The following is a 576,716-nucleotide window of genomic DNA, read 5'->3' as shown; positions in this document are numbered from 1 at the left end:
CCGACGGTGCTCACCCCCCCCCCCCCCCATTCCCAGGCAGCCCAGCTCCTCGCCAACCCTCATTTTCCACTCCCAAGTAGGCGAGTGGAAAATTTGAGGGCTGACCTAAAGTAACATTTAACAAATGGATATATACCTACATTATTTAGTGGGCCAATTGAAGCACCTGCAGAAGTGAGTGGGTAGCTCAGGAGCAAGGAGAGGGAGTGGAGAGGTACTTTCTTAAGATCTTAGAGGTAGATGAACTGTTAGTGGGACTAGAGGCACAGGCAGCGAGTTTACTAAGGGTAAAAATCCCGATATTAACTCTGGCATGATCAGTATGGAGAGAAACAAAAAAAGTGGTGGGATATCATATACTGACACTCATTTGAAGACTCCAATCTGGAATAACCCAAACTTGGAGCAGCTAAAGATATTCATGGACTGCAAGTTCTGTAAATGGAAGGGAATAGTCACATTGACACAGTTATATAACTATAGAACATTACACTCATTTGAATATCTGTGTAAACAGCATGGTATCTAATATAATTTTTTTTATAAATACTTACAGCTTCGTCATGTGCTAAAGTCACAACTACTGTAGGTAACCAGAACCCTAAGATATCTAGATTTCCCCTTATAGGAGTACTTAGATCACAGGGCCCTAAGGGACTAATATCTATATTATATGAACATCTAATCTAAGCTAAAATAGGCAGTAGCCCATTGAGAGTTATGCCCCATGCACACAGTTGGACATTGGGCACGACAAAATCCATTGGATTTTTTCTGACGGATTTTGTCCCAAACTTGTCTTGCATACTCACGGTCGCACAAAGTTGTTGGAAAATCCGATCGTTCAGAACGCGGAGACGTACAACACGTATGACGGGACTATAAATGGCCCAGTAGCCAATAGCTTTCATCTCGTAATTTATTCTGAACATGTGTGGCACTTTGTCCGATCGGATTTTCCGATAACAAGATCCGATCGCACCTTTTCCGTCAGAAAGTTTGGCAGTGTGTACAGGGCATAAGAGATAAATGGCAGATGATTATTCCAAATATGACAGATGAGAAGTGGGAGGAGATAGGCTCTATACATCTGACAGTCTCACCAGCGGCTAATGATATATTCATTCAATTATATATGATGCATCAGATATATCTTAGCCCAAGTAGACCATTTGGAATGGGGCGTAGGGCTTCATCGAATTGCCTGCAATGTCATCAAGAGGGAGCAGATTTCCTACATTTAATGTGGAACTGCGACCACACTTTAAGATATATAGAGATGTTGACAAAGTGAAAGAAGTTTGTTTGAAATTTTTGGATTCATGTAGATGATGTAAAATATATCTTTTTGAAATAAAATAAAAAGTGTTAAAAAAAGAGTAAACACAGTTGATTGATAATAAATGGCTTCAGCCAAACACTAACCATGAGTGAAAGAAATGTTTTTGTGTTATCATTCATATTCTCTGAAAAATAGCCAAGAAATCATAAATTTTGCCAGGGTATGTAAACTTATGAGCACAACTGTACCTCATTAGTAGGGATGAGCCGAACACCCATGCCCCCCCCCCCCCGTTTCGGTTCGGTTGTTAAAGTATATGGGGCACGAACATTAAAAATCAAAAGTGCTCATTTTAAAGGCTTATATGCAAGTTATTGCCATAAAAAGTGCCTAGGGACTTGGGTCCTGCAACAGGGGATGTGTATCAATGCAAGAAAAGGTTGTGCAATGTTCCCCTTAATATCCATACCAGTCTGGTATGGATTTTGGGGGGACTTCTATGCCATTTATCCAAAAAAATAAATTAGCGCAGGGTTCCCCTTAATATGCATACCAAACCCGAAGGGCCTGGTATGGATTTTGGGGGGACCCCATGCATTTTTTTTATTTTTATTTTGGTGAGGGGTTCCCCTTAACCACTTCAATACAGGGCTTTTATACCACCTTCCGTCGCAGACCAATTTATAGCCTTCAGCGCTCTCAAAATTTGAATGACTATTACTCAGTCGTGCTACACTATACCCAAACCAAATTTTTATCATTTTTTACTCACAAACAGAGCTTTCCTTTGGCGGTATTTAATCACCACTGGATTTTTTATTTTTTGCAATATAAGCAAAAAAAGAGACATTTTTGAAAAAAAAAACACTTTTTTTTAGTTTATATTCTAAAATTTTGCAAATAAGTAATTTTTCTTCATAAATTTGGACCAAATTGTATACTGCTATATATCTTTAGTAAAAATAACCCAAATTAGCGTATATTATTTGGTCTCTGTGAAAGTTATAGAATCTTCAAGCTATGGTGCAAATCATTGAAAAATTATCACATCTGATCATACCTGATGTACTGAAGGCCTATCTCATTTCTTGAGACTAGGGATGAGCTTCGTGTTTGAGTCGAACACGTTCGACTCGAACATTGGCTGTTCGTCCGTTCGGCGAAGTCCGAACATTTTGGTCCGTTCACGCCAAATTCGTGTGGCGCTCACGGCCCACAATGCACTGCGGCGGCCTTGTGTAGTGTGTTGGCGTCTGAAGCAGTGGGTGTTCTGTGTACCTTCAACACAGTACACACCGATCGTTTTCGGCCGATTTTCGATCTTGCTGTTGTGTAGTGGTTATTGTCTGCGTGCCCTGACCGCAGTATATATTCACCTCACCTATATAGCTAGTGATCTATCTTTTATAATAGAGCTTGCAGTCAGTAGTGTTAGGAGATAGTGCGTGCTGTCTGCGTGCTCTGTACCCAGTACATACCGCTATATCCACCTACATAGCTCTTCTCTATTTGAGACCACTTGCCATCTGCAGGAGTTATTGGAAGTTGTGTGTGCCTCCAGCACAGCACAGTATACATCTGTATATACCCCTTTATCTCTGGTGTTCTATAATAAAGGCATCTGCAGGAGTTAGTGGGTGTTGTGTGCCTCTAGCACAATATACACTACCCAACTGCTTTTTTACCCAACTCCCTTCAGGCCATTACCATGTCTGGAAGGCCAGCAAGGAGAGGCAGACAGGCGCGAGCCGATAAAAGAGGGCAAGCAGGCTCTGTGTCTAGAGACAACAGTGCTGGTCGTGGAAGCGGTGCATTGTCATCAGCACGTGGCCATGGGACACGCTTGTCCTTCTTTTCGGCAGCTGGACATGTTGAACCGCAACATGCCAACGACTTGGTAGAGTGGATGACCAAGCCCTCTTCATCCTCCTCATCCTCTCTCACCCAGTCTCAGGGTACTAGCAAAGCAGCTGCCAACGCATCGTCTTCCCTCCTCTCAATGTCATCATCAGTGACTCCTTCCCTAGACCCACCACGTCCTCCTGAGGAGTCTCCTGAACTCTTTGAGCACAGTGTTGGGTACATGCTCCAGGAGGATGCCCAGTGTTTTGTGGGCTCTGATGATGACACTCAGCTAGAGGAAGGCAGTAGCGTGAGCGCAGAGAGAGGGGATGCTCAAGAAGGACAGCAATCTGGCAGTCATGTTCCACAAGCTGCAGCATACTACCAGGTTTGCTACAGCGATGAAGAGGGAGGGGATGATGAGGGCACTGACTCCACGTGGGTGCCTGGAAGGAGAGAGGAGGAGGAGGAGGAGGAGGCACATGTCCAACGAGGCAGGATGCCCTCCGGGGGCCAGCTTAGGGGCAGCACACCGACTGAATCACACCGCAGAGCTCCGCCTGTGCAGAGCGCTGCCTCTGCGCGTTATTCTAAAAGTTCTTTGGTGTGGGCCTTTTTTGAGAGGAGTGCATCAGATCGCACCGCTGCTATTTGCAACATATGTCTCAAGCGTATCTCACGTGGCCAAAACATCAGCCGCTTGGGCACCACATGCTTGACCAGACATATGTTGACCTGCCATGCAGCTCGTTGGCAAGCGTACCTCAAAGACCCACACCAAAGAACAAAGCGGACCTCTCCTTGCTCCTCATTAGTGATGGACGAACTTCCGACGGGACGTTTCGCGAACGCGAAATGCGAACGGACCCAAACGTTCGCGAAACAGAACGTTCGCCGCGGGCCCCATTGACTTCAATGGGAGGCGAACTTTGCAAACCTTCATGTCGAATTTGCGGCCACGTGGTAATTATTAGGGGGTAAAACGTAGTCCCACCATCTGGACAATGACATAATACATGTATGAGGTGAATTTGGGATCGATAACTACAAGCATTTTTATTTTATTTGGGAAATTGTTCTAACAATTCAGGACTATGGAGCTAATGAAGGCAATGGAGGAGAGGGAAGGTCAGGGACCAGGGTAGGCAAAGAAGAGGGTGCAGGAGATGATCACCAGCAGCGTGACATACCGGAATGACACATGCACCGTGATAGAGGCATCTGACAGCAGCACCGTAATACAGAGCACTGACAGCAGCACCGTGACATACAGCGCTGACAGCAGCACCGTGACATACAGCGCTGACAGCAGCACCGTGACATACAGCGCTGACAGCAGCACCGTGACATACAGCGCTGACAGCAGCACCGTGACATACAGCGCTGACAGCAGCACCGTGACATACAGCGCTGACAGCAGCACCGTGACATACAGCGCTGACAGCAGCACCGTGACATACAGCGCTGACAGCAGCACCGTGACATACAGCGCTGACAGCAGCACCGTGACATACAGCGCTGACAGCAGCACCGTGACATACAGCGCTGACAGCAGCACCGTGACATACAGCGCTGACAGCAGCACCGTGACATACAGCGCTGACAGCAGCACCGTGACATACAGCGCTGACAGCAGCACCGTGACATACAGCGCTGACAGCAGCACCGTGACATACAGCACTGACAGCAGCACCGTAAGCAGCCCCAGGAGGAAGTCAGCACAGCACAGGGATGGTGTGATCCCCTCATAATAAGAACCCCCAGGAGGAAGTCAGCACAGCACAGGGATATCATAAGCAGCCCCAGTAGAAATATGACACCGCTCAACCTCTTCAAAGAGGAGGGTAGGGGCATATAGTACGGTGTGCTTTTTTGGGTCAAGGAAGTGAGCCAAATGAATTAAGAAGGTCTGTGTGCTTGATTAAAAAAATAGTTTATAGACATATACATGGTCTACTGGTCACATGTGTTGAATTCCTCCGAGATCCATGCCTCATTCATTTTTAGAAATGTGAGGTAGTTAACACTGTGGTGAGCTAGGCGAGTACGCTTATCGGTCACAATCCCCCCTGCTGCGCTGAACGTCCTTTCGGACAGGACACTGGATGAGGGGCAAGCCAACAGTTCGATTGCAAATTGGGCAAGCTCTGGCCAGAGGTCAAGCCTGCCCACCCAGTAGTCTAGGGGTTCATCACTCCTCAGAGCGTCCACATCGGCCGTTAACCCAATGTAGTCGGACACCTGACGGTCTAGGCGTTCCCTGATGCTGGATCCGGATGACACCTGTCGATGGGTCGGCTGAAAGAATGACCTCATATCCGAAGTCACCAACACATCTTCAAACCGGCCTCTTCTTGCAGGCGCTGTTGGATTGGTACCCGCAAATCCTTCTCTGGGAGTGGGAATTGCTCCTCTGCCAGCGCACGCAAAAGCAGAATGCAGCATTTCTCGAAGCAAGGCCTGGAAGTGCTGCATTCTGACAGCCCTCTGCGACGGCGGTAACATTTCCGCCATTTTGTGTTTGTACCGGGGGTCTAAGTACGTTGCCACCCAGTACTGGTCCTTGACCCTCATGCTTTTTATACGGGGGTCCCTATTAAAACACTGGAGCATGAAGGCCCCCATTTGCACTAAAGTGGAAGCGGTGTGGTGGCCTGGCTCCTGCTCATCATCCAGGATAATGTCGTCCTCTTCATTCTCCTCTCCCCATCCACGCACAACAGGGATCCCAGAAAGGTTTAAAGCATGCTCTTCTTGCTCCTGCTCATCCGCCCCGGCACCATCCTCCTCTGACTCCTCATCAGACTCCTGTTGTTGACTTGTCTCAGATAGAGTAGCCCCCCCTGGGAATTCATCCAGCATTGCGACTTCCTCATCTTCCCGCTCCTGCTCCTCCACAGCCTGATCAATGACACGACGCAATGCACGCTCCAGAAAGAAGGCATAAGGTACCATGTCACTGATGGCGCCATGGCTGCGACTGACCAGTTTGGTGATCTCCTCAAATGGCCGCAGAAGTCTGCATGTGTCGCGCATGAGCAGCCACTGGCGCGGTGAAAAAAAACCCAGCTCCCCAGAACCGTTTCTTTCGCAGAGTTCATACAGGTAGACGTTAACTGCACGTTTCTGCTGGAGCAGCCTATCAAGCATATAGAAGGTTGAGTTCCATCGCGTCGGGCAATCGCAAATAAGACGTCTGACCGGCAGATGGTGTCGCCGCTGAATGTCAGCAAGGCGAGCCATGGCCGTGTAAGATCTTCTGAAATGGGCCGAGATTTTCCTTGCCTGCCGCAAGATGTCCTGGACCCCAGGGTATTTGACAAGGAATCGCTGCACGACCAAGTTTAAGACGTGTGCCATGCACGGCACGTGCGTGATTTTGCCCTGTTTCAATGCGCTAAGCAGATTGGCACCGTTGTCACACACCACTTTACCAACTGTCAAATTGAGCGGTGTTAGCCACTCATCTGCCTGTGAACGCAAAGCTGAAAGGAGTGCCGGGCCAGTGTGGCTCTTTGCTTCCAGGCACAACAGACGCAGCACGGCATGGCAACGTCTCACCTGGCATGTGGAATAGGTTCTGGGGAGCTTGGGCGGTGCAGTGGAAGAGACGCTAGCAGCGGAAAAGGAGGAGGCAGCTGAGGAGGAGAGGGAGGAGGATGGAGTAGGAGGAGGAGAAGAAGAGTCAGGCCTGCATGCAATCCGTGGCGGTAAAACCAAATCTACACGGGTGCCACGGGTTACATGCTTGACGGCCGTCAGAAGGTTCACCCAGTGGGCAGTAAAACTGATATACCTTCCCTGCCCGTGTTTGCTAGACCACGTGTCTGTGGTCAGATGTATCTTGGCACCGACACTGTGTGCCAGAGATACATTCACTTGCCGCTGAACATGGCCATATAGCTCTGGGATGCCCTTCTCTGAGAAATACTTCCTTCCTGGGACCTTCCATTGTGGTGTTCCAATGGCCACAAATTTGCGAAAGGCCTCCGAGTCCACCAGTTTATATGGCAGTAGTTGGCGGGCTATGAGTTCTGACAAGCCAGCCGCCAACCGTTGGGCAAGAGGGTTATCCGGCATCATCATTTTTTTACGCTCAAACATTAGGCCCACGGAAGCCTGCCTTTTTGCAGAAAAATGTGAGCTTGGCGTGATGGAAGGTGGAGTGGAGGACAATTGTGAGGAGAGAGGAGAAGGAGAAGTAGAAGACGAGGCTGGACGGTGAGAGCCTGCAGTGTGGCTTTGTGTGTTCCGTTGCTCCCACTGGGCTCGGTGATGGCTGCTCATGTGCCTTCTTAAGGCGGTCGTCCCTAGGTGAGTATTGGGCTTACCGCGACTAACGCGTTGACTGCAAAGATTGCAGATGGCAACGCTATTGTCAGCAGCGGACACGTTAAAAAAAGCCCACACTGCGGAGCCATGTGCCGGTGTCCTGGGAGCGCCAGATGTGACCGTACATGGTCGATGACTCGCTCCTGATACATTTGCAGTCTGCTTTGTCCCTGCTGTGCAATGTAAGTCATTGCTGCTTCTCCTCCCTATCTGCTGGTCCATATCTCCCTCTGAACTCCCCTCCTCTTCCTCTCTTGTGGGCACCCACGTGACATCACTAGACACGTCATCATCAACGTCACCTTCCCCACCGCTATAAGTAGAGATCTCGGAGTAGGCAGCAACACCGGGGACCAACCTCCTCCTTGGGCTGATCTGGGTACTGGCGTCAGACTGCTGAGTAGCGCTTGTTGCTACCTCCTCTTCCTGATCCAATACCAAGAGTGGCTGCGCATCAGAAATGTCCTCTTGATATGGATCGGAAAATAATTCCAGTGACTCAAGCGGAAGGTATGTGGTGGTGGTGGTCGTGTTGTTGGTGGTAGTGTCTTTGGGGGTGCACATAGCAGAGAGTGAAGAAGAGGGTGCAGATCGAGAGGATGAGGAGGGTGCAGAAGAGTAAGGCTGAGCGAGCCACTCAACCAAGTCTGGTGCATCCTTTAAAGTAATTGAACGCACCTTCTGCAACTTCCCACTTTGGCTCAAGCCTGTTGCTCCTGCCCTACCCCTACCACCCCTGCGGAAGGGCCTGCCTCTTCCTCTGCCTGTCATTTTTTAAATGACCCTGTGACAAAACTCTTAGTCCCTATACCGATGAAGGACTGCTGCAGTATAGGGCAGCGGTCAGCAGTGGTGCACGTCAACCCTATCTATTGTGGACCGATAGCGGTCCTTACAGAACAGCAGACTGTACCGCACTCAAGCCTATGTACCGTAGCACCCTATACCAAGTTACCAGTCCTTATAAGAACTTTTGTGGACCAAGCAGGTTGTGTATTAGTGTTTAGCAGACTGTACGTCAGTCCCTATACCGCTGAAGGACTGCTGCAGTATAGGGCAGCGGTCAGCAGTGGTGCACGTCAACCCTATCTATTGTGGACCGATAGCGGTCCTTACAGAACAGCAGACTGTACCGCACTCAAGCCTATGTACCGTAGCACCCTATACCAAGTTACCAGTCCTTATAAGAACTTTTGTGGACCAAGCAGGTTGTGTATTAGTGTTTAGCAGACTGTACGTCAGTCCCTATACCGCTGAAGGACTGCTGCAGTATAGGGCAGCGGTCAGCAGTGGTGCACGTCAACCCTATCTATTGTGGACCGATAGCGGTCCTTACAGAACAGCAGACTGTACCGCACTCAAGCCTATGTACCGTAGCACCCTATACCAAGTTACCAGTCCTTATAAGAACTTTTGTGGAACAAGCAGGTTGTGTGTTAGTGATTAGCAGACTGTACGTCAGTCCCTATACCGCTGAAGGACTGCTGCAGTATAGGTGAGCGGTCAGCAGTGGTGCACGTCAACCCTATCTATTGTGGACCTATAGCGGTCCTTACAGAACAGCAGACTGTACCGCACTCAAGCCTATGTACCGTAGCACCCTATACCAAGTTACCAGTCCTTATAAGAACTTTTGTGGACCAAGCAGGTTGTGTATTAGTGTTTAGCAGACTGTACGTCAGTCCCTATACCGCTGAAGGACTGCTGCAGTATAGGGCAGCGGTCAGCAGTGGTGCACGTCAACCCTATCTATTGTGGACCGATAGCGGTCCTTACAGAACAGCAGACTGTACCGCACTCAAGCCTATGTACCGTAGCACCCTATACCAAGTTACCAGTCCTTATAAGAACTTTTGTGGACCAAGCAGGTTGTGTATTAGTGTTTAGCAGACTGTACGTCAGTCCCTATACCGCTGAAGGACTGCTGCAGTATAGGGCAGCGGTCAGCAGTGGTGCACGTCAACCCTATCTATTGTGGACCGATAGCGGTCCTTACAGAACAGCAGACTGTACCGCACTCAAGCCTATGTACCGTAGCACCCTATACCAAGTTACCAGTCCTTATAAGAACTTTTGTGGACCAAGCAGGTTGTGTATTAGTGTTTAGCAGACTGTACGTCAGTCCCTATACCGCTGAAGGACTGCTGCAGTATAGGGCAGCGGTCAGCAGTGGTGCACGTCAACCCTATCTATTGTGGACCGATAGCGGTCCTTACAGAACAGCAGACTGTACCGCACTCAAGCCTATGTACCGTAGCACCCTATACCAAGTTACCAGTCCTTATAAGAACTTTTGTGGAACAAGCAGGTTGTGTGTTAGTGATTAGCAGACTGTACGTCAGTCCCTATACCGCTGAAGGACTGCTGCAGTATAGGTGAGCGGTCAGCAGTGGTGCACGTCAACCCTATCTATTGTGGACCTATAGCGGTCCTTACAGAACAGCAGACTGTACCGCACTCAAGCCTATGTACCGTAGCACCCTATACCAAGTTACCAGTCCTTATAAGAACTTTTGTGGACCAAGCAGGTTGTGTATTAGTGTTTAGCAGACTGTACGTCAGTCCCTATACCGCTGAAGGACTGCTGCAGTATAGGGCAGCGGTCAGCAGTGGTGCACGTCAACCCTATCTATTGTGGACCGATAGCGGTCCTTACAGAACAGCAGACTGTACCGCACTCAAGCCTATGTACCGTAGCACCCTATACCAAGTTACCAGTCCTTATAAGAACTTTTGTGGACCAAGCAGGTTGTGTATTAGTGTTTAGCAGACTGTACGTCAGTCCCTATACCGCTGAAGGACTGCTGCAGTATAGGGCAGCGGTCAGCAGTGGTGCACGTCAACCCTATCTATTGTGGACCGATAGCGGTCCTTACAGAACAGCAGACTGTACCGCACTCAAGCCTATGTACCGTAGCACCCTATACCAAGTTACCAGTCCTTATAAGAACTTTTGTGGAACAAGCAGGTTGTGTGTTAGTGATTAGCAGACTGTACGTCAGTCCCTATACCGCTGAAGGACTGCTGCAGTATAGGGCAGCGGTCAGCAGTGGTGCACGTCAACCCTATCTATTGTGGACCGATAGCGGTCCTTACAGAACAGCAGACTGTACCGCACTCAAGCCTATGTACCGTAGCACCCTATACCAAGTTACCAGTCCTTATAAGAACTTTTGTGGAACAAGTGAGTTGTGAATGTTTAGCAGACTGCAGCAGAAGGGCAGCAGTCAAGTATAATATCCTTTCTATATTTGGAAGAAAGAATATTATACATGTACAAGCCTATTACTGTACCACTGATACCAGTCCTGAAAAGAACCTTTGTGGAACTAATAATAACAGCAAGTCTTTAAAATTACCCTCACTGCCTGACAACACTGCTTCCTTCCTGTCCCTATACAAATTGGCAAAAAAAGAGAACGATTAGTGGTTACTGGAACAGCTCTTTTGTGGACCTTGATAGTAACAGCTAATGATGATGATGATGATGATGATGATGAAAGACTAATCTGGCTGTCCCTGTAGCATACACCGTCCTTTCCCTTTCTCTAAACTAACAAAAGACACTCAGGCTGCTGCAAGAATCAGCAGCACAGCAAACCTATCAACACCTAACACCTATACCAGTCCTGAAAAGAACTTTTGTGTACCAAATAGCTAGTGGTTTATCTCTCCCTACTCCACACAGGAACCTGTCCCTATCGTAACAGAAGAAAGAATGTAAAATGGCCACCGGATCGGGTGTATTTATAGGTTAGGGGGAATGTACAAGTGTCCATGTGCTGTCATGTCTCAATTGGCTGTCCTGTATCACATGATAAACGTGTCACCAAAGGTTAAAGTTCTTGTATACATTAAACACGTAAGTCCGCCGCGGCGAACGACGGAAAAAGGCGTTCGAACGTGCGGACCGCGAATGTCGGAAATTCGCCGCGAAACGACCGCCGGGCGAACCGTTCGGCCATCACTACTCCTCATCAGCTGGCATCTCCAACCCCACTAGACCTTCAGTCCTCTCTGAAACCTGCTCTGAGAGGAATGAAGGTGTAGAATTAGGTGTGTCACAGCCAAGTGCTTCCGGGAACTCTGCTAGCGGTACACTCACGTCCGATTATAGCAGGCAAATGTCCCTGCCCCAGCTGCTGGACCGGCGAAAGAAGTTCACTCCCAGCCATCCACATGCCCAGAGGTTGAATGCTAGCTTGGCTAAATTGCTAGCACTTCAACTGCTGCCTTTTCAGTTGGTAGACTCGGCCCCCTTCCGTGAGTTTGTACCATGTGCGGTTCCTCAGTGGCAGGTCCCCAAACGCCACTTTTTCTCACGGAAGGCGATTCCGGCTCTCTACCGGCATGTGGAAGGCAATGTCCTTTCCTCGCTGGACAGGGCGGTCAGCGGTAAGGTGCATATTACCGCTGACTCATGGTCCAGCAGGCATGGACAGGGACGTTACCTGTCTTTCACGGCCCATTGGGTCACTCTTCTGGCAGCTGGGAAGGATGCAGGACAAGGTGCAGTAGTGTTGGAGGTTGTTCCGCCACCACGCCTCCAAAATGCTACTATTGGTTGTGACACACCTCTCTCCTCCACCCCCTCCTCTTCTTCTTCCTCCATGGCCTCTTCCAGTGCTCTGTCCTCAGAACCAGCGGTGCTCCGTAGGCGTTCCAGGGGCTACGCAAGTACGCAGGCAAAACGATGCCATGCCGTGCTTGCGCTGGTTTGTTTGAGGGACAGGAGCCCCACTGGGGCGGATGTTTTGTCAGCTCTGCAGGGGCAGGCCGAGAGGTGGTTGACGCCATGCCAGCTTAGGCCAGGAATGGTGGTTTGCGACAATGGCACCAACCTCCTCTCCGCCCTCCGACAGGGAAAACTGACCCATGTGGCCTGTGTAGCTCACGTCCTTAACCTGGTGGTGCAGCGGTTCTTGGGCAGGTACCCCGGCTTACAGGATGTCCTGAAGCAGGCCAGGAAAGTCTGTGTGCATTTCTGCCGATCATTTAATGCCTGTGCTCGGCTGGCTGAGCTCCAAAAGGAGTTGAACCTGCCCAAGAACCGCCTTATATGTGACATGCCCACCAGATGGAACTCAACATTGGCCATGCTGCAGCGGCTGCACATGCAGCAGAGGGCCATCAATGAGTACCTGTGCGACTACGGCACCAGGACAGGGTCAGGGGAGCTCGGTTTTTTCTCACCACGCCAGTGGGGCATGATCAGGGATGCATGCACTGTCCTGTCACCATTTGAGGAGGCCACAAGGATGGTGAGCAGTGACAGTGCATGCATCAGTGACACTGTACCTCTTGTCCACCTCTTGGAGCATACGCTGCGTGGAATAATGGACAGGGCACTTGAGGCAGAACAGAGGCAGGAAGAGGAGGACTTCCTTGCCTCTCAAGGCCCCCTTTATCCAGACAGTGTTCCTGCTGTGCCACCCATCACACAGGAAGAGGATGAGGAGGAGGAAGAGGAGGAGGAGGATGATTGTGTCAGCATGGAGGTGGAGGCTGGCACTCAGCATCAGCATCAGCAGCAGCAGTCTTGTAGGGATGATTTACAGTCCCAAGAAACACGTGGACTTGTACGTGGCTGGGAGGAGGTAGCTGCGGATCATGTTGTCCTTAGTGACCCAGAGGACTCCGGACCGAATGCCTCAGCTAACCTACGCTGCATGGCCTCCCTGATCCTGCAAAGCCTGCGGAAGGATCCTCGTATTCTTCGGATCAAGGAGAGGGACCATTACTGGCTGGCCACTCTCCTTGATCCACGGTACAAGGGTAAGGTTGCCGACCTTATCTTGCCATCGCAGAGGGAGCAGAGGATGAGACATCTCCGGGAGGCCTTGCAGAAAGGTCTGTGCAACGCGTTTCCAGAGACTGGGAGGTTACAAACTCCTGGTCCTGGACAACGTGTTGCTGAGGCATCGGTCAGAAGGAGCGGTGGAGAAGGTGGCCGTCTGACTGATGCTTTCAGACGATTTTTTAGTCCGCAGCCCCAAGGTATGATCGGTTCCAGCACCCATCGCCAGCGTCTGATTTACATGGTGCAGGAATACCTAGGGGCAAGGTCAGACTTGGACACCTTTCCCACCGAAAATCCTCTGGCTTTCTGGGTCTTGAGGATGGATCACTGGCCAGAGCTTGCACAGTATGCAATTGAGCTACTGGCCTGTCCTGCATCCAGCGTTCTTTCAGAACGCACCTTCAGTGCTGCTGGTGGCTTTGTTACCGATCACAGGGTGCGCCTGTCCACCGAATCAGTTGATCGACTGACCTTCATCAAGATGAATCAGTCTTGGATCACCCACAGCTACCAAGCACCTGAAGCTGATGTAACAGAATAATTTGTTTTTAAATATCACATCCCTTCAAGACTGCCTATGCCTATGCCAGCAGAGTGACTGTCCTGTTATGTTGATTGTCTATCCTCTTCCTCCTCCGCTGATATGTTGGAAGAACATTTCTGGTTCTGGTTGATGCCATCAGCCCAATTTTTCTGCCCCTTTTTAACAGGGGCGTTTAAGTACAATTTTTGATGCAATGCTTTGCAGCAGGGCTAATTCCTGCAATAAAACTAGAGTATATGGCAGAGGTTGCAGTGTGGTGGCACTAGCACCAGTGCCTAAGGCCCAATTTTTCTGCCCCTGTTTAACAGGGGCGTTTAATTACAATTTTTGATGCAATGCTTTGCAGCAGGGCTAATTCCTGCAATAAAACTAGAGTATATGGCAGAGGTTGCAGTGTGGTGGCACCAGCACCAGTGCCTAAGGCCCAATTTTTCTGCCCCTGTTTAACAGGGGCGTTTAATTACAATTTTTGATGCAATGCTTTGCAGCAGGGCTAATTCCTGCAATAAAACTAGAGTATATGGCAGAGGTTGCAGTGTGGTGGCACCAGCACCAGTGCCTAAGGCCCAATTTTTCTGCCCCTGTTTAACAGGGGCGTTTAAGTACAATTTTTGATGCAATGCTTTGCAGCAGGGCTAATTCCTGCAATAAAACTAGAGTATATGGAAGAGGTTGCAGTGTGGTGGCACCAGCAGCAGTGCCTAAGGCCAAATTTTTCTGCTCCTGTTTAACAGGGACATGTAATTACAATTCTTGATATAATATTTCACAGGAGGGCCCCTTCCTGTGCCCACCCAGAGTAACGGTGAGGACTTATAGTGTTGTGGCACCAGCACCACAACCACCAAAGGTCAATTTTTCTACTACTGTTCAACAATGGCATGTAATTACAATTCTTGATATAATCGTTCACAGCAGGGCGCTCCAGCGCCCACCAAGAGTCACTTTCAGGGCTTACAATGTTGTGGCAAAACCAACACCTTGTTCCGCCATTTCTGCAGAGCATATAGGGCAGGCCCCTACTTTCAAACATCCAATTTACAAACATCTCCTACTTGCAAACGGAAGGAGACAACAGCAAGTGAGATGAAAAAAGATGGATGACAAAACAAATTATACAGGGGTGATAACCCTTCCCTATGTTTTCCAAAAAGCTTAAAAATAGTTTTTTTGACTGGAGCTACACTTTAAAAATGTACCAGTTGAAAATTACATACAGATTCAACTTAACACAACAAACCTACACAGTCCCTGTCTTGTTTGCACCGCCTGCATACTGCTGTTCTGAGTATATAGGGCCTGGGGGCCACACGCATTTCCTTTTTTTAATATGGGTACAGGGTTCCCCTTAATATGCGTACAAGACCCAAATAGGCTGGTAATGGGCAGGGAGGGCTACCCATGCCATTTTTCTCAATGATTTTCAACCATATTGCAGGAACCAGATATAACATTAAAACCGCAAGCAGTTTTAAATGGTGTTATTTCCGTTTAATGTCATTTTGTGCAGGGACTGTTCTAAACTTGGGAAACACGTGGCACTTCACAGGCATACTACAGACATCCCCCAGGCACCATATTTAAAGGAATACTTTTTTTTTTCACTTTAATCGTCATTAAAATCAGTGCTCCCGCCAAAACTGCCATTTTTTAAAACATTTTAGGCATTGACCCATGTCCCCTGGGGCAGGAGCCAGGTCCCCAAACCCTTTTTAGGACAGTATCTTGCATATTAGCCGTTAAAATTAGCACTTTTCATTTCGAACGTTCGAGTCTCATAGACTTCAATGGGGTTCTAAATTTCGTTCGAATTTGGGGTCCGTTCGAAAGTTCTGGTGCGAACCGAACCGGGGGGTGTTCGGCTCATCCCTACTTGAGACCCTAACAAGCCAGGAAAGTACAAATATCCCCTAAATTATCCCTTTTTGGAAAGCAGACATTCCAATGTATTTAGTAAGAGGCATGGTGAGTTTTTTGAAGTTGTCATTTTTTCCCACAATTCTTGGGAAAATTATTATTATATTTTTTTGCACAAAATTGTCATAATAACAAGATATTTCTCTCACACAGCACATGCATACTTGCAATAACACCCCAAGATACATTCTGCTACTCCTCCTGAGTATAGTGATACCACATGTGTGAGACTTTTACACTGGCCACATACAGAGGTCTAACATCAAAAGTAGCACCGTCAGGCTTTCTACGAGCATAAATTGAACATCTCATTTGATGACAACCTATCACATTTTTGGAGTCCCTGGAGCATCAGGTCAATGGAAGGCCCTGGAGCATCAGGTACATTTTTTTTCAGAAGTTTTTGGAAACTGTGGAAAAAATATGAAAACGCATTTTTTTTACACAAAGTTGTCCATTTATAAGATATTTCCAACACATAGCATGTACATAGAAAAAATGACACCCCAAAATACATTCTGCTACTCTTCCTGAGTATGGCAATACCAAATGTGTGAGACTTTTACACAGCCTGGCCACATACAGAGGCCCAACACTGAAATAGCACCGTCAGGCGTTCTACATGCATAAATTACACATCTCATTTCTCAACCACCTATTACAGTTTTGAAGACCCTGGAGCACCAAGACAATGGAAATGCCCACAAAATGACCCCATTTTGGAAACCTAACACCCCAACATATAATCTATGAGGCATAATGAGTCTTTTGAAAGGTTCATTTTTTCCAGAAGTTTTTGTAAACTGTGGAAAACTGTGTAGCAGGGTAAAAGATCAGTCCAAGGGGCAGGCAAAAACATGGTCAACAGGCCGAGGTCAGTGCAGGCAAAAGGCAGAAATAGACGGTAGGCAGTGTCACAGATCAGCTGCTGAGCTGATCTGTGTCTCACCTGTACTGCTGTAGATCGGCTGGCATCTGTTGTTCCACTAGCTGGTGTTCAGCTCTGTGCACTGTGAAGCTATGGGTGTCACCGCCCATAATCTGTTGCCTAATATATGATTCTTTCCTGCTACTTCCTGTCCAGCCCCTCTTGTGCTTCTCTATTTAAATCTCTTTCAAACCAGCTACTGGTTGCTTGAGCAACATTTGTTTCTGAGCTTCCTTTGTGTAACCTGTTTTACCTGACCTCTTGTGAACTGATCTCTTGTGTACCGACCCAGCTTGTTCTGATTAGGTTGTCTGCAGCCCGCCCTTACCTTGGCTCACTATCCGGCTCTCCTTTGCTTCATCCATCCATCCTTGTCTAAGAGTGTTTTCTGGTACTTCCCTAGCGAGCAGGGCAAACCCGGGGGTCGTGACCTGGGGTCAGCACGCAGCTAAGCCCAAACCCTTGTGAGGGGGTCCCTGGCGGAACACCGACTGGCTGTTAGATTCCACGCCCTCGGGGATCCCGTGTCACCTGCTCGCCTGTGGGCTTACTGTAAGTAGTATCGTGACAGGCAGAGGCATAGTCGATACAGTCCAGGGTCAGTTCACGTGACAGGCAGAAACATGATGGATAAACAATGCAGACGGTAGGCAGAGGCATAGTCGAGAAACAGGCCAAGGTCAGTTCACATGAAAGACAATGATATGGTTGGTTGAGGCAGGGAAATATTCATGACAGAAATTGAAAATGGGGAAATGGCAGTATTAGAAATATGGGCTAATAGTTTTCCAGAGTGTGATATCGCTTGAAGCATTCTCCGATGCAAAGGCCAGGTCAGGAGGGACAGTTGGGACAATGGAAGCTGGTGGCGTTGTCTTCCGGATCCTGATGGTGGAATGTGGTCTGGAAAATTACACTCATGTAGTCTGCTGACAGAATCCGAGCAAATCCATTCTGGGGGGAATCTTGTTGGTAGATCAGGGAAGTGACAATGGACAAGGGCCAAATGAAAAAAGTAAATTGAGACTTTTTTGTACCAGAAAAGATATTTTCTTGTTGAAAGATAGGGCTGCAACATTTGATCGTTTAAATCGACCCCCCCCCATAAATTTATTATACTCATTGATACAGGAAGGCTTGCGAATGGGACTACGTCTTCTGTGAAGTTCCACCGAGGTGTAATCGTGGATGGTGGACATCATGTGTACGTCTTTCCTATCCCTCCACTTCACGGCCAACACTTCCTCATTCCTCAAGCTTGCAGATTCCCCCCTTTGAATGGTTGTGGTGACAAGATGCTGTGGGAAGCCCTTTCGGTTTTTTCTTGTTGTACCACAGGCCAACGTTTTTTTTTTAGGTACAGGTGGCGGAGAAGGGGCAAACTTGTGTAATTGTTGTCCATGTAAATATGATACCCCTTTTGGAGGAGTGGGAATGCCAACTCCCAAACTATTTTTCTACTTATTCCCATGTATGATGGACACTCGGGGGGCTGGAGCTGGGAATCCTTGCCTTCGTGCACGCGGAATGAGTGCACATAACTGGTGCCGCTTTCACAGAGCTTGTTGAGCTTCATGCCATACCTCGCTTTCTTACTGGGGATATATTGCTTGATTCCCAGCCGGCCTGTGAAATGCACCAGGGATTCATCCACACATATGTTTTTATCAGGGACATAAAGTTCGGCAAACTTCTTGGAAAAAAAATTAATTAGTGGGTGAAATTTATATAGTTTATCAAAGTTTGGGTGATTTGGGGGGGGGGGGGTGAGTTGTCACTAAAATGCAGGAAGTGCATTATAATTTTGTATCAGGACCTGGACATGGCTGATGAAAAAATTGGCATATGATGGATGGGTTTGGTCGACCAATACTTATGCATTTAAATTTTTTTGTAAGCTCCATGTTAAGCGTTAGGCCTAAAAACAATTTAAGCTCCACCACTGTTAGGGGTCACCATTCAAAAGGTTGGGCATAGCTGGGCTGGGGTTGGTTGCAATAAATTGTTGGGCAAAAAGGTTGGTCCACGATGCCTTCAACTAATTTGTCGGGGAAAAATAAATAAAAAAAATCCATTTGAGAAAAACCTGCAGTGTTAACCTGCACACCTGGCTGTGCTGTAAAAGGAGGGATTGTGGCTGACCCTGTGGTGGAAGGCAGCCACAATGGGTTTGCCAAGGCTTCTGGAAGCTGGGTTTGGGCCCTAATTCTTTTGCGTGCACTGGGCCTTTCCTCCTGGTGTCTAGCAGCGCTTGTACTGAGCCTCTCCTCTTATGGTCTAGCGCCGTTGACACTGCTGGTAGCTGCCTGTTGTTCATACCTTCTTCTTTTTGGGTGGACTGCTTCCTCCTCCAATTTGGATCCTGATGGGCTGACTTCGGGGGGGTTCATATTCCGAAACAGAATTGGAATCAGAACTGACCGGTGAGAGCTCCCCGTTGCTCTCATCGGTCAGACTGAGTATTTGGTATGCCTCTTCTGGAGTGTACACCTTTCTGGACATAGTGGCTGTAGGTACTCTGGTGGCAGGTGGTGAGGTGGCGGGTACTCTAGTGGCAGGTACTCTGGTGGCAGGTGGTGAGGTGGGGGGTATTCTGGTGAGGTGGCAGGTACTTTGGTGGCAGGTGGTGAGGTGGCGGGTACTCTGGTGGCAGGTGGTGAGGTGGCGGGTATTCTGGTTAGGTGGCAGGTACTCTGGTGACAGGTGGTGAGGTTGCGGGTACTCTGGTGGTACTCTGTTGGCAGGTACTCTGGTGGCAGGTGGTGAGGTGGCGGGTACTCTGGTGGTACTCTGGTGGGAGGTGGTGAGGTGGCGGGTACTCTGGTGGCAGGTACTCTGGTGGCAGGTACTGTGGCAGGTACTCTGGTGGCAGGTACTGTGGCAGGTACTCTGGTGGCAGGTACTGTGGCAGTTACTCTGGTGGCAGGTGGTGAGGTGGCAGGTACTCTCGTGGTACTCTGATGGCAGGTACTCTGGTGGCAGGTGGTGAGGTGGCGGGTACTCTGGTGGTACTCTGGTGGTGAGGTGGTGTGTACTCTGGTGGTCGGTACTCTGTTGGCAGGTACTCTGATGGTACAGGATGACAGGTCCTCTTTATTTAGGGGGGCAATCTGGGCACAGTAAAACATATACTGGGGTACTGTAATGGTAACTCACTGTTAGCTGATCTCCTCCTCACACTGGATCAGTGTGTGAAGAGGAGATCGGGGCTGGACTGTATCTAAGGGAAAAGCCTCAGCCAGCCTCAGCCAGCGTCAGCCCCGATCATGGCACTGCTTGTCTCTGGGGGCATGCACGTGTGCCGTGCATGCCGCTACCCGCTGTTACAGAGGCAGCGCTGGCTAGTGACCGATCAAAGCTGGTCACGCTGCTCCGCCGCTCGCCGCCGCTGCTCCAATACCCCCATTGGGCAACGGCTGTGTCCCGAGGGACACACCGGATCCCCGATCGCCACTCTACGGGCTTTCGGGGGCCCGCAGTAGTAGCGGAAAGCCAAGGACTTCATACCCAGGATGGGAGATCCCATCTGTGGACGTCATTTGACTATGGCTGGGTATTGAAGTGGTTAATATTCATACCAGACCCAAAGGTCCTGGTAATGGACTGGGGGGTCCATCCCGTTTTTGTCAATGATTTATATCTATATTGCCAGGATCCGACAATACTTTACAGCTGCGAGTTTTAAATTACTTTTTTTCCTTTAGAAATTTCATTTTGCTGTGGTATTTTTCTAAACATGGGGAAAATGCGCTAATTTACAGGCATACTAAGGACACCCCCCAGGCTCGATATTTAAAGGAATATTTAATTTTTATTGTTTCACTTTAAGCATTATTAAAATCACTACTCCTGAAAAAACTTCAATTTTTAAAACTTTTTTGCATTGATACATGTCCCCTATTGCAGGATCCGGGTCCCCAAACACTTTTTATGACAACAACTTGCATATGAGCCTTTAAAATGAGAACTTTTGGTTTTTCATGTTAGTGTCCCATAGTTTTTAACGGTGTTCCATAGATTTCGAATTTACCGCGAACACCGCATAATGTTTGCTGTTTCGGCATATACCCAATGTTTGAGTCGAACTTACGTTCGACTCAAACATCGGGCTCATCCCTACTCATTAGCTCCATTTTTTTCACTGACCTGGTCACATGAATGCTCTCCTCTGATGTTACATTGATGGTCATGGGACTGCTCTCCTCCTCCTCCTCCTCCTATCTAAAGCTACACTCGGAGGAGGACAGCAATGAGAAAAAATTAGCTATTGAGATATATGGAAGCTTTGTTTTACAATGACACTGACACAGGAGGAGCAGTGTATGAGAAGGGGCTGGCAAGTGATTTTTTCTCAACTTTAGACTAGGCAGGCAGCCCTGTCACATGGCCAGGAGAAGCAGGGCGGGCGGACTGACACCCCCCCCATGGGTGGCTCCCAGGGAGGACCGCCCGGTCCCCACTCCCTGTTGGTAAAATATATTATCGGCGTATAACAGGCAGGCACTGTTTACCCTGTTTTCAGGGGAAAAAAAATGTGTGTTGTATGCAGATAAATACGATATTTACGCCCTTCTTAATGTGATTCCAGGATCTCTAACAAGGTTGAAAAAAGGTTGTTTACACTTTTCCTGATAGCTGCTAGAACTCGACACTGAAAGTCTACGATCCTTCCAACGTTTTCAGAATGCTTTAAAGAAATGCATGTATTGACGTGGATGGAAGAGTTGACAGCACAATAATATGATAGATATCTCCAATTTATAAACATGTGACTTCTGTGGATACTCTACAGAGGTATGGGGACTACACAATCTCTTTGAGCTAAAATAGTGTAGACCCTGAACTCCTCCCCAAAGTATGGAATTGAGGACCATTTTTCTATCCCAACAAGCATCTTTACCTTACCTTGTATACTTTCTCCCGACCTTCTCTTCTTCCCTTATCCTCTCCTCCCGACTCTTTTGAGCTTCTTACTCTTTAATTTCCTTTATGTACCAAAAGACCCATATTTACCTCAATAGTCCCAATTCATACTCTATTGCTAAAAATTTTTTCAAGGAAGTGAATGCACTGAAAAGGAGATTCGGCAGTGAGTGAAAGCCCCAAAACAAAGGATCTACATCATGGATGTAGAAGTTGAGTACAACCTGGATCAAATCAGGGTACTGTTGAAGTGGCAGGAAGAGATACCTGTGTGCTTCCAGGAAGAAGATATCTAACTGGCCGAAGGGGTTACTGCCAGGGTGATCCCACTGAAAGTGGGGGGGGGAGAGACTGTGGAGAGGCAGCCATCACCAAGGGCCCAGAAGAGGGGCTTAGGATTGGTTGGGACAGACTCCACTGGGGCCAGTGCGCTCCCTTTCATTCTACACTGATATGAACTGGCTAGTTGATAGCTTAATGAAGAATGGTTCATGGAATGAAAATCAGAATTACCGGAAGCTCAGGTTTTTCTCAGGGCAGTTGCCAACCCCTATCGGTGAAGATGAGTTTGAGACCTAGATGAGTCAGACCATTCAAGCTATGGAGGAGTGAAGTGTTCCCAAGGCTGCGAAACAACAGCAGCTCAGTGAGAGTCTTCGAGGCCTTGCTGCCAATGTAATCCATAACTTGAGAATGGGAAAAAGAACCTGTATTGGTATGGACTACATAGATTCTTTGTATGCTGTATTTGGAAGAGTGGAAATAACCGCAGATCTGATGTACAAATTCAATCATGCCCATCAACAGAAGGGAGAGAGCCTCTCTGGATACATCTCCTGAGTTGACAGACTTACACCAGATTATTCTTAAAAAGGGCATTAATCCCAAGGATGCTGACCAAGCTTGTTCAGATCGAGTCTTGCAATTGGCCCGACCGAACCATTCTGTTGTTGTAAAGTTACTCCTGAAGAGAACCAAGGTGGTACGAAGGTGGTCCTGAGTTGAGAAATGCAGGAAGAAGAAGCTCTGGAAGAAAAGACTCAAGGAACAAGAAAATTGAGCTCTATTGCTACTAAGAGGGAGTGTCAGAAACCAGGAAACAGACTGAGACAGAAGTACAATCAAATCACACTTGTTTATTAACAAAAATAAAAAGGTAAATAGAAAAAAGCGTAGCCATGCATAGCCAGAGTCCTGTAGCCAGATAGGGTAGTTAGCCAGTCCAAAGTTCATTAACCAGATCGGGTAATCAGCCAGGCCGGAAGTCTAAGGAGAGAAACCGCAAGCAGGATAAGAAGCCAGGTGGGATGTCAGCAAGCCAGTCTTGAAACAAACAGCAGGAGATGGTTCCCTGTGATGTGACCAACGCAAAGGCAAATGAAAAAGTGAGCAGGAAGGCTTTAAATAGGCAGGTCAGATGAGCATCATCGGGAACAGCTGGTAACTGTGGAAAGAGAAGAGAGCTGGCAATTAGCCGACAGCTGAGCGGCCAGCCCAGAGGGGGAAGGGCTAAGCCAGCCCTGACAGTACCCCCCCCAATGACCTCTCTCCCTCAGAGGGCCACCGGGCTTGAGGGGAAACCATCTATGGAACTCGCGGAGGAGAACAGGGGCATGTATTTCAGAGGATGAAACCCAGGAGCGTTCCTTCCAAAGCACCAGGTACTGTATGCACCCATGGAACCTACGGGAGTCAACAATGGATTGTACCTCATACTCCTCATGGTTCTCAACCAGAATAGGGTGAGGACGTGGCAACGAGGTGGTAAATCGGTTACAGACCAACGGTTTCAATAAGGAGACATGAAACACATTAGAGATGCGCATACTAGGGGGAAGGTCCAACGCGTAAGCAACTGGGTTAATCCTGCGAAGGATACGAAACGGCCCAATAAACCGAGGTGCAAACTTCAGTGAGGGAAAGCCGGAGGTTGCGAGATGACAACCAGACCCTGTCCCCAACCTGGTAGGAAGGCGCAGGCAGGCATCTGCAGTCAGCATGGAGTCTGTACCTATCATTAGCATGACGCAAAGCCTCCTGGACTTGTACCCAAGTGGAACAAAGACCACGGAGATGCTCCTCTAATGCAGGAATACTCTGAGGAACAAAAGAGTCAGGCAACATAGCATGTTGGAAACCATAATTCGCCATAAATGGAGACAATCAGGAGGCAGAATTCAAGGCACTGCTGTGAGCAAACTCTGCCCAAGGTAATAGGTCAAACCAGTTGTTATGATGGTCAGAAATATAGCAACATAGGAATTGCTCCAAGGACTGATTGGCTCGTTCTGCGGCCCCATTAGACTGCGGATGATACGCAGAAGAGAACGCAAGCTGGATTCCCAACTGTGCACAAAAGGCTTGCCAGAACCGGGATACAAACTGACTGCCCCTATCCGAGACAATCATCTTGGGTAGCCCATGTAAGCGAAAGATCTCCCGAGCAAAAATGGAAGCCAGTTCCTTAGAGGTGGGCAACTTCTTAAGTGGAATACAATGACACATCTTTGAGAACCGGTCAACCACCATAAGGATAACAGTGTTGCCTTGGGAGTTGGGCAATTCCACAATGAAATCCATAGACAGGTGAGTCCAGGGCCTCTCTCCATTGGGTATGGGTTGTAGGAGGCCCACTGGAAGGTGTCGTGGAGTCTTACTCTGAGCACACACGGGACAGGCAGCTACAAAGGCAGTAACATCAGCCCGTAGAGTAGGCCACCAGAATTGTTGGGAGATGGCCCAAATGAGTTGATTCTTCCCAGGATGGCCAGCTGCCTTGGGAGAATGGTAAGTCTGAAGCACTGCAGTACGTAGACTCTCTGGGACAAAGCAGCAGTCACAAGGTTTATCAGGAGGAGCATGGACCTGAGCAGCAAGAATTTTGTCTCCCAAAGGAGAAGTAAGACTGGTGCGAACCGTAGCCAAGATACGATCAGGAGGAATCATAGGAACCGGAACCGACTCCGACTTGGAAGTGGAGGAAAATTGTTGTGACAAGGCATCAGCCCTTACATTCTTAGTACCCGGTAAGAATGAGACAATGTAATTAAAGCTCGATAAGAAAAGAACCCATCGCGCCCTTCTGGGAGAGAGTCGCTTAGCCTCAGACAAGAATGTAAGATTCTTATGGTCAGTAAGAATAAGAACGGTCACAGTGGTACCTTCAAGGAGATGTCTCCATTCTTTCAGGGCTAAAATGATCACCAACAGCTCTCTGGCACCAATCTCATAATTGCACTCAGCAGGCGGCAATTTCTTGGAAAAGTAGCCACACGGATGCATAGCGCTCTCAGAGTTAGGACTAGGGATGGGCTTCGTGTTGAGCAACGGATGAGCATTGGCTGTTCGTCCGTTCGGCGAAATCCGAACATTTTGGTCCGTTCGCGTCAAATCCGTGTGGCGCTCACGGCCCACAATGCACTGCGATGGTGCAGTGCATTGCTGGCTCATGATTGGCCAAGCATGCACTGTGACCCCGCATGCTTGGCCAATCGCAGCGCAAGCAGCGAGGAGAGCCATGATTGGCCACAGGCAGGATGCCTGTGGCCAATCATAGCTCAGGCTGTGTAGTGCACGCCCCACACTATATAAGGCCGCCATCGCGGCGGCCTCGTGCAGTGTGTTGGCATCTGAAGCAGTGGGTGTTCTGTGTACCTTCAACACAGTACACACCGATCGTTTTCGGCCGATTTTCTATCTTGCTGTTGTGTAGTGGTTATTGTCTGCGTGCCCTGACCGCAGTATACACCGTTATATTCACCTCACCTATATAGCTAGTGATCTATCTTTTATAATAGAGCTTGCAGTCAGTAGTGTTAGGAGATAGTGCGTGCTGTCTGCGTGCTCTGTACCCAGTACATACCGCTATATCCACCTACATAGCTGTTCTCTATTTGAGCCCACTTGCCATCTGCAGGAGTTATTGGAAGTTGTGTGTGCCTCCAGCACAGCACAGTATACATCTGTATATACCCCTTTATCTCTGGTGTTCTCTGGTTATTGTCTGCGTGCCCTGACCGCAGTATACACCGCTATATTCACCTCACCTATATAGCTAGTAGTAGTGATCTATCTTTTATAATAGAGCTTGCAGTCAGTATTGTTAGGAGATAGTGCGTGCTGTCTGCGTGCTCTGTACCCAGTAGTGTTAGGAGATAGTGCGTGCTGTCTGCGTGCTCTGTACCCAGTACATACCGCTATATCCACCTACATAGCTGTTCTCTATTTGAGTCCACTTGCCATCTGCAGGAGTTATTGGAAGTTTTGTGTGCCTCCAGCACAGCACAGTATACATCTGTATATACCCCTTTATCTCTGGTGTTCTATAATAAATGCATCTGCAGGAGTTAGTGGGTGTTGTGTGCCTCCAGCACAATATACACTACCCAACTGCTGTTTTACCCAACTCCCTTCAGGCCATTACCATGTCTGGAAGGCCAGCAAGGAGAGGCAGACAGGCGCGAGCCGATAAAAGAGGGCAAGCAGGCTCTGTGTCTAGAGACAACAGTGCTGGTCGTGGACGCGGTGCATTGTCATCAGCACGTGGCCATGGGACATGCTTGTCCTTCTTTTCGGCAGCTGGACATGTTGAACCGCAACATGCCAACGACTTGGTAGAGTGGATGACCAAGCCCTCTTCATCCTCCTCATCCTCTCTCACCCAGTCTCAGGGTAGTAGCAAAGCAGCTGCCAACGCATCGTCTTCCCTCCTCTCAATGTCATCATCAGTGACTCCTTCCCTAGACCCACCACGTCCTCCTGAGGAGTCTCCTGAACTCTTTGAGCACAGTGTTGGGTACATGCTCCAGGAGGATGCCCAGTGTTTTGTGGGCTCTGATGATGACACTCAGCTAGAGGAAGGCAGTAGCGTGAGCGCAGAGAGAGGGGATGCTCAAGAAGGACAGCAATCTGGCAGTCATGTTCCACAAGCTGCAGCATACTGCCAGGTTTGCTACAGCGATGAAGAGGGAGGGGATGATGAGGGCACTGACTCCACGTGGGTGCCTGGAAGGAGGGAGGAGGAGGAGGAGGAGGCACATGTCCAACGAGGCAGGATGCCCTCCGGGGGCCAGCTTAGGGGCAGCACACCGACTGAATCACACCGCAGAGCTCCGCCTGTGCAGAGCGCTGCCTCTGCGCGTTATTCTAAAAGTTCTTTGGTGTGGGCCTTTTTTGAGAGGAGTGCATCAGATCGCACCGCTGCTATTTCCAACATATGTCTCAAGCGTATCTCACGTGGCCAAAACATCAGCCGCTTGGGCACCACATGCTTGACCAGACATATGTTGACCTGCCATGCAGCTCGTTGGCAAGCGTACCTCAAAGACCCACACCAAAGAACAACGCGGACCTCTCCTTGCTCCTCATCAGCTGGCATCTCCAACCCCACTAGACCTTCAGTCCTCTCTGAAACCTGCTCTGAGAGGAATGAAGGTGTAGAATTAGGTGTGTCACAGCCAAGTGCTTCCGGGAACTCTGCTAGCGGTACACCCACGTCCGATTATAGCAGGCAAATGTCCCTGCCCCAGCTGCTGGACCGACGGAAGAAGTTCACTCCCAGCCATCCACATGCCCAGCGGTTGAATGCTAGCTTGGCTAAATTGCTAGCACTTCAACTGCTGCCTTTTCAGTTGGTAGACTCACCCCCCTTCCGTGAGTTTGTACAATGTGCGGTTCCTCAGTGGCAGGTCCCCAAACGCCACTTTTTCTCACGGAAGGCGATTCCGGCTCTCTACCGGCATGTGGAAGGCAATGTCCTTTCCTCGCTGGACAGGGCGGTCAGCGGTAAGGTGCATATTACCGCTGACTCATGGTCCAGCAGGCATGGACAGGGACGTTACCTGTCTTTCACGGCCCATTGGGTCACTCTTCTGGCAGCTGGGAAGGATGCAGGACAAGGTGCAGTAGTGTTGGAGGTTGTTCCGCCACCACGCCTCCAAAATGCTACTATTGGTTGTGACACACCTCTCTCCTCCACCCCCTCCTCTTCTTCTTCCTCCATGGCCTCTTCCAGTGCTCTGTCCTCAGAACCAGCGGTGCTCCGTAGACGTTCCAGGGGCTACGCAAGTACGCAGGCAAAACGATGCCATGCCGTGCTTGCGCTGGTTTGTTTGGGGGACAGGAGCCACACTGGGGCGGATGTCTTGTCAGCTCTGCAGGGGCAGGCCGAGAGGTGGTTGACGCCACGCCAGCTTAAGCCAGGAATGGTGGTTTGCGACAATGGCACCAACCTCCTCCCTGCCCCCCGGGCACCAGGGACAACTGACCCATGTGCCCTGTGTAGCTCACGTCCTTAACCTGGTGGTGCAGCGGTTCTTGGGCAGGTACCCCGGCTTACAGGATGTCCTGAAGCAGGCCAGGAAAGTATGTGTGCATTTCCGCCGATCATTTAATGCCTGTGCTCGGCTGGCTGAGCTCCAAAAGGAGTTTAACCTGCCCAAGAACCGCCTTATATGTGACATGCCCACCAGATGGAACTCAACATTGGCCATGCTGCAGCGGCTGCACATGCAGCAGAGGGCCATCAATGAGTACCTGTGCGACTACGGCACCAGGACAGGGTCAGGGGAGCTCGGTTTTTTTCTCACCACGCCAGTGGGGCATGATCAGGGATGCATGCACTGTCCTGTCACCGTTTGAGGAGGCCACAAGGATGGTGAGCAGTGACAGTGCATGCATCAGTGACACTGTACCTCTTGTCCACCTCTTGGAGCATACGCTGCGTGGAATAATGGACAGGGCACTTGAGGCAGAACGGAGGCAGGAAGAGGAGGACTTCCTTGCCTCTCAAGGCCCCCTTTATCCAGACAGTGTTCCTGCTGTGCCACCCATCACACAGGAAGAGGATGAGGAGGAGGAAGAGGAGGAGGAGGATGATTGTGTCAGCATGGAGGTGGAGGCTGGCACTCAGCATCAGCATCAGCATCAGCAGCAGCAGTCTTGTAGGGATGATTTACAGTCCCAAGAAACACGTGGACTTGTACGTGGCTGGAAGGAGGTAGCTGCGGATCATGTTGTCCTTAGTGACCCAGAGGACTCCGGACCGAATGCCTCAGCTAACCTACGCTGCATGGCCTCACTGATCCTGCAAAGCCTGCGGAAGGATCATCGTATTCTTCGGATCAAGGAGAGGGACCATTACTGGCTGGCCACTCTCCTTGATCCACGGTACAAGGGTAAGGTTGTCGACCTTATCTTGCCATCGCAGAGGGAGCAGAGGATGAGACATCTCTGGGAGGCCTTGCAGAAAGGTCTGTGCAACGCGTTCCCAGAGACTGGGAGGTTACAAACTCCTGGTCCTGGACAACGTGTTGCTGAGGCATCGGTCAGAAGGAGCGGTGGAGAAGGTGGCCGTCTGACTGATGCTTTCAGACAATTTTTTAGTCCGCAGCCCCAAGGTATGATCGGTTCCAACACCCATCGCCAGCGTCTGATTTACATGGTGCAGGAATACCTAGGGGCAAGGTCAGACTTGGACACCTTTCCCACCGAAAATCCTCTGGCTTACTGGGTCTTGAGGATGGATCACTGGCCAGAGCTTGCACAGTATGCAATTGAGCTACTGGCCTGTCCTGCATCCAGCGTTCTTTCGGAACGCACCTTCAGTGCTGCTGGTGGCTTTGTTACTGATCACAGGGTGCGCCTGTCCACCGAATCAGTTGATCGACTGACCTTCATCAAGATGAATCAGTCTTGGATCACCCACAGCTACCAAGCACCTGAAACTGATGTAACCGAATAATTTTTTTGAAATACCACATCCCTTCAAGACTGCCTATGCTGATGCTGAGTGACTGTCCTGTTATGTTGATTGTCTATCCTCTTCCTCCTCCGCTGATATGTTGGAAGAACATTTCTGGTTCTGGTTGATGCCATCAGCCCAATTTTTCTGCCTCTGTTTAACAGGGGCGTTTAAGTACAATTTTTGATGCAATGCTTTGCAGCAGGGCTAATTCCTGCATTAAAACTAGAGTATATGGCAGAGGTTGCAGTGTGGTGGCACCAGCACCAGTGCCTAAGGCCCATTTTTTCTGACCCTGTTTAACAGGGGCGTTTAAGTACAATTTTTGATGCAATGCTTTGCAGCAGGGCTAATTCCTGCAATAAAACTAGAGTATATGGAAGAGGTTGCAGTGTGGTGGCACCAGCAGCAGTGCCTAAGGCCAAATTTTTCTGCCCCTGTTTAACAGGGACATGTAATTACAATTCTTGATATAATATTTCACAGGAGGGCCCCTTCCTGTGCCCACCCAGAGTAACGGTGAGGACTTATAGTGTTGTGGCACCAGCACCACAACCACCAAAGGTCAATTTTTCTACCACTGTTCAACAATGGCATGTAATTACAATTCTTGATATAATCGTTCACAGCAGGGCGCTCCAGCGCCCACCAAGAGTCACTTTAAGGGCTTACAATGTTGTGGCAAAACCAACACCTTGTTCCGCCATTTCTGCAGAGCATATAGGGCAGGCCCCTACTTTCAAACATCCAACTTACAAACATCTCCTACTTGCAAACGGAAGGAGACAACAGCAAGTGAGATGAAAAAAGATGGACGACAAAACAAATTATACAGGGGTGATAACCCTTCCCTATGTTTTCCAAAAAGCTTAAAAATAGTTTTTTTGACTGGAGCTACACTTTAAAAATGTACCAGTTGAAAATTACAAACAGATTCAACTTAACACAACAAACCTACACAGTCCCTGTCTTGTTTGCACCGCCTGTATACTGCTGTTCTGAGTATATAGGGCCTGGGGGCCACACGCATTTCCTTTTTTTAGTATGGGTACAGGGTTCCCCTTAATATGCGTACAAGACCCAAATAGGCTGGTAATGGGCAGGGAGGGCTACCCATGCCATTTTTCTCAATGATTTTCAACCATATTGCAGGAACCAGATATAACATTAAAACCGCAAGCAGTTTTAAATGGTGTTATTTCCGTTTAATGTCATTTTGTGCAGGGACTGTTCTAAACACGGGAAAGACGTGGCACTTCACAGGCATACTACAGACACCCCCCAGGCACCATATTTAAAGGAATATTTCACTTTTTTTTTCACTTTAATCGTCATTAAAATCAGTGCTCCCGCCAAAACGGCCATTTTTAAAAACATTTTAGGCATTGACCCATGTCCCCTGGGGCAGGAGCCAGGTCCCCAAACCCTTTTTAGGACAGTATCTTGCATATTAGCCGTTAAAATTAGCACTTTTCATTTCGAACGTTCGAGTCCCATAGACTTCAATGGGGTTCTAACGTTCGTTCGAATTTGGGGTCCGTTCGAAAGTTCTGGTGCGAACCGAACCGGGGGGTGTTCGGCTCATCCCTAGTTAGGACGTTGAAACAGAAGGGCGCCAACTCCCATCTCAGAAGCATCAACTTCTAGGATATAAGGCAACGTAGGAACAGGATGTGCCAACACAGGAGCAGAAACAAAGGCAGCCTTGAGAGTCTCAAAGGCCTTAATGAACTCCGGAGACCAACTCTGTGGGTTACCGTCCTTTCTGGTCATATCAGTCAGAGGCTTGACCAGAGACGAGAAGTTACGAATAAACTCCCGATAGTAGTTGGCAAAGCCCAGGAAACACTGCAGAGGACAAAAACCCACGGGTCGAGGCCACTGTAGGACTGCCAACAGTTTCTCTGGGTCCATCGAAAAACCAGCAGTGCAAATTACATAACCCAGGAATTTAACCTGTTCACGATGGAACTCGCACTTCTTCAGTTTACAATAGAGATGGTTCTCTCTTAGTTTCTGAAGTACACGACAGACATCTGTGTGGTGGCTCTCCAGGGACTTGGAAAATATGAGGATATCATCGAGATAAACCACCACACACAATTGCAACAAATCTCAGTGGACATCGTTAATAAATTCCTGGAAAACTGCCGGGGCGTTACAAAGGCCAAAAGGCATTGCCAGGTATTCATAATGGCCTGTTCTGGTATTAAAGGCAGTTTTCCACTCGTCGCCCTCCTTAACCACTTTCAGACCGGACCAATTTGCTGGTCAAAGACCAGAGCACTTTTTGCGATTCGGCACTGCGTCGCTTTAACTGACAATTGCGCGGTCGTGCGACGTGGCTCCCAAACAAAATTGACATCCTTTTTTTCCCACAAATAGAGCTTTCTTTTGGTGGTATTTGATCACCCCTGCAGTTTTTATTTTTTGCGCTATAAACAAAAATAGAGCGATAATTTTGAAAAAAACGCATTATTTTTTACTTTTTGTAATAATAAATATCCCCCAAAAATATATCAAAAAACATTTTTTTCCCTCAGTTTAGGCCGATACGTATTCTTCTACATATTTTTGGTAAAAAAAATCGCAATAAGCGATTATTGATTGGTTTGCGCAAAAGTTATAGCGTTTACAAAATAGGGATAGTTTTATAGCATTTTTATTAATAATTTTTTATTATTTTTTTTTACTAGTAATGGCGGCGATCTGCGATTTTTATTGTGACTGCGACATTGTCGGGGACCCATCGGACATTTTTGACACATTTTTGGGACCATTGTCATTTATACAGTAATCACTGCTATATAAATGCAGTGATTCCTGTGTAAATGACACTGGCAGTGAAAGGGTTAACCAGTGGGTGGCAGTGTAGGGGTTAAGTGTTCCTAGGGGTGTGTTACTAACTGTGGGGGGGTTGGGCTTTCATTTAGTGTACACTGATCTCTGCTCCAATCACATGGAGCAGAGATCAGCGTCACTAGTTGCTAGGCAGAATGGAAAAATGTTGTTTACACAGCATTCTTAATCGTGACACGATTGAGACCCCTATAATCTATACAAGGTCTCAGTTCACCGCTCTTCTTTTTCACAAACAAGAAACCAGCACCAGCAGGAGACGAGGACTTGCGGATGAAACCTCGAGAAAGTGTGTCAACAACATACTCCTCCATGGCCTTATCCTCCAAGACCGACAAAGGGTAAACCCGGCCACGAGGAGGTATGGCACCAGGTTGAAGGTCAATTGTGCAATCATAAGGCCGGTGTGGAGGCAAACTACCAGCTTGACCTTTATCAAAGACATCGCCAAAATCACGGTACTCCTCCGGCAAGGAGGGGAGTGAAGTGGTGCACAGGACCTTGCAAACCTTCAGGAAGCATGTCTCACTGCATTGTGGTGACCAGGAGAGAACCTCAGCATAGAGCCAATCAAAAGAGAGGTTGTGCCTCTGTAACCAAGGATAACCAATAACCAGCGGAAATCTGGTTGAGGAAATAACTCGGAATTGGATTATCTCATGGTGAAGAGCCCCTACGGCCATGGACAACAGAACCGTCTCATGAGTCACATGGGCAGGCTGTAAAGGTCTCCCATCAAGAGCCTCAATGGCAAGTGGAGTGTCACGCAGCTGCAGCGGAATCGAGTGCTGCGAAACAAATGCAGCATCAATGAACAGGCCTGCAGCCCCAGGGTCGATTAGAGCCTGTATCTCGAAGGACGACTCAGCCCAAGAAAGGGTGACCAAAACCAGGGGCTTATCCTTCTGGATAACTGGGGACGAAACAACGCCACCTAAGGTCTGTCCATGACAGGACCTCAAGGTTCGGGCGTTGCCTGGACGGGTAGGACAAGACTTCAAAAAGTGACCTGACTGGCCACATCCGCAGAGAGACGCGTGAAGCCCAGGTGCATGGGTTCATCTTCACTGAACAACTCGGTACCAGGAGGCATGGGAGGTGAGGGAGGCATGGGTGGGACTACAAAGCTCGGAGGCAAATGTACAGGAGGCTTCCACAAGCGCTCCTTAAGAGAAAGTCTTTCTCTGAGTCTGGAGTCAATGAGGATGGCAAACGAGATCAAGCTCTCCAGCTCAGTGGGTATATCTCGGGCTGCTATCTCATCCTTGATGGAATCCGAGAGACCATGAGAAAAAGCAGCCATGAGGGCCTCATTGTTCCAAGCAACCTCTGCTGCCCGAGTACGGAATTCAATGGCGTAGTTGACAACAGTTCTCGTACTCTGTTTGATGGACATGAGGCACTTGGCAGCAGAAGCGGAGCGTGTTTGAACGTCAAAAACCCTTTTAAAGGAGGCCACAAACTGAGGGTAACTCAAGACAACAGGTTTTTGCGTCTCCCATAGAGGGTTAGCCCAGGCCAAGGCTCTCTCAGAAAGCAAAGATATCACGAAACCTACTTTGCTTCTGTCCGTAGAAAACGCCTGGGGCAGCATTTCGAAGTATATCTCAACCTGATTGAGAAACCCTCTGCATTGAACTGGATCGCAGAACCAGACATACCTCTTATAGAGGTAATACTCGAGGCGGGTGTCTGCACAGAGACTGGCACAGCAGCAGGGACGGCCTGCCACTGAGGTTGTACCAGAGCAGCCACCATGGTGGATTCCAAATGAGCTCTGCGATTCAGGAGCGTTTGTAGTGTCAAGGCAAACTGATCCATGCGGTGATCTTGCTCATCCAATCTGGAAAAAATATTACCAACAAGTGGATTGACTGTATCTTCTGAATTCATGGCCTTCGCGCACTGTCAGAAACCATGAAACAGACTGAGACAGAAGTACAATCAAATCACACTTGTTTATTAATAAAAATAAAAAAGGCAAATAGAAAAAAGCGTCCTATAGCCAGATCGGGTAGTCAGCCTGTCCAAAGTTCATTAACCAGATCGGGTAATCAGCCAGGCCGGAAGTCAGGGATCCAAGGAGAGAAACCGCAAGCAGGATAAGAAGCCAGGTGGGATGTCAGCAAGCCAGTCTTGAAACAAACAGCAGGAGATGGTTCCCTGTGATGTGACCAACGCGAAGGCAAATGAAAAAGTGAGCAGGAAGGCTTTAAATAGGCAGGTCAGGTGGGCATCATCGGGAACAGCTGGTAACTGTGGAAAGAGAAGAGAGCTGGCAATTAGCCGACAGCTGAGCGGCCAGCCCAGAGGGGGAAGGGCTAAGCCAGCCCTGACAGGGAGTAAGCAGTTGCCCAAATTGTGCATTTTGAAGCAGGTTTCTCAGATGAGGACAGTGAAACCGAGTCAGGGCAGGCTAGACTGGCCATCCCTGATACTAACAAGCTGGTTGCTGAACTCAGTCCATCTGAATTGATGACCCAGGTAGCCCAAGCCCAAATGCAGATGTATCATGCTCTAATGTGAGTAATGGAAACCCAAGCAAAGGTCCAAGAACAAGGATTTCATCAAGGGGGATCAAAGCTTTCCCGAGTGCCAGAGAAGAAATGTTATAGTTGTGGGAGAGTGCCCAAAGGCTGAAATCAGTCCACATCTACTAACTGAAGTTCTAAAAGCCTTACAGAAACTGCTATTCCAAAAGCTGGCAGGAAACTCCAAGGGACCTCAGTGAAAGAGCTAGTTGAGAGTCAACAGGGGAAAACTGCCATCCAAAGCTAAGAAGAAAAAACAGAAGTTGTCTACTACTCTACTCCCCACCTGTTAAAAGGAAAACTGGACCCCCAGGTAGGGAAAGACAGACGCAATAACAAAATCAATGCACACCTTTCTGATTGAGTTACTAAACTGACTCCACTACACTCAAAGAAGAAGATTAGGGCCCAGACTATAGAGTCATCAGCTAGAAAGCTGCCAAAGAACCTGGTAGGGCCTTCTCCGTCTCAATACAAGTGGAAGGTATCTATACTTAAGCTCTGCTGGATACAGGAGCTCAAGTGACTTTGCTGTATCGGGATTTCTACAACAAGTACTTAAAGCACATCCGTTTGTGTAAACTCAAAGAGTTGGAGATTTGGGGGATAGGTACTCAAAAGTGCCCATATGACGGGTATATCCCTATCAAGATAACCTTTAAAACATCCTTGGTGGGAAAGCCAGAAACTTTTAACACATTGTTTTTCATCGACCTCCAGGAGCAGGCCACAATTCTCTAATTGGTACTAACACCAATTTGGTGAGGAGACTACTCACCCCATTGGCCTTGGAAGGCGCTCAAGTAGGGAAGATCAATGCTCAATTGCGGCAAGCTTTTCAGTGTGTGCTACAGGAAAAGAAGGCCCACGCGGAAGGAGTAGGAAGACTATGGCGGTTGGATACACAAGAAAAGGTATTGCAGCCTGGTGAAATAACCTGCATGAAGGCCACTGTTAAAGGGGTTGTAAAGGTAATTTTTTTATTTTCTACATAGTTTCCTTTAAGCTAGTGCATTGTTGGTTCACTTACCTTTTCCTTTGATTTCCCTTCTAAATGTTTTTTTGCTTTGTCTGAATATCTCACTTCCTGTTTCTCCTCAGTAAACTTCTCACCATCATCCGAGCTGGTGGTTAGTCAGCCAGAACAGCTTACTGAACAGCTTACTGAGGAGGAACAGGAAGTGAGAAATTCAGACAAAGAAAACAAAGAAAAAAAAACATTTAGAAGGGAAATTGAAGGAAAAGATAAGTGAACCAACAATGCACTAGCTTAAAGGAACCTATGTAGAAAATAAAAAATTTACCTTTACAACCCCTTTAAGCTATCATGGGATTAACTGGGTCCCTATGTGGTGGTAGAAGCTGACACACTGGAGAAAGGTAGTGGAATAGATATGGTCCCAGAGATCATACCCCCTAGGCCCTACTGATAAGCGGGGGAAGAATCCCTGTCAGTGTGAGGAATGTAAATATATGAAGGGTAATCAGTGCAAACAATAAGTAAAATAGAATAAATGCAAGCTGTACACTACAGGCTAATTACATCACCTCCAATGAATATATAAAATAAATTAGGGCAGCACAATATAAAACCAGGAAAGTCCATACATCAGTATAGAGGAAATACAAGTCTCAGAATGGAAGATGAAACACCTCGTCAGAAGATGCAAATCCAATCATCCACCGGTAATTCTGTGTGACAGGCCCTCCACCAGGAAGTGATTGCTCTTACCGGATATGGTGGGCCCCTGAACTAACAGAAGGTCATAAACGCTTGTATCCACAATAGGATGATGGTAATTCGCCAACATAGCAGTGGAACCGGATCACCCAGAGCAAGTATGAGAAAAAAGGGACACATTCTAAGTGCTCTCTGTTAAGTCATTTAATAGGAAAATCCAACAAGTAACATGAAGCAATGGCTCTGGATTGCGCTACATGTAAACAAGATAAGCCAGCAAAAAAGTAAAACAGTGTAAAATCCAAAGATTCAGAGATGGCAGCGGGAGACGTCCGCAAGATAGCTCCTCCCCCTTATGCGTTACATCCTACAGGACTTTGTCAGCGAGGGCGGGGCTATCATGCCACCCGGATGTTTAAATAGACAACTGGTCTCCATGGAAAGCACAGAGGACTGGAAATCAAAGTGATCCATAGCAATCTCAAATTCTTATGGGGACACAGACTGGCAACTTGAAACGTGTATAACCCTTTCATGACTAAGCCTATTTCTGACATTTGGTGTTTAAAAGTTAAAATCCGTATTTTTTGCAAGAAAATTACTTAGAACCCCCAAACATTATATATATTTTGTTTAGCAGAGAATCTAGAGAATAAAATGGCGATTGTTTTAAATGCAACTTTTTGTGAAAATCTCATGAATTAAAAAAAAAAACAGTAAAGTTAGCCCAATTTTTTTGTATAATGTGAAAGATGATGTTATGCCGAGTAAATATATACCAAACATGTCACGCTTTATAATTGCACTTACTCGTGGAATGGCGACAAACTAAGGTACCTAAAAATCTACATAGGCGATGCTTTAAAACATCGCCTTCCTCTGGATCAATTGTGGGCATAAAATTGGGTATCTGGATTGTACGATTATTTTTTATTTTATTTATTTGTTTTTAAGGTTGAACTGGATGGACTTGTGTCTTTTTTCAACCTGACTAACTATGTAACTATGTAACTATGTAACTATTTTACGGTTACCAGGTTAGAGTAAAAGAGGAGGTCTAGTGCTAGAATTATTGCTCTCGCTCTGACGATCGCGGCAATATCTCACATGTGTAATATGAACACCGTTTACATATGCGGGCGCGAGTTCCGTATGCGTTTTCTTTGCTGCGCGACCTTGCGGGGACGGGTTTTAAAATTTTTTTTTTTTACTTATTTATTTTATTTCATTTTATATAATTAAATTGTGCTTTCAAAAAAAAAAATTTGATCATTTTTATTGCTGTCACAAGGAATGTAAACATCCCTTGTGACAGTAATAGGTGGTGGTGACAGGTACTCTTTAGAGGGATCGGGTGTAAAAGACCTCCGATCCCTCCTTTGTACTTCAAAGTATGCAGATAGCCGAAAACGGCAATTCTGAACACTGTATTTTCTTTTAAAACCGGCACCATTGGCAGCAGAGTAAACTGGAAGTGTTGTCCTGACGTCGCTTTCGTGTTTACATTCAGGAGCCTGGAACAAAGCTGTTTCTGGCTTCGTTCCAGTCTGTCTCTAGGCGCCGGAAGTGGCGCCTCTCATATAGGAACTCCCAGTGGAACAGGAAGCTCGGTAAGAGCGGAGGTGGCGGGGGTGTCCCCTCCCGCTCCACCGGTATAACAGCCGCCAAGCGGCTTTTAGCCGCATTTGTTGTTACACCTGGAAAGCCAATTGCTGGCTCTAAAAAATTGGTAACCGGATGATGCCTGCAGCTGCTGGCATCATCCCGGTATAACCCCTGAAAGCCGAGTACGCACATCTGCGTACGCTCGGCGGGAAGGGGATAAAAAAATGTATACATATAATGGCTATAAGAATGCAATGATTACTAATTGTAAAACTCTACCTTAGTCTAAAACTATAAAATCAGACATATAAAACCCACGGCCATTTCTTTAAATTAAAAGACCATTTATTTAGCAAAATGCATGTAAAACACATTAAAATACACCTAAACTCATACAGAATCTACTTGTCTGATATGAAGCAATTCAAGTCAAATTCAACGTTTAACCTTCTCAGGACGAAACCTGTGTCTCATGGATCCAGAAGGATTCCCGCTGACTTAATGGCGTATAAATTTTCCTCCCCTCCAGTGTTTTTTTGCTTTCTCCAACCCCCAAAATCTGAGACTTTTAGAGTCCCTGTTATTAAAATTTCTGAAATGTTTAGAAACATTTACAAGGGTTATTTACGAAAGGCAAATCCACTTTGCACCACAAGTGCACTTGAAAGTGCACTTGGAAGTGCAATCGCTCTAAATCTAAGGGGTAAATCTGAAATGAGTGGAAGCTCTGATGATTTTATCATCCAATCATGTGCAAGCTAAAATGCTGTTTTTTATTTTCTTTTCATGTCCCCCTAGGATCTACAGCGACTTTACTTCCAAGTGCACTTTCAGTGCAATTTCAAGTGCACTTGCACAGCGACGCGGATTTGCCTTTATTAAATAACCTCCATTGTGTGTTCTAAAACCTTTTTTAATATCATTAACAGTTCAGCAATGCAAACAACCAGGGGCCTTGATGTCTTCCCCACATACTGGAGTCCACAGTCGCTGTCCAGCATGTTTTTATTTCTAAGGGTAGCAGAAGAAACAAAATACTTTTTTTTTTTTTTTTTTAATTATGCTTACATTGCCTGCATGCAGGACAATTTCTGCAAGCGTAAAATCCGGACAAGAAAGAGAATAATCTATTATCCTTAACCGCAGAGGGTCTACAACACTAGGGGCCAGAACATCTCTGAGAGTAGGAGCTTGCTTGTAAATAAATCTCGGACATGAGAGTAACAATGTGCCTAAAATTTAGATTATGTTTACATTATGTTTACATTGCCTGCACGCAGGACGTTTTCCGCAAGCGTAAAATCTGTACAAGAAAGAGAATAATTTATTATTCTATTATCCTTAACCACAGAGGATCTACAACACTAGGGGCCAGAACATCTCTGAGAGTAGGAGCTCGTCTGTAAATAAATCTTGGACGTGAGGGTAACGCTGTGGCTAAAACTCCTTTTTTTTTTTTTAACTGAAGGTATCCTTTTTTAAATTTCCCATATCTCATAATACTTTTTTCAAATTTTTGGTGTATATTATAATCCAAAATTATTTTTTATTCCAACTTGTGGTCTTTTATTTTTATTCCTATTGGAATCTGCCATTAACAGGGTTCGATCCAGGCTCCCAATACTCTGGATCTCACTAGCAATCTGTTCCCTCTTATATCCTTTTTGAAAAAATCGTTCAGCCAACACGTTGGACTACGCATAATCAGATTCAAGAGTACAGTTATGTTGTAGGCAGATAAACTGACCTCTTGGAATATTGCACAGCCATGATTGGTGGTGGTAACTATCCAAAGAGATGTAGCCGTTTCTGTCTGTCAGTTTAAAAAAAAAACATTGCGTCTTAAAGGAGCTTCCCTGTCTAAAAATCTCCAAATCAAGGAATGTCATGCAGGAAGCTTGGCATGCCTAGAGAGACTGATGTTTTTATTATTTCCATTAAGTTTAAACATAAACAGTTGTAAACTAACAAGATCTTCCACCCACACCATGATCAAATAATCAATGTATCTTTGGTAGCATATCAACTGTGCAGGTCGATCACAAAAAATGGTTTCATCCTCCCATAATGCTATATACAGGTTTGCAACACTTGGAGCAAACCGGTGCCCATGGCAACTCCAAGGATCTGAAGGAAAAATTTTCCATGGTACCAAAAATAGTTCCTGGCTAAGCAGAACTCTAGTGATTTTTTTAGGAAGGTTTTGTGCAGATCAGAAAGATCTAAATTTATCCAAGGCCACTTTACAGGCATGTGAGGAATGTAACCAGCCTTTCAATCAGCCTGAAGCCTCATATGGTGATTGGCAAAGTGAGTGCTGCTACCCCGGTAACCGGGGATGATCTAGTTCGGAAGTAAAATGGAAGAGAAACCACTGTTCAGTGCCCAAATCTGTCCCCCAGATGGAAAGAGAGGATTAAAGCTCAGTTAGCCGGGTGGGAGAAAATGTTTTCCAAGAACGACTTTGATGTGGGTTGCGCCACAGAGTGCCCAAGACCAAATTCAGCTGAGTGAAGATAAACCCTTCTGAGACAGAGCCAGACGGATCCCTCTGTGTGACTTGGAAGACCTTCGGGAACAGTTAGCTAAACTGAAGAAATCGGGTTTTCGTTAGAGAAGTGTCAATTCTATCAGACCTATCACGTATCTTGGACATGTAGTTTCATCTGGGGGAGTAGCCACTGAGCCTCAGAAGTTGGAGGCTGTTACCTCCTGGCCTCGCCCAAGCACCGTCACTAATTAAGGTTATTCTTGGGTTTCTGCTACTACTATAGATTTGGAAACAAGATTTGTAAAGAATTTTTTGCAGATTGCCAAGCCTCTGAATGAGTTGTTGCATCCTGAGGGTCCTGGGAAGGCCCAGGAGTCTATTCTAGATCAATGGTGTGAAAGGGCCTTTGAACGACTCAAGGGGAACCTTATTGAAGCGTCTGTGTTGGCCTATGCTGATCCCTCCAAACCTTATGAATTACATGTGGATGCTAGCAGAGATGGCCTAGGGGGAGTGTTATATCTGGAGGCGAAAGGGAAGCTTTGTTTGGTGGCTTAAGTGAGTCGCAGCCATACTCCCTCTGAGAAGAATTATCTCATATTATTAGGGTTTCTGGCCCTCATAGTGGGCTGTAGTAAACAAACTACGGGACTACCTGTATGGAGCCACGTTTGTGGTAGTGAAAACGGATAACAATCCTCTGACTTACTTGCAATCCACTGCCAAGTTGGATGCCACTGGACATTGATGGTGGGCTGCATTGAGTTCCGGTTCAGTTTGAAGTATCGGCCAAGGGTGGGAAACTGAGACGCTGATTCTCTTTCCTAAAGACATTACACCACAGATACTGGTCAGAAGAACTGGGTCCATTTGCCCCTCGAGGGAATACTAGCTGTATGCCAGGGAGTAAAGCACAGTCATAGTGTGGCCATGGGGGTCACCCCCTCTGTAATACCAAGATACTATTGTGATTTGACACAGGTGCGTAGTCAAGAACTATCTCAGTTAACTAGAGAAGACATGAGAAGACATGAGGAGAGATCAACATGAAGACCCATTGGGCAGCCTTCTAAAGAAATCTTTGTCAATTCTGGATCCCCAGATGCTCTTAAATCTCCATTGAGGGAACTAAGGTGGCTTATAAAGAATGGGAAATAATGAGGCTGGAAGATGGAGTCATATACTGGAGGGGCCCATCTGAGGAACTAGAGGGTGTTCATCAACTGTTCCTCCCTGAGAAACATCGGTTGGTAGTGTTAGCCACCCTTCACGATGACCATGCCCATTGAGGTCCAGATAGAACCTTCAAACTGGGCAGAGATCGATTCTATTGGTCGTCCATGAGGGCTGAAGTAGAGAGTTATTATCGTTCTTGCATCTGGTGTATACAGAGAAAGACCTTGCCAAGTAAGGCAGCCCCAATGGACCATCTAAAGAGTCAGGGAGCAATGGAGTTGGTGTGCATTAATTTCTTGTGTTTGGAACCTGACCTGAGTGGGCGGAATAATGTCTTAGTTGTGACAGATCATTTTACCCATTACGCTCAGGCCTTCCCCACTAGGGATCAGCAAGCCATTACTATAACCAAGACCTTGATGGAGAAGCGTCTACACTTGGACCAAGGTTGAGACTTTGAGAGTAAACTCATTTGAAGATTGTATGAGCTCTTGAAAATCCAAAAATCAAGAACTACTCCTTCCCATCCTCAGGGGGATCCACAGCCTGAACGCTTTAACTGTACTCTTTTGAACATGTTAGGTCTCTTCCTTTGGAGAAGAAGCAACAATGAAGAGACCGCATTGCTGAAGTGGTTGATGCCTACAATAGTACAGTGAATGATTCAACCGGATACTCCCCCTACCGGCTGATGTTTGAAAGGGAAGCTCACTTGCCAGTGGATCTGGCTTTTGGGACGTCATTAGATCACATATCTCAGGCTTCTTACCGAGTGTACTTGACAGACTTTGGAAGAACTTAAAGACTGCTTATAAGAAGGCTAAGGAAGCGTCCACCTCCAGGGAACAGAGGAACAAGAAAAACTTCCACCTTAAAGTAACCTGGAGATCGGGCTATTGCGCAACCTAGGAGTACCCAGAAAGCATAAGCTGGCTGATCATTGGTGCTCCCAGCCCTATATTGTCTGTAGATGCTTACCTGGACTTTCGGTATATCAAATACACGCTGAAGGAAAGACTGGCCCCTTGAAAACTTGGCACCAAAATAATTTGTTGCCTATATCCGAGTACTAACCCTTGATTGGTTATGGGTCCCCCCCCCCCCCCGAAGACCACCCTGCCACTGTCAGACTCCAGGAGGAAACAAGGGCGTTAAGAGTCCATTGACCATCTACAGGCACCTGAGGTGATAGAAATCCCAGCTCCCCATGAGGAAGAGGTAGAAAGTGAGAGGGTCTTTGAAATTCTGGAGGAACCTGAACCTGAGCCTGAACCAGAACCTGGTTGTAGTTTCTGGGGAACAGAGCAAGACCAGAGCCATTGGAGAACATCCATGTTGAGACAGAAGATGTGCTCTCACAAGAGATTTCTCCCAAGAGACTTACAACACCTTTGGGGAAAACACTGATGAAACAGCATTTCCTTTGTGTGACATGACATCTGAACTACACATCCCAGGGATCCTTGCTACAAACCAAAGAGACTCCTGGGAGAAACTATAAAAGGGTCCAGTGATCCGTGCTGTGGTCTCTTCTTCCTGGGCCTTGGTGTGTGCACATCTCTCTGTGCAGGCAGAGAGGCTGCAGCCTACCACGCGGTGATCGAGTGATTCCAACCCGGCCCCAGAGGGCCTAAGCCTGCCGTTCATCTGACATCCACGTGGCACTCACCCAGTAGATCTACACTACGGTCGTAAGCATCCATCAGCCGTGGGTCATCGCTGGTCATTTGGCTGAAGGACGTCTCTTCTCGGATCGCTGTCTGCAAGGTGTAAGCCGGTCTGGTTGTTTGTGAGAGGGCAATTGCAACCCTTCCTTGCTCCTTTATCTGAACACTGTGTACAGATACCTTTACCTTGGGAACACTTTATTGCATTACTGTTTGGAACGCTGTACATAGGCACCTTTTCTTAAAACCACTTCAAGGCGTATCACTAGCCCATTTAAGCCTTTTGGCTATTACCACACCATTAAGCCTTATTGGATACAAGCTAATGAGCTCCAACTGCCAGTGAAGACCATCAGTCCTGCATCTTGGACATTGTTGTTATTACCATTTAACCACTTAAGGACCGCCTCACGCCGATGTACGTCGGCAGAATGGCACGGCTGGGCACAAGCACGTACCTGTATGTTGCTCTTTAAGTGTCCAGCTGTGGGTTGGGAGTGCGCTGCCGGCGGGGCACTCCCGACCCGGTCCTGAGCTCCTTGACCGTGGCCGTGGGGCCAGCAGACCCGATCGGTGTAAACAAACCTCTCCCCGTGCTTGCTACTGTGGCTGTTCCCTGATATAGGGAAAGACGATCAGTGATGTCACATGCCAGGCCACACCCCCTACAATAAAAAAAAAAAACATAACATCATACATAACCCCTACACTGGCCCCTAGTGGTTAACTCCTTCACTGCCAGTGCCAGTTACACAGGAATCAGTGCATTTAAATAGCACTGATTGCTGTATAAATGACAATGATCCCAAAAATGTGTCAAAAATGTCCTATGTGTCCGCCATAATGTCGCAGTCACAATAAAAATCGCTGATTGCCACCATTACTAGTAAAAAAAAAATATTAATAAAAAATGCTATAAAACTATACCCTATTTTGTAAATGTTATAACTTTTGCGCAAACCAATCAATAATCGCTAATTGCGTTTTTTTTACCAAAAATATGTAGAAGAATACGTATCGGCCTAAACTAAGGAAAAAAAAAATTTTTTATAGATTTTTTTGGGGATATTTATTATAGATATTTTTGTTTATACCGCAAAAAATAAAAACTGCAGAGGTGATCAAATACCACCAAAAGAAAGCTCTATTTGTGGGCAAAAAAGGATGCCAATTTGGTTTGGGAGCCACATTGCACTACCACGCAATTGTCAGTTAAATCGACGCAGTGCCGAATCGCAAAAAGGGGCTTGGTCCTTTGGCTGCTAATTGGTCCGGGGCTTAAGTGGTTAAGTGGGCCCTATTCTATCCCCTATTTTGTCTGCTCTCTCATTAGGATATAAAGGTTGAATAGGCTGGCCTGGGGTTCCCCTTTAGTATGTGACCACCTATATAGCTACACTTTTACTGCCAGGTTATGCTCCAAGTCGTAAATCATTGTACATATATGTAAATTGTGCTTTTGAACTGTTTTAAGCTGTCTTTTAGAGAAATTATTCTTCCGAGTCTGGGCTGTTACCCAGTACTCGGCTGACCAATTCCCCTCTTCTGTGTATCAATACCACATTACTTACTCCAGTAAAAGCGCATGACGTGTCATTTAAAGGTGTTGTGGATGATGTCTGAACCCGGAGTGTCAGGTGGGTTGGAATGTTCACAGGGTCATGGCGATGCAGAACAGGTAAAATGTCCTCAAGGGGGCCGTGCTACATTTACACTACACAGCCCCCTCCCCCGGCACAGTACACAGTCCCTTTCATTATACAGCCCCCTGCACTCCCAGGAGACCCCCAGTCTCCTGGGACAGAACTGCCAGCATACTCTAAAGTAAAAAAAAAAAATCACTGCTTCTCATACACTGCTCCTCCTGTGTCACTGTCATTGTAAATAGAAGGTTCTAAATACCTCATTAACACCATTCTTTCATGCTACCCCGTCATGTTACTGCTCTCCTCTGATGTTTCACGGACAGTCATGTGACCGCTCTCCTCCTCCTATCTAAAGCTACACTCAGGGGAGTAGGAGAGCGGCTGGAAAGAACGGAGTTAATGAGGTATTTAGAAGCTTTGATTTACAATGACAGTGACACAGGAGGAGCAGTGTATGAGAAGGGGCTGGCAGTGATATTTTCCTAACTTTAAAGTATGCTAGCAGTGCTGTCCCAGGGTCAGGAGAGGAGAGGGAGTAGAAGAGCGGTTGGAAAGAATGGCGTTAATGAGGTATTTAGAAGCTTTGATTTAAAATGACAGTGACACAGGAGGAGCAGTGTATAAGAAGGGGCTGGCAGTGATATTTTCTTAACTTTAAAGTATGCTAGCAGTGCTGTCCCAGGTTCAGGAGAGGCAGGGAGGCTGCCCTGACACCCCCCCCCCCCCCCCCCATGGTAAAAACAAATATTGGCGTATAATACACACGAACTGTTTGTCCTCTATTTTCAGGGTGGAAAAAATGCGTGTTATACGCATATAATATGGTACGTTTCATTTAATTATATAAAAGATGATTTCATTGGAAACTATTTATATACACAACCAACTATAACTTTATGACCACTGGCAGGTTAAGTGAATAACATTGATTATCTTGTTAAAATGACATCTGAAAGTGGGCGGAGTATATTAGGCAGTAGGGATGGTCTGAACACCCCCCCGGTTCGGTTTGCACCAGAACATGCGAACAGGCAAAAAGTTCTAGCGAACATGTGAACCCTATTAAAGTCTATGGGACATGAACAGGAAAAATCAAAAGTGCTAATTTTAAAAGCTTATGTGTCAGGGCTGGGCTCAACCCTTTGTTGCAGTTATGTGTCTTGTTTTATCTTGATGATATCCTCATATTTTCCAAGTTCCTGGAGAGCCACCACACAGATGTCTGTCATGTGCTGCAGATACTAAGAGAGGACAATCTCTATTGTAAACTGGAGAAGTGCGAGTTCCATCATGAACAGATTAAATTCCTGGGTTATGTAGTTCCCACTGCTGGTTTTTCGATGGACCCAGAGAAACTTTCGGCAGTCCTACAGTGGCCCATGGGTTTACATCCTCTGCAGCTTTTCCTGGGCTTTGCCAACTATTATCGGAAGTTTATTCATAACTGCTCGTCTCTAAATCAAGCCCCTGCCTGATATGACCAGAAAGGATGGTAACCCACAGAGTTGGCCTCCAGAGTCCATTAAGGCCTTTGAGAGTCTCAAGGCTGCTTTTGTTTCTGCTCCTGTGTTGGAGCATCCTGATCCTACGTTACCTTTTACCCTTGAGGTTGATGCTTCTGAGACTGGTGTTGGCGCCCTTCTGTCTCAATGTCCTACCTCCAAGAGAGCTATGCATCCTTGTGGCTACTTTTCCAAGAAATTGCCACCTGTGCAGTGCAATTATGAGATTGATGACAGAGAGCTGTTGGCGATCATTTTAGCCCTGAAAGAATGGACACCTCTCCTCGTAGGTACCACTGTGCCTGTTCTCATCCTTGCTGACCATAAGTATCTCACATTCTTGTCTGAGGCTAAATGTCTCTCTCCCAGGAGAGCACGATGGGCTCTATTCTTGTCAAGTTTCAATTACATTACATCATTCTTACCCGGTACTAAGAATGTAAGGGCTGATGCTTTGTCACGACAATTTTCCTCCACTTCCAAAATGGAGTCAGTTCTGGTTCCTGTGATTCCTCTTGATCGTATTCTGGCTACAGTTCGCACCAGTCTCACTTCTCCTTTGGGTGACAAAATTCTTGAAGCTCAGGTCCATGCGCCTCCTGAGAAACCTTGTGACCACTGCTTTGTCCCAAAGGATCTCCATACTGCTGTGCTCCAGACTTACCATTCTCCCAAGGCTGCTGACCACCCTGGGAAGAATCAACTCTTTTGGGCAGTTTCCCAACAATTCTGGTGGCCTAGTCTATGTGCTGATGTAACCGCCTTCATAGCTGCCTCTTCTGTGTGTGTGTTCAGAGTAAGACTCCACGACATCTTCCAGTGGGCCTCCTATAACCCATACTCAATAGAGAGAGGTCCTGGACCCACATGTCTATGGATTTCATTGTGGAGTTACCCGTCTCCCAGGGCAACACAGTTATCTTTATGGTGGTTGACCAGTTCTCAAAAATGTCTCATTGTATTTCACTAAGGAACTGACTTCCATTTTTGCTCGGGAGATCTTTCGCTAACATGGGCTACCCAAGGTGATTGTCTCAGACAGGGGTAGTCAGTTTGTGTCCCGGTTCTGGTGAGCCTGTTGTGCACAGTTGGGAATTCAGCTTGCCTTTTCCTCTGCGTATCACCCGCAGTCTAATGGGGCTGGAGAATGAGCCAATCAGTCCTTGGAGCAATTCCTACATTGCTATATTTCTGACCATCATAACAACTAGTCAGACCTATTACTGTGGGCAGAGTTTGCTCACACTAGTGCCTTGAATTCTGCTTCCCGATTATCCCCGTTTATGGCGAACTATGGTTTCCAACCTTCCATGTTGCCTGACTCAGTTGTTCTGCAGAGTATTCCTGCATTAGAGGAGCATCTCAGTTGTCTTTGTTCTACTTGGGCACAAATCCAGGAGGCTTTGCAACATGCTAATAATAGGTACAGACTCCATGCCGATCGCAGACGCCTGCCTGCGCTTTCCTACCATGTTGGAGACAGAGTCTGGCTGTCATCTCGCAACCTCCGACTTCGTGTTCCCTCACTGAAGTTCACACCTCGGTTTTTTGGGCCTTTCCATATTCTTCGCAGGATTAACCCAGTGGCTTACGCATTAGACCTTCCATCTAATATGCATATTTCAAATTAATTTCATGTCTCCTTATTAAAACCTTTGGTCTGCAACCATGAGAAGTATGAAGTACAGTCCATTGTTGACTCCCATAGGTTCCATGGGTGCATACAGTACCTGGTGCATTTAAAGGTGTATAGTCCGGAGGAATGCTCTTGGGTCTCAGCCTAGGACGTACATACCCCTGTCCTCCTCCGTGATTTTCATAGACATTTTCCCCTCAATCCTGGTGGTCCTCCGAGGGGGAGGGGTTGTTGAGGAGGGGGTACTGTCATGGCTTGGCTCAGTCTTTCCTTCACAGAGCTGGCCGCTCAGCTGTCGGCTAATTTCCAGCTCCTATCTCTCCACAGTTACTCAGCTGTTGATGATATCCTGCTCATCAGTCCTGCCTACTTAAGCCGTTCAGCCCAGTGGATCTCTACCTTCGCTTTGGTCAACATCACAGAGACTATCTCCTGTGTTCCCATTTAAAGACTTGCTTTGCTGACATCCCTTCTGGCTCCAGATCCTGCTTGCTGTTCCACTACATTGATCCCTGACTTCTGGCTTGGCTGACTATCCATTCCGGTTACTGAACTTTGGCTATGTTTTGACTATGTTTGTTCTTTTTACTTTTATTATTAAACAAGTCTGATTTAATTGTAGTTCTGTCTCGGCCTGATTTCATGGTTTATGACAGTTTGCAAGTTATTGCCATAAAAAGTGTATGGGAACCCGGGTACTGCCCCAGCGGCATGTATCAATGCAAAAAAAAAGTTTTTAAAACAATAGTTTTTTCAGGAGCAGTGATTTTAATAATGCTTAAAGTGAAACAATGAGATATTCCTTTAAATATCATTCTTAGGGCGTCCCCTTAGTCGGCCTGTAAAGTGGCGCATCTGTGCAATGTATAGAAGGAAAAAAATTCATCCAAACTTGCTTGTGGCTGTAATGTTTGCCAGTTCCTGGCAATACAGATTAAATATTAAAGAAAAAACAGCATAATAGGCTCCCTCCAGTCCTTACCAGGCCCCTTAGGGTCTGGTATGCATTTGAAGGGGAAAAATTGGTGTGAGTGCCCCGCCAAAATCCATACCAGACCCTTATCCGGGCATGTAGCCCTCTCCTGAACTATAACAGGCTACATGCCCTGAACATGTGGAAGGTACTTTGGGGTACCCCCCAAAGCACATTGTCCCCATGTTGATGGGGACAAGAGCCTCTTTCCAACAACCCCAGCCATTGGTTGTCCGGGTCTGTGAAGTTAGCGGAATCTGGAAGCCCCCTTTAACTAGTTAAGGACCGAGCCTATTTTTCAGACTTGGTGTTTACAAGTTAAAATCTATTTTTTTTTTCTAGAAAATTACTTAGAATCCCAAAACATTCTATATATTTTTTTCAGACACTCTAGAGAATAAAATGGCGGTCGTTGCAATACTTTGTATGACACTGTATTTGCGCAGCGGTCTTACAAACCCATTTTCTTTATATTGTGGAAGATAATTTTACACTAGTAAATTGATACCCAAAGTGTTACACTTCAAAATTGTGCCCGCTCGTGGAATGGCATCAAACTTTGACCCTTAAAAATCCCCATAGGCAACATTTAAAATTTTCTACAAGTTACCAGTTTTGAGTTATAGAGGAGATGCTAGAATTATTTCTCTCGCTCTAATGATCGCAGCGATACATCACATGTGCGGTTTGAACACTGTTTTCATATGTGGGCATGACTTATGTATGTGTTCGCTTCTGCTTGCGAGCTCGGCGAGATGGGCCACTTTAAATAAATAATTTTATTATTTATTTTCATTTTTATTTTCTTATTTTTACACTGCCCTATTAAAAAAAATATTGGGTCACTATCCCTTGTAATAGAAAAAAAAGCATGACAGGACCTCTTAAATGTGAGATCTGGGGTCAAAAAGACCTCAGATCTCATATTTACACTTAAATGCAATAAAAAAATAAATAAATGTCTTTAAAAAAAAGAAAGTCCCACTGAAGACCATTGGGGCAGATGTGACGTTTGATGTCGCTTCCGTCATCCAATAGTATGGAGCAGGTGCCATCTTTCCCTCACAGGAGAAAGGACACAATCGTCTCCACTGCTACTGATGGCTCCAGTAAGCAGCAGAGATAACCAGAAAGCACCAGGAGGTACCTCTCCCACCCCCGATAAAAGTGATCTTGTGGTGAATCCACCATGCAGACCACTTTTATCTAAAAAAAACGTCCGCCACTGAAGAGGATACAGGGGTTATGGCAGCAGATAACTAGGTTTTATTCTACGTCAAAGTGGTTAACAAGGGGGCCCTCATATCCCGGCCTCCCCCTATGTGAATGGGTATCGGGTACATTGTACTCCTACCCATTCACCAAAAAAAGTGTCAAAAAGTAAAAACCACAGTTTTTGACAATTCCTTTATTAAAAAAAAAAAAGTGTCCCGCTATGTCCATCTATCTTCAATTACACTGCCCGAAGGACCCGAAAGCTAGAAAAAAAAACCTGAAAAACTCCGCCTCCATGTGAGGCCTCCCATCGACCCATCGACTGCTGTCTTTTCATGTTGATAGCTCTTATATAGGCAAGGGTGGGGCCACCCACTCACAGAAGAATGGGGTGTGGTCACCCAATTACGTCACTGGGTGGCCCCACCTTTCTTATATAACAGCTGTCAAAGCCAACAGACAGCAGTCGCCAGGAGGCCTCCCATCAAGGCAGAGCTTTTTTATTTTTTCAATTTTTTGGGTCCGGGTTTAAGTTGAATGGACATCGTGGGACACGTTTTTTTATTTTTTAACCACTTCAAGAATTACTCCCAGTGGCGGAATTATAGGGGTCACCAAGATCGCCATGGCGACCGGGCCCCTTGCTGCAGGGGGCCCTCAAGGGCCTCCTGTACTCTTCCATAGGAGGGGAGGCTGAGAGGAGCTCCCCGATCATCAGCCGAACTGAAATCGGCACTGTGCGGGAGCTCCTCACATTAGCCTTTAGTGAAAGCACAGGGTGTGCTCTTTGTCTCCCCCTACAGTGCAGTACCTGGCAGAGCCAAGGTAAATGTCTGCCGTTTTTTTTAAAATAAGACTAGCTACTGTATTTGTGTTTGTATGTGTGTGTATGTGTGTGTGTGTGTGTGTGTGTGTGTGTGTGTGTGTGTGTGTGTGTGTGTGTGAGCATGCTTGTATGTGTGTGTGTGAGCATGCTTGTATGTGTGTGTGTGTGAGCATGCTTGTATGTGTGTGTGTGAGCATGCTTGTATGTGTGTGTGTGAGCATGATTGTATGTGTGTGAGCATGCTTGTATGTGTGTGTGTGACCATGCTTGTATGTGTGTGTGTGTGAACGCTTGTATGTGTGTGTGTGAACGCTTGTATGTGTGTGTGTGTATGAACATGCTTGTATGTGTGCGTGTGTGTGTGTGAGCATGCTTGTATGTGTGTGTGTGAGAGCATGCATGTACGTGTGTGTGTGTTCATATATGTATGTGTATATATGTATGTGTGTGTGCGCATGTATGTGAGTGTGCATGTATGTATGTATGTATGTATGTGAATGTGCATGTGTTTATCAGTGGCGGTGCATCCAAAAGGGTGCACAGGTTCCACACCCTCTATGACCAATGGATAGATTCATGCATAGCATAGCAGGAATCTATCCATGGCCACCGCTGCCACCCCCATATTTAGGTGTCTGGTCCCTTTTGGGGTGCTGAATGCCTGAATTACAGCGGCGGGGGGTGTTTTTGCAGCACCTGATTAGAGCCATGGGCTCTAATATGCTTCAAAATAGGTGAACTGCGAGCGCCATGCTTGATGCTCACAGTCTACCCAGGTGTGTTAGAAAAGTGAATTAATATTCACTTTCCTAACACTGAACCGCCTCTCCACCAATCAGGTGTGCGGGTCTGTTACCCATAACCCGATTGGCTGAAATGATAGGCACAGCTATTGGATGCCCATCAGGAGGAGAGGACGGTAGATGAGGATGGCAGGAGATGCATGGAGGACCCCGCTCATGGCCTTTACCCGCTGCCCCACCAAGACAGGGTAAGTGGTGGCAGACAGCGAGCAGGCGGTGGGGATTCACAGTGGCAGCATTTGATGGGCACACCAACAGCATTTGATGTGCACAGTAGCGGCATTTGATGGGCACACTGGCAGCATTTGATGGGCACACTGGCAGCATTTAATGGGCACAGCGGTGGCATTTGATGGGCACAGCGGCAGAGCTTGATGGGCACAGCGGCAGAGTTTGATGGGCACAGTAGTGACATTTGATGGTACAGTGGTGGCGTTTGATGGTACAGTGGTGGCGTTTGATGGGCACAGTAGCTGTAATTTATGTTTTTTTAAATCGGTTCCTTTATATGCAGCCACCCACTTGGGACTGGGCCCTGGTGTTCTTCTATCGGGCTCGGAGAAAAGAGCCCTGTCCGAAGGTTGGGGGGGGGGGGGCCCGCCATGGTTTCCTGCATCGGGGCCCTGAAGGTTCTAGTTACGCCACTGATTACTCCCTTACTGATCAGAGCACTTTTTGCGATAAGGCACTGCGTCGCTTTAACTGACAATTGCGCGGTCGTGTGATGTTGCACCCAAACAAAATTGACATTCTATTTATTCCCACAAATAGAGAATTCTTTTGGTGGTATTTGATCACCTCTGCGGTTTTTATATTTTGCGCTATAAACAATAAAAAGAGTGACAATTAAAAAAAAAAAAAACAACATGTTTTACTTTTTGCTATAATATATATCCCCAAAAAATATATAAAAAAAACGATTTTTTTCCTCAGTTTATGTATTCTACATATTTTTGGGGAAAAAAAAACACAATAAGCGTACGTTGATTGGTTTGCGCAAAAGTTTTAGCGTCTACAAAATAGGGGATAGATTTATAGCATTTTTATTATTTATTTCCTTTATTAGTAATGGCAGCGATCTGCGATTTTATCATGACATCGACATTAGGGCAGACACATTGGACACTTTTGACACCATTTTGGGACCATTGTCATTTATACAGCAATCAGTGCTATAAAAAATGCACTGATTACTGTGTAAATGACAATGGCAGGGAAGGGGTTAAACACTAGGAGGTGATCAAGGGGTTAAGTGTGTCCTAGGGAGGTGTTCTAACTGTGGGGAGGGGACTTCCACTGACATGACAGCTTTCACTGCTGCCGTTGACAGGGAGCAGTGGATCCCTGTCATGTCACTAGGCATAATGGGGAAATGCCTTATTTACAAAGGCATCTCCCAATTCTTCCACTCCGTGACACGATCTCGAGTGCATGGGACCCGTGGGCATGGTCATGGAGCCCGCAATGTCGCCCGCAGACCCGACAACCAATGGCCAGGGTTGTCAGGAAGAGGTTCTTCTCCCCATCAACATGGGGACAAGGTGCTTTGGGGGCACCCCAAAGCACCCTCTTCATGTTGAAGGCAAGTGGCCTGGTATGGTTCAGGAGGGGGTGCGCTCCCTCTCCCTCCCCTTTCCTGGCCTGCCAGGCTGCTTGTTCGGATAAGGGTCTGGTATGGATTTTGGGGGGGGGCCCACGCCAATTTTTTTTAAATTTTGGCATGGAGTTCCCCTTAAAATGTATACCAGACCTAAAGGGCTTGGTATGGATTTTGAGGGGAACCCCATGCTGCTTTTTTTTTCTTAATTTTGTCATAGGGTTCCTCTTAACCACTTCAATACACTGTATTATATACTCTGCACTGCACAATGTACAGTATCCTACACTGTATTATATATACTACACTGACTGCATTATATATTCTCCACTGTATTATATATACTACACTGACTGCACTATATACTCTGCAATGTATTATATAGTGTTGTGGCCCACCTGTCACCCTGCCCAGCCCGGCATTCAATCCTCAGTCACTCCAAGGCAATGAACAGTTCATTAGCTTTGTTTTTATTTTTATTGAGGGGATTGAACTTGGCTAGGGTATAGGAAATATGGGATAACCGGTGAATTTTAGAACAATCAATTGGCGATTTTAGAACAATCAATTGGTGAATTTTAGAACAATCGGTTGGGACAACTTATATACTCTCAGGTATATACAGGCCTCTCTTCCTCCAGCACAACTCTTACTGCAGACTATTACTCCTCAGCTCCTCCAGCATTCTGCTTGAGCTTCCAGGCACAGCTAGCACCGCGTAGTTAGGCCTGACACTGGCTCAGCCCGGCTGTCACATTTGTCACATCTACCTCAATGCAGGTGGTCACATACTATAACCAACTACTGTGTGCTTCACCTATAGCAGCCCCCCTTACCCTTAAGATGAGCAGGCCTACTGGTACTTGGTTGCCCACACGACTTATACACAATGATATAGTGCCTGGCTACCACACTAGGGCAGACATGAGCAGAGCAAACAACAGATTACTTGCAGTTTAGCAGACAGATAGCGTGGTTCTAAGATGGTCCAGGTAATAAGGCAGGCTGAGTTTAGGGAATAATCCAATATCCAATTCAATGACTCTCTAGGTAATAAGGCAGGCTGAGTTCAGGGAATTGTCCGATATCCGATCTGGGAGATCAAACAGCAAGCAAGGCAAACAGGAGGCTTGATCAAGAACAATGCAGGTAACTGTGTCTCTATCACAAGTGATGTATTCTTATATCCTTATATATAGTTCGGTTTTCTTATATCATGTGACTGATCAGATCAATCACCTGCAGGTGAACACAGACAGGGGAAAAGCAATAGCCAACACCCGGGTGCTGGAATGAGAAACCGGGGCATTAAGTGATCATGACACAGGCCTTGGAAATTGCCCTTTACAGGTAGGCACCGCAAGCCCCTATTGTGTAGTTTCAAGAAACTATTAGATAAGCACCTGAACAACTGCAACATACAGGGATATACAATGTAATACTGACATATATTTCAATATTTCTTTATTGATTTCAATAAGGCAAACAAGATAAACACTTGAAACAGCATAGCAGATGTTCCGACTAGAGCAGACAGAGGCAAAGAATACAAAGTAGGGTTAAGTTACTCAATACCAGTCCACAACGCAGACTAACTACAGGTGGTTAAATGATGAACATTAGAATTGTAGCATATTAATGCAGTAACTCCAGTCAGAGGGAAAAGGGGTGTGGGAAGGGGAGCATCAGCTAGACACTATATTAGTTACACCAGAGGGGTTAGGAACACAGGAGAATAAATCAGGTGCATAGCAATAATGACAAAAAAGAAACTACACGCAGGAAAGAAACTCATGTGATTACAGAACATTTCGGATGAGTAATACTGACATATAATCACACACATGGGTTGGACTTGATGGACTTTTTTCAACCTCACCTACTATGTAACTATGTAACTATTGGTAGCAAGATAGAAAGTCTCTGGTGCTAGCTGTCCTACATATGGCTTCTGAGCTCGGTGAGCCTTCTTCAGGCCCTGCCAGCCCTCCTGGCTGAAGCTGCCCTTCTCTACTGCCCATTACACCACAGTCCACCACAGTCCATTCCTCTGGCTCTGCACCCATCCCAGCCTGCATCCTCCCAGTCCTCTCAGGCCTGCCTCCCCAGTTCTCTCAAGTCTATGCATGTCACTCACCAGCCCTCCTGGCTGCAATCAGTTGTTCCTCTCCCTGGAGAATTGCCTGGAGACTTGCCTGGCAGCGCTCTATCCTGCTGTCCTCTCTTGCTCCTCCTTTGCCTTCTGTCCAGGACACCCCTGTGGTTTGTACGAAGGTCCCATCCACACCTGAGCCCACTCTCAAGGTCACCAAGAACACTGTAACCCCTCAGGGTTACTGGGCGCAGGAACAGGCCCTGATGATAAAAATTTGAGAAAAAAAATGTACTGTATTTATTGGCGTATAACACTCACTTTTTCACCATGAAAATCAGGTGCAAATAGTGTGTGCGTGTTATACGCCAATACAAAAATTTAAGTTTTTCCTGAAACTTCCCTCTTAAAATTAATGTGCGTGTTATACACCTGTGTGTGTTATACGCCCATAAATACGGTAATTACATGCCCCTGTCAAACAGGTGCAGAGAAATTGGGCCTTGGGTGTTGGCAATGTCTGAACACTGTAACCCCTCACAGTTACTCTTGTTGGGCGCAAAAATGGGCCCTGCTGTTAAAAAATATTAAAAGAATTGAAATGACATGCGCCTGATAAACAGGTACAGAAAAATTGGGCCGTAGGTGTGGGTGGTTCCCTAAACCAAAAATATTGTTGGAAGCTAGCATAATCAATATTCAGGAATAGGATAGGCAGCATAGGCAGTCTTCAAGGGATCCCAGATCCGTAGCAAATTCAATCAGTTACATCAGCATCACGGGCTTGATAGCTGATGATCCAGGACTGATTCATTTTGATAAATGTAAGCCTATGACCGGAGTCTGTGGACAGGCGCACTCTTTGATCCATTACAAACCCTCCAGCAGCACCGAATGTCCATCCAGAAAGCATTCTGGATGAAGAACAGGGCAGTGGTAAAAAAAAAAAAAAAACAGGCCAGTAGCTCGATTGCAAATTGAGCAAGTTCTGATCAGTGGTCCATCCTCAAGACCCAGTACCCAGTGGATGCTCAGTTGGAAAGGTCTCCAAGTCTGCTCTTACCCCTATAAATTCCTGCACTAAATAATGCAGACTCTGGTGATGATTGCTTAAAACTAACAGCCCTGGGCACTGAGGATTAAAGAATTGTTTAAAGGCATCGGTCAGCCGGCCACCTTCTCCACCGCTCTTCCTCTGACCGAACGAAGCCTCAGAAACACTTTGTCCAGGACCAGGAAATGGTAACCTCCCAGGGTCTGGAAAGGCATTACATAAAGTTTTCTTCAAGACGTCCTGAAGATGGTTTATGCTCTGCTCCCTCTGTGAAGGCAGGATGAGCTCTGCAACTTTACCCTTGTAACATGGATCAAGAAGGGTTGCCAACCAGTAATGATCCCTCTCTTTGATAGCACAAATCCTTGGGTCCTTTCGCAGGCTTTGCAGAATCAGGGAGCACATGCAGCGCACAACCTCCTCCCAGCCACGTACAACACCTTGGGTTTCTGGGGACTGAAAACCATCCCTTGAAGACTGCTGCATGTTAGCCTCTACATCCATGCTGACACAATCCTCCTCTTCCTCCTGTGTGTTTGGCGGCCCCGCAGGAATGGAATCTGCATAAAGGGGGCCTTGAGAGAAAATAAAGTCCTCCTCTTCTTCCTGCTGTTATGCCTCAAGTGCCCTGTCCATGATTCCATGAAGCATGAGCTCCAGCAGGAGGACTAGAGGGACAGTGTCACTGATGCATGCATTGTCACTGCTCACCGTCCTTGTGGCCTCCTCAAATGGTGGCAGGACAGTGCATGCATCCTTAATCAGTAGCCACAGGTTTGGCGAAAAGAAACATGCTCCCCTGGACCTGTCCTGGTGCCATACTCACACAGGTACTAATTGATGGCCCTCTGCGGTGTGCAGCCGCTGCAGCATTGCCAATGTTGAGTTCCACCTGGTGGGCATGTCAAAAAAATGAGATGGGCAGGTTGAATTCCTGTTTAAGGTCAGCCAGCCAAGCACTGGCATTGTATGACCACAGACATTTCTGGCCTGCCCCAGAAGAACTTGTAAGCCTGGGTACCTGGTCAAGAGACCACCACCAAATTCAGAATGTGTGTCACGCATGGAACATGTGTCAAGTGTTCGTGTCAGAGGGCGGAGAGAAGGTTGGTCCCATCATCGCATACAACCATTCCTGGCTCAAGCTGCCATGGCGTCAACCACCTCTGAGCCTACCCCTGCAGAGCTAAAAAAATCTCTGCCCCAGTGTGGCTCCTGTCCCCTAGACATACCAACTGGAGCACTGCATGGCATCTTTTAGCCTGACTGCTTGTGTAGCCCCTTGAACGCTTTGGGAGCATTGCTGGTTCAGAGGACAATTCAGCAGAAGAGGTCATAGAGGAAGAAGAGGGGGAGCAGACAGATGTGGCAGAATCACCACCAGCTTTTTGGAGGCGTGGTGGCGAAATAAGCTCCAAAACTGAACCCTGTCCCGCATCCTTACCAGCTGCCAGCAGAGATACCCAGTGTGCTGTGAAGGAAAGGCAACATCCCTGACCATGCCTGCTGGACCATGAGTTAGCGGTAATGTGAACCTTGTTGCTGACCGCCCTGTCCAACAAGGCCAAAACCTTGCCTTCCACATGATAGCGACCTGGAATGGCGTTACATGAAAAGAAAATTATTTTTGGAACCTTCCACTGTGGTACAGCACATTCCACAAATTCACAAAAAGGGGCAGAGTCTACCAGAATAAACGGCAACAGTTGTATTGCTAACAATTTGGCTGTCAGGTCACTTTGTGGCAAGGTGACAGATGCACACCGTAGGGATCAGGAGTGCACCGCAAGGTTGTGGACCCTACGGCTGACTGCTGCGGACGGGAGACAGATCCCACCGGGGTTAGAGCATAAGATTCCCTGGGGCGTGGAGTCTAAGAGCCAGCAGGTGTTCACCAGAGCCTCTAGAGGTGAGGATGGACTGGGCTGCAACTGGCTCCAGGTCACGACCCCCAGGGTCCCCCAGCTCGCACCCACAGTAGGCAACAGGAGGATAGGGATGGTAAGAGACAAAGCCAAGGTCAGGGCCACAAGCAGACAGGAATAGTCAGGGACACGCCAAAAGGTCAGGATCACAGGCAAACAGGGATAGTCAAGGACACGCCAAAGTCAGTAACGGAACAACAGACGAGCACACGGCAGGTAACAGGAAGCTAACACACAAAGGTTGATCAGCAGGGTTGGCCTGCAGTGCACAGGTTAATATAGAGTTCTCTGATAGGAGCTAGGGTGGAGCTATGCCAGAGGATGGATTACAAAAGCAGTCAGGTGAGGGTAGGCTGGTCTCTAGAGATGAACACATGGAAACGGGTAAGCAGACAAAATCTATTGCAAAACCATGACAGTACCCTCCCTCTTACGAGGCCTCCCCCTCCCCCGCCTGGGTCCAGGCTTAAAAGGAAACTCCAGATGGAACCTCCTCAACAGGGAGAGGACGGGAGGACTTGAGGACTAAAGGCTTTTTAGGAATGGGTAAGGGCTTGAGAAGATCAGGAGCCTGAGCAGGGTCCCCCGGACCCTTAAAGATGAGCTGGGCATCCAGAACAGGACCACCAGACTGGGCAGAGGTCAGTGGATCTCTGAGGTCAGGTTGGTTAGAAGGTGACATGTCACAAGAGTCAAGTTGGATAGCTGAAACACAAACAGAATGCAGAGAACCCTGAGAAAAAGATTGAAAACCCCACCTGGCCGAATGAGGCAGTCTATCCAAAGGATGGATTGAGCCTCTTAAACGGGTTTGAACGGACATAGTAGCAGCAGGGTGAGGCCAGGTCACAGAAGGTCCTGAACAAGAAGCAGGAAACTCATTGGGCATGGGCTGGACTGGCATAACTGGTGCAGAGGCCGACTGAATAGTATTGTCAGGTGTAGCGACCATCTCAATCGCATCACAGGGCATAGCAACTGTGGAACTTGCAGACAAGTTAGCCTGGCTGTGCGTCCAAGGGAGATTAGGGACAGGCAAAGGTAAATGGTTATGCAAACTGGAGTGAATGATCGACTCAGGTTCATAGGTGGGCCCCTCATCCAGAGTACCACATGACCTAGAGAGTGCATCAGTCCGACTATTGCAGGACGCATCCCAGAGATCGCTATATGCAGCGGGAAGAGCAGAAGATACCAGGATGGTGGTAACAGGAAGTTTCTCTTTTGGGGTACCCTTGAGTAGGCAGGAAGAGGAACAGGAGGAACCCCAAGCCAGGATCTGTCCAGCAGACCAGTCAACGTGTGGAGAATGGAGCCGTAACCAAGGAAGACCTAATATGATAGGAGATGAAGCCTTAGGTAAGACAAGGAAGGATATCCACTCCTGGTGGAGTGTGCTTACTGACATCTTAACAGGAAGAGTCTGGAAGCGGATAGGGCCCCCTGGGAGAACAGTCCCATCAATCGCCAAGACCACCAATGGTGTTGTAAGGGGCAAAAGGGTAAGTCTTATAGAGGATGCAGTTTCCCAATCCATGAAATTGGCAGCGGCTCTGGAATCCAGATGTGCTGAGACCGAACGAGAGGAAGCACCGACATGAAGCAACACAGAAAGGAGAAGACGAGAAGGTGAAGGTGATATTTCAGGGTCTAATACTCCACCTTCCAGATGTATTAGCCCTGAGCATTTTTCCGGACGGAGAGAACAAGTGTCACGGAAATGACCATTGGCCCCACAATAGAGGCATAGGCCCAGAGTTCTGCGCCTAGCACGTTCTTCAGGAGATAACTTAGTCCAGCCCAACTGCATAGGTTCCTCAGTAGGCAGGGGGTGCTCCTTGGATCGAAGAGAAGGGACTGGGGGCTCAGGCTGCCTAAAAAACGGGGAGTGCTAGCGTCTTTTTTCCAGGGCCCTCTCCTGAAAGCGAATATCGATCTGGTTACACAAGGTGATGACACTGTCCAGATCAGCAGGAAGGGATCTTCCTGCTAATTCATCCTTCACTCTATCAGAGAGGCCATGTAAAAAGGTTGCAACTAGGGCCTCATTATTCCAACTCAATTCAGCTGTGAGGATACGGAACTGAAGAGCATACTGTCCCACAGATGCGGACTCTTGATGGAGACGTAAAAGAGCACTAGCCGCTAAGGAGACACGACTCGGTTCCTCGAAGATATTCCGAAAAAGTTTCAAGAAATCAGACAGGCTAGAAACCACTGGATCATTCAGTTCCCACAGAGGGGCAGCCCAAGCTAACGCCTCGCCGGACAGGAGGGATATGATATATGCTACTTTTGCCCGATCAGACAGGAAGTTTTGGGGCTGAAGTTCAAAATAAATTGTGCACTGGCTAAGGAACCCCCTGCAAGCCTTGGAGTCCCCAGAGAAACGGGATGGAGCTGGCAGTAATAATGCATGCGTGGATGCGACTGGTGCGATAGATGCAGCTGCTGACTGTACTTGAGGCTGCAGGTTCGGGGTTCCCAAGGAAGCCTGTAGCTGCTCGAAGCGGGAAGCCAGATCTCGAAGGAATCGCATCACCTGGGTCTGATGCAATTCTTGGGTCTCAAGTCTGCGAACTAAGCCCTGCAACGAATTGACTGCAGGAAGCGGCACGTCAGCCGGGTCCATGGCTGATCAAACTGTCAGGTCACCTTGAGGCGAGGTGACAGATGCACACCGTAGGGATCAGGAGTGCACCGCAAGGTTGTGGACCCTACGGCTGACTGCTGCGGACGGGAGACAGATCCCACCGGGGTTAGAGCATAAGATTCCCTGGGGCGTGGAGTCTAAGAGCCAGAAGGTGTTCACCAGAGCCTCTAGAGGTGAGGATGGACTGGGCTGCAACTGGCTCCAGGTCGTGACCCCCAGGGTCCCCCAGCTCGCACCCACAGTAGGCAACAGGAGGATAGGGATAGTGAGGGACAAAGCCAAGGTCGGGCCACAAGCAGACAGGAATAGTCAGGGACACGCCAAAAGGTCAGGATCACAGGCAAACAGGGATAGTCAAGGACACGTCAAAGTCAGTAACGGAACAACAGACGAGCACGCGGCAGGTAACAGGAAGCTAACACAGCTAACACAGCCTGCAGTGCACAGGTTAATATAGAGTTCTCTGATAGGAGCTAGGGTGGAGCCAAGCCAGAGGATGGATTACAAAAGCAGTCAGGTGAGGGTCGGCTGGTCTCTAGAGATGAACACATGGAAACAGGTAAGCAGACAAACTCTATTGCAAAACCATGACATTGGCCAAGCTAGCATTTTGACGCTGAGCATGTGAATGGCTGGGACAGTTTTTTTTTTTATGGTTCAGCAACTGGGGTAACAAAATTTGTCTGCTGAAATGAACAGTGGTGTACTACTAGCAGACTGGCGGCAAGTACATGTGCCACCTATTGCTATACCTTAATTTCTCTCAACTTCTTGAACTTTTGGAAGTCAGCAGGGAGCCAGCAATGCCCTGCACCTGTGGAGCTCTGTGGTGTGATGCAATAGGGTGGCTACCCTTAAGCTGGCCCCTAGAGCACATCCTGCCTCATTGGAGTTGTGCCTCCTCCTCCTTCTCACTTTCCTCCTCTCTTTTCTCAGGCACCCAAGTACAGTCAGTATCATCATCATCCCTTTCCTCATCACTGGAGCAAACTTAGCAGTATGCTATAGCTGGGGGAATAAGACTGCTAGTTTCTTGTCCCTCTGTGGCACCCCCTCTCTCTAGGCTCCCTTTCTTAACCTGGGAACCAACATCGGAGCATTTAAATTGCTGCGCATCCTCTAGCAGCATGTAACCGGCACTACGGTTGAATAATTCTGGTGACTCCTCCATGCATGATGGTGGGGCTACCGAAGGAGTAACTGTGGACAAGGAGCTGGTGGAACACAGCTGCCTGCACTGTATTATATACTGTATATTGCCTGCACTATAATATATACTGTACCCTGCCTGCACTGTATTATTTACTGCACTTGCCTGCACTCAGGTCCAGATTAACGTAGGGGCTATTGGAGCTGCAGCTCCAGGTCCCTACCTTTAAAACAGGCCCAGCCCCCCAAAAATAACAGGCCATGCATGGAAAGCAATGGGCATACGGGGAGGGATCTCCTGTGACTGACTCTGCATTTCGCACGCACCGTCCGGGGTCAGTAGGGAGCCCCATGAGAAACCACAGCTTTATTACTAGGAAAGAGGAGGCTCAATGTGAGAGGAGGCAGTGAACCATGCCATTCCTGCCAACGGCTGATGCAGCGCTGGGAGAGGGCTCAGAGGGATTTGTGCCGGCCAGAATGAGAGGGATGGTGGAGCCATGAGGATGCGGGCAACTGCTACGGTCACTTCTCCTCCTGTGAATGGACTGATGGCATCAGAAGTGATGTGTATTTTGTGACTTTCAGGGTCACAGCTATTATTCCGTGGCTACTGCAGGGGAGACATTGGGGTTCTAATAGAATCTGTCCCTTGCCCATGCTATCACTTATGGATAACTTGATAAAGTTTTAAAAAGTCCACTAACATCCCATGCACCAGGCCCATGATGCTCTTAATCCTGGCCTGCCTGCATTGTATTATATACTGTACCCTGCCTGTACTGTAATATGTGCTGTACCTTGCCTGCACTGTAAATAATATATATATATATATATATATATATATATATATATATATACACACAATACATTGACTATACGTGCTATCCACTAACTAACCTGCCTAATCTATCTCCAGTTCTCCACAACACACTGCATACAGCCACCATGTAAGCAGCCGCATATAGTGTGGAGCGTGGACTTAGCCCCTGAGCCATGATTGGCCAAAGGCACCCTGCCTTTGGCCACTCATAGCTCTCACAGCAGATTGCAGTGTGATTGGCCAAAGCATGCAGGTGCATTCTAAACATAAAAGAGATGCGCAAGTCTTTTATGTTTAGAATTATATGTTAAAATTAAGTATTTCATTTTTTAGAGATAGCAGCATTTTCTTATGCCTACAAGTGTTGGGTTATACATACATTTTTTCACCTTGTTATATGGGTATTTATATGAACGGTCAGGCTTTGGCCAATCAGCAGTAGTCAATGCACTGCAATCTCGCAGTGCATTATGGGGGGGTCCGCGGTGCTCTAATTTTCTGTGAACGTTATTGGGACCATCCTTATTAGGCAGCAAATAAACATCTTGTCCATGAAGTTGATGTGTTGATAGCAGAAACTCCGGTCTTCAGGACCCACTAACATGCCAGAATTTAAGTATTACCTTGGAGAGATGCAGACTAGAATACTGTTATCACATTAAGGAACGAGGCCGAGATGCTGAGAGGGCTCCCCTTGCGGCCGAGTGCAGAACAACCCTGAAGAGGACACAGGGATGCAATGCCCACAGTAGCACAGGTTGCCAGGTAGTAGCAGCAGAAGACCAGAGCCGAGTAAACAAGACTCCAGGGGCAGCCGTGCTAGGAAGTCCAAGCGTGGGGTAACAGAAGTCCAGTAGGAGAGTCAAGGCCAAGCCGAGGTTCAAGCACAGGAGATCAGTCCTACGATCAGAGTAACGGGTACTGAGCTGAAGACCGGAGAGCAGGAGTCAAAGCCGAGCCAGGATCGGGTGCAGGGAGCAGACAAGGAACGTCGGGTACGAGCCAGGGGTAAGAGCCAGGAGAACAACAGGAGCAGGTCGAGCAAGCCGGGTCGGTACACAGGAGGTCAGACAGCAAGAATCACGGGCACAGGTACACAGGAGAGCTGACGATAATCCAGCGATGCAGCACTGTCAGGCGAACGTTTAAATAGGCGAGGTGCCTAGGTCACGTCGGGAGCGTGTCGAGGCGTTCGTCCAGGTACGTCGGGTACGTTATGCGTTCGCATCATCACCGCCTACGCCCGCTTGATCAGACGTAGCGTCGGGCGTTCGTCTTGGAACTACCTTGCGCCTCCGTGAGCGCTGACGCGCGTTAACACGAACGTATCTCGCGAGGTTGCGCCTATTTCCCTGACAACTGTAATCACTGAGCAGCAAATGATATCACCTGTGATGTATTTCAGTTATCCTGCAAACCTGGCCTGGGTCCCGAGGACAAGAGTTGAGAACCACTGGTTTAATGAATCCCATTTTTTTTACAATCATGTAAATGGCGGGGTGCATGTGCATTGCTTACCTGGGGAAGAGATGGCACGTAGATGCAGTATGGGAAGAAGGCCATCCTGCAGAGTAGTGTGATACTTTGGGCAATGTTCTGTTGGGAAACCTTGGTCCTGCCATTCATGTGGATGTTACTTAACATGTACCACCTACCTAAACATTGTTGGTGACCAAGTACACCCCTTCATTGAAAAGGTATTCCTTGATGGCAGTGGCCTCTTACAGCAAGATAGTGAGCCCTGCCACACTGCAAAAATTGTTTAAGAATGATTTGAGGAACACAACAAGTTTGAGGTGTTGATTGGCTTACAAATGTTCCAGATCTCATTCCAATTGAGTATCTGTGGGATGTGCTGGAAAAATCTAGTTTCGGTCCATGGAGACCCCATTTCATAACTTACAGAACTTAAAGTGATATGAAATATTTTTAAAATAACAAACATGTTATACTTCTGCTCTGTGCAGTGGTTTTGCACAGAGCAGTCTCGATCCTCCTCTTCTGGGGTCCCCCGCCAGCACTCCTCCCTCCGAGTGCCTCTACAGCAAGCAATTTGCTATGGGGGCACCCAAGCAGGCTCACTCCTGAGCCGCTGCTCTGTATGTTCATTTACACACAGAGCTGTGGCTCAGCACTGCCCCCTCTATCCTCATTGGCTCACTGGCTGTAATTGACAGGAGAAAGAGTCCCAGGAGAGCTGGATCGCAATGGGCCTCAGGCAAGAATTAGGGGTGCTGGAGGGGGCTGCTGTACACAGAAGATTTTTTATCTTATTGCATAGAATGCATTAAGGTAAAAAAACTTCTGCCTTTGGAACCACTTTAAAGGATCTCCTACTACAATTTGGTGCTGGATACCACAACATACCTTCAGAGGTCTAATGTCATCCATGTCTCGACAAATCAGGACTGTTTTGATGGCAAAGGGGGGGACCTACTCAATATTAGGTTGGTGGTCATAAAGTTATGACTGATGCATATTTGTGAAATGTACTCAACACTGCATTTATTGTTGTTTTGTACTAATCACTTCACAATCCTAAATTTTGTAATTCGAATGCATGTGGATCTATTTACTTCTCTTATTTTCTTCTACTTTTTTTATGCATGTCTATGATGTATTGGATCTTTTCCACTCTCCATGTTTTTATGTAATCCAATAAACCTTATAATGTTAAAAAAAAATGAATTACTAGTGATTTTATACTGATTATGAGATAGCTTTTAAAACTTGTGTCGAATGCACATAACCTATTGAGTGTCAAACTTGTGACCACAAAGGTTGAATCATAGAAGTATAAATTAAGAATATTCAGATAGTTAAAATAGTAGATAGTTTAGAAAGATCTCTTAAAATTATCATCAATCATCACTGGCATCTGTCCATCATCACTAACATCTAATCATGTTCACCAGCATCTGACCATCATCACTGATTCTGTATCTGATTATTAACTAAAGACTACAAGATTTGCGCCTTTTTGTCTATAAATACTTACATCAGTCTCCCAATAAATTGGAGACAGCTCCAGCATACATTTGGTGTCTGTTCTGAACTCTCATGTGGCAGTATGTGTTTTTGAATTAGGCCTCACTGAATAACAGGGGACAGATGGTGTACTTCCAAAGTACTGTACTTCCAAAGAAATTCACAACAGTTCATAGTTACATTGGTCAAAGCTGGACAGTATAATATAGCCATGCCTGGAATTATTTTTTAATGAATTATTTTTTTAATTAAGCCTTACAGAACAGAACATAATCGGAAGATCACATGTCAAACTGTGTCAAACAATAATAATTAATATACCGTATTTTTCACTCCATAAGATGCACCTGACCATAAAAAGAACCTAGGTTTTAGAGGAGGAAAACAAGAAGAAAAATATTCTGAACCAAATGCATACCTTACAACTTTTTGAAATGAGAATGAGGGACACCTATTAGCAAAAATACGCAAAAATACGCAGGCATAGGGCACGCCCCTTGCTATGCCCTCTTAAAGGAGAATTGTTAAAAAAAACAAGATTAGTTAAACCCTCCAGTGCTTTTTTTACCGCTATTATTCCTTTATATTGGCTTTTGGAAATGACAAATGTAGCAATTTAGAATCAGATGAAATGTTTAGGAAACACTTTTTGATATATAAAACATGCATTTTATATACATCTATATAGATCAGACCAAAATAAGGGACAAATGAGAAGCAATGAGGGACAGAGGGACATTGCTCCAAATCAGGGACAGTCCCTCGAAATCAGGGATGTTTGGGACCTATGCAAATGGTGTACTAAAGTTTTCACCAGTGCCCATGAAATGCAGCCTGACCATTGCCATAAATGCAGCCTGACTATTGCCATTAATGCAGCCTGACTATTGCCATTAATGCAGCCTGACTATTGCCATTAATGCAGCCTGACTATTGCCATTAATGCAGCCTGGCTTTTGCCATGAATACAGCCTGACCTGTGCCATTAATGCAGCCTTACCATTGCCATCGCTCAAACTGCTCTGTCTTCTGTATTAGTAGGTGTCAGGCCCAGCCGGAAGATTGCCCGGTGCTCGCGGGGGCTTGGGATGTCTGTCCTCCACTCTCCTGCCTCTCTTCCGGTACTAGCATGGCGGCGGCGGAGGGTGGCAGTGCCGGCAGCGGCGGGGGGCGGTGCCTGGTGTATATTCGCTCCATAAGATGCAGATACATATTTTTTGGGGAAAAAAGTGCGTCTTATGGTCTGAGAAATACAGTAAACACTTGGGTCAATGTGAAACAACAAGAGTCATTTCACATAAAGCCTGTCAGTGGCGGCCCGTCCATAGGGGGCACCCGGGCGCCGCCCTCCCTCCTGTAGTCACAAAAAATATATATATATATATATATATATATATATATTATTTTTTTTAAACATCCCCTTTAAGAAAAAAAAAGAAAAAAAAAGTCCTTTAACTAAGTGCACTGTGTTCGGGCACCGGACACAGTGCACTATGGGAAGCGCCGCGTCAATGCAATCACAAGATTGCAGATGTGGCGCTTCATTTGCAGGCTCTTAACCCGCCTTGCGGTGCAATCCAAATCGCTGGTCGGCTTTGGCAGAGCTGCTTTGTTTAAGTGAGGATGAGGCAGGAGAGGATAGGAGTGGAGCGGGGCATGCTGGGATTGATGTGCATTGTGCACACCACGTGACTCACCCACATGATCAGCTTTGCTGTCTGCTGTATATAAAAAGGGATTGTGTGGGCGAAGGATAAAGCAGGGAGAAAATCAATGTAAATTAAGAGCTCTGGAGAAAGGGATTGATTATAGCTCAACCTGGTGTGGCATTGGGACCCTGTGCTACCTAGAATATTGCTGGCTTACACCAGATTTTGGAGAGAAAGGCACAGTGATTGCACAGCTGTTTGCTGGGCTATTTAGTTGTGACCTGGCTGTGGCTCAGGGCCCCACCCAACAGGAAGTCTGTGCATGGTAGTCAGGTGGACTCCCATTCCTCTGCAGGAGTCAGAGATAGCATGGGTGCAGCCAGGGCATGCATGTCTGCAGGAGGCAGATGTACTTTGTGACAGAAAACCAAGGCGTTGATCAGGAGTAAGCTAGGAGAGAGCTTAAAGGGGTTGTAAAGGTTTTTTTTTTTTTTTTGTTCTAAATAGGTTCCTTTAAGCTAGTGCATTGTTGGTTCACTTACCCTTTACTCCGATTTCCCTTCTAAATGTTTTTTTTTCTTTGTTTTCTTTGTCTGAATTTCTCACTTCCTGTTCCTCCTCAGTAAGCTGTTCAGTAAGCTGTTCTGGCTGACTAAACACCGCTTGGATGATGGTGTGAAGTTTACTGAGGAGAAACAGGAAGTGAGAAATTCAGACAAAGAAAAAAAACATTTAGAAGGGAAATTGAAGGAAAAGGTAAGTGAACCAACAATGCACTAGCTTAAAGGAACCTATTTAGAAAATAAAAAACAAAGCTTTACAACCCCTTTAACTCAAGGAAACCCTTTTGTTCTAAAGAACATACCTAAGGCCTAGGCTACAGGCCTGAAGCAGCCGTGTGGCAATAACCTAAGCCAGAAAGCTGTAAGAGAGTCTCACCAGAGGTACAGTGTGGGTACCAAACAGGGACACGATTACTGGGTCAAGAGGACCAGAGAGCCAGATGGCTTGGTATTTTCCATTTATTTCATTATTGCTTTGTGGAAGAAACCGCTGCATGGGAATCCTGGATGGACTGTTTTTCTTTTACTTCAATAAACATAGGCCAAAAAAGCCCTTAAACTGCATATCTGGCATAGACTCAGCTCTCTGGTAAGCTCTACACTGAAGCTAAATAACCCCCAAGTCCACAAGTGGTGGAGAATGCGGGCATGACGGAAGAGTTCCAAAAAGTGTTAAAAAGAGTTGTGGGCCTGACTGCAGAGATGGGTTGGTCAAAACGCAAAAAAGGAAGCAATGTCTGCTGAAATGAGAGACAGAAACCTGTGGCTGGAGGGGTTGTTACTGACAGAACAAGCCCCAGACTGGTGCAAGATGCACTTGGCCACACTGGAGCAAAGGAAAAAGGAAAGCAAGCCATCACTTGCAAAGTGTAAAGAATGAGCAGATGGGTGCAGTTGTCCATGGCAACAAAGCAGAAATCCGTACAGCTGACTTCATACGGCTTATGTTGCCTTCTGAACATGTTGAAGACTTTTTGGCTGAATTTGCGATGATTGCTTCCTCCCAAGGGCTGCCCAGAATCTGCTGGGTAGAATTGGTGCAACCTTTTCTGATGCAAGAGTTTCAGGGCTGGCTTAGCCCTTCCTTCTCTTGGCTGGCTGCTCAGCTGTTGGCTAATTGCCAGCTCTCATCTCTCTCCACAGTTACCAGCTGTTCCTGATCATGCTCGTCTGACATGCCTACTTAAAGCTGTCCAGCTCACTTCACCTCTGCCTTCGCCTTGGTCACATCACAAGGACCCATCTCCTGTGGTTCTGTTTAAAGACTGGCTTGCTGATATCCCTTTCTGGCTCCTTATCCTTCTTGCTGTTGCTCTACTTGGATCCCTGACTCTGGCCTTGCTGATTACCCGATCTGGTTATTGAACTCTGGCATGGCTGACTACTCTATCCGGTTACTGGACTCTGGATATGCTTTGACTATGCTTTCTCTATTTACCTTTTTATTTTTATTTAATAAACAAGTGCGATTTAATTGTACTTCTGTCTCGGTCTGATTCATGGTTTCTGACAAAGAGTACCAAGAGGTGTACCAAGGGATGTGTTATAACCGAGATGAATACAACAATTTCCTGGGAGCAATCTAATCTAGAGTGCACTGGAAAAATTCAGCAGGGCGAATGTGGTCTCCCATAGCAACCGGAGAAAGTCTGTTTGCAGAAAGGTGGAGCTACAACCGAGTCTCAAATTCTGAGTGAAAAGGTTTGTGCAAAAGTGTCTGCTGTCACCCCTGGCAACCGTGAAGGAAATTTTGTTCAGCCTGCAGGGGGTGATGGAGAGCACAAGAAACCAGTGGTTTCAAGTTATGGCTGCTTGTGTGAAGTTGTCAGCCCAGAGAAGAGGGCACAGTATCCAGCATCCTTCAGGGGTATGACCATGTGTGTGGGTCTGCTGTTTGCCCTGGCAACAGGAAACCTGTTTGGTCTGCGGGGGATGTTGGAAAATCCAAGAAGGATGCAATGTTGCCCGTGTCCATGTGGGGGCATTAGCTTGTGAGAGCACAGCAAAGAAGGGACATCGCCCTCAATTGAAGCTTTCCACACCTGTCAACTGAGATGGTAAGACTGTTACAAATGTGAGAGAGACTGGTCATGGGACTATTCCCTGTGAAGTGGGAGTAAGTCCAGTGAGAAAATCTGTTTTTAGAGACTTGATGCAAATAATTACGCTGTCTAGTAGCAATGCATAGTTTGAAGGTGAACCTGTAGCAAGCTTGAGGGCTGTTAAGGAATTGTCTCTGTGCAATACCCTTTGTAGCAGAGAGACAAGGGTTAAAGCTAAACCTAATGATGTGGTGTGTACTAAAAATTCGGAAAATGGTCATACATTTCCCTCTATGTTGGTGTTTAAAAGGGAAAATTGTTCTGTGCAAAGGACAGGACTGATTCAGCAGAGTACTGAAGTATATATGTCAGGGGTGACCACTGAGAGATATGTGCAATTGCCCCTAGCGACTATGACAGGTGCAACAGGGTTCTCTCTGGAGACCTCCCAGGAGCTCATGGGGTCTGAGCTTGAGGTCTCCAAGGATGACGGTGTAGCCACCCCGGCGGGTGAGAGAGTGTCTTATAAAGCAAAAAGTGATATAATTATCCCACAGGCTCAAGCTGGTAATGAGCTGGGACAGCTTATGAGAGTCAGGAATGATAATGAGAAATGTATTTCTGAAAATGTTGATGATGAAGGTTTTCCCATGGCAACCACAGGCAGTGCCACAGAGTTGTCCCTGGAAATCTCACGAGGACTCCCTGTGTTGGACCTGGCAGGGCTCCAGGACAGCTCTGATACTGTTCAGGTGGAACACAATGGGGAAATAGCTCAAATGATGGAACATGAATTATCAGAATCTGACGTGGTTGACAGTGACTGGTGCAGGATAAACCAGTTAATATACACTTATTGGGATTATAGTAGAATATATTTTGGAATAAATTTATGATGACATTTGAAATTTGAAATATTGTGTTTTTTTCAAAAAATGTTGGTCTTTTTTAGTTTATATCGCAAAAAATAAAAAAACCCAGTTGTGATTAAATACCACCAAATCTCTGTTTGAGTGAAAAAAAGGATATACATTTAGTTTGGGTACAGTGTTGCATGATCACCCAATTACTAGTTAAAGTAGTGCAGTGCCACATAGCAAAAAATGCCCTGGTCAGGAAAAAACATTCAGGAGGTCAAATGGTTAATAGTGAATTAAGCCTTCACATATTGATTGTCTTCATTTATAGTAGGAGATCCTGTCATATTTTAGGTTGTCAGTAAAAAAATGGGCTCTGTCAGTAACTTTTTCACGCTTTGTCAGTAAAAAAAAAGTCATCAGGGTTGGCAACACTGCTGCATTTATATTTACAGTTGTCAGGTTAATCTACCAATACATTCTGTTGTTGGCATCCTTCCCTGGGCATCAGAAGGAGCAAAGAGTTTGGTGCCCCTCAGTATTGGGGATTAGACTTGTGCAATCCGTTTCGTAATGAATCGAAATTCGGCCGAATTTTGCATCTTTCGGACATTCGGATGCATCCAAATGTCCGAATAAAAAAATAACGAATAACAACGAATACGAAAGAAATATAACGAATGAATTCGAATGAATTCGACATGATTCGGTAATTCTTTAAAGATCTAATGAAACAAAAGGTCAGCTCAAAGTAAATCTTATAGTCCAGTCAGCTAATTAATTTTGTGCCGGAGGATGGATTACTGGCAAAGTGCATTCCTGAGAACTGAGTGAGAAGGGTGTTGTATTGTATTTGAGCCGAAGAGAAGAGACGTTGTCGTTGTGTGTGTTAAAAGACAAACAAACGACTTTCCAAACTACGAATCATTATCACGAATGTCTATACATACATAAATAGCGAATTTCAACGAATACGAACGAATGAATTCGACACTCTACGAATAATAACGAATTATCCGAAAACGTATTAACGTAACATAACGAATATAACAGAACGAAATTATGTATTTTACGAATGACAACGAATCGAAACTAAACAAAATTTTCCGTTGTGCACAAGTCTATGGGGATCAGTGCTTTGGGAGTTTTAAAAAAAAAAAAAGTACTGAACCTGTGTTCAAAGTACAGGTTCAACACTCTCAGTAGGCAATCATTGCATATTAATTACACAATGCAATGATTCAGCATCCCAACCCCTCCAGATTTTATTTATTTATAAATGTGTTCAGTAATCGTCAGGTAAATGTGCAGAGAAGGTAACATTCACCCTTTAATAAATAGGATGAATGTCACAGTAAACACCCTTTCCCAGGCAGATGTTGCTGAATGTCAGGAACATGTGCTTTCTAACTGAGTATCTAAATGGTGGCATGTGAATGATGTGAATGTTGGGCAAATATATATTGAATGCACTGGTAAATTCTTAATAAATAGACCCTGTTTGAGACTTTGAGACTGAATCCCAGGCTGCAGTGGCGGCTGGCGCTCAAATTTTTTTTGAGGGAGCGCAAACAAACTAAAAAATTCTGAAAAAAAAAAAACATCAATTGCAGCCTCACTGTGCCATCAAACGCAGCCACTGTGCCCATCAAACGCAGCCACTGTGCCCATCAAATGCCACCACTGTACCATCAAACAGCCACTGTGCCAAACGCAGCCACTGTGCCCATCAATTGCTGCCACTGTACCAGCTAGAGGAAGTGTCAAAGGACTACGCTGATCAGGGGGAGAGGGTTGGGGTGCTTAGCATTAAGGTGTGCCGTATGTGCCTGAGCACACTTTAACCTCCCTAGCAGTGATCCCGAGTCTGGCTTGGGCTGGTATCCCCGAGCCAGACTCGGGATCGCATCGCTGGATACAGGGAGAGGTTACTTACCTTGTCCCCTGGATCCAGCGATGTCCTCCACGCTGTGTGAGCGAGCCGTCCTCTGCTCGATTCACACAGTGGCGAATGCCGCCGATCTCCGTTACCTGCGATATTACGACGCACGGGAGCGGAGATCGATGCCAAATTCAAAAAAGTAAAAACACACAAAAGTAAAAAAAGTAAAAACACACAAAACACATACAGTACTGTAATCTTACAGATTACAGTACTGTATACAAAAATACACACCCCCTTTGTCCCTAGTGGTCTGTCCAGTGCCCTGCATGCACTTTTATATTATAAATACTGTTTTTTTTCTGCCTGAAATTTGGAGATTGTCCATAGCAACCAAAAACTGTCCCTTTATGTTAAAAGTGATTTTAGACCAACTAGAAAACAGCGATAATAAATTACAATCACTTGCAGAATTGAGCGATAGCGATTTGTGGGGAAATTCGTCATCAAACACTAAATCTAATGACAGCGATGATTCTGCAAATGAGCAAATTTCTGTGTTTTTGGATTTGATTACATTATTGAATAATTTTTTATTATTATTTATTATCATTATATATTATATTTAATATACATTTTGTCATACCCGGGATGTCTACTAGACTCTTGTTTGAACAGATTTAAGAGAGTTATTCCTAAGAATTGCAGGCCTACAATATAAAACGCCAAATTTCCATGCAAAATAATTGTACCGCTTTCAGCACTTAAAATCAGAACTAATCCCGTGCAGTGCATGTTCCCCGGTTCCCCTTTATTTACTATGCTTCAGTTTGTGAATTAACCGAAAGCCACTCAGCACAAAACACTACCCATTCATTCACTGTGCAACTGAGGCCACAGAGAAGGACTGCGAAATCTCTGTCCTCAGTCCCTTTCTCTGTCTCAAACATGAGACATCAGGAGTCTGTTTCTATCCCCATTATATCACCAAAGCCCACCAATGTGGCTCCTAAAAAAATGTAATAAAAATAATATTGTAAAAAATAACAAAAAAATTTAAATAATAAAAATAATAAACTACTGACACAAATCTTTGTCCTATGTACACCATCCACTGCTCTACTGACACTGTCTTCTGCCCTATTGACAAAGACCACTGCCCTAGTGACACCGTCCATTGCTCTGATTTTTTCAACCATGGTGGCCTTGAGGTTTCTTCAGGGGTGCCTTTGCAAAATGGCTAAAAATGTATCAAAAATTGTATACAGGCCAACAGGTGGATCAAGCCTACCTTTTAGTTACACAAAGCCACAGGTTTTCATTGTGCACCATTATGACTTTATAGACACTGGCCAACAGCCAATGACATTAGTTGATAAGGATGTCATCTGTTGCCTCCTCAGAATCCTTGTTTGACCTTTCTGTGTCCCTCTCCCTCAGAACTGGGGTCACATTAGCTGACAGAATTGAGGAAGAAGAGAAACATAGGGATGCTAATTAGTGCCAGTGTGTAAAAGTGTATTTGCTTTGAAAGAATAAATAGCTTCTAACGCTGGGTGTCTACGTGTGGATGTTTCTGCATTATGTAAAACTATTAGAACTGTTTTTTACATTTTAGAATGGGGTGCCTCAAGACTGTCCATGACTTTAAAGGGTGTCTTGACTGAAAAAAGGTTGAGAAACACTGCTCTACTGACTGACTCCATCCACTGTCTTGCCAACCTCTGCCCTACTGACACATTCACTGATCTACTGACAGCGTTCATGTTTTAATCAGTGGCGGCCCGCCCATAGGGGGCGCCCAGGCGCCGCGCCCCCTCCCCCACCCCAAAGCACCTTGTCCCCATGTTGATGAGGACAAGGGCCTCTTCCCGACAACCCTGGCCGTTGGTTGTCGGGGTCTGCGGGCGGGGGGCTTATCGGAATCCGGGAGCCCCCTTTAATAAGGGGGCCCCGGATACCGGCCCCCCACCCTATGTGAATGAGTATGGGGTACAATGTACCCCTACCCATTCACCTGTGAAAAAAAGTACAAAAAAAACACAACACAGGGTTAAAATATTTTATTGCACAGCTCCGGGGGTCTTCCGTCTTCGGGGGTCTTCTCGCCGGACTCCTCCGCTATCTTCTTGTAGCTCTTTTGCTAGCGGAGGAGCCCGGCTTTCTTCCTCACCGCCGGCCTCTTCTTCCGACTTTGGGGGTCTTGTCCCCCTCTTCGGTTCTTCTGCCGGGCCACCGCGCCTTCTTATAGCTCTTTTACAGGCGGTGGCCCGGTCTTCTGTCGCTGCCGCCCGTTCTTCTTCTTCTTCTTCTTCAGGAGATGTTGACTCGACGATCTCTCCGGCCAGAATGCCAGGGACGCGCTGCGTTGCCACTTATATAGGGACAATGGGGCGGTGTCACATGGGTTGATGGCACATGGGTTGGTCACATGGGTTGATGTCACATGGTGACCCCGCCCCCTTACGATGTCACAGTCCCGGAGGATGCTGGGACTGTCACCATGTGACATCAACCCATGTGACCAACCCATGTGACATCAACCCATGTTACACCGCCCCATTGTCCCTATATAAGTGGCAGCGCAGCGCGTCCCTGGCATTCCGGCCGGAGAGAGCGTCGAGTCAACATCTCCTGGAGAAGAAGAAGAAGAAGAAGAAGAACGGGCGGCGGCGGCGGCGACGGCGACAGCGACAGAAGACCGGGCCACCGCCTGTAAAAGAGCTATAAGAAGGCGCGGTGGCCCGGCAGAAGAACCGAAGAGGGGGACAAGACCCCCGAAGTCGGAAGAAGAGGCCGGCAAGGAGGAAGAAAGCCGGGCTCCTCCGCTAGCAAAAGAGCTACAAGAAGATAGCGGAGGAGTCTGGCGAGAAGACCCCCGAAGACGGAAGACCCCCGGAGCTGTGCAATAAAATATTTTAACCCTGTGTTGTGTTTTTTTTGTACTTTTTTTCACAGGTGAATGGGTAGGGGTACATTGTACCCCATACTCATTCACATAGGGTGGGGGGGGCGGTATCCGGGGCCCCTTATTAAAGGGGGCTCCCGGATTCCGATAAGCCCCCCGCCCGCAGACCCCGACAACCAACGGCCAGGGTTGTCGGGAAGAGGCCCTTGTCCTCATCAACATGGGGACAAGGTGCTTTGGGGTGGGGGGGCCGCACGCCCCCCCTCCCCCAAGGCACCCCCCATGTTGAGGGCACGCGGCCTGGTACGGCTCAGGAGGGGGGGGGGCGCCCGCTCGTCCCCACCCCCTTTCCTGGCCGGCAGGGTAGCGTGCTCGGAAAAGGGTCTGGTGTGGATCTGGGGGGGACCCCCACGCCGTTTTTTCGGCGTAGGAGGTTCCCCTTTGGAATCCATACCAGACCACGCCATCCATACCCCCCCCCCCTCGGAGGGGGGAACCCACGCCAAATATTTTTTCAGATTACATAAGGGGTGTGGTTTATGAGAAGTGGGAGGGGCCAAAAATTATATATATTGTAGCATTAAATGCCCCAGAGAGAGCCAGAAAAAGTCCTGTTTGGAGTTTATACATCTCCTTTCATATACGTTCAGGGATCTCTAATCCATGAGAAGCGAAAAAAGGGGAAAAAACTGCGCTACGGAATACAAATGGTATTGAACGGAAGCTGCAATTCAAAATGTACACCAAGAATACACCAAACAGAAATAGAAAAAAGAAAGAACTGCGCTAACCACAAATACCCAAATGTGAGTAGGGTATATATATGTGCCAGACCCACGATATGGGTCTTAGTGTCTTAATATCTCCAAGACCACCTCCAAAGTATAATGAAAACCATATACAAATAAGTGCAATTTAAATGCAAAAACAAACCATAAATACGTGTCAAGAGTGTGAGTTACCCCAAACACAGTATGAGTAAATCAAACTCAGTGCATATACCTCTAAAAATAAAGAATTAAAAAATAGAATAGAATATGAAAAAAATATTTGCAATTTTTTTACATAAATGAAATATCAAGAAAAAAAAATTATATTTAGAGACACCCTATATAATGTCCATATAGTTATATGTCAAAAAAGATAATAAGTGCCCCTGGACGACGTAAATTATTACGAAACGCGTAGGGCGGTGCGAACGTGTCGACGTCACCCCAGTCGTGTTCGTGCTTTTTGGACCAGGAAGGACCGGTCGGTCTCTGCGTTGGCGTGCATCCGGCCGGTGCACGCTTCTGTTTTGAACCTGCTTTTAAAGTCTTTTATGTAAGTGTATACGTCCGTTTTTGCAAATTAAAGTCTTTTGGTTTTACACTATCTGGAGCCTATGTTTTTTCCCTATGTGATACCACGTTGAGTTGGGAGTGATATGTGGAATAACAGCCATAACCCTACCGCGTGAAAGATCCAGGATCGCTTGAGGAGGAATCGCTATCCGGATACTCTTTGACTATTGTCGCCTGTGGTGACCCTCTGTAACGGGGGGTCGCTTGGATCTGGTAAGAAGCCAATTCACTCATTCGGTGTTGGGAAAAGCACAATACATCTTTGGAGAAGATTTCATTTTGTGTACTTATAACTCAGCTGTTTGAAGTTTGTCCTTCACTGCTGCACTCCACTTGAAGCTTTACTTCACTGGTGCTTGTTTACTATATGGATATTTTATTATTATCTTTTTTGACATATAACTATATGGACATTATATAGGGTGTCTCTAAATATAATTTTTTTTTTCTTGATATTTCATTTATGTAAAAAAATTGCAAATATTTTTTTCATATTCTATTCTATTTTTTAATTCTTTATTTTTAGAGGTATATGCACTGAGTTTGATTTACTCATACTGTGTTTGGGGTAACTCACACTCTTGACACGTATTTATGGTTTGTTTTTGCATTTAAATTGCACTTATTTGTATATGGTTTTCATTATACTTTGGAGGTGGTCTTGGAGATATTAAGACACTAAGACCCATATCGTGGGTCTGGCACATATATATACCCTACTCACATTTGGGTATTTGTGGTTAGTGCAGTTCTTTCTTTTTTCTATCTCTAATCCATGGTCTGGTTCAGAACTTGGTCCTCTCCCCTGGGCCAATTTATACTCACCTGAGACAGACAGCCAGTGCTCTCAGCCTGGGAAATCAGACAACTCCCGCCTGTGAGAGCAAGAGGTTGGTATATATACAGTATAATAGGATCTATGAAGATGCCTTTTTAATAGGGTTCCCATATATCCCATTTTCAATACATTAGCGCTGCACATCTTTATATGTTTTTACACACAAATCTCTTTGTCCTTTGTGGTGCTTGCTGCTTTTCACCTCAAGAATGGTATTCTACACTTTATAGAGTATCTGGTACCACGAGGGGTAGATAAAAATCAGAAAAATAAAAAAATGCAAGAAATGCGGCGCTACCTAGAATAAAATACAATAATCAAACACATGTAGTGCAACAGTAAATTCACCTCACTAAAAGTGATAAATGTGCAATATTCAACCGTGAATATTATAGTATCCTGATAAAATAAAGTGTATAAATCTTCAAAACATCATGCATGAAATATTAACAAAATATTAAATGTGAAAATTGCTGAATAAATACTCTTATGAAAACAGTCCGAGAAATGACAGATAATAATGACAAATAAAAAGTAAAAAGTGCTTCTCTAATGAAGTCCATGCAATTAAATAGTGAGCATGTATCTCAGTTCATGCAAAATTAATAAAGTGTTCTCCAAATCCGTGACTGTCCACCGATCAACTTCAGTGCCCAATTTCAGTGCCACAACTCCGTGCACCCACTGTTTCCCCCAGCCTCTCACCTCAGAAATCAAATATATAAGCACTGCAACAAAACCGATATTCACTCGTCCTTAGCAGTCCAGCTCCAGCAGGATACCACTATATATATAGGAATAGTGTTTCTCTAATGTCTTCAAACAGGTGAAATTATCGTTCGTGGTACATAGGAAAGATAAGGGGAGGCTCTCATGGGTAGTAATCAATAGCAGCGTTTTAATAGATAAAATAAATCACTTACATAAAAGCAAATGACAGCAAACTTCGCAAGTACGAACGGAGCAGATGACAACAAACTACGCAAATACGAACGGAACTTCCGGTCTCGGCCGCGAACGGAAGTGATGAATGCAACACCAAAAAGCTCCCTCCCTGACGCGTTGCGTCACGACCTCGTGACTTTTTCAAAGGGTAAAGGGGGAATGGTGTTGACGGAGCTTATATACGATCAGCGCCGTCGTCATGGTAACCACGGCGGCGCCGTCGTATATGTAAACATAAAACAAAATCTTCAACAGCATATATTAAAATACTAGCTGCCATATTTACAATGCCAAACATATTGATATCTCAAAACATAAGTGCAATGTTAAAAAATATGTATAAAAATTAAACAAGAAACAAACATAAATCCTAGTATATATAAAAAACGGCGACATCTAGTGGTTAAACTTCAGATCTGTTCTTCTAATGATCCAAACATATTATACATATATAAAATATGTAAATATATATATATAAAATTCTATAAAGAATACCTTTTTAATCTATATCACATAAAATACAATCAAAATAAAAATACAAATACCAAAAAATATGTATATCTGTATAGAAATATATATGTAAAAAATAATAAAAAATAGTAAAAATGTAGTCTCCCCAAATTGTTATTACCATTAATTGTAAAATGAGTACCGTCCCAATCTATCAGTGGGTGTAGAGAATAATGAAGTGTAATATTATGCATCCTTAAATATAAACAATCCTAAAAGAATATACAAAATATTGTTTTATAAAAAATGTATATATATATAAGGTGCAAGCTATATCTCATCGAGTGTTAAAAGAAGGGCTTATTAAAAATTGGAGATAAAACAATTGAGGTCAAATTCTACATTGTGACCTAAAGGTGTCAAAGTGCGGAGTTCATGTATCCACCGAGATTCGGCCTGACTAATTTTGATCACCTTGTTGTCGCCCCTCCAATGTGGTTTGTACTTCTGAATACCACAAATGATTAACGATGACGGATCTTTTTTATGGAATTTTGCGTAATGTCTCGACAAACTATGTTTGTCGAAACCTTTTTTAATATTCTGAACATGTTCTCTGAGTCTTTTCCATAACTGTCTTTTTGTCCTACCCACATACTGAATATGACATGGGCATTCCAAAAGATAAACAACCCCTTCACTGTGGCAAGTAATGAGATCATCTATCATATATTCTTTCTGAGTTACTGTGGATATAAACAACTTCTTTTTAGTTTTTTCATTTACATGTCTGCACGCATAGCACCTTTTACACGGGAAAAAGCCTTTTCCTTCAAAAAAAGAAAAAGGCCTTTTGGGAGGATCCAAGACATTTTTGGCCAGATTATCTCTCAAAGTGGGAGCTCTCCTGTACACAAACTTTGGTATTTCTGGTAAAATGTTTCCAAGGTGTCGATCCATTTTGATGATTTCCCAATGTTTTTTTATGATTTTCTCTATCTGTTTGTGCTGAATATTATAATCCATAATAATGGATACCATCTCTTGTTTTTCTGTTTCAAATCCATTCTTTATTATTTTTATAATAAACATTGACCAAACATATCCATTTATAACAACATCATACAACATTATACCCAAAACACAAAACATTTTACTCAACATAGAAAAAAAAAAAAATAAAATAAAAAAATAAAAAAAAAAGACAGAAAGCAATAATCCTCCCCTTCTCCTTCCCCTCTCCCTTCCTCTCCCTCCCTCCCCTTTTCTTTTGGTTATAAATATTCTATCATTCCTTTTGAGGCCCGAAATTCTTCCCATTTCTTCCACACTATTGGTATCTGGTTTTTTACATAGCCTTCTTCTCTTATTTGTTTTTCCAAAAAACATATTTCGTTCATTTCGCATATCCATTCTACTATTGTTGGGCTAGTTGTTTCTTTCCATTTACGTGCTATTATTGTTCTGGCTGCTGTTGTCATATGTTGAATTATCCCATTTTTCATACTATCCAGTGTATCTATAGTGAGAGAAAACAATGCTACCTTTACGTCTGGGATTAGTTCTTTTCCCGTCACTTTTTGGTATATCTCAAAAATTTTTAACCAAAAATTTCTCACTTTTGTACATCTATACCAAATATGTTCCAGTGTTCCTTTTTCTATCCCACACCTCCAGCACTTATCTGTGTTTCCTTTATTTACTATTTTTAATGCAACTGGGCTCCAATACCATCTCAATGCCACTTTATAGTTTCTTTCCTGATGTTTTAATGCCGTTGAGGTTTTATGTATTATCCCTAAGATTTTTTTCCATTCTTTTTCTGAGTTTGTCTCTCCCAATTCTTCCTCCCATTTTCTAATTTCTATTAGGTCTTTAATGTCCCCCGTGGGTAGCAATAGTTCATATATTTTAGATAATTTGTTCTTATGGTTTTGGTCCTTTAATATTATTTGTTCAAATTTAGTTAATGGTCTGATTATTAAATTTTTATTTAACTCCATAAATTTTTCTAATTGAAAATATTGCAGCCAATCATTTTTAACTTCCAATCCGAGATCAATTAAACTTGGCATTTTTCCATCCTCCAGAATCTGTACTAGTCTTACATTCTCCATCTTATTCCAAATTAAATAACTTGCCCCTTCCAAAGCTGGCTTAAATTCTGGGTTGGACATTAATGGAGTCAATGGTCCAGTTCTGGAGGATAGCTTTCCTTTCTTAAGCATTGCATCCCAAATTTTTAGAGTAGCTCTCACGAAAATTGGCATTTCCTTTTTGTTTGTTCTTAATTCAGGTTTTATCCAAGGTAAAAATCTAAGTTGTATTCCCGTAATTGTCTCTTCCAACGTTACCCATTGTTTTTTTTCTTTATCGTGTTGCCAATTTATAATTCTAACCAATGATGCAGCTTGCATATATTTTACAAAATCGGGCAATGCGAGCCCTCCGTCTTCTTTTGTTCTGGTTAGTGTTTCTCTTTTTATTCTGCAGTTTTTTTTTGCCCATACAAAGCTATTTATAGCTTTCCTTAAATCTATCATTATTTTCCTTGGTGGAACGATAGGTAATGTTTGGAATATGTATAATATCTTTGGCAGTATCTCCATTTTTACTATATTTATTCTACCCAACCATGAATATGTTACTTTTTCATATTTTTGCATTTGTTTTATTGTTTTACGTATGATCATATTATGGTTTAGTTCTTGTATTTGTTTCAAATCCTTCGGAATCATAACTCCCAAGTACTTGATTGCCTCTTTTTGCCATTTAAACGGAAAATCCTCCTGCAGGAGTATCTGTAATTCTTCTTTTATTGTGATGTTCATCATTTCTGATTTCTCATAGTTTACCTTAAAATTACTTAGTTCCCCAAATCGGTCTAATTCTTTTATTATATTAGGAATTGTTATAATTGGATTTGTTATATATAATAACAGATCGTCCGCATATACGGCCAGTTTGTAATCTTTATCCTTAATTTTAATCCCTTGTATATCTTTATTTTTCCGAATTGCATTGATTAGATGTTCCATCACTATTATGTATAATAAAGGGGATAGGGGGCAACCTTGGCGGGTACCGTTCGATATCTTTATGTATTCTGATAGTATTCCGTTTATTCTTACCTTGGCTCTTGAATTGGCATATAATGCCATAATCCAGCCTAACATTTTTGGGCCTAATCCTAACTGTATTAGTGCCTCCTCTAAGAACCGCCATCCCACCCTATCGAAAGCTTTCTCAGCGTCTATGGTTAATAAGCAGGCCGGGATGGCGGCTCTCTGGGCATATTCCAACAGAGTACAGGTCTTCATTATATTATCCCTAGTTTCCCGCCCCTTTGTAAAACCCGTTTGATCTAGCTTTATATATTCTGGCAAAATAGGGGTTAGTCTATTAGAAATAATTTTTGAATATAATCTAATATCAATGTTTGTTAATGAGATCGGGCGGTAATTTTTACTTAATGTATGATCTTTTTCTGGTTTGGGGATTAATACAATGTGAGCTTCTGTACTCTGTGGTGCAAAGGTCTGTATTTTCGTTATAGAATTATATGTTTTTTTAAGTATGGGTATGATTAGTTCTTGAAACCGTTTATAAAACCTTGTTGTATAACCGTCTGGTCCTGGGCTCTTTCCCAGGGCCAGTTCGGCAATTGCCTGTTGGATCTCTTCTGTTGTAATTTCTTCTTCCAATTTCTCAGTTATTTCTTTAGGAAATCTTGGTAACGCTGTTTCGTTAATATATTTTCTAATTTTTTCTGCCCTTTCCTCTTTTTTATTTTCCTGCTGTATTTCTATATTATATAGTTTATCATAGTATTCTTGAAATGTTTTTACAAATCTCTTGTTTTTCTGGATTCGTGATCTTATCCTGTATTAATTTCTCTCTATCTATTAGTGCCACACTTCTTATTTGATCCTCAATAAAGTCCGTATGATACCCCTTTTGAATAAATCTATCACCAATCAATTTTGCTTGCTCAAGAAACTTAGATTCATTGGAACAGTTACGTCTTAATCTAATTAATTGCCCTCTAGGTATATTATCCAGCCATCTACGATGATGGCAACTGTCCAGGGAAAGGTAACTGTTTCTGTCTACTGTTTTAAAATGGGTAAAAGTATTCAGTGAGTTTTCTTTCTTCTCGATCACTAAATCTAAAAAGGTTATTTTATCTTCATTAATATCCCATACCAATTTAATATTTTTATCGTTCGTATTAAGATTGAAACAGAAGTCATTGAGACTTTCTTTGTCTCCTGACCAGATCAAAATAAGGTCATCAATATATCTTTTATACAATATAACTTGTTTGGGCATATTTTTATATAGTATTTCTTCCTCCCACTGTGCCATATACAAATTTGCTACGCTGGGGGCGTATTTGACTCCCATTGCAATACCGCATATTTGTTTATAATAGCAGTTATTGAACCAAAAATAATTCGAATCTAACCCAAAACGTAAGCAATCAATAATAAACCTTCGTTGTTTGCACTTGAGACTACTTAAATTTCTTAAACCCCATTTAGTAGCTTCTACTGCCTCTTCATGGTTGATGATAGTATATAAAGAGGTCACATCAGCGGTAACTAGGTAGGTCGGACCATTGTGTAGTCTAATATCATTTAATAATTGGATCAAGTGCTTAGTATCCCTTAAAAATGATTTAGTCTCCTTTACTATAGGCTGTAGGAAGAAGTCAATATATTCTCCTAGTCTTGAGCAAACAGAATTAATTCCATTCACTATAGGCCTACCAGGCGGTTTTGTCTCATTCTTGTGTATTTTGGGAATGGTGTAAATCACAGGTACCCTGCAAGTGTTGGGTACCAGATATTTAGCTTCTTTTTTATTTAACAAACCTTTATCTAACCCTTTATGTATAATTTTACTGAGTTCTTTTTTATATCGCAGGGTGGGATTATTATGTAACTTCAAATATGTATTTTCATCTCCTAACTGCCTATTTAATTCCTCATTATAGTCATCTTTGGACTGTATAACAATGGCTCCCCCCTTATCGGCTTGCCTTATGACAATGTCCTTCCTGGACTCAAGTTGTTTCAGACCTTTTCTGATGTCAACCGGATCATATATCTTCTTGGTCTTCAATTCTTGAATATCATTTACCACCATTCTTTTAAACACTTCAATATGACCTTCATTTCCCCCTGGTGGGTTGAAGAGAGATTTATTGCGTAGATTTGTATATTGTATACCATTCTGTTCAGGAAGCTTCGTTCCTCTTCCTATTCCAGAATCTGTTAGCATGTATTTCTTTATGTTCATGCTTCTTATAAATTTATTGATATCTACGTAAGTGTTAAATTTATTCCAATTTCTTTTTGGAGCAAATTTTAACCCTTTGTCTAATACTTTGATCTCTTCTTTTGTCAAAATTGCTCCACTTAAATTAATAATGCCCTCTCCTATCTTTCTCTTTTTCTTTTGTTTTTTAACTCCGGCTCTGCACCCTCTTCTCGTTTTTCGTTTCTTCCATTTCGTCTGTCTTGTTTTTCTGGAGATCTTCTGGGTGACTTGTTCCTTTGTGGGTCTTCTTTGTCCTTGTTTTTCTGATACTCTTGTTTTCTGGGGCTTCTGTTTTCCTTGGATATCGGAGAGCGCCTGTCTATTTTCCAAGGGGTCGCATTTTGATCGCGATACCGAGGAGGATCCCACCGAGGAGGATCTCGCCGACGTTGATCTAAAAAATTATAAGGTGTCTTTTCATATCTTTGTCTTTCAGACTGATGGTACTGACGTGTGGGGGTCCTATTATCATCATAATGTCTTTAATCATCATAATTCCTGAGTTGTTCGAACCTATTATAAGTAGGTACTACATAATAATCATTATGTGGTGATCTTTCTCTCTGTCTTGTTGGTTGATGGTAGTAATTTTGGGGAGACCTTTCTCTTTTATCATAATGGGGTATAAAACCTCGTTCTTCTTCTCTTCTTCTTTGATCTACATGTTGGTACCCAGTATAGTTCTCTTCCCGGTGCCTCCTTGGGGGAGAAGGAGATCTTCTCGCATGATATGGGGGTCTATGTGGTTTCCCTCTAAAATTATTATTATTATGGCCATTCCTTTTCCAGAAAGGTTTTTTCCAGTATTTGTGGTTCCCATTCCATCCATATCTTTTATTCGGTGTATCCTGTCTACTGTGGGTGGGATGCGAGGGGGCCCCATCATCTATTTTCGTTCTTATTTCTTCTTTGACCGGGGAACTGCTATTAGAGTTAATGACAGGTTCTTCTATTTTTTTCTGCCATTTGAATACCAAGTCGTCTTCAAAGTCCTTTATATCCCTTTGGTATTTTCTCTTTTTTCTTGCAGCTGTTTCATTATCCTTCTGTTCTAAGTCATTATTGAGTTGTTTAGATAATGTAATAAATTCTGGGAGATCTTTCAGTGGCTCGAGATTGATCCCTATCTCCCCCACCATTTTATCTATCATCCTAATCTTTTTCTGTTTACGTTTTATTAAAAAATTCAACAATTCTAAACCTTTGTCATTAAAGAAATGGAACCATTCATCTACGGACTCTTTATCTGACAAACCGTCATTAATGGGAACATCCCATCTAAGCCTTCTCGGGACTATTTTTTCTTTAATATATTTTTCATGGGTCACAATGTCCCACCATGCATTAATTTTCTTTTCCATTAAATGACCAATTTTTCTAAATGAATTTTCAATTGACCCTGTATTGTTGGTTTCCTGTTTTTCAAAAAATTCATCTACATTAATAGTCCTGCCGTTTAAAAAATTAAATACATCCATGGTGTGCTGCACTAGGAGAGGAGATATTAAATGAATGAATGCACGAAACTGAAAGATCTCCCAGAATTTATTACATTATCTAAACAACTCAATAATGACTTAGAACAGAAGGATAATGAAACAGCTGCAAGAAAAAAGAGAAAATACCAAAGGGATATAAAGGACTTTGAAGACGACTTGGTATTCAAATGGCAGAAAAAAATAGAAGAACCTGTCATTAACTCTAATAGCAGTTCCCCGGTCAAAGAAGAAATAAGAATGAAAATAGATGATGGGGCCCCCTCGCATCCCACCCACAGTAGACAGGATACACCGAATAAAAGATATGGATGTAATGGGAACCACAAATACTGGAAAAAACCTTTCTGGAAAAGGAATGGCCATAATAATAATAATTTTAGAGGGAAACCACATAGACCCCCATATCATGCGAGAAGATCTCCCTCTCCCCCAAGGAGGCACCGGGAAGAGAACTATACTGGGTACCAACATGTAGATCAAAGAAGAAGAGAAGAAGAACGAGGTTTTATACCCCATTATGATAAAAGAGAAAGGTCTCCCCAAAATTACTACCATCAACCAACAAGACAGAGAGAAAGATCACCACATAATGATTATTATGTAGTACCTACTTATAATAGGTTCGAACAACTCAGGAATTATGATGATCAAAGACATTATGATGATAATAGGACCCCCACACGTCAGTACCATCAGTCTGAAAGACAAAGATATGAAAAGACACCTTATAATTTTTTAGATCAACGTCGGCGAGATCCTCCTCGGTGGGATCCTCCTCGGTATCGCGATCAAAATGCGACCCCTTGGAAAATAGACAGGCGCTCTCCGATATCCAAGGAAAACAGAAGCCCCAGAAAACAAGAGTATCAGAAAAACAAGGACAAAGAAGACCCACAAAGGAACAAGTCACCCAGAAGATCTCCAGAAAAACAAGACAGACGAAATGGAAGAAACGAAAAACGAGAAGAGGGTGCAGAGCCGGAGTTAAAAAACAAAAGAAAAAGAGAAAGATAGGAGAGGGCATTATTAATTTAAGTGGAGCAATTTTGACAAAAGAAGAGATCAAAGTATTAGACAAAGGGTTAAAATTTGCTCCAAAAAGAAATTGGAATAAATTTAACACTTACGTAGATATCAATAAATTTATAAGAAGCATGAACATAAAGAAATACATGCTAACAGATTCTGGAATAGGAAGAGGAACGAAGCTTCCTGAACAGAATGGTATACAATATACAAATCTACGCAATAAATCTCTCTTCAACCCACCAGGGGGAAATGAAGGTCATATTGAAGTGTTTAAAAGAATGGTGGTAAATGATATTCAAGAATTGAAGACCAAGAAGATATATGATCCGGTTGACATCAGAAAAGGTCTGAAACAACTTGAGTCCAGGAAGGACATTGTCATAAGGCAAGCCGATAAGGGGGGAGCCATTGTTATACAGTCCAAAGATGACTATAATGAGGAATTAAATAGGCAGTTAGGAGATGAAAATACATATTTGAAGTTACATAATAATCCCACCCTGCGATATAAAAAAGAACTCAGTAAAATTATACATAAAGGGTTAGATAAAGGTTTGTTAAATAAAAAAGAAGCTAAATATCTGGTACCCAACACTTGCAGGGTACCTGTGATTTACACCATTCCCAAAATGCATAAGAATGAGACAAAACCGCCTGGTAGGCCTATAGTGAATGGAATTAATTCTGTTTGCTCAAGACTAGGAGAATATATTGACTTCTTCCTACAGCCTATAGTAAAGGAGACTAAATCATTTTTAAGGGATACTAAGCACTTGATCCAATTATTAAATGATATTAGACTACACAATGGTCCGACCTACCTAGTTACCGCTGATGTGACCTCTTTATATACTATCATCAACCATGAAGAGGCAGTAGAAGCTACTAAATGGGGTTTAAGAAATTTAAGTAGTCTCAAGTGCAAACAACGAAGGTTTATTATTGATTGCTTACGTTTTGGGTTAGATTCGAATTATTTTTGGTTCAATAACTGCTATTATAAACAAATATGCGGTATTGCAATGGGAGCCAAATACGCCCCCAGCGTATATAAAAATATGCCCAAACAAGTTATATTGTATAAAAGATATATTGATGACCTTATTTTGATCTGGTCAGGAGACAAAGAAAGTCTCAATGACTTCTGTTTCAATCTTAATACGAACGATAAAAATATTAAATTGGTATGGGATATTAATGAAGATAAAATAACCTTTTTAGATTTAGTGATCGAGAAGAAAGAAAACTCACTGAATACTTTTACCCATTTTAAAACAGTAGACAGAAACAGTTACCTTTCCCTGGACAGTTGCCATCATCGTAGATGGCTGGATAATATACCTAGAGGGCAATTAATTAGATTAAGACGTAACTGTTCCAATGAATCTAAGTTTCTTGAGCAAGCAAAATTGATTGGTGATAGATTTATTCAAAAGGGGTATCATACGGACTTTATTGAGGATCAAATAAGAAGTGTGGCACTAATAGATAGAGAGAAATTAATACAGGATAAGATCACGAATCCAGAAAAACAAGAGATGGTATCCATTATTATGGATTATAATATTCAGCACAAACAGATAGAGAAAATCATAAAAAAACATTGGGAAATCATCAAAATGGATCGACACCTTGGAAACATTTTACCAGAAATACCAAAGTTTGTGTACAGGAGAGCTCCCACTTTGAGAGATAATCTGGCCAAAAATGTCTTGGATCCTCCCAAAAGGCCTTTTTCTTTTTTTGAAGGAAAAGGCTTTTTCCCGTGTAAAAGGTGCTATGCGTGCAGACATGTAAATGAAAAAACTAAAAAGAAGTCGTTTATATCCACAGTAACTCAGAAAGAATATATGATAGATGATCTCATTACTTGCCACAGTGAAGGGGTTGTTTATCTTTTGGAATGCCCATGTCATATTCAGTATGTGGGTAGGACAAAAAGACAGTTATGGAAAAGACTCAGAGAACATGTTCAGAATATTAAAAAAGGTTTCGACAAACATAGTTTGTCGAGACATTACGCAAAATTCCATAAAAAAGATCCGTCATCGTTAATCATTTGTGGTATTCAGAAGTACAAACCACATTGGAGGGGCGACAACAAGGTGATCAAAATTAGTCAGGCCGAATCTCGGTGGATACATGAACTCCGCACTTTGACACCTTTAGGTCACAATGTAGAATTTGACCTCAATTGTTTTATCTCCAATTTTTAATAAGCCCTTCTTTTAACACTCGATGAGATATAGCTTGCACCTTATATATATATACATTTTTTATAAAACAATATTTTGTATATTCTTTTAGGATTGTTTATATTTAAGGATGCATAATATTACACTTCATTATTCTCTACACCCACTGATAGATTGGGACGGTACTCATTTTACAATTAATGGTAATAACAATTTGGGGAGACTACATTTTTACTATTTTTTATTATTTTTTACATATATATTTCTATACAGATATACATATTTTTTGGTATTTGTATTTTTATTTTGATTGTATTTTATGTGATATATGTGAAAAAGGTATTCTTTATAGAATTTTATATATATATATTTACATATTTTATATATGTATAATATGTTTGGATCATTAGAAGAACAGATCTGAAGTTTAACCACTAGATGTCGCCGTTTTTTATATATACTAGGATTTATGTTTGTTTCTTGTTTAATTTTTATACATATTTTTTAACATTGCACTTATGTTTTGAGATATCAATATGTTTGGCATTGTAAATATGGCAGCTAGTATTTTAATATATGCTGTTGAAGATTTTGTTTTATGTTTACATATACGACGGCGCCGCCGTGGTTACCATGACGACGGCGCTGATCGTATATAAGCTCCGTCAACACCATTCCCCCTTTACCCTTTGAAAAAGTCACGAGGTCGTGACGCAACGCGTCAGGGAGGGAGCTTTTTGGTGTTGCATTCATCACTTCCGTTCGCGGCCGAGACCGGAAGTTCCGTTCGTATTTGCGTAGTTTGTTGTCATCTGCTCCGTTCGTACTTGCGAAGTTTGCTGTCATTTGCTTTTATGTAAGTGATTTATTTTATCTATTAAAACGCTGCTATTGATTACTACCCATGAGAGCCTCCCCTTATCTTTCCTATGTACCACGAACGATAATTTCACCTGTTTGAAGACATTGGAGAAACACTATTCCTATATATATAGTGGTATCCTGCTGGAGCTGGACTGCTAAGGACGAGTGAATATCGGTTTTGTTGCAGTGCTTATATATTTGATTTCTGAGGTGAGAGGCTGGGGGAAACAGTGGGTGCACGGAGTTGTGGCACTGAAATTGGGCACTGAAGTTGATCGGTGGACAGTCACGGATTTGGAGAACACTTTATTAATTTTGCATGAACTGAGATACATGCTCACTATTTAATTGCATGGACTTCATTAGAGAAGCACTTTTTACTTTTTATTTGTCATTATTATCCGTCATTTCTCGGACTGTTTTCATAAGAGTATTTATTCAGCAATTTTCACATTTAATATTTTGTTAATATTTCATGCATGATGTTTTGAAGATTTATACACTTTATTTTATCAGGATACTATAATATTCACGGTTGAATATTGCACATTTATCACTTTTAGTGAGGTGAATTTACTGTTGCACTACATGTGTTTAAGTATTGTATTTTATTCTAGGTAGCGCCGCATTTCTTGCATTTTTATATTTCTTTTGGTGTTGAGATCACTATTTCTTGCTGGCGGCTTCCTACTTATGTACACGTATTTGGATTTTTTAGGTTCACATATATATATTTTGTAGGTATTTTTTACACATTTAATATTAGCCAGGTGGAGCGCATTAGTTTCGTGCATTCATAGATAAAAATCAGAATCTCCAGCAAGTGGCTGGAGATAAGAATTTTACCGTACCCCTCCTTCCCCGGCCTGGCATCTTAAGGCAACTGCCTATGCTGCCTTATGATGGCACTATGAGATTGTTCTCAACTGAATTATTTAAATATTTATGACAACGTGGGAATTTAAATTTGGGAATTCTACATTATTAGCTTAGAACAAATAAGAAACACCTTGAACACAGCTTGTTATTCAATCTTACCACAGATTAAAACAGCAAAGACTAATATCTTCAAAACTTTCCACTTCTCAGAAGCTGCACTTCTAATATCAGTTTCAGCTGGCCCCTGTGTATTAAAACAAAATAAGACTAAATATATTATTCATGCATACACATATAAAGCAAACTAGAAGTTTCATAGTGTCATAGTACAAAACTGAACTAACAAGCTGACTTGGGTCCATTACATTTCAACTTTTTCACAGCACAAATATATCTCCTTATTGATTGGAATCCAGTGAAATTCATTTTAAAAATGCTGGGTGGTCCCATTTGTGTGCACCGGCTTCATGAGCTGAGCTTAGGTCAATTGAGGGGATAATAATAACACATATATCATAAATATCATGTCACTGTATTTTTTTATTTTTTTAATCCTCAAATTACTTTATTCCTGCTGCGCTGCTTTGTGGTCACATGATCTTTCCTTGTTCTTTGGCATCTGCAGGGAAAGTGCTTTGGGAGGGGTTTCTATCATGCCGCGTACACACGACCGGACTTTCCGGCAGACTAGGTCCGACGGTTTTCCCGACTGACTTTTCAGCGGAGTTCTGACAGACTTCCGAACGAACGGACTTGGCCACACATGAACAGACTTAGTCCGTTCGTTTTGAACGTGATGGCGTAAGATGGGACTAAAAAAGGAAGTTCAATAGCCAGTAGCCAATAGCTTCCCTTGCGCCGTATTTGGTCTGTCGGACCAGCATACAGACGAATGGTTTTCCCGATAGGAATGGAGTCCGTCAGACAGATTTGAAACATGTTCTATTTCTAGGTCCATCGGATTTTTATAACAAAAAACGATCGGATTAGCCCGCACACGATCGGATTGTCTGACGGACTGATCCCGTCAGACCTAGTGTGTTTACGCGGCATTACTCTGCTGATGTATGCTCTCTAGAGTGTAATGCTGGCCATATACTATACGAAATATCAGCCGAAATTCAGTCATTTAGACTGTTCGTTCTTTTTCGGACAGTTAATGGGCACACAATCGATAATCTTTTGGATGTTTTTGAGCCGAAAAAACATGATGGCATTATCGTTTGTGCTCAAGGCTGAATGTTCGTTTTTTCGAAAATGGGTTCGGCCGATTTTTCGTATAGTGTATGGCATTAGTCTGTGTCCGGCCAGCCCTGATTGCTGATGTGCAAATATCATGCTTAAAGAAAATAGTTGCAGAGCAATTCATATTAAAATATAAATATCAAAAATCAGTTTTACAGCTCAATAAATCTTTATTGAACATCAAATATGTATTTGTTGTGCATTCATTCAGTTTAGGGGGAGTGAAAGATGATTGACACTAGGGATGAGCCGAACACCCCCCGGTTTGGTTCGCACCAGAACTTTCGAATGGACCCCAAATTCCTACGAACGTTAGAACCCCATTGAAGTCTATGGGACTCAAACGTTCGAAATTAAAAGTGCTAATTTAAAGGCTAATATGCAAGATACTGTCCTAAAAAGGGTTTGGGGACCTGGCTCCTGCCCCAGGGGACATGGGTCAATGCCTAAAATGTTTTAAAAAATTGCCGTTTTGGCGGGAGCACTGATTTTAATGACGATTAAAGTGAAAAAAAAAAGTGAAATATTCCTTTAAATATCGTGCCTGGGGGGTGTCTGTAGTATGCCTGTGAAGTGCCACTTGTTTCCCGTGTTTAGAACAGTCCCTGCACAAAATGACATGTAACGGAAATAACGTCATTTAAAACTGCTTGCGGTTTTAATGTTATTTCTGGTTCCTGCAATATGGTTGAAAATCATTGAGAAAAATGGCATGGGTAGCCCTCACTGGCCATTACCAGCCCCTTTGGGTGTTGTACGCATATTAGGGGGAACCCCGTACCCATATTAAAAAAAGGAAATACGTGTGGCCCCCAGGCCCTATATACTCAGAACAGCAGTATACAGGCGGTGCAAACAAGACAGGGACTGTGTAGGTTTGTTGTGTTAAGTTGAATCTGTTTGTAATTTTCAACTGGTACAGATTTAAAGTGTAGCTCCAGTCAAAAAAACTATTTTTAAGCTTTTTGGAAAACATAGGGAAGGGTTTTTACCCCTGTATAATTTGTTTTGCCGTTCGTCTTTTTTCATTTCACTTGCTGTTGTCTCCTTCCGTTTGCAAGTAGGAGATGTTTGTAAGTTGGATGTTTGAAAGTAGGGGCCTGCCCTATATGCTCTGCAGAAATGGCAGAACAAGGTGTTGGTTTTGCCACAACATTGTAAGCCCTCAAAGTGACTCTTGGTGGGTGCTGGAGCGCCCTGCTGTGAACGATTATATCAAGAATTGTAATTACATGCCATTGTTGAACAGTGGTAGAAAAATTTACCTTTGGTGGTTGTGGTGCTGGTGCCACAACACTATAAGTCCTCACAGTTACTCTGGGTGGGCACAGGAATGGGCCCTCCTGTGAAATATTATATCAAGAATTGTAATTACATGTCCCTGTTAAACAGGGGCAGAAAAATTGGGCCTTAGGTGTATACTGGGTTCAGAGCTATTTAAAACGAGCAAGATAGTTTGCTATATAGGTGGATATAGCGGTGTATACTGCGTTCAGAGCACGCAGACAGCACGCACAATCTCCTAACACTGACTGCAAGCTCTATTATAAAAGATAGATATATCGCTAGCTATATAGGTGAATATAGCGGTGTAAACTGCGGTCAGGGCACACAGACAACAACCACTACAGAAGAGCAAGAACGAAAAATCGGCCGATAACGATCGGTGTATACTGTGTTGAAGGTACACAGAACACCCACTAACTGCTACAGACGCCAACACACTACACAAGGCCGCCGCGCTGGCGGCCTTATATAGTGTGGGGCGTGTACTACACAGCCTGAGCTATGATTGGCCACAGGCATCCTGCCTGTGGCCAATCATGGCTCTCCTCGCTGCCGGCGCTGTGATTGGCCAAGCATGCGGGGTCACAGTGCATGCTTGGCCAATCATGAGCCAGCAATGCACTGCACCATCGTAGTGCATTGTGGGCCGTAAGCGCCACACGAATTTGGCGCAAACGGCCCATAACGTTCGGAATTCGCCAAACGGGCGAACAGCCGATGTTCGAGTGCGAACATATGTTCGATTCGAACACGAAGCTCATCCCTAATTGACACTAGCTTCCAATCTGTTCAGAAGGCATCTGCACCCTAGGCTCTTTTTTTACTTTACAGCTATTAGCAAAATAGTGTTCATACCCCTTGACATTTTCCACATTTTGTCATGTTACAACCAATAACATAAATTTATTTTATTGGAATTTTATGTAATAGATCAACTCAAAGTGGCACATAATTGTGAAGTAGAAAGAAAATGATTAATGGTTTTCAAAATGTTTTACAAATAAATATGTGAAAAGTTTGGTGTGCATTTGTATTCAGCCTCTCTGAGTCAATACTTTGTAGAACCACCTTTCTCTGCAATTACAGCTGCAAGTCTTTTTGGGGATGTCTGTACCAGCTTTGCACATCTAGAGCGTGACATTTTTACCCCGTTCTTTGCAAAATAGCTCAAACTCTGTCAAATTGGAAGGAGAGCTTCTGTTAACAGCAGTTTTCAAGTCTTGCCACAAATTCTCAATTGGATTTAAGTCTAAACTTTAACCACTTCAACCCCGAAAGAATTTACCTCCTTTCTGACCATAGCACTTTTTGCAATTCGGCACTGCGTCGCTTTAACTGACAATTGTGCGGTCCTGCGATGTGGCTACCAAACAAAATTGACATCCTTTTTAAAAATAGTTTTTTTTATATTTTTGGGGATATTTATTATAGCATAATGTAAAAAATGCTTTTTTTCAAAATCGTCACCCTTTTTTGTTTATAGCGCAAAAAATAAAAACCGCAGAGGTGATCAAATGCCACCAAAAGAAAGCTCTATTTCGAGCTTTCTTTTGGTGGTATTTGATCACCTTTGCGGTTTTTATTTTTTGCGCTATAAACAAAAAAGTGCGACGATTTTGAAAAAAAGCATTATTTTTTACATTATGCTATAATAAATATCCCCAAAAATATTAAAAAAAACAATCTTTTTGCATCAGTTTAGGCCGATACGTATTCTTCTACATATTTTTGGTAAAAAAAAACAATAAACGTTTATTGATTGGTTTGCGCAAAGTTTTACTAGTAATGCCGGTGATCAGCGATTTTTATCGTGACTGCAACATTATGGCGGACACATTGGACATTTTTGACACATTTTTGGGACCATTGTCATTTATACAGCAATCAGTGCTATACAAATGCACTGATTCCTGTGTAAATGACACTGGCAGTGAATGGGGTTAATGGCTAGGGGACAGTGTAGGGGTTAAGTGTGTCCTGGGGAGTGTTTCTAACTGTGGGGGGGCATGGCTACATGTAACACTTCACTGATCTCTGCTCCCGATCACAGGGAGCAGAGATCAGTGACACTGTCACTAGGCAGAACGGGGAGATGCTTGTTTACATTAACATCTCCCTGTTCTTCCTCTCCGTGAGATGAACGCAGGTATCCCCGCGGTGATTGAGTCCACAGGACCCATGACCCGACTTACGGAGCTTGCCGCGTGTGCGCCCGCAGGCCACCTCTTAAAGGGCAATGTACAGGTACATTTGTTTGCTTGTACGAGCCCTTCTGCCAACGTATATCGGCATGAGGTGGTTGGCAAGTGGTTATCTGGGCCATTCTAAGCCCTTGTACACACGGTCGGACATTCCGACAACAAAATCTGTCGGATTTTGTCTGACATATTTTGTCCGAAACTGGTGTTGCATATACACGGTCGGACAAAGTTGTCAGAATTTCCGGTCGTTCGTAACGTAATGACGTTATTTAGTTACGACGGGACTACGTTTAGGCTAGAAGCCAATAGCTTTGGTCTAGGCATTTGATCTGAGCATGCGTTGCACTTTGTCTGATCGGAATTCTCTACAAACGATCGGACAAAGTCCGATTGGATCATGTTGTCGGAAAATTTTTATATCCAGCTCTCAAACTTTGTTGGTCGGACATTCCGACGGAAAAAGTCAGATGAAGCCCACACACGGTCGGATTATCCGACAACACGGTCCGATCTGACATTTTCCGTCGGAATGTCTGACCGTGTGTACAAGGGCTTACACATGAATATGCTTTGATCTAAACCATTCCTTTGTAGCTCTGGCTGTATGTTTAGGGTTGTTGTCCTGCTTGAAGGTGAACCTCCGCCCTAGTCTCAAGTCTTTTGCAGATTCTAAAGCCCCATACACACTGTCAGATTTTCTGCTGATTTTTGTCTTCAGATTTACCAAAACCATGTAGTGCAAGGGCCTGCCTGATTGTATACAAATTGAAACTCCTAAGGTTTGACCTCATATTATATGGTTTTGGTAAATCTGAAGATAAAAATCAGCAGAAAATATGATAGCGTGTATGAGGCTTTACATGTTTTCTTCTAAGATTACCCTGTACAAGCATACCCCACTTTTAAGTACACAATGGGGTTTATTTACTAAAGCTGGAAAGTGCAAAATCAGGCTCACTTCTGCATAGAAACCAATGAGCTTCTAACCCCAGCTTGGTCAATTAAGCTTTGGTAATACAACCTGGAAGCTCATTGGTTTCTATACAGAAGTGAGCATGAATTTGCACTTTCCAGCTTTAGTAAATAAACCCCATTGTGTACTTAAATGTGGGGTATACCTGTATGTGGCTCCATCCATCTTCTCATCAACTCTGACCAGCTTCCCTGTCCCTGCTGAAGAAAAGCATCCCCACAACATGATGCTGCCACCACAATGTTTCTCGGTAGTGATGTGTTCAGGGTAGTACGCAGTGTTAGTTTTCCGCCACACATAGCGTTTTGTTTTTAGGCAAAAAAGTTAAATTTTGGTCTGATCTGACCAGAGCACCTTTTTCCACATTTGCTGTGTTCCCCACATGTCTTCCCATAAACTAAAAACAGGGCTTCTTATGGCTTTCTTTTAACAATGGCTTTCTTCTTGCCACTCTTCCATAAAGGCCAGATTTGTGGAGTCCTAAACTAATGGTTGTCCTGTGGACAGATTCTTCCACCTGAGCTGTGGATCTCTGCAGCTCCTCCAGAGTTACCATGGGCCTATTGGCTGCTTCTCTGATTAATGTTCTCCTTGCCTGTCAGTTTAGTTGGACAGCCATGTCTTGGTAGGTTTGCAATTGTGCCATACTGTTCCATTTTCGGATGATAGATTGAACAGTGCTCCATGAGATGTTCAAAGCTTGGTATATTTTTTTTATAAGCTAACTCTGCTTTAAAATTCTACACAACTTTATCCCTGACCTGTCAGGTGTGTTCCTTGGCATTTATGAGGCTGTTTGTTCACAAAGGTTCTCTAACAAATCTCTGAGGGCTTCATAGAACAGCTGTATTTATCCGAGATTAAATTACACACAGGTGGAATCTGTTTACTAATTAGGTGACTTCTGAAGGCAATTGGTTCCACTAGATTTTAGGGACAAAGAATTACCGCTCTAAGGTAATGACTTCTCCCAAAACAGCTGTCTCCACAATCCCACAGGGTGCTGGCTCTGTTTGCAACAGGAACTGAAGTAGAAAAGATGTAGCTGGATAGCCGCACTCCAAATTATTCAACTTTATTTCAAAAATGTAATTAAAATCATAGCATCTAGGCTGGCAAACAGACTAACTGCACAGCCGCTGACATGTTTCACACCGAACACGGTGCTTAGTCATAGCTAATGAGCAGAATATACATACAGAGCTATATACACACACACAAGCAATTAGACAAATGAATAAAATATGTGTATGACAAGATAGCAATTAAGGAAACACCTGTGAACATCCAAAGTCTAAAGATTAACATTTAAATGAATGAAAGGAAAAATACTTTTTCCCCTAAAACACCAAAATCAAGCTGACACATTGAAAGCATACATAATGGTAAAAAATGAATGACATGATAAATCTTATCCTTAGGTGAAGAGGTATAGGTGTAACCTAAAGAAATAAAAAATGACTTAAGTAAAAACATTTTTCATTTTGTATGTAAAAAAATGTTATATATTTTTTCACACGCATTGGCAGACACACAAAAAAAAAGGAAGAGAAAGAAACAAACTCTCAATGTGTGTGCATGCCAATACATGGGCTCATTGAATGTCAAACCCACCAGAGAAAAACACACAAAAAATATTCCCTAAAAATGACACATCCCAAAAAAGGTTTCATAATAAAAAGATTGCAAATATCGCATTATTGGATGTGTCTGCTTAGGTCGTCTCCTATGATACAATGCATAGATATCAAAAATAAAAGTAAATATAAATATAGGAATAGACCAAATGAACGATCGATATCGAATGTTCTAAAACCAAGGGCAGGTTCAATGCGAATATCACTATACCGACAGGTATAAGAAGCTGATACAAAAACCCTGTTGATTGATCACACACCCAACATAATATATCAGCTGTGTGATTATCAAACGAATGACAAACATGTCTAATAGGATATTAGTTAACATAAAAAATACTGATATTCATAAACATTGCAGAGAAAAATGCTGCAATATATGCATGCAGCCCTATTCAACACTCCTTGGTGCACCAAGAGTTTGTTTTATGATGTTTAGAGTATTTATTAACTCACAATTTTTTTATGTTCGACGGGGACTACTATCTCCAGAAGTGCGGGGCCTCGATGGGCGCTAAATTCTCCCCCTCCCTTGCTAATTTGTACATGGGTTGGTGGGAGAGGTCCCGCATTTTTGGCGCTGGTTGTCCCCATCGCTCTGAGATTACGTTTTTCCGTCGCTATATAGATGACTTAATCTTTGTGTGCACCAGGAGTGTTGGTGAATTAGATGAATGGCTTCTGTATCTTAATGACAACACCCTCAATCTTAAATTTACAGGTGTTATGGACCCTAAACAAATTGAATTTCTAGATGTTGTTCTGATGGGTGAGGGGCAATCTATTTCCTCCAAACTTTTCAGGAAGCCTTCTGCTGGTAATGCCTTGTTAAGGGCTGATTCAGGCCATCCAAGGCATACCATTAAGGGCATCCCTGTGGGACAGTTTTTGAGGTTAAAACGGGTATGTAGTGATGAATCATCTTTTTTGAAAGAAGCCTCTGCTATGAAAAAGCGTTTCATAGAAAGAGGTTATTCAGCCCCTGTACTTGATAGGGCGTTCAATATAGCCCTTAATACGGATAGATGTCATCTCCTTCGTGATAAGGTCAAGAATGGAGATGGGAGAAGGCGGGTATCTGACAAATCCTTAAAAATTCCGGTGTTTTCCACGCCTTATAGTTTAGAGTTTAGTAAAATTAAAGGGATCGTGGAGAAATATTTACCTATTCTCTACAACGATCCTGTCTATGCTCAAATTCTATCTAAGGGTATTAGATCAGTCTCCCGCAGGGCCCCAACTATTGGTGGCATGTTGTCTCCCAGCCTCTATTCGAGCAGCATTCAACGCCCCAATTGGTTACAGTTTAAAGGATCGTTTCGATGTGGGGGCAATAATTGTCCATGTTGCCCCCACATTTTACGAGGCGATACCATCCTTTCTAGGTCTCTAAATAAGGATTTTAAAGCCATGGCCTTTATTAACTGTAACACTAAATTTGTTATTTACGTGATTACGTGTGAACAATGTCGCATACAGTATGTTGGACGCACAACACGAAGACTGAGAGACAGATTATATGACCACCTCTATGACATTTCCAAAAACCACCCCACTAATGTGGCGAAGCATTGGAATCTTTGCCATGATAAGGATGTCAGTGGCTTACGCATTCAGGGGGTGGAAAAAGTCACTTTATCTAAAAGAGGGGGTGATAGGTTTAGTCTGTTATGCAAAAGGGAGGTTTATTGGATATTCCATCTCCATACGAGGCAGCCTAAGGGCCTTAACTTTGAGTGGGACATTTCATTCTTTTATGAGTGAATTTTCCACATATTGATTGCCCAGTATTTACTAAGCCAATATGTATGGCTCCCATTTCACTGGTTGTCGGTCTGGTGCTGACAGGTTTTTTCATCTGGTTCTGCTGGGCTCATTTTATTATGTTTCTGCCAGAGTTTATTCACCATTTTCCATTTATTATAATTGCTTTACATTGAGGACAGGCCAATTATTTGATTGAAACTGTTTTTTGAATAGGGCTGCATGCATATATTGCAGCATTTTTCTCTGCAATGTTTATGAATATCAGTATTTTTTATGTTAACTAATATCCTATTAGACATGTTTGTCATTCGTTTGATAATCACACAGCTGATATATTATGTTGGGTGTGTGATCAATCAACAGGGTTTTTGTATCAGCTTCTTATACCTGTCGGTATAGTGATATTCGCATTGAACCTGCCCTTGGTTTTAGAACATTCGATATCGATCGTTCATTTGGTCTATTCCTATATTTATATTTACTTTTAATTTTGATATCTATGCATTGTATCATAGGAGACGACCTAAGCAGACACATCCAATAATGCGATATTTGCAATCTTTTTATTATGAAACCTTTTTTGGGATGTGTCATTTTTAGGGAATATTTTTTGTGTGTTTTTCTCTGGTGGGTTTGACATTCAATGAGCCCATGTATTGGCATGCACACACATTGAGAGTTTGTTTCTTTCTCTCCCTTTTTTTTTGTGTGTCTGCCAATGCGTGTGAAAAAATATATAACATTTTTTTACATACAAAATGAAAAATGTTTTTACTTAAGACATTTTTTATTTCTTTAGGTTACACCTATACCTCTTCACCTAAGGATAAGATTTATCATGTCATTCATTTTTTACCATTATGTATGCTTTCAATGTGTCAGCTTGATTTTGGTGTTTTAGGGGAAAAAGTATTTTTCCTTTCATTCATTTAAATGTTAATCTTTAGACTTTGGATGTTCACAGGTGTTTCCTTAATTGCTATCTTGTCATACACATATTTTATTCATTTGTCTAATTGCTTGTGTGTGTGTGTATATAGCTCTGTATGTATATTCTGCTCATTAGCTATGACTAAGCACCGTGTTCGGTGTGAAACATGTCAGCAGCTGTGCAGTTAGTCTGTTTGCCAGCCTAGATGCTATGATTTTAATTACATTTTTGAAATAAAGTTGAATAATTTGGAGTGCGGCTATCCAGCTACATCTTTTCTACACTAGATTTTAGGGGTATCAGAGTAAAGGGGGCTGAATACAAATGCATGACACACTTTTCATATTTATTTGTAAAAAATGTTGAAACCCATATATAATTTTCCTTCCACTTCATAATTATGCTCCACTTTGTGTTGATCTATCACATAAAATCTCAATAAAATAAATTTTATTCTCAGGGTCGCCAGGATGTGTCGCTGTGTGGGTGCCTTTCATATAAAAGTTGACATCAACTACATAGTGTTCTATACTAACCTTTCAACAATTATCTGTTCCCACTGAGTGCAGGGCTATGCCCTCCCTTGGCTTCAGTGTTGTCAACTGTCCAGTACCTCTCATGCTAGCCCAGCTATACTCAATTCTCATTCGATGGTATATCAATACATGCCGTGAAGACCAGCTACCCCAAACGGACAAATTCTTGGAGACACAGTTCCGCTCATATTCTTTGTTTTTAATAGATTTAGTGTAATGTATTGCCTACGATATCTCCACAAAATATATATATGATTGAGCTTCTTATAAACACCCCTGAAGAAGGAGACAGAGATACTCTGAAATGCGTTGGGTGAATTACAAGAACTTTACAGTCAATCGTTGTGGTGATTTTGTACTTTGTACACAGTAATTGCAACCATTCCAATATACTTTGTTTTTATCATGCCTATTGTGTTTAATAAAATATTTTTTTTCTACAAATTATGTTAGTGCCCTAAAAGCCCACTTCGGGGATACCCTCCTCGTGTCTACTTTACCAGACAATGAACAGTCTCTTGCTTGTTTTTGTTGTTTTTATTAGGGGATTAAACTTGTATGGGGAAAAGGGACATAGGATGCTCAGATAATGAATACTTTCCTAATTAAAGCAATGTTAGTTGAGTCTAGATTTGACAGTCTCTTCCTCTGCACGTCTCCTCCAGCACACTACTTGAGATCACTTGCTTCACTTCACTGTCCAAATCTAAGTTTCTGTCTCCATTAGCACATGGCTAGGCCTCACTCTGAATAAGTCCTAACGTTTTCCAAATTGCCAATTACAGGCCCTTTGAGGTAGCAACCGTTTTGGTCGAGAAGAATAAATGTGCTAACTGACATTTGGTGGACAAATTATCCCCACACGTCCGATGCAAATCCTGCCAGCCCTTGTGGCTGCAACAACTTGACTCCAAAATAACACCATAGTCTCTCCCTCTGGCTCCACATCCAAATGCTGGCCCCGGCATGGATCCCTCCTGATTGACTTTCCTGGCAGTGCTCCCAACTGTCCTCTTCCTGCTCCTGTTCCAGGACACTACTCAATAACCGTGTAGAGAGAGGCTCCCTCCCAGCTTCCGAGCTCCAGCCCTGAGTTCCCCCCAGAAAGGGGGTTCACTCAGACCACGACAGTTTAACACTCCATCATTCAGTTCTTCTACCTAATAACTCTTCCCACAGCAAGCTGACCATGGGTATATATAGGACACCTGCCCCCTACCAAACCTAGTTGGTGATTGGTCAGAGCTCCCACATACACCCCATATCACTCCAGCTCTCTGCCCTGCCTCTTTTCCAGAACCTTCTGAAAACCAGAAGAGGCACACAAGAGCTAAAGCACATGTCAGTCACCTGCTGCTATACTAAACCACTCCCCTGCCCCCGAATCAAAACAAAGGTCTAGCTCACAGCATAGGCCTGCCTAAATTTACCTACATTGACAGTACAAAACAAACACACTACTCTAGCCCCAACACCAGCCAGCAACTGCGTTTAGCCCCTCTGTCTTCCCCCCCCCCCCCCAACAAGTGCAGTGTCAGTAGATCACTGTCACCTCCGATACACAGTACACAAAACCGCAGCGTTAGCAGAGTCAGGCCCGATATCTGTAAGCACTAGCAGTTACATTTTTTTGTAGCAATTCAAACAGTCCGTGACAACCAGGTTCTTTTTACCTGTGAGTAAAACTAGGTAGCTATAAATTTATTGACCAAAATGTCAAATGAAAGGTACACTAGTGAAGAGGACTACAGGATACTGAGTATGTCAGATGAGACCGATGGGCAGCCTTCACTGTGAGAATCAGGCTCAGTATTCGAACCTTTCGAGAAAAGCGGCACCCTGACAGATAGCTCTGACAATGGAGTAGAGGTCCCTGCTACAATTACATGATTCTTGTATGCAGCAGAGTGCCGGTACTAGTGCTGTTCAACCTTCTGGTGAACTGGCGAGCACTGGAGCCTAGTACATCCTGGTCATAGACAAACCAGCACTGCAGTAACACTTGGTGACGTGGCGAGTCCCATAAGTGCAGTTCAAGCTTGAGCGGTGGCTAGCACAAGTAGTGCCCCGCAGCCACCAAGAATTCAAAACAGCTCTGCAGAGCCCATAGTGCCCTTGCTAATGCACTTGCAAATCCTGATTGACAGTTCCCATTCACTGGCCAATTCAGGTGGAAACAGCAAATTTAACAGCCCTTGTTTTTTTTTAGCTGTTTTTCACAGAAGATCTGTATGGATCTATTGTGGACCAAAGCAATTTATATGCCAATATCACCACTAACCCAGAGAGAGTTGGTCATATTGGTCCACTGACCTAATTCATCAAATGCCCGCGTTCTCTGATGCCATTGCCAGGTTTAGATACGAGCAAATATTGCGGTTTATGCACTTCGGGGACAATGAACTCTGTCCTCCTTGCGGTGACCCTGGATATAATTGGCTCCACAAAATTCGGCCCCTCATAAACCACTTCAACCAAAAATTTGCAGCCTTGCTTATGCACTAACAAGATGTTTGCATACATGAGTTCCTGATTAGGTTTTCTGACCACCTTGTTTTCAAACACTTGTTTTCCGAACTTATGCTCGGCTTGAACTGTTCACCCAACACTAGTTATTAAATGAGGGTAATAGAACACACCAAACTAACTTTAATACATACCTTCAAACCTAACAGAATTGAAGTATGTTCTATACTGACATTCTACATCAAATTTTGTATACGAAATAATACTATAAAATCTGACGCTGTCCCACTTTAGAAAAAAGAGAGAGAAAGTTTCTCCTAAGAGGGCCAATTAGGACTCTAAGATTGATTTAATATTTTATTGTAGAAAAAACACACAACAGCAATTCAATGAAACAGTGAAAAACCTAATGTGTACCTCACAGATTGTTAAAAAGACAGTGTTGTTTAGTTAAAAATGGGGGACGAGGCTGCGCATGCACCATACACTTACTCACACACACTCTCATACGCACAAGTTGATCATCAGACATTTTCAAAAATCAATTGAACAGGAATATAGTCCTCTGGATGGTTTGATAATTCCTTAGTGCTAAACAGCTTCTAGTTACTGATAAGACATGGATAATCAATTGGCGATATTCGGTGTTTGTGGTGTCTGGAGCAAGGTAATCAACACCTGGTCGTCCTAAAATCTTTTGCAGTGTAAATTAAAGTACAGTACAGAGCATAGTAAATATATAAGAGTTCCTTTTAGTGCAGATTTATGACTGGCCTGGTTTGTCAGCTGATACACGGAGAATAGGATTTGGATACTGGTATAATCTAGGAACAAACTAGCACAGTATTGTTTCTTCCAATAAGCAATGCATATAGCTCTCCATAGAAACATGAGAGTGAGGGGGGATGGGGAGGGAAAATAGGAGCAAGGCGTCAGCTGATATAGATGCTATGTCAAAGCACCGTATCCTGTGCTCCAGCCACTTTCCTCTGCCTCTACCCATCCATTCAACTCCAACCTCATAAAGTGCCGGAGTCTGATTGCTGCAAGTATGATTTTGCTGTACTGGTTTTGCGGTAGCAGTATGATCACTGTGCAAACAAGTGCTTTAACAGGAGCACTCCGTCAGGGTTCCATGCACGCTAGGTAGCCAGTCCTATTCAGGTTCTGTCTCAGAAGCTTAGCTTGTGCTGTGAGCTGACAATCCCCAAGGCGATGTGCTGATGTCACTGACGCGTTTCGCTAGACAATTAGATGCTAGCTTCCTCAGAGCTGGGAGGGGTTTGGAAAAGATGACAAATAGCCATAGAATTATCAATGTAATACCAACATTTGACCACAAGATGTCAGCCACGCTTCTTCCCAGACATAACTTTCAGCAAGGGACTACATGAATGCATAGACATTTTAGTTTTTTAGCCAGATCGAGGGAGAGAGGGAGAGAGAGAAAAAGTGGACTGAAAACAACAGGTTGATAACAATGAGACAGTAAATGTCTTGTGGTCCATAATTTCTCACACATTATTTGGACAAAAAGGACTGGAAATTGCCCTCAATGTTCAAGTCTGACGGTATCATGGAATTGAAATAATATGTCCACATTTTCTCTTTCTGTAAAAGAATGATGTCAAAATCCCCTCTTCTAAGAGGGAAATTGAGTAGGTAAATTCCCTTAATCTTTAACCCCTTAACCCCGCGTACATACGAGCGAAATGTCTGACAGAAAAAGTCAGATGGAAGTTTTTCATCGTATGTTCTGATTGTGTGTATGCCTCATCAGAATTTTTTTTTTCTCGAAAATTCTGACGGACCTAGAAAAAAAACATGTTCTAAATTCCAATTCCTAGAACCAATTCCTATTGGGAAAACTGTTTGTCTGTATGCTGTTCTGACCGATCAAAAATGACGCATGCTCTGAAGCAAGTACGAGACGAGAAGCGCTCGGTGTGGTAAAACTATTGGAGCTAGCACATTCCTCACGCAGCAAATTCTGTGATCATTTAATGCAGCGCCGAAGTTGTTTTGCTGCTCAAACAGTATAAGCCACTGATGTACCAAAGCTAAGATTTTACCTTCGTTAGAACGTTCGTCCTCCTTCCTCAGCACTAGGGATGAGCTTCGTGTTCGAGTCGAACATACATTCGGCGAATTCCGAACGTTATGGGCTGTTCGTGCCAAATTCATCTGGCGCTCACGGCCCACAATGCACTGCGATGGCGCAGTGCATTGCTGGCTCATGATTGGCCAAGCATGCACTGTGACCCCGCATGCTTGGCCAATCACAGCGCCAGCAGCGAGGAGAGCCATGATTGGCCACAGGCAGGATGCCTGTGGCCAATCATAGCTCAGGCTATGTAGTACACGCCCTACACTATATAAGGCCGCCAGCGCTGCGGCCTTGTGTAGTGTGTTGGCGTCTGTAGCAGTTAGTGGGTGTTCTATGTACCTTCAACACAGTATACACCGATCGTTATTGGCCGATTTTTCGTTCTTGCTCTTCTGTAGTGGTTGTTGTCTGCGTGCCCTGACTGCAGTATACACCGCTATATTCACCTATATAGCTAGCGATATATCTATCTTTTATAATAGAGCTTGCAGTCAGTGCTAGGAGATTGTGCGTGCTGTCTGCGTGCTCTGAACACAGTATACACCGCTATATCCACCTATATAGCGAACTATCTTGCTCATTTTAAATAGAGCTGTCAGTCAGTGTTAGGAGATTGTGCGTGCTGTCTGCGTGCTCTGAACCCAGTATACACCTCTATATCCACCTATATAGCTAACTATCTTGCTCGTTTTAAATAGAGCTTGCAGTCAGCGTTAGGAGATTGCGCGTGCTGTCTGCATGCTCTGAACCCAGTATACACCGCTATAGCCACCTATATAGCTAACTATCTTGCTCGTTTTAAATAGAGCTTTCAGTCAGTGTTAGGAGATTGTGCGTGCTGTCTGCGTGCTCTGAACCCAGTATACACTGCTATATCCACCTATATAGCTAACTATCTTGCTCGTTTTAAATAGAGCTTGCAGTCAGTGTTAGGAGATTGTGCGTGCTGTCTGCGTGCTCTGAATGCAGTATACACCGCAATATCCACCTATATATCTAACTATCTTGCTCGTTTTAAATAGAGTTTGCAGTCAGCTTTAGGAGATTGCGCGTGCTGTCTGCATGCTCTGAACCCGGTATACACCGCTATAGCCACCTATATAGCTAACTATCTTGGTCGTTTTAAATAGAGCTTTCAGTCAGTGTTAGGAGATTGTGCATGCTGTCTGCGTGCTCTGAACCCAGTATACACCGATATATCCACCTATATAGCTAACTATCTTGCTCGTTTTAAATAGAGCTTGCAGTCAGCGGTAGGAGCTTGTGCGTGCTGGCTGCGTGCTCTGATCTCTGAGGACTTCCAGAGTGGTGGAGGAAGAGAGGGAGCTGATGACTTCAGTAAGCCCAGGCCAGATGCCTGTTTCTCAGCCTAATGAAGGACGTGGAGCCCCTAAGCTCCTGGAGCTCGTCAAGGAGGAGAGGTTGTTTTTGGAGAACCAGCTGGATCTTGCAGATTGGTCTCTGAGACAGCCAGGAGAGGATGCGGAGAAATCTGCAGACAGAAGGAAGAAAGCTAAAAGCTTAATTGTGAAGGCTTCCCGCAGCTACTGCGAGAAAATGAAGGTCCTGGCGGAGCTAAGGAACCGGAGAGACAGATCGGGTGTTGTAAAGAGACAGGAGTTCAAGACGGTGATAGACGGGTTGAAGAAGCAGTGCAACTTGATGGGTGAGCTGTTATCCAACCTGATTGACAGTGCTTCTAGTGAGAAAGAATTCCTATCTAATGTGGAGAAGGCGGTGAGAGTAGCGTGTGACGAGGGGTCCCAGGCAGGGAGACGCCGCAGACAGCATCTAGCCCCAAGCACAACGCAAGAGGAGGAAATGGCGGGTCCCTCTGAGGAGGCCACCCGTGAAGAGACAGAAAGAGTAGTGGAAGGAAAGATGGACGGTGAGAAACCAGTGAAAAAGACTGTGGGTGTGGGAAAGCCATTGACCTGCAAAGAGACAGTCCCAGTGCGTAAAGGTGCAGAGAAACCTGGAAAAGTGGAAAGTGTCCCTAAAGACAAAACGGGTAATCAGCCTGTGTGTGAGGCTGTGATCCCGGGTGGCGTTGTAGGTCCCAGTGAAGCAGAAGGAAAGCAGCAAAGGAACAAGAAAGACTCTAAAAAGGTGAAGACACCAGTGGTGCAGTTAACAAGACTGAAAGACAAACAAGAAATGGACTTACCTTGTATGCAGTCCCCAGTGATCCCGGGCGGTAGTTGTAAGCAGGGCATGCCGTCAGCAGAGCTGTCGGCTGCCGCTGCTGCAAGCCGACCTCAGGGAGAGGGGAAGGGGGTTGGTGGTTGTAATGGTGGTGTAAAGAGCCAGGCCAGCTTGGCCGCCGCTGTGGGGAAGGTTACAGTGACGGCCGGCGGCAAGGCACCTGGTGGTGCGGTAATGGCGGCTGCTGATAGCAAAACGCCGTCTTTTCGCGGGCAAAAGGGCGGGTCTGTTGGGCGTGAGCCTAATGTAAAGACAATGGGGGAGGGTGACGCGCTTCCGGTAGGCGGATCGGCCTCTTGCGGGGTTGATTCAGGGCCGGAAGTGATGTCAGCGGGAGCGGAAGTTGGCCGTGGAAAGCATTTCCGGCCGGTGGTTAACACAGCTTCCGGTCCAGCGCTTCACGCAAATGTTGTTGACAGTTCTAATAGTATGGATATGTCTGATAGTTTGGAACTTGGTCAGGGGATTTCATGGGGAGATTGCCCAATGGGGGAACTGGATGAGGGTAATCCAGCACTGGACTATATTAGAGGTCTAGAAGGATCCCAAAGTGAAGGAGGACAAGTTCCAGTAGACTCCTGCGGGGCTCATATGGAAGTAGAGTGGAAGGAGGTCTGGAACGCGCTTCTTTGTAGTTCAGAGGATGAGACCCCTTTAGGAAATCATCCGAGTGTAGAAGGGGTGGAGGGTAATGCTTCTCGTGCTGGGGAGATAGGGGTGTCACCGTCTGCTCCCCCCTCTGTACCTGTGACAGGAGCCCCTCCCCCTGAGCCTATTTTGAGGGGTTCACCAGAGATAAGGTTACTAACGGCCTTAAGGGAGAAACGGTCTTATGCTAAAGTAGCAGGAGCAAATGTGGCTCTGGACCACATCTATCACCAGTTTGGGGCCGGGAATTTCCGGGTTCCCCCGGCTGATCAGTCCTCAGGGGCCAGTTCTTGGTCAAGAGGGACTGGTGGTCCGGAGCGTAAGAGGAGAAATGTGGTACAGTTGCGTTGGGAGGGAGGTGGTCAGTGCCCCACTAGAGGCCAGGTGGTAGATATGGTCCTGTCCTTAGGTATTAAGGTAGAGGAACTTCACCCGTCTGGTTCCCCTGATTTTGATATCAGCTTCATGAACGCGGTCATCATGGAGCTGTTTATCACAGCCTTTGGCATGATTAGGGGAACTGATCCCTGGAAGGGGTTTCGGGTGATCCCTCTAAGTAGGCAGGAGGATATTAAAACTCTTACAATATTGGTAAGAAATGAGAGTTTGCCCCCAGAGGACATTGCGACTTGGTTGGGGAGATACGGCCAGTTGCAGTGTCCTCTAAACAAGTGTCGTGATGAGAAGGGGGTCTGGACTGGAGCGTGGAACACTAGGATCAAGCTAAAAAGAGCTGGCAGCACAGTTGCGCATGTCCCGGGCAGTGCTTTTCTGGGAAGGGACAGGATCCTAGTGTTCTATCCAGGACAGCCCCGTCGGTGTTTTAGGTGTGGGTGCCCGACCCATTTGAGTGCTGACTGCACAGTGGTCCAGTGCATTAAGTGCAACAGGTTCGGGCACTCGGGGGAGGCATGTGATCAGATCTGCTGCAACCTCTGTGGCCAGATGAGACATCCATTTAGTAGATGCCCTAAGGCCTACAGAGGGGAAACAGCAGATGGGAATAAACCAAACAGTAGTAAGGCTCCGCCTCCTGCTGGGCGGGGTCCTGGGAATAAAAAACAAAGTGCTGACCCTGAGGCTGGGGTGAGACGTGGGAAAACCCAGGCTCAGCAAGAAGGTAATATACCTCAGAAGGTTAAAGAGGTCAGGTCTGTGCCTGGGGAGGCTGCTCAAGCACCTGCAAATGAGGTGGAGGAAGAAGGGGTGGTTGGGCTTCCCCCCTCGGAGGGGGTGGTTCAGGTTCCAGCCCCCCAGTCTTCTGGTCCTGTTCCCCTCCCTCGGAGGCGGCGACCAGGTGGACGCCCAGTTAGGGTCTCCTCATCTGACTCTTCGGCAGGGGACAGTCAGACAGGGGAGGAGGAGATGGAGGTTTCGATGAAGGGTGCCCAAAAGCGCCCCAAGGAACAGTCTGATGAAGAGGGGGAGGTTAACTGGGTAACAGTTAAAAAGAAGAGTGGGAAGAAGAAGAAAAAAAAGGCCCCACCCCTTGAGGTGGAATCAAGGCCCCAGTCAGGGTCTAGTAACAAAGGGGATGCTGCGCTTATACTCTTCTCTTCGGGAGAAGAGTATAGTGATGAGGATATGTAAAATTTTATTTCCTTGTATAGCCTAGTATTTTTGTAAGTTTGTATTATGTTCAAGTGGATGTAAACTAATGTTTGGTTTTCTTATGTAAAGTATTGTATATTTCGGTAGCAGTTTTGGATTAAAAAAATATCCACCTATATATCTAACTATCTTGCTAGTTTTAAATAGAGCTTGCAGTCAGCGTTAGGAGATTGCACGTGCTGTCTGCATGCTCTGAACCCGGTATACACCGCTATAGCCACCTATATAGCTAACTATCTTGCTCGTTTTAAATAGAGCTTGCAGTCAGTGTTAGGAGATTGTGCGTGCTGTCTGCGTGCTCTGAACCCAGTATACACCGCTATATCCACCTATATAGCTAACTATCTTGCTCGTTTTAAATAGAGCTTGCAGTCAGCGGTAGAAGATTGTGCGTGCTGTCTGCGTGCTCTGAACCCAGTATACACCGCTATATCCACCTATATAGCTAACTATCTTGCTCGTTTTAAATAGAGCTTGCAGTCAGCGGTAGAAGATTGTGCGTGCTGTCTGCGTGCTCTGAACCCAGTATACACCGCTATATCCACCTATATAGCTAACTATCTTGCTCGTTTTAAATAGAGCTTGCAGTCAGCGGTAGGAGATTGTGCGTGCTGTCTGCGTGCTCTGAACCCAGCACACACCAGGAGAGGCTTTCCAGGAGAGCAGACGTGTGTGGAAGAGCTCTGTGGAGAACCACGGCTGTTTTGGACATCCGGCCTTATGGCGTCGGCCAGCCCAGGCTCGGGGCCTCTTTCCCGGCCTGGGTCTCAGACAACCCCCCCTGGGGTGAGAGACCTCTCCAGGGAGGAGAAATTGTTCTTGGTCACACAATCTGAGTTAATGGACTGGACCTGGGCCCAGCCGGGAGAGGGCCCAAGCAAGCTCCAGAAAAGGAGAGAGAGGGTAAAAACCCTTATACAGAAGGCCGTGGCGACTTATGCACAGCGATCAGAGCGACTGGCCGACCTACGAAATCGCAGGGACCGCTCAGCCAGCAGCAAGCGTGGTGAATATAGGGAGACCATAGACGGCCTGAAGCTTGAATGCAGGGACCTCTGGCGGCTGCTGGGCGGTCTCTGCGAGCGTGGAAAGGGTGAGCGAAGTTTTTTGGCAGACGTGAAGAAAGAACTTCTAAAGACCAGCCAGGAAGGAACCCAGGCGGTGAGACGAGGAAATGCCCCCCTTAAGTCCCCCCTGAAACTCTCACCTGATGTAGCAGTACAACAGACCCCAGTGGAAGCAACATTTTTTGGAGACGACCAATCCATGGCCGGTCAGGAATGTATGACCCCCGGAGCTGTCAGTGCGGAGGGTCCCCGGGTTCCTGTGTTAACACCTGCCATGCCTATGGCCGCAGTCCAGGAGGATCCGGGTAGGGTACCCGATGAAGCACGTAAAAGCTCCGGTGGAATCGCAAGTCACAAGAAACTGATGGTGGTCCTCACCAGAGAGCCGTCGGAGGGGCCAGTGAAGGCCAATGGTCAGAGGTCCCCAGCGGATAGTGCAGTCCGACCCCCCTCCGGGGCCCCCCCGGTGACCCCAACAATTCCCGCCAGACCCATAGCGGTGCGAGGAAAACCGGCCATAATGGCGGCCCCCGCCGCGGCCGCATGGAGAGAGGGGGAGGTGCTGATGGGAACGGACACATGTGCAGTCTTGGATAGACATTGTGGACAAGCATCCTCTGCTGACACTGGGAGGAGTGGTGGGATGGGGGCGGGTGCATCACTTCCTGTTCCGGGTGACGAGACAGGAAGTGACCTCATCGACTTCCGGGAGCCGGAAGTGATGTCAGTGGTGACCCCGGAAGTCCCGGGAGGGCCTAAAACAGAAGTGGGGACACCGGGAATTCAGCCAGGGGGGCCGTTGGTGTCGCTCGTTGGGGGAGAGGAGGCGTTGGTATCGGAGACCTCCCTGGAAAAAACAGCTTTAGCGTCCTCTGGGGATTTTCTTCCAGCAGGACAAGTATGCTGGGGTGAGTCCCCGATGGGGGATTTGAGGAGCGAGTGCTCGGCCCTGGATTTCATACGGGGTTTGGAGGGGTCACAGGAGCGGGGTCCTGAAGAAATGGAGGTGGCTCCCCCCCAGGATCATATGGGTGTAGGGGGTACTGCTCCTTCCCCCGTGGTAAGGAGTGAGATGCCGGTTGGTGGGGATGCGGTGGGTAGAGGTACTGAGCCAGGGAGTCCGGTCCGTCAGGGGTCTGGCCCTTCCCCCACAGACCCAGTTTTCATCTTGGGCACACAGGAGGAGGCAAACCTCTTAGGTGCCCTGAAGGCTGGGCGCTCGTTTGCACAGGTGGCAGGTTCCTCTGTCCCCCTGGGTCCCCTGTACGGCCAGTTTGGCGCCCAGAATTTCCGGGCTCCCCCTGGGGATCAGCCCCAGGGTGCGCAGGCCTGGACGAGGGGTACGGGGGGCCCTGAGAGGCGCAGACGGAATGTGGTGCAGCTCAGGTGGGAAGGGACGTCTGCATGTCCCAGCAGGGGTCAGGTCATCGACTATCTGCTGGGGCTGCGCTTTAAAGTTTCGGACTTATTTGCAGTCATACACCCCACAAACTCGAAGGAGTTTGATGTGAGTTTCGTCTCCTTGGTCTCCATGGAGCTTTTCCTGACACTGTACGAGCTCGTCAGGAAGTCAGATCCGTGGAAAAGTTTCCGGGTGATACCTCTTTCGAGGCAGGAGGAGATAAAGAATGTGACTGTACTGGTCAGGAACGAGTCCCTCCCACCTGAGGACATCGCGACCTGGCTGGCGCGGTACGGGCAGCTCCAGACAGGGCTGAGGAAAAGTTTGGATGAGCGCGGGGTCTGGACAGGTGCGTGGTTGGTCAGGATCCGGCTCAAGCGCCACAATAATACCGTGGCGCATGTACCTGGCAGCGCCTTTATAGGTAGAGACCGGATCCTGGTCTTCTACCCTGGACAGCCCCGTCGCTGTTTCAAATGCGGCAGTCCCGCGCACCTCAGTGCGGACTGCACAATGCCCCGCTGTGTGAGGTGCAATGGTTTCGGCCATTCACCTGAGGGTTGCAGGCTTATTGTCTGCAACCTCTGTGGGGAAATGGGACACCCCTTTAGTCGGTGCCCCAAGGCGTTCAGGGGGCGCCAGGCTGAGGGGGGTGCCCCAGGCCCGGAGGGTGAGGGGGTCCCTAGACGAAGTGGGGATCCCAACCCCTCAGGGTCACAGAGGGAGGGTTCCCCCCTCCCTCAAAGGGTCAGACCCCCCAGGCGCGGATCAAGGACAGGAACTGGCGTAGTTAGGGAGCCGGCGAGTTCTCCGGCCCCGTCTGACCCTGTGTCAGATGGGGCAACGGTAACAAAAACACCTGGGAAGCCGGCCAAGGCGAAAAAGCCCTCGCCCAAAAATCACCCTCCCCCCCCTCCCCCTGTTTCCCCCCCGTCCTCCTCCCTTTCCCCTGCTCCCCCCCCTTCCCCTCTCCCCCCCCTGGTCTCCCCCCTCCCAGCTTCCCCTTCTTCTTCTTTGCCCCCTCCCCCCCCCCTCCCTTCAGTAATTAAATCTGCGGGTAAACCGCATCCACCCCTGGATCAGGCGGCTATACTAATGCCCCCTCCGGCCTCTTCGGTGGTCGTGAGTGGTCGGCAGGCTAGTGCAGGAGGGGTGACCCCGATGGACATCTCAGGGGCCGGTAAGGGGGTTAATAAGAGGATTAAGGAGATGTCCAGTGGGAGGTCCGATGAAGAGAGTGGGAGGGAACCTCCCAAAGTGGAATGGGAGAAGAAAACTAAAAAGAAGAGGAAGAGGAAGGTTTCGGGGAAGGAGGGTGGTGAGGACCCCCAGCCCAGTACGAGTTCAGGGGCAGGGGGGGGCTCCTCACTGGCCCTATGGAACAGATACGGGATCCTTTCCTCCTCGGACTCCGAGGAGGATTGATTTTTTAGAAATGTAAAATAGAGAGGAACGTAAAATTCAATCACTAAGGATGGCGGTACCCGCTCCAATACGCCTTGCGACCATTAATGTCGCAAGTGTGCGTTCTGCGGCGGCTAGATTTTCAGCCTTTGATTTTCTCGGCCGGGTTGAAGCCGACATTTTGTTTTTGCAAGAGACCTGGCTGGCATCTGTGGCAGAGATGCACCTAGCGAAGAGGGAGTGGAGACATGGGCCCTCCCTCTGGTCTCTTGCGGCTGAGCCCTGCAGTGGTGTTGCGGTCCTTTTTAAGACCGGTTCGGTGGCTTGTCGACGAGTGATTGAATTGGAAATCGGTAGGTGTTTGATTGTGGACGCAGTCGTGAGAGGGGAATCCCTCCGCCTTATCAATTTTTATGGACCTCAGTCCCAGAGGGGGAGGAAGGACCTTCTCACGCTGCTGAAACCATACCTGTTTACATCCCAGCAGGTGGTCTTTGGTGGTGACTTTAACATGGTCACCAGGTCAAAGGACCGGGCAGGCACCTCAGGCCCTCTGGGATATGATAGTATCTTTTTGAATAGAATAGTGAGGGAAGCTGGGTTGGTGGATGTGCACGTTCGCCACTTCCCCAACCTCACTGGTTTCACATATTCCAGAGGTAGTTGTAGGAGTAGGTTAGATAGGTTTTTTTTGAAGGGGGACTCGTCCTTTGCAGCTCCTGCGCTGCATGCGGTTGAGTTCTCTGATCACCGTATGGTGCCGGTCACTCTGAATGTGGCGGACACCCCTCAGAAAGGGAGGGGCCTGTGGCGACTAAACGGGTCGCTACTTGAGGACCCTGAAATCAGATCGGCCTATGAGGACTTCTTTTTGGAACAAGCCTCGCTCCTTGAGAGCGGCTGCTCCCGCCAGGAATGGTGGGAAGTGGTGAAGAAGAGGTCGGAGGGCTTCTTCCGGGAAGTCTCGGGCCGTCGGGCAGCATCCCGGTATCAGGCCTACCAGAAGTTACGCAGGCAGCTAGATCGCTTGGTTTCTGATGGTGGCCCTCAGGACCAGATCTCGGATCTGAAGCTCCAGATGAAGGAGTGTCAGTATGACCGTCTCGCCTCCCTGGTGCTGGAGAGGGATTACGGGAAGTTCACCAACCCAGATCCCTACAAAAGCTGTGGGGACGCGGTGAGTGGGAAGGTCATACATGGACTGAGAGATCCCTCGGGTTCCCTGGTAAGGTCCAAGCCAGGTATCCTGGGGATCATCAGAGCCCATTTTTCAGACATCCTTCGGAAGAAGCCATTGGATCTGAGGAGAGCCAAGGAATTTCTTGACGGGACTCCACTTGAGGTGGGGTCTGACCCCCTAGACTCCTTGGTGGAAGAGATCTCAGTGGCCGAAATTGAGCAGGCTATTGACTCGTTGTCTCTAAAGAAGTCGCCGGGGCCTGATGGGTTCACGGCAGAATTTTATAAAGCCTTTAAGAGCCTTTTGGCTCCTCCTCTGAGGGAGGTGTTCAGTGAGTGTTTGGCATCTGGCCTGCTCCCTCCCTCGATGAGAAGGTCGGCCTTGATCCTTCTGTCCAAGGGGAAGGATCCGTCCGTGGTTGAGAATTGGCGTCCTATCGCCCTTCTCTCCACGGATAGAAAGATTCTGGCAAAGATTTTGTTTACGCGTATGTCTGCGGTTGCGGGCAAGCTGCTGTCTGCCTCCCAGCACTGCACAGTTCCCGGCCGTAGCACCTTTAGTGCAGTCCTTAACGTCCGGGAGGCTGTGGAGAGGTGCAGGGCAACGGGTGATGGGCGGTATCTGCTGGCATTAGATCAAGCGAAAGCTTTTGATCGGGTAGACCACGAGTACCTCTGGCTTCTCCTGGGTAGATACGGCCTGCCTGATCGATTTATTGATTGGCTCAGGACTTTGTACAGAGGGGCCGAGAGCTTCCCTCTGGTCAATGGTTGGGTGGGTCCTACCTTTCCGGTGGACTCTGGTGTTAGGCAGGGCTGTCCGCTGAGTCCCCTGCTCTATGTCTTTGCAGTCGACCCCTTCGTAAGAAGGCTAGACTGTGGGCAGCTGAGGGGGGTCCTGATGGAGCCCGGCAGTGGCCCGGATAAGGCGGTGAAGGTGGTGGCCTACGCGGACGACGTCTCGGTGGTGGTGGCTAGCCGAGAGGAGGCCCATTTTGTGGAAACACAGATTGGAGGCTACTCCGAGGCGTCTGGTTCGTTGGTCAACTGGGACAAGAGTGAAGCTCTCTGGTTGGGAAGGGAGGGTGAGCAGTTTGCCCTCCCGGACGTTTTTCCCCCGCCCCGACCAGAAGTTAAGATCTTAGGCATTTATTTCGGCCAGGGTGATTATCCCAAGCTAAATTGGGAGCGCAGGTTGGTAAGTGCCACCCAGAAAGTCAACGCCTGGAAAGGCTGGAAGCTGTCGTTGAGGGAAAGGGTGAGCCTGGTTAAAACCTATTTGCTTCCTGAGTTCCTCTATGTCAGCTACGCATGTCTGTTGCCAGAGTCACTCTATGCGCGGGTCTGCGGTCTGTTTTTTCTGCTTTTGTGGGGAAACAGACTGAACCTGATAAAAAGGGAGGTCACGTATCGACGGAGAGGGGAGGGCGGTTTGGACATGATCAACCCCACGGTTTTCTTTACTGTGGTGTTCCTGAAGTTCAATCTGCAATCCATTTTTGTGGACGAGCCCTCTCTGTGGGAACGTTCATGTAAGAATTGGTTCCTGGTGTTCCTGAGCAGGTGGGAGGGGGGCGGTCGCCCGGGTGACCTTCGGAGGTCCCACGGGTACCTCCCCGCCTATGTCCCAACCGCCCTGAAGGTACTAAGGCGGTGGAGGATAACGGCCTTAGAGGTAGGCTCCCTGGGCCGGCGTGAGCTGTACCAGAGGGTCATGGCTTCGGACGTTTTGAGACCACTAGCCTTAAGGGACTGTCCAGACAGGGTTCTCAGGGAGGGACTAGCCCTCCTGAATTCCAAGAGAATTCCTGCCAAGTTCTGGGATCTCGCATGGAGGGCGTTCCACGGACGACTCTATGTGAGATCGAACTTGAAGTACCGGAGCCCAGAGGACAGAGGCTGTCCTCGCCCTGAGTGTGATGGGGTGCTAGAGACCATGGACCACTTTTTGGTCGAGTGCCCCTTCAACTTGGGGGTTCTGGGGGAGGTTGGAGATGCCATTGGCTATCCCCGTCTCCAGGCCCTTGCCTATCCTGAGAGGGTGTACGGTGACTTCAGAGCCCGGAGGGGTTTTGTGTTATCATCACTGTATTTAGTTAGTGTCATATGCCTTTACTACACTTGGCACGCTCGGTGTTTAGTGTCCACTAGGGGCAAGTTCCTGCCCATGCATGAGGTGGCGGGTGATATCGTTCGGGAATTGGGTAAGGTGAGGTTTCTTGAGGGGGAAAGAATGGGTAGGGAAAGGTGTGCTAGGTTGTGGAGAGGGTTCTCTTTCCGGCCACCTTGATGATCTCCCCCTTCTTTTCCTTAGGTGGAGGTCTGTCTATCCTTTCACCCCCTTTTTTTAGCTTTTGGGCAACTTAATTTTAAAAACATGGTATGCACCGTCAGTTTCGTTACGTTCCTGCCTATAGGGGGTATGTAATATAAATGTACATAGTTAGAATAATGATTGGAAATTGTTTGGATAGGTTTTTTTTTTTTTTTTTTTTTTTTTTTTTTTTTATTAGTCCAGATGATCATGGGACTAAGGGTCATCCGATATGGGCGATATGGGCAGTTTGAATAGATCCTGTCTATCTAAAAGCATTTGTACAAGTTGTTCTTTTGTTCTTTTTTGCTCAAGTATGAGTCTTTCTTAAGTTCTTGATTATGTAAATCAGTAGCAGTTTTATTTTAATAAAAATTTCCACCTATATAGCTAACTATCTTGCTCGTTTTAAATAGAGCTTGCAGTCAGTGGTAGGAGCTTGTGTGTGCTGGCTGCGTGCTCTGATCTCTGAGGACTTCCAGAGTGGTGGAGGAGGAGAGGGAGCTGATGGCTTCAGTCAGCCCAGGCCAGGTGGCTGTTTCTCAGCCTGAGGAAAGGCGTGGTGCCCTAAAGCTCCAGGAGTTCGTTAAGGAGGAGAGGCTGTACTTAGAAAACCAGCTTGACTTGGTTGACTGGTCTCTGAGACAGCCAGGAGAAGACGTGGAGAAATCTGCGGAGAGGAAAAGGAAAGCCAAGAGCTTAATGGTAAAGGCTTCTCGCTGTTACTGCGAAAAAATGAAAATTTTGGCTGAGCTGAGGAATAGACGCGACAGATCGGGTGTCGGAAAGAGACCAGATTTTAAAGCTGCCATAGATGGGCTGAAAAAGCAGTGTAACATGCTTAGTGGGCTTTTGTCAAACCTAATTGAAAGTGCTTCAAGCGAGAAAGACTTTTTACTGGGTATAGATAAGGTCATGAGAGTGGCGTGTGAGGAAGGCACTCAAGCAGGAAGACGCCGCAAGCAGCGTTTAACCATAGCCGCAACGCCTGAAGGAGAGATGGGAGATCCCTCTATGGAGGACACCCGTGGAGAGGCAGATGTAGATGGAGGGTCCAAGGCGGCAAGGTGCCATAAACAACGTCTATCGCAGACAGTAGAGCCCATGATAGAGGAGGCGGACCTTTCAGAAGATGAGGTGTCAGCAGAGGAGGAAAAGAAACCGAATGTTTTGACTTCAAAAGTGACAGTAGTGGAGAGTAATGGTATGAACTTTAAACCCACGACCACTGGTTCAGGTAACACCGCAGAGGGTCCCAGCAAACCTGGGGGTACTCAGCCTGCAAGCAAGGCTGTGATCCCAGTGGTAGCAGTGAACTCCAGTGATGCGGTTGTGAGCCAGGGTCAGAGGGTGAAACAAATCCAGGATGGCGTGATGGACTCTAAACCTATGACCATGGGCTCAGGTAATACTGTGGAGGGTCTCGGTAAACCTGGGGGTTCTCAGCCTGCAAGCAGGGCTGTGGTCCCGGTGGTAATGGCAGACTCCAGTGAAGCAGTACCGAGCCAAGGTCTGAGGGGGAAGCAAAACTTGGTAGTACAGCTTAAGAGACTAGAGGAAGATAAAAAGACAATGAACTTACCTTGTCAACCCCTGGTGAACCCAGCCGGTGTTTGCGGGCAGGGCACGCCGTCAGTGGCTTTGTTGGCTGCCGCTGCTGCAAGCCGGTCCCAGGGCAAGGGGAAAGGACTTAAGGGTGAGGGTGGGAAAAAGGTTCAAGCCAGCATGGCCGTTGCTGTAGGAAATACAGTAACGGCTAGCAGTAAGGTAATGGCGGCACAGCTTAGTGAGACGCCGTCTTCCCGCATTGGGAGAGGAGGTGGTGGCAAACAGGAAGTGAACGAATGTTTGGCGGGAAAGACTGGCGCGGTTTCTATGGGCGGGAAAGCTGTGGTCGCACCGGAAGTGACGCACTGCCCGGAAACGGAAGTCGACCGCATGGAGCATTTCCGGTCGGTGACTTCCGGCGGAACGGCCCAGCGGGAGGAAGTGGGTGGAGTAAGTGATGCCTGTATGGAGGAGCCTGATAATTTTCAACCTGGCCAGGTGTCAGCATGGGGTGATTGTCCTATGGGCGATCTAGGGGACAACAGTCCGGCAATGGCTTAAATCAGACATCTGGAGGAGTCCCAGCAGAACAATAAGGGACAGGTTGAGGTGGATTCCTGTGGGGCACATACGGAGGTGGGTGAGTCGGACAGCCTGGATGCTCTCATATGTGACCAGCCATTAAATGACTTGGAGGTGAGCTCTCCAGTAGTCCGGCAAGAGAATATGGAGGTAGAAGGTGATAGACAAACTGAGGAGGTTGGTGCCGCTCATTCAGGTCCTGTGGAGGGGGTGTCCTCCCCCAGGCCTGTTTTAAGGGGTTCACCGGAGGTCAGGCTCCTAAATGCGCTAGGGGAGAAGCGCTCTTATGCGAAAGTGGCTGGTTCAAATGTGTCTCTGGACCACCTGTACAATCAGTTTGGTGCCGGTAATTTTCGTGTCCCCCCGACTGACCAATTCTCTGGAGCCAATTCGTGGTCTCGGGGTACAGGTGGTCCAGAGTGCAAGCGCCGTAATGTGGTGCAACTGAGATGGGAGGGAGTGGGTCAATGCCCCAGTAGAGGTCAGGTAGTTGACATGGTTTTGTCATTGGGCATCAAGGTCAGCGAGATCTTTGCGGTCATTCACCCCGCGGGATCTCCTGATTTTGATCTAAGCTTTACCAATGTTGTCATTATGGAAATTTTCATCATTTCCTTTGGCCTGATTAGGGGGACGGATCCCTGGAAAGGCTTCAGGATCATCCCTCTGAGTCGGCAGGAAGATGTGAAGAGTCTAACAATTTTGGTGAGGAACGAAAGTTTGCCGCCAGAGGACATTGCGACATGGCTAAGTAGGCATGGTCAACTGCAGTGTCCCCTGAGCAAGAGTTTAGATGAGCGCGGGGTTTGGACTGGGGCGTGGAACACCAGGATTCGGTTGCGGAGAGCTGGGAATACGGTAGCACATGTTCCCGGTAGTGCGTTTATTGGAAGAGACCGAATCCTGGTGTTCTATCCAGGACAACCCAGGCGATGCTTTAAATGTGGATGTCCGACCCATCTAAGTGCGGACTGTACAGTAGTGAGATGCATAAGGTGCAACAAGTTTGGTCACTCTGGTGAAGCTTGCGGCCTGATTTGTTGTAACCTGTGTGGACAAATGGGTCACCCCTTTAGTAGGTGTCCTAAGGCCTATAGGGGTGATGGCCCGTCTGGTGGTCAATCCAGAGGGGAGGCCCCCCCCCCTAGGCCCGGAAGGGGAAATGTGGGTGAAAGACAGAATGTGGCCGAGGAGGCGCAGAGAGAACCTTCAGGGGCAGCTAAAACCCCTCTTGTTGAGGAGACCCCTGGTACTGCTGATGTGCCTGGAGATGAGGGGTCATCTGAATTGAATGTACCAATGGAAGGTGTAGCTTGTCCTGAGGTTGCCTCTACAGCGAAGGTTTCTGGGGACAAATGTATCTCTCCTGCTCTTCCTCCTGCTGGGAGTACCCCAAGTGGCAAAGTGCTGGCCCGTCGGGGACGGAGTCCGGCAGGGGGGAGGGGAGGAAGGGTTTTGAGAAGAGGGTCGATATGTCAGAAGCCGGAACCAGTAAGGAGCTCCTCCCGGAGTAGGAGCCCCCTTAGATCTCCTGGCCCGGCTTCTCTCTCTCCGTGTCGTCTTCCAGGTAAAGGGGTTGAATCCTCAGATTCGTCAGTATCGGGGGATGAGCAAGGGAATAGTAAGGTGATGGAAGTGGAGGTTGGTGCAGCTCAGGATAAAGAAATAAAGGAAGGTTTGGGTGAGGAAAAAGGTCCTATACCTGGTTGTAGTAATAAAATTATTGGTAAGAAAAAGAAGAAAAAGAAGGAGCGTAGTGACTGGGATAAGGTCTTTGACAGTATGTTTGATGACCAAGTACGGGATCTTATTTTGTCTCCGTTATGTAAGCAAAGTGGCGCTAAGTAATTAAGTTAATGTTAAATTACTTTTGTTATGTAACCTTGTAAAGTTTGTTATGTCATAAGTTATGTTTGGTAGCAGTCAAATTTAATAAAAACATCCACCTATATAGCTAACTATCTTGCTCGTTTTAAATAGAGCTTGCAGTCAGCGGTAGGAGATTGTGCGTGCAGTCTGCGTGCTCTGAACGCAGTATACACCGCTATATCCACCTATATAGCTAACTATCTTGCTCGTTTTAAATAGAGCTTGCAGTCAGCGGTAGGAGATTGTGCGTGCTGTCTGCGTGCTCTGAACCCAGTATACACCGCTATATCCACCTATATAGCTAACTATCTTGCTCGTTTTAAATAGAGCTTGCAGTCAGCGGTAGGAGATTGTGCGTGCTGTCTGCGTGCTCTGAACGCAGTATACACCGCTATAGCCACCTATATAGCTAACTATCTTGCTCGTTTTAAATAGAGCTTTCAGTCAGTGTTAGGAGATTGTGCGTGCTGTCTGCGTGCTCTGAACCCAGTATACACCGCTATATCCACCTATATAGCTAACTATCTTGCTCGTTTTAAATAGAGCCTGCAGTCAGCGTTAGGAGATTGTGCGTGCTGTCTGCGTGCTCTGAACCCAGTATACACCACTATATCCACCTACATAGCTCTTCTCTATTTGAGCCATCTGCCATCTGCAGGAGTTAGTGGAAGTTGTGTGTGCCTCCAGCACAATATACACTACCCAATTGCTGGTTTTCCCAACTCCCTTCAGGCCATTACCATGTCTGGAAGGCCAGCAAGGAGAGGCAGACAGGCGCAAGCCGATAAAAGAGGGCAAGCAGGCTCTGTGTCTAGAGACAACAGTGCTGGTCGTGGACGCGGTGCATCGTCATCATCAGCACGTGGCCATGGGACACACTTGTCCTTCTTTTCGGCAGCTGGACATGTTGAGCCGCAACATGCCAACGACTTGGTAGAGTGGATGACCAAGCCCTCTTCATCCTCCTCATTCTCTCTCACCCAGGCTCAGGGTACTAGCAAAGCAGCTGCCAAAGCATCATCTTCCCTCCTCTCAATGTCATCATCAGTGACTCCTTCCCTAGACCCACCATGTCCTCCTGAGGAGTCTCCTGAACTCTTTGAGCACAGTGTTGGGTACATGCTCCAGGAGGATGCCCAGTGTTTTGTAGGCTCTGATGATGATACTCAGCTAGAGGAAGGCAGTAGCGTGAATGCAGAGAGAGGGGATGCTCAAGAAGGACAGCAATCTGGCAGTCATGTTCCACAAGCTGCAGCATACTGCCAGGTTTGCTCCAGCGTTGAAGAGGGAGGGGATGATGAGGGCACTGACTCCATGTGGGTGCCTGGTAAGAGAGAGGAGGAGGAGGAGGAGGCACATGTCCTCCGGGGGCCAGCTTAGGGGCTGCACACCGACTGAATCACACCGCAGAGTTCCGCCTGTGCAGCATTATTCTAAAAGTTCTTTGGTGTGGGCCTTTTTTGAGACGAGTGCATCAGATCGCACCGCTGCTATTTGCAACATATGTCTCAAGCGTATCTCGCGTGGCCAAAACATCAGCCGCTTGGGCACCACATACATATGTTGACCTGCCATATGTTGACCTGACATATGTTGACATATGTTGACCTGCCATGCAGCTCGTTGGCAAGCGTACCTTGCTCCTCATCAGCTGGGATCTCCAACCCCACTAGACCTTCAGTCCTCTCTGAAACCTGCTCTGAGAGGAACGAAGGTGTAGAATTAGGTGTGTCACAGCCAAGTGCTTCCGGGCACTCTGCTAGCAGTACACCCACGTCCGATTATAGCAGGCAAATGTCCCTGCCCCAGCTGCTGGACCGGCGAAAGAAGTTCATTCCCAGCCATCCACATGCCCAGCGGTTGAATGCTAGCTTGGCTAAATTGCTAGCACTTCAACTGCTGCCTTTTCAGTTGGTAGACTCGGTCCCCTTCCGTGAATTTGTACAATGTGCGGTTCCTCAGTGGCAGGTCCCCAAACGCCACTTTTTCTCATGGAAGGCGATTCCGGCTCTCTACCGGCATGTGAAATGCAATGTCCTTGCCTCGCTGGACAGGGCGGTCATCGGTAAGGTGCATATTACCGCTGACTCATGGTCCAGCAGGCATGGACAGGGACGTTACCTGTCTTTCACGGCCCATTGGGTCACTCTTCTGGCAGCTGGGAAGGATGCAGGACAAGGTGCAGTAGTGTTGGAGGTTGTTCCGCCACCACGCCTCCAAAATGCTACTATTGGTTGTGACACACCTCTCTCCTCCACCCCCTCCACTTCTTCTTCCTCCATCTCCTCTTCCAGTGCTCTGTCCTCAGAACCAGCGGTGCTCCGTAGGCGTTCCAGGGGCTACGCAAGTACGCAGGCAAAACGATGCTATGTCGTGCTTGCGCTGGTTTGTTTGGGGGACAGGAGCCACACTGGGGCGGATGTTTTGTTAGCTCTGCAGGGGCAGGCCGAGAGGTGGTTGACGCCACGCCAGCTTAAGCCAGGAATGGTGGTTTGCCACAATGGCACCAACCTCCTCTCCGCCCTCTGACAGGGACAACTGACCCATGTGCCCTGTGTGGCTCACGTCCTTAACCTGGTGGTGCATCGGTTCTTGGGCAGGTACCCGAGCTTACAGGATGTCCTGAAGCAGGCCAGGAAAGTCTGTGTGCATTTCCGCTGATCATTTAATGCCTGTGCTCGGCTGGCTGAGCTCCAAAAGGAGTTGAACCTGCCCAAGAACCGCCTTATATGTGACATGCCCACCAGGTGGAATTCAACGTTGGCCATGCTGCAGCGGCTGCACATGCAGCAGAGGGCCATCAATGAGTACCTGTGCGACTACGGCACCAGGACAGGGTCAGGGGAGCTCAGTTTTTTCTCACCACGCCAGTGGGGCATGATCAGGGATGCATGCACTGTCCTGTCACCGTTTGAGGAGGCCACAAGGATGGTGAGCAGTGACAGTGCATGCATCAGTGACACTGTACTTCTTGTCCACCTCTTGGAGCATACGCTGCATGGAATAATGGACAGGGCACTTGAGGCAGAACAGAGGCAGGAAGAGGAGGACTTCCTTGCCTCTCAAGGCCCCCTTTATCCAGACAGTGTTCCTGCTGTGCCACCCATCACACAGAAAGAGGATGAGGAGGAGGAGGAGGAGGAGGAGGAGGATGATTGTGTCAGCATGGAGGTGGAGGCTGGCACTCCGCATCAGCAGCAGCAGCAGTCTTGTAGGGATGATTTACAGTCCCAAGAAACCCGTGGACTTGTACGTGGCTGGGAGGAGGTAGCTGCGGATCATGTTGTCCTTAGTGACCCAGAGGACTCCGGACTGAATGCCTCAGCTAGCCTACGCTGCATGGCATCCCTGATCCTGCAAAGCCTGTGGAAGGATCCTCATATTCTTCGGATCAAGAAGAGGGACCATTACTGGCTGGCCACTCTCCTTGATCCACGGTACAAGGGTAAGGTTGCTGACCTTTTCTTGCCATAGCAGAGGGAGCAGAGGATGAGACATCTCCGGGAGGCCTTGCAGAAAGGTCTGTGCAACGCGTTCCCAGAGACTGGGAGGTCACAAACTCCTGGTCCTGGACAACGTGTTGCTGAGGCATCGGTCATAAGGAGCGGTGGAGAAGGTGGCCGTCTGACCGATGCTTTCAGACAATTTTTTAGTCCGCAGCCCCAAGGTATGATCGGTTCCAGCAACCATCGCCAGCGTCTGATTTACATGGTGCAGGAATACCTAGGGGCAAGGTCAGACTTGGACACCTTTCCCACCGAAAATCCTCTGGCTTACTGGGTCTTGAGGATGGATCACTGGCCAGAGCTTGCACAGTATGCAATTGAGCTACTGGCCTGTCCTGCATCCAGCGTTCTTTCGGAACGCACCTTCAGTGCTGCTGGTGGCTTTGTTACCGATCACAGGGTGCGCCTGTCCACCGAATCAGTTGATCGACTGACCTTCATCAAGATGAATCAGTCTTGGATCACCCACAGCTACCAAGCACCTGAAGCTGATGTAACCGAATAATTTTTTTTTAAATATCACATCCCTTCAAGACTGCCTATGCTGATGCTGAGTGACTGTCCTGTTATGTTGATTGTCTATCCTCTTCCTCCTCCGCTGATATGTTGGAAGAACATTTCTGGTTCTGGGTGATGCCATCAGCCCAATTTTTCTGCCCCTGTTTAACAGGGGCGTTTACAATTTTTGATGCAATGCTTTGTAGCAGGGCTAATTCCTGCACTAAAACTAGAGTATATGGGAGAGGTTGCAGTGTCGTGGCACCAGCACCAGTGCCTAAGGCCCAACTTTTCTGCCCCTGTTTAACAGGGGCGTTTAATTACAATTTTTGATGCAATGCTTTACAGCAGGGCTAATTCCTGCACTACAACTAGAGTATATGGGAGAGGTTGCAGTGTCGTGGCACCAGCACCAGTGCCTAAGGCCCAACTTTTCTGCCCCTGTTTAACAGGGACATGTAATTACAATTCTTGATATAATATTTCATAGGAGGGCCCGTTCCTGTGCCCACCCAGAGTAACTGTGAGGACTTATAGTGTTGTGGCACCAGCACCACAACCACCAAAGGTCAATTTTTCTACCACTGTACAACAATGGCATGTAATTACAATTCTTGATATAATCATTCACAGCAGGGCGCTCCAGCGCCCACCAAGAGTCACTTTGAGGGCTTACAATGTTGTGGCAAAACCAACACCTTGTTCCGCCATTTCTGCAGAGCATATAGGGCAGGCCCCTACTTTCAACTTACAAACATCTCCTAATTGCAAACGGAAGGAGACAACAGCAAGTGAGATGAAAAAAGACGGACGGCAAAACAAATTATACAGGGGTGATAACCCTTCCCTATGTTTTCCAAAAAGCTTAAAAATAGTTTTTTTGACTGGAGCTACACTTTAAAAATTTACCAGTTGAAAATTACAAACAGATTCAACTTAACACAACAAACCTACACAGTCCCTGTCTTGTTTGCACCGCCTGTATACTGCTGTTCTGAGTATATAGGACCTGGGGGCCACACGTATTTCCTTTTTTTAATATGGGTACGGGGTTCCCCTTAATATGCGTACAAGACCCAAAGGGGCTGGTAATGGGCAGGGAGGGCTACCCATGCCATTTTTCTCAATGATTTTCAACCATATTAAAGGAACCAGATATAACATTAAAACCGCAAGCAGTTTTAAATGACCTTATTTCCGTTAAATGTCATTTTGTGCAGGGACTGTTCTAAACACGGGAAACACATGGCACTTCACAGGCATACTACAGACACCCCCCAGGCATGATATTTAAAGGAATATTTCACTTTTTTTTTCACTTTAATCGTCATTAAAATCAGTGCTCCCGCCAAAACGGACGTTTTTAAAACTTTTTTTTTGCATTGACCCATGTCCCCTGGGGCAGAAGCCAGGTCCCCAAACCCTTTTTAGGACAGTATCTTGCATATTAGCCGTTAAAATTAGCACTTTTAATTTCGAACGTTCGAGTCCCATAGACTTCAATGGGGTTCTAACGTTTGTACGAATTTGGGGTCTGTTCGAAAGTTCTGGTGCGAACCGAACCGGGGGGTGTTCGGCTCATCCCTACTCAGCACAATGATCATAAGTACGACACACATATTTATAATACATGTTTTTCCAAAACATTTTTAGGTGATTTGCTGGTTTTGGAAGAGCAAGCTCCAAAATTCACAAGTGCAAGTGCACAACTACTAATCCAGGACATCATGACATGGAACCATGAAATCGACATAAGAAATAAACTAAATTTTCTGGAGCAACAAATGAAGAACATGATTGATGTGTTGGGGAGAATTTAACCACTTCAGCTCCGAAAGAATTTACTCCCTTCCTGACCAGAGCAGTTTTTGAGATTCAGCACTGCGCCGCTTTAACTAACAATTACATGGACGTGCGACATGGCTCCCAAACAAAATTGATGTCCTTTTATTTTCACAAATAGAGCTTTCTTTTGGTGGTATTTGATCACCCCTGCGGTTTTTATTTTTTGCGCTATAAACAAAAAAAGAGTGACAAGTTTGAAAAAAATGCATTATTTTTTACATTTTGCTATAATAACTATCCCCCAAAAAAATATAAAAAAACATTTTTTTTATTAGTTTAGGCCAATACGTATTCTTCTACATATTTTTGGTAAGAAAAAAATCTCAATAGGCATTTATTAATTGGTTTGCGCAAAAGTTATAGCGTTTACAAAATAGGGGATAGTTTTATGGCATTTTTATTCATTTTATTAATACATTTTTTTACATTTTTTTTACTAGTAATGGGGCGATCAGCAATTTTTATTGTGACTGCAACATTATGTCAGACACATCGGACACTTCTGACACATTTTTGGGACCACTGTCATTTATACAGCAATCAGTGCTATACAAATGCACTGATTTCTTTGTAAATGACACGGGCAGTGAAGGGGTTAACCACTAGGGGGCAGTGTAGGGGTTAAGTGTGTCGTGGGGCATGTTTCTAAATGTGGGGGGTCGTGGCTATGTCACTGATCTCTTCTCCAGATGACAAGGAGCAGAGATCAGTGACACTGTCACTAGGCAGAATGCGGAGATGCTTGTTTACATTAGCATCTCCCAGTTGCTCCTCCCCGTGAGGCGATCGTGGTTATCCCCATGACGATCAAGTTCCGCGGGACCCGCGACCTGACACACGGAGCTTACCGCCTCTTAAAGGGCAACATACTGGTACATGATTCTGCCTGTACGAGCCCTTCTGCCAACATATATATTGGCGTGAGGCGGTCAGCAAGCGGTTAAAAGATCTTCAAAATACAACCATTTTCTCAATTGTTGTTGTCTTTTTAAAAAAAAACTTTTTTTAGGAATTAGTAAAAACCAAATTTGAAGATGCACACGGTGTGTCAACATGTGCTATCTGCCATCAGGGTATTTCAATGTACACGTTTGGTGGGTGCAACCCCTTCCTCCCAAATTAAGTCGTGAGAGGAAGGGGTTGCCCCCCCAAAACACGTCCATTGATCCCCCATGATGGGAGATAACACATGTTGACTTTAGGCATGGGATCAGGAGTGAAATCCCCAATTTGTGTGCATCTTCAAAATTTGGCTTTTACAGGGGTGACATCACCACATCTGATGAAGGCAAAATCAAGGCACTTTGGACACTAGAATGCCTGATATTGCCTTCTGTTTTTCTACTTTGAACTTTGTAAGTTCCAGAGTTTTGTATGTTATGTTATTAAACATGCCTATTTACAACAACAAAATTTGTTTTTACAAAAAAACAAAAACAAAAATTGTTGTCAACAAACATTTAATAACGCACATGTGTGAATGTGCACACAGTAAAAAATTTGAAAATCAACAATGTGTGGCTTCTTCTTTCAATGCTCAATACCAGTTTTTTAAGTCATTTTGTGTTTACAGTGGCAATGGGCCTTAATTACTAAAGGAAAATCCACTTGGCACTACAAGTGCACTAGGAGAACCTAGGAGACAGCCAAAAACAAACACAAGCAATAAAGAAAAATCAACATTTTATCAGATATTTTTTTTTTTTATTAACATTTTTTTTAGACATTGTCTGGCATAGCAATGGCTCTCCTACCCATAAAATAATTTGCATATTTCTCCCGAACTCCACAGGTGCTTTAAGGGGCCAAGCCAGGACGTCCAGTATCCAGGCCCATCAGGGGATTCTCAGTAATAAGTCCGGCCTCAGGCCCAACTGAAGCAATACAATTTTGGGCATTTTTTCTTAAATAATTGTGCAGTATGCAGCAGGATAGGATGATATGGTTGATTTTGTAGTCCGCCATATGGATTGCTGTCAGAAACAGGCGGAACCGGCTGGCCATTATCCCAAAGGTATTCTTTAGCATGCTTTGGGGGAATGGCCTCATCAGGTGTTTGCCCAGACGGCTTCATCTGCAATAAAGACGAAGGGGAGTCCTTCCATGTTACCCGCATCAAATGGCAATGCCAGGCCACCAGTCTGTAGATGCTGGTAAAACTCCATCTGGGTGAAGACTCCACCATCCGACATCCGGCTATTCCTCCCCATGTCCACATAGAGGAACTCATATTGTGCCGACACCACCGCCATTAACACTACACTATTAAACCCCTTATAGTTATAATAGTAAGACCTCAAATGGGGTGGTGGCATGATGTGGACGTGCTTCCCATCTATAGCCCCTCCACAGTTGGGAAAGTCCCAAGGGTAGGCAAAAAGGGAGGCCACAGTCTGCTATTCCTGTGGCTTTAAAGGAAACTGTGGCGTCAAACAAGAAAAAAAAATATAAGTACTTTTGCACACAACATTTCAAGCAGATTACACAAAAAACATTCTTGCACAACATCAGTGTTACATTTATTTTAAGGAGTATTTAAATACAAAAATATAAGGCCCACTTATCAGATTCCTCATCCCCTCTGATGGCCCATTGATAACATTTTAGGGGGGGGGGGGGCGGTTTGAGGTGACTTTGGGAGCCAAAAATCAAACAACATTTTTACACATTTTAGGGGGTGTTTCGGGTAAAGCACTACAATGGAGCTGACAAAATACATTGTTAAGGGACTAGGCTATAGGTGTATATGGGCCCAGGATAGCATGCTGGGGAGGTTAGTGAAGGCAAATATGCATGTAGGCCAAAAAAAGGAGCATTAAAAGCTTACAGCATGCATGAGGATAAAGGGGACATTCACAGCATATTCCAATCATGGATTATTAGGGAATGTTGAAAGAAATACAATACATTAGAAAACATTAATGTGACTGGAGGGCACATGGAACCCAGAATCCCTTGGAAAGGTTGGGAAACCCATATTTCAGCTCCCTGTACAACTCTTATGTCTAAGTCACCCTGTGCCATCCTGGTACAGGGTGAGTGAGAAAATATTTGCATTTTAAGCAATCCAAGATATAAGTAATATTTATCCCCAGTATCTCCCAGGATATATGTAAAGACTATTCTTAGGTTGTTAATTCTGAATACACAATACTTGAAAGAGCTGATTACATTGACCTCCGAAGACGGACTGTCTGGTCACCTAGGCTGCCTTAAGTGCTGGGGTAATTAACATGTTAATTGTGTAATTGTCTTTTAAGTTGTTGCTATAGGGGAGGGGGGAGTATCCATGAGCAGCCTTACCTCGTTATCTACCCCCTTGTGTAAAATGTGTATAAAAGTCTGTATTATGTCCAATAAAGAGTTCAAGATTCTACAAGCTATTTTCGGCTAGACTTGTATTCATTGCAGCTATGAGAATATATCTCTCTGATAGTCAGATTGGAGGAAGCGGGATATACTGACAGAAGCATTCAAGCGGAGTGTGGGATCGGTTCCATCACATTGGTGGCAAGCAGTGGGTTGCTTCCTGCAGTCTGGGACATCCAAACGTCCACTGGGATCCAAGATCAGGATAGCAGACTTAGGTCACCCCAGCAGGGATATGGACCTGGCATCAGAGTTCAGGGGGCTGCTGCGGATCGTCCTTTCAGCATACACCAGGACTGTGTCTGAGGATGAATACCTGGAGCTCAGACAGCGGATTCGGTTGGAGCTCTGGATTGGAGCCCTCCAGCTCGCTGGTATAAAACAGGGCAAGTGCTTTCCAACCCAAGAGCAACGGGCCAGTGACCAATGGGAATTGCGGATAGCATTCCTGGGAGAGCGGCCCCAGGAGCAATGGGTGACTGATTTGGACAGGCTGGTCCAGCAGAAGATAGAGCTGGACAATCATTATCAGGCTCTGCAATGGCACACAGAGCATGGATATTTAGGGGAGACAACAGAATGCTCTCCGGAGGGATATGACTTTGGAGGACCTGGATTGCTGTGGGAGAGCCTTACAGATTATTTTGTGTTTGGCGATGAAGGGGAACCTCCCCTTGAGGACCTGCGAGAATATAGAGAGGCTATGCTCGGTCTTGCAGGGGTCTCAGAGCTTAAACCTGATCTGGACCATTTGTTAAGGAAGGAACAGCATCTGGAAAGGGCATACAGGAAACTGCTAGAACACATTCAGCAGCATGCCAGAGAATCGGCAGCGGAAACTCCGGAGATTGTTGTCCCCAAACCTGACATGCTGACAACAGGGCAGAGTTCTGCTAACTTCTGCCCAGCACCAACAGTGGCTTCGGCCTTCTTGAGAGAAGAGGTAGTCGGCCTATCTCCCACAACACTGACAGGGACATGTGATTTTCTGCCAGCAGAATCTATGGAGTTACAACAAATTTCTCCAGCTGAAGATCTGGTAACTTAACAGAGGGCTCAAGACCTCTGTCCCACACTTTTAGCAATTCCAGAGACTGTGGATTTAATAGACGTTTCTGTAGAGGAGGAACCACCTAGCAAACCCCCAGCAGAAGTGCTGGCAACTGGACAGAGGGTCCAAGACCTCTGCCACACACCTGCAGCAATTCTGGAGGCCCAGGGTGAGGAGGTGGCAGTCTATCACGAGCTGCAGATCAGGATCCAAGGAGAGGATGCAGTCGTCGCCTCACAACTGCAGCTTGATCTGGTGTCAGTGGATGGGCCTGTGGTCTCCCCTAACAGAACACCAGCAGAAGTGCTGGCAACCGGGCAGAGTGCTACCAACCTCTGCCCAGCACCGGCAACAACTGCGGAGTTCCAGGGAGCTGGGGCAGTCAGCCTCTCTCCCCAACAGTTAGCTGGAGCAGATGATGTAGGGAAGCTCCAACACCCAGCTGAACTGCTGGCAACGGAGCAGAGCTCTCCTGGCCTCTGCCCACAACAAACAGTGGACAGATTTCCTGTAAACGTGGATGGGACTTCAGTCTCCACCTGTATACCCTAGGGCAGTGATGGCGAACCTTGGCACCCCAGATGTTTTGGAACTACATTTCCCATGATGCGCCTGCACTCTGATGTGTAGTTGAGCATCATGGGAAATGTAGTTTCAAAACATCTGGAGTGCCAAGGTTTGCCATTACTGCCCTAGGGATTCTGGACAGTAGGTCCAGATGCACAACAGTATGAAGGACTGAGCCCAACCACCCTGTCTTCTCTCCTGTGGCTAAAGGGACTCCAGGGGGCAGGACTGGTCCGCACTTCCCCCCAGCAGGGAGTATGTTCTATGAGAGAGACAGAGGTTGGCTGGGTGAGTAGTGCTCTGTTTGGAACAATTTGTTTGGGGTACTGTGTGGGTACAGGCATCAGAGGACTGGAACTATGGACTAACTTCAGAGTCAACCCGTCTGGGGTCTCCTCCTGTGTTAGTCTTCTGCCGAAAGGGGAGAGATGTGACGGGAGGGCACATGGAACCCAGAATCCCTTGGAAAGGTTGGGAAACCCATGTTTCAGCTGCCTGTACAACTCTTATGTCTAAGTCACCCTGTGCCATCCTGGTACAGGGTGAGTGAGAAAATATTTACATTTTAAGTAGTCCAAAAGTAGTCCAAAATATAAGTAATACATTTTAAGTAGTCCAAAATATAAGCATGCATGAGGATAAAGGGGACATTCACAGCATATTCCAATCATGGATTATTAGGGAATGTTGAAAGAAATACAATACATTAGAAAACATTAATGTGACTGGAGGGCACATGGAACCCAGAATCCCTTGGAAAGGTTGGGAAACCCATATTTCAGCTCCCTGTACAACTTTTATGTCTAAGTCACCCTGTGCCATCCTGGTACAGGGTGAGTGAGAAAATATTTGCATTTTAAGCAATCCAAGATATAAGTAATATTTATCCCCAGTATCTCCCAGGATATATGTAAAGACTATTCTTAGGTTGTTAATTCTGAATACACAATCCTTGAAAGAGCTGATTACATTGACCTCCGGAGACGGACTGTCTGGTCCCCTAGGCTGCCTTAAGTGCTGGGGTAATTAACATGTTAATTGTGTAATTGTCTTTTAAGTTGTTGCTATAGGGGAAGGGGGAGTATCCATGAGCAGCCTTACCTCGTTATCTACCCCCTTGTGTAAAATGTGTATAAAAGTCTGTATTATATCCAATAAAGAGTTCAAGATTCTACAAGCTATTTTCGGCTAGACTTGTATTCATTGCAGCTATGAGAATATATCTCTCTGATAGTCAGATTGGAGGAAGCAGGATATACTGACGGAAGCACTCAAGCGGAGTGTGGGATTGGTTCCATCACAATTAAATGCATATAATGTGATGCTAAAAGGAGAAAACTTACCCTAACATAGTCCTTTGCAGGACCTGAATGATGGCAGAACAGGTCTCTGGAATAATGATCCCCAGAGCCTGGGGGGAGATGCATGTAGAGAACTTGAGGTCCTGTAGACTTCTCCCAGGCCCCAAGTACCCCAAGGTGGCGACTAGCCTCTGCTCCGGAGTGATGGCCTCCTGCACGCAGGTATCCTGCCTGCTGATATAAGGGGTGAGCAAAGCCAACAGACGGTGAAAAACGGGGTTCGTCATCTGGAAAAAGTTCCTGAAATCATCAGAATTATTCTTCTGGATCTCACAAAGCAGAGGCATGTGCGAGAATTAGTCACGCAGGAGTAACCGATTCTTGGATCATGAACTCCTCGCCCTGTTCATGGACTGGACTTGGGTCAAAATATAAACCCCAACACCAAGCCCCCACACAGCACGAACTGTACGATGAGTACGTAACCGCAACATGGCTTCAAAACGGTCGACTGAAGTACAGCAAAGCCAGTGAGGAGCGAGCTGAAAATCAGCAATGAGCAGACAAGAACGCACTGAAAAACAGATACGAACTGACTGCACACACTGAAAACGAGATAGAAACCCATAAGCACAAACTGAACAGCAGTAAAAAGATCTGAAAAAGCAGGAGTCTGAAAAGCGCAAATCGTCTCTAACCAAACTTCTACTAACATGAGATTAGCAGAAGGAGCCCAAAATGTGGAGCACTGGGTCTTCCTTTTTCTAGTCCCGTCGTACGTGCTGTATATCACCGCGTTCTTGATGATAGGACTTTGGTGTGATCGTGTGTACACAAGACAGTTTCAGTGGAATTCCATCGGAACTCCATCAGAAAAACCTTCAGAGTTTATTCCGACTGGAAAACTGGTCATGTGTACAGGGCATTAGGGTCACCGCCATGAAATTGTGCAAAATGTAGAGGAATTGGACGGTCATCATCTTTTTTCTTTATACTGCTGATGTGTTCGCCAATTCTAATGCAGAGTTCACGTTTCGTTTTTCCAACATATGTTTTATGCACGTAAAGTAAGCATTTAAATAATTCCAGTTGTCAAGCAATTTATAAAGCTTTTAATCTTGCACTCTTTCCCTCTGCATGAATTGGCGGACACATCAGTCCTATATACATATTTGCAGATGCTGAAATGACCGCAGGTATGCATGCCTGCTGGGGGTTTTTAACTTGAGAGCCATTCTTTAGTTTGTGTCCTTTTATACTCTGAGTGGACCAGAGTATCATTTAGGTTCCGTGCCCTCCTTGCTGTCAACAGTGGCCTAGGGCCAACCATGTCAACAATTAGAGGAGTGGATTTCAAGATGTGCCAGTGTTCCTCCAAGATATTTTTAATCTGGTTCCACTGAGACAAAATTTAGTAATAATTCTCGGATAAACTACTGATGTGAGTTATTCTGGCAGAACACCTCCACACATTCAGATTTCTGGAAGTGTGGCAGGAGGAATGCCTGAAGATAAGTTTAAATTTAATATGACTTATTGTCACGGAGGAGGAAGTACAGCTACAGGAAATACATGAAGAGCTTGAACACAGTGCCAAACAATTAGAACCCCATAGAGAGAAACTTGAATTTGAAAAAAAAAAAAACAATGAATTGCTTAGGAAAGGAAATTGAATGAATACTAAAAAAATATTAAATATACAAAGCAGGAGAAATTCAAACAAAATTGAACTGACTGGGAGAGTGGTGACATTTTCAATTTGACCAAACAAAATAGAAGTAGGAGTCAATCAAGAGGTTTTAGATCTGGACAACGTAGTCATAAACACAAAAGTGTCTCATCCTCTGAAAATGATCGAGAAAAAGAAAGTGCATATAAAACAGTCACTTTTTTAGAGGAGTTAGAGCTGCAGCTAATGAAGTCCATTATTGGTTAAGTGATTCTAGTTTCGGTGCCTGTAAATTCAGTGCATTTGATATTAGGTCTCTTTGAATTGATACATGTATAAGACTATTTACATGGGTAAAAGCCTTTTCCTGTGTAGAACGTAAATGTTCTATTTGGTGACGGTTCTATCAAATTGTGAAGAGTGTGATAGAATGTATCACGCTGAATGAAGCTGTAGCACCAAAGGGGTGGTGTATATCTTAGAATATCTTAAAATTTGACTGCAAACTTCTATATGTAGACAGAGCAAAAAGAGCACTGTGGGGATTAGAATAAAAGAACATATACAAAACATCAAAAAGGGATTCCCAAAGCACAATGTCTCCAAACATTTTGCTCAAGTACACAATAAAGACTTTAAGCATTTCAATTTTGGGGTATTGAAAGATACAATAAAGCGTGGAGAGGTAGTTGTCACAGGACCATCAGCCAGAAAGAATCCCGATGGATACACACATTAAATACTTTAGTATTAAAGCGCCTCAATGTAGAATTTGACTTAAATAGTTTTATTAGTGATTCTTAATTTTATTTTTTATTTATGTTCACCAAACACACTGTGGAGCTATCGTATATGTAAGATAGTTGCCCACCACTAACCAACCAAAGATGTATTTATTTTATATACATATTTAGCACATAACACAATCTATATGTGATTCACCATGTATACTATGCTGACATATCAGGTATCATATATATCTATAATGGGGGTGTTGGTAGCTAGATTGTAAACATCACTTTCGTATAGGCAGTACCAGATGTAACATTTAATCATTACACTAGATGTACCTGATGCGCATATAAGATTATACAGAGCTGCATTTTTCCTTTAGGTATAATAATAAATAATCATTTCTATTCTGTGGGCTGTATAGATCCCCAATTGCCATGATCTACACTGGACTATAACAAAATGGCCACTTCTCAAATACTCATTTAGCCTCTATAGGCTGTTTTAATCTGAAAATATCACATTCAAAATAGCCACCGTTTGTTTACCTATGCAAACGACATGGCCACCACAAACAAAATGGCCGCCACACATTTTAAAACAGATAAAGTGACACATCATTCATCCAATCTGGTGTTCCGTCAGATTAGGCGACACTTCAGATATGGTAACAGAGTTGATGTTACTACAGAAAAATGCTTACTGCGCATGTTCCAGCATGGCCGATATGCGTTCCAATAGGTTTCCTCATCTGACAGAACACAAAGGCTACAGCGGACATGTTGTTACACCCAGTGAAGTCATGAATATCATACTTATTTTAGTAGTAAACAGCTTTCATATACAGAAAAACATTATATCAACACGACCGAGTGAGGGTGTAAAATAATGTCTTCTGTGCCTTATGACTATCAGTTTTGCTCTGAACACTGCGGGGTGTACCAAGATGGCCGTCGCCACTTTCAGACTGCAGCCTTGCCGCTGAGTTTTAAAGTTAAAATGAAAACAGTTTCACAGATGCAAATACAGATGTAAATACTTATATTCCAGTATATAAGCTGACTTTACTGTTAAAACAATGTGAAATTCCATACTTTCCTGGGTTTAACAAAATCTGAGTGTAGCAAAATGGTGATAAAGTCATGTGCCGTGATGTAACACGTAGGGCAGTCCGGACTGGAAGTGATGCAAAAGACTGGCAAGTCATTGTACTGGCTATTTTTAATAAACTACTAACAATTTTAAAGTACTACACTATGGAGGATTATTTTCTTATACCCTAAACATATGGAGTGATCATGGGAAACTGCACCTTAAAGGGACCACTGATCTGGTGAATCCTGGAAACCCGCACAGGGAGCTATATGAGATGTAACACCATTGTGGATACAACATTCATAAGGCTTGTGTATTGCCTTTTTAAGGTGAGAGTTATGGGCAGGGCTGGTACAAGGATTTTTGACACCCTAGGTGAAAACAAAACGTTGTCGCTCCCATTGGCTCCACCCCTGACTCCACCCCCTTTGCCCTGCCCATGTGACGGGGTGGCGCTATACCAGAAGCATCGGCTTTGCTTCCTCTAGCGCTGGCTCGAGTGCTGCGCCTCTAGTTACACTACCTGTTGGATGGAGCAGCTGCCTGAGACTGAGTTAGTTATGCTGCAGCCTGCAGAGCATGCAAATGCGGAGGGAAAACAATGGCTGGGTGCCCCTAGGCAGCAGTGCGCCCTAGGCGGCTGCCTAGTTTGCCTAGTGGTAGCACCGGCCCTAGTTATGGGAGCATAAAGTTGGCACAAGGAGGTGAAAGCACACCATTTGATTTTATACACTACGGCCCCTTTATGCGATCGCCCCACAAAAATCCACCTGTCCATTTTTCAGGCGGATCTGAGCTTGCCACCCATTGATTTGTATGTTCAGGTAGATGTGTCCGCTGACACCCCCCTGCCATCCGATCTGATAAGATCCGCTGAAAACAGACGAATGGTGATACGTTAGCCATCCATCCAGCGGATCGGATGGGCATGCATGAAAACAGACATGCTGTCCGTTTTCATCCAACCTTCCTATAGAGAACAGCGGGGCTCGGACAGTGAGCAGAGATGGACCTGTCATCCACCTGCTGAGTGGGGATAAACTAAGCGATTCCCCACTGAGCTAGCGGAGTCTGATGAGGATCTGCCCCTTGTGAAAGGGGACTAAATCAGCACTTTAATGAAAGAACACTATATATGATGTATCGCCACTGGAGGAATGAATTGTTTTATATTGCATAATATATAAGTTGTATTCACACCGATTAATGGACTTCACTCATGAACCATTGTTTATATATAGTTAGTCAGGTTGAAAAAAGACACAAGTCCATCCAGTTCAACCAAAAAAAAAATATATATATATATATATAATAAATATACCAGCCCATATACCCCATTCTATACCCACAGTTGATCCAGAGGAAGGCAAAAAACCCCAGCAGAGCATGATCCAATTTGCTAAAGCAGGGGAAAAAATTCCTTCCTGATCCCCCGAGAGGCAATCGGATTTTCCCCGGATCAACTTTACCTATAAATTTTAGTACCCAGTTATATTACGTACACTTAGGAAATAATCCAGGCCTTTCTTAAAGCAATCTACTGAGCTGGCCAGAACCACCTCTGCAGGGAGTTTATTCCACATTTTCACAGCTCTTACTGTGAAGAAACCTTTCCGTATTTGGAGATGAAATCTCTTCTCCTCTAGACGTAAAGAGTGCCCCCTTGTCCTCATTGTTGACTGTAAAGTGAATAACTCGACACCAAGTTCCCTATATGGACCCCTTATATATTTGTACATGTTTATCAAATCCCCCCTTAATCTCCTCTTATCAAGAGAGAATAAATTCAGTTCCTCTAATCTTTCCTCCATGCCTCTTATCAGTTTGCTTGCCCTTCTCTGCACTTTCTCCAGTTCCCCGATATCCTTTTTGAGAACTGGTGCCCAAAACTGAACGGCATATTCCAGATGAGGTCTTACTAATGATTTGAACAGGGGCAAAATTATGTCTCTCTCTCTGGAGTACATACCTCTCTTAATACAGGAAAGGACTTTGCTCGCTTTGGAAACCGCAGCTTGGCATTGCATGCTATTATTGAGCTTATGATCTACCAAAACCCCCAGATCCTTCTCCACTATGGATTCCCCCAGTTGTACTCCCCCTAGTGTGTATGATGCATGCATATTCTTAGCCCCCAAGTGCATAACCTTACATTTCTCAACATTAAACCTCATCTGCCACATAGTCGCCCAATTAGACAGAGCATCCAGGTCGGCTTGTAAATTGGTGACATCCTGTAAGGACGTTATTGCACTGCATAGCTTGGTGTCATCTGCAAAGACGGAAATGTTACTCTTGATCCCAGACCCAATATCATTTATAAAGATATTAAAAAGCAAGGGTCCCAGCACTGAACCTTGGGGTACACCACTCATAACCTTAGACCATTCAGAGTAAGAATCATTAACCACTACTCTCTGAATTCTGTCATTAAGCCAGTTTTCTATCCATCTACAAACTGATGTTTCCAAACCTGTAGACTTTACCTTACACATGAGCCGTGTGTGCGGAACTGTATCGAACGCTTTTGAAAAATCCAAATAGATCACGTCCACCGCCACCCCTCTGTCCAAGGTTTTACTTACCACCTCATAGAAAGAAATCAGGTTTGTCTGACAACTCCTGTCTTTCATGAATCCATGCTGTCTGTTGCTCAAAATATTTTTTTCCTGCAAGAACTCGTTTATGTGGTCTTTTATTAATCCCTCCAGTATCTTCCCAACTATAGAAGTTAAACTAACGGGTCTATAATTACTTGGTAAAGACTTTGTTCCCTTTTTAAATATAGGCACCACATTGGCCCTGCGCCAATCCAGTGGTACTATTCCTGTCATTAATGAGTCCCTAAAAATTAGATACAATGGCTTTGAAATTACAGAGCTCAATTCTTTTAGGATCCGTGGGTGGATGCCATCAGGTCCAGGTGCTTTATCCACCTTTATTCTGTCCAAATATTTCTGGACCATATCACTTTTGAGCCATTGTGGATTTGGGGCTGTGTCACTCCCACCCCCATTATGGACATGAGCTCCCCCATGCTCCTTTGTATACACAGAGCTGAAGAAAGTATTTAATAAGTTAGCCTTCTCTTTGTCCCCAGTCACCCACTCCAGATTATTTTGCAAAGGGCCTACATGCTCAGACTTAACCTTTTTACTATTAATATATTTGAAGAATTTTTTGGGGTTTGTCCTACTGTCTTTTGCAATCTGTCTTTCATTCTGAATTTTTGCATCCTTGATTTCCTTTTTACATATTCTGTTATATTCCTTGTAACATTTAAATGACACTAGCGTTCCTTCATTTTTATATTTTTTGAAAGCTCTTTTTTTATAGTTTATAGCTTTTTTTAACTTTGGCCGTGAGCCACATCGGCTTTATTTTTAACCTTTTAAACTTATTGCCCATGGGAATATACTTTGCCGTGAGATCACAAACAAGCTTTTTGAAGAATTCCCATTTCTGTTCTGTGCCCATTGGTGCCAATATTCTCTCCCAGTCTAAGTCCTGGAGAGCGGCCCTCATCCTTGGAAAATTTGCTCTCTTGAAATTAAGTGTTTTTATCTTTCCCGTATGTGATTTTTGCTTACAGCTAACATCAAATGAAATCATGTTATGGTCACTGCTACCCAGATGTTCCTTTACCTGAACATTAGTAATACGTTCTGCATGGTTTGAGATTACCAGGTCCAACAGAGTATCATTCCTAGTTGGGGCCTCAATAAACTGTACCATAAAATTGTCCTGTAATAGGTTTACAAATTTTTGCCCTTTAACTGTCCCAGCAGTGCCATTACCCCAGTCAATTTCTGGGTAGTTAAAATCCCCCATTATTATCACTGTCCCAGCCCTTGCAGCCCTTTCTATCTGTGCAAGGAGCTGAGTCTCCACCTCCTCATTAACATTGGGTGGTCTATAACAAACTCCAATGATTAACTTTGAACTACGCGCATCTGTATGCAGTTCTACCCATAATGCCACAGACTCATCACACTCTACGCCCACCAGGTCCTCTTTCTCACTCGCTTTGAGATTATTTCTCACATACAGACAGACCCCTCCACCTTTCCTTTTAACTCTGTCTTTCCGAAAGAGTGCATAGCCAGGAATATTAATAGCCCAGTCATGTGAGGAATGAAGCCAAGTCTCAGCAATACCGATTACATCATAGCTCTCCTGATGCACCAGAGCTTCCAACTCGCCTATTTTGCTTGGCAGACTTCTGGCATTGGCAAACAAACATTTTAATGTATTAATATATTTTGACCGGTCACATACTATCCTCTTGGGTGTTCCAAGATTACACCTAGGACTCGCTACTATATTTACCTTGGGTTTATGTGCTTCGGTTACCCTACCACTAATGCCCCTAATATTACCCTCTGGAATATGCTCCACGCTGACTATCTCTATCTCTGAACCCACCCCCCCATCACCTAGTTTAAAAAACCCTCTAACTTTTTTGCCATCCTTAATCCCAGCTGATCTGCACCCTCCTCATTTAGGTGCAGTCCGTCCCTTCTATAGTACCGGTTATCGACTAAGAAGTCGTTCCAGTCCTCCAGGAACCCAAACCCCTCCTTACTACACCAGCTTTTGAGCCACTTGTTTACTTCCCTAATCTCCCTCTTCCTTTCTGGTGTGGCTCGATGTACTGGTAGTATTCCTGAGAATACTACCTTGGAGGTCCTTTTCCTCAACTTAGCTCCCAATTCCCTAAAATCATTCTTTAGGACACTCCATCTGCCTCTGACTTTGTCATTGGTGCCAACGTGCACCATGACAGCTGGGTCTTCCCTAGCCCCTCCCAGTAATCTGTCCACCAGATCCGTGATGTGCCGAACCCGAGCGCCTGGCAGACAACATACAGTTCGGCACTTCAGGTTGTTGTTACAGATTGGCCTCTCTGTCCTCCTAAGAATTGAGTCCCCTACCACCAGAATCTGTCTTTCCTTTCCCTTCGCTCCCCCCCCCACTCTCACTGGAGGAGTTCTTCTCCTGGCAGCTAGGAGAATCCCTCAGCTCCGGCAGTGCTGGTCCCTGACTGGGATCACCAATGTCACACAAAGGAGCGTACTTATTGGGATGCTCCAGCCCTGGATCAGCCTCCCTGGCACTTGCCCCTCTACCCTTCCTGACTGTCACCCATCTACTCTCTGCTACTGCCTGCACCTCCTTGTCTCCACCCACCTCTGTGCTGGCCCCTGCCGGCACCTGCCGTGTACGTTCCTGGTTCTCATTTAGGGTGGAGGGGCCTCTCAGTGCTGACAGTTGCTTCCCCAGATTCAGAACCTGGGCTTCCAGGGAAACAATGTGCTTACATTTTGCACAACAGTATTCACCCTCGATCAGATGATCAAGGAACGCATACATGCCGCAAGATGTACACCGAGTCGCCTCTCCACACCCGCCAGTCATCGTACCTATTAATTTAATGAGGATTAGAGATTATACCCAGTCCAAATTACCTAACAACTAGCTTCCTGACACTGATACTCAACAAGACAGTACACAGGTACTCACAGATCAGCGTGCACCCACCATGCACAAGCACTAACGATACACACACACACACACACACACACACACACACACACACACACACTACTCAGACAAACACTCGGGAAGTCTCACACTGCACAGCTACTATGACCCCTGTTATAACCTCCCGTTTTCAACTCTGGTTTTTAACTCACACTTTGACCAGTTCCACTTAGACAGAGTTCCCACAGACTCAAGATGAGCAGGCTCACAATGAGTTCTACCCAAACTTATATAGGCCTCAAGCACCTGTGCCCAATTAAACCCTCCCCTTAATTAGTAGGCTGAAGGAAGGAAAGGAAGGAGAGGAAAAAAAAAACACTATTTAAAAAGTGACAGAAAAGGGTATAAAAAGCTACAAGAAAAAGCCCCAAAAGAACCTAAAAATGAAACCCAGCAGTCACCAGCAGTCAAAAAGCAATACTTATTGACAATCCACTCAAGGCTCCACTGTTCAGCTTGCAACCAGCAGTTTGGCTATATGTTTGCTATATGTATGTTTTCATAATATTCTGCTAATCACAATATTCCTAACATCACTTGTGATACATGTTTATTTGCGTTTACTTTAATTACTGTATTTACTGTATGTGCACTATTGAGTCTGCGCAACATCACGAAGAGCCCTTTCACACTGGGGAGCGGGACGTGTTAGCGGGTTAAAGGACTGCTAGTTTTAGCGGCGCTTTACTACTGTTATAGCGGCGCTAAAACCGCCCACAAAGCCCTGGTGCCAAAGCGCTTTGCAGGCGCTTTGGCAGTAATGCCCATTGATTTCAAAGGCAGGGGTGGTTTAGGAGCAGTGTATACACCGCTCCCACAGAGCACCAAAGACGCTGCTTGCAGGACTTATTTTTCGGTCCTGAAAACACACCGCCCCAGTGTGAAAGCACTCGGCTCTCACACTGGGGAGGCTTGAGAGGTGTTTTTCAGGTGCTTTACAGGCTCTATTTTTAGCACTAAAATGCCTGAAAAGCACCTTCAGTGTGAAAGGGGTCTAACACTTCAAAATTGCTTTATTTGTGGGAACACAAAAGGTGTAAGCAGCAACTCACAAGCTACTACTAGATTTATTTCTACATTATATTTGATAGATTCACAATTGGGGTAGCGCAGAGGTATACTCACATCACAGTGTATAGTATTATCACTGATCACTGTATTAGTGTCTAGGGATAGGCGAACGGTTCGACCCGAGCATAAGTTCGGGCCAAACTTTGGTTTTTCGGATGTTCTACGAACACCGAACAATATGCGTTTTTTTCGGAGCAAATTCGAAAAGCCGCTGGAACACCATTAAAGTCGATGGGACACTAACATGAAAAATCAAAAGGGCTAATTTTAAAGGCTTATGCCGCGTACACACGATCGGAATATCCGGCGGACAATCCGCCGGACTATGGCGGGAGTCCGCCAGACTTTTGAAATGAACGGACTTGCCCACACACGGAGTAAAGTCTGTTCATTTTGAATGCGGCTCCAGGTAGACAGGACTAGTGCAGGAAGTCAATGTAGCCGCCTCCATTGGCGAGATTGACACCTCGCTCGCCCTGTTACCTGGTATGGACATAAAGGGGAAGCCTACGCCAAAAAAACAGTGTGGGGGTCCCCCTGAAGTCCATATCCGAGCACGCAGCCCGGCCGGTCAGGAAAGGGGGTGGGGATGAGCAAGGGGGTGGGGACGAGCAAGCACCTGAGCCCCTAAGCCTGAGCCCCTGAGCCGTACCAGCGAGCCCTCAACATGGGGGGGTGCTTTGGGGAAGGAGGGCTCTGCGGCCGCCAACCCCAAAGTACCTTGTCCCCATGTTGATAAGGACAAGGGCCTCTTCCCGGCAACCCTTGCCGTTGGTTGTCGGGGTCTGCGGGTGGGGGGCTAATCGGAATCCGGGAGCCCCCTTTAATAAGGGAGCCCCCAGATACCGGCCCCCCACCCTATGTGAATGAGTATTGGGGTACCATGTACCCCTACCCATTCACCCGGTGAAAAAAAGTGTAAATAAAAAAAAACAACACAACACATGTTTTTAAAATAATTTATTGGACAACTCTGGTTGTCTTCCGTCTTGGGGGGTCTTCTCGCTGGACTCCTCTGCTATCTTCTGCTCTTTTACTAGCTCTTTTACTAGCGGAGGAGCCCGGCTTTCTTCGTCGCCGCCGCCGTCCGGGGGTCTTCTTACGACTTCGGGGGTCTTGTCCCCCTCTTCGATTCTTCTTGCCAGGCCTCCGCTATCTTCTTATAGCTCCTTTACTAGTGGTGGCAGGTCTTTTTTTGCCGCCGCCTTCTTCTCTTCTTCTCCCTTGCGATGTTGACACAACGCTCTCTGGCCACAATGGCAGGGACGTGTTGTGCTGTGACTTATATAGGGACAAGGGGCGGGGTCATTGGGTGATGTCAAACAGTGACCCCGCCCCCTTATGATTCCATAGTTCCAGCATCCTCTGGGACTGTGACATCATAAGGGGGCGGGGTCACCATGTGGTGTTGGTGGTGTGAACTGAACTGGGAAGTGTTTGGCTCATCCCTATAACGTGTCACTAGTGATTACAGTGGCATTTAGTCAGTCATCCTCCAGCGCCAGTTAGTGTCAGGTTGCCCACTGCACTATTTCAGTCCCATTATAAGGTGCTGATCACCACCATTAGTAGTATATAAAAAGAAGAATTAAAAAATAAAAATTCTGGTATATACCATTGTTTGTAGATGCTATAACTTTGATGCAAACCAATTAATATACACTTATTGGGATTTTTTTTTATCAGAGATGTAAGCAGAATACGTTTTGGTCAAAATATATGAAGAAATTAGATTTTAAATTTTTATTGGATGTGTTTTTTTGTAGCAGAAAGTAAAAAATATTGTTTTCCTGACAGACTCCATGACAGACTATGTGTGGATTAGCCCCGCCTCCTCTCCAATGCTATAGGACCCCACTCCCATAAATTTGAGCTCACCACTTAGAGACTGCAATCCTTTTTTGTCCTCCTCTTTGGACCTACAAACAATGCACTTACATTTTGCCGACGTCCACATCAATCAAGGTTGTTGCCGGGCATACGTCCTAGCGGTGTGCAGTTCCAAGCTCCTATGTCCGGTGCTGGGGACGGCCTTTCGTATGCCTAGGTGGGGAAGCAGTGGCAGGTCTGAAGATTTATCTTTCCTCCATGGCAGAAAGTTTTTGTATGTGATCGTCTGTCTCCCCCTCAAGTCCCCTCTTTCTTGCAAATTTTTGTTTCTTTTGCCTCTATGGCGTCTGGAACACAGATGTGTTCCAAGAAAGGTCTCCCTCTTCTGGGTTGTGGCCCAGTGTGCTTTAGCGCATGTGTGATCCTCGGGCGAAACCGAGACTTGGTTTCATGCATGCGCAGTATGGCCAGCGACCTGGTGGACGCACAGGCGCTCTACGGCAGGTAGCCATTGTGCAGGCATGGACGGGAACAGCAGGTGTTACTGTCCTATGTGGATTCACTGATATTACAAGGAGCCGCGGTACCTGTCCCAAAAGGCGAAGAGTTTCAGGGGGTATACTCCCCTCTCTTCCTTGTGCAGAAGAAAAAGTGTTCATGGCACCCCGTGAGTTCTTTTATAAAATATAAAAGATTCAAAATGGAGTCTTTGTCTACCATCCAACAAACAGTGCAGCCATGCTAATCTCAATCGACTTAAATGATGCCTATTTTCATGTGCCTGTGGCAGAAGAATTCTGCAAATACCTCCAATTCAGAGTCGGGCAAGAACATCTACAGCTCACTTGCCTCCCTTTTGGGTTGACTTTTGGGTTGACAACCTCACCCCGAGTCCAAAAGTTCTTCTGGCCGTGGTGGCCCTCATCAGAACAAACGTGATATGCTTGTACCACTATCTTCTTGACTACCTCCTGCTACTGTACCAAGACAAGAAGCAGCTATTGATCCACAGAGAGCAGGTTATCACCGCACTTCTCGAGTTTGGTTGGCTCCTAAACTTACAGAAAACCATCTGGAACCAGTTCAGCGCCTGGTATACCTGGGGGCCTAGTTCGACATGGTGGAAAGCACCATCTCTCTTCCAATGGAGAGGATCCCAGTCATCTGAGGGAGAATCTCACAGGCTCTGAGCTCCTCACGCCTAAAGGCCTCACAGTGCCTAAAAATTATCAGCATGATGGTCTCTGAATCAGTCCATTCACATAACCTCAAAGATGAGGAACGGCCTCTTCAGGTGGCCTTGGTGCAGAAATCTTCTCACCTACCACTCCTTTGCCCCCTTCTCATGGGTAACAGTCACGACCGATGCCAGCGGTGCTGGTTGGGGAGACCTTTGTGGGTCAGAACTCAAGGCAAGATTGATGCACATCTTCCCAACCTGGGTTCAAATGTCCTGGAACTACAGGCAGCCCGGTGTGCCCTTCAATATTTCACTCATTTCCTGAAAGGGGAGTCAGTTTTACTGAGAATGGACAACATCATAGCAGTCTCCTATGCGAAGAGGCAAGTGGGCACTCGGAGCTCCACACTGCCCAAGAAGTCGAGCCCATCATGTCCTGGGCTCAGAAAAACCTGGCCAATATTTCAGCGGTCTTTCTCCCTGGAGTCCAGAACGTCCAAGCGGACTTCCTGTCTCTGACAACAATGAATGGTCTCTTTATGTGCAGACGTTCGAACGAATCCTGTCCTTGGGAGTCAATCCCGAAGCTGACTATTTGGATCCCCCTGCAACTTCAAGATCAAGAAGTATTACCATTGTGGCCAGGCATTTGGAGTATACACCCTGACAGATCAGTGGAGCTTCAACAGGGCATATGCCTTTCCCACGCTTCCGATCATCTTCTTACAGAGACTCCAAGCGGAAGCAATCAAGGTGGTAGTGATTGCACCTTACTGGCTGAACAGGCCATGGTTTCCCCTCCTTACCCAGCTCATCTGGGACCCGGTGCCTCTTCCTACCAGGCCGGATCTTTTTTCTCAGGGGGCAATCCTGCACCCTTGTCTGGCGTCACTAAGACTGATGGTCTGGTTCTTGAGAGGGCAAGGCTGGAATCTCTCGTGTGCACTTCAAGCGGGATTTCCACCCTCATGAGCTTGAAAAAAGTGAGCACGAAGTCTGTGGGAGGATATGGGCGAAGTTTGTTGAATCCTCATCCTCTGGGCAGATCAATCGGGGATCTAGGAGTCCAGGATATCCTCGATTTCCTCCAATTTGGCCTAGATCTGTCTCTATCAATCAGCTCTCTGAGTTCAAGTCTCAGCTCTGTCATCCTTCTCCGGAAAAAATCATGGGTGGTTCACCCTTTAATCCGGCAGTTCTTCTGCGGGGAGACAAGACTCAGGCCCCAAAGACCAAGATTTCCCAAATGGGATCTTCCTCTTGTTCTTGACTCACTGTCTGGTCTCAGTACCACAGGATCAGCTCCGCTTTCTGTCAAAGATCTTTCTGCAAAAGCTGCCTTCCTAGTTGCCATCACTTCAGCCAAAAGGGTTTCGGAGATCGGGTCCTTGGGCCATGAAGAACCTTTCCTGACTTTCTTTCCACCCCGTGTGGTCCTCATCCCTATGCTCGGCTCAATCCAGAAAGTTACTTCAGTGTTCCATGAGAATCAAGAAATTGTCCTAGCTACATTCAGGACCACTGGGTCCTCTGAAGTTCATCCTCTGGATGTAGGCGAAATACTTAAGGAATACTTGCAAGTTACTCCCCCCTTTAGATGCTCCGACTACCTGTTTATTTTGCACTCAGGCAGTAACAGAGGGAAGCGAGCCTTGTCCAGAACGATTACAGCTTGGATTGTCCAATCCATCCAACAAGCTTATATGGCCAGGCACTTGGCTCCTCCGGAGGCGGTAAGAGCACATTCTACCAAGGGTATTGCGGTGTCATGGGCAGCAGCCCGACATGTGGCTCCAGACGTCATCTGTAAAGTGGCCCCATGGGCCTCCATTAATACCTTTATGTCACATTATTGCTTAAAGCTTACGTCTCTATCTTGTGTGAACTTTGGTATAAGAGTCCTGTTAGTTGAAGGGCTAAATTAAATTTATTTTTTATCTGTATACCCACCTATGTGGATTACACGCCCTGGCTGCACAGCCATTCACTGGGAATCTCAGTGTACTTTTGCTTCTCCTCCCCCCAGCTCTTATGTAGCTGAAAGCAGAAGGAATGTGATGACTTCTAAAAAGGGAAAAAGGTATTTATAATGTTTTTTTTTTCTGTCTATATTGCTTTTCATTTATATTTTTACCTGAATAGATTGTTTTACAGGGTGATCGTTTACAATCACTTTAATATACTAGTTTCAAGAGCACTATCTTCACTGCTTAAAATACCTTTGAAACACCTATGAAACTGTTATTATTATTCGATTTTAGATTAGATTTGGCTTGTTTAGTTAAAGTCTTCTTTTTCTTTCCTTATTTTTGCCTCCCATGATGGTCATTGCTCACTCCATTAAAGTTCTCAACATCACAACACACTATGCTCGTCACCTTGAGCACTTAATATTGGACCTTTTCTTAACCACTTGCTTACTGGGCACTTAAACACCCTTCCTGCCCAGACCAATTTTCAGCTTTCGGTGCTCTCAAACTTTGAATGACAATTACTCAGTCATGTAACACTGTATGCAAATTAATTTTGTGTACTTTTTTTCCCACAAATAGAGCTTTCTTTTGGTGGTATTTGACCACCTCTGAGTTTTTTATATTTTGCGCTGTAAATTAAAAAAAGACCGAAAATTTGGAAAAAAAACTAATTTTTCTTAGTTTAGTGGATATTATTTGGTCTTTGTGAAAGTTAGAGAGTCCACAAGCTGTGGTGCGAATCATAAAAAAACGATCACACCTGATGTACTGGAGGCCTATCTCATTTCTTGCGACCAGAACAAGCCAGGAAAGTAGAAATACCCCCCAAATGACCCCTTTTTTGAAAGTAGACATTCCAAAGTATTTACTAAGATGCATGGTGAGGTTTTTGATGTTGTCATTTTTTTCCCACAATTCTTTGGAAAATGAAGATTTTTTTTTTCTCACAAAATTTTCAATGTAATAGGTTATTTCTCTCACATGGCATGTGTATACCACAAATGACACCCCAAAATACGTTCTGCTACTCCTTCTGAGTATTACGATACCAAATGTGTGAGACTTTTACACAGCCTGGCCTCATACAGGGGCCCAATATTGAAATAGCACCATCAGGCGTTCTAGGAGCATAAATTACACAACTCATTTCTCAACCACCTATTACAATTTTGAAGGCCCTGGAGCACCAGGACAATGGAAATGCCCACAAAGTGACCCCATTTTGGAAAGTTAACACCCCAACGTATAATCTATGAGGCATAATGAGTCTTTTGAATGGTTAATTTTTTTCCAGAAGTTTTGGGAAAATGTGGAAAAAAATTAAAACGCATTTTTTTTTTACGCAAAGTTGTCCATTTATAAGATATTTCCAACACATAGCATGTACATAGCAAAAATGACACCCCAAAATACGTTCTACTACTCCTCCTGAGTATGGCAATACCAAATGTGTGAGACTTTTATACAGCCTGGCCACATACAGAGGCCCAATATTGAAATAGCACCATCAGGCGTTCTAGGAGCATAAATTACACATCTCATTTCTCAACCACCTCTTACAATTTTGAAGGCCCTGGAGCACTAGGACAATGGAAATGCCCCCAAAGTGACCCCATTTTGGAAAGCTAACACCCCAACGTATAATCTATGAGGCATAATGAGTCTTTTGAATGGTTCATTTTTTTTCCAGAAGTTTTGGGAAAATGTGGAAAAAAATGAAAAACGCATTTTTTTTTTACGCAAAGTTGTCCATTTATAAGATATTTCCAACACATAGCATGTACATAGCAAAAATGACACCCAAAAATACGTTCTGCTACTCCTCCTGAGTATGGCAATACCAAATGTGTGAGACTTTTACACAGCTTGGCCACATACAGAGGCCCAACATGCAAGGAACACCATCAGGTGTTCCAGGGACACATAGCATGCACATACCAAGAATTACACCCCAAAATACATTCTGCTGAGCAAAGAGTAAACAAAAGATTACCTGTGGTTTTAGCAGTGTAGTTGTCCACAGGATGATAGCACTGATCCAGGCAGCAGGCAGGGACTTGGTCAGCAAAAGCAAACACAATTTTCCAGGCAACAGGCAGGTCTATAGTCAATATAGGCAGCAGGCAGAGATACTGTTCATATACAGTCCAAGGTCAGTGCAGGCAGAGATTGTCAGCAGTGCCAAAATATTGGTCCTGGTAGTAGGCAGGAACATGGTCCATCCATGTGGTGTGGTCAGTTCATGCGACAGGCAGAGGCATGATGGTATAGGTCCTACAGGCAGCAGGCAGAAGTAGGGCCTCGTTCAGGACAGAATGGGTATAGGGATAGAGGCTTCTCCCACCCAAATCTCTTTGAAGCCTCCGAGTCTCCAGACCCTAATCTAGGAATGAGAAAACAAATGAAATAGTTTTCTTCATCCAGAAAAACAATTCTGGAGCCCCTCACATATGCGAGACCCCCGTTATGAATCCCACTAGCCCACTGAGAGGGAACAAGATCAGTCCAAGAGGCAGGCAAGAGGCATGGTCAAACAGTCCATGCTCAGTTCCAGATCAGGCAGAGGTGTGCACAGAATTGGTAGGCAGAAGCGTGGTCGAATAACAGTCCAGGGTCAGTTCCAGATCAGGCAGAGGCATAAACAGAATCAGTAGGCAGAAGCGTGGTCGAATAACAAGCCAGGGTCAGTTACAGAGCAAGCAGAGGCATAAGGGGTGTGAAGGTAAACGGCAGGAAGTGAGGGTTATGGTTACCATACTTCACTAATAATTCACTGAAGTATGGTAACGGCGGAAACAGTCACCTATGCAGAGGCATGGTTGGGAAGGGCATTGGGCACAATGATAAGTGGTGTATCTTCTCAATCCTCGTTTGCTGCACACCCGACATTTTTTCTGATGTCTTCGGCCTGTTGGTCTGGGAGGGATTTTATCAGGAAAGTGGCGTTCAGAGAGTCTTCTAATTACATTGGATCGAATGTTTTCTGGTGGGCCGTTGGGGTATATAAGGGCAGTGACGATTTCCTCCTGGTAGCCAAGGAAGGGTATGGGTCTTTCTGTGGATTTTCGATAGATTGCATACGTGTTGTATATGGACAAATTAAAGAAATAAATTGAAATTTTTTTATACCACTTGTATGTTCTTCTTGTGGCAAGGTAGGGTTCGAGCATCTGGTCGTTCAAGTCGACACCCCCCATGAACATGTTGTACTCATGGATACAAGTTGGTTTTTGTATTGGGCCATTCCTCCTGGTGATCTCAACGAATGTATTGTTGTGGATCGAAGAAAGCATGTACACATCCCTTCTGTCCCTCCACTTCACAGCCAAAATTTCCGTAAACTCGCCGCATCGCCTTTTCTTAACATTTTGTTGACGAGGATTTGAGGAAAGCCCTTCCGGTTCATCCTTACGGTGCCACATGCTGGAGTTTTCTTTCTATGGAGGTTGCGGAACAGAGGTAAACTTGTGTAAAAATTATCCACATAGAGATGGTAGCCTTTCTCCAGGAGTGGGTTTATGAGTTCCCAAACAACTTTCCCACTCGATCCGATGTATTCGGGGCAATTAGGGGGATGTAGCTGGGTGTCCTTCCCTTCGTATACCATGAAGGAATATGTATACCCTGTGGCTCGGTCACACAATTTATACATTTTCACCCCATAGCGGGCCCTTTGAGGGAATAAATTGTTTTAGGCCCAGCCTGCCAGAAAATTTGATCAGGGACACATCCACACATATGTGTTGGTCTGGGGTAAACAACTGGGGGAAGATCTCAGAAAAATAATTAGCAGCCGAATTTTGTAAAGTTTATCAAAATTTGGATCATTTCGGGGAAGGCACTGGGTATTGTCGTTAAAGTGTAGGAATCTCATTATCATGAGTTATTTGGTCCAGGACATTATTGAGGAAAAGATGGGCATGTGATAGATGGGGCGGGATGACCAATATGCACGTATTTCATTTTTTCTGTTTAGTCCCATACAAAATGTGAGGCCCAAAAAAATGTTAAACTCCTCCACTGTTAGGGCTCTCCACTCGTAGGGACGGGCATACGAGGACGTTGGGTTGCTTTCAATAAATTGTTGGGCATATAGATTGGACTGGACCATAATCGATTCAAGCATGTCCTCGGTAAAAATTACGTGGAAAAAGTCCATCAGGGAAAAATTGTGTGTGTCCACCTGGACTCCTGGGTTGGCAGTGAAAAGGGGAACGTTAGCTTCTCCTGAGTTAGGAGGAAGCCACAAGGGGTTCTGGAGGGAATAGGGAAGGCTGACATGGGACCTAACCCTTTGGGGCTGAGTTGACACACTGGTACTTGGCCTTTACTGAGGTACTGTGGTGCTGGTGGATGGCACTGCGTTGCCAGTGGATGGCTCTGCAGTGCTGGTGGATGGTACCTCCTCCTCACCAGTACACCTTCGTCTGACGGGCGGACTCTCATCCTCCTCTTCTGAGGCTGTCATTGTACCGCTGCTGAGGACAGGCTCGTAGTCCACGTCAGACTCAGAATCTGAATATGAGGAGGAATCCGAAGCGGAGCGCTCCCCGTTGCTCTCGTCGGCTGCAAGAATATCGTATGCCTCCTCGGCTGAATATATCATAAATAGATCACAAATGGCACTGACAGGTGACACTGATGTGGCAGATGACACTGACAGGTGACGCTGATGTGGCAAGTGACACTAGCAGGTGACACTAACAGCACTGATCACAGGTGACACTGACGTGGCAGGTGGCACTGACGTGGCAGGTGGCACTGACAACATGTGGTACTGGCAGATGGCACTGGCAGATGGGGCTGGCAGATGGCGCTGGCAGATGGCGCTGGCAGATGGCGCTGACAGATGGCGCTGGCAGATGTCGCTGACAAATGGCACTGGCAGATGCCACTGGGGCTGGCAGATGGCACTGGCAGATGGCACTGGCACTGGCAGATGGCGTTGACAGATGGCACTGGCAGATGGCGCTGACTATTTGCTCTGGCTATATGCTCTGGCAGATGGGGCTGGCAGATGGCACTGGGGCTGGCAGATGGCACTGGCAGATGGCACTGGCAGATGACACTGGCAGATGGCACTGGCAGATGGCACTGGGGCTGACAGATGGCACTGGGGCTGACAGATTTTATATACTTTAACAATTTTACACTCACAGATCCTCTCTCTCCTCACACGCTGTCTCTGTGTGAGGAGAGAGAGACAGGGCAATGAGAGATGATCTCATATGTTTACATTTGAGATCATCTCCCATTGGCAGCTACGATCGCGCTGTAAACGGCCACTTTGATTGGCCGTTTACAGCGATCTGTGTTTGCCTGTCTCCGGGGGACACTGAAAACACAAAACTTCCCCGATGCGCGCCCGCGGCGGCGCGCATTGCGGAAGTAAACACGAGGACGTCCAGGGACGGCCTCCCGGACGAGAGCGTCCGCTCTATAGCCATCATTCGGCTATAGGGCGGGCAGGAAGCGGTTAATCCAATGTTTTTGTTTCTCAGCTTTTTTTCAACATTTCAGTTTGTCATCTTTTTAACTTGTTTATATGCTTACTATCTTTGCTATCGTCTTCCTTCCTCTCTCAAACCAGGAATCCATTTACACGTGTACTTCAGAGTGAACCTCACTTTATAATTCCTTATATCTATGTTTTATGATTGTCAGAGAACACAAAAAAAAGGTATGGCAGGCACAAAGGTAAAACCCCTATGAGGATGAAACCACTACAATATGGATTAAAACGTCCAAGATGGTTCGTCACTAGGGCAAGCTGATTCAGGAGCAGAAGCAGACTCTAAAGCACATAGGAAATAAAAACAGAGGAAAAGCGCCTTTAAGTGCAGCAATACCAGTATTTTATTAAATCCAAGTTAAGGCCACTAACATGTTAAAAGGTCAGGGTCAGGGACACCAGTTGTCACTGTAGCCCGCTGTTCATGCACCAGGAGAGAGGAAGAGGCCTGCCCATTTCTCCCTAGTAGTCTGTGGAGCGCAGTGTGTTGGCAGAGTGACATCACCAAAGATCAGGACGCAATGTGACACGTTTCAGAGCATGCGCCCTGCAGCAATGGGGCATGTGCACTCCTTTCTCAAACAGATTTTATGATGCCTTTCAACATTCTTTCACTTAACGTACAAGGCCTTAATTCACCTTCCACAAGACACAAAGCCTTTCATCATTTTAAATCTTTACATGCCGATGTGATTTGTCTCAAGGAAACACATTTTTATAAAATCCCCTGCCCTAAATACTTTCATACCTCAAATCCTACAATCTTTTCTGCTAGTGTCCCAACTAAACATTAGGAAAAATAAATAGCCCATTCACTCCTAAATCTTTTCAGACTGGGAAGGAAGATATTTTCTTCCGCAAGGTTTTATAGATGCTATTATAACCTTTGTTAAATAATATACCTCAAATAGAAAACAAGTACCTTTCCTTTCATATCTTTTTTGCATTGATCCCATCATTGTAACAATCATTTTCTCTCACATTCTTGCCCACCAACTTCTTTAGCATCCTTTTGAGGGTTTTTAAACCTTTGTACCACTTATCTGCTTTTAAGTGGTAGACTTAAAGGGGTTTTAAATCCTCATGGTTTTTCACCTTAATGCATTCTATGCATTAAGGTGAAAAACCTTCTGTAGTGCTGCACAGGCCCGTCTTTAACCACTACAATACAGGGCACTTTCGCCCCCTTCCTTCCCAGCCCAATTTTCAGCTTTCATCGCTCTCGCACTTTCAATGACAATTGCGCGGTCATGCTACACTGCAGGGCCGGACTGGCCTACCGGGATACCGGGACATTTCCCGGTAGTCTGCCTGCCCTGGGGCTGCTTTGGGCTAAGCTGTGGCTGGCTGCAGCGCTCCTCTCCCTCCTCCTCCCCTCTACATGTCACAAACAGCAGGCATCTCACGTAGTGTGTTTAGGAGCTGAGCTGAGTGTGAAAAGTCCCGCCCTCCTCCTAGCCCAGCTTGTGTGATAGACAGAACAATGTGCCTATCACATGAGCTGGTCTAGGAGGAGGGCGGGACTTTTCACACAGCAGCCGAAAGTTTCACACTGAGCTCAGCCACGGACTGTGACGTCACCCGCTGCTATCCTGATGAGACGATATGGGATCGGTATTGTGTATGCTGTTTAAGCTTGTTACCAAGAATATTGTCTGTAGGTTTTCTACCTACATTAAAATCTGTGCTTTTACAATAATGGAGAGCACATAGATTAGTTTTATTTATTCATGACTGGGATACAAGTGAGATTGGGATCTCTCGCACTCCAAAGTGTTTCCCTCTGAAGTGGGAACAAGTGTTTACTGATCTTCCTTTTGGTTCAGGGGTCATTCCCTATAAAGCGAGGGAGCATTTTGCCTGCTGGTTGTTGGTACAAGGGGATCTGATAAAACTTCTGTCTTTTATTAGGCTCTGGACTGCTCTTAATGATTAATGACATATTGGACTTTTTATAATTTCATCATATTGATTGCTCTGCACTGTCTGTTTTTACAAATTTGCATTTGGGGCTAAGTGAAATTAACCCTTCGTGTTCAGCTTGCAATAGCTTTTATTTCAGTTATTTGTTTGCGCTGATTTTTCTATTTATCCAGAGGCTGTGATTATGGGCACAGTAAAGCTGCAGTTATGGGCACGCTGAGGCTGCGATTATGGGCATGATAATGCTGCAATGATGGGCACGACAAGGCTGAAATTATGGGCACAGCGAGGCTGCATTTAATGGGCACTGGTGAGGCTGCATTGATCTCTTGTACCATGCCCACAGCCTCTGACCATCTCCTGTACTATGTCTGAAGCCTCTGACATCTCCTGTACCATGCCTACAGCCTCTGACCATCTCCTGTACTATGCCCATAGCCTGCTCTGACCATCTCCTGTACCATGCCCACAGCCTCTGACCATCTCCCGTACCATGCCCACAGCCTCTGACATCTCCTGTACCATACCCACAGCCTCTGACACCTCCTGTACCATGCCCACAGCCTCTGACCATCTCCTGTACTATGCCTGCAGCTTCTGACCATCTCCTGTACCTTGTCTGCAGCCTCTGACATCTCCTGCATCATGTCTGCAACCTCTGGCCATCTCTTGTCTTATATCATGTCTGCAGTCTCTGAGGAAGTCTGGAGAGGAGGCAAGAGTGGGAGCACTGCTGGGATGGGGATCATGGAAGAAGTCAGACATGTGTGGACTGTGGAGAGGAGACTATAGGAAAACCAGAGCCACCAAGCTGGAGCCGACTGACTGAGCCCTTAAAGGTGCACCTGAGAGGAGGTTAGTGACAGTGCCACCAGGCCAATCTGATGGGGGGTGTCACAGATGTAAGGGGGAGTGAATACAATAATGTAAGGGGGCACTGATATAAAGGTTTCCCCCTTATATCAGTACCCCTCCACCCCTTATATTAGGCCCCTTTGACACTGGCGCAATTTGCAGGCGGTACAGTGCTAAAAATAGCGCCTGCAAAGCATCCTGAAACAGCCGCTGCTGTGTCTCCAAGGAGCGGTGCACTTGCAGGACATTAACCACTACAGATCCGCGCTATTGCCAAATGACGGCATTAGCGCGGACCTACATTTCCGGGACTACGTCTATTGACGTCGTCCCGGTTACGAGCGGCCTGCGCGCCCCCTGAGGGGCGCGCGCGGCGCGCTCTGTGATCGGCGAGTCCGTGAGACTCGCCTGATCACCGATCCGTGTAAGGGGTCGATCCCGACCCCTTATCACGTGATCAGCTGTCAGCCAATGACAGCTGATCATGTGATAGAACGGAGCCGGTAATCGGCTATTATTCCTCCTCGCGCTGACAGCGCGAGGAGAGAAAAAAAAAGCCGATCACCGGCGGCCGTGATCGGGACATCAGTCCCGATCACGGCCATCAATACAAGGGACCACCTGCCACCTGCCACCTGCCTGTGCCCACCTGCCTCCCGCAGTGCCATCCTGAAGTAAAATAAAAGCAAAAGTAAGTGCCCCCCATCAGTGCCCCCCGTCAGTGCCCATAGTGCCCACAGTGCCACCCACAGTGCCACCCACAGTGCCACCCACAGTGCCACCCCACAGTGCCACCCACAGTGCCACCCAATCTGCCTCAAAGGTGCTGCACCCCAGTGCCGCCCATCAGTGCCCAGCAGTGCCGCCCATCTGTGCCCAGCAGTGCCGCCCATCAGTGCCCAGCAGTGCCACCTATCAGAGCCACCTATCAGTGCCACCTATCAGTGCCCATCAGTCCCATCTATCTGTGGTACCTATCAGTGCCCATCCGTGCCACCCATCCGTGCCACTTATCCGTGCCACCCATCCGTGCCATCTTATCTGTGCCCATCTTTGACCATCAGTGCCGCCTTATCTGTGCCCATCGGTGCCGCCTTATCTGTGCCTATTAGTGCCGCCTTAACTATGCCTATCAGTGCCCACCAGTGCAGCCCATCAGTGCCCACCAATGCAGCCCATCAGTGCCCACCAATGCAGCCCATCAGTGCCCACCAATGCAGCCTATCAGTGCCGCCTAATCAGCGCACTTCAATGAAGGAGAAAAATGACCCGTTTGCAAAATTTTATAACAAACTATTAAAACATGATTTTTTTTTTTTTTTTTTGCATCTTTTTTTGTTTGTTTAGCAAAAAATAAAACTCCGAGCTGTAACTAAATACCACCAAAAGAAAGCTCTATTTGTGGGAAAAAAATGATAAAAATTTCATTTGGGTACAGTGTTGTATGCCTGCGCAATTGTCATTCAAAGTGCATCAGCGCTGAAAGCTGAAAATTGGTCTGGGACTGAGGGGGGTTTAAGTGCCCAGTAAGCAAGTGGTTAAAAAAACTCCTGCAAGCAGCATCTTTGGAGCAGTGAAAAGCCACGAAAGGCGCCCGCACCACCCCAGTGTGAAACTGGCCTTAGTGTATTCTTTCTATGGAAGGCCGTCTCTGGTCATCAGAGTTCCCAGAGTCCCGGGTGTCCCCCTTGATTGCTCCACTTTTAACTGGAATTTTCTGTTTTATCTGTCTATCTGTCTATCTGTCTATATATATATATATATATATATATATATAAATATATATATATATCCCTAGACCTGTGCTTTCATATCTGTCTTATCTATATGCAATACGCTCTTTAAATCTGCTTTAAAATACATGGTTTTCCCTTTTATGAACAAGAAAATAATGACGTTGTAATGTTGGGCTGGTATAATAATGCTGTGGGGCTGGTATAATAATGCTGTGGGGCTGGTATGACATTTTTTCCAGGGCTGGTTTTTATTCCCAGTCCGGCCCTGCTACACTGTACTCAAATGAAATTTTTATCATTTTGTTCGCACAAATAGAGCTTTATTTTGGTGGTATTTATTCACGACTCCGTTTTTTATTTTTTTTGCGATATAAGCGCAAAAAAAGCGGAAATTTGGAAAAAAAACAATATTTTCTTTTTTCTATTTTAAAAGAAATCCAATAAAATCGAATTTTGTCATAAATTTAAGCCAAAATGTATTCTGCTACATGTTTTTGGTAAAAAAAATGTAGTTAAGTGTATAATAATTGGTTTGTGTGATCGCGGACATATGTACACAAATGATAATGTACATATGTGTGCAGATGATCACGTACATATGTTAATCATTGGAACATGTGATTTTAGTGGGACATATGTGGGGGGACATGTGTTTTTTTATTTGGGGATATGTCTTTTTATTATTTGGGGACATGTGTGTTTTGGGGACATGTGTGGTGACATGTGTATTGTGGTGACATGTGTGTTTTTTACACTAGACTGATGATCAGTTAGTAAAAAGCTGTAAAAACAGCTCATACTCACTGATCACCAGCCGGCTGCAGCGATCTGCTCTCCTCTCCTCAGCAATGACTTCTGTGTGAGGAGAGGAGGAGCCGACTGCCTAGCAACCGGCTGTTTGTTTACATCACATGACGGCCGTGATTGGACACGGCCGTCATGTGATCAGGAGGGCCAATCACAGATCCCTCCTGCCGATCCGAGATGCGCCGTGTCCGGGTGACACGAGCACATCGGGATCGCGCCGCTGCGCGGGCACGCACGTGCGGGATCCCCCTCCTTCTGAAGGACGTTCCTGAACGTCCTATCAGAAGTAGAGAGCTCCCACCCGGCCGTATATGTACATTGGCCGGGTGGGAAGTGGTTAATATTGATTTGGCCCTGGGCAAAAATTTGCTTAGGCCCCCCCCCCCCCCCCATGCAATTTCGCTCTCCACCTTCTCTGAGACATACAAGTTTACTGTATCAGATCAGGCAGCGATTGTGATTGGTTGCCAGAGGTTACAGCATATCATTACTGCTTACTGACTGGTTGCTAGAGGTTACAGCACTCCTTAAGGCTCACTGATTAGTGGCTAGAGGTTACAGCACATGATTTCGGCTTGTTGATTGGCTGCTAGAGATTACTGTACAGTAACACTGCTCACTGGTTGCTGTAGGTTACAGCACATCATCTCCTCACTGCAGAGGGCATGATATACATATGAATGCTGCCTTATTTACATATCAATGCTGTTGGCCTCAGCTATTTACATATGCATGTCACTGCTATTTACATATGAATGCTGGCTATTGACATGTAAACACAGGGTCTACAGGTGAGTCGTCTGTACACAACAACAGGACTAAAACCTCAAGGGACAAGGGAATGTAAACTGGGATAGTTGGCAAGTATGAGGCAGCTGCTTTGGGCCCCACAACAATGACAGGGCCTAGGGCAGCTGCCCCTTTTGCCCTGCCTTAAAGACGGCCTTGGTGCTGCAGCCCCACACCCCCCGTCTTTCACTCACCTGAAAGCTGTAATCTTCCAGCCGGGAATGAGCACACCAGCTCCAGCTGGTGTCTCGTTTCCTAATTGGATAGATTGATAGTAGCGCAGCCATTGGCTCACACTGCTGTCAATCAAATCCAATGGCATTTCACCAGGAGGCGGGGCCGAATCCTGTATTCTGTGTTAATGGACACAGATGCGGGATTCGGGAGCGCACCCACGTGGGTGTTCCTCCAAGGAGAACGTTTCTCATGACCTGCTGGCCTGTATGCTCGGATGAGGGTCTACTATGGATTTTGAGGGGGGCCACACAGTTTTTTTTTCATATTGGTGTGGGGTTCCCCTTAAAATCCCCTTAAAATCCATACCAGACCCAAAGGGCCTGGTATGGATTGGTAGGGACCCCCAATCCGTTTTTTTTAACATTCTTGTATTTCCGGCAATGGTATCGTATTGACGGGAATTTCATTTTTTTTCCTTTATATATGTCAGTTTTGCTGCAGCAGGTTCAATACCCGGTACAAGGCATTCCCCGTTCTGCCTTGTGACAGGACAGAGATCTACTGCTCCCTGTCATCAGGAGCAATGATCACTGTCATGTCACTTGTAGCCCATCCCCCACAGTTAGAATCACTCCCTAGAACACACTTAAAGAGGAAGTAAACCCTGATGGGTTTTACTTCCTCTTTTGCTTGCTGTAAAGCTTGTAAATGAAAAGCATAATGGGCTAGTATGCATTGCATACTAGCCCATTATGTGGCACTTACCTGCAAAAGAATCCAGCGATGTCCCCTGTGTAAGCAGCGTCCATCTTCTGGCCCCTCTTCCTTCTGGGCCACGGCCCTGTGATTTGCCGAAGCCATGTGACGTCACTCCCGCACTTGTGCACGGGAGTCGCAACTAACGGCACAGGCTAGAGAAGAAACGACACTTAGTTTAGTTTTTTCCCCGCACATGCTCAGTTGGAATTTTCGCGGGCTACAAATTAAATATCTCCTAAACGGCGCATGTTTAGGAGATATTTCCACTACTTATAGGTAAGCCTTATTCTAGGCTTACCTATAGGTAGACATCCAAAAAGTGGGTTTACAACCACCCCTTCATAGCCCCCTAGTAGTTAACCCCTTCCCTGCCAGTGTCATTTACACAGTAAGCAGTGCATTTTTATAGCACTGATCACTGTATAAATGACAAAGGTCCCAAAATAGTGTCAAAAGTGTTCAAACTATCTGCCAAAATGTCACAGTCAGGATAAAAATCACAGATCGCCGCCATCACTAATAAAAAAAAATAATAATAAAAATGCCATAAAACTATTCCCTATTTTGTAGACGCTATAACTTTTGCGTAAACCAATCAATATACGCTTATTGCATTTTTATTTTACCAAAACTATGTAGAAGAATACATATCAGCCTCAACTGAGGAAAAAAATTGTTTATATACTTTTGGGGAATATATGTTATAGCAAAAAGTAAAAAAATAATGCGTTTTTTTTCAAAATTGTCACTCTTTTTTTGTTTATAGCGTAAAAAATAAAAACCACAGAGGGGATCAATTACCACCAAAAGAAAGCTCTATTTGTGGGGAAAAAGGACGCCAATTTTGTTTGGGTGCAACGTCGCACAACCGCGCAATTGTCAGTTAAAGCGACGCAGTGCCGAATCGCTAAAAATGGCCCGATCATTCAGCAACCAAATCTTCCGGGGCTGAAGTGGTTAAGCATCATTAAAATCACTACTCCTATAAAAACAATATTTCTTTACAATTTTTAACAAAAATGTTTGCACTGATACATGTCCCTCAGGGCAGTACCTGGGCCCCATACCCTTTTTATGGCCAATGACTTGCATATAAGCCTTCAAAATTGGGACTTTTGAATTATCAAGTTTGGGTCCCATAGACTTTAATAGAGTTTGCGGATCAGGTCTGAACTTTTTACAGTTCTGGTGAACAACGAACCGGGTTATATGCCCACTGTTATGGTGTAGGAACATGGAATAAAATCTTAGTTGTATTGTAAGATACTGATATAGTACATGTAAAATATTTCATCATTTTACAGACCTCGCATTAACAAATCTACCACAAATGCTGGTCTGATATAGTAGCATAACAAATAGGATGTGAACACTTTGACTGCCAGAAATGTATGGCTTTAGAAAATTTTACCACTGGTGTATGTTCAATAAGTGGAGAAGCACAAACCAGCTATTATACTATTCTAATAATTATTTTGAAACATAAGTACACATACTGGTTTTCTCTCTTAGCCCTTGTACACAGGGTGGAAGAATCCGTCGGAATGTGTCCTATCGGACCGTGTCGTCGGATAATCCGACTGTGTGTGGTATGCATCCGACTGATTCCGTCCGAATATCCGTCCGACCCAATTTTCCAACATGTGAAAAAATTGACCCTCGCGCCACTAAGTGCTGAACGTGAAAAAAATCTATGTGCATAAAAAATAGAAAATATTTCAAAATATAATAAAACAACCTGTGGGGTGAAGAAAGTGCAAATGCTACTAAATAATATAGAAATGCAGCGGGACGAAAAATAGTAAACACAAACTATCGCATAAAAGAATCAAAGTAATAAGTCCTGCGCAAATCGTGCCACTGAAAAAATGGATGATAAATATAAATGTGAAAAACAAAAGTCAATGAAAAAATCATATAAGTAAACACCCCAATAAGTGTAGGCGTATGGTGAAAAAACTTGAGAAAGAACAGGACCAAGTGTTCCAAAAAATCAGGCTCCCAGAACTCTCACCTCAAAGATGGACTAATCAGGCAAAATGAAGATAATTCCAATAAACTTCTCCTTCACTTCTCTGTGCACAATGACCAAGTAGTATGAACTTCTGCCACTAGAGGGCCAATTCAACCTCTTGTATGTAATACTGCAGCACTCGTATTTTCCGTGGTATAAAACTTGAAGAGAACACAGAGGGGAGGAGGGAAGGGAGAGAGAGAGGGGACTCCAATCGTGTAGTGGTTTCAATAACTAAACAGGTTTATTAAAAGAAAACAATAGACTCTCACATTTCAAAAGAAAGTTGCAAACAGATAGAGATCTGGCGTGTACCGCCAGTCTTACTCTAGTTCCGGTTTGTCCTACGGCCACTCCCTACGCGTTACGTCATCACGTGACTTCTTCATGGGGATAACGCTAGACCGTTCGTAATATACTTATATACGAAGAAACCGGAAACAAACGGAACCGGAAACGTCCGAACGACCATTTTGGAAGAGGTAAAAAAAGATAATCTAGGCCGGATATAGTAACTCCGCCATCTTACTCCTCCTAAATGGTGAAAAGGAAGTGTATATACCACCATTTTAGACCGGAAATAATCCCTCGGCCATCTTAATAATCATAAATGATGTAGAAGGAAATACACATACTCCCATTGAGGAACAAATGGATCCGAACGGAATAAAATTTAAAAACCAAAAAAAATTGAAAAAATAAAAAAGAAATGTATGTATCTGACAGTTAATAGCCTATATTAAAATATACGAAAAAACGGCAATAAACATCCAAATATGAGTGTCATGATACACAAATAGAGGTATATTGGCAATATGGATAAAAAATTTATTAAAAATATATCCTAGCCATTTAAAATGCTACGTCACTATATAAAAATATAGAGTATAAATAGCGACAGTACCAACTCAACAGAAAAATGATTAAAAAAATATAAAAATATTGTTATAAAATATATAATATAAATATAATAAAAATAGTAGAAATAGTAGATATGATGAAATATGACAATACACCACCAGAATGTTCACCAAATTAAATGCCTAAAAGAATGATGGCATACCGGAAATAGAGCAAGACTTTACATCAATATACCCTATCATAATAGTTATCACAGGAGGATAAAATATGTAAACAGTATAATGTATAAAATACAAAATTAAAAATTATTTAAAAAGCAATTAAGATCAAAATCTACATTTAAACCATCAGGATAAAAAGATCTCATATTAAAAATCCATCTAGATTCCTTCTGACTAATGGTTCTAATTTTGTGGCTACCCCTCCATGAAGGATTAAATCTTTCAATACCCCAAAATTCTAAATGGGAGGGGTCCCTATTGTGGACTTGATCAAAATGTCTGGAGACACTGTGTTGTGGAAAGCCCTTTAAAATATTCTGTATGTGTTCTTTCAGTCTTACTTTAAGTGCTCTTTTTGTTCTTCCAATGTACTGTAATTTACAACTACATTGTAAACAATATACCACGCCTTCCGTATGGCATCCAATAATATCACGTATCACATGCGTTTCTCTAGTAATGGTACTAGTAAAATCAATTCTTTTATTTTGAAATTTTTTGGCATGTCGACATGTGAAGCAATTTTTGCAAGGATAAAAACCTTTCCCAGTAAAAAAAGTAAAATCTCTTTTAGGAGGTGGATCAACCACGGATTTAGCTATGATATCTCTCAACGTGGGAGCCCTTTTAAAAATAATATTAGGTTTTTCCGGCAAAATATTGCCCAAATCTTTATCTTTCTTCAGTATATGCCAATGTCGACTCAGCAACCTGGAGATTTCTTTGTGTTGTACATTATAGTCCAGTATAATCGAAGGAACTTCAGAATTGAATTTTTTTTTGTCTTTACTGTTATTTTCAAGCATCTTGAACCTATCCATACTTTTAACGTGTTCAATTTCTTTTCTTAAAAACTTCGATATGTTGATTACCACTAACTTGCAAAAATTGCTTCACATGTCGATATGCCAAAAAATTTCAAAATAAAAGAATTGATTTTACTAGTACCATTACTGGAGAAACGCATGTGATACGTGATTTTATTGGATGCCATACGGAAGGCGTGGTATATTGTTTACAATGTAGTTGTAAATTACAGTACATTGGAAGAACAAAAAGAGCACTTAAAGTAAGACTGAAAGAACACATACAGAATATTTTAAAGGGCTTTCCACAACACAGTGTCTCCAGACATTTTGATCAAGTCCACAATAGGGACCCCTCCCATTTAGAATTTTGGGGTATTGAAAGATTTAATCCTTCATGGAGGGGTAGCCACAAAATTAGAACCATTAGTCAGAAGGAATCTAGATGGATTTTTAATATGAGATCTTTTTATCCTGATGGTTTAAATGTCGATTTTGATCTTAATTGTAAGACTGGCGGTACACGCCAGATCTCTATCTGTTTGCAACTTTCTTTTGAAATGTGAAAGTCTATTGTTTTCTTTTAATAAACCTGTTTAGTTATTGAAACCACTACACGATTGGAGTCCCCTCTCTCTCTCTCCCTTCCCTCCTCCCCTCTGTGTTCTCTTCAAGTTTTATACCACGGAAAATACAAATGCTGCAGTATTACATACAAGAGGTTGAATTGGCCCTCTAGTGGCAGAAGTTCATACTACTTGGTCATTGTGCACAGAGAAGTGAAGGAGAAGTTTATTGGAATTATCTTCATTTTGCCTGATTAGTCCATCTTTGAGGTGAGAGTTCTGGGAGCCTGATTTTTTGGAACACTTGGTCCTGTTATTTCTCAAGTTTTTTCACCATAGGCCTACACTTATTGGGGTGTTTACTTATATGATTTTTTCATTGACTTTTGTTTTTCACATTTATATTTATCATCCATTTTTTCAGTGGCACGATTTGCGCAGGACTTATTACTTTGACAATTTTCCAACATGTTGGAAATATTTCCCAACCAACTGGGCCGATCGAACATACTCCAATCATGTGTAGAGAATTTTGATCGAACCAAGTGCCACGCATGCTCAGATCAAATTCCTACATCAAAGCTATTGGCTACTAGCCTGAATGTAGTCCCATCGTAACGAAATTACGTCATCACGTTCTGAAAGATCGGATTTTTCGACAACTTTGTCCGACCGTGTGTATGCAACAGTTTCGGACAAGATCCGACGGACAAAATCCGACGGGCAAAATCCGACGGATTTGGTTGTGGAAATCTCCGACCGTGTGTACAGGGGCTTAGACTTCTCATCAATAACAGTAATGGTTAAACTCAGTAAGAAATAAAATAAATTAATTACTTCCTTTAAACCCTGAAGGATATTTTCCTGAGATAAATATAGGGCTGCTCTTGCTAACCTGTCCTCCTGGCTGGTACCAGTGCACCCACAGCCACCCTTGGTCTGGTTGGGTAACCCGCGCACACCCCCCCCCAGTCCGGTCGGTGGGGTCATCCAGGACACTTATCCCATCTATATATATGCGGCAGGCATCACAGGCAGTTTCCCCTTCTCTCCTCCGTGGGCATCACAGGCAGCTTCCGTTTCTCTCCTCCACGGGCATCACAACAGCTTCCATCTTCTTTCTGCTCCTCGGCGGCCAATCGGAACGCTTCTCTTTTTGGCCAGACCTGCTGATCGGCTGGGAGAAGAATCAGTGTGAAAATAGCCTCTGGCTCTAATCACGTGCTTTAAACCCCCCCCCCCCCCATTGGAATCCATGGATCTGCCGTCTTGCACGGAGGCTGGACGCATGGATGGGGGGGGCGGCGCCCATGCGCTCCTAATTGACAGCCCCTGCTGCAGTGCAAGTTTTTTTCTTGCAAACCGGAGGTGTCCCTGGAGACCCCCAAGGTGCTCTTTATCCTGAATCTAGAGGTCTCTTGGGACAGCTTTGTAACCCCCCAATTATATGACCTCACTCTTGTAAAAGTATGTCAAAATGAGAAGGCCCTCTTAATGACCAGGCCATTTTTTGCGATACGACACTGCGTCACTTTAACTGACAATTGTGCGGTCAAGCAACATTGTACCCAAACAAAATTGACATCCTTTTCTCCCCACAGATAGAGCTTTCTTTTGGTGGAATTTGATCACCTCTTTTTTTTTTTTACTAGTAATGACCTTGATCAGTGAATTTTATGGGGGCTGCGACATTGCGGTGGACAGATCGGACACTTTTGGCTCATTTTTGGGACCATTGACATTTATACAGCAATCAGTGGTATAAAAATGCACTGATTACTGTGTAAATGTCACTGGTAGGAAAAGGGGTTAACACTAGGGGGCAATCAAGGGGTTAAATGTGTTCTCTCAGTGTTTCCTACTGTGGGACGATGTGACTGACTAGAGGAGAATCCAGATCCAGATCATTGTTCCTAGCAAGTAGGAACAAACAATCTGTCTCTCCTCTCCTGACAGAACCAGGATGCCCGTTCTGTCTCTCGTGCCCACAAACGCGTGTGGCCGGCAGTCATTGCGACCGCTGGCCACATGCATCGGCTCCCTGTCATGCAGTGGGCGCACGCACGCGCCTCCGATGTTGTGGGCACATGCACGCGCCTCCTCCTTGCATCAGGGTCCCCAGAGAGCCCCCCACTTACATCAGTGTTTCTCCCAAAGATCCTCCCTTCCCCGTGGGGACCCCTGCAGACACTCGGGGCTATGGGCCCCATATTCGGTGCTATAGCCCCAAAAGCCACCCCCTAGCAATGCCACTGTTGTCAGCAATGTTTTTATTTTAATTAAGATGTTAGTGGGGAAACCCGTTGACAGCTGATGACTCATCCGTTGTTAAGAACGCAGCGGCTGGCTTCCCAGCCCGCTCCTTAACAACCAGCTATAAACTATGCCCTGATTGGGCAAAGCTTTGCATAATCAGGGCTCAGAATGTTGTTAATGTTGTATTCTTGTGAGTTTTTTTTGGTGAAGAAAGAAAAAACAAAACAAAAAAACAAAACAAAAACGTGTTATGTTCTTTTTTTTCCCCGTTTGAGTTTTGCCTTCTGTACCGATTTCCTGCTTTATATACTTGTGAATGAGCATCTATTATTTTTCTACTTGGTTCTCACATTAATTGTGCTTTATGTGTGTTGTTTCATATCTTTACTATTGTGTTCTTGTGAATCTTTAGTGATGAAAAAAAAAAAAAACATGAGGCATCGACTGCTGCCATGGGGGGAGCCTCTCTCCATCACCGTCATACATCATGTATTCCCACCATTTCCTCAATAATCCATAAGGGAGTAAAATTAAAAATAAAATTTAAAAAAACACAAAAGATAAAAAAAAAAAAAAAAAAAACACCAAGATTGCATTGTGGTTCGTTCCTTATTCATTTATTTGTATCATATTTCTCTTTAGGATCTTGTCTTAATTTTTTTTTTGCAATGATTTCTAGTTCTATCTCCTGGGCATATTTTCTAAAATTTATCCTGTTTGTTTCTAATCCTATAAACCCACCTTTCCGCCTCCCTCGTTTCATCCACCTCTTTTTTCCATTCTCCTAATGTTGGATTTGTAGCTTGTTTCCAGTATTTCGTTATTATTTTCTTTGCTGCATTTAATAGGTGTGGTGTTACACTATATTTATATATTTTTATGGTGTCTATAGTCCTGTGCAACAGGAAGTGTTCTGGTTTTAGCTCTATATACTCCTTTGACATCTTCCTGATCCATGGGGCTATTTCCTCCCAGAATACCTTGATCCTGGGACATGTCCACCAGATATGGAGAAAAGTTCCCTTTTCTCTGCATCCTCTCCAGCAATGATATGCTACCATTGGATATATTTGTGCTAATCGTGCTGGAGTTCTGTACCATCTAGCTAGAAATTTATATGACATTTCTTGGATAAATTAACTTATTGACAAATAATGTGTTGCTTCCATTAATTTATTTATTTGTAACGATGTAAATGTATAGTTTAATTCCTTTTTCCCATTCTTTGATGAAATAAGGTGTTGTATTTTTTTCCTCACCAAGGATCAATTTGTACATTTGGGATAGTAGGTGGTTGGGTCTGGATATCTTCAGGCACATCTTCTCAAATGTGGTTAGTGTATTCTGAGACCTTACTTGAGGTTCTAATGTAAAAAAAAAATCTTCATACCTCCTTGCTGTGTCTCCAATTCCCCTTGTGTAATAAGGACACCCTGCGGAGCGTACCTCAAGCACGTTGTATTCCCCCCTGATTCCCATGGGCCCAATGCTCCCTTCTCCTCTCTGGGGGGGAACCATGGATAGCCTCCTAATGGGGCCAATGGAGATATTTCTGGGGCATATTTACCAGTATTGTTTATTCTAACCCAGACTGCCAGTGTATTCCAGGTTAAGGGAGATGTCCATTTCGATAATCCCCTGTCCTTACTTGATATCCATGGAGCTCCTGCTAAATCTCTCTCTGCCATGTTTTTATTTCCATTATCACCCATGCTTTACTATCCGAGTCATGACACCAGTTCAAGTTTCTCAACAGTGTCATTGCTCTATAATGTCTGGTAGCCCAACCCCTCCCTCTTCCTTACTTCTACATAAGATTTTATACACTATTCTTGCACTGCCATTTTTCCAAATGAAGGACAAGAATATTTTTTGTGTCTTTTTATATAAAGTCTGGGGGAGCGGGATGGGCTTCGTGTTCAGCACATACAGCAATCTGTGTATTATGTTCTTTTAAGGGTATTTACTCTCCCCGGAAATGTTAATGTCTGACCCTTCCATCTCTGCAGGTCCTCTGCTATTTTATCCAGTAAGGGATTATAATTTTGTTTGTACAATAATTTCATGTCCGCTGAGATATGAACTCCCAAGTAAAACAGGGATCTCCTTTTCCATACAAACTAGTTATTTTGTATATATGTGGTTAATGATGATGGTAAATGGATGGGTAGCACTTTCGATTTCTCTATATTAATTTTAAAATTTAATAAATCTCCATATATCCTCACCTCCTGCATCATTTCTTTTATGGATTCTTGGGGATTCGATAGAGAAAACATTAGATCATTGGCGTAGGCAGATACTTTATATTCTCTTTCTCCAATTCCTACTCCCTTTATCCCTTTATTTTTCCTTATTCTACATAGGAATGGTTCAAGTGCAAATAAAATGGGGAACAATGGACAACCCTGCCTTGTTCCGTTCCATATCTCGAACCCTCCCGATAAGGTCACGTTCACTGTTACCCTTGCCTTTGGACCTGCATACAGTGCTGTCACCCATCCCATCATCCTCCCCCCCAAACCTATTCCTCTTAACACTTCCATCATGAAGGTCCAGTTCACTCTATCAAAGGCCTTTTCGGTGTCCATTGATATCACTACTCTCGGTATCTTATTAGGTCCATTCTGTATCCAGTGTAATATGTGTAGAACATGAACCCTGTCTGGTCGGGGGGTACTACCTGTGTTCTTTTATCTTGCAATCTTGTAGATAATATTTTTGCTAGTAATTTAGTGTCTGAGTTAAGAGTGAAATAGGTCTGTAATTTGGGCAGTGTCTTGGATCTTTCCCTGCTTTTGGTATCATTGTGAAGAAGGCCAATAATGCTTCTGGAGGTAGGGGGTTTCTCGCTGTTATTTGATTAAAATATTTACACAGTGGTATGGTCAGTATATCAATATATTTTTTATAATAGGCATTTGTTAAGCCATCCGGCCCTGGGCTTTTCCCTCTCGGTAAGTTTTCTATTGCTTTCTTTATTTTTTTTGCTGTAATCTGTTCCTCCATTCACTCCGCTCTACCTCTGATGGTAGAGGCGAAAGTGAGGATTCTTTGATATACTCTCTTATTTTTTCTACTTGTTCCCCTCCTTCTACTCCTACTGTAGTTGTTTTAATATTATAAAGGTTCCTATAGAAGTTTTCAAATTCCTTTGCTATTGATTTGGTGCTTATTATCGATTTATTGTGTACTTGGATACTGTGAACGTGGGAGGATTCCTGTTGGTTTTTTAATTGGTTAGCTAATCATTTGCCGCATTTGTTCCCGTTTTCATAGAATCTATGTTCATAAAATCTATGTTTATCTTTGGTTTTCCTATCCAAATAAGTGGTCCAGACTGTTCTTATGTTTAATCTCTAGCTTGTGTATCCTCCCTAATAGATCCTCTAACTCCTTCCTTTTTCCTATATTTTACTCGTGACCCATGAGCAATTTTCATTCACCTCTTATAACTACCTTATGGGCTTCCCATATTGTGTGTTCTGATACTTCTCCTGATATGTTTTCCTCAAAATAGTTTATCATTTTATCTTTTATATCTTCCGCTATCTGCTCGTCATCCAGCAGTGACTCGTTTAATCACCACGTCCACTCCCGTTGACTCCCAGATAACAGAAGAAACTTCATCACCACTGGTGCGTGATCCGAAATCGTTATTGGTCCTATCATCACCTCTCCTACATATTCCAGATAATACTGGTCCACCATAAATAAATCAAGCCTCGAGTATACTTTATGAATCTTTGAATAATAGCTATAATCTTTCACTCCCTCATTGTAAACCCACCAGCAGTCCACTAGGTGGGCTGATCTTAGATGTCTTTTCACTTGTTTCAGTGCTTTAAATGAGATTGCTGTTTTCTCCCATGTAGTATCTAATTTGGGATCCATAATAACATTAACCCCCCCCCCCCCCCCAAAACGACGCATCCCTCCTTGAATTTATCCAACTTCCCCAAAGTTTTCACTAGAAAATCTGCCGTATTGTTATTTGGTGCGTATATAGAGGCAAACATATAGCAAAATCCATACAATGTTCCCTTTATAAATAAGGACCTTCCCTTGGTATCCATTTGCATCTTCCTGACACTCACAGGACATATTTTCCCAAATGCTATTGATACCCCCTTTGCTCTTGCTACTGGAGAGTATGTATGGTACCATTGATTATATGGTGATGCTGGTAATTTGGGTGCGGTAATAAAAATATGGTAGCTTGCTGACCATAATAAAAACAATTAACATAGCTTTCTTTCCATTTTCTTGCTTTACCATCCCATTTCCATCTTATTGCTTCTTATTTTGAACTAGGTAATATTTATTAAAACTTTTTGCAAATTGTACACAGCAGAGAAAAGACTCTACAGTACACTCTACTGTAGAGTATTTTCTCTGCTTTGTAAATTTTATTTATTTAAAGTGTTGGTGAACTTAAACTGTATCGCTATGCTGGGGGTTAGGGGGACCTCCATGTCCATTTTACTTGGGGTCCCCAAATTCCTTCAAACGGCCCTGCAGGAGGTTTAGCAATATTGGAATAGGAATGCTGCTTTTCCTTTACAGAATGGTTCCATTATAATCCTGCTGACAGAGTCACAATAACAAATCAGTCTATTGTTACTACATTCATGGCATCTGAACAATGGATTTTTTTTTTTTCATGTTAGTTTGGTTAGTACACTCAAGCTGCAATCAGACAGACTGTATAACTAACGTAGTGTTTTAGAAACATGGGTCTCAAGAAGACTCTTAGTGAAAGAGGGGGAAAGGAAAAGAGAAGAGGGGGAGGAAGTAAGTAAGGGAGAAGGAAGAGGAGGAAGGGTGAGGGGGGATAGGGTGGGGGTTAAGTTGCCATCAAACTAAGTCAGGTATCGGATTGTGCTATTCCTCTCGGCGGTGCCACAACTCCCAGACCATATTATGAGCATCCAGTTGGTCCTGAACCCTGGCCATCATGCTCTCCATCAGTTTGACATCTTTAATCCTAGCAAATAGAGCCTCCTCCGAAGGGGGAGAGCGGCGTTTTCAGTTCAGCGCTACTAGGCAGCGTGCTGCCGTGAGGACATGCCTCACCAGTTTTTTGTATGGTGCTGGGACTTTCATCGGCATAAGGCCTAGAAGAAAGAATTTAGGGGCAACGAGTACCCCCCTGTCCAACAGGGGGGCCAACAGCTGCTGCACTGTGTTTCAGAAGGGGACTATCTGCGGACAGGCCCAGTAAATGGGAAATAGTGTACCCCTAGCTCCCAGGCAGCGCCCGCAGCGATCAGAACTGGCTGGGTAGATGGCATGCAGTACGTCTGGTAGTCATGTACCAGAAGTATAGGATCTTATAGGTATTTTCCCTATATAGCGTACACAACGAGCTCTTGGACGCCTGGGTCCATATGGCGCGCCATTGATCCAGGGGTATCTCCTCCTCCAATGCCTTCTCCCATTTAAGCATATAGGTATGTTTGCCGATCGTTTCCATGGGCCATGCATTTAGTATTTTATATATGTCGGAGGTCAGACCCCTCTGGGCATTGCCCTGAACAATGGAGCCTGTTCAATAATCTCTCTGAAATATTTTCTCTGTTTTGAAATAAAGGAAATGATCAAAGTACTGCATTGCTGTGTGCCCTGGCACTCAAGGATGAGTCAATATATTATTGCCTATCATTCCCAGGGAGGTATCTGCTTATCTATTGCCAACCTAAATCGGAATTATTTGGCAGGACCTTATATCAGTATTCAGCTATGTTTTGGCTGTGCAAAGAAGCTTGAAAAACAAAAGTACTCGTCCCATCCTGAAAGAGAGTTCTGAAATCTGCATATTTAGGTTCCTGCTGTTTAGGTTCCTGCTGTCCAACATCCCACACTACTGTCTTGCTAGGGTCTACAAATGTCCTCAGTTAAACTGTGCCATCCCATGTAGCCATTTTCACTTGTCAAAATAGCTGACTCTACCTCTTCAATATAAGAGAGACTAACATTCTTTACTTACCTATGCTTATTCATTGCACAGAGATTGCCAAAAGACTGAAGAAGTGAACAGGTTAACCCCTAAAAACATTCCTCCCCACTTTGCTACCAGATTATTTTTCCATATTCTTCCATTTCACTTGCCTCTGTCTGGCCCTTATCTACCCTACCTGCCCTACTCCATCTGACTTTCTTTCCCCTCCAACATACATACTTCTTCAAACATACCAGAAACATCTTTTCTAGCACAGGACATTCTTTTTTTCAGTTCCAAGCAGTCTTTAACATGTTAGATTGCTTTGAAATTGCAAATTCTTTCCACTTACACCAACACTTAAAGGTTTTTTTTATCCACAATAACTTTTTTTTCACTACAAAGCACTTTGCAGTATAAAAAATGTTTACCTTTTATTTGACTCACTTGTAAAACCTTAACTTCTGCCTTTCAGAAATTCAAAAGCCAGACTGGCATTCCTGGTCTCCATCCCTATTTAATTGATGCAAGCATTCCTATCATACATTGGTCCTGTTCTGTCCCCCTTCCATGGCCATGTTTGGCAGCTTTACCCCACCCCCCTGAGCACCTGCCCTCCTGGGCACCAAGACGAGCCTGGAGATGCCTGGCCTTGTAAGTCAATGGGGACAGTGTTGTCACTGGTTGTTAAGGACTCATCTGTAAAAGTTTGGGTGTCTTTTATTTATAGGGTTAAACATTTTTTTGTGAATGAGCAAGGGTACTACTGTATGTACCCCATACTCATTTAGATTTTACAGATTCTGATTAGCCCCCCGCCCCAAGCCCACAGACCCCTACAACCACTGGGCCAGGGTTGTGGGGAAGAAGCCCTTGTCCTCATCAACATAGGTACAGAGTGTTTTGCCAAGGGGGGGGGGGGGGGGCACACTTTGAGGGCATTTGGCCTTGTATGATTTGGAGGGAAGGGTGCACACTCGTATCACCTTCTTTGTTGGCCTGCCCGGCTGCAATCTTGGTTTTGATATGGAAATTGGGGAGAACCTCACACCATTTTTTGGACTTGGATTACTGGAGAACACCCATGTGTTTTTGTTTTTTTTAACAGTGTCCCGATTTTTTTTTTATTTTACATTCATCCTGTGTGTCAGGAATCCCTACTAATACCAAAGTTAAATGTTTTAACACTTAATTTATACATTCGTTAAATAGCAAGTGGCTAAACTACAAGATAATTAACAAATGCTTTTTTTTATGATTTGACTTTAATATTGCATTTTTTGGTATTTATCATGATTTTTTAACCCTTTAAAAAGGTCAGTTTCCCAATAGACTAATTGATTACATGTGAAGACAATACAATTGCTAATGTTATAGCTCCTGCTCCAGGCAATAATTTAGAGATATACTAATAGTATCCAACAAAAAATACAACTGTGTGAAAAGCAGACAGTTCACTCAATTAAACTTCATCTAAATTCTCAGTAATATGTTGCTATCAGATTCCAGGGTGTTCCTTACAGGGACACTGACGTTTTTTAAACCCATACTGTATATGGGCTTCCCTTCCCATATCACCAATCAAATTCAATATTTCTAAAGCAAGTTTGAATATAATTGGTAGCTGAGGGAAACGTTGTATTTATTACTTATTAGAATAGGATTGCAAAGGGAACCTTAGTATTCTCTCAGAACAGGGATACTTTAAAGTATAATTTATTTTCAGTAAGCACAAGTTTCGAGTTATTGTTAACTGAGTCTGTGGAACGCCGGACGGTTAAAATAGTGATGTTGTGTAGTGTGTTTTCTACCACCTCTCTCTTCTCTCTGCTATCTGCATTAGTCACTTCTAACAGGTTATCCTGACAGCACAGAATCTCAAAAGATGTCACCCCCCCCCTAGCATACAAGTCATTGGCAGCCTAAGCTGTGCATGTTGCCCTCTGGGACTTTGTGAGAGGAATATGACCTTTCCCTCCACTCAGTGCTCAGATTACACTTCACTTCAGATCCCTGTTCTATGCTGTGCAGTGGAGATGAGAAATAGCCTTTTGATCGGTGTGTTTTAGGAGGATGTGGAGAAGAGAGAGCTGCAGAGAAAATAGTATAACTGCCAGAGTTGAGAAATAGCCTCTTATCTGTGTAGAGAAGAGAGGGATACAGATAAACAGGTACAACTTACATAGGGGGAATGGTTTAACCTCCTGAGGCTAGTCACTTCAGTGGGTATATGTGAGGGTTTACAACCACTTTAATTCAATATTAGTGATGTTTATGTTTTAATATGTTTACTTTTCCAGTTAATTGCTTGCTATATGCATATAGGCTCTTGCCTGTGCAAAAAAAAAGACATTGCCTATTTCTGGTGTACCGGATGTCCTAAAGCTGCATACAGCCGCCCATAGATATGAATGGGAGAGGGAGGCTTTGCAAAGTTATGTGCTGCTAATTGCATAAAGAAGCACATGGGCACAGATGTAATGCACCAAACACATATTGTCCATTCAGTGCATTACGTCTGTGCTACATTATACAAATATTTACGTACACCCGCCTTCATGTCTATGGGTGTGCATCCAGGACACCAAAAATATACAGTGGGGGTTATTTTCGAAAGGCAAATCCACTTTGCACTGCAAGTGCACTTGAACGTGCACTGAAAGTGCACTTGGAAGTGCTGTCGCTCTAAATCTAAGGGGTAGATCTGAAATGAGTGGAAGATCTGCTGATTTTATCATCCAATCATGTGTGTAGCGGATGACATTGTGGACAAAATGTTATTCATGTGTAAATTTATTTTTTCCTCAGAACAGTAGGGGTTCTGAGGGTTAATTATTTAGGTTAACTTTGACATCAGTTTGGCTGGGCTGTGTTAGAAGTTCTGCTTGGTCATGTGAACAGTGAGGTGCACATGACAAGCCAGAACCAGGCCTGGTTGGACGTTTTGGGTATCAGCCTTCTCGGAACCAATCAGTGGGTGTGCCGGGCCCCGCTGAGGAGTCTGGGAAGGGGTACTTAAGATGTTGAGGTCACGTGTTCAGCAGAGAAGTTTGTGAGGCCCATGTGGTCTGTGTCTGTTTTCCAGGACCGGGGTAGCCCAGCGAGGGGTCACGGTCACAGGGTGTCCAACATCCCGCAACATGCTTCTATGGGTTACCCCCAATAGACCCGACTGGTCTGGGGCAGGGATCCGTCTGTTCCCGAGTCTCGGAACCGGCTGGTCCGAGGCGCAGTAACTGAGGGAGGATTCAAGATGTCCAGGTGTGCTCTCGGCTTGGAGGGGCAGCACAGCTCGCTAAAGTGATCGGGGGAGGACCCTTCGGAGGAGGGCCGACAAGTGGCATCCTGAGAAGTGCCTGGTTACTGAGTTGGGAAGGACATTGACGAATCAACACTTTTTCCAGTACTGTCAAGGAGACCGAGAACGTTCCAGGTACTGAGGAAAAAGGTTCCTGTTCACTTTCAGTTCTAACTTGTACAGGTTCAGAGGATTTGACAAGTTTTGAATCAACGTGCTGACTGCCATGATCTCTGGCTAGAGATCTGTTCAGCCTTAAAGTGCCCAGCTGCGAGTGGCTACTCTCTGGGTGGTATTAGAGACTTTGTTATGCCTGCAGTTCAAAGTGCCTGAGTTCTTCACCCTTGCCCTCTGTTTCTATATGAGACTGTGTTATTGGATGTTACCCTTGCAAAATAAAACCTTTCAAAAGGACTTTATTGGTGTCAGCATCCAAGTTGTTGGGTATCAACCCTGGGAACCCCTAGAAGTGTAAGAACAAGCCAAGCGGAGGTAACCGGTAAGCCCAATAAGTCAAGGTCGCCCCACAAAGGGTTATGGCCGCTACATGTGCAAGCTAAAATGCTGTTTTTTTTTATTTTCCTTACATGTCTCCCTCGGATCTACAGCAACTTTACTTCCAAGTGCACTTGCAGTGCAAAGTGGATTTTCCTTTAGAAAATAACCCCCAGTGTCTTTAACCTGCACAGATAAATGAGCACATGTGCATGCAGCTTCATTGCTTTAGATATATATACAGATTTAAAGATCAGTCACTAGATGGAGCAAGCATTACATCTGAAATCTCTCTACTTCACATCTATTGGAAAATTAATACAGGGAATGCTGTTGTTCACAGTTCTGAAAGTGCTAGTTGCCTGGCTGTATCTGGCTTTACTTCTTTTGAGTTATAAACCCATAACAAGCACACAGTAATCGAGTCACATGGTAAAGTCAGAAACTCTTTTAATTTAAGTTGAACTAGATGGACTCTTTTTTTTTTAACCTGACTAAGGCTGCTTTCACACTGGGGCGGTATTCAGGCGTTACAGCGCTAAAAATAGCGCCTGTGTAACGCCTGAAATAAACCGGCCCCTTTAACTCCAGTGTGAAAGCCGGAGGGCTTTCACACTGGAGCGGTGCGCTGGCAGGACGGTGAAAAAAGTCCTGCTAGCCGCATCTTTGCAGCGGTGAAGGAGCGGTGTATTCACCGCTCCTATACCGCTCCTACCCATTGAAATCAATGGGACAACGCGGCAATACCGCCGGCAAAGCGCCGCTGCAGCGGCGCTTTGCGTGCGGGTTTAACCCCTTTTCGGCCGCTAGCGGGGGTTAAAACCACCCCGCTAGCGCCCGCACACCGCCGCTAAAACGACGGTAAAGCGCCGCTAAAAATAGCGGCGCTTTACCGCCGACGCTGCTCCCGCCCCAGTGTGAAAGCAGCCTAAGGCTTCTTTCACACTTCCGCAACTTAAAAGTCACACGATTTTGCTGCGATTTCAGGGAATGCCTGTGTAAACTTGGGGTCTATGCACCTCAACTCCCATCAAAGTCGGACCAAAGTAGTAGAGTGTCTACTTTGAAGTCCATGCGACTTGAAGTCACACATTGAAGCCAAAGCATTAACATAATGGTCAGGCAACTGTAATTACAATTTATTCACAGGATCAACATTTTTAAAACAGTATCACAAATTGATAGCGTTACAATTTATATCCATGATATATATATATATATATATATATATATATATATATATATATATATATATATATATATATATATATATATTATATTGTCAGGTTTCTGTGATGTAAAAAAAATGAGACAAATATAAATTATTTCAGAACTTTTTGCACCTTTAATGTGACCTATAAACTGTACAATGCATTTTAAAAACAAACTAAAATCTTTGGGGGGGGGGGGAGTAAAAAAATAAATAATAATGTGGTTTTATAAGTGTGCACACCCTTTAATGTCACGTACACATGACCAGACTTTCCGGCAGACTAGGTCTGACGGTCTTTCCGACTTTTCAGCGAAGCTCTGACGGACTTCAGAATAAATGGACTTGGCCACACACGAACGGACTAAGTCCATTTGAAAGTCCATTCGTTTTGAATGTGATGACGTAAGACGGGACTAAAAAAGGAAGTTTAATAGCCAGTAGCCAATAGCTTCCCTTGCTTCGTATTTGGTCTGTCGGACTCGGACCAGCAGACAGACTAAGGGTTTTCCCAATAGGAATTGAGTCCATCGGACAGATTTGAAACATGTTCTATTTCTAGGTCTGTCAAATTTTTTAATGAAAAATGATCGGATTAGCCCACACACGATCAGATTGTCCGACGGACTGATCCCGTTGGACCTAGTCTGCTGGAAAGTCCGGTTGTGTGTATGCGGCATCAGGCTGGATTCATGCAAATGCATTTTTTGATTAATTTTGCCAAAGTGTAGAGACATTTTTTTAATGTTCACATTACTGCATTTTTGTGCCCATGCATTTTTGGAAAGGGTTGGGGGCTTTTTTCCCCGCCAAAACGCAAGTACCGCTTTTTTTACACTGTATATAGCTGGTTGCTAAGGAGAGGAACAGGAAGCTGCATCCTTAACAACCAATGAGTCATCAGCTGTCAGTGGGCTTCCCTGCTGACAGCTGAATGTAAATAAAGAATTGCCGGCTAAAAAAAAAAAAAGTGAAAAAAAAAACAGTGTCATCCTCTGTCCAGGAATGAGCACACCATCTGTAGCTGGTGTCTCTTGTCCTGATTGGATAGATTGATAGCAGCACAGCCATTGGCTCCCGCTGCTGTCAATCAAATCCAATGATGCCTGGGGGGTGGGGCCAAGTCCTGCATTCTGTGTGAATGGACACAGATGCGGGACTCGGGAGTGCTGTCCACCAAGGATAGCACTTCTCCAACATGGACACTTGATGCTGGGAGGAGCCACCAGCGCCGCCATGAGACCCCAGAAGACGAGGTTCAGGGTCAATCTGTGTAAAACTAACTGAACAGTGGAGGCAAGTATAACATGTTTACTATTTAAAAAAAAAAAAACGAGGAAATACATCCCGCATGCATGCGCAGGTAAATGCTGATGCACAGAAGCATTGGTAGGGGCGCACAGTGGTGTAGTGGGTAGCACTCTTGCCTAGGAGTAAAAAGGGTCGCTGGTTTGAATCCCAATCACAACACTACCTGCCTGGAGTTTGCATGAGTTTGCATGCCTGCGTGGGTTTCATCCAGGTTTCTCTGATTTCCTCCCATGCTCCAAAGACATGCTGCTAGGTTAATTGGCTTCTGTCTGGCCCTAGTATATGAATCTGAGTTAGGGACCTTAGATTATAAGCTCCTAGGGACTGATGTGAATGTACAATGTATATGTAAAGCACTGTGTAAATTGACAGCCCTATATAAGTACCTAAAATAATAATAATAATAATTGGTGTTTAAATGTGTATGGCTGTGTACAGCCATTCACTTTCATGGTAACCTGTGGCTCTCCAGGTGTGGAAAATGCTGATTTCCAGGCATAGTTACAACTTCTCATGTACAGTACATGTACATAATGTCTTACACTGTTGTAATAAAGGGATAGTGATCTCATCATTCATTTTTAGGAAGTAGACAAAGTATACCTGCTGTGAGAAAAATATGAGGGTTGGAGTCCCACTCCAAAAACAAACAAAAAGCAATAAAAAGTGAGAATGTCTGATATCTGTACCTGTTCTGGATCAGTGACTCGGAAAGTACTGACTCTAATCAGGCAACCAGGCAATGAAGACCTACATATTTTTTTCTACAACAGATGCCCTATAAGGAAATCCTTGCCTTTCCGATGCACTACCTTGTCTAATCTAATTGTATACATTTTAAATATATGTATATAATATATAACTAAATATATTACTGTGGTATGAATTTATCTCCTAAGATTTATAACTATAGTAAGTGTATAAATGTTGTACACTTTACTGTTCGTCACTTTACAGAACAGTAAAATATAAAGAAATATTTTTGTAATGGGCTTATTCATATTTTACATTGTTCTGTACATAGCAAAAATAATCGTCTCCTTATCAATGACAGCTCTTCCTTTAAAACACTTACAACAAAGGCAAATTATATTTTTTATATTTTATCATTATATATATATATATATATATATATATATATATATATATACAGTGGTGTGAAAAAGTGTTTGCCCCCTTCCTCATTTCCTGTTCCTTTGCATGTTTGTCACACTTAAGTGTTTCGGAACATCAAACCAATTTAAACAATAGTCAAGGATAACACACGTAAACACAAAATGCAATTTGTAAATGAAGGTGTTTATTATTAAAGGTGAAAAAAAATCCAAACCATCATGGCCCTGTGTGAAAAAGTGATTGCCCCCCTTGTTAAAACATACTATAACTGTGGTTGTCCACACCTGAGTTCAATTTCTCTAGCCACACCCAGGCCTGATTATTGCCACACCTGTTCACAATCAAGGCATCACTTAAATAGGAGCTGCTTGACACAGTAAGGTCCACCAGAAGATCCTTAAAAGCTACACATCATGCCGAGACCCAAAGAAATTCAGGAACAATTGAGAAAGAAAGTAATTGAGATCTATCAGTCTGGAAAGGGTTATAAAGCCATTTCCAAAGCTTTGGGAATCCAGCGAACCACAGTGAGAGCCATTATCCACAAATGGCGAAGACATGGAACAGTGGTGAACCTTCCCAGGAGTGGCCGGCCGCCCAAAATTACCCCAAGAGCGCAGCGACGACTCATCCAAGAGGTCACAAAAGACCCCACAACAACGTCCAAGGAACTGCAGGCCTCACTTGCCTCAGTTAAGGTCAGCGTTCATGCCTCCACCATCAGGAAAAGACTGGGCAAAAATGGCCTGCATGGCAGAGTTCCAAGGAGAAAACCACTGCTGAGCAAAAAGAACATCAAAGCTCGTCTCAATTTCTCCACAACACATCTTGATGATCCCCAAGACTTTTGGGACAACATTCTGTGGACCGATGAGACAAAAGTGGAACTCTTTGGAAGGTGTGTGTCCAAGTATATCTGGCGTAGAAGGAACACTGCATTTCATAAAAAGAACATTATACCAACAGTAAAATATGGTGGTGGTAGTGTGATGGTCTGGGGCTGTTTTGCTGCTTCAGGACCTGGAAGACTTGCCGTGATAAAAGGAACTATGAATTCTGCTGTCTACCAAGAGATCCTGAAGGGGAATGTCCGACCATCTGTTCGTGTACTCAAGCTGAAACGAACTTGGGTTCTGCAACAGGACAATGATCCTAAACACACCAGCAAGTCCACCACCGAATGGCTGAAGAAAAACAAAATGAAGACTTTGGAGTGGCCTAGCCAAAGTCCTGACCTGAATCCTATTGAGATGTTGTGGTATGACCTTAAAAAGGCCGTTCATGCTCGAAAACCCTCTAATGTAACTGAATTAGGACAATTCTGCAAAGATGAGTGGGCCAAAATTCCTCCAGGACGCTGTAAAAGCCTCATTGCACGTTATCGCAAACGCTTGGTTGCAGTTGTTGCTGCTAAGGGTGGCCCAACCAGTTATTAGGTTTAGGGGGCAATCACTTTTTCACACAGGGCCATGATGGTTTGGATTTTTTTTCACCTTTAATAATAAACACCTTCATTTACAAATTGCATTTTGTGTTTACTTGTGTTGTCCTTGACTATTGTTTAAATTGGTTTGATGTTCCGAAACACTTAAGTGTGACAAACATGCAAAGGAACAGGAAATGAGGAAGGGGGCAAACACTTTTTCACACCACTGTATATATATATATATATATATATATATAATCATCAAAAAATGTGTAATAACATTGTTTTATTATTAATTATTGTAGATAATAGTGCACATATCTGACACTAAACTCCAAACTACCATACCCTGGTGTGACTGTATGAGTTGAGTATTTGTATTTAAATAGAAAAGCTCTACAACAGAGTTGTCAAATTTAAAAAGTCATACAAAACTGCTATAGCTACCACCAAGTTGATTCCGATTAACAGCAGAGATGGGTATTTAATCCACTTATGCCTTGACAAAGAATTATGATGGACATTAGCTATAAACTCTTTGAAATGAAAATACACATATACATACACACACACACACATATATATATGTGTGAATTAAAGTTCTATTTCAAGACTAACCTAATTATAAAGAAACACTCAACAGAAAATGATTACATGCATGACACATACAATATTAACTTAGTACTTGCAATATACAGAATTACATGCATGTTGTTTAAAATACTAATGCAATAGATAGTCCACTACAGTTTATTAATACGGGAGTAAATTTCAACTTACCATTTTACACCGGGCTTGATAAATTTACTATCACCTTAGTGCAAACAATGAACAACTTTCCTGTCTTACACACATTTCCTCTAATGCCACTTGAGACTATCCCATTTATACTGTGGTATCTTTGATATTAGAGGGTGTGTTAAGAAAATAATGTGCGATTCCAGTAACTCAAAGGATGAAAATATAAAAAAATGTAAAACGTCTTCAGTGTACTACTGTTCTTATTTTTAATGGGGGTGGCCTCAAAGAACAACCTCCAATATGATCACTAAAATACTGCGCACGCATACAGCAAACTTTTTGACACATTTTGTTTATAATTTTAAATCAGTATGTTTTGCTAGAAAATTACGTAGAACTTCCAAACATTATACATTTTTTTTTAGCAGAGACCCTATGGCAGGGGTCGGCAACTTACAGCCCGTTCACACCTGAACGTTTTGTAGCCCTACGCCTGAAGCTACAAAACGCTGGAGGGGATAAAATCCATTATTCTCAATGGAGATGGTTCACATCTCCACTCCATGTCGCCTGAAGCCCTACGCCTGAAGCTCAAACAAGTTCCGGATCCTTTTTTGTCGCGCGAATTGGGCTGATTTGGGCGTTTTCATTCCCATAGAAACTGATGGAAACGCTCGATTCGAGCGTTTAGCGCGACAACGAGCGTTTCTACGGGCGTTTTGACGCTGTATCTGCTCAAGAAAAAATAAGCAGATGAAAAATATTTTTCCTATTGGCTGAAAAAAAACGCCGAAGTTAAAAACGCTCGTTGTCGCGCGTTGTAGTGTGACAAAACGCTCGTTGTCGCGCGTTGTAGTGTGACAAAACGCTCGTTGTCGCGCGACAAAACGCCGGTAAAAACGTTCAAACACGCTACGCTCAGGTGTGAATGCAGCCTTACAGCCCGTGGGCCGCACCCGGCCCGCCACTGCTAAATGTCCCACCCATCAGTGCACATGCCGGCCCACTGACATTTTAAGGGGAGCAGGAAGCTGAATGAGAACATGGGAGAGACACGCAGCAACGCTAATAAGACAGTGGAAGCTTCTGGAGTTAACTTACCAGGTGATGGGTTGCTAGGTGGTCCTAGCAACCCATCACCAGCTTGTTAATATGAAAAATTAACTCTGTAAGCTGCCGCTATTGTATTAGAGCTGCTGTATGTCTTCTGTCTGTTTTCATTCAGCTTCCTGCTCCCTGTTCTTGTCTGCTCTGTCTCCCTCTCTGTATGGGGAAAGGTAGGAAAGGGCAGAGCTGTGGTGGAGGTGGGGGGGGGGGGCTGTGTAAAATGCAGGGTGTGTGTGTGTAGGGGGGGGGGGGGCTGTGTAATATGCAGAGGGTGTGTAGGGCGGGGCTGTGAAATATGCAGGGGGGCTGTGTAATGTAAAGCGGTCCAGACAGTATACAGTATAGAATATATCTATTTAATTACTGTTCTTTATTCATGTTTAAAAGGAAATGTTATACAAACTTTCTTGTAATTTGTTGATTATTATTATCATACAGTGGGATAGGGATCAGGGCATTGCTATAAAGTGAAAACCATCTTGATGTGCAACAAGGCAGTTTTCACATTATAATGCCAGCATCAGTGGCCAGATGTCACAAGGAAAGGGCCTGGAGACATGCTGGAGCTGCATGAGAGCAATGGAGAGGGTGAGTATAAGTTGAACAAACTAATCGCTGCAGGGAAGGAAAGGGAAGGGGGGGTTTGGTGCTTGACCCTGCAGCGATGCCAGAGCCTCGAGGGAGTGAACCTTCATGTTCCCTCAGGAGGAACTGACTTTGTATTAGTGGAACACCTTAAATTGAGGCAAAGGTCTACTGTTAATACTATGTTAAGATTATTATTATCTTCATTTATTAGCAGGTGAATGCGGCCCTCCATGTATTCACATACATTGAAATCCAGTCCTTAACCACTTACCGACCTGCTCACACCGATATATGTCGGCAAAGTGGCACGGTTGCGCATAATGAAGTCCCCGCAGCGATCAGATTAATAGCAGAACCGATCAGTCTTCAGGTTCAGGCCAATGATTTCTGGCCTGGACCTGCTGATCGGTTCTGGTGAATGAAAATGCTTCCCCTGTCTGCCAGTGTAAACACAGACAGGGGAAGTGATGTCATCTCCCTCTCTGGAATTATTTTCCGTTCCAGAGAGAGGAGAGAGAACATCTTACTGTGAGTTGCACAACACTACACCAACACTAGGTACACTTGTCACCCCCCCCCCCCCGATCGCCCCTCCAGTTAAACCCTTCACTCCCTGTCACAGTGTCACCAATTGCAGTTTTCAGATTTTTCACTGGTCAATGCATTGGTGTCAATTGTGAATCTAATCAGTGTTAGGGCAATTAGTAGTAGACCCCGTTAGGTCTAGGGTACCTAGGGTACCCCCCCAAGCCCCTCTTATAAAGGTTTAACCCCTTCATCGCCTCCCCAGTTAACCCTTTCTCCCCCTGTCTCAGTGTCACTGATAGATTTTTTTTTTCTGATCGCCATATTAGTGTCACGGGCGATGCTAGTTAGCCAGTTAGTTGATTTGTTTCACCATCAAGTTTTTATAGCGTCAGTTACCCCCATATATTACCTAATAAAGGTTTAACCCCCTGATTGCCCCCTAGTTAACCCTTTCACCCCCTGTCACCTGTGATCACTGTATTAGTGTCACGGATGACGCTGGTTAGTTCGTTCATTTTTTATAGTGTCAGGGCACCCGCCATATATTACCTAATAAAGGTTTAACTACCATGATCACCCAGCAGGTGAGATCAGTTAGGTTTTAGCATCAATCAGGGTCTGCATCGCCCCAGGCAACATCAGATTAGTGGCAGTAGTGCTAACACCCACGCACACACCATACACCTCCCTTAGTAGTATAGTGTCTGAATGGATCAATATCTGATCTGATCCATACTAGCGCTTCCAGTAGTTTAGGGTTCCCAAAAATGCAGCATTAGTGGGATCAACCCAGATATCTACTAGTACCTGCGTTTAGCTCGTTAGTCAGTAACTTTCCAGCAAGCGTACCAGATATGGGGTCAAGATGTACAAGCTCTGTGACAGGGCAACAGGCTATATATATAGTTTTATGATTTAAGAGGGAAAAGATAGTCACGTGGAGCTGGAGAACTGCCCAAACTACATAGGGAGAGCTGGTAAGATTGTGTGGGACTTGGTGTCACTCTTTTTCGGAAAGGGTTACTACTTGTATGTGGACAATTATTACACAAGCGTCCACTTTTTAGTCACTTGTTTGATCATGGAATTGGTGCATGTGGCACTGTACGACCTAACCGCCGGGGCTTACCACCCCAGCGGCTTGCAGAAGTAATAATTTGCTCGCAGTGAAGTGGAGGGATCAATGGAATTTTTTCATTCTGTCCTCCTTTCATGCAGACACGATGGTCCAAATTCAAACGGCGACTGGTGTTATGGAGCAGACCCTCTGTGTCCACGAATACAACATTAATATGGGAGGGGTCAGCCTCAACAACCAGTTTATGACACCATACTTAATTGCCCATAAGGCCAGACGCTGGTATAAAAAAGTGTCTGTATACTTATTCCAATTTGCTCTGCTGAATGCTTATGTGCTATACAAAGCGTCAGGACGAACTGGATCCATCCTGGTCTTTGCATTGGTGAATGTTTTGAACGCTACCACACACTAGTGGAGTATTAGCATAGGGTACAGCACTACACAGACTAGGACACACTTTCACAGGATCTCCAAAGATGCCATCGCATTTTTGAGAGACTCGAACTTGGAACCGTTATTTTCTTTTCAGATATGCCATTCAGCTGCAGCACTGATTTATTTATCTTGACAGCAACAGCATTTGCTCTCACGATACATAAATCAGCGACTCCAGCGCTGTAGGAGGTAATTTCACCATCACAGTTTAAAAAAAAAGAGCACATATGCCGAAGCATGGGGGCAAGGGTGGATGGGCAATTTGCCCCTAACATTAGGGGCAGATTGCACCCATGCTTCGGCATATATTTTTTACTATTTTTTTGGTACAGATTGTTGTGGTTTTATTGAGGTAATGTTTTTTTTCTTACCATTGTATGTTTTTCAGGTACACCATTCAGCTGCAGCACTGGTTTACTTATATTGACAGCAACAGAGTTTGTTCTCACAATACGTAAATCAGCGACTCCAGCAATGTAGGTAGTGATTTCATCACCACAGTTAAAAAAAAATGGTGCCTGTATGCCCATTATTAGAAGTGGGTGGATGCGGTCAGAATTCTTTGGAGGAGCATCATGACGGGATGACGTGACTTTTGGCCAGGAGGGAGGAGCCAGCATGTGTCTGCCAGACTGTGAGCGTGGCTGCGGGAGTCAGGCAAGGCCAGAGAGTGAGAGGCTCCGGGTCGGATGCTGACGGCTCCCAAGCCAGTCCTGAGCAGCAAAACCCCCGGAGCACTTGGAGGTGTCCGCCGTCCGGAAGGAATTCTAAACAGCACGGGGATCTGCGGCGGGTAGAACGGATGCCGGCGCCCCCCTCTCCCCCCCGCCCGTATTCGCTGACCCCCTGCCTTCCTGCCTATTTCTCTGTCTGGAGGACGATCAGGGTATGTAGTTCCTGGGGGAGTATACTACACCCAGGATGGAAAGGTGGCATCAGGACCACTGTGAAGGGCAGAATTAAGAGTTATGGTTGTACTCAGGTTGGCATTTAGAGATACCTGACATGAGAAGCTGGGGGTACACCTTGAATAGATATACCTGAAGAAACTGGTAAGAATTCCTGTGTTTATATATCCTTAAAGTGGACTAAGCTAAGCTCCTTCCCTTAAACTGCTGTGGACATTGGTTCTTTCCTTTCATAAACACCTGGGGGTTGTAAATATATCTAGATTATATAAAAAGGGAGAAGAGAACCCAGGGCATCTGTAATCCTATTAAAACCATAGGACTGATATCTCAGCAGTATTAATATACCCCCAGAAGGAATGGTAATACACATATGGTATACTACAGGACCGTTTTCCCATGGAGGGGTAGCAGGCGGCAGGGAGTTCTGGGAAGGTGGCATTTGAAAACCTATAAAAGTGGAACCTGCCAAGTCGGGTGTCTCTCTACCCCTTAAGGAAAAGACCTATGGACATCAATCACTACTGCCTCCTTTTTTCTTTCAACCCAGGGCGGCCTTGACCATACTATAGGTACTGGGTTGGATACTTAGAGGTCTCGAAATACCTCTAGGAGGAGCGGTAATCTTTATAAAGTACAGAGTGGGGCCTCTTTCTCAGGTCAGGGAGGAAAGGACTTGGAGAAGGACTGAGAGAAGGAACCCCACAAACCGCTGGTTCACATATAAGTGACTCTTAATGGTCATTGGGAGGACCGGACACTCTCTTTCTCCTGGGGGGTGGGAAAAGTGTAAAGCAACCCCTATCTGTGGGAAAACTATACTCCCTAACAGTGAGCCCAATAAGCAAAAGATCAAAACCCCATAGTTGAAAGATCACATGAAGGGGGCCTGCCTGGGACTATAATAGTAACCTGTTAAAAATCGATGCCCAGAAGTGGGAGGCAATAGAGGGGAGCACTGGAGACATATCGTTAGTAATTAACTAGGGGTGAATTTAGAGAACCAGGATTTAAAGTGGACCCCCAGTTTCAGAGACATTGAGTATACTGCGAAATAGGGTTAAAGGACTACAAGCAGGAGAGAAAGGACAAGTAAGGAAAAGGGGAAGGGCCCCTCCTATTAAGAAGGGATATAAAAGGAAAACTAGGGAAACTAATAAGAAGGGCAAAGGAAGTTACCATGAGTAAATCTACGAGTAAAACAACAAAAGGGGACCCCCCGAAAACCCCGAAGGATAGAACTAACGATAGTTCAATAAAGCAGTATATGACCCAAGGTCTAAGCCCTAAAAATCAGGAAGAAGCTAGACAACAACACCCCAAAACAGAAAGGAAAAAAGGGATGGAGAAAAAATCCAGGGAGACCCTGATCAGTCCAGAGAGGAATCAATAAACAATAGCGATTCAGAAACAAGTAAATTGGACGAACAAAGAGTAGAGGACCAATTACCAACAAAAGGTGATTTGATGGAAATGCTCATGCGACTGGAAAACTCTATTAACCACTAGAGATCCGCGCTATAGCCGAATGACGGCTACAGCGCGGACCTGCTTTGCCGGGACTACGTCTATTGACGTCGTCCCGTGCACCAGCGGCCTGCGAGCCCCCTGAGAGGCGCGCATGGCGCGCTCTGTGATCGGCGAGTCTATGAGACTCACCTGATCATGGATCGGAGCAAGGGGTCGATCCCGACCCCTTACCACGTGATCAGCTGTCAGCCAATGACAGCTGATCATGTGACACAACAGAGTCGGTAATCGGCTATTTTTCCTCCTCGCGCTGACATCGCGAGGAGAGAAGAAAAAAGCTGGTCACCGGCGGCTGTGAGAGGGACTTCAGTCCCTCTCACGGCCAGATCATCAGTGTCACTTGCCCCTTGCCAGTACCACCCAGATATTAAAAAAAGTGCCACCCAGCAGTGCCACCCATCAGTGCCCATAGTGCCCATAGTGCCACCCATCAGTGCCCACAGTGCCATACATCAGTGCCCACAGTGCCACCTATCAGTGCCCACAGTGCCACCTATCAGTGCCCACAGTGCCACCTATCAGCGGCGGGCGAAAGCCGGCAGGCCCCCCTCCCCCCTTTTGGGGGGGGTGATACATGTATGAGCCCATCCTGGAGAGGTGACTCAAAGATGGTTAAGTCATATAGAGCCATCGGTGAGTTGAAGGCCGAGTATGGGCCAGGGGGGAGGGGAGGAGGTGGGGTGGGGATGGGGAGTTTGAGGGGAAGGAGGGTGGGAAAACTATTGGGAGGGAAGAAAATAAACCTCAGTTTAGATGCGAGAAAGTGAACCTGCATAGCAAAATAAGAGACTCAAGATGACAGCTATAAATTTTATGACGTACAACTTCAAAGGATTAAATACGCCGAGCAAGAGGCATAAGATATTAAAGGAGCTTAAATATCATGAAGCTGAGGTGATCTTTTTACAAGAAACCCATTTCTCACACGAAGTAAATATTAAGTTATACTCTAAGAATTTCCCAATATGGTATTATGGAGACGTGATAACAAACAGAGGTAGGGGGGTGGCAATAGGGTTCGCTAAGAAGATACAGTTTCATTTGGAAGATAGGTTAATAAAATATAGAGATATCTCTTCCTAAAGGGCAAATTGGCGGAAATGGAGTGTACCCTGGCTAATATATATGCCCCCAACCGCGACTCTACAAAATACCTAATTGACATACTGGGAAAACTGTTGGACTTCAAGAGAGGACCAGTGATTTTGATGGGGGATTTGAATTTTTGTATAGAACTGGGATTAGACAGTACGTCCGGTGTACAGGGGACCAGTAAGTGCAATTAAAAAGGGCTAAACAAAAACTGCATGCATACCAATTAGTAGATGTGTGGAGAGTCCAGCACCCGAGTGAGAAAGATTTTGTGTTTTATTCCCCTGTACACGGGACGTACTCTCGGATTGACTACATCTTTGTAGACCACAGAGTTTTGGAAAGAGTAGTTGAAACCAGGATTGAGACAATTACACTCTCTGACCATTCCCCGGTTAAGATGAAAATGCTAATAAGTGGGGAGCAAAGGAAACCTTTTATGTGGCGTTTAAATGAGGAATTAATTCAGGATGTTGAAGGGGAAGAAAGGGTAGGCAAAGAATTAGAACAATATTTTGAGATAAATGACACAGAGGATATTTCAAGGCAAAACCTATGGGAGGCCCACAAGGCCTACATTAGGGTGATTTTGATGTTATTGGGAGCTAGGAAAAAAAAAAGAGAGATCTGAAGAAAATAAATCTTATTGGAGGAAATATTTACTTCTAGAAAGACCCATATCTGAAGAGGAAATAAATAAGGCCCTTATGGAATCACCCCCGGGAAAAAGCCCAGGCCCGGACGGGTTTACATTATATTATTTTAAGAAATTTAAGAAAATATTAATCCCGCAGCTATGTAGCTACATGAATGGGCTTGGCGTAGAATATGAAATGAGTAAGGAGGCCGCGTCTGCCTCTATAACGGAAATCCGGAAGGAGGGGAAGGATGGAACGATGTGTTCTAACTATAGGCCTATATCACTACTTAATGCTGACACAAAACTTTTTGCCAAAATATTGGCAGACAGAATGAAGGCCCTGATGAGCTCACTGGTACATCCGGACCAGGTGGGCTTTATACCAAGAAGGGAGGGAAGGGATAATGGGGTGAGAACATTGCTCCTTTTGTCCCAGATAAATGAAAGGAGGAGCCCGAGTCTACTCCTGTCGACGGACGCCCAGAAGGCCTTTGACAGGGTAGACTGGGGCTTCATGTTCCGGACATTAGGGGCAATGGGAGTGGGACCAAAAATGGTCCAGTGGATTAAGACACTATATCGTCACCCGACTGCAATGGTCAAGATTAATGGTACGTTATCCCCACCTTTTGAGATGAAAAACGGTACGAGACAAGGGTGCCCACTGTCACCCCTCTTGTTCGTGTTATCTTTAGAGCCACTGCTTGCTACGATTTGCAATGATCCACAGATAAAGGGAATTGAAATAGGGAAGGAAGAACACAAATTGGCTGCATTTGCCGACGATGTACTGTTCTACATTAGTAAAGCGATACCAAGCAATACAATGCCCAAATTAATGGAGGTGGTAGCACAGTACGGTCAACTTTCTAACTTCAAAATTAATCAAGCAAAATCAGAGTTACTAAATATTAATACAGGTAAATCTGAAAAGCTCAAGCTCCAAAAAGAGTTTGAATTCCCTTGGCGAAGAGAATTGAAATACCTAGGAATAAAACTGGCGACCTCAGTGGATAAAATGTATAAACTAAATTACATCCCATTATTAGATGAAGTTAAGAAAGAAAGTAATAGATTGGCAAATAGATCATTGACTTGGATGGGACGCATAAGCGCACTTATGTTCATTCTGCCAAAAATTTTATACAAGTTCCAGATGATACCCATAGCTTTACCAAATTTTTATTTTTCAAAGATTAAATCATTGTTAATGAGTTTTGTCTGGACCAATAAAAAACAGAGAGTCCCCTTCTCAATATTGAAACGAGATAAAAAACGAGGGCGGCTAGCTGTACCTGATATAAAAAAATACTTCAAGGCTATTGTGCTGTCGAGAATAGTTGAGTGGGTAAGAGAAAATAATAAGGGGAAAAGATGGGTAAAATTAGAAAACACTTTTAGTTAGGCACAGTTGAATAAGATTGTATGGAACCCGCCAAAATATAGGACACTTGACCCGAACACAAATGTTTTGACACGTAATGCACTTAGGGTGTGGGATGGGGTGTATAAGCAATTGAATGGTCAGTATAATTCCCCACTTATAGCCTTAAAAGAGAATGAATACTTTGCCCCAGGGTTAAAGATAAATGGCGGGAATTGGTTGAAAAAAGAGAAGGCACAAGTGAGAGACATTATAAAAAATAGGAAGATTTTGCCACTGCACGAATTAAAACACAAAGGGGAATTAGGAAGAATAGATGAGTGGCGGTACCTTCAGCTGGCTCACTTTGTTAGGGGTTTACCGCAACCATTAAGAACTGAAGAGGAGATGTCGCCTCTGGAGTGGCTATGTTTGACAGATAACCGGAAAGGAATAATTTCTAGGCTGTATAGGCTCCTGTCTGAGGGAGGGGAGCTGGAGAGCCCGCCATTCATACAGAAATGGGAAAGGGAATTAGGAGCCCAATGCGATAAAAACACTCAGGGAAATTTTTTTAAACTATTACATAGGTCGGCGGCCGATAGTAACACTGCAGAAATGAACTATAAATGTATTTCTAGATGGTATGCCACACCAGACAAAGTCTGCAAATACCAACCAAGTAAGTCAGGGGACTGTTGGCGAGGGTGCAAGGTTGCGGGAACAATGACCCACCTGTGGTGGAGTTGTCCAAAAATGAACAAATATTGGAAAAAGATTTTATATTATGTAAAATAAATAATTAATATAACAATCCCATAAGATCCATGGATAGTATTATTCCATGGTACTAAAGGGGAAGTAAAAAAGTATCAAGAGTCACTGGTCCCGCATCTCTTAAATGCCGCAAAAAGATTGATACCTAAGAATTGGCAAGAAGAGGAAAGTCCACCAATCTGGGAGTGGATAGATGCAGTAGAAGAAACCTATTGTATGGACAGGTGAAGTGATAGCTATGGCGATAAGAGATTGTTAATAGCAGACAAATGGCAAGAGTGTAAAAATTTAAAAAAAACATGGCGCTATGCAGAGCATATAAGAAGGTAACCGGAAAATAGGGAAGACAGAAATCAAATCAATTTCTCGCATAGTGAAATAGATGAGGGTGGAGGGGGAATTTAGTAGAGGATGGAGAGAGATAGGTTTGCATGAATAGTTTTGAGAGCTTCTTTTTCTCTTTTGGACCAAAATAAAGGGGAAAAAAAAGGGATTGGATAAGAATAAAGCTACAATGATGTGAAGACGAGGAGGACATAAATGAACGTATAGTTGATTGGGGCCTCGTGGAAAAATTCGCTGAAGTAGCAAAAAAAAAAAAAAAAAGTGGGTGGATGCAGGGCAGTATTCTAATAGTGGGCATACCCACCGCTTAATATCTTTTTTTCGTTCAGCACACAGGCTGCAAGAAAAAAAGAACATTACAATATATGCCCAAAAAGGACCAGCAACATACTGGTATGTTGCTGGACTATGAGTGGTTATACCAGAATTATGCCTGCAGGTTTAGGTATCATCTTGGTATCGTTCTTTTCAGCCAGCAGTCAGCTTTCATGTAAAAGCAATCCCAGCGGCAAATTAGCCGCTAGACTGCTTTTACAAGCAGTGGGAGGGAATGCCCCCCTCCCGTCGTCTTTCAAGGTTTTCTCTGGCTCTCCTGTCCCAACGGGGAACCTGATAATGCAGCCGGTGGCTCCACCAGCTGACCATAGAGCTGATCAAAGATCAGAATAGCTCCAATCATCTCTATGGCCTAAGAAACTGGAAGCTACGAGTATTTCATGATGTTGGTTTTTCCGGATATAAAAGTAAAATAAAAAGCAAAATAAATAATTAAGAAAAAAAGAGCACCCCATGTCCCCCTGTGCTCAGGCGCAAATGCAAGCGTCGGTCTCGTGTCCTATGTAAACAGCAATTGCACCATGCATGTGAGGTATCACCACGAACGTCAGATCGAGGGCAGTAATTTTAGCAGTAGACCTCCTCTGTAAATCTAAAGTGGTAACCTGTAAAGGCTTTTAAAAATGTATGTAGTTTGTCGCCTCTGCGCGGTTGTACACAATTTCAAAGCATGTCATATTTGGTATCTATGTACTCGCCATAAGATCATCTTTTATATATACTGTGTGAAAAAAAAAATTGCAACACCCACCATTTTAATCTGTAAGGCCTTTAGTTTAAAAAATATATATAATGTTTTGGGGTTCAGAGTAATTTTTTAGCAAAACAATTTTTTTTCCATGTAAACAAAAAGTGTCAAATAGGGCTAATCCCGAAAGGTCCCTATACCCCCTTACATAGGGAACTTACAAAGTAAGGGTAGACTCAAGGGAGTCATTTAGAGTGAGTCTGAGAAGTAGTGGGTTACATTTAAAATAGGGAAAAGTCCAGGTCCGGACGGTTTTACTCCACGTTTTTATAAAACATTTAAAGATTTATTAGTTCCAATTATGAAAAGGACCTTTAATTCAGTATCTCTTTCTCAATCATTTGTTCTGCAAAGTATGCAGGCATATATATCACTTATATCTAAGCCCGAGAAAGACCACACACCCTGTGGGAATTACCACCCAAAATCACTGACAAATATAGATCTTCGAATATACTCAAAAATTATAGCTAACATACTTACACCGAAATTACCAAAAACGATTCACTTCGATCAAGTGGGACTTATAGAAGATCGAAAAGCAAGAGATAACACCCTAAAGACTTTGGCTTTGATAGAGTATGCCCGGAGACACGCCATTCCATCCTATCTCCTGGCAATTGATGCCCAGAAGGCTTTTGATAGGGTGGGATGGCGATTCTTTGAAGAGGCATTGAGACAGTGGGGAGTGGGGCCATTGCTCTTGGAAAAGATAATGGTTCTATACCAAAACCCTACTGCTAGAATAAGAGCAAATGGGGAAGTATCTGAAACTGTTACCATAACAAATGGAACTCGACAGGGATGTCCCCTGTCCTCACTGTTATATGTCTTGACTACGGAACACTTGATGATAGCAATACGGTATAATAGGGACATACAGGGAATTAAAGTAAAAACTGAAGAATATAAAATCTCTGCATATGCAGATGATTTATTAATATACGTCACAAATCCAATAGTGACAATATTAAACTTAATTAGGGAATTTAACCACCTCAATACTGTGCTTTTACACCCCCTTCCTGACCAGACCAATTTTCAGCTTTCAGCACTTTCTTTTAGTGGTATTTAATCACTAGTGGGTTTTTTATTTTTGTGCTATAAATAAAAAAATATCTAAATTTGGGGAAAAAAATGTGTTTTTTCTGTCATAAAATTTTGCTAATTAGTAATTTTTCTTCAGAAATTTTGGCCAAAATGTATACTGCTACATATCTTTGGTAAAACTAACCCAGATTAGTGTATATTATTTGGTCTCTGTGAATGTTATAGAGTCTACAAACTATGGTGCCAATCACTTAAAATTGATCACATCTGATCAGGCCTTCAGTACATCAGGTGAATCTCATTTCTTGAGACACTAACAAGTCAGGAAAGTACAAATACCCCCCCCCCCCCCCCCCAAATGACCCCTTTTCAGAAAGTAGACATTCCAAGGTATTAAGTAGCATGGTGAGTTTTTTTAAGTTGTCGGGTACTCTGATAGGCTGTGACAGGTACTTGGGTACTCTGATGGGCTGTGTAACAAGAATGGCTACAGTGTCTATTATGCTACTAATTTTACTATGATGTGATAGACCAATCATGTTTTATTTATTCTGTACCTTATTTATTGTTATAACATTTGTATCATCTATTGCATTGTGCCCCTATTGGATATCATATAAATATTAATCATACTTACAATGAATGACTCATTCTGCCCTAGTGTAATGTTTCACATAAAGTCCAACTGCCCCGCCTGCCCCCATTTCCCCGTTCTTTTTATTCGATTAGGGATGGAGACCAATGTACCGGATGGTCATGGCCTCATATAAGTCCCAACTATTTTCTTTTTTCAAGAATGGCTATATGTTGATAAAGGATAGATAAGTAAAAAATAAAATGTAACCCGACAATATTGTGATATTGAGAATGGATCTGTAACTGTTCGTTAAAAATGGTAAAAAATGTTTTTGATAAATAAAGATTTATAAAAAAAAAATAGGGCTTTGTCTTCAAGTGTTTAGAAGAGTGGGTGATGTGTGGCATAAGCTTCTAATGTTGTGCATAAAATACAAGGACAGGTAAAAAAAAAAAAAAATTACCCCTTTTTTGGAAAGTAGACACTCCAAGCTATTTGCTGATAGGCATGTTGAGTCCATGGAATATTTTATATTTTGTCAAGTTTCAGGAAAATTACAAACTTTTTCTTGTCACTAAATGATATATTGCTTAAATATGCCATGGGCATATGTGGAATTACACCCCAAAATACTTTCTGCTGCTTCTTCTGAGTACAGGGATACTACATGTGTGAGACTTTTTGGCAGCCTAGCCATGTACAGGACCCCGAAAACCAATCACGGCCTTCAGGGTTTCTAAGGGTGTAAAATGGTGATTTCACTTCCTCACCATCTATCACAGTTTCGGAGGCCATGAAATGTCAAGATAGCACAAAACCCCCACAAATGACTCCATTTTGGAAAGAAGACACTTCAAGCTATTTGCTGAGAGGCATGTTGTGTCCATGGAATATTTTATATTTTGCCACAAGTTTCGGGAAAATTAAAATGTTTTTTATTTATTTTTTACACAAAGTTGACACTAAATGATATGTTGTTCAAACATGGCATTGTTATATGTGGAATTACACCCCAAAATACATTCTGCTGCCTCTCCTGTGTACAGGGATACCACATGTGTGAGTTTTTCTAAAGGCGTAAACTTCTTTTGTAAAGTAGACACCCCAAGGTATATGCTCATAAAATACAGTGCAGTATACTTACAGCTCAGTACACTGTCCATACGTGTCAGTATATGTATAGGTACAGCACACATACAGCCCAGTACGCTGTCCTTGCATATCAGTATACAGCATACTATTGCAGCATACTGCAGCATACTATAGCTCTATTTGTGGGAAAAAAGGATGTCAATTTTGTTTGGGAGCCACATCACACAACCGCGCAATTGTCAGTTAAAGCGACGCAGTGCCGAACTGCAAAAAGTGGTCTGGTCTTTGGCCAGCAAAATGGTCCGGGGCTGAAGTGGTTAAGTACCGTATTTTTTGCCATTCCACAAGCGTGCGCAATTTTAAAGCGTGACATGTTAGGTATCTATTTACTCGTCGTAACATCATCTTTCACATTTTACAAATAAAATGGGCTAAATATTGTGTTTTGTTCTTTTTAATTCATTAACCACCTCAATACAGGACACTTTCACCCCCTTCCTGCCAAGGCCATTTTTCAGCTTTCAGCGCTGTCACACTTTAAATGTGAAATTTTTATCATTTTCTTCACACAAATAGAGCTTTCTTTTAGCAAACATTTAAAAAATTTTTTTTTTACAAAAGTAAATTTTGTAAATAAGTAATTTTTCTGCTTTACTGGCATGCGGTGATGAGGCTGCACTGATGGACACTGCTAGGCTGCACTGATGGGCACTGATGAGGTGGCACTTATGGCCAACTATCAGTGCTCATCAGTGCTACATATCAGTGCCCATGAGCTCAGCATATTAGTGCTTCATCATCAGTGCCACCTAATCAGTGCTCATAAGTGCCACCTCATCAGTGCCCATCAGTGCAGCCTAGCAGTGTACATCAGTGCAACCTCAACACCGCATGTTAGTAAATGTTTTTAATTGTTTGCTAAAAGAAAGCTCTATTTGTGTGAAGAAAATGATAAAAATTTCATATTCAAAGTGTGACAGCGCTGAAAGCTGAAAAATGGCCTTGGCAGGAAGGGGGTGAAAGTGTCCTGTATTGAGGTGGTTAATGATTTAAAAAAAAAAAAAAAAAAACACAATATTTAGCCCATTTTATTTGTAAAATGTGAAAAATTATGTTACGATGAGTAAATAGATACCTAGCATTTCGCGCTTTAAAAATTGCGCACGCTTGTGGAATGGCGACAAACTACGGTACTTAAAAATCTCTATAGGCGACGCTTTAACAGCTTTACAGGTTACCGGTTTAGAGTTACAGAGGAGGTCTAGCACTAGAATTATTCCTTTCACTCTAAAGCCGCGTACACATGGGCGGACTGTCTGTCCAACAGTCCGTCGAAACACATTTCAGCGGACAGTCCGCTCGTTTGTGGGCTTCAGCAGACTTTTTCAGCGTGCAGTCTGGCAGACTAAGTATTTCGGAATTTTCGTAATATTGTCAGTCCAACTTTGGTTTCAGCGGACAGTCCGCTCGTGAGTAGGCTAGTTCGACGGACTAAGTATGGCGTATGCTCAGAAAGGATTTACACGGCGAAAGGTTGCATTGCTGTGTATTGGACTTCCTATTTCTTTTCCCGTCGTACGTGCTGTACACATCATCGCGCAAGCTTTCGACGGACTGTTGTTCATCCGTGTGTGGTCAAGTCCGTTCATTCGAAAGTAGGACGGACTGTCCGTCGGATTGTCTGACGGACTAAGTTGGCCAGACAGTCCGTCCGTGTGTGGTGCGAACATACTGTATACATATGAGCGTAACTTGCATATATTTTCACTTCTGCGCATGAGCGCAGAGGGATGGGGGCATTTTTATATTTTTTTTATTTTACTTTTCTATTTTTTATTTTTACACTGTTCCTTTAATTTTTTTTTTTTATCACTCTTATTCCTATTACAAAGAATGTAAACATCCCTTGTAATAGAAATAAGGATGACAGGTGCTCTTTATGGAGAGGTCTGGGGGCAAAGAGACCCCAAATCTCTCCTTTACTTTCAGATGTAAAAAAATGTTTGATCCTTTACTTTAAAAAAAAAAAAAACGTAATGCCATGATGTCGCTCTGGTCCTCCAAGGCCATAGAGTCTATCAAAGAGTATGTACTCTTCAATGCCTATGGGAGCGGCCACCCACACTGCTGTATTTTTTTCGGGAGACCTAGTGGAAACGGTAAGCCCAAGAAACAGCGGAGAGTGAACGTGGGGGGTGCGGCCCTTCTCCCACTTCAGAAAGCATTCCAGTGGCTCCTGAACCGGCTCCAAAAAAAATAGTACTAAGGTTATGGCTGATATAATCCTGGTAAACCACTTCCCTATACAGTATATATGTATTGCGGTCGGCAAGTGGTTGAAGCCCAGATGAAGCTAGGTGCATGCTTCGTACTAATAATTTGCCTGTATTGGCAGCACAGTGATGAAGTAGATTGCTGCTCTTGCACACAGTCTGACACTACCCCTGCACAGTGCTCCAATCAACAATACTCGCGCTCCCTGAATAGCCTTGTTGATTAGAGCACTCTGCAAAGGGTATTGGTAATCCACTGGAGACCCAGACCACTGTGTAAGAGCAATGTTTCAGCTCTTGTCTGAGTTGCTGACACAGATTGCAATTACAGTACAAAGTATACACGAATTGTAAAAAAAACAAAACAACTGACATTCTTTACTAGGGCTGAAACAACTAATCAACATAATTGATTATAAGCGATTATGAAAATAGTTGTCAGCTATTTTCATAATTGATTACTTGGTAGACCGACTAGTTGGCCTGCATATAGAATGCATTTTAACCACTTTCAGACCGGACCATTTTGCTGGTCAATGACCAGAGGTCTTTTTACAATTTGGCACTGCGCTGCTTTAACTGGTAATTGCGCGGTCATGCAATGTTGTACCCAAACAAAATTTGCGTCCTTTTTTTCCTACAAATAGAGCTTTCTTTTAAAGGTATTTGACTGACTCTGCGATTTTTATTTTTTGCGATATAAACGTAAAAAGACCGCAAATTTTGAAAAAAAATGATATTTTCTACTTTTTGTTATTAGAAAAATCCAATAAACTCAATTTTAGTCATACATTTAGGCCAAAATGTATTCAGCCACATGTCTTTGGTAAAAAAAAAGTCAATAACTGTATATTTATTGGTTTGCGCAACAGTTGTCACATCTACAAACTAAGGTACGTTTTCTGGAATTTACGCAGCTTTTCGTTTATGACTGCCTATCTCATTTCTTGAGGTGCTAAAATGGCAGGGCAGTACAAAACCCCCCCAAATGACCCCATTTTGGAAAGTAGATACCCTAAGGAAATTGATAAGAGGCATGTTGAGCCCATTGAATATTTTATTTTTTTGCCTCAAGCGATTGAATAATGACAAAAAAAAAATTTTTTTTTTTTTTTTTACACAAAGTTGGCACTAAATGATATATTGCTCACACATGCCATGGTTATAAGTGGAATTGTACCCCAAAATACATTCTGCTGCTTCTCCTGAGTACGGGGATACCACATGTGGTCGACTTTTTGGAAGCCTAGCCGCGTACGGGGCCTCGAAAGCCAAGCACCACCTTCAGGATTTCTAAGGGCATACATTTGTAATTTCACTCCTCACTACCTATCACAGTTTTGAAGGCCATAAAATGCCAAGATGGCACAAAACCCCCACAAATGACCCCATTTTAGAAAGTAGACACCCCAAGCTATTTGCTGAGAGGCATGTTGAGTCCATGGAATATTTTATATTTGGCACAAGTTGCGGGAAAATTACACACTTATTTTTTTTTATTTTTTTTTCACAAAGTTGTCACTAAATGATATATTGCTCACACATGCTATGGGCATATGTGAAATGACACCCCAAAATAAGTTCTGCTGCTTCTCCTGAGTACGGGGATACCACATATGTGGGACTTTTTGGGAGCCTAGCCGCGTACGGGGCCCCGAAAACCAAGCACCGCCTTTAGGCTTTCTAAGGGCGTACATTTTTGACTTCACTCCTCACTACCTATTACAGTTTTGAAGGCCATAAAATGCCAAGATGGCACAAACCCCCCACAAATGACCCCATTTTGGAAAGCAGACACCCCTAAATTTAGGGGTACACTAGTGAGACTCACAGGTAAAAAAGCACCTAGGCTGTCAGCGACTGTATCAAAACGCTACAAGAAAAACTGTTAGCGATCGCAGGGATCAGGCCTGACTCTGCAAACGCTGCAGTTATGTGTGTTGTGTTTTGTAAGTGACAGTGATCGATCGATACTGCACTTGGGTGGGCTGGGCTGGGCTTGGCGGAGGGGCTAAACGCAGGTGCTAGCAGGTATCTGGGCTGATCCCGCTAACAATGCGTTTTGGGAAACCTAAACTGCTGGCGACGCTAATATAGATCTGATCAGATACTATATTACTAAGGGAGGTGTATGCTTTGTGCGTGGGTGTTAGCGGTACTGGCACTAACCTGACGCTGCCTGGGGCGACGCAGACCTTATCTGACCCTCAAACTTATATCACCCGCCGGGTGATCAGGGGGTTAAACCTTTATTAGGTAATAAATGGCGGGTGCCCTGAAACTATAAAAAAATAACTAACCAACCAGCGTCACCTGTAACAGTTATATGGTGATCACTGGTGAAAGGGTTAACTAGGGGGCAATCAGGGGGCTTTATGCGGTAGTATATGGGGGTCCCTGGCGCTATAAAAAGCTGCAGCGAACCTAAATACCTACCTGCCTAACTAGCGTCACCTGTGACACTAATACAGCGATCAGAAAAACGATCGCTTATTAGGCTGGGTTCACACTGGAGCGATGCAGGAATGCCACGAATCCGTGGCGGGTTCCCGCATCGCATGCCTCCCGGTGGCAGTTCACACTGCCCTATGCGAACTGCTGGGAGTGTCAGTGAAATGTTAATGACACCCCCAGATCAGTTCGCATATCGCAGTGCGATCTGCAAACTCGGATCGCATGGTGTGAACACCCATGCGATCCGATTTTGCTGCGGACCAAAAAAAGGGTCCCATGCGAATTTGCGGCGGGTGCGGCGGGTGCGACGCAAATTCAGCCATACCATCTGTATGGCTGAACTCGAATCGCACAGAGATCGGATGTGATTTGCACTGCAGTGCGGTGCGAATCACATCCGTTCTCATAAACCGCTGCAATGTGAACCCAGCCTTAGTGACACTGGCGACGGGGGGTGATCACGGGGTTAAACCTTTATTGGGGGGGTTAGGGAGGTACCTTAGAACTAAAGGGGGCTAACCCTAACTGCCCTAACAGTTATTACAGTCACAAATGACACCAATGCAAAAAAAAAATAAAAAATGCAATTGGTGTCACTGTGACTGGGGGGGCAGGGGTGATTGGGGGGGTGATTGGGGGGGTGAGAGTGTGCCTGGCATGTTCTACTGTGTTGTGTAGTGTCGTGTTGGTGCAACTCACCGATCCTCTCTACTCGGTGCCGGAACGAAAAATACCGACACGGAGGAGAGATTACATCACTTCCTCTGCCTGTGTTTACATTACAGGAGAGGAAGTGATGTCACGCCTCACTTCCATTCGTCAGGAGCGATCGCGAGGGGGTGGCCATGAACGAATGGCCGCCCCCTCATCCCGGATCGCTCCTGAACGGATACCGACCACCGCAGACACCGGGGGGGGGGCCCGATCGGGCCCCCCACCCGCGGGAAGGCAGGGACGTATATATACGCCCATATGCCTGCCCGTGCCATTCTGTCGACGTATATCGTCGTGCGGCGGTCGGCAAGTGGTTAATGCTTACATATCACAAAATACAGTGAAGCACACTTACAGCTCAGTACACCATCCATACATGTCAGTATACACAGTGCAGCACACATACAGCCCAGTATACTGTCCATGCGTGTCAGTATATAAAGTGCAGCACACATACAGCCCAGTACACTGTCTTTGTATATCAATATACACAGTGCAATACACATACAGCCCAGTAAACAGATCATAAATGTCAGTATACACACTGCAGCACACATACAGCCCAGTACACTGTTCATACATTTCAGTACGTGTCTGAGAACTTGTGAATGTGTGTGGAGCAATGCGTCATGGGACATGTAGTCCTTGGCAAGAGAAGGGAGTGAGTGATTCTAAGGGCAGAAAGGCAGATGTTTTTTTACCTTGCTATAGGGACACTCTATCTTATACTTTGCAGCTTGCTCTTGCTATAGGGGCACTATGAAGGTAGGAGGACCCAGAATGTTCGGTGAGGGACCCCACAAAAGGAGAATCTGGAAGATATGGGCTCCCTTTTTCGTTTACAGGGAAAGTGAGATGTAAAATATATGGATCGGGGGGGGGGGGGGGGTTGATAAAGCAGATAGGTGAGGGGGTAGAGGATAAATTAAAAAAAGAGAATTCACTTGAAATTAGGTGTAAACTGAAAATATTGAATATTGTAAGAAACTACTGTTAAAGACAAAATAGAAGTGTAACGAATTGTATTGTGAAATTTGTGTAAATCAGGGTTTCTCTGTGCAAAACCATTACAGAGCAGATAAGTATGACAAGTTTGTTGTTTTAAAAAAATCCAATGTTTACAATCACTCAATTACATTTAAAGTAAAGGTTCACCAGTATTGTGCATTATATTTAAAATGATTATATCTGTGAAAAAAATCCCAGACTTTACTTTAGTACTACTTAATTTTGAAGATTTATATCCCCTATATAGTTGTGATTATCTGCTCTGTTTGTACTTTAAAGGGCTAATTTTAGTTTTTTTAACCTCATCATGACAGGTGATAAAAAAAAGCATTCTGCTAATAATAAATGTCTAATGCCTTACACGTCTCAATTTATATAAAATATAAAATATTTGTACGAAAATTTTTTACATTCAATAAATGGACGAATGTTGTTTGAAAATCTCACTTGTTTTTAACATTCAATTTGAAAAGGAATGTAATTTCTAAATGAAAGCATACACTGTCAAAAAATCCGTTCTATGGATAAAGGTTTTCTATTCTGTTTCTTCAAATTTTTCCATCACTCTGGTTGAACGTCGATTTGACCCCACTAACGATTCGAAAATAGAACAAACATCCAAGAACAAAAATATTCAAAGGAAAAATGTGTTTGTGTATGGCCAGCATAAGTGACAGCACGCGCAAGTTGTATCAAGCTACCTACCTATGACAAGGAAGTCTGCCGTGCATAATATTATATTACAATCCTGAAGATCAGCAAAACAGTGTTTTACACCTTTTTGTTGATGGAGCACAGTTAAACAAATAATGTGTTACTGCACTTATCCTTTAATCACAGTGATTGGAATATTCTTTGAAGAATTTTTGTTATAGTGTATGGAACTGTCACATTATGGAACTCCTACATTGTGGACTGGATACTTTATGCTGATGATTGCTGATTTATAGTTTTATGTTTGGTGATTATTACTATTTGCTTTTGAGTTAGCTCCATGCCTTTTTCTTGCCATTTTTGATCACTTATTGGGCTTATAAAGTTTAGGGCTTGGTTCCTACGGAAGCAGTCACAACACACTCATCCAGGAGTTTGTAGGCTTTGTGGGCTCCCTGTGAAAGGGCACCAGTAATAGTTGTAGGAGGATGACATGTCTTCCATTGAAGCTGTTCTGGCTCATTGTGGGCTGTAGCTTACTACCTTATGCTGTTAATATCTATCCATAGGGTTTCTGTTGGTTATGATTTAAACCCTATTTTTCTGACATCCACCCTTGTTTTTTGGGATAGTTAGTTCCCAAACATATGCTGCCATGGAAGTCTGTCAGTTTTATTCTTCTGCAGAGTCTTAGTTCCATCCCTGCTGGTGGCCATGAGTTTATTCCTGCTTCTGCTGTCGTATTTCCGGCGATTGGTGGGTCAATTGGCAGTGGTGACGGTGCCGCGCCGTCATTACGGCACGTGACCGTTCACCACTTCTTGCACCCGCCCTAGCCATTGTTGTGGGCCGTTAAGGCGAGTGCGCAGGTGTGTGCTTGGTCCCTCCTCCGCTATCTCACACTGATGGCTGCAGCTGCGGGGGCCGCTCAGAGCCCAGGCTGTAGAGCCCCTGACCCCGTGATGCTGCCCGTCGGCGACCCGACGTCAGCGCGTCTCATCAGGGTTGGGTGGTATATATGGCGGTGATTACTGCCGAGCCACCAGGCCGCCCCGAACCGGAGATTCACTTATACCCAAGCAATCCATGTAAGACAGATGTCTCATTTTTACATGCGTTAAGTATCTATGGCTTTTTTTATAACCCTAGATGATCTATGGTAACCATGATGCCCTTATGGGTTATAAAGGCTTCACCATGATGTTGTTGATTACCTGATGGACCTTTATGCATGGTATATTTTCTTGGTATTGTGCCCGAGATCGCACCCCTATAAGTTGGGTGTTGTCTTGACCGTCTCCGAGTCATAGTTTCATCACTATTCATTGCTAAAAAGGTTAATAGATTTTTTATTTATCTATGGCGATTGTCTGGTATTAGCTTTATTCATTTATTCACACAACCATCGTTTTCACTTTTTTCCTTCACTATTTTAGGGGGTTCTTATCAGTATGCTTTGACTTAGGATTCCACACTTAATTCACAATTTTGGTTATTTTGTATTTATTTTACCACTTTTTCCATTTTTTCTTCACTTTATTCCCTCACCTGGGTGGTGGATCCTATTACCTTATGTCATCTTCACTTTTCTGTAAGCCACTGTTGGAACTTCACAGAGTACTTGTTCCATGTTCTTATCTAGATTTTGGCCTGTTTGTGGCTATTCTACCGCCCCCAGTCGCTGGTTGAGACAGTTGCAGTGCTTGAGCATTCTAACGGACTACAGCTCGGTTGGTAAGACTCTCTTGCTATGTTTTATGATTTTTCTGCTCATCCCCCCCCCCCCCTTTTTTTACTTCCCTTTTTCTGTATGATTTTATAGATGTGTGTATTTCCTGTGGAAGCTGGAAAAGCAAAATTAGTCGAAATACTTCACCGTCTCTACTAGCCATTGATTTTGTTTACGATTTTTTGTCTTAACTATTTTTCTAATAAATGTATAAAATCATTTTAACATTGATGTCTTATTACATTTATATTACTGCTGTTGTGGACCGCAATAGTCCACTTGCTCTTTCTGTTTTGGTATCTCTCCGGCTGGGGACCAGAGTTGCCACTATTTATCTCATATAATTTGGATGATGGTGCATTTTACTTACCCAGATGAACTTATATTATCTCTGTTTAAGGCCATTGTATTAATTGCATTGTAATAATATTATTTAATTTTGGGTGGATAACACACACGGTGCTTGGTGTGGGACTCAATTCCGGGCAGCTGTTCCTGACAGGACCTGCTGCTCTGGTTGAAGGCCACACCCCTTTTAAGCCCTGAGCAATCAATTTTCTGCTTCTTTGCACAAGCAGAACATTTTTGGCCGTTGTTTATGCTTATTCTATAGAATTTTTTGTTGGTACCGTGTATTTTAGCTTTGTATTTTGTTACAGACAGTTTTTTGTACAAGGTTGGGTGGCATTTGTTGAAGACATTCCAACTAAACATGGATATTCTGGGCACTGATTGGTCGGGTTTTATGACTCAGATACAGGAAACCTGTTGAAGTACTAGTAATAGATCCGACCAGGAACTTAAAACATTCCTGGATCGGATGTATAACCTATTAAAACATAAATCCCACATTGACTGGCATCTAGAATATTTTAGACAATATATCAAGGAGGAAGTTTGCCCATTGGGTTTGAGAATTCAATTATTCCCTACAATTAAAGGCCCTTCCCCTTCCTTTAAATTGGCTTGGGAATTTTTTTTAACCCATTGCAGTTTAGAACTTATGGAGACCCTTATTACACAATACACCCTGGATATGATTACTTTGGATGGCGAAATTAACAGATTGAATATACAATTTAAACATCTTCTAGATATGCCTTCCTTTGCAGCTCAATGGAAGGATACTCGTGAACCGTTAGAACAAATGAACAAGGAAATTATTATGGGTAAACAGACTAAGTTTTCTAAAGACAAACTGGCCTTCTCTGAGGGCTTTGCTTACAGATGGACAGGTAGGCTGAAAGGTAGAAGTCATCCACACGATATAACCTCAGTAGGTGTCACTACCCAATATGCTGAATCTGATTCCTCCTTATCGTCTACTATTTCTTACTTGATGGGCTCTCGTCCCATGGATTCTTCTAAATCTGCTCGCAAATGTAACCGTTATAGCGGTGGCACATCCCCCGCAGCTCCAAGGGTAAAAAAACTTCCACTAAACAAAAATTGGCACATGCAATGGGTGATCCTTCTCCACCTTTAATTAGTAATGCACTGAGCACTTTCACACTACACAACGCTATTCCTAAGGCTCTTGCAGCCATTTCTAACAATTCAAAGAAGTCTCTAATTGACATGGATTTTTTAGACTTCACCAGACCTCAAGAAACAATCACAACAGACCAAGTTGGATCCCTTTGTTCGCAAACAACCCCCCACTCTACCACCTCCTTCCACACCTCTACCCAGCACGTCTAGTCAACTCACCTAAATGTCATCAATCTGGCCAAATGCTCTTTGCCACTGATGAATTACATGTTCTACAACTTGGATTAGGTTTTTGCCCATTGAAACCGATTCATGTGACGGAAACAATTAACGCTCTTTATATGTTTGCTAGAAATTTAACATTTAAATACATATTTGACCCAAATCATGAGAAGAATAACCAGGAACGAGAGCTCGTCGAGCGAACTAAACATTTTTCAATGAATGAATTTCGTGCCCTTCGGGACCTTTTGCTTCTGTATGATGAGGGTGCAACCGATGATTCTCTAGATTTAGAGACACAGTTGCCCTCAAATACTGTAGATATCTGGAATCCAGACACCTTTAGATCCTGTCCTGACCAGTTCTCGTCAATTTAAACTTAAATCTAAAAAATTCCCAGATCTAATGACATGCCCATCTATTTGTGCTTTTCTCCGCTAATGTATCAAAGACCTGAAAAAGAGGAAGTGGCGGGACTTTATCCCTAATTTAACTTGTGAACAACAATCAGCTTTAAATCATCGACAGAGACGAAAAGACATTATCATTAAACCGTCTGATAAAGGGGGTAACATCGTAGTCATGTCACACCCCCAATATCAAAATATGTGCTATGATATATTACATAATCATGCCTGGTATCTACCTATTTCACCTACTAATTTAATTATATTTGTAGGGATGAGCTTCGAGTTCGAGTCGAACTCATGTTCGACTCGAACATTGCCTGTTCGCCTTTTCAGCAAACAGTGAAAAATTTGGCCTGTTCGCGGCAAATTTGAAAAGCCGGAACACCCTGTACAAGTCTGTGGGAGAAATCTAAAGTGCTAATTTTAAAGGCTAATATGCAAGTTACTGTCCTAAAAAGTGTTTGGGGACCTGGGTCCCACCCCAGGGGACATGGATCAATGCAAAAAAAAGTTTTAAAAAAATGCTGTTTTTTCAGGAGCAGTGATTTTAATAATGATTAAAGTGAAACAATAAAAGTGTAATATTCCTTTAAATTTCATACCTGGGGGGTGTCTATAGTATGCCTGTGAAGGGGCGCATGTTTCCCGTGCTTAGAACTGTCTCTACACAAAGTGTCATTTTCGCAAGGAAAAAAAGTATTTTAAAATCACTTTGAATTGTCTGCTCCCGTAATACAGAGAACACTCAATGAGGGGAGTCATGACGGCCAGGATGTTCCTCATGGAGCAGGAACACACATCATGGCCATTGAATGAATTTATTCTTGATTTATTGAGTTTTATTCTCACACGTAATGTTTTTCTATTTGAAAACCAACATTATTTACAAATCCAGGGCGTTGCCATGGGCACGTCATGTGCACCGTCCTACGCCAATCTTTATCTTGGCGCTTGGGAACATTTTATTTTTTCCAGCGACCAATTTCAAACATCTCTTGAGTCCGTCTTGTGCTGGTTTAGGTTGTTACATGCTTCCATTGCCCATCCCCAGCCCCTCATACGAAGCATCCTATATGCACAGTATCTGCGCTTGCGGCACAACTGTGCATGTGATGAAGATTTTTTCGCCCAGGCCGCAGCCTTACGGGAACGTCATCTTGTGAGGGGTTACTCCAAGACTAATTTTCGTAAAACCTTTAAAAAGGCTATTGCCCATGCCATACCTCCTTGTTGTATCCTCGTCCCAAAGTACCTGCAGTCCAGTCTGTCAAATTCATTACACAATTTTTAGCACATCAAGACCAACTTACCATTACACTATCGATTCTAATCACCGTTCGGGATGAAGAGGAACCTTCCCCTGTGGGGATTGTCCCTTGTGCCCGTGGATTTACTCAGGGTCTACTGTTAAACTCCCAGACGGGAAGTCATTTACACCCCGTTTCTTTGCTTATTGCAGTACCACGGGTGTCGTGTATTTGATGCTCTGCACCTGTGGTGCTTTTTACGTTGGGAAGACTATACGGGAGCTCACGCAGAGGGTAGGCGACCATATATATTATTCTACCAACGGCAAGTTAACCTCGGTTGGGCAACACATCGGTTTACACCACAGATTTTACTCATCGGCAGTCAAGTTTGTGGTGTTGGATGTGGTGCCTTGTGACGCCAGGGGTGGTAATTGAGACCAAATTATTCTACAAAAAGAGGCACTCTGGATTGAGCAATTAAATGCTCTGGTGCCCCCCGGTCTCAACAAAACCAACTCATTTAAATCTTTTCTATAATACATCTTATACTGCCCTCTGGCTGGGCCCCCTCTTCCCTAACCCTTCCCTTTAACTATTTTACTCGATCTAAGTGGTATCAGTGTTCATGGACTGTCTTTGATTATATTGCCATCCCGTTTTGGCACTAACAATTGTGTACTGTACTTACTGTATAGATATTGTTATCATGTATTGCGATAAATAATCGCTTTTTGTACTATTATATATTTGTATATCTCTTTGTATTACAGTGCAATATTATCAGTGTCTTTAAGTTTTATTTTTCTGTAGAGTCTTAGTTCCATCCCTGCTAGTGGCCCCGAGTTTGTTCCTGCTTCCATTGTCGTACTGTGGCAATTGGTGGGTCTCTTGGCAGTGGTGACGGTGCCGCACCTTCTTGCACCCGCCCTGGCCATTGTTGTGGGCCGTTAGGGTGAGTGCGCAGGCGTGTGCTTGGCCCCTCCTCCGCTATCTCACACTGATGGCTGCAGCGGGGATGCGCCTGTGACGGCAACACGCACGTCCTGGCGCAGCTGCCTGATGTGTGGTGCGCATGTGCGGGGCCGCTCAGAGCCCCGTCTGTAGAGCCCCTGACCCCGTGATGCTGCCCGTCGGCGACCCGACAACAGCGTCTCATCGGGGTTGGGTGGTATATATGGTGGTGATTACCGCCGAGCCACCAGGCCGTCCCGAACCGGAGCTTCACTTATACCCAAGCAATCCATGTAAGTCAGATGTCTCATTTTTACATGCGTTAAGTATCTATGGCTTTTTTATAACCCTAGATGATCTATGGTAACCATGATGCCCTTATGCATTATACTTATACAGGCTTCACCATGATGTTGTTGATTATCTGATGGACCTTTATGTATGGTATATTTGCTTGGTATTGTGCCCGAGATCGCACCCCTATAAGTTGGGTGTTGTCTTGACCGTCTCCGAGTCATAGTTTCATCACTATTCATTGCTAAAAAGGTTAATAATTTTTTTATTTATCTATGGTAATTGTCTGGTATTAGCTTTATTCACTTATTCACACAACCATCGTTTTCACTTTTTTCCTTCACTATTTTAGGGGGTTCTTATCAGTATGATTTGACTTAGGATTTCACACTTCATTCACAATTTTGGTTATTTTGTATTTATTTTACCACTTTTTCAATTTTTTCTTCACTTTATTCCCTCACCTGGGTGGTGGATCCTATTACCTTATGTCATCTTCACTTTTCTGTAAGCCACTGTTGGCACTTCACAGAGTACTTGTTCCATGTTCTTATCTAGATTTTGGCCTGTTTGTGGCTATTCTACCGCCCCCAGTCGTCGGTTGAGACAGTTGTGGTGCTTGAGCATTCTAACGGGCTACAGCTCAGTTGGTAAGACTCTCTTGCTACGTTTTATGATTTTTCTGCTCATTCCCCCCCCCTTTTTTTACTTCCCTTTTTCTTTATGATTTTTTATGTATGTATCTATTTCTATGTCCAATTTTTACTATTTTATAGATGTGTGTATTTCCTGAGGAAGCTGGAAAAGCGAAACTAGTTGAAATACTTCCCCGTCTCTACTAGCTATTGATTTTGTATACGATTTTTTGTCTTAACTATTTTTCTAATAAACGTATAAAATAATTTTAACATTGATGTCTTATTACATTTATATTACTGCTGTTGTGCACCGCAATAGTCCGGTTGCTCTTTCTGTTTTGGTATCCCTCTGGCTGGGGACCAGAGTTCCCACTATTTATCTCATGGAAGTCTGTCAGGAAAATGGAAAAATTACGATAAAGTACTTTCCGTAATTTTCCTTTTCTGATGGACTCCGTGGTGGCAGGAGTTCCCTCCCAGAGTCATGAGTAGGCTAGTTATGGAAAGCGCCCACTGGCTCAGCTGGAAAATTCATGGGAGTCGGATCCTATGAGGTAGGGGCGAGTGTGGGGCTACCCAAACATATGCTATGGAGTCCATCAGAAAAAGGAAAATCACGGTAAGTATTTGATAGTAAATTTTCTGTTTTCCAAACAAAATAAATGGATATATACTATTAAATCTTATACCCCCATGGGCTTAACGTTGATTGGGACATCAATGCCTTTATAATATATATAATCATATTTACAGGGCCATCTTTAATATGGATTGGACCCTGGGCAAAAATTTTCTTGGGCATCCCCGTCCATGTAGTTTTGCTCTCCAACTACTCTGAGACATACAATAAATAGCAGCTAGACTCAAAATCCGTTTACTGATTCAGATCAGGCAGTGATTGCGATCGGTTGCCAGCGGTTACAGAGCATCATTACCACTCACTGACTGGTTTCTAGAGGTTACAGAACACATTAAGGCTCACTGATTAGTTGCTAGAGGTTAGTGCAAATTATTACTGCTTACTGAATGGTTGCTAGAGGTTACACCACATCATCTCCTCACTATCTGCACACCATGGACTGGGGAGATGAGGGGACCCATCAATAGACAGAAAACTACTAGGGATCCTAGGACTCCTGGGATCAGTAGCAGTGCTGGGGGGGGGGGGGGGGGGTGTGATCAATGGCAATGCTGATTTTTTTTTTTACCAACTACCAATATAAAGAGGAGTTTCAACACTGGCCATCAATGTAATAGGGGTTTACATGGACTACTAATGTGATAAGGGTTTACACTGACCACAAATGTAATAGAAGCATTCACAGTAATGACCAATGCAAGGAGGGATTTACAGTGGTGTGAAAAAGTGTTTGCCCCCTTCCTCATTTCCTGTTCCTTTGCATGTTTGTCACACTTAAGTGTTTCGGAACATCAAACCAATTTAAACAATAGTCAAGGACAACACAAGTAAACACAAAATGCAATTTGTAAATGAAGGTGTTTATTATTAAAGGTGAAAAAAAATCCAAACCATCATGGCCCTGTGTGAAAAAGTGATTGCCCCCTAAACCTAATAACTGGTTGGGCCACCCTTAGCAGCAACAACTGCAACCAAGCGTTTGCGATAACGTGCAATGAGGCTTTTACAGCGTCCTGGAGGAATTTTGGCCCACTCATCTTTGCAGAATTGTCCTAATTTAGTTACATTAGAGGGTTTGAGCATGAACGGCCTTTTTAAGGTCATACCACAACATCTCAATAGGATTCAGGTCAGGACTTTGGCTAGGCCACTCCAAAGTCTTCATTTTGTTTTTCTTCAGCCATTCGGTGGTGGACTTGCTGGTGTGTTTAGGATCATTGTCCTGCTGCAGAACCCAAGTTCGTTTCAGCTTGAGTACACGAACAGATGGTCGGACATTCTCCTTCAGGATCTCTTGGTAGACAGCAGAATTCATAGTTCCTTTTATCACGGCAAGTCTTCCAGGTCCTGAAGCAGCAAAACAGCCCCAGACCATCACACTACCACCACCATATTTTACTGTTGGTATAATGTTCTTTTTATGAAATGCAGTGTTCCTTCTACGCCAGATATACTTGGACACACACCTTCCAAAGAGTTCCACTTTTGTCTCATCGGTCCACAGAATGTTGTCCCAGAAGTCTTGGGGATCATCAAGATGTGTTGTGGAGAAATTGAGACGAGCTTTGATGTTCTTTTTGCTCAGCAGTGGTTTTCTCCTTGGAACTCTGCCATGCAGGCCATTTTTGCCCAGTCTTTTCCTGATGGTGGAGGCATGAACGCTGACCTTTACTGAGGCAAGTGAGGCCTGCAGTTCCTTGGACGTTGTTGTGGGGTCTTTTGTGACCTCTTGGATGAGTCGTCGCTGCGCTCTTGGGGTAATTTTGGGCGGCCGGCCACTCCTGGGAAGGTTCACCACTGTTCCATGTCTTCGCCATTTGTGGATAATGGCTCTCACTGTGGTTCGCTGGATTCCCAAAGCTTTGGAAATGGCTTTATAACCCTTTCCAGACTGATAGATCTCAATTACTTTCTTTCTCAATTGTTCCTGAATTTCTTTGGATCTCGGCATGATGTGTAGCTTCTGGTGGACCTTACTGTGTCAAGCAGCTCCTATTTAAGTGATACCTTGATTGTGAACAGGTGTGGCAATAATCAGGCCTGGGTGTGGCTAGAGAAATTGAACTCAGGTGTGGACAACCACAGTTATAGTATGTTTTAACAAGAGGGGCAATCACTTTTTCACACAGGGCCATGATGGTTTGGATTTTTTTTCACCTTTAATAATAAACACCTTAATTTACAAATTGCATTTTGTGTTTACTTGTGTTGTCCTTGACTATTGTTTAAATTGGTTTGATGTTCCGTAAACACTTAAGTGTGACAAACATGCAAAGGAACAGGAAATGAGGAAGGGGGCAAACACTTTTTCACACCACTGTACACTGACCACCAATGTAAGGGGAACATTCACACTTGTGTGAATGAAAGATTCTACACCAAGCACCAATGTAATGAGAAGATTTACACTGACCACCAATGTAACTGAGACATTTAGCCTGCGTTCACATTTGTGTGTGTCTAGAACACATGCAAAATCACTTTCCTGACACCATAGAAACATCCTGCCCTTTAGTGGATACACAGCAGTGCCATTAATTGTTAATGACAACCTCACGCATCTGCTGACATGTGCCTTGGCACCATGTGATTTTGAAAAAGGGTTTGGGACTTTCTTCCTCATTTGTAGCGCATAGAGCAGCCCATTGAAATGAATGGGCTGCCCTACATGTGACTTACATTTTTATCCACCCTCTCAGTACACATTTGCATCTTAAAACCCATGTTAACCTCTGCGCCCCAAATCTCCCGCATCCTCTCCACTCCCCCTCCCCTTTAACTTTACCTGCCTCCTCATGCTCATCTTTGCACCCACCTTCCTTAACTCCATACATCCCTTCCTTGCTCACCTGTGCATCCCAAACGGTAATTCTTTCTCTGCCTACCGATGCAAACCCCACACTAACCTCCTCCCCTCCCCCACTAATTTGCTTACCTTTGCAGAACAGGCTGATGGTAGGCTTAATTACCACAGTTGTAGGCAGGACTTTCAACCATGCCTCTTTATCTCCCCATGATATACATATGAATACAGCCTCAATTTACATATGATTGCTGCTGGTCTGACTCAATTTACATATGCATGCCACCACTATTTACATGTCAGTGCTTACATGTAAACACAGGGTCTGCAGGTGAGTCATCTGTACAACAATAGAACAGAGCTGGGCAGTATTAGTAACATAACTTTACACTGAGAATTCAGGACACAGCATGGGACTAAAACCTCAAGGGACAAGGGAATTTAAACTGGGATAGTTGGGCAAGTATGAGGCAGCTGCTTTGGGCCACACAACAATGACAGGGCCAAAGGCAGCTCCCCCTTTTGCCTGCCTTAAAGATAGCCCTGAATATTTATAAATAATGCCTGATTCTCTTGTATTCCCTACTGTAGTTTTTGCTTTATTTTTAGTCCCATTTTATTTTAAAGTTTTACTAAACCCACAACAGTAAACTCGGTCTGTATATGCAGTAGAGCATGCACAATTTCACAAATATCGTATCATATAAAAATATGCAACACCATGATTTTACTCTCTAGGGCAGGGGTCTCCAAACTGTGGCCTGAGGGCCGGATGTGTCCCTTTGCTTGCCTTCATCCGGTCCTTGGGGCACTATTCCTCCCAATGATATGAGGCACTATACCTCCCAATGACACAAACAATGGGGCACTGCTCCTCCCAATGACACCAACAATGGGGCACTATTCCTCCCAATGACACCAACAATGGAGCCTTATCCCTCTTCCTACTGACCACCAACCCTGAGACCATGTTTATTCTCACTGATGCCTGGCCTCGGGGCATTTTCTACCCCCACTGGTCAGAATCCAGCCCCCCTGAAGTCTGAAAGACAGTAAACTGGCCTTTGCTTGAAAAGTTTGGAGACCCCTGCTCATACACACACACAGTAGCATACAAGAGTACACCCCTCAAATTTTTTTAAAATATTTTATTATATCTTTTCATGTGACAACACAAGAAATGACACTTTGCTACAATGTAAAGTAGTGAGTGTACAGCTCGTATTACAGTGTAAATTTGCTGTCCACTGACCAAAACCAAACCTACTGAGGGTGTGGGCTACATTGGTTTTTACCTATTAAAAGCCATCTTTTGACCTGCACTTTTTTTCTTTTTTATGTGTAACGATGCTGCTGAGCTTTACCATTTGGTTCCAGCACCCTCAGTAGGGTTGGTTTTGGTCATTCATTTGCCATCACTGGAGTTCCTGTCCTGTTACAGCCTGCAGTATCCATTATAACCATGGTCAATACCGTGTGAAGTTGGAGTAAGGCCAGTCCGGGAATTTCCTGACATCAGATATACAGTCATCATGGACCTGTCCCATGGGTGCATTCATGCTCGATCGACTCGTTGTCTTATGATAGTCAAGTCCAACATCTCTGGTAAGCGTATATGAACCTTGACGTTTATTTTGAAGACGCCTACAGTTTGATGACTCTCGGGGCTGTGTGACATCCTGTGTATTCACCTACGTGTCTAGATGGACATTTGGTGTTTCATTTACCTCTATGTGGACTTTTTCTCACTTATTTTTTGTTTGATTAATCTCACTCACAAGTTTGCACTGTTTATATGTTTGGTTTAGCGCTACATATTCACCATTATTACTGATTTGAATTTTTGTCACATTCTGTGTAGCTGCTTTTTCCTTGATTCAGTTTTATTTTATAGGAAAGGCGCAATAATTGTTTGTATTTCACATCTATTTCCCAAAGACAACCTCTGGATGTGACGCTGAACAGGTGCACTCAACTTCTTTGGTCGACCATCGCAAGGCCTGTTCTGAGTGGAAGTTGTCCTGTTAAACTGCTGTATGGTCTTGCCCACTGTGCTGGAGCTCAGATTCAGGGTCTTGGCAATCTTCTTATAGCCTGGGTCATCTTAATGTAGAGCAACAATTATTTTTTTCAGATCTTCAGAGAGTTCTTTGCCATGAGGTGCCATGTTGAACTTCCAGTGACCGGTATGAGAAAGTGAGAGTGATAACACCATATTTAACCGATTGCCAACCAGTCGCAGGCGGCAGGTTTGCTCTCCTGTGCAAGTTATCGTAGCTGTACGATGGCTCGCGCAGGCGCAATAGCGAGCGGGCGCCCGCTGCACGCTGCTGGAGCTTGCCTGAGCGGACTCGATGTCCGCCGGTGACCCACGATCGTGGTATACAGAGGAGGACTGGGGATCTGCCTTTGTAAACAAGGTGGATCCCCATTCAGACAGGAGACATGACAGAGATCTACTGTTCCCAGTGATTGGAAACAGTGATCTCTGTCATGTTCCAGTAAGCACATCCCCCCTACAGTTAGAATACACCCGGGGAACACATTTAACTCCTTGATCGCTCCCTAGTGTTAACCCCTTCTCCGTCAGTGACATTTATACAGTAATCAGTGGCTATTTATAGCACTGATCGCTGTATAAATGTCAATGGTCACAAAAAAGTGTCAAAAGTGTCCGATCTATCTGCCGCAATGTTGCAGTCCTGCTAAAAATCGCAGATCGCTGCCATTACTAGTTAAAAAAAATAATAATAAAAATGCCATAAATCTCTATTTTGTAGACGCTATAACTTTTGTGCAAACCAATCAATATACATTTATTGGGGATTTTTTTTTACCAAAAATATGTAGAAAAATATATTTTGACCTATTTTTTTTAAATTGACGCTCTTTGTTTACAAACGATTTTTATTTTGTAGTAAAGAAAAGACATACAAAAAGATACAACAGATAGCCATATATATCTGATACCATCTCACATTCAAACCGATATTGAACACAAAACAAGTGGCAGATGGTTACATAAAGCATTTAGAAGGTTATCCATGTCCTGTGGCTGTCATATCAGGTAACTGGAACTAACATATATGCATAAAAGGAAAATTAAGAGGTATAACAAATACAAAATCATAGGGAGGGGAAGGGGGAGAGGAACAACGGCACTCCAGATGTAATATCATTTGTGTATGTATGAAAACACAAACCAGAACCTCAAAAACCAGATGATGACCAAGAGGCCCATTTCCTTTCAAATACCGGCATACTGTCCATCACAATGTGGTGGACTCGACCCATAAGTCGAATTGCTTCAATGCATCTTAAAGCGGTAGTAAACCCGCTATTTTTTTTTTTTTTTTTTTTACACCTGCAAAGCAAAAGGCATAATGAGCTAGTATGCACCGCATACTAGCTCATTATGAAATACTTACCTTAGAACGAGGCCCCCGACATCTGGCCCGATCCACGCCGAGGGAGCCGACATGCTCCCTCAGCGTTTCTTCCGGGTATCGCGGCTCCGGCGCTGTGAGTGGCCGGAGCCGCGATATCGTCACTCCCGCGCATGCGCGCGGGAGATTTCATTCCGGCCGGTTGGCCACTGCCGGATTTTCAGGCCGAGAATCCACTTGTGCGCATGCGCCACTGCAGTCAGCGGCGCATACCGAGGGGAATATCTCCTAAACCGTACAGGTTTAGGAGATATTTTTTTACCTACAGGTAAGCCTTATTATAGGCTTTCCTGTAGAAGTCCCAAAAATAAGTATACAACCACTTTAAAATGTGGTCCCAGGGGACTACTGCCAAGCACCAGTGTAGCGCTATTGCCCAACATGCTGCACTGAATAGAGTTACAGCAAGTTTCTGAGCTAGGGTGGGGGGGGGGGGGGTAGCCCCTGGAACTTCTGTGAAAAAAGGCACATCTGAAAAGTCAGAGTAAGGGGAATACCAGTGATTTCAGCAACCTTGATAGCTGTCTTCTGCCATAGGGTCTCCAAATACAGCTCCAAAATATGTGGAGATGTGTGCCTCTATCGGGGCAACCTCTAAAGCAGTTCCCCAGGACCAAGGGGCAAAATCTATTCAGTCTGGAAGGTGTATATTACCATCTGGTGTGGAGTTTTACAACTGTCTCCTTTACAGCCATAAATTTCGTGCATTTGCGCATGTTTGAGACCATAACTAACCAATGCTCAGGGGCTATCTCTAGACCCGTTTCAGCTTTCCAATTGAGCATTGCTGGTGATTTTATGTGGAGGTTCTGTTCATTTAGATATTGATACATGGATGAGTTAGTGCCTTTATCTCTAGAGGAGAACTTACACATGTGTTCAAAAGTACTGGTAGTATTTGTCACCCCCCCCCCCCCCCAGTGGTAGTGGGTGGAATAAAAGTGTCTAAGCTGTAAATAGTTATAGAACTCTGTTTTGCATGTGCTGTGCAAGTCTGCAGCTCTGCTCTCCCCTCAATTCCCAGTCTCCCAGGCTTTGCTAAAGCAGTGAGAGCAATTGGCTCCCACTGCTGTCAATCAAAGCCAGTGACAAGGAAGCAAGATCAAGGCCAATTCCTGCTGTCTGTGTCTACAATCGCAGACAGCGAGCCCACATGAGAGCCCCTGTAGAAAGCAGCTTCCTATGGGGGCATGTGCCGGAGGGGAGGAGCCAAGAGCGCTGGTGGGGCACCAGAGAAAAGAAGGCCACTCTGTGCAATGGAAGTAAGAAAGGAGGTAAGTATAAACCTGTTATTTAAAAAAACAATTACAATCACTTTATCGATATCTCCCAACTTCCCAAGCATGTAATTTAAGGCAGAATGGAAGTCATACTATAACAAACAGCGAGCAGACAGGCCTTTATTGTAGAAGAGACAAGCAAGGGGTGAGGGACTGTTGCAAAGGAGTATTGACCCCTCTAGTTCAGTTTTAAAGGATTGGTGGTTATTTTATAATGCCCTCAAAGCCACTTTAAAATTAACTTTGTTAACTCTGTACGGTATTTAAAAAAAATTTTTTTACTGGTAGCTGTTCCCCTACAGCAGTGCCCAGTTCCTTATGCCCTTTTTGACAAACTTTTGCCTTAAAAATAGCCAGAATTTTAATACACCACCTATAGACTTCAATTGGATTGACCATAAACTTCAGGTTCCCCAATTGTGAGTATTGTATGTGTAAATATAGCTATCACACAAAAAAGCAAAACTGTGTCAAAGGGGAGTAGAATGAGAGAGTCTGCAGCCTCCAGACAGTCTCCAGCCTAGCTCAGTTTTCAGTACCTAAATCTATCCTAACTATTTAAGACTGTTACTAATTTAAGTAACTTCCCAAGAAATCTTTTCCAAATAAACATAGGAAGTCTTTTGCTTCATCATGGTTTCTGGGTATGTTTATTTTTATTTTATTTTCCAGCCTTTTAGTTTAAAGATCACTTTTTGTAAATGTGAAAGTCACTTCATTTGATTCAGTTAATTATAGATAGTTACAAAGTGCTGCGCTATACATGGATGGATATGGGGGACAAGAGGAATGCTCCAATAGTGTAGTAAATTCATAAGAGGGTTTATTGGTAACAATAAAACAGGTACTCACAATTAATCATAGCAAAACTGGTAAAAGGGAGCAGCAAGCTCGTCCACATCACTTCCGGTATCCTAGTGCCTGACGCGTGTTTGTCAAGTCACGTGAGTGACACCCACAAGTGTTCACAAAACTCCACTATGTCCCCATTGTAGGGACTTGTTTATTGGTGCCCGGTTGGCACGAGTTCACTGAATGTGTCTTGGCATGAGGGTGGTAAGAGGCGGTTTGCCCTCACCTCATGCGGGTATGCAGTAAATACCCGACAGACCAATTCAGATCGGTTCTTTAACTGGTTGCTCTGTTGTGCCCTTCTCTGAAACCTATACTTTATTGCTTCTACCAGTGGAACATACTGCCTTGCCAAGCTGTGACTATCTGCCGTTTGAAGGAACTAAGGGCCTATATCAAGACATGTGACAATCTTCCGCCCGGGAGCGAGGCAGAGTGGCCTCTAAGACACAGGCGCACTACCCTACCCTATTTACCATGGCTACCACCCTGATAGTGATTTGGAACGTCTGAGGGGTCTCTAAACCATACTATGATCAGCTCATGCTCGAAGAAGTTTCACCCAGCCATAGTGAGCCTACAGGAGACCCATCTTACAAAAAATGCGGTTAGTTTCCTAAAATATTCCTGGGCGGGCAAGGCATAACACTCCTCTCACTCTGCATACTCACGTGGGGTGTACTGGTTCACAAATCCTTGGCCTACCAGGAGTTGGATTCTGCCATAGACCCTCTGGGTCGATATATATTTCTATACTACAGACTGTTTACTTTAAATGTGATACTTGCTTTTGTGTACACCACCCCCCCCCCCCATTTTCTAGAGAGATATTGAAGCTTTTCCTGTTATACCTGGTTGATAAACCTGATGTCCCTATCATGATCACGGGAGGCTTTAATGGATACCTTGACCCCCAACTGGATAGACATCCTCCAGCTCAGCCCCCCATGGGTGGCAGAGGCACCATTTTGAGCTGGCTACTGCAGGAAGTGGGCTGGACAGATGTATGGAGGGCAAAGCACCCCACAACCAAACAGTTCTCATGCATCTCTAAAACACATCGGTCCCTCTCCTGCATTGACCACTGCATAGGGTCTCCACAAATTTTAAATATGTTCACCAGGATGCAATAATCGGATCACTCCCCACTGGCTGCACACTTAACTATCCGTCCAGCTACTTCCCTGCCCAGAGCCCCCTGGAGGCTGAATGCCTTTTGGCTAAAAAATGTTACCACCCATGAGCGAGTGGTGAAACAAATAGATCAATACTTTTATGATAACTGATTGCACACAGATGTTACACTGAGATGGGATGCCTTTAAATCCTGCCTCAGGGGTACTTTCATAGCTGAAATAGCAAACATAAAATACAACTCATCAGCTCTTTTGATATGGGTGGAAGACCAGGTGAGACAGCTTGAGCTTGCATATGTGATGGATCCGTCAGAATCTGCGAGGGAGGCATAGACTCCATGGACCGTTTGAGATCCTCCGCTGCAGAACGTAAACGGTTCTTTACCAAACAATCATTTATGAGGAAGGGGAAAAAACGGGCAGATTGCTGGCTAGAATTGCCAGGTCTCAACAATCATCTCTAGCCATAGAAGCAATTTGCAGCTCCCTGGGGCGATTGGTGAACAACCCCGAGCTAATAATCACTGAACTAGCATCTTTCTACACTGACCTATACAAACCTTGTGATAACTACACTGATAAGGCACTGCAAACTTATCTAAGCACTATTTTCATGCCACCTCTGACCCGTCAGCCACTCATGGAGCTGGAAGCTCCATTAATACTGGATGAGTTGAAAGAGGCTGCTGCCTCCTTTCCTACCTGTAAGGCTCCGGGAGATGATGGGATCCCTATGGAGGTTTACACTCAATACAGTGAAGTGATTTTACCCAAGTTACTTGAAGTTTTCAACTAATCATTTAAATCAAGATAGCTAATTTTAACCATCACAAGGGCAAACATAATGCTACTACTTAAACCTGGAAAAGACCCGGCAGATCCGAGCTCTTATAGGCCTATCTTGTTACTGCAAAGCAATGTAAAAATACTAGCCAAGGTACTGGCCATGAGGGTTAACAAGATTATTTTGTCCATCATCCACCCGGACCAGGCAGGTTTCATGCCACGAAAGTCCACAGCAACCAACCTCAGAAGACTATACTTAAATATGCAGACCCCATCGGATGCAGCCGGCCATAGAGCACTGTTGTCTCTTGACACCAATAAGGCATTCAACAGTGTTGGCTGTTGGTATCTGTGGGCTGTATTAGCTAAGTTTGGGTTTGGGTCTAGGTTTATCACATGGGTGAGGCTACTATACGACACGCCACAGGCAGCCAAACGCATGTCGGATAGAATTTTACACGCCTTTGCACTGGGCAGGGGGACTAGGCAGGGGTGCCCCCTGTCTCCCCTGCTTTTTGCACTGGCTATTGAGCCCCTCACGGCACAGGTGAGGAACTGACCACAGATCAAGGGATTCCGCTACGTGAATTTCATGAGAAAATAATGCTCTACAACCATGATATGCTCCTCTTATTACAAGATGTGGATGATTCATTGGCCCATGTAATGTCCCTTATTACAAATTTCAGCTATTTTTCAGGCCTTACCATCAATTGGTCCAAATCAGCTCTGATGTATCTGGATGGGACTCCAGGGCTGGACACAGGTTTCTTGTTCAGTGCCCGTAGTGACCTCCTTTAAATACTTAGGCATATATATCTCCCCCAAACTTACTGAGTTCTGTAAACTAAATATATATCCCCTATTGACCCAATTTAGAGACAAAATAAATATATGGAACAAACTCAAAATGTCCCTGGCAGGAAGGACAAACCTTATCAAGTTGATCCTAATGCCTCAGTTCTTGTACATGCTAGTGCTACACAACATGCTGGTAATTATTACACAGAAAATATTTAGAGTGGTCATTACACTGAAAATATTTAGAGTGGTCAACTTCCTATTCAGGTTATTATTATGGCATGCCAAACCCCCTAGGATTAAATTAGAGCAGCTGCAATACCCAAGGGAAGGAGGGGGTCTCCCTCTCCCTAGCCCTTGGAAATACTGTACTACCTGGCTACACAGTTACAGCACTTGATAGGTGCTATGGCTCCCGCTCCGGTAGGCACATCAGCTAAAGTTATGGCGATTGGCTCATGGGCGGAGTCAGTACCTGACGGCCTATAGTCTCAGCAGTTTTAACAGCCTAACAAACAAATGCCCATTTACAGACTCCTGCAGAAGGTGTGGAACAAGACTAAACAGCTACAGAATGTAACGGGGTATACAGCTTACAGTCCACTCTGGGGAATCAAAACATACACAGAACTGGGCAAAATCCAAAAGGGACCAAGGTGGCACCCTATGGGAATAACACACTTAAGACATGTTTTCCATAATGGGACTTTGCTTTCTTTCAGTGACCTACAGTCTAAATATGCTCTAGCATCCCGCACGCTGTTCTATTACCTACAACTAAGACATGCTGTCAGGACACAGGGTGATGCAGTAGAATGGATACAGTCCCCTACTCCTCTCTTTCATATGTTGCAGGACGCATCAGACACAAAACGTATAATATCTCAATGCTACCATATGCTGTTATCGTCGTTCCTGGAGGGACACCCCATGAAAGCAGCGGCACAGTGGGAGGCAGATTTGGGTCCCATAACAGGGGGAACAGTGTGAGGAGGCCCTGCAGGCAGTTAATACATGCTCATTGAATGTGTCATAAAAGGTATTCCAATTATATATACTACTGAGAGTGATTATACCCCAGTAAAGCTTTCCAAAATGGCCAGAGCACCCTACCGGATATGTGGCAAGTGTAGAGTAGTACCTGGGGACCTGATTCACCTCCTCTGGTGTTGCCCCAAACTCCATAAATATTGGATGGAGGTACTGGCTACACTTAATTGGGTGTTTCAGATCAACGTTCCTCTTGATCCTCTAGGCTGCATACTGGGGGTTCTGGAGGGGGCGATCCAGGAAGAGGGGACAAGGATGGCTTTCGCCAGAGCACTGTTTCAGACTAGGAAAACAATTCTTATGAGCTGGAAATCGGCTCTGGCACCAAAGGTTAAACATCAATTCAACACATGGTAAGCATGCTCATTATGGAAAAGTACATATACCAGCACAGGGGAAACTCTGGGAAATTTCATAGGCTATGAGACGCATGGCTGGATACACCAGGAATAAGCCCCAAGGAACTAGTACAGATGAGATTGCTGAGAAGCTCATAGATATAAATGGTAACAGGGGAGGCACCTGGATTGATATCAGAATGCATGCTAGGGCAAGGGCAGAGACATAGGAAACGTTGATTAGATGGTAAGGGCTGGCAGATATGCAGGTTTTTACTCTGATTAGAAGATAAATATATACACTGTAAGATGTAGCCAGTGAATGTTGGACAATTCAATGACCAAGCAAAGTATACTGTGATTCATGTATGATTATATTGTATGTTTCAGGCCGCGTACACACGGGCGGATTGTCTGTCCAACTTAGTCCGCTGAACAGTGTTTCAGCGGACAATCCGCTCGTGTGTGGGCTTCAGCGGACTTTTTCAGCGGACAGTCTGACAAACAAAGTCTTACGGAATTTCCGTAAGACAGTCCGTTCAAACTTGGTTTTGTCCGTCCAAACTTGGTTTCAGCGGACAGTCCGCTCGTGTGTAGGCAAGTTGGACGGACTAAGTATGGCGCATGCTCAGAAAGGGTTTACACGGCCGAAGGTTGCATTGCAGTGTATAGGACGTCGTTTTTCTAGTCCCGTCGTACGTGCTGTACACGTCATCACGCACGCTTTCAGCGGACTGTCTGCTCATCGTGTGTGGTCAAGTCCGTTCATGCAAATTTTGAACGGACTGTCTGTCGGATTGTCTGCCGAACTTAGTTGGGCAGACAATCCGCCCGTGTGTACGCGGCCTCATGAGAAATAAAAACCTTTTTGATTAAAAAGAAAAAGAAAAATGTTCATGAATATAAAAAGCCCAAAGTGTATCAAACTTCCATATTGATAGAAGAAAGCCTTTATATTCCAAAGATCATCACGGCTGTAAGAAAGATGGAAAAGACCGGAGGAAGATGATGGAGAAAGAAGCAGGGGAAGAAGAAGCTGGAGGAAGAAGGAGAAAACTGAAGGAACTTTTGGCGTGGGGAGTCCCCTCCGGGTTCATACTAGACCCAAAGGGCCTGGTATAGACCTTGGGGGAACCCTATGCCATTTTTGTTACATTTTGGCGTGGGGGGGTTCCCCTCCAAATCCATACTAGAGCCTAAGGGCCTGTTATAGATGGACAGACCCCATGCAGTTTTTTTTTGCGTTTTTTTTGTCTGACATTTTTTTTTTAGCTTCAGTGGGGAAGCTGCTGACAGCTGATGACTCATTGGTTGTTAAGTACACGGCGGCTGGCTTCATGGCCCCCCAGTTAGCAACTAGCTATATACAGTGTGAAAATAATAACTACAAAACACATAAAAAAATCACAAACGAAACAGTTGCGCTTCTGGTGCGGTTCCATTGAAATCTATTACCCACAAATCGCGTGAACAATGCAATTTGTACTGGCTGCAAAACGCATAGATGTTAACTAGTACCATAGGAAAGCATGTTAAATGAACTGTAGAGTGTTTCTGCAAACTGCAAAATGCACTAAAAAATGCATAGATGGGAACCTAGGGTCAGGGCCAGTTCACACTGGAGTGGTGGGGGAAGCCAGCAAATCCAGTGCGGGTTCCCGCATCACAAACAACTCGAAGGCAGTTGCGAACTGCTGGAAGTGTCAGTAGAAAGCTCATGACACCCCCAAATCAGTTTGCATATCGCAGAGGGAACCCCAAATTCAGACAACAACCATGCGATCTGATTCTGCTGCTGCTGCAAAAAAAAGGGTCCTGTGCGAGTTTGGTCCGTATGGCCGAGTTTGCATCACACAGACATCGCATGTGATGTTCAGTGCGGGGACTGATGTCGAACAGCCCAGCAGTGTGAACTGACCCTAAGTAGGGATGAGCCTGATGTTTGAGCTGAACGTAAGTTCGACTCGAACATCGGGTGTTTGCCTGTTCGCTGAACAGCAAACAATTTGGGGTGTTCGTGGCAAATTCAAAATCTGTGGAACAGTATAGTTAAAAGTCTATGGGAGAGATCAATAATGCTAATTTTAAAGGCTTAAATGAAATTCTATTGTCATAAAAAGTGTTTGGGGACCTGGGTCCTGCCCCGTTGGACATGTATCACTGCAAAAAAAAGTTTTAAAAACTGGCGTTTTTTCGGGAGCATTGATTTTAATAATGCTAAAGTGAAACAATAAAAGTAAAATATTCCAAAAAGCTGGATCTTGGAGGTGGACGCATTCTAGCTGAGCTCCGCTCGCTATAGCAATATACAGCGCAGACAGCAGAGAGACGAATGGCCACACACAGTGATCTGACTCCCGGGACGGTAGTGAACAGAAGGGCACAAGGCCAGCCTAAAAAGGTTCAACGAAAACAGCCTAAATCTAACGGAGAAGCGGGACCCTCCACAGGCACCAGGCCGCATACCAAAACGGCGCCAGGGCGGCCAGACACACGAGGCAGCCCAGCCTCTAGAAATGAAAATACCCCCCAGAGACAAACAAATTGGGCCATCCTGCACAGATGAGGGATCCTTTCTCATCACAATCGTCAGCAGACCTGGATACTGAGTGGAGGGGTGAGTCAAATTTGCAGCCCTTATCCCCAGGCAGCTGCATAGTATCACAGGAACCAGTAGACTCCCCTGGATCCTCTACGGATGGGAATATGGCTGAGATAGCAGAGGCCCTGTTTAGTCAGTCTAGCCAGAACATAGCAGCACCTCCACAAGCTCAGCAAACCCATTATTCCCCCGATTCAGTGCTGCTAGCTCACTTTTCCACAATGCTCCAGCAGGAGCTCTCTAAGGCATGCACCTTAATAACCACAGACATAAAGAGAGACATTCATAGCTTTGGAGAACACTTTGAGCACATAGAAACCAAGATGGATAATACCATTAAAAAGGTCAATCAAAATGCCAACATGATCACTGACCTCCAAAATAGATTGGAAGAGGCATATACTAAAATAGAAGATCTGGAAAATCGCTCTCGCAGATATAATTTACAGATATGTGGCCTCCCAGAAACACTTACGGACCTAGAAGAGGTCATGAGGAAGTTAATGAAAGAACTAATCCCTGACATCGCACCCCATCATATGGAGATTGACTGTATACACAGAGGTCAGATGGATTACCACGTGATGTCATAGCCAAGCGACATTACTATCTTATAAAAGAGAGGATGATGTTCGCAGCGCACAACAGACAGGACCTCCCAATACACGGATCGAGGATACAGCTTTTTACTGACTTGGCTCCATCAACCATACAGAAACGCAGGACATTGAGATCCCTTTTGCAACAGTTGGCAAATAAGCAGATAAAATACAGATGGACATTTCCCTTTAAGTTATCCTTTACCTTTAAGGGATGGTCTCACTCATTTTCAACATTCCAAACGGGCGAAGAACTTTTGACTGATCTAGCTATTATTATGCATGATTCTCTGTGTCAGTGGCCACAATGTGCAGAACACAGGCCTCTTTCTCTATTATGGAAGGAACGCAAACAATCACAGACCAGGAAGTCGCAACGCAATACTTGAATATTTTTTATAGGACTTCTGACCCCTTGTAAGTCATCCCAAAGTTCTGCTGAAGAGGATAAACCTCTATTGATTCAGCCGAAAGGTCCCCTGGCGACCATGTTAGTCACAACCCGGAGAAGAAATTTAATGCTCTTGATTTTTGACTTTTGAATTTTGATTTTTGATCTCTCTTTTTGTTCCTACTTTTATTTTTGTTTTTTATATTAACTCTAATTTTGATCACGTTCTAGAAGGATACAAGGTTGAAATAACCAATATCCAATAGACCAGACTGGATTTGTCCCAAATAGACAGGCATCAGACCAAATCCCCAGACTAATAAACTTAAATAAACGAATACATTTCAGCGGTATAGTCTAACTGGGATGGCGGGGGACCTAGAAAAGGTATGCTGTTATCATTGGAAATCTAGAAGGCGTTTGATTCCCTTTCTTGGGAATATTTGTTTGGGGTATTAGGACGTTTTGGTTTTTGGTGTATGATGCACCAACGGCATCCTTTAATGCTTCCGGGTTACTCCTCTCAACCCCTGGCTATTAGAAGGGGAACTAGGCAGGGGTGCCTACTGTCACCGCTAATGTTTGCTCTCGTACATGTCAGAACATTAAGGGGCATTGTCTGTGGCGGGATGGAGCATAAATGCATAAATGCCTGCTTTTTGCGGATGATTTATTATTGACTTTGACATCCCCGATTACATCACTCCCTAATGTGTACAGGATCTTAAACCCATTTTCAGAGATTTCAGGGTTGCACATAAATCATAACAAGTCCAGAGCATTAAACCTCTCACTACCAAACTCTACTCAAATGGCAATCACACCAATTCAGGTGGGAACATGAAGCTCTCCCATATTCAGATATATACCTGACCTCTTCTATACAAACGATGTACAAAAGGAAGTACCCAGCTCTCATTAAACGACTAATAGAGGATATGGCAAAATGGCAGATACACCCCCCCATCATGGTTCGGCAGACTACACTCAATTAAAATGAATGTATTACCAAGGATACTATATTACTTTTGGACGACACCTGTAGCTCTGTCCCGTAGAGATCTACAACAGTTGCAAAGGAAAATCCTCCAGTTTATATGGGGAGATAAGAGGCCTAGGGTGAACAAAAGCACTATGTATACTCCTAAATGGAGAGGAGGACTTGCCAGATCTACAGAAATATTTCTATGCAGCTCAGTTAGCTCAGCTATCTACATTTCACTCAAAGATGCCATACACAGTAAGGATGACCATGGAATCTTATTCATGCCATCCTGACCCTGTATCCCACATTATGTGGCTTCCACCTAGAGAAAGACAAACAATATTATGTACATCTCTATCCTTCTCACTAGAGATATGGGATGACTAGAACACATAAATTCAAATCCCCTCATACTCCATTGGCACCCATACTTAAAAACAGTGCATTTACCCTGGGCCTCACTCCAATAGCCTTTGAATGGTGGGCCAATAAGGTCCTATTACGAATAACAGATCTTTGCAACAATAGAGGTATGCTGGCAGAATATGCTATGATTGAAAAATATCAAATGGCACCAGTAGAACGTTATAGATACATACTTCACCACTATCTTCAATCTCTGGCTCATGGATGTAACCTGGTGGCCCTGACCCCTATGGAGCACTTATGTAATAGCTATGATAAACTTAGAGGCCATATTTTGGCCATATATACAGTATTGACAAATGCATCGACAAAACTGAATTATATGGTCCAGTGGGAGAAGGATCTCCGGGAAACCCTTGACCTAGAAAAATGTCATCCTATGTCAGAATCAGCATCTAGATCACTTATAAATACCTCGGTAATAGAAGCTAATTAAAAGGTTTTATTACGGTGGTATATGGTGCCACCTTTGTACATGGATCTACCCCCAAGTGTTTTAGAGGTTGTGGTCAGGATGGAACTACATATCATATATGGTGGACATGTCACAAAGTTAGAAGATTCTGGATCAGGGTCTATAATTTTATATACAGTGGTGTGAAAAAGTGTTTGCCCCCTTCCTCATTTCCTGTTCCTTTGCATGTTTGTCACACTTAAGTGTTTCGGAACATCAAACCAATTTAAACAATAGTCAAGGACAACACAAGTAAACACAAAATGCAATTTGTAAATGAAGGTGTTTATTATTAAAGGTGAAAAAAATCCAAACCATCATGGCCCTGTGTGAAAAAGTGATTGCCCCCCTTGTTAAAACATACTATAACTGTGGTTGTCCACACCTGAGTTCAATTTCCCTATCCACACCCAGGCCTGATTATTGCCACACCTGTTCACAATCAAGGCATCACTTAAATAGGAGCTGCTTGACACAGTAAGGTCCACCAGAAGATCCTTAAAAGCTACACATCATGCCGAGACCCAAAGAAATTCAAGAACAATTGAGAAAGAAAGTAATTGAGATCTATCAGTCTGGAAAGGGTTATAAAGCCATTTCCAAAGCTTTGGGAATCCAGCGAACCACAGTGAGAGCCATTATCCACAAATGGCGAAGACATGGAACAGTGGTGAACCTTCCCAGGAGTGGCCGGCCGCCCAAAATTACCCCAAGAGTGCAGCGACGACTCATCCAAGAAGTCACAAAAGACCCCACAACAACGTCCAAGGAACTGCAGGCCTCACTTGCCTCAGTTAATGTCAGCGTTCATGCCTCCACCATCAGGAAAAGACTGGGCAAAAATGGCCTGCATGGCAGAGTTCCAAGGACTGCTGAGCAAAAAGAACATCAAAGCTCGTCTCAATTTCTCTACAACACATCTTGATGATCCCCAAGACTTTTGGGACAACATTCTGTGGACCGATGAGACAAAAGTGGAACTCTTTGGAAGGTGTGTGTCCAAGTATATCTGGCGTAGAAGGAACACTGCATTTCATAAAAAGAACATTATACCAACAGTAAAATATGGTGGTGGTAGTGTGATGGTCTGGGGCTGTTTTGCTGCTTCAGGACCTGGAAGACTTGCCGTGATAAAAGGAACTATGAATTCTGCTGTCTACCAAGAGATCCTGAAGGAGAATGTCCGACCATCTGTTCGTGTACTTAAGCTGAAACGAACTTGGGTTCTGCAGCAGGACAATGATCCTAAACACACCAGCAAGTCCACCACCGAATGGCTGAAGAAAAATAAAATGAAGACTTTGGAGTGGCCTAGCCAAAGTCCTGACCTGAATCCTATTGAGATGTTGTGGTATGACCTTAAAAAGGCCGTTCATGCTCGAAAACCCTCTAATGTAACTGAATTAGGACAATTCTGCAAAGATGAGTGGGCCAAAATTCCTCCAGGACGCTGTAAAAGCCTCATTGCACGTTATCGCAAATGCTTGGTTGCAGTTGTTGCTGCTAAGGGTGGCCCAACCAGTTATTAGGTTTAGGGGGCAATCACTTTTTCACACAGGGCCATGATGGTTTGGATTTTTTTTCACCTTTAATAATAAACACCTTCATTTACAAATTGCATTTTGTGTTTACTTGTGTTGTCCTTGACTATTGTTTAAATTGGTTTGATGTTCCGAAACACTTAAGTGTGACAAACATGCAAAGGAACAGGAAATGAGGAAGGGGGCAAACACTTTTTCACACCACTGTATACCCTTAACCAGATAAATTTAACTAAAACTGCTAAACAAGGGCTTCTGGGTGATAGGGTAATGGAAGCCTCTAATTCCCAAAGGCGATTACTTACCTTCATATTTATTTCTGCAAAAATTATGATTGCCAGGAATTGGAGGTCCGCCACCCTACCATTTGGTCAGCTAAAAAGTAAAATGTCATGGCTAATGTTGAATGAAAGGTTGACTGCATTGGTACAGGATAAAATTAGGTTGTTCCCTAAAGTCTGGGATCTGTGGCTGGATTACTTGATTCCAGACCACTTGCCACTTAGGAACTGATATATATAATGGACATTAGGGACTAGGACCACAGCTCACCCCTCTTTACTCCATTTCACCTTCCTCTTTCCTCTACCTTTCCTCTACGTTTCTCTTTTAAAACTCATATGCTCAAGTAAACTACTACTTTAATGCAGAGCCATAGACTATAGGGGCCCATATATGGAGAACTGGAGTTAATTTGGGCCTTGGGGCCCTGCCTGCATGTGGGAGACATGCGATTGGAGGTGGGCCCTCCCCTGCGGGGGGGGGGGGGTGCCGGGCTGAAAATAGAAAGAGGCTAAAGGGCCCCTATTGCAGGAGTCATGTACACAGACTAATTTTTTTAGAATAACTAGAGGGTTCACCCCCTATGGACACATAAAGTACGCTGTCTAGACAGGTGAAAGATCTCTTTTTCTTTTCCTCTGTTGTTTATTTGTGGTTATGTTAAGAGACCAAACTATGATTCTCTTGTGGCTATGCATACTGTACAAAATGTATAATGAGCATATTGTTCTGTACTGAAAATCTTTAATAAATACCATTGAAACCTAAAACTCCAATTCCAATATTCCTTTAAATTTCATACCTGGTGTCTATAGTATGCCTGTAAAATGACGCATATTTCCCGTGTTTAGAACAGTCCGAGAGCAAAACATTCTAAAGAAAAAAAAGTAATTTAAAAGTACTTGCGGTTAGAATGAATTGTCGGTCCCGGTCCAGAGCTCCCCGAATTTCCTCGTTGAAGTTCTCGCTTTCACCTAGAGGAGACAACAGGATCCTCCACACCTAACAAATGTTAACAGCTGTCTGATGCTAGAGACCACAGTATTCACACGTGCTCATTATGCCCTCTAATATTAAGGTTATTGGCTGTTAGTTCTGTTATCGCCATAAGTAAAAGCCTACTGTCAGGTCACCTTGAGGCAATGTGACAGATGCACACCAAAGGATCAGGAGTGCACCGCAAGGTTGTGGACCCTACGGCTGACTGCTGCAGACAGGGGACAGATCCCACTGAGGTTAGAGCGTAAGATTCCCTGGGGCGCGGAGTCTAAGAGCCAGCAGGTGTTCCCCAGAGCCTCGAGTGGTGAGGGTGGACTTGGCTGCAACTGGCTCCAGGTCACGACCCCCAGGGTCCCCCAGCTCACACCCACAGTAGGCAACAGGAGGATAGGGATGGTGAGAGACAAAGCCAAGGTCAGGGCCACAAGCAGACAAGAATAGTTGGGAACACGCCAAAAGGTCAGGATCACAGGCAAACAGGGATAGTCAAAACACGCCAAAGTCGGTAACGGGAAAACAGTAGACGAGCACACGGCAGGAAACAGCAAACTAACACACAAAGGAATACACAATGGTTGATCAGCACTGATGGCCTGCAGTGCACAGGTTAATATAGGGCTCCCTGATAGGGCCTGGGGTGGAGCCATGCTTAGAGGAGAGGTTATAAAAACCACCAGGTGGAAGTGGCTGGCTTCGTAGTCTGAAGACATGAGGGGAGGTAAGCAAACACAGGAAGATCACTGCATAACCATGACAGTACCCTCCCTCTTACGAGGCCTCCCCCTCCCCTGCCTGGGTCCAGGCTTAAAGGGAAACTCCAGATGGAACCTCCTTAACAGACAGGGAGTAAAGACCTCAGATGCAGTGATCCAAGACCTCTCCTCAGGACCCAACCCTTTCCAAAGTACAAGGTATTGAAGAATGCCTTTACGGAGCCGGGAATTCAAAACTTGACTAACCTCGTATTTTAGATTATCCTCAGAGACCGAAAAAGAGATAGGGAGAGGACAAGAAGACTAAAGGCTTTTTAGGAATGGGTAAGGGCATGAGAAGATCAGGAGTCTGAGCAGGGACCCCCACACCCTTAAAGATGAGCTGGGCATCCATGACAGGGCCACCAGACTGGGCAGAGGTTAGAAAGTGACATGTCACAAGAGTCAAGCTGGGGAGCTTCAACACAAACAGAATGCAGAGAACCCTGAGAAAAAGATTGAAAACCCCTCCTGGCCGAATGAGGTATTCTATCCAAAGGATGGATTGAGCCTCGTAAACGGGTTTGAATGGACATAGTAGCAGTAGGGTGAGGCCAGGACACCGAAGGTGCTAAACAAGAAGCAGGAAGCTCATTGGGCATGGGCTGGACTGGCATAACTGGTGCAGAGGTCAACTGAATAGTATTGTCAGGTGTAGCGACCATCTCAATTGCATCACAGGGCATAGCAACTGTGGAACTTGCAGACAAGTTAGTCTGGCTGTGCGTCCAAGGGAAATTAGGGACAGGCAAAGGTAAATGGTTATGCGAACTGGAGTGAATGATCGACTCAGGTTCATAGGTGGGCCCCTCATCCAGAGTACCACATAACCTAGAGAGTGCATCAGTCCGACTATTGCAGAACGCATCCCAGAGATCGCTATATACGGTGGGAAGAGCAGAAGATACTGGGATGGTGGTAACAGGAAATCTCTCCTTTGGGGTACCCGTGAGTAGGCAGGAAGAGGAACAGGAGGAACCCCAAGCCAGGATCTGACCGGCAGACCAGTCAACGTGTGGAGAATGGAGCCGTAACCAAGGAAGACCTAATATGATAGGAGATGAAGCCTTAGGTAAGACAAGGAAGGATATCCACTCCTGGTGGAGTGTCCCTACTGACATCTTAACAGGAAGAGTCTGGAAGCGGATAGGGCCCCCTGGGAGAATAGTGCCATCAATCGCCAAGACCACCAATGGCGTTGTAAGGGGCAAAAGGGTAAGTCTCATGGAGGATGCAGTTTCCCAATCCATGAAATTGGCAGCGGCACCGGAATCCAGATGTGCGGAGACCGAACGAGAGGAAGCACCGACATGAAGCAACACGGAAAGGAGAAGACGAGAAGGTGAAGGTGATATTTCAGGGTCTAATACTCCACCTTCCAGATGTATTAGCCCTGAGCGTTTTTCCGGACGAAGAGAACAAGTATCACGGAAATGACCTTTGGCCCCACAATAGAGGCATAGGCTCAGAGTTCTGCGCCTAGTACGTTCTACGGGAGATAACTTTGTCCGGCCCAACTGCATAGGTTCCTCAGCAGGCAGGGGGTGCTCCTCGGATCGAAGAGAAGGGACTGGAGGCTCAGGCTGCCTAAAGAACGGGGAGTGCTGGTGTCTTTTTTCCAGGGCCCTCTCCTGAAAGCGAATATCGATCTGGTTACACAAGGTGATGACACTGTCCAGATCAGCAGGAAGGGATCTTCCTGCTAATTCATCCTTCACTCTATCAGAGAGGCCATGTAAAATGGTTGCAACTAGGGCCTCATTATTCCAGCTCAATTCAGCTGTGAGGATACGGAACTGAAGAGCATACTGTCCCACAGAAGCGGACTCTGGACGGAGACGTAAAAGAGCACTAGCCACTGAGGAGACATGACCCGGTTCCTCGAAGATATACCGAAAAAGTTTCAAGAAATCAGACAGGATAGAAACCACTGGATCATTCAGTTCCCACAGAGGGGCGGCCCAGGCTAACGCCTCGCCAGACAGGAGGGATATGGTATATGCGACTTTTGCCCGATCGGACAGGAAGTTTTGGGGCAGAAGTTCAAAATGAATTGTGCACTGGCTAAGGAACCCCCTGCAAGCCTTGGAGTCCCCAGAGAAACGGACCGGAGCTGGTAGTTGTAAAGAATGTGTGGCTGCGACTGATGCGATAGGTGCAGCGGCAGATGGCGGTTGAGGTTGTTGAACCGGGGGTCCTAATGAGGCCTGAACCTGTTCAAAACGGGATGCCAAATCCTGAAGGAATCGCATCACCTGGGTCTGATGCGATTCTTGGGTCTCAAGTCTGCGAACTATGCTCTGCAATGGATCATCTGCAGGAAGTGGCACATCAGCCGGGTCCATGGCTGATCAAACTGTCAGGTCACCTTGAGGCGAGGTGACAGATGCACACCGAAAGATCAGGAGTGCACCGCAAGGTTGTGGACCCTACGGCTGACTGCTGCAGAAGGGGGACAGATCCCACTGAGGTTAGAGCGTAAGATTGGGGGGGGGGCGCGGAGTCTAAGAGCCAGCAGGTGTTCACCAGAGCCTCGAGTGGTGAGGATGGACTTGGCTGCAACTGGCTCCAGGTCGCGACCCCCAGGGTCCCCCAGCTCACACCCACAGTAGGCAAGAGGAGGATAGGGATGGTGAGGGTCAAAGCCAAGGTCAGGGCCACAAGCAGACAAGAATAGTCGGGAACACGCCAAAAGGTCAGGATCACAGGCAAACAGGGATAGTCAAAACACGCCAAAGTCGGTAACGGAAAACAGTAGACGAGCACACGGCAGGAAAGAGCAAACTAACACACAAAGGAATACACAATGGTTGATCAGCACTGATGGCCTGCAGTGCACAGGTTAATATAGGGCTCCCTGATAGGGCCTGGGGTGGAGCCATGCTTAAAGGAGAGGTTATAAAAACCACCAGGTGGAAGTGGCTGGCTTCTTAGTCTGAAGACATGAGGGGAGGTAAGCAAACACAGGAAGATCACTGCATAACCATGACACCTACTCAAAATGCCTCAACTGTTATAATTGTTTGAATACATAGCGCTCTGAAAATGCATAGGGTTTTCTGTACTTAATTCGACAGCTGACATTTGTCTTGAGTTTAGGAGACTTTCTACTTACATGTATCATGTTACATGTATGCCAATCGTGTATGAGTATCATTTCTCTGTTATGCTCTTGTTCTGCTTTTACCACTAAATCTTCAATAAAAACTATTGAAAAGAAAAAAGCGGCATGGTATTCCCCCACAGTCCATTACCAGGCCCTTTGGGTCTGGTATGAATAATAAGGGGAACCTCAAACCAAAATTTAAAAAAACAAATGCGTGGGGGTCCCCCCAAATTCCATACAAGGCCCTTCAGGTCTGGTATAGATTTTAAGGGGAACCCCAAACCAAAATAAAAAAAAATGGGAGCACGCAACCTGGCAGGCCACAGGAATAGAGGGGGGATGAGAGAGTGGCCCCCCTCCTGAATTGTACCAGGCCACATGCCCTCAATATGGGGAGGGTGCTTTGGGGCCTCATCCCCACAACCCTTGCCCGGTGGTTGTGGGGATCTGCGGGTGAGGGGCTTATCAGAATCAGGAAGTAACCGGGTGGCCCGGCCCCCCTCTGACACTACGGCAAAGCCATAGGGATGTCCCCATACGTCAGAGGGGGGTGGGGTCACCCGGCAACATCTCCATGTGTCCCCATCCTCAGTTATAAAAGAGCTGTCACCTGAGAGGATGGACATTATGGTGGGTGCCTCCCATGAAGGCAAGTCGGTCTAATTTTTTTTCTTTTACGGTCCATCAGCGGAGCAAGAGAAGAAGAAGAAGACTTTGTAGGACAGTTTTATTTTTTATTTTTTAAGGATAAAGGTGCGCTACTTTACAGGCATACTATAGATACCCCCAGGTACGAAGTTTAAGGGAATATTTCACTTTTATTGGTTCACTTTAAGCATTATTAAAATCACTGCTCCCGAAAAAAACGGCTGTTTTTAAAACTTTTTTTTACATTGATATGTGTCCATAAAAATACATATTTTTATGACAATAACTTGCATATAAGCCTTTAAAATTGGTACTTTTGATTTTTCATGTTCGTGTCTGTCCCATAAACTTTAACGGTGTTCGCGTGTTAGAACTATTTTATTTCCTGTTTGCATGTTCTGCTGCGAATTGAACCGGGGGAGGGGGGGGTGTTTGGCTCATGCCTAGCTCTAAGGCCCCTTTCACACTTGTGCGACTTTGTCCTGCGACTCCTGCGTCTATAGATCTTAAGATTACACTGGCATTGCTTCAAATCACATCAAATTTGTGGCAAAAAGCATTGCAAAATCACAGGACTTTCAGGTTGCACAAGTGTGAAGAGGGCCTTATGGACCTCAAGTTGGCCAAGTGTGAAAGGAACCTAATGAAATTCATAACACCTTTGAATTAGGCCCCGTTTGCACTTGTGTGACCGATGTAATCTTGCGGTATATGGACCTCACGTTGCATCAAAGTCAACCAAAAGTAGTGCAGGGATGAATTTGACCCACTTGCAGGATGCACAAGTGAGAATAGGGTCTGATTCAAAGGTATTATTCATAAAGCACATTCACACTGCTGCGACCTGAAAGTCACACTATTTTTCTGCCACTTTGCTGCTGCAACTTGGCCCCAACTTCAGGGAATTCATGTGTAATATTGCACCCCATGTACCTGAAGTGACATGAAACTCCCACCAAAGTACAGGGACTACTTTTAAGTTGTTGCAACTTGAAGTAGCACAGATATGAATGGTTTTCATTGAGAATCATGGGGTACAACTTGTCATGAAACTTGGAGGTCCAAATTTGCTGGAGAAGTCACCCAACTGTGAAACAAGTCATATATTTTAATAGAAAGGAGCTCTCATTTATATCTGCATAGTCCTTGCTGATTAACATCAGCAGAACAAATGCAGGAAGTGATGAGTGCACACAAATGTGTGGTGATACCAAACAAATTAATGAACCCCACTCACACCAAATCTAACTACCACATCCACCCCCACATTCAGTAAGCACATATCCTACAATTAACCAGCAAATGAACAGCACCTCCTTTTTGCTAAAGAGGGACCCCGCCATGTCCACCTAGATGGAGATCCTGACCAGCACAGGAACTTCTGGGTAATTTCAATGACTCATTTCCGGGGCAGAAGGTGAAGCCACACTCTTTTGATTGCAGCTGTGAATATTTGATCGCAACCACGATTGGAATTTTTTATTTTTTTTGTAGATATGCAAATCTGTAATTCTGCATATGATATTTGAAGGTAAACTTAAGGGAGTTTGGTAAGAAATGGTGTCCCTGGGATAGCAGAAGCCCAGTTTGAGCTCTGGTTGGGTGAATTTCATTCCCGCATGTCAGTCCCAACTGTGGGGGGAATTTCAGAGACATCTGTGCAGGTTTCTGCACTGTTAATAAACATTACACCCGAAGTCGCCAAAAAGTGGCACAGAAACTTTTAAAAATTATTAATTAGAATGGTGCAGTTGCCACTGATTTGACAAGTCAAATCGCACCAATGTGAACCAGGGCTGACACATACAACACCTATCCACCAGCTGAATTAATTACCTGCAATTCTCCACAGCTGTTGTATATAAAGATATCACCTTTATCATTTACTTGCAAGTGTGCTGAAAAGATTAGTTTTTTTGGTGCACAAATACATATAGAAATTATATAAAAGAAAGATATTGCACTTCCCCAAAACCACCACCTGCAACATTTATTAAAAAGAAGAAAGAAAAGAGAGAAAAAAAAAAACAGCTCAATAATGTACTTTTATTTTTCTAGCAGAAACAAAAATTATGTACATTCATTCATACTAGCTTCAAAAAAATTCTACAGTATATATGGTGTTACATTTAGCAAAACAGTTAGCAATTGTGTTTTAAGGGCTCTGCTCAAAGGAGCTTACAGTCTAAAATGTGTTTAAACCTTACAGTGGACACAGCTTTACTTTCAGTGTATAACGGACAACACATCACATTTTTATCTGCAAGATTATGGAAACATACTTAAGTCATTATTCTTACAAAGCATTCCAACATAATATTAAAAAAGGCAAAATATGAAAACTGCTGTCTTTCTCGGAGCTGCAGACTAAACACGACCTCCCCCGACAGACCTTCTACAGTTATCTTCAGATCAGACATTTTGCGCAAACCATAGCCCCAAGGCTCCAATTCTCCCCACCCTCCCCATTTGAACTGATTATACTCGAGGGACGGAATCGGACGGGACTGATATCAGACCTCTACCGCATCCTCAACTCACACCACTTTCACACAAAGGGCAAGCACAAGTATATGTTGAGATGGGAAAAGGAGTTGGGTGAGGAACTTTCGCTGGAAGCCTGGCAGGGGGTGTGGAGACAGGCTGCTAAGTCCTCTCTATGTACCCTTTGCAAGGAAAACTTCTATAAAATTCTCTACCACTGGTACCAGACCCCAGCGGTACTCCGCAAAATGTATCCCTCCACCTTTGATCGCTGCTGGCGATGCCTGAAGGACAGGGGCACCCTGTTCCATATATACTGGACTTGCCCTTTGATAGCCCCATTCTGGAAATCCATCCAACAGCTCCTTATCTGGGTATTTGAGGTGCCTGTCCCGTTCGTACCCAAGTTCTTCCTATTTGGCTTATCCCAACCAAAGATGGCTAAGCCATCTAGGAAGCTCCTACGACATATTCTCACAGCGGCCCGTTGCCTAATAGCTCTCAACTGGAAGAGCCGACTGGCCCCATCTATGGAAGCCCTTTATTCCAGGATAAAGGACGTAGAACTTATGGAGAAAATGACTGCCAGAATACGGGACAAGCTGGAGGAATTTGACCAAGTCTGGGAGAGATGGCGGCTGCGGGAGGACTAAGGGCGATTTGGATAGGGTATGGCGACTTGGATCTCTGGCACTTTTATTTCTTCTTCTCTGTCTTTTCCCTTTTCACCTCCCCTGTTACTATGGCGGACTTAGTCTGTTACGAATTAAGTGTTTTGCATAGGCCGCAGGGCAGCGCATACCGGGCCGTAGGGGGTCGTGGGATGGGCAGCTGACTTTTGGTGTCCCCTGCCCCCCAGCACCCCGCAGTCCAAGCTACTGACATCTACTGCACACGCCTGTAATTTGACACTGCATATCGCATGTCTATTCTTATTCTTGCAAAGCTATGTAGATACTCGCCTACTACTGTACTTCTGTACAGTTTGTGTTCCTATGCAACCGCTGGAAATTAATAAAACGTTATTTGAAAAAAAAAAAGGCAAAATATAACATCCACCACCAGCCCACATTCCACACACATACAGTATATACATTGGTGAGTATGTTCTGCTAGAAGCTGCATTTCTGTGTACATGATTAAGCAATGAGATCAAAGAGTAGAAAGAAGCTCAGCACATGCTCCCAAACCATGTTTGCATGGTCTGACAGGAACAATAAACACACAACATTGACAGCATTGCAACATAAACCCACTTTTGCTTGAAATAATGCACAAGAATTTCAGCAAACAGCCCTAGTTGGGTGTTTGTCAATCTGCACAAACAGCCCTAGTTGGGTGTTTGTCAATCTGCACAATATCATTCCTTCTTCCCCACAAATCACAGAAACCCCCCCCCCCCCCCCGTAGCCCTTTATTCAAGATAAGTTGTATTGTTAGCACACTGATACACACTCAATAAAAGTACACGCCCACCAGTATCTTTCAATCTGTCTCTTCATGTATGTCTAAAGTGATTGCACGCGATGAGCAGGAACACAATACTATATGCAACTGTGTTAGCCCTTGGCTATGTGCATCAAATCTCCAACTACAAGACATTTTGGACAACTTTATGCTCCCAACTTTGTGGGAACAGTTTGGGGATGACCCCTTCCTGTTCCAACACGACAAAGCAAGGTCCATAAATACATGGATGACCAAGTTTGGGGTGGAGGAACTTGACTAGCCTGCACAGAGTCCTGATCTCAACCCAATGGAACACTTTTTGGCTGAATTAGAGCAGAGACTGCAAGCCAGGCAATTCCAACATCAGTGCCTGGCCTCACAAATGCACTACTGGAAGAATGGTCAAACGTTCCCGTAGACACACTAAACCTTGTGGACAGCCTTCCTAGCCTTCCCAGAAGCTGTTCTAGCTGCAAAGGGTGGGGGGAAAATAAAAGGACTAAGACTGGGATGCCATTAAAGTTCATGTGTGTGTAAAGGCAGGTATCCCAATACTTTTGGGTAGATACTGTATCTGGCAAGATCTACAATGGCGGTGGAACCCTCCTACACATAAATACTTCATTTAGACCAAGTTTTAGGACCTAGAAGACAAGACAACTTCTCTACATGAAGCGGCATGTTTGGAATTCAAACCCAGACACTCAGGGATGCTAAGCAGAAGTGCTAACCTCTAAGCCACAGAGTTGCCACATGTGAGAGCCCCCTACACATAAATACACATAAATACTGCATTTCTTTGGCCATACAGGTGGTGGAATTACATTACTCAAGAGTTATTCTTCTTGCTTTATTCTTTGACTGGTTCTTTGTGGATGAGTGTAGAATAGTGATATTACACTCAAATGTTTGGGAATTACATTTTGATTTCTGATGTTGGTACACATATCACATTTTTGGGCTCAAATGATGATTATTTTGAAATAATAAAAAACACAAAAAAAGTGATCATTTTAAATTTGCATCAGCAATGGTATTGTTTGTGGTTTGTAAAGACACCTGTGTGAGTTTGGGTAAAGATTTTTGTGAGATGGAGAGTAACAAGTGAAAGTGACAGAGAAAAAATGCTCTTTAACACACGCGCTTATTTTGGTATTTACTATAGCGCTCTGTAAAAAAAGACATTGGAGCTAAAATTAGAGCTTTTTGCAGGTCTGAGCATGCTCAGTTGTGTTGCCACCTAGTTGTATAAAAACAGGGAATTTATCTCTTCTCAGACTTTTAAAGATATTTCAGTGTGGAAATCACTTTTTCACACAGTTTAAAAGCAGATTATCTTTAAATATACGGCATATTTCAGTACTATTTAGGCAATTATATCATGCTCTAAACATTATTTCCAGGTGCACTACTCCTGGTTATAGCAGAGTAAGGGTTTGGGCGCTATTTGTTTTCAGGTAACTATACTAAATTCGATTTTGGGAGTATTTTTTTACCAGCGCTATTGTGAATACCATTTTAGTGCTAATTAGCGTGATTAGCGATGGATTAGCACTGCAGCGCTATAGTAAATGTCCCCCACTATATCAATGTTCATGTATAGCGCAGTACTTTTTAACTTTCCACAATCATGCACAATGTTTGTCAAATTGTGGTTATTGCAGCTGTTTAATCTATAGGTCTATAGAGCAGTATACTATTGCAACTTATTAGTTAATAATTATAGTCAATTCAAAATAGGACAAAATGCCCAATTTCATTATATGGCTCATTTGTACAATCACATAAACAATAAAAATTAGTCTAGTTCCTGCTGTACACATGTTTAACTTTTGTAATAGTTTATTAAGGAAACAGTGTTCAATACATGTTGATATAATTATCAAGAAGCTACAGTATGTTCAAAATAATATAGGATTGAATAAAAGTGCAAAGGTTTTATCCAACCGATCATTTTCATGGCAAATACTGTATGAATTAGACAAAGGGTTTTTGACTGCTGAGGTTTTGTCGTCATCATCATCGTCACCATATTAATAGGCGTTTTTCCTGTAAGAAAACAGTGAAACAAGAATAATTTCCATTGGAATGATAATAAGAAAGATTAAAGTATAGTTTAGTAGCATCAGAAATTCATTGTAGGCAATAGTTCCAGTTGAACATTGTTATCGTGGCATCTATTATCAAAACTTAAGGTACAGTGCCTTGCAAAAGTATTCACCCCATTGGCTTTTTGTTACATTACAGCTTTTTTTTTTTTTTTTTTTTACAATTAAAGGTGTTTTATTGTTGTCAAAATGGGCAAGACAAAGCATACAGATTGATTTAGAACAAAACAATACAAAATGTTTGGATTTCATACAGGAAGCATAGAAAGAACACAACCATAATATGTCAGTGCAGTTAATTACATACTAGACAGTAATCGCAAACAGCAGCAGGTTTAATAGGAGGAAGAAGCCTCATAGATAGTACATAACCCCCTCCCTCCAAAAGCTTCTAGGTATTGGTCCATGGGGCCCACACTTTTTCATATTTCCATTGACAACACCTGTTTATATAAGTTAATCTGTACATGGGCAGGGCAATGTCTATTAAGGCTTCCCAGGTGAAAAGAGAAGGTGGGAGAGGGAGATCCATTTCAGCAGAATCTTCTTTTTAGCATTAAACAGGAAATAGGATACCAACAGTTTTAAATTATGGGAATGCGTCGCATCATCATGAATCCCCAATAGCGCAGAATCGGATGTAATTGGGAGAGACAACTGCAGCTGAAGATTTATTTTACTGAAGACATCTGACCAAAACAATGTTATAATCGGGCATGCATAGAACATATGGAAGAACGTCTCCACCTGTGTCCTGCACTTGGGGCATAAGGGATCCCGGTCTGGAAAAATACGATGCAGTTTCTGGGGAGTGTAGTAGATTCTGTGCAGGAATTTTACCTGAATAAGCTTATCCCTAGAGGAGATGACCAACCTGGGACCCTGCTCTAGACAGTCATCCCAGTCCTCTGTCCAGTGATGGTATGTCATCTCTGCCACACCCTCCACAGCCCGTCCATCTTAGGGGAGTCAGTGCCCAGAAGTGCAGCATATAAAGTTAATAAGGGCTTGTCTAAGTCTCTGGGGGATACAAGTTCCTCAATAGGGTCAGCCTGAAGGAGTGGCGGTTGGGGAAACTGTGTTCTAGCAGCATATCGCAGCTGTAGGTATTGAAACCGCATCCATTGCGGTAACTAGAATTTGTGAAGTAGGTCATTCATCGGAGGTAAGACACCCTGAGGCATAACATCTCCCAGGGTGATGATACCACATTTAGTCCAAACCTGGGGATCCAGCAGGGTGTGTATGCCTTCAGGCTCCTATATACAAAATTCCATAAATCAGCCAGGGAGCCCAAGCTAACTGCCTCCAAACAGGTGGCTGCATTTGACTTTGAGCCCATGAACCACCACAGGACTGTCACCAACATTGCAGCCCAGTAGTGGACCCTGGCGCGATCTACCCTGTGGTGTCGAGGGATCCCACCACGGCAGAGAAAGGATCCCACACATTGTTCAATTTCTTCAAACAATGAGACCGGGATCCTTATAGAACAGTTTTGGAGGAGGTAGTTAAATTTAGATAGCAACACCATTTTAACCACTTCCTGCTTGGCCTTTAGCAGAATGATGGCCAGGCGGTGGTTCAGTTATCCTGACTGGGTGTCATATGATAACAGGATAACAGCTGCCACATGCCCGTGGGGGTATGCATCGCGGCGATTGGGGGTGTAGTGTGGTGTGTCAGTCTGACACACCGCTACACCATTCTTGGTAAAGAGCCTCTGGCGGATACATATACACGCCATTTTGAATGGTCCCAGAGGCTGCAACACTGAAGCAAGAGGCACCACTAACCAAACACTGCCATGAAGACCAAAGAAATTCTCCAAACAAGTAAGGGACAATGTTGTTGAGAAGTACAAGTCAGGGTTAGGTTATAAAAAAATATTCAATTCTTTGATGATTCCTAGGAGCACCATCAAATCTATCATATCCAAATGGAAAGAACATGGCACAATAGCAAACATGCCAAGAGACTGCAGCACACTTAAACTCACGGACTGGGCAAGGAAGGCATTAATCAGAGAGGCTGAATGTACAGAGAAGTATCTGTATGCTTCATAGAGTTGGGCTTTATGGCAGAGTGACCAGAAGAAAGACATTACTTTCCGCAAAAAAACAAAATGGCACATTTTGAGTTTGTGAAAAAGCTTGTGGGAGACTCCCAAAATTTATGGAGGAAGGTGCTATGGTCTGATGAGACTAAAATTTAACTTTTTGGCCATCAAAGAAAATGTCTGGCGCAAACCCAACACATCACATCACCCAAAGAACACCATCACCACAGTGAAACATGGTGGTGGCAGCATCATGCTGTGGGCATGCTTTTCAGCAGTCGGGACTGGGAAACTGGTCAGAGTTGAGGGAAAGATGAATGGTGCTAAATACAGGGATATTCTTGAGCAAAATCTGTACCAATCTGTGCATGATTTGAGGCTAGGACAAACCTTATAGCAGGACAATGAGCCCAAACACACTGCTAAAGCAACACTTCAGTGGTTTAAGGGGAAACATGTAAATGTGTTTGAATGCCCTAGTCAAAGCCCAGACCTCAACCTGAAAGAAAATCTGTGGTCAGACTTAAAGATTTTTGTTCACAAGCGCAAACCATCCAACTTGAAGGAGCTGGAACAGTTTTGCAAGGAGGAATGGGCAAAAATCCCAGTGGTAAAATGTGGCAAGCTCATAGAGACTTATCCAAAGTGACTTGGAGCTGTGATAGCCGCAAAAGGTATCTCTACAAAGTATTGACTTTAGGGTGGTGAATAGTTATGCACATTGACTTTTTCTGTTATTTTGTCCTATTTGTTGTGTGCTTTACAATAAAAAAAAACATCTACAAAGTTGTGGACATGTTCTGTAATTTAAATGATGCAAATCCTCATGCAATCCACGGTAATTCCAGGTTGTGAGGCAACAAAACAAGAAAAATGCCAAGGGGGGGGGGGGGGGGGGGGGGTGAATACTTTTGCAAGGCACTGTACTTTTGTATTGAAAGAAAATGCCTCCCACATTTTTGGTATAGATACTTATCTTTACATTTTGCATTTCAGTGCTCAGTACCTACTGCATATATATATTTATATATATATATATAAAGCAAACAATGAGGAAGCCCTTTACTGCAACCAGCAGGCCTTGACAATGTTGCAATCCATAGTTTGGGGACAGCAAGGTTAGTGTATGCACTAAGAAGGGTAGGCAAATAAATATATATATTTTCTTTTAATGTTTAAAGTGGTTGTAAAGTCAGAAGTTTTGTTTTACCTTAATTAGTTGGGTTCCCACTCAAAAAATAATAGTAGTACAACTGCTGTACACAGGTTTGGCTTTTGTAATAATTTATTAAGATAAAAAACCTTCTGTGGGTGGGGTGTGGCCAGCGCACGAGCTGAATGGAAGCTCTGTGAGAGAGCTCCGTGACACAAAGGGGCATATTAGCGACAATTCACAGTGAATATCGGTAAAAAAGATACGAACAGACGACGGAAGAGTTCCTGAATCCGAAGGTGATGTCAAAAAAGCGGAAAGACGAACGGAAAATGTAAAAACTAACGACATTCTCCTCTGTCAGCGGGAGGGAGAAAAAAAGATGGCACAGATCCTCACAGCTGCTGTACCTCCTCAGGGAAAGCGCACTACACTGACATGCCTGATGCTGCTCTAGAAGATTCACCTCACAAAACACATCTGGAATCTCCTCATGAGGAAGATTACCTCAGCCCTACATGTCGCAGCCCAGCTAAAATTCGTATAAAACTGGATTTCACAGGCCAGGAGGAAAGCCATAAAATTCCTCATATTAGTCAAGATAACACAGTCATAACTCCTATAGCTTCGCCTATAGCCACATTCCCCACTAATAACCAGCCTATTCTGGACACCCAATTAAAAGAAATGCTATTAACTTTACATACTTCGCTTCATACGGATATTTTACAACTCACAAATCAATTCTCCAAAGCAGTGAACTCCTTAGGTGACAGAGTACACACTATTGAGAACTCTATGGGAGACATGACCAATACTATTAATGACTTAATAGATGCTCATGAAGAAAATAAAGCTGAAAAAGAGTGGCTTAAATTTAAAATCGCAGATTTAGAAGACCGCTCAAGGAATGAAAATGGTGGGAGGGGCAAGAATTGTCCCCACCCACCATGTATGGGATGCTGGCAGACCAATTGTCGTTGAACAGTTGAAATGCTTGCCTATGATTGGTGGTATCAGGCAGCAACGGTCCTGGCACGAGTTGCTGCCTATAAGGGTAGAGAAAAGTGCGTTACAAGTGGCAGTTACCAGGACAAGAAGAGAAGAAGACGTTGCTCTCCGGTGCTAGCGTTATGGAGTCGTTGCTGCGGCAAGTGCTTGAGCGGGCTGGCACTGAGGATGGCGAGCAATGGTTACGGTCTTGTTTGGCTGTACCTAGAAGCGATTCCCCGGTTTTCTGCCATCTTCTGCCATCTTCCTAACCTGACCTGATGTTCCGCCGCCTGTGACTTCCTTTTCCTCCTGATGGGCTCCTCCTATTGACCCCGTGATGCAAGGTTCGTCATTCGGAGATTTCCGCGCTGAATCGCGTATTCTCCGATCTCGGAAGACGGCGCATGCGCAGTGGATCCGGCTATTAGAAAAAAGAGAACAAGAAGACTGCCGCGAAGATTTGAATCTTCTGACATACAGATTCGTTCGGAAACAGGTACAGATGCTGTTTCTTTGAAAAAGAAGAAAAAAATGAAACATTTAAATAGCAATATGCTGGACAAAGGTGTTTCAGGGACTAGCAACTCTGTGATGGCACATAATCCTATTATGGCTACTGCAGTTGATGTTGTTAAGGATGTTGCTATGGTTACTATTCCACATCACTCTGCTACAGCTGCTGAACAGGCTGTCCCTTTGGATGTTGTCCGTGCTGCTGGCACTGCTATAGATCATACCCCTGCTACTGTATCGAGAGGTGAGTCTTTGGATGCCTCTGTTCTACGTGAATTTGTTTTTAATATGTCAGCTTTATTTAACAAATTTTTAAATGACCCGGCTTCTTCTGCGTCTGACGATCAGTCTCATTTGGCTTCAGTGTGGAAGGATAATGTGCATGCGGTTAAAGATGCTACTGTATTACATAATGTCAATTTGTCGTCTGTTGATTTGTCTGTGTCTCCTTCCAATGTTCCTGTATGTTCGGTTCCTGAACCGTATTTAAAAGAGCTGCTTTCTTGTGAGCTGTGACCGTTGGGTTTTCATTTACCTATGGCTCTTAAAGAAAAAATATGGAGATGTGAATATATTGATTTAATGACGCTTTTGCCGTCCTTTAAAGATCATCGTTCTGATAAAAGAGAATTTGACAAATTGGATGTTGAGAGACATCGGTCGAGCCCTCGCAATTTTCAAAACTGGTTGCAAGCTTTTTGTATATATGCAAGTGTAAGGGGTGAAAGACGTTCAGATTTGTGCTGCGGTATGTTCCAGCACGTTGACATTATTTTGGAGGCCTATAAAAAAAATTCCGGGTTTGTCTTGTTTTTTTTATGACAAAGCATTTAGACAAAAACTTTCTATTCATACCTCTTTGAAATGGGGTATGAAGGATGTGGGTCTTTGGCTTAATCTTTTGTTACCCCATAAACCTGCGGCTAAACCTTTGCTACCTGTAATTGGACCTTTTCGTAAAGGTTTATGTTTTAATTTTAATGAAGGTCATTGTAAATGGCTCCAAAATTGTAAATACAAGCATGAATGTGCTCATTGTGCTGGTTTACACCCTGCGGTCCATTGTTTCAAGAAACAAGTTCATAATGCACCTTCCTATGTGAAGGATTCCTTTCTTAAAAGCGGTAATGCCGGTGATTTTGGAAAGAATGCTCCCGTGGCTGCTTCGGTATCCAGATCGCAAGAAGGTGGACATGTTGCTTGATGGTTTTAGTTTGGGCTTCCTTTTGCCTGTTTTTTTCTGGGGAAGGTTGTACTATTCATAGGAATTTAGCATCTGTTTCTACTTATGCGGAGATTGTTCGGAACAAGATTTATAAAGAAATTGCGGCCGGGAGGGTTTCTGGTCCATTTTCAACTCCTCCGTTTATTAATTTTAGAATTTCTCCGTTGGGAATTATTCCTAAAAAAGAGAAAGGTACTTTTTGACTTATTCATCATTTATCTTACCCTGAGGGTATGTCATTAAATGATGATATTGACCCTGAATTGTGTGCGGTATCTTATTCTTCTTTTGATGATGCTTTGATCTTGATCAGGGGTGTTGGTCAATCAGCTTTGTTGGCGAAAGCTGATATAAAGTCAGCTTTTAGGCTTCTGCCTATTCGTCCTGCTGCCTTTAATTCTCTTAGTTTTGTGTTTGATGATTTGTTCTTTTTTGATAAATGTTTACCTATGGGCTGTTCAATTTCTTGTTTTTATTTTGAACTTTTTTCTTCTTTTTTAGACTGGGTACTTCGTTTCAGCTCTCATTCTAGTAATTGCTTGCATTACCTTGATGAATTTTTGTTTGTAGGGAGTGCGAATAGTTCTGATTGCCTGAATCTTTTTAATCAATTCCGATTTATTTGTGACCTTTTTGGAGTACTGTTGGCTGATGAAAAATCGGTGCTGCCTTGTACGTGTTTGGAATTTTTGGGTGTTCAAATAGATACGGTACGTATGGAGTTCCGACTTCCTCTGGACAAAATTCTTAAAACTAGATTTTTGTTAGATTTTATTTTGTCTAAGCGGAAAGTACAGTTAAAGACTATTCAATCTTTATTAGGTTTGTTGGCCTTTTCTGCTAGGGTTATACCTGTAAGGAGGGTTTTCTCTAGACGACTTTATCGGGCTATTTCTGGTGTTTCCTCGCCAAAACACTATATTCGAATAACTCATGATATTTGGGAGGATTTGTTAGTTTGGCAAGAGTTCCTGGTTTCTTTTACTGGATATTCCCTTTGGCAATCGTCATTTTGTGAGGCTTCTGCACTCAATCTTTATACTGATGCATTGGGTGGTGTTGGATATGGTGCCTTTTGGTGTGGTAAGTGGTCGGCTGAAAAGTGGCACCCTTCTTGGTCTGAGCAAGGTTTTCTTTAGAATATCGTTCTTCTTGAGCTTTTTCCTGTTGTCGTTGCTTTGGAATTGTGGGGCTCTCATTTTCGGGACAAACGCATACTTTTGCATTCTGATAATAAAGGGGTTGTTTTTAATTGTTTAGTATCTAAATCTTTACCTGTTATTTCTCTTTTACGTTGTTTATTTTTGCAATGTCTACGATTTAATATTTGGTTGAAAGCAAAATATGTGCGTGGTGTTCACAATGTTGTGGCTGATGCTTTATCTCGCCTACAGATCGGCAAATTTTGAGAGTTGGTTCCGGATGCAGAGGCGATTGGGGAACCTTGTCCTCCTCCTTTGTGGACGTTGGTCTGATGCAAGTACAATCTGCTATTAAACAATCTTTGGCCCCTTCCACGTGGGCATGTTACAAAGCCGCGTGGGGGTTTTGGTGTTCTTTTTTGTCCCTTTATGGTCTTGATTGTGCTTATATTTCAGAGGGTTTAGTTTTAGCTTTTGTTAATTCTTTAATGTTAAAAAATTACTCATATTCTTATATTGTTAAGACTCTAGCTGGTGTCTCCTTTTTTCGTAAATTAAATGGGGGTTCTTCATGCACTTCATATTTTTCTGTTCAATTGGCTCTTAAAGGGTATCGTAAATGATTTAAGGTTCCTGATAGAAGATTGCCTATATCTGTTGATGTTTTGGGTAAGCTTTGCGCTGCCACTGACATAGTGTGTTCTTCTTCTTTCAAAGCTTTATTGTTTAAAGTGTCTTTTTGTTTGTTTTTTTATGGAGCTTTGAGAATATCTGAGCTTCTTCCTCCGAATAAGTCTTCTAGTTTAGGCATGGCAATGTCTTCGGTTCACCTTGATGCTGGGGTTCTCCGTTTATTTTTGACCAAGAGTAAATCTGATCAATTGGGTCGTGGTCATTGGATCACTATTCGCTGTCATGTGAATGTAGAGATTTGTGCAGTTTCTCTAACATTTTCTTATTTGACCTTGAGGCCCTCTTTTGACAAGCAGTTTTTGATCCATTCCGATGGTTCCCCATTGACTAATTTTCAATTTAATGCTGTTTTCAAACGATGTTTGGTTTATCTGAAATTGGATCATCTGGCCTTTTCTTCCCATTCCTTTCGTATTGGCGCAGCTACTGCTGCGGCTAAATTAGGTCTTTCTGCCGGTGATATTAAATGTATTGGTAGATGGCGATCTCAATGTTTTCGTAATTATGTTCGTCTTAATAATTCTGTTTAAATTTCAGATTCTCAATGCATCGTGTGGATCATCGGCCATTCCTTTGTCTATTGGGCCCATGAAAGAGCGGCTTCCAGATGCTATGGTGTTAATTTGGATTTCTCTTCGTCAAAATTTTTGTTACATTGGTATGGACAAAAGGGTATGAGATGGCATCATTTGAAAGGGGTATTTTCTTTCTTGCATTCCAGATGGCCTATTCCGCATATTGTGGTGTTCCATTTGGCTGGGAATGACCTCGGTTGTATTAGAACTTTGGATTTACTAGCTAATATGAAGGCTGATTTACTTTGCTTTCATAATATTATGCCTGGTTGCGTTTTTGTTTTTTTCCGAGGTCATTCTTTGCTTACAATGTTTTTCGCCTCCTTGTAGGCATTTTGAGAAAATGAGAAAGAAAATTAATTGATCTCTTGCTAATTTAAAGACTGTTATTGATGGTTTTGCTTACCTACACATGGAGCTGAAGGGTGGTGTGCTGGGCTTTTACCGCTATGATGGCATTCACCTGTCGGATATTGCTTTGGATATTCTTAATATGAATGTCCAATCTAGTGTGGAGTTGGCCGTGGGCCGGGTGGGGTGCCTTGCTTATGTTTCATAAGCTCGGCTTATGGGACTGTTTATTCTGTGTGCTTAAATGGCTTGAGCTTTAATAGCTAAGCTATGTTAATGTTGTTAAAATATTAATTTGTGTTTTTTGACAATTTTATGCTGAATAAAATAGATATATATTGATTTATATTTAAACCTATAATAAAAAGGCCGCGGCCGTTTAACTCCACACATATTGGTTTATTGTTTATTTATTACTAATGTTTGATATATTAAAATTGGCTAAATATAAGTTCTGCCTAGCATACCATGAAAATGGTGGGAGGGGCAAGAATTGTCCCCACCCACCATGTATGGGATGCTGGCAGACCAATTGTCGTTGAACAGTTGAAATGCTTGCCTATGATTGGTGGTATCAGGCAGCAACGGTCCTGGCACGAGTTGCTGCCTATAAGGGTAGAGAAAAGTGCGTTACAAGTGGCAGTTACCAGGACAAGAAGAGAAGAAGACGTTCCCGCCCCCCCTTCCCATGTCGCGGCCTGTATTATGAGGTTATTTGTCCTTTTCTTTGAAAAGGGACTGTTTATTCTGTGTGCTTAAATGGCTTGAGCTTTAATAGCTAAGCTATGTTAATGTTGTTAAAATATTAATTTGTGTTTTTTGACAATTTTATGCTGAATAAAGTAGATATATATTGATTTATATTTAAACCTATAATAAAAAGGCCGCGGCCGTTTAACTCCACACATATTGGTTTATTGTTTATTTATTACTAATGTTTGATATATTAAAATTGGCTAAATATAAGTTCTGCCTAGCATACCAGAACAATCTCAAAATAAGGGGTATCCCTGAAAATATACAGCAGTCTGATCTTAAAAAATATGCCACTGACTTATTCTCCAACTTGCTACCAGCTATACCAGCCTTAGAGCTCACAATTGATCGTATCCATCGGATTCCGAAACCGTCATTTCTCCCTCCACAGATACCACGTGATGTACTACTTAGAGTACACTTCTACCATGTTAAAGAACAAATCCTATATAAAGTGCGACATCTAGGACAACTTCCACAACCATATAATACAATCCAGATTTATGCTGACTTGTCTAAACATACTCTAGATATGAGAAGACAACTTTCCACGATTACAAAAGCTCTGCGTAATCATAAAATTGAATACCGTTGGAAACAACCATCTAAACTACTGATACAGAAGAACGACACCTACCATACAATCACTTCTGCGGAACAAGGCATTAAGTTACTTCACGCATGGGGTATTATCCCCGAACCAACTCCACCTATCGGAGCTAAGAAGAATCCGGAGAAACTTACGCCGCAATGGCATTAGCTTTCATTGACTAGATCCGGTCAAAATACAATCCTATCTATAGGAAACCGATCTATCAGCTTGCCCGCCGTGCCGTGCGATACTAAATCTTTGGAACAGCTGACCTTTGAACTAATTCCCCATTCTAATGTTGCAGTATACATTGAAATGTTTACCACTGCAAGTTAAGTTTAATGTTTGGTTATATTTTTGTTTGTGCTTTTACTTTTATTTTTTTCTTCACAGTATCCTATACACAACTCATAGCATTCAAAGGGACAGGTATGTTGTGAACCTACAAAATTTGAATCATAGTCATTTCAGACTACAGATTGTTCACATGGAAGTAGAATTTAAAGCTATTATCAGGCTAGTATGTACTTACTTTTTCTATCTTATTAATTTCCTTTTATGAGTATAAAGTTAATATCTTTAAACACTAATGGTCTTAACCATCCAGCAAAAAGAGCGTCGATGTGGCAAAGGGCTAACACCCAGCGATATCAAATATTGTGTATACAAGAAACCCATTTCAAAATTTCAAAACCCATTTTCAGGCGCTATTCCCACTTGCACCCATAAGAACTTTCCTCACATATTTACAGCATCGGGCCAACAGAAAAAAAGAGGTGTACTTATTGCTATACATCATTCAGTTAATTTTCAATTACGTGAATCTATTGTAGATACCAATGGACGATACCTCATATTAATATGTACCATTGATAATACACTTACTACATTGGTAAATGTGTATGCGCCTAATAAAAGGCAATCCCATTTTCTGAATGGCCTGATGAGAAAAATAGGTAAATGCCGAAAAGGTGCCTTAATAATTTGTGGAGACTTCAACACAATACATGAACAAGAACTAGACACTTCTAATCCCAAAACCAGAACCAACTGTGCACTTAAATTTTTTTTGAATAAAAGCGATGTATGGAGATGCCATCATCCTGGAGATCGTGAATACACATATCATTCCCTGGTACATAATACCTATACTCGTATCAATTATATTTTTACGGATAAGTGGTTATTGCAGCGGGTGAGGGAGTCTGACATTGCACCCATCACTTGGACTGATCATGCCCCAATTAGTATGACTATTCTACCTAAACACTCTCAAACGACCCATTTTCTATGGAGAACAAATGCATATCTTATCAAAATGCCTACCTATGCTACAGCTATACAAAACCAGATAACTGAATTCTTTAAATATAATGTGGGATCGGTGTCAGACTCCGCCACCCTATGGGGTGCTCATAAAGCATTTAGTAGGGGAATCCTAATGCAACTGAATGCTCAATTCAGGAAAAATAAAACGAAACTCATTGAGAAACTTACTGCTGACATTAACACATTAGATTCCCAAAACCAATGTCACCCATCACAACAACTGAAAACTAAACTACAAATATTACGACAGGAACTCAGAACAACTTTATTGAATACATTTGAAAAACATACTAGAAAACTTAAAGCTAAATATTACCATACTAGTAACAAAGCAGGAAAAAACATGGCACTTCGGATCAAAGGCAGATATTCCAAATCAAAGATTCCATATCTATACCACCCTATTACTAGAGAAAAACTGCAAGACCCCCAAGACATAGCGAATGCATTTAGCTGTTATTATAGCTCCCTTTACAATCTTAAAGATGATTCTCAAACTCCCATACCTACCCCAAAGATAATAAGTGATTTCTTAGATACTATTAGTCTCCCATCATTAACTACTGATCAAATCTCTGATCTTAACGTCCCATTTTCAGTGGAAGAAATTGCTAGAACTATAGACTCCCTGCCCAACAATAAATCTCCGGGCCCAGATGGAATAATAGGAGAATACTATAAATTACTTCGAGATATACTGGCTCCCCACTTATGCTCACTTTTTAACGAAGCGGCATCCAAATCAGAATTTCCGGCTGAGATGCTTCAGGCCTTGATCATAACACTGCCGAAACCAGGCAAAGACCCCAACACTCCCCAAAATTTCAGACCGATTTCATTATTGAACATTGACATCAAAATATACGCCAAAGCAATAGCGAATCGACTGATGAACTACATAACAGACCTCATTCACAAAGATCAATCTGGCTTTACTAAAGGTCGACAATCTTCAGATGCAACAAGACGTCTGATTGATATTATACACTTCACTGAGAGACATCAAATTCCTTCTCTGCTCCTTTCTTTGGATGCAGAGAAGGCGTTTGATAGGGTCCATTGGGGCTATTTACAGTCAGTGCTTTTAAAATTCGGCTTTCATGGAAATATTTTATCGGCAATTTTTGCACTGTATAAGGGCCCCTCAGCGAGAGTATACACAAATGATATGATGTCTAGGCCGTTTGGCATCTCAAATGGAACACAACAAGGTTGCCCCTTATCTCCTTTAATATTTAATTTAGCCATCGAAACTCTAGCAGAACGTATACGATCTGACACAAAACTATCTGGTATAAAAATTGGGCAAATAGATAATAAAATAAGTCTGTTCGCAGATGACATAGTGCTTATAGTGTCTGATCCTATTTCATCTCTCCCGAATCTCCAAAATATACTAACGACATTTGGAGCAGCATCATATTATAAAATCAATGAAACCAAGTCCCATATTTTGACCTAGGATTAGATAACACAACCAGGTAGTTATTGTCTAATAAATACCCCTACCACTGGAAAGACAAGGGGATTTCTTAGGAATCACTCTCACTAACAAAACAAAACAGTTATTTAAAACAAACTTTTTACCATTTAAGAAACATTTTGAAACAGATCTGACAACACTTAGTAAATTCGAATTTACATGGGCTGGTCGCCTGGCAGCTTTCAAAATGATGACCTTACCAAAATTATTATATCAACTCAGGTCCCTTCCAATATGTATCCCTAAATACTACTTTAAATCCTTACAAAGCAGTTTGGGAAAATATCTATGGAATGGCAAAAAATCCCGTTGCGCATACCATATACTAATTAAACATAGAAATATAGGTGGTGCGACCGTGCCTGATCTACAGGATTATTATGACGCAACTCTTTTGACCCAATTGCAAGAATGGTTCTTGCCTACTCCTAAAACTTTATGGGGACAAATTGAGAAAGACATCACACGACAGCCTAATATGCAATTCTGGTTACTTAGTAGGAAAATTAAGTCCACAATTACAGCTCAATACCCACCAACGATGAAAGCGACGCTACACTCTTGGCAGAGAATCATCACATACAAATGGGATAAAACTCCAATCACTGTGTTAAACCCTCCTCTAACAATTATACCAACATTAATTCCTGGCGTACAAATACACGACTGGAATTTGGGTCGGGATATCAAACTTGGTTCCTTCTTCCAACAGGGCTCATTAAAGTCTTTTTCTCAGTTAAGTAATGAATTACAGCTTCCGAATTCTGAGCGATCTAAATATATTCAAATAGAAAAGTGTCTGCTACACAATCCACAACTCAGAGCTTCAATCCCCGTTAAAATATGGTCTTTCCTCAATAACCATGCCACCTCACAGAAAGGAGTAGCTACAATATACCCAATTCTAGGGAAAAAAACATACCCAGCAAACTACCTTCCTTCCTTAAATGGGAACAAGATTTGGGGCAAGACTTTTCAATTAAACAATGGATGGCTTCCCTACGAAGCATATATAGGGCCAGTGCATGTGTTACACTATGGGAATTGGCACAAAAAATTGTTCAAAGACAATACCTGACTCCACATATCCTAGCAAAATTCAAGGGGAACTCGTCACCTAATTGCTGGAGAAATTGTACCCAATTGGGGACCCTATTTCATATTATGTGGGACTGCCCAAGCTTACATAACTACTGGCAGGCAATCTCCCATTTACTCACTTCCGTAACAGGTATTGTCCTTCAACTTTCACCAGAACTAGCCATTCTGAATATGAATTTACATACGATTCCCAAACAATATCGTAAAGTAGTAACACATATACTTTTAGCTGCGAGACTATCCATAACTAGAAAATGGAAAAACTGACTCTCTTCCTACTATGACAGAAGTTATAGAATTAACCCAACTTCACCACTCCTACGAATTGTTATTTCCTAATGACAAATCCCTATATATTAAGGAACAACAACTATGGGAACCTTGGAGTACATGGTACAAAAATTATACTTCCACAATTTAGATAATGCTGATTCTTTAATCATATAGAAGAAAGAACTCCTGTGCGTTTTAATATTTTTTGGATGGCTTTAAAAATAATTTCATAACAAAGTGACAAATATATCACATGTCTGTTTAACTACTGTGTTTGAATTTCCTTTAGGATGTTGGCCTAGGTACTCCAAGACACAGATAGATCCCTGTGAGGGGTGTCTTGGGGTCCAGAAGTGGCCATTATCCATATCGCTATTTATAAATCTTACAATAATTATATTACGGACTTTATTATACAAGTTCTAAGAGACTTACTCTTGTTCGAGTCCCTTTATGACTATGAATATTAGATACTTGGGAATACTACTTTATTCTTTATTGTGGACTATTTGTTTCTATGCTATATTGTGCTGAGAAAACCCTGTCACTACATTATACTGTGTTATGTTACTTTTATTACTATATATAATTTTTTTTGTTTTGTAACCCTTGTTGTAACTAACTCTGCTAAAAATCTCAATAAAAACATTTGAAAAGAAAAAACCTTCTGTGTGCAGCAGCCCCACTCAGCCCCCTAATATTTACCTGCGCCCCCTCTCTGTCCAGGGATGTCCATGAGTGTCTCGGCTGTCTGAGGCTCTCCCTCTTGACTGGCTGAGACACAGCAGTGGCACCATTGGCGCCTGCTGCTGTCATTCAAATTCAGTCAGCCAATCAGGAGAGAGAGGGGCTGGGCTGCAACCCCATGTCTGAATGGACACAAGGAGCTATGACTCGGCTCTGGTGCACCCATAGCAAGCTGCACGCGTCAGGAGGGAGGGGCCATGAGAGCCAAAGAGGGACCTGAGAACAGTAGGATCTGGGCTGCTCTGTGCAAATCCACTACAACAGAGCAGCTAAGTTTAACATGTTTGTTATTTTTATAGAAAAAAAAACAAGACTTTACAGTCACTTTAACTGTAATGCCACGTACACACGACCGGACTTTCCAGCAGACTAGGTCCAGCGGAATCGGTCTGACCGCGCGTGGGCTAATCTGATCGTTTTTCATTAAAACAAAATCAGACAGACCTAGAAATAGAACAGGTTTCAAATCTGTCCAATGGACTTAATTCCTATCGGGAAAACCGTTTATCTGTATGCTGGTCTGACAGGCCAAATACGACGCAAGGGAAGCTATTAGCTACTGGCTATTGAAATTCATTTTTTAGTCCCGTCTTACGTCATCACGTTCAAAACTAACAGACTTTCGAATGGACTTAGTCCATTCGTGTGTGAGCAAGTCCGTTCATTCGGAAACTCCACCAAAAGTCCATTGGGAAAACCGTCGGACCTAGTCTGCTGGAAAGTCGTGTGTATGTGGCATAATAGGTAAAGGAAACCATGATATAACATGAAAAAGAACGGGGTAAGGTTTTGAGTGAAAAGGGGTATAAAGCAAAAAATGGCAACTGCTCTAACCAATTTATAACTAGCAAGGGAAATGTATAGATGGGTGAAACAATATATTTATTACAAAAGATCCCCAGCATTCAATTCAGCTAGTCGGCAAGGAAAACTTAATTAAACCACTTTATATATTTAGATTAAATAAAAGAAGACATAAAGTGGTCAGTGGAAGAGGAGAGAAGGCAGCTTGGGGCGTACAGTACTTGTGTATGAGATCAGAAATATGTGTGGAAGGTGACTAAGAACACATTTATTAACATTAATCCTCATTTGCCACACAGTTGCCCAAATAAACAGTGCAACTGAGGTTGGCTTGCAAGTTAGAGACATCTTGAAAGGACATTATTCCACTGAGTAGCTTGGTGTCATTTGCAGACACTGAAATTGCATTTTTAATTCAAACATTAAATGGTTTATCAATATGTTAAAAAGTAAGGGTCCCAACACTGAATCTTGGGGTACACCACTAATAACATTAAACCATTCAGTGCATGAATCATTAACCACCTCTCTCTGAATGTAGTCTTTTAGACAGTTTTCTATTTAAAAAATGATTTTTTTAAGTCTGCAGACTTTAAGTTACATATTAGCTGTGTGTGGGGAACTGTGTCAAATGCTTTTGCAAAAACCAAGTATACCCCATTCACAGCCTGTCCTTCGTCTGAGGCCGGTTTCACACATATGCAACCTCATGTTCATGCCTGGGGTCCCTTTTTGAATGCGGACCGCAGCCGCTTCGGACCTGTGTGAACGGGCTCCATTGAGAACCGGCCCCTCCTGTCTCACACTAAAAAATTGACTGAAGCCATCTCCGAGTGCCTTCCTATACACAGACAGAGGGGAAGGAGAATGGACACAGCATCAACAGGACGTGCTGATCTGAGGTTATGTCTGAATGCAATATGACACTGAACGGGAAGGGGGGCAAGTTATCAAAGAAAGATACTCACAGTGATTTGGGGGGCTGGAAGAGGATGCTGTATGTGCTAGGGCCCACTTTGGGAGCAGGGAGGATTTGTGCTAGAAGGGGGTTTGAATATAAAATTAGACCCCCCTTCTAACACAAATCTTCCCTGCTCCCAAAGTGGCCCTAGTACATAGAGCATCCTCTTCCAGCCCCCCAAATCACTGTGAGTATCCTTTGATAACTTGCCCCCCTTCCCCCCTTGTTCAAAGAGATGCTGGCTGCTATTAAGGAAAAAATCATGGTGTTGGGATCAGTGGACACAGTGGCTGCATTTTAATGACACCGTGGCTGCGTTTTGATGACACCGTGGCTGCGTTTTGATGACACAGTGGCTGAATTTTGATGACACAGTGGTTGCATTTTGATGACACAGTGGCTGCATTTTGATGACAGTGGCTGCATTTGATGGTACAGTGGTGGAAATTGGTAGCACAGTGGCTGTGATTGATTTTTTTTTCAGAATTTTTCAGTTTATTTGCACCCCCCCAAAAAAATTTGAGCACCAGCCACCGCTGGTGTGAACCCAGCCTTAGTCTTTGTTTACTTATAAAAAGTAAGCAGATTTGTTGACAAAGTCAGGCTTTGTAGCAAGAATTATTCTTTATGATCTTTTATTAAACTCTCAAGTATCTTCTATAAAAATGTGTAGCACCAGGTCCTGAAGAGCACCTGCTATGTGTTTTTCCATTTTTTAATTTTCCTTAACCACTTCCCGACCAGCGCATGACGATGTACGCCGACAGAATGGCACGGGCAGGCATATTGGCGTACAGGTACGTCCAATATTCAATGCCGCCCTGCCATCGGGAGCGCGCCGCCGCCGACACGCTCCCGCGCTGGTCAGGACCCCCGTGAGTCCGATCGCGGGACCCGCGGACTCGATCGCCGCGGGCATCCCCGCGATCGTCTCACGGAGCGGCCGAATGGAGGAAATGCCGAGTAAACAGCAATTCTCCATTCTGCCTAGCAACTAGTGACGCTGATCTCTGCTCCATGTGATTGGAGCAGAGATCAGTGTTCACTAAATGAAAGCCCAACCCCCCCACAGTTAGTAACACACCCCTAGGAACACTTAACCCCTACACTGCCACCCACTGGTTAACCCCTTCAGTGCCAGTGTCATTTACACAGGAATCACTGCATTTATATAGCAGTGATTACTGTATAAATGACAATGGTCCCAAAAATGTGTCAAAAATGTCCGATGGGTCCCCCACAATGTCGCAGTCACAATAAAAATCGCTGATCGCCGCCATTACTAGTAAAAAAAAAATAATAAAAAATTATTAATAAAAATGCTATAAAACTATCCCTATTTTGTAAACGCTATAACTTTTGCGCAAACCAATCAATAATCGCTTATTGCGATTTTTTTTACCAAAAATATGTAGAAGAATACGTATCGGCCTAAACTGAGGGACAAAAATGTTTTTTTATATATTTTTGGGGGATATTTATTATAACAAAAAGTAAAAAATAATGCGTTTTTTTTCAAAATTGTCGCTCTATTTTTGTTTATAGCGCAAAAAATAAAAACCGCAGGGGTGATCAAATACCACCAAAAGAAAGCTCTATTTGTGGGAAAAAAAGGACGTAAATTTTGTTTGGGAGCCACGTCGCACGACTGCGCAATTGTCAGTTAAAGCGACGCAGTGCCGAATCGCAAAAAGTGGTCTGGTCTTTGACCAGCAAATTGGTCCGGTCTGAAAGTGGTTAAGCCATAGTTGGGTTTTAGGGTTAATTATACCAAATTATGGTTTCAGTACCAGTCTGGCTGGATTGCACTGGGTTCTGCTTGGCCACAGGTGTCGCTGTCACCACTGGTAAGTGTGAGAACGCAGTTTAGCTAGGCGTATTGAGTGGCATTCTTTCTTGGAACCAGCCCAGTGGGAGTGTCATCTTGCTGTGCATTCTGGGAGAGGGTACTTAAGGTACTGACATCATGTACTTCTGGGTTCCGGTTCAGAATATCTTTCTGTCTGCTTGTTCCTGGTCCTCCTGACCAGCCCCCATGGCCCTCATGGCCTCGGGTGCGGATCCATCCAATTTCAAGTCTCGGGGCTGGCTAGCCTGAGGCAAAGTAACTGGGAGGAGGATTCAAAGGTGGTCCGGTGCCATCTCATCTGTGGAGAGGTCCAGCAACTGGAGAAGCAACCAGGGGAGGACTCTTCGGGAGAAGGCCACACATAAGTCTGGCTTCTCAGAAGGAGCCTGGAGGCTCAGTTGAAAGACACCAAGTGAATCTACACTCATACGGTATCGCCGGACCGGTACCGTATGATAGCTCTCTAAATTTTTCTACATCCTCCAATTACATCGAAGTCTGTGGCAGAGACTTTATTCACAAGGGTTCTACATCCAAGTCTGTGGCAGAGACTTTGTTCATGTGTTCTACATTCTGTGGCAGAGACTTTGTTTGAGCGTTCTACATTCAAGTGTGTGGCAGAGACTTTGCTTTACTTATACGCTGTATCGGCTGCTAGGCCTAAATGAGAGGAGGTCTATCCGGTAACTGTGAGAATCCAGTTGTGAGCGGTAATTCTCTGGATTTCTATAGTGAGAGACTTCCTATTTTTTGCAGTTCCAAGAGTACCTGAACTTCCTACCTAACCCTCTACCCTTTATTGAGAGACTGTTTTGTCTACTTGTTTTCAAATAAATATCCCAAAAGTTGATAAAGTGTCAGTTTCTGCAATTCTTTGGGCCATCTACCTCAGGAAACCCCTAGACATGGACAAGGTCAAGAAGGTAACGGTAAACCCAATAAAACCAGCTGTTCCTTCGGGGGTCAGTTTTACAAATGAAACTAACCTAGAAGTGAAATGAATTAGTTACTTTGCAAAGACTTTGATCCCTTTTAGGGACGTATAGTAGGAGTTGACGTGAGAAAATTAAAGAACATTGACAAAATCCCTATCATATACATGCATGTATGACTCATTTGCTGTGTTTTGTGCAGATATGAATCTTTTAAGTTTGCTGTGTTTTTATGCAATGATGTTTTAAAGTATGCTGTAGTTTTGAGCACACTAGCCTGCATTTTCTCATTAAAGTGATTCTAAAAGTTGTAATAAAAAAAAAAAAAAAAACATGTTATATTTACCTGCTGTATGCAATGGTTTTGCATAGAGCAACCCCAATCCTTTTCTTTTTGGGTCCTCCGCCAGCAGTCCTGGCTCCTCCCCCCTGCCAGGTGCCCCCAATAGCATGCCTTTTGCTATGGGGGCACTCGAACAGGGTCGCTCCCGAGGTGCGCTCCTGTGAATGGACCAGAGCACAGCTCGGCCCCACCACGGCTCTCTCCTCATTATCTTACTGGCTGTAATTGACAGCCAATGGCACCTGCTGCTATGTGATCCAATGAGGAAAGAGATACCTGGGAGAACTGCTGCTCTGATGCATATCACTGGATCGAGATGGGGCTCAGTTAATTATGAGGAGGGGCCGGAGTGGGCTGCACCCAAGAGATTCTTTACCTTAGTGCATAGAGTGCATTAACTAGTTGCTGACCGCTGGCCGTCAAATGACGGCCAGACGGCACACCTATCGTTTAAACAGGGAATGCGCGCGATCGTGCGTGCGCATCCCTGTTTCTTCTGTGGTGGTGTGTCACGGAGACACCGCTCGCCACCGAAGGGGGTGAATAGCCATTGGTTATGGCTGTTTACCACGTGATCGGCCGTGATGAAGTCACGGTCGATCACAGATGGTCACACCTCGACTGTGCACGGCGCATGCGCGCAATTGTGAGCGGGCTGCGTGTGCATGTCGGTGGCGGCGTGTTCCCCGGGAACACTGCTCATCACCGACGCTGGTAAACAGCCATTGGCCGGCTGTTTACCCACGTGATCGGCTGTGATCCTTTCACAGCCGATCACTAAAACGTAAACAAACCGCGGTAACGAGATGTTACCGGGTTCTCCTCCTCACACACCGATCGTGTGAGAGGAGGAGATTGCGGTAGCATCTCGTTACCGCCTACAGTACACATCAAGCACACTGATTGCCCCCCCCAATAAAGAGGACCTGTCACCACCCCTCAGAGTACCTGTCACAGTCCATCAGAGTATTTGAGTACCTGTCACAGCCCATCAGAGTACCCAAGTACCTGTCACAGCCCATCAGAGTACCCGAGTACCTGTCACAGCCCATCAGAGTACCCGAGTACCTGTCCCAGTCCATCAGAGTACCCGAGTACCTGTCACAGCCCATCAGAGTACCCGAGTACCTGTCACAGCCCATCAGAGTACCCGAGTACCTGTCACAGCCCATCAGAGTACCCGAGTACCTGTCACAGCCCATCAGAGTACCCGAGTACCTGTCACAGCCCATCAGAGTACCCGAGTACCTGTCACAGCCCATCAGAGTACCCGAGTACCTGTCCCAGTCCATCTGAGTACCCCGAGTACCTGTCCCAGTCCATCAGAGTACCCGAGTACCTGTCACGGCACATCAGAGTACCCGAGTACCTGTCATGGCACATCAGAGTACCCGAGTACCTGTCACGGTCCATCAGAGTACCCGAGTACCTGTCACGGTCCATCAGAGTACCCAAGTACCTGTCATGGTCCATCAGAGTACCCAAGTACCTGTCACGGCACATCAGAGTACCCGAGTACCTGTCATGGCACATCAGAGTACCCGAGTACCTGTCACGGTCCATCAGCGTACCCGAGTACCTGTCACTGTCCATCAGAGTACCCGAGTACCTGTCACTGTCCATCAGAGTACCCGAGTACCTGTCATGGTCCATCAGGGTACCTGAGTACCTGTCACAGTCCATCATGGTACCCGAGTATCTGTCACGGTCCATCAGAATACCCGAGTACCTGTCACAGCCCATCAAAGTACCCGAGTACCTGTCACAGCCCATCAAAGTATCCGAGTACCTGTCACGGTTCATCTGAGTACCCGAGTACCTATCACAGCCCATCTCAGTAACCGAGTAGCTGTCACAGCCCATCTGAGTACCCGAGTACCTGTCACAGCCCATCTGAGTAACCGAGTACCTATCACAGCCCATCTGAGTACCCGAGTACCTGTCACAGCCCATCTGAGTACCCGAGTACCTGTCACAGTTCAACTGAGTACCCGAGTACCTGTCACAGTTCATCTGAGTACCTGAGTACCTGTCACAGTTCATCTTAGTACCCGAGTACCTGTCACAGTCCATATGAGTACCTGTCACCGCCCTTCAGAGTACCCAAATACCAGTCACCAAGCCATCAGAGTACCTGTCACCAGGCCATCAGAGCACCCGAGTACCTGAGTACCTGTCACCAGGCCATCAGAGTACCCGAGTACCTGTCACCAGGCCATCAGAGTACCCGCGTACCTGTCCCCAGGCCATCAGAGTAACCGAGTACCTGTCACCAGACCATCAGAGTACCAGAGTATCTATCTCCAGCCCATCAGAGTACCCGAGTACCTATTTGCAGCCCATGTCTCATAGAATATACGTTGGGGTGTTTGCTTTCCAAAATGGGGTCATTTTGTGGGTAATTTCACTGTCCTGGTGGTCCAGAACCTTCAAAAGTGTGATAGGTAGGAATGAAATGAGATGTGTCATTTATACTCCTAGAACGCCTGAACGTACTACTTCAATGTTCGGCCTCTCTATGTGGCCAGGCTGTATAAAAGTCCTACACATGTGGTATCGTCATACTCGGGAAGAGTAGCAGAATGTGTTTTGGGGTGTAATTTTTGCTATATACATGCTATGTGTTAGAAATATCTTATAAATTGACAATTTTGTTTAAAAAAAATGCGTTTTAATTTTTTTCCACATATTCCAAAATCTTCTGGAAAAAAATTAACCGTTCAAAAGACTCATTATACCTCACAAATTATACGTTGGGGTGTTTGCTTTCCAAAATGGGGTCATTTTATGGGACATTCCATTGTCTTGGTACTCCAGGGCCTTCAAAAGTGTAATAGGTGGTTGAGAAATGAGATGCGTCATTTTTGCTCGTAGAACGTCTGAAGGTACTACATCAATGTTAGTGCTCTGTATGTGGCCAGGCTGTGTAAAAGTCTCACACATGTGGTATCGCCGTACTCGGGAAGAGTAGCAGAATGTATTTTGGGGTGTAATTTGTTGTATGCATATGCTGTGTGTGAGAAATAACCTGATAATATGACAATTTTGTAAAAAAAAATAATAATAAAAAAAATCTTCATTTTGCAAAGAATTGTGGGAAAAAATGACAACTTAAAAAAACTCCCCATGCTACTTACTTAATACCTTGGAATGTCTACTTTGTAAAAAGGGGTCATTTGGGGGGTATTTGTACTTTCCTGACTTGTTAGTGTCTCAAGAAATGAGATACACCTGATGTACTGAAGGCCTGATCAGATGTGATCAATTTTCAGCGATTGGCGCCATAGTTTGTAGACTCTATAACTTTCACAAAGACCAAATAATATACACTAATGTGGGTTATTTTTACCAAAGATAGGTAGCAGTATAAATTTTGGCCAAAATTTATGAAGAAAAATGGCTAATTAGCAAAAATTTATTACAGAAACAAAGAAAAAGGCATTTTTTTCACAAAATTTAAGTTTTATTTTATTTATAGCACAAAAAATAAAAAAACCACTAGTGATTAAATACCACTAAAAGAAAGCTCTATTTGTGTGGAAAAAAGGACGCAAGTTTCATATGGGTACAGTGGTGGATGACTGAGTAATTGTCATTCAAACTGTGAGAGCGCTGAAAGCTGAAAATTGGTCTGGTCAGGAAGAGCGTGTAAGTGCCCTGTATTGAGGTGGTTAAGGTAAAAACACTTCTGCTTTTAGCACCACTTTAAAGTCAATTTAATGAAGACCATTAAAATCATACTGCCAGACATATGAAAACACGTGTTAAATTGCATGTGATACTTGTGTATTTAGTTGAACTTGGTATAAATTAGCTGGTGTTCTTAAAGCGGAGTTCCACCCAAAAATGGAACTTCCACTGTCCAGGTTCTCCCCCCCCTCCAGTGTTACATTTGGCACCTTTCAGGGGGGAGGGGGAGCAGATACCTGTCTAATACAGGTATTTGCTCCTACTCCGGGGGAAAGATCGTGCAGCATGCACAGTAATCTACACCATGTCCGGCCCCTCCTCCACCGCCCCACTGTCTTCTGGGAGACACAAAGGTTCCAGAAGACAGCAGGGACCACTCAGAATGCACAGCACCACTCTCGTATACGCAGTAGGGAACCAGGCTCTGAAGCTGCAAGGCTTCACTTCCTGATTCCCGTACTAGCCATGCCGGCATCTCCACCCGGAGCTGAGGGACAGGTACGCTTCGGGTGAGGACATCGTGGTAGCCCTGGACAGGTTTAAAAGTCAGCAGCTGCAGTATTTGTAGCTGCTGACTTGAATTTTTTTTAAGACGGAACTCCACTTTAAGTTAAAGCTGAACTCCAGTCTTATTATTCTTTTCTGCAAGGTCTAGCCCAGCCTCTGACTTGCACAAAATATTATTCTGAATAGCCTCTCTGCTGTCTTCTCTGAAAAAAACACATAAGTTATACAGGCTGTCTCATTGGTGCCCCCTGCTCCCTTTCTTCCTAAGCAGCCCACTGTTAGTGCTCTTTCAGACAGTCATTGAATTCCAAAGTAGCCATAAAGTGTTACTAAACCCACAATAGTAAAATCAGTATGTTTATGCAGTAAAGCATGATTGTTATATTCACTGTGGTACCCAAGGGGTTAATCATCTGCATTATGTAAAAAAGGCTGTTTGATCCTATCTCCACTGATCCTCCCCTTCTTCCACTGTCCCCAATATATCTCCTGATATTAGAGGATAGGGGACAAGTTGCACGTGCTCAGTTTGCTAGAGAGTTTTTTTTTTTCTTGGGAGAGTGCATGTCATCAGCACAGGGCCAATCAGCACTGTCCAGACAGAGGGCAAGGGGTCCTGCATCCTGATCCTCCTATAAGCTTTAACCAGACACTAACAGAAAATCAGAATACTGCTATACTACTGCTGATTTAGCAGTTTATATTTTCTAAAACCTTTTGCATTTCCATGTTCTGTGTACTGTGGGAGGCCAGCATTCATCATTTGTGGACATTTCTTTTTTTTGCCTACCTGGTGGGCATTGCCTGCATAGACTGCAAATGTGCAGTCCAGGAATACCTCCTAGCTCCCTCTCTTAGGCTCAATTCACATCTATGCATGTTGCTTTTGAGCGTTTCTGTAGTGCTTTTTGCGGTGCTTGCCGTATTTTTGGACATGCGTTTTACCGCGATTTTCCGCGATTTTCCGCGATTTTCCGCGATTTGTGCTTTGCATTTTTTTTACACTGTATCTAGCTGGTTGCTAAGAAGAGGGCCGGAATGCCGGCCGCCGCGTCCTTAGCAACTGATGAGTCATCAGCTGTTAGCTGACTTCCGGCTGAATGTAAAAAATAAAAATAAATGCCGGCTAAAAAAAAAAAAAAAAAAAAAGGTGTGGGGTCCCCCCCGGGTCCATACCAGGCCCTTGGGTCTAGTATGGATTTGGAGGGGATCCCCACGCCAAAATTAAAAAAAATGGTGTGGGGGTCCCCCCTAAATCCATACCAGACCCTTATCTGTGCATGCAGCCCGGCAGGTCAGGAAAGGGTGGGGACGAGGGAGCGTCCCCCTCCTCCTGAACCATACCAGACCACATGCCCTCAACATGGGGGGGTGGGTGCTTTGGGGCAGGGGGGCTCTGCGCCCCCCCACCCAAAGCACCTTGTCCCCATGTTGATGAGGACAAGGGCCTCTTCACAACAACCCTGGCTGTTTGTTGTCGGGATCTGTGGGCGGGGGGCTATGTCTGCAGCCAATGGTCACCAAATAACAGCACCCCCTTAGAGCTCCATGTAGTTCATGAATATAACTTCTTTAGGAACTGGCATCATCTAGCAAAAGGAATCTAATATACTAAGGGTTCCTTCTAATAATACAAGGAACTGCTTCTAGTGCATTTGGCCTACCAAACGTACCTGAGGAGAGCATCTGTCTTTCACAGCTGCAGAATGCAATCAAATTGTACTAAAATATCCAAATATCCAAATATTTAACTTAATAACATTTAAACAGAAATAAGGGCAGGTGGCAAGGAAAATACCAAAGCGGTAGGGGTAACAAAAGGAATAGTTTTTGGTAAAATGTATAAAAGGGAACCAAAGAAAAAAGGGAAAGCATATTCCTGTAATTTACAGTCCGGCATATGGAAATTTTAAAGTATGTGGTCCATCATAATTTCAGCTCAAATCATTTTTAACAGGCTTCTACTTAAGGCCAAAAAGCACACACAGCTCCAAGCAGATGTAGCACAGGCTTAGTATTGCCTCTGTAATATATGCAGAATATTGCTCTCTGAAACAGTGCATTGCATTTTCTGGCTAAACTGATAGCTGCAGGATTGAAGGCAGATTGGGTCCTGCTGTAGCTAAGAAAGAAGCCCACCCCTAACAACAAAAACAATGAAAGACAGGATTAGATAGCTACCCAGGAGAGCTGTGATTGGGGGAGCGAGAGGAGGACACAGGAGGAGAGAAAGACTGGCATGGTGGCAGGCAGACAGAAGAAAGTATCCCATGTGTTTAACTCTTGAGCACTTCCAGAGCCTGTGACTCTCCTAAAGGAAGGTGCACACTTGAGAGGGGAGTTTGCAGTGTGTTATTCTGCCTGATTACTGAAGATGTGCTAACAGTGCAGAGAAATCTAGAGGCCAATTTCAGTGCTGCAGCAATCATCATCATTATCCTGTTTGGAGGTTTCTGTGGCCTGTGTTGCTCCCATCACCATCCAGTCAACTGAGACAGCAATCAATCTACCAATTGCTGGAAGGAAGATATATCAAGTGCATCTAATGGTGAGAGATCTGCCATCCTTGTGTATGTGAATCTAGATGCTAGGTCCTATTTACTGTTAATGCAGCTTTATCTGAAGGTGGATCTCCACATCTGTTAATCTTTGTGACACTTTGTGAAGATACCCCTTTCCATTCTGTGGATTACAAATATTACTTCACAAAAGTCTGAGTACTCAAACACAGGATTTAAAGGGCCCCAACCCTGGCAGACTCTGTGTGTGTTTGTGTGAATAGAATTCCCACTGGCCAGTGGTTAGCTAGAACCTACAAGACCTAGGTAGGATCTTATAGTCAGTAATATCACTTTTGGGAAATTGTTGAACATTATTCTTTGTATTGTATTGTACAGTTTGCTCACTACTTGTTCAGTGCATTTTAGGCAAGGCCTCCCACTGGCGGTTAAAGTGAATGAACACAAATCCTGTTTTCCTTTACTGAGAAGTTGTAGTATATTATTGCACTTAATATTTGTATTCTGTTAATCAGTTTCTCTCTTTTCAGGGCTTTTTGCTAGTTCTAATAAAGCCCAGCTAAAAGTTTAAACAGTGTTTTGGTGTTACTGAGATCCTGGGGAGGGTGAGTCATCACTGGTGTGGGACAGAAGACCCGTATATTACAGTGGCCCTTGCGGGGGTGGCGCTACACAGGGCATGTCTCTTTAACCCCCTTTCTGAACCAAAGGGTTGCATGTAATCACATCCTGTGAGGGCGGAAGAGGAGAAGGAAGTGGGCTGGATATCACGTGGGATAAGATTGCACATGTGTTTATGACCTTAAATTATTTTGAGGTCCACAAAAGAAGGTGAGCTGATAGACTGCACTAAATGGTTCTATTTGTAACAAGAATGAATATCGGAGGAAACATGGATGATTTTTCACAAGTTTAAGTTGAATGAGATGGACTTTTTTCATATTTAGGACTTTAGGATATATCTATATTTAGGACTTGAATCTTCTATGTGCTATTTTTTTTCCCCTTTACTAGCCTACTTACCTCTTTAGTGAACTACTGTATGTTATTTTTTTCTTCCGTTTATTCTTACTTGCTTCACATATCATTTAGTTGCCTCAAGGATGTTAGACTTTAACCCCCCTGGCGGTGTTCCTGAGTCTGACTCTGGGTGGAAGTTTTGTACCAAAAGCGGTAACCCCGAGCCAGACTCGGGACCTCATCGCTGAAAGTAAAACACACAGTATACATACAGTATAATGTAATCTTACAGATTACATTGCTGTATGTAATTATTTCACATCCCCTTTGTCCCTAGTGGTCTGCCCAGTGTCCTGCATGCAGTTTTATATTTTAAAAACTGTTCTTTATGCCTGGAAACTGGAGATTGTCCATAGCAACCAAAACTGTCACTTTACATCAAAAATAATTTTAGACCAACTAGAAAACCGCAATAATAAATTGGAATCACTTGCAGAATTGAGGAATAGCGATTTGTGGGGAGATCCATCATCAAATATCAAAAAGTAATGACAGTGACAATTTCAGTGTTTTTTATTTGATTATATTATTGAATAATTTTTATTATTGTTATATTATTATTTGGTATAATTATTTATAGTTATTTATTATATCATAATTTATGATTTCATTTTTCAAAAGTTATCATACCCGGAATGTCTGCTAGACTCTGGTTTGAACAGATTTAAGAGAGTTATTCCTAAGAATTACAGGCCTACAATATAAAACGCCAAATTTTCATGCAAAATAATTGTACCGCTTTTAGCACCTAAAATCCGAAATAATCATACTGCCAGGGAGGTTAATAGTGCCCACTGATTACTTACACCAGTAATTTTACCACAAACCTTTCAGTTAATTTTTTTGAAATTTCCTCATTTCATAAAAATATCATCAAAGTCCTCAAACATCAGATTTAAAGTACTTAAAGGAACTTACCTCATTTTCTTTTTTTCTGGCAAAGAGAGAAAACAGAAATGTAAAAATGTAATACTTTAATAAATATAACATTTTTATTATTTAATATTATAACACCAGATGTATCTAAAACTTGTGCATCACATCATAGAATCAACATTATTAAAAATGGGAAATGTAAGGTTAAAAAGTCACTTTTGAGATTGCTAGATGTTTTGCACCGCCTTTTGTTTTGATCCTTGTAAGACGTGATAGTTGAGCATGGATGTCATATGCTTTAAAGTGCATGTAAACCCTCACATATACCCAGTGAAGTGAACAGCCTGAAACAAATCTCCCTACATAAGTTTTACATTTATATCTGCTCTCTTCAGCTTTATATACTGTTTAGAAAGTTCAAAGTTCAGATCATGTTAAGAGATGTTCTCTTCCTGTTCAACACTGCAGTGAAATCTGGGTATACAGCCAAGACAGCTGATTGGAGGAAAAGCACCCCCCCCCCCCCCCCACTCCTCATAGGTAGAAACTTTCAGCTTTGTTCATTGAATAGTTCAGGGCTCTACTGATCTATTTATAGCATCCTCCCCAACCCAACACAAAACTTTAGCTGCTTTTATCACATGTGTCAGAGAACTTATCAGGCTGATAACAGAAGAATGGAACAAGAGACAGCCATGGGACTTAGTGCTTTGAAGGGAGATAAGGAAAAACACTACAGATATATGTACATGTGCCCAGCTCAAATCGAATAAATCGGGTTAACATCCATTTTAAATGACTAGATGTGGTCATCTCCTTTGCATACCTAAATCTGTTGGGGCATAACCTAGCAATACATAATAATTCTGTAGCCTAAAGTCCATCAAAACTCGACACATTTTTAAAGTGATTGTAAAGTCAATTTTTTAAAAATAAAAAATAACAAACATGGTATATTTACTGTATATTCTCTGTGCAGTGGATTTGCACAGAGTAGCCCAGATCTTCCTCTTCTCTAGTTCCTGGCTGGAGTTCTTGGCCCCTCCCTTCTGTTGGGTGCCTCCACAGCAAGCAGCTTGCTATGGGGCAACCGAGCCATGTCACAGCTCCCTGTGTCTATTCAGACACGGAGCTGTGGCCCAGCCCCACCCCTTTTTAATTCTCATTAGCTCACTGACTTTGATTGACAACAGTGGGAGCCAATGGCGCTGCAGTGCTGTCTCAGCCAATGAGGAGGGGAGTCCTGGGCAGCTGAAACATTCCTACCACATTGCTGGAACTAGAGGGACCTCGGGTACGTATTAGGGGGGACTGAGGGTGGCTGCTGCACACAAAAGGCTTTTTATCTTAATGCATAGAATGCATTAGGATAAAAAAAACCTTCTGACTTTGCAACCACTTTAAATCAGAGTACCAATTTTTCAATATCATATGGTAATATACTGAATGTATAAAGCCTAAATTGTACAAAAAAACTGAATAAACATACAACTACAAGAATCTAAAAGATCATCTATAGATGTCAAATTTGTCCAAGAAACTAATTTTACTAGAACAGGTCATATTAGGCTTGCAAGTTGACATTAACCAAGTAATTAGTAAGACCATAATCCATAATGAATCAAAAAATATATAAATAGAAGTACTTGAAAAATACATGTTACATCATTTTCTTGGCAAGAGCAGATTGTTCCTAGACATTGATGAACACCAAAGATCCCTTCCCTGGCTGAACAGGTTAAAGAATTTGGTTCTTGTATGTGCCTTGAACACCTAGTTGCTGCAGAATATGACAAACTTGATATATATATATATATATATATATATATATATATATATATATATATATATATATATATATATATATATATATATATATATCTACTTGGGCTACATGGATGATATTTTGGAATTCCTGAGAGTATTGAACTCTGGCTACTTAATATTACTGTTTTTACAGTGTGACCATTGCTGCATTAGGAAGCACCCATGACCCTCTCCCCTTCTTCCTTTTCTAAAATGATTTCCTTTCCTTTTGAAACAGTATCTTCTTCCTTATCTGCCCTTCCCCTTCCCCCCTTTATTCTCTGTATTAAGTGTTTAGACATTCTTCATATGCATTTTCATGTTATTGCATTTGTTATCTACAAAATGTTTCCTCCTATAGTATTGAAAGAATGCCATATTTTGCTATATTCTTATACCACTGACTGTGTTTCAGTATTTGTCTGTTTATTTGTACCATATCTTTCCTCATGTATGGTATGGTAGAGATATTGCTGAGCATTTGCCATTCACTTTGCACATATATCATATGATGGATATGTTCTAATTGTATTGTCATAAAGTATATTAGACATGTGCAAAATGAAAACATTTGTTTCATTTCAGATATATTCATTATGTTACTAATTTGGTTTAGTTTCGGAATTTGTTTAGTGTTGTTTCGGAATTTGTTTATTTTCGTTTAGTTTTCGTTACATTTTGTTTCGTTTTCATAAAATTTTGCTTCCTTTTTTAATTTTCTAACGAATTCCAAATTTTAAGAATGATATAAATTTATGATCGGTAAAAAAATGATTGACTAATTTGCATTTTGTGTGAAGAATAGGTGGTTGTTAAGCAGTGTGCCGGGAAGCTGGCCGCCACATCCTTAACAACCGATGACTCATCAGCTGTCAGTTGGCTTCCCCACTGACAGTTGAAATGTAAACAAAACAAGGCCAGCAATAAAAAATGCACAAAAAAAAAAAAAAATGGTGTAGACCCCCCCCCAAAATCCATTCCCGACTCTTATCTGAGCATGCAGCCCACCAGGCCAGAAAAGGGGGTGGAATGAGCAAGCACCCCCCCTCCTGAGTCATCCCAGGCCACATGCCCTCAACATGGAGGGGTGTTTTGGGGACAAGGGTATCTTCCCCACAACCCTGGGCTGTGGTTGTAGGGGTCTGCAGGTGGGGGGTTTATCAGAATCTGGATAAGGGGGCACCCAGATACAGACCCCCCTATGTGAATGAGAATGGGGTATAGAGTACCCCTACCCATTGACCAAAAATGTGTAAAAAGAGAAAGACAGTAAACAGGTTTTTGACAATTCCTTAAATAACAAATAAAAAACAATGTTCCCCAATGTAGATACATCTCACGCTGCCCGCCGCACCAAAAGGGCCTGGTATGGACTGGGGGGACCCCGCACCATTTAAAAAAAAAACATTTTTAAATAGCCGGGCCGGCAATTCCCACTTTGAAACAATAAAAATAAAAAAATCCTTTAACCACTTTCAGACCGGACCAATTTGCTGGTCAAAGACCAGACCACTTTTTGCGATTCGGCACTGCGTCGCTTTAACTGACAATTGCGCGGTCGTGCGACGTGGCTCCCAAACAAAATTGACGTCCTTTTTTTCCCACAAATAGAGCTTTCTGTTGGTGGTATTTGATCACCCCTGCGGTTTTTATTTTTTGCACTATAAACAAAAATAGAGCGACAATTTTGAAAAAAACGCATTATTTTTTACTTTTTGTTATAATAAATATCCCCCAAAAATATATAAAAAACTTTTTTTTCCCTCAGTTTAGGCCGATACGTATTCTTCTACATATTTTTGGTAAAAAAAAATCGCAATAAGCGATTATTGATTGGTTTGCGCAAAAGTTATAGCGTTTAGAAAATAGGGATAGTTTTATAGCATTTTTATTAATCATGTATTATTATTATTTTTTTACTAGTAATGGCGGCGATCAGCGATTTTTATTGTGACTGCGACATTGTGGGGGACCCATCGGACATTTTTGACACATTTTTGGGACCATTGTCATTTATACAGTAATCACTGCTATATAAATGCAGTGATTCCTGTGTAAATGACACTGGCAGTAAAGGGGTTAACCAGTGGGTGGCAGTGTAGGGGTTAAGTGTTCCTAGGGGTGTGTTACTAACTGTGGGGGGGTTGGGCTTTCATTTAGTGAACACTGATCTCTGCTCCAATCACATGGAGCAGAGATCAGCGTCACTAGTTGCTAGGCAGAATGGAGAAATGTTGTTTACAACGGCACTTCTCCATTCGGCCGCTCCGTGAGACGATCGCGGGGATGCCCGCGGCAATCGAGTCCGCGGGTCCCGCGGCCGGACTCACGGGGGTTGCGGCGGCGCGCTCCCGATGGCAGGGCGGCAAATTTAAAGGGACGTACATGTACGCCCATTTGCCTGCCCGTGCCCTTCTGTTGACGTACATCGTCGTGCGCTGGTCGGCAAGTGGTTAAATGTAGTGCCTGGGAGGTCCCCTTAGTCTGCAGACTAAAAATTACATTTCTAAAGAAAAAAAAAACGTCAAATCACATTTAAATTGACTCGCAGTTGCAATTGCCAGCTATTTAAAAAAGATAAAGAAAAAAATGGAGTGGTGTCCACCCAAAATCCAAATGAGACCCTTATCTGAGCATGCAGCCTGGCGGGCCAACACATATAGGACTTGAGAGCCATGAGTTTGTATATCATTACTGATGGATTGGTGTGATTCTGAGTTTATTGTTTTATGTGCTGTGCCCACAGTATTCTATGTGAGTGTTTTTAGCTATATATTTTTTTTTACTTGGAAAAAAACAACTTTATTAATATAAGGCACATTTTACAAGCCATTCAGGTACATATAGCCACAGAAGGACAGTTACATATTATAACAGCAGAGTTAAAAATGCAAGTATGTTACAGGGTATGCATACACATATTCACAGGTGCAATGATTTAATGCAATTTAAGACAGCTTATAAACTAGGTGTGCCACAAGTACAGGGGAACTTTGCACTGGTTATGTAACAATTATACACGTTTCCCCATCCCTATCTGTCCCAGATCTTGGAGTATTTTTGTGTAGATCCCCTGTGTGCATAGATCAGTTTCTTGAATGGCAGGATATCATTTACTGCTTTTTTCCATAACTGTAGTGTGAGGGGCACAGTCTGCATCCATCTCTGAACTATCACTTTGCGTGCTAGGAATAATGTTTCAAAAAGGAATATTGTGTGATATTTGTCCACCTCTACATCTGGCAGTAGCCCCATAATACCGCACCACAGGGGATCCCATATTATCATGGAGGAAACGGACAACCTGTGTCCAATACGTCTGGACAAGTGGGCAGCTCCATATGAGATGGTAAAACAAGCCTGGGTCAGCCCTGCACAAACAACACGTCAGATCCAGCGTGTGCTGGAACTTTGCCAATCTCATTGGCGTCAGGTAGGCTTTGTGTATTACAGTACATACAGTTGTGTCAGTCTATCGGACAGCTTGGGAGACACTGTCTTGGTTCCCTATAAAATCTCGTCCCAGTGAGCTTCTTCTATGGGTCCTATGTCCTGCTCCCATACCATTTTGGCCTTGTGTGAAATAGCATCTGCACCCCGTTGTCTGATTGTGTAATACAGGTGTGATATAAGCTTGGAGGGGTCATCTCCCATAACTATATTCAGCACGGGGGGGGGGCTCCATCCCCACATCTAGGCCCTGTGACTGGGTTCTAAGTGCATGAGGGAGCTGCAGATACTTAAACGCTAGTTGGTGCGGGAGGGAAAATTCTTCTCTAAGGGTCTGGAACTGCTTGAGCTCGGAGGTGGAGAAGACCTGATGGAGATACAGTATTCCATATCTAGCCTTTGGTGGTGTAACAACATGCCCGAGCTGTACTGCGCAGTGGGACCTGTCACTTTTCGTCACAAATCACAAATCAAGGATCTGTAGCACTGCATTTCCGATGTGTGGAAATGGTACATGTGGGAGGTGCAAGGCTAGGTAGTAGTCCTGTAGGTCCGAGAGGGATACGCCCCCCATATCTGTGTTTTTTTTTTAAGATTTTCCAAGCTAGTTTGTGTCTACTATTACCCCAGACAAATGAATTTAGAATAGCTTCCATCTGCTTAAAGATTTTTAAAGGAATGTATAGGGGGGCATGCCACACCAGATATAGCAGATATAGAATCTTGGGCAGTATAATCATTTTTATTAAATTTATGCGCCCCATCACCCCCAGTGGCAATCTAGACCATGTCTGTGTTTTGCTTTTTAGTAAATCAAACAAAGGAGCTACATTCAGGGGTGTGTAGTCGACCAGGTTCCTAGTTACCTCCACACCCAAGTATTTAATTTTGGATACCCTAGCGAGTGGTAGTGGGGGAGTTGTGAAGGGGGGGAATACATCAATTGGAAGAGTCTGGGACTTGTCCCAATTTATATGCAGGACAGAGTATCCCCCCATTTGTTCAATAAGTCTTAACGCAGCTTGGAGTGATGGTCCCTGGTCCACTAGGTATAATATAGTGTCATCAGCATACATTCCTATTTTGTCGATTGTGGGGCCTCGGCGCAGACCCTGAATATCAGGGTGTGCTCTGATGGCAATGGCCAGTGGTTCAGCTGCCAGCGCATACAGTAAGGGGGAGAGGGGACACCCTTGTTGGGTACCCTTCTCTAATGGAAACTGCTCCGAGAGACATCCATTCAAAAAATTCTCGCCCTGGGTGTTTTATATAGGAGCTGTACCCATTTTATAAAATGTGACCCAAAACCGTAGTTATGTAAACATTCCCACAAATATGGCCATTCTACGGAATGAAAGACCTTAGCTGTTTCTAATGCCACCACCACCCTCGTTCCTGAGTTATCGTGTCGGGCTTGGATATTCATGTACAGTCGCCTAATGTTCATGGCTGTGTTTTTCCCTAGCATGAAACCTGTTTGGTCCGTATAAATTAAAGTTAAGATAGCAGTGTTTAACCTAGAGACCATGATTTTGGCTAAGATTTTTATATCTACCTGCAGAAGGGAGATAGGCCTGTAGGATTCAGGGTAGTGTGGGTCTTTTCCCGGTTTGGGGAGAACTATGATTTGGGCTTCCTGCATAGACTCGGGGAGTGAGTTCTGATCAAAAATAGATTGGTCTAAAGCTTTCAGCTTGGGGACCAAAATATCTGAATAAGTTGCATAAAATTTCAGAGGCAGTCCATCCATCCCTGGAGCTTTAGATTTGGCTAACTGTCCTCAATGTCATGTGTTGTAATGGGTGCATCAAGAAGCTCAACTTGCTCTCGATTCAGCCGGGGGAACTGTATGGAAGATAAATACGTGTGACTCTCCCTTTGCGTTTATGTGTTTTGGGTTTTGTATAGATTACCATAGAATTGTCTAAATTGAGCTGCCACTTGTCCCAGGTCTGTTATACTACGTCTGTCTGTGTCAGTAAGCGATACCACAACTGGGGGCATACCGTCCATGTGAGCCAGAAAGACCAACAGTCTCCAACCCCTTTCTCCCTGTTCATACACCCTCTGCCTGCAAAAAAAACACGCTGTTTAGCCTTTTCTGTATGCAGTTGTGTGACTAGATGGGACTGCAGTTTCACTCTGTCCAGGTTTTCAAGGCTTGGGCTGGAGCTATAGGCTTCTTCTAAGTCCCTTAGTTTGTCAGATGTGAGTTGAAGTATAGTGGTAGACTCTCCTTTTAGCCTATTTATTCTGGAGGACAATATTCTATGAGCATGGGTTTTAAAGCCGTCCCAGTATGCGGTAAGGGCAGGGGATCTCTGTATCCCTTCCAGAAAGAAGAGCAACTCCCTGGCAATGGAGTCATGGTCTGTCAGAAGGGATAGCCAGTTAGGATTTAGTCACCAACATTTGGTGGGAGAGGCTACTCGCAAGGACATTGTCAGCCAGCACGGAGAGTGGTCTGACAGGATCCTGGGAACAAATCCTGAGCCCGTGACCTTTGGCAGAAGGGCCCTGGAAACAAGTATAAAGTCTATCCTGGACATGGTATTATGGCTTGCTGAGTGGCAAGCGTATGCTCTTATCATGGGGTTAGCATGTCTCCAGACGTAAATAAGGGCAAATTCTGTTAGAATACGGTACAGCCTAGTATGCAGTGGTTCACCAAGTCTGGGTTCAGCCTGTACTGGGCGGTCCAGGGATGGAGTCATCGTGTGATTAAAATCCCCCATCCACACTACTGGTATGGACGGGTACAGCGCTATAAATGCAAGACCCTCTGTAACCACGTCCGACTTGTATGGAGGGGGGATATAACTAGCCAATATCAGCAAGGGGTCTCCCCCCACAACTGCATGCAGAAAGAGGTATCTACCCTGCTGATCCGACACTATGGATACCAACTCAAAAGGTGTAGATTTCACTATTAGCAACATTACCCCTCAAGACATATTTGTGTGGCTACTGTGGTAGGCCCACCCCACCCAAGGATGCTTAAGGGCCACCTGTAAGTGGCCTGTGACATGAGTTTCCACAAATGCAACAAAATCTACCTTCTGCCCTTTTAAATATTGTAACACGGCTGTCCTTTTAATCTTATCCCGCATGCCCCGCACATTCCACGTCACAAATTTAATGTCCTCCATGGTGTTCATTAGCACCGAGATTGTATATGGATCGGCAGGGCAGCACGTTTTTAGCTATATTTTATTAACGTTTGAATATACAGAGAGCACTATCTGTCCTACTTTTTATACTTTGAATACACAACCATTCACTTGAGGAGAGAGCCAAGCAAGAGTGAAGGAGAGGGATCCCATATACCTTATATGACTCCCACATGCCAGTATCACCACAGTCTAGCAGTGAGGTCATATCACAAAGGTGAGTGGCTATTTTTGAGCACCGGGGGAACTGCATGTTGTAAGGGTACACAATCTTGACCTTCTTCAAACATGGGAGATTACAGGGTTAATTTATGTATATTTATTGATTTTAATTTTGTTGCACTGCACCTTTAGATGATAATTTTTCTATGCGCTAATGAAGTGGAATCACTGTGTGGTGTTATAGCTAGCAACATATTGAGATATATTTTCAGATTACCAGTCAAAATTGATTGTGCTGATAGTTCACATTTTTTATTTTCAATTAAAGTATATCTTTAGGCAAATTTATTTTGCCCACTGGAGCAAATAATGGTATCTACCCTGGTGAACCAAAAACATTCCATGATTCCATTATATTTTTTATTAGGGCCATGTTATCTATTTGTGCTGTGCAGTCATCATTTAAAGACCACTGAGCAAGTCGGCAAAAGGTGTAGATCAATTAGTTCACCCAAACGTATGTTCCCATTGAGACATAAACAGTACAAAACAGCAAACAGGTGGGGACAACAGTGAGTTCCTCACTTCAACGTCCATATTATTACTGCATCTTGTCCATAGAAGTCAGCAGGAGGAGCCAGTGAGCACTGACGGAAACACGAGAGATTAACTCTCAGAGTTATCAGTTTCCCAGCAGACCTCAGAAAATCCCAGCACTGACCACTTCACTGGCTTGTAATAGATGGACTGATGTAGAATCAATAGGATCTATCCAGCTCACACTAAAATGCCACATAGTTTTTTGATATTTTCTTTCTACAGTTTGGATAAAGTTCAATGAAAGTTTTAATATAGATTGTAGAATAAGCTCTAGATAATAGAAAATTGCCATTTTTTGGTTTTGTAACTTCCTCTAGAAATTATATTGAATATATACTTGATTTGCTTCAATGATGTTCTCATCAGCAAATGAAGGTAAATCTAATTGGCGTGCAGGAATCAGCTTTTCCGTGACAAAATCCTTTTTGCACTAGCTTTGCCTTTGTCTGTGACAACTGTCTAAAGAAGGAACTGTCCTCACCTAGTAGAAATTTCCTTTCACTTTGCATCTCTAGGGCACAGAGTGAAAGGAAACCTTCCCAACAGGACACAAACTGCACAAAATAACTGACAAGAGGTTTTAACTTTATACTACCCAATTTAAAAAAATGTTGGCTTTATGTTCACTTTCATTACATATCAATATCAGGTCTTCTCAAAATGACAATGTTATATTGAATGAGAATTATTTTTGTCTGGAAATTTACAGTCATGTACATTTCGGAAAACAATTACCTTTTTTAAATCGTCGATGAATTAGCCACAAAACTAGTGCTAGGGTTAAAGCACTGGCAGCAGTTGCCAAACCTAATATAAACACTGGTCTCTGATGATCGATCTGAGAATGCAGGAGGTTCACATCTATGGGAATAAACCAAAAGAAAAATGAATGCAAATGCTGTTCATCTTACAACTAATAAATCAAGCCATATGCATGACTAAGCATATGGGTTTTTTTCTGAATTTACCATGCTAAGATAAACAAAAAGAAGAAAAACCCTATTAAAAGTTTTAGTAAATAATTCACCAGAACTAGGATTTAGTGAAAAAAAACTGTTTTGCATTTTTTTGTTAATTTGCATCATATAATATAAAAATAACGAATTCTTGTACTCGGTGCACCCAAAACCAAGGTTTAATTAAAGTGGTTATTAAGTAGCGATGAGCTGGATGTTCGAATCAAACATAAGTTCGGCTCGAACATCGGGTTTTCGCCCGTTCATAAATATTATGGGGTGTGCATGGGAAATTCGAGTGATGCAAAATGCCCGATAATGCACTGCGAGATCGCAGTGCATTGCTGTATGATAATTGGCCAAAGCATGCACCTGACCTGCATGCTTTGGCCAATCACAGCACGCTCTGCTGAGAGAGCCATAATTGGCCAAAGGTAGGGTGCCTTTGGCCAATCATGGCTCAAGGGGATGCCCCACACTATATAAGGCTGCTTACATAGCGGCCATGTATAGTGTGTGGACGGAGATAGTTTGAGCTAGATTAGGCAGACAGGTTAGTTAGTAGCTATATATACACATATATATATATATATATATATATATATATATATATATATATATATATATATATATTCTGCATTCAGTGTAGCCTATATATTCATTGCAGACTCTATATTCAGTCAGTGCAGGCAGTGAAGTTTATATAACACAGTGTATTAAAGTGGTTGAGGGGAACCCTGCACCCAAATATTTAAAAAAAATGGCGTGGGGGTCCCCCCAAAATCTATACCAGGCTCTTCAGGTCTGGTATGGATTTTAAAGGGAACCCAGTGTCAAATTTAAAAAAAAAAATGGTGTGGGGGTCCCCCAAAATCCATACCAGACCCTTATCTGAGCATACAACCTGGCAGACCACAGGAAAAGGGGGACAAGAGAGTGCTCACCCTCCTGAACTGTACCAGGCCACATGCCCGCAACATAGGGAGGGTGCTTTGGGCTGCACCCCAAAGCGCTTGTCCCCATGTTGATGGGGACAAGGGCCTCATCCCCACAACCCTTGCTCAGTGGTTGTGGGGGTCTGTGAGTGGGGGGCTTATTGGAATCTGGAAGCCTCCTTTAACCCCCCCCATGGGTATAGGGTACATTGTAACCTATACCCATTCACCAAAAAAGTGTCAAAAAAGTAAAAATTACAGCAGACAGTTTTTGACAATCCAATTCACAACAATCCAATTTGTCAATCACGGCGCCGACAGTCCTGAGAAAAAAAAACAGAAAAACTCTGCTTCGATGGGAGGCTTCCTGCCGACTGCAGCCTTTTCATGGTGACAGCTGTTATATAGCCAAGGGGCGGGACCACCCGATTACGTAACTGGGTGACCCTGCCCCTTCTGACATCGTGTGACATTAGAGGGGGCAGGGTCACCCGTTTACATCACTGGGTGGCCCTGCCCTTGGCTAAAAAAAAACCTGTGAGTGGGACCCCTCCTATTGAGGCAAAGTTTTTCCATTTTTTTTTCTCAAGACCATCAGCACCGTGATTGAGGATGGATTTACATCATGGGACTTGTCAGGAATTGTAAATGGAAAGGAATTGTCAAAAACTGTCTGCTGCTGCCGTTTTTACTTTTTTGACACTTTTTTGGTGAATGGGTAGGGGTACAATGTACCCCTACCCATTCTCATAGGGAGGGACCCGGGATCTAGGGAGTTGTTAAAGGGGGCTTACAAAATTCCAATATTCTACTTAACACAACAAACCTACACAGTCCCTGTCTTGTTTGCACCGCCTGTATACTGCTGTTCTGAGTATATAGGGCCTGGGGGCCCCACGCCTTTCCTTTTTTTAATTTGGGTACGGGGTTCCCCTTAATATCCGTACAAGACCCAAAGGGGCTTGTAATGGGCAGGGGGGCTACCCACGCCATTTTTCTCAATGATTTTCATCCGTATTGCCGGAACCAGACATTACATTAAAACTGCAAGCAGTTTTAAATGACTTTTTTCCGTGAGAAATTTGTTTGTGCAGGGACCCGTTCTAAACATGGGAAACACGTGCCACTTCACACGCATACTATAGACACCCCCCAGGCACGATATTTAAAGGAATATTTCACTTTTTTTTTTCACGTTAAGCGTCATAAAAATCAGTGCTCCCGGAAAAATGAAAATTTTTACAACTTTTTCTTGCATTGATACATGTTCCCTGGGGCAAGAGCCGGATTCCCAAACCCTTTTTAGGACAATGACTTGCATATTAGCCTTTAAAATGAGCACTTTTGATTTTGAACGTTCGAGTCCTATAGACTTTGTGATTCTAAAGTTCCTACAAATTTTCGGTCCGTTTGAATGTTCTGGTGCGAACCGAACCGGGGGGTGTTCGGCTCATCCCTAGTAGTGACTGGATCTTGAGTGACCCTTTAAACAAATTCTGAGCAGTAGTTAATAATAACGCAAAACATCAAAAAATAGTCCACATGTGAAAAAGTGTTTGATGCGCAGTAGGATCTGAAAGTGCTCCTTTTAACCACTTGCTGACTGGCTCACGCCGATATAAGTCGGCAAAATGGCACTCCTACGCATACTGACGTACCTGTACCTCAGTCCGCAAAAGCAGGAGCATACTCGCAGGTCTGCCGGCAGCCTGCGATCGTGGCAAGGAGAGGCAGAATGGGGAAATGCCTATGTAAACAAAGCATTTCCCTGTTCTGCTTAGTAAAATGACAGAGATATTCTGTTCCCTGTCATCGGGAACAGTGATCTCTGTCATGTCTGTGGTAGCCCATCCCCCTACAGTTAGAACATGCTGAGAGAACACACATAACCCCCCCTTGATCGCTCCCCAGTGTTTAACCCCTTCCCTGCCAGTGACATTTATACAGTATTCAGTGGCTAGTATTAGCTCTGATCGCTGTATAAATGTCAATGGTCCCAAAATAGTTTCAGAAGTGTCCGATCTGTCTGTCGCAATGTCGCAGTCCCCATAAAAATCACTGGTGATCAAATACCACCAAAAGAAAGCTCTATTTGTGGGGAAAAAAGGACATAAATTGTGTTTGGGTACCATGTTACACGAACACGCAATTGTCAGTTAAAGCAATGCACTGCCGTACCGCAGTGGTAAAATAGGGTAAAATATTCTGGAGGCTGAAGTGGTTTTAAAGAAGATGGCCGCTTACCAAACGGTGTAGATCCTGAATAACAGGGATCAGAAAAGCATGTTATCCATCCAGCAATAGGTTACATGCAGATCAGATCTGCATCCTGGAAATTACTCCATAGAGGATCGAATCACATAGGATCAACTCTTATATCATCCTTAGATCGCTCATAAGACAATCACATATAAAAAGCAAGCAGGGAGAAGCTTGTAGCGTAACACAGTATAGAAAGGTTTATTAAAAATGGCTATATCCACTTACATTTAGGCAGTGACTAATAGGCTAGTTGCAATCTTGGAACACCCAATAAGAGGATAATATGTGAGTGGTCTAAACTACATGACATGTTCACCAATGCCAGGAGCCTGGTGGACAAAATGGATGAACTAGAGATACTATTGTACGAGGAGGATTTGGATTTTATGGAAATTTCAGTGACCTGGTTCAACAGCTCTCATGATTGGCTGGAAAACATTCATTGTTTGCAAGGATAGAGAGGGTAAAAAAGGGGGATGGGTATGCCAGTATATCAAGAATAATGTACAATAATGTACATAAAGTAAATGTGAGAGATGACATCACTAAGGGAGCTAGGGAGGAGGTGGAATCCTTATGGGTAGCGCTCCAAAGGGATGAAGCGAAGTGGAAAATAATACTGGGAGTATGCTATAGGCCCCCTAACCTGAGGGAGGAAGGGGAGACAGATCTCCTATCACAATTTGGATTAGTAGCAAGGATGGGAAGTGTTATCAAAATGGGGAATTTTAATTATCCAGACATAGACTGGGCGGAGGGAACCACACATTCATCTAAGGCTTGCCAGTTCCTAAATGTCTTGCAGGACAATTTTATGGGTCAGATGGTAGACGCACCTACTGGAAATAAAGTGTTACTGGATCTACTGGTTACCAACAATATAGACCTGATCACGGATGTGGAAATACGCAATTTAGGGAACAGCGATCACAGGTCAATTGGCTTCCATATAAATCACACAAATAAGAAACATAAGGGGAATACAAAGACACTGAATTTCAAAAGAGCCAACTTCCCTAAACTACGAACCTTACTAGAAGGCATAAATTGGGATAAAATCTTAGGAACAAAGAGTGTGGAGGAGATATGGGTTTGCTTTAAGAGCATATTAAATAAGGGCATTAGCCAATGTATCCCATTGGGTAATACATTTATAAGAGCGAACAAAAGTCCTGGATGGCTTAACTCCAATGTAAAAATGAATATAAAAGCAAAGGAGAAGGCCTTAAAAAAATAACAGTTTGAGGGATCATCATCAGCATTCAGACTTCAAGAATTCAACAAGAAATGTAAGGGTGCAATAAGGTCGGCTAAGATAGAACATGAAAGATACATAGCGGAGGATAGTAAAAAAAAATCCCAAGAAATTCTTTAAGTATGTAAACAGTAAAAAAGGGAAGACAGACCATATTGGCCCCATATAGAATGAGGAAGGACATCTGGTTACAAAGGATGAGGAGATGGCAAAGGTACTGAATTTATTCTTCTCCTCAGTCTTCACAAGGGAATCAGCGAGCTTCAGTAACCAAAACTGCAGTGTTTATCCTCATGACACATTACAGGAAGCACCTCCATTGTTAATAGAGAACGCAATTAAAATTAGACTTGGGAAACTTAACATTAATAAAGCACCGGGACCATATGGCTTGCACCTGAGGGTACTTAGGGAACTTAGTCAAGTAATTGCCAGACCATTGTTCCTAATTTTTACTGACAGTCTACTGACTGGAATGGTAACAGCTGATTGGAGAAAAGTGAATGTAGCGCCAATATTTAAAAAGGGCCCAAAATACATCCCTGGGGAATTACAGACCAGTTAGCCTAACATCAATAGTATGTAAAATCTTGGAGGGGATGATAAGGGACTATATACAAGATTATAGTAATGAGAACGGTATCATTACCAGTAATCAGCATGGATTCATGAAGAATCGTTCTTGTCAAACCACTCTACTAATCTTCTATCAGGAGGTGAGTTGCCAGCTAGATAAAGGAAGGCCAGTAGACGTGGTGTATCTGGATTTTGCAAAAGCATTTGACACAGTTCCTCATAAACATTTACTGTACAAAATAAGGCCTGTTGGCATGGACCATAGGGTGAGTAGTGATGGCCGAACGGTTCGCCCGGCGGTCGTTTCGCGGCGAATTTCCGACATTCGCGGTCCGCACGTTCGAACGCCTTTTTCCGTCGTTCGCCGCGGCGGACTTACGTGTTTAATGTATACAAGAACTTTAACCTTTGGTGACACGTTTATCATGTGATACAGGACAGCCAATTGAGACATGACAGCACATGGACACTTGTACATTCCCCCTAACCTATAAATACACCCGATCCGGTGGCCATTTTACATTCTTTCTTCTGTTACGATAGGGACAGGTTCCTGTGTGGAGTAGGGAGAGATAAACCACTAGCTATTTGGTACACAAAAGTTCTTTTCAGGACTGGTATAGGTGTTAGGTGTTGATAGGTTTGCTGTGCTGCTGATTCTTGCAGCAGCCTGAGTGTCTTTTGTTAGTTTAGAGAAAGGGAAAGGACGGTGTATGCTACAGGGACAGCCAGATTAGTCTTTCATCATCATCATCATCATCATCATCATTAGCTGTTACTATCAAGGTCCACAAAAGAGCTGTTCCAGTAACCACTAATCGTTCTCTTTTTTTGCCAATTTGTATAGGGACAGGAAGGAAGCAGTGTTGTCAGGCAGTGAGGGTAATTTTAAAGACTTGCTGTTATTATTAGTTCCACAAAGGTTCTTTTCAGGACTGGTATCAGTGGTACAGTAATAGGCTTGTACATGTATAATATTCTTTCTTCCAAATATAGAAAGGATATTATACTTGACTGCTGCCCTTCTGCTGCAGTCTGCTAAACATTCACAACTCACTTGTTCCACAAAAGTTCTTATAAGGACTGGTAACTTGGTATAGGGTGCTACGGTACATAGGCTTGAGTGCGGTACAGTCTGCTGTTCTGTAAGGACCGCTATCGGTCCACAATAGATAGGGTTGACGTGCACCACTGCTGACCGCTGCCCTATACTGCAGCAGTCCTTCAGCGGTATAGGGACTGACGTACAGTCTGCTAATCACTAACACACAACCTGCTTGTTCCACAAAAGTTCTTATAAGGACTGGTAACTTGGTATAGGGTGCTACGGTACATAGGCTTGAGTGCGGTACAGTCTGCTGTTCTGTAAGGACCGCTATCGGTCCACAATAGATAGGGTTGACGTGCACCACTGCTGACCGCTGCCCTATACTGCAGCAGTCCTTCAGCGGTATAGGGACTGACGTACAGTCTGCTAAACACTAATACACAACCTGCTTGGTCCACAAAAGTTCTTATAAGGACTGGTAACTTGGTATAGGGTGCTACGGTACATAGGCTTGAGTGCGGTACAGTCTGCTGTTCTGTAAGGACCGCTATCGGTCCACAATAGATAGGGTTGACGTGCACCACTGCTGACCGCTGCCCTATACTGCAGCAGTCCTTCAGCGGTATAGGGACTGACGTACAGTCTGCTAAACACTAATACACAACCTGCTTGGTCCACAAAAGTTCTTATAAGGACTGGTAACTTGGTATAGGGTGCTACGGTACATAGGCTTGAGTGCGGTACAGTCTGCTGTTCTGTAAGGACCGCTATCGGTCCACAATAGATAGGGTTGACGTGCACCACTGCTGACCGCTCACCTATACTGCAGCAGTCCTTCAGCGGTATAGGGACTGACGTACAGTCTGCTAATCACTAACACACAACCTGCTTGTTCCACAAAAGTTCTTATAAGGACTGGTAACTTGGTATAGGGTGCTACGGTACATAGGCTTGAGTGCGGTACAGTCTGCTGTTCTGTAAGGACCGCTATCGGTCCACAATAGATAGGGTTGACGTGCACCACTGCTGACCGCTGCCCTATACTGCAGCAGTCCTTCAGCGGTATAGGGACTGACGTACAGTCTGCTAATCACTAACACACAACCTGCTTGTTCCACAAAAGTTCTTATAAGGACTGGTAACTTGGTATAGGGTGCTACGGTACATAGGCTTGAGTGCGGTACAGTCTGCTGTTCTGTAAGGACCGCTATCGGTCCACAATAGATAGGGTTGACGTGCACCACTGCTGACCGCTGCCCTATACTGCAGCAGTCCTTCAGCGGTATAGGGACTGACGTACAGTCTGCTAAACACTAATACACAACCTGCTTGGTCCACAAAAGTTCTTATAAGGACTGGTAACTTGGTATAGGGTGCTACGGTACATAGGCTTGAGTGCGGTACAGTCTGCTGTTCTGTAAGGACCGCTATCGGTCCACAATAGATAGGGTTGACGTGCACCACTGCTGACCGCTCACCTATACTGCAGCAGTCCTTCAGCGGTATAGGGACTGACGTACAGTCTGCTAATCACTAACACACAACCTGCTTGTTCCACAAAAGTTCTTATAAGGACTGGTAACTTGGTATAGGGTGCTACGGTACATAGGCTTGAGTGCGGTACAGTCTGCTGTTCTGTAAGGACCGCTATCGGTCCACAATAGATAGGGTTGACGTGCACCACTGCTGACCGCTCACCTATACTGCAGCAGTCCTTCAGCGGTATAGGGACTGACGTACAGTCTGCTAATCACTAACACACAACCTGCTTGTTCCACAAAAGTTCTTATAAGGACTGGTAACTTGGTATAGGGTGCTACGGTACATAGGCTTGAGTGCGGTACAGTCTGCTGTTCTGTAAGGACCGCTATCGGTCCACAATAGATAGGGTTGACGTGCACCACTGCTGACCGCTGCCCTATACTGCAGCAGTCCTTCAGCGGTATAGGGACTGACGTACAGTCTACTAATCACTAACACACAACCTGCTTGTTCCACAAAAGTTCTTATAAGGACTGGTAACTTGGTATAGGGTGCTACGGTACATAGGCTTGAGTGCGGTACAGTCTGCTGTTCTGTAAGGACCGCTATCGGTCCACAATAGATAGGGTTGACGTGCACCACTGCTGACCGCTGCCCTATACTGCAGCAGTCCTTCAGCGGTATAGGGACTGACGTACAGTCTGCTAAACACTAATACACAACCTGCTTGGTCCACAAAAGTTCTTATAAGGACTGGTAACTTGGTATAGGGTGCTACGGTACATAGGCTTGAGTGCGGTACAGTCTGCTGTTCTGTAAGGACCGCTATCGGTCCACAATAGATAGGGTTGACGTGCACCACTGCTGACCGCTGCCCTATACTGCAGCAGTCCTTCAGCGGTATAGGGACTGACGTACAGTCTGCTAAACACTAATACACAACCTGCTTGGTCCACAAAAGTTCTTATAAGGACTGGTAACTTGGTATAGGGTGCTACGGTACATAGGCTTGAGTGCGGTACAGTCTGCTGTTCTGTAAGGACCGCTATCGGTCCACAATAGATAGGGTTGACGTGCACCACTGCTGACCGCTCACCTATACTGCAGCAGTCCTTCAGCGGTATAGGGACTGACGTACAGTCTGCTAATCACTAACACACAACCTGCTTGTTCCACAAAAGTTCTTATAAGGACTGGTAACTTGGTATAGGGTGCTACGGTACATAGGCTTGAGTGCGGTACAGTCTGCTGTTCTGTAAGGACCGCTATCGGTCCACAATAGATAGGGTTGACGTGCACCACTGCTGACCGCTGCCCTATACTGCAGCAGTCCTTCAGCGGTATAGGGACTGACGTACAGTCTGCTAATCACTAACACACAACCTGCTTGTTCCACAAAAGTTCTTATAAGGACTGGTAACTTGGTATAGGGTGCTACGGTACATAGGCTTGAGTGCGGTACAGTCTGCTGTTCTGTAAGGACCGCTATCGGTCCACAATAGATAGGGTTGACGTGCACCACTGCTGACCGCTGCCCTATACTGCAGCAGTCCTTCAGCGGTATAGGGACTGACGTACAGTCTGCTAAACACTAATACACAACCTGCTTGGTCCACAAAAGTTCTTATAAGGACTGGTAACTTGGTATAGGGTGCTACGGTACATAGGCTTGAGTGCGATACAGTCTGCTGTTCTGTAAGGACCGCTATCGGTCCACAATAGATAGGGTTGACGTGCACCACTGCTGACCGCTGCCCTATACTGCAGCAGTCCTTCAGCGGTATAGGGACTGACGTACAGTCTGCTAAACACTAATACACAACCTGCTTGGTCCACAAAAGTTCTTATAAGGACTGGTAACTTGGTATAGGGTGCTACGGTACATAGGCTTGAGTGCGGTACAGTCTGCTGTTCTGTAAGGACCGCTATCGGTCCACAATAGATAGGGTTGACGTGCACCACTGCTGACCGCTGCCCTATACTGCAGCAGTCCTTCAGCGGTATAGGGACTGACGTACAGTCTGCTAAACACTAATACACAACCTGCTTGGTCCACAAAAGTTCTTATAAGGACTGGTAACTTGGTATAGGGTGCTACGGTACATAGGCTTGAGTGCGGTACAGTCTGCTGTTCTGTAAGGACCGCTATAGGTCCACAATAGATAGGGTTGACGTGCACCACTGCTGACCGCTCACCTATACTGCAGCAGTCCTTCAGCGGTATAGGGACTAAGAGTTTTGTCACAGGGTCATTTAAAAAATGACATGCAGAGGAAGAGGCAGGCCCTTCCGCAGGGGTGGTAGGGGTAGGGCAGGAGCAACAGGCTTGAGCCAAAGTGGGAAGTTGCAGAAGGTGCGTTCAATTACTTTAAAGGATGCACCAGACTTGGTTGAGTGGCTCGCTCAGCCTTACTCTTCTGCACCCTCCTCATCCTCTCGATCTGCACCCTCTTCTTCACTCTCTGCTATGTGCACCCCCAAAGACACTACCACCAACAACACGACCACCACCACCACCACCACATACCTTCCGCTTGAGTCACTGGAATTATTTTCCGATCCATATCAAGAGGACATTTCTGATGCGCAGCCACTCTTGGTATTGGATCAGGAAGAGGAGGTAGCAACAAGCGCTACTCAGCAGTCTGACGCCAGTACCCAGATCAGCCCAAGGAGGAGGTTGGTCCCCGGTGTTGCTGCCTACTCTACTTATAGCGGTGGGGAAGGTGACGTTGATGATGACGTGTCTAGTGATGTCACGTGGGTGCCCACAAGAGAGGAAGAGGAGGGGAGTTCAGAGGGAGATATGGACCAGCAGATAGGGAGGAGAAGCAGCAATGACTTACATTGCACAGCAGGGACAAAGCAGACTGCAAATGTATCAGGAGCGAGTCATCGACCATGTACGGTCACATCTGGCGCTCCCAGGACACCGGCACATGGCTCCGCAGTGTGGGCTTTTTTTAACGTGTCCGCTGCTGACAATAGCGTTGCCATCTGCAATCTTTGCAGTCAACGCGTTAGTCGCGGTAAGCCCAATACTCACCTAGGGACGACCGCCTTAAGAAGGCACATGAGCAGCCATCACCGAGCCCAGTGGGAGCAACGGAACACACAAAGCCACACTGCAGGCTCTCACCGTCCAGCCTCGTCTTCTACTTCTCCTTCTCCTCTCTCCTCACAATTGTCCTCCACTCCACCTTCCATCACGCCAAGCTCACATTTTTCTGCAAAAAGGCAGGCTTCCGTGGGCCTAATGTTTGAGCGTAAAAAAATGATGACGCCGGATAACCCTCTTGCCCAACGGTTGGCGGCTGGCTTGTCAGAACTCATAGCCCGCCAACTACTGCCATATAAACTGGTGGACTCGGAGGCCTTTCGCAAATTTGTGGCCATTGGAACACCACAATGGAAGGTCCCAGGAAGGAAGTATTTCTCAGAGAAGGGCATCCCAGAGCTATATGGCCATGTTCAGCGGCAAGTGAATGTATCTCTGGCACACAGTGTCGGTGCCAAGATACATCTGACCACAGACACGTGGTCTAGCAAACACGGGCAGGGAAGGTATATCAGTTTTACTGCCCACTGGGTGAACCTTCTGACGGCCGTCAAGCATGTAACCCGTGGCACCCGTGTAGATTTGGTTTTACCGCCACGGATTGCATGCAGGCCTGACTCTTCTTCTCCTCCTCCTACTCCATCCTCCTCCCTCTCCTCCTCAGCTGCCTCCTCCTTTTCCGCTGCTAGCGTCTCTTCCACTGCACCGCCCAAGCTCCCCAGAACCTATTCCACATGCCAGGTGAGACGTTGCCATGCCGTGCTGCGTCTGTTGTGCCTGGAAGCAAAGAGCCACACTGGCCCGGCACTCCTTTCAGCTTTGCGTTCACAGGCAGATGAGTGGCTAACACCGCTCAATTTGACAGTTGGTAAAGTGGTGTGTGACAACGGTGCCAATCTGCTTAGCGCATTGAAACAGGGCAAAATCACGCACGTGCCGTGCATGGCACACGTCTTAAACTTGGTCGTGCAGCGATTCCTTGTCAAATACCCTGGGGTCCAGGACATCTTGCGGCAGGCAAGGAAAATCTCGGCCCATTTCAGAAGATCTTACACGGCCATGGCTCGCCTTGCTGACATTCAGCGGCGACACCATCTGCCGGTCAGACGTCTTATTTGCGATTGCCCGACGCGATGGAACTCAACCTTCTATATGCTTGATAGGCTGCTCCAGCAGAAACGTGCAGTTAACGTCTACCTGTATGAACTCTGCGAAAGAAACGGTTCTGGGGAGCTGGGTTTTTTTTCACCGCGCCAGTGGCTGCTCATGCGCGACACATGCAGACTTCTGCGGCCATTTGAGGAGATCACCAAACTGGTCAGTCGCAGCCATGGCGCCATCAGTGACATGGTACCTTATGCCTTCTTTCTGGAGCGTGCATTGCGTCGTGTCATTGATCAGGCTGTGGAGGAGCAGGAGCGGGAAGATGAGGAAGTCGCAATGCTGGATGAATTCCCAGGGGGGGCTACTCTATCTGAGACAAGTCAACAACAGGAGTCTGATGAGGAGTCAGAGGAGGATGGTGCCGGGGCGGATGAGCAGGAGCAAGAAGAGCATGCTTTAAACCTTTCTGGGATCCCTGTTGTGCGAGGATGGGGAGAGGAGAATGAAGAGGACGACATTATCCTGGATGATGAGCAGGAGCCAGGCCACCACACCGCTTCCACTTTAGTGCAAATGGGGGCCTTCATGCTCCAGTGTTTTAATAGGGACCCCCGTATAAAAAGCATGAGGGTCAAGGACCAGTACTGGGTGGCAACGTACTTAGACCCCCGGTACAAACACAAAATGGCGGAAATGTTACCGCCGTCGCAGAGGGCTGTCAGAATGCAGCACTTCCAGGCCTTGCTTCGAGAAATGCTGCATTCTGCTTTTGCGTGCGCTGGCAGAGGAGCAATTCCCACTCCCAGAGAAGGATTTGCGGGTACCAATCCAACAGCGCCTGCAAGAAGAGGCCGGTTTGAAGATGTGTTGGTGACTTCGGATATGAGGTCATTCTTTCAGCCGACCCATCGACAGGTGTCATCCGGATCCAGCATCAGGGAACGCCTAGACCGTCAGGTGTCCGACTACATTGGGTTAACGGCCGATGTGGACGCTCTGAGGAGTGATGAACCCCTAGACTACTGGGTGGGCAGGCTTGACCTCTGGCCAGAGCTTGCCCAATTTGCAATCGAACTGTTGGCTTGCCCCTCATCCAGTGTCCTGTCCGAAAGGACGTTCAGCGCAGCAGGGGGGATTGTGACCGATAAGCGTACTCGCCTAGCTCACCACAGTGTTAACTACCTCACATTTCTAAAAATGAATGAGGCATGGATCTCGGAGGAATTCAACACATGTGATCAGTAGACCATGTATATGTCTATAAACAATTTTTGGAATCAAGCACACAGACCTTCTTAATTCATTTGGCTCACTTCCCTGACCCAAAAAAGCACACCGTACTATATGCCCCTACCCTCCTCTTTGAAGAGGTTGAGCGGTGTCATATTTCTACTGGGGCTGCTTATTATGAGGGGTTCCCACCATCCCTGTGCTGTGCTGACTTCCTCCTGGGTGTTCTTATTATGAGGGGCTCCCACCATCCCTGTGCTGTGCTGACTTCCTCCTGGGGGTTCTTATTATGAGGGGATCACACCATCCCTGTGCTGTGCTGACTTCCTCCTGGGGCTGCTTACGGTGCTGCTGTCAGCGCTGTATGTCACGGAGCTGCTGTCAGCGCTGTATGTCACGGAGCTGCTGTCAGCGCTGTATGTCACGGAGCTGCTGTCAGCGCTGTATGTCACGGAGCTGCTGTCAGCGCTGTATGTCACGGAGCTGCTGTCAGCGCTGTATGTCACGGAGCTGCTGTCAGCGCTGTATGTCACGGAGCTGCTGTCAGCGCTGTATGTCACGGAGCTGCTGTCAGCGCTGTATGTCACGGAGCTGCTGTCAGCGCTGTATGTCACGGAGCTGCTGTCAGCGCTGTATGTCACGGAGCTGCTGTCAGCGCTGTATGTCACGGTGCTGCTGTCAGCGCTGTATGTCACGGAGCTGCTGTCAGCGCTGTATGTCACGGAGCTGCTGTCAGTGCTGTATGTCACGGAGCTGCTGTCAGCGCTGTATGTCACGGAGCTGCTGTCAGCGCTGTATGTCACGGAGCTGCTGTCAGCGCTGTATGTCACGGTGCTGCTGTCAGCGCTGTATGTCACGGAGCTGCTGTCAGCGCTGTATGTCACGGAGCTGCTGTCAGCGCTGTATGTCACGGAGCTGCTGTCAGCGCTGTATGTCACGGAGCTGCTGTCAGCGCTGTATGTCACGGAGCTGCTGTCAGCGCTGTATGTCACGGTGCTGATGTCAGTGCTCTGTATTACGGTGCTGCTGTCAGTGCTCTGTATCTCCTGCACCCTCTTGTTTGCCTACCCTGGTCCCTGACCTTCCCTCTCCTCCATTGCCTTCATTAGCTCCATAGTCCTGAATTGTCAGAACAATTTCCCAAATAAAAAAAAAATGCTTGTAGTTATCGATCCCAAATTCACCTCATACATGTATTATGCTATTGTCCAGGTGGTGGGACTACGTGCTACCCCCTAATAATTACCCCGTGGCCGCAAATTCGACCTAAAGGTTTGCGAAATTCGCCTCCCATTGAAGTCAATGGAGCCCGCGGCGAACGGTCGTTTTCGCGAACGTTTGTGTCCGTTCGCGTTTCGCGTTCGCGAAACGTCCCGTCGGAAGTTCGTCCATCACTAAGGGTGAGTACATGGATTAAAAACTGGCTACAAGGACGAGTTCAGAGGGTGGTCATAAATGGGGAGTACTCAGAATGGTCGGGGTGGGTAGTAGCATCCCCCAGGGTTCTGTGTTGGGACCAATCCTATTTAATTTGTTCATAAACGACCTGGAGGATAGGGTAAACAGTTCAATCTCTGTATTTGCAGACAATACTAAGCTAAGCAGGGCAATAAATTCTCTGCAGGATGTGGAAACCTTGCAAAGATCTTAACAAATTAATAGGGTGGGCAACTACATGGCAAATGAGGTTCAATGTAAAAAATTTAAAATAATGCATTTGGGTGGCAAAAATATGAATGCAATCTATACACTGAGGGGAGCACCTCTAGGGGAATCTAGGATGGAAAAGGACTTAGGGGTTCTAGTAGCTGATAGGCGCAGCAATGGTATGCAATACCAAGCTGCTGCTAACAAAGCAAACAGAATATTGGCATGCATTAAAAAGGGGATCCACTCCAGAGATAAAACGATAATTCTCCCACTCTACAAGACTGTGGTCTGGCTGCACTTGGAGTATGCTGTCCAGTTCTGGGCACCAGTCTTCAGGAAGGATGTACTGGAAATGGAGCGAGTACAAAGAAGGGCAACAAAGCTTATAAAGGGTCTGGAGGATATTAGTTATGAGGAAAAGTTGCACGCACTGAACTGATTTCAATATATAAATACTGTACCATACTGGTGACCCCACAATACATAGTTACATAGTTAGTCAGGTTGAAAAAAGACACATGTCCATCAAGTTCAACCACAAAAAAAAAAAAAATATTAATAATAATATCATACAATCCCATATACCCAATTCTATACCCACAGTTGATCCAGAGGAAGGCAAAAAAACCCCAGCAGAGCATGATCCAATTTGCTAAAGCAGGGGAAAAAATTCCTTCCTGATCCCCCCGAGAGGCAATCGGATTTTCCCCGGATCAACTTGTAATGGAAATTTGTAGGTTCTGTATATAATTGTATTCTATTTTATATGTATTGCACAATGCCCTCACTGTGCACATGGCACTAACAATGTTTTCAGTACATGTTTTGCATTCTTTCAAGTCCAGATTAGAATTAGTCTGCCTATGTAACGCCCCTTGTTACCATAAACGTACAATTGTAATATTAATGTGATACCTACGTAATCAGGTGTATAAAAGCCTTCAAATGCGTCATAATAAAGGAGAACGGCTATTTGGAAAGATGCTGAGCGTATCTTTTGTGTCTGTTCCCTACTGCAGTAGTTATTATTAATTTGGAACCACTAATCAATATGAGGATAGGAGTTGCCTATCATCAAAATATCCATTTCAGGTGGCGAGCCAGCTCAGCAGGGGTTATCAGGTGACCCTGAGTATCCGAAACGAGGAGCTTGAGACGATCCGGGAATTTCTGATAATCAGCCGGCTGAGGTAAGCCTTTTGCTTACATTTGAGTTATCAGACTTCCTTGATCGGTAAGGCATTTTCGGGACAAAGGGTACCTATTTTACTCCCCTTAATCGAACTGTATTGATTAGTGGTTATATGTTATGTTGTCACTGTCTACTGTCCATCAGAGTGTTATAGAGAAAGGGAAGAATAGTGCTGTTCACAGGTATATGTAGTACATCTGCTAAATAAAGTAGTTTAGAGGCAAGAGGGTATAGGCACACGTAGAGAAGACTGGCCAGTCATTATGGGCATTAAATTAAGTAAGGGAATGATGGGTAAGAGACCCTCAAAAATGCCCAGCGCAAGAGGAGCGCTATATATGAACCGAAGGTGCGGTTCCGCCTATACTGAGCCCCTAGATTAATGGTTGAAGTGGACAGGGATCCACAATGGGTAACTGGGTTACCACCAAAGTCCACAGGGACAAAGAATCATGCAGAGTATACAGCTAGAGAAACGGCTATTTATGTGAGCAGGATGGATCAAGAGTGACATTAACACTAGACAAAAAGGGACTTTTTGATGTTAAGTTGTGGGATGAATTTGGGGTCAGGCACTAGAACTAGTAAAGTCAAGAAGCAGTAATGAGAGTTAAAACAGAATGCTTTATATGTTGTCAGAGAGGGAAGATGGGATGAGCACTTTAGCTGCCCGTCTGATCATAGAAGGTACAGTATGTGAAGTATGGAATTACAATACATTGGATGTAAAGGATATCAGAACAAAATAAAGAAAGCAGAAGTTTAAGCAAGGAAGTATTAAAAAAGCGTTAAAAGAAAGTGAGAGAATGATATGCATGTGTTGTGTACAAATGGGAATAATGTGAGCAATTTTAGAGATATACTTGTGTATGTTTGTGAATGCTGGAACTTTTAGTTCTATCGCTTGTGTCATGTATGCAGATGTGACCCCCCTCCTTTGTGCTCTCCTGAAAGAATGTGGCTGGCATGAGAGATTGGTGATAAGCTGGGAGGACACCATGCCAATTTCAGTTTTTTTAGACAAAACATTTATAACAAAATGTGCCGGGTTAACGAATCTAATAGGTAGAATGAAGGTTACAAATTAACCGTGTCTTACACAAATGTCATTTCCTGTGATAGTGGAAACAGTGCATTAAAAAAAAAAAAAAGAGAGAGAAATTGAGTAAAATTAAGGACATTTATCTGTGCATATATATTAGTGTGTGATATTGAAATTATCATATGAGTATTCATTTCTAATATGAGTTTAACAATTTTATTAATAAATATAGATATATTGAAACTGGTTTAGACAACCTTTGGTTGGAAATGAAATCCAGGTTAATGGGGAAATTGGTAAAAATGGAATTAGTTTAGATTAAGATAACAATTTTGTAATTTTACATTTATTGAGTGGAAAGAAAAAAAAGATTAAGATGAGGTTGTTAATTTGAATACAGCTGCAATAATGTTTAACAAAGCCAAGATGGATGGGATACATAGGAAGTTTTTCTACAGAAATGAAATCTTAAAGTCTGATAATAACTTGATGTGCGGTCCATGATGTGAGAGTAATAATAACATGTAAATATAACAGACCCATCACATCAAGTCCACACACCCTGTTAGGATAGCTGCTGCCTGCAGCCAGTTGGTTTACAGTTTTTGATGGCCGAGTGCTTTCTGGTCCGTCATACATATTGTTGGTCCTTTTGTTTTTATGTATTTTTATTTTTGAAATCCAAAGCAGAATGTGTGGATTGTGAAATGATGTGCCCCTTTTCCTTGTAAGTGCAGTGGGTATAAGTAGAAGAATATTTTGGATTTATGGACATCTCTGCATGACTGCAGGGTATTCTTATCATTTATTATAATATTGCCAGGAAAAAGTTGTCTTTTTGAAACATGAAACTGGAGTTCTTACACAAACAGCATGATAGAAAACAAGCCATTGTTATATTTATGCAAGCTGGACCCAGTAATGAAGGGTTCACTCCGATGTATCAGAGCTGTAGCTTTATGCAAAGTTGCTATTAGACAAAGTTACAGATATTATTTTGGTTGAATATTGAATTTTTAATAGTCCGACATTCTGCACAGCAAATATATAGCTAAGGGTTTGTCTAATGAAAGGTTCAAAATATGAATTTGTTTTGTGTGTTTATGTACAAATCTAACAATGAAAAATGTGTACATTTGAATCCAGCCACCTTATTGCCTCTATTGGAGGAGGCTGGAGACAAAGAAAAAACACATGTGTTAAATTGATGACGTAGGAATCAGCTGCTGTGAGCCCAGTGCAGGACACACTCCCTGGAGACCAGAGTATTTACTTTTTTGTAGTGTTATTCCCGGTTTTATACCGAGGATGAAGTTTATCACCCAGAAGGATTCCCTGTATTCAGAGTCATTGGATCCTTTTTCCCCAGCTCAAGAAGCAGAGCTCCATGTTTAAGTAAAGCCCGTTTGCTATAAAAAGAGTATATATTTATATAGTCAAGAGATAGAGAGCTTTTGGTTCCATTTGAAGGGCCAGAAGTTTGATTTTCCTTCGGCAGGTAAACAAATCAAGCATGCCAAGTTAATTTGATCGGCTGTTTTCAGCCTTCCAGGTTCTTGCTGAGGTAGCCATACTAACAGTAAAACTCACACATGGAAGCAGACCAGGCGACTCTAAGGATGCTGCATTTACAGCCCCGGACACTTGCTGGGTCTGTGCAACTCACAGATTCCACAACTAGTTCTGGCCCAGTATAGCTGGGATTAATAATTCAACTTTAAGGACCCCAGAACGAGAAGCACAAGTGGTCCACAGAGGGCAACTTCTTACCAGTTTTATGGTTAGAGTTAGAGATGAGTAAATGTGGCTGTGGTTCCAGGGAATTTACTGAATACATCTAAAATTGGGAACATAAAAACAATACCCTAATGAAGTCTATTGGAGGTGAATCATGAAAAGCAATTCTGGTCAATCAATTCAAGACTACTAGGCAAGGAAGTGTCAACCAATGGCAAAAATTTTATAAAAATAAATAATAATTAAAAATATGGTAGCGTTACTAAATTACTTGCAGATGTTTATTGGATTATGCGTCTGTGGTCATGTAGACCCTGCCACTGACTGCATGGTCCAGCGACACTGGACATTATCTTCCACATGCTGGCGGAGGGAAGGTATAGCCTCCTGGGCAACAAAATAGCAGCTGGATACCTGCCACTGTGGTGTATCCCAGACCATAAAGTCGCAGAAGAGGCAGGAAGGAGACGCCGTGCATGAAGGTGAAGCTGAGGAAGAGACATCTGCTTAGTCAACCATGCTGCTCCATTGCTAGGCCTTACTCAGAATGGCCCCTTGTTGACCCTCTTCCCCGCATAATGTGCCCTAAGATAAGCCTCTCAAAACCCTTTTCAGACATCCTTCCAAATCACTTAAAAAGGAACTTCACCCAAAAGGTTCCTCCACTGTTCCTCATCAACCCCCACCTGGTTTTGGCAGGTACCCCTCCCACTTCTCCGACCACCTAGGAAATTGGTGCTGTAGTTCACCTCCCCCTCCTCTCCATGGAGCCTCGTGGGACTAATCACAGGTCCCAAGAGACTGCGGAATCATTTACAAGGTGCAGCGTGGCTCACACATGAGAAGTGGGCAAAAAAGTGGTGTGGAAACCCAGTTGGGAGAGAGCGGAGCTTTATCCCTGGTCAGGTGAATGGCTGTTTTTTAAAAGTCTGTGGCTACATTTCTTGTAGCTGCTGCCTCCATGCTGACTTCTAATTTTCACACGGGAATGAAGAACTGCTTTAAAGATCATAAATGTTGAAGTGACTGCAAATGGAATGTGTGAAGAGGTGGAAAGTGAGGAATGTGGAGAAGGTGTTATGGCACTTTTCTGCTGACTGATATCATTGAGGTGCTGCTCCCGCCAAGCTATGTGGGGCAGATTCTTGTGTCTCCTCATGCACGTGAAATCTAAATGACTGGCGGATATACCATGGCTGATATGCTACAGGCAGACTAGGGATGAGCTTGATGTTCGGGCCAAACAGCGAACATTATGGTGCGTTTGTGGAAAATTAGAGCACCACGGAATGCCCCAAAATGCACTGCGAGGTCGCAGTGCATTGCTGTATGATTATTGGCCAAAGCATGCACCTGACCTGCATGCTTTGGCCAATCACAGCACACTCTGCTAAGAGAGACATAATTGGCCAAAGGCAGGGTGCCTCTGGCCAATCATGGTCAGTGGGACTAAGTCCACACCCACACTATATAAGGCTGCTTACACAATGGCTGTGTGTAGCATTGTTGGTGTGGACAGAGAGATAGCTTGATTTATATTAAGTAGACAGGTTATCCAGTCAGTGGCAGTGTATCTGATTATATATACAGTTTATAATACAGTGCAGGCAGTGTACACAGTATCTAATACAGTGTGTATAGTTTCTACTACTTTTCTGGTGGTGTACACAGTATCTAATACAGTGTGTACAGTTTCTACTAGACTTTTGGTGGTTAACACAGTACACAATACAGTGCAGCTGCAGTACAGTTTCTAATAAAGTGCAGGCAGTGTACACAGTATCTAATACAGTGTGTACGGTTTCTACTACACCTCTGGTGGTATACACAGTACACAATACAGTGCAGCTGTAGTACAGTTTCTAATACAGTGCAGGCAGTGTACACAGTATCCAATACAGTGTGTACAGTTTCTACTAAACTTCTGGTGGTGTACATAGTATAAAATACAGTGCAGCCATTGTACAGTTTCTAATACAGTGCAGGCGGTGTACACAGCATCTAATACAGTGTGTATAGTTTCTACTACTTTTCTGGTGGTGTACACAGTATCTAATACAGTGTGTACAGTTTCTATTACACTTCTGGTTATGTACAAAGTATACAATACAGTGCAGCCATAGTACAATTGCTAATACAGTGAAGGTGGTGTACACAGTATCTAATACAGTGTGTACAATTTCTACTACAATTCTGGTGGTGTACACAGTACACAATACAGTGCAGCGGTAGTACAGTTTCTACTACTTTTTTGGTGATCTACACAGTATCTAATACAGTGTGTACAGTTTCTACTACACTTTTGGTGGTTAACACAGTACACAATATAGTGCAGCTGTAGTACAGTTTCTAATAAAGTGCAGGCAGTGTACACAGTATCTAATACAGTGTGTACGGTTTCTACTACACCTCTGGTGGTATACACAGTACACAATACAGTACAGCTGTAGTACAGTTTCTAATACAGTGCAGGCAGTGTACACAATATCTAATACAGTGTGCACCGTTTCTAATACACTTCTGGTGGTGCACACAGTACACAATACAGTGCAGCTGTAATACAGTTTCTAATAAAGTGCAGGCGGTGTACACAGCATCTAATACAGTGTGTACCGTTTCTAATACACTTCAGGTGGTGTACACAATATCTAATACAGTGTAGTGTGATGTTGCAAAACAAAAAAAAACATTATGTCCAGAAGGTCACCAAAGAAAGACAGAAGAAGCCACTAAAAGAGGACAAGCAGCCTCTGTGTCTACAGTCAACAGTGTTGGTCGTGGCATGGTGCATCCTCTGCAGGTGGCAGTGAGACACGCTTGTCCTTTTTTTCTGCTGCTGGCTGTGTTTGAGCCACAACATGCAGAAGAGTGGATAACAAAGCTGTCCTCGTCCTCCTCATCCTCTGTCGCCAAGGCTCAGAGTAGTTTGCCTTCCAATGCAGCTGCCAAAGTGGCCTATTCAACCGGCTCCTTGTCCACAGTCACTGCTTCTGCAGCCCCACCATCATGCATGGAGGAGTCCCCATAATTATTTGACCACAGTGTCGGGTACATGCTGCTGGGGGATGCGCAGCAATTTGAAGGCTCCAATGTTGGTTCCCAGGTGAAGAAGGGAGTAACGTGAGCCTGGGGGGGGGGGTGCCACAAAAGGACAAGAAACTGGCAGTCATGTTCCCCCAGCTGCAGCATACTGCCAAGTTTGCTCCAGTGATGAAGAGGGAGGGGATGATGAAGTCACTGACTGTACTTGGATGCCTGAGAGTAGAGAGGACTAGGAGGCGCAACTCCAACGAGGCAGGATGTCCTCTAGGGGGCAGCTTAAGGGCAACCACCCTATTGCGTCACATTGCAGAGCTCCGCAGGGGCAGGGCACTGCTGACTTTTAAAAGTTCCTTGGTGTGGGCCTTTTTTGACACGTATGCAGCAGATCGCACAGTTGCGGTTTGCAACCTATGTCTGAAGCAGATCAAATGTGGCCAGAACAGCAGCCACTTGGGCACCACATGCTTGACCAGACATATGATGACCTGCCAGGCAGTCCGTTGGCAACAGCACTTGAAAGACCCACAGCAAAGAAAAAGCGGACTTCTCCTCATCTGGGATATCCAACACTACTATACCTCCAGTCCTCTCAAAAACCTGCACTGAGAGGAATGAAGGTATAGCAATAGATGTCCCAAGTACTTGCAGCCAATATGCTAGCAGTACACCACCATCTGATTTTAGCAGGCAAATATCCCTACCCCAGTTGCTGAACCGTAAAATGAAATTTGATCCCAGCCATCCACATGCTCAGCATCTAAACGCTAGCTTGGCCAAATTGCTAGCACTGTAACTGCTGCCTTTTCAGCTGGAAGACTCTCCCCCCTTTGAATTTGTGGAATGTGCTGTACCTCAGTGGCAGGTTCCAAAACACTATTTCTTTTCACAGAAGGCCATTCCGGCTCTCTACTGGCATGTGAAAGGCAATGTTTTGGCCTTGTTGGACAGGTTGGTCAGCAGAAAGGTTCACATTACTGCTTACTCATGGTCCAGCAGGCATGGGCAGTGTCAGTGAAGGCGTGACTGTGCAGCCATAATTGCACGACAGATGCGCACATTCGCGGTGCGTCGGCACACACCTGCGTGTGCCTTTATGCGCACCTGCGCGCACATCTGCATTTGCACGCACATTTGCGTGCACACTTGCGCCTGTCACCAATGTTGGCGCCAAAGGGGATATTTAAAGTGAATACACCAAAGATTTCTTGCTGTTTGGTCTGCAGCTTCTGTGTGTCCTGAAACCTGTTATCTGTGCTGACCTCTGATCTTTGACCCGGTTTGCTCTTACTAACTCTGTCTGCTTGATACCTCGACTCCGGCTTGTTTCTTGGACTTCTCTTTTGCCTGTTGCTCTGCCTGATCCACCAGAACGTTATTGACCTGACCTGCCTGACTCTGCATCTACTCCTTCAGCCTGCTGCGACTCTGCTCTGCAAATCGCACCTGTTCCATCTGCGATCCAGTCTGCCATGGTTCTGGTCTACTGGTCTGCCTGCTGTACCTCCAGCCACGAGCATCCAGCCATACCGTCACTGTGCTTCTGTGGCTGCTGTTCCAACCTCAGGAGCTCACAAGCCAGTGCAGCATGAGAGGCTCTCCTCTACACGTCAGACTCACGATCCAGGTACGTGACAGGCAGGGACGTTACCTTTCCTTCATGGCACACTGGGTAACTATGCTGGTAGCTATGCTGGTAGCTGGGAAGGATGCAGAACAGGGTTCAGTGTTTTTGGAGCTTGTTCCACCACCACGCCTCCAAAATGCTAGTGATGATTCTGCCACAGCTCTCTCCACCACCCCCCCCCCTTCTTGTTTCTCTAGGGCCTCTTCAGCAGCTTTGTCCCAGGATTTGAACCAGCGGTGCTCCATAAGTGTTCAAAAGGCTACGCAAGCAGTCAGGCTAAAATATGCCATGCAATGCTTGAGTTGGTCTGCCTAGGGGACAGGAGCCACACTGGAGCAGAGATTCTGTCAGCTCTGCAAAGGCAGGCTCAGAGGTGGTTGACACCATGCCAGCTTCAGCCAGGAATGGTTGTATGTTACAATGGCACCTACCTTCTTTCCCCCTTTGACAGGGATTCTTAAACCATGTTCCATGTTTGGCACAGGTCCTGAATTTGGTGGTGCAGCCCAGAAAAGTCTGTGGTCATTTCCGACAGTCATATAATGCCAGTGCTCGGCTGGCAGACATTCAAAGGGAATGCAACCTGCCCACCAACCGCCACATTTGTGACATGCCCACCAGGTGGAACTCAATGTTGGCAATGCTGCAGAAACAGCAGAGGGCCAGGGAAGCTTGTCTTCTTTTTGCCATGCCAGTGGCTACAGATCAAGAATGCATGCACTGACCTGTCACCATTTGAGGTCACAGGGATGATGAGCAGCGACAATGCATGTATCAGTGACACTGTCTCACTAGTCATCCTGTTGAAGCACACACTTCATGGAATCATGGACAGGGAATTTGAGGCAAAACAGCGGGAGGAAGAGGTGGACTTCCTTACCCTTCAAGGTCCCCTTTATCCAAATAGCATTTCTGCGGGCCCGCCAAACACACAGAAAGAAGAGGAGGAGGAGGAGGAGGAGGAGAAGGAGGAGGATTGTGTCTGCAAGGATGTAGAGGATAACACTAAGCAGCAGTCTCAAGGGCAGTCTTCAGTCCCCCAGAAACCCAAGGAGTTGTATGTGGCTGGGAGGAGCTAGTTACAGATCATGTGAACCTTAGTTACCCAGAGAACTCAGATTCGAATGCCTCTGCAAATGTATGCTGCGTGGCCTCCCTGATTCTGCAAAGCCTGCAAAAGGACCCTAGAGTTCGTGGTATCAAGGAGAGGGATCATTACTGGCTGGCAACCCTTCTTGATCCACCTTACAAGGGTAAGATTGCAGAACCCATCCTGCCATCGCAGAGGGAGCAGAGGATGAAACATCTTCAGGAGGCCTTGAAGAAAGGTTAGTGCAACGCATTTCCAGACCCTGGCAGGTTACAATTTCGGTGGAGAAGGTGGCCGGATGACCGATGCCTTTAAACCATTTTTCAGTCCTCAGCACCAAGGTCTGATCGGTTCTAGCAACCATCGCCAGCATTACATGGATCAGGAATATCTAGGGGCAAGAGCAGACTTGGAGACCTTTCCAACAGAGGATCCACTGGGTTACTGGGTCTTGAGCATGGGCTACTAGCCAAAACTTGCTTAATATGCAATTGAGCTACTGGCCTGTCATGCATCCAGTGTGCTTTCTGAATGCACATTCAGTGCTGCTGGAGGGTTTGTAACAGATTAAAGAGTGTGCATGTCCACAGACTCCGTTGATAGGCTCACATTTATAAAAAATGAATCAGTCTTGCATCAGCAGCTATAAAGCACCTGATGCTGATCTAACTGATTGAATTTGCTATGGATGTTGGATCCCTTGAAGACTGCCTATGCTGACTATCCTATCCCCCCTCAATCTTGATGATGCTATCTTTCAACAATATTTTGCGCCCGACAACTTACAATGCATTGTTCTTCTAGTTAACTGGTTACTTCCGGTTTTCATATGCAAGCAGAGCTGCCTGTAAGGTATGAGACTTAGTCAGCACGCTGTATGTAACACAAAAAAAAAACAATATATGTGCCCCTCACAGAGGACTGCAGTGCACTTTACCAAACAAATTATAATGATCTTTTTTATATCTTACTGGCAGGCTGGCAACAAAGTTTATAGCTCTTGTTGTTTGGACAGGTGTTTTTAAGGGCAATGCTGTGGGCTTTTCCAAGTTCCCAGTCAGACAACGCACACAGAATCACTTTATTCTAAGCCTGATTGTAGTTTCTTTTTTTTGGTTTTCAAAAAAGTTTTATTAAAGCGATAAATAGAAAACAGCTTCAGTGAAAAGGATCAAATGACATAAACATCATATGCAGTTGGATGACAAGATTATAACAAAATGGCGAACAGACCATAGGGTTCTACAGTGGCATAGATCTTACATCCAATAAGAAATCGTAATAGAGGGAAAGCAAAAATATTCATAATGTATAAGAATAGACAGCACAAAGAAAGAAATGAGAAGTCTAGAAAGAACGCAAAGAGAGAAGAGAAAAAAATAAAGAAAATAACAAAAGTAGAATTCTGTTTATTAATTTTTATTCCTTAGTTCTTCTTTTTCCAGATGGGCAAGAGAAGAGAAAAAAAAAACAAAAAAAAAAAACTCCCCGGTGTGATCATTTTTGTAATCTAAATAGGAACCATGGGTTCCACTTTAGGTCATATATATGAGTCGTGTCCTGTAAAGTATGGAAAATCTTTTCAGTCAGCATTACTTGATCAATGCGTGAGAGAACCTGAGATAAAGGGATCGAAGGGGACTTCCAATGTAACGCTATAGTCCATAGCATAGCAACGGAGATGGAATGGACGAGCCTCACTAGAGGTTTAGGGGTGTCCTGTGGGGTTTGGAAGAGAAGACAGTGTTGGTAAGTAAGGGACATCGCTCTACCAGCGAGTTTGTCTATCAATCTCAAAATCTCCTGCCAAACTGGCCGAATCCGGTCACATTCCCCAAAAATTTGAACAAAAGTGCCTCGGTGATTGCAACCTCTAAAACAGTTGGGGGATGTATGAACATAAATCTTGTGCAAACGTACCGGAGTGTAGTACCATCTAGTAATTACTTTAACAGCTGTTTCCCTAATTGTTAAGGATCTGGTGGATTTACACATGTTGTCCCATCCCTCCTCCCAGTCCACAACACCGGTCCCTAGTGCAAGCTCCTGTTCCCATTGTGATCTATACTTCAGAGTCTGAACCATTGTAAGTCCCTCTAGAGCTTTATAGATCAGGGAAATCAGGCCCTTTTGGCGTGGGAAGTTAAAACATAAATCCTCAAAAATGGTGAGTTGGACCTGGGACCGGAGTCTGTAATGGGAGAGAAAGAAGTGACGGATTTGCAGGTATCTGAAAAGTTCCCCATCGGGGAGTTGGTGCTGGGTCTGTAATACTGCAAAGGGAATGAAATCAGAACCCGTCACGAAGTCCCTTAACTGAGTAAGCTTGCATTGAACCCATAATCTGAAAGTCTCAGGATGTAGATAGGCTGGGGGGAACCTAGGATCGCCCAGGTAAGAGGCGCCCACAGAGCTCTCTGAAGTGAGGTTGTATTTGTGCTTGTAGCGATGCCACAGTTGCAGGCTGTCTGCAACTATAGTGTTAAGCGTGCATAAGGTTGAGTGAGGTCGATGGGTTGACCACATAAGGCCCGGGAGATAAAAGGGTGCTATCGAATCACTCTCAAAACGCACCCAAGGAACTCTGGAATTAGGGATCGACCATTGCGCTTGTTGCGTAAATCTGCAGGTAAGATAGTACAACCAGATTTGAGGAACCCCTAGGCCTCCACTTCTCATAGAGCTGTATAGGACTCCCCTGGCAAACCTGGGCGACCTATTATTCCAAATGAATCTGTTAAAATGGGACTGAAGGTTGAGGAGAAAAGATTTAGAAAGTCTAACCGGTAGGGAGCGAAACAGATATAGCAGCCTGGGAAGGATGACCATTTTGAGCCCAGTGATTCTCCCCATAAAGGGGATATGTAAAGAGAGTCAGCTTTTAATAGTATTTTTAAGTTCTCTAATCAATGGGGGATAATTAACCCCAAAGAGGTCACGAAAATTTCCGGGCAGCCCCACTCCCAGGTAGGGTATGTGGGAGGTGGCCCATGTAAAGGAGTAGTTTTGTTTAATAAGGGCTAAATCAGTGGGATCAAAACCTATGGGAAGGGCTACCGATTTGGAAACATTAATGGCTAGACCAGAGACCTTCTCGAAACTTGACAGTGTCGTAAAAAGGTTGGGGAGTAAACATGGGGATTAGTTATGAACATCAAAACGTCGTCTGCGTACATGCAAAATTTGTACATTTCGTCACCCTAAGGCCGCGTACACACGGGCGGACTGTCTGCCCAACTTAGTCCGCTGAACAGTGTTTCAGCGGACAATCCGCTCGTGTGTGGGCTTCAGCTGACTTTTTCAGCGGACAGTCTGACGAACAAAGTCTTACGGAATTTCCGTAAGACAGTCCGTTCAAACTTGGTTTTGTCCGTCCAAACTTGGTTTCAGCGGACAGTCCGCTCGTGTGTAGGCAAGTTGGACGGACTAAGTATGGCGCATGCTCAGAAAGGGTTTACACGGCCGAAGGTTGCATTGCAGTGTATAGGACGTCGTTTTTCTAGTCCCGTCGTACGTGCTGTACACGTCATCACGCACGCTTTCAGCGGACTGTCTGCTCATCGTGTGTGGTCAAGTCCGTTCATGCTAAGTTTGAACGGACTGTCTGTCGGATTGTCTGCCGAACCTAGTTGGGCAGACAATCCGCCCGTGTGTACGCGGCCTTAGAGTAACCTGTGATATCAGGATGCCTCAAAAGGGCAATCGCTAGGGGCTCCAGGGCTAAGGCAAAGATTAAAGGGGAAAGGGGGCACCCTTGTCTAGTGCCTCTACCTATGGGGAAGAATTCGGAGCAACAGCCAGGTAGTTTTATGCGGGTCCTAGGGTTATCGTAAAGGGCTTTAAAACCCACTAGGAACTTCCCCTGAAATCCCATGCGTGGGAGGATTGTGTTGATGTAATCCCATGTAACACTGTCAAACGCCTTCTGTATGTCCAGGCTTAACAGGAGGAGCTTGCGGGAAAATAGGTTAGCATCTTGGATAACGTCTGTTGCCAGGCGGATGTTGTCTGTAATTAAGCGGTGTGGAATAAATCCAGATTGGAAGGGGGATATCAAGGAGGGGATAAACTTTGCTAGTCTGTCAGCTAGAACTCTGCTAAATATTTTGATATCGTTGTTCATAACCGAGATAGGCCTAAAATTTTGGGGCAAATTGTGATTCTTATTGGGTTTCGGGATTAGTGACATGTTGGCTAACAACATTTCTTCTGGGAAGCTATGGCCAAGTAGGACTGAGTTAAAGAGGTATGCCATTCTAGGGGCTAGGATCATGGAGTATTTTTTGTAATAAAGGGCCGAAAAGCCATCGGGGCCTGGGGCGGAGCCTGTTTTCAGTGATTTGATGACCCCTAAGATTTCCGGAGTGGTGATAGGGGCGTTGTGTTCATCCAGTTGTGAGGTGGAAAGGGTCGGGAAGGGGATGTCATGTAGCCATGTCAAGTCTTCAGGGGAGGGGAGAGTGTGGGGGGACTCTAAGAGTTTGGTATAAAATTGCTCGAAGATTTTGAGAACCTTCCTGGGATGTGAGGATACAAAACCGTCTTTATTAGACAACCTGTATAAATGAGGGGGGCGAATCGAGTTAGACAATCTTCTAGCAAACAAAGTTGATGCCGAGTTATTAAATAGTAATTTGCGGGCCTTGGTCCAACGGAGAGACTTTTCAACTTTGGATGACAAAAGGGAGTCCAGTTCTAGGCGCTTTTGTTCGATGGATTGCCTGGTGGAATCCAAGTGTAGCAGAGATGAGTTTTTATATAAATGATCTAGTTCCCTAGTTAACTCCACAATTCTAAGTCTATTAGACTTGTTGAGGGCTGCGGAAATACTAATAATTTTTCCTCTGATGACGGCTTTATGCGCCGTCCAGAGAAGTGAGGGCTGAAAAATAGTCTTCCAGGGACTGAGCTAATTGGGAATCTACTGCTGGGTCAGAGAGAATGGATTCGTTCAATCTCCAGGAGTGGGGTGTGGGGGCAAGCCTAATAAACCCTGTCGTGAAAGATGTAACCTGATGGTCCGACCAAACACAGGGGTGGATGGAGGCCTCCAAAGAGTTGGCGAGTATGATGGGAGACGTGTATATGTAGTCTAATCTTGCATAACTGTTATGAGGATGGGAGAAAAAGGTGAATTCCTTGCAACCCACATTATGTGCCCTCCATGTGTCAGTGAGTTGAAGATCCTGTAAGCCACCAGTGAGAGATTTCGGGAAAGCTCTAGAAACAACCGTAGTTGACGAACGGTCTAGAGTGGCGTTAGCTACTGAGTTAAAATCACCACCTATGATCAAATGAGGGGAGTGGTATTGTGCTAATTTTTCAAAAAATGACCTAAAAAAGGCTGCTGAGCCGTCATTGGGTGCATAAACACTAGCAATAGTAAGTTCCCTGTTGTGGACAACCCCTTTCACAATCATATAACGACTTTCAGGATCCCTGAACAATTGTTTAACCTCCATCGGGAGGGAAGAGTGGAGGAATATGGCGGCCCCCCTGGTCTTGGACGAGTGGAGCGAGTAAAAGGCTTGGGGGAAGTCTTTATGTAAAAATTTGGGATGGGAGGAGCGGGAGAAATGTGTTTCTTGGAGAAGAAGGATTTTTACTCCAAGCTGTTTATAAAAGGTAAAGGCTTTACGCCGCTTGGAAGGGGAGTTAAATCCTTTAACGTTGTGTGAAATACAAGTTATCGCCATGGCGTATGAGGTAATGCGTAGGCAATTGGGGGATCAGAATTGATGGGGGGAGGGAGGAAGGGGATCTCAAATAAGCACTCGTCCACCAGGTCCAAGAACGTCAGGGGAGTCCCCACTTCATCCTCCATAGCTCGCATGAGTAGGGAGCTATGCAGCAACACTGAGGGCATGTTCAGATCACAGAACCGGAATATAAAAAGAACATATGCTGTAGAAGAATCGTAGGATTTGAAAAATGATTGACCAATATAAGAAAGAACCAAAAAACATAGAAAAATAAAAGTAACCTCTGAAAAAACAATCCCAGCCTTTAACAAAGACTTGGGGAACAACATTAATAACAGATATGGTAGCCTGTGGGAGAAAGTTCCCACGGCAAAGAGAAAATCATACATCGAGACGACCAGGTCTCGCACCCAGTAGGGTTGCGCAATGGGGGGGAGCACCCCCCAGAGAAGCAACCAACCACTAGGAAGGGGAGCCATGACAGCTCCTAGGGACATGTATAGTGCCAGAGGAGTAGGCAGGCAACAGTAGGGGAAGTATGCTTTTCCTCTCCATCTCCTCTCCCCCCCCAAAAAAAAGGGGGAGAGGAAGAGAGGAAAAAAATAAAAAAAATAAAAAAATAAATAAAAGAAAAGAAAAAGGGAGTATCTCTTGAAAAAACAGAAAATAAACACACAGCGTGGATGTCCTCTGGGAGTCAGTATTAACCGCATATAGAACCTCAAGATGGGCCGGAGAAGGTACCCTTAACGAGGGCTATCTTCCATACGTTCTCCAACATCATACCGGATCCTCAGTCTATCTCTCCTTGTAGGGGGTGTTTGCCATATAGGTGTAGCTCTGGGAGTGGAGGGTAGCCTGCGAATCGCGGAAGCGTCCAATAAGCCCAGTTTTACCAGGATCTCTTGACCCTCTAGGATGGTGGTGGCGGAGTATGTTGTGCCGTTATGAGGGATCACCAGGCGAAACGGGAATCCCCACCGGTATCTGATACGGGCAGATTGCAAGACAGTGGTAATCTCCTTCAGGTTCCTCCTCCTCTCCAAAGTCGCCGGGGCAATATCAGGGAAAATCTGTATAGTGGTCATCAAGGGTTATTCTCTGCTTGTTGCGGGCAGCTCTCAATATTTCTTCCTTGACGAGAAAGTCTTTCATACAAAGGATGACATCTCTAGGGGGTTTGTCATCTGGGGGTTTGGGGCGAAGGGCCCTGTGAATACGATCACATTTGAACATGTTGGAGTCATGGTCAGGGAGCAGGGATTTAAACAATCTTCGATCTGAGACTGCAGCAACCTGACCGAAGAGGATAGTGCTTCATGTTCTCTGCTAAGGTCATTATGAGCAATCGCCAACTCATCATGCTTAGTCTCTAACCTCTCCGTTCTGGTTCCCAGGGCAGAGATTTCTTGTGATAAGGCATGTGAAGTTTTGTGAAGTTCCGATTGGAATTTAGATGCCAATCTGTTATACATGGTTTCCAAACCTTCCTCTAGATCAGCTTTAGAGAGGGAGCCAGGGCACTCACCATTAGATGAAGGGGCAAGTGAGGATGGACATGGCGAACGTGGAGAGGTGGTGGGACCCGGGGAGAGGCCCCCCCTGACTGCGCCATCCTGTGCCATGTCGGACTGTTCCTGAGAGCGAAGAAGATACTGTGTGAGGGTCTTTTGAGCGGTGCCCCGTGCTTTTTTTTTCTTCGCCGGCATGCACCAAGGTTCTGCAGGTTGAGGGGTGATAAATAGAAAAAAAGGAGTGAATCGCGGTGTTAACGGCCCTCGGGGATAGGCAGAAGTCCTGGACGGAGCAGAGTTAGGAATTCAAACGTCCATCTTGCTCCGAGCCGCGTATGCGGCTTCTTTGGAAGGGGGTGAGCTCAAGTGAGTGTGGAAAGATACCTGCAAGTTTACTATCTATGGGCCTGCTGGGATATGTGGTCCCACAGAAAGAACCCGAACTTTACGTGACCCAGGTCCTGCTGGGCAAGGAGGAAGGGGATATTCTCCAGGATATATACTCCAGCTGGGTCTGTGGTAGTGGGAGCTGTGAGGAGCTGGGTGTAGCAAGATGGCCACCAGGATCCAACATAGGCCGAAGCCAGGGACTTGCCTGGAGAGGGCTGCCAGGGACCTCCGTTGCCTGATGCAGTGGGATAAGGGGATCAGTCCACATAAAACCCCAGAGGTGACCCAGTAGGATGTCCTCTTGATGTTGTGGAGAGGGGAGGTGGAGGGGAGAAGGCAGGGGAGAGTCCGGATAGCCCCACAGGAGACTCACCAGGCCGGATGGATGCAGAGCAGGGGATCCCAGAAGACTCCTGTGTGCAGAGGTGCAGCGGGAGCAGCGATTCGGCAGCCGAGTACGCCCCCTCCGGGATGTCCGGGTCTGCCGCCGGAGCGGCCTTCGGGTGGCTCCGCAGGAAAGGCCGGGGATTGCGGAGGCCTAGTAGGCCGCAAGATGGCGCCCGGCGAGGCGGCAGACAGCGGCCGAAACGGGCCGAATCCCGCGGTCCACAGACAGCCGATGGCTGTCAAATACAGATAGGTCTGTAGAGGAGCACCCGAGGAGCAGGGTGGTATATTTTGTTGGCAACCAGGGCGCTCAGGAGCGGAGGATGGCACCCGATTGTCAGAGGCCCAGCGGAGCTCTGTAGAGATGCGTCCTTCCTTGGTTCCGGCCGGCAACATAGTTTTGTCAATTGATTCATTACATGTGTGGAACAATAGCATATATGGTGACCAAAGGAATGTCTCACAAAATATAAAGTCACAAAATAACCAATACAATTAGGCTGCTTTCACACTGTTATTTTTAGCTGTGCTTTACCGTCGTTTTAGCAGCGCTATTCAGCCGCTAGCAGGGCACTTTTAACCCCCGCTAGTGGGCAAACAAGGGTTAAAACCGCCAGCAAAACACAGCTACGGCACTGCCCTTTGATTTCAATGGGCAGGGGCAGTTTAGGAGCGGTGTGTACATTACCCCTTCCACCAGAATACCTCTTTCACATCAAAAGCTCCCCATGACATAAGAGTCCCTCCTTTCACACCAGATACCCCCTATCACTTCAGGATCCCCCTTTCACATTAGAAGCCCCCTCATCACATCCAAGAGCCACCCCCCGTATGTCAGAAGCCCCCATCATATCAGGGTTGCCGCAAACCGGGTAAAATCTTGTAGTGAGTCGGATGTCGTTCTCATGCCATAGTTTGGAGACCTCTAGTCTATACTGCCTTTTAAGTGTGTAATCTAAAGGGAAATACCCCAAAATAACAACTTGGAAAAACAACAGCTATTGTTTTTCCAAGATAAACTGAAAATTTCTAGCTGTGTTTTTCACATGGCAATATTGAATAAGCATGCATCCAGAACAGCTGGAAAAATGTGGTGATCAGACTGAACCTACATAATGTACCCTGTACACTTGTCCTCTGAAGTCTATTGTCACAGTATAAAGCCAGCTAGGAACTCAGTACAGGAATGGGGGAACCCCCTATAGTGGGCACAGCAGCCAGCAGGTGTACAGATCCGGGAACTCAGCACAGGCATTTTGAGAACCCTAGGCATTTTGTTCTCTAATACAGCCATCTGCAGGAGTTAGTGAGTCTTGTGTGCCTCCAGCACAGCACAATATACACCTGTATCTACCCTTTATTGCTGGTGTTCTTTAATACAGCCATCTGCAGGAGTTAGTGTGTGTTGTGTGTCTCCAGCACAGTATACACCTGTATCTACTGTTTATTGCTGGTGTTCTCTAAAACAGCCATCTGCAGGAGTAGGTGGGTGTTGTGTGCCTCCAGCACAGCACAATATACAACTGTATCTACCCTTTATTGCTGGTGTTCTCTCATACAGGCATCTGCAGTAGTTAGTGGGTGTTGTTTGCCTCCAGCACTGTATACACCTGTATCTACCTGTTATTGCTAGTGTTCTCTCATACAGGCATCTGCAGTAGTTAGTGGGTGTTGTGTGCCTCCAGCACAGTATACACCTGTATCTACCCTTTATTGCTGGTGTTCTCTCATACAGGCATCTGCAGGAGTTAGTGGGTGTTGTGTGCCTCCAGCACAGAACAGTATACACCTGTATCTACCCTTTATTGCTGGTGTTCTGTCATACAGGCATCTGCAGTAGTTAGTGGGTGTTGTGTGCCTCCAGCACTGTATACACCTGTATCTACCCGTTATTGCTAGTGTTCTCTCATACAGGCATCTGCAGTAGTTAGTGGGTGTTGTGTGCCTCTAGCACAGCACAGTATACACATGTATCTACCCTTTATTGCTGGTGTTCCCTCATACAGGCATCTGCAGTAGTTAGTGGGTGTTGTTTGCCTACAGCACAGAACAGTATACACCTGTATCTACCCTTTATTGCTGGTGTTCTCTCATACAGGAATCTGCAGTAGTTAGTGGGTATTGTGTGCCTCCAGCACAGTATATACCTGTATCTACCCTTTATTGCTGGTGTTCTCTCATACAGGCATCTGCAGTAGTTAGTGAGTGTTGTGTGCCTCCAACACAGTATACACCGGTATCTACCCTTTATTGATGGTGTTCTAGCATACTGGCATCTGCAGGAGTTAGTGGGTGTTGTGTGCCTCCAGCACAATATACACTACCCAATTGCTGGTTTTCCTATCTCCCTGCAGGCCGTCACTATGTCTGGAAAGCCAACAAGGAGAGGCAGACAGTCACGAGCCAATAAAAGAGTGCAAGCAGGCTCTGTGTCTAGAGACAACAGTGCTGGTCGTGGATGCGGTGCATCATCATCAGCACGTGGCCATGGGACACGCTTGTCCTTATTTTCGGCAGCTGGACGCGTTGAGCCGCATCATGCCGAAGACTTGGTAGAGTGGATGACCAAGCCCTCTTCATCCTCCTCATCCTCTCTCACCCAGGCTCAGGGTACTAGCAAAGCAGCTGCCAACACATCCTCTTCCCTCATCTCAATTTCATCATTAGTCACTCCTTCCCTAGACCCACCATGTCCTCCTGAGGAGTCCCCCGAACTGTTTGAGCACAGTGTTGGGTACATGCTCTAGGAGGATGCCCAGTGTTTTGAAGGCTTTGATGATGATACCCAGCTAGAGGAAGGCAGTAGCATGAGCGCAGAGAGAGGGGATGCTCAAGAAGGACAGAAATCTGGCAGTCATGTTCCAGCTGCAGCATACTGCCAGGTTTGCTCCAGTGATGAAGAGGTAGGGGATGATGAGGGCACTGACTCCACGTGGGTGCCTGATATGAGAGAGGAGGAGGAGGCACATCTCCAATGAGGCAGGATGCCCTCCGGGGGGCCAGCTTAGGGGCAGCACACTGACTAAATCATACCGCAGAGCTTTGCCTGTGCAGGGCGCTGCCTCTGCGCGTTATTCCAAAAGTTCTTTGGTGTGGGCCTTTTTTGAGATGAGTGCATCAGATCACACTGCTGCTATTTGCAACATATGTCTCACGTGGCCAAAACATCAGCCACTTGGGCACCACATGCTTGACCAGACATAGGTTGACCTGCCACGCAGCTCATTGGCAAGCGTACCTTAAAGACCCACACCAAAGAACAAAGCGGACCTCTCCTTGTTCCTCATCAGCTGGGATCTCCAACCCCACTAGACCTTCAGTCCTCTCTGAAACCTGCATTGAGAGGAATGAAGGTGTAGAATTAGGTGTGTCACAACCAAGTACTTGCGGGCAATCTGCTAGCAGTACACCCACGTACGATTGTAGCAGGCAAATTTCCCTGCCCCCCGCTGCTGGACCATCGAAAGAAGTTCACTCCCAGCCATCCACATACCCAGCGGTTGAATGCTAGCTTGGCTGTGTGATGGTTGCTGTCCCACCCATCACACAGGAAGAGGACGAGGAGGATGATTGTGTCAGCATGGAGGTGGAGCCTGGCACTCAGCAGCAGCAGTCTTGTAGGAATGATTTACAGTCCCAAGAAACCTGCGGACTTGTACGTGGCTGGGAGGAGGTAGCTGCAGATCATGTTGTCCTTTGTGACCCAGAGGACTCGGACTGAATGCCTCAGCTAACCTACGCTGCATGGCCTCCCTGATCCTGCAAAACCTGCGGAAGGATCCTCGTAGTCTTCGGATCAAGGAGAGGGACCATTACTGGCTGGCCACTCTCCTTGATCCACGGTACAAAGGTAAGGTTGCCGACCTTATCTTGCCATTGCAGAGGGAGCAGAGGATGAGACATCTCCGGGAGGCCTTGCAGAAAGGTCTGTGCTACGTGTTCCCAGAGACTGGGAGGTTACAAACTCCTGGTCCTGGACAACGTGTTGCTGACGCATTGGTCAGAAGGAGCGGTGGAGAAGGTGGCCGTCTGACCGATGCGTTCAGACAATTTTTTACTTCGCAGCCCCAAGGTATGATCAGTTGCAGCAACCATCGCCAGCGTCTGATTTACATGGTGCAGGAATACCTAGGGGCAAGGTCAGACTTGGACACCTTTCCCACTGAAAATCCTCTGGTTTACTGGGTCTTGAGGATGGATCACTGACCAGAGCTTGCACAGTATGCAATTGAGCTACTGGCCTGCCCTGCATCCAGCGTTCTTTTGGAACGCACCTTCAGTGCTGCTGGTGGCTTTGTAACCGATCACAGGATGGGCCTGTCCACCGACTCAGTTGATCGACTGACCTTCATAAAGATGAATCAGTCTTGGATCACCACCAGCTACCAAGCACCTGAAGCTGATGTAACCAAATTTTTTTTTTTGCAATATCACATCCCTTCAAGACTGCCTATGCTGATGCTGAGTGACTGTACTGTTATGTTGACTGTCTATCCTCTTCCTCCTCCCCTGATATCTTGGAAGAACTTTTTTGGTTCTGGGTGATGCCACCAGCCCAATTTTTCAGCCCCTGTTTAACAGGGGCATGTAATTACAATTTTTGATGCAATGCTTTGCAGCAGGGCTCATTCCTGCATTCCAACTAGAGTATATGGAAGAGGTTGCAGTGCTGTGGCACCAGCAAGCAGTGCCTAAGGCCCAATTTTTCAGCCCCTGTTTAACAGGGACATGTAATTACAATTTTTGATGCAATGATTTGCAGCAATGCTCATTCCTGCACTCCAACTAGAGTACCTGGGAGAGGTTGCAGTGCTGTGGCACCAGCAAGCAGTGCCTAAGGCCCAATTTTTCAGCCCCTGTTTAACAGGGGCATGTCATTACAATTCTTGATATAATATTTCACAGCAGGGCCCGTCCCTGTGCCCACCGAGAGTAACTGTGAGGACTTATAGTGTTGTGGTACCAGCACCACCACCACAACCACGAAGGCCCAATTTTTCTACCACTGTTCAACAATGGCATGTAATTACAATTCTTGATATAATCATTCACAGCAGGGTGCTCCAGCGCCCACCAAGAGTCACTTTGAGGGCTTAGAGTGTTGTGGCAACAAAAACACCTTGTTCTGCCATTTCTGCAGAGCATATAGGGCAGGCTCCTACTTTCAAACATCCAACTTACAAGCAGTTTTAAATGACTTTTTTTCCATTAAATGTAATTTCGTGCAGGGACTGTTCTAAATACAGGAAACACGTGCCACTTCACATGCATACTATAGACACCCCCTAAGCACAATATTTAAAGGAATATTTCACTTTCACAATCGTCATTAAAATCAGTGCTCCCAAAAAACGTCCGTTTTTAAAAACAATTTTGGCATTGACCCATGTCCCCGGGGCAGGAGCCAGGTCCCCAAACCCTTTTTAGGACAATATCTTGCATATTAGCCATTTAAATTAGCACTTTTTATTTCAAATGTTCGAGTCCCATAAACTTCAATGGGGTTCTAAAGTTTGCACGAATTTTCAGTCCGTTTGAAACTTCTGGTGCGAACCAGGGGTGTTCGGCTCTTCCCTATTGGATACTGAGAACCTCCAAAGAAATAGTTGCAGCCATATTTGATTTTCCCCTGGGCCGGATGGCATTTCATCTGACTTCTATAAAAACTATGCTGATGAACTGGTGCCTAGACTGAATAATCTCTTGGCCAAATGTTTTGAACAGAATGGCCTTCCAACGTCTATGCTGGATGCATTTATGGTCTTATTACTGAAACCGTGTAAAGACCCCCTAGATTGTTCGTCATATAGGCCTATCACCCTGTTGAATAAGGATCTGAAGATTTTGTCGAAGGTGCTGGCCAATAGGTTGACCGGAGTGATCTCCTCTCTGGTCAACATTGACCAGACCGGTTTCATGCCCGGAATGTCCACTGATACTAATTTAAGAAGGTTATTTACCCATCTTCAGATTCCCAGGTCTGAGGATGGCACCAGAATTGTAGTGTCAATCGATATAGAAAAGGCGTTAGATTCTATTAACTGGAAATACATGCTCCGGGTACTGGAAATGATGGGGTTTGGTAGCGTTTTCAGGCAGTGGATTACTTTATTATATAGTAATCCCAGGGTAGCAATTAGACTGGGTAAGTCAACCTCTTCCTTTTTTCTCGGCGGGAAGGGGAACCAGGCAATGGTGCCCGCTGTCACCATTTATATTTGCACTTATGATGGAACCCTTGGCGGTGGCGCTTAGATCATCTAGTGAAATTAAAGCCATAAGAGTAGGTACAATCAAGGAATTTCTGGCATTGTATGAGCACTGGGTCTGCTAAGCATGCGCAGCAGATGGTGAGATCCACTGACTACTGCTCCTATTTGCGCATCCATTGACATTTGTGCGTCTAAAATAACCCCGAGACTCTTGGCTTTGGTTTTTGGGAGGATAGCCTTCCCAAAGACAGTTATTGGAGACCAGGAGGTTTTTGTTGCGGGTTTATGATTTGGGTGTAAGATAAGCAGCTCTGTTTTTGATTCGTTCAGTTGGAGGGAGTTGGTGGTCATCCAGTCCTCTATTGATTTGAGGCAGTTTTCAAGTTGTGGTTGGTGATCTTTTTTTCCATTGATCCTTAAATAAAGTTGTGTGTCGTCAGCGTACGAGTGGAAGCAGAGATGTGAGCATCTGATGATTTGGAGCAGTGGGCGGATGTAAATGTTAAAGAGAACGGGTGACAAAGGAGAGCCTTGAGGGACTCCGCAGGTGACTGCCCGAGATTCGGAAAAGTATTTTCCTAGTTTCACTGTCTGTGACCGATTTCCTAGGAAGGACGCGACCCATTGGAGATCTATGTCTTGGACTCTGGCTACTTCTGTGAGGCGGACGAGTAGAGTATTGTGATCTACTGTATCAAACGCTGCACTTAGGTCTAACAGTACGAGGAGACAAGGATCGCCGTCATCTGCTGCTTCGAGGGCGTCATCCCAGATCTTCAGGAGTGCTGTTTCTGTTCCATGACTCGGGCGGAAGCCTGATTGCAGCGGGTCCAGGAGTTTGTTAGTATCCAGGTGGAGTTGTAACTGATGTACTACTGCTTTCTCCATGATCTTGGAAATGGTATTGAGGCTTGTAATTGGCCTATGGTTGTTTGGGTCCTGAGGGTCCAGGTTTGGTTTTTTGAGTAGAGGTTTGACAATGCCTTGTTTGAGGATGCTGGGAACAATCCCTTCGATGAATGATCGGTTTATGAGGTGGGTTATGGTTGGGGCCACGATGTCTGAACATTCTTTCAGTAGTTTTGTGGGGATGATGTCAATAGGTGAGGTACTATCATGCAGTTTATTAATGATGTTTTTTGCGGTGTCTGCGGTAATCGGGGATAGTGAAAATCTTGGCGGTTGCGAAGTGTTGGTGCAGACATCCTCTTTATGTGTTTGCTGTCTGAGGTCTGATGTTTTCTTCTGACAGATTGTTTCCCTGATGGATTTGACTTTATTGATGAAAAAATCCGACAGTTTGTCACAGTAATCCTGGGATTCACTTTCTGGGGGTTCTAGGCACACTGGATTCATTGATAGATTGACTAGATTAAACAGTTCCCGTGGTTGGTTTGCGGCCGTTGCGATTGTGTATGAGAAGTGGTCCTTTTTAGCTCTGAAGATTGATTTCTGATAATTCTCTGTGATACCTTTGTAGTTAAAGTGGTTTTCCTTGGTGGGATTTCTTCTCCATGTTCTTTCCGCTCTTCTGCGTTCTTGCTTTAGTACGGAGAGGGAGCTATTAAACCATCCAGCATTTTTCTTCCTGATGAGAGCCCTGCGTTTTGGTGCTACCGAGTCTGCTGATTGCAGTAATGCCCTGTTCAGGGAGTTGAGTGTTTCCTCCGTAGAGTGGTTTAAGGTTATTGTAGATATCTTTTTGGACAGAGTGGTTTTGAAGGATTCGGAGTACAGTTTTTTATGCGATCTGGTCCAGTGCATTGTTACAGGATTCCGTTTTGCGTTGGTGATGTTGGTAGCGATTTTGAATTTGATGGCGTGGTAAACCGTCCATGACAGGGTTATGTTGTCGAGTATGTTGAGGTCAATGTTCTGTTTGAAAATGAGGTCCAGGGATTGTCCTGACCCATGTGTGGGATTCTTTATCAGTTGCTGGAGACCCAGTTCTTCTAGTTGATTGATGCAGGCCGTCGCAATGGGGTCTTTGGGCTCGTTTGCCCAAAGGTTGAAATCTCAGAGTGCCAGGAAATTTTTGAATTTTAGGGTGTGCATTGCGAAGGATTCCATGAGGGGTGAAAGAAGATCGGACTTTGGTCCCGGTGGTCAGTAGTCTTCACCTTCCTGCAGTCTTATTGGTCTTTGTACTGGGTGTGGGGAAGGGGCAAGCTCTTTTTCTCAGTCTCTCTGGGGCAATCATGCAGTCTCTCTCTGGGAGACTGCTCCAAAATGATTGCCCCCACAGGGAGTGACTGCTCCACACTGCCTGCACAGAGAGTGACCGCTTCACACTGCCTGCACAGAGAGTGACCGCTTCACACTGCCTGCACAGAGAGTGACCGCTTCACACTGCCTGCACAGAGAGTGACCGCTTCACACTGCCTGCACAGAGAGAGTGACTGCTTCACACTGCCTGCACAGAGAGAGTGACTGCTTCACACTGCCTGCACAGAGAGTGACTGCTTCACACTGCCTGCACAGAAAGTGACTGCTTCACACTGCCTGCACAGAGAGTGACTGCTTCACACTGCCTGCACAGAGAGTGACTGCTTCACACTGCCTGCACAGAGAGTGACTGCTTCACACTGCCTGCACAGAGAGAGTGACTGCTTCACACTGCCTGCACAGAGAGAGTGACTGCTTCACACTGCCTACACAGAGAGAGTGACTGCTTCCCACTGCCTACACAGAGAGTGACTGCTTCACACTGCCTACACAGAGAGTGACCACTTCACACTGCCCGCACAGAGAGTGACCGCTTCACACTGCCTGCACAGAGAGTGACCGCTTCACACTGCCTGCACAGAGAGTGACCGCTTCACACTGCCTGCACAGAAAGTGACCGCTTCACACTGCCTGCACAGAAAGTGACCGCTTCACACTGCCCGCACAGAGAGTGACTGCTTCACACTGCCTGCACAGAAAGTGACCTATTCACACTGCCTGCACAGAGAGAGTAACTGCTTCACACTGCCCGCACAGAGAGTGACCGCTTCACACTGCCTGCACAGAGAGTGTCCGGCATTGTCGAGCAGTCTCTCTCTCTCTCTCTCTGGGGCAATGTGGAGCAGTCTCCCTCCCTCTCTGTACGGGAAATGTGGTGTAGATGGATGGTCAGCTGATTCTGGGGTTCAATGGGCCACTTGACTGGACTTGCCCCCCCAGGCCTAAGGCTGCCAGCCCTCCCCTGTGTATGGGTACCAAAGTCATTCTTCAAACAATTAGACAGTATCACTAGCTCGTTCATCTGTGCTCCCAAACCACCACGCATAGGTCTCAAAGTACTCCAGGAACCAATGGGACAAGGTGGGCTTGCCCTACCTGACTGGAGGAAGTATTACCTAGCTGGCCAAATGGTCTTTGCCCACAAATTGTTGACTTCGGATGAAGGGGATTCTGCCACAGTATTAGAAGTGGCTCAGCTGGGGTCGTATGAGTCCCTTCGCTTGGCCATCCACAGAGGCTCCAGGTCTGACCTACCTCTCACGATGGCTATGAAGGCCACTATTAAGGCATGAGAGGAGGTGGTACAGTTAGCCTGTCTTATTTAGGCTTCTCACCACAGAATCCGCTGTGGGGGAACCTTAAGCTGCCCCATTTCTACTCATTCCCTGACCCAATGGTGTGGGTGGTCAAGTGAATAAAGCTTTTGAAGGACGTGACGAGGGATGGTTCTCTCCTGACATTTGACCAACTTAAGGCCAGACATGATCTCCCTAACTCATACTTTTTCAGATTTCTTCAGCTTCGCCACGCCTTCCAAGCTCAATTTGGTCCCAGGGGGGTGGAATCCTTCCCGTCAACAATAGAAGATATGCTCATGGGGGTCGACCTTCCTAAAACACTACCGGTCACGTACAAAAGAACTGTTTAAGAGTAGTCCGGCAGCACTGATCAGGTGTAGAGAGCGCTGGGAGGGGGAAGTCCCTGACATAGATGGGGAAGACTGGGACGATATGTGGAACCACCCCTTCAAACATTTGGTCTCTGCACAAGATAGATAAATTCAATTTAAATTCTTGCATAGAATCTATTTCACTCCTGCCAGATTTGCAGCAATCTACCCAATGGTCTCCCCTGACTGTTGGAGATGTGGCTATTCTCCGGCTAATGCTAAACACATCTTCTGGGACTGTCCTAAAATAAAAATCTTTTGGGAGGGGTTGGCCCTATGTATTGAGGATATTTTGAAGGTACCTGTACCAATATCAATCAGGGTGTGTCTATTAGGCCTGGTTGAGGAGGTGGTTCCCTCAGCGGCTCTTAGAACGCTGCTGAACATTCTTTTTTTCTATGGGAGGAAGGCCATTCTTTTGAAATGGAGGTCCTTCATGCCTCCTGACATGCCCTTTTGGAAGGGGATAGTGAATTCCATGATACCCTTTTACAAGGCAACATAGCGGTCCCGGGGATGTGGGAAAAAGTATAACAAGGTATGGCAAGCATGGATTGATTCAGTACGACGGTTGGATAGAAATGTTTACTGTCTTGTCTCTGGTTCTTAACCACTTGCCGCCCGCCCTATAGGGAATTGACGGTGGCAAAGTGGTTGCATAATCCTGATCGGACGTCATATGACGTGATCAGGATTATGAGCCGCTGCGTGCCCCCGGGGGCGCGCATCGCGGCGCTCATTGTTGCGGGGTGTCAGTCTGACACCACGCAACTACGATCTCGGTAAAGAGTCTCCGACGGAGACTCTTTACCACGTGATCAGCCATGTCCAATCACGGCTGATCACAGTGTAAATGGGATGAGCCGGTAATCGGCTTTTCCTCACTCGCGTCTGTCAGACGCGAGTAGAGGAAAGCCGATCGGCTGCTCCTCTGACAGGGGGGGTCTGTGCTGATCGATTATCAGCACAGCCCCCCCGAGGATGCCCACACTGGACCACCAGGGACACCACCAGACCACCAGGGAAAAGGTAATCCTCCCTAGACCACCAGGGATGCCAGTCAGCACAATGGATGCCAATCAGTGCCCATAATGGATGCCAATCAGTGCCCACAATGGGCATCACTGATTGGCATGCATTATTGTTTGGCACTGATTGGCATCCATTAGTACAGTATAACACCAATGCCGCCTATGAGTGCCCACCTGTGCCGCCTATGAGTGCCCACCTGTGCCGCCTATGAGTGCCCACCTGTGCCGCCTATCAGTGCCCACCTGTGCCGCCTATCAGTGCCCACCTGTGCCGCCTATCAGTGCCCACCCATGCCCATCTATGCTGCCTATCCATGCCCATCTGTGCCGCCTATCCATGCCCATCTGTGCCGCCTATCCATGCCAATTAGTGCCGCCCATCCATGCCAATCCGTGCCAGCTATCAGTGCCAATTTGTGCCACCTATCAGTGTCCACCCATGTCGCTCCCATCCGTGACGCCCATCAGTGCCGCCTATCAGTGAATTCCATGATACCCTTTTACAAGGCCGCCTATCAGTGTCCATCAATGCCACCTCATCAGTGCCACTTCATTGGTGCCACATCATTGGTGCCCATCAGTGCCGCCTTATCAGTGCCCATCAGTGTAGCCCCATCAGTGAAGGAGAAAAACTTATTTACAAAGTTTTGAAACTGAAACAAAAAAAAACATTTATTTTTTTCGAAATTTTCTGTATTTTTTTATTTGTAGCGCAAAAAATAAAAACTGTACAGGTGATCAAATAACACCAAAAGAAAGCTCTATTTGTGGGAAAAAAATGATAAAAATGTCATTTGGGTACAGTGTAGCATGACCGCGCAATTGTCATTCAAAGTGCGACAGCGCTGAAAGCTCAAAATTGGTCTGGGCAGGAAGGTGTTTAAGTGCCCTGTATTGAAGTGGTTAATAACTGAAACTGTGTTTAGAGTACCCTAATGCTTTCCTGACATTCTAGAAATAGGGCTGCAGACTGACATCTCTGGGTGCTAAAATAGAATGCCAATACTAGTGGTGCAGTATCTTGTCACTATATGATGGCCGTTATCTAAATCATGAGTACACCCTTGCAGTTGCAGGGTTAATTTTCTATTTTGGAGGTGGGTAGTGTCTGAGTTGAGACATGGACCCCAAAAGTCTACCAGGGTCTACCTCCGCATTTGCATTCCAGAGTAAACTATTTGGGTGTATAGGTGCGAGCCTGTCTATTGTAGGATCGCTGAGGGAACCAGGAAGTTAAGGCACACAATTGGGTCGCTTGATAGTATTTTACCAGGTTAGGGAATGCTAGACACCCATCGGAGCAAGACGCCAGGTATCCTGTGCCCCCTGTAGTTCCAGACAGAGCGGAATCAGATGCACTTGAAGCTTTCATAAATGTGCATAAGGGATGGGGATGGGCAGTGTCTGGAATAAATAGAGGAGTTTAGGGAATGGTCATCTTCACAGAGGCCACATGTCCCAGAAGGGAAATGTGGTGGGTCTTCCATTTTTGCAGTAAATGTCTTATGGGGCGAAACAGGGGTGGGAATTTCGCTTGATATAATGTGGCAAAGGTCGGGGGGATATGAACCCCCAGATATTTCAGGACAGAGGACCAATTATAGGGGAAACACGTTTGCAGGTTGTATACCTTTTATTTACAGTAAAACCACTTTAAATTAAAAAAATTAAAACAAAAAAAAAAACTCTGGTCAAATGTTTGTTTTTTAATTACTTTAAAGTAATTTCACGCTTATTGACAAATAAGCAGGCTTGCTTTGATCCACATGGCATATAACAGTATGAGAGCGAAAGTAGTGAATCATTTCCTTTTTTGCTAAATATGTTTTACAAAGAATTGTGTCAATTGAAAAAGTGTAGACATTTTTTTGTTTACTGCTAATACTATTCATTTTTATCCAGGAAACATAGCCACAGAGGATATTTAAAACTCAAAACGTTTTTCTCTGGAAGTAATCAGAAATATTTTTTGTTATCATCACAAATTCTTTTGAAAGGAAAACACAAATGTTATGTTCACTTAGGAAGTTTAGGAAATTTTGGTTTTAGTAATTAGTTATAGTAATGTGTTAAATATCAGGAAGCAGGATCCAGATGTTACTTTAAGATGTTTAATAACTGAAAGTTCACAGAAACAGTTAGCTCCATCAATTACCTTTCAAAGTTTGTGTTCTGAAGTATTAATTTACAGTTATATCCTGAATGTACTGACTTGACTAATACTTTTTATTGTATTGTGAACTGCTTTTATGAAACAAGACCAGGAAAATGTATACGGTTAATTACAACCTTGTGTGAATGAGGTAATCGTTCCAGTTTTTTTTTTACCAACCCGCTGGCTGATTGAAAAAAGCTGAGACATCCATGGTTAGCATAGCTTTGATCTGGATTAGTTAAAAAATTAAGAACTACCTGCACAGTACAGATTGGATTAATTATGGCAAACACAGTAGCCCAGTTCCTGTAAACAGAACCACTGCTATTTTTTTTCTTTCCGAAGAGTCCAGAATAGGGCATCTAAAAAAGGTAAGCTGCAATTTTTTAACTTTACAAATATACATTACGTGTTATCCCTATTTGTCTGCAAAATTGGAAATACACTATAAATTTCAAGTTTATCTCTTCATCCTCTTTTACTATCTCCATTATCTCAACCATCCTACCACTTTGTTATCTGAGTTTAGGTAAACTAAACACTATGTCTGAGCCCCTTACATTTAGGATGTCTTAACCCTCAGTGTGTTAAGGGTAACCACTACCTGCCTGCACACAATGTACTGCGGAAAGGTGGCTGGCATAGGAAAAGCGAAGAACCCATATGTTGCTGCCTACGCCCAGGTTTAGGGCGGCAGGCACTCACTGTGATTGTACACAGTGGGAGCCTGTCAACAAGCCCTGGCCAAGTCCTGGCCAATGATTCATGGCTGGGACCTGCTGATTAGCTGTGTACAATCACAGCCCAGAATTCTGTGCTGACGGACTTTAGAAATAGAACATGTTTTTTTAAACATGTTCTATTTCTAAAGTCCGTCAGATTTTTGGACAGCAAAGGTCCAATGGAGCCCACACCTGATCGAATTGTCTGACGGATTCCTTCTGTCGGACATTTGCTGTCGAAAAGTCTGGTCGTGTGTACGTGGCATTAGAGATGCATTTGTAAAAGCAGCACACTTTACACATAAGGCACACATTTAACCACTTGTTAAATGGCCCTAAATGTTAACCCCTTCCCAGCCAAAGTCATTAGTACAGTGACGGTGTATAATATTATCACTGGTCACTGGTGATGTCAGTAGCATTTAGTCAGTTCCCCCCCACCCCCAAGCGTCAATTAGTGTAATGCCATGTACACATGATCGAATTGTCCAGTGGAATTGGTCCGGGAAACAATCTGGCAAACAATCCCCTGGATTTTATAATGAACGGACTTGGCCACACACAGAAGCTCCGAAAGTCCGGCGATTTCTAAGGCGATGACGTACAGCACGTACGACGGGACTAGAAAAAGGAAGTTCAATAGCCAGTAGCCAATAGCTTCCTTCTCGTACTTGCTTCAGAGCATGCATCATTCTTAGTCTACTGGACCACTGGGCCTTCCTTCTAGATGGCAGCTCACCCCCTAATAGAAGGTTAGTAGATAGTAGATAGTAGAGTGGATTGGTGTGGCAAGAACGATTCTTCATGAATCCATGTTGATTACTGCTAATAATACTTTTATCCTTACTTGTTAATTAAATACCTCAAAAATCGAGATTTTATAGGCAATGTAAACCAAAAAATAAATAAATAAATATATATATATATATATATATATATATATATATATATATATATATAGCGTATTTATCGGGGTATAACACGCACCGGCGTATAACACGCACCCCAAGTTTAGGAGGGCATTTTAAGGAAAAAAGTTTTAGGAGGGAAGTTTAAGGGAAAAAAAAACTTACATTTAAATGCCCATCAATGCAGCCTTATCAGTGTGCATCTGCAGCCTTGTCCATCATTGCAGAATGATAAGTGTCATTTGCAGCTTGCCCAGTGCTGTTTGCAGCCTTGCAGAGTGTCATTTTCAGCTTGCCAGTGTAATTTCCAGCTTGCCCAGCGCCGTTTGCAGCCTTGCCCATGTTTAAATATCCCGCCGCCAAGACAGACGGAGCGATCGCCGCCGAAAAAGACAGAGCGCCGCCGAAAAAGACTGAGCCGTCTGCTCGGCTCCGCTCGTAGTCCCGCCTCTGCTGTTTCTGGAGCGAGCGCTGCCGAAAAAGACTGAGCCGACTCTACTGTGTATTTGGCTTGACTCGGCTCGCAGTCCCGCCCAGTACGTATTTCCTTTTTAACAAGGGAGAAGAGCTCCTTTTTCATGTAGCCAATCATAGAGATACACGTATATAGAAATATTAATTATTAGTATCTAGACAAATTATACTGTTACTTAGATGGGGTTATAAAACTGCAGCGGTTTCCTGTCTAACAGCTGAGACATTTGTGCGATACATATGTTCACTTATAAGTTCCCAATAATAAGTTTCACAATTAACAAGCTTACTGCAACAATGTTCTATAAAACTCTTCTCTACAGACTACAGAAGCAATGATATATTTAACGGAGTACTCTAGCCTTAGGTTTCAATAATAGCACAATGTAGTGTATTTAGGGGGGGCTTTTTTTTACAAGATTCTTTCAGTAGCCAAACTGTGGATCAAGTGCCCATTTTGAAGGCTTATATGGAAGTAATTGGGCATACAAAGGGTATGGGATTCCAGGTACAGCCCTGGGGGACATGTATCAATGAAAACAAAGTTTGTAAAAAACATCAATTATAAATGAGTAGTGATTTACTGATAATTAAAGTGAAACCATAATAATGAGAAATAATCAATATATAATGAATTTATAATAATGAGACATAATTAACGAGAAATAACAATAAAAATTAAAAGTTCCTTTAAATATAGTGCCTGTTGGGTCCCCTTAGTCTGCCTGTAAAGTGGAACATCTGTACTGTGTATAGCAATCTGCTGCAGCAATAATGTAATGTATAAAGCCAAAAAAAAAATGGCATTCTCCCTGCAAGCTTTCTTTATTTTGTAAACAACGGTTTGGGTAACCAGTCTGTATGAGGAGGCCACAATTTAGTGCATTCAAAACAAGATTTTTTGGATAAATTCTGGTGTCTCTTTTGCAGACTGCAGGTGTGGAAAAATTAGGCTTTGGGAGTTGGTGGTGTCTTCACACCATAAACCTATAGAGGTACACTTAAAAGGGGTTGTAAAGGCTTGTTTTTTATTTTCTAAATAAGTTTCTTTAAGCTAGTGCATTGTTGGTTCACTTACCTTTTCCTTCGATTTCCCTTCTAAATTTTTTTTTCTTTGTTTTCTTTGTCTGAATTTCTCACTTCCTGTTCCTCCTCAGTAAGCTGTTCAGTAAGCTGTTCTGGCTGACTAAACACCGCTCGGATGATGGTGTGAAGTTTACTGAGGAGAAACAGGAAGTGAGAAATGCAGACAAAGAAAAAAAACATTTAGAAGGGAGATCGAAGGAAAAAGGTAAGTGAACCAATAATGCACTAGCTTAAAGGAACCTATTTAGAAAATAAAAAACGAAGCTTTACAACCCCTTTAATGAAAGCAAGAATTGGCCATGCTGTCAAAAATGTAAATGATATGCACCTGTCAAACAGTGCTGCAAAATTTGGTCTTTGGGTTGCGGTGGCGCCCTCATGCCATAATCCTATAGAGGTTCTCTTGATGAAAGCAAGAATTGGCCTTGCTGTCAGAAATGTAAATGATATGTGCCTGTCAAACAGGTGTGGAAAAATGGGTCTTTGGGTGTCGGTGGTGTCTGCACACCGTAACCCTATAGAAGTACTCTTGATGAAAGCACAAACTGGCCTTGCTGTCAAAAATTTAAATGATATGAACCTGTCAACCAGGTGTGGAAAAATTGGTCTTTTTGTGTCAGTGTTGTCCGCAACCGTAACCCTATAGAAGTACTCTTGATGAAAGCAAGAATTGGCCTTGCTCTCAAAAATGTTAATGACATGCACCTGTCAATCAGGTGTGAAAAAAAATTGGTCCTTGGGTGTTAATTGTGTCCATAAAACCTACACCAAAAAAATTCTTCCAGATGAAATCAACACCTACAAAAGCTAGTCAGACACTCTTTTAGATATTCCAAATCCAGAAAGCACTTAATCCGTGACATCAGCTTTAGGGGCTTGATTAGGGGCTTGAAAACTGCTGCTAAACCAGGACTGATTCAATTTGATAAATGTCATCCAGTCCACAGAGTCTTATCTGTCACAAAACCTTCAGCAGCACTGAATGCCCATTCCAAAAGCACACTGGATGCAGGGCAGCCCAGCAGCTCGATTGCATACTGGGCAAGTTCTGGGCAGTGGTCTGTTCTCATGACCCACTAACCTAGTGGATCGTCAATTGGAAAGCTCTCCATATCTGTTTTTGCCTCTAGATAATCTCCAAACATATAATGCAGATGCTGCCGATGGGATGTGGAAGCTGACAGCCCTGGGTACCAATGACTAAAACATTTTTTTAATGCATCACTGAGGCGGCCCCCTTCTCCAAAAACTCCTGTCTTGACCAACAGAAGCCTCAAAATTACATTTTCCTTGAGACTGTAACCTACCAGAGTCTGGAAAGGCGTAACATAAACGCTTCTTTACGGTGTCCTCAAAAGAGGAAATCTTCTGTTCCCTCTGTGGGGACAGGATGAGTTCTGAGACTTTCCCCTTGTAGCGGTGGTCAAGGAGGGTTGCCAACCAATAGAGATCCTTCTCCTTGATGCCATGTTCTCATGTCCTTTGCCAGGCTTTGAAGAATGAGGGAGCCCATGCACCACAAGTTTGCAAAAGCATGAGAAGCAGACTCCTCGGGGTCACTGAGGATTACAGTATCTGGAACTGCCTCCTCCCAGCCACCTAATACTCCCAAGAGTTCTGGGGGTATATATGTCTTCCTTTGCTTCAATGCCTCCAAAACGGCTAGTGACCTCATCATCATCATCCCCTCCATCCTCATCATCACTAGAGCCAACTTGACTATACAATTTATTTATTTCAGTATTTTTCACTAGGTGTATATTACCAATTTTTTTTTATTGTTTCACAACCTTTATTGGTATGGATGTATAACTGTTTAACCAATTGCACGGATTAGGAATAATTTAATTAATGAGTTCCACACATTGACACACATTTTATTTAAGGGTATAGAGCCAATTCTACATGACTTTTTTTCACATGCTAATAAGCCCCATCCGTTTTCGGGGGGGGGGGGGGTACACCAAGTAGAGGCAGCTCGTACCCCAAAAAACATCTTAAGACATTTAAGAATTTTTCAGTAGTATCACAATTTTATATGTAATGTTTATATGCAATTTTTTTTCCAAACACCGATTCAGGGCTGTTTAATCATCACTAATACTATTATATAGTTTCATAGTTAGTTAGGTTGAATAAAGACACCAGTCCATCCAGTTCAACCTGAGTGAGTGTCTACAATTGTCCCTATCCCTGTACATTGCACACTCACATTGGTCCCTACCCTCAAGGAGCCCACAATCCAAGGTCCCCATTCCTATACTAGGGCCAATTTTGGACAGAAGCCAATTAACCTACCTGCATGTCTTTGGATTGGATATATACACATATATATTTTTTCAGCAGGAGGTCCCTGCAAAAGGGTATGGACACTAATATCTTAACAATTTGTATAACAACGATAGCAATTTTATAGTGCTAACAAGTTGAGGATTAGTGGCAATAAATATATTAATTTAAAGGTATAGCGCCAATTCTACCTGATTCCTTTTTCACAACTTGACAATAGGCTGTGGCTGAGGGAGCATGACTGTCAATTTGTCATTTACCAGTGTTCTCCCTTCTCTGTGGGCTCATATTCCTACCTTCTTCAACCTCAGAACCAAGATCTGAATCAAGTAATGGCTGTGCACATCAAGGTGCAAGTGTCTGACTCTGTGTTCAAATAACTTAGCTTAATCCTCCATGCCTGATGCATGGGACATGATGGGGGAGGCTTATTAACAAAATATAATATGGATGAAGAAATGTGTACGTGGATACACTTTAATTAATGTAAAGTGGTGTTTGGTGCACTTTAACTTAAGTACTCACTCCACTGACACACTACAATATACTGCAGTAAAACCGCACAGAGGCACTGCAATATACTGCGGCAAATGTGCATTAACACACTGAAATGTACTTTACTGAAATATACTGTGGTAAACGTGCACTAACACACTGAAATATACTGCAGTAAACCTGCAATAACGCACTGAAACATACTGTGTTAAACATGCAGTAAGGCACTGCAATATATTGCAATGAACGTGCATATCACACTAAAATATACTGCATTAAACATGCACTAATGCACTGCAATATATTGCAGTACACGTACACCAATGCTCTGCAGTATACTGCGTTAAACATGCACTTACACACTGCAATATACTATGGTAAACCTGCAAAATCGCACTGAAATATACTGCGTTAAACATGCAGTAATGCACTGCAATATACTGCTGTAAACATGAACCATTGCACTGCAATATACTGCAGTAAACGTGCACCAACGCACTGAAATATACTGCAGTAAACGTGCACCAACACACTGAAATATGCTGCGTTAAAAATGCAGTAACGCACCGCATCATACTGCTTTAACCGTGCACTAACACGCTGCAATATGCTGCAGTAAATGTGCACTAACACACTGCAATATACTGCAGTAAACATACAATAAAGCACTGAAATATACTGCATTAAATGCGCAGTAATGCACTGCAATATACTCCATCAAACGTGCACCAATGCACTGAAATGTACTATGTGAAACGTGCACTAACACACTGCAATATACTACGGTAAACCTACAATAATGCACTGCAATATACTGTGGTAAATGTGCAATAATGCACTAAAATATACAGCGTTAAACATGCAGTAATGCACTGCAATATACTGCGGTAAACATGCACCGATGCTCTGAAATACACTGCGTTAAACATGCATTAACACACTGCTATATACTACGGTAAACCTGCAATAATGCACTAAAATATGCTACGTTAAACATGCAGTAATGCACTGCAATATACTGTGGTAAATGTGCACTAATGCACTGCAATATACTGCAGTTAATCTGCAATAATGTGGTTAACCACTTGGCGCACAAGGTACGTCATATGACGTCGTCGGCTTTGTGGTGTTATATCTGAATGATGCCTGAGGCTATAGACATCATTCAGATATCGGCATTTTCAGCCGGCAATTCCCTGCACCATGAGAATGATCATAACGGCTGTTCCACTGCTTGATCGTTCTTACGGGCGGCGGGAGAGGACGTCCCCCCTCCCGCCACCCTCCGGTGCTTCTACCGACTCACCGCTTCCATCAGTGAGTCGGTCACAGGATCCGTTGGCCCCCGAATGGTATCAGAGATTTCTGGTGGACCAGATGGTCCCTGGAGTCTCTATGATCGTTCGGAGGCCGGGCGCAATGTTATGACGTCACGCCCAGCCTCTGCATTCAAAATAACAGCGCCGCCTCGGCTGGGAAGCCGTGAGTGTTTTTTTTTTTTTTTATTTTAGGCTTCCCAGCCTAGAGGTGAGATGTGGGGTCTTATTGACCCCATATCTCACAGTAAATAGGTCCGATCAGGCCATATTCCTATTACAAGAGATGTTTACATTCCTTGTAATAGGAATAAAAGTAATAAAACATTTTTTAAAGTGTCAGACTAAAAAAATAAAAGTAAAATTAACAATAAAAAAAATGTAAAGCGCCCCTGTGCCTGTGAGCTCGTACGCAGAAGCGAACGCATACATAAGTCCCGCCAACGTATGAAAATGGTGTTCAAACCACACATGTGAGGTATCGCCGCGAACGTTAGCGTGAGAGCAATAATTTTAGCCCTAGAACTCCTCTGCAACTCAAAAGATGTAACCAGTAAAAAAAATGTAAAGCATCGCTTATGGAGATTTTTAAATACCAAAGTTTGGCGCAATTCCACGAGCGTGTGCAATTTTGAAGTGTGACATGTTGGGTATTTATTTACTCGGCATATCTTCATCTTTCACATTATGCAAAAAAATTGGGCTAACTTTACAGTTTTTTTTTTAAAGCATGAAATTTTTTATTTTTCTGAAAAAAAGTGTTCGAAAAATTGCTGCGCAAATACCGTGTGAGATAAAAAGTTGCCATGACCGCTATTGTATTCTCTAGGGTCTTTGCTTAAAAAACATATTAAGGAAAATTGTTGCCCATACTTACCGTGACTTTCCTTTCCTGGATCCTCCCCATGTCAGCCTACTATGGGTGAGCTCCGCCCACTCTGACCCCTCCAGGACCACCTTTTTTCTAGCCCATAAATGGCGGCTGTCTGCCCACACCAGTGTTAAAAAAATACCCGCCTTGCGACGGATAACCTGGGTGGGAATTTTCCGGCTGACATGGGGAGGATCCAGGAAAGGAAAATTACGGTAAGTATGGGCAACAATTTTCCTTATTCCTGGACCTCCCCATGTCAGCCTACTATGGGATGTAGCAAGCTTTCTAAAAAGGGAGGGAAGACAAAAAATAAGCCAAACCCTTAATGCTACTCAAATTTTTAATGGGCGACAGCCACCATAATAACCATAGAGCCAAATGTCTCCTCAGGTGGCAAGCAAATTAAGCCTGTAATGCCTAACAAAAAGTGTTGGGCATGCTCCAGTTTGTTGCTCTGCCAACTACCTCAGGAGTGACCTTTGCATATGCTGCCCGGGATGCTGCCATACCCTTCATCAAAATGTGCTTTGATCTCTGAAGGAGGAGGAAGGCACAGAGTTTTGTATGCAATATGCATGGTATTTGACAAATCTGGAAGAAAAAATTCTGGATGTTGCCTGCATACCCTTTTAGACCCCATTGGGAAAAAACTACAGCTAATCTGCTTTTAGACCGTTTCGGGTAGGCTGAAACCGCAAAGCTCAGGTCTAACCTACTCCACTCAACATCAGCTGTATCCGCCGGAAAGGCTGGGAGAATGACCTCCCAGTTCACATGAAATCATATGGCAACCTTAGGTAGTAAGCTTGGAATAGGCCTAAGGATTATCATGTCTGGGAGCACCAAACATATGGTTCTTAAGATGAGAAGGCGCACAACTTGGAGACCCTTCTGGCCGAGGCATCTAGTAAAAAACAAAAAACTGTTAAAAGAAATAATGAACAAGAGAAAGCTTGATCAAATGGAGGAACCAGCAATGTTCCCAAGACTGATATTAAGTCCTCTTTTTGAAAAAACAATTTCAATGGAGGTCTGATTTCTATGGCTGCCCCTAAAAATCAGATCATCAACAGATGTAGAGAATATCTTGCACTCGACATAGCCAATAAAGTGGGGATTTGACCCTTCAGGGAATTATAAGCTAACCCTTAGAGATCACTCTGCAGAAACTCCAAAATGTTAGACACTGAAGGAGATTCAAGGTCCCAACCCCTTTCTGTAATATTTCAGATCTGGTGATAGGTTACATTTGTGGACCTATTAGGAGCTTGTAAGAATGACTCCACTACACCACCTGAGAGACCCAAGCCAGTTAAAGCCTCCCTCTCACTTTCAAGTTATTAACTTCATCCTCCTGCAGTTCGGGTGTCAGACCCAACTCCGCAGAAGGAGATTTTTTTGTTTAACTCTTTTTATTGAAAAATAAAGTAGTCATACAAATAGTAATTATATACTATGAAATGTACATATGACAGTCCGAATAGTAAGTTCAGATACATATCAAATCAGTAACAATCTGTAGGTATTGAGAAGTGTACCTACTTAAAGTGAACATGCAACCAATCATAATCGCTAAATTCAATACCAATAACATGAGCATAGAAAAGAAACAAAAGAAACCATATTTATACCTGTCAACCTGTCCAGCTGTACTAAAATCAGATTAGAAGCAAGGTGGTAATCCTAGACTCGATTATTAAACAATTTCCACGGGAACCAGTTCTTATCATATTTCTGCAAATTACCGTCCCTATATGCTAAAATCTGTTCATATTCCATTACGGAGTTCATTCTGGCTTTGACACTTATAATTGATGGAGGATCTGGTGTTTTCCAATTACTCATGATCAGGGATCTTGCCGCTAGGAACACATGCAAGACCACTGATCTAAATTTTGGTGGGAAGTCGTTTATATTTATACCTAGAATGGCCTGTTCCTTCCGGAGTGGAGCCCTTTTCCTTACGATCCTAGAGATCATGTCAAACACAGCTACCCAAAAGGGTTGTAAAATTGGGCAGGCCCACAGCATATGTAGCAATGTCCCAACATTCCCGCATCCCCTCCAACATACGTTGGAGATGCCGTTAGAAAATTTAGCAACAATGTATGGGGTGTAATACCATCTTAACAAGATTTGTTGCATTAATTCATCGTAGTTCGAGCACCTGGAGTACATACTTATGTGTTTTATGGCCATTTTCCATTGGAGATCTGTGAATTCTTTTCCTATTTCTTTTTCCCAACTTAGAAATTGCGTGGGTTTGGTGAAGGCATCTTTAGAATTCAAAGACTGATAAATTACTGAGATACCTTTAGATTTTGGAGAGTCAGAGTGTAAATGGAACCGTATTTTTTCAGTGACTGGCAACCACACCACTTGAAATGTCTGAAAATAGGAAGCTAATTGCGTATACGTTAAAAATTTAGAGCTTGGAAGATGGAATTTCTCCTGTATCTTACTAAATGGAAGTATTTTACCCTCTGCAGTTATATCAATCCAGTTTACCACTTTGTGTAACAACCATTGGGATAATCTAATGTTTGGTATATTCCATTTAACAATGTCCAAAGGTATTGGTACTCTTTTGGATGGGTAGAATTCATTCCCTTCAGATGTTATTTCTTTCCATGCTGTGACTGAGGCTTGGATAGTAGGGTGTTTAGGGATATTGTTCCTTTTAGTAATACAAGCTGCCATAAGCAACGCCAAGGGAGGGGAATCCCTCATCCAAGCCTTTTACAATTTACACCATGGTTTGGCATCTAAATCTATGAACCAATATCTCAGTTGGTCCAGAAGAAATGCGGTATAGTAATCACGCAATACTGGGATACCCATGCCTCCCGTGGATTTTTTTCTATACTGCATATTGGGGGAGCATCTAGATTTTTTGCCATCCCATACAAAGTTCAGCAACTGCTTTTGTAAAGTAACTAAAAAAGGAGTGCGGGAGGGGGATTGGCAGAGCCCTAAAAAAATAGGTTAGCTTGGGAAGAATAAACATTTTGTATGCCGCAATCCGGCCTGACCATGACAGATAAAACTTCCATAGCTTACCAATATCCTGTTGAAAGGATGATACTAGGGGACCATAATTTTCTTTATACAGTTTATCAGTGGGGTAAGTAAGATTCACACCCAAGTATTTAATTGAGGTGGTAGTCCACGGGTATGGGAATGTATTTTTTAGATACGTTTCTAACGGTGGGCCGATGTTCATTCCTAAGATAAGTGATTTTGAAGTATTAATTTTATAAAAAGAGATTTTGCTAAATTCCATAAGTACTGAGTGCGCTGCTGGCAGAGAGACTGAGGGATTAGTTAGGGAAAGTATGACGTCATCTGCAAATAATGATACATTGTACTGTCCCCCACTCGTATGTATACCTTCGATTAGATGGTCTTCTCTCAATCTCTCCGCCAGAGGCTCCATCACAAGGGCAAAAATGATCGGAGACAGGGGACAGCCCTGCCTAGTCCAATTCGTTATATCAAAGGGTTTAGAGTATAAGCCCTCGGTATACACATGGGCCGAAGGTTGTGAATAAAGGGCAAGTATAGCATCCCGTATCGTACCTTCCATCCCAAATTTAGAGAGTACTCCCCGCAAATAACCCCAGTGGATTCTATCGAAAGCCTTCTCTGCATCCAGTGACAGACGCAGAGAAGGCTCCCTTTTATGCTCCATCAAATACATGAGATTGATCATTCTTCTGGTGGCGTCAGTAGTCTGACGGCCCGCTACAAACCCAACTTGATCATAATCAATCAACTTGGGTAGAACTATTTTCAGTCTATTTGCAAGTAACTTAGCGTGGAGTTTCACGTCCACATTTAATAGTGATATCGGACGAAAGTTCTGCGGTACATTAGGGTCTTTTCCCGGTTTAGGAAGAGTAACGATCGTCGCTGTGAGCATTTCTGGAGGGAATGATGCCGCTGCTGTCGCAGCATCAAACACTCGGGACAGATGTGGCACTAAACTGGAGCTGAAGAGTTGGTAATATTCCGATGAGTAACAGTCGGGGCCTGGGGCCTTATTACGCGGGAGGCTGGCTATAGCGTTCGCTATTTCTGATAAAGTGAAGGGTGTATTTAGATGCTCGAGATCATCTTTGGATAATTTAGGTAAATTAATTGAATCCAAAAACGCCATGATTGAGGATTCAGTGGGTTGGTGGGTCTCTCCATCTGATTGTAAGTTGTATAGTGTCTTGTAATACTCACTAAACATATCAGCTATTTCCTGCGGATTCGTGTGTTTTTCATTAGTTTTGGGGTTTAGAAGAAAGGGCAGTTTTTGGCGGATAACTTTGTCCTTAACTTGCTTGGCCAATAATTTACTAGCCTTGTTACCATATCCATACCTCTGGGCTTTAAGAGATCGGTATTGATTGTCATGTTGTGCAACCAACAAGGATCTCAAGTCCTGTCTGGCTTTGAATAGTTGTTCCCTAAGGTGTTGGGTGGTTTGTCGTTTGTTTTCAGCTTCCGACTTTTTTTTTTTTTTAGTAGAAAGTCTAATTTTTCTGATCTTTGTTTCCTGATCCTACTACTCAACTGAATAAGCAGACCTCTGATGTAGGCTTTATGTGAGTTCCATACTACAAAGGGATTGCTCACTGAGGGTACATTTCGGTCGAAAAATGCCACAAGTTCTTCTTCAATAAATTTCCTATGACCTGGTTGCGATATAGTATAAACATCGTTTGTCCATCTATTTGCTCTTGTTTCCAAGCGGTGATCCCCCACATCAACCGAAATCGGTGCATGGTCAGACCATGTGATGCAGTGGATCTCCGACTTGGAAATTTGCTGTAACGTGAATTTGTCAACCAAAAACATAATACGTGAATAACTATGATGAACATTCAAATAAAAAGTGTAGTCTTTTTCAGATGCGTGTTGGCATCTCCATACGTCAAACATTTCCGAGTGGGAGATGAAGCCCTCCAGTGACACCCTTTTTGTCAGACGCTGACCTGGACTAGAGAGATCCATCTCCCCCCAGGAATTGCATTAAGATCGCCACACCACACCATCTTCCCTTGTTTAACTTTAGACACCTTTTTCCACAATTTGTTCAAGAAGGAAAGTTGTCTGACATTAGGTGCATACACATTAACCAAGGTTAATTTTATACTATTAATCTCACATATTAGCACAATATAGCGGCCTAGTTCATCCAGGTGTACTCCTATAGTTTTAAATTGAACTGTGTTTTTAATAGCAATAGCTACACCTCTTTTTTTTTTTGAAAAATTCGCTAGAAACACGTGGGGGAATTGCTGATTGTGGAACGTAGGTGTTTTGTGGGTAGCAAAGTGGGTTTCTTGGAAACAAATCACGTCACTGTGTAAGCGCTTAGCTTCTTTCCATGCCAACTGACGTTTAAAAGGGCTATTAAGGCCTTTAACATTGAGTGATGAAATGCGAAAGGGCATGGCTTCAAAGGGCCTCCGCCTCTGTTTAATTAAATTAGTAAGATTGGTGACCAGCCTATACACCTAAGCAGAAGACCCTATAAAACCTCCCTATACACCCCACACACTACTGAAATATAAATGCTCAATGCTCCGCTAAAGGTTGTTCTAAGAGCCAAGCACAGTCAATCACCTGAAGTCAGCTTAAAACACTGTGACTATGGTTTGCTTATATTACCACAGAAAGATGTTCAATAGGGACAGTGAAGTTGTCAAACTAACCACAAATTGGTTCAAATTAAATCGGTCAGTGGAAGGAATTCGCTGCGTAGATGAGCGAATCTCTTTCAGACCAGTGCGGTGAGTTCACCGCTCAGCTTAAGGGGGGGTTCAAAGTGCAGTAACAATCTGCAAAAAAGAGAAAAAAAAACAAATTAAATTTAAAACAACTGAAAACGGCTACATGACGGCCGGGCCATCAGGGGGAGAATAGGGATAAAATCCTAAGAGTGGATGTACTCGTGTCCATGACTTGAACACGTGGCGATGTGCATACTCATCCTTGGTCTGAGTCGTCCGCACGCTCTGGTTCCAGAATCTGCCAGTCCTGTAGGAGTCGCAAACCTTCTTTCAAGGTAGAGATCGTATGAGTAGTGTCCTCTCGAATGATCTGTAGGCGAGCAGGGTAAATCCACCGATAAATAATGCGATGGTTGTTTAATGCTTTCGTAATGGTGGACAATTGCCTGCGTTGTTGCATCGTAAACGCTGATAAGTCAGCAAAGAAGGACAGATCCTGCAAATCTTCCGGTAGGGATTCCTTGCGTCTGGTTGCTGCCATAAACTGATCCTTGATATGGTAGAAATGGATACGGACGATGGTATCCCTAGGTAGATGAGCTGCCACATGCTTGGGTTTAGGGAGTCTATGGATGCGGTCCACAAGTAAATCTTCCAGCGGTGCATCTGGGAGGACTGCCTTTGCTATCTGTAAAAAGTGACGTTTTAGGTCTGGAGGTTTAATGGATTCAGGTATGCCTCGGATTTTTATATTATTTCTCCTAGACCTGTCCTCCAAATTTGCAAATTTTTTTTTTTTTTTTTTTTGGGTCTTATATAATTTATTCTGCATAAAAAATTCAAAATATTCAGAGCTTACCCCAATGGTGCAAACAAAAAACAGGAGAACTCTTAGGTAAATAACACAAATAAACACCAAAAAGTGATAATGTGCAAAATTATGTTTTTAGGTGCTGTTGCTTATATAAGCCTGAATACCCATCTAAAGATCTTCATGTGGACTGAATCTGTTTATTCATTTTTTTATTTTTTTATTTTTTCTTTCAATAGATTTTTATTGGATTTTATCACATACAGATATAACAAAACAGAGGATAAGGGAATAAAGAAAGGTAAGGTAGGTTATGTTATTGGACACAGTAAAACAAGAAAATATCTGGGTACATACAATCACAAAGTATCTGCAACATATACCATGCAATTACTGAAATATGAGATAACTTCATTGACAAGGTTTGAACCTGGTAGTCCACAATTTCCAATTACTGTCAAAGGTTTTGCAAGAAAAGGAGTTAAGTGCCAGCAGTCTTTCAAAGGAGTGATTCCTATTCACAATAGCAATCACCTCAGAAAAGTTAAGGGCTAGAGAACTCTTCCAGTTACGTAAAATTAGGTTACGTGTTGCCAGGAGAATATGTGTTACCATGGCCCTATCACTATATGGAAACTTATCTATACCGATGTGTAAGATAGCCAAGTTGGGGTTTGGGGGCGTTAAGATACCTGTAAGATCAGATATCGTTTGGAACGTCTTGTTCCATAGGCCTCTCAGACACTTGCATTCCCACAAAACATGTATTAAGTTCCCTATATGACCGCATTGCCGCCAGCACTGAGGTGAGGAGGTCGGGAACATGACCGACAGTCTGTAGGGAGTGTAATGCCACCTATGTAGTATTTTGAGGGTCATTTCCCAATGACTTACGCAATGGGAGTATTTTTGGATGGTTCTGAGAGCTAAGAGCCATTGGTCTTCAGTAAAGGTAGTTGCTAAGTCCTTTTCCCATTTGCTAAAGGCAGAATGTTTGTGAAACTGTCTTTTGTCCTGGAAAATGTTGTAAAACAGGGAGATACCCTTGTCATTGGGTTTCGAATTTGAGTAGAAATCCCAGGCTTTTGTGGGTATTGAAATGAGGGGTATTGGGCGTGAATTTAAAAAGTGATGAGCACGAGCGCATGAGAACCACAGGGAGTTCGATAGTTCGAATTTTGAGACAATGTGGTCTACTGACATAGGCACTGTGCCCTGGAACAAGTCCTGGACATAGCATATATTTTTTGCTTTAAGGCGCGACGTCTGTAGCGAGGGGAGTTTGGCGGATAGAAGTTCTATAGGTAGGTCGTATTGTAACCCAGTCGCTGCCACACTCTTACATTTGAAGAGATAGCGCCATGCTTGTAATGACACCTGTATAGTCGGGGACATATGACTGGTCACCCAGGGGTCCCAGGCATCGCTGAGCAGAAAGTCCGCAGGCCTGTCTACAGGAAGCAAAGAAGATTCGATGTCCACCCATTGCGGACTTTCTGCAGAGCGGAACCAGTATTTGAGTTGATCGAGTCTAGTGGCCCACATGTAATCTGAAAGATCTACATATCCAGCCCCCCCGAACGCTTTGTGGGGTAGAAGAACCTGACGAGGACATCTGGCTCTCTTACCCCCCCATGTGAATTTCCACATACTTTTGGACAATGCTTTCATGTATTGAGCGGGTATCGGGATTGGTAAGGAGCGGAAGATGTAGAGTATTTGTGGCAGTATTGACATTTTATAAGCTGCTATTCTGCCCAGCCATGATATTTCTTTTTTCCCCAATGTCCGCGAGTTGTCTGTCTATGCTAGTCAATAGCGGTATAAAATTCTTCTCTACAAGAGTGGATGTTGTGCCCGTCAACGTCAGGCCTAAGTAGGTGATGCCATTGTCAGACCAGGAGTAAGGAAGAGTAGATTGCAGGACTAGTTTAGTGGATGGGTGAACTCCCAGGTCTAAGATCAGTGATTTGGAGTGGTTGACCTTATAATAGGATATGTCCCCAAAATCCGATAAGAGTTTGTGGGCTTGAGGGAGGGAGTGTAAGGGGTCTGTTAGTAATAGTATAATGTCGTCAGCAAACAGGTTTATAACATGTTTGGATTTATTAAACGTAAAGCCCTTGATGAGGTCGTTTGCCCGTATAGATTCTGCCAATGGTTCTATAATAAGGTTGAATATGGTGGGGGAAAGAGGGCACCCTTGGTGAGTGCCGTTGGTAATGGTAAAGGATTTGGACAATAGACCTGCTGTGTACACCTGTGCAGATGGGCAGGAATAAAGTGCCAAGATGGCATTAAGTATTGGACCCTGGAAACCAAACTTGTCTAACACAGCCTTCATATAGGTCCAATGCACCCTATCGAACGCCTTCTCCGCATCCACAGAGAGAAGCAGAGAAGGCGTTCACGAGGACCTCGCATGGTGAATAATATTAACAATTCACCTGGTGGCATCTGAAGTTTGCCGCCCCCTCACAAAGCCCATCTGGTCTTTAGAAATGAGATGTGGTATGATAGTCATCAACCTATTGGCTAGTACTTTTGCGTAAATTTTCGTGTCAGAGTTTAGGAGAGAAATCGGCCAAAAATTGGAGGGAGTGGTAGGGTCTTTGCCCGGTTTTGGTAGAGTCACTATGTGGGCTCTCAGCATCTCAGGGGGGAAAGAGGAGGTCTGTTCAGCTTTTGTGAAAACTTCTAAAAGGTATGGAGATAGCAAATCTTGGAAGACTTTATAATATTCATTCCCAAAGCCGTCTGGACCTGGGGATTTGCCGGAAGGCATTGAACTGATTGTTTTCTGTATCTCCCGACACGTAAACGGAGCATTTAAGTAGGTGATATGATCTGCGGATAGGGAAGGGAGATTAATATGCTGTAAGAAGGATTGAATGCCCTGCATGGACGGTTGGGGAGTGTTCATGTCATCGCGGAGGTTGTAGAGGGCTCCATAGTATTCTGCAAATTGGTCCGCTATCTCTTGGGGGTTTACTATTTTGTGGCTGGTGAGAGGATGTAGTAGGTGAGCGATTTTAGAATGGGTGCGCGCCGCTTTGATTCTATGGGCTAGGTATTTTCCCGCACGATTAGCGTTTGCATAGGAATTAAGTTGTAACTTACGGAGGTGTCTATCAAATTTTTGAGTTAGTATGTTTTTTAATGTATTCCGAAGATCAGCGAGCATAGTCGTTGTAGCGGGTGAAGGGAAGGCTTTGTTGCGTAAGTCTAACTCGTGTATCTCCTTCAGGACTCCCTGAAGTAGTGCATTGTATTTTTTCTTTTCCCTGGCCCCTAATTGTATAAGAATGCCTCGCATGAAAGCTTTGTGAGTGTTCCAAAGAAGAAATGGGTCAATATCGGGGGTAGAATTGGTTTGGAAGAAATCCCTGAGATGCTGAGAAATAAGTGGTGCAAGCTTAGGTTCCTGAAGGAGCCGAGTATTGCAACGCCAGATAGGTGGTGAGGAGGCGGCACCATGGGTGGCAAAGGACAAGGAAATTGCAGCATGGTCTGACCATGAAATATCATGTATCTTAGTGGATCTAACCCTCTGCAAAAGCCATTTGTCAGTCAGGAACATATCAATACGTGAATAGGAGCAATGTCTTGTGGAAAAAAAAAGTATAGTCCCGTTCCACAGCGTGATGACATCTCCAGACATCGAAAAAGGTCTTTGGTGTGAAAAGGATTAGGTAGAAGTGAAGCCCTGCGTTGGTGAGTTGCTGTGGTATCCAGATTGTGATCCGCAATGAGGTTAAAGTCCCCTCCAATGAGGAGGTTTCCATATAACATGGAATCAGCCTTTTTGAGAACCCGCTTGATAAATCTCAATTGGTGAAGGTTAGGAGCGTACAACGTCACTAAGGTGAGGGGCTGGGAATCAAAGTCACCTGTAAGAATGATAAATCTGCCTTTGGCATCGATGAATGAGTCCTTAGGAAGGAAAGACACTGTGTTTTTGATGGCTATCATGACCCCGCCAGTTTTTTTGTTAGGAGTACATGCTAGAAAAATGTGCGGGAAATCCTTATGCGTACAAGTAGGTGTTTTCATTTGTTGGAAATTAGTCTCTTGAATGAGGAGAATGTCTGCCTTCTGGGTTTGAGCCTCCCGCCATAATGAAAAGCGTTTGGCAGGGGGATTCAGACCGCGCACGTTAAGGGATAGACACTTAATGGTCATTGGGGTGGTGCAGGGAAAGTTTATAATGTAACATATGCAGGGTACTCACTGCGTCTTCCTTTTGTCAAAGCAAGAAAGGGTGCCAGCGGTTCATTCGTATGTGTAGTCAAGTTCCAGGCGTGTGGTCCACCGTGTCCAGATAGGGAGAACGAAAAGAAAAAACAAACACATGAGGCAAAAACAAGTAACTGTTGCATAGTAAAAAAGGATCTTACAACTGATACGCGTGCAGACACGTCTGCTGAACTGAACATTAGGGTGATCGGAGACTGAGAAAAGACTCCGTCAGCCAGAGAGACATAACTTGAAAGTCAGAAGTTGTTCAGGAGCTGCTCCCGGCCTGATGTTTGCCGTGACGTCTACGCGTGACTAACTGCCATTCCTCCCTGAGGGGGGAAGGTTGTGGTGGGTGAGTTGAGACTGGGTGTGGGTCATGCAGGATTCCCCATTGTGTCAGGGTTGCTATGCCATCCTCCAAGGTGTTGACGGATCTTGTAACCCCATTGTACGTGATTACCAGTGTGGCAGGATATTTCCACTTATGTGGAATTTTGTGGTTCCTTAAAGCTTTGGTGATGGTAGCTAGATTGCGCCTTCTCTGCAGAGTGTGTCTGGAGAGATCCGGAAGGATTATCAAGTCAGCATACTGAGGAGGTATATTGTCAGGGTTGCGAGCTGCTTGAAAGATCTGTTCCTTAACGTGGTAAAAGTGAATCCGCAGGAGAGTGTCTCTAGGCGTACCTTCTGGTAAAAAGGAGGGTTTAGGGATCCTGTGTATGCGGTCCACTATTAAGTCTTGTGCAGTCAGGTTAGGCAGTAGAGAGGAAAATAGCGTTTGAGCGTATTGTAAAAGTTGCTGTGCAGGGACCGATTCGGGTATACCACGCAATTTAATATTGTTGCGTCTACTGCGGTCTTCAAGGTCAGCGACCTTATCCTTTAACCAAGCTATGTCCTCTCCCTGTGCTGAATGTGCGTCCACCATTACGTTATATGTTGTGGAGAAATCCTCCATCCTGCTCTCAACTCTGTCCACTCTGACTCCCATAGCTTGCACTTCCCTGTGACATCGATTAATGCCTTGTACCATATCACTGTGAAGAGCTGACCGAAGGGAAATCAACATTTCTTTCAGTACTGTGTCAGAAATTGGCTGGTCAGTTGTGGGAAAGTTAGCTATGGGATCTTGGGCCTGCGTATGTGAGGCCTGTGCAGCCTGCATGCCTGAGGTAGCGCTTACCTCCATGTCCTGTTGTCTGTCAGGGGAGAGCAGTCTAGGCTTAGATTTGGCCGGGTTCCTTGTCGTGGGACTCGGCGTCCCTGAAGATGGATCACTGCGGATATCTGCGTGTCCTTTGGACATGAGGGAGCCTCCTCCGATCGTGTTGCTGCTGTGTGCGGTCTGTGGCTCCGCGTCGTGAGGGCGCCGTCCGCCGCCATTTTGTGGAGATCCGCGGGTTTTCGCCGCAAAGAACTGAGCCATTTTCTGCGGTTGGATTACGTTCTTCCGTCGCCTAGACATGCCTCCGCCGTTCCGCCGATCGTTCCGTAGGTTCGGAGGTGTTTTGTTGGCCGGTGCGCTCTGATGCGGCGAGGTCTCTCTGGAGGACGAACGGAGCTCCGGAATCAAGCGTCCATCTTGGAGCTCGTTCGCCACGCCCCCCTCCAAATTTGCTAATTTCAGCTTCATAAGCATCATTTCTTCTTCCCTGTCATTATGGGCATCCACCAGGTCATTGAAAGTTGCTGCAAATTCTCCCATTTTAGTTTCAACATGGGTCACTCTCTGAGACACTGAGGATATCTCTGACTTAAAGTTCCTAGTGAGGGTCTGAATGTCAGCATGTATTGTGGAGCGTAGTGACACTAGCATATCTTTTAATGTTGTGTCCAGAATAGGGGCATTAGCTGTGGGGAACTCTGACAGGGAATCTTGCAGCTCTCTGGTGTCCTCCAGAGAGGAATCTAAGCTTACTTCAGCTTCCTCTCTGTCACTACTGTCCAGTCTAGGCTTACTTTTAGCAGGGCTGGTCACCCCAGAAAGCGGAGGGGTGCTGGTATTCTTTCCTAAGTAGCGGTGTGGGTGTTCTGGAAGTTGTGAGACCGGTACCTGTCTGTTGGGCACAGTGTGAGCGCCATGCTCTCCTCCACCTCGTGTACCGCCGCCATCTTGCTCCGCATATCGCCGCTGTGTGAGGAAATAGTCCGGTAATTTATTCGGTTTGCCACCGCTTTTTCTTTTCCGCTGAGGCATCTCCAGGCTTGCCCGCACCTCCTAAGGTTGACTGCGCCAGGAAACGAGGCTTGTAGATCGGGTAATCTCCCCCCTTTGGCCCGTAGATGCGAGGAGCTCTTCACTGAGCGTCCATCTGCTCCGCCGGCTAGCCACGCCCCCCACAGAAGGAGATTTTGACAAGGAGGCAGTGGGATTGGCGAGCCCAACTTTATCCTCCAAGCCAGAGGAAACCAGGGCTCCCTGAGCCAGTAAGGTGAGACTACTATTGTTGTGATCCTTCTCGCTGAATCTTCAGCAGGATTTTGAGAGCCAATGGAAGCAGCAGGAACACATAAACCAAAGGGAAGTTCCAAGACCTGGACAGAGCACCCTGACCCAACGCCTGTGGATGCCAGGTCCAGGAGAAGAAGCAAGGCAGTTGACAATCCTCCTCCAATGCCATACGATCTATCGATTAAGGCCCCATTCATTGTGATCCTCAAAGCCTCGATTCAAGTGATCTGTTAAAACCATTCCCAGGCCCTAGGAGATAAGATGCTGTAAGAGCCGGGATTCTTCTCTGTGCATAGGAAGATTGACATGTCAGCTGAAGGAGAGGGCGAATTATTGTGCCCCCTTGAGACACATAAGCCACTGTAATTGTTGCCCAAGAATCTAGACAAGTGCGTCTGACAGCATCCAATCCTAGGAAATTCACAAAAGTTCCATTGGCCTTAAACCTGCTTTCCCAGGCAGTGTGCCCTGTAGCCTACCAGACTGGCATTGGTCGTCACCACTATTGGTTCTGAGGCCTTCAACGGAACTCCGCGGGAAAGATTGCAAGCTACTGACCACCAGGGACCAGATTATCTGAACTGGCAGATAGAATTTCTGGTAGGAGTGACGATCCCACTGAAGAAGAAAGTTGCATTGAAACCTCCTTCTGCACCACCTGACCCATGGGACTACTGGAGCTGTAGCCGATAGAACCCCCAGATACTGCATGCATTCCTTCACCATCATCATCGAAGACCTTGCTATCACTGCTTTTGACTAAGACTAGATCTCCTGGACCTTCCTCTGAGGAAGAGAAACACCACCCTGATCCATGTTGAATTGTACTCCTAAATACTCCTAAATAATCCAACATTTGGGTCGGATGCATCTGGCTCTTCCGATAGTTGAACAACCAAGCGAAACGAGCTAGTGTTTGCAGGTGAAATTCACATGAAGTAGAAGGAGCTCATTTGACGGACCCAGAAGTAGCATGTCGACTAGATAATGGAATATTTGCACTCCCTTGACCCTGAAAGTCATGATGACAGCAGACATTAGCTTATTTGAAGCCTAAGGCCGCGTACACACGGGCGGATTGTCTGCCCAACTAAGTTCGTCAGACAATCCGACAGACAGTCCATCCAAATTTTGAATGAACGGACTTGACCACACACGATGAACAGACAGTCTGCTGAAAACTTGCGCGATGACGTGTACAGCACGTACGACGGGACTAGAAAAACGACGTCCAATACACTGCAATGCAACCTTCGGCCGTGTAAATCCTTTCTGAGCATGCGCCATACTTAGTCCGTCCAACTTGCCTACACACGAGCGGACTGTCCGCTGAAACCAAGTTTGGACGGACAAAACCAAGTTTGGACGGACAAAATTACGGAAATTCCGAAAGACAAAGTCCGTCAGACTGTCCGCTGAAAAAGTCCGCTGAAGCCCACACACGAGCGGATTGTCCGCTGAAACACGGTTCAGCGGACTAAGTTGGGCAGACAATCCGCCCGTGTGTACGCGGCCTTAGAAGCTTCGTTGGCCCTGGGCTTGGAAGGTTTCTGGAAGGTTGAACCGAATCCCTAACATGAAAAACTGTCTGTAAGTACTGGCCTCGCTGGACCCTACTTTGGATCTCTTGTTAAACCCGAAAGGGCTGCTGTTGTCTTTTTCTCTTCTGCAGGATTAGGCTAGATCTGCCGCCAGAAAGCCGCTGACTTGCTGATTCTAAGTCTTCCTGAAGAGTATCTTCCCGTTGAATGGAATCGAACATAGACTGTGCTTGGAAGCCTTGTCGGCCGACCAATGCTTCAACCATAAGGCTCTGCGGCTGTGATGGAATGAGCCATTATCTTTGCTGTGAATGAATGATTAATTTGTATAGCGCACAACGCAAACTGAATCGCCTCATCAATCGCTGTCATCTCTTGAACCGGCTCCCTGACATGGTCAACAGCCACAAACTCTACAGCAGTCCTGAAAACTGCAAAAGAGAAGAACTGCCACTTCCCAGACTTTCATATGAACATCCATCCACCAGCTCCGCTACCCACAGCCTAAGGCTGGATTCAGACTCATGTACTCTCCCTGCATTCTGCAGATCCCCACCACCGAACATGCCCCATAGGAGACCATGGTAAATTAACGGTAGCGCGAAACCGCAAAAACCGCCAAAAAACGCACAGGTGCGAAGCCAACCCAAGTGCTGCTGCCACAGAAGTACTGCAGGCTACTTCGGCCAAACTATACAACCTATTTAGGTCTGCATTTATTCTGCGATCCATAGGATCCTTAAAGGAGACCGAATCCTCCAGCGGAAGCTGAATGTGGCAGGCGAATCTAGGTAATGAAGCATCCACCTTAGGCATAGTGTCCCAAGGGTTAAAGCTTCGATATTCTATTATGCCCATTGAGATTCTCAGGCCCCGAACAGTCACTTTAATTTCAGAAATGAATGGGAAGGAAGGTAAAGATTTCTTTAAATACGGGTAGTATCTCTGCTGTTTCTTTGAGACCTCCACCAAAGAGGGAATCAGTGCAAAAATCAAACGTATGCGATTCCGAGACCATCCCAGCCTCAGATGGATCTGAATCGCTATCGACGTCAAAGTTAAAACGCACTGAAAACACATGATCTGAATCTGCAGATGCTGAAGATACAGCATGATGAGCAGGATTCCTTGAAACACTGTTCAACCCTACCTTGACTGCGTGCTTAATGTAGGATTTATGCATTCACAGCATTGTTCTGAGCCACCTCCTTGAAGCAAGATGCACACCTGCTTTGATCTGATGACCTCAGCTGAGCAAGCCCAACAGGCTCCTTCTGCCTGGGCTGGCGATGAAGACCTATCTGAAGAAGAGGATCTTCTCTGTCTGCACCCAGATTTCCCCTTTCTAGAGGCTTTCTGATGTCTTGACCTCTCTTGGCTCAGGTCCGAGCGACTAAAGTGAGGTAAGGACGAGGGAGATCTGGAATGCTGTGACAACAGGCGTCTATCCAGCTGCATGCGACTCTGTGACTTGTCATGTCCAGCCTTTTTACTCCTTTGAGGCTGGAATGCTGATTAGGAACCTCTTTGCAGGCGTTTAGCTCACACTGGGCCCTTCTCTCTGTAAAACAGAGGATGTGCTCTCTTTTTACAGACCGGACCATTTTGCTGGTCAAAGACCAGACCACTTTTTGCGATTCGGCACTGTGTCGCTTTAACTGACAATTGTGCGGTCATGCAACGTGGCTCTCAAACAAAATTGATGTCCTTTTTTTCCCACAAATAGAGCTTTCTTTTGGTGGTATTTGATTACCTCTGCTGTTTTTATTTTTTGCGCTATAAACAAAAATAGAGCAACAATTTTGAAAAAAAAACACATTATTTTTTACTTTTTGTTATAATAAATATCCCCCAAAAATATATAAAAAAAACCTTTTCTTCCCTCAGTTTATGCTGATACGTATTCTTCTACATATTTTTGGTAAAAAAAAAAAATCACAATAAGCGATTATTGATTGGTTTGCGCAAAAGTTATAGAGTTTACAAAATAGGGGATAGTTTTATGGCATTTTTATTAATACATTTTTTTTACTAGTAATGGCGGAGATCAGTGATTTTTCGTGTGACTGCGACATTATGGCGGACACATCGGGCATTTTTGACACATTTTTGGGACCATTGTCATTTATACAGCAATCACTGCTATATAAATGCAGTGATTCCTGTGTAAATGACACTGGCAGTGAAGGGGTTAACCAGTGGGTGTTACTAACTGTTGGGGGCTGGGCTTTCATTTAGTTAGCACTGATCTCTGCTCCAATCACATGAAGCAGAGATCAGCGTCACTAGTTGCTAGGCAGAATGGAGAAATGCTGTTTACAACGGCATTTCTCCATTCAGCCGCCCCGTGAGATGCGGCAATCGAGTCCGCGGGACCCGCGACCGGACTCACGGGGTCCCGACCAGAACGGGAGCACGCCGCCGGTGGCACGCTCCCGATGGCAGGGCGGCAAATTTAAAGGAATGTACAGGTACGCCCATTTGCCTGCCCGTGCCATTCTACCGACGTACATCGGCGTGCGCTGGTCGGGAACTGGTTAAATAAACAAATAAATAAATAAAATAAATTTCTCCATCTGAATCTTCAGTGCTAAGGCAGCTAGACAGGCAGGCAAAACTTCCCAGATCTATAAAGGCACAGGATAATAAAAACACTCTAACACAGCAGTATGAAATGAGAGTCCTGGAGAGTCCTGGAAACCAGACTTACCAGAGCAGAGTAGCAGATTGACCAGCTGGAGGGTGAGATTAGCCCTAGAGGACAGAGCCTGCTGCAAATCAGCAGTGAGCATTCTGGTGCTTGCTAGGCAATCCAAGAGGAAGCTACCTCTGACCTCACCCGCTCAACTCTGAGCTTCCTGAAAGGAATACATGTGGAGGTGGTGAACTACAAGTCCCAGTGAGCCAAATCACTGCCTGAACACACAAAAACATGGAAGGAGAGAGTGCCAACACCTGCCTAACGAAGGCATATACAGTCATTTATACTGCCAGTGACCTTAGCCAGTAATACACAGTCATTTATACTGCACCTTTTTATTCCAGCACCAAGGGAACCCACACACTTCAGGAGATTTACTGCCTCTATGGTGGGGTCTTCTGATACGGGAGAGGCTGAACCCGAACAGGATGGATGGTGGATGGATAAAAAATAAAATAAAAAATAAAATAAATAATAATAAATAAATAAACTTTAAAAGGCGTCCGGAGCAAGGACGAAAAAAGAACACTGGTGTGGGCAGACAGCCACCTTTTATGGGCTAGAAAAAAGGTGGTCCTGGAGGGGTCAGAGGGGGCGGAGCTGACCCATAGTAGGCTGACATGGGGAGGTCCAGGAAATAATGTTTGGGGGTTCTATGTAATTTTCTAACCAAAAAATTATGAATTTTATCATGTGGGAGAGAAATGTCAGAATTGGCCTGGATGCGAAGTGATATACTACAATAAACGTGCACAAAGACACTGCAATATACTTCAGTAAACGTGCACTTACGCATCGAAATATACTGTGCTAAACATGCACTAACACACTGCAATATACTATGGTAAACCTGCAATAACACACTGAAATATAATGCGTTAAACATGCAGTAATGCACTGCAATATACTACGGTAAACATACACTAATCCACTGTAATATACTGCAGTAAATCTGCAATATACTTCAGTAAGCGTGCACTTACGCATTAAATATACTGTGTTAAACATGCACTAACACACTGCAATATACTATGGTAAACCAGCAATAACACACTGAAATATAATGCGTTAAACATGCAGTAATGCACTGCAATATACTACGGTAAACGTACACTAATCCACTGTAATATACTGCAGTAAATCTGCAATAACGCACTAAAATATACTGTGTTAAACGTACACTAACACACTGCAATATACTGTGGTAAACCTGAAATAACACACTGAAATATAATGTGTTAAACATGCACTAACACACTGCAATATACTATGGTAAACCTGCAATAACACACTGAAATATAATGCGTTAAACATGCAGTAATGCACTGCAATATACTACGGTAAACGTACACTAATCCACTGTAATATACTGCAGTAAATCTGCAATAACGCACTAAAATATACTGTGTTAAACGTACACTAACACACTGCAATATACTGTGGTAAACCTGAAATAACACACTGAAATATAATGCGTTACACATGCAGTAATGCACTGCAATATACTACGGTAAACGTGCACTAATCCACTGTAATATACTGCAGTAAATCTGCAATAACGCACTAAAATATATTGTATTAAACATGGGAGATCAGGATAGCAGGCACGCGCGTAGGGGTGCTGATGCTCGTGGCCGACGGTTGCGATTACCACCGGCCATGAGCAATCGTGAGCACAAGGGACAGGACACGGAAGATGTGTAAACACACAAATCTGTGTTTTGTTCTGAGAGGAATGACAGATCGTGTGTTCCTATTAGCTAGGAACCACAATCTGTCACTTCCTCTAGTCAGTCCACTCCCCCTTCAGTTAAAATCACCTTCCAGGGAACACAGTTAACCCCTTGATCGCCCCCTAGTGTTAACCCCTTCACTGCCAGTGATTGCCGCCATTACTAGTAAAAAAATTATAATAATAAAAATGCTATACATCTATCCCCTATTTTGTAGATGCTATAACTTTTGCGCAAACCAATCAATATACGCTTATTGCAAATTTGTTTACCAAAAATATGTAGAAGAATACATATCGGCCTAAACTGAGAAAAAATGTGCCTTTTTTTAAAAAAAATGGGGGTATTTATTACAGCAAAAATACAAGATATAGGTTTTTTTTTCAAATTTGTTGCACTTTTTTTGTTTATAACGCAAAAAATAAAAACCGCAGAGGTGATCAAATACCACCAAAAGAAAGCTCTATTTGTGGGGAAATAGGGACATCAATTTTGTTTGGGTGCAACGTCGCACGACCGCGCGTTTTGTAAGTTAAAATGACGTGTGCCGAATCACAAAAAATGGCCCAGTCATTGTGCAGCCAAATCTTCCTGGGCTTACCGTATATACTCGAGTATAGGTCGATCCGAATATAAGCCGAGGCCCCTAATTTACCACAAAAAAACTGGGAAAACTTATTGACTCGTGTATAAGCCGAGGGTGAGACATGCAGCAGCTACTGTTACAGCTTAAAAGAGTGGAAAAGAGGGTCAACAATGCCCATCTGCAGCTGTATACCTCCCTGTGTCCATCACTGTGTCCATCCCTGTGTCCATCCCTGTGTCCATCCCTGTGACCATCCCTGTGACCATCCCTGTCCATCCCTGTGACCATCCCTGTGACCATTGCAGCCTACCTGTGTCCTGTGCATGCCTCCGTGTGCCAATCTGCAGCCTCTGTGTCCTTCTGCAGCCTCTGTGTGCCATTTTGCACCGATCTGCATGAATAAAAAACATACGGCGGCCATGCCATTCAAAAGCCGCACCTCTCCTCCTCGTCTGTGACAGACAGCCGCCATTCCACTGTTCAAAAGCCGCGCCTCCGTCTGTGATAGGCGGAACACTCAATTTCCCAGCAGTCAGTGGTCCGCCTATCACGGACATCCTCTCATCCTCGTCCGTAGTATGAGGATGAGCGGAAACAGGTCTCAAGACCCTCTTGGCTGAGAGGAGAATCAGTGTGAGAATAGCAATTATTCATTTGCTATTTTCACACAACTTGGTGGGCTCAGAGCGCAGTGCTGTGCTCTCTGAGCACACCCTTTCCTAAAAACCTATTATAGCCTCTGGCTCTAATCATATGCTTAAACCCCCCCCCCCCCCCCCCACCCATTGGAATCCATGATGCAGCACCCTGTATGTAGATCGGGGGGCCAGACGCATGGATAGGGGACGCCCCTAATGGATGGGTCTCCACTGGGTAGAAGTAAATAAGGATAAGGAAAATAATACTGTTTTTTGTTTTGTAAAGTTCCCTTTTAAAGTTACTAAATCTATGTAAACCTTGGAATAGATTAAAAATCACTTCTAGTGCTTGTCCAGTCTTGGTGAGATTATACATTTTTATAGTATCTGCTACTTTGTTTGGATGCTTCTGGTCTCTTGTCTGCCCCCTCCCACTCCCATCTGACAGAGTTTTTTGTACACTGAACAGTGTGGAGGCTCGATTAAAAACGGCTCAGAAGTTGAATTTTCTTCTGAACAAATACTAACAGGGATAGATGGTCTTAATGAACAGTTACAAGCACACTTTTTTTATTATATTAATGTTTTTCTTGGTTTCTGTTTTATTTCTAATTTCATGTAGACCTCTGAATGTATTTGTCAATTTATATCACCTTTATTGCTATTCTTTATTATATTTCTTCCTTTGTTTTGGATGTAGTTGTGATTGCTTTTTGTTTCTCTGTAAATCTTTCTTTTTAAAAATTGTAACTTATCTTTTACGTATCTTTCTGTTTTGTAGGTCTTTTTCAATGATGTCTTTTGTATTTGCATGACATCTAGTGGTGTTTTGCCCCACTACACCCTATTACATTTACTCAATGAAGGTGTGCACAGATATTTGTAGTTTCTATTTTTATCCATATTTCACACAAATTGCACATATATTTTATTATTATTATTTTATAATATAAAATGCATATACCTTGGTATACTGTATATGTTTAGCTTTTGTAATATTGGTATTTTTTTTTGTTACATTAGCAAATTTTATTTTTATTATTGATTATTATAATTTGTATGTTTGGTTTATATCCACTATCCACTTTTTTTGCGCTGTTCCTGTAATCTCCTGGGAAGTCAGCATTGATTTTTATTTTTTATCTCTAAAAACTGTTGTTATTTTATCATTGGCCGCTGACCAGTTATTTATCCAGTCAAATTCTGCATTGTAATATTTGCTTTATTGTTTTTATTTCTCCTCTCTCCTGGTCTCATGGGTATTGGCATAAAAAGAGTTTATGTGCTCCCTCAATCTACTTTCATCCCTCTTCTCATCTGCTCTAATGCCACAATTTAACAAAGAACTACTAGTTACCCTCCTGTTAAAAAAATCCCTCACTCCCAGAATGGTAGCTAGTTCACATAAATAGCTCAGTTTATGTTGGCTCAAAACATTTCTTTTCCATTAGTTTCAAATGATTTAGACTATTTCTGCCTTTTTGGCATAACCAGGACTAGCACCAATAACTTTTAACCTGGGATACAGGGAACTTGATTGCGGTAGGTTATTTCAATATCATACAGCATCTGAGAATTTAAAATAAAAAGGTGCACATTCAAATAGCAGAACAAAAGGTTTAAAAATTTTCTTCACGCTGTAAGAAGAAAACCGTTAAGCGGCTTCTGGTAGAGGGACATCGGTCCCCTTAGTGCCCACCAGTGCTGCTAATCAGTGCCCTCCATTGTCATCTATCAGTGCCCATCAGGAACTGCTAATCAATGCCCATCAGTGCCATCTATCAGTGCCTCCTATCAGTGTCGCCCATTAGTGCAGCCTCATCAGTGACTCCTGATCAATGCCACCAGCGCCGCCTCATCAGTACCACCTATCAGTTCTGCCTTATCAGTGCCCATCAGTGCAGCCTATCAGTGCCACATATCAGTGACCATCAGTGCCACCCATCAGTGCAGCCTTATCAGTGCCTCCTAAACAGTGCCTGCCAGTGCTGCCTAATCAGAGCCACCTAGCAGCGCCCATCAGTGCTGCCTCAGTGCCCATCAGTGCCACCCATCAGTGCAGTCTCATCAGTGCCTACGGATCAATGCCCACCAGTGCCGACTCATTAGTGCCACCTATCAATGCCCATCAGTGCCGCCTTATCAGTGTCCATCAGTGCAGCCTATCAGTGCCAATCAGTGCAGCCTATTAGTGCTCATCAGTACCACCGCATCAGTGCCCATCAGTGAAGGAGAAAAATTACCTGTTTGCAAAAAAAATTAATAAAATGTGAAAAACATTATTTTTCCTTTTTTTTTTTGTTTATTTATTAAAAAATAAAAAAGCTAGTGGTGATTAAATACCACCAAAATAAGCTCTGTTTGTGTGGAAAAAAATGATAAATGATGATAAATTTCATATCGGCAGGAAAGGGGTATAATTGCCTAGTAAGCAAGTGGTAATGTAATAGTAAAAATAATACAGATTAGGAACGTAGTCAAAAACAGAAACCAGGGTTAGGAAGCCAAGACGGTAATCAGACGAGCCGTGATCGGGAAGCCAAGAATTAGGAACCAGAAGAAAGGTTAGCCAGGCAAAGGTCATAACAGGAACACTGCAGAGACACATTGGAAATGCGGACCAGGCAAAGGCACGAAAGGAATGAGCAAGGCAGTTTAAATAGCCAGAAGGGGCTGTCTGTAGGCTGAAATAATGAGGCAGGTAATGGTAACCAGGTGAGTCACTGTGGAAACAATGAGTGGCTGGTAATTAACTGAGAGCTGAGCAGCCTTGAGCACTGAGAGCTGCTATAAGCCCAGCCCTAATCATATCCCCTCTTTAATGACCCCTCCCCCTAGGAGGGACACCGGGCTTGAGGGGAAAACATCTATGGAAATCACGGAGGAGGGCAGGATCATGTACATCCGAGGATGAGACCCAAAAGCGTTCCTCTGGACTGTAACCCCTCCAATTAACAAGGTACTGTATGTGGCTATGAAACCTATGGGAGTTAATGATAGATTGTATCTCATATCCTCATTGTTGTTAATCTGAAAAGGGAGAGGACATAGTACTGAGGTAGAATAGCGGTTTTACAATAAAAGTTTTAATTTTAAGTGGAATTGATAATGAGGATTGCTTGTTCTATATTTGGCTTAACAATGAAACCTGTGACTTAAGAAATCAGTTTGAATATCTCTGCCCAAAAGCTGAGTAAGTGAAGGCATGACAATACCATATGCGTCTACCTGTTCACATCCTCTTCAACGCTCATTAGTGATGGTAGGTGAAAATGTTGCCATTAGGTAGGGAGTAAGATACCATCCTAGCTTGAGTTTCTGGGCCATTTCCCAGTAATTTGAGCATTTGGTGTACTGTATTGATAATTGCATTTAATTGCTCTCTGCCATTGATAGAAAAGGAATGCCCTAGTTGTATCTCCCATTTATCCAAATGGAGATGTTTTGTGAATGTGCATATTGCATTTAGCAGTTCATAGAATGGGGTGATACCTTTGTGTATCCTTTGCCAAGCTAGCACAAAACCCGAACAAATTACCAATTTTTGGAAAGTAGACACCCCAGTTTGCTAAGAGGCATGGTGAGTATTTTGCAGCTCTAATTTGTTTTGGAAAATTAAGAAAGAAAAAGATTCTTTTTTTCTGTTTTCAGTTTCAAAACTTTGTGACAAAAAGCAAGATCTGCAAAATACTCAACATGCCTCTCAGCAAATAGCTTGGAGTTTCTACTTTCCGAAAAGGGGTTTGTGCTATCTTGGCGCATGTCCTCAGAAACTGTGATAGGTAGCGAGGAGTGAAATTACTTATTAAAGTACGCCCTTAGAAAGTGTAAAGGTAGTAATTGGCTTTTGGGGTCCTGTACGTGGCTAGACTGCCAAAAAGTCTCACACATGTGGTGTCCCCATACTCAGGAGAAGCAGAAGAATATATTTTGAGGTGTAATTTCACATATGCCCATGGCATGTTGAGCAATATATCATTTAACTGTGGCAAAATATAAAATATTCCATGGACTCAACATGCTTCTCAGCAAATAGCTTGGGGATTCTTTCCAAAATTAGGTAATTTGTTTTTGTTTTTTGTAATATCTTGACATTTCAGGGCCTCCGAAACTGTCATAGGTAGTGAGGAAGTGAAATGAGCAATTTACGCCCTTTGAAATTCTGAAGGCAGTAATTGCCCCCCCACCCCAAAGCACCTTGTCATCATGTTGATGAGGACAAGGGCCTCTTCCCAACAACCCTGGCCGTTGGTTGTCGGGGTCTGCGGGCGGGGTGCTAATCAGAATTCGGGAGCCAGTTTAATAAGGGGGCCCCCAGATTCTGGCCCCCTACCCTATGTGAATGAGTATGGGGTACCATGTATCCCGACCCATTCACCTGGGGAAAAAAGTGTACATTAACCACTTTCAGACCGGACCATTTTGCTGGTAAATGACCAGAGGTCTTTTTACAATTTGGCACTGCGCTGCTTTAACTGGTAATTGCGCGGTCATGCAATGTTGTACCCAAACAAAATTTGCGTCCTTTTCTTCCCACAAATAGAGCTTTCTTTTGATGGTATTTGATTGCCTCTGCGATTTTTATTTTTTGCGATATAAACGTAAAAAGACCGCAAATTTTGAAAAAAAATTATATTTTCTACTTTTTGTTATTAGAAAAATCCAATAAACTCAATTTTAGTCATACATTTAGGCCAAAATGTATTCAGCCACATGTCTTTGGTAAAAAAAAAAGTCAATAATTGTATATTTATTGGTTTGCGCAAAAGTTGTCACATCTACAAACTAAGGTACGTTTTCTGGAATTTACGCAGCTTTTAGTTTACGACTGCCTATCTCATTTCTTGAGGTGCTAAAATGGCAGGGCAGTACAAAACCCCCCCAAATGACCCCATTTTGGAAAGTAGACCCCCTAAGGAAATTGATAAGTGGCATGTTGAGCCCATTGAATATTTAATTTTTTTGCCTCAAGCGATTGAATAATGACAAAAAAAACATTTTTTTTTTTTTTTACACAAAGTTGTCACTAAATGATATATTGCTCACACATGCTATGGGCATATGTGAAATGACACCCCAAAATAAATTCTGCTGCTTCTCCTGAGTACGGGGATACCACATATGTGGGACTTTTTGGGAGCCTAGCCGCGTACGGGGCCCCGAAAACCAAGCACAGGCTTTCTAAGGGCGTAAATTTTTGATTTCACTTCTCACTACCTATTACAGTTTTGAAGGCCATAAAATGCCAAGATGGCACAAAACCCCCACAAATGACCCCATTTTAGAAAGTAGACACCCCAAGCTATTTGCTGAGAGGCATTTTGAGTCCATGGAATATTTTATATTTTGCCACAAGTTGCGGGAATATTACAAACTTTAATTTTTTTTTCACAAAGTTGTCACTAAATGATATATTGCTCACACATGCTATGGGCATATGTGAAATGACACCCCAAAATAAATTCTGCTGCTTCTCCCGAGTACGGGGATACCACATATGTGGGACTTTTTGGGAGCCTACGGGGCCCCGAAAACCAAGCACCGCCTTCAGGCTTTCTAAGGGCGTTACAGTTTTGAAGGCCATAAAATGCCAAGATGGCACAAACCCCCCCCCCCAAATGACCCCATTTTGGAAAGTAGACACCCCTAAATTTAGGGGTACACTAGTGAGACTAGGTAATAAATGGCGGGTGCCCTGAAACTATAAAAAAATAACTAACCAACCAGCGTCACCTGTAACAGTTATATGGTGATCACTGGTGAAAGGGTTAACTAGGGGGCAATCAGGGGGCTTTATGCGGTAGTATATGGGGGTCCCTGGCGCTATAAAAAGCTGCGGCGAACCTAAATACCTACCTGCCTAACTAGCGACACCTGTGACACTAATACAGCGATCAGAAAAACGATCGCTTATTAGGCTGGGTTCACACTGGAGCGATGCGGGAACGCCACGAATCCGCAGCGGGTTCCCGCATCACATGCCTCCCGGCGGCAGTTCACACTGCCCTATGCGAACTGCTGGGAGTGTCAGTGAAATGTTAATGACACCCCCAGATCAGTTCGCATATCGCAGTGTGATCTGCAAACTCGGATCGCATGGTGTGAACACCCATGCGATCCGATTCTGCTGCGGACCAAAAAAAGGGTCCCGTGCGAGTTTGCGGCGGGTGCGACACTAATTCAGCCATACTATCTGTATGGCTGAACTCGAATCGCACAGAGATCGGATGTGCTTTGCACTGCAGTGCAGTGCGAATCACATCCGTTCTCATAAACCGCTGCAATGTGAACCCAGCCTTAGTGACACTGGCGACGGGGGGTGATCACGGGGTTAAACCTTTATTGGGGGGGTTAGGGGGGTACCTTAGAACTAAAGGGGGCTAACCCTAACTGCCCTAACAGTTATTACAGTCACAAATGACACCCGCCGGGTGATCAGGGGGTTAAACCTTTATTAGGTAATAAATGGCGGGTGCCCTGAAACTATAAAAAAATAACTAACCAACCAGCGTCACCTGTAACAGTTATATGGTAATCACTGGTGAAAGGGTTAACTAGGGGGCAATCAGGGGGCTTTATGCGGTAGTATATGGGGGTCCCTGGAGCTATAAAAAGCTGCGGCGAACCTAAATACCTACCTGCCTAACTAGCGTCACCTGTGACACTAATACAGCGATCAGAAAAACGATCGCTTATTAGGCTGGGTTCACACTGGAGCGATGCGGGAACGCCACGAATCCGCGGCGGGTTCCCGCATCGCATGCCTCCCGGCGGCAGTTCACACTGCCCTATGCGAACTGCTGGGAGTGTCAGTGAAATGTTAATGACACCCCCAGATCAGTTCGCATATCGCAGTGTGATCTGCAAACTCGGATCGCATGGTGTGAACACCCATGCGATCCGATTCTGCTGCGGGCCAAAAAAGGGTCCCGTGCGAATTTGCGGCGGGTGCGGCGGGTGCGATGCAAATTCAGCCATACTATCTGTATGGCTGAACTCGAATCGCACAGAGATCGGATGTGATTTGCACTGGCGACGGGGGGTGATCACGGGGTTAAACCTTTATTGGGGGGGTTAGGGGGGTACATTAGAACTAAAGGGGGCTAACCCTAACTGCCCTAACAGTTATTAGGGTCACAAATGACACCAATGCAAAAAAAAAAATGACATTGGTGTCACTGTGACTGGGGGGCAGGGGTAATTGGGGGGGTGATCGGGGGGGTGTGAGTGTGCCTGGCATGTTCTACTGTGTAGTGTCGTGTTGGTGCAACTCACCGATCCTCTCTCCTCGGTGTCGGAACGAAAAATACCGACACGGAGGAGAGATTACATCGCTTCCTCTCCTGTGTTTACATTACAGGAGAGGAAGTGATGTGACGAAGGATTTCTATTCGTCGGGAGCGATCGCGAGGGGGTGGCCATGAATGAATGGCCGCCCCCTCATCCTGGATCGCTCGCGAACGAATACCGACCGCCGACCCGCGGGAAGGCAAGGACGTACATGTAAGCCCTTATGCCTGCCCGTGCCATTCTGTCGACGTACATCGCCGTGCGGCGGTCGGGAAGTGGTTAAACAAAAACACAACACAGGTTCGTCCGGGGGTCTTCTTCCGACTTTGGGGTCTTGTCCAGGTCTTCGGGGGTCTTGTCCCACTCTTTGGTTCTTCTTGCCGGGCCTCCGCTTTCTTCTTCGATCACTTTAACCGGTCTTCTGTCACCGTCACCGCCACCTTCTGCTTCTTCTTCCTTCTTCCGATGTTGGCATGATGCTCTCTCTCTGGCCGTAATGACAGGGACGCGTTGTGCAGCGACTTATACAGGGACATCCTCCGGGACTGTGACATCATAAGGGGCGTGGTCACCATGTGACATCACCCAGTGACCCCCACCCCTTGTCCCTATGTGAGTCGACGCACAACGCGCCCCTGCCATTACGGCCAAAGAGAGCGTCATGTCAACATCAGAAGAAGGAAGAAGAAGCAGAAGAAGGCGGTGGTGGCAGCGGTGAGAACGACGGCGACAGAAGACCGGGCCAACACTAGTTAAAGAGCTGGAAGAAGAAAGTGGAGGCCCGGCAAGAAGAACCGAAGAGTAGGGCAAGACCCCCAAAGAGTGGGACAAGAATCCGAAGTCGAAAGAATATCCCCGGATTGGCGGCGGCGACAAAGGAGAAATCCGGGCTCCTCCGCTAGTAAAATAACTAACAGAAGATAGCGGAGGAGTCCGGCAAGAAGACCCCCGAAGACGGAAGAAGAGAAGACCCATGGAGCTGTCTAATAAAGTATTTTAAAAACCTGTGTTGTGTTTTTCTTAATGTACAATTTTTCCCCCAGGTGAATGGTTAGGGGTACATGGTACCCCATACTTATTCACATAGGGAAGGGGGCCAGAATCTGGGGGCCCCTTATTACAGAGGGCTCCCGGATTCTGATAAGCCCGCAGACCCTGACAAACAACAGCCAAGGTGGACAAGGTGTTTTGGGGTGGGGGGCCGCAGGGCCCCCCTTCCCCAAAGCACCCTCCATGTTTAGGGCACATGCCTGGTATGACTCAGGAGGGGGGCACTCGCTCGTCCCCACCCCCTTTCCTGACCGGCCAGGCTGCGTGCTTGCATAAGGGTCTACTATGGACTTTGGTGGGACCCCCACACCGTTTTTTCAGCGTAGGGCTTCCCCTTTAAATCCATACCAGGTGCCGGGGCTAGCGAGGTGTCAAGCTTGCCAATGGAGGCGGCAACATTCACTTCCTTCACTAGTCCCATCTAACTGGAGCCATGTTCAAAATGAATGGACTTTTCTCCGTGTGTGGGCTGTTCATTTCAAAAGTCCGGCGGACTAGCACACAGACGGGCAGATTGTCCACCGGACTGCCGAGTCTGGCGGACAATTTTGAGTCAAAACTTCTAAGTCTGCCGGACTTTTGGGAAGAAAAAGTCCGCTGGATCCCACACATGGGTGGATTGTCCAGTGGACTCTGGTCCGCCGGACCAAGTCCGCCGGATAATCCGATCGTGTGTACGCGGCAAAAGGGTAAACCCAGCCATGAGGAGGAATGGCACCAGGTTGAAGGTCAATTGCGCAATCATAAGGCTGATGTGGAGGCAAAATACCAGCCTGACCTTTGTCGAAGACATCACTGAATTCATGGTATTCCTCTGGCAATCAAGAGAGTAAAGACATGCACATGACCTTAATCATTTTTTGAAAACATGTATTACTGAATTGTGGCAACCAAGAGAGAACCTCAGCATGGCGCCAATCAAAAGAGGGATTGTGCCTCTGTAACCAAGGTTAACCAATGACTACTGGGTAATGAGGTTAGGAAATGACTTGAAATTGTATGATCTCATGGTGAAGAGCCCCTACAGCCATGGTCAATGGAGCAGTTTCATGAGTCACATGGGCAAGCTGTAAAGGTCTTCCATCAATAGCCTCAATTGCAAGTGGGGAGACGCAAAGGTGCAGCAGTACTGAATGCTTAGACACAAAAGCACTATCTATGAACAAGCCTTCGGCCCCAGAATCGATTAGAGCCTGAGTATCGATGGAAAACTCAGATTGGAACTATAGGGTTATCCTTCAGGATAGTTGGGGATGTAAGGCGCCACCTACGGTCTGTCCCCTACAGGACCTCGGGTGCGGGCGTTTCCCAGATGGGAAGGACAATTCTTCAATACGTGACCTGCCTGGCCACAGTAAAGCCACAATCTCTCCCTCCTTCTAAAGGCCCTCTCTTCAGCAGCGAGATGTGTGAAGCCCAGCTGCATGGGCTCTACTTCACTGGAGGACTCAGGAGTCATGGAAGCTCTATGCAAAGTTCAAGGCCAAATGTACAGGAGGCGTCCGCAAGCACCTCTAAAAGGTAAGTACACAGAAAAATCTGTAAGGTGAATTTACACAGGACCCCCTCCTCACCCTCAGTCCTGCTGACCTGGAGCGCATCTATCACCCGCTAGCAGACACTGGGTCGCTGCCTTACCGGTGCGGGGCTTAGAAATCCCGTGCAGCTTAATCTCCAAAACATGCAACGTCAGGAGGTATGTTTATGGTCGGCACCAACATGGGCGGTGCCGACAAATCAGAACCCGTGTAGAATCGCATGCAAAGAGGAGAGAAAGCCGCAGGGATTTCAAACCCCCGGACTGGTACAGTGTCAATACATTTTGTCAGTGCGGGGGATCGTGGGGGATTTATTCAAGAATCAACGGAGGGCGTGGGTGACGTCACGTAGGTCACGTAGGACTTGAACCTACACTAAAGCCACTATTTTTTTATTTTTTATTTTATTTTTTGCAGTTTAACATGGTTAAATATTTGATTTTCCAAAGCACACAAGGGAGATTTGTGGAAAGAGGTTTGAGGTTCAGAATATTAGGAACACATAAGTATGTGTAGCACCCTGCTCCTAATGGGCAAATTATTTTTCAAATTTAGTTGTCTGAAGCTGCAGTTGGACAAATTTTTCCAAAAAGTTCTGGTTTCTGTTCCAGTCCAGCTGGGTTGCACTGGTTCCCACTTGACCGTAGGTGTCGCTGTCACTGCCAGTAAGTGTGCAAATGCAGCAGGCTTGATGTATTGAATACCACCTCTTGCTCGGGAATAGACATGTGCATTTCGTTTCGTTTTGAATCGGAATTCGGACGAATTTTCATTATTCGGACATTCGGATGCATCCGAATTACCGAATTACAATGCTAATGAATTCAAACGAAATTCGAATCAAATTCGAAAAATGACATTTTGCGACCCGACTTTGGGGCCATGTATCTCGGGGCCACTTATAGCTAGGCTAGGAGCCCCAAATTTAGTATGCAAACACAGTAGAACTAGCACTACAACATATCCAAATTTGGGGTTGCTAGCACCAAGTGACCCCGAGTTACGGGGCCCCAAAGTCGGGTCACAAAATGTAATTCTCTGCTGCAGAAAAGTGCTTGATATTTTGCGACCCGACTTTGGGGCCCCATAACTCGGGGTCACTTGGTGCTAGAAACCCCAAGTGTTGTAGTGCTATTTCTACTGTGTTTGTCAGCATGCCTGATTGAAGAAGTCACAGATGTCGATTGCAAGGCAAGTGCATATGCTGTATGTCATTGTCCACTTGCCAAAAGTTGTGTATTGTATTTGTCCACTTGCCACATCACCTGCCACAAGTTGTGTATCGTCCACTTGCCACGACACCTGCCACGAGTGCCATGTGACCTGCCACGAGTGCCGCGTGACCTGACACGAGTGCCACGTGACCGGCCACGAGTGCCACGTGACCTGACACGAGTGCCACGTGACCGGCCACGAGTGCCACGTGACCGGCCACGAGTGCCACGTGGCCTGACACGAGTGCCATGTGACCAGCCACGAGTGCCACATGACACTGACCGGCCACGAGTGCCACGTGACCTGACACGAGTGCCATGTGACCAGCCACGAGTGCCACGTGACACATGACCGGCCACGAGTGCCACTTGACCTGACACGAGTGCCACCTGGCCGGCCATGAGTGCCATGTGGCCTGACACGAGTGCCACATGACCTGACACGAGTGCCATGTGACCGGCCACGAGTGCCACGTGACACATGACCGGCCACGAGTGCCATGTGACCGGCCACGAGTGCCATGTGACCTGCCACGAGTGCCGCGTGACCTGACACGAGTGCCACGTGACCGGCCACGAGTGCCACGTGACCTGACACGAGTGCCACGTGACCGGCCACGAGTGCCACGTGACCGGCCACGAGTGCCACGTGGCCTGACACGAGTGCCATGTGACCAGCCACGAGTGCCACATGACACTGACCGGCCACGAGTGCCACGTGACCTGACACGAGTGCCATGTGACCAGCCACGAGTGCCACGTGACACATGACCGGCCACGAGTGCCACGTGACCTGACACGAGTGCCACGTGGCCGGCCACGAGTGCCACGTGACCGGCCACGAGTGCCACGTGGCCTGACACGAGTGCCACGTGACCGGCCACGAGTGCCACGTGGCCTGACACGAGTGCCATGTGACCAGCCACGAGTGCCACATGACACGGGACCGGCTACGAGTGCCACGTGACCTGACACGAGTGCCATGTGACCAGCCACGAGTGCCACGTGACACATGACCGGCCACGAGTGCCATGTGACCTGACACGAGTGCCACCTGGCCGGCCATGAGTGCCATGTGGCCTGACACGAGTTCCACATGACCTGACACGAGTGCCATGTGACCGGCCACGAGTGCCACATGACATGTGACCGGCCACAAGTGCCACGTGACCGGCCACGAGTGCCACGTGACCGGCCACGAGTGCCACATAACCGGCCACGAGTGCCACGTGACTGGCCACGAGTGCCACGTGGCCTGACACGAGTGCCACGTGACCTGACACGAGTGCCACATGACCTGATACGAGTGCCACCTGGCCAGCATCGAGTGCCATGTGGCCTGACACGAGTGCCACGTGACCTGACACGAGTGCCATGTGACCGGCCACGGGTGCCCCGTGACCTGACACGAGTGCCACGTGGCTGGCCACGAGTGCCACGTGACCTGACACGAGTGCCATGTGACCAGCCACGAGTGCCACGTGGCCTGACACAAGTGCCACATGACCTGACATGAGTGCCATGTGACCAGCCACGAGTGCCACATGACATGTGACCGGCCACGAGTGCCACGTGGCCTGACACAAGTGCCACATGACCTGACAAGAGTGCCATGTGACCAGCCACGAGTGCCACGTGACACATGACCGGCCACAAGTGCCACGTGACCTGTCACGAGTGCCACCTGGCCGGCCATGAGTGCCATGTGGCCTGACACGAGTGCCACATGACCTGACACGAGTGCCATGTGACCGGCCACGAGTACCACATGACATGTGACCAGCCACAAGTGCCACGTGACTGGCCACGAGTGTCACGTGGCCTGACACGAGTGCCACCTGACCGGCCACGAGTGCCACCTGACCGGCCACGAGTGCCACCTGACCAGCCACAAGTGCCACGTGACTGGCCACGAGTGCCACGTGGCCTGACACGAGTGCCACATGACCTGACACGAGTGCCACATGACCTGATACGAGTGCCACCTGGCCTGCCATGAGTGCCATGTGGCCTGACACGAGTGCCACGTGACCTGACACGAGTGCCATGTGACCGGCCACGAGTGCCACATGACATGTGACCGGCCACAAGTGCCATGTGGCCTGACACGAGTGCCACCTGACCGGCCACGAGTGCCACGTGACCGGCCACAAGTGCCACGTGACCGGCCACGAGTGCCACGTGACCGGCCACGAGTGCCACGTGGCCTGACATGAGTGCCACGTGACCTGACACAAGTGCCACGTGACCTGACACGAGTGCCACCTGGCCGGCCACGATCCCATGTGGCCTGACACAAGTGCCACATGACCTGACACGAGTGCCACATGACCGGCCACGAGTGCCACGTGACTTGGCACGAGTGCCATGTGACCGGCCATGAGTGCCATGTGACCAAGTTGTGGATTGTCCACTTGCCATGTCACCTGCCACCAAGCGACCCCAGATATGGGCAATACGAAAGTACTTTTCTGCAGCAGAGAATTACATTTTGCAGCCCGAATTTGGGGCCACATATCTCGGGGTCACTTATAGATAGAAACACCAAATTTGGTATGCAAACACAATAGAACTAGCACTATAACATATCAATATTGGGTTTCTAGCACCAATTGATCCTGAGATACATGGCCCTAAAGTCGGGTCGCAAAATATTTTCGAATCCGGTTGAAATAGTTTTGAATGCGGTTGAAATAATTTCGAATCATGTTGGAATCATTTCAAATTCAGTAGAAATATTTTCGAATTTGGTTGAAATATTTTCGAATGTGACCAATTTTTCGAATTCAGTAGAAAACTAAACGAAATACGAAAACAAATTTAACAAATTTAACTAATATAACTAAACTAAATTAATTAATTAACAAATTAAAACGAAACAAAACTAAACAAATTTTTTCCTTTTGCACATCGAGTTGTTTCCCTGCTGTGCATTCTGGGAGAGGGTATTTAAGGGATTTAAGGTATTTAATGGTCTTTTTCCGGGGTCCGCTATCCCGACCTTATGGCCCTCCTGGCCTGGGATCTGTGTCGCATGATCCTGCATCTCGGGGCCAGCTGGCCCGAGACTCTGCAACTGAGAGGGTAGGCCCAGAAAAGTCTTGGGGCCTACTGATCCAGGGGTGGTCCTGTGCTGTCTCGCCTGCAGGGAGAGGCCAAGAAAACTGGAGGATCCAGGGGAGGACTTTTCTAGTGGAGGACCGAGCGCAAGGCTGGTATCTCTAGAGGAGTCTGGAAACTCGGAGGACGCAACCCGGATCAACATCCATACAGTATCGTCGGCTGAAAGAAAATTGGTACTGTATGGTAGTTCTTTAAAACTCTCAAGATTTCTCAAGAATGCTTTAGTTTAATTGACAAGTCTGTGGCAGAGACTTTGTTGAGCAGTAGTGATGGCCGAACGGTTCGCCCGGCGGTCGTTTCGCGGCGAATTTCCGACTTTCGCCGTCCGCGGGTTCGAACGCCTTTTTCCGTCGTTCGCCCCGGCGGACTTACGTGTTTAATGTATACAAGAACTTTAACCTTTCGTGACACGTTTATCATGTGTTACAGGACAACCAATTGAGACATGACAGCTCATGGACACTTGGACATTCCCCCTAACCTATAAATACACCCGATCCGGTGGCCATTTTACATTCTTTCTTCTGTCACTGTAGGGAAAGGATCCTGTGTGGAGTAGGGACAGAGAAAACGCTAGCTATTTGGTACACAAAAGTTCTTTTCAGGACTGGTATAGGTGTTAGGTCAGCAGCCTGAGTTTCTTTTGTCAGTTTAGATAAAGGGACAGAGCGCTGTATGCTGCTATTTTAGGGACAGCTCAGCCAGATTAGTCTTTCTTCATCATCATCATCATCATCATCATTAGCTGTTACTATCAGGTCCACAAAAGAGCTGTTCCAGCTAATCGTTCCAGCCTACTCTTTTTTGCCAATTTGTATAGGGACAGGCAGGAAGCAGTGTGTCAGGCAGTGAGGATAATTTTAAAGACTTGCTGTTACTATTAGTTCCACAAAGGTTCTTTTCAGGACTGGTATCAGTGGTACGGTAATAGGCTTGTACACGTATAATATTCTTTCTTCCAAATATAGAAAGAATATTATACTTGACTGCTGCCCTTCTGCTGCAGTCTGCTAATCATTCACAACTCACTTGTTCCACAAAAGTTCTTATAAGGACTGGTAACTTGGTCTGTCTAGGGTGCTACGGTACATAGGCTTGGGTGCGGTACAGTCTGCTGTTCTGTAAGGACCGCTATCGGTCCACAATAGATAGGGTTGCCGTGCACTACTGCTGACCGCTGCCCTATACTGCAGCAGTCCTTCAGCGGTATAGGGACTGACGCACAGTCTGCTAAACACTAATACACAACCTGCTTGGTCCACAAAAGTTCTTATAAGGACTGGTAACTTGGTATAGGGTGCTACGGTACATAGGCCTGAGTGCGTTACAGTCTGCTGTTCTGTAAGGACCGCTATCGGTCCACAATACATAGGGTTGACGTGCACTACTGCTGACCGCTGCCCTATACTGCAGCAGTCCTTCAGCGGTATAGGGACTGACGCACAGTCTGCTAAACACTAACACACAACCTGCTTGGTCCACAAAAGTTCTTATAAGGACTGGTAACTTGGTATAGGGTGCTACGGTACATAGGCCTGAGTGCAGTACAGTCTGCTGTTCTGTAAGGACTGCTATCGGTCCACAATACATAGGGTTGCCGTGCACTACTGCTGACCGCTGCCCTATACTGCAGCAGTCCTTCAGCGGTATAGGGACTGACGCACAGTCTGCTAAACACTAATACACAACCTGCTTGGTCCACAAAAGTTCTTATAAGGACTGGTAACTTGGTATAGGGTGCTACGGTACATAGGCCTGAGTGCGTTACAGTCTGCTGTTCTGTAAGGACCGCTATCGGTCCACAATACATAGGGTTGCCGTGCACTACTGCTGACCGCTGCCCTATACTGCAGCAGTCCTTCATTGGTATAGGGACTGACGTACAGTCTGCTAATCACTAACACACAACCTGCTTGGTCCACAAAAGTTCTTATAAGGACTGGTAACTTGGTATAGGGTGCTACGGTACATAGGCCTGAGTGCGTTACAGTCTGCTGTTCTGTAAGGACCGCTATCGGTCCACAATACATAGGGTTGCCGTGCACTACTGCTGACCGCTGCCCTATACTGCAGCAGTCCTTCATTGGTATAGGGACTGACGTACAGTCTGCTAATCACTAACACACAACCTGCTTGGTCCACAAAAGTTCTTATAAGGACTGGTAACTTGGTATAGGGTGCTACGGTACATAGGCCTGAGTGCGTTACAGTCTGCTGTTCTGTAAGGACCGCTATCGGTCCACAATACATAGGGTTGCCGTGCACTACTGCTGACCGCTGCCCTATACTGCAGCAGTCCTTCATTGGTATAGGGACTGACGTACAGTCTGCTAATCACTAACACACAACCTGCTTGGTCCACAAAAGTTCTTATAAGGACTGGTAACTTGGTATAGGGTGCTACGGTACATAGGCCTGAGTGCGTTACAGTCTGCTGTTCTGTAAGGACCGCTATCGGTCCACAATACATAGGGTTGCCGTGCACTACTGCTGACCGCTGCCCTATACTGCAGCAGTCCTTCATTGGTATAGGGACTGACGTACAGTCTGCTAATCACTAACACACAACCTGCTTGGTCCACAAAAGTTCTTATAAGGACTGGTAACTTGGTATAGGGTGCTACGGTACATAGGCCTGAGTGCGTTACAGTCTGCTGTTCTGTAAGGACCGCTATCGGTCCACAATACATAGGGTTGCCGTGCACTACTGCTGACCGCTGCCCTATACTGCAGCAGTCCTTCATTGGTATAGGGACTGACGTACAGTCTGCTAATCACTAACACACAACCTGCTTGGTCCACAAAAGTTTTTATAAGGACTGGTAACTTGGTATAGGGTGCTACGGTACATAGGCCTGAGTGCGTTACAGTCTGCTGTTCTGTAAGGACCGCTATCGGTCCACAATACATAGGGTTGCCGTGCACTACTGCTGACCGCTGCCCTATACTGCAGCAGTCCTTCATTGGTATAGGGACTGACGTACAGTCTGCTAATCACTAACACACAACCTGCTTGGTCCACAAAAGTTCTTATAAGGACTGGTAACTTGGTATAGGGTGCTACGGTACATAGGCCTGAGTGCGTTACAGTCTGCTGTTCTGTAAGGACCGCTATCGGTCCACAATACATAGGGTTGCCGTGCACTACTGCTGACCGCTGCCCTATACTGCAGCAGTCCTTCATTGGTATAGGGACTGACGTACAGTCTGCTAATCACTAACACACAACCTGCTTGGTCCACAAAAGTTCTTATAAGGACTGGTAACTTGGTATAGGGTGCTACGGTACATAGGCCTGAGTGCGTTACAGTCTGCTGTTCTGTAAGGACCGCTATCGGTCCACAATACATAGGGTTGCCGTGCACTACTGCTGACCGCTGCCCTATACTGCAGCAGTCCTTCATTGGTATAGGGACTGACGTACAGTCTGCTAATCACTAACACACAACCTGCTTGGTCCACAAAAGTTCTTATAAGGACTGGTAACTTGGTATAGGGTGCTACGGTACATAGGCCTGAGTGCGTTACAGTCTGCTGTTCTGTAAGGACCGCTATCGGTCCACAATACATAGGGTTGCCGTGCACTACTGCTGACCGCTGCCCTATACTGCAGCAGTCCTTCATTGGTATAGGGACTGACGTACAGTCTGCTAATCACTAACACACAACCTGCTTGGTCCACAAAAGTTCTTATAAGGACTGGTAACTTGGTATAGGGTGCTACGGTACATAGGCCTGAGTGCGTTACAGTCTGCTGTTCTGTAAGGACCGCTATCGGTCCACAATACATAGGGTTGCCGTGCACTACTGCTGACCGCTGCCCTATACTGCAGCAGTCCTTCATTGGTATAGGGACTGACGTACAGTCTGCTAATCACTAACACACAACCTGCTTGGTCCACAAAAGTTCTTATAAGGACTGGTAACTTGGTATAGGGTGCTACGGTACATAGGCCTGAGTGCGTTACAGTCTGCTGTTCTGTAAGGACCGCTATCGGTCCACAATACATAGGGTTGCCGTGCACTACTGCTGACCGCTGCCCTATACTGCAGCAGTCCTTCATTGGTATAGGGACTGACGTACAGTCTGCTAATCACTAACACACAACCTGCTTGGTCCACAAAAGTTCTTATAAGGACTGGTAACTTGGTATAGGGTGCTACGGTACATAGGCCTGAGTGCGTTACAGTCTGCTGTTCTGTAAGGACCGCTATCGGTCCACAATACATAGGGTTGCCGTGCACTACTGCTGACCGCTGCCCTATACTGCAGCAGTCCTTCATTGGTATAGGGACTGACGTACAGTCTGCTAATCACTAACACACAACCTGCTTGGTCCACAAAAGTTTTTATAAGGACTGGTAACTTGGTATAGGGTGCTACGGTACATAGGCCTGAGTGCAGTACAGTCTGCTGTTCTGTAAGGACCGCTATCGGTCCACAATACATAGGGTTGACGTGCACTACTGCTGACCGCTGCCCTATACTGCAGCAGTCCTTCATTGGTATAGGGACTGACGTACAGTCTGCTAATCACTAACACACAACCTGCTTGGTCCACAAAAGTTTTTATAAGGACTGGTAACTTGGTATAGGGTGCTACGGTACATAGGCCTGAGTGCAGTACAGTCTGCTGTTCTGTAAGGACCGCTATCGGTCCACAATACATAGGGTTGACGTGCACTACTGCTGACCGCTGCCCTATACTGCAGCAGTCCTTCATTGGTATAGGGACTGACGTACAGTCTGCTAATCACTAACACACAACCTGCTTGGTCCACAAAAGTTCTTATAAGGACTGGTAACTTGGTATAGGGTGCTACGGTACATAGGCCTGAGTGCAGTACAGTCTGCTGTTCTGTAAGGACCGCTATCGGTCCACAATACATAGGGTTGACGTGCACTACTGCTGACCGCTGCCCTATACTGCAGCAGTCCTTCAGCGGTATAGGGACTAAGAGTTTTGTCACAGGGTGATTTAAAAAATGACAGGCAGAGGAAGAGGCAGGCCCTTCCGCAGGGGTGGTAGGGGTAGGGCAGGAGCAACAGCCTTGAGCCAAAGTGGGAAGTTGCAGAAGGTGCGTTCAATTACTTTAAAGGACGCACCAGACTTGGTTGAGTGGCTCACTCAGCCTTATTCTTCTGCACCCTCCTCATCCTCTCGATCTGCACCCTCTTCTTCACTCTCTGCTATGTGCACCCCCAAAGACACTACCACCAACAACACCACCACCACCACATACCTTCCGCTTGAGTGCAAATGGGGGCCTTCATGCTCCAGTGTTTTAATAGGGACCCCCGTATAAAAAGCATGAGGGTCAAGGACCAGTACTGGGTGGCAACGTACTTAGATCCCCGGTACAAACACAAAATGGCGGAAATGTTACCGCCGTCGCAGAGGGCTGTCAGAATGCAGCACTTCCAGGCCTTGCTTCGAGAAATGCTGCATTCTGCTTTTGCGTGCGCTGGCAGAGGAGCAATTCCCACTCCCAGAGAAGGATTTGCGGGTACCAATCCAACAGCGCCTGCAAGAAGAGGCCGGTTTGAAGATGTGTTGGTGACTTCGGATATGAGGTCATTCTTTCAGCCGACCCATCGACAGGTGTCATCCGGATCCAGCATCAGGGAACGCCTAGACCGTCAGGTGTCCGACTACATTGGGTTAACGGCCGATGTGGACGCTCTGAGGAGTGATGAACCCCTAGACTACTGGGTGGGCAGGCTTGACCTCTGGCCAGAGCTTGCCCAATTTGCAATCGAACTGTTGGCTTGCCCCTCATCCAGTGTCCTGTCCGAAAGGACGTTCAGCGCAGCAGGGGGGATTGTGACCGATAAGCGTACTCGCCTAGCTCACGACAGTGTTAACTACCTCACATTTCTAAAAATGAATGAGGCATGGATCTCGGAGGAATTCAACACATGTGATCAGTAGACCATGTATATGTCTATAAACAATTTTTGGAATCAAGCACACAGACCTTCTTAATTCATTTGGCTCACTTCCCTGACCCAAAAAAGCACACCGTACTATATGCCCCTACCCTCCTCTTTGAAGAGGTTGAGCGGTGTCATATTTCTACTGGGGCTGCTTATTATGAGGGGTTCCCACCATCCCTGTGCTGTGCTGACTTCCTCCTGGGTGTTCTTATTATGAGGGGCTCCCACCATCCCTGTGCTGTGCTGACTTCCTCCTGGGGGTTCTTATTATGAGGGGCTCCCACCATCCCTGTGCTGTGCTGACTTCCTCCTGGGGGTTCTTATTATGAGGGGATCACACCATCCCTGTGCTGTGCTGACTTCCTCCTGGGGCTGCTTACGGTGCTGCTGTCAGCGCTGTATGTCACGGAGCTGCTGTCAGCGCTGTATGTCACGGAGCTGCTGTCAGCGCTGTATGTCACGGAGCTGCTGTCAGCGCTGTATGTCACGGAGCTGCTGTCAGCGCTGTATGTCACGGAGCTGCTGTCAGCGCTGTATGTCACGGAGCTGCTGTCAGCGCTGTATGTCACGGTGCTGCTGTCAGCGCTGTATGTCACGGAGCTGCTGTCAGCGCTGTATGTCACGGAGCTGCTGTCAGTGCTGTATGTCACGGAGCTGCTGTCAGCGCTGTATGTCACGGAGCTGCTGTCAGCGCTGTATGTCACGGAGCTGCTGTCAGCGCTGTATGTCACGGTGCTGCTGTCAGCGCTGTATGTCACGGAGCTGCTGTCAGCGCTGTATGTCACGGAGCTGCTGTCAGTGCTGTATGTCACGGAGCTGCTGTCAGCGCTGTATGTCACGGAGCTGCTGTCAGCGCTGTATGTCACGGAGCTGCTGTCAGCGCTGTATGTCACGGTGCTGCTGTCAGCGCTGTATGTCACGGAGCTGCTGTCAGCGCTGTATGTCACGGAGCTGCTGTCAGCGCTGTATGTCACGGAGCTGCTGTCAGCGCTGTATGTCACGGAGCTGCTGTCAGCGCTGTATGTCACGGAGCTGCTGTCAGCGCTGTATGTCACGGTGCTGATGTCAGTGCTCTGTATTACGGTGCTGCTGTCAGTGCTCTGTATCTCCTGCACCCTCTTGTTTGCCTACCCTGGTCCCTGACCTTCCCTCTCCTCCATTGCCTTCATTAGCTCCATAGTCCTGAATTGTCAGAACAATTTCCCAAATAAAAAAAAAATGCTTGTAGTTATCGATCCCAAATTCACCTCATACATGTATTATGCTATTGTCCAGGTGGTGGGACTGCGTGCTACCCCCTAATAATTACCCCGTGGCCGCAAATTCGACCTAAAGGTTTGCGAAATTCGCCTCCCATTGAAGTCAATGGAGCCCGCGGCGAACGGTCGTTTTCGCGAACGTTTGTGCCCGTTCGCGTTTCGCGTTCGCGAAACGTCCCGTCGGAAGTTCGTCCATCACTATTGAGCAGCTCATCGGCTGCTAGGTCAAGTGAGAGGGGCCTATCCGGAGGTTGCTGGATCCAGTCTGTGGAGCTATTTGTCCTCTGGATCTGACCAATACCTCTAACCCGCAATTACCAGGTGCCTGAACTCCCCTTTATCCTTTGACCCTCTATTGAAAGACTTTGTGCTTATTCTGAATAAATGTTGTAAAAAGGACTAACATCAATAAAGCCAGCAGCTCCTTCGGGGGTCATTGCTACATATTAGACATGTGCATTCGTTTTCGTCCGAATGCATTTTCGCCCGAATTTCAGCTATTTTCGTTTTAGTTTTGACAAACGATAATGAAAGCACAGAATCCGAAAAACGAAAGATCCGACATAAATAAATGCTTTATTTTCGTTTTAGTTGTTACAACAGTTCGATATAGAATAGGAGATTCAACATGACTCTGACAATAACAATCTGTGTCTATAGAACCTGTGGTGGAATGTGCCTAACCTTACCTCTATTAGTCCAAGATTATATAAAGAAAATATTCGACAGAGAAAAAAGATTTCACATAGAGAAAAGATTCTGCAAGTTACTGTCCTAAAGTGTTTGGGGACCCGGGTCCTGCCCCAGGGGACATGTATCAATGCAAAAAAAGTTTTAAAAACTGACGTTTTTTCGGGAGCAGTGATTTTAATAATGATTAAAGTGAAACAATAAAAGTGTAATATTCCTTTAAATTTCGTAGCTGGGGGGTGTGTATAGTATGCCTGTGAAGGGGCGCATGTTTCTGGTGCTTAGAACTGTCCCTGCACAAAGTGTCATTTATGCAGGAAAAAAAGTCCTTTAAAATCACTAGCAGCTGTTATGAATTGTCGGCTCCGTAATACAGAGAACACTCATTGAAAGTCATTGATAAAAAAATGAATAAATACATTTTAAAAAACCGTGTGAGTCCCCCAAATTCAATTACCAGGCCCTTCAGGTCTGGTATGGATATTAAGGGGAACCCTGCGTCAAATGTAAGAAAAAATTGACGTGGGGTTCCCCCTAAATATCCACACCAGACCCTTTATCCGAGCACGCAACCTGGCAGACCACAGGAAAAGAGGGGGGGACGAGAGAGCGCCCCCCCTCCCTCCTGAACCATATCAGGCCACATGCCCTAAACATTGGGAGGATGCTTTGGGGGTCCGTGACCCCTCAAAGCACCTTGTCCCCATGTTGATGTGGAGAAGGGCCTCATCCCCACACCACAACCGTGGCCGGTAGTTGTGGGGGGTCTGCGGGCGTGGGGCTTGTCATTATCTGGAAGCCCCCTTTAACAAGGGGACCCCCAGATCCCAGCCCCCCCTGTTTGAAATGGTAAGGGAGTACAAAAGTACCCCTACCATTTCACAAAGAAAGTGTAAAAAATAGTTAAATAAGACAAACACACTTTTGAAAAAGTCCTTTATTAAAAAAAAAAAAAAAAAAAAAATAGATTCCAGCGGTGGTAATCCACTCTTGCTATCCAGCGACAGATCTCCGGGGTCCAGCGATGGATGATCTGATCCAGCGCAGCGAATCCATCCATCTTCTGTCTCCACGGAGGAGACACTGCGGGGATTCCGGCGGCCTGACGTTTGTTATATGTGGAGGGCGGGGCCACCCTTCACCTGACCCCGCCCCCTCTGACGCAAGGGGAAACCCGGGTTTCCCCGTGACGTATGGGTGACCCCGCCCCCCTCTGATGTAACACAGGCAGGTTTCCGTTACATCAGAGGCGGCGGGCTCACCCATAGGTCACGGGGAAACCCAGGTTTCCCCTTGCGTCGGAGGGGGGCGGGGTCAGGTGACGGATGGCCCCGCCCTCCGCGTATAACAAACATCAGGCCGCCGGGATCCCGCAGTGTCTCCTCAGTGGAGACAGAAGATGGATGGTTTTGCTGCGCTGATTCAGTTCAGCCATCGCTGGACCCCGGAGAGATGATCGTCCGTCGCTGGATAGCAAGAGTGGATTACCACCGCTGGAATCTTTTTTTTATTTTTTTTATTTTTAATAAAGGAATTTTTCAAAAGTGTGTTTGTCTTATTTAACAATTTTTTACACTTTCTTTGTGAAATGGTAGGGGTACTTTTGTACCCCCTTACCATTTCAAACAGGGGGGGGCCGGGATCTGGGGGTCCCCTTGTTAAAGGAGGCTTCCAGATTCTGATAAGCCCCCCGCCCGCAGACCCCCACATCCACCGACCACGGTTGTGGGGATGAGGCCCTTCTCCACATCAACATGGGGACAAGGTGCTTTGAGGGGTCACGGACCCCCAAAGCATCCTCCCAATGTTGAGGGCATGTGGCCTGGTATGGTTTAGGAGGGAGGGGGCCGCTCTCTCTTCCCCCCCTCTTTTCCTGCGGCCTGCCAGGTTGCGTGCTCGGATAAAGGGTCTGGTGTGGATTTTTAGGGGGACCCCATGTCAATTTTTTTTTAATTTGACGTGGGGTTCCCCTTAATACCCATACCAGACCTGAAGGGTCTGGTGTGGATATTTAGGGGGAACCCCACGTCAATTTTTTTTTAAATTTAACGCGGGGTTCCCCTTAATATCCATAATATTGGAAAGAACACACTGCTGACAAGAGCAAGAAGGGTGCTGCTCACCCCTATAAATCAGAAAAATAAAACAAATTCCCCCACCAACGGGATTTTTAGGCAGCAATAAACAATAAGCGTAGCATAATATAAAAAAAGATTATTTTATTGTATGGTAAAAACATGAGCTTCACCCAGGTATTTAAAACAAAAAATAGATAGAACCAAGCTTGTATATACAAAAATTACAATGACATCAATGGGCATACACTAAGCAGACCTAACTATAAATATACTGTATAAAATTAGTAACAGCAAAAAGAATTTTTTTATAGTTCTAACGCGTTTCAACCACTAGGGTCTTCTTCAGAGATAGTCCAGTATAGTATTGCCGAGAGGTTCATGTAAATTATAGTGCTTAATGGTGGAGTTTACCCAGGTTCATGCTTAGACGTCCCTCACAAATTAAAGAAGGTACATGGTCCATACATCTCGCCACAGAGTCCAGCAGTGGGGTGAGGGTCGGAAGCCCAGAGGCGCGGCTCACGAGCGGTCACACGACAAAAACCCTATGCCCCACAAAGGTTGTAGGAAGTAGGTGCAAACGTAGGCAGCCTGCCTGTATGGTAAGGTTTTTGTCGTATGCCCATTGATGTCATTGTAATTTTTGTATATACAAGCTTGGTTCTATCTATTTTTTGTTTTAAATACCTGGGTGAAGCTCATGTTTTTACCATACAATAAAATAATCTTTTTTTATATTATGCTACGCTTATTGTTTATTGCTGCCTAAAAATCCCGTTGGTGGGGGAATTTGTTTTATTTTTCCCCCTTAATATCCATACCAGACCTGAAGGGCCTGGTAATTGAATTTGGGGGATCCCCACGCTTTATTTATTTATTTATTTATTTATTTATTTTATCAATGACTTTCAATGAGTTGTCTCTGTATTACGGAGACAATTCATTATAGCTGCGACAGTAACTTGCATATTAGCCTTTAAAATTAGTACTTTAGATTTTGAACGTTGGAGTCCCATAGACTTTAATAGGGTTCTAAAGTTCACACGAAGTATGCTATATACTAGCTCCGTCAAATCTTCTTTATACATTCGACAGACACCATAAGCCTTCAAAGACAGATTTGACCGTAATTCATGTGGATTTTCGGACGAATGCAATTTTTGAACGAAAAACTAAATAAATAAAAACGAATTTCGGGAGTAACTAAATAAATAAATTTTTTGGACGAAAACGAAATTCCGAAACGAAATATTTTACTCTGCACATGTCTACTACATATATGTAACAAAATGTGGGTAGAATTCCTTTGACAGGTAGAAAAATGAAAGAGACAAAGAGGACAGGGACAATGTTTTTTTTTTTAAATATGAAAAAATAAAAAAAGTGATTAGAAAATATCCACCATTACATTTTGAGGGCAATACATATACCGTATAACACCCACAGGCGTATAACACACACATTCATTTTAAGAGGGAAGTTTCAGGAAAAAAATTGACATTTTAAATAAGTAACTTTGACGCAAAATAAGGGTCAGTGCCCAAGTGTCATCAATGCAGCAGCCTCATCATTGTCATCAATGCAGCAGCCTCACCATTGCCATCAATGCAGCAGCCTCAACATTGCCATCAATGCAGTAGCCTCACCATTGCCTTTAATGCAGCAGACTCACCATTGTCATCAGTGCAGCATGATCGATGCTCATCTGCAGCCTAGAAGGGATAGGAAGGGGAGTGGGATGAGCAACAACACATTACATAAAGTGAGAATCTCCTATGATAGACAGAACAGTGGTCCAATGGCAGCCCAGGAGATGGGACTTCCTATTACAGAGGCCTTCAAGTAAACAGTAGATTTTCACCATATTTAATATGATGGAGCTCGTCCCGCCCCCCTCCCTGTGCCCTCCGAGGCAGCTAAAATTGGCGTATAAGACACACAAACCAAGATGGTTCCAGTAATCCATGTCCTTATTCTGCTTGTCTTCAACAAACTGCAGGCTTTTTTGTGCACCATCTTTACAGGAGGCTTCCTTCCTTGACGACAGCCATGCAGACCAAGTTGATGCAATGTGCGGCGGATGCAATGTGCGGCGGATAGTCTGAGTATACCCCTTCAAACTCTGCAACAATGCTGGCAGCACTCATACGTCTATTTCCCAAAGACAACCTCTGGATATGATGCTAACTCAACTTCTATAGTCAACCATGGCGAGGCCTGTTCTGAGTGGGACCTGTGCTGTTAAATCTCTGTATGGTCTTGGCCACCATGCTGCAGCTCAGTTTCAGGGTCTTGCCAATCTTCTTGTAGCCTAGGCCATCTTTACGTAGAGCAACAATTCTTTTTTTCAGATCCTTAGAGAGTTTTTTGCCATGAGGTGCCATGTTGAGTGAGAGCAATAACACCAAATCTAACACACCTGATACCTTGTAGCACTAATGAGTCACATGACAACAGGGAGGGAAAAGGGCTAATTGGGCCCAATTTGGACATTTTCACTTAGGGGTGTACTCACTTGTGTTACCAGCAGTTTAGACATTAATGGCTGTGTGTTAAGTTATTTTTAGGGGATAGCAAATTTACACTGTTATACAAGCTGTTCACTCACTACTTTAAATTGTAGAAAAGTGTAATTTCTTCAGGGTTGTCAAATGAAAAGATATAATAAAATATTTACAATAATGTGAGGGGTGTACTCACTTTTGTGAGATACTGTATATAGGGTAGGGACCCCACCATAATTGTGTTCCAAGCCTCATATTGAATGTCCTCCAGGAAATGGAAATGGCTCCACTGCTGGTTACGACGAAACGCTGCATTGGGTGGAGTTTGTACGCGTGGCGGCTTGGCTGTGCATGTGGACTGCGTCCATCTTGTTGGTTTGAAACTATTTGAAACCCCTTTTATGGTATGCTTGTTTTTATTATCCTTTGAGAGAGTACATCAATTATGTTACAATAAACTCTAGGTGTTTTTGACATACTACACTAAAGCCCCATACACACTATCAGTTTTTCTGCTGAGTTTTTCCTTCAGATTTACCAAAACCATGTAATATGAGGTCAAACCTTAGGAGTTTCAATGTGTATGCAATCAGGCCGGCTCTTCTATTACATGGTTTTGGTAAGTCTGAAGGAAAAACTCAGCAGAAAAACTGATAGTGTGTATGGGGCTTAAGAAGTAGTATTTATTCTTCCATTTTCTGATCTGAGGAGAGATGCTTTTAAGATAGGACCACAGCATTGAATCCTTTTCGGTGCAGCCTACAGTGTATATGATTCAGAGCAGATTGGTGTTTTAGCATTAATGATTGGTGTTTTAGCATCAATGGCTTATTGTGGTGTTGGTGGAGGACCTTTGTTCACCTGCAAGACATTTGTTATTCGTATTCTAGGTGCTTCCCGGGAATGATGGACTTCTTTTTCTTACTTTAATGGACATTTATGCGCTGCATTTCTTTTAAAAATAAGCACACAAACACTAGTTCAGCACAATATTGTGATCAAATGCCACCAAAAGAAAGTTCTATTTGTGGGGATAAAAAGACATAAATTGCATTTATGTACAGCGTTGCATTACGGCACAATTGTCAGTTAAAGTAACAGTGCTGTATAGCTGTATAGCTGTATAGCATAGTCATGAAGGGGGCTAAAACTTCCAGAGGTCAAGTGGTTAATAGTATAAAAAAAAAATAGGGATGTTTAGAGTGGATTTAAACCCTCTCCTATACCCAGTGAAGTAAACCGCCTCATGCCGCGTACACACGGGCGGATTGTATGGCGTACTTAGTCCGTCGAAACACATTTCAGCGGACAATCCGCTCGTGTGTGGGCTTCAGCTGACTTTTTCAGCGTGCAGTCCGGAGTACTAAGTATTTCGTTTTTTTCGAAATTCTGTCCGTCGTACTTTGGTTTCATGCCCAGAAAGGATTTACACGGTGGAAGGGTGCTTTGCTGTGTCTTGGACTTCCTATTTCTAGTCCCGTCGTACGTGCTGTACACGTCATCGCGCAAGCTTTCGACGGACTGTTTGTGTATCCGTGTGTGGTCAAGTCCGTTCAGTGGAAAGTACGACGGACTGTCCGTCGGATTGTATGACGGACTAAGTACGCCATACAATCTGCTCGTGTGTACGCGGCATCAGATGATAGATATACAGGGATGAAACAAATCTCCCTACATACATTTTACATGTATATCTGCTGTCTTCAGCTTGCTATATCCTTTAGAATTATTACATCGTGTTAGAATTTTTACTTCCTCATTCAGCAGTATGAGTGTATCATGAATCAGGTTTACATCCACTTTAAATGCTGCATATCAAGATGTTTCTAGTTTTGGGAGGATTCACAAACGGTTGTATCTTTTATGAGAAAAGGGATGTCTTTTCCCATAAAGCAACTTGTCATTTGTAACCCTAAGTACATTGTTTATGTTTCTAACTTGCACATAATGTCAGATCCAGTTTAATCTACATATCTATAAAATGTTTTTTTTTGTTTTTTTATCTCAGAATGAAATCTCTCATATAGGTATATACAGCATTTTACAAGAGCCTTATTTGGTTATAGATCAATAACTGTAATATGATGTAACTTTTTCATCGTTTTAAGTGCCAAGTAGTTCTCATTAGCTTTTGAGATGTACCCAGCAAAAAAAAAGCACTGGCAACCAAAGGTAACTTTGCTTTCCATTACTACTATCTTTACCAATTTTGTTTCAACTGCACTGCTACAATTCAGTGATAGACATTAAAGCAAAGTTCCAGCCTCAAAAAATAAATAAATAATAATAATAATAATTAAGTCGCTACAAATACTGTAGTTGCTGAATTTTAATGTAAGGACACTTAATTGTCCAGGGATCCCATGATGTCGGCTTGGGTGCAGGCACCGCTATTGCAACTAAGGAAAACCTAAGGGAAAGGCCAGTTTCCTACTGCACATGTGCGAGACACGTTGAACTTTCTGAATGGCCCTGTCATCTTCTGGGACACATACAGGTACAGGTTAGGACGAAAGTCCTGCTGGAGAATGAAAAAAAAGTACAAATAGGCACAAAAAAATAATCAATTGATCAATGATCAATTGATTAAGACCTGGTTTAAATTTAGCCTTGATCTCTGCTTTAATCTTAGGAGCTTAGATACTCCATCAACACATTGGGGGAGATTTACTAAAACTGGTGTACACAGCAGTGGCGGCTGATGAAGTTTTAGGATGGGGAGTGCAAGACCATGCCCCCTTAGATTTGCCCCCCCTTCTCACAAGCCACACCCCTTAATCGAATCAACATCATATACCAGGCTGCACATTATACACTGGGCTCTACTAAAGCAGATGAATCATGCTTATCTTGTGTATAACCACATCAGGCACCTTTTCTGCAACCTGTAAATCGCACATATTTGCATCCTGCAACCTGTAAATCACACATATCTGCATTCTGTAAATCGCACATAACTGCATTCTGCAACCTGTAAATTGCAGATATCTGCATTCTGTAAATCGCATTCTGTAAATCGCACATATCTGCATTCTGTAAATAGCACATATCTACAACCTGTAAATCACACATATCTGCATTCTGCAACCTGTAAATTGCCCATATCTGCATTCTGCAACCTGTAAATTGCCCATATCTGCATTCTGCAACATGTAAATCGCACATATCTGCATTCTGTAAATCACACATCTGCATTCTGTAAATTGCACATATCTACAACCTGTAAATTGCACATATCTACAACATGCAAATTACACATATCTGCATTCTGTAAATCGCATTCTGTAAATTGCACATATCTGCATTCTGTAAATCGCATTCTGTAAATCGCACATATCTGCATTCTGTAAATCACACATCTGCATTCTGTAAATTGCACATATCTACAACATGCAAATCGCATATATCTACAACCTGTAAATAGCACATATCTGCATTCTGTAAATCGCATCCTGTAAATTGCACATATCTACAACCTGTAAATCATACATATCTATAACCTGTAACTTGCACATATCTACAACATGCAAATCGCACATATCTACAACCTGTAAATTGCACATATCTACAACCTATAAATCGCACATATCTACAACCTGCAAATCGCACATATCTACAAACTGTGAATAGCACATATCTGCATTCTGTAAATCGCATTCTGTAAATCGCACATATCTACAACCTGTAAATCGCACATATCTACAACATGCAAGAACTCAATAGTCAGTTCATTAGCTACAGTGTTTTAATTGAACTGCAGTGGAAGGGCTCTTTGGGTTTTAAATAAGATAAGAATGAAATACTGTATGTATTTATTCTTTGGTTAAAAAAAATGTTAAACAAATTGCTTCATAATGCATTTACTTATTACTAATGTCTTCTTATTGTGCAGCAGACATATTAGGCTCAATCTATTTGTTGCCATGTTCTAATGTACAGGGCTGTGTACGCATTCAATCATTTTTTGGTGAGTCGTGTTCCTTTCTCAATGTACAGTAACTTACAGGGAATAAATTCTATTTTCAGTGCTTTTTAAGACATACTTACGAACAAGATCAGCCTATATAGAGATATATAAATAATCGTATTAAGTGTTAATCTTAAAGCAAAAATTAAGTTTCTAATTTAAATTGTATATGGAACTCATTTGCTCATTAAAAAATATTACAAATGCAGCTCTGACTCCTGCTTTTTAGTGCTGCACAATGGTTATGCTTTCTGCTCCTTCCCTTACTGCAATTCTATCAGTCAGCTGATTACCTGAAAGCAATGCTTCCCCTTTGCTTCTAATATGTTATGTCAACAGTGATCTTAAAGGCTAATTTACCCTGCCTCTTGTGGCTAATTAACAAATCCCTACAAATAATATAATACCAAAAGGGGACGAAGAGACTTACAAAATCACATAAAACATTACTTAAAATAAACACTCAATGAAAGCTCAAAAATATGCTCTAATTGGAAATTCCCTTTGCTTTAGTTTCAATTTCAGTATCTAAACACTGTTCCAGAAGTAAGACACTGGGTCTTGTCAGTTCCATTAAAGAAAAATTCATCAAGACATTCAAAGTGGATTTGAATTTTGTTTTAAAACTTAAGAAGGATGGGAATAGTTCATAAACATTGTTGAGTCAGTTATTAAATGTGGACATTGTGCAGCTGCAAAAGAATGCAGATGTTTATATGTATTAGAGCAGGGATGTCCAACCTGTGGCCCACTGGCCCAAAACGGCTATGAATGCGGCCCAACACAAAATTGTAAACTTAGTTAAAATTTTTGATTTTTTTTTAAATTGTTTTGTAAAAACTAGTTTATACTTAGCGAACACATGCAGATGGATAAATAATTGACAGTGTCTCTTTACTGGACTTTTAGAACTTTTATCTTCCCAAAGAAAAATATCCCACTCTTCACAATGATGCCTTATTCATGTCATCAGTTTTCGGCAGCACCTATATTTGTGAGCAACTATTTGTGATGAAGCACACGAAGGGCAAAATTAAAACTAAAATATCTGATGAGCAGCTTGAATATGTATTGAAAATTGATACTACATTCAGTGAACTAGATATTGATGTGTTAGTTTATCAAAACAGTGTCAAACATCTCACTAGTTTTATGTTGTCCTATTTTACTTTTATATTGAAAAATATTACAAAAAAGGGAATTTGTGATGTGCCTGATTTTTTCTGCCCATCATCTCTCCTTATTGTTAATGTATTTTATGTATGGCCAAGACAATTCTTCTGCTTATAATGCGTCCCAGGAAGGTAAATAGGTTGGACACCCCTGTATTAGAGTTTTATTATCAGTTCCTTAACTACTGTGCTTTATTAAATATCAGTAGATTGCCTTTTTTATTTTTTAATGGGTTTACAGAATTAAAGATAAATTCAAACGTGGATTACAAGAAATAAAATCCTTATTGACGGATTTATTTATTACTAATATATCTCACTGTAACATAAACATATTATGCGGATTCTATATGTTGCCAAGTTCTTATGTACAGTGCTTTGTTTAGGAATTCATCGCTTGGACTTTTGCACATTTTTTGTGATGGTATCCAGTTTACAATGCCCTGTGATTTACAGGGAATAAAGAGTAGTTTCACTGATTTTAAAGACATACATATTAACAAGATCAACTTGATATAATGTGTGTTAATTAAAAAAAAAAAAGTTTCTATGTTCAGTTTATAATTGATTATGTTCATGGGGACAGACATATTTGTTCATTACAAATGGAGCTCTAAATCCCGATTTACAGTACTATATAATGATTATGCTACTCCCAGTTATACTGAAAGTCTTTGAATGAGCTGGCTCATTGAATGCAGTGTGTCTAATCTCTTATGTTGGCAGTGTTCAAAAGAAATATGCAGTAATTGATATAACTCTTCTACCCTAGTGAGTAATAAACACATTTTTATAATTAATATAACACAAAAGTAAGTGGAAGATTGAAAATACTTTATGTAAAAGTCACAAAAAATACTGTAAGGCAAAGACAAATTAGTAAATCAAAAATATATGCTCAATGAAAATACATTATACTTAATTTCTGTACCTGAACAATGTGGAGGTGCTTCACTCCATTTTCCAGTAGAAAGGCACTGAATGTTTTCAGTTCCATTAAGAAAAAATCCATCAAGACATTCAAAGTGACATTGAGATTCAAAACTGAAATTTCCCCAAGAATGGGAACAGTCCATATACGTTGATGGTTCAATTACCAAATGTGGACATTGTACAGCTACAAGAGAATACAGGATAATCTATTATCTGATATTAGATATCAGCAGTTCTTAATTGAATGTGTTTCACTTGCAACTCAGTTACTCTTGTTACTCTATAACTTATTTAAAAAAAAAAACATTTGAGTATCAAAGATTTACTGAAACTTTAATCAACAAATCCACTAATTGCTTTTTCCCTCTCAGGCCTGGTTCACACCTATGCATTTTTTTGCGTGTTTTCAGTTTTGCAAAAACATACTACAGTCCATTTAACATGGTTTCCTATGGATATAGTTCACATCTATGCAATTTATGGAAAGGGCCAGGGACTTTTTTCTGGTTTTAGGTTCTGTAGACTTCAATGGATGAAAAGCATGCATTGAAAAATGCAAAATGCACCTGCAATATGCAAACTGTAACCTGCATGAGGCTGGATTCACACCTATGCATTTTTAGTGCTTGCATAGTACGGGAACCCATGCCGTTTTTTTCTTAATTCTGTCATAGGGCTCCCTTTAACCACTTTAACAAACTATATTATATATTATACCCTGCACTGTATTATATATACTACACTGAGTGCACTATATACTCTGAACTGCAGTATATATACTATATAGACTGCACTATATACTCTGCTGAAAAATTGGGCCTTAGGTGTTGGTGGTGCCAGTACACTGTAACCCCTCACAGTTACTCTTGTTGGGTGCAGGAATGGTCCCTGCTGTTAAATATAATTTCAGAGACTGCTTGCCCTCTTTTTTGGCCTGTGAGCGTTTGCCTCTTCTTGGAGGCCTTCCGGACATGATGGGTATTTTTTTATTTAACACCGCACTACACTGTATTATACACTGTGTACACCAGCTGAAGTGTATTTGAAACTGTACACACTGTATTATATACTGTGTACACCATCTGCACTTTATTAGAAACAGTACACTGCCGAATGCACTGTATTTATAGGCTACGCTGAATGCAGAATATATATATATATATACATGATTGGCCAAAGGCACCCGCTGAGGAGCGTGCTGTGATTTACCAACGCATGCAGGTCAGATGTATGCTTTGGCCAATCATCATACAGAAATGCACTTGCAGTGCATTATGGGGCGCTCGAATTTGCTGCGAACGCCCCATAAAATTTGAACGGGTGAACACCTGATGTTCCAGTCAAACATTCGTCTTGAACTCGAAGCTCATCCGTAATGTCCAACATAGAAGTGTGCTAATGCAGGACAGTAGATTATAATGGTGAGCATACCACACACTTTTGCAGGCATAGATTTCTTCATCCGCATTGATCGATGTGAATAAAGAAATTTGTTAGGTTCTTTATTTTTGTATGCCCAAGCATTAGAAGCGTGGGATGGTCAGTGTTTGGTAGCTCCTATGCTTCGGCATATTATTTTTTTAAACTTTTTTCTGACCAAAATTTCTTCACCCACATTGATCGAAATTTATTTTTAATTTTCTTTTTTCATCTTTGAAAACCTTGTGGCAAAAAAATTCCCTTGAGTGTCTACTTTCCAAAGAGGTAATTTGGGGGGGGGGGGGGGTGTTTGTACTATCCTGGCATTTCAGGGCCTCCAAAACTGTTATAGGGAGTCACGAAATTTAGTTAAGGAACTATGCCCTTTGAAAGCCTGAATGTGGTCATCGGTTGTTGGCCCCCATAAGCGGCCAGACTCCCAAAAAGTCTCCAGCATGTGGTATCCCCATACTCAAGAAAAGTAGCGGAATGTGTTTTGCGATGTAATTCTACATAAACCCATGGAATGTGTGAGAAATCTCTCATTAACTAGTTGCTGACCGCCGGCCGCCAAATGACGGCCAGGCGGCGCACCTATTGTGGCGGGAGGCCGTCATATGACGGCCTCCCGTTTAAACAGGGAATGCGCGCGATCGAGCGCGCGCATCCCTGTTTCTTCGGTGGCGGCGTGTCACGGAGACACCGCTTGCCACCGAAGGGGGTGAACAGCCATTTGTTATGGCTGTTTACCACGTGATCGACCGTGATGAAGTCACGGCCGATCACAGATGGTCACACCCCGAACGTGCACGGCGCATGCGCGCGATCACGAGCGCGCTGCGCGTGCACGTCGGTGGCGGCGTGTTCCCCGGGAACACTGCTCGTCACCGACGCTGGTAAACAGCCATTGGCCGGCTGTTTACCCATGTGATCGGCTGTGATCCTTTCACAGCCGATCACAAAAATGTAAACAAACTGCGGTAACGGGATGTTACCGGGTTCTCCTCCTCACACAACGATCGTAACATCTCGTTACCGCATACAGTGTACACCAATCATACTGATTGCCCCCCCCCAATAAAGAGGACCTGTCACCACCCCTCATAGTACCTGTCAATCACAGTCCATCAGAGTACCTGTCACAGTCCATCAGAGTATTTGAGTACCTGTCACAGCACATCAGAGTACCCGAGTACCTGTCACAGCCCATCAGAGTACCTGTCAGCCCATCAGAGTACCCGAGTACCTGTCACAGTTCATCTGAGTACCCGAGTACCTGTCACAGCCCATCAGAGTACCCGAGTACCTGTCACGGCCCATCAGAGTACCCGAGTACCTGTCACGGCACATCAGAGTACCCGAGTACCTGTCACGGCACATCAGAGTACCCGAGTACCTGTCACGGCACATCAGGGTACCGGAGTACCTGTCACGGCCCATCAGGGTACCGGAGTACCTGTCACGGCCCATCAGGGTACCCGAGTACCTGTCACGGCCCATCAGGGTACCCGAGTACCTGTCACAGTCCATTAGAGTACCGAGTACCTGTCACAGTCCATCAGGGTACCCGAGTACCTGTCACAGTCCATCAGGGTACCCGAGTACCTGTCACAGTCCATTAGAGTACCGAGTACCTGTCACAGTCCATTAGAGTACCCGAGTACCTGTCACAGTCCATTAGAGTACCGAGTACCTGTCACAGTCCATTAGAGTACCGAGTACCTGTCACAGTCCATCAGGGTACCCGAGTACCTGTCACAGCCCATCTGAGTACCCGAGTACCTGTTCCAGTCCATCTGTGTACCAGAGTACCTGTCACAGTCCATCTGAGTACCCGAGTACCTGTCACAGTCCATATGAGTACCTGTCACCACCCTTCAGAGTACCCAAATACCAGTCACCAAACCATCAGAGTACCTGTCACCAGGCCATCAGAGTACCCGAGTACCTGTCACCAGGCCATCAGAGTACCCGAGTACCTGTCACCAGGCCATCAGAGTACCCGAGTACCTGTCACCAGGCCATCAGAGTACCCGAGTATCTGTCACCAGGCCATCAGAGTACCCGAGTACCTGTCACCAGGCCATCAGAGTACCCGAGTACCTGCCACCAGGCCATCAGAGTACCCGAGTACCTGCCACCAGACCATCAGAGTACCCGAGTACCTGTCACCAGACCATCAGAGTACCCGAGTACCTGTCACCAGACCATCAGAGTACCCGAGTACCTGTCACCAGACCATCAGAGTACCCGAGTACCTGTCACCAGACCATCAGAGTACCCGAGTACCTGTCACCAGACCATCAGAGTACCCGAGTACCTGTCACCAGGCCATCAGAGTACCCGAGTACCTGTCACCAGGCCATCAGAGTACCCGAGTACCTATTTGCAGCCCATGTCTCATAGAATATACGTTGGGGTGTTTGCTTTCCAAAATGGGGTCATTTTGTGGGTAATTTCACTGTCCTGGTGGTCCAGGACCTTCAAAAGTGTGATGGGTAGGAATGAAATGAGATGTGTCATTTATGCTCCTAGAACGCCTGAACGTACTACTTCAATGCTCGGCCTCTCTATGTGGCCAAGCTGTGTAAAAGTCCTACACATGTGGTATCGCCATACTCGGGAGGAGTAGCAGAATGTATTTTGGGGTGTAATTTTTGCTATATACATGCTATGTGTTAGAAATATCTTATAAATTGACAATTTTGTGTAAAAAAAAAAAATGCGTTTTAATTTTTTTCCACATATTCCAAAAACTTCTGGAAAAAAATGAACCGTTCAAAAGACTCATTATGCCTCACAGATTATACGTTGGGGTGTTTGCTTTCCAAAATGGGGTAATTTTATGGGAAATTCCATTGTCCTGGTACTCCAGGGCCTTCAAAAATGTAATAGGTGGTTGAGAAATGAGATGCGTAATTTTTGCTCGTAGAACGTCTGAAGGTACTACATCAATGTTAGTGCTCTGTATGTGGCCAGGCTGTGTAAAAGTCCTACACATGTGGTATCGCCGTACTCGGGAAGAGTAGCAGAATGTATTTTGGGGTGTAATTTGTTGTATGCATATGCTGTGTGTGAGAAATAACCTGATAATATGACAATTTAGTAAAAAAAAAATAAAAAATAAAAAAAATCTTCATTTTGCAAAGAATTGTGGGAAAAAATGACAACTTAAAAAAACTCACCATGCTACTTACCTAATACCTTGGGATGTCTACTTTGTAAAAAGGGGTCATTTGGGGAGTATTTGTACTTTCCTGACTTTTTAGTGTCTCAAGAAATGAGGTACACCTGATGTACTGAAGGCCTGATCAGAAGTGATCAATTTTCAGTGATTGGCACCATAGTTTGTAGACTCTATAACTTTCACAAAGACCAAATAATATATACTAATGTGGGTTATTTTTACCAAAGATATGTAGCAGTATAAATTTTGGCCAAAATTTATGAAGAAAAATTACTAATTAGCAAAAATTTATGACAGAAACGAAGAAAAAGGCATTTTTTTCACAAAATTTACGTTTTATTTTATTTATAGCACAAAAAATAAAAAACCCACTAGTGATTAAATACCACTAAAAGAAAGCTCTATTTGTGTGGAAAAAAGGACGCAAGTTTCATATGGATACAGTGTAGGATGACTGAGTAATTGTCATTCAAACTGTGAGAGCGCTGAAAGCTGAAAATTGGTCTGGTCAGGAAGGGGGTGTAACTGCACTGTATTGAGGTGGTTAAACTGACAACTTTGTGTAAAAAAATGCAATTTTCCAAAAAAACTTGAGGCAAAAAATGTAAACTCCTATGCACTCAACATGTCTTCCAGCAAATACTTTGGGGTGTCTACTTTGAAAAAATGGGTCATTTAGAGGGTGTTTGTGCTGCCCTGGCATTTTAGCACCTCAAGAAATGTGACAGGCAGTCATAAAGTAAAAGCTGCTTAAATTCCAGTATAAATACCATAGTTTATAGACGTTATAGCTATCACGCAAACCAATCAATATACATTAATTGGGATATTTTTTTACCAAAGACAAATGACATGACAAAATTTGATTTTATTGGATTTTTTTATAACAGAAAGTAGAAAATGTTAGGGTTGTTTTCAAAATTTTCGGTCTTTTTTTTATTTAAAAAAACCCAGAGGTGCCACCAAAAGAAAGCTATATTTGTGTTTGCCAATTAACCACTTGCCGACCGCCGCACGACGATGTACGTTGACAGAATGGCACGGGCAGGCATAAGGGCTTACATGTACGTCCTTGCCTGCCCGCGGGTCGGGGGCCCGATCGGGCCCCCGCCCGGTGCCTGCGGTGGTCGGTATTCGTTCGGGAGCGATCCCGGACGAGGGGACGGCCATTCATTCATGGCCACCCCCTCGCGATCGCTCCCGACGAATGAAAATGTCCGGTGACATCACTTCCTCTCCTGTAATGTAAACACAGGAGAGGAAGTGATGTATTCTCTCCTCCGTGTCTGTATTTTTCGTTCCGGCACCGAGGAGAGAGCATCGGTGAGTTGCACAAGCACTACACTACACAGTAGAACATGCCAGGCACACTCACACCCCCCCTTTACCCCCCGATCACCCCCCAATTACCCCTGCCCCCCCAGTCACAGTGACACCAATTGCTTTTTTTTTTTTTTTTTGCATTGGTGTCATTTGTGACTGTAATAACTGTTAGGGCAGTTAGGGTTAGCCCCCTTTAGTTCTAATGTGCCCCCCTAACCCCCCCAATAAAGGTTTAACCCCGTAATCACCCCCCGTCGCCAGTGTCACTAAGGCTGGGTTCACATTGCAGCGGTTTATGAGAACGAATGTGATTCGCACCGCACTGCAGTGCAAATCACATCCGATCTCTGTGCGATTCGAGTTCAGCCATACAGATAGTATGGCTGAATTCGTGTCGCACCCGCCGCACCCGCCGCAAATTCGCACGGGACCCTTTTTTTGGCCCGCAGCAGAATCGGATCGCATGGGTGTTCACACCATGCGATCCGAGTTTGCAGATCGCACTGCGATATGCGAACTGATCTGGGGGTGTCATTAACATTTCACTGACACTCCCAGCAGTTCGCATAGGGCAGTGTGAACTGCCGCCGGGAGGCATGCGATGCGGGAACCCGCCACGGATTTGTGGCGTTCCCGCATCGCTCCAGTGTGAACCCAGCCTAATAAGCGATCATTTTTCTGATCGCTGTATTAGTGTCACAGGTGACGCTAGTTAGGCAGGTAGGTATTTAGGTTCGCCGCAGCTTTTTATAGCGCCAGGGACCCCCATATACTACCGCATAAAGCCCCCTGATTTCCCCCTAGTTAACCCTTTCACCAGTGATCACCATATAACTGTTACAGGTGACGCTGGTTGGTTAGTTATTTTTTTATAGTTTCAGGGCACCCGCCATTTATTACCTAATAAAGGTTTAACCCCCTGATCACCCGGCGGGTGTCATTTGTGACTGTAATAACTGTTAGGGCAGTTAGGGTTAGCCCCCTTTAGTTCTAAGGTACCCCCCTAACCCCCCCAATAAAGGTTTAACCCCGTGATCACCCCCCGTCGCCAGTGTCACTAAGGCTGGGTTCACATTGCAGCGGTTTATGAGAACGGATGTGATTCGCACCGCACTGCAGTGCAAATCACATCCGATCTCTGTGCGATTCGAGTTCAGCCATACAGATAGTATGGCTGAATTCGTGTCGCACCCGCCGCACCCGCCGCAAACTCGCACGGGACCCTTTTTTTGGTCCGCAGCAGAATCGGATCGCATGGGTGTTCACACCATGCGATCCGAGTTTGCAGATCGCACTGCGATATGCGAACTGATCTGGGGGTGTCATTAACATTTCACTGACACTCCCAGCAGTTCGCATAGGGCAGTGTGAACTGCCGCCGGGAGGCATGTGATGCGGGAACCCGCCGCGCATTCGTGGCGTTCCCACATCGCTCCAGTGTGAACCCAGCCTAATAAGCGATCGTTTTTCTGATCGCTGTATTAGTGTCACAGGTGACGCTAGTTAGGCAGGTAGGTATTTAGGTTCGCCGCAGCTTTTTATAGCGCCAGGGACCCCCATATACTACCGCATAAAGCCCCCTGATTGCCCCCTAGTTAACCCTTTCACCAGTGATCACCATATAACTGTTACAGGTGACGCTGGTTGGTTAGTTATTTTTTTTTATAGTTTCAGGGCACCCGCCATTTATTACCTAGTCTCACTAGTGTACCCCTAAATTTAGGGGTGTCTACTTTCCAAAATGGGGTCATTTGGGGGGGGTTTGTGCCATCTTGGCATTTTATGGCTTTCAAAACTGTAACGCCCTTAGAAATCCTGAAGGCAGTGCTTGGTTTTCGGGGCCCCGTACGCGGCTAGGCTCCCAAAAAGTCCCACATATGTGGTATCCCCGTACTCAGGAGAAGCAGCAGAATTTATTTTGGGGTGTCATTTCACATATGCCCATGGCATGCGTGAGCAATATATCATTTAGTGACAACTTTGCGAAAAAAAAAAAAAAAAGTTTGTAATTTTCCCGCAACTTGTGGCAAAATATAAAATATTCCATGGACTCAACATGCCTCTCAGCAAATAGCTTGGGGTGTCTACTTTCTAAAATGGGGTCATTTGTGGGGGTTTTGTGCCATCTTGGCATTTTATGGCCTTCAAAACTGTAATAGGTAGTGAGGAGTGAAGTCAAATATTTACGCCCTTAGAAAACCTGAAGGCGGTTCTTGGTTTTCGGGGCCCCGTACGCGGCTAGGCTCCCAAAAAGTCCCATATATGTGGTATCCCCGTACTCAGGAGAAGCAGCAGAATTTATTTTGGGGTGTCATTTCACATATGCCCATAGCATGTGTGAGCAATATATCATTTAGTGACAACTTTGTGAAAAAAAAATAAAAAAAAATTAAAGTTTGTAATTTTCCCGCAACTTGTGGCAAAATATAAAATATTCCATGGACTCAAAATGCCTCTCAGCAAATAGCTTGGGGTGTCTACTTTCTAAAATGGGGTCATTTGTGGGGGTTTTGTGCCATCTTGGCATTTTATGGCCTTCAAAACTGTAATAGGTAGTGAGAAGTGAAATCAAACATTTACGCCCTTAGAAAGCCTGAAGGCGGTGCTTGGTTTTCGGGGCCCCGTACGCGGCTAGGCTCCCAAAAAGTCCCACATATGTGGTATCCCCGTACTCAGGAGAAGCAGCAAAATTTATTTTGGGGTGTCATTTCACATATGCCCATAGCATGTGTGAGCAATATATCATTTAGTGACAACTTTGTGTAAAAAAAAAAAAAAAAATTATTTTTTGTCATTATTCAATCGCTTGAGGCAAAAAAATAAAATATTCAATGGGCTCAACATGCCACTTATCAATTTCCTTAGGGTGTCTACTTTCCAAAATGGGGTCATTTGGGGGGGTTTTGTACTGCCCTGCCATTTTAGCACCTCAAGAAATGAGATAGGCAGTCGTAAACTAAAAGCTGCGTAAATTCCAGAAAACGTACCTTAGTTTGTAGATGTGACAACTTTTGCGCAAACCAATAAATATACAATTATTGACTTTTTTTTTACCAAAGACATGTGGCTGAATACATTTTGGCCTAAATGTATGACTAAAATTGAGTTTATTGGATTTTTCTAATAACAAAAAGTAGAAAATATCATTTTTTTTCAAAATTTGCGGTCTTTTTACGTTTATATCGCAAAAAATAAAAATCGCAGAGGCAATCAAATACCATCAAAAGAAAGCTCTATTTGTGGGAAGAAAAGGACGCAAATTTTGTTTGGGTACAACATTGCATGACCGCGCAATTACCAGTTAAAGCAGCGCAGTGCCAAATTGTAAAAAGACCTCTGGTCATTTACCAGCAAAATGGTCCGGTCTGAAAGTGGTTAAAGTAGCACAGTGTTGAATAGCAAAAAATGCTCTGGTCATGAAGGGGGAAGAACCTTCCGGAGGTCAAGTGGTTAATAAATGGAAGGTTTTCCTCTTATTTGCACAAGAGTTTTTTGTAATCTGCACATTATTGTTTGCATTTGCACATTATTATATGTTTAACCCCTTGGCACCGGCTCCTGACAGCCCTTTAAGGGGTTTGGCATTTTTGGAGGTGGGGTTTGTGACCATGTGACCGCCGTGATTCGTAAGACACGCTTGGGAGCTTTTTGTGAGCTGCCGGAGACTGTGTCGGGAATGGGGTCTCGGCACAGCTCTATTGGCATTTATGCACGCAAATAAGTGGCCCCTCTGCACTAAGGCCCAGACACTGAGAGGCCGCATATTTGTGTGCTGTTGGCATCTAGGGGTTAAGTGGTTGTAAAGGCTGAAGGTTTTTTACCTTAATGGAAAAGAGAGAGCAGCTGTGTTACTTTCTCTTTACCTCTTCATTGAACAAAGTGGGAGCAGCAGGAGCCATTTTCTTCTGCTGCTGTCAATCAAATCTAGTAATGAGGGAGTGTGGGGGCTGAGCCGCACGGTGTGCCAATAGACACACACAGGGTGACTTGGGATTGAGCCTGCAAGTGAGCCACCATTGGAAGTGGCTTTGTCAGGGCTGGGCTCAGCCCTTCCTTTTCAAAGCTGGCCGCTCAGCTGGTGGCTAATTGCCAGCTCCTATTTCTCCACAGTGATTCACCTGTTGATGATATCCGGCTCCGTCAGTCCTGCCTACTTAAGCCATCCAGTCAAGATGATCTCTGCCTTCGCCTTGGTCACATCTCTAAAGACTCTCTCCTGTGTTCCTGTTAAAGACTTGCTTGGCTGACATTCCTTTTGGCTCCAGATCCTGCTTGCTGTTCTACGCTCATCTCTGGCTCCCTGACGTTTTGGCTTGTCTGACTATCTGTTTTGGTTCCTGACCTCTGGCTATGTTTTGACTACATTTACTCTGTTTCCCTTTTTTTTTTTTTCTTAAACAAGTGTGATTTAACTGTACTTCTATCTCAGTCTGATTCATGGTTTCTGACAGTCTTCCTATGAGTGACACATGGAGAAGAGGAGGCTCAAGGATAAGTATAACATGTTTGTTATTTAAAAAAAATACTTTAGAACCACTTTAATAGATTGTATCATGCACAGCTTCTGGTAGAGTTATGCACCAAAGATTTTTGAACAAAAAGATTTCTTGCATTTTTCACAGGGTTGTTCGTTTTAGGAAAAATGTTTTGATTATAGATACACTTTAATTGAGTAATAATTAAAAATCTTTCTGTTTGGAGGAGAAGTTAGAGTATTAATGGATATGTTAAACCATTTTTCTTTTTTTACTTCTCTTATTGCTTTTTTTTCTAGATCCTTTTTTTCTAATACTTTTTAAAATGTTTGGCGTTCTATTCTGGCTAATTTCTTGATGGGTATTTTTGTTGTGTGTGTACTAGTGATGGGAAGGTGGGGCAGGATGTTATAGTTAATTCTTAGTAAGTTAATTCTTACCAGATATGGATATCTTCTACAGTGTTTGCAGTCTCATGTTTACAGTTTTTGTATTTTTTTTTTATTGATTTTGTTTAGTATTTTTTTTTATTGCACAGGTACATGTGTCTGTTAATTAGAGTCCATATTTAATTATTGGTCTGAAAACTCAGTTATATATTTAGATCATAAGCAATAGGTGCTCTGAGTGTTTAACTCATTTTTAAATTCAAAGTATGGGAGTTAGTTAGCTTCCCTAGGGGTTGGTGTATAACTATTGACCCCACTGTTTCTGAAGCTTTGTACTTAGTAATGAGCCCTGTATTAAAGGTTTATTCATTTTTTCTGAATTTGTATGGATGTTAGAGTCAGAGATATAGGTGAGGTTTCACTATTCCTAAACTCTTCTTGAGCTTTCAGGCCCCGTTTACGCTTGTGCGATAAGGAATTGTGTTAAGAAACTGCACAATTCTGCCTGTGATTCCAAATTGAAGCAAAACATGCAACAGCACGTTTGAGTGCCATTCATCTTGAATGGCACCCCAAAGGCAGGGCAATATTGCTGTGATTGTCGTGTGACAAAATTAATTGCGGCATATCACGTGTGTAAAGTCACGTCTGGATCAGGGCTCCCTGAGCTTCTTTGGCACAACAAGTATACATAGGGCAGCCCAATCAAGTAAATGGGCTGCCCAATGCGCAACAAGCAGAAATGCGTGCAAATCATGCTTTTCAAAATGCTATTGGGAACCCACATTCCTGCTTAACAACATATGAAAGGGCCCTTAATAATGAAATGTTTTATTGAGGTGGATCTGGAGGTGGTAAAACATGGTAACCAAATCAGATTTCAATAAAACAAATATTGTAAATATACAGTATGTCATAAGAAATGATATGTTATATCTTATGATATACAGGACTGTGCAAAAATTTAAGGCAGGTGTGAAAAAAGTTCTGTAAATTAAGAAAGCTTTCAGTAATAGAAGTGTTTATTATAGTTTATTTTTATCAGTTAACAAAGAACGTGCCATTGACTGTATGACATATACATATTTGTTAGGGGTTGTTGTCCTTCTGCAGAATAAATTAGGGGCCAATCACATGCCTCTCTGATGGTATTGCCTAATGCATAAATATCTGTCTGCATTTCTCAGTATTGAGAACACCATTGATCCTGACCAGATCTCCAATTCTTTTTCCAGAAATGCAGTCACAAACCCGCAAGGAACCTCCAACTTGTTTCACTGTTGCCTGAAGACACTTACTATTGTACCACTCTCTAGCCCTTCAGCAAACAAACTGCCTTCTTCTACAGTCAAATATTTCACATTTTGTCTAATCAGTCCAAAGCACCTGCTGCAATTTTTCTGCACCCCAGGTCCTATGTTTTAATATATAGTTGAGTCACTAAGCCTTGTTTCCACATCTGAGATGTGGCTTTTTGGCCATAATTCTTCCATGCAGACCACTTCTGGCCAGACATCCAGATGTTCAGGCAGTAGATGGGTGTACCTGGGTCCAACTGGTTTCCACCAGTTATCTTCTGAAGGCACTGTAAGTAAGCATGATGTGTCTTTCATCTGCTGCATTACATTTCCTTTGGTCCTTAATCTTGCTTGTTCCTTTGTGCTTCTTCAAAAGAGCGGAAACAGCACATCTTGAAACCCTAGTCTGCTTTGAAATCTTAGCCTGGGAGAGACCTTTTTGATGTATTATAACTACCTTGTGTGCCCAGTCTTGCCATGGTGTATGACCAGTGACATGAAATTGTCTTCCACAACCTCACCTTAGTAGTAAAGTTTGGCTGTTCCTCACCCAGTTTTAAGCCTTCTAAACAGCTGTTTCAGTTAATGACCTACTTATGAGATTGATGAGCATTACCACCTGTTTGGTATAATTGGTTAATTATACACCTGACTCTAATTCTACAAAATCTTTGACTTTGTGCAAATTGTACAAAGTGTGCAAGTGCAAGAATTGATGCTGGTTTGAAGCCAAAAGGTAATCACACCAAATAATGATTTGATTTAGATTTTTCTTCTGTTCGCTCACTTTGAATTTCGTAAATTGATAAAAAAAAAAAAATTAAATTATATTTTTGAAATCATTCTTACCTTACAGCATTTCTTTCCAGTTCTTTTCATCAGCTAGAATATTGAAGTTTTTTCATGTCCAGTTTTTTTAAATATTTTTTCTAAACATGCATTTTCTGTTTTTACTGAGTAAACAGGTATGCATTTAGTTTTTATAAATAGATGTTACATACCATACCCGTCACCAAATAAACCAGGAAATACGTTGAAGGGATTTATGAATCTTAAATGTAGTTATGTTTTATTTTTTGGGGGGCGTGTCACCCTGTTTACCTATCACATTGATCACCAGGATTAAATGACATCTCTTACATATTATCCAGTGCAACATCCTTCTTGGATGGAGACCAATATATTTTGAACAAGTTTATACCTTAGCTTTCTAATTATTTTGGGGTTTCAAAACATTACTCAGATGTCTGTAATTAAATACACAATTACTTCTCAAACATGTACCTTGCTCAGTCTCAGATAGAACACCACATGATAACTCGTCTGTAATCTTCCTTCCATTTTTTTGTAATCTTGATTATTTGGAGTTTCCAGAGATTTTTTTATGATTTATCATTTTATCACTTTCGTCAATTCCGACACTACCAACATGGTAAAATGTCACAAAGACTCCCTTTAGTAGATTGGGACCACTTTGGCTCCAGCAACATTACCCAAATATGTATTTGGTAATATGGCTATGGTCTGGGGACTTTTTAATATGTTGTGCATCCCCCCCCCCCATGGTTGCTAATGATTACTTATGACAAAAAAGAAAATTTAGCGCTATGTTAAATACATACATACAAATATGCATGAAACATAACTATATATAAAGTGCTAGTTTCAAGCATATGTGATGCGTGAACCAAACAAAAAATAGAAAGAATGTTCAATATAAATATTATAGTGGCTATTCCATAAACAGTCTCCAAAGTGCAAATCCAATTACAGTCCAGGTGAAAAATGGTTCCAATGAATAGGTGTAAGAATCCCACTTTTAAGTAAATTCATTTAGAATAGGGGAAACACCACCACCACCGTGAGTATGGAGGAAGCTTACCGGAAAATGTAGACATAGCGGGGCTTATGCCACCTAAGTCACAATAGGCTTGTATGTTTAGACCAGCCCGGTAAGGATTACAGGTCCTCTGTCTCATCTCGAATATCAGACCATCAGTAGCAAAATAATTTCCAGAAACATCAAATGGAAGGCAGAAACTTGGTATCATGTAGAGGACCATGCAAATAAAGAAATAACATAGCGTGATACCGTTTACAAAAAAAGATTGTTTAACCACTTGACCATGATCTGCAAGGTAGTCCATCTGACAGGTTTCGACTACAGAGTCGTCATCTGGGGTTCGGACCCCCCCAGCAACATCGCTTATAAAGAAATGGTGACCCCAATTTGCACATGACGCCGAAGAACTTCCGCCTAGCGTGATTTCCGGTTGAAAACGTGACGTAAAATCCGCAGCTTCAAGTATCAATAAAATCAACTATATATCATGTCATAAGTACATGAGAGGCATTTAAATATAATCCCGAACATTTATCACCAGGACTAAAGACACATTCAGCATACAAATGCTACACTCATACAGTCAACAGCCAAGCCTCGCTATCACCGCGAGTATCTCATGTACTTATGACATAATATATAGTTGATTTTATTGATACTTGAAGCTGCGGATTTTACGTCACGAACTTCCGGTTTTCAACCCGGAAATCACGCTAGGTGGAAGTTCTTCGGCGTCGTGTGCAAATTGGGGTCACCATTTCTTTATAAGCCATACTGCTGGGGGGGTCCACACCCCAGATGACGACACTGTAGTAGAAACGCGTCGGGGGACTCCCTTGCAGGTATTGCTTACATATGTTTATACACTGATCTTATACTCCTGAAATGTGAGTGTTTTACTTTTTATATTAACCACTTAACAACCAGCCCATAGCCGAATGATGGCTACAGGGTGGTTGTTTAACTCTGGGAGGCCGTCATATGACGTCCTCCCAGAATTGCGCTCTCGCGCGCCCCCTGGGGCGCGCACTCGAGAGCATGTGGACCCGGTGCATCACAGATCACGGTAAACGGCCGCTCATTGCGGCCGTTTACCACGTGATCGCTCCGTCAAGTGAACAATAAAAAAAATATTTTTTTTTAAAGCGCCCCTGTCCCCATGTGCTCATATGCAGAAGCGAACGCATACGTAAGTCCCGCCCACATATGAAAACAATGTTCAAACCACACATGTGAGGTATCACTGAGAAAGTTAGAGAAATAATTCTAGCCCTAGACCTTCTCTGTAACTCAAAACATGTAACCAGTAAAAAAAAATTTAAGCGTCGCCTATGGGGATTTTTAAGTAGCGACGTTTGGCGCCATTCCACGACCGTGTGCAATTTTGAAGAGTTACATGTTAGGTATCTATTTACTCGGCGTAACTTCATCTTTCACATTATGCAAAAATTGGGCTAACTTTCCTGTGTTTTTCTTTTTTTAAGCACAAAACCGTTTTTTTTTCAAAAGAAAGCATTCAAAAAATTGCTGCGCAAATACCGTGTGAGATAAAAAGTTGCAACGACCACCATGTATTCTCCAGGGTGTTTGCTAAAAAAACATATATATAATGTTTTGGGGTTCTATGTAATTTTCTAGCAAATAAATTATGATTTTTACACGTAGGAGAGAAATGTCAGAATTGTCCTGGGTGCTCCACAATGCCTGATGGTGCTCCCTGCATGTTGGGACTCTGTATGTGGCCACACTGTGTAAAAGTCTCACACATGTGGTATCGCCGTACTCGGGAGTAATAGCAGAATGTGTTTTGGGGTGTAATTTGTGGTATGCATATGCTGTGTGTGAGAAATAAACTGATAATATGACAATTTTGTGAAAAAAAGTAAAAAAAAATCTTGATTTTGCAAAGAATTGTGGGAAAAAATGACAACTTCAAAAAACTCATCATGCCTCTTACTAAATACCTTGGAATGTCTTCTTTCCAAAAAGGGGTCATTTGGGGGGTATTTGTACTTTTCTGGCATGTTAGGGTCTCAAGAATTGAAGTAGGCCGTCGGTACTTCAGGTGTGATCAATTTTCAGATATTGGCACCATAGCTTGTGGACTCTATAACTTTCACAAAGACCAAATAATATCCACCAATGTGTACTTATTTTTACTAAAGATATGTAGTAGTATAAATTTTGGCCAAAATGTATGAAGTAAAATTACTAATTTGCTAAATTTTATAACAGAAACAAAGAAAAAAATCATTTTTTTACAGAATTTTCTGTCTTTTTTCTTTTATAGCACAAAAAATAAAAAAACCGAGCGGTGATTAAATACCACCAAAAGAAAGCTCTATTTGTGTGAAAAAAAGGACAAAAACTTCATATAGGTCCAGTGTTGCATGACTGAGTAATTGTCATTCAAAATGTGAGAGCACCGAAAGCTGAAAATTGGTCTGGTTATTAAGGGTGTTTAAGTGCCCAGTGGTCAAGTGGTTAAACAATCTTTTTTTGTAAACGGTATCACGCTATGTTAGTTCTTTATTTGCATGGTCCTGTACATGATACCAAGTTTCCGCCTTCCATTCGATGTTTCTGGAAATTATTTTGCTACTGATGGTCTGATATTCGAGATGAAACAGAGGGCCGGTCTGAACATATAAGCCTATTGTGACTTAGGTGGTATAAGCCCCGCGTCTACATCTTCTGGTAAGCCTCCTCCATACTCACGGTGGTGGTGGTGTTCACTTAAAAGTGGGATTCTTACACCTATTCACTGGAACCATTTCTCACCTGGACTGTAATTGGATTTGCACTTTGGAGAGTGTTTATGGACTAGTCACTATAATATTTATATTGAACGTTCTTTCTATTTTTTGTTTGGTTCACGCATCACATATGATTGAAACTAGCACTTTATATGTAATGTTTCACGCATATTTGTATGTATGTATTGCAACATAGCGCTACTTTTTTGTACTTTTATGCTTTTGTCTACAGCAGTGTTGGCTGCTAAGTTGCAAAATAGTTTTTTCATAGCGCAGTATATACACTTTTTTTTTAATGATCACTTATGGGGCAGAATTTCAGCCTACAATGTTTCTTTTTAAAATGTTGGCTAGGGCCCCATTGGGAAGAACTGCAGCTTAACATTTTTAGAACTATATCTCTTAAGTTTAGTACCTAAAATATGTGTTAAATTAAAATACATTGTACCTCGGCCTTTAATTTCTGTACCTGAACAATGTGGAGTTGTTTCACTCCAGTTCCCAGAAGAAAGACACTGGATATTATCCATTCCATTCAGGAAAAATCCATCAAAACATTCAAAGTGGCAGAGGGATTCAAAACTGAAATTTCCCCAAGGATGGGAACAATTCATATATGTCAATGGTTCATTTAGCAAATGGGGACACTGTACAACTGTAAGAAAATACAGACATATATGTATTAGCGTTACATTATTTTAAGATTGTGTATTTTAAGTAAAACTACATTACCATTTCTTTTCTAATATTCAAACAACATTTGTGCACCGCAGACATACTAAAACTTTGAAAATCTGAATCTGGTTGAATGAATTAAAGAAAAGGGTACTTCAAACTGATATTATATAGTCCTTTGTTATCCATCAGGGATAAAGTCCCGCACTTTTATCACAAAGGAGAATGACATGAGAAGGTCAAAGACAATCAAGGAATCATTGCATAAAAAAGGTTCAAAAACTGTGCTGATGTCACAAATAACTCTAATGCCCTGTACACACAGTTGGATTTTCTGACAGAAAATGTTTGATGGGAGCTTTTTGGTCAGAAATTCTGACCGTGTCTAGGCTCCATCGGATATTTTCCATCGAAATTCACCGTAACATAAAATTGGAGATCTGGATCTCAAATTTTCCGACAACAAAACCTGTTGTTGGAAATTCCGATCGTGTGTACACATAAAGTTCCACGCATGCTCGGAATCAAGCAGAAGTGCCACACTGGCTATTGAACTTTTTCTTGGCTTGTCGTACGTGTTGTACGTCACCGCGTTGTTGACGTTCGCAATTTCCGACCACCTTTGTGTGACCGTGTGTATGCAAGACAAGTTTGAGCCAACATCCGTCTAAAAAAATCCATGGATTTTGTTGTCGGAATGTCTGATCAATGTCCAATCGTGTGTACGGGGCATAAGTGTTTGTGAATAACAGCAGCGACTAAACCATGTGATATAACCACAGTCAGAAGCAGAATAAAAAAAAAAAATGACCGCACTTGCTACACACTAATCAGAGTGAACCAAAAACAATCAATAAATTGTAATAACACATAAGAAGAGAAAGAAGTCCACATGAAGAAGTAATAAATTGTAGAGAATTTCTTCAAATAAAGTCCATCAAGATTCCTAAACCAAGATATGTAGAAGCTCCTTCTGTGAAAACCACCCCCTCAATCAACAGGCGCACTTACCAGATCATGTTGACCCTCTATCTCTAGAGAGGTCAGACGAGTTCAAATCTTAACCCTCAATTAGATATAGTGGATGGAAATACACTCCTGAGCTCCCCCTGCCTATTGGACGTAGAGGCACAGGGGTGGTAAGGCTCGGGACTGCCAGCTACCCTCTTCCGCTATAAGTGTAGGCAAGCTGGGAGTAGGCACTTAGCTGGAGCTACAGCATGGTACAACATGCTGCACTAGTCATCTGTCCGAAGGGAAGCCAGGGATAATTCTCTACAATTTATTACTTTTTCACATAGACTTTTTTCTTTTATTATGATTTATTGATTGCTTTTGGGTTCACTCTGATTATTTTGTAACAAACACAGCTTTTTTTTTTTTTAATCATAGAATCTTAGAAGACCTTTCGGAAAAGATATCAAGCTCGTGAAGCCTTCTTTATATAGGGAACAGCAACATTTAAACAGTGCAGCCTTCATTTATGCAGAAACCACTGTTATGCCCTGTACACACGATCAGACTATCTATATGCTATATAGTATCAAATGAGAACACAATTTTGAAATAATATTTGTTTGAATGTCAATATACATTATATGTTATTGATTTCTATTGTATATCACTATGACACTTTATTTATAACTTAATATTGGGATTTAGTGCTACACTTTATTTGTTTTATTTATTATATTGCATTTTTACTGCTGCCTATGGCAGCACTGGCAAAACTTACCCTTGCTTCCGGACACTGTCAATGCCAGGAAAGAAATTGGGGGAATAGGTGTCTTAAAGACCGAAGACACAGACAGCAATGACAGGGATTCTAAATGTACTTCATTCTTCCCAGTAGGATTTTTTTTAAATATCTCTTTATTCGTTTTTTTTTACATATCCATTATACATTTCACCATTTACATTAATCGCTCTCAGTAGGAATTTAATTTGAAATCAAATCACTAGAATAACAAATTATTCAGTAGAGAAACTCTGATCCATTCACTAAAATCATTTACTCTAAATATGAAGGTACTTTGGTTTCTTTTTATATATCATTTATAAAGAACTGTTAATATGTCATGCCCCCCACCCCCATGGTTGCTGATGTTTACTTATGAAATGGCATTGTGTCTCTGGTGCAGTATTTCAGCCTACAATGTCTTTTTTTTTAATGTTGGCTAGGGTCCCACTGGGTAGAACTGTAGCTTACAATTTTTAGAACTATACCTCTTAATTTTAATACCTAAAATATGTGTTAAATACAAATACATTGTACCTTGCCCTTTAATTTCTGTACCTGAACAACGTGGAGTTGCTTCACTCCAGTTCCCAGAAGAAAGACACTGGATATTATCCATTCCATTCAGGAAAAATCCATCAAGACATTCGAAATGGCAGAGGGATTCAAAACTGAAATTTCCCCAAGGATGGGAACAATTCATATATGTCAATGGTTCATTTAGCAAATGGGGACACTGTACAACTGTAAGAGAATACAGACATATATTTATTATAGTACATTATGTTAAAATGGTATATTTTAAGTGAAACTACATTGCACTTTTTTTTTAATTGTTAAATAACATTTGTGCACTGCATACATACTAAAACGTTTAAAATCCAAATAATTTGAATAATTTGTCAATTAAAGAAGAGGGTACTTCAAACTGATATTATAAAGTCCTTTGTTATTGATCAGGGACAGAGTCCCCCAGCATTTTTATGACAAAGGAGAATGACATGAGAAGGTCAAAGACAATCATAGAAGACCTTTCAGAAAACGTATCAATCTCATAAAGACTTCTTTATTTATGGAACAGCAACATTTAAACCGTGCAGCCTTCCATGTTCTTGAGTGCAATCTGACTTTCATCATACATTTCAATCAGAGTGAGCTCTATGGGGACAAGCTTATTAAGGCATACCTAATGTCTTTAGACATTGTTTTGAACTTGAAGTTTTAGGCTTACAGTGTACATTGAAGGTCTTTAACTGGTTAAACCTGCTTTATTCTTTTTACTTAGTGTATTTATCACTTTTAATAGGAAGCTGAATATTCCTGGTCTGACAAAGTCTTGAATATAAATGTCAGCTAATCATTAACCCACACTTTTGCAGGTCTGCATCTTGATCTTTGGAAGAATAATACGTGCCAAATACAGTTAAAAATCCTTAATTCTATACAGGGCTGGACTGGGACAGAAATTTGGCCCTGGATTTCATCCAGACCGGCCCACTTACATTTTGAGTGTCTCATGAGCAGCCCCCTTACATCAGAGTGTCCCATGAGCAGCCCCCTTACATCAGAGTGTCCCATGAGCAGCCCCTTTACATCAGAGTGTCCCATAAGCAGCCCCCTTATATCAGAGTGTCCCATGAGCAGCCCCCTTACATCAGAGTATCCCATGAGCAGCCCCCTTACATCAGAGTATCCCATCAGCACCCCCTTACATCAGAGTGTCCCATCACCGCCCCCTTATATCAGAGTGGCCCACTGAGCCATCAAACCAACGGGAAACTCCCGGTAGTCCCGATGGCCAGTACATGCCTGATTCTATATAGTGTTAACAATGCTTAGCAGCTATATTGTGTCTTTACTGCTGCCTGTGGCAGCACTGACAACACTTCCTGACACTGTCAATGCTGGGAAAGAAATTGGTGGAATAGGTGTCTTAAAGACTGAAGACACAGACAGTAATGACAGGGTTGTAAATGCTCTTCATTCTTCCCAGTAGGAATTTAATTTGAAATCAAATCACTAGAATAACAATTTATTTACTAGAGAAACTCTAAGCTATTTGTTCACTAAAATCATTTACACTAAATAAAATTATGAAGCTACCATACATTCATCTTCTAAAAGCAAGTTACAATATTTTACCATCTCATTATCTATAAAAAATATTACAGTCTAGCAGGAGAGATTAATGAAGAAGCTCAAATTGGTTGCAGGTTGCATGTGATATTAATAATCAACAGCAATGACACAGTTAGTAAATATGCTCTCAGTTAGCCTCTATGGACATGGGGAAACGGTGAAAGAGGCCCTGATGTCACTGGTGGCAGAGTAATAATATTAAAAGAAAGGCATATTGATTATGAATAGGAATGGCAACAGATGAAATAAAACTTGATTAAAGAAATTATGTCACCAGTCTTCACCTAAATAACCTTTGCAGAAGTTGGAGTCAACAAATGCTAACATGCATCTTCCCATTTTTTTTTACTTTTTTATATCTAATGTTCTGGGCAAAGTAAAATTTGCAGGAAGTTTTATTTTTGGTGTATTATATTATCAGGGGAGGCTTATTAGAAGAAAAAATTGCTGAAATAGCAACTTCTGTGTATTTTAATGTCTTTTTTGGTTTCCTTGACAAATAACAAATAAAGTAACCAACATATATGTGTAGTTTTTCCTGTTTTCTATGGGCCCCATTCACACTAGAATGCGGTGCGGTTTCCCACGCCACATTCCAAACACACTGCCGTTCCGATCTGCAATGGGTGTCGGTGCAAAGGTAATGACACCTCAAATGCAGGTCGCAAAATTGGTGCGTTTGCCATCATGTGATCTGGTTTTAGTGCATTTCAAAATGTAGTGCATGCATTACTTTTGATGCAGTGCGGTGAGATTTTAGCCCATTCATAATGAATGGGCTAAAATCACACTGCAGAATTGCATGTGAATTGCACAGGAACCTGCATTCCAATGCAGTTCCTAGTGTGAATGGACCCTAAAAAAAAAAACACATAATAGCAAAATATACCAAAAACAAACAGGAAAAAAACACAAGGAAAGGCCAAGAAACTGTTAACAACATTTATACTTATTTTTTTAGGTTTTTTTTTTTTTTTTTACTTACGAGTTAACATCTACAAATGCTCTAAAAGTAAGTAAGTGAGTAAAACCTATTTTTAGTTTTAACTTGTCATTTTTGGTGAGGTTTATTCTTATGTGAAGTCATTTTACCCTTAGGAAAAGAAAAACTGAGTACAAATTGCCACTAATACACTTTTAACACTAGAGAATGTTTGTGTTACTGTTTCTTCAAATGTTTAATTTGGAAGCCTTGAATAACATAATACGCCATAACATGTAAAAAAAAAAAAAAAAAGTACATAGAATTGATATTAATGGGATTAATTACCTAGAAACCCATTCACATTTAATAAAAGGTAAAATTAGTTCCTAATAATCAGAGCAGGTTAAATGACGACAATAGTAATTCCCAAATGTACTTAGCTAACGTTGAATGAATCCATTCATATGCTAGGAGGAAGGTTTAGTGATGGGGTGTGAGAAGGTTGATGTGTTTCTGTCAGAGCCAAAGAGGGCAACAATGGCTGTGTGTGTACACACATCACACAACTATTATCAAAAAAACAGGGCCTGACCTGGCTTCAGCAACAAAATAAATCTTTGATATAGAGCGATCAGGTTATTTAAAGTTATCTGCTAATAGCAGTAACTTCAAATAGCAGTCAAGTTTTTTTTTTTTTTTCAGCTTCCTTCGGAATAAGAAAGCAACATTGGCAACATTGCAGAAAACCTGATTTAGTTGAAAAAATCAAGTTTGCTGAAATTCACAAATCATCCCTAATAGAGAATCCTACAGAAGGCAACGAGTTCCCCAAGTTTCGTGTTGTGGGATCTACACAAACAAATGAGAAATGGAGGAGCAAGAGCACAGACACAAGATAGCTAGGTATTAACAGAACCTCTCAGAATTATTGGACTGCTATAACCGCTTTGCTCAACACATCACAAATAAAAAACAAAAAACTTTGTTACTCCATACTGCTGCAAAAGCTTGAATTAAAGAGTAATTGATATTCCACTTTAAGTGTTGCAAGATGCCTTCTTCAACTAGAATTCAATTAATGTTGTAATCAAATTTCACTAATGCGAGTATGTGTTAAACATTATCTCTAATGAGTCAGCAATATGTGGATTCAAATATGCTTGAGACAAACATAGACCTATATTAAGACAAAAAAGTTTTTCAAAAAAGAAACAAAAATTTATACATTTAAAAAAATAAAATAAAAAAAAATTCTCAGTAGGCCACTTGGTCTTTTTTCTGTGTCACTCTATGTTTCTATATTTCAATAAAAGATCCTTACCATGCTGACACAGATCTCCATAAAATCCTGCATGACAAGCACAGGTGAAGTTGTTGATTGTCTCAATGCATTCACCATGGCCACTGCATGATGTACTATTGCATGAGGCTGGCAAGAAAAAAAACATAAAATTTAAATTATTATTATTATTATCGTTATTATAATACAGGATTCATATAGTGCCGCCAGTTTTCGCAGCACTTTTCAACAATAGGGCACACAATACAATTACAATACAATTCAATAGAGGAGGAATTTAGAGGGCCCTGATCTTTAGAGATTACGATCTAGGAGGGAGGGTCAAGTTATACAAAAGGGTAATAGCTGTGGGGATGAGCTAATAGAGAAAATAGTTCCGGTTTGTGGGATGGAGGCAGGATAGGCTTCTCTGAAGAGGAAAGTTTTCAGGGATCGCCTAAAAGTGGATAAATTGGAGACAGTCTCACAGATTGGGGTAGCGAATTCCAGAGGATGGGCAGGGCTCGGGAGAAGTCCTGGAGGTGGATATGGGAGGAGGTGATGAGGGAGCTAGAGAGCAGGAGGTCTTGGGAGGAATGAAGAGGGCGATTAGGTTGGTATTTTGAGATTAGGCTAGTGATGTAGCTGGGGGCAGAGTTGTGGATGGCTTTGTAACTTAATGTTAGTATTTTCAATTTAATTTGTTGGGTAAGTGGCAGCCAATGGAGGGATTGGCAGAGAGGGGTAGTAGACACTGTGCAGTTTGTAAGGTGGATGAGTCTGGCAGCAGCATTCATGATGGACTGAAAGGGGGATAGTCTATTTACAGGTAAGCCAATGAGGAGGGAGTTGCAGTAGTCAAGGCCAGAGATAACCAGGGAGTGAATCAGGAGCTTTGTGGTTTCCTTGGTTAGAAAGGGACGTAGTTTGGAGATGTTGTGGAGGTTGAGGTGGCAAGTTTTGGAAAGTGATTGGATGTGGGGTCGAAAGGAGAGTTCAGGGTCCAGGATAACACCTAGCACGCTGACATGTGGGGATGAGTAGATGGTTGTGCCATTGCTCTTGACAGAGAAGTCAGGGGAAGAAGCACGTGGGGGAGGAAATATTATAAGCTTGGTTTTGGACAAGTTGAGTTTGAGGAAGTGGTGTGGCATTCATACAGATATGTCTGTTAGTAAGTTAGTGATGCGTGAAGAGACTGATGGAGTGAGTCGAGAGGTGGAGAGATAGATTTGTGTGTCGCCACCGTAGACATGATATTGAAAGCCATGAAAGAGCAGACCCAGGGAAGAGGTGTAGATTGAAAATAAAAGAGGTCCAAGAACAGAACCTTGGGGGACCCCGACGGAGAAGGGAAGAGGAGTGGAGGAAGTAGAATTGTAAGTGACACTGAAGGTGCATTGGGATAGGTAGGATGAGAGCCACTGAAGAGCAGTGTAAAGTTTTTTGAGGAGCAGGGGGTGGTCAACCGTATCAAAGGCAGCTGAAAGGTCCAGAAGTAGGAGTACAGAATAGTGTCCATTGTTTTTTGCAGTTAGTAGGTCATTTGTGAGTTTTAAAAGAGCAGTTTCTGTGGAGTGTTGAGGGCGAAATCCAAATTGAAGGGGATCAAAAAGGTTAATCTTAATGAGGTGGTCATTCAGTTGGTTGTAAACCAGTCGTTCAAGGAGTTTAGATGAAAAGGGGAGCAAGTAGGTTTTTAAGATTGGTAGGGTCCAAGGACAGCTTTAAGTTTGGGGGTGACCAGTGCATGTTTTAGAGCACTGGGGAAATTGCCAAAGGTGAGGGAGAGATTGAAGATGTGGGTTAGAGTGTGTAGGATAGAGTCAGAGGGCAACCGTAGTTTTGAGAGGAAATAGGGTCCAGGGGGCAGGTGGTTAGGTGGGTGTTAGAAGGGAGTTTAGCAACTTCATCTGTAGTAGCAGATTTTAATAAGGGTAGTGTCAATTGTACCTGTTGTTATGGGGTCTTAACTGGGGGAGATACCTGTAGAGTGGAGATTTTATCACAGATTGTATCAATCTTGTTTTTTGAAGTGATTAGCAATCTCCTGGGCAGTGAGTGAGTCAGTAGGTAGAAGGTGGAAGGATATAAGCATCTTTATTAGGCCGCAGAGTGCATGACTGGCAGGTTTTATCAACAAATAAAAATTAGATTAATACTTCAGAGACAGTAGCCAGTAATGTTGCACTGACTCTGCCTGCACTGTACAGTACCTTGCTGCGAGAATGTGTTTCCAGCGCAATCCCATTGCGCTGGTTCTCGGTGACAGGGTACTGTACATCTCGCGCTCGCTGCAATAGGAAAAACATTTCCCCTCTCTAATAAAAAAACGGCATGGGTTCCCCTCCAAGGGCATACTAGGCCCTTAGGTCTGGTATGGATTTTAAGGTGAACCCCTTACCCCAAAAAATCCATACCAGACCCTTATCCGAGCAAGCCACCCGGCCGGTCAGGAATGGGGGTGGGGACGAGCGAGCGCCACCCTGAACCGTACCAGACCACATGCCTCAACATGGGGGGTGGGTGATTTGGGGAAGGGGGTGCACTGCACCCTCCCTCCCCAAGGCAGCTTGTCCCCATGTCGATGAGGACAAGGACCTCTTCCCGACAACCCTGGTCTGGGGTTGTCGGGGTTTGCGGGCGGGGAGCTTAACAGAATCCGGGAGCCCCCTTTAATAAGGGGGCCCCCAGATCCCGGCCCCCCCACCCTATGTGAATGAGTATGGGGTACATCATACCCCCATTCACCTGGGAGAAAAAAGTGTTAATAAAAAAACATACTAGACAGGTTTTTAAAGTAATTTATTAGGCAGCTCCGGGGGTCTCTTCCGACTTTGGGGGTCTCTTCTTACTCCTCCAATCTCTCAGGCCTCTTCTCCTGGTCTACTGCCTCTTCTCCCAGTCTCCGGTTCTTCTCCCGCTCTCCGGTTCTTCTGTTGGGCTCCTCCGCTATCTTCTGCTCTTTTGCCGCTCTTTTGCTAGCGTTAGCCCGGTCTTCTCCGTCGTCTTCTTCCCCGTTCTCTTCTTCTGATGTTGACACAACACTCTCTCCCACTGTAATGCTGTGTGCGCAACAACTTCTATAACCTGTCTAGTGTGTTTTTTTATTGACACTTTTTTTCCCTCAGGTGAATGGATAGGGGTACGATGTACCCTATACTCATTCACATAGGGTGGGGGGCCGGGATCTGGGGGCCCCCTTATTAAATTGGGCTCCCGGATTGCGATAAGCCCCTGCCCGCAGACCCCAACAACCAACAGCCAGGGTTGGCAGGAAGAGGCCCTTGTCCTCATCAACATGGGGAGAAGGTGCTTTGGGGTGGGGGGCCGCAAGGCGCCCCCTTCCTCAAAGCACCCACCCCCATTTGAGGGCATGTGACCTGGTGCGGTTCAGGGGGGCTCACTCGTCCTCACCCCCTTTCCTGACCGGCCAGGCGGCGTGCTTGGATAAGGGTCTGGTATGGATTCTGGGGGGACCCCCACACCTTTATTTTGACGTAGGGGTTCCCCTTAAAATTCATACCAGACCTAAGGGCCTGGTATGTTCTTGGAGTGGAATCCATGCCGTTTTTTTATTTAAAATTTGGAGTGGAGTTCTCTCTCATGATTCATAGCAAACAGTGCCTGGTATTGGCGGGGATCCAAGTGGTATCCCCATTCATTGAAAGTCGGACGTATGTCGGCTTCAAGGCAGGGCAAAGTCAGATCCAAAGTAGGGCGAGTGTTGTATCGCACCAGTGTGAACCTTGCCTCAAAGGCACAAATGCTTGTCGCTCATTGGGAAAGGAAAAAACAAATGTTTACTTTCTCGATGAGCGAGCCAGCTCGGTGCTGGCTCCCGCGACGGGGCTCGCAGGTGTCAATCTCGCCGATAACAGCGGCGAGATGGACACAACATTGCGGTCACCTACTGTATGTAAGCAGCTATAGTAGGCCACAGCTGAAGAGGGATTGACCATGCAGATTTTAATTAAGAAATCAAGAAATCAAGTTAGAGCATATTATTTTACATAAAAAATACAAAATTCTTGTGCAGACTCAATGCACTTTAAATAAACAGCTTTGGTAGACTGCAATTCTAGAGGTAGACACCAGTCAGGTTTTAATGAAGGAATTAAAATTAGAGTGTATTTTGACAGGAAAAAAAGTCACACAAATTGTACAGACTTGATGCATACTATGTAAGCAGCTGTAGTAGGCCACCGTTTTGCATGGAGACAGCAGGTAGGTTTTGATCAAGAAATCAACACTAGAAATGTTTATTTCACTCAAAAGTCAAAACTATTGTACAGATTTGATACACACTATATAAGCAGCTTTATTGGGCCATAGTTTCTAAGGTAGACACCAGGCAGTAGGGATGAGCCGAACACCCCCCGGTTCGGTTCGCACCAGAACTTTCGAACGGACCCCAAATTCGAACGAACTTTAGAACCCCATTGAAGTCTATGGGACTCGAACGTTCGAAATTAAAAGTGCTAATTTTAACGGCTAATATGCAAGATACTGTCCTACAAAGGGGTTGGGGACCTGGCTCCTGCCCCAGGGGACATGGGTCAATGCCTAAAATGTTTTTAAAAATGGCCGTTTTGGCGGGAGCAGTGATTTTAATGACGATTAAAGTGAGAAAAAAAAAGTGAAATATTCCTTTAAATATGGTGCCTGGGGGGTGTCTGTGGTATGCCTGTGAAGTGCCATGTGTTTCCCGTGTTTAGAACAGTCCCTGCACAAAATGACATTAAACGGAAATAACACCATTTAAAACTGCTTGCGGTTTTAATGTTACATCTGGTTCCTGCAATATGGTTGAAAATCATTGAGAAAAATGGCATGGGTAGCTCTCCCTGCCCATTACCAGCCTATTTGGGTCTTGTATGCATATTAAGGTGAACCCTGTACCCATATTAAAAAAAGGAAATGCGTGTGGCCCCCAGGCCCTATATACTCAGAACAGCAGTATACAGGCGGTGCAAACAAGACAGGTACTGTGTAGGTTTGTTGTGTTAAGTTGAATCTGTTTGTAATTTTCAACTGGTACATTTTTAAATTGTAGCTCCAGTCAAAAAAACTATTTTTAAGCTTTTCGGAAAACATAGGGAAGGGTTATCACCCCTGTATAATTTGTTTTGTCGTCCATCTTTTTTCATCTCACTTGCTGTTGTCTCCTTCCATTTGCAAGTAGGAGATGTTTGTAAATTGGATGTTTGAAAGTAGGGGCCTGCCCTATATGCTCTGCAGAAATGGCGGAACAAGGTGTTGGTTTTGCCACAACATTGTAAGCCCTCAAAGTGACTCTTGGTGGGCGCTGGAGCGCCCTGCTGTGAACGATTATATCAAGAATTGTAATTACATGCCATTGTTGAACAGTGGTAGAAAAATTGACCTTTGGTGGTTGTGGTGCTGGTGCCACAACACTATAAGTCCTCACCGTTACTCTGGGTGGGCACAGGAAGGGGCCCTCCTGTGAAATATTATATCAAGAATTGTAATTACATGTCCCTGTTAAACAGGGGCAGAAAAATTTGGCCTTAGGCACTGCTGCTGGTGCCACCACACTGCAACCTCTCCCATATACTCTAGTTTTATTGCAGGAATTAGCCCTGCTGCAAAGCATTGCATAAAAAATTGTACTTAAACGCCCCTGTTAAACAGGGGCAGAAAAATTGGGCCTTAGGCACTGGTGCTGGTGCCACCACACTGCAACCTCTGCCATATACTCTAGTTTTATTGCAGGAATTAGCCCTGCTGCAAAGCATTGCATCAAAAATTGTAATTAAACGCCCCTGTTAAACAGGGGCAGAAAAATTGGGCCTTAGGCACTGGTGCTGGTGCCACCACAATGCAACCTCTCCCATATACTCTAGTTTTATTGCAGGAATTAGCCCTGCTGCAAAGCATTGCATCAAAAATTGTACTTAAACGCCCCTGTTAAACAGGGGCAAAAAAATTGGGCCTTAGGCACTGGTGCTGGTGCCACCACACTGCAACCTCTTCCATATACTCTAGTTTTATTGCAGGAATTAGCCCTGCTGCAAAGCATTGCATCAAAAATTGTAATTAAACGCCCCTGTTAAACAGGGGCAGAAAAATTGGGCTGATAGCATCACCCAGAACCAGAAATGTTCTTCCAACATATCAGCGGAGGAGGAAGAGGATAGACAATCAACATAACAGGACAGTCACTCAGCATCAGCATAGGCAGTCTTGAAGGGATGTGATATTTCAAAAAAAATTATTCTGTTACATCAGCTTCAGGTGCTTGGTAGCTGTGGGTGATCCAAGACTGATTCATCTTGATGAAGGTCAGTCGATCAACTGATTCGGTGGACAGGCGCACCCTGTGATCGGTAACAAAGCCACCAGCAGCACTGAAGGTGCGTTCCGAAAGAACGCTGGATGCAGGACAGGCCAGTAGCTCAATTGCATACTGTGCAAGCTCTGGCCAGTCATCCATCCTCAAGACCCAGTAAGCCAGAGGATTTTCAGTGGGAAAGGTGTCCAAGTCTGACCTTGCCCCTAGGTATTCCTGCACCATGTAAATCAGACGCTGGCGATGGGTGCTGGAAACGATCATACCTTGGGGCTGCGGACTAAAAAAATTGTCTGAAAGCATCAGTCAGACGGCCACCTTCTCCACCGCTCCTTCTGACTGATGCCTCAGCAAAACGTTGTCCAGGACCAGGAGTTTGTAACCTCCCAGTCTCTGGGAACGCGTTGCACAGACCTTTCTGCAAGGCCTCCCGGAGATGTCTCATCCTCTGCTCCCTCTGCGATGGCAAGATAAGGTCGGCAACCTTACCCTTGTACCGTGGATCAAGGAGAGTGGCCAGCCAGTAATGGTCCCTCTCCTTGATCCGAAGAATACGAGGATCCTTCCGCAGGCTTTGCAGGATCAGGGAGGCCATGCAGCGTAGGTTAGCTGAGGCATTCGGTCCGGAGTCCTCTGGGTCACTAAGGACAACATGATCCGCAGCTACCTCCTCCCAGCCACGTACAAGTCCACATGTTTCTTGGGACTGTAAACCATCCCTACAAGACTGCTGCTGCTGCTGCTGATGCTGAGTGCCAGCCTCCACCTCCATGCTGACACAATCATCCTCCTCCTCCTCTTCCTCCTCCTCATCCTCTTCCTGTGTGATGGGTGGCACAGCAGGAACACTGTCTGGATAAAGGGGGCCTTGAGAGGCAAGGAAGTCCTCCTCTTCCTGCCTCTGTTCTGCCTCAAGTGCCCTGTCCATTATTCCACGCAGCGTATGCTCCAAGAGGTGGACAAGAGGTACAGTGCCACTGATGCATGCACTGTCTCTGCTCACCATCCTTGTGGCCTCCTCAAACGGTGACAGGACAGTGCATGCATCCCTGATCATGCCCCACTGGCGTGGTGAGAAAAAACCAAGCTCCCCTGACCCTGTCCTGGTGCCGTAGTCGCACAGGTACTCATTGATGGCCCTCTGCTGCGTGTGCAGCCGCTGCAGCATGGCCAATGTTGAGTTCCATCTGGTGGGCATGTCACATATAAGGCGGTTTTTGGGCAGGTTCAACTCCTTTTGGAGCTCAGCCAGCCGAGCACAGGCATTAAATGATCGGCGGAAATGCACACAGACTTTCCTGGCCTGCTTCAGGACATCCTGTAAGCCGGGGTACCTGCCCAAGAACCGCTGCACCACCAGGTTAAGGACGTGAGCTACACAGGGCACATGGGTCAGTTGTCCCTGTCGGAGGGCGGAGAGGAGGTTGGTGCCATTGTCGCAAACCACCATTCCTGGCTTAAGCTGGCGTGGCGTAAACCACCTCTCGGCCTGCCCCTGCAGAGCTGACAAAACATCCGCCCCAGTGTGGCTCCTGTCCCCCAAACAAACCAGCGCAAGCACGGCATGGCATCGTTTTGCCTGCGTACTTGCGTAGCCCCTGCAACGCCTACGGAGCACCGCTGGTTCTGAGGACAGAGCACTGGAAGAGGCCATGGAGGAAGAAGAAGAGGAGGGGGTGGAGGAGAGAGGTGTGTCACAACCAATAGTAGCATTTTGGAGGCGTGGTGGCGGAACAACCTCCAACACTACTTCACCTTGTCCTGCATCCTTCCCAGCTGCCAGAAGAGTGACCCAATGGGCCATGAAAGACAGGTAACGTCCCTGTCCATGCCTGCTGGACCATGAGCCAGCGGTAATATGCACCTTACCACTGACCGCCCTGTCCAGCAAGGCAAGGACATTGCCTTCCACATGCCGGTAGAGAGCCGGAATCGCCTTCCGTGAGAAAAAGTGGCGTTTGGGGACCTGCCACTGAGCAACCGCACATTGTACAAACTCACGGAAGGGGGCCGAGTCTACCAACTGAAAAGGCAGCAGTTGAAGTGCTAGCAATTTAGCCAAGCTAGCATTCAACCGCTGGGCATGTGGATGGCTGGGAGTGAACTTCTTTTGCCGGTCCAGCAGCTGGGGCAGGGACATTTGCCTGCTATAATCGGACGTGGGTGTACCGCTAGCAGAGTTCCCGGAAGCACTTGGCTGTGACACACCTAATTCTACACCTTCATTCCTCTCAGAGCAGGTTTCAGAGAGGACTGAAGGTCTAGTGGGGTTGGAGATGCCAGCTGATAAGGAGCAAGGAGAGGTCCGCTTTGTTCTTTGGTGTGGGTCTTTGAGGTACGCTTGCCAACGAGCTGCATGGCAGGTCAACATATGTCTGGTCAAGCATGTGGTGCCCAAGCGGCTGATGTTTTGGCCACGCGAGATACGCTTGAGACATATGTTGCAAATAGCAGCGGTGCGATCTGATGCACTCGTCTCAAAAAAGGCCCACACCAAAGAACTTTTAGAATAACGTGCAGAGGCAGCGCCCTGCACAGGCGGAGCTCTGCGGTGTGATTCAGTCGGTGTGCTGCCCCTAAGCTGGCCCCCGGAGGGCATCCTGCCTCGTTGGACATGTGCCTCCTCCTCCTCCTCCTCTCTCCTTCCAGGCACCCACGTGGAGTCAGTGCCCCTTATCATCCCCTCCCTCTTCATCGCTGTAGCAAACCTGGCAGTATGCTGCAGCTTGTGGAACATGACTGCCAGATTGCTGTCCTTCTTGAGCATCCCCTCTCTCTGCGCTCACGCTACTGCCTTCCTCTAGCTGAGTGTCATTATCAGAGCCCACAAAACACTGGGCATCCTCCTGAAGACAATGCGTTGGCAGCTGCTTTGCTAGTACCCTGAGACTGGGTGAGAGAGGATGAGGAGGATGAAGAGGGCTTGGTCATCCACTCTACCAAGTCGTTGGCATGTTGCGGCTCAACATGTCCAGCTGCCGAAAAGAAGGACAAGCGTGTCCCATGGCCACGTGCTGATGACAATGCACCGCGTCCACGACCAGCACTGTTGTCTCTAGACACAGAGCCTGCTTGCCCTCTTTTATCGGCTCACACCTGTCTGCCTCTCCTTGCTGGCCTTCCAGACATGGTAATGGCCTGAAGGGAGTTGGTTAAAAAAGCAGTTGGGTAGTGTATATTGTGCTAGAGGCACACAACACCCACTAACTCCTGCAGATGCCTTTATTATAGAACACCAGAGATAAAGGGGTATATACAGATGTATACTGTGCTGTGCTGGAGGCACACACAACTTCCAATAACTTCTGCAGATGGCAAGTGGGCTCAAATAGAGAACAGCTATGTAGGTGGATATAGCGGTATGTACTGGGTACAGAGCACACAGACAGCATGCACAAGCTCCTAACACTACTGACTGCAAGCTCTATTATAAAAGATAGATCACTAGCTATATAGGTGAGGTGAATATAGCGGTGTATACTGCAGTCAGGGCACGCAGACAACAACCACTACACAACAGCAAGATCGAAAATCGTCCGAAAACGATCGGTGTGTACTGTGTTGAAGGTACACAGAACACCCACTAACTTCTGCAGATGCCTTTATTATAGAACACCAGAGATAAAGGGGTATATACAGATGTATACTGTGCTGTGCTGGAGGCACACACAACTTCCAATAACTCCTGCAGATGGCAAGTGGGCTCAAATAGAGAACAGCTATGTAGGTGGATATAGCGGTATGTACTGGGTACAGAGCACGCAGACAGCACGCACAAGCTCCTAACACTACTGACTGCAAGCTCTATTATAAAAGATAGATCACTAGCTATATAGGTGAGGTGAATATAGCGGTGTATACTGCGGTCAGGGCACGCAGACAACAACCACTACACAACAGCAAGATCGAAAATCGTCCGAAAACGATCGGTGTGTACTGTGTTGAAGGTACACAGAACACCCACTGCTTCAGACGCCAACACACTACACAAGACCGCCGCGCTGGCGGCCTTATATAGTGTGGGGCGTGCACTACACAGCCTGAGCTATGATTGGCCACAGGCATCCTGGCTATGGCCAATCATGGCTCTCCTCGCTGCTGGCGCTGCGATTGGCCAAGCATGCGGGGTCACAGTGCATGCTTGGCCAATCATGAGCCAGCAATGCACTGCGCCATCGCAGTGCATTGTGGGCCGTGAGCGCCACACGAATTTGGCGCGAACGGACCAAAATGTTCGGACTTCGCCGAACGGACGAACAGCCGATGTTCGAGTCGAACGTATGTTCGACTCGAACACGAAGCTCATCCCTACCAGGCAGTTTTTAATCAAGAAAATAAAATTGGATGGTTTTATTTCAAAGGTAAAGCCAGGAAAATTGAATAGTCAATGCAACCTATGTAAGCAGTTTTAGCAGGCCTCCATTTTAGAGGGAGACAGGAGACAGGTTTTAATCAAGAAAGCAACATGACAGTAAATTATTTCACAGAAAAACCTGGACTATGTTAATGGCTTTAGTAGGGCAAGGTTATAGAGGTAGAAACCAGGCAATTTTTATTTAGGAAATGAAAATGAGAGAGTTTTATCTCAGAAAAGTAAATCATCAAAAAAATGTGCAGACTCAATGCACATTATAGAGAAACTTTAGTAGGTCACAGCTTTAGAGGGAGAAACTAGGGAGGTTTTAATCACGGAATAAAACTTTGAAGTGTATTATTTCACAGGAAAAAAAAAGCCACAAAAATTGTACATGCAATTTACACTTAAGTTGCTTACTAGGCCACAGTTCCAGAGGAAAACATGAAGCAGATTTGAATCAAGAAATCCAAATTAGAGTGTATTATTTCACTGGAAAAAGCTACAAAACAATCAGCAGGTTTAACCACTTTCTGACTGCTCTATAGCTGAAAGACGTCCTCCCAGAACCCAGGGCACACTCTGTGATTGCTGTGTCCTTTTTGTCACAGCTGATCACAGATTGAGGTAAAGGGACAATCACAGTGGCCCTTTACCATGTGATCAGCTGTGTCCAATCAGAGCTGATCCCATGTAAACAAATGCTGTTTATCTGCATTTCCTTTCCTCAGCTCTGTCCCTGTGTGAGGAAAGGACAGTCAATAACAAGCAATCCTGTGGCAGCACACATTCACACTGATAATTAGGGCACTGATCACCAGTGCCCTAAAAATCAGTGCAGCCCCAACAGTGCCAACCAGTGCCCATCAGTGCAACTTATTAGTGTCCATCGATACAACCTCATCGGTGTCCATCAGTGCAGCCCCATCAGTGTCCATCAGTGCAGCCTATCAGTGCCCATCAGTGCAGCCTCATTAGCACACATCAGTGAAGAAGAAAAATGACTTATTTGCAAAGTTTTACAACAGAAACAAAGAAAAAGGTTAGTTTATTTTTTTCAAAATGTTGGGTCTTTTTTTGTTTGTTTAGCAAAACATAAAACACCCAGTGGATTCTAAAATACCACCAAAAGAAAGCTCTATTTGTGCTAAAAAATTATAATAATGTAATATGGGTACAGTGTGTCATGACCACGCAATTTTCATTCAAAGTGAGAAAGCACTGAAAGCTGAAAATTGGCCTGGTTAGGTAGGCGGTGAAAGTGCCCAGTAGGCAGCAGTTTCAGTGATAGACACCAGGCAGGTTTTAGTCAAAAAAGCAAAACGTATATTTTTTAATTTTTGATAAACTGTTTTACCAAACCCCATTTTCAGGGGAGAAGACCAGACAGGGGTTAATGGGGGGAAAAATTAAAGTATTTTATTATTATTAGGAGCTTTGGCAGTAGATGGATTTAAGTTATGGTATTTTTGTGCAACTCACCAATGGGGTGATTTGTTAAAATAAGAGAAATACACTGCAAAAGGGATTTGGACAAGGTAGCTACTGGAAGAATCTCAGGCAACTCACACCAAGCTTCAGACAGGAACAGAAACCCTGCAGTAATAGAGCTGTCAGCTTAACTTTAAAAAAAGAGTCCAGCTAGGCAGCAGGTGTAGGATTAGTGGAGACACAATTGGCAGCAGGTAATGAATCAGTGGATTCAGACTGGGCAGTAGGCAGAGAGCTAGTGGAGGCATGCTGAGTAACAGGTGGAGAACCACCAGGATCAGGTTTGACAGCAGATGAAAGATCAATAGGATACAACTTGGCAGCAGACTGAATATCAGCAGAATTAGTTGGCAGCAGATGAAGTGTATGCAGAGTCACGCTGGGCCACAGGCAGAAAATCTACAGAATCAGGCTGGAGGACCGGGTCAGGGTACAGGCCTTCTAAAGCATGGAAAGGGTACATGAGCTCTGGAGTAGGGTCAGGGTGCACAGTCTTTATAGCAAAGGTGGGTAGAAATGCTTTTGGAACAATAGAGTCAGCAGCTTGAAAAAGTGGTTGTCGCCCCACTTTCCAGCAGGTCTCCAGGAATGGATGGCACTACTTATAAAGACAGTGGAAGATATTGCTGCAGCAAAGGACGACTGGGGTTCAGGAGATGGCAGCAACCAGAGAAAGAACTGACACATGAGCAGATTGGCAGAAGACTTGCACAGTGATGGGCTGCTGCAATCACTCAGGTTGGAGCCAAAAGCCCAGAAATAGTCTGGACAAGGACTGTTGACACAAAGACTGCCTGGACTTGAGAGGTTGGTACAGAGACAGGCTGGACTGGAGAGGCTGGCACAGAGACAGGTTGGACTGGAGTGGCTGGTAGAGAGAAAGGCTGGACTGGAAAGGCTGGCACTGAAACTGGCTGGACTAGAGAGGCTTGCACAGGGACAGGCTGGACTGGAAAGGTTGGCACACAGAAAGGCTGGTGTGGAGCGACTGGCACAGAGAGAAGATGGACCGGAGCAGCAGGCATGGAGAAATGCTGGACTGAAGCAGCTCACACAGAGACAGGCTGCTTTAGAGCATTTGGCACAGAAACAGGCTGGACTACAACATCAGGCATTGAGACAAGCTGGATTTGATGAGCAGGCATGGAGACAGGCTTCAATGGAGCAGTTATAAGATCATGATAAATGTTCTGTGGTGGTAAATATTATGTAGACCTGTCACCATCAATGCCCCTAAAAACAGGACTATTTCCAATTGCAGTAATCCATTACCACCATTTTTTAGTGGAGCACTGCATGCACTATAAGGTGGGTCCCTACTGCTACTGTCTCCAGCGTCCAACTCTGTATGTATTATCAATTCTCCACTGCATAATATCTTTGCCACATGTTATTACTTTGTATATACAGTATCTCACAAAAATGAGTACATCCCTCACATTTTTGAAAGTATTTTATTATATCTTTTCATGTGACAACACTGAAGAAACATTGCTACAATGCAAAGTAGTGAGTGTACAGCTTGTATACCAGGGTCAATTTACTGACCCCCTCAAAATAACTCAACACCTGAGACTTTGTAACACTAACGAGTCACATGACACCCGGGAGGGAAATGGCTAATTGAGCCCAATTTGGACATTTTCACTTAGAAGTCTACTCACTTTTGCTGCCAGCGGTTTAGACATTGATGGCTGTGAATTGAGTTATTTTGGGGGGGGGAGGGGGGGGCACATTTAAACTGTTGTACAAGCTGTATACTGACTACTTTACATTGTAGCAAAGTGTCATTTCTTCAGTGTTGTCACATGAAAAGATATAATAAAATATTTACAAAAATGGGAGGCGTGTACTCACTTTTGTGAGATACTGTAAATGTATAATATCCACTGCTCAGCAGCACAATGACCCTTTGAATGCTGCATGTTAACACTTTCATATGCTATATATATATATATATTACTATATTACTATATATATTACTTATAAATAAAAGTCTCTTGGTTTCACCTTTGAACGGTTTATGCACTTAGTCCCGTGGAGCTATTATCCTCAAAGTTTACAACTGGTGGAGAATGCGGGCAAAAGTGCAATTGCAGCCGCAAAAAACGTTTAAAAACTAAAAACTGACATTTAAAAGAGACTGTGTACAAATGGCATGTCTTGGATGAAGTCAGCTCAGACACTGCAAGCAGCAGGTAAAGACATGGAGGAGGTCATCAGGGCTTTGGCACAAGCCAAAGCCCAGCAGCAAGCTTCAGCAGACGCAAACCGTCACCATGAGGAAGCGATGGCTCAGCAGCAGCAGGCCCTGGCACAGGCTATAGCTGCACAGCAGGAAAGCACACGGTTGCTAGCCGCCCAGTTTACTGCTCATCAGGAGTCCACTCAAGCACAGGTGGCTGCCTTGCAGGAGGCAGTACAACGGCTGGCTCAGGGATGAGAACCAGCGGTTGTCACCGCTGGCAACCAAGTGTCTATGAGGGCCAGCCATTTTTTACAAAAACAGACACCCAGCAATGACTAAGAGGCCTTTCTCACCACCTTTGAGAGAGGGGTGGCCCCGTGACCAATGGGCCAGCATTATCTCCCCTTTGCTCACAGGTGACCCACAAAAGGCCTATTTTGACCTCCCAACTGAACACATCAGCGACTATGAGTGTCTGAAGGCAGAGATCCTGGCCCGCCTAGGAGTCACCACAGCTGTCCAGGCTCAGAGTGTGCATCGCTGGCGGTACAAACCTGACCGACCACCCAGGTCCCAAATGCATGAACTGGTACAGCTGGTTAAAAAATGGCTGCAGCCAGAAAAACTGTCAGGCCCACAGATGGTGGAATGAGTAGTGATGGACTGGTACCTTCGATCCCTGCCATATGACCTACAGCGCTGGGTAAGCCATGGAGACAATGCAACTGCTGACAAGGTGGTTGAGTTGGTTGAAAGGTACACCATGGTGTAGGACCTGCTTGGGCCTGCCAAGCATCGGGAACCCACACCAAGGACAACCAGACCAGCCACAGCACCTAGAAGAGAAGACCTGCATCGTCTGCTACAGAACCTCGAAGGTTGGTTCCTGTCCCAAGAATGGGAGACCTACAGTGTTGGCGATGTTGGTCCTGGGGACATACCCGGGCGCAATGTCCACTTCAGGAGGAGCCTATGGATTGAGGGAGTGGTCGGAGAAGCTCCTTCTATGTGCAAAGAGTGTGTGCCACTCATCTGGATCCGATCGCAGGACGGTTCGAGTGTGAAGTGTGGGTGAACCACCTTCCTGCCAGCGCGCTACTGGACTCCGGTAGCATGGTAGCACTTGTACATGTCAGGGTGATTGGGAAACTTGGCCCCGTAAGAAAAACCCTACGTGTAGTGTGCATCCATGGGGACACCAAGGAGTACCCCTTGGTTTAGATGACTGTGTCCTATGGCCGTACCTCTGTGACACAAGAGGTTGGGGTAGTGAGAAGCTTAATACATGATATTATAGTGGGGCGGGACTGTCCACTATTTCTCGACCTGTGGAACCAGGTACAGACAGGGCCGGACTGGGAATAAAAACCAGCCCTGGAAAAAATGTCATACCAGCCCCACAGCATTATTATACCAGCCCAACAGCATAACATCATTATTTTCTTGTTCGTGAAAGGGAAAACCATACATTTTAAAGCACATTTGATGAAGAGAGTATTATATATATATATATATATATATATATATATATATATATATATATATATATATATATATATATATATATATATATATATATATATATATATATACTGTATATATATATATGAAATCACATAGGGAGATACATATATATATATATATATATATATATATATATATATTTTTTTTTTTTTCAAATTCCAGACTCCCTCAGAGACTGCAGACGTGATACAGGAAATGGTCAGAGACTGCAGACATGATACAAGAGCTCAATGCGGCCTCACCAGTGCCCATCAAATGCGGCCTCACTGTGCCCACCAATGCGGCCTCACTGTGCCCACCAATGCGGCCTCACTGTGCCCACCATTGCGGCCTCACTGTGCCCACCATTGCGGCACAGAGGATCTGTTTGCTGTGAGATGGAGTGGTTCCTGGCCACCTGCACCTTCAGCCATCCTCAAAGAGCAGGGAGGAGTGGAGATCACAGGGGTGGGGAGCAGAGAGCGCTGGGGGGGGGACTTGAGAGCACTGGGGGGGAAAAAAGAACAGGGGTGGAGAGCACGGTAGGCTAAGAGCACTGGGGGGCTAAGAGTGTGGGGTGGGGAAGAGCACTGGGGGAGCAGAAAAACAGGGGTGGAGAGCACAGGGGCTGGAGAGTACTGGGGGGTACAAAGTGCAGGGGGGAGCGGGGGGAGGAGCTTGAGAGCACCAGTGGGGGCCAGAAAGAACAGAGGTGGAAAGCACGAGGGACTGGAGAGCACTATGGGGGGTGGAGAGCACTGGTAGGGTTGGAGAGCACATGGGTGGGGGCAAAATGCAGGGGGGAGTGGAGAGTAAAGGGGTGGGGAGTGGAGAGTGCTGGGGGGAGCCAAAAATAACAGGGGTGGAGAGCACTGGGGGGGGCTGGAGAGATCCAGGGGGCCAGAAAGAACAGGGGTGGGGAGAATGGGGGGCTGAAGAGCACTGGGGTGGGGGCTGGAGAGTGATGGGGAGAGCTGGAGAGCATTGGGGGGTGAAAGAACAGGGGGGAGAGCACTGGGGGGAGTTGAGAGCACTGGGGGGGAGAACAGGGGGGAGAGCACTGGGGGGAAAGAACAGGGGGGAGCACTGGGGGGAGCACCGGGGGGGAAGAACAGGGGGAGATCACTGGGGGGGGGGAGAACAGGGGGGAGAGCACTGAGGGGAGTGGAGAGCACTGGGGGGGAGAAGAACAGGGGGAAGAGCACTGGGGGAGTGGAGAGCACTGGGGGGGGGGATAGGGGGGAGAGCACTGGGGGGGAAGAAGAGGGGGAGATCACTGGGGGGCGAGGAGAGCACTGGGGGGGAGAGCAGAGCACTGGGGGAGAGAGGAGAGCACTGGTGGGGAGAGGAGAGCGGGGGGACAGCACTGGGGGGGAGAACAGGGGGAGAGCACTGGGGGCGAGCACTGGGGGAGGGAAGAGGGGGGAGAGCACTGGGGGGGGGAATGGGGGAGAGCACTGGGGGGAAGAACAGGGGGGAGATCACGGGGGGGAGAGGAGAGAACTGGGCGGGAGAGCAGAGCACTGGGGGAGAGAGGAGAGCACTAGGGGGGAGAGGAGAGCGGGGGGACAGCACTGGGGGGGAGAACAGGGGGAGAGCACTGGGGGCGAGCACTGGGGGAGGGAACAGGGGGGAGAGCACTGGGGGGAGTGCAGAGTGCTGGGGGGAAGAACGGGGAGGCACTGGGGGAGTGGAGAGCACTGGGGGAGAACAGGGGGGGAGAGGACTGGGGGGAGTGGGGAGAACAGGAGGGAAAGCACTGGGGGAGAGCACTTGGGGGGAGAGCACTGGAGGGAAGAACAGGGGGGAGAAGAACAGGGGGGAGGGCACTGGGGGAGTGGAGAGCACTTGGGGGAGAACAGGGGGGAGAGCACTGGTGGGAGTGGAGAGCACTTGGGGGGAAGAGCACTGGCGGGGGAGAGCACTGGGGGAGTGGAGAGCACTGGGGGAAGAGAACAGGGGGGACTGGAGAGCAACGGGGGGAGAACAGGGGGAGAGCACGGGGGGGGAGAACAACGGGGGACTGGAAAGCAACGGGGGGAGAGCACTGGGGGGAACAGGGGGGAGTGGAGAGCACTGGGATGGTGGCTATAGAAGGATGGAGAGCAGGGGGGCAGCAAGAACAGGGGAGGAGAGAATTGTGGGGGGGGGGGCAGGAGAGTGTGGTAGTGGAGGAGAGCACTGGGGGGGTAGGAGAGTGTGGTGGTGGAGGAGAGCACTGGGGGCGCAGGAGAGTGTGGTGGTGGAGAGGAGCACTGGGGGGGGCAGGAGAGTGTGGTGGTGGAGAGGAGCACTTTGGGGGGCAGGAGAGTGTGGTGGTGGAGAAGAGCACTGGGGGCAGGAGAGTGTGGTGGTGGAGAAGAGCACTGGGGGGCAGGAGAGTGTGGTGGTGAAGAAGAGCACTTGAGGGGCACTGGGGGGGGCAGGAGAGTGTGGTGGTGGAGAGGAGCACTGGGGGGGCAGGAGAGTGTGGTGGTGGAGAGGAGCACTGGGGGGGCAGGAGAGTGTGGTGGTGGAGAGGAGCACTGGGGGGGCAGGAGAGTGTGGTGGTGGAGAGGAGCACTGGGGGGCAGGAGAGTGTGGTGGTGGAGAAGAGCACTGGGGGCAGGAGAGTGTGGTGGTGGAGAAGAGCACTAGGGGGGGGGGGCAGGAGAGTGTGGTGGTGGAGAAGAGCACTGGGGGGGGGGGCAGGAGAGTGTGGTGGTGGAGGAGAGCACTGGGGGGGCAGGGGAGTGTGGTGGTGGAGGAGAGCACTGGGGGGGCAGGAGAGTGTGGTGGTGGAGAGGAGCACTGGGGGGGTGCAGGAGAGTGTGGTGGTAGAGAGGAGCACTGGGGGGGCAGGAGAGTGTGGTGGTGGAGAGGAGCACTGTGGGGGGGCAGGAGAGTGTGGTGGTGGAGAGGAGCACTGGGGTGGCAGGAGAGTGTGGTGAACGGAGAAGAGCCCTGGGGGGGGCAGGGAGCACAAGGTGAACTGGGGATAGTACAATAAGTTGGATAGGAGAATCGGCCTCCTATCCAGGCACTGTGGCACACAGGGCGGGCTGTACCTGCAGAATCTCCTCCTGCGGATCGCAAAGCTGGCAGTGGCTCTGTGTTCGGCGGCCACTCTGTAACATGGCCCCGGCCCCTCAGACCGGCTCATGTGATAGGTGGAAAGTTGATTCTATCTACTATCACACCAGCCGGTCTGAGGGGGCGGGGCCATGCTACAGAGCGGCTGGCGAACACAGAGCCAGCCAGCGCTGTGTGTTCCATAGGAGAGAGCACTAATGCAGCCGCAACTAAAAGCGGCCCCAAGGCAGGCGGCCTACCGGGAAATCTCCCGGTAGGCCAGTCCGGCCCTGGGTACAGATGGGGCTGCCAGGACAGCCAGGAGAACTGGGGACACTGAGCCTTGAAGAGACAGAGTCTGAGGGGCCTGGGCCTGAAACCCCACAACACACCCCTCTGATACGGGGGCACCTGTCACTGATAATGATATTGCAGAGAATGTTAAGTTGAAGGATGTTGTTTCCGTTTCAGGTTTCAAAATCGAGTTGACCTCTGAGGGGGGGAAGTCTTCCCATTACAGGTTATGCTGGGGGAGGATGATGAAGACCTCTCCCCGTTGCAGTTCCCGGTTGAGGTGGGTGAAGGGGAAACATACTCAAGCCCAGTGCACCCAGACCTGGATGTATCCAGGGGTGCATTCGGCACCACCCAGTTGGAGGATCCTACCTTGGTCAATGCTCGAGAGCAGGTTTCTGTTGTTGATGGGGTCTCACAAATACCAGGGGCAGATCAGAGGTTTCCTCATTTTGCGTTGAAGGGGGACTTGGTTTATCATGTGGCTGAAAGCCGAGGGGAAACTGTAGAGCAGTTGCTGGTTCCCCAACAGTATAGGCGGATGCTACTTGATCTAGCTCACAACAACGTACTGGGAGGACACTTGGGGGCAGAGAAAACAGAGGCCAGGCTAACCGACCAGTTTTACTGGCCAGGGGTGAAGGCCAAACTTAAAAGATATTGTGCATCTTGTCCCATTGGCAGGGGAGTGTGGTGGTGGAGGAGAGCACTGGGGGGGGCAGGAGAGTGTGGTGGTGGAGAGGAGCATTGGGGGGGGTGCAGGAGAGTGTGGTGGTAGAGAGGAGCACTGGGGGGGCAGGAGAGTGTGGTGGTGGAGAGGAGCACTGTGGGGGGGGGCAGGAGAGTGTGGTGGTGGAGAGGAGCACTGAGGTGGCAGGAGAGTGTGGTGGATGGAGAAGAGCCCTGGGGGGGGGGGGGGGGGGCAGGGAGCACAAGGTGAACTGGGGACAGTACAATAAGTTGGATAGGAGAATCGGCCTCCTATCCAGGCACTGTGGCACACAGGGCGGGCTGTACCTGCAGAATCTCCTCCTGCGGATCGCAGAGCTGGCAGTGGCTCTGTGTTCGGCGGCCACTCTGTAACATGGCCCCGGCCCCTCAGACCGGCTCATGTGATAGGTGGAAAGTTGATTCTATCTACTATCACACCAGCCGGTCTGAGGGGGCGGGGCCATGCTACAGAGCGGCTGGCGAACACAGAGCCAGCCAGCGCTGTGTGTTCCATAGGAGAGAGCACTAATGCAGCCGCAACTAAAAGCGGCCCCAAGGCAGGCGGCCTACCGGGAAATCTCCCGGTATCCCGGTAGGCCAGTCCGCCCTGGGTACAGATGGGGCTGCCAGGACAGCCAGGAGAACTGGGGACACTGAGCCTAGAAGAGACAGAGTCTGAGGGGCCTGGGCCTGAAACCCCACAACACACCCCTCTGATACGGGGGCACCTGTCACTGATAATGATATTGCAGAGAATGTTAAGTTGAAGGATGTTGTTTCCGTTTCAGGTTTCAAAATCGAGTTGACCTCTGAGGGGGGGAAGTCTTCCCATTACAGGTTATGCTGGGGGAGGATGATGAGGACCTCTCCCCGTTGCAGTTCCCGGTTGAGGTGGGTGAAGGGGAAACATACTCAAGCCCAGTGCACCCAGACCTGGATGTATCCAGGGGTGCATTCGGCACCACCCAGTTGCAGGATCCTACCTTGGTCAAAGCTCGAGAGCAGGTTTCTGTTGTTGATGGGGTCTCACAAATACCAGGGGCAGATCATAGGTTTCCTCATTTTGCGTTGAAGGGGGACTTGGTTTATCATGTGGCTGAAAGCCGAGGGGAAACTGTAGAGCAGTTGTTGGTTCCCCAACAGTATAGGCCAGTGATGGCGAACCTTGGCACCCCAGATGTTTTGGAACTACATTTCCCATGATGCTTATGCACTGTGCAATGTAGTTGAGCATCATGGGAAATGTAGTTCCAAAACATCTGGGGTGCCAAGGTTTGCCATCACTGGTATAGGCGGATGCTACTTGATCTAGCTCACAACAACGTACTGGGAGGACACTTGGGGGCAGAGAAAACAGAGGCCAGGCTAACCGACCAGTTTTACTGGCCAGGGGTGAAGGCCAAACTTAAAAGATATTGTGCATCTTGTCCCATTTGCCAGTTAACTGCCCCAGTGCCCCACTATAGAAGCCCTCTGGTACCCTTGCCAATTATTGAGGTTCCATTCGAGCAGATCGCTATGGATCTCGTGGGACCCCTGGTAAAGTCGGTAAAGGGGCAACAATATATATTAGTCATCCTAGACTACGCAACCAGATATCCAGAAGCAGTTCCTTTGAGAAAAACTTCCTCTAAGGTCATTGTTCCCGTTCACCCCTTTTATGTCAAAGGTGATGGCGGACTTGTGCAAACTATTTCAGATTAAACAGTTGCGGATGTCCGTCCATCACCCGCAGACTGATGGCCTAGTTGAGGTTTAATAAAACTCTAAAGTCCATGTTAAAAAAAGTTATCAAAAAAAAGGCTTCCCCCTGAATGGGTGGGATTTTAAATGACCATCAACAAACATATATACAGAACAAAATATGATTAAAACAATGCATGTATATGACTTGCACCCAGGGTTGCCTTGTCCCATTCCCAGGAAATAATTTGAGTGCCATCCATACGCTGCACATAGAGGACTGCTTTGCCGTTTGTAATTTGTGGTTGGACTACAGCTTCCAGTTTTCCTTTTAGGCTTATTTCCTGGGAATGGGACAAGACAACCCTGGGTGCAAGTCATATACATGCTAATTCAGCTTGACACACACATGAAGGTGGACTTGAAACATCCAGATAGCCATTGTTTGTTCCAATTAATGTCTCACATAGAAACAAAATGCCCCCTTGCCATAGAATCCGTCTAACTGATCTGGAAGTAATTTGCAGGACATCCTGTACTTGGTTGACATCTCGATAGTATTTGAAGTACTCTTCAGACATACTTATATTTTTCTAAATGGCAGGCATTTTGATCCTCGAACTTACACCTCACTAGATTGCTATATCATCAAGTTTGTGCACCCCTGATGAAGGTTCTGAATTATCAGCAACTGGAAACGCGTCGGGTGTGGGTGATATAGGACAAGCATTGTTTTAATCATATTTTGTTCTGTATATATGTTTGTTTATTTATTAATACACCAGGAGGACATTGTTTAGCCCATTTGTACTTTCTGGTAATATTATGTACATTGTGTAATTTATGAATAAAAATTGTATATTATTGTGTCCATTTGTGTCCGGAGTTGATGGTCATTTAAAATCCCACCCATTCAGGGGGAAGCCTTTTTTTTGATAAGTATATAGGGATTGGACCACTTCACCGTTATTTGACCCATTTTCAGTTCTTTTCTCGTTTATGTTAAAAAAAGTGGTCCAGTAAGATGGGAAGGATTGGGATATGTTACTCCTTGCCCTCTTGTTTGCCATCTGGGAGGTTCCACAAGCGTCCACGGGCTTCTCGTTGTTTGAGCTAGTGTATGGGCGAAGGCCCTGGGGGTTGCTCGATCTGGTAAAGGAAATGTGGGAAAGTGAGTCCTCACCGCACAAAACCGTGGTAGAGCATATCTCTCAAATGTGAGCAAGGGTGGCTAAGGTGTTGAGGTGATAAGGTGATAAGGTACTCCCTCCCGCTGGTGAGGAAGCACATGCAGAAGGCTCAGGATGCCCAAAGAAGGGTGTATAACCGATCGGCAAAAATCAGACAGTTTCAACGAGGCTGTCCTAATACCCATAGTGGAGAGCAAGTTCTTAGTCAAGTGCCAAGGTCCGTTTGAGGTAGTAGAAAAAGTGTGGGGGGGGGGGGGGTAAACTACACAATACACCAGCCAGGGAAAAGAAAACCATACCAAATCTATCACGTAAAATTGTTGAAACCCTGGAGAGTCAGAGAACAGGGATCTGCGGTGGTAGCAGTACAGTCAGGGGACCATGCAGGGATCGACCTGGTGCAGGTGGCTGCTACCTTAACTAGGCCCCAGCATGCAAAAGAGTTTCTTCAAAAAAATAGGGACATGTTTTCAGGGTTGCCGGCTCTCACCAATGTCATCGAGCATGACATTGTAACTGAACCCAGTGTAAAAATTTGGTTAAAGCCGTAACGTATCCCAGAAGCTCATAGAGTGGCATTGTCTGAAGAGGTCAAAAGAATGCTCGAGCTTGATGTCATTGAGGAGTCACAGAGCGAGTGGTCGAGTCCAATCGTGTTGGTACCCAAACCAAACGGCACTCTCCACTTCTGCAACGACTTTAGAAAACTTAATGAAATCTCCAAGTTTGATGCTTATCCCATGCCACGGGTATATGAGCTAATTGAGAGGTTGGGTCCTGCCAGATATATCACCACGCTGGACCTCACTGGCAGATTCCCCTGACCAAGGAAGCTAGGGAGAAAACAGCTTTCTCTACCCCGGAAGGCCACTTCCAATACAAAAGAATGTCATTTGGTCTACACTCTGCCCCGCTACTTTCCAAAGGGCCATGGACAAAACTTTGCGTCCACATCAACGGTACGCTTCTGTTTATTTAGATAACATAGTCATCTTCAGCACTGATTGGGAGTCCCATCTTCCTTGAGTTCAGGCAGTCGTAGACTCCTTGAGAAGAGCAGGATTCACCATCAATCCAGAGAAATGTACAATTGGGGTGGAGGAAACCAAGTACCTAGGGTACATTGTGGGTAGAGGGCTTGTGAAGCCCCAAATGAGTAAAGTAAAAGCCATACAGGATTGGCCCCGTCCCCTAACCAAGAAGCAGGTCAGAGCGTTTTTGGGTATAGTTGGCTACTACCAGAGGTTTGTCCCCAACTTTGCCACCATTGCTGCACCATTGACTGACCTGACCAAAAGCAGAAAGTCTGTGATGGTAAAGTGGAATGACGATGCCGAAAAAGCTTTTCAGAAGCTTAAGACAGCATTGTGCCAGGATCCGGTGCTCGTAGCTCCGGATTTTACTAATGATTTTGTAGTACAGACAGATGCTTCAAGTGAAGGGTTAGGAGCAGTCCTGTCTCAAGTGATCAATGGGGAAAATCACTCAATAGTTTTTCTAAGTAGGAAGCTGACGGCAGTGGAGAAAAACTACGCGGTGGTGGAGGGAGAGTGTCTTGCCATTAAGTGGGCTTTGGACTCTTTACGGTATTTCCTCCTAGGTAGAAGGTTTCGCCTGGTATCCGACCACGCCCCACTGACCTAGATGAGGCAAAATAAGCACACCAATGCCAGGGTGACAAGGTGGTTCCTTTCTCTCCAGGAGTTTAAATTCGTGGTAGAACACAGATCCGGGAGACAACATCAGAACACCGATGCCCTCTCCCCGGTCCATTGTATGATGTCAAGTGGTGCCTCCAACACCTCCACGTTGAGGCAGAGGGGGGGATATGTACAGGACGCCAAGGTTGGGTCCTGGACGGGTGCTATGTAGCACCAGTATTCAGATTGTGGTCCCTTTAAGGGAGTCAAGGTCGACTTGAGGGGATCACCCAGAATGGGTGAGGAATTCCGGGTGTAGTCAACAGGAGAAGTGATATTTGGGTGGGAAAAAGCCTCCCTCCCTGACCACAGGGATTCAGCACACAGAGGGTTAAAGGCCTCCAGGAAAACAGCTCATAAAAGACAGGAAGTAGTGAAGAGGTGGTGGTGAGGAGGAGTAGGTGATTTACACCTGTCTCATGAGCTGTGTTGCTATTTTGGAGGCTGCAAGATTCGATAAGGACTCTCAAAACTTTTGGGAGAAGACCCGGCTACAGAACTGTATGTGTTTTCTTTAATTCTTGCTTTTGTGCTGAAGATAAGCAGACTTTGGTTTATATTTTGATCTGTGTGCTGAAGAAAGCCTTATTTTTGAGTTACTTATAAATAAAAGTCTTTTGGTTTCACCTTTGAACGGTTTATGCACTTAGTCCCGCGGAGCTATTATCCCCAAAGTTTACTATATATATATATATATATATATATATATATATATATATTTATAAGCACTGCCCCCACTGTGACACCTTTGTCACCTACAGTGGTCACTTAGCAATAATCAGGAGCCAGCAGGATGGTTTAAGATCACTGAGGGTAACTATAGGATAAAAACACCTGGGGCTGCTCCAAGCATGCCCCTGGTTTAGAAAGGAATTAGGACTATCATGGTACCCATAGATAAAGCAGGGGATTGTAATAAAATTAACAATAGGAAAAAGACATGATTAAAAGCAATTGTACATACATTGATAAACAGTTAATTACAACTGTACATGGTGAATACAAATGGTTCCAAAGGAACAGGTGAACCCCATTGGTAGTAAGGGGAGCTAAGATGTATGTCTTAACGTGGTCCTCTACATGTTTCGCGACTGTAGTCGCTTCCTCAGGAGGAGTCAATTACACCATCTATAAGGTAAGTACATTCTCATAGTTACATATTTAAAAATCATTTAAATATTTAATGACAAAAAATTAAAATAAACAAAATTTTATACAGTAGAACAACCATTATGAATGTTGAGGTTCCTATTTGTTCGGGTGTTGCTTACCAATGGGGACCAGCGGAGCACAAAGCAACACCTATTGAGGCACCCAGAGGTAATTCCTCCACAGCGACACTTGAGGACATGGATATTCTGATTTGAAAGAAGAGGAATAAAATAAAGTAATAATATATAAAGTCAGTCGCCTGTAGGCAGCTACAACAAAGTGATAGTCCATAGGAAACAGGGTGGGGAACCATAGAGAGAAGATAAAGGATAATAAAAAATGAAAAATAGAGAATAAAAAAATGAGGAGGGGGAGAGGGGAAAGAAGGAAGAAAGAGAAAGTGAACGGAAGAAACGGGAAGGAAAAGGGGAAAAAAGAAAGGGGGGAGGACAGAGAAAAGAGGGGGAGTATAGAAAAGAAGGAGGGGGGAAAAAAGAAAGAAGGAGGGGGAAAGGAGGAAAGAAAAAGGGGGAGGGGGGGGAAAGGAGAAGGAGAGCGGGGGGGTTGGAGGTGGAAAGAGGAAAAGAAGAAAAAGGGAGGTAGGGTGTTAGGAGGGGAGGGAGGGAAAGGAAGGGGGAGGGGGAGTCCAGAGAAAAGAGAGAAAAAAGAGAGAAAAACAGGGGAAGAAAAAAGGAATATTAGGAATGGAAAGACCAAGAGAGAAAGAAGGAGGAAAAAAGGGAAGGGCAGTATGGGGGAGGGAGAAGGGGGGGAAGTAAAGAAAAGTGGAGTGTAAGAAGGACCCCGATAGAGGAGAAGGGGAATGAGTAAATGGTCCAAACTCACCTAATATGTCAATAAAGTGTATAAAATCCCAGGGGTCACAGGCAGAGGGCTGATGGCAGTATCATTCCATCAGTACAAGGCCGTCAGAAGGTTCACTCAGTGGGCAGTAAAAGTTATATACCTTCCCTGCCCGTGTTTGCTAGACCAAGTGTCTGTGATCAGATGTATCTTGGCACCGACACTGTGTGCCAAAGATACATTCACTTGCCACTGAACATGGCCATATAGCTCTGGGATGCCCTTCTGTGAGAAATACTTCCTTCCTGGGACCTACCATTGTGGTGTTCCAATGGCCACACATTTTTGAAAGGCCTCCGAGTCCACCAGTTTATATGGCAGTAGTTGGCAGGCTATCAGTTCTGACAAGCCAGCGGTCAACTGTTGGGCAAGAGGGTTATCCGGCGACATAATTTTTTTACGCTTGAACATTTGGCCCACGCAAGCCTGCCTTTTTCCAGAAAAACGTGAGGACGGCATGATGGAAGGTGGAGTGGAGGACAATTGTGAGGAGAGAGGAGAAGGAGAAGTAGAAGACGAGGCTGGATGGTGAGAGCCTGGAGTGTGGCTTTGTGGGTTCCGTTGCTCCCACTGGGCTCGGTGATGGCAGCTCATGTGCCTTCTTAAGGCAGTCATCCCTAGGTGAGTGTTGGGCTTACCGCGACGTATGCGTTGACTGCAAAGGCTGCAGATGGCAACACTATTGTCAGCAGCGGACACGTTAACAAAAGCCCACACTGCGGAGCCATGTGCCGGTGTCCTGGGAGCGCCAGATGTGACCGTACATCGTTGATGCCTCGCTTCTGATACATTAGCAGTCTGCTTTGTCCCTTCTGTACAATCTAAGTTCCGCCTGCTTCTCCTCCCTATCTGCTGGTCCATATCTCCTTCTGAACTACCCTCCTCTTCCTCTCTTGTGGGCACCCACGTGACATCACTAGACACGTCATCATCGACGTCACCTTACCCACCACTATAATTAGAGTAGAGTAGGCAGCAGCACCGGGGACCAACCTCCTCCTCGGGCTGATCTGGGTACTGTCCTCAGACTACTGAGTGGCGGTTGTTGCTACCTTCTCTTCCTGATCCAATGCCAAGAGTGGCTGCGCATCGGCAATGTGTTGTAATTGTTCGGAAAATAATTCCTGTGACTCAAACGGAGGGTATAGGGTGGTGGTGGTGGTCCTGGTGGTAGTGTCTTTGGGGGTGCACACAGCAGAGAGTGAAGAAGAGGGTGCAGATGAGTAAGGCTGAGTGAGCCACTCAACCAAGTCTGGTGCATCCTTTGACGTAATCGAACGCACCTTCTGCAATTTGCCACTGTGGCTCAAGCCTGTTACTCCTGCCTTACCCCTACCACCTCTGCGGGGGGGCCTGCCTCTTCCTCTGCCTGTCATTTTTTAAATGACCTTGTGACAAAAGTCTCTAGAGAAGTGCAGTATATGTGGAAGAAGGTATATAATACCCTGCTTCAATCTGTCGTTTTGGGGGGCCACTGGTCTATCACATCAGTTATAATCCTTTTTTCTAATTGCGTTTGTCACTCTTTGTAGTATCGCTGCAGAACCACTCAGCAGTCACAATGCTGCACAGTGGAAATGCACTATACTATGCTTTCTATATTTGCAAGTATTTTATATGTGTATTACACCCCTATATACTGCACACCAAATAGTACACCTATACCAGTCTTTAAAGTGGGATTCCGCTCTTTTTTTTTTTTTTTCTTACCTGTCTCACAGGTGGGCGAGTGCTACCTTCGATTGGCATCCACGTCCGGCGTTTATTTGACCCCCGACGCGACGAATCTTTTCCTCAGGATGACTTATAAAAACCTGCTCTGGCGTTTTCCATTTTAACTGTGGGCGTCTGAAGCCCACAGGCATTTACTTCCTGGTATATGTTTTCCCAGGGACCATTGTGAGGACGATAGCCACGCCTACTCCCACGGGAGGACAACCCGGAAGTCAGCTGAAACATCAGAAATAAAAGGTAAGTAAATAATATTTTTTTTTTTCAGGGTTCGTTTAGGTAAGTATGCTATCTGTTGATTTTAATAACATGTACTTTCATTTTTAGGTACCAAACCACTTTAAAAGGACCTTTGTGGGGGGCGTGGCCTGAACATGGAGGGATAGAGACGTGCATTGCTCGAGCTCCCGGCCGTCTCTCACCTTGTAAGCTGAACATACCTGTTAAACCGCACTATGCCCACCTCGAAAAAGAAGGCCATGCAGAGGCAAGGTAAAACTACCCGTCCGTCGACACCCGCATCACATTCGGGTGATATCGGGAAGCTCTTTCAACTCTCCCAGCACCGCTCATCGGGGCCTGACATGGCGGCCGCGCCAGACCCCGTGGACGCTGATCGAGCTGTTTGTTCCTCACCAGACCTCGACTCGGAAGCTTCTCAGACTTCCCTGCCTGCGACATACTTGGATACACCGGTGGCGACTCGCAGTGCGGTTCCGGACGTTATGGAGACCCCCCGGCAGTCGCAGCCGGTGGATGCGGAACTCCGCCTGCTCTTACAAGCGCTCCCCGCGAAGGCCGACATTGCCGCCCTGATTGACAGAGTGGAGACAACTCACCGCAGGGAGATGGCCCTCGTCAGGGAGGAGGTGAAGGACCTGACGGCTAGGGTCTCTGGCGGCGAGCATTCCCTAACGGCCCTGGAACAGCGAGTGGCTGCGATGGAGACCTCACACGAGGTCCATAAGGACATGTTGCTCTCCCAACAGCTGCGATTGGAGGAGATGGAAGACCGCAGCCGTAGGAACAATCTGCGGCTGCAGGGGCTACCAGAGGCCACAGGCACAGAGGATTTAGCAGACACTGTCGCCGCGATCTTTCGCACTATCCCGGGAGTGGAGTTGCCGTCTCGCCTGGAATTTGATAGGGTGCACCGTGCTCTGGGCCCCAGGTCCCCGGATTTGGCTAGACCGAGGGACGTTGTCTGCCGGCTGCACCATTATAACCTCAAGGAGGAAGTTTTGAGGAAGTCCTCGGAGGCCCCTACCTTGGAGTTTGACGGGGCAGAAGTGCGGATCCTACCGGACATTTCTCGTGCCACCCTTCAACGGCGTGCTCTATTGAAGCCCCTACTGGAACTTGCACGCCATAGTGGGGCTACGTACCGCTGGGGCTATCCACTGTCTGTTACCTTCAGGAAGGACCAGAGATTTTTTACTCTCCGTACCATGGATTCCCTGCCTGCTCTGTTCCTCTTTCTTAATGTGGACCCTATCACAGTCCCGAACTGGCTAGCACCTTTGCCCCATCCGCAAAGTCAAGATCCGAGACGGGGACGGCGGGGAGACCTACCACCGAGACAGCAGAGGAGCCGTCGCAGACCCAGAGCATCCTCGGGAGAGGACTCCCGTGAGCTTTAAGGTACCTTCTGCTTTCCGCCCTCCTGTCCTCCGCTCCCCCCCCCTCCCCTCTTGCCACCGCCACTGCCGCTGCCGCCAACGCTGCTGTATTTGGGTCTTCCCATCGCCCTAAGTTTTGGCTGGGGTCTGAGCGGATGACACCCCCCTCGGTTTCCTCCTTGTTGTATGCCGGACCTTCCCCCCCCCTGCTCACGGAGCCGCTTGTGGAGCTGTCCCATGGACTACCTGTATAGGGGACTGAGCCTCCTGTGGCGGCTCCTCTCCTCACGACGGGACGCTGGGCGCAGCTCGCGTGCCACCAGCTGCCCGCTGCCCACGGGCGGTTTACCGCGGCTCACATGCTGGACCCTGTAGCCCCAGTCTACCCTCATCTGCCTCGCTATGGACCCCTCTGCAGTAGGAAACTTCCCTCTTGCTACCTTTGGTGCGCTGCTGGATGGAACTGCTTATTGGGACCCTGCTGTGGAAGTTGCGCTATATAGCGAATACGCTGACTCCCCATTTCTGTGCCAGCCTGTTTTTCCACTGATTATTGTGAAGACGCCTGGACCCTACGGCTGAATACCTCCGAGATGCTACGCTGGCCGGGTTGCTTCGGTAACTGGCCCGGGAGGTGAGGGGGTTTTCTCATTGCACCTGCTTTGGACGCGTGCCAACCCTTACTTACGCTGGGCTGCTCGGGGTCATGTATGCAGTGATCTCTGCGGGGGGGGGGGGGGGGTTTACTGATGTCTTCTTTTATTTTACTGCATTTTACCTTCTTATGTTTTCCAATTGATGTGAAGGAGGAGACACCACTATCTGTATAATTCAGCGGACGGCACCTGCTGCTTCTGCGAGGTGGGGGGTGTTTGGGGGCGGGGGGGGGGGGTGGTGGAGCTCTGAGGGGAGGCGGGCTGTGTATGTCTACTGCGGGCTCGGGTCACCCAACCCGGGTGCGCTGTCGGCCGCCAGCCCCTTCACCTGACTTGATGCTCATTGTTGTGTGATTAAGTTTTCTCTTTTCCTTTTGTTTTTTTTTTGTGTTTTCTGCTATGGTTTCCCTGCACTGTTTTCATTTGCTTTCGATACTTATTTTGTATGTTTGGGTTTACAGTTTTTGAGGTGCTATGCATAGTGCACTAGTGACCTATACGAGGTGGGGGACGAGCTCATGGAGCTGGCTACCTGGTTCCTTGTCCGCCTCGTCCCCACCAATAGGCTAGCATATTTCACTGGGGGGTGTGATTGGCTCCCCCTGGGGAATTATATGCTTTTATTTGATTTATAGGGAGACAAGGGCAGTAGGCCCACTCCCGTGATACAGCTCTCTGTTTTTTCTTTTCTTTTTCTCCCCCCTCTCTATTTCCCTTCTCTCTCTCCTCTCCGCCTACATTGCCACCCGTTTTAGGGGTGGTCCTCTTTTGTCTCTCCTCTACCTCATTTCACTTTTCTCTTTTCGGCGCTAGACCCCTTTCTAGGTCCTTTCCTCCCCCCCCCCACTCCCTTCCCCATCCTCATCCCCTCCCCTGCCTTCCTCTGACCCCTCCTGAAGCCTCCCTCTCTCCTCCCTGACCCCATCTGCTCGCCCCTGTACTCCCCCCCCCTTCTCCCCACCCCCCTTCATCTGGGTTTGGTGGTTTTCTTGGTTTGCCAATGTCGGTATCAAAGGTGAACATATTGTCACTTAGTGAAGGGCCTTAATACGCCGGAAAAACGTTGCATCCTTCTAGCTGATTTAAAAAGACTACATGCTGATATTGCCTTTATTCAAGAGACACACTTCAAACCAAATGCACTGCCTTACTTACGCAATAGACACTATCCGTGGACATATCACTCGACCAACCCGCTAGCTAAGTCCAAGGGGGTCTCCATACTCCTCTCTAGTAAAATTCCATGGCGTTGCCAGGGGTCCCTACTGGATCCTTCAGGCCGGTATGTTTTTCTTAAAGGGCTCCTGGGCCAAGTACAGGTGACCTTGGCGGCTATATACGCCCCTAACGAACTTCAAGCCACTTTTCTTGAGAGGACCATGGAAAAGTTACAGGAATTTAAAGTGGGGAAGTTAGTGCTTGGGGGTGATTTTAATGTCCCGTTGATCCCATCCGTAGACACCTCGACTGGTAGGTCCTCCATGCCGATTGCTCAGCTTAAACGCATTGCGAAGACAATGCACGACTCACAACTTATTAATGTTTGGAGGCTCCAACATTCTGGCGAACGAGACTACACGTTTTACTCCCCCATGCACAAACTCTATACCAGAATTGATTACTTTCTGATCCCCCACTCCCAATTACACGCGGTTGAACGCTCCTCTATTGGAGATAGGACGTGGTCAGACCATGCGCCGATATTCCTCACTTACAGACTATCTGGTGTATCATACCTGACGCATAGATTCTGGCGCCTAAACGAAAGTCTTCTACAAACCCCAGAAGTTTTGGATGAGGTTACTACGACTTTACGTTGTTATTTCCAGGAAAATGATCTCCCGGACTGTGCTCCGGGCGTCCTATGGGAGGCTCACAAGGCGGTAGTGCGCGGGGTTCTTATTAAACATGGGGCGCGGATAAAACGTGAACGCACCAAACAGCTAGGCCAACTTTTGGAACAGCTACACGTGACGGAGGCCAGGCACAAACACGCACCCACACAGTCCTCTGAAAACGACCTAATGACCGTCAGGAAACAAATTACGGATATACTTCATTATAGAGCTAAAGCTGCCATTCAAACTTGCCGCAAGATGGTTTACGAGTCGGGTGACAAATGCGGGAAACTACTGGCGAGACTAGTCCGGGAACGTAGACTTCTGACATATATTCCTCATATCATGGCGTCGGGGGGACGGAAGATTCATTTGCCCATGGACATTACCCGTGAGTTTGGGAATTTTTATTCAGACCTGTACAATCTGCGGACGCAACCCCCCCCTCCATCAGCCTTATCCGATTACATTGCGAAGTCCCAAATGCCCTCTTTGTCACCAGTGGTGAGGGAGGAGCTGGAATCCCCCATTACTTTGTCGGAAATCCAAAGAGCTATAGGGACGATGAAGCCTGGGAAAGCTCCGGGCCCGGACGGCTATACACTGCAATACTACAAAAAACTACTGGATCTGCTAGGGCAACCTATGCTGGGAGTTCACTAGAGATTCTTTAGCTGCTCACATCTCGGTGATTCATAAAGAAGGGAAGGACCCGGCATCCTGCGGTAGTTACCGACCGATCTCTCTCCTGAATATAGATCTTAAAATTTACACTAAGATCTTGGCTACCAGGTTGGTGAGCCATCTCCAGCAGCTGGTCCATTTAGATCAGGTTGGATTTATTCCCTCCCGTGAAGCCCGAGATAGTACCACGAAGGTACTTAACCACTTTCAGACCGGACCATTTTGCTGGTAAATGACCAGAGGTCTTTTTACACTTTGGCACTGCGCTGCTTTAACTGGTAATTGCGCGGTCATGCAATGTTGTACCCAAACAAAATTTGCGTCCTTTTCTTCCCACAAATAGAGCTTTCTTTTGATGGTATTTGATTGCCTCTGCGATTTTTATTTTTTGCGATATAAACGTAAAAAGACCGCAAATTTTGAAAAAAAATGATATTTTCTACTTTTTGTTATTAGAAAAATCCAATAAACTCAATTTTAGTCATACATTTAGGCCAAAATGTATTCAGCCACATGTCTTTGGTAAAAAAAAAGTCAATAATTGTATATTTATTGGTTTGCGCAAAAGTTGTCACATCTACAAACTAAGGTACGTTTTCTGGAATTTACGCAGCTTTTAGTTTACGACTGCCTATCTCATTTCTTGAGGTGCTAAAATGGCAGGGCAGTACAAAACCCCCCCAAATGACCCCATTTTGGAAAGTAGACCCCCTAAGGAAATTGATAAGAGGCATGTTGAGCCCATTGAATATTTTATTTTTTTGCCTCAAGCGATTGAATAATGACAAAAAAAAAATTTATTTTTTTTTTTTACACAAAGTTGTCACTAAATGATATATTGCTCACACATGCTATGGGCGTATGTGAAATGAAACCCCAAAATAAATTCTGCTGCTTCTCCTGAGTACGGGGATACCACATATGTGGGACTTTTTGGGAGCCTAGCCGCGTACGGGGCCCCGAAAACCAAGCACCGCCTTCAGGCTTTCTAAGGGCGTAAATTTTTGAGTTCACTTCTCACTACCTATTACAGTTTTGAAGGCCATAAAATGCCAAGATGGCACAAAACCCCCACAAATGACCCCATTTTAGAAAGTAGACACCCCAAGCTATTTGCTGAGAGGCATGTTGAGTCCATGGAATATTTTATATTTTGCCACAAGTTGCTGGAAAATTACAAACTTTTTTTTTTTTTTTTTTTTTTTTTCACAAAGTTGTCACTAAATGATATATTGCTCACGCATGCCATGGGCATATGTGAAATGACACCCCAAAATAAATTCTGCTGCTTCTCCTGAGTACGGGGATACCACATATGTGGGACTTTTTGGGAGCCTAGCCGCGTACGGGGCCCCGAAAACCAAGCACCGCCTTCAGGCTTTCTAAGGGCGTAAATTTTTGAGTTCACTTCTCACTACCTATTACAGTTTTGAAGGCCATAAAATGCCAAGATGGCACAAAACCCCCACAAATGACCCCATTTTAGAAAGTAGACACCCCAAGCTATTTGCTGAGAGGCATGTTGAGTCCATGGAATATTTTATATTTTGCCACAAGTTGCGGGAAAATTACAAACTTTTTTTTTTTTTTTTCACAAAGTTGTCACTAAATGATATATTGCTCACGCATGCCATGGGCATATGTGAAATGACACCCCAAAATAAATTCTGCTGCTTCTCCTGAGTACGGGGATACCACATATGTGGGACTTTTTGGGAGCCTAGCCGCGTACGGGGCCCCGAAAACCAAGCACCGCCTTCAGGCTTTCTAAGGGCGTAAATTTTTGAGTTCACTTCTCACTACCTATTACAGTTTTGAAGGCCATAAAATGCCAAGATGGCACAAAACCCCCACAAATGACCCCATTTTAGAAAGTAGACACCCCAAGCTATTTGCTGAGAGGCATGTTGAGTCCATGGAATATTTTATATTTTGCCACAAGTTGCGGGAAAATTACAAACTTTTTTTTTTTTTTTTTTTTTCCACAAAGTTGTCACTAAATGATATATTGCTCATGCATGCCATGGGCATATGTGAAATGACACCCCAAAATAAATTCTGCTGCTTCTCCTGAGTACGGGGATACCACATATGTGGGACTTTTTGGGAGCCTAGCCGCGTACAGGGCCCCGAAAACCAAGCACCGCCTTCAGGCTTTCTAAGGGCGTTACAGTTTTGAAGGCCATAAAATGCCAAGATGGCACAAACCCCCCCCAAATGACCCCATTTTGGAAAGTAGACACCCCTAAATTTAGGGGTACACTAGTGAGACTAGGTAATAAATGGCGGGTGCCCTGAAACTATAAAAAAATAACTAACCAACCAGCGTCACCTGTAACAGTTATATGGTGATCACTGGTGAAAGGGTTAACTAGGGGGCAATCAGGGGGCTTTATGCGGTAGTATATGGGGGTCCCTGGCGCTATAAAAAGCTGCAGCGAACCTAAATACCTACCTGCCTAACTAGCGTCACCTGTGACACTAATACAGCGATCAGAAAAACGATCGCTTATTAGGCTGGGTTCACACTGGAGCGATGCGGGAACGCCACGAATGCGCGGCGGGTTCCCGCATCGCATGCCTCCCGGCGGCAGTTCACACTGCCCTATGCGAACTGCTGGGAGTGTCAGTGAAATGTTACTGACACCCCCAGATCAGTTCGCATATCGCAGTGCGATCTGCAAACTTGGATCGCATGGTGTGAACACCCATGCGATCCGATTCTGCTGCGGGCCAAAAAAAGGGTCCCGTGCGAATTTGCGGTGGGTGCGGCGGGTGTGGCGGGTGCGGCGGGTGCGGCGAATGGCTGAACTCGAATCGCACAGAGATCGGATGTGATTTGCACTGCAGTGCGGTGCGAATCACATCCGTTCTCATAAACCGCTGCAATGTGAACCCAGCCTTAGTGACACTGGCGACGGGGGGTGATCACGGGGTTAAACCTTTATTGGGGGGGTTAGGGGGGTACCTTAGAACTAAAGGGGGCTAACCCTAACTGCCCTAACAGTTATTAGTCACAAATGACACCCGCCGGGTGATCAGGGGGTTAAACCTTTATTAGGTAATAAATGGCGGGTGCCCTGAAACTATAAAAAAATAACTAACCAACCAGCGTCACCTGTAACAGTTATATGGTGATCACTGGTGAAAGGGTTAACTAGGGGGCAATCAGGGGGCTTTATGCGGTAGTATATGGGGGTCCCTGGCGCTATAAAAAGCTGCGGCGAACCTAAATACCTACCTGCCTAACTAGCGTCACCTGTGACACTAATACGGCGATCAGAAAAATGATCGCTTATTAGGCTGGGTTCACACTGGAGCGATGCGGAAACGCCGCGAATCCGCGGCGGGTTCCCGCATCGCATGCCTCCCGGCGGCAGTTCACACTGCCCTATGCGAACTGCTGGGAGTGTCAGTGAAATGTTACTGACACCCCCAGATCAGTTCGCATATCGCAGTGCGATCTGCAAACTCGGATCGCATGGTGTGAACACCCATGCGATCCGATTCTGCTGCGGGCCAAAAAAAGGGTCCCGTGCGAATTTGCGGCGGGTGCGGCGGGTGTGGCGGGTGCGGCGAATGGCTGAACTCGAATCGCACAGAGATCGGATGTGATTTGCACTGCAGTGCGGTGCGAATCACATTCGTTCTCATAAACCGCTGCAATGTGAACCCAGCCTTAGTGACACTGGCGACGGGGGGTGATCACGGGGTTAAACCTTTATTGGGGGGGTTAGGGGGGTACATTAGAACTAAAGGGGGCTAACTCTAACTGCCCTAACAGTTATTACAGTCACAAATGACACCAATGCAAAAAAAAATTAAAAAAAATGACATTGGTGTCACTGTGACTGGGGGGCAGGGGTAATTGGGGGGGTGATCGGGGGGTAAAGGGGGGGTGTGAGTGTGCCTGGCATGTTCTACTGTGTGTGTAGAGTGTTGGTGCAACTCACCGATCCGCTCTCCTCCGTGTCAGAACGAAAAATACCGACACGGAGGAGAGAATACATCACTTCCTCTCCTGTGTTTACATTACAGGAGAGGAAGTGATGTCACGGGGGATTTCTATTCGTCGGGAGCGATCGCGAGGGGGTGGCCATGAATGAATGGCCGCCCCCTCGTCCCGGATCGCTCCCGGACGAAAACCGACCGCCGCAGGCACCGGGCGGGGGCCCGATCGGGCCCCCGACCCGCGGGAGGCAAGGGACGTACATGTAAGCCCTTATGCCTGCCCGTGCCATTCTGCCGACGTACATCGGCGTGCGCCGGTCGGCAACTGGTTAATCTGGTTCATGTGGTGAGAAAAGCGGGCACTCCGTGCGTACTGTTAAACACGGATGCCGAAAAAGCTTTTGACCGGGTGAGCTGGTCGTTCATGCTTGCAGTGTTCCGACACGTGGGGGTGGGGGACCGGATGATTGCCCGTATATCGGGAGTATACTCCAATCCGACGGCCCAAGTTAAGGTTAATGGGACGTTGTCCGATCCTTTCCCAATTACCAACGGGACGCGGCAGGGTTGGCCACTATCTCCTCTTCTTTTCGCGTTAACCCTGGAACCCTTCTTAGCCATGGTTAGACTGAATCCAGACATACAGGGTGTGGTGGTGGGGGGTTCACAGCACAAACTTTCGGCTTATGCTGACGATATGCTTTTTTCATTGACTAACCCCAGCGTCTCCCTACCTAACCTGCTCAAAGAATTTGAGGTGTACGGGAAGCTCTCTAACCTGAAGATCAACTTCGCTAAATCGGAGGCAATGGGGATATTGATGCCACCGCGGTTGCTCCCTACTCTACGATCCAACTTTCATTTTAAATGGACAACGACAGCTCTGTCCTACCTAGGCACTAACATCCCTCCGGACCTGGCAGACCTGTTTATGTGCAATTTCCCTCCCTTGCTTACTAGGACGCGGCTGCTTTTGGACTCATGGCACAAGGGGACTCATTCCTGGTTCGGCAGATGTAATTTACTGAAAATGTGCATCCTGCCAAAATTTTTATATTTATTTCAGGCCCTGCCGATCAACATCCCACCTATATATTTTAGGCAGGTACAGGCACTGTTTACCCATTTCGTCTGGGCACAGAAGCAGCCTCGGATACCCCGTTCCCAACTATCACTCCCGAAACAGTATGGGGGCGTGGCGTTACCAGATGTCAAACAGTATTACCGTGCTTCTCATTTGAGTAGAATAATTGATTGGGGTCGTAATCTAACCACCAAATTGTGGGCCCAAATTGAGCAGCACCAATGTCTGGTCCCCTTACGGTCTGCTCTCTGGTGCAGGGAGGCGTTGCCGAGGGAGGTGAAATCTCATCCTCTTATTGGCAACACTCTCTGCCAGGGTGAGAGGGCGGCATTACAGCACTCCTTGACGTCCACGGCATCGCCGCTGACACCAATTCTGGGTAACCCTAGATTTCTGCCGGGTCTACCGACCATGCAGTTCAGACAGTTGCGGGACTCCAACCTTACCATGGCCTCTCAGTTTGTAGCACGAGACGGCTGGGTCTCCATTGGTGACCTTATGGACCCCATGGGTCCCTATTGTCTGGATTTTTGGAATGCCGCGCGCCTACATCACTTTCTTCAGTCCCTCCTGAACCCCTCGGCGTACTCTAGACCGCTGACAGTGTTTGAGGGATACTTCTCTGCTACGGAGCCCACCTCCCGACTTCTCTCTAAAATGTATGTGCTGCTGAATACCCCACCACTACCGCACAATATCTCGAGTCTCGTAAAATGGGAGGGGGATCTGGGTTACACTTTTACGCCCATGCAAATTGCGCAGGTTCTGCGATTCGCCCTGAAATCGTCCATGTGTACCAAAACGCAGGAGATGAACTATAAAATTCTTATGAGGTGGTACTTGACGCCTAGCCGCCTTCACCTTATGTTCCCTGACACGCCGGCACATTGCTGGCGTTGCGGGGAGGATAGGGGTACGCTCCTGCATATTTTTTGGTCCTGCCCCAAGCTCACGGATTTTTGGACTGCAGTCCGAACCGTATCCCAGAAATTCACGGAGTGGCAGATCCCGAATGACCCGGCATTCTTCCTTTTACATATGTCAACCCTGCCTCCTAGGAAATATGCGCGGTCAATATTGCGCCATCTCACCAATGCAGCCAAATCTTGTATACCTCTGCTCTGGAAGCAACAAACTCCCCCTACTGTGGCCATGTGGCTGCGGAGAGTGGAGGAGATCAACAAAATGGAAGACTTAATATTGACTGCTCAGGATCGACAGGAAGTTTATAGTAGGACTTGGTCACTCTGGAATACGTTTGTGTACTCGACAGAAGGCAAGACCCTTTTTGGTAAATAGGGGGGAAGGGGTTGGCTCAAAGGAGCCCATGAGGGGCTCACCAGATCACCACCACTCCCCCTCCTCTGTCCTGTTGCCCGTCCTCCCTTCCCTTACCCGCATCTTCCCTATATTCTACCCTCCCCCCCCCCCTTTTTCTTTGTCCCACATTTCTCTCCCCCTCCCCCTTACTTTTTCTCTCCCTCTTGGTTGTGCACTTACTTCCTCCCTCTTTTTACAATTACGACCTCAAGGCCGGCTCACGACGAAGTCGACCTATGATCACGGGTGCAAACCTGGTGATATCGCTTAGGTTTGGTTTATCTTTTGCCCCCTGGCTGAACTCGGCTAAGGGGATGCTATTCGTAGGGTCAACTTACTATTCACGGTGAAATGCATGGCTTTTAGTCGTATTACCTGTTACTGTTATGCACATTCAGGAGGCTGCGACCTTCATGGTTTACGTTGTACTTTCCTGTTTCAGGGCCTTACCCTGTATGTGTGTGAAAAATGTATGAATAAAAAATGATATTTGCAAAAAAAAAAAAAAAAGGACCTTTGTGGACCTAATAGTAGCTAGCTAGTAGCTAGTGAATTGCAGACTGTCCCTGCTCCAAAAACCAAACTGTCCCTCCCTACACTGAGAAACTACAGCTGCAGAATCAGTCAGCAGCACTGCATGCAGTGCACTATAATATGCTTTCTATATTTGAAAGAAAGTATATTATACGTGTACAACCCTATATACTGTACACCTATAACAGTTCTTAAAAGGAACTATGTGGACCTAGTAGCTAGTGATTTGCAGACTGTCTCTGCTCCAAACACCAAACTGTGCCTCAGTCCCTACATTGATAAAAGACAGCTGCAGAATCGTTAGCACTCAGCAGCACAGCAGTGCACCATAATATACTTTCTATATTGTCCCTGCTCCACACAGCGTCCTTTCCCTACACTGACAAAAGACAGAATGTAAAATGGCCGCCAGATCAGGTCTATTTATAAGGTAGGGGGTATGTCCAATTGTCCATGTGCTGAAATGTCTCAATTGGCTGTCCTGTACCCCATGATGGATGTGTCAAGTTCATAATGTAAACGCATATGTCTGCTGCGCGAACAAGTCCACCAGTTTGGCGAATCGCGAACGAGCAAAGTTTGCCGCGAACCAACCGCCGGGCGAACCGCAAAGGCCATCGCTAGTATAGAGCAATATAGGGGGAAGGGGGAAGAGAAAAGAGGAGGAGGGGAGGGGGGAAAGGGGGAAGAGAAAGGGATTGGTTAGTTGTTGAAACAGGCTAGATGATGGATTTAAAAAAAATTATTTGTAGGAATGAACTTCATTCAGGCTTGGGGGTATGTGGGCGTTGAGCTGTTTGATCCAGATGGTTTCACATCTTAGGATTGATCGATCCCAATCACCCCTCCGCAGGTCTTCCAGAATCACCTCCAAAACTATGAATTTGACCACTTCTGACTGGTATCTATGATGTAAGCCAATATGGTGGCCTATCGTGGTAAGCTTACCATTCGATGAATAATGCAGGTGGTTACCAATTCTCTGCTTTATCTCTCTAATAGATTTTCCTACATAAAATGCATTGCATGTACAGATCATAAGGTATACTACTCTCCTCTTACCACAGTGGAAGGTGGGCCAATGGGAGTTCTCTGTGTGTAGCTCCTGCAAGCCCCCCTGCACCGTCCCTTCAGCTTCGGGGGTCGGTGGGAATTGTTGGAAATTCAAATTATAATCCCATCAATTTCCGGATCTAATGACCTGCCCAGCTGTTTGGCCATTTCTACATGAATCAATTAAGGCACTCAGGAAACAAACATGTCCAGACCTGTCCCCTAACTTGACTAAAAAACAAACCCGGGTTTTAACTAAATTACAGAAGCATACAGACTTGATAATTAAACCATCTGATAAAGGTGGGAACATAGTGTTAATGACACACCACCAATATCAAATCATGTGCCTGGATGTTTTACGGAACTTAAATTAGTACAAACCTATTGACCATACATTGGTACAGCAATACATATCCGAATTCTATGCATTGGGCCCTTCTGGGAGGGTCTTATTGACAAGAATACCTTGAATTTCATTAACACCAAGATTGTTTAATAAATGTTTATTGAAATTAAACAGAGTATAGAAAAACATACAGAACAGAGATGTCATAATGTTAATAAAGCAGACATTAGGTAAACTTATAAAGTACAAAGTTCATTAGGTCATCTATATGGCAGACTAAGTGTTACAACCATACTTAGGTAGAGACCTGTGAACAAAGAAGAGGCATTCAAGCCTCTCTATGATTCATCAGTTAGTCTGATAAGGCATAAGTCTGTCTATATTTTGCAACTGTTCCAAAGTAAAATGGAGAAGAAGGCTTTTATCAAGCTTGAGAACGATATCAGAGTGAAAGGGCTTGAGATGAAGGTTATAAAGAGAGAGAGAAGCGATTAAAGAAAGAAGAAGGGAGGGGGGAGTGGGGGGGGGCAACTAGTGGGGGATAGAGGAAGGAAGAAAGGGGTAGGGGGTATCGTGGCATGCAGGCTATCAATCCGGCTGTAACATAGTTAAAACCTATGAGGTCAGACAAATAGTAAACCGCATTCTCATCAGTGACCAGGTCGTGTATTTGTGAGAAATGGCTATTTATGTGAGTTATTCAAAAAAGCAACATGAGTGGCGACCTAATGAGTTTTTGACATGATTACCTTGTAGCAGGAGGTGGACGTGAATTAGAACCAAGGTGCCCAAATACGTTTGTGTCAGCTGGTGGTGCCTCTAGCGTTGTGAGTAATATCCTCCATGAGGTGGACCTCAGCGACCTTTTGCAGCCATGTTTTGATAGATGGGGTTGATTGATGACCCCACAGGGTTGGAATTAAAGCTTTAGCTGTGTTCAGCAAATGGGGTATAAGTGAGCGGTTATATGAGCCAACGGAGACTGTGGTCGCGTGAAAGAGGATGGCCCATGGATCATTCGGTAGGGAGACCCCTGTGATTTGAAGAATCAGATTGAGAATGTTGGTCCAGTAAGGGCAGATGATTGGGCAAAACCACCATATATGTGCGTGAGTAGCTTTGTTCCCACAGCTCCTCCAGCACAACGGGGAGTTGGCGGGGAACATATGGTGCAGTTTGGATGGTGTGTAGTGCCACCTGGTAAGCAACTTATAGTTGACCTCCGTCATTTTTGAAGCAAGAAAAGAGACACGAGCTAGTTTCAGGACCTTGTCTTTTTGTTTGTTTGTGATGGATAAGTTTAGGTCTGTTTCCCATTTTGTCAAGAAAGATGGATGGCCAGGGTTTTGGAGCTCAATGAAAGCTTTGTAGAAAATTGAGATGCTATGTTGCGGTGGGTCCTTTTAATTAAACACTACCTCAATATCATTAAGGTCTTGTAATCTGAGTAGAGGTAGGGAGAGCGACCTTGTAAAACGTAACAGTTGATTATGTCTCCATTGATTCATGAAGGGGGTTGTATTAGAGTGGAGGATCTTGGAGATCGGCTTCAGTGAGTTGGATTGGAGAACACGATGAAGCAAGAAAGGTTCATTTAGGGACCAGAATTTAGGCCCGGTAGGAAGTATTTGTGGTTAAAGAGGAGCTTCACCTAAAAAAAAAATATTAAAAGCCAGCAGCTACTAATATTGCAGCTGCTGAATTTTAATAATATCACACTTACCTGTCCCAGGTTCCAGCGATGTCGGCGGCAGATGACGAGCGATCGCTCGTCTCGCTGCAGCCACCGCCGCCATCCTCTGTCAGGGAATCGGGAAGTGAAGCATGAGGGCTTCACTGCCCGGTTCCCTACTGCGCATGCGCGAGTTGCGCTGCGCTTCTCTTATGGTCCCCCGCTGTGTCTCTGGGAACTGTGTGTTTCCCAGAACACAACGGGGGGGGGGGGGGGCGGAGCGATGCGGGGGTCTGCGGCGGTCTGGCCGGAAGTGGGTGCAGTTACCTGGATTATCCAGGTAACTGCACCCCCCTCCCCCCCGAAAGGTGCCGATTGTGGCACCGGAGGGGGGGAGGGATAATACTAGCGGAACTTCCCCTTTAGGGTGAAGAACCGCTTTAAGTAGAGGCATCAACAGGGAATTGTAGGCCCAGGCGTGTTTTCTATGCAAAGCATCCCAGACATCTAAAGAGGACTTGGTAAGAGTTGGGGTCAAATGATTACGATTCCAGAAGGATTGGGGGATCCAGGGAGTGGTAGAAAGATCAATGCCACTCAGTTTGCCATGCAATGCCATGTTCAATTTGTACCCATAACTTAAAGTCTTTAGCGTATTTCCAATAAGACACTCTTGATAACACTACAGCTTGATAGTGTGCTTGAAGATTAGGAAGAGCCAATCCTCCTGAACGTTTGGAGCGAAACAAAACTTCTCTAGCTACCCTGGGGTGGCTATCCCGCCAGATAAAGTGGGAGATCATGGATTGCATTGCGTTGAAGAACCCTATAGGAACACCCAGTGGAATAATTTGGAAAATAAAAGGGATGCAAGGGAGAATATTAATTTTGGTTATATTTATTTTACCTAACCAGGAGTGAGAAAGGTTAGACCACTTTCTCAGATCTTCCCTAACGCTGTTTAATAAGGGGATGTAATTTTGTTTAAAGAGGGAGCGTATGTTGGGAGTAAGATGTATGCCCAAATACTTCATGGACATTTATTCCCATCTGAAGGACAATAAGGCTTTCAGTGCTTCCACCTCCGTTTTCGGGATATTAATGTTTAAAATTTCGAACTTGGTCAGGTTCATTTTGAAATTAGATATTTTCTGAAAGGTGGAAAAGGCCACCACTAAACTTGGGAGTGAGATGCTGTTGTATGAAGAATAGAATGTCGTCAGCGTAGGCTGCATATTTGTGACTTCTATTATCTACCTCAATGCCATGTATGTTGATGTTGTGTCTAATCATGGCCAGGAAGGGTTCCAATGTGATAGCAAAAAGGAGGGGGATAGGGGGCAACCCTGCCTAGTGCCATTGTGTAGTGTGAAGGGGTCGCTTAGTGTCCCATTGATGCGCATTTGTGCGGTAGGGTTGGAGGAGGGGGAGGAGATGCGGTGGAGCATCTTTGGGCCTAGGCCAAAGTAATGTAGGGTCGTCTTAAGATAGTCCCAATCCACCCTATCAAAAGCTTTTTCAGCATCGCTGGAGAGGACTAGGGTGGATTGGGAACATCTACACATGTATTGGATCAGGTAAATGGTCCGTAAGGTGTTTTTTGCTTCTCTAGAGGGTATGAAGCCAGAATAGTCTGCAGAGACCCATCTCGGTAGAAGGGGGGGTAACCGGTTTGTCAAAACCTTGGCATAGTTTAATGTCGATATTTAGTAACGAAATTGGCCTATAACTATCACATAGCGTGGGATCTTTCCTGGGTTGGGGGATGACAGCTATATGGGCTGAAAGGGATTAACACCAAGATACCACACATGCCTGAGTTCTACATGCTACCAAAAACCTGTAAGAACATTCAATCACTGCCTGGGAGACCTATAGTTTCAGGCATAGGGTCTCTAACAGAAAACGACAGCAAATTTGTAGACACTTTTTAATGCCACATGTACTGAGCCTACCCTCATACATCCATGATACAACGGACCAGCTCAAACACATCGAGGGGATGCAGGTCACTCCGCATGCCCTCCTCGTGGCCATCGACATCGAGGCTCTCTATTCAAGCATTCCCCACAAGCGGGGCATCTGGATGGCCAGCACCTTCTTGAATGAGCAGGACCAGAATACATGGCCCCTGAACAACTTCATTCTGAAACTACTTCACTTTATCTTAACCAAATATCACTTTATATACATGGACCAGGTATATTTACAAACACAGTGAGTGGCCATGGGCACATCATGTGCACCCTCATATGTCATCTTATACTTAGGATGGTGGGAGAGCACAATCTTTTCAGACGAGACCCTACAATTATTTCTGAATCATGTTTTATGTTGGTATAGATTCACATTTTACCTTTAGATATGACCATAACACCATTCCCTTCCTTGACGTAAGGATCATCAAGGACCCTACAGGTCAAATAGGAACAGATCTATATTGCAAGCCCTTACATAGTTACATAGTTACATAGTTAGTCAGGTTGAAAAAAGACACAAGTCCATCCAGTTCAACCTTAAAAACAAATAAATAAAATAAAAAAGAATCGTACAATCCAAATACCCAATTTTATGCCCACAATTGATCCAGAGGAAGGCGAAAAAAAAAAACCAGCAGAGCATGCTCCAATTTGCTACAGCAGGGGAAAAAAATTCCTTCCTGAACCCCCAAGAGGCGATCGGATTTTCCCTGGATCAACTTTACCTATGTTAGTACCTAGTTATATTATGTACCATCAGGAAAGTATCCAGGCCTTTCTTAAAGCAATCTACTGAGCTGGCCAGAACCACCTCTGGCGGGAGTCTATTCCACATTTTCACAGCTCTAACTGTGAAGAAACCTTTCCGTACTTGAAGATGAAATCTCTTTTCCTCTAGACGTAAAGAGTGCCCCCGTGTCCTCTGTGTTGACCGTACAGAGAACGACTCAACACCAAGTTCACTATATGAACCCCTAATATATTTGAACATGTTGATCATATCCCCCCTTATTCTCCTCTTCTCAAGAGTGAATAAATTTAGTTCCTCTAATCTCTCCTCATAGCTGAGAACTGGTGCCCAAAACTGAACTGCATATTCCAGATGAGGTCTTACTAATGATTTGAACAGGGGCAAAATTATATCTCTCTCTCTGGAGTCCATACCTCTCTTAATACAAGAAAGGACTTTGCTCGCTTTGGAAACAGCAGCTTGGCATTGCATGTTGTTATTGAGCTTATGATCTACCAAAACCCCCAGATCCTTCTCCACTATGGTTTCCCCAGTTGTACTCCCCCTAGCATGTATGATGCATGCATATTCTTAGCCCCCAAGTGCATAACTTTACATTTATCAACATTAAACCTCATCTGCCACATAGTCGCCCAATTAGACAGTGTATTGAGGTTGGCTTGTAAATTGGAGACATCCTGTAAGGACGTTATTCCACTGCATAGCTTGGTGTCATCTTCAAAGACAGAAATGTTACTTTTGATCCCAGACCCAATATCATTTATAAAGATGTTAAAAAGTAAGGGTCCCAGCACTGAACCTTGGGGTACACCACTGATAACCTTAGACCATTCAGAGTAAGAATTATTAACGACTACTCTCTGAATTCTGTCTTTTAGCCAATTTTCTATCCATATACAAACTGATATTTCCAAACCTGTAGACTTTACCTTACACATGAGCCGTGTGTGGGGAATTGTATCGAACGCTTTTGCAAAATCCAAGTATACCACGTCCACCGCCACCCCTCTGTCCAAGGTTTTACTTACCTCCTCATAAAAAGAAATCAGATTTGTCTGACAACATCTGTCTTTCATGAATCCATGCTGTCTGTTGCTTAAAGTGTTTTTGTTCAGCAAGAACTCGTCGATGTGGTCTTTTATTAAACACTCCAGTATCTTCCCAGCTATAGAAGTTAAGCTAACAGGTCTATAGTTACTTGGTAAAGACTTTGATTCCTTTTTAAATATAGGCACCACGTTCGCCCTGCGCCAATCCGGTGGGACTATTCCCGTCATTAATGAGTCCCTAAAAATTAGATACAATGGCTCTGAAATTACAGAGCTCAATTCTTTTAGGATCCGTGGGTGGATGCCATCAGGGCCAGGTGCTTTATCCACCTTTATTCTGTCTAAATATTTCTGGACCCTTGACAGGTAACACTCTCCTCCACGCCTTGAATGCACATCCCCACCCCCTGGTATGCAGCATACCATATGCTCTAAACCTTAGGCTATGTTGCAATTGCACAGAGGTTGTGGATTTTTACATGCAGGCATCTGTGCTACATGAGCGCCTATTAGCACAGGGCTACACTCAGACCAATCACAGAAAGGCCTTTAATAAGGCCCATGCACGGACTAGATTGTTGCTATTGTACGGCCCCGCTGCTGTAAAACAACCAGAAACCATTAAAATGGTCACTAAATTCTCTGCCGATCACAATCAACTATGTATTCTACTGTCAGATCACTAGCATTTGCTAACAGAGAATAAGTGAGACCCAACCCAGAATTGGTGTTCCCGGAGAGCAACCTCACTTAGAGATAGACTTACCAGCAGCCACTATCGGGTAGGTCCTCATGGGCCCATTGGCCCCTGAGGCACCTTCCATTGTGGCCACTGTCCATGGGTGCAGAAGGCTACAACTTTTATACACCCAAATGAAGAACTTTTCTCCTCGCCCACACATGCCAACTGCGGTACAAAGGGAGTAGTATACCTTATAATCTGTACATGCAACACATTTTATGTAGGAAAGACTATTAGAGAGCTACGGCAGAAAATTGGTGACCATTTGTATTATTCATCGAATGGTAAGCTTACCATGATAGGCCTCCATATTGGCCTACATCATAGATACCAGTCAGAAGTTGTCAAATTCACAGTTCTGGAGGGGATTCCGGAAGACCTGTGGGGGGGGGGGGGCTTTGATTGAGATCGATCGATCCTAAGACGTGAAACCATCTGGATCAAGTGACTCAACGCCAACATACCCCCGGGTCCAAATGAAGTTCATTCCCACAAATCATTTTTATAAATCCATCACCTAGTCTGTTTCAACAACTAACTGATCCCTTTCTCTCTCCCGTTTCCCCCTTTTCCCCCCTCCCCTCTGTCGCTTTTCTCTCCCCCTATATTGCTCTATACCTAACTGTATTGGTAACATTTTGAATTGTATTATGTCTATTGTCTATTCCTTATTGGATGTTGTATATTGATTTTTGCTCATTCTTTACTTTGGATTCACATGACCAATGCCACGTGACTCCACGTGGTGAGAGTATGATAGGAGTAATACTGTATACATTAAAAATTTTCGTGTATTTCCTTAGCTATGTGCTGATGTCAGGACACTGACAGCAGTGTATATTTACAGTGCTGTCACTGGCCGATAAATAACTCATTGGTGTATCTCTGTTTACTTCCTGGCTCTTGTGTTGCTTCATGGGACCTAATTATGACCACTGCAGCATGAGGTGTTTTTTCCCCCTATGGCTGGTGTGCGTCTCTCCGGGATGGAGGAGTGTCCTCAATTTAATTTTCGGCGCTCTCCCCTCCTACAACAGGTGACGGCAATCCAGGCTGCCTCCCCAATTGGTCACACGTGTGTGGGTAAATCGCGCATGCGCAGTGTGGAGAGACGGACCCGGAGACGTCATACGCCAGCGTTTAGCCAGTCTAATGGCGTGGGCCGAGTTGGAGCTACTTAAGGGGACTTACAGCAGTCTTCATCTAGATGGCTGTAACCCAGGGGCACTCAGGAATCAAGGCTACTCATGGTAAGGTTCACTTTATCACCCTAATTATCTACTGTGATGGAATGTCTGCATACCTATTGGCAGCACCTCCGAAGTGGTGAGGGTTGCAGCTGCAGACTCAAAACCCTACACATCCTACTCTGTGCTTCTGGATGAAGTGCTCAGTTTGGTGCACGAGTCTTGCTCCCATGCATATATTTATTATTTTTCCAGGGGCTCTGATTTGGCTATCATTAGATCCATCTGGAATATTGAATACAGCTTCTACCCAACGGAATATTTAGCCTTGTACTGGTGGAATGATACTGCCATCAGCCCTCTGCCTGTGACCCCTGGGTTTTCATACACTATATTGACATATTAGGTGAGTTTGGACCATTTACTTATTCCCCTTCTCCTCTATCTCTGTCCTTCTGGCACTCCACTTTTTTTTTCTTTCCTTCCCCTCCTCCTCTTTCTCTCCCCCCCCCCCCCAAACTTCTCCCTCCCAAATTACCCCCTTCCCTTTTTCCTCCTTCTTTCTCTCTTAGTCTTTCCATTCCTAATTTTCCTTTTTTTTCTTCCTGTTTTTCTCTCTTTTTTTCTCTCTTCTCTTTGGTCTCCCACCCCCCCACCTACCCTCCCCTTTTTCTCCCTTATTCTCCTCTTCCTCTTTCCACCCCTAACCCCCCCCCCCCTCCTGCTCTCCTTCTCCTCTTTTCCCCCTCCCCCTTTTTATTTCCTCCTTTCCCCCTCCTTCCTTCTTTCTTTCCCCCCTCCTTCTTTTCTTTCCCCCCTCCTTCTTTTCTTTCCCCCGTTCTTATCTCTGCCCCCCCTTTTTCTCTTTTCCCCTTTTCTTCCTTTCACTTTCTCTTCCCTCCTTCTTTCCCCTCTTCTCTTATCCCCTCCTTCATTTTTTTATTCTCTATTTTTCATTTTTTATTGTCCTTTATCTTCTATCTATGGTTCCCCACCCTGTTTCCAATGGACTATCACTTTGTTGTAGCTGCCTACGGGAGATTACCTTTATATAGTATTACTTTATTTTATTCCTCTTTAAAATCGGAATATCCACTCCCTCAAGTGTCTCCCATGTCTACCATGGGGGAATTACCTCCGGGTGCCTCAATAGGTGCTGCTTTGTGCTCCGCTGGTCCCCACTGGTAAGCAACACACAAGCAAATAGGAACCTCAACATTAACAGTATGTGTGTTCTACTGTATAGAGTTTTGTTTATTTATTTTTTTGTCATTAAATATTTAAAGGATTTTTGAATATGTAACTATGAGAATGTACTTACCTTATAGATGATGTAATTGACTCCTCCTGAGGACCACGTCAAGACATACATTTCAGCTGCCCTTACTACCAATGGGGTTCATCTGTTCCTTTGTAACCGTTTGTATTTACCATGTACAGTTGTAATTAACTGTTTAACAATTTATGTACAATTGCTTTTAATCATGTCTTTTTCTTAAATAAATTGGTAATTTTATTAAAATCCCCAGCTTTATCTATGGGTACCGTGATAGTTCTAATTCCTTTATAAACCAGGGGCATGCTTGGAGCCTAGATTTAACTATTCACTGTGGGTAACTGGTAGGATCTAAAGTGTAATAGATGTTTTTGTTATTGTTTTGGTAAGAGTGGATCTTTAGTGCAGTGTTTGATCCCAATGGGGAAAATTTATTTGTGACACCAGATAAAATAATTTGGGAAAGGAAGTTCTCCAGAAGACACAGGAAACAGTAGAATCCATTGGAGACATTCTTCATCACTTCACATGCCTGTGATACCCTGTCCTTGAGACAGACAGCAATAAAAAATCTCACAAGGGTGAGGGTGTAAGCCTGTGTTTCAGCCTTAGCAGTGTTAAAGGTTAACCTGAAATGCTCATTGAGGAGAGCAGCAAAAATGGTGTTAATTTAAAAAACATCATGGCTCCCACTGTAGTCATTATAGCAGGGGAGGAGAGCAGCCGGAGGTCATGTGACTGACCAGAAAAGATCTGAAAGAATGTATTTAGAGGCATAATGTTATACAAACACACTGTGTAGTATAGCTTGGTAGAACAGAGGGGTCTGCAGTAATTTTTCTTTGACTTTACAACCAATTTACCGTACCTGGATTCACAGTACAGGCATGGCCAAAAGTTTTGAAAATAACAAAAAATTAAATTTTCACAAAGTCCGCTGCCTCAGTTTTTATGATGGCATATTGCATATACTCCAGAATGTTATGAAGAGTGATCAGATGAATTGCAAAAAATCGTAAAGTCCCTCTTTGCCATGAAAATTAACTTAATCCCATAGAAAAAATTCCTAATGCATTTGTGAAGAAGACTTCAGGGGAGCTCAAGAAAGTCCAGCACGGGCCAGGGCTGTCTCCTACAGTTGATTCAGCTGTGGGATCGGGGCACCACAAGTGCAGAGCTTGCTCAGGAATGGCAGCAGGCAGGTGTGAGTGCATCTGCATGCACAGAGAGGCGAAGACTTTTGGAGGATGGCCTGGTGTCAAGAAGGGCAGCAAAGAAGCCACTTCAAGAAAAACATCAGGGACAGACTGATATTCTGCAAAAGATATAGGGATTGGACTACTGAGGACTGGGGTAAAATGATTTTCTCTTATGAATCCCCTTTCTGATTGTTTGGGGCATCAGGAAATAACCTTGTCTAGAGAAGAAAAGGTGAATGATACCATTAGCTGCTTGCCGACCAGCCGCCGCAGTTGTACTTTGGCTACATGGCTCGGCTGCGCGAATCGCCGTTATATTACGTTGGTAACATAAACGCCCACTTGCGCGCCCCCCACTCGCTCCCCAAGCTGATGCGAGTGCATGGCGATCTCGATCACCACCAGTCTCCCACGATCGCTTGGGGCACACAGAGAACCGGGAGCTGTGTGCAAACACACAGTTTTCGATTCTCTGAGGAGTGAACTGATAGATTGTCTGTTCATACAGAGTATGAACAGCGATCTGTTAGTTTCCCTGCACAGTCCCCCCCCCCCCTTCAGTTAGCACACGTACTAGAACATACATTAACCCCTTCACTGCCCCCTAGCATTAACCCCTTCACTGCCAATTAAATTTTTATAGTAATCAATGCAATTTTAATTGCATTGATCGCTGTATTAATGCCAATGGTCCCAAAAATGTGTCAAAATTGTCAGGCGTGCCCGCCATAATGTCAGTCATGATAAAAATCACTGATCGCTGCCATTACTAGTAAAAAAATAAATGCTCTAAAACTATCCCCTATTTTGTAGATGCTATAACTTTTGCGCAAACCAATCAATATACGCTTATTGTGATTTTTTTAAACAAAAATATGTAATTTTTTTATATGCCTTTTGGGGATATTTATTATAGCAAAAAGTAAAAAAGAATGTGTTTTTTTCAAAATTGACGCTCTTTTTTTTCGCAAAAAATGAAAACCGCAGAGGTGATCAAATACCACGAAAAGAAAGCTCTATTTGTGGGAAAAAAAGGACGTCAATTTTGTTTGGGAGCCACGTCGCACGACCGAGCAAATGTCAGTTAAAGCGACGCAGTGCCGTTTCGCAAAAAGTGGTCTGGTCTTTGGATAGCCACATTAAGCGGTTAGCGGTGTCATGCCAACAGTAAAGCATCCTGAGACCATTCATGTGCTGCGGTTGCTGGTTGCTTCTCAGCCAAGGGAGCTCACTCACAACACCCATGAGTAAAGAATGGTACAAAAAACATCCTCCAAGAGCAACTTCTACCAACCATTCAAGGACAGTTTTGTGATGAACAATACCTTTTTTAGCATGATGAAGCACCTTGCCATAAGGTAAACGTGATAACTAAGTGGCTTGGGGAACAAAATATTGAAATTTTGGGTCCATAGCCAGGAAACTCCCCAGACCTTAATCCCATTGAGAACTTATGGTCATCCCACAAGAGGCTGGTGAACAAAACAAAACCCCACAAATTCTTGCAAACTCCAAGCATTTATTATGCAAGAATAGGCTGCCATCGGTCAGGATGTGGCCCTGAAGTTGATTGATAGCATGCCAGGGCAAATTGCAGAGGTCTTGAAAAAGAAGGGTCAACACTGCAAATAACACTGCAAATATTGATTCTTTGCATAAACATAATGTATTGGCAATAAAAGCCTTTGACACTTATGAAATGATTGTAATTATACTTCAGTATATAATAGTAACATCTGAAAAAAAAGATCTAAAAGCGCTGAAGCAGCAGACTTTATTAGTTAATATTTTTGTCATTCTCAAACCTTTTGGTAAAGGCTGTATAATATGTAAAAAATGAAAATATTTCTTACCTGTATAACACAATGCACGTTTCCTCTTTTTGCAGGAATCATCATTCCACTTCCCTGAATCTTTTTCTCTTCCAATATATATCTCAACACAATCTTCATTGTTCTTTTTATTATTTGGTTCATTCTCACCCCAGTTTTCTGCCTCTTTTGTAAGCGTCTTGTTGGTTCCCACCCAAATCCATACACCATTGATCTTCCTTATTCCTATCCAATAATAATATTTATTTTTGGGAATATTTTCTTGGAGGTATGCAATCTCATTTTTATTCTGTATGGCCACAAGATCCGTATATTTACTCTGACAAAATTCCTGAGCTTTGTCATAGGTCATGTCATTTGTGGAGTAATGGTAAGTCCAACATTGGGTCACAGAAACTATAAATGAAACTGAAAAAAGAAAATGGTCACATTGACAGGGCACAATGACAATATTTCATTTTTCAACTGGAAACATTTTTTTAAAAGGTTGTGCTTGGCCTCAAATTGTGAAAATATCAGCAAATGCTGCACTCAAAAAATCCTTGCATAATGAGGAAATACATATATATGTATATGTATCCCAATATTGCACTGTTTCTAACTCAGACATAATCCAAACAAAATGTGACAATTGATCCAAAAATAGGTATAGGAAACAGGATCTTCGAGACAAACAATCCACTTTTGATAAAATATGGTCTCCTTGGTTAGCCTACCTGCAGGTCCCAAACAAACACGGCTGATATTGTATGAAGAATCCCCAGACAGAAGTACTTCTTTCTTTATTCTTTTTCCTAACCTTACATTTGCTATTGTTGTTTTGATTCTTGCCAGTCTTGGCTTCATGCTCTAGCAGCTCTTCTGCTCTTTTCTTAACAGAGCTGCTCATGTTTACAGTTGGGGGGTTTGAGTTCCCTATGTGGGATTGTTTTATTGTACAATAACAGGAAATACTCAGGAAGCTATAAACACTGGAGTAAGGGCCGGTTCACACAGCGAGGCGCGGCGAGGCGTCTCCGACTTACCTCGCCGCGACCTGCGGGGAGCTCAGCGGCGACTTGCAGAGGACTTCTGTATAGAAGTCAATGCAAGTCACCCCCGAAGTCGCCCCGAAGTAGTACAGGAACCTTTTTTCTGAGTCGGAGCGACTCGAGTCGCTCCTCTCAGAACGGTTCCATTGTACAGAACGGGGGCGACTTGCGGGAGCGAGGCGAGGCGAGCCGTGTCGCCTCGCCTCGCCTCGCCTCGCTGTGTGAACCGGCCCTAGGCTTTTCTACTTCACAGGCCTCCTGGTGATTACACATTGGTGAAGTGTTGATCTCCAGATCCTTATGACTTGTTGCTTTGTATTCTGTTTTTAAGAGCAGGTGTCTTGACAGCTATCTCCCAAAGTTAACAAAGTTTGTGCTATTTGGAGTTAGAGTATACACCTGTGGTCTTATGAAGGACTGAACCTAACTACCAAGATCTTCTCTGGTTTCCCTTTTTGGTAAATTTGTTCCTCCCACCTCCACTCATAAATCATTCTTGTTTTATGTACAGACCATGCAAGGATTGTTTGCTGCTCTGGAAAGTGATCACTTACTTTTTTTTTTTTTTTTTCAAAAAATAATAATAAAAAAACAATTTAAACAAAAAACAAAATCTTCAAACACATTCAATAAAATAAAAGATATTCCACACTATATATAAAGTGCTATGTGCAACCAGACAAAGCGTGTATAAACTGTGCTGTAACCATATGTATATAGCAAAATGCATAGTTACATAGTAGTCAGGTTGATAAAAGACACAAGTCCATCTAGTTCAACCAAATAAATAACAATAAAAAAAAAACAACCATACAATTCCATATACACAATCCTATACCCACAGTTGATCAAGAGGAAGGTGAAAAAAAAAAAACCCAGCAAAGCATGATCCAATTTGCTACAGCAGGGGAAAACTTTCCTTCCTGATCCCCCGAGAGGCAATCGGATATTCCCTGGATCAACTTTACCTATAAATGTCAGTATCCAGTTATATTATGTACATTTAGGAAAGAATTCAGGCCTTTTTTAAAGCAATCTACTGAGCTGGCCAAAACCACCCTTGGAGGGAGTCTATTCCACATTTCCACAGCTCTTACTGTGAAGAAAACTTTGCATATTTGGAGATTAAATCTCTTTTCCTCTGGACCAGGGGTGTCCAAACTTTTTTCAAAGAGGGCCAGACTTGATGAAGTGAGGGCCGACCATTTTACCTGACATTCTTTGAACCATTAAAATTCGGTCTAAGTGTGTTCGTTCGAGCACTAATACACGGCCCAACAAGAATTCTCTTGTCTTTGTGGCTGTGTGTGGTGAAGAGATGAGCTTGGGTGTGTTATTTGGATATACCGTATTTATAAGCCCTTGTACACATGGTCGGAGATTGTGTCCTATCAGACCGTTTTGTCGGATAATCCGACTGTGTGTGGTCTCCATCGGACTGTTTCCATCGGAGTATCTGACGGACCAAGTTTTCCAACTTGTCCGTAAAATTTTCCAACAAAATGCTCTGATCGGACATACTCCGATCATGTGTAGCCTACTCTGACGGACAAAGTGCCACGCATGCTCAGATCAAATTCCTAGACCAAAGCTATTGGCTACTAGCCTGAACGTAGTCCCGTCGTAACAAAATAACGTCATTACGTTATGTACAATCGGATTTTCCGTCAACTTTGTCTGACCATGTGTATGCAACAGTTTCGGACAAAATTCGTCTGACAAAATCCAACGGATTTGGTTGTCAGAATGTCCGACCGTGTGTACAAGGGCTAAGAGGGAAATTTCAGGAAAAAAAACTAACATTTTAAATAAAGAACTGTGAAGCAAAATAAGGGTCAGTGCCCATCTGTGCACCCACCATTGCCAGGAATTCACTCACCATTGCCAGGAATGCACCCACCATTGCCAGGAATTTCACTCACTATTGCCAGGAATGCTCCCACCATTGCCAAGAATGCACTCACCATTGCTAGGAATGCACCCACCAGTGGCCAGGAATGCACCCACCATTAGCCAGGAATGCACCCACCATTGCCAGGATTTCACTCACTATTGCCAGGAATGCACCCACCATTAGCCAGGAATGCACCCACCATTGCCAGGATTTCACTCACTATTGCCAGGAATGCACCCACCATTGCCAGGATTTTACTCACTATTGCCAGGAATGCACCCACCATTAGCCATGAATGCAACCACCATTGCCAGGATTTCACTCACTATTGCCAGGAATGCACCCATTAGCCAGGAATGCACCCACCATTGCCAGGATTTCACTCACTATTGCCAGGAATGCATCCACCATTAGCCAGGAAGGCACCCACCATTGCCAGGATTTCACTCACTATTGCCAGGAATGCACCCACCATTAGCCAGGAAGGCACTCACCATTGCCATCAGTGCAGCCTTGGAGGGGACATGGAGGGGGCAGGATGAGTGCCAAAGAACAGGAGAATCTCCTGTTTACACAGCGCCCTCTTTAACAGAATGTCCCGCCTCCTTTGATGGACAGAACAGTTGTCCAATGGTGGAGACGGGACTTCCTACAGAGGCTGCCGTGTAAACAGGAAATACTCCTGTGTACACGGCACTCGTACCGCCTCCTATCTCCGAGGCAGCCAGACTGAGCCTATATATCTTTTGTGGCCCCAGCACAGGGAGATCGTCGGGGCCACAAAAGATATATATGTTTAGATAACCAAGCGGACCATTCAAAACCGAGTAATGTAGATGTAAAGAATGCCCCCTTGTCCTCTGTGATGACCTTAAAGTGAATAATTCAACACCAAATTCACTATATGGACCCCCTTATCTATTCGTACATGTTGATCATATCCCCCTTAATCTCCTCTTCTCAAGAGAGGTTAGATTCAGTTCCTCTAATCTTTCCTCATAGCTGAGCTCCTCCATGCCTCTTATCAGTTTGGTTGCCCTTCTCAAAACTGAACTGCATATTCAAGATGAAGTCTTACTAATGATTTGTACAGGGACAGAATTATATCTTTCTCTCTGAAGTCCATACCTCTCTTAATACAAGAAAGGCATTTGCATGCTTTGGAAACTGCTTGGCATTGCATGCTATTATTTAACTTATGGTCTACCAAAACTCCCAGTACTCCCCCTAGTATGTATGATGCAAGCAAGCATATTCTTAGCCCCTAAGTGCATTACTTTACATTTATCATCATTAAACCTCATTTGCCACATAGTACCCCAGTTAAACAGTGCTTTGAGGTTGGCTATTAAGTTGGAGACTGGCATGAATCTGCAGCAATGTTTCATGCCATGTCTGTTTGCCTACCTCTCTGGTCTGTGTATCAGCTTAGGGACCGTGCTCTCACACCTGCATGTTTAAGTATCGTATTTATCGGCGTATAACATGCAGCGGTGTATAACACGCACCCCAAGTTTAGGAGGGAATTTTAAGGAAAAAAACTTTTAGGAGGGAAGTTTAAGAAAAAAAACTTACATTAAAATGCCCATCAATGCAGCCTTATCAGTGTCCATCTGCAGCCTTGTCCATCACTGTAGCCTTGCCCAGTGTCTATATGCAGCCTTACCCAGTGCCTTTGCAGCCTTGCCAGTCTTTTTGCAGTATTTCCCTGTTTTAAATTTGGAGAGGAGCGAGCGGAGCCAGGATACAGAAAGCCGAGCGTACTTCGGCTTTACTCGGTTCCTCTCGCAGTCCCACCCACCTCCACTGATTGCGAGAGGAGCGAGTGACGCTGACATACAGATAGCCGAATGTACTTCGGCTAGTCTCGGCTCTGCTCACAGTCAGGGGCGGGACTGCGAGAGGAGCAGAGACTAGCCGAAGTACATCTGGCTTTCTGTATGTCAGCAGCGCTTGCTCCTCTCTCAATCAGTTGAGGTGGGCGGAACTGCGAGAGGAGCCGAGACTAGCTGAAGTACATTTGGGTTTCTGAATGTCAGCGGCGCTCGCTACTTTCACAATCAGTGGAGGTGGGCAGCAGCCGAGTAAGGTTGAGTGTACTTCGGCTTTGTGTATCTCGGCTCTGCTCACTCCTTTCCCTAAAATCGGTGGGCATCGGCGTATAACACAGACCCACGATTTTCCCCTGCTTTTAACGGGAAAAAAGTGTGTGTTATACGCCGATAAATACGGTAATATTCTCTCAGCATGGCTTCCCCCCCGCATCTAACAGGAAACACTATTTAACTTTGTGCACTGCAAGCCAGCCTTGCCCAAGCCACAGTTGTGTTTAGGCTTCTGGTGTGGCGTCCTGCTGTATGTTATCTCTGATCTGTGTACTTCCCGTGGCATGTCCTTCTGACCATTCCTGTCTGCTAGTAACCCTGACATTGCCTTGTTCTCCTGAGTTTCCATTGCTTAACCCTGAACTGCTGCTTCCGCTCTGTCCACCAGAGCCAGTCCATGAGCATGAGCTGAGAGACCCCGGAGGCTGCGACCTGAAGTCAGCTGCAGCCAAATCCATCCTCAATACTAGAGGCTCTGGTGAATACTTGCTGGCTCTTAGACTCTGTGCCCTGGGGAATCTTAGCTTCATGCTTGGTCTGTGTCAGTGTGTCAGGTCACCTGAGGCCAGGTGACAAATGCACTCCGTAGGAGTCGGAAGTGCCCCGCTAAGGTAGTGGACCTTAGGACTGACTGCAGCAGATAGTACCCAGGGAGATTCAGGATGCAGGTCTACTGGATCATTAACACAGTTCCCAGTTGGAGCTAGAGCATAGATTCCCCAGGGCGCGGAGTCTAAGAGCCAGCAGGTGTTCACCAGAGCCTCCAGTGGTGAGGATGGACTTCGCTGCAGTCTGGCTCCAGGTCGCGGCCACCAGGGTCTTACAGCTCACGGTAGACTACAGGAGAAGGAAGCAGCAGGCTGAAACAAGGATAGTAAAGGGATAAGGCAGAGGTCAGGGCAACTATCAGACAGGAACAATAGAGTACACACCAAAGGTTCAGGGTCACAGGCAGACAGGGATGGTCAGGGACATGCCAAAGGGTAAAGGTCACAAGCAGACAGGAATCGTTGAGAACACACCAAGGTCGGTAACAGAGACAAACATAGAGCACACAGCAAGCAGGAACCAGGAAGCCAAACACACAATGGATACACAATGGTTGATCAGCACCGCTGGCTTGCAGTGCACAGGTTAATATAGGGTTCCCTGATAGAGCCTGGGGTGGAGCCATGCTTAGAGGAGAGGTTATGAAAACCACCAGGTGGAAGTGGCTGTCCTCTTTGTCTGAACACATGAGGAGAGGTAAGCAAAAAGAGGAAGATTACTGCATAACTATGACAGTACCCCCCCTCTTACGAGGCCCCCTCCCCCGCCTGGGACCAGGCTTAAAGGGAAACTCTAGACGGAACCTCCTCAACAGACGAGGAGATGCAGACCTCAGATGCAGTGATCCAAGACCTCTCCTCAGGGCCAAACCCTTTCCAATGTACGAGCCGGGAATCCAAAACTTGACTAACCTTGTATTTTAGATTATCCTCAGAGACCTATCAGGAACTATGAAACAGACAGAGACAGAAATACAATCAAATCACACTTGTTTATTAATAAAAAATAAAAAGGTAAATAGAAAAAAAGCGTAGTCAAGCATAGCCCGAGTCCAGTAGCCAGATCAGGTAGTTAGCCAGTCCAAAGTTCATTAACCAGATCGGGAAATTAGCCAGGCCAGAAGTCAGGGATCCAAGGAGAGCAACTGCAAGCAGGATAAGAAGCCAGGGAGGATGTCAGCAAGCCAGTCTTGAAACAAACAGCAGGAGATGGTTCCTTGTGATGTGACCAACGTGAAGGCAAAGCAAAAGTGAGATGGAAGGCTTTAAATAGACAGGTCAGAGGAGCATCATCGGGAACAGCTGGTAACTGTGGAAAGAGAAGAGAGCTGACAATTAGCCGACAGCTGAGCGGCCAGCCCAGAGGAGGAAGGGCTAAGCCAGCCCTGAGAAGACCAGAACCGAGATAGTGAGAGGACAAGAGGACTTGAGGACTAAAGGTTTTTGAGGAATGGGTAAAGGCATGAGAAGACCATCAGGAGTCTGAGCAGGGTCCCCCAGATCCTTAAAGGTGAGCTGGACATCCAGCACAGGACCACCAGACTGGGCAGAGGTCAGTGGATCCCTGAGGTCAGGTTGGTTAGAAGGTGACGTGTCACAAGAGTCAAGCTGGATAGCTGAAACACAAACAGAATGCAGAGAGCCCTGAAAAAAAGCTTGAAAACCCCACCTGGCCGAATGAGGCAGTCTATCTAAAGGATGGATTGAGCCTCTTAAAGGGGTTTGAACAGACATAGTAGCAGTAGGGTGAGGCCAGGTTACAGAAGGTCCTGAACAAGAAGCAGGAAGCTCACTGGGCATGGGCTGGACTGGCATAACTGGTGCAGAGGCCAACTGAATACTATCGTCAGGTGTAGCGACCATCTCAATCGGATCACAGGGCATAGCAACTTTGGAACTTGCGGACAAGTTAGCCTGGCTGTGCGTCCAAGGGAGATTAGGGACAGGCAAACGTAAATGGTTATGCAAACTGGAGTGAATGATCGACTCAGGTTCATAGCTGGGCCCCTCATCCAGAGTGCCACATGGCATAGAGAGTGCATCAGTCCGACTATTGTAGGACACATCCCCAGGAAGTTTCTCTTTTGGGGTAACCTTGAGTAGGCAGGAAGAGGAAAAGGAGGAACCCCAAGCCAGGATCTGTCCAGCAGTCCAGTCAACGTGTGGAGAATAGAGCCGTAACCAAGGAAGACCTAATATGATAGGAGATGAATCCTTAGGTAAGACAAGGAAGGATATCCACTCCTGGTGGAGTGTCCCTAATTACATCTTAACAGGAAGGGACAGGGATGGTCAGGGACATGCCAAAAGGTCAAGGTCACAAGCAGACAGGAATCGTTGAGAACACGCCAAGGTCGGTAACAGAGACAAACATAGAGCACACGGCAAGCAGGAACCAGGAAGCCAAACACACAATGGATACACAATGGTTGATCAGCACCACTGGATTGCAGTGCACAGGTTAATATAGGGTTCCCTGATAGGGCCTGGGGTGGAGCCATGCTTAGAGGAGAGGTTATAAAAACCACCAGGTGGAAGTGGCTGGCCTCTTAGTCTGAACACATGAGGAGAGGTAAGCAAAGAGGAAGATTACTGCATAACCATGACACAGTGTTCAGATGGAGCTGCTTTCCTGAACCACAAAGAGCTCCATCTGCAGCAACCAGCTGAAGGGTCCACAACCTTAGAGGTGCCCTCCTAGCCCCAACAGTAGGTATCTGACAACTGGCCTCAGGTGACCTGACAGAGACATCCTGTAAGTATGTTATTTCAATGCATAGCTTGGTGTCATCTGCAAAGACTAAAATTATACTTTTAATAGACATGGGCGCTGTCAATAAATTAGTTTTGTTCTGTTCCGTTATGGTTCATATTAAAATTAATTTGTACTCGTATTTCGTGTCCGAAATTCCGTTTCAATTCGTACGAAATACGAATTGTCGTTAGGTTCGTTAACTTGTACGAACGTTCGTTACAATGAATTTAACGGCAAAAATATACCTCAATATGACAGTCGATGCTGATAGAAGTTTGGTTTTTATCCGAAATACGAAATTCCGTTGAAGAATTTCCTACGAATTTTGGTTAGATGAGGGGCTCCCACCATTCCTGTGCTGTGCTGACTTCCTCCTTCGGATTCGTAAACAAAAGTTCGTATTTCGTACAGAATTCGGATGCATGGCAATTCGTATTTCGGATCCTCCCGAACGTACAAATTTAGGGAAATTCGTATGAAAGGAATCGCACATGTCTAACTTTTAATCCAAGACCCTATATAATTTACAATGTTATTAAAAAGTAAGGGTCCCAACACTGAACCTTTGGGGTACACCATTGATAACTTTAGACCATCCAAAGTAAGAATCATTGACCACCACTCTTTCTGTCCTTTAGCCAGTTTTCTATTAATTTACAAACTGATCTTTTCAAGCTTGCAGGACTTTACCTTACACATTAGTCATGTGTGGGGAACTGTCAAACGCTTTTGCAAAATCTAAGTACCGTATATACTCGAGTATAAGCCGAGATTTTCAGCCTCTTTTTTGAGGCTGAAAGTGCCCCCCTCGGCTTATACTCGAGTCACCGCTGTCTGACTGCCCGAACAGCGTGTCGAGCAGACAGACAGCGGCCATTCTACCTTTCAAAAGCCGCGCCTCCGCCTGTGATAGGCGGAACACTCAATTTCCCAGCAGTCAGTGTTCCGCCTATCACGGACATCGGCTCATCCTCGTACTACGGACGAGGATGAGACGATGTCCGTGATAGGCGGAACACAGACTGCTGGGAAATTGAGTGTTCCGCCTATCACAGGCGGAGGCGGAGGCGCGGCTTTTGAACAGGGGAATGGCCGCCAGGGCGCCGACGAAGAGCGGCGATCCTGGCATGGGACGACACGGAGGCTCGGGACGGGACGACACGGAGGCTCGGGACGGGACGACACGGAGGCTCGGGACGGGACGACACGGAGGCTCGGGACGGGACCGGACGGAGGCTCGGGACACAGGTAGGCTGGACACACAAGGCTGCACGGACACACACACACACACACACACACACACACACACACACACACACACACACACACACACGGATGGATGGACACACACACACACACACACACAGGGAGGGATGGATGGATGGACACACACACACACACAGGGATGGATGGATGGATGGATGGACACACACACACACACACAGGGATGGATGGATGGATGGACACACACACACACACACACACACACAGGGATGGATGGATGGATGGACGCACACACACACACACAGGGATGGATGGATGGACACACACACAGGGATGGATGGATGGACACACACACAGGGATGGATGGATGGACACACACACAGGGATGGACGGACACACAGGGATGGACGGACACACAGGGATGGACGGACACACACAGGGATGGACAGGCATATCTCACCCTCGGCTTATACACGAGTCAATAGGTTTCCCAGTTTTTTGGGGGTAAATTGGGGGCCTCGGCTTATACTCGGGTCGGCCTATACTCGAGTATATACGGTATACTATGTCTACAGCCACCCCTATGTCTAATGTTTTACTTACCTCTTCATAAAAAAAATGTCATGTTTGTTTGACAAGTTTGTTTGTCAAGTTTGCTTGATAAGTTCATAAGTCCATGTTGTCTTTTGCTTAAAATATTTTTTTTCAGCAAGAACACATGTGGTCTTTTATTAAACTCTCTAGTATCTTCCCGACTATAGAAGATAAACTAACAGGTCTATAGTTACTTCGTAAAAACTTTGATCCTTTTTAAATATAGGCACCACATTGACCCTATGCCAATCTAGTGGTACTATTCCAGTCATTAACGAGTCCCTAAAAATTAGAAACAATTAGAAACAATGGCTCAATTATTTTAGGATCCATGGGTGGATGCCATCTGGCTAAGGTGCTTTATCCACCTTTATTCTGTCTAAATATGTCTGGACCATATCACTTTTGAGCCATTGTGGATCATTTGGAGCAGTGGCAATGCCATCCCTATTATGAACATGAGCTCCCCCATGCTCCTTTGTATACACAGAGCTGAAGCAAGTATTTAATAAATGTGCTTTCTCTTTGTCCCCAGCCACGCACTTAATTATTTTGTAAAAGGCCTACATGCTCAGACCTGACCTTTTTACTAATAATATATTTGAAGAATTTTTGGGGGTTTGTCCTACTATCTTTAGCAATCTGTCGTTTGTTATGATTTTTTGCGTCCTTGATTTCCTTTTTACATATTCTGTTATATTCTTTGTAACATTTAAAGGATAATAGTGTTCCTTCATTTATTTATTTTTTAAAAAGCTTGTTTCTCATTATATATAGCTTTTTTAACTTTAACCGTGTGCCATATAGGTTTTATTTTTAGCCTTTTAAACTTATTGCCCATGGGAATTGTCATGGTTATGCAGTGATCTTCCTGTTTGCTTACCTCCCCTCATGTGTTCAGACTAAGAGGCCAGCCACTTCCACCTGGTGGTTTTTTATAACCTCTCCTCTAAGCATGGCTCCACCCCAGGCCCTATCAGGGAGCCCTATATTAACCTGTGCACTGCAGGCCATCCGTGCTGATCAACCATTGTGTATTCCTTTGTGTGTTAGCTTCCTGTTACCTGCTGTGTGCTCTTCTACTGTTTTTCGTTACCGACTTTGGCGTGTCTTTGACTATCCCTGTTTGCCTGTGATCCTGACCTTTTGGCGTGTCCCCGACTATTCTTGTCTGCTTGTGGCTCCGACCTTGGCTTTGTCCCTCACCATCCCTATCTTCCTGTTGCCTACTGTGGGTGTGAGCTGGGGGCCCCTGGGGGTCGCGACCTGGAGCCAGTTGCAGCCAACTCCATCCTTACCACTCGAGGCTCTGGTGAACACCTGCTGGCTCTTAGACTCCGTGCCCCAGGGAATCTTACGCTCTAACCCCGGTGGGACCTGTCTCCCGTCCGCAGCAGTCAGCCGTAGGGTCCACAACCTTGTGGTGCACTCCTGATCCCTACGGTGTGCATCTGTCACCTCGCCTCAAGGTGACCTGACAGTTTGATCAGCCATGGACCCGGCTGACATGCCGCTTCCTGCAGATGATCCATTGCAGAGCTTAGTTCGTAGACTTGAGACCCAAGAATCGCATCAGACCCAGGTGATGCGATTCCTTCAGGATTTGGCACAACAACCTCAACCGCTATCTGCTGCTGCACCTATCGCATCAGTCGCAGCCACACATTCATTACAACTACCAGCTCCGGTCCGTTTCTCTGGGGACTCCAAGGCTTGCAGGGGGTTCCTTAGCCAGTGCACAATTCATTTTGAACTTCAGCCCCAAAACTTCCTGTCCAATCGGGCAAAAGTCGCATATATCATATCCCTCCTGTCCGGCGAGGCGCTAGCTTGGGCCGCCCCTCTGTGGGAACTGAATGATCCAGTGGTTTCTAGCCTGTCTGATTTCTTGAAACTTTTTCAGAATATCTTCGAGGAACCGAGTGGTGTCTCCTCAGCGGCTAGCGCTCTTTTACGTTTTCGTCAAGAGTCTACGTCTGTGGGACAGTATGCTCTTCAGTTCCGTATCCTCACAGCTGAATTGAGCTGGAATAATGAGGCCCTAGTTGCAACTTTTTTACATGGCCTCTCTGATAGAGTAAAGGATGAATTAGCAGGAAGATCCCTTCCTGCTGATCTGGACAGTGTCATCACCTTGTGGAACCAGATCGATATTCGCTTTCAGGAGAGGGCCCTGGAAAAAAGACGCCAGCACTCCCCGTTCTTTAGGCAGCCTGAGCCCCCAGTCCCTTCTCTTCGATCCGAGGAGCACCCCCTGCCTACCGAGGAACCTATGCAGTTGGGCTGGACTAAATTATCTCCCGAAGAACGTGCTAGGCGCAGATCTCTGGGCCTATGCCTCTATTGTGGGGCCAAAGGTCATTTCCGTGACACTTGTTCTCTTCGTCCGGAAAAACGCTCAGGGCTAATACATCTGGAAGGTGGAGTATTAGACCCTGAAATTTCACCTTCACCTTCTCGTCTTCTCCTTTCTGTGTTGCTTCATGTCGGTGCTTCCTCTCGTTCGGTCTCAGCACATCTGGATTCCGGAGCCGCTGCCAATTTCATGGATTGGGAAATTACATCCTCCATGAGACTTACCCTTTTGCCCCTTACAACGCCATTGGTGGTCTTGGCGATTGATGGCACGGTTCTCCCAGGGGGCCCTATCCGCTTTCAGACTCTTCCTGTTAAGATGTCAGTAGGGACACTCCACCAGGAGTGGATATCCTTCCTTGTCTTACCTAAGGCTTCATCTCCTATCACATTAGGTCTTCCTTGGTTACGGCTCCATTCTCCACACGTTGACTGGTCTGCTGGACAGTTCCTGGCTTGGGGTTCCTCCTGTTCCTCTTCCTGCCTACTCAAGGGTACCCCAAAGGAGAGACTTCCTGTTACCACCATCCCAGTATCTTCTGCTCTTCCCGCTGTATATAGCGATCTCTGGGATGCGTCCTGCAATAGTCGGACTGATGCACTCTCTAGGTCATGTGGTACTCTGGATGAGGGGCCCACCTATGAACCTGAGTCGATCATTTACTCCAGTTCGCATAACCATTTACCTTTGTCTGTCCCTAATCTCCCTTGGACGCACAGCCAGGCTAACTTGTCTGCAAGTTCCACAGTCGCTATGCCCTGTGATGCGATTGAGATGGTCGCTACACCTGACAATACTATTCAGTCAACCTCTGCACCAGTTATGCCAGTCCAGCCCATGCCCAATGAGCTTCCTGCTTCTTGTTCAGTACCTTCGGTGACCTGGCCTCACCCTACTGCTACTATGTCCGTTCAAACCCGTTTATGAGACTCAAGGGGTTTTCAATCTTTTTCTCAGGGTTCTCTGCATTCTGTTTGTGTTGCAGCTATACAGCTTGACTCTTGTGACATGTCACCTTCTAACCAACCTGACCTCAGGGATCCACTGACCTCTGCCCAGTCTGGTGGTCCTGTTATGGATGCCCAGCTCAGACTCCTGATCTTCTCATGCCTTACCCATTCCTAAAAAGCCTTTAGTCCTCAAGTCCTCTCGTCCTCTCCCTACCTCTGTTTCGGTCTCTGGGGATAATCTAAAATACAAGGTTAGTCAAGTTTTGGATTCCCGGCTCCGTAAAGGCATTCTTCAGTACCTCGTACTTTGGAAAGGGTTGGGCCCTGAGGAGAGGTCTTGGATCACTGCATCTGAGGTCTTTGCTCCCTGTCTGTTAAGGAGGTACCATCTGGAGTTTCCCTTTAAGCCTGGACCCAGGCGGGGGAGGGGGAGGCCTCGTAAGAGGGAGGGTACTGTCATGGTTATGCAGTGATCTTCCTGTTTGCTTACCTCCCCTCATGTGTTCAGACTAAGAGGCCAGCCACTTCCACCTGGTGGTTTTCATAACCTCTCCTCTAAGCATGGCTCCACCCCAGGCCCTATCAGGGAGCCCTATATTAACCTGTGCACTGCAGGCCATCAGTGCTGATCAACCATTGTGTATTCCTTTGTGTGTTAGCTTCCTGTTACCTGCTGTGTGCTCTTCTACTGTTTTCCGTTACCGACTTTGGCGTGTCTTTGACTATCCCTGTTTGCCTGTGATCCTGACCTTTTGGCGTGTCCCCGACTATTCTTGTCTGCTTGTGGCCCCGACCTGGGCTTTGCCCCTCACCATCCCTATCCTCCTGTTGCCTACTGTGGGTGTGAGCTGGGGGTCCCTGGGGGTCGCGACCTGGAGCCAGTTGCAGCCAAGTCCATCCTCACCACTCGAGGCTATGGTGAACACCTGCTGGCTCTTAGACTCCGCGCCCCAGGGAATCTTATGCTCTAACCCCGGTGGGACCTGTCTCCCGTCCGCAGCAGTCAGCCATAGGGTCCACAACCTTGCGGTGCACTCCTGATCCCTACGGTGTGCATCTGTCACCCCGCCTCAAGGTGACCTGACTGGAATATACTTTGCAGTGAGTTTGCATAGTCTTTTTGAAGAATTCACATTTCTGATCTGTGTTCATTAATGCCAATATTATACAGGTTTATACATTTTTTCCCTTTAACTGTTCCATCAGTGCCATTACTTTAGTCAATTTCCGGTATGTAAAACCCCCCATTATTATAACCCCACCTCCTCATTAACACTGGAGGGTCTATAACAAACTCCAATAATAACCTTTCTAGTATGCATATGCACACCCATGTACAATTCCACCCATAATGCTTCAGACTCATCACACTCTCCATCAGCTAGGTTCTCTTTCACACTCGCTTTGACCACACACTTTGATCACTTCACCACAGATACACTTTATGTTATTGCACATAGCACTTTAAAAATAGTGTGTAATATCTTTTATTTTATTGAATATGTTTTGAGATCCTATTTTATGTTCCATTTTTAGATCAATTGACACATTTATTTTGGATCATGTTTGAGTTAGAAACAGTGCATCATATAAATATAAATATTTAATTTAACGTGCGTAAGGCTCGGTTCACACAGGGGCGACTCCGATCCGACTTCAGGTCGCCCCTAGTCGCCTCAGGTCGGACAACATTTAAAAATCAATGTAAGTGAATGAGAGCCGTCTTAATGCACGCTACTGACAGTCGCTCCGACTTCAAAAGAAGTTCCTGTACTACTTGAATCCGACTTGTAGGCGACTTGTACCCATTGATTTCAATGGAGGTCGCCTCCAAGTCGGATCTCTGTCTATACGGAGGCGACTTTAACAGAATTATTAGCTCTGAAGGGGGAACTCCACGCCAAATTTCTGAAAAAAAATTGGCGTGGGTTCCCCCTCCGAGAGCATACCAGGCCCTTAGGTCTGGTATGGATTCCAAGGGGAACCCCCTACACCGAAAAAAACGGCGTGGGGGTCCCCCCAGATCCACACCAGACCCTTATCCGAGCACGCTACCCGGCCGGCCAGGAAAGGGAGTGGGGACGAGCGGGCGGCCCCCCCTCCTGAGCCGTACCAGGCCGCGTGCCCTCAACATGGGGGGGTGCCTTGGGGGAGGGGGGCTTGCGGCCCCCCCACCCCAAAGCACCTTGTCCCCATGTTGATGAGGACAAGGGCCTCTTCCCAACAACCCTGGCCGTTGGTTGTCGGGGTCTGCGGGCGGGGGGCTTATCGGAATCCGGGAGCCCCCTTTAATAAGGGGGCCCCTGGATACCGGCCCCCCACCCTATGTGAATGAGTATGGGGTACAATGTACCCCTACCCATTCACCTGTAAAATAAAGTACAAAAAAAACACAACACACAAGATAAAATAGTTTATTGCACAGCTCCGGGGGTCTTCCGTCTTCGGGGGTCTTCTCGCCGGACTCCTCCGCTATCTTCTTGTAGCTCTTTTACTAGCGGAGGAGCCCGGCTTTCTTCCTCGCCGCCGCCCTCTTCTTTTGACTTCGGGGGTCTTGTCCCCCTCTTCGGTTCTTCTGCCGGGCCACCGCGCCTTCTTAAAGCTCTTTTACAGGCGGTGGCCCGGTCTTCTATCTGGTACGGCTCAGGAGGGGGGGCGCCCACTCGTCCCCACCCCCTTTCCTGGCTGGCCGGGTAGCGTGCTCGGATAAGGGTCTGGTGTGGATCTGGGGGGACCCCCACGCCGTTTTTTTCGGCATAGGGGGTTCCCCTTAGAATCCATACCAGACCTAAGGGCCTGGTATGCTCTCGGAGGGGGAACCCGCGCCAAATTTTTTTTCAGAAATTTGGCGTGGAGTTCCCCCTTTAGAGCTCATTGGCCACGGCAAAAGTCGCCTGGCCTGGGGCGACTTACAAGTGTCTAAAAGTCATGTTCAAGTCGTCTCCAAGTTGCCTCACAAAGTCGTCCTGAAGTCGTGTCGCCCCTGTGTGAACCGAGCCTTACACTTTCATATCTTTTTATCGATGTATAAGAAGATATGGGTAAAAGGTCACAAAACTCAAAGCCTTTTCTACAGTCACCAGTGGATGCCCTTGGCCACTTATCAGGGCTCCAATAGAAAAAAACTCTGATGGATTTTCATATTCTGCCCCCTCTCTTTGTAGTCCCAGTTCACCTGCTGATGCAGGATAATATTCTACACAACCTACCACATTGTCTTATATAAATGAATTAAAAAATACAATAGGGACTAGTAGACCTGGTAGATAGAGGAACTTCAGGTTTCAGGTGACCATTTACACAAAACTAAAATAGAATATTGGATATGGGATCCAGACAAGGGGATGATCCCCCACCAGACCCCTATAAAGACAGACTTTATTGCCACATCACAAGACCACTATAAATAAAATTCAAATAATCTGTCAACGCGTTTCACAGTAAAGTTGCTTCAGCAGAACAGAGAGTGTATGCAGATGAAAGCTGAACTTATAAGTAAAATTATGTAAGTTAAACATAAGAGGTGGTACCTACCCACAGGTTGGGTATGGTCCAAGTAATTGCTCCCCAGATGAAGGGGTGACCAATATAATAACACACATCTGCATAGGCCCATGGTATATACAACCTTGTTTCATCAGTATATGGTTACATCCAGTCTCCATACTTTTTTAAAGGTCCATACTTAAATTTGGCTCAGATACAGTGTACAATTGGAGACAGGGACCCCTTTTATTCCTCAATGTCCCCCTCTCAGACTTTAGGGTGCTATATCCCTCTAATTGGTCAGTACCATATAGATGCATACTCTACTAAAGATTTGAAATATGATGTACACAAATATTCACACAATATGTCACAAAGAAAAATTCCATACAACATTAGCAGCCTTTCTTCAAAATCCCCTTAAAGTACTCTTAATCATAATAAGCAATATGCAGTTTAAAATCAATATAGTATTATGTTATAATTACTGATCATAATTCGTTAACAGTCCATTATAAAGTTCATTGGTGAGCTAAAGTGACTGTGCCGACACACACACAAGGTCCATATAACAAGGTTAAAAGATGATTAACACGTGGGAAAACTTCCTCCACCACACCTCCTGTGCAGATCCCTGCAGGTAATACACTTACCAGACTCAACTGGTTTAAGCGCCTATCAGAGGTACAGATGAACCTCCACATAGGACCCAGCACCCTAGATAAGTATTTAACACGCCATCAAACAAAAAGGAAACATCATAGCGTAATCCCATAGCCCTCAGCGGAGCTACACAGCACCCGACCAAGAGAAGTGTGTGAGGACTTTTCTGGCCTGCCCGGGAACACCACGGGAGCAGTGTAAGGTTAGAGACGTTCTCACTCCTGGTATTACAATTGATATGCCTTATTATATTTATTGTTTGTGAGTATTTTATCTGGAGTATTTAATTTGACTAATAAACTATAGGAATAAACGGGATTACGCTATGATGTTTCCTTTTTGTTTGATGGCGAGTTTAATGCTCATCTAGGGCGCTGGCTTCTATGTGAAGGTTCATCTGTACCTCTGATAGGTGCTTAAACCAGCTGAGTCTGGTAAGTTTATTATCTGCAGGGATCTGCACAGGAGGTGTGGTGGAGGAAGTTTTCCCACGTGTGAATCATGTTTTAACCTTGTTATATGGACCTTGTGTGTTTCGGGACAGTCACTTTAGCTCACCAATGAACTTTATAATGGACTGGTAATGAATTATGATCAATAATTATAACATAATACTATATTGATTTTAAACTGCATATTGCTTATTATGATTAAGAGTACTTTAAGGGGATTTTGAAGACGTGCTGCTAATGTTATATGTAATTTTTCCTTGTGACATATTGTGTGAGTATTTTGAAGTCTTAAATAGTAGCTGGTGCTGATAGTATATCAGATTAATAGATTTGTCCAAGGGTGCTGAGAAAGTGATTTTTAGACGTTGTCCGATTATTACTTGTTTTCCAGTGATGTACACAAATATGTTATCCATGTTACATGTAACTTAGATATATTTATTTTTTATATGTTCAGCTTTCATCTGCATACCCTCTCTGTCTTGATGAAGCAACTTTACTCTGAAACGCATTGACAGACATCTGGATTTGGAGAAGCATGTTTGTATTATATATACCGTAATACCGTTGTGTATATGCAATAGGTTCAGGCTAGTAGTGTATCGATCCAGTAGAGAATGTATGCAATTCTTTTATCTGTATGTATATGCTGTCCCTTTTTGTTATATGTTGTTTGTAATAAGATTGTAAAAAAAAAAATAGAATTTTATTTATGGTGGCCTTGAGATGTGACAATGTGTCTTTTTAGGGGCCGGTGGGGGATCATCAACTTATCCTGATCTCATACCCCCCTTTTCTGTTCTAAGAATTTTTTGGATGTGGCTTTTTGAAAGTTTTTATTAACCTATATAATAAAAAGAGCAATTACACTAACAACTATAAAAGCATTTTACATATGGACTCTAACAGGATGTCTAAAGTAGTCTTTTTTTAGGACAAAGAAAATACATTTATACATGTATACATACTGTATATACATTTATACACAATTATACAGTACATAGGAAGCATGCAGCATTTAAATATACACTAAAAAGAGTGCAGCACGTGTGACTCACAGAAAATTTTAACAAAACAAAAATAGGTACATTGATAATTAAATTAATTAAAAATATCGGTGGTGATTAAATATCAACATATACAGTGCCTTGAAATAGTATTCAAACCCCTTGAAATTTTCCAAATTTTTTCCTGTTACAACAAAAAAGGTAAATGTATCTTGTTGGGATTTTATATGATAGATTAACACAAAGTGGCACATAATTGTGAAGTGGAAGAAAATGATAAATGGTTTTCAGAATTTTTTACAAATAAATATGTGAAAAGTGTGGTGTGCATTTGTATTCAGCCCCCCGAGTCAATACTTTGTAGAACCACCTTTTGCTGCAATTACAGCTGTAATGCCCTGTACACACAGTCGGACTATCCAACGGAAAATGTGCGATCTGATTGTGTTGTCGGAAAATCCGATCGTGTGTGTGCTCCATCTGACTTTTTCTGTCGGAATTTCCAACACACAATGTTTGAGAGCTGGATCTAAAATGTTTTTGTTTAAATTCCGATCGTGTGTAGACAATTCCGATGGACAATGTGCCATGCATGCTTAGAATAAATTACGAGATGAAATCTATTGGCTACTGCCCTCTTTATAGTCCCGTCGTACGTGGTTTATGTCACTTCGTTCTGAATGATCGGATTTTCCGACAACTTTGTGCGACCGTGTATATACAAGACAAGTTTGGGACAAAATCTGTCAGAAAATATCAGACGGATTTTGTCGTTGGAATGTCCGACCGTGTGTACAGGGCCTTAGTCTTTTTGGGTATGTCGCTACAAGCTCTGCACATCTAGAGAGTGATATTTTTGCCCATTCTTCTATGCACAATAGTTCAAGATCTGTTAGATTGGATGGACAGCAATGAGAGCGATGAACAGCAATTTTCAAGTCTTGTCGCAGATTCTCAATTGGATTTAGGTCTGGAATTTGACTGGGCTATGCTAACCCATGAATACGCTTTGATCTAAACCATTCCATTGTATCTCTGGCTGTATGTTTAGTGTCCGTGTCCTTCTGGAAGGGAACCTCCATCCCAGTCTCAAGTATTTTGCGGACTCTAATGCCGTGTACACTCCGGCATTAGTTTCTACTTTCCGGCAGACTAGGACTTTACGGACTTTTGGCGGACTTCCGATGGGCTTTCTGAGCTAAAGGATTTGGCCACAAACGAACAGACTAAGTCCGTTCGAAAGTCCATTCATTTTGAACGTGATGATATAAACGGGACTAAACAAGGAAGTTCAATAGCCAGTAGCTAATAGCTGCCCTTACGTCGTATTTGGTCCATCGAACTAGCACACAGACGAACGGTTTTCACGATTTTTAGTCCGTCGGAATTGAGTCTGTTGGATAGATTTGAAACATGTTCTATTCCTAGGTCTGTCTGATTTTTTTTTTTTTTAAAACGATCAGACTAGCCCACACATGATCCCGTTGTACCTAGTCTGCCAGAAAGTCCGGTCGTGTGTACGCGGCATATCGGCTTTTCTTCCAAGATTGCCCTATATTCGGCTCCATCCATCTTCCCATCAACTTTGACCAGCTTTCCTGTCCCTGCTGAAGAAAAGCATCCCCACAACATGAAATTCCCACCACCATGGTGTGTTCAGGGTGATATGCAGGGTTAGTTTTCAGACACACAAAGCATTTTTCTTTTAGGCCAAAAAGTTAAATTTTGGTCTCATCTGACCAGAGCGCCCTCTTCCACATGTTTGCTGTGTCCCCAACATGTAACATGTTTTCTCCCAAACTGCAAACGGGACTTCTTATGGCTTTCTTTCAACAATAGCTTTCTTCTTGCCACTCTTCCATAAAGGTCAGATTTGTGGAGTGCACTACTTTTTGTCCTGTGGACAGATTCTCCCACCTGAGCTGTGGATTTCTGTAGCTCCTCCAGAGTTACCATGGGCCTCTTGGCTGTTTCTCTGATTAATGCTCTCCTTGCTCAGGCTGTCAGTTTAGGTGGACGGCCATGTCTTGGTAGGTTTGCAGTTGTGCCATACTCTTTTAATTTTCGGATGATGGATTGAACAGTGCTCTGTGAGATGTTAAAAGCTTGCAATATTTTTTTTCTAACCTAACCCTGCTTTAAAATTCTCCACAACTTTATCCCTGACCTGTCTGGTGTTTTCCTTGGTCTTCATGATGCTGTTTGGTTACTTAGGTTCGCTAACAAATCTATGAGGGCTTCACAGAACAGCTGTATTTATACTGAGATTAAATGGCACACAGATGGACTCTATTTACTAATTAACCACTTGCCGACCGCCGCACGACGATGTACGTCGACAGAATGGCACGGGCAGGCATATGGGCGTACATGTACGTCCCTGCCTTCCCGCGGGTGGGGGCCCGATCGGGCCCCCCCCGGTGCCAGCGGCGGTGGGATTCCGTGCAGGAGCGATCTGGGATGAGGGGGCGGCCATTCATTCATGGCCACCCCTCGCGATCACTCCTGACGAATGAAATCCCTCCTTTACATCACTTCCTCTCCTGTAATGTAAACACAGGCAGAGGAAGTGATGTAATCTCTCCTCCGTGTCGGTCCTTTTTGTTCCGGCACCGAGGAGAGAGGATCGGTGAGTTGCACCTAACACTACACTAACAGTAGAACAAGCCAGGCACACTTTCACCCCCCCCTTCACCCCCCGATCACCCCCCCCAATCACCCTTGCACCCCCAGTCACAGTGACACCAATTGCATTTTTTTTTTTTTATTATTGCATTGGTGTCATTTGTGACTGCAATAACTGTTAGGGCAGTTAGGGTTAGCCCCCTTTAGCTCTAGGGTACCCCCCTAACCCCCCCAATAAAGGTTTAACCTCGTGATCACCCCCTGTCGCCAGTGTCACTAAGGCTGGGTTCACATTGCAGCGGTTTATGCGAACGGATGTGATTCGCACCGCACTGCAGTGCAAATCACATCCGATCTCTGTGCGATGCGAGTTCAGCCATACAGATAGTATGGCTGAATTCGCATCGCACCCGCCGCAAACTCGCACGGGACCCTTTTTTTGGTCCGCAGCAGAATCAGATCGCATGGGTGTTCACACCATGCGATCCGATTCCTGTCCGAGTTTGCAGATCGCACTGCGATATGCAAACTGATCTGGGGGTGTCATTAACATTTCACTGACACTCCCAGCAGTTCACATTGGGCAGTGTGAACTGCCGCCGGGAGGCATGCGATGCGGGAACCTGCCGCGGATTCACGGCGTTCCCGCATCGCTCCAGTGTGAACCCAGCCTAATAAGCGATCGTTTTTCTGATCGCTGTATTAGTGTCACAGGTGACGCTAGTTACGCAGGTAGGTATTTAGGTTCGCCGCCGCTTTTTATAGCGCCAGGGACCCCCATATACTACCGCATAAAGCCCCCTGATTGCCCCCTAGTTAACCCTTTCACCAGTGCTCACCATATAACTGTTACAGGTGACGCTGGTTGGTTAGTTATTTTGTTATAGTTTCAGGGCACCCGTCATTTATTACCTAATAAAGGTTTAACCCCCTGATCACCCGGCGGGTGATATAAGTTTGAGGGTCAGATAAGGTCTGTGTCGCCCCAGGCAGCGTCAGGTTAGTGCCAGTACCGCTAACACCCACGCGCAAAGAATACACCTCCCTTAGTAATATAGTATCTGATCAGATCTATATTAGCGTCGCCAGCAGTTTAGGTTTCCCAAAACGCATTGTTAGCGGGATCAGCCCAGATACCTGCTAGCACCTGCGTTTAGCCCTTCCGCCAAGCCCAGCCCAGCCCACCCAAGTGCAGTATCGATCGATCACTGTCACTTACAAAACACAACACACATAACTGCAGCGTTCGCAGAGTCAGGCCTGATCCCTGTGATCGCTAACAGTTTTTTTCTAGCGTTTTGATACAGTCGCTGACAGCCTAGGTGCTTTTTTACCTGTGAGTCTCACTAGTGTACCCCTAAATTTAGGGGTGTCTACTTTCCAAAATGGGGTCATTTGGGGGGGTTTGTGCCATCTTGGTAATAAAAAAAAAAAAGTTTGTAATTTTCCTAACTTGTGGCAAAATATAAAATATTCCATGGACTCAACATGCCTCTCAGCAAATAGCTTGGGGTGTCTACTTTCTAAAATGGGGTCATTTGGGGGGGTTTTGTGCCATCTTGGCATTTTATGGCCTTCAAAACTGTAATAGGTGGTGAGGAGTGAAATCAAAAATTTACACCCTTAGAAAGCCTGAAGGCGGTTCTTGGCTTTCGGGGCCCCGTACGCAGCTAGGCTCCCAAACAATCCCACACATGTGGTATCCCCGTACTCAGGAGAAGCAGCAGAATTTATTTTGGGGTGTCATTTCACATATGCCCATGGCATGTGTGAGCAATATAACATTTAGTGACAACTTTGTGAAAAAAATAAATAAATAAATAAAAGTTTGTAATTTTCCCGCAACTTGTGGCAAAATATTAAATATTCCATGGACACAACATGCCTCTCAGCAAATAGCTTGGGGTGTCTACTTTCTAAAATTGGGTAATTTGTGGGGGTTTTGTGCCATCTTGGCATTTTATGGCCTTCAAAACTGTGATAGGTAGTGAGGAGTGAAATTACAAATGTCCTGAAGGCGGTGCTTGGCTTTCGGGCCCCCGTACGCGGCTAGGCTTCCAAAAAGTTGACCACATGTGGTATCCCCCTACTCAGGAGAAGCAGCAGAATGTATTTTGGGGTACAATTCCACATATAACCATGGCATGTGTGAGCAATATATCATGTAGTGACAACTTTGTGTAAAAAAAGAAAAATTATTTTTTTTGTCATTATTCAATCGCTTGAGGCAAAAAAATAAAATATTCAATGGGCTCAACATGCCTCTTATCAATTTCCTTAGGGTGTCTACTTTCCAAAATGGGGTCATTTGGGGGGGTTTTGTACTGACCTGCCATTTTAGCACCTCAAGAAATGAGAGTCATAAACTAAAAGCTGCGTAAATTCCAGAAAATGTACCTTAGTTTGTAGATGTGACAACTTTTGCGCAAACCAATAAATATACAGTTATTGACTTTTTTTTTTACCAAAGACATGTGGCGGAATACATTTTGGCCTAAATGTATGACTAAAATTGAGTTTATTGGATTTTTCTAATAACAAAAAGTAGAAAATATCATTTTTTTTCAAAATTTGCGGTCTTTTTACGTTTATATTGCAAAAAATAAAAATCGCAGAGTCAGTCAAATACCTTTAAAAGAAAGCTCTATTTGTGGGAAAAAAAGGACGCAAATTTTGTTTGGGTATAACATTGCATGACCGCGCAATTACCAGTTAAAGCAGAGCAGTGCCAAATTGTAAAAAGACCTCTGGTCATTGACCAGCAAAATGGTCCGGTCTGAAAGTGGTTAAGTGACTTCTGAAGGCAATTGGTTCCATTGGATTTTAGTTAGGAGTATCAGAACAAAGGGGGCTAAATACAAATCCATGCCACATTTTTCACATATTTATTTATAAAAAAAATTGAAAACCATTTATAATTTTCCTTTCACTTCACAATTATGTGACACTTGTGTTGGTCTATCACATAATATCCCAATAAAATACATTTATGTTTTTGGTTGTAACATGACAAAATGTGGAAAATGTCAAGGGGTATGAATGAATACTTTTTCAAGGCATTGTAAATGTGCAAAATAAAACATAAAGTGGGTTATTTACTAAAGGCAACTCTACTTTGCACTTGAAAGTGCTTTGAAAGTGCACTTGGAAGTAAAGTCACTGTAGATCCGAAGGGGATATGCAAGGAAAATAAAAAACAGCATTTTAGCTTGCACATGATTGGATGATAAAATCAGCAGAGCTTCCCCTCATTTCAGATCTACCCCTTAGATTTAGAGTGACTGCACTTCCAAGTGCACTTGCAGTGCAAAGTGGATTTACCTTTCGTAAATAACCCCCAAAGTACTCTAATGCCACCTACAGACGATCAGACATTGATCGAACATTCCGACATCAAAATCCATGGATTTTTTCTGACTGATGTTGGCTCAAACTTGTCTTGCATACACACGGTCACACAAAGTTGGTCAGAAATTGCGAATGTCAATTACGCGATGACATACAACACGTATGTCGAGCAGAGAAAAATTAAGTTCAATAGCCAGTGCTGCTCTTCTGCTTGATTCCGAGTATGTGTGGAACTTTGTGTGTCGGAATTGTGTACACACGATCGGAATTTCTGACAACGGATTTTGTTGTTGGAAAATTTGAGAACCAGATCTCAAATTTTGTGCGGTGGAAATTCCGATGGAGCCTACACACGGTCGGAATTTCCAACAAAAATCTCCCATTGAACATTTTCCATCGGAAAATCTGACCGTGTGTACGGGGCATTACACCACTGTTTAGCAATCAAAAGTCCCATGAAAGAGTCCATAAACCCACAACAGAAAAATCAGTCTGTAACACACAGAAGCTGCCATTTTAACGGCATTTGCGCTATCCTACCTACCTGTTTCTTTAAGCACCCAAAGAATACAGTAAATGTCAAAGGCGAAATTTTAAGTATGCTTACCTGTGGACTATAGAGAAGATGAAAGAGACTGCAAACTATTACCTAATATCTGTGTATTGTGCCAGGCTAACAGACAAATTCTGATGGGAAATATGGCAGAGTATACATTCTTTAGCATGAGCAGCACAGTTCCACACCCTTGCCTGGCCTGATATACAATAAAAAAAAGATAAAATAGGCATATAGCCACATTCCAAAATTGGATGGCTAGCTGCTGACTTATTGCAGACGAACGGTTTCCCGCTAGGAACTGGGTCCAGTGGGAGTTCCAGTGGGAAAATTTAAAACATGTTCTATTTCTAAAGTCCGTCTGATTTTTGGCAAGCAAAGGTCCGATGGAGCTCACACACGATCGAATTGTCCTTTGCTGTCAAAAAGTCTGGTTGTGTGTACGTGGCATTAGTGTTAGTATAGTGTGAGTATAGTGTGCCAGTATCGTGTAGTGTGAGTATAGTGTGTAAGTATAGTGTGAGTATACTGCAGTGGCAGTATAGTGTGTAAGTGAAGTATAGTGTTTAACCACTTGAGACCCGCGCTATAGCCGAATGACGGCTACAGCGCGGATCTCCTTTGCCTGGACTACGTCTATTGACGTCGTCCCATGCATGAGCGGCCTGCGCGCCCCCTGAGGGGCGCGCAGCGTGCTCTGTGATCGGCGAGTCTATGAGACTCGCCTGATCACCGATCCGAGCAAGGGGTCGATCCCGACCCCTTATCACGTGATTAGCTGTCAGCCAATGACAGCTGATCATGTGATACAACGGAGCCAGTAATCGGCTATTATTCCTCCTCGCGCTGACAGCGCGAGGAGAAAAAAAAAGAGCCGATCACCAGCGGCTGTGATCGGGACATCAGTCCCGATCACGGCCAGCCCGGCCAGTGCCCACCTGCCCCCTGCCAGTGCCCACCTGCCCCCTGCTAGTGCCACATGAATAAAAAATGTGTCCCCCCCTGTCAGTGCCACCCAGCAGTGCCCATAGTGCCACCCAGCAGTGCCCACAGTGCCACCCAGCAGTGCCCACAATCTGCCTCAACAAAGGTGCTGCACCCCAGTGCCACATATCTGTGACCATCAGTGTCATCTACCAGTGCCCAGCAGTGCCGCCCATCAGTGCCCAGCAGTGCCACCTATCAGAGCCACCTATCAGTGTCACCTATCAGTGCCCATCAGTCCCATCTATCAGTGGTACCTATCAGTGCCCCTTAGTGCCACCCATCCGTGCCACCCATCTGTGCCACCCATCCGTGCCATCTTATCTGTGCCCATCTTTGCCCATCAGTGCTGCCTTATCTGTGCCCATCGGTGCCGCCTTATCTGTGCCTATTAGTGCCGCCTTAACTATGCCTATCAGTGCCCACCAGTGCAGCCTATCAGTGCTCACCAATGCAGCCTATCAGTGCCCACCAATGCAGCCTATCAGTGCCCACCAGTGCAGCCTACCAGTGCCGCCTCATCAGCACACTTCAATGAAGGAGAAAAATGACCTGTTTGCAAAATTTTATAACAAACTATTAAACATGATTTTTATTTATTTTTTTCATCTTTTTTTGTTTGTTTAGCAAAAAAATAAAACTCCCAGCTGTAATTAAATACCACCAAAAGAAAGCTCTATTTGTGCGAAAAAAATGATAAAAATTTCATTTGGGTACAGTGTTGTATGCCCGCGCAATTGTCATTCAAAGTGCATCAGCGCTGAAAGCTGAAAATTGGTCTGGGCATGAGGGGGGTTTAAGTGCCCAGTAAGCAAGTGGTTAACATAACATTACATAACATTTACTGCCATTTACAGTGCTGTGTACCCTTTTTTTTAATTTGGTTGTTGCGTGTTTTTTTTCTCTTTCTTGGCTTTTTTTGTCCCATGCCTTCCCCCTTTTTTTAAATTGTCTGCCACTGTTTTTTCTGACTGCGACACTGGTGTTCCCCCTTTTTTATTTTTATTCTATTTTTTTTGTATAGTTTTTACATTTCTGTCAGCTTCAGTCCTCAATTTAAACTGCACCAAACGCCACTTTTCATTTAATAAAGTGCATCCACTCACACATTTCCCAGTTTTTATTGAATTTGGGTAGTAAGCCCCCCATCATATCTGGGGGGCCAACAAGGAGAGGCAAACGTTCCCATGTCAGCAGCGCCTGTGTCCACAGGCAAAGGGGGCCGTGGTCCATCCTCAGGCAGAGCACATTTGCTTCTGTTTAGTGATGTTTCCCATGCTATCCAGCCACAGCATGCAGAGGAAGGGGGTGGACTGGCTTACTAAACCATCCTCATCCTCCTCATCCTCTATGACCCAAGCTGACACTAGCACGCAGTCCACCACAGCTGCCTATAGAAGGTTACGGGGTTAAGGCACCACCAACAGCCAAAGACCAATTTTTCCACAAATGTTTGACAGGGGCATCAAATACATTTTTTTTACAGCAAGGCCAGTTCTTGTTTTCATCAAGAGTACCTCTATAGGGTTACAGTGTGAAGGCACCATCCATGCCCAAAGCCCAGTTTTTCTGCACCTGTTATATCTATCCATTCAAGAGACACCAGACTTGGGGGGGGGGCGGGGGTGGCTTGCGCGCAATCGAGATGGCCGCTTAAGCCTTGTACTCTGATGGAAGACAGGCAAAAGAGCGAATATCCCAGCATTGCAGCACACACAGTGACCTCTCATAGCTCCGCACCGCTATCGGTGATCATTTGATGCATTCCTGCAAGCGGAAAGAAGACAGACACCCCAAGAAACTGACGGACTTCTTTACTATGCCAGCGACGGCCGAGGAGAACTGGCAAGATGGTGGAGAACAACCTCCGACATCTTCCTCCTACACAGATCTATCGGAAGGCTAATCTTAATACCTGGGAGACAGATAACAACCCACAGCCTTCACAAACCTCATTGCCAGACAGTCCACAACACCAAACAGCCCTGCAAAGGCGCGGATGCACTTGGATCCAGTAACACAGGCCTCAGCAGCGGTACGCTTACCCTCACCTCAAGATCAGGTAGGCCTCGTCTTCTCGCCATCCATAGCATCCTACCCCACATCAGGGCAACCTGTTTTGGATACAGCGATGAAGGTCATGCTCCTCTCGTTGCAAAACTCCCTAATGCTAAACATTTCAACTATGTTTAGCAAATTCACATCGGATCTGCAGGGGATAGGTGAGAGAGTCCAACGCATAGAGCACAAAATGGATGCTTGCTCCATTACAGTGAATGATCTCATTGATGCACATAAAGATCATGTAAAATACGCAGAATGGATGAGGGCTAAAATCACTCACCTCGAGGACCGCTCGAGGAGAAATAACATTAAAATTCGACTGGTCCCCGAAAACCATTCCCCCAGCCGAGCTCCAGAAATATGCAGGGGATATGATCGCTAAACTACTGCCTGAGCTAACACTGATTGAATATACCATCGATCGTATTCATGGTATCCCTAAGCCCAATCACCTGGAAGCTGCAATTCCAAGAGATGTCCTGATGAAAATTTACTTCTACCCCACGAAAGAGAAGTTGCTGGCCAAATCGAGAGCGATCCCTGAGCTCCCCACTCCTTACAAGGGGATTCAATTGTATACTGACTTCTCACAATACACTCTTAACAAAAGAAGCCAGATGAAAACAATCACCAAAGCCCTCAACAACCATAAATTGCCATATAAGTGGCGCCACCCGGCCACGGTTGTAATCACCAAGAATGGAGCGACATATGCGGTCTCAAATCTTAATGATAGATTACGGCTCCTGCAATCATGGGGTATTATTCTTGATCTCCCTAACTCCGAGATTAAGGTTCTTATGGGACCCCCGCAGCAGGGCCTCCGAAATAAAGTCTCTCACCATACCTGAGGAAAATAGCAAGTACATGACCTGCCAACTCACAAGCGACCTATATCGCCGATCACACGTCCAAATGGAATCTCACTTTTTGAACTTTACCCCCACAGTTTTTCAGTGCTTACTGACTTTTAATTCACAGTTAACTAGTTATTTACAAGTTGAGACCTACCCATGGGAGTGGGACACAGTGACCACCACACTGAACTAAGCAGAGCCTTTCTCCCATAGCTAGTGGTGCCGCTAAACGGCATATCTTCACACAATTCGTGTATCTTAACCTGTCTGAATTTTCTCTTCTTGAATTACCACAGGCTATACAGGCACAGTAGCTCATATCTACCAGCTGCTGAGGAATACAGACACCCTGGAGAACTCGGTCATCTGGCATCCAATTGAGTGACGATATCCCTACCAAACGTAAGTCTCCTCGCACTCCACCACACTTTAGAAGTCACCTAAAATCTTAAAATTAATGTCTTGTCTATCAACATAAAAGACCTGAACCATCCGGTTAAAAGAGCATCCCTATGGAAGACGGTGATTGACCATGGTAGCGATGAACTTTGCGTTCAAGAAACGTACTTCACCCTGGATGCCACCCCCTACTGCCAACACAAGAATTTCACACATATTTACAAGGCATGCTATTCGAAGAAACAATGCGGGGTCTTAATTGCTATTAAGGACATTGTCTCTTTCCAATTGCACAAATTCTTACAAGACCAAGAAGGTTGATGTCATGAAAATCTCACGAAGAGATGGTCCTCCAGGTCTTCTGATGTACGATCGTCGCGGGTACGCACGATCGTACGAACGCCCTTACGTTCGTACACAGGTGCGCGTGCGCGGGCACGCGCACGGTCGCGTGCGTGCGTCCGTATTGGCGCCAAACGGCCTATTTAAACCAGCTTCTTGCCAACAGTCTTTGCTGTCTGCTCTACAGCGTTATATCTGTGAGACCTGATCCGTATTGTTTGTTCCTGTTTGACCCGGCCTGCCTGTGACCTATCTGCTATCCGCCTGCACCCGACCTCGGCTTGTTGTGACTATTCTCCTGCCTGTTCCCTTGTACTTCGTTCCTGTCTGGTATCCGATCCGGCTTGCTCTGACCATCCGTCTGCTAAAGGGTAACCTGCTTATACTGAACTGTGTCATCTGCTACAAGAGATCTGTTAGTATTGAACTGTTCATCTGCTATAAGTGCCTGTTCATATTGAACTACCTATCTGCTGCAAGTCACCTGCTTATACTGAACTGTGTCATCTGCTACAAGTGATCTGTTAGTATTGAACTGTTCATCTGCTATAAGTGCCTGTTCATATTGAACTACCTATCTGCTGCAAGTCACCTGCTTATACTGAACTGTGTCATCTGCTACAAGTGATCTGTTAGTATTGAACTGTTCATCTGCTATAAGTGCCTGCTAATATTGAACTACCTATCTGCTGCAAGTCACCTGCTTATACTGAACTGTGTCATCTGCTATAAGTAACCTGCTAGTATTGCACTGTCCATCCGCTCCTAGTGCCTGCTTATGTTGACTGTTTATCTGCTGCAAGCACTTGTGTATATTACACTGTTCACCTGCTACAAGTGGCCTGCTTTCCTGCACTGCTTATTGCCAAGTTACCTGCTCCTTGAACTGTGTGTCTGCTATAAACTACCTGCTGATATCTTCACTGTGATTACCTGCTCCACTGAACCTTGCCTACCCATCCTACCCATCTGTTGATCCTGCCAGGCACCTGTACCCCTCCTTACTCCTGTGTTCCCTGTTACATTGCCAGGAAACCGGTAGTGGGAGTCGTAAGGGAGGCCTCTCTCCGCAATCCGGGCTCGCTACTAGAAGGTACGTGACAGTAGCAGACAGCCAATGTCTGAGCCCGAGCGGGGAGCCTCCGCCATGGAAGAACTTTGTCAACACCTGGCAGGACTGTCTGAGGCAGTTAAGGGCCTTCAACAAGGCTACACTCGGCTGGAGGAACGGGTAATTGCTCTTTCCAACCCCTCCGGATCCTTGGGAGCCCCTCAACCATCAGTTTCTTCAGCTGAAGCAGGTCCAACACCTACAGTTGTGATGTTACCATCAGAACCTAAAGTTCTCACACCCGAGCGATTTTCTGGGAATCGCAGTGGCTTCAGGGCCTTCCGCAACTCCTGCGAATTATATTTTGCCCTCCAACCACGGACCTTCTCTCTAGAGGCTACCAAGGTGGGTTTTGTGGGGTCTCTACTCTCTGGAGACCGCCAGACCTGGGCCCACCGCCTGTTAGAAAACAAGGACGCAGCGTTGACTAATCTTTCTACCTTTTTTGATGCTATGGCTCAATTGTATGAAGATCCTCAACTTTCAGCAACTGCAGAAACCGCTTTGCGGACCCTCCAGCAGGGACGAAGGGCGGTGGAAGATTATGTGGCCGAGTTCAGGCGTTGGGGTGCAGATACAAACTGGAATGATGCTGCCCTTCGCCATCAGTTCCGCATGGGACTCTCTGATTCTTTGAAGGATGAGCTTGCTAGAGTCGGTGTTCCACAGACATTAAACGCACTAATTGACTTGGCGATACAGATCGATCGCCGTCTGAGAGAGAGGAGAGCTGAGAGGGCCACTGGTTTCTCTCGTCCAACCTGGATGCTTCCAAAGGCCCCAAGCCATTTACATCCAGCACCTGCCACCCGATCCACGTCTGACACACCTGAGCCAATGCAACTTGGAGTCTTGCGGCCATCTCTTACCCCCGAAGAACGTCAACGTCGGCGGAATAATAACTTATGTCTCTATTGCGGGGAATCTGGACATTACGTCAGGAACTGTCCAATAAAACTTCGTAAGTGTCCATCCATGCCTCCTGATCTCCCAGACTCTTTAATAAAGTTTCCATCTCATCTTATCATTTCTGTCTCCTTTCAGTTCCCAGGAAAGACTTTACAGACACCCGCCATTATTGATTCCGGGGCATGCAGCTGTTTTATGGATTCATCCTTTGCTGCCCAACATCAGATTCCTCTCCTACCTAAGACCCGTGGACTCTCTATTCATTTGGCCGATGGCTCCGCTATTAAATCTGGTCCTGTAACTCGAGAAACTGCACCTCTACCTACTGTTATCTCTGGTTCTCATCGAGAACTTCTCCGGATGGACATTATCACCTCCCCTCTTTTTCCTGTAATCCTTGGGATGCCCTGGCTACAGACTCACAATCCAACCATAAATTGGACTACAGGAGAAATTACCTTTTCTTCACCGTATTGCCAGAAGTTCTGTGGTTCATCCAGTTCTCTGAGACCAGCAACTTTATTATCTACTGACTCAGAGATCGATTTACGTCAAGCCATTCCCGAAGTCTACCATGAATTTTTGGACGTGTTCAGTAAACAAAAGGCAGAGGTGCTCCCGCCCCACCGGGCTTATGACTGCCCCATTGAGTTACTTCCTGGAGCCAAGATTCCGTTTGGAAGGGTTTTTCCCTTAACAGAGGTAGAGCAGGAGAAACTCAAAGAATACCTCGAAGAAAATTTAAAGAAGGGGTTCATTCGCCCGTCTACGTCCCCAGCAGGTGCAGGTATTTTCTTTGTTGAGATAAAGGACCACACTCTCCGACCCTGCGTAGACTACCGTGAATTAAACAACATCACTATAAAGAACCGGTACCCTCTCCCTCTTTTTCCAGAGTTATTCCAAAGACTGGGAATTGCTACAGTGTTCACTAAACTCGATCTCCGTGGGGCTTACAACTTGATCCGTATCAAGGCCGGAGATGAGTGGAAGACTGCTTTCCGTACCCGATTCAGACACTTCGAGTATTTGGTGATGCCCTTCGGTTTGTGTAATGCCCCCGCCACTTTCCAATACTTTATCAATGATGTGCTCCGGGACTTTCTGGACTTATTTGCTGTCGTTTATTTAGATGATATTTTGATTTTTTCTTCCTCCCTTGAAGCCCATCGCAAGCACGTCAAAAGCGTGTTGGGTCGGCTCCGCCAACACGGACTATATGCAAAAGCAGACAAGTGTTTGTTTGAACAGGAAAGTATACCATTCCTGGGGTTGATCATCTCTAGTAAGGGTATAAAAATGGACCCCCAGAAGATTGCTGCGATTTTGGACTGGCCGACTCCTGTAGACAGGAAAGGAATCCAACGTTTTATTGGATTCGCCAACTTCTACCGCAAATTTATTAAAGGTTTCTCAGCTATTGTTGCACCCATCACACAACTAACTAGACAAGGAACCCGTTTTCATTGGACCTCTGAAGCTCAAAAAGCATTTGAGACTCTCAAGGGACTTTTCACCTCCGCTCCTATTTTAAGACATCCAGATTCCTCCCTGCCATTTGTTTTAGAAGTGGATGCATCCGAAATCGCCGTAGGAGCTATATTATCCCAAAGACAAGGAACTAAGGCCCTGCTTCATCCTGTGGCTTTCTTTTCATGTAAGTTATCTGCAGCCGAGAAAAATTACGATGTCGGAGACCGGGAGCTGTTAGCCATTAAATCCGCATTAGAAGAGTGGCGTTATTTGTTGGAAGGAGCTTCTCATCCAATTCTAATATTTACAGATCACAAAAACCTGGAGTACTTAAGATCTGCAAAAAGACTAAAACCAAGACAAGCCAGGTGGGCACTCTTCTTCTCCCGGTTCTCTTTCCATGTGACGTATCGCCCAGGGTCTAAGAATATAAAACCAGATGCCTTGTCACGGATGTTCCACAAGTCCCAGGAGAAATCTCCTCCGGATACCATTCTCGCTCCTGGGAATTTCCTTCTGCTTCAGGAAGATCTTCTCTCTCGGCTTAGACAAGCCTCCATGGGACAAAGACCCTTCTCAGAACCAGAACTACAAACCAGAGGTGGGTTACTGTGGTATAAAGAGAAGATCTACATCCCCGAAACTCTGCGGGTATCTGTTCTAGAGCTGTGTCATGACCACGCACTCGCCGGAATTTTTGGTATCACTAGAACCATTGATTTGGTACAGCGTACTTTTTGGTGGCCTCAGTTACGGGAGGATTGCAGGAAATACGTGAACACCTGCACTACGTGCATTAGGAGTAAGAACTGTAAAACCAAGGCCTGGGGCCTCCTTAAACCGTTGTCTGTTCCGGACAGGCCATGGAAAATGCTGTCTCTAGACTTCATTGTTGAATTGCCTCCGGCAGACGATCATACTACTATCTTGGTGGTGGTCGATCGTCTGTCAAAGATGGCACATTTTATTCCCATGAAGGGTACCCCTTCAGCCTCTGAAACTGCACAAGTGTTTATCAAAGAAATAATTAGGCTCCATGGGGTACCAGCCAATATAGTTTCGGATCGAGGAGTACAGTTCACCTCTCGATTCTGGAAGTCCCTCTGCAGGGCCTTGAATATTGAGCTATCTTTCTCATCCGCTTATCATCCTCAGTCCAATGGGCAGACTGAGAGGACAAACCAAACTCTCGAACAATATTTACGCTGTTTTTCCTCTTTTGCACAAGATGATTGAATCTCCCTACTTCCAGTAGCTGAATTTGCGTATAATAATTCTCTCCATTCCGCCATCAAACAGACACCCTTTTTTGCCAATTATAGCTTCCACCCTTCATTTTTACCCAACTCCCTTCCTGAATGTTCAGTACCTGCGGTCCAGGAAAAGATGAACTTTTTTTCAACCAACAACAAACTTCTACAAGAAACAATGACTAAAACTCAAGAGCACAACAAGGCAACCTTTGACAGGAAGAGACGAGGAGAGTTAGTACTGGTACCTGGTGATTTGGTGTGGCTATCCATGGTAAACTTGAAAATGGCGTGTCCTTCAAGGAAACTAGGTCCCAAGTTTTTAGGACCTTTCTCAGTCAAAAGGAAGATTAACGAAGTTGCTTTTGAACTAGAACTTCCAGACTCACTAAAGGTTCATCCGGTATTCCATGTATCCTTATTGAAACCTTTCACTCCCAATCCATTTCCTAACCGAAAAACCACTCCTCCTGATCCGATCTTGGTTGATGGTGAAGAAGAATTTGAAATTGAAGCCATCCTAAAATCCAGAAGAAGAGGAAACCAGAACCAGTTCTTAATCAAATGGAAAGGATATGGTCCTGAAGAGAACTCCTGGGAGCCTGAGGACAATATTCATGCGAAAAACTTGATTCGATCCTTTAAAAGGGCCCATCCGGAAAAGTTTGCCCGAAAGGGCATCCGGAGGCTGCCCCTTGGGAGGGGGCAATGTCATGAAAATCTCACGAAGAGATGGTCCTCCAGGTCTTCTGATGTACAATCGTCGCGGGTACGCACGCCCTTACGTTCGTACACAGGTGCACGTGCGCGGGCACGTGCACGGTCGCGTGCGTGCGTCCGTATTGGCGCCAAACGGCCTATTTAAACCAGCTTCTTGCCAACAGTCTTTGCTGTCTGCTCTACAGCGTTATATCTGTGAGACCTGATCCGTATTGTTTGTTCCTGTTTGACCCGGCCTGCCTGTGACCTATCTGCTATCCGCCTGCACCCGACCTCGGCTTGTTGTGACTATTCTCCTGCCTGTTCCCTTGTACTTCGTTCCTGTCTGGTATCCGATCCGGCTTGCTCTGACCATCCGTCTGCTAAAGGGTAACCTGCTTATACTGAACTGTGTCATCTGCTACAAGAGATCTGTTAGTATTGAACTGTTCATCTGCTATAAGTGCCTGTTCATATTGAACTACCTATCTGCTGCAAGTCACCTGCTTATACTGAACTGTGTCATCTGCTACAAGTGATCTGTTAGTATTGAACTGTTCATCTGCTATAAGTGCCTGTTCATATTGAACTACCTATCTGCTGCAAGTCACCTGCTTATACTGAACTGTGTCATCTGCTACAAGTGATCTGTTAGTATTGAACTGTTCATCTGCTATAAGTGCCTGCTCATATTGAACTACCTATCTGCTGCAAGTCACCTGCTTATACTGAACTGTGTCATCTGCTATAAGTAACCTGCTAATATTGCACTGTCCATCCGCTCCTAGTGCCTGCTTATGTTGACTGTTTATCTGCTGCAAGCACTTGTGTATATTACACTGTTCACCTGCTACAAGTGGCCTGCTTTCCTGCACTGCTTATTGCCAAGTTACCTGCTCCTTGAACTGTGTGTCTGCTATAAACTACCTGTGATTACCTGCTCCACTGAACCTTGCCTACCCATCCTACCCATCTGTTGATCCTGCCAGGCACCTGTACCCCTCCTTACTCCTGTGTTCCCTGTTACATTGCCAGGAAACCGGTAGTGGGAGTCGTAAGGGAGGCCTCTCTCCGCAATCCGGGCTCGCTACTAGAAGGTACGTGAGAGTTGATATGTAATACTGACATGCACTATGGACAATGCCGCATATACAATAGCCACCATCTACGCCCGAACATTAGACATGCAGACTATCAAAGAAGTGCAACAGGGACAACTATTAATTTGTGGCGACTTTAACTTTAACTCTTTTTGTCTCCACTGTCAACCTTCCTTGCAACCAATGACTTATATGACGTATGGAGGTGCGGTCATGCATCGGAGAGGGATTATACTTACCTTACAACACTTATTCCTGCATTGATTTGTTTATAGCAGATAAGTGGTTGTTGCAGAATATTTGTGATTCCCAAATCCACACCATCACCTGGTCAGACCACGCGCCTGTCAGTATAAAAATTGCAAATAGACCTACTAACCCCCACTCTTATATCTGGAGGGTAAACAACTCTCTTCTTCAACAACCATCCGATGCTAAATACCTCTTCCAAAAACTGACAGAATTTTTCATTGATAACACAGGCTCAGTGGCTGACCAGGTGGTCCTGTGGAATGCCCATAAATCCTACATAAAAGGTTTCTTCATACAGCTTGGATCTCAAGCGAAAAGGAGGAGGACGAGGTTGCTGGATGAATTGACTGCAGAGATAGCTAACATAGATTCCCAAAACAAATTAAACCCCTCATTTTCCCTCCAATCTCATCTTTTCAAGTTACGCCTTGAGCTTCACTCACTGTTGCTTGAGGGCTATGAACTAAACCTTAGGAAACTAAAGGTTAAATCTTATACCACTAACAACAAAGCAGGGAAAAATATGGCCCGTCACATTAAAGGACAGAGATTGAAAACCAGAATCTCACAGCTATTCTACCCCATGGCCCAGAATAAAATTATAAACCCACAAGCCATAGCTGACGCTTTTAGCACTTACTACGGTGACTTGTACAATCTCAAAACAGACAATCGCATACATCAACCCACTCCAGACGTAATTCAATCATTCCTCAATCACATTGAATTTCCCTCACTATCTACTGAATTAGCAAGCTTAAATACCCCAGTAATTGATTCACTGCCTAATTCCAAATCCCCTGGCCCAGATGTACTTACTGGGGAATATTATAAAACATTCAGTAGGATACTAATTCCACATCTCTGCAGTCTGTTTGACCGTGCCGATTCCTCCTTCTCCTTCCCCAAGTAAATGCTACCTGCACTCGTGATCACCTTACCTAAACCCGGAAAAGAACCCAATGTTCCCCAAAACTTCCACCCCATATCTCTCCTCAACCTAAAACTCAAACTATATGCCAAATTAAATGCAAACAGACTTGTAAACATCCTTCCCACTCTAGTTCACCATGACCAAACGGGATTCACCAAGGGCCATCAGACCTCTGACGCCACTAGGAGGCTAATCAACCTTATCCACCACACTAACTCCACGGGAGCGCCTTCTCTGCTTCTATCTTTAGACACAGAGAAGGCATTTGATAGAGTCAACTGGACCTATCTATCTGTGGTAATCCTTAAATTCGGATTCAAGGGTGCATCCTTATGGCCATTTTGGCCCTATACACTACCCCATCAGCACAGGTCTGTACTTCTGGCCTACTCTCCGCCCCATTCCAAATAACTAACGGAACGAGGCAGGGTTGCCCTCTATCCCCTCTAATTTTTAACCTAGCAATGGAACCTCTGGCTGAACATATCTGGTCCAATCACAAAATATCTGTAATAACTTTAGGGAAAACAGGCCACAAAATAAGTTTATTTGCGGACAATGTAATACTAATGTTAACCAAACCGTCACTATCACCTCCAGGAAAACCAAAAAACTTTACATTGGTTCGGAGAGGTCTTCTACTACAAAGCCAATCCAACAAAATCCCAAATACTCGACAGGCATTGATGCAGTCATGAGGAACCTAACTACAACAACAATACCCATACACGTGGGCAGACCATAGTATACCATATCTGGGAATTAACCTTACTAGGTCCACTAAATCTTTATTCTCTCACAACTATATACCCCTCCGAGCCACAATGCAAGATGACCTAGACAAATTAGCCAAACATGAATTCTCCTGGTGGGACAGACTAGCGGCGTTCAAAATGATTCACTTACCGCAAATCCTCCACCTATTCAGAACTCTCCCCATCCCTATTCCTTCCAGCTTTTTTAAATCCCTTCAAACTATGTTATCAAGATATATCTGGAAAGGGAAAAGACCCACGTTTTCCCATGCCAAGTTAATTAAACACAGATTATGTGGAGGAGTAGGTTATATAGACTTCCAGGATTACTTTTTGGCCTCTATCTTAACCCAATTAAAAGAATGGTTCTGACCCTCGCCCACAACATTATGGGGCAATATTTAATCCACCTACAGCATCTATGGCCCCATGAACCTTTGGCTCTTTGGAGGCCAACTGGGAGCTAATATTCCCTCATGCCGCGTACACACGTAGCCGACTGTCCACCGGACTTTCCGAACGGGCTACTTGCCCACACACGGAACTTTTTCAGCGGACTAATACGGCGTACTAAGAAGGCGTGGTGGCCCGGCAAGAAGAACCGAAGAGGGGGACAAGACCCCCGAAGTCAGAAGAAGAGGGCGGCGGCAAAGAAGAAAGCCGGGCTCCTCCGCTAGCAAAAGAGCTAGCAGAAGATAGCGGAGGAGTCCGGTGAGAAGACCCCCGAAGACGGACAGAAGACCCCAGGAGCTGTGCAATAAACTATTTTAACCCTTGTGTGTTGTGGTTTTTTTTACTTTTATTTACAGGTGAATGGGTAGGGGTACATTGTACCCCATACTCATTCACATAGGGTGGGGGGCCGGTATCCGGGGGCCCCCTTATTAAAGAGGGCTCCCGGATTCCGATAAGCCCCCGCCCGCAGACCCCGACAACCAACGGCCAGGGTTGTCGGGAAGAGGCCCTTGTCCTCATCAACATGGGGACAAGGTGCTTTGGGGTGGGGGGCACCCCCCATGTTGAGGGCACACGGCCTGGTACGGCTCAGGAGGGGGGGGGGGGCGCTCTCTCGTCCCCCCCTTTTCTGGCCGGCCGGGTAGCGTGCTCGGACAAGGGTCTGATGTGGACCGATTTTGTTCGGTGTTGGGGTTCCCCGTTAAGTCCATACCAGGTGATGGGGCCAGTGACGCCTCCTTCGCTGGCTCCGTCTACCTGGAGACGCGCTCAAAATTAGTGGACTTTTCTCCGGGTGGGAAAAAGTCCGTTCATTTCAAAAGTATGGCGGTACGATTGAAGTGCAAAACTACTTTCTAATTCCGCCGTACTTTTGGGTAAAAAAAGTCCACCGGAGGCTACACACGGGCGGATTGTCCGGCGGACTTGAGTTTGCCGGACTTTTCCACCGGATTGTTTGATCGTGTGTACGCGGCATCACATCTACCCCCAACAATGAAAATCTCCATTAAAATGTGGCTGAGCCTCCTAACCCACGACTACACAAATATGCCTCACACTTTAGTGGAAATTCCTCTGAAATCTCTGCTTCACAACATCAATCAAATTTCCCTCCAATCCTGATTAACGAAGGGCATAACACACATTCACCATTTATATTCCCAGGACTCTCCCAAATCATTCGTTACCATCCAAAAATAATTCAAAATTCCGCACATGGACTATTATCAATACCTTCAAATCCTCCACTGCCTAAATACAGCCCCCACACATCCTGGTCAAAATCCACACATTAGCTTGGGCATATCTTACATCCAGTATACCCACTCAAAAGGGAATTACATTGTTTTACAACATCCTTCACCAGAAAAAAACTTTCATCATAACTTCTTCCCACATACAATGGGAAAAGTACTTACAACAATCCTTCACTCCATGTCAGTGGCTTAAAGCCTACAAATTCACACAAAGGGAACTAACGGTCAAAATAAAAATAGATGGTACTACACACCCTCCTTACTGGTCAGATTTAATCCTCTAGTATCTGATAGCTGTTGGAGATAATGGGGCAACCGAGGAGACCTATTGCATGTCTTATAGAAGTGTCCCACACTAAACTAATTTTGGCTGAAAATTTTTGTTATAATATCTGACATTGCCCCACAACGGGAAACGACAAACCCTGCCCTGGCTATACTATCTTTAGGGATTAACAACCTTCCCCCACCTACGTAACACTCTATAACCCACTTGCTCCTGGTCACAAGACTAACAATAACCAGACAATGGAATAAACAACAAACCCCTTACCATAGTCCAAGGAATTGAATTAACCCAACTACACTACACCTATGAACGGATGATGGCATCCTCCCCACTGGCACAGTATGCTACCAAATGGGGAGCTAGAGTGAAGCTGGGCCGATCCGCTATTGGTGACCATCTCTTACACGCTATATATAGGAACGATAAACATAATAGAATACTAAATCAACAACTCAGACTTTTGCAAGGTTGACATATTCCTTAACTCCCCTTGTTATACTGACTATACCGCAGTTCATTGGTGTCACTGCGTACCTGTTGTCTACATTGTAATTGTTAATACCATCATACTCACTGCAATTATCTTGTATTTTTGATGTTATACTTCTAAAAACCAATAAAAATTTATTGAATAAAAAAAGAGACACCAGACTTTAACTAAAAAAATGTTTAATCTTGGCCTGAGTGTACTATAATTTGGCTTCTTTGCATAAGGTTTGCTCATTGTGGTGCAAAACTTTGTTATTTCCATCCAAAGTTTGCCAAAAGAGACACCAGAATTTATCCCAAAAAAAATCTCTAATCTTGTTCGCAGTGGACTAAATTGTAGCCTCGTCATACAGACTCCCCAAGCTGTTTACAAAAGAAACAAAAGAAAGCTTGTAGGGAAAATACATTTAAATGTATTTTTTTTTCCTTTATATATGTCAGTTTTGCTGCAGCAGATTCTATACACTGTACAGATGTGCTACTTTATAGGCAGACTACAAGCTACAGGCACTATATTAAAATAAATTTTTCATTTTTATTGTTTCACTTTAAAGCGGAGGTCCACCCTAAAATGGACCTTCCGCTTATCGGATTCCTCCCCCCCTCCGGCGCCACGATTGGCACCTTTCAGGGGGGAGGGGGGTGCAGTTACCTGGATAATCCAGGTAACTGCACCCACTTCCGGTCTAGCTCTTTGCGGAAAGGGGCGTACATTACGCCCCTTTCCGCAAGTGCCCGCCCCCTTCCGCAAGTGCTCCGCTGCCTGCTGGGAAATACACAGATCCCAGAGGCAGCGGGGACCGTCCTCATTGCGCAGCGCGGCTCGCGCATGCGCAGTAGGGAACCGGGAAATGAAGCCGAAAGGCTCCATTTCCTGATTCCCATACCCAAGATGGCGGCGGCAGCACTCGAGTGTCGATCTAGAGATCGGCTTCGGGTGCCGACATCGCGGGCGCGCTGGACAGGTAAGTGTCACTATTTTAAAAGTCAGCAGCTGCAGTATTTGAAAAAAAGACGAGGAGTCCCGGCGGACTCCCGCTTTAAGTCGTCACCTATCCCCTCGTGTCACTTTAAGATGTCACCTATCCCCTCGTGTCCCGGAAGGATGGGTTTGTTCTGGTTGTGCAGCGCCTGACACACCAGACTTAAGGCTTTCATTTTACTTGTAACATGTAAATGCATTACTTTATTTTTAAGTGTGAGTGAGTGGCGCCCTGCAAATAGGGGAACGATTTTGTTGGGAGAAAAACCCAGGCTGGGTTTAAGCCAAACGCGCTGGTAAGCAGCAAACCTTGCTATTTGGTGGCGGACTCTTCACATGAGGTGACTGATGGCGGTTTCTATGACCTGGAATCATCAAGGCTCATAGTTAGAATCACTGGTGGACTTTTTATAGGAATGCAATGCTTCTATATCTGATGGACTGATTTATAGAATTATAATTTTTTTTGCGCAATTCTAATTTATTTTATATGTGTTATACTGTGGTTTATGTCATAAAGGAGAACTGCTGCTCATATTTGCTGGTTGTTTTTTGGTTTAGATTTTTAACTCCCTGTAGCGCAGTTTGTTCTCCCTTTTTTATTAAAGCGACAGTATCTGACTGTTTCAGGCAGATGTGGTATCCTGGTAAACACTCTTTGGATTTTCTATCCCAAGGACCAGTTTACCATCCTGTTACACAGTTGCTTGCTTTAACAGCATGGCTGTTGAAACCCAGGCCTTGAGGGACAGGGACAGGGACCTCTGAAAATCTGTGTTTCCCTATGATTAAGCACCAAATTTGGTACCATTGAGCCATTATGTGTCAAATCTCAGCAACCGCTTGTCTCCCATTCTTTGATTAGAAATTTTGTACAGTTTTTCTGTCAAGCTCACAGTCAATACTTCCAATTGTCTAGAAAGACTGACCTAGGTTCTTGCTCCACCATTTCTTGGCGACTCAAGCAAATCATCATTTAAGCCTATGCCACCCATGCTGATGGTCAATAATTGACTGGCGACTGCTGATCTGCTTGTGTTGTGACTAATCACAGCACAGCAGGCACGCCCTATATCTGAAGGTGCTTGATCATGTACTAGATACGTGATCCAGCGTAGGAGAACTCTTTTGCCGCAGTACTCCTACATGAGGTGGGCAGCAAGTGGTAAGCAGATCTTGGAGTTGTTGCAGTCCCCAGTTTTCAGTTAATTATAGAGAGCCTGCGTGACAGGCCTAGCTGGGACCAAGGCTCTTGGAGGGGACTGAATGCAAGCCTCTTGCCTTGTGATTATGGGCCCTGGCATTTGGGGGAACAATTCTCTTTGTGAGTTGTATGCCTGGGGACCCCTGAGATGGTTTTACTTGGATTCAGGTCCATGTCCCCCCCCCCCCCCCAGACACACAGACTCTGGATATGTAAACACCATGTTAGCAATAGACTGAATCACACTATTGGGACACAAACTCTTATGCCGCGTACACACGAGCGGACTTTTCAACATCCAAAGTCCGACGGAATGAGTCCGTCAGACTATTCGATCGTGTGTGGGCTGCAACGGACTTTTGATTCGCAAAAGTCTGACGGACTGTAGAAAATGGAACATGCTTCAAATTTTTCCGACGGAACTCCGCCGGACCCGGTCCCTTTGAAAAATTCGCTCGTGTGTATGCTATTCCGATGGACTAAAACCGACGCTAGGGCAGCTATTGGCTACTGGCTATGAACTTCCTTATTCGAGTCCAGTCATACGTCATCACGTTCGAATCCGTCTGAGTTTGGTGTGATTGTGTGTGGCCAAGTCCGCTCAGTCGAAAAGTCCGTCAGAACTCTGTCGGAACTCCGGCAGGACTCCTTCGGAAGTCTGTCGGACATAAGTCCTCTCGTGTGTACGGGGCTTTAGATGCTAATATCATCAACTCCAGCCACCTGTCTGTTGTCTTGTATAATGTAAATTAATCTAGTCTGGCTTGACACAGTTTATAAAGAATATTTCACCAATTGTTGTTTTGTTGTTTGTGCTAATTAACCTGCAATTGAATGAAGGAGTCCAGTGTTGATTAGATAATTAGCTCATGCTAATTAGATTAGGTTTTAGTTACCCCGTTGTATATATTTTGTGTGAGATCTCAAATAAAATTGATTTTCCTGGTGAACTCCAAGACTGGTGTTGTCTAGTTCTTGGGGTTTCCTATAGCCAGATCCATTGGCGTCGTGTTCCAGGACTTAGGAAGCGGTATACTGACGGAAGCACTCAATTGGAGTGTAGGGACATTCCGTCACATTGGTGGCAAGCAGTGGGTTGCTTCATGCAGTCTGGGGCATCCAAACCTCCACCTGGATCCAAGATCAGGATAGCAGACTTCGGTCACCCCCGCAGAGATATGGACCTGGCATCAGAGTTCTCGGGCTGCTGCGGATCGTCCTTTCAGCATACACCAGGACTGTGTCTGAGGATGAATACCTGGAGCTCAGGCAGCAAATTCGGGTGGAGCTCTGGATTGGAGCCCTCCAGCTCGCTGGTATAAAACAGGGCAATTGCTTTCCAACCCAAGAGCAACGGGCCAGTGACCAACGGGCATTGCTGATGGCATTCCTGGGAGAGCGGCCCAAGGAGCAATGGGTGACTGATTTGGACAGGCTGGTCCAGCAGGAGATAGAGCTGGACAATCAGGCTATGCAATGGCACGCAGAGCAGGGATATTTAGGGGAGACAACAGAATGCTCTCCAGAGGGATATGACTTTGGAGGCCCTGGATTGCTGTGGGAGAGCCTTACAGATCGTTTTGTGTTTGGCGATGAAGGGAAACCTACCCTTGAGGACCTGTGTGAATATAGAGAGGCTATGCTCGGTCTTGCAGGGGTCTCAGAGCTTAAACCTGAACCTGCAACATTTGTTAAGGAAGGAACAGCAACTGGAAAGGGCATACAGGAAACTGCTAGAACACGTTCAGCAGCATGCCAGAGAATCGGCAGTGGGAACTCCGGAGATTGTCATCCCCAAACCTGAAGTGCTGACAACAGGGCAGAGTTCTGCTAACTTCTGCCCAGCACCAACAGTGGCTTTGGCCTTCTTGAGAGAAGAGGTAGTCGGCCTTTCTCCCACAACACTGAGAGGGACATGTGATTTTCTGCCAACAGCATCTATGGAGTTACAACAAACTTCTCCAACTGAAGATCTGGTAACTGAACAGAGGGTCCAAGACCTCTGTCCCACACTTTTAGCAATTCCAGAGACTGGGGATTTAATAGACATTTCTGTAGAGGAGGAACCACCTAGCAAACCCCCAGCAGAAGTGCTGGCAACAGGACAGAGGGTCCAAGACCTCTGCCCCACGCCTGCCGCAATTCTGGAGGCCCAGGGTGAGGAGGTGGCAGTCTATTACGAGCTGCAGATCAGGATCCAAGGAGAGAATGCAGTTGTCGCCTCACAACTGCAGCTTTATCTGGTGTCGGTGGATGGGCCTGTGGTCTCCACTAACAGAAAACCAGCAGAAGTGCTGGCAACCGGGCCGAGTGTTACCAACCTCTGCCCAGCACCGGCAACAACTGCGGAGTTCCAGGGAGCTGGGGCAGTCAGGCTCTCTCCCCAACAGTTAGCTGGAGCAGATGATGTAGGGAAGCTCTTAGGCCCAGCTGAACTGCTGGCAACGGAAGAAAGCGCTGCTGGCCTCTGCCCACAACAAACAGAGGACAGATTTCCTGTAAAGGTGGATGGGACTTCAGTCTCCACCTGTATACCCCAGGGATTCTGGGCAGCAGGCCCAGATGCCCAACAGCATGACGGACTGAGCCCAACCACCCTGTCTTCACTCCTGTGGCTAAAGGGACTCCAGGGGGAAGGACCGGTCCACACCTCTCCCCGGCGTCAGGCATGTTCTCTGAGAGAGGCAGAGGTTGGCTGGGTGAGGAATACTCTGTTTGGGGCACTTTATTTGGGGTACTGTGTGAATACCAGCATTAGAGGACTGGAACCACTGACTAACTTTGGCGTCAACCCGTCTGGGGTCTCCTCCTGTGTTAGTCTCCTGCCGAAAGGGGAGAAATGTGACAGACCTAGCTGGGACCAAGGCTCTTGGAGGGGACTGAATGTGAGCCTCTTGCCTTGTGATTATGGGCCCTCGCATTTGGGGGAACGGTTCTCTTTGTGAGCTGTATGCCTGGGGACCCCTGAGGTGGTTTTACTTGGATTCAGGTCCATGCCCCCCCCCCCCCCCCCAAGACACACAGACTCTGGATATGTAAATGCCATGTTAGCAATAGACTGAATCACACTATTGGGACACAAACTCTTAGATGCTAATATCATCAACTCCAGCCACCTGTATGTTGTCTTGTATAATGTAAATGAATCTAGTCTGGCTTGATTATAAAGAATATTTTACCAATTGTTGTTTTGTTGTTTGTGCTAATTAACCTGCAATTGAATGAAGGAGTCCAGTGTTGATTAGATAATTAGCTCATGCTAATTATGTTAGGTTTTAGTCACCCCGCTGTATATATTTTGTGTGAGATCTCAAATAAAATTGATTTTCCTGGTGAACTCCAATACTGGTGTTGTCTAGTTCTTGGTGTTTCCTATAGCCAGATCCATTGGCGTTGTGTTCCAGGACTTAGGAAGCGGTATACTGACGGAAGCACTCAATCGGAGTGTAGGGACGTTCCGTCATAGCCTGTTAGCATTTTTGTTTGCTGTATTTCCCACCCGTCAGTTGGACTGCTTTTGGACATCCCAAATGTCCCAGAATTCTTTGTCCCTCAATAAATGGGAAATAAAATTGGATTTTTGTACTCACAAACCCCCACCGCTCTGTGTGTTCTGATCTTGCTCTCTGTACAGCTTTGTTACAAAACTGACGCATGCTGAGATTAAGTAGATTTCATAGACCAGTATCCAAATCCTCCTGGAAGTGGCAGTGTAACCCAATTGTCCCTGAATCCTGTGTCCCTCAATGAACTTCAAGAAAAGGACTTTACATTGTGTAAAAAAAATCCAATTATCCCTGTTGACAAGATATAATTCTGTCAAATTTGAAATGATAAAACTCTGACAGAGGTTCTAAAACTTTTTTCCTGTATTAGAACATTTCATTAATTGTCCGTTTTCCCACTTGAAAAATTTGCCCTTACTTCCTGTTCTGTCTGACACCTGTGAAATAAACTGGAAGTGGGGCAATTGTGCTTTCTTTCCTGTTTTGCAAATAGATACCAAGTAAGGAGAAATCTCCCAACTGAAAACACAGAGAGAGATGCAAAGTTGATGGAAGTTTTTTTCACACTATCCAAGATTAGAAGAAAGCCTTGACTGGAGTTGGACATTAAACTAAAGAAAAATCGGTAATGTATTAAATGTGTTGGTTAAGATGATGTTCTGTACAGTAAACAGCACCGATAACATACTGTCTGTATCTACTATCTACACTGGTGTATCCATCTTTACATACAGTATATAACCTTTGCATATATTTTGCCTTCCAAAAATGTTTTTGGTTTTCAAAATGTAATCCCTGAAAGGTTTGACCATGGAAAGTTGACAGGACAAATTGTTATCAGCTGGCATAGAACATATAATTGCTTAATTGTTATCTGCAATGGCTGCAATACTGTACTTTCAATATTCACAGGTAAGCATCTAATGAACAATATAAAATAATACAAATCACCATTACCTTCTCTGACCTCCATTGTAATCCTTTGGTAAAAATTGGTATGTCACTAAATGCATTAGCCTATATCTCCATGCTCACTCATTAGCCACTGTGTTGCTAAATAGATTGTTTTTTTGTTTTTTTTTACACTGGGTGAACTGGAAAATGTTTCTGATATAAACTAGAATGTATAGATTATTTAATTGTGACAAGCCATTACCCTCTTACTACAACCTCCATGTTAAACTGTTGGAATGGGGTAAATGTGGAATGTTGTATTTGATTTATGTCAAACATAATCTGATTATTTTGTTGCTTAACAGGTTCCAACTTGTATCACCTGTCCATAGAACATTTACCCAAGGGCTTGGGCAAGTAGTTTCTCTTAAATTAGAGTTAACCAAATTTAGTCTAATGCCCCGTAGACGATCGCACATTCCGACAACAAAATCCATGAGATTTTTTCTGACGGATGTTGACTCAAACTTGTCTTGCATGCACACGGTCACACAAAGTTGGTAGAAAATTTCAAACGTCAAGTATGCGGTGACGTACAACACGTAAGACAAGCTGAGAAAAATGAAGTTCAATAGCCAGTTCTGCTCTTCTGCTTGATTCCGAGCATACGTAGAACTTTGTGCACCGGAATTGTGCACACACGATCGCAATTTCTGACAACGGATTTTGTTGTCGGAAAATTTGAGAACCAGATCTCAAATTTTGTGCAATGGAAATTTCGATGGAAAATGTCTGAAGGAGCCTACACACGGTCGGAATTTCCATCAAAAAGCTCCCATCGAACATTTTCCGTTGGAAAATCCAACCGTGTGTATGGGGCATTAGGCTTTGTTGTTTTTTAATTATCATTTTGGATAGAGTAAGGCATAATTAAAACCCCTGTAGTTTTTTTTTCTCCCACTGGGGGGATTTCACTCCACTTCCTTTCCTGTAGACACAAGAAGTGAATAAAAATTCCCTCCTAAGTGGGGAAATTGCCAACTTAGACAGTTGTCATCAAAACAAGCATCCCTGTTGGAAGGTCCTCCTCTTTACCTTTTGTAGTGACACCTCAAAATTTTGAATTTTTCCTTAACTTTTCGTACCAGTAAAAGTAATCAACACTTCAAGCGGTGTAAACTACTTCAAAATAAAAAAATTTGCTAAAGGGAAAAATTCCTAAACCAGCAGCTAGCATGCCATTAGATACAAAATTGTAATATCAAATAAACTCAAACTGAAGTGCAGCGCTCATAAAAACAAAACTAATATCAGTCCTCAGTCCATTATATGTGTCAATAGTAGAATGTCCATAGACACACATAATGGACTGATATCAGTTATTTTTTATGAGCGTTTGAGTTTAAACAGAGTGAACAGTCCTACAAGGGATACAGATAGCAATAGATTTTTCACTACTCTATCGAAAACAAAACAAAAAAAAAAGATTTGACTATAGATATTGACTAGCGGTGTTCTATGTCTTGTCTATTTTGCCAATGCAAAGAAAGGCAGAAAGATTATTTCGAACTTGCCCGTTTTTGAGGGAGCTGTGTCCTTCACCCACCCAGTGTCATCTTTGACTTTGTGCACATAGGCACAAACAAAACAAGCTAGAACCATTCTTTATTGGAACTTAACTGCGCAGATTGTCTTCCCCCTCTTAAAAAAAATGCATGCTATGTGGGCACACAGAAAACGGGAGGAGCAGATAGCACCAGTGGGGGACCACAGAAGAGGAGGTTCTGGGCTGCTCTGTGCAATACCAGTGCACAGAGCAGGTAAGTATAAATCTCTTTTTTATTTTAGGTGAAAAAAGGGAGCCTTTAATATCACTTTAACCACTTCATCCCTGGAAGTATTTGCCCCCTTCATGACCAGACCATTTTCTGCATCGCTTTAACTGACAATCGCACAGTCATGTGATGCTTTACCCAAACAAAATTGATGTCCTTTTTTTCCCCACAAATAAAGCTTTCTTTTAGTGGTGTTGGATCACCTTTGTGCTTTACATTTTTTGTGCTATAAACAAACAGAGTTACAGTTTTGAAAAAAAAATTAAAAATACTTTTTTTTTTACTATCATACATATCCCCAAAAAAAAAAAAATATATATATATAAAAACACATTTATTCATCAGTTTAGGCCGATATATATTATTCTACACATTTTTGGTAAAACAAAATCGCAACAGGCATATATTGTTTGATTTGCGCAAAAGTTAGAGCGTCTACAAACTATGGGATAGACTTAGGATTTTTTTTATTATTATTTTTTTTACTAGTAATGGTGGTGATCTGAGATTTTTAATGGGACTGTGACATTGCGGTAGACAAATCTGACCCCAAATTACACTTTTTGGGGGCCAGTGACATTATTACATTGATCAGTGCTATAAAAATGTCACTGCCACTAGATGTCTGACATGTCCTCTGTCAGAATGGGGATTCGCCTTGCTTACAAAGGCAGATCCCCATTCTGCCTCTGTATTAGATGCAGTGTGCAGCGGGAGTAAGAGTGCCCCGCCACCAGCGCATGCCCGTCTGCAACTGCGCCTGCACGAGCCACTGTAGAGGTATGGCGATTCGTGCAGGAGAGCCAACCTGCTGCAGTATATTTGCAGAGCCATCCTTGCTCCAGAGGCACTAGAGATCATAGCCAGCATGTCCAGGAAGAGATTAACGGAGTACAAGCCCCAGAAACTGACCGAATTCTCCTACAAGCTGGTGGAGCAGGTCACTATATTCAAAGATGGCGCCGGCCCGGCCACGCCAAGGGACTCTTACATGGATCTCCCGGACGAAATCCCATGGGAATCACCTAAACCAGGTACCCCTGCATTACCCTCTCACCCCCCGGAATGTAACCCCCTCCCTAACAGCCCAGCAAAAGCTAAAATGCGGCTTGATACGCCACCACAACATCCGCGGCAGGCACAAATTGAGGCCCAGGCTTTCAATCCCCTCCTCTCCAACCAGGCCTTACATTCATCCATGGCATCCTTGCCCACATCAGGCCAACCAGTCATTGATACCAACCCAGTGGACCGGGTTTTCCTCTGAGCTGGTCGGCTAGTGATTAAGATACATTACTATTAAAACTCTAAAAAATTATATACTGTTTACATACCAATGTAAAGCACGGTGAAAGTGACTGCTCTGTGGTTCACACGAGACAGCGCAAATGACTGGCATTTTGGTTTATGGCAGTGCTGAAAAAGAAAATATGCTGTTACTCAATAAAAAATATATATATTGGTTAATGATTCACATTCAGTGTTCTTGATTGTGGTTGTGGGATTAAAATGGACAAAACTGTGAAAATATTCTGCCTCAATTGATACACTGAGAATTTTCTTATATTTCTCTGTAAAAGTATTTGCAAAAGGATTCTGTTAGCAAAAACTAGAACATACTTTGTGGATTGGTAAAGGGTATAAACACACATAAAGATGTGTGGTTTTGTTATTGGAGCTTGAGTCCATCACAACTGCCAATTTCACGGAGCTCCTATTGTGTGTGATAAACAACCCCACACTCTAGGACAGGGGTCTCCAAACTACGGCCCTCCAGTTGTTCAGAAACTACAATTCCCATCATGCCTAGTCATGTCTGTAAATGTCAGGGTTTTACAATGCCTCATGGGATGTGAAGTTCTGCAACAGCTGGAGGGCTGGGATGACAGGTCGTTTGCTTATAAAACACTAGAATCAGGAAACTATAGACCAGTAACATTGGCTTAGGTTTATGTAAATTTGATGGCATACAAGAGATATTAAACGGATAAAGTGAAGTAAAGAATAATCACATAAAAAAAAATCACAATTCATGAAGGACACATCATGTCAAACTATCCTGATCATTTTATGAAGAGGTCATTTCCTTAAGCTTAAAAATCTGTCTGGCAATAGCCCTGGCTGTGAAAACATACTAGGCAGAATGTGACCATATTAACTGATGACCCATAATGAGGTAGAACTATTAAAACTCAGCAATATAATAACATTTTACAGATGTATGGTAATGCGCGTGGTTTTATGGCAGAAGAAATTGACGGTTATGCAAACAAACCATGCTAATAGCATTGCCTTTATATATTAAAAAGAATATAAACAGCTAAAATAGACATGGAAAAATTAACTAAGGAGTTCTAAAAAGTTAAAGGGGAAACTAAACTGTAGCTGAGCGCCACAAATCAAAAACACCATTTAATTCAATTATAATATCTAAAGAATCTCCCCCATACATCCATTTCTCCATGCTTTTATTTTGTTGAGAAATCACTTTGGAAAACAACTCCCCTAGCAATTCTAGCCACACCCGAGTAAGGGCAAATGATTTATGTAGCATCCTTCCTAGAATCCTGGAATCCATCTGCCCTTAGGCCAGGCAAGTGGGCAGGAGGTCATACAGTACTTAGCTGAGAAAGCCCCTCTTCCAGAAGAAAGGAAAGGGCTCACTTTAGTTTTCCTGACATTCTGTAACCTGTAACTTCTGTACTTAGAAACAGTCCTACCAAATATTGAAAAATGAATACGTTGAATTAGATTTAAAGTACATTTTTGGCTAATTAAGACCACATTCATAGAATGTAAATTTTATTTTTTAAATTTCTTCAGTTAATTCCTGGTTTTCAGCCCTAAGCAAATGATGTCATACATGGCAGGAGTCTTCGGGAGGTGAGGTGGATTTTTCTCAGTTAAGCACACCCTCTGCCTGCATGCCTGAGCTAAGGACAGATGGGTCCCAGGAAGTAAATGATATATGAATCATCCGACCTTACCTATGGGAAATTCCATAGTCTTTCTACAAAGTGCATTTAAAGTGGTAGTAAACGCTATATTTTTATTTTTACCTACAAGTGAGCTTATAATAAAGCTTACCTGTAGGTTAAAATAAATATCTCCAAAACGTGCACTGTTTAGGAGATATTCTAGGGAGCAACAACAGGTGACATCGCCGGCGCATGTTCTCTGAAGGAATGGCATGGATATGCCGTTCCTTCAGAGCACATGTGCCAGTGACGTCACAGCGCCTTGTGCCACAGCTGTGACTCCCATGTGCATGTGTGGGAGTGATGTCATTGTGGCTCAGCCTTTCAAGCGCCCGCAACCCAGAAGGAAGACTGGGTGAAGCGGTGACAGCACACCGTTGGAGGGCTTAGTTTCAAGATAAGTCTCTCATAATGTGCTAGTATGCAATGTGTAACGCGTAGGGAGTGGCCGTGACGCGATACCGGAAGTGAAGTAAGACTGGCGGAAGACGCCGGTACACCATCTTTCTTTATGCGCTGTCTTATTACTTTAATGTGAGAGTCTTATCTTGTTTTTAACTGATTGAACCCAATTTTTAATAAATTACTACACTATTGGAGCCCCTCTTCTCTCCCTATGTTTTATCTTTGAGCTGCACGTATCAGCAGATATCGCCATTGCAGATACTATCTAATAATACAGTGAGGTTTGGCCCTCCGGTGGCCTAGCATGGATATACACGGTATTCCAATCATTTATTATTGAAGATCCTCTGGTGGCTAAGAACGGAACGGAAGCTGTCTGATATACCTGATGTGCCTGTTTTCAAAATCTCTGAGGTGAGAGTTCTGGGAGCATAGAGTTTCCTGTGTTTAGATGAACATCTTTCTTTACACCATTCCTTGAACGCATCTGATGCTATTGAACCAAGATTTTGGGACTGATTTTTGGGACTGTTCTTTGTGCCTATTTTTTATGCATTTTTATGCATTTATATATTTTTCTATGCACGTATATTAATTTTGGTTTTAAGCACTTAGCACTTTTTAGTAACATTTGGGTTGCGCAGGACCATTCTATATTTGTAAATGCAATGCATACTAGCACATTATGTCTTTACCTTGCAGGATTTGTTTGTTTGTTTTACTACTGCTTTAAACTGCTTGTCTATTAGAGACTTCACTGTGTGGTTTGTATCTGCTAACATATACTCCTGAGGCAACAAGCACTTACATAACAGCCTATGTTCAGTGCAGATGTGAATATATGGAAATATAGCAATACATACTGTATTTGCATAATAACCGACTGGATGTTTGCATGATACATAAATATGGCAACTGGAAAAGTTAAATGACTCAATATCAAAAAGTGACAGGTTGGCGTAAAGGAACACAGGTTGTTTCACACATGCAAGTGTTTTTGGGTGTGAGAAGTCAGGAAACTGTTTAATCTTTTCACCTCAGTTTCACATCCTTCTTCCCTTTCTCTGCAACCACAGTTATGTGTGAACCTTTAAGAAAGAGGTTAATAAGTGAAATAGGTACATAGATATTTGTATTGGATTTTTAGGATGCTTTTTCCAAATGCAGAGCCTGTCGCTTTTAATTAGCTCTAGCAGGATGCATTAATTGCATTTAACATTTAAACAAATGTATGTCTTTTTTTTTTTCTTTGCCTGCTACTATAAAATACGTTGTGACCTAGTTTAGCATATTACCCCATTTAATTACATTATTACATGAGTATCATTTGATATGCCTTTATGCATAATCCATGTTTACTAACCTATACTTTTTTCTCTGGCTCTTATTGTTGGCCAGAGGCTTACCTTCAGGGTTGCACAATTGTACATGTTCCTCTTATCCCCTAAAACTTCTTACTATGGGGTTGATTTACTAAAGGGAAATACACCTTGCACTGCAAGTGCACTTGGAAGTGCAGTCGCTGAAGATCCATAGGGGACAGGCAAGGGAAATAAAAAAATAGAATTTTTTCTTGTACATGATTGGATGATAAAATCAGCAGAGCTTCAGAATTTTCCTTTAGATTTACAGCGACTGAACCTCTAAGTACACTTGCAGTGCACTTGTAGCGCAGAGTGGATTTGCGTTTAGTAAATCAACCCCAATGATTTCAAAGGACACTGTGAGCTTCTCACAGTTGGACCAGGGAAGCCAAAATATAAGCAGATTGAAGTGATATTAAAGTCAAGTGTTTGTTTTTTTTGCTTGTTCTTTTTAAATAACAAACATGTCATACTTGCCTGCTCTGTGCAATGGTTTTGCACAGAGCAGCTCTGATCCTGCTCTTCTCTCTTCTGACTTATTTATCCCACAAGGTAGAAATACTAAAAAAATGACAGCGCTATCCTTAATGCATATGATTATGCCAAAACCGGAAAATTGTATACTTACCTTTCCGTAATTTTCCTTTCCTGTCGCATCTTCATGGCAGCATACACTCTGGGTTGTGACTCCGCCCCCACAACCTGATAGGACCACATAGCTATAAGATGAAGATACGCCCCCCGCCCCGGTATTCTCTGTATATATGAATCACCTTTGTGGGTGGGATATTGTATGCTGCCATGAAGATGCGACAGGAAAGGAAAATTACGGAAAGGTAAGTATACAATTTTCCGGTTTCCTGTCGCATCATGGCAGCATACACTCTGGGGATTAACTCGCAGACTGGGTGGGAGATGCAAAGGTAAACGTTTATTAGCAAGGAATAGAAGAGTTGGCTTGAATAATGGACTTTCCAAATTCTACTGTTGATAGCCGAGCTGAGTCCACCTTGTAATGAGCGATAAAGGTGTTCCTGGAGGACCAAGTGGCCGCTCTGCAGATGGTTTCCGCTGAGACCCTACAATACGCTGCCCAGGAGGTGGCCACTGCTCTGGTGGAATGAGCCCTCAGGTCTTCAGGAATTTGCAGCTCACTCAGCAAGTAGGCTTTTTTAATGGTCTTCACCAACCAGGAGGCAATGGTTCGGGCCGATGCTGCTTGACCTCTCCTAAGGCCGTAGGGAATGATGAAGAGGTTCTCCGATCTTCTAAAGGATTCGGACATGGAAAGATATTTTATGATGTTGCCCCTTACATCCAGAGGATGAGGGTCGCCCTGGTCTGTGTTAAGGGCTGGCAAGTTGATTTCCTGGTTGAAGTGAAAAGAGGATGCCACCTTTGGGATAAAGCGATCCGAGGGTCTTAGAACTACCCTGTCCGGATGGATGATCAGATACGGCTCCTTAATCAGTAATGCTTGCATCTCTGAAACTCTCTTCGCTGATGTGATTGCGACCAGGAAGGCAACTTTTAGTGTCAGGTGCCAGAGGGAGATGTTTTCCAGCGGAAAAAAGGGTTCTTTGGATAGTACCTCTAAGACGACTGATAGGTCCCATGTTGGAAAGGAGGGCTTCCTAGGTGGTCTTAGTTTAAGACAGGCCTTCTGAAATTGCATAACAAGGGGATCATGAGCCCATTTTACCCCTGTCAGGGCGGATAGAGCTGACACCTGAACTTTCAGAGTACTAGAGCTAAGACCTTTGTCTAAGCCTGATTGCAGGAACTCTAGGATCAGAGGAGCCGAAAGGGAGGATAGATCCCGGCCAAGGTCCTGAGAGAAGGAAACAAACCTCTCCCAGACCCTGCGGTAGGTGCAGTTGGTGGTAGGTTTTCTGGCCTGGAGCAGGGTATCAACTACCTTCTGGGAGCAGCCCTGACCTAGATACCTAGCCCTCTCAGCCTCCAAGCCATCAAGTGTAGCCTCCCCGGATCTGGATGTAGTAGCTGGCCCTGGGAGAGCAAGTCGGCTGACAGGGGAAGAGCAAGAGGGTCTGCTGTGCTCAGTTGTAGGAGGGTGGTGAACCATGGCCTCCTGGGCCAAAAAGGAATCACTGCTATCACCAATGCTGTTGATCTCTTGAGCCTTAAGAGAAATCTCGCTATCAGGGGAGTCGGAGGGAAGATATACCCGAGATGGAAATTCCAGGGATGCTGGAGGCAATCTGTCCCCTCCGCTGAGTGAAAGGGAAACCTCGACAGGAACCTTCGGCACTTGGAGTTTGCCGGAGTCGCAGCAAGGTCTATGTCTGGTTGACCCCAGGTCTGGCAGATGAGGGAGAAGGCCTGAGGGCTCAGGGACCACTCGTTGTTGGAGGCGAACTCCCTGCTGAGCGTGTCGGCTAAGATGTTTTCGACCCCCGGGATGTAAGTCGCCCTCAGGTCCGACAGGTTCAACTGTGCCCATTCCATCACAGGGAGAACTTCCTGCATCATGGAGGGACTCCTGGTCCCCCCCTGTCTGTTTATGTAGGCGACAGCAACCTTGTTGTCCATCCTTAAGAGGACCTGCTTCCCCCTTAAAAGGGAGCTGAAAGCCAGGAGAGCCTGGAGGGCCGCCCTCATCTCCAGCACGTTCGATACCAAGTCCCGTACTTCGAAAGGCCAACGGCCCTGCACTACATGGGACTGGTAGTGGGCTCCCCAACCTTCTAGACTGGCGTCCGTGGTCACTACCTCCTGAGGAGGGATGACTATGTGTTTGTAATTGTTTAAGTTGTGGGGACGAGTCCACCAATGCAATGAGCGCCTGACTGTCTCTGAGATCCTGATCATCTGGGTCATGGATGAACCATCCCACTGATGTAGGAAGGAGTTCTGCAGAGGTCTGGTGTGCCACTGCGCCCAACGGACCATAGGAATGGTCGCTGATAGGGAGCCTAGAAGGCTGAGGCATACTCTGGCCGACAGGGATCTTGCTAAAATGGCCTTCTTCACCTTCCGAACCAATAGGGAAGACTTCTCCGGAGGCAGCTGCACTGTGTTCAACTGGGTATCTAGTTGGGCTCCTAAGAAGATCATTCTCTGGGTGGGCCGAATCTGACTTTTCCCCCAGTTTATCAGCCATCCCAGATTCTGCAGAGTGGAGATGAGGATATTCCGACGTTGTAACAGCGACTCCCGGCTGTCTGAGAGGAGGAGAATATCGTCCAGATAATGGTGGACTCGCAACCCCCTCTCCCTCAGATGCGCGATAACGGGAAGAAGGACCTTTGTAAAGGTCCTGAGAGCCGTAGAAATTCCAAACGGAAGACTTCGGAACTGAAAGTGTCTGTGGTTTAGCGAAAAGCGGAGGAACTTTTGGAGTTCTGATTGGATAGGGATATGGAGGTAGGCGTCCTGTAGATCTATGGAGAGCATCCAGTCCCCCAGATTTATGGCCTGGAGGATAGACTGGAGGCTCTCCATTTTGAAAGCCTCTACCCGGATAGAGCGGTTTAATTTTTTTAGATCCAGGACCGGACGTAGTTCCCCTGATTTCTTTTTTACTAGAAATAGAGGGGAATAGTACCCCTGACCTCTTTGGGATAGGGGCACCTCCATAATTGCTTCCTTTTGGAGCAGATCCTGAACGTATCGAGCCAAGGCTAACCTCTTTTGCCGGGATGATGGGAGGTTTGTTGGGCAAAAATAGTCCCCCGGGGGAAGTCCCCTGAATGACCATCTGTGCCCGAAGTGAATGGTGGCTAACGTCCAGGGGTCGCTTATCATTTCCGCCCAGACCAGCGTGAACTTTGAGAGTCTGGCCCCCACCACTGCTGGCTGGGCGGACGCACCTTCAAAAGGACTTCTGGTCAGTAGATGCCGGGGTCCTGGGCTTCTGGAACCTCAGGAAGGATGTTTGAGGGGCCTTCCAGTTCCTTCTGTACTCCCTACCAGGCCTGTAGGACTTGACATCCCTGTACCTGTCCGGGAGGTTACGCTTAAAGGGAGGAGGCCTCTGAAGCTTTGGCTTTCTATCCGAGGGGATAAGCCCTGATTTTCCGCCAGTAACCTTAGAAATAGCAGAGTCCAATTTGGCGCCAAAAAGATTCTCGCCATCATATGGGATGTGGCACCAATTGGACTTGGAAGCAGGATCTGCCGCCCAGGGTTTGAGCCAGAGAGCCCGTCTGGCCATTACCGAGGACAACATAGCCCTGGATGCAGACTTAATAGCATCCACAGATGCCTCTGCCACAAAATCCCCTGCAAGGCTTAGTTCTTGCAGGGCCCTAACTATCTGGTCCTGATCAGCGCCCTCGCATACAAGCTTTTCTGTGCTTGTTGACCAACTGGCAATCGCCTTACCCACAGCTGCAAGAACCACTGCTGGCCTGCATACGCCTCCTGCTGCTAGGTAAGCTCTTTTGAGATCAGTATCAATCTTCCTATCTAGGACGTCCTTGAATGACACGGCGTTCTCGATAGGGAGCGTAACGTGCCTGGCCAGGCGCATGAGGGATGCATCCACCACTGGCGGGGACACAAGAGATTTAATTTTAGCCTCCTTTAGAGGATATAGTTTGGCAAGCCGATTGTTAAGACTTGCTTTCTTCTCGGGTCTCTGCCACTCGTCTCTGATGAGTTCCTCCAACTCATCAATGAAGGGGAAGGCTTCGGGTTCTCTCTTCAGGTACGGGAAATATTTTCTCTTTTTGGGTTGGGCCTCCTGGGGTTCCTCCCAGCTAATGGCCTCCTTCACTGACCTCACGAAAGGCTCTATTAGGGAGAAATCAAAGCCAGCTGAAGCCTCTAGTTCTTCCTCTTTTAAAGGAGAATCATGCTCTCTGGAAGTACTTGGGGGAGCCGGCGAAGCACCCCGTGGAGATAACTCCATGTCCGGAGCGACACGTTGGGCAGAAGACTCCGTGAGCTCTCTGTGTTCTTGCCCTTTTTCTCTGGTGGCTTCTTCAAAGCACCTGCGGCATGCCAACCTGTCTGGAAGGGCTATGGCCCCGCATACCCAGCAGGTATTTTCAGAAGGATGGGAGTGGTGTGCTGGTGAATGGCGCCTCCGGTCAGGGGATCTTCTTTGGCGGTAATGGCTGCGCCTTGAACGAGACCTGGAGCGACTCCTCATGCGACTCCCTTTCCCTGAGCGACTTCCTCCACCCGAATGGCTCCGCCTATGGCCAGAGCGGTTTCTTCTATGCGAGGAATCTCTGCGAGATGATCTTGCGGACCTGATGGGGCTAACCATTTAGGTAGCGTTAGTGCGTCCTGCTCTCTTTTTCGATCTTCTCTACTTACCAAACTCCTCCCCTCTTACCTAGTATGCTGGTGGTGATCTGCTGGAGCAGTGGTCTCCATGGATAGGGAACAGAGGAAGCCTGAAGACACAGGTAACACAAAAAGGGTAAGGAAGATAAAGCCACAACAGAAACAAGAGGGGAATAGAGAGTAGAAAAATACAGGGGAGATACTTACCAAACAGAGAGGCAACACTGGGGCAGAAAAAACAGAAAAGCAGCAGTCATGAAATTCAGCTGAGCACAAAAACAGGCAAAAAAGGCATCTGCATTAAAAAAAAAGGCATCTTCCCCTTTTAAAATTGGAGCCAGGTTCACGACCCGCCCGCACATGCTCAGTAGCGCCATGCGGCCACCGGCGCCATCTTGGAAAAGGGAAAAGACATAGATAGACATACACAGGCTGCCCAAAGTGCACAGTGAGCATGTGCAAAGCGGCAGAGTGACCAGGAAGAATGCTGATACTACTATGGTACTACAGAGCTCAGGAAAAGGTAAAATATGGCAGAGAGGCAACACTGGGGAAAGGCACCAGACAACTTAAGGTGACAAGAGATACTGAAGGCAGAGGGTATGCTGTCAAGCTGCAGACAGAGTGACACCAGGGAGGAAGAGGAAACCGGAGACCACCGCAGGTACCAAGCCTGTTTAAGGCTTAAAGACCAATCTTTTTGTTATATGCCTTCAGCCTGTTTAAGGCTTACTTCCAATGGCTATAGAGGCAATGCTCTGTTTGCAGAGAAAAAGTATTCATACCCCTGAGATCACCAGAGTGGGGTTCCTTCCATTTAGCTTCCTTTAGAGGCTGTACCGGTAAGGACTTCCACCCAGGAGAGGCTAGAACCTGGCTGGGGCGAAGCGGTAAGAGGGTGATGATCCGTGCGGTCCCAACAGGTGAGGAAAAATAAGAGAATACCGGGGCGGGGGGCGTATCTTCATCTTATAGCTATGTGGTCCTATCAGGTTGTGGGGGCGGAGTCACAACCCAGAGTGTATGCTGCCATGATGCGACAGGAAACATACCATGTAAAATCAAAACCTTATAAGAATGAAATAGAACACATTGGGGGTTATTTATGAAAGGCAAATCCACTTTGCACTACAAGTGCACTTGGAAGTGCAGTCACTCTAAATCTAAGGGGTAGATCTGAAATGAGTGGAAGCTCTGCTGATTTTATTATCCAATCATGTGCAAGCTAAGATGCTGTTTCTTTTTATTTTTCTTGCATGTCCCCCTCAGATCTACAGCGACTTTACTTACAAGTGCACTTGTAGTGCAAAGTGGATTTGCCTTTAATAAATAAACCCCATTAACTACAAAAAGATCCAAGCTTGAAAGTGCTTAACCACTTTCAGACTGGACCATTTTGCTGGCTTAAGACCAGACCACTTTTTGTGATTCCACACTGCGTCATTTAACTGACAATTGCACGGTCGTGTGACGTGGCTCCCAAACAAAATTGACGTCCTTTTTTTCCCACAAATAGAGCTTTCTTTTGGTGGTATTTGATCACCCTTGCGGTTTTTATTTTTTGCGCTATAAACAAAAATAGAGCGACAATTTTGAAAAAAAACATTATTTTTTACTTTTTGCTATAATAAATATCCCCCAAAAATATATAAAAAAAAATGTTTTTCCCTCAGTTTAGGCCGATACGTATTCTTCTACATATTTTTATTTAAAAAAAATCGCAATAAGCAATTATTGATTGGTTTGCACAAAATTTATAGCGTTTACAAAATAGGGGATAGTTTTATGGCATTTTTATTAATAATTTTTTTTTTTTACTAGTAATGGCGGCGATCAGAGATTTTTATTGTGACTGTGACATTATGGCGGACACATCGGACATTTTTGACACATTTTTGGGACCATTGTCATTTTTACAGCAATCAGTGCTATACAAATGCACTGATTCCTGTGTAAATGCCACTGGCAGTGAAGAGATTAACCAGGGGTTGGCAGTGTAGGGGTTAAGTGTGTCCTAGGGGCGTGTTACTAACTGTGGGGGGCTGGGCTGTGTGTTACTGATCACTGATCTCTGCTCCAATCACAGGGAGCAGAGATCAGTGTCACTTGTTGATAGGCAGAACGGGGAATTGCTGTTTACATCGGCATCTCCCCGTTCAGCCTCCCCATGAGATAATCGTGGGTATCCCCGTGCCGATCGAGTCTGCGGGACCCGCGACCGGACTCACAGGGGTCCTGAACAGCATGCGCGCGTGCCGTCTGTGGCACGCACGCGATGGCAAGGCGGCAAATACAGATGGGAGTACCTGTACGCCAATTTGCCTGCCCGTGCCATTCTGCTGACGTACATCGTCGTGCGCTGGTCGGGAAGTGGTTAATACAGAGTCCTTAGCGGATCTACTACTTCCGCTTACCTCCTATTTCATAACTTGTGCAATATACCAGCCTTTTCCAAGAAAAAAGTGTGCAAGAAAGTGGGTGGATCAAGCCTGCTTGTTCGTTACACAAAGCCACAGGTTTCATTGTGCAACATTACAACCTCGATCACTGTGTAGGGCAGCCTCCAGTACCCTAAGAACCACTGACATCATTGGTTGATAAGAAGGACGTCAGGCAACTGCACATCCTTGTTTGACCCCCTGCCCCTCTCTCTCAGCACTGGGGTCATGTTAGCTGCGTGGGGAGGAGAAAAGGAGGAAGAAGAAATGCTGCAATATCAGTCAGGATCAGTGTGCAAAAGTATATTTTACTTTATGTCATGGTTATGCAATAGAGTTCGTCTGCTTACCTGTCTCCATGTGTTCATCTCTAGAGACCAGCCGACCCTCACCTGACTGCTTTTCTAATCCATCCTAGCTCCTATCAGAGAACTCTATATTAACCTGTGCACTGCAGGCCAACCCTGCTGATCAACCTTTGTGGGTTTAGCTTCCTGTCACCTGCCGTGTGCGCTTCTGTTGTTCCGTTACCGACTTTGGCGTGTCCTTGACTATCCCTGTTTGCCTGTGATCCTGACCTTTTGGCGTGTCCCTGACTATTCCTGTCTGCTTGTGGCCCGACCTTGGCTTTATCCCTCACTATCCCTATCCTCCTGTTGCCTACTGTGGGTGTGAGCTGGGGGACCCTGGGGGTCGCGACCTGGAGCCAGTTGCAGCCAAGTCCACCCTCACCACTAGAGGCTCTGGTGAACAGCTGCTGGCTCTTAGACTTCCTTGCCCCAGGGAATCTTACGCTATAACCCCCGTGGGGCCCATCTTGGTGTTCTGGTGGCCCTGTCTTCCTTATCACCTTGACCCCCGTCCGCAGCAGTCAGCTGTAGGGTCCACAACCTTGCGGTGCACTCCTGATCCCTACGGTGTGCATCTGTCACCTGGCCTCAAGGTGACCTGACACGTTAAAAGAATGAATCACCTCTAAACGTGGGTGTCATACATGTGTGGAAGCTGCTGCAATATGTGATTGCATATTTTTCTCTTCAGCTTTTTTACATTTTAAAAAGGGGTGCCTCAAGCTTGTCCATAATTGTAAAGGGTGCCTTAACAGGAAAAATACTGAGAAATACTGCAATATACCATGTGGGATAGAAACCATATATAAGTAAAATATAATAAACATGGGGGGTTTATTTACTAAAGGAAAATCCACTTTGCACTGAAAGTGCACTTGGAAGTGCAGTCGCTGTAGATTCGAGGGGGACATGCAAGGAAAATAAAAAATAGCATTTTAGCTTGCACGTGATTGGATGATAAAATCAGCAGAGCTTCCACTCATTTCAGATACCCCTTAGATTTAGAGCGACTGCACTTCCAAGTGCACTTTCAGTGCAAAGTGGATTTGCCTTTCGTAAATAACCCCCACAGTCTGTAAACTGAATGAGATAAAACATAGGCTGTTCCTAAAGAGGCCACAGGTGGGGTGATATGTACATAGAACATGTTTCTGGTTCTGGTAACATCACATCCGGCGTGTGGAATGCATGCCAACAGCGATAGTCCCAGGCTTGGATTTGTTTTACAGATGCCTGAAGCTTTTTATTGATGCCTGCCTTGTTTTACAAAACAAGTAATTGTATTTGCATGTACATTTTTATGAGTAATAAACAGTGTTGTACTATGATGGATCCAGAGGCGTACTAAGTAGGGGGCGGGGGGTGCGGGCCGCCCCGGGTACTACACACTGGGGGGGTGTCAGGCCGGCACCCCCCTCCGCGATTATAGCGGTGGCAGCGTTGCGGGATTAGGCGGCAGCACACAGTGATAGGCACAGGCAGGGAGAGGAGAGGCGAGCTATCGCTGTGATGCAACAAGGGGGAGGGGGTGTGCGGGGGGGTGCAGGGTGACACAGGTGCACCTTCCATCCCCTCCTCTCGCGGCCGCGGGCTGTCTGTCTGTGTGATCACTGATGTCACACAGGCACAGCCGATCAGCCACCTCCCCCTCCTCTCTGTTTATGTGTAAACAGGGGGAGGGGATCTGCTGAGCATGTGCCACTGCGCTGCGCTGATCTGAGGTACTGAATGGGGGGGTCTGCACTGAATGGGGGCTATACTGAGGAAGGGGGGCTGCAATGAAGAGGGGGGCTACACTAAAGAGGGGCTGCACTGAAGAGGGGGGCTACGCTAAAGGGGGGCTGCACTGAAGAGGGGGGGCTACACTGAAGAGGGAGTCTGCACTGAATGGGGGCTACACTGAAGGGGGGGTTTGCACTGAAGGGGGGGTCTGTGTAAAATGCAGGGGGTCCAGAGCTGCAGGATGTTGTGTAATGTAAAGGGGTCCAGAGGATCAGGGTGTTGTGTAATGTAAAGGGGCCAAGAGGCGAAGGGGGCTGTGTAATGTAAAGGGGCCCAGAGGTGCAGGGGGCTGTGTAATGTAAAGGGGCCAAGAGGCGAAGGGGACTGTGTAATGTAAAGGGGCCCAGAGGTGCAGGGAGCTGTGTAATGTAAAGGGGCCCAGAGATGCAGGGTGTTGTGTAATGTAAAGGGGTCCAGAGGTACAGGGTCTTGTGTAATGTACAGGGGTCCAGGGGGGTCCAGAGGTGCAGGGTGTTGTGTAATGTAAAGGGGTCCAGAGGTGCAGGGTGTTGTGTAATCTAAAGGGGTCCAGAGCTGCAGGATGACGTGTAATGTAAAGGGGTCCAGAGATGCAGGGTGCTATGTAATGTAAAGGGGTCCAGAGGTTCAGGGTGCTATGCAATGTAAAGGGGTCCAGGAGGGCAGGGTGCTATATAATGTAAAGGGGTCCCGAGGTGCAGGATGCTGTGTAATATAAAGGGGTCCAGAGGTGCAGGGTGCTGTGTAATGTAAAGGGGTCCAGAGATTCAGGGTGCTGTGTAATGTAAAGGGGTCTAGAGGTTCAGGGTGCTATGTAATGTAAAGGGGTCCCGGGGTGCAGGGTGCTGTGTAATGTAAAGGGGTCCAGAGGTGCAGGGTGCTATGTAATGTAAAGAGGTCCAGAAGGGCAGGGTGCTATGTAATCTAAAGGGGCCCAGAGATGCAGGGTGCTGTGTAATGTAAAGGGGTCCAGAGGTGCAGTTGTGGAGAGGGAGTAGGCAGTAGTGACAAAGAGAAATTGAAGGATGCAGGGGGCACAGTGGGGTATTTTTTACATTTTAATGGGGGGGGGGGTGCCAAATATAGGATCCGCCCCGGGTGCCAAATGCTCTAGGTACGCCCCTGGATGGATCCCTCTGTTTTTTTTGACACACATGGAGTAAATCAAACTCTAGAAGGGGAGGAAGTCTGAAGCAAACAAACAGGAGCCCTGGAGAAAGTCTTACCAGATCAATCCTTTACACCGCTGTGTAAGTGGAATACAAATAAATAGCTTGTTGGTAATCATATAGGCACATGGTTATAGGGTCACAACATTCTGGGGAATGGGGAGAACTTACAGGAGGGTACAAAGCATGTATGAAGAGAGCCAGGGAGCTTCCATATTCACTGTGAAGGCACGGTCCATGATTTGTTAAAGACCGCATGAGCTATGAAATAGGTGTCAGGCGTAGAGATGGGTTTGATGTTCGAGTTGAACTTAAGTTCAACTCAAACAGCAGTTATTAGTTTGTTCATAGAACAAACAAACATGTGGGGCGCTCATGGGATGTTCACAGTGCATTGAAGGCTGCTGATTGGCCAAAGCATGCACCTGACCAGTATGCTTTGGCCAATCACAGCGCAATGTGCTATGAGAGCCATGATTGGTCAAAGGCAGGGTTCATTTGGCCAATCATGGCTCAGGGTCTAAGTCCACGCCCCACACTATATAAGGCTGCTTACATGGCGCCCGTATAGTGTAATTTAAGAGAGAGATTAGGCAGGGTAGTTAGTGGATTGAACGTTGCAGTCAGTGTAGTGTATAAAATACAGTACAGAGTATATAGTGCAGTCAGTGTAGCATATATAATACAGTGCAGAGTATACAGTGCAGTCAATGTAATATATATAATACAGCGCAAAGTATATACTGAAGTCAGTGTAGTATATATAATACAGTGCAGAGTATATAATGCAGTCAGTATAGTATATATAATACAGTGCAGAGTATACAGTGCAGTCAGTGTAGTGTATATAACCCAGTGCAGAGTATATACTACAGTGTATTAAAGTGGTTAAGGGGAACCCTATGACAGAATTAAGAAAAAAAAACTGTGTGCCCCCCCCCCCCCAAAAAAAATCCATAACAGGCCCTTTGAGTCTGGATATATTTTAAGAGGAACTCCTTCCAAAAAAATTTAAAAAATGGTGTGTCATACCAGACCCTTATCCGAGCATGCAGCCTGGTGGGTCAGGAAGGAGGGGGGACGAGAGAGAGCCCCCCCTCCGGGCCACATACCAGGCCGCTTGCCCTCAACACGGGGAGGGTGCTTTGGGGTACCTTGTTGATGGGGACAAGGGCCTCTTCCCGACAACCCTGGCCAGTGGTCATCAGGGTCTGTGGGTGGGAATCTGGAATAGAATCCTAATGGAATCTTGAAGCCTCCTTTAACAAGGGGGGCCCCAGAACACGCCCCTCCTTATGTAAAGAGGTATTGGTACATTGTACCCATTCACCAAAAAACTATCAAAAAGAAAAAAACCACAAAAAAATGTTTTTAACAAGTACTTATTAAACAGGTAAAAGAAAAAAAGTGTCCCAGAATGTAATCCACGCCAATCACTCCGCCAAACAGGCCCAAAAGATAGCAAAAATGCAAAACACTCCACCTCCATGGGAGGCCCCCAGCCGACTGCTGTCTCTTGACGTAACTGGGTGACCCTTCCCCCTTCTGACGTCACAAAGCAAGACCCGAAATGGCAGTGGCAGCACTTAAAAATTGGTTTGGGTAAATTCGTGGACAGGTTGACACCACTGGATTCATGTACAAGTAAGTGTCCTAATATTAAAAGTCATTAACTACAGTATTTGTAGCTGTTCACTTTTAATTTTTCTCTGGAGCTCCTCTTTAAGCACATTCAAGCTTCGATTTTTTTATAGATACAGTATTGTGTTCTATTTTATTTTGATAAGGTTTTGATTTTACATGGTATATTTTGCAGTAATCATATGCATTAAGCATAGTGCTGTCATTTTTTGAGGTCATATACTTTAAAGGGACAGTGTACCCTTTATGAGCATCAGCAAGTTCAATTACCATTAATAACACATAGAGCAGGGTTTTTTTCGCACTTTTTTAGAAGTGATGATAAGCACTGAACTGCTTGTACACTTTGTACCTAACCCACATAAGCACATGCCAACACATATTTCTTTTTTTTTTGAAGAGCATCTTTGGAAGTTAAATACACATTGTTTAAACCGTTTGAATTCTCCTGAACAGTTTACCCTGTCCAAGTTCATGCTGTTGTAGCCAAGTGCCGGCTATGTTATTTCTCCATCCAACAGATACTTTAAAGTTTCCCCCTAGTGCCAGTTTTGGGATAGCTACATCACTTCCTGTTAGCAGAGCAAATCCCTTATCGCCTTGCCAGCAGAGGATCTTGGGATCCGTAGTCCCTCTGTTAATATACACTGTAATCTTGAGTGCTGATCAGACTCCACATACCAAAAGGCTGGAGATGAGAAGAGGATGCTGGGAGAGCAGATACATTGAACTTTGAGCATTCGCAGTATCGCTCTTATAGGATGCGAGAATCTAAGCTAAAGGACAGGAGCCTTTTACCCTTTCCCTGAGAGCAAAGTGAACATAGCTGTGATATTCTCATCACGACATCGCTGGGGTGCAGATCTTTGCTGCGGCTTTACACGACTTTACACCGGCTGTTCTGCCCATTAGGATTACCACTGTTCATCTTTATGGAGCTCTCGCTTATCTGCCGCACAGTCAGGCGGGTACTCTATTCATTGCCGCAGACCCTCAAGAGCCTGTGCAGAAATTCCCTGTTCCTAGGAGACTGTGTTATCATCAGGATTGGTGAGTTGGCGAAGGCCCAACCTTCTTTTTCCAGCTATTTAACACAGAGACACTGCATGCAGACACCTTTACACCTCAGTCATTAGGAGATCTTTCGGCGTGAGCAGCAAAAACCCATCTGTTTAATCCCACTAACCTAAACAGTGGTGACAGGTGGTAATTTTATTGGGGGGGGGTGGCAAACAGTGCCAATACACCCCTCTGTCTGATCGGTCGGGCCGGAGCACTTACCCCATCTATGGCAGGCAGCGCTTCTCCCGGGCTTCACTTGTGGCTTACCCTGCTCTCTGCGGTCATCACAGTGTCTTCCCCTTCTCCTGCTCTCTGAGGTCATAACAGTGTCTTCCCCTTCCCCTGCTCTCTGCGGGCATCATGGCAGCGGCGGCTTCCCCTTAACTGGCTCTCTGTGGGCATCACGGTGGTGGCGGCTTCTCATTTCCTCCCTCCTGCTCGGGAGCCAATCAGGATGCTTCCCCTTTCGGCCAATTGGGAAATGGGTCTCAGACCCACTTCCAGATTGGCTGGGAGGAAGATCAGTGTTTCAATAGCAAATATTCATTCGCTATTGTAACACACCTAGGGTGGGCTCGTAGTGCAATGCTCTGCCTCCCCAGCCCACCCTATTTTAAAGCCTATTAGAGCTATCTTGATAACTTGTTGTTATGCTAGTTTTCACCACAGTACATTACACCCATTTCCTACTGCCCCATTTTTAGCAAACATAATACTAACATTATCATTTCACAGTTATCAGTTCTACAGTAAGAAGAAAGTTATTGGTGACTTTAAGTCTAGAATTTTAAACCCAAAAGCTCACATACAAAAGTACTATTATTTATTGTCATATTGCAATACCAATATGCAGTCAATCACCTACCACATACCCCCCTCCCCCCGAGTGGCCAGCGGCACCTCCAATCTCCCCCCTCCCCCGCTCTCTGTCGGTCAGTCTGCCACTTACCCAATCTAGGCAGGTAGCGGCTGGCAGGCAGTGGGCTGCGGCTCCATGTCCTCTCCAACATCACGGCGGCTTCCTCCAAAAGGATCACCTGTCCTTTCAGTGAATTGGGTGATGGGTCTCAAAACCCGCTTCCTAATTGGCCAGGAGGAGGACCAGTGTTAAAAAAGCGATTATTCATTTGCTGTTGTAACACATCGGTGTGGGCTCCGTGCCCACCCTCTTCTAAAGCCTATTAGAGTCTCTGGCTCTAATCAGGTAATAAAAAAAATAAATACCCGTCCCCCCCCCCCTTTGGAAGTCATGCATCCGGCATCCTGAAAGGGGCCAGACACATTGATAGGCCCCTGCCAATATGGTATTTAAAGCAGTATTATATTATTATATTGCAGCTTGCCAATTCTTAGATGTGATGGCTGCATTCATTTTTTTAAGCCTTTCTTTCTTCTATTTTCATCTGGTGATCCAGTCAGCTAGTCTGTTGTATTTCAAAAGCACAAGCAACCCAGCAGAATGTATCAGTTTACATTGATAAGACAAACTATTTAACGCTGGCATGGGCATGTAAAATGATCAGCCTTTTATTATTCATGTGAAACCTTTATCCCAAAATGAAAAAAAAAAATTTCTGCAACTGCAAGCTGAAGTTTGGCCTCAGTTTGGTAGACCTGAATCTGCTAATACAGGTAACATTGCACCCCCCCCCCCCCCCCCAGCTTCATGCCAGTACCCGTTCCTTTTTTGGCAGTAGTTTGCCTATTAGCCTTAAAAATGGCAAGAGTTTAACAAGATCCCCCCACAGACCACCATTGGATTCAACTCTTAGTTTGAATCCCCCCCCTTATACATGGTCAATCCAGATGCTGGCCACTATGATCTGTCTCCACTCTCCACCCAAAAAGTGAAAGAATGTATCAGCGGCACTCCACTCTTATGCCCCTTACACACGATCAGACTTTTCACCAGCAAAACCGTGGAATTTTGTTCGAAGGTTGTTGGCTCAAACTTGTCTTGCATACACACGGTCACACAAATGTTGGCCAACAATTACGAACTAGGCTTGTGCAATTCGTTTCGTAACGAATCGAAATTCGGCCGAATTTTGCATCTTTCGGACATTCGGATGCATCCGAATGTCCGAATTAAAAAAGAACGAATAACAACGAATACGAAAGAAATATAACGAATGAATTCGAATGAATTCAGTAATTCTTTAAAGATCTAATGAAACAAAAGGTCAGCTCAAAGTAAATTTTATAGTCCAATCAGCTAATTAATTTTGTGCCGGAGGATGGATTACTGGCAAAGTGCATTCTTGAGAACTGAGTTAGAAGGGTGTTGTATTGTATTTGAGCCGAGCAGAAGAGACGTTGTCATTGTGTGTGTTAAAAGATTCAATAAACAAACGACTTTGCAAACTACGAATCATTATCACGAATGTCTATACATACATAAATAGCGAATTTCAATGAATACGAACGAATGAATTCGACACTCTATGAATAATAACGAATTATCTGAAAACGTATTAACGTAACATAACGAATATAACAGAACGAAATGATGTATTTTACGAATGACAACGAACCGAAACTAAACGAAATTTTCCGTTGTGCACAAGTCTATTACGAACGTGGGAACGTGGTGATGTACTCATGGAGACGTACGACGAGCCGAGAAAAAGGAAGTTCAATAGCCAGTGTGGCTCCTTCTGCTTGATTCCAAGCATGCGTGAACTTTTGTGTGTCAGACTTGTGTACACACGATCAGAAATTCCGACAACAAAGTTTTGTTGGTGGAAAATTTGAGAACCTGCTATGAAACATTTGTTGGTGGAAAATCCGACAGCAAATGTTTGATGGAGCATCCGACAACAAGCTCACATCCAGCATCTCCCATCGGAAAATCTGATCGTGTGTGCTGCTGCATTAGCTCCATTTGCCATATTTATTAGTTGTCAACAAACTGACTGCAAACAACAATGACTCAGCTACTCAGGAACCAATCTTTCTTAATGTGTTTTTCGCCACCCCTGGCTTGCTCACAAAGATAGGGGAAGTCCTTCCCTATCTTTGTGAGCATGCCAGGAGTGGTGAAACGCATCAAGGAAGGGTGGATCGGGCAGAGACATTGTTGCATGCAATCACTTTTTTTGACAATGAATAGATACGGCAAGAGAAGCTAAGAGTGGACTGCAGCTCATAAATTTTTTCATATCTAAGTTTGGGCACAAGCTCTTAGCACATAAGTGTGTTTACATAGGGCCGCATATTGCAGCCTCTGGGTGTTAAAGCCCATGTGCCATGTCAATGGGAAGAGGTTAAGAGATACATGTAAGCCCTTGTACACACGGTCGGACATTCCGATGGAAAATGTCCGATCGGACCATGTTGTCGGATAATCCGACCGTGTGTGGGCTCCATCGGACTGTTTCCGTCGGAATATCCGACCGACTAAGTTTTAGAGCTGGGCCTTAAAATTTTCGGACAACATGATCCAATCGAACAAAGTCCGATCATTTGTAGAGAATTCCGTTTTGGACAAAGTGCCACGCATGCTCAGATCAAATTCCTAGACCAAAGCTATTGGCTACTGGCTTGAACGTTGTCCCGGCATAACAAAATAACGTCATCACATTACGTACGATCGGATTTTCCGAGAACTTTTGTTGTCGGAATGTCTGACCGTGTGTACAAGGGCTAAGGCTGGGTTCAAACTGTTTCCCTGCATCAGGGTCGCATAGCAGTAGATTGTGACTCACTCTCTATGGAGCCGGTTCACACATCTTCCGGTGCCAATTGCACAGGAACCCTGTGCGTTTTTTTGGTCCATTTCAGGTCTGAATTCAGCCAAAAATGCAGCTGAAATCAAACCTGAAACAGTGAATGGGGACGCACTGGACTCCTGCTGTGAGCTGAAGCGTGCTGCAGTGTGAACCCAGCCTCAGTTAAGATTAAACATTTAGCGTAGGAATATTATTGTAAAGTCCACTTTAAAGGCACCACCTATGGAATAATAGAGCTTTGGAAACTTCATTTCATCAGCATCCCACTACAGTTCTCTGCATCACTAAGCAGCTCTGTCTTCTGTTTATAAAAAAAAAAAAAACGAAAGTTAGCTCAGTGGTTAACCACTTGCCGACCGCCTCACGCCGATGTACGTCATCAGAATGGCACGGGCAGGCATAAGCACATATATGTACGTCCTTTGCCTCCCGCGGGTCGGGGGCCCGATCGGGCCCCCGCCCGGTGCCTGCGGCGGTCGGTTTTCGTTCGGGAGCGATCCCGGACGAGGGGACGGCCATTCATTCATGGCCACCCCCTCGCGATCGCTCCCGACGAATGGAAATCCCCGGTGACATCACTTCCTCTCCTGTAATGTAAACACAGGAGAGGAAGTGATGTATTCTCTCCTCCGTGTCGGTATTTTTCGTTCCGACACGGAGGAGAGCGGATCAGTGAGTTGCACCAACACATCCCACACACAGTAGAACATGCCAGGCACACTCACACCCCCCCTTTACCCCCCGATCACCCCCCCAATTACCCCTGCCCCCCAGTCACAGTGACACCAATGTCATTTTTTTTTTTTTTTTTTTTTTTTTTGCATTGGTGTCATTTGTGACTGTAATAACTGTTAGGGCAGTTAGGGTTAGCCCCCTTTAGTTCTAATGTACCCCCCTAACCCCCCCAATAAAGGTTTAACCCCGTGATCACCCCCCGTCGCCAGTGTCACTAAGGCTGGGTTCACATTGCAGCGGTTTATGAGAACGAATGTGATTCGCACCGCACTGCAGTGCAAATCACATCCGATCTCTGTGCGATTCGAGTTCAGCCATTCGCCGCACCCGCCGCACCCGCCACACCCGCCGCACCCGCCGCAAATTCGCACGGGACCCTTTTTTTGGCCCGCAGCAGAATCGGATCGCATGGGTGTTCACACCATGCGATCCGAGTTTGCAGATCGCACTGCGATATGCGAACTGATCTGGGGGTGTCAGTAACATTTCACTGACACTCCCAGCAGTTCGCATAGGGCAGTGTGAACTGCCGCCGGGAGGCATGCGATGCGGGAACCCGCCGCGGATTCGCGGCGTTTCCGCATCGCTCCAGTGTGAACCCAGCCTAATAAGCGATCATTTTTCTGATCGCCGTATTAGTGTCACAGGTGACGCTAGTTAGGCAGGTAGGTATTTAGGTTCGCCGCAGCTTTTTATAGCGCTAGGGACCCCCATATACTACCGCATAAAGCCCCCTGATTGCCCCCTAGTTAACCCTTTCACCAGTGATCACCATATAACTGTTACAGGTGACGCTGGTTGGTTAGTTATTTTTTTATAGTTTCAGGGCACCCGCCATTTATTACCTAATAAAGGTTTAACCCCCTGATCACCCGGCAGGTGTCATTTGTGACTAATAACTGTTAGGGCAGTTAGGGTTAGCCCCCTTTAGTTCTAAGGTACCCCCCTAACCCCCCCAATAAAGGTTTAACCCCGTGATCACCCCCCGTCGCCAGTGTCACTAAGGCTGGGTTCACATTGCAGCGGTTTATGAGAACGGATGTGATTCGCACCGCACTGCAGTGCAAATCACATCCGATCTCTGTGCGATTCGAGTTCAGCTATACAGATAGTATGGCTGAATTCGTGTCGCACCCGCCGCAAACTCGCACGGGACCCTTTTTTTGGTCCGCAGCAGAATCGGATCGCATGGGTGTTCACACCATGCGATCCAAGTTTGCAGATCGCACTGCGATATGCGAACTGATCTGGGGGTGTCATTAACATTTCACTGACACTCCCAGCAGTTCGCATAGGGCAGTGTGAACTGCCGCCGGGAGGCATGCGATGCGGGAACCCGCCGCGCATTCGTGGCGTTCCCGCATCGCTCCAGTGTGAACCCAGCCTAATAAGCGATCGTTTTTCTGATCGCTGTATTAGTGTCACAGGTGACGCTAGTTAGGCAGGTAGGTATTTAGGTTCGCCGCAGCTTTTTATAGCGCCAGGGACCCCCATATACTACCGCATAAAGCCCCCTGATTGCCCCCTAGTTAACCCTTTCACCAGTGATCACCATATAACTGTTACAGGTGACGCTGGTTGGTTAGTTATTTTTTTATAGTTTCAGGGCACCCGCCATTTATTACCTAGTCTCACTAGTGTACCCCTAAATTTAGGGGTGTCTACTTTCTAAAATGGGGTCATTTGGGGGGGGGGGGTTTGTGCCATCTTGGCATTTTATGGCCTTCAAAACTGTAACGCCCTTAGAAAGCCTGAAGGCGGTGCTTGGTTTTTGGGGCCCCGTACGCGGCTAGGCTCCCAAAAAGTCCCACATATGTGGTATCCCCGTACTCAGGAGAAGCAGCAGAATTTATTTTGGGGTGTCATTTCACATATGCCCATGGCATGCGTGAGCAATATATCATTTAGTGACAACTTTGTGAAAAAAAAAAAAAGTTTGTAATTTTCCCGCAACTTGTGGCAAAATATAAAATATTCCATGGACTCAACATGCCTCTCAGCAAATAGCTTGGGGTGTCTACTTTCTAAAATGGGGTCATTTGTGGGGGTTTTGTGCCATCTTGGCATTTTATGGCCTTCAAAACTGTAATAGGTAGTGAGAAGTGAACTCAAAAAATTACGCCCTTAGAAAGCCTGAAGGCGGTGCTTGGTTTTCGGGGCCCCGTACGCGGCTAGGCTCCCAAAAAGTCCCACATATGTGGTATCCCCGTACTCAGGAGAAGCAGCAGAATTTATTTTGGGGTGTCATTTCACATATGCCCATGGCATGCATGAGCAATATATCATTTAGTGACAACTTTGTGAAAAAAAAAAAAAAAAAAAAAAAGTTTGTAATTTTCCCGCAACTTGTGGCAAAATATAAAATATTCCATGGACTCAACATGCCTCTCAGCAAATAGCTTGGGGTGTCTACTTTCTAAAATGGGGTCATTTGTGGGGGTTTTGTGCCATCTTGGCATTTTATGGCCTTCAAAACTGTAATAGGTAGTGAGGCGTGAAATCAAAAATTGACGCCCTTAGAAAGCCTGAAGGCGGTGCTTGGTTTTCGGGGCCCTGTACGCGGCTAGGCTCCCAAAAAGTCCCACATATGTGGTATCCCCGTACTCAGGAGAAGCAGCAGAATTTATTTTGGGGTGTCATTTCACATACGCCCATAGCATGTGTGAGCAATATATCATTTAGTGACAACTTTGTGTAAAAAAAAAAAAAAAATTTTTTTTTTGTCATTATTCAATCGCTTGAGGCAAAAAAATAAAATATTCAATGGGCTCAACATGCCTCTTATCAATTTCCTTAGGGGGTCTACTTTCCAAAATGGGGTCATTTGGGGGGGTTTTGTACTGCCCTGTCATTTTAGCACCTCAAGAAATGAGATAGGCAGTCGTAAACTAAAAGCTGCGTAAATTCCAGAAAACGTACCTTAGTTTGTAGATGTGACAACTTTTGCGCAAACCAATAAATATACAATTATTGACTTTTTTTTTACCAAAGACATGTGGCTGAATACATTTTGTCCTAAATGTATGACTAAAATTGAGTTTATTGGATTTTTCTAATAACAAAAAGTAGAAAATATCATTTTTTTTCAAAATTTGCGGTCTTTTTACGTTTATATCGCAAAAAATAAAAATCGCAGAGGCAATCAAATACCATCAAAAGAAAGCTCTATTTGTGGGAAGAAAAGGACGCAAATTTTGTTTGGGTACAACATTGCATGACCGCGCAATTACCAGTTAAAGCAGCGCAGTGCCAAAGTGTAAAAAGACCTCTGGTCATTTACCAGCAAAATGGTCCGGTCTGAAAGTGGTTAAACAAAATCAGCTAACAGTAATGACTGAGCACTTTCCTACTTTTTCGCTAGATCAGACAGTAAGCAGTACAGGAAACATGCACTTCACAAATGGTTTTGCAGATGAAGAATATTGGTCAAAATCAGTGTGCAGGAACCAGGTCCACAAAAGTAGAACCAGGCTATTCTAGGACAATGGAGATGACAGAGTCCAATGTCAGTAGCACCAGAGACAGCGGGGTTGGCATGAAGGACACAAAAATTGCAACAAATAATTGCTGGGGGGACAGCAGAATAAAAAAAAGGTGGCGTTTGAACTGAAAACATTGAGACTGGCTATTAATGGAGACTATGCCATAGATTTGTGAGCAGTGGAGGTCAGCAGACCATAAAGAAAAAGAAGATGGGGAAGGGGGTCAGATCTTTGTAACTTGGGAATGTTTAAGCAGGACAAAGGGCAGTAGAGCTGAGATCATTATAGAACCAGGAGCAATCAAGATGAGATTAATCTTTGTCCATTTGTATTGAATAAATATAATTGTTTAACATGCATATTATAGAGATTTGAAGCTAAGAGTTTAAGGCATGTGCACTGGGTACTTTTGGTGCTGAGGGGTTATGACGCATGCACTTGGGAGAAGGCACTGAGAAGATATATGCTCTGCAGACTTGGTGTTGAGGGGCTAAAGTGCATGCATCAGAGACTGGTCACTAAATGATTAAGGCGCGAGTGCAAGAAAAAGTGAACATTTGCTATGTTATAAGGAACATTTAGAAATGACAAATTGTGTCTGGAGACTTATCATTGAGGGGTAAACACACATACACTACTGGTGTGAAAACTGGTTAGTGAGCACTACCTAATGAATGAGCCCATGTCCCTGTTGGCAAGAATACTGGGAAGTGATGTGTGAGTGCTTCAGGGCTGTGACAAGGGGTGGACAGGAGGGGAAGCTGCCCTGTGGACAGCAGAGGAAAGGGACATAGAACGGCACAGGGCAGTAAACCCATTCTACGTTGTGCATTAACAGCAGTTCCATATCCTTTCCCTAGGAGCTAGACAAAGCTGCCCTGGTGCTGGTGTGCTGGTGGCAGGATACAATGGACAGACTAATGGGTGCTGGTAGTAGGATCTCACTGGTAGATCACTCTTATGGGGAGTTTATTAGAGCCAAACGAAACTGTTCAACAGACTCAGCCTTTGAGCTGGAATGCAAGGTCATTCATCAGCGCTTATTGGACCAAGGTTATAACGAATCTGTTATACACAGAAAGGGTTTTGATAATGGACAGAGAGGAATTATTGTCTGTCAGATGAGCCTAAAACTAAGAGAGAGTATAAAAAAAGGGAATAAACCTTATAAACCTTACAACTCTAGAAACAGAAGAACAGGCAAACGTTTGTAACTACATTTTCCCAAGAATATCATCAAATAGTCAGAATAATAAAAAAGAATCTGCCAATACCCTATACAGATAAAGATTTAAATGGGATATTGCAAGCAGGTTGCCATTTTTCTAGCCCACATTAGGGACTGCACTATCACCTAGTCTTTTCTCATCTAACAACCCACCTGGCTCTCCTATCCTGGAAGTTACCCTTGTAATACAAAAACCTGTAGGTAATGTAATTTGTGTCTTTTGGGTAAAACGTTTGTTGTCACAGCCACAGATGAAGAATTCATTATACAGCAATACATCAACTGTGGCACAAACTATGTAATTTACCTGATCACATGTATTTCATGCAGCCTCCAATATGTAGGTTGTACCACATGTGCTTTGAGAGCCCGTATTGGGGAACATTACTGTGACACAATTCACCTAATTGCTAGAAATATTTTGAATGCAACACGTCACTTTAGAGAATGTCATCAGGGTGATATTTCCTCATTTCACTTCATAGGAATAGAACGGATGTCTCATTCGCTCAGAGGTGACAGAAAGGCTACTGGGGAGAGAAGCATGGTGGATTTTTAGAATAAAAACTAGATCACCTCAGGGGTTAAACCTGAGGTGGGATCTGAACTTGCACTTACATTAAGAATGCCTCTCCCCAGAGCCTCCTCTCTCTCTTTTCCTTTCTCTCTTCTGTTTTTTTTTTCCCGCATCCCTGGATTATTATTTTCATCTTCATCTTTTTTATTTAATGTTTTTTTAATTTTATGGTGTGCTTTCTTATGCATATGAATGCGAATGAGATCACACTATATGTATTGCAGCTGATTCTCTTTTTTGGATAATTGCCTGCAGTCAATTAAAACAATCAATGGGTGGAGCCTATGATCTTTAGAGCTACTATTTATTTCAAAGTTTTATGTCTGTAATGTGGTTATGACGAAGGCCTTATAGGCTAAAACGCGTCAACTGACTTAATCTGCGTTTGTTCACTGTGGCTATTCAATAAAATTAAGAAATTTTAAGAGCAACAGCCGGAGTGTGGATCATTTTTTCCACTACTGAGCCAGCGACTGTGGATCGAGCACCTGGGAGCTCTGCTATCTATGTGGTGTATGGGTAGTAGCACAGAATTTTCTGTTTATACATTAGTTCATGTTCTGTTCAGCTAAACAAAGTATTGAAGACAAAATCCCGCAGTTAGAAAATGAATCTGACAATCTATTAATAATACTATAAATAGGATGTGCTTAGGAACAAATTAAATGCAAAGGTAATCTTTACTAAAGCTTGAAGACTACAGATTCGTTTTGCCTATGTAAAACAATTGTTCTTCTTGACAGCCTGTTCTTAGGCCGCGTACACACGCGGGGACTGTTCGCTCAACTTTGTCCGTCAAACAGTTTCAGCAAACAGTCCGCTCAAAATTAGCATGGACGGACTTGCCCACACACGACGAACGAACAGTTTGCTGAAACCGTGCGTGATGACGTGAACGGCACGTACGACGGGACGGAAAATATGACGTCCTATACACTGCATTACAACTTTCGGCGTGTAAATCCTTTCTGAGCATGCGCGGAACTTAGTTTGACGAACAAGCCTACACACGAGGGGACTGTTCGCTGAAACCAAGTTTCAGCGGACAGTTTTTCGGAATTTCCGAAAAACTTTGTTCAGCAGACTGTTCGCTGAAACTGTCCGCTGAAAGCCCACACACGGGCGGACTGTCCGCCGAAACACTGTTCAGCGGACAAAGTTGGGCGAACAGTCCCCGCGTGTGTACGCGGCCTTACATGCACTCTCACACCATTTTTAAAGTAAAACTATGGGGGTTATTTAGGAAAGGCAAATCCACTTTGCACTACAATTGCAAAGTGCACTTGAAATTGCACTGAAAGTGCACTTGGAAGTGTAGTTGCTTTAGATCCGAGGGAGACATGCAAGAAAGAAAAAAACAGCATTTTAGCTTGCACATGATTGGATAATAAAATCAGCAGAGCTTCCCCTCATTTCAGATCTACCCCTCAGATTTACAGTGACTGCACTTCAAAGTGTACTTTCAGTGCAATTTCAAGTGCACTTTGCACTTGTAGTGCAAAGTGGATTTATGTCAACCAAAATGTCATATTCCTGATAAATGCCTGCTGTACCATGTGCTTGCATGAAAATGTATCCTGTTCTCTTTAGATTGCTTCCTTTTTGTGAAATCCCTGGTGTTTCTGCCAGTCCATCTGCTTTCCTATTTAAAACTGACCAGACTAAGCAAGCATTTATAATAAAGACTTAAATGTCATTGGTGGAGATGTGTTAACATTTTTATGAACTGTCACTATCATTTTTTTTAGATATATGGACTACTAATGTATATTTTTGGCAATAATTGCACATTATGACACAGATGACAGTTTTTATCTATGAGCGCTGCACTTTTTTTATTGTAATTCATTAGAATCATAGTTTCGCTATTAGTAATAGAAACTTCTAAGTGTGAGCTGTGAAAAAGATGTAATCAGATGACTGTAGAAGAGATCAGTTAGCAAATCTGTATATTCTGGAATATATAATTGTGCAACTTCACTTCAGTGTTTTTTTTTAAACTAAGATTCTAAGATGCTAGCAGATACTAGCAAAGGGTGTGCCTTTGTGGGTGCAGGAGGGTGGGGGGGGGGGGTATTTAAAAAAAAATCATAATTTCATAACAATTTAAAGCTGGCTGTGAAAGAAACACAAGTAACGCTACATCAATTATCCAGTGCACACCAGCAGGAGAGCTATATATTTCTGTATAGTAAAACTCTGAAGTACTCATTGTGAAGGGTCACTGATAACACCAGACAGCCATTGTCCACTATATTTGAGGTTACAGCTGATATCTTCTACAATAAAGGCATCCCAAGGCACTGAAACCATGTCTAGTAAGGAGCCCCTACACTATTATATGACGCCTCGACCAGAGGCGGCTCTAGGCTTTGTGAGGCCTTAGGCAAAATTTAGACACGAGGCCCCACTCACGCCCATAATGGATAAAAAAAAAATTCAAGCAAGTAAAAATGGCTGCAGAAAGATGCGTGGATCTAGCCCACAGGCGATCAGCACCACCTCCGGGGCACCCTCCTCAGACATATGCAGCCAATACAACATCTGGGACAGGTGACAAGCCCTCTAGGATTTCCTCCTTTGCCTTGGGAGAATGGGAAGGGGGTGTCACTGAATCATTCCACATCCACAGAGGAAGCAGAGTGGGGGGGATACCAGCACAGTGAGGGAGGGTGACAGGGAGGGAAAGAGAGTGAGGGAGCGGGGGAGAGAGAGAGAGGGAAGAGGGGAAGAGAGGGAGAGAGAGAGGGAGAGTGAGGAAGAGAGAGGGGGAGAGAGAGAGAGGGAGAAGGGAGGGGGAGAGAGAGGGGGGGAAAAGGGGGGAGAGAGGGAGGAAGAGAGAGAGGGGGAGGGGAAGAGAGGGAGAGGGAGAGGGAGGAAGAGAGGGAGAGGGGAGGGGGAGAGAGAGAGGGGAGAAAGGGAGGAAGAGAGAGGGGGAGGGGAAGAGAGGGAGGGGGGAAGAGAGAGAGGGGGGAGAGAGAGAGGGGGGAAGAGAGAGAGGGGGGAAGAGAGAGAGGGGGGAGGGGGAGAGAGAGAGGGAAGGGGAGAGGGAGGAAGGGGGAGAGAGAGATCTCTAGCCCCGTTCCTGTCTGCAGCCCCTCCTGTGTACCATGTCCCAGTCTACAGTGCCAGTCTATGGGAAGCTGTGTGTGATGCTCGGTACTGTACCTTCCATGCCAGCAGGATGTTCATGACGGCCAGCAGCAGGCAGGGTCCATTCTCATTCTGGGTGGGGACAGTGTCCTGCTCTTTCCAGAGGATCTGGTTGCTGTGAGATGGAGTGGTCCCTGGTCACCTTTACCTTCCACCCGTCCTCGTTTTCTGGCTCCAGTCAGCCTGTCCTTCACCAGTACTGGGAGGTCTTTAGAGCTCGTCTCCCTCCAGGACTATCGATCCTTGCAAGTCTCGCTGCTCAACTTGCCCACCAGGCTCAGACTGGGGAAAAAATTGACCGAGCAGCCCATGATAGCGGTCCCTTCCCCGCTCCCCAGCCTGAGAGACCCCTGCAGCAGCCTAAGTGAAAAGAGGGGAAACCTAGCAGAGCTGCCCGGGGGTGAGGGGGCCAGAAAGAGAACAGGGGTGGCGGAGAGCATTGGAGTGAGGCTGAAAGCAGCAGGGGGGCAAGACTGTGGGGGGCATGAGCACTGGGGGAGTGGAGAGCAGGGGGGAAGAGAGCACTGGGGGAGCTGGGGCACTGGGGGGGTGCACTGGCGGGAGTGGGGAGCCTGGCAGGGGCAGAGAGCATAGGGGCCAGAGAGACCTGGGGAAGGGGCAGAAGAGCATAGGGAGGGTGGGGGGTGGAGAGCACCGGGGGAGCTGGATAGCACAGTGTGGTGGAGAGCATGGGGGGAGCCAGGGAGCATGGGAAGGTGGGGGAGTTGGAAAGTACTGGGGGGAGCTAGATAGCATAGTGGGGTGGAGAGCATGGGGGAGCCAGGGAGAATAGTGGGGACTGGAAAGCACAAAGGGGAGCTGGAGAGCACTGTGGGGGGAGCTGGAGAGCACGGGGGTAAGTTGAAAGCACAGCGGGAGCCAGGGAGCATTAGGGGCAGAGAGCACGGGGGGGGGGACTGGACAGCACAGGGGGCAGAGAGCACTGGGGGAGCAGTTAGAACTGGGAGGGGTTAGGGAGCACGGGTGAGCAGAGAGCTCTGGGGGGCTGGAGAGCACTGTTGGGGGGAGCCAGGGAGCACGGGGTGGTCGGAGAGCACTGGGGGGAGTGTATGGGGGGGGCAGGGAGGACCAGAGAGCACTGTGGGGGAGGGGGAATCAGTGGGGGGGAGCCAGGGAGCACAGAGCACTGGGGGAGAGGTGCAGAGTAGTGGGGGGTGACTGAACATGACAGTGGGGGGGAAAGCATGGGGGAGCTAGGGAGCACAGAGCACTGTGGGGACCAGAGAGCACTGTGGGGGGAGCACTGTAGGGGAGCCAGGGAGTACAGGAATGGGGGGACTGGACAGCACAGTGGGGGGGAGAGCATGGGGGGAGCAGTGGGGGGGGCTGGACAGCACAGTGGGGGAGCACGGAGGACCAGAGAGCACTGGGGGGAGCCAGGGAGCAGAGGGGGTATGCAGGGAGAACGGTGAGGAACCAGGGAGCATGGGGGCAGTAAAAGAGTTGGATAGGAGGAGCTCCGGTGGTCCTATCCCAGCGCTTGCTGCAGCCTGGCTAACCCCCGCCAGAGATCGTGAGTGCCTGGCTGTGCCGCCCTCCTGTGTGCCTGAATAGGAGGAGCGGCGGGGACAGCTGCATATGGAGGAATTGAGCTTTCCATATTCTTTCTACAGCCAGTGAACGCCCGCAGAAGAAGCGGTCATTCAGCGGCTGCATGAGGAATATGGAAAGCTCAATTCCTCCATATGCAGCTGTGCCGCTCCTCCTATTCAGGCACACAAGAGGGCGGCACGGCCGGGCACTCACAATCTCTGGGGGTAGTCGGCCAGACTGCAGCAGGCGCTGGGATGGGATCCATCCACCGGAGCTCCTCCTTCCCCTTCACAGTCATAGGGCAGGGATAGTTTCCACAACCTGGCCTGACTCCCGACCCCAATAGGCAGCCGGCCAGACGTGGAGAGCCCAGGAGGGGGAGTGCAGGAGCAGCTCAGCTGCTTTAGGGCCCCACATGGACTTGCGGCCCGCCCGGTGTGCCCTATGGCTGCCCACACGGCTTTTACAGGTGGCACCTGGAGCCTGTTGTTCAGTCCAGTGATCGAGCAGAGGTAAATTAGGCGGCCACGAGGCCCCTGTGAGGGCGAGGCCTTAGGCGGCTGCCTAATTTGCCTAATTAGAGAGCCGCCTCTGGCCTCGACTATATTTATATTCACTTTATTGGGTATGTCTTTCTAGTATTGAGTTGGACCCCCCTTTTGCATTTAGAACTACCTTAATTCTCCATGGCATAGATTCAACAAGGTGTTGGAAATGTTCCTCAGAGATTTTGGTCCATATTGACATGATAGCATCACACAGTTGCGGCAGATTTGTCGGCTGGACATCCATCATGTGAATCTCCCTTTTCACCACATCCCAAAGATACTCTATTAGATTGAGTGCTTGTGGAGGCCATTGAACTACAGTGAACTAATTTTCATGTTCAAGAAACCAGTTTGAGATAATTTGAGCATTGAGACATGGTGCATTATCCTGCTGGAAGGAGCGGTCAGAAGATAGGTACAATGTAGTCATAAAGGGATGAACATGGTCAGCAACAATATTCAGGTAGGCCATGGCATTTAAACGATGTTCAATTGGTACTAAGGTGTGACAAGAAAATATCCCCCACACTAATACACCACCGCTACCAGCCTGAACGGTTGAAACAAGGCAGGATGGATCCATGATTTCATGTTGTTTACGCCTAATTCTGACCCTACCATCTGAAAGTCGCAGATGAAATCGAGACTCATCAGAGCAGGAAATGTTTTTTCAATCTTCTATTATCCAATTTTGGTGAGCCTGTAGCCTCAGTTTCCTGTTCTTAGCTGACAGGAGTGCCACCCAGTGTAGTCTTCTGCTGCTGTAGCCCATCTGCTTCAAGGTTCAAGTTCAGAGTTGGTATTCTGCTTACATTGGTTGTAAAGAGTGGTTATTTGAGTTATTGTTGCCTTTCTATCATCTCAAACCAGTCTGCCCATTCTCCTCTGACATCAACAAGGCATTTTCATCCACACAACTGCCGCACACTGGATATTTTCTCTTTTTTCTCTGTAAACTCTAGAGATGGTTGTGCATGAAAATCCCAGTAGATCAACAGTTTCTTAAATACTCAGATCAGCCTGTCTGGCACCAACAACTATGCCATGTTCAAAGTCACTTAAATCCCCTTTCTTGTCCATTCTGATGGTTTGAACTTCATAATGTCATCTTCACCACCTCTAGATGCCTAAATGCATTGAGTTGCTGTCATGTGATCGGCTGATCAGCAGTTCGTGTTACCAAGCAATTGAACAGGTGTACCTAATAAACTGGCCAGTGAGTGCGTATAGTGCTTAGCCCGAAGGATCTTCAGTTTCTCGGGTCCCCAGTTTCTGTGCCCACAATTCTGCAAATAGAATCACGCACTCTGACACACCTGGCTGGGTGGGGAATATTTACTGGAGATGTATTTGCCTCCCTAAGGCGCTCTCAGCCAAAGTTGTATGTTTGCCTCCCCCATGAATAATGTAGGCTAATCACCCTGCATTGTACGTGATGATGGCAAGGGACCGAACACAAAGCTTTGGTTAGAAAAGGACACCTCTGGAGCATGCTACACCAAGGGACAGGGTAAGTATTATTCCTTATCTCTACACCCCTAGACTAAACAATCACTTGCGTATTTCTACTAGATATGTGCAGAAATTGTCACTGTGCAGGAGCTTCCTGTAATAAAGTTTCTGCTGCTTTCTCTCCTTGTGCAGGGTGACTGGTCTTAACTCCACCCCCTTCTGTAGTTTCCTGCAGGCAGCCTGTATTGGGTGGGGCCTACTAGGCCCCTCCTACAGCCCTGCCGTCTGCACAGGCTATGTACAGCACAGTGATGATGTCACTGCTACCTTTACTTAGCAATAACCATGTTTGAAAAGGCATTTAGTGCACACAAAGTGGGTTTATATCCCTTGTGGCTATTGATAAATATATTTAAATACAATTTTTTTGAGTTCAGCTTTTTTTCTCTTCTTTCATTTGGTCCCATTTTGATTGGTTGCCCTTTTGTTCCCTAAACCAATCTCAATATGATGGCTGCAACTCCACCGCCTTTTGAAGCACAAACTAGAAGAGTTCCTGTATGTGGTGAGTGATCTGGCACTATTATGAATGAATGGCTAGTGCTGCTTGTTCATTCATAATAGTGAAAGATCGTTTAGAGCTTTGGATCTGTGTAAAGTATCTGCCCTGTGTGTGTGTTCAAGCAGATATGAGTGAACAAGCAGAACTGATAGTAATAGATCAGACACATACACAGCCCCCCTGAGCATTACAGCGATGTGTGAGCTTTCACTATTTCTGAATGAGAAATCAGCATTGTGAGAGCGGTGCCGTGTATACCAATGCTCATTGCCGGCTGTGGATGTGTAAAAGCAACCCTAATTGACACGCAGTGCGAGTCTAGAACAAAACCAAGTTCTATGAGTGCTATGAGAACTCAGTCCCCTAGGAAGGTAAATAAAATTAAATTAAAGGGCATAATGAAGGATCTTCTTTAAGGTTACATATTTGTTATTTTAATCCCCTTATGTGTCAATTCTAATCTAGATTTTTCTTATTTTGTGTTCACAAGTACACTGACACAAATCAAAAATGTTCCTAATAAAATTTTCTTACTATAAGTTACTAAAGAGTCGGTCCACCAGAAACCTATTTCAGTTTTTGGTAGGCGCTTAGAGGGTTAAACCGCCGGACAGTTTCTTATATTGTTCAATGGCTTTATTAGTTTGCTTGCAGTCCTGGATTTTCTGTAGCCCTGATGAGGTCCACTCTCCCTGTTAAATGCTTATATTTATTTTATACAGCAGGAAATATAATAGGAGGAAATGGAGTCATACTTTTTGACAGGGAGATCTTAGTGTTGGAGTATTTGAGGTGCCAGGGGTTAACTCAGCGTACAAGGCTCTACCTATAACCAAAATATCACTTTTGTGTGGACTGACCCTTTAAGGGCCGGTTCACACTGCGACGCGAGGCGAGGCGACACGGCTCGCCTCGCCTCGCTCCCGCAAGTCGCCCCCATACAGTGCTATGGAACCGTTCTGAGAGGAGCGACTCGAGTCGCTCCGACTCAGAAAAAAGGTTCCTGTACTACTTCGGGGCGACTTCGGGGGCGACTTGCATTGACTTCTATGCAGAAGTCCTCTGCAAGTCGCCGCTGACCCCCCCTGCAAGTCGCGGCGAGGAAGTCGGAGACGCCTCGCCGCGGCTCGCAGTGTGAACCGGCCCTAAAGCGTAATTTCTGGCAAATATGAAAAAACTGTTTAAGCATGCCTCTAAAACTATAAAATGTAAAAAATACTGCTAGTGTGACTATCGGACATCTCTTTTCATGTTATTTCCCCACTGACCATTTATATACTCGGTTGACTGGTACAATGCCATGCACAGAAGATATCAGGCTAAGAGTGGGTTTGTTTCTTTTTTGGTTACAAACTATTTTATCGGGTACAAAGAAATGGTACAAAAAGCTTTTGTCATATGCCATAAAAAGTACAATAAAGGTAATTTATACATAAATATTAGCAAAATATATTGTGTAATTATTGATAGAAATATATTCGAAAAAATATACATATATTGGGGGTTATTTCACCTAGCAGTAAGACGGGTTGCTGGTTCGAATCCCAACCATGACACTACCTGCCTGGAGTTTGCATGTTCTCCCTGTGCCTGCGTGGGTTTCCTCCGGGTACTCCGGTTTCCTCCCACACTCCAAAGACATGCTGGTAGGTTAATTGGATCCTGTCTAAATTGTCCCTAGTATGTATGAATGTGAGTTAGGGACCTAGATTGTAAGCTCCTTGAGGGTAGGGACTGATGTAAATGTATAATGTATATGTGAAGCGCTGCGTAAATTGACAGCACTATATAAGTACCTAAAATAAATATATAAATAAATAAATACATTTAGGAAAGGCAATTCCACTTTGCACTGCAAGTGCAGTCGCTCTAAATCTAAGGGGTGGATCTGAAATAAGTGGAAGCTCTGCTGATTTTATCATCCAATCATGTGGAAGCTAAAATGCTGTTTTTTATTTTCCTTGCATGTCCCCCTCAGATCTACAGCGACTGCACTTACAAGTGCACTTGTAGTGCAAAGTGGATTTTCCTTTCGTAAATAACCCCCATTGCATTGTTCTTCGATCACCAGTATTTGGTAAAGTTAATCAGGGTTGAAAAAGAGATTTGCATGGTTAAGCCATGGGTCCCATTTTTAAATGTAAAAATGGTTAGTATTCTTTAGTGTGTGGAATATTTTCTCCATAAGATTAATATTGTTGATTCTGGTTTTCAAGTGTGATAGAGGGACTGAAGAGGATTTCCAATGGTATACTATCAATCACATATTGGGGGTTATTTACTAAAGGAAAATCCACTTTGCACTGAAAGTGCACTTGGAAATAAAGTCACTATAGATCCGTAGGGGACATGCAAGGAAAATAAAAAACAGCACTTTAGCTTGCACATGATTGGATGATAAAATCAGCAGAGCTTCCACCCATTTCAGATCTACCCCTCAGATTTAGAGCGACTGCACTTCCAAGTGCACATTCAGTGCATGTTCAAGTGCCCTTGCAGTGCAAAGTGGAATTGCCTTTCGTAAATAACCCCCATTGGGTGTATCAGTCTCATATTATGGATGGAAAGTCCAATGATAGGGGAAAATAGGAGGCAGTTATGGAGAGTGAGGTTTATACTACTATCTGAAATTTTGGAAGCAAATTTTTCTAGTTGCTTCCATATCTGAATAACCTTTTCACAATTCCAAAAAATGTGAGAAGTAGCCTGTGGAATTGCAACCTCTGAAGCATGTTTGAGGAGTATAAGGCCGCGTACACACGCGCGGACTGTTCGCCCAACCTTGTCCGCTGAACAGTGTTTGGGCGGACAGTCCGCTCGTGTGTGGGGCTTCAGCGGACAGTTTCAGCGGACAGTTGGACGAACAAGGTCTTACGGAAATTCCGAAAAACTGTCCGCTGAAACAAGGTTTCAGCGGACTGTTCGCTCGTGTGTAGGCTTGTTCGGCCAACTAAGTCTCGCGCATGCTCAGAAAGGATTTCCACGTCGGAAGGTTGCATTGCAGTGTATAGGACGTCGTATTTTTCGTCCCGTCGTACGTGCCGTTCACGTCATCGCGCACGGTTTCAGCAAACTGTTCGTCCGTCGTGTGTGGCCATGTCCGTCCATGCTAAGGTTGAGCGGACTGTTTGCCGAAACTGTTGGACGGACAAAGTTGGGCGAACAGTCCGCGCGTGTGTACGCGGCCTAAGAGAAAATGGCATGAATTTTAACCGCAGTATAACTCCACCTTGTAAATATTTTAAGTGCCGTCTCTTTAATCGTGATTGACCTTGTGCATTTGTGTAAATTGTTGATGCGATTGTCCCAGTTTCCCAGAGTGGGTTAGTTTCTTGAGCCAGTTTCTATAGCACTGCAGATTTCTGCAACATATATTAGGCACTGCGTCCTGGAGGACTTTAGCAGTGTGACCATTCATAGCCCAAAAAACAAGTGACACAGGAAATACTGAAAATTCCAACACTCCAACCCTCTAATTGCTCCTCTCATATGCTGGAATCAGGTTGTGGCTTGAAGTCCATCACTCCTCTACACATACAGCATCTAGGTATAATCCAAAAGAAAAACAGCACATCTGACGTCTTTACAGACATTATTAGTATGCAGTTTTTCTTGTGAATTTTACCAAGTGACACAGGAAGTTGCAAATATGCAACCTAAAGAATTGGTGTCACTCTGCTGGTTATGCATTGAGGAAGGTCCGTATAAAACAGAGTAGCTGAAAATAATTTTTGTTTTTCTAAGGGGACTTTTATCACATATATAATTTCAATACTGTATACATGTGCAATTGTACCAATATGTAGGATTCTATGTGACCTTTTCTACGTTTCCAAATTCAAGTGTAGTTTTATTGGACTTTGAAAGAAATGTATTTTCAGAGAGAACAGTTCCTACCTGTAGAACCAGAAAAAAATCTACAACTTATGCATCAAATTGTAAAAATGATATACAATAAACAAAAAGAAGTGCAACTACAATCACTGGGGTGTTTATCACTTAGCAAGAAGCAGCTCTATCCTTTCATTTCCTGGCCTCCAAAAAAAATATTTCAGATGTTGCATGCTTCCTTCATCAATATTTCCCAATGAAAAAAATATTGTGAAATGTGCAGAACCACAAAAGTGCATGAAGGTCACACATGATATTTAGAACTTGTGCACACAGGCACTTTTTTTGCATAAGAACTGCTTTTCTCTGTAATACAAGTCCAATGGGTATGCAAATGCAGATTAGAACTAGGTCAGAAGCACTTCAAAATCCTCTCAAACTGTTCTCAAATGCAAGCCGAATATATATGAATCCTTGCATTTAGAGCCTAAATAACTAGAGCAGGGTTTCTGAACCAGGGTTCCGTGGTTCCCTAGGGTTCCTCCAATGGTTGCTAGGGGTTCCTTGAGCACAATGACCAATTTTTGCCTCTCAGATAAGTTCCCAGGGACAGTAAATTATCTTTTTAGATATCTGTGGGGGGATTCTTCCATAAGACCCCAGATGTAAGAAGCACTGTCCCACTTACCATGTATCATGAGTTGTAGATCCAGACATTTTTAACAGGGGTTCCCTGAGACTGAAAGGTTATTTCAAGGGTTCCTCCATGTTGAAAAGGTTGAGAAAGTCTGAACTAGAGTGTGAAGTAAGTACAGTAAAGAATACCTTCACACTTCACAGACCATATTCAAAACCTTTCCTCATATCCATAGCATGGGGGGGAGGTTTTATGCAGTTTTCAAAGGAGAGCTAGGAAGGCTGATAATACTGTTTGAGGTTTCAGTTAAATGTGCAGGAAGTGACAAGGACACAAGTTTTCTGGCAGGATCATCAGCTATTTTCAATATTTATATAGAATATATAAATACAGTATTTAAATATACTGAATATATAAAAAACTTAGCCTGAAAAAAGACCAATGCAGGCAATGGTTCTAATGAATGGTAAACAGCAATACATTGCATTTTTGTTTTTGGGCTATACTGTACTGTAGGAAAATCTGATTCTAGAATGCAAATATACAAAATATGTACCATTCTGTGCAAGAAAACTACCTATATTAACAAGTTTTAACTTACAATATAAAAATAGTATTTTCTATAAAGTAGATTTTCAACTAAATTATTTTATTTCCTATCATTGTCCTAGAGATGTTTATCTTTCAGTTTCAATTGTGTGATCTAGATTGTTTAAAAAAGTCAAAAAAATTGAAAACTATTTTATGGAAAGTGTGTACTTACCATCACGATTTTGCATCTAGTACAGCCCTTTATGAAACCTGAGAAGCAAGTGATTTTTTGTAGTGTTAGTGTTACACTTCAATGTATAATAGTTTTGATTGTGCTTCCTGTAGTCACAGAGTTGTGAAATTTCCACTGCTCTTCTTTCAATATGCTTCTTTACACTATAGGAAATGTGATAATATTTCTTTAACCTGTTGCAAACCCAAGTCAGGTAGTGCCAGAAATGGCTTTTTAAATAATGTCATCTCCAACAGAATATTCACGTTTGCAAAGAAATGCAATAACATGAAAAAAACTAAAACAAAGCCGGCATTTGTGAAAATACATCAAAATTGTGGATATGCAAAATGAGGATGGCATCTTTACAGAACAAGATAATGAGCAGGAGAGACAGCTTTTGTGGGTTGCACAGGGATTGTTTTACAAAAGGCAGTGCCAGGACAAGGTCATCTAGGGCCCAGGGCGAAAATGCCAAACTGTGACCCCCCCAAGATGTATGAGCATTATGTGTCAGCAAACCCCCCCCAAAAAATACTGGCCACTAATCTGCATGATTACCACCTAAGCATAAATCTCCCCTCCTCCCAGTACACATTCTTAATACAGCCCCCAGCTAGCACAAATCTCAGCCCCCTTCATCCCCCTTCATCCCCCAGCACAAATGCCCCTCCCAAAAAAAATCACCCCCTCCTAGCACAAATCCTCCACCCCTCAAATTTCCCCTCGGAATACACATTCTCTCCTCCCCGCTCCAAATCCCCCTCCTTGCACAAATATCCCCCAATCATCCCTGCTAGCACAAACCCCCCCCCCCAAACAAAACTAAATCTCCTAGCACAAATTATCTAAGTATCACCTCTTCTAGCACATACCCCCCAAATCAACCATCCTAGCACAAATCCTCTTCTACCATCCCCCTACCAACACAAATCCCCTTGAATCACCACTCCTAGGACACACTCCCAAATGTCCCTGTTAGAAAAAATCTTACCCCCTTCTACCCCCCCCCCCCCCAAATTCCTCCTAACACAAATTCCCCCCTCCACAATATCCTTGCAGTTCCCCTCCCCCTGCTCCTCACATGATATTGCCGTGCCCAGCAGCCACCTCTCTTGCCCACCCCTTGTTCTGCCCCTGAGGAGCAGAGACTGTTGACTTAGAGAAGTGAATTATTTTGCAAAGTGAATATTAGTGAATAAGTTGAAGTTATGTTTACAAACATATGAATGAGTATTCAAACTGAGTGCAGCTCCAATGTGTTCATTAACATTCACTTTACAAAGAGAACAGCTTCTGTTTCTTTAGAAATCACTCTCATTGTGTAGGAAGTAATGGTGCAGATCACAGACTTATATGTAAGTGGAAAATACCACAAGAGGTTGGTGGTCTATAACCTCCAGTACATGCAGTATAAAGAACATCTGCTGCTAATCTGTACACTGCAAAAGTTGAATTTTCATTTAGAGCTTTCACTTGTCATACATTCTAAACAGAAATATTCAAATTCATAGCAGTTAATATTCTGACAAATTTTATTTTTAGGAATTGGCGTTATACTGTACAATATGAACACACTTTAAAAAAAAATGAACATTATAACAATACACAATTTCAGGCACTGGAAATGTGAGAGTTCCATTGTAATGATATAACAGAAGTTTATTATTTACAAAGGCTTTAGGAGAAAAAAAATCTAGTAGTGAAGTGAGTATAATGACATCTGCCTTCATATCGCTGTCCTCCAGGATTCATTGGTCTTTTTATCTGGATGCTGATATTAATTTTATGGCACTGACCTTTGTAAAATGAAAGCAGGCTGAGTGTCAGATATTTCAGATGGAGCATAGAACAACATTTCCCATAAATGCCCAGATCCTTGCAGCTTTATAAAACAAGTTGCTCCCATTGGGGGTTATTTACAAAAAGGAAAATCCACTTTGCACTGAAAGTGCACTTGGAAGTGCAGTCGCTCTAAATATAAGGGTAGATCTGAAATTGTGTGAGAAAGTGGAAGCTCTGCTGATTTTATCATCCAATCATGTGCAAGCTAAAATGCTGTTTTTTATTTTCCTTGCATGTCCCCCTCGGATCTACAGCGACTTTACTTCCAAGAGCACTTTATGTGCAAAGTGGATTTTCCTTTCGTAAATAACCCCCAGTGTTCTGTTCTGCATTTCTTCACTATTACTTCATCTAAAATGAAGTATTCATAAATATTATTACTAAATTGCTGTATGCAAAAAACATTTCTCACTCTCCTTCAATTGGCATACTGTAGCTTAGTATAGAAGAAAAATAAATGCAAAATGCTGAAAACAGAACAGTCATGGAGATGAGTAAAGTAATAGAGAATTTTCATTTGCAAAGTGAAAGTTCATTTAGGTCAGTGAATGAGTGCGCTTGCTTTTTTTAATCATCAAACCACGTGCAGACGTGAATCCAATTTTTTTTTAAAAAGACTGTTTTTTAACTTTGTAAGTGCATGCATGCTATATAATGTGTAGGAATAAAATGTATAGGTATTTATTACCTCTCACTCAGAACACAGCTCTTCTCTTGAGAATATTCTTGTCTGTTTTTCTCCTCAAAGGGATGGTGTGAGCTTGGTCTAGGCACTAACAAGGGTCAGCATCTACTTCCTAGATTGAAAATCAGACAAATGCTGCATACACGAGATCGGAATTTCCAGCGGGAAATGTTGGATGTGAGCTTGTTGGCGTTAAGTCCGACCGGGTATATGCTCCATTGGACATTTGTTGGCGGATTTTCCGCCAACAAATGTTGGCTTGCATGCTCTCAAATTTTCCGCCAACAAATATTTGTTGTTGGACTCAAGTCTGTCGGACAAAAGTCCAAAGTACAAACACGCATGCTGGGAATCAAGGATGAGCCGGAAGCGCTCGGTCTTGTAAAACTAGTGTTCGTAATGGAGATATCACAAATATCTTGTACGTCACTACATTCGTAATTGTTGGCCAACATTTGTGTGACCGTGTGTATGCAAGTCAAGTTGGAGCCAACACCCTTCAAACAAAATTCCACGGTTTTGTTGTCGGAAAGTTCGATCGTGTGTATGAGGCTTTAGAGATAACACAATCCTGTAAATTCTGGTGTCCATGCAGTTCTTGGCTGGCAAATGCAAATAGGCCCCCTGCTGCAGCCTTTCATCTTCTGACTTGCTATAAAGTTCCAATGCTGCACTCTGATCAGAGATTCCAGGTGCCTGCAGAAGACTGATGACATTATCAAAGTCCTTACATTAAGGTAAAAAAACATTGTCTATTTCTATTTCTGCTGCTGTCAATCAAATGCAGTGAGGAGGAAGTGGGGAGCGCAGCTTGGGAGCGTGCAGGCACTGTATGCCTCCATAGCAAATGGCTTGCAATGGGGACACACAAAGAAGAGGAGGAGCCAATGAGCCCTGCTGAGGAGGATCAGGGCTGCTCTGTGCAATACCACTGCACAGAGCAGGTAAGTATAACATGTTTTTTATTTTATTTAGATGTTTTTTTTATTAACACTTTAACCACTTTCAGACCGGACCAATTTGCTGGTCAAAGACCAGACCACTTTTTGCGATTCGGCACTGCGTCGCTTTAACTGACAATTGCGCGGTCGTGCGAAGTGGCTCCCAAACAACATTAACGTCCTTTTTTTCCCACAAATAGAGCTTTCTTTTGGTGGTATTTGATCACCCCTGCGGTTTTTATTTTTTGCGCTATAAACAAAAATAGAGCGATAATTTTGAAAAAAACGCATTATTTTTTACTTTTTGTAATAATAAATATCCCCCAAAAATATATAAAAAAACATTTTTTTCCCTCAGTTTAGGCCGATACGTATTCTTCTACATATTTTTGGTAAAAAAAATCACAATAAGCGATTATTGATTGGTTTGCGCAAAAGTTATAGCGTTTACAAAATAGGGATAGTTTTATAGCATTTTTATTAATAATTTTTTATTATTTTTTTTTTTACTAGTAATGGCGGCGATCTGCGATTTTTATTGTGACTGCGACATTGTGGGGGACCCATCGGACATTTTTGACACATTTTTGGGACCATTGTCATTTATACAGTAATCACTGCTATATAAATTCAGTGATTCCTGTGTAAATGACACTGGCAGTGAAAGGGTTAACCAGTGGGTGGCAGTGTAGGGGTTAAGTGTTCCTAGGGGTGTGTTACTAACTGTGGGGGGGTTGGGCTTTCATTTAGTGTACACTGATCTCTGCTCCAATCACATGGAGCAGAGATCAGCGTCACTAGTTGCTAGGCAGAATGGAAAAATGTTGTTTATACAGCATTTCCTCCATTCGGCCGCTCCGTGAGACGATCGCGGGGATGCCCGCGGCGATAGAGTCCGCGGGTCCCGCGACCGGACTCACGGGGGTCCCGACCAGCGCGGGAGCGCGCCGCCGGCGGCGCGCTCCCGATGGCACGGCGGCAACGAATATTGGACGTACATGTACGCCAATATGCCTGCCCGTGCCATTCTGTCGACGTACATCGTCGTGCGCTGGTCGGGAAGTGGTTAAAGAACGTTCATTCTACAGGAGTTTTCTGTTTTCCCCGTAGAAGCAGCTCAATGTTATCTTATGTGTCCATGCACATTAGAACATTTTAGAAGCATATTTAAAGCACATTATTTAGAGGTAGGAAAAAAAATCATTTCCACAGGAGTAGGACTAGGTAGAACAAAAAAACAAACCCTGACTAAGCCCATGGGCTGTCCTCCATCAGTATATAACCCCCTACCTGCTCTAGGTATTCAGTTTAGTAGCAAGCAGTAATAGAAGTACCAAAAAACTCAATAGAGGGGGTGGGTGCAGTGTTTGTCAAAGATCTCATTCGTTCATTGACAGACACAGCCTTCTTTATTCAGAACGGTATGGACATCCAAAAGCAGTGCTGAACATGAGGGATGGGATAGCAAAAAATCCCAAGGCTAACACAAAAGCCAACCAGGTAACAGCAGCTTCATACAGGACAAGCTGGAGCCCAACCTGAATGATACCCCTTCAAGAGGGATTAGACACTCTTAACAGCAGACTGCAAAAAGCTTGTGGCCAAAAAAGGCACCCACAGATGCCAACCCATCCACTTCATAGAACTTGTGAAAAATGTGCCACGAATCCTGAAGACAGAAGGCCCAAGACGCACTAGGCGCCCGAGAAGAACGCATGTAACAGAGAAAGCAGGAACCCGATTCCTGACAGAATAGCCCAGAGTCATCATCTGTCTGATCCATCCAGAAGAAGTTCGCAGAAGAAGCAGACAGACCCTTTTTTGGGCTGTCCATTAGTACAGAGAGCCTGACCTCCAAAAGACTCAGTGGCTTGCAAATATAACCGTATCCCCTAAACCACATCCCGGGCAGATAATGCAAATTCTTTGGGATGTGTGGCCAGAACACAAGAAAGGAAACACAATGTCCTTGTTCAAATGGAAACCCAGGGACGGAACTATAGAAAAGGGCGAAGGACTGCTTAAACCTTGATAAGGTGAATGAGAAGATAACGCCACCCTTTTTGACACCAGGTGAGCAGAGGTGAAAGCCACCTTCCGAGACAGAGTAAGCAGTGGAATGTCCTGATATTTTGAGAGAGGGAGAGAGAGAGAACCGAAAACACCAAGTTCAGATCCCATGGTGATAGGAAAAAAATGCACCGGTGGAGCAGACGTCTATCCCCTTGAATAAAGGTATGCACCAGGGAGTGCGGGACCAGGGGATGCTAAAGACGCACTGTCCCCATGAGCCACTAGAGCTGCTAGAGCAACCTTATCAGAAACTTTGGCACCGTCCAGTTGAACCAGGACACCAAGAGAACTACCTCATGAGTGTCCCAGCGGGAACAAACCTGAAGAAACACGGCCCAGTGAAGGGCTAATCCGTGGTCCAACCCTCTCCAACTGAGGTACCGCCTGTCAGCATTCCACTACTGGAATGTATACACTGGAAAAGGGCCGGACGAAACGTTCTGCCCACCGGGGAATACTGGCAACAGCCAGGGCAGCCATAGCCTATTTGATCTGCCCTGGCGAAGGGCATAAGCCATCATGGTTGCCTTGTTCAACTAGGTCCATACCCTGAAGTCGATCTATCCATGATCCAGACTTAGCCTGATCGCTCAAAGTTTGAGCATTTTACCTGGTAATCTGTATTCCACCAGTGTACAATGACCCTGAGCAGAGCTAAATCCCAGGACATCCTACCCTGACCGACTGGCATTGGTGGTCACCCTGTTTAATACAAGGGGAGAAAGGATTTATCCTGCAGAAGAACAGGAGAGCAAGCCACCAGACCAGGGAACCCTGGTTTCCTAACTCAGCCGAATCCAATTGTCCCGAGACCTCGGGCATTTGTCTCATGCCAGGATCTCCCCGAAGGGAGCTTGTATGGAACTGTGCAAATGGAATTGTTTCAAAAAGGTAGAAACTCTCAGACTCAACACCACACACAGGTCCACAGAGGGCCTACCTGTGGGACAGAAAAATATAAAACGCAGCATGCAACTTCTAGAGTTTGTTCAAGAGAAGGAAACAGGCTGGCTAGAGCTGAAGCTCGAGCTTAGATAATCCAACATTCTGGAAGGGCCCAAGTAGACTTCAGATAGTATAGATAACTACTGAAATCAGTCAAGGTCTGTATAGAAACTACATTGCCCCTCAGGGTAGCCGAGGAGTGGCAGAAGAAGATAGTCCAGGCAGCCAGGACCGCAAACTCCCACAGATGCAACCACGCCCGATCTTGGGCCAACACCTCATGAATCATGCGCTGAGCACCCACAGCAAAATGGAGGAGGTGCTGGAATCGGGCACATAACAGAATGGGTAAACAAGCATTCGTATGTCCAAAGAAACCAGAAGGTCCCCATGATAAAAGGGTGCTACCGCCATGCTAATGGACTCCATCCTGACCTTCTGTACCCACACAATGCAGGTCAGGGCCTTAAACTTTCCGTGAACCGTGATAACCATACTCTGCAGCAGCGGAGTTTTCACATCCCCTGTGGAGAACAGCAAGTGGTCCAGCAGTGGAAGCCCATTGGAAGTATTGACATCCAGGGTAGCCCCTAAAATACCTGTCTAAGCACCACTGAGGAGACCTTAGAAGCTCAGCAACCAGAGGAACTATGGCCAAGAGGTGCAGCTGACATACTGTAGTGCCTAGACCAGGCATTTCCAAATTCCGGCCCGTGGGCTAATCGGGGCCCGCGGCCCGGTTTTGAATGGCCTGCCTGGTGTGCTGTGGAATCAGGGCTGTCAGATGAGCCCGATCCTGGCACTGTGTGAAGCTCTGTCGGCTTCAAAAGTGAAAGTAAAGTGTAGAGGAGTGTGCTGTGCTCTCTGCTTCCCCCTACGGTGCAGTACCCGGCTGAATGAGGAAGCTGGAAAGGTACTGTACTGTGCTACAAGCTAAATTCGTTTTAAAAAGGCTTTATTTATGTGTCTGTATGTATGTGTGTGTGTGTGTGTGTGTGTGTGTGCGTGTGTGTCTGTATGTGTGTGTGCATGTGTATCTCTATGTATGTATGTGTGTGCATGTCTGTCTGTCTGCATGTGTGTGTGTGCATGTGTTTCTGTATGTGTGTGTGTGCATGTGTGTGTGTGTGTCTGTATGTAAGTATGTATGTATCTGTGTGCATGTCTGTCTGTATGTGTGTGTGTGTGTGTGTGCGCATGTATGTCTGTATGTGTGTGTGCGCATGTATGTCTGTATGTGTGTGTGTGCACGCATGTACATCTGTATGTGTGTGTGTGTGCACCCATGTATGTCTGTATGTGTGTGTGTGTATGTATGTCTGTATGTATGTGTGTGCATGTATGTCTGTTTGTGTGTGTGTGTGTGTGCATGTGTGTATGTATGTATGTGTGTGCATATCTGTCTGTATGTGTGTGTGTGTGCGCATGTATGTCTGTATGTGTGTGTGTGCATGTATGTCTGTATGTGCATGTCTGCATGTATGTGTGTGCATGTATGTCTGTATGTGTGTGTGTGTGCATGTATGTGTGTGTGCATGTATGTGTGTCTGTATGTATGTGTGTGCATGTGTGTCTGTATGTATGTGTGTGCATGTGTGTCTGTATGTATGTGTGTGCATGTATGTCTGTATGTATGTGTGTGCATGTATGTGTGTGTGTGTGTGTATGTATGTGTGTGCATGTATGTCTGTATGTATGTGTGTACATGTGTGTCTGTATGTATGTGTGTGCATGTGTGTCTGTATGTATGTGTGTGCATGTATGTCTGTGTGTGTGTGTGCATGTATGTATGTATGTGTGTGTGTGTGCATGTATATCTGTATGTGTGTGTGTATGCATGTATGTCTGTATGTATGTGCGTGTATGTCTGTATGTATGTGTGTGCATGTGTCTGTATGTACGTGTATGCATGTGTCTGTATGTATGTGTGTGCACGCATGTGTCTGTCTGTATGTATGTGTATGCATGTGTGTGCATGTGTCTGTATGTATGTCTGTATGTATGTGTGTGTGAATGTGTCTGTATTTATGTCTGTATGTGTGTGCATGTGTCTGTATGTATGTCTGTATGTATGTGTATGCATGTGTCTGTGTCAGACTTCCACTTACCAGACCAGTGAGTCCGCTTGGGCAGAGGGAGGTCTCCCGTACGTGTCCAACTTACAACCCCTGGTAGAGTAGACAGGTGGCTGAGAGTGCAGAGTGGTATGAGAGCCTATGATGAGGGCCCAGGAGCTGGAAGCAGGAGAAACCCCATAGTAGCAGGTGAGTAGGCTGGTACACAGGCAATTGGGGTGCGGAGCAGGGGCTGAGCAGGCAGGTCCGGGTACAGGCAGGATTTGGCAACAGGCGGGCAGCAACGGTACAATAGGAACAGGCAGGAGCAAGGTCAGAACAGGCCAAGGTCAGGTGCAGGCGGAGATCAGGGGTGTCCAAGAGCAAGCCGGGTCATCAGGAGATCGGAGATACAGGAATGCAGATACAGGCAATGGAGCAGGGACCGGGGGAGCTGATGATCAGGCAGCACTTGAGTGGAGTATGCGGCAGACCTAAATAGGCCGATTGGCGCCAAACACCGTGCACACGCGCGCGTCAACGCGCATAGGCACGCGCATAAGCGCACGTGCACCCGTACGCGCATGCGCACCTGTACACGCACGCGCGTGCGCCCGAGCGCCAGCACGCACACCAGTGCCAGCAGGAGTGCACACAACAGTGTGCACCAGCACGCATCGGCGCAAACCAGCGCTAACAGGAGAGCGCACAGGCGCGCACCACAGCGCGCAAAGGAACACACGCGCCAGCACGCACCGTCGCACATCGACGCACACCAGCACGGCCAGCACCGCGACCAACCAGGTAATTTCTCTGACAGTCTGTATGCATATGTATGTATGTCTGTATGTATGTGCGTGCATGTGTCTGTATGTATGTGTGTGCATATGTCTGTATGTGTGTATGTTCATGTGTCTGTCTGTATGTGTATGCATGTGTCTGTATGTATGTGTGTGCATGTGTCTGTATGTATGTATGAATGTGTATGTATGTGTATGTATGTGTGTGTATGTGTATGTATGTGTGTGTATGTCTGTGTGTTTGTATGTCTATGTGTATGCATGTGTCTGTGTGTGTGCATTTGGCTGTATGTGTGTGTATGTGTCTGTGTGTTACTTTTAATCCAGACACCCCCCTCCATTCTTGTACCATCAGAACTGCTTTTGTAGGGCTTGTGTGTGTGTTACCAGCCAGGACTGCTGCTCCTCTAAAAAGCAATCAATACACAGATCGCTTTTCAGAGGCATTTGAAAGGCGGTAAAGAGGCATTATGTTGCCTCCTTACCACCTGTTTTAAGCCCGTAAATGCAGCATCACTATACCACAACTGTGCAATCCACACAGTTGCGGGGTAGTTGCAGTGCAGGCCCATTCACCCTGGGTATACCTCCAGCTGCAGCCACAGCATGTGTACACCCCTAGCTTCTCCCTCTGCAGCTAAAGGGGGAGAAGTTGGGGGTGGTAAAAACAGCTTAACCATGTGGTTTTACTGCCCCTCCAATAAGCCTTTGGTTCACATCTGCGTGGCCGCATGCTGCGTGTAGGGCAGCCCATGCATTTCAATGGGCTTCCCTACCCACAAAAATGTAGGGAAAGAAGTCCCTTAGCTTTTTTTTTTTTCTAAATTGCACTGCACCAAAAGCACCCCACGTTTCCAATGTGTGGGGTACCATTAAGAATTAACGGTACACCTAAAGAGCAGAGCATTCGTCTGTGTTTCGGCAACGAGCACGACAAAGGCAAGAGAATTCTTGTTGGGCAGTGTATTAGTGCTCGGACGACCGAATTTTAATGGTTCAAAGAATGTCAGGCAAAATGGTTGGCCCTCATCCATGTTCACTTCATCAAATCTGGCCCTCTTTGAAAAAAGTTTGGACACCCCTGGCCTAGACCATAGGTCCGGCAATGCAGCAAAGGCAGGAGAATCCCAAATGGATGTATTATTCTAGGCGGGGACCTTAACCTACCATCAAATGCATCTCAAGATATACGTCAGATGGCACATCCAGTGTACCATACAAAAAACGTAAAATAAAGTCATTACTATCTTCCTTGGTGATTGGGACAGAAAGTGAGCTGAAATCTTCTGAAGAGGTGCACAGAGGGGGAAAAGAAATGTTACAGGGGGGATAACCCTTCCCTATGTTTTCCAAAAAGCTTAAAAATTGATTTTTGGACTGGAGCTACACTTTAAAAACGTACCAGTTCAAAATTACAAACAGATTCTACTTAACAACAAACCTACACAGTCCCTGTCTTGTTTGCACCTCCTGTATACTGCTGTTCTGAGTACCTGGGGGCCCCACGCCTTACCTTTTTTAATTTGGGTACGGGGTTCCCCTTAATATCCGTACAAGACCCAAACGGGCTGGTAATGGGCGGGGGGGTACCCATGCCATTTTTCTCAATGATTTTCATCTGTATTGCCGGGACCAAACATTACATTAAAACCGCAAGCAGTTTTAAATTACTTTTTTTCTGTTAGAGATGTAATTTTGTGCAGGGACTGTTCTAAACAAGGGAAACATGTGCCACTTCACAGGCATACTATAGACACCCCCCAGGCACGATATTTAAAGTAATATTTCACCTTTTTTCACTTGAAGCGTCATTAAAATCAGTGCTCCCGAAAAAAACGTCAGTTTTTAAAACTTTTTTTTGCATTGATACATGTCCCCTGGGGCAGGAGCCGGGTCCCCAAACCCTTTTTAGGACAATAACTTGCATATCAGCCTTTAAAATGAGCACTTTTGATTTCAAACGTTCAAGTCCCATAGACTTTAATGGGGTTCTAAAGTTCACGCAAATTTTTGGTCCATTCGCAGGTTCTGGTGCGAACCGGGGGGTGTTCGGCTCATCCCTAGTTGGGACAAGGAAGGGCAATCCATGGTATAACCATTCTATAACCCTATAATCCTATAATCTTCCTGTGTGATGCTGTCCGTCTGATTACCAGATTGCTTCTCAGTGCTAGCTTCACTGTTAGTGGCGTGTACTGCTGGTACCCCAAAATTGTCATTGTGGGAATAGATGTACCATAGCTACCAGATATACCAGATGAGTGACCAGATGAGAAACGGAACAAGAAACAACAAGAATGGAGTCAATTTAATATCTTGTTTTTTGATTCTGTGGATTCTGGCGGTCTTACATCAGGATATGCATACGCTATTATATACCAAGCTACATATTATACTACCATGCTATTAGGTTACACTGCTACTATAGTATTGGCATAGAGATTATTGGTATTTTGGACATTTTGATAGACATTAGTGTCTTATATTGCTTTTGTTCTCCTTGGATATTATTTTTGATAATTTCTTCTTTTTTTTTATCTGTCCATTGTTTACAATATACATAATTATAATCATATATATTGATAATTACTAATTGTCAATCTGCCCTTTTTGTTTTCTTTTTATATCTCAATCTGTTAATTTTTTGCTCTCCCTTTGTGCTCTTTTTTTTTCTTGCCCCTGCTTTGTGGAGATACACCAGTGTCTTCAGGGACAGTCTAGTCATTTTAGTCTAACCCAGTACATTCTTTTTAGGATTGTTCAGTCCAGGCCCAGGTCCAGCATCAGTATCTGGTTAAATAGGATTGGCCATTCTCTTTTTCTTTTTTTTTGGAGACCCCCTTGGAAATCAACTTGAAAGCAGATTGTTACTAAGTTACCTATTGGGAAATACCAGAAATACCAGGACGAAAGACTACCACTGAAGGTTGTTTTCATTAAAAAGAATCTGCTGGGGGGGAGTCTCCGGCAGCGAATCGAGGGGAACGTGTGGATACTAAGCTCCACAAACCCGACCACAATCCACTGCCATCCTGGCTACAAACAACGCGGATGAGCCACCAAACTTGCCCTAGGGGCCCCTGGACATCCCCTGACTTCATCGCCACCTTTATTGAATGGTCTGGTAGGCCAATCGAGGCTTCCCTCAGCCCGCTCCACAAAACTCGGGCCTGTCGCCATCTTTGGGCCTACAAATCCTCCTACGCCAACTTACCGGCCCATAGACGTTCCCTTTACCGTCTCCAGCTTAAGGTGAGGTGCCTAGCCGGATGTCTGTTCTCCTGGCCGACCCGTGGCCCCCTCAGAAGCGTAGGGGTTCACCACCATCTTTCAGCCTACAAGGCCTCCATCATCCCTGGCCTAAAGTACGGCAAACTGCGGAACTGCGGGACGAGCGTTGGATCCTCCAGACGCCCCTAGGTCTGCATACGCAGGGGTGCACATTGGACTGTGTACCCCCTAATGGCCGATCAAACACGCTTGCGGCCTGTAGGTCTGTAAATCCTCCAGCACCCTCCAGCCTAAAGTTCCGCGATTCACGGAGCAGGTAGCCGCCCATCTTCCTCCACCTGGGACAGCATTCCTGAAGGGGGCAGAGCCAGCCTCTTACAAAAACCAACAATCATCCTGGGGCTTTTGGCGCCAGCCTCCCCCTCCTCATCCAGGTACAATACTCCATAGGGGCCATCCCCATAGCCTATGTAGAAATACCTGGCCCCAGGGAGGTAGACTATCACTACACCAACTCAGTTACTTACCTGCCAGCCTTACAACATACCTTCTACTGTTTCTTCAGCAGGCTCTTAAAGAGGCGTACGCCCCCCCCCAAGACTCTAGTTAACCCAAATGCACCCTCAAAGTGCAAAATAGGGAAATGCATGTGCGGCCAGCAAAGATAATAGACATGTCTTAGACTCGCTCAGGTCCCCGCTCCTTTCCTAAGGGATCCTGCACCGCTTCAAAAGCTTTTACAGCCACAGGATCATCACCAGCTGCCTCCAGACACCTCCAGGCACTACATGGGCAAAATAGGATTTCAGAAGCACATATATCAAGGTGTTATCCCGCCATCTACTTTCCGACTTGCACATACCATGGAGCGATTTCTATATAGACCGCATTCCCCGGCCTCGAGTACCCCTACAGAACCAACAGATGCCACAGACCTCCTAGCCGCCGCAGCAGCTATATTTCACACCGGAAATGCATCCCAGCAGACAAATCCTGCCGAAGCAATCACGGTAACAGAGTGATTTGAAACGGAAACGGAGAGTTTGGGACTTTAAATGAAGCACACGGGTTGTACCTCCATCCGTGATTCAGGGGGAAGTACCTAGAGGGATCCTTGATTTTTTGTTTCTGCTTCTCCACCCCCCAACTCTTATGCAGCTGAGAACAGAGGGAATGTGATCACTTATAAAAAAAAAAAGCTCCTTTCTTTTTTGGGAATTACTGAGCTCCTTATTGGGACCACGAAATAGATTGGTATCTAGAAGGCACTATTAGGAGATGGAGAGCTGACCTACTAAAAAGGAGGATATCTTTTGATGGGACCCATCGAATATATACAAACGCCCTAATTTGTTTATTTTCTGGTAAGCGCATTGAATATACGGTGACGGGCACTTTATGCGCTTTTTGGATTGTGTTGAATCACTGTGGTGTCACAAACGTTTATCCGGACTCACTTATGAACTTTCCATGATTGGACTTTTGTTTATGATATTTTTATTTTATTTTATGTAATACTGTGTTTTTTGCACTTAAGGTGTATTTTTGTCGTTATAATTATTTAATGATAACTACTTATATTTTGTCACTATTTTTTGTTACTTATTTTAGTATAGGGTTGGCGCAGTTTTCCATTTTTGCATATCTGTTTTGGTGTTATATCACATCTATTACTGCTGCCTGTTTCACATATAGTTTATTTGTTTTCATGTTTTTTCCTAGCGCGGCATAATTTTTTCCAATCACGGTAACAGCTTTGGACCTGAAACTACAGACACTTTTACAGGATTTGGCGTGCAATATATCTAAAGAGGTTGGGAAGCTTGCTCAGGGAGATTGACCAGCTTGGAGAACGCACTGCCACTTTGGAAACTAAATTTAACAAGACTGTACAATATATACATGCACTGGAGGAAGAAAATGCATTTCTTAAACACACAGTTTCCCAAATACAACTCCAACAAGAAGATTTGGAGAATAGAGAACGTTGTTCAAATGTGAGGATCCGCGGAGTCCCTGAAACAGTCAATGATAAAGAGCTAAGGGTTTATCTACTTGATCTGTTTGTCACGCTGGCTCCGCACATACCCAATATTGATTGCCGCCTAGATAGGGCACATAGATTTTTGTCCCCCAAACCCCCCCGATCCAACCCGAGGGACATAATAGTCCGTTTCCACTATTATGACAGTAAGGAAGCTCTAACAGCAGCTATACGCAACAAAAATCGCTTTGACTTCAAAGGCTCCAAAATCCAGATCTTCAGTGATCTCTCCCCCATCACCCTGGCCAAAAGATGCAATCTTCGCCCAATCACAGCTCACCTCCAACTCCAACAAGTCCCCTATAGATGGGGTTTCCCATTTCGGCTCTCAGCATGCAAAGATGGAACACAATACCCCATCAGAGATTTACATGAATGCGAGGCCTTCACTTGCAATTTGGGACTACCGCCTGTTCCAGAAGAAGATTTCCAGCTTCCTCCGCCTGCTTTAGCCCCCAAGCCTCTCCAGGCCCCTGCAGCAATTTGGACCCCAGTACGTCGGAGACAACAGAAGGCTTTCTCTACGCCGTAACGCTCCAATCTGCTCCAATCTGCCTAGAGGCACCTGAGGCCCCAAGGCTTCCCTGATTTGCATCTCCTTGCTTTTGGTTCCCAGATACCCAGGATCTCGGCTGATTTCTTCAGGTATCTGCGGGGAGTACTCTCCCCTATGCTCCTTTCCTTTTCTGATGTGCTCAGTGAGCCTCGTCTCAATTTTTTCCCTTTTTATTTTTTCTCTCGTATTATATTTTTCCACACATATGTTTTTTTCACTTTGGAAGGCTCCGGCTCTCCTTTTAGCCCCCATTGTATTTACAGTCAGTGGTGTTATGTTCTGAACATTGTTAACTATTAACTGTTCAAGGCCAGTTATTTCCTATAGGAGTGGTCCACAGTTTGTCGATCTAGCTGACTGTCATGTTCCTTTACATGTCCAAGGTGTTCCGCCTTGGTTCCCTGGAGGTCTTTTTTCCTTCAGGCTTTCAAAACACTTTTTTTTTTTTTTTTTTTTTTTTTTTTGTGCTTTGCTCTTGTTAAACCTCTCGATTTTTTTCACCAGGTCCTTTTTTGACCTGTTTTTGTTCTTTTATTTTGCTGCAGGTTATAAATTCACCACACATTGTCTTGTTGCTTAGAAATGCTGATGTGTATATGTGTTTCCCAGGCCTCCTTGGGTTGGAATATTTCTTACCCGTGAGTTATGTTAAAATGTCATCTGGAGGGGCGTGGCCTGGACATGGCGGAGGAAGGTCGCGTTTAAACCGAGCTCCCGGCCGAGTCCTTTCCCAGCCGATTCACGCAGCTCCTTTGCCCGCAGAATGCTCACTGCCAAGCGGCGTTCATCGCAGCGGAACAGAGGTAACCACAGGCAGTCCCCCCGTACCTCACCTCCGGGAGGAATCCAGCGTCTCTTCGGCCGCAGCCAGCCGAGCGCCGAGGACTCCAACAATAGCGCAGGCACATACACTGCACGTGCCAGACCCTGACCGCACTACACGGCCAGTATCTCCGACGGGCTCTCACAGCCCGGAGATCTTCCCCAACACTCCATATGCCGGCTCGTCAGACCCCGGAGGAGCTCCGCAACTGAGCCAGGCAGGTGGAGTGGATGCTGAGCTGAGAGCCATCCTTAAAGCGCTCCCTACCAAAGCGGACATAGAAGCACTGGTGGGTCGCGTGAAAGCGGCCCACTGTAAAGAACTCCAGGTAGTGAAGCAGGAGGTGAAATCGCTATCGGGGAGACTCACGGCAGGTGAATCAACTCTGGCGGCACTAGACAGCAGGGTTGCTGCCCTGGAGGCACATGAAACTTCTCAGACAGACCGATCGCTTGAGCTCCAACTTTCTATGGAGGAAATGGAGGACAGGAGCCGCAGGAACAACCTGCGGCTTCGTGGCCTTCCTGAGGCCACGGGTGCGTCCGACCTTGAGGCCACAGTGGCGGACATCTTCCGCAGGGCTGCTGGTGACCAAATACAGAGCCACCTAGAGTTCGACCAGCTCCATAGGGCTCTGGGCCCCAGGTCGGGGGACCCCGCCAGGCCCAGAGATGTGATCTGTCGCCTACATCATTATGCCCATAAGGAAATAATCGCACGCAAGGCGTGGGATGTGAGAGACTTGGAACTAGATGGGGCGCGGCTAACGATTCACACTGACATCTACAGGGCGACCTTGCAGCGACAGGTGCTCATGAAGCCATTGCTGGACCTGGCCAGAAGTCGGGGGTTCACTTATCGCTGGGGTTTCCCCCTGGCGGTGAATTTCCGGAAAGATCAACGATCGTTTGTCCTCCGCTCACCGGAATCTCTGCCGGCCCTATTCACCTTCTTGGGAACAGAGCCGATCAATGTCCCTAACTGGCTTGGCTTCCTGCCAAGGCACCAGGGCCGCAGGAATAACCCCATGCCGTGGGGTGGTTCACCACCCAGACCACAGAGGAGCCGACGACGTTCTCGGGCGGAGTCGCCAGGAGCAGACAGGGAATTCTGACTAAGTGAGGACTGCACCTTCCCCAGACACAGTGACTAACAAAAACGCCATCTCACATGGTCCCGCACGTTTACGCTCTACCACTGACCTCCTGGACCCGCTGGATGCTATCTCACTGCTCTTTGACTGCTTTGTAGGTTCTCTCCCTGCTCCCCCCCCCCCCCCCCGCCCTCTACTCTCTAGTACCAATGGACGTTACTCACTGCACAGAAGAACACTTTTTGAGCCCCTTGCTTGGCCCCACAATGGGATCTGGGGTACTCCAGGTGTACGGAGCACACTGCACCCTCGGGTTGGTTTTGACATGCTCGCCGGTGTACCAGAGGTCCAGCGAATAAAGACAACGTTAGGAAACACTTTTTTATGAGTATGATGTTTGTTGGGCCTAACTGTGAAGGAAGACCACATTGTGCATGCTACTGTATAATCAGGTTGTACTGCCGGAGCCTCCCTGGGTGGCAGGGTGAGGGGCCATGTATAGTGATTGTCCTCAGCGGTACTGTTTGGACACCTGATTGTGGTGCTCCCCCCCTCCTCCCTCACTCTGCCTGAGCTCTGGCCCCAATGCCGGGCACAGTGGGGACCTTTGGTGGGAGCTTGGGGCCTTGGCCCCTCTCGGACCGGGGGAACTCTCCTGAGGGGCTTCCCTATCTCGGAACAGGTGGTGCCATGGCTGAACACCGGAGGCTCCATCTTCGTCGGGACACCCGAGGGGTGAAAGGGGGTCCTCGGGCTTTGAGCGCACCATGGTGGGGGGGTGGCCCAGTGGGGGTGATGGCGCTGGTGTCCGGGTTGGGAGCGCGGCCCTGGGGAGGGGCATATATTGTACCTCCATGACAGCACAGGGAGCCCTCGGGTGGTGGAAGCGTTGGGCGAATACCTCTGAGGTAGCGGGAAGCGGAACCTGACACATGAAGATGTAGGGGGGTGGCTTTCGGATGGAAATGCCCCTGATATTGGGACACAGCGGGGCCCTAAGTCTGATGAGAGTAATAGAGACGAATGCACATACATCGCGAGTCCGGGGGATGTACTTAGCTCTGGGTATCATTGAGCTCTTGCTACAAGGGTTCACCTGTCTGTATATTCTGCATACATGCATGTGTTGGTAGAATTTATTCTGTTCTCCTTACTATGTTGACGATTGCAAATGTTACATAATGCTGAAATGCTGTTTTGATCACTCATGTGCTGGGTCGTTTGGGTGGGACGGCTGGAGCCCTAAACCTTTTTCCGGTCACAGTCCGTCTCCGCCCCCAAATAGGCCCGCACTTACCTCCGCTTTAATTGGCGTAGGTACTGTGGCTTTTCAAGTTTACACTTGTACTTTTAGCTAGCAGGTCTCATAGCTGGGACCTGCACTACTTTGCCCCTCTCTTTCATCATCTTTACCCCCCTACTCGTCCCCTTCCCCTCCCTCCCCTTCCCCCCTCACCCTTCACCCTCCCCTCTTCACCTTCCCCGTTTCACCCTCCCCTTCTCTCCCGTTTCGCATTCAGTAACCAGGGTGATGGATTCCTTAAAAATTGTATCAATTAATGCTAAGGGTCCGAATACCCCAGAGAAGAGACATGTGTTGATGGATGACCGCCGCAAATCACGTGCGGACATCGCTTTTATCCAGGAAACACATTTTAGACAGGAGAAATACCCGATCCTTAAAAACAGATTCTTTCCGACTGCTTATCTCTCCACTAATCCCTCAGCCAAGTCCAAAGGGGTCTCCACCCTAATATCAAACAAACTCCCCTGGCAGTGCCAAGCAGCATTGGGAGACCCGGTTTATTAAGGGTCTGGTGAGAGGTACTCCCTTCACGCTGGCCTCCGTTTATGCACCGAACGAGCACCAGAGTGCCTTCATAGCGAGGGTCCTAGATAAGCTTGGGGACTTCACCACGGGTCAGCTGATCCTTGGGGGGGACTTCAATGCCCAGCTGATTCCCTCCTCAGACACATCTTCTGGACTTTCTTCGATTCCTCCACTGCATAGAAAATGCATAGCTAACTCCCTACACAAGGCCCAATTGGTGGATGTTTGGCGTTTAACGCATTCTGGAGAACGTGACTACACGTTTTATTCGCACACCCACAAGCTTTACTCTAGGATCGACTACTTCCTTGTACCTCATAATCCGCTATACTCGGTAAAAAACGCCTCCATTGGGAATGTCACATGGTCGGACCACACTCCCATTACCCTAGAATATATGCTGACAGGGAGCCACAGGGCTGGCTCAAAATTTTGGAGGCTGAACAAGAGCCTCATCCAAACTCCTGAACTTGTGGCTGAAGTAACAAGGGCACTGTCCCTGTACTTCCAAGAAAACGCCACCCCAGACTGCGACTTGGGCACTTTATGGGAAGCGCACAAAGCGGTCATCAGGGGGCTTTTGATCAGCCATGGTTCGTGGGTGAAGAGGGAGCGCTCGGAACAGCTGTCCAAACTGCTGTCCACCATGTCCTCACTGGAAGCACGCCACAAACACGCCCCTTCCCAGTCGCTTGAATCTGAA

At 44.9% G+C, this 576,716-nt stretch overlaps 2 protein-coding genes across 6 annotated transcripts in view; both read right to left on the bottom strand.

The window, feature by feature from the left end:
- Positions 1-184,709, bottom strand: part of LOC143928026 (E-selectin-like) — a 360,097-nt gene extending 175,388 nt beyond the window's left edge. The window contains exons 1-2 of one of the 2 annotated variants that reach the window (XM_077452609.1): positions 184,539-184,709; positions 91,629-91,713 (exon numbers count right to left, since the gene is read on the bottom strand). In XM_077452609.1, coding sequence (XP_077308735.1) covers positions 91,629-91,713; positions 184,539-184,541 — 88 coding nt within the window. In that variant the 5' untranslated portion in view covers positions 184,542-184,709. The remainder of the gene's footprint in view (positions 1-91,628; positions 91,714-184,538) is intronic. The other variant, XM_077452610.1, reaches the window with a different exon arrangement.
- A 59,749-nt stretch (positions 184,710-244,458) lies between these two features.
- On the bottom strand, positions 244,459-557,154 carry SELL (selectin L). Of its 4 annotated transcripts, none has more exons than XM_077452613.1 (10): positions 557,093-557,154; positions 517,747-517,828; positions 466,800-467,186; positions 413,821-413,928; positions 409,994-410,179; positions 407,471-407,677; positions 390,331-390,516; positions 283,152-283,277; positions 273,271-273,286; positions 244,459-244,683 (listed from the first exon to the last, which is right to left on the bottom strand). In XM_077452613.1, exons 1-10 carry the CDS (start codon positions 557,093-557,095, stop codon positions 244,668-244,670), a joined length of 1,317 nt encoding a protein of 438 aa, XP_077308739.1. In that variant the 5' UTR covers positions 557,096-557,154; the 3' UTR covers positions 244,459-244,667. The 4 variants fall into 4 exon arrangements, with proteins under 4 accessions (XP_077308739.1, XP_077308740.1, XP_077308737.1 ...); XM_077452614.1 differs by lacking the exon at positions 557,093-557,154 and adding an exon at positions 556,381-556,486; XM_077452611.1 differs by lacking the exons at positions 517,747-517,828; positions 557,093-557,154 and adding an exon at positions 467,495-467,645.
- Positions 557,155-576,716: the final 19,562 nt, after the last annotated feature.

This window comes from Lithobates pipiens, unplaced genomic scaffold (genome assembly GCF_037356315.1).
Source record: "Lithobates pipiens isolate NorthernLeopardFrog02 unplaced genomic scaffold, aLitPip1_a1.2 Scaffold_23, whole genome shotgun sequence".
Taxonomy (NCBI): domain Eukaryota; kingdom Metazoa; phylum Chordata; class Amphibia; order Anura; family Ranidae; genus Lithobates; species Lithobates pipiens.
Note: the sequence above shows the minus strand (reverse complement) of the source record. Positions and strands in the feature narration are given on the sequence as shown.

Bases quoted from the DNA above. Each gene is read 5' to 3' on its own strand.
- SELL (XM_077452611.1), bottom strand. From the start codon at position 467,624: ATGAAGCCAAGACTGGCAAGAATCAAAACAACAATAGCAAATGTAAGG. The intron at 410,180-413,820 runs GTAAGGATCTTT...ATTCTCTTACAG, and splicing joins TGGAGATCTGTGTCAGCATG to TTGTACAGTGTCCCCATTTG. The intron at 407,678-409,993 runs GTACAGAAATTA...ATTTTCTTACAG, and splicing joins AGCAACTCCACGTTGTTCAG to TTGTACAGTGTCCCCATTTG.